This window comes from Meleagris gallopavo, chromosome Z (assembly GCF_905368555.1).
Source record: "Meleagris gallopavo chromosome Z, MGAL_WU_HG_1.1, whole genome shotgun sequence".
NCBI lineage: Eukaryota > Metazoa > Chordata > Aves > Galliformes > Phasianidae > Meleagris > Meleagris gallopavo.
Genome location: NC_139435.1, coordinates 21,249,519 through 21,826,234, shown reverse-complemented (window position 1 = coordinate 21,826,234; position 576,716 = coordinate 21,249,519). Strand labels below are relative to the sequence as shown.

The 576,716-nt window shown below is 40.2% G+C and overlaps 3 protein-coding genes and 1 long non-coding RNA gene across 11 annotated transcripts; 3 read left to right on the top strand and 1 right to left on the bottom strand.

Moving 5' to 3' along the window:
• Positions 1-254,976: 254,976 nt before the first annotated feature.
• On the top strand, positions 254,977-264,549 carry CD180 (CD180 molecule). The gene is made up of 4 exons (XM_085214176.1): positions 254,977-255,389; positions 257,670-257,837; positions 261,834-262,000; positions 262,653-264,549. The coding sequence occupies exons 1-4, from the start codon at positions 255,291-255,293 to the stop codon at positions 264,376-264,378; spliced, it is 2,160 nt and encodes a 719-aa protein (XP_085070302.1). The 5' UTR covers positions 254,977-255,290; the 3' UTR covers positions 264,379-264,549.
• A 2,001-nt stretch (positions 264,550-266,550) lies between these two features.
• MAST4 (microtubule associated serine/threonine kinase family member 4) lies at positions 266,551-554,238 on the bottom strand. 8 transcript variants are annotated; one of them, XM_085214175.1, is made up of 31 exons: positions 553,918-554,238; positions 487,874-488,027; positions 473,081-473,202; positions 437,946-438,020; positions 417,210-417,241; positions 392,345-392,425; positions 340,291-340,379; positions 326,980-327,049; positions 323,395-323,473; positions 318,039-318,196; positions 316,575-316,650; positions 314,933-315,142; positions 312,307-312,408; positions 307,928-308,060; positions 304,253-304,320; positions 301,878-301,963; positions 294,342-294,550; positions 293,766-293,904; positions 292,328-292,460; positions 291,402-291,567; positions 288,419-288,520; positions 285,294-285,416; positions 284,940-285,052; positions 283,148-283,275; positions 282,822-283,054; positions 280,829-281,029; positions 278,516-278,745; positions 276,407-276,529; positions 274,588-274,724; positions 273,848-274,029; positions 266,551-273,044 (listed from the first exon to the last, which is right to left on the bottom strand). In XM_085214175.1, the coding sequence occupies exons 1-31, from the start codon at positions 554,122-554,124 to the stop codon at positions 268,984-268,986; spliced, it is 8,022 nt and encodes a 2,673-aa protein (XP_085070301.1). In that variant the 5' UTR covers positions 554,125-554,238; the 3' UTR covers positions 266,551-268,983. The 8 variants fall into 8 exon arrangements, with proteins under 8 accessions (XP_085070301.1, XP_085070295.1, XP_085070296.1 ...); XM_085214169.1 differs by lacking the exon at positions 392,345-392,425; XM_085214170.1 differs by lacking the exons at positions 392,345-392,425; positions 437,946-438,020 and having other exon boundaries at positions 553,918-554,237.
• LOC146542158 (uncharacterized) lies at positions 371,512-375,644 on the top strand. The gene is made up of 2 exons (XR_014880654.1): positions 371,512-371,641; positions 375,145-375,644. It is a non-coding gene; the product is annotated as an uncharacterized LOC146542158 (long non-coding RNA).
• On the top strand, positions 510,140-521,708 carry LOC146542157 (uncharacterized). Its single transcript, XM_085213444.1, has 2 exons — positions 510,140-510,217; positions 520,470-521,708. The coding sequence occupies exons 1-2, from the start codon at positions 510,140-510,142 to the stop codon at positions 521,706-521,708; spliced, it is 1,317 nt and encodes a 438-aa protein (XP_085069570.1).
• Positions 554,239-576,716: the final 22,478 nt, after the last annotated feature.

The following is a 576,716-nucleotide window of genomic DNA, read 5'->3' as shown; positions in this document are numbered from 1 at the left end:
AGGTTAGCAACTCCTCTGCCAGTCCAGTCATATGACATTGGGGGACTTGTTATGACACACTTGGTTTTCTAATCAGCATTAAATCTTACAACCAGCGATGAGATGACTCTTGTATGGCGGTTTGGCTAGTGAGCCATAAATGTGCTTTTTTTGATCCACATGTATAGATTGCTAAGAAAGAACATAATCATCCATGAAGAAAAAGAACAATGTGCAACTTTTACTTGAATTTTGTAGGAACACAACTCAGATTACTATTAGCTTTCTGAGTAAAGGCAATGCAATCTTTCTTACCATATTTTGATTTTCTTTGTGTGTTTGGTTTACTTCAAACAGACAGTGTCACAGACCAGCAGGCCTGAAATAGTATATTGTGAGCAAAGTTTTCCTAGATGAAACACGACAACCAATAAGGCATACTGTTATCAGGCTGGATGTAGTGTCAGCTAAAACAGTTGTTTGTCTTCTGAATGAAAGGAATGAAATGTACAAAATGATTGTTTCCTCCCTGTCCTACTCCTCCCCACAAAGAGATTCAGAAAAAAAAGACATTGGATCATTCTTCTTCCCCTTCGAACTTAAATCCCCAAGACCTGTTTATCCTGTCATTCAGCTTCTGTTTCCGTCTGTATAGTGAATGTCATGTAATTCTTGCTCAGAAAAGTGCTAAGACATGAAGAAACTGGGGCTCATATTCAGTAATAAGTAATTTTGAGTGGGAAAGAAATGGACCAAAGAAACATCCTTAGTATTAAGGTATGAATTTCATGTTTTACTTTATAGTCATCTCCAGCAGTGAAATTAGTTGTGATGTTTACTGTGTAGTCCTGCTCTTAGGCAGTATCTAAAAATAACATTTCTTTCTGCCATTCTTCCTAAGTTCTTTTCCCAATGTACATTTTACTGACATGAAAGACAAGCATCTGATATGAATTGTGAAGTCATATTTTCTCACTTTCAAAACAAAGATGGACTGGACTAAATAACCTCTTGAGATCCCTTCTGTCTCATTTTCATTGACTGTATTATTGCAGGCAGTGTTTGGTGGTTACAGTTTTCTTCGAATAATGGAAAAATAAAATTATACTTAATTAAAATTAAATTTCTATTTAATTATTAAAGTCCTATTTAATTTTCACTAAGAAATTCACAGTCAGAAAGGAAAACACAACTGAAAAGACAATGATCTGTCTGTTGGCCAATATCATGCCTTTGCCAAAAAAATTATTATATCTGAATTCATTCAATATGAATATGTTGCTGCTTCTTTCTCCAGTTCAGATGGTAGGCTAGGTCTCTTTTTCTCTCCCGTGCCAGTGACAGGTGACTGATGACTTATTAGTTGACTTGTATTAGCAGCTGAGTAAATTCAAGAACATTTTGTACTAAAATTATGTACTGAATTATGTGCTGGGCATTTCATTTTCAAGGAAGGAGACTGATTTCAGTTTATTTTGTCTACTTTTTATTTACTGAATATGGGCATCCTCTTGTGAAGAATCTAGAAAAGATAAAACTGAAATAGCTTACTTCCTTTCAGAAGGGACAACAAGCTAGCATGAATTCATCTTGAAGTCAGTGCTGGGATTGATACTCTTTAATAACTTCATCGGTAACATTGATGGTGGAATTGGGTGCATCCTCAGCAAGTTTGCTGATGACACCTGGCTGGGGGATGCCATCCAGAGAGACCTAGACAGTCTTGAGCAATGGACTGAGGTGAATCTCATGATGTTTAACAAAACCAAGTGCAAGGTATGGTACCTGGGTCGAGGTAACCCTCACTACCAATACAAGCTGGGGCTGTAAGTGTTGACCACAGCCCTGCTGAAAAGGACTTGAGGGTACTGGTGGCCGGCAAGCTGGACATGAGCCAGCAATGCACTCTTACAGCCCAGGAAACCAAACAGATCCTGGGCTGCATCAAAAGAAGCATGGCCAGAAGGTTGAGGGAGGTGATCCTGCTGTTCTGCTCTAGATGATGAGGCCTTATCTGGAGTACTGTGTCCAGATGTGATCTCTGCACAGAAGAAACATAGATCTGCTGGAGCACATCCAGAGGATGCAAAGATGGAGAGGCACTGAAAGAGGTTTCCCAGATAAGTGGTGGAAGCCCCATCCCTGGAGACATCCAAGGTCAGGTTGGACCAGGCTCTGAGCAGCCTGATCTAGCTGTGGATGTTCCTGTTCATGGCAGAGGAGTTGAGCTAGATGACCTTTAAATGTTCTTTCAAACACAAAAGATTCTGTGATTCTGTGATAAATGCCAAGATAAATTATCATAAATCCTACCAAATTTTCTGGATGTTAAATACACATGGTAGACACAGACCAGGCAGCATTAGGCAGACAGGCATGCTTTCAGAGAGCAAAGACTGCTCCTCTTCCTTCATGTGCTGTTGCTCCATATGGTAGCTATATGCTTACTAACGTCTTGGTTGCATTTCAGTGTGCATAACCCTTTCATATATTACTGAGTGCTGAGTTTCTTATAGATAGCTCTTGAAATGGCAGGTGTCCTTGATAAATATTTACCATCCAGATTTCTTGAATTCAAATTCTTTGACTCACAGATGGCTATTAATGACTTCAGGATGGCTTCAGAGTGAAGCATTCATAGTAAGGTATGAAAGTACAACATTCTGAGATGAATGCCACATAACTCCTCAAGAAAGGTAAGGATTTATAGGCTATTCTTTCAAACAGCAGTTAAAATTTTCTTATCACCACTCTGTAATTATGAAAAACAAAGTAATTGTGCAGACTAAAAGTTTGAGCTGAGTAAAATGAGCATCAGTTATTTTTTCCTTCTTGTGTAAGGAATTCTACCATTCTACTCCTTGAATTGTACACTGAGACATAAATACAGATATGGACGTTTTACAGTCAGTCCTGTAAGAAACTCAAGGGTAGAAATATGGAAGGGGAAAGACTGTACATAGTTTTTTTGTTTGTTTGTTTTTTAATGTTTCTTTTCTATAACTTGAAGGCGCATGAAAAAATCACATTTTTTTCTTGAAGTATTAGGTATATTTCAGCACAGAGATGAGAGATGAAAAACCCAGAACCTTTACACTTCTTCAGAGATCAGCGTTATCGTATAATAAGAGCAACCATAAATGCAATTTCCTAAATTTTTAGCATTGATTTTTGTTTCCTGATGATTGTGACATGCATTACTCATAGTCAGTCCTTAGTTTTATTATTCACATAGACCTTTGTCCTTCTCTCATATATAATTTGCTCCACTAAGTCTCTAACCAAAAAGCAAATAGCCCTCTATTTACCTAATGCTATTTATTCTTTAAAAAGATACCACTCCTCACTGAGTGCCATTACTTTATAGCCACAGTTTTCACTCCCAAAACATCAGTCTCGTTTTCTGTTCTTCTGGAGCTCTTTGGAACTTGTTCCTGGGAGTGGAATGCAGACTAATAAAATTCCAGAGTATGTGAAGTTTATAAATAAATCAGAATACTCTCATCTGAAATACTTAGAAGGTCTTCATGTTTGCCAACACTAACTGTAGGCATTCACAGTTATACATCACTTACCAACTCTTTATGACATTGTGACTTTTTTTAAACAGTCTTTTCCCTCTACTTTAAGCCACTGGCTAAAACTTCCTCTGTTCTGCACTTTAGTAAATGTTTATCCCATTTGCAGATGCTGGCTGGAGCTATGCAGGTGAGAAAAAAATGTACAGTAGACAATTTTTTTTTCCAAATAATTCAGTAAACTTTTTGGTGCAACATAAATCATATGTTACTTTCACTACATTTGTTCACTTCCAAATGTATTTTAGTATAAGTAAATGAAAATAAATGCAATTCTTATTGAGCATCATCACCTAAATCTGCACATTTTCCAGCAGTGGAACAGGTCTGTTATTCCGTATTTGCTGATTACCACTCTGCAACTGTTTGAGCACTCTAAACCAGTTTTTGGCATTGGTAATAGAAAGAAGAGGCCAAACTGCAGATGTAATAAACACTGAATAGTAACATGATTTTTAGTGTGTTACATAGTTTGGATAAAGAGAAAACATCTTTCTGATAGGAGTGCCTTTTCTCTTCTTCTAAGTTTGTACCTAGGCCTTTATAGGAAAACAAATAGAGGGAGGGAGTAAGGGAGAGAGGAAGTAAGGGAGAGAGGAAGTAAGGGAGGGAGGGAGGGAGGGAGGGAAGGAAGGAAGGAAGGAAAGGAAAGGAAGGAAGGAAGGGAGGGAAGGAGGGAGGGAGGGAAGGAAGGAAGGAAAGAGGGAAGGAAGGAGGGAGGAAGGGAAAGAGGAGGTGAGGGAGGGAGGGAGGGAAGGAAAGAGGGAAGGAAGGAGGGAAGGAGGGAGGGAGGGAAAGAGAGAGGGAGGGATGGAGAGAGGGAGAGAGGGAGGGAGGGAGGGGAAAATAACTATTTTCAGCTAGAAATATAAAATGACCAATCTACTTGATTTGTTTTGCTTTTATGAACACAGTAATGGATTATAATTTGTAGTCTTTGTGATCCACTTGCAGGGCATTGGTAAGGTAGCATGAAGGCAGCAGGTTTGGCAGGGTGATGGGCTGGGCACATCTCATCGCATAGCTTATCATGCCAGACAGGTTTCAGGGTCCAGAAAATGTAAACTACATTTCTGTAGTAAAAGGTAAAAGGTTGTTTGCTAAACCTTTGTGCACAGTGGAACAGATTTTTACTAGATGCAGATTTTTCTCTAATAAAAGCTGCTTACAGCACCTTATTGGTCTTTCAAAGAATATAGTTCTTCACTGCTTTTCAGCAGCAATGAAATGAGACTGAATATTAGCCCCCACTGCAGATATTCTACATCTCAATTTACTGCTGCCAGTATTTCTGCCTTGGATTTGCAACCATATAAAAAGTATGTATTTCTGTGTTAAGATTTTTTTTTTGTTGGCTTTGATCCCATCATCAGTAGTTTCCATTTTCAGCTTGTAGCAGAAGGCTGCCATAAAACATGTTAAGCTTTCAGGACACCTAGAAAGTGTGAATCCATCAAGCTTGTCAAATGGAAGAATGGGTCTGTTGTAGGTTTACACAGATGCTAGATACTACTTATTAGAAAGATTGTTCATATTTTAAAGTTGTATGTGAAAAATGTCTTTGCTTTATTGGCAATAACCATCAAATCAGTATAGAATTAGAATTTCAAAGCAATGTTGTCTAATGCTCGCTCCTTTCTGCAACTGAGCAATTGTAAGTTTATTGGGTTCTCTCCACTAGGGACACATATGACAAGATATACTAACTAGTCAAGTAGGAGATGTCTTTTTATGTGCTGACTCTCCAGCTGAGTTTGGAAGCATTGCCAATATAAATATGATGGCCAGAGGCCAGTAGCACAACTTTTCAAGAGGTTGTTTTTGTTTTGTTTTGTTTTGTTTTCATTTAAGTTAGTTTCAGTGTTATCAAAATACTTCATTACATTTTTTTTCCCTAAATAAAAAATGGGATGGTTAATAAGAAACTCAGTTGTTAGAGTAGAAATCTGCAGAAATGGAATGAATTCCAAATGAAGTGTTTTTGTCAGAAAATGAACCCATGAGGAAGTTTCTCATCTTCTGTAATAGACTCTGTACTGGTAATCATTTTTGTCCTATGGACCCTAAAAGCAAGAAGGCATGAATATGGTCTGATGTTTAATGTCTCCTTTCCTCTTCCCCCTTCCCCTCCCCTCCCCCCATCTATCTACACTATTTGGAAGTGTTTTTTTCAGTAAAGAAGCTTCAAAGCAGAACTTTCTGCACTTCATTTTAAAGATTGATTTTAACCTTATCTGTATGGAGTCAATCTGCCTTGGCATTTAAAATGGCATGTGCGACTGAGCTGTTACCAGTATCATTGACACAACAGCAAATTGACAGAGAAAGAGAAAAGTTCCCTCAACAGTATAAGGCACTGGGCTTCCCATCTGCAGTAAGTTTAGCCCAGCTATCAAAAGTAACTTCTTACAGGATGGTTGTTGTTCAACAACAAATAAGTGCCTCTGTAGTTTGGATGTTTCCAGTGTATGAAACTGTTTGAAAAGGCAAGAGAAGTCCTGTTGTCTGCAAGGTGTGACACATGGATTGTCTCTTTGCAATTAATTGAAGGGATGATTAGGAAGTATAAGTGGTCGATGAGAGCTTAGTTTGTTCATTTGTAGGCAGAGCACCTAAGTGCAACCACGGAAGCTGGAGCTGTAGGATAGAGGTTCAAGGTCCAGTCCCCACCCACTGAAGTCACTGGTGAGTGTCTCACTACTGCTGGAGAAAGTACAACTAGACACCATCTAGTACACTTTGTATCATACTAGCTTTCCCAGTTGAATGAATAACAATGAATGGCTTGAGTCCCTGGTTTAGTCACTTCTGAGATAATGTTCAAAATTAGCTTGCTGCTCATACTTGTCCATATATTATTAAGGAACAAAAACATCAGATACATTTTCCTTGAGTGACAATTTGGGTACTGAGCCTACAGGACCTACATGGCTAAGCAGATCAGTGTAGTTATACATCTTGACAGAAATACCAGAAGCAGAAACTCACATAAATTACTCACTTACAGATCTGGGTGTCTTAACCTAATCATCTAAGCTGGAAGTTGCAGCAAAATCTGCCTGTAACTATGGCACAAGGCCTATGCCCAATAGATTATTTAAGTTTCCATCCTCAGCACAGCTGATATTGTCATCTGCACATCTTCTCTACCATAGCCAATACCAAAAGAGACCCTCTGTAATCTGCATGGAGATAACTAAATCCATCCAGCAGCATGACTTATTTTGTTAATACATGGAAAATCCCCATTTACTTCCTCTTCCATGATCAGAGGCAATGGTAGTGAGGCACTGAAATAACTCTGAGGTCTTGGTCTAAGACCCTTATGATGTTTTCTTTCAAACCCAGCCTTTAGCCCATTGCAGACATTAGTATTTCTACAGTTTTTTTGTTGCTATAGTTGAGTATGTGTGTGCTGTAACTATAAATAGCTTGAGGTGTAGTATTTTTTTTTAACACTTACATGTTACTTCTTCACAATACTTTCAAGTTCTACAGATCTTCCACTACTGCTAATAAGTTGCTTATTGCCTGAAAAGAACAGCGTCTTTAGTTTCAAAGTCCAAACATGCTGACCACGGAGAGACCTAACTGAAAGTTTTCTACTCACATTGCTTTCAAATGCTCTACTCATCATCTCTCATTTCAATCATATTGTGGCAAGCATAAGGCAGGTATAATTAATCTTTTCTTAAAAAAAATTCCAAAAGCTGACCAATACAAAGTATATTTGGATATTTCATGTTCTTTATTTTTCATGCTATGGCATTATTAATAGATCTTTGATTATAAATTAAGGCCAGCAACAAAATACAATTTCCTCTTCATATTTCTAAGCTGATATAGCTCTTTCTACTTGCTTTCAGATATTTAACTAATTTTTATTTATGTTGAAGAAGTAGTAAACATAGTAACTCAGTTTTGTCAGGTTCTCACCATTCCTTGTCTGAAGAATTGCAGTGCACGGATGATGCATCATGTCAGCCAGTCATTGCTTTATCGTTTCTTACTGAATTATTAACAGAGTTCATCAGCAACATATATTCTTCTATATTCCATGTGTATATATATATATATATATATATATATACTTATTTTACAGGATTTAAGGTGTTGTCTTGGTGAAAATCACTGGGATTTGATTTCTTCTGTAAAAGATGAAAAATGGATTTTGGAAATGTGCTGAACAATGTAGTGGGGTTTATTGGCCATTAGGAATGCTTAGTATTCATTTTAACAGGAACAGGATGACAACGTGAGAATCGTTCAGGCAGAAATGGATGGAATACAAAGTGTTCTTCTTCACTTCATGTCACTCATAAATTATTAACATTCCTAAAAATTTCTCTCTCCCTCAGTCATCTCCTGTTAGTGCAAGAAGACTGATTTATATTTTTTTTTCTGTGCTTTCCTTTTATGCAGTCCACTGTAAGAGACTGAGATGTAGCATGGGTAGGATTGTGCCAGCATTCAATTGCAAGCATAATAAATTTCCTCTCTTTGTATGATGCAAGTTCTCCAACCTATTCTATATTGCATGATGTTCATTCCAGAACCCAACTCAGAACACAATTCAGAAAATAAAAATATGCCCTCATCTTTGCTAAATTATAGGGTAATCTTTCCTTCTCCCTCTTTTCCGCTCACCCTTTAAATAAATAAATAAAGAGAGAACAACCTGAAGGGTAAAGGTATATTCCTTTTTCTCCCCTGTCAGCAGTCATTTGTGAGAAACACTGGCAGAGTGACAGGTCCATGTGGTTAAGCAGAAGCCTGCTGCGGGGGGGAACTTTCCAAGCTGACAGCATGCCCAGTAGTACTTTCAAAGGAGGGTGTCATAACCATTTGATATTGCACAGTGAGTGCTTGTGCCCAGCACTAACAGCTTTTTTCCATGCTCTGATTCATAATTTTGTTTAGTTCGATGCCTTACTTTATCTGGAATTTTCCTCACTGCCATGGAACTGATAATGCTTATTACACACAACATAGTTTAGCAGACAACTTGAGCTGGGAAAAACTTTGGAGTCAGTCTCCACTGAATGATTTTGTGTGATCCCTTCCTGCTCTACAGCTCATGTGCCGAATTACACGAAGTTCCATCATCAGATACTCAGACTTCTGTGATGAAAATCTCTATGGAGATCTCTCAACTGGAAATGGGGGAACATCTCCCATTGTGAAGACAGTTCTAGATTGAATCGCTTCTGCTAAACTTCATTTTGCTATTTTACATTCTGCATAGCACCAAAGCAGTACCCTCCTCCCTGTGATGTTTGGACGTTCTGCTGTGGTTGTGGTCTGTGCTGTTCTTCTGCTCAACATGGAGGGCAAATCCTTGTGTGCCAGCTGTGATGATATCTAAGCTGTAACATTTCTCCTTGTGTGGGTTTCCTATCAAAAGCCAGCAGCAGCCCACAGGCCTCAGAGCACACTTTGCCAGCAGTCAGCCACATGGCTCCATACGAATGCTGCTGCTTATCTCAACTGTCTGCAAAGCCAGTGGGTTTCCCAATAAAGCTGCAATCAAATAGTGTGTTGATCAAGTATTATAATCATGAATATGATGGTTAATGGCTGAGAGATGCTGCATGTGTGCTACTTTCTTATTCCCTGAGTAGCTGAGGTTCAGGGTAAGGCAATTTTTCTGCAAATACTTCACACCCAAACCTACAGCCCCATCCTGCTTTCCATTTTTCCCACTGCTTCCTTGGGCATTCACACTGCATCCCAGCACCTGCCCTCAGGATCATAACTCTTACTTAACTCCACTTCTTGTTTCATCCATTTCCTTGTTTGATCCGTTTGAATTCTTGTTTGATCCTTTTTCACTGCTGGCCTTGTTCTTTGAAAGCGTTCTACAGGATTGGATATATTTCTCACAGTCTTTGCTGTTAGAACAAGTAACTAGTTCTCTAGACAATCCTGTCCTTAAATAAGAAACCCATGTTGTTTCTAAAGGCAGATGCAGAGATCAGATTTCTCACCTGAGTAATTGCTCTTTCATTTCAGATTGCACATACATCACACAAATCTTTCTGTTCTACCCTTATGTCCAGGGGCACTGTATGCAGGCAGACACCTATGTTCTTTGTGCCATAGAAATAAACACACTGAGGGCTGGCAGCAGAGCATCAAGCAAGTCATGGTCTTTCCCATTCTTCCAATAAGATAAAATCTTGATTCTTACTTTTTCTTTCACTGACATATGCAAGCTTGCTGCATAGGTAGGCTCTGTTTTCTGTGTCTGCAGAAGCATTTGCTGAGAATACAGACACTGAATCTTTAGTGTTTATTTAGTCACAGCAAATTTTAAGCCAGAAAGATGGTAAGGTTCCAAAGGGAGTGAGTAGAAGGGTGCTTAGTTGTGGAGAGAACATAGACCAGATATGTAAGACTTTCTGTCTTTTATAGGGAGGTTGCACGTTAATCCTGATGTAACTATTCCATGCAGAACTGCAATAAAATCAAAATGCCTGCAATATTATGAACATTTTACAGGGATATTTACAGATTGATTGATTGATTGATTTGCAACTGCATCTGTTCCCACACTGTTGGGAACAATTCCCAGTTCATGCCCTTCAGCCTTGTTTTAATCCCATGTGAAGACCAAACCTGGGCTTTGGTGGGCACAACTCCTTTCTTTCCCCACTCCAGTTCTTACAATATCCCTCTGGCAAGAGTTTTGCTATACTTCTGGTGGATGCCAGTCTGTGGTAATTATCAGTGCTAGTGCTCCCTTTGTAATCTACTTTGTGGCATGACGTGGCTGAGAGACAAGCACGTTGTGCCTCTTCTTGAGGCGGGTACAAAACCAGCTGAAGCAGGCTGTCAGACTGCTGGATGTAACAGAACCATTTTCCTAAGGATTTATCAGGCTATTGCTTGCAGTGATGGTACAACATGATTTCCTATGGGCCAGTACTACATGCTAGCTAAGGAGAAGGTGCAACTAATTAGTCATATTCTTTCAGGGAATTAGGATCTCTGATCTTCGCTTCTCTTACCATTGGCTAAGGCACAAAGCATGAGAAGAAGAAGGAAGCTTCCTCTGCTGTCCTTAGGAAATGTGTTAATCCATTTTCCTGTAGGGAGATCACCCCCAGAAACTATCCTACACAGCAATCAAATGGACCCAATCCACTAGCAGATTTTGTCTTGGTGGAAATAAGCTTTCTGCTTTTTTCAGAACTAGTTTGGTACAAAGGACGTTCTCAATCTGTTGAAGACTCTCCTCAATGACAAAGCCTTGAAGAGATGATTGCTCTGTGCTACCTTCCCTATATACTCAGTAAAAATGTAAATATATTTGCAATTTCTTCCATCTCATTTGGTAAGAGTAGTAATATTCCTGAGTAACAATCCAAAATCTGTAACATTCCAGATATATTCTTACCTATACAGAAGAGAACAGCAATCCTCATTCCTTTACACTGAGTTCTTGGAAAGCCACAGTAAGATAAGAATACACTTTAATGGCATTTTTGTTTTAGGAAAAATACGAAACACAAAGATGTATAGAAACTCTGTTATTACAGTGTAAGATCAAACCCTAGACTTTGAATTTCACCAGGAGCTGCTTTCTCCTTTCTCTCATTTTCTGCACTTGCGGTCTGCTTCCTAGGAGTCTAGTGAGCACCAGCTGACTGTGACCTTTTCCAGCTGACCTTTGCTTCTTCATCCTGTAGCTCTAAGATCTTTCACCATGATCATGCCTTGGCAATAGACCTTGCCACAAGTATTTAACTTATTGACCTGTACCATATTTGAAATCCTATTATTAAATGAGAGCATAAAAAACACCACCACCAACAAAGACTTTCAGCAAATGAGCCATAGATTCACTTTTAATTAATGTATGTTTCCTAATGGCAAGAGTTTGATTATTCATGGAGTGAGAACATGCGAGGGTTACAAACACAGTTAAGAAATCAGTTTGTGAGTTACAACAATGTATTGGTGGGAAAGGTTACTGTTGCTTGTGCTGCACTAAACATGCCTTGGAAAATAATACACATCCTATTTCACATATGGTAACCATACTGTGCTGTAAGAGAGATGTAACTATTTTGGTAATCCTTTGTGCTTGACAGGTCCCAAAATGACATCAAATTATTCTTCTGATCTTACGGATTCCCATGTAGCTGTTCTCAAATGTTGATCTAAGACACGTGAGAAGAGTTTCTCTTCAGGTAATGCCGTCAGACATCATGTGGAAGTTAGAATAGATGAAGCTCACATTTTCCTTATGAAATGAAATTCATTAAGGGGTTATATCTGAGTTGCAGGTGTTTGACCTATGATGTAATATGTTACGAATACATACAGCCAGCTAACTTCCTTCACAGAGAGTAAAGGCCGACACATTTCTTGAGGGAAAGTACTGTCTCTAGAGTAGCAGTGGTGAAAATAACTCCAGTTAATATTTTCAGAAAGCAGAAGTACTGTAAGTGTTGCACCCTTTGAGGAAGCATATATCTGAGCAAATCTTACCGCCTTTCAGAGGTCAACCATGGTAAACGGTAGGTGTGCACACATGGCTTTAAATATATTTCAGAGTAGGAAGGATTTCAACAAGCATGAGGTGAAACCTTCACCTTAAAATATTTGTCACATGAAAAGCTTTGTATCTGACAGCAATGTATTTTTGGTGTTTCACATGCATGTTTTATGAGATCATTTGAGAGACAGCTAGAAAATTTGCAGTACAGGTGGCAACACTGCTGATATAAAGTTGAGGACTAACAGAAAAATCCCACAGACACAGAAACTCATTACACACTGTCATCATTCATTGATGGCACATTGATAACTGGAAATGGCTTATCAAGACTCCACATCTTTCAGCAGTGCTCATCAGCTCAGAGCATGGTACGGCATAGCAGAGTGCACAGTAGTCAGCTAGTAGCTACATCTTCCTCAGTTAGATACCTTGCACAGAAGTATGTAAAACAAAGTGCTCTAACGGACTGCCCTGAGATAGGTGTATATGTCCTGGAGAATATTAACAACTTCACAGCTTTAAGAGAAAGATGTGGGATTCTGGGAACAGCTGGGAACTTTTCCTACAAGGAGTGCTGCAAAGTTGCCTGCTAGACAGATTTCTTTCAGAAGACTGCTGGTTGGCTCAATTGTATGCTTGGTCACCCACCTTTAAGGCATGCAGCCTTAGGTCTATGAACTAAGTTTTAAGAGGTTGTCACCCCTGGTGGTGCCTATCCTATTTGCTGCCATGCAGATAGCAGTGCATGGTGTTTCAGATTTGCTCGGTTCAGCTCAATGACACATAGAAGCTATGGCTGTTTCTGTTCTTGGTAAAAATTTCATTAGAGATATCTGAAATGAAATACTTGTCATGAATTCAAAACAAAATGTCATGGGAAATTTCTCTTTCGAGAAAGCTCTGAAATTTCTGAAGAAATTTTGGAACAAGGTGGAACATCTTTCTCTTTCAGTTTTGTGATATTTGGTGAAAAGGAAATTCTCTCTTTCGTCAGCTCTAGTGGTTTTATAACAGCCAGCGCTCCTCCACTCTCTCGCTTTAGCAACAAAATGGAATTTTATCAGAACTTAAACTTGGCAGGGCTAGAGCTACTGGCTTATGCTTGGCTTCACATAGCTTGCCACACAGCTTTTTTGTTTCCACTTTTCAATATATATATATATTTATATTTAACTCAGTATGCATTAGTAGTATCAGATTAAAAGCCTTCCTGAGGATGAATGCACAGCCACTGGCAACAAATACAAGAAAAGACAAAGAAACAAGAGTGGTGAAAAGATGAGTTATCCAGGATAAATGTAGGCCAGGAAGAGAAGTTGCTTTTGAAAGGATGCTGCGATGCTTCAGCAAAATTTCTATCCATCATTGTATGTGTGGGTGGGGGGTTCAGTGTTCAACCAGTGAACTTTCATGGATGGGAAGTGTAGAAGAGGAGAGAGTTAAATATTATTAAACAAACAGGCAAAAAAAGAAAACATAGAAGAATTTCACTGATGTAAATTCTTTAAATAAGGAGACAAAGCAAGCAGAATGTTAAATGAACATAGCTACAGTTAGCAGTTCTGCTAAGTGGTTTGGAAAACCAACTACACTGTCCTGTTTTGGCTAGGAAAGCAGAAATCTTTAAAAGCTACTGTAGTTCTTTGTGGTGAAATAATACAATCCATATTATAACATGATAAGAGCTGATGAATGTATGGAAAAAATAATGCAAGTTTATTTTCATGTTTGTATGCCCATTGAGGATTTTGGAAAGTCCTGTTAATTGAGCATCTCTCTCATTGGTTAGACTTCTGGCTTGATACAAATGCTATGTTCACAAAGAAAAGACTAATCTCTTTTACTAATACCCAAGCTTTGTCAAACATACGGTAAGAAGTACAAAAGATGTGCACTCCAATAGCTGTGCAGTTACCTTCTACATCTAAGTGGGCTCTGATCTGGAAAAAATGTTGTTGGACTAATTCATCTGATTTCTTTATGTCCAAGCACAAAAGGAAAACCCAGTGGAACGTACAGATCCTATGTGTTCCTTTAGCCATGTGGAATATGCAATGAAATAAAACAGTCAAAAGAGAAAACAAAAGTTTATGTCTGCTATCTCAGACACATTCAAGGTTCTTTTAAATAAGATATGAAGTTCAGCCCAAACAAGATAGTTGTTGTTGTGTAGGAAGGGGGTAATTTAGGTGCTTACCTCTCTTGTATCATCACTAGTAACATCAAGGCATGAAGTTGCTAGCAAAATAAATGTTTGCAACAATTCTGTTCCCATGATCCTGTTATTCTGTGATCTTTGTTCTTTGAGTGAATTTGAAAGGTCTGTTTTGCACTCTAAGAAAATAGATTTACTCCATATTCACCATGCAAGAATTTCCATGTTCTGTACTGCTTACTTGTGACACTGGGAACACATGGCTGTGTTGCCCAAGCTTTATTTAGGTCAGGAATCAGTCTTCTGTGATTCTGAACTCTCAGTTGGAAGTAGGAGAGAAAAGGCTGGGAGTTGTTAGAATATTTAATATTTTGTTGTCTACGGCTTCAGGGAAAACAAATCAAGTGTCAGTGTACACAAAGGAAATACGATTCACAAGCTAACAAATGCTTTTGTGTGCTGTTGCTGTCAGCCACTGAGCACTCTTGTAGGACAGTGCAAATATAGGCCTTGTGTCATATTATTGGCTTTCAAGGCACGAGTGCAGGATTCCTCATAGTGTTAAAGTTTTTCACAGTAAATGTCTGCGCTATAAATTTTGATGTGCTTCCCAGATGAATGGATGCTTTGAGTGGAGACAGACTGGCTGGAGCTAAAGTAGTTAGCTTTGATTTACCTCTTCTCTATTATTCAATCCTATTGAGAATTTTGAGTAGTGGTATCAAGGCACATTGATTGGCTTCAGTTTATGGATTGAAATAAAATGAGTGATATTTAACCTTGGTCAATACTATGCAACCTTATAGTTATATTAGTGGGATGAGGTAATGTGCAGATTTGTAAGACAGAGACAACGAAGCGTGATGTTTGCAAATAAATCCACTGACAGATGAGTTTTTCTCATCAATCATTCAGCGTGCATGTTTTGTGCAAGTCCTTGAAGGGCTTCCAGTATTAGGGAAGTACTTGTGCCGATTCTGTGAGTGTGCGTGTCATTTCTTAAGTACCATTTATAGTTAGTTTGATTTGTAATGCTTGGTTTGCATATGTTAGGCATATTCATACAATGCAGCGCACTTCAGCTGCTTTTTTCCTAGTGCTGAAGTAGTTAGTTCCTGCTCTCCAGCTCTCACAGGTTACTAGTCATCCTTGCTTTGTAGTAGGAGTAGTAGTTACTTGCAGGCAATCTGAAAGAAGGGATTTGTTTTCTAAAACCCTGTTCTGACATTCTGGGCTCCCTCATGGATGCTTGGTTGCTTCTAATGTTCACTTCAGATGAAATCATATGTATTTAAGGTGTTGAGCAATTTCCCTGATAGTTTTAACTAGCTTGTCAGCTAAGAAGAAAATTATCATTTCTACTTTCTTCAGCAAGTAATCAGTGATACCAGAGTAATTTTCCAGGTAACTATTATTGAGATTGATTAACAGTTTTCAATTCATTAATGCTGTGCAAAACTCCTTTGTTCTGCTATAAATCACAAGTGAATCTTAACCAGTTATCTGTACTGACACTTCCAAGTACTATGCAATTAGAAAGGCATTTACTGGTAGGAAGAAAAAGACAGACATGCAACTGGCCTAAAAATGATCAGCAGGCCTAAAGCTCAATAACTCCTTGCCAGCAAGATTTCAGGGGGGAAGGGTGTTAGCCCTGTGGGAATCTTCATGTGCCCTTTGAACGGGAATGTCTACTGTGGCAGCCACAAGTTATAGTCCTCCAAGAACATATTTGGTCCTCCGCATATTTATCATTCTGTCTGGTGGCCCAAGGTTAAGCCAGAATTAGGATATTTATATCTTGAATATTATTGTCACCAACCAACACCAGAGTTAGACACAGCTAAACCATATTTGGCCACTGCATTAGGTACCATACACTCAAGGGAAATTTCCAAAAAGGAGAGGGGAAGGGCTGAGTGGTATCAGCTGTTACCATGCATAAAAGCAATGCTTTAGTATTCTGCATGTATAATTCTGGTTAATGTCTGGGCATGTGATAAAATGGCCGATTCTAACTGTCCATCTGCTGTTACTGTGCACTGTGACCGGCTGTTGTTGCTCAGGCAAAACTCTCAGCAGCTAAAAGTGGAGCCTGATGCTGGGCATTGAGGCCTTATTTTTCATTTCCCATCTCCTAGAAAGGAACCAACATAAAGTGAAAAGTGGGATCCTTAGAGCCTTTCATTTAAATAGAAGTCTATAAATGAACCACATTTTATCCTTTCTCATCTCTGTCGATATTTTCAGACTCACCCTTCCCTGACAAAAATGCTCAGCATTTTGTTGCGTGACTATATGAGGCTCCAGCGGAACTGGAAATAGTAGCAACCCCGAAGCCCCTAGATCTGTCAGAGACGATGAAAATCCAAAGTGTGTGCAACACAGCATGGATAGAGCAGAGCCACAGTAGGAGATTTAGTCCATCTCACATGACCTGGAGCTTACCTAATGTGTTCAGATTGATAACTGGCTTCTTATTCCACATGCAGAAGACAGATGTGAACAAGAAGTCTGCAGACAATTTGAAGTTTACCATGTAAAGCCAGATACAGCTCAGCGTGCCTTTGAAAGACTGTATTGCAGTTCCCAATCATTAGTATTGTATTTTACATGCTGTATGTAATGCTGGCTAGAATATTCTTAAGATGGTGCTTGAAAGAAACATATGATATAATTGTTCCATTTCTGTGACAGATTTGGATATGAAGAGCCATGCAGTGAGGTGACAGCATGCACTGACAGCCCAAAACAGAAGGGGAATCCTCATGGGAAAAGCTCCCTGGATGTAAAACCAAGAGCTATGTCCATGGCCTCATCCTCTGAAGTAAAAAGAGCCTGGGAACAGGCTCTTTTCATCATCAACTTCCTTGGTACCCTTTCTCAATTAGTGTCATTGAGCTCAGGAGTGAAGTCTAAAAGTGGTCTGCCTGTGTGTTGCCTGCTCCTATTTCTGTTTCTATGACAGAGCTCAAAGGAACAGTGAATTTCTTTTTATTTTGGGGTATTTTGCATGTGAGATTAGTATAACCATCTATGCAATTGCCTACATTGAATACTTAAGATGTATTTGTGCGTATGTGTACAAGTGACATACACATAGAGAGACCCTTGGTTGATTGATGCTGGTTTGGAATTGTTTTCTATTTCAAAATTGTTGTCAAATTGCATTAAGAAAAGAAAGAGGGAAGGAGGACAAAACTAAACAAAACTATCAGACAAGAAAGAGATAAACTCACATGAACTCAACTAAGCGAAGAACCAGGAGGAACTTCTTGTATAGAAAAGATAACAAGACAAGAAAAAATAATAAGGCTTCATACACTAAATAAATAGGTAAAACAACTGCTTAAAAACAGACGGCTAAGATAGATCCATACAGCTATAATTAGGGGTAGCAGAAGTATGTGTTGGTATCTTCCAGCACCACATATAATTTCCTGGACTCTCCCAGGACTTTGTCCTGGTGCTTGTGAGCCTCTTGGAATTTCATTAACCAGCATTCAGGATCCAAATGCAGGAGGCAAAGGTACACTGAGGTGTGAAGTGACCAGCATCTTGGGGTTATATTGGCAGACTCACTGCCTACCACAAACTGTGCAAGGTGTTCTTGATAAATAGCTACCTGACTGTCGGGAATCAGCCAGGCTTCAACATTTTTCTTCTGCATTCCTTTGCTGCTGCTGGTAACAGTTTCGTTGATTAACTTTTCTGTCAGCAAGATTCATAACTCTGGATTGTCTTGGACTACTATCACAGTTTGTTGCAGAGAGTATTTCATAAAGGGCATGCTTTCTATTTTTTGTAAGTAATTCTTCCATGTCAGTAGCTGAGATCATCTGCTTAATGCTGAGCCAGTCTCCAATATGCACTATAACCACAGTACTATCAAGAATAAAAGCCCAGCAGCACCCATAAGCCCTTGTGTGCATAATTCTCTAATAGCCTTGCATTCCACAACATCAGTGTGTTACTTAGTGAGTATGTTTGTATACCTGTCCTAATTCTAGCACAAGAAGCAGAGACAGTTGTTAATGGACTTTCTAAAATCATCTCTAAATGACACCGACCTCCCAAGACTGGATGAAATGTTCTCAAATCAATGAGAATTATGCACCATTTTGGCATTATTCACAGTTTATCATCTCTCGCAAGTCGCTAAGAGCTACATCAGAATCTCAGCTATTGCTAAAATAAATAATGCTTAAGTAAAAAAATTATATTTGATGAAACTATCCTTTTGATTAAAGCATTAGAGAGAAACACTGCAGGTTCAAACTGCAGTGCAGGACTTTGCATGTATTCTTATTTAACATCTAATTATTTTGATGTTAAACAATAGCTTTTTGTGAAATGTATGTTTTCCTATTTTTTCCTTTTCCCTTTCATCATCTTTTCTTCTCTGTTTCTTTCTTCTTCTTCTTCTTCTTCTTCTTCTTCTTCTTTTTTTAAAGCCTGACAAACACATTGCTTTGTTCCACGGTAAGAAATTCAAAAGACATTCCAACTCTCTAGATTTATCACTGAAAAAATGTCATCCAGCAGTAAAACTTAGATGTGCACGTAACTTGCATAGGCACGTATCTGGAACTGTAAGCATTTTACTGCATAAAAATCTAAATTATATGTTTAGTGTAGTGACATAGTTGATGAGTAAAAGTGGTCTCTGTTAAGCAGATATTTCAGGATCCATATACCTGAAATTGAAGATATGAAACATGTTTAAAGTAATTTTTTTTACTTCCAAGATGAATGTAAAAAATTACAATATGCAAATGTCAGTTTCTGTTTATAAAACACATCTATGTTTGAAACGTTCGTATAGACATAATGTCGGTAGTGCCATTTTCACTGACTTACTTTAAGATAAGACTTTTTACTATAAGCAATTTTGAAATCTAGTCATATATTGCGGTCACTCTGCCTCTGCTTTGGCAGAGTGGACTCCTGATGCTATCGTACTAAACAAAACATAGTAGATTTTTTTCCTACAATATTGTTCCTTGATGTAGAAGAAGTAATACACCGTATCTTTTCTGCACTGTATTTAAGAATCAAAGTTATTGATGAGGTCATAATGCAGTCGCTAGCATGATAGTTTGAGGGGCCAATAAAAGGGCAAAAAAGTGATTTTGTGAATGTATTTTTCAATACTTTCTTAGTGTTGTGACATTTAGAGAGCCAAACTTTAAGGTAATCTTATGAAATTTCTTACATTCATTGTTAGTTTAAATTGGATGTTTTTCATAATATCCTTTGTATTTTTAGAACTGATTCAGACATGAAAATAAATTATATGCAATTAATAATACCAATGATGTGATATGCAATAAAGTTTTTATTGGCACAAATTTTAGGCCATTTCTATGCATGGCAAAGCCACAGAGCACTTTTCAGAGCATCACAGATCAGTCCAAGCTATAACTTTGTAGCATCTCATGCTGTTACAAACATAGCAATTTAACTACTCCATGTTTTCAGTAGGGAAAAAAAAATGCCCTATGGAAATTACTTGTACTTGGCTTAAGAAGACATTCCAGAACTTGACCCTGTAGTGACTCATAACAAAAGCATCAGTTGGAAATGACTTAGGAAGAGTAAGAGCTTAGTATGAAGTTGATTCAAGAGCAGCTATAATCTGCCAGTGGAGTGCAATCAGAAAAAAGGCAAATACGGTACTAGATAAGGAGAGATACTTGCAACAGAAATGGAGCACTTTTAAAGTCTGCGTATCAAGAATTCATCAAACTTCTTTTACACAAGTACATTTAAACTTGGTTTGTCATATTTGAGAAAGAGTAATTCAGACTATACGAGCTGTATTCTACATTGCACAGCAGTAGAAGTCTGGACTTCAGCACTTACATGGTCAAATCCGTCACACTTTGCTGTGAAAATCAAAGTAGGAGACAAGAGCTGATTTGGTGGCAATCGGTTTATTTGTTGCCTGTTTTTTTCTTTTTCCAGAGTAATCTGTTTACTGTAGGAAATTCCAGTTTATCAACATTTTATTTTGCTAGCCTGGACTGCAAGTTCTTTTTACTCTGAAACTTTCAATATATACATATTTTTCTCTTAAAATTTCCTTCTTTTCTCAGATTGTGGAATAAACATTTTACTGGAAGAAAGGAAAACTCTTTCCTTTGGAACTTCATTAGCAGTCATACTTATCCATCACCTGACTGTACTAAGAGGTACCTATTTACACAATGATTCCATTTGCTATACAAGATTTAAATCTACTTCCCAGTAAGCAAAGTGTTGGGCTTTTTTGTTTTTTTGTTTGGTTTGGTTGTTCTTTGTTGGTGGTGGTGTTGCTTTTTTGTATCCTCTGCAATAGCAAATACACAGTTTTTTTACTTTATTCTGGCTCTAAGTCAAAATATGTGAAATAATCAGATTATACCAAGTCTTTTTTGCCGGAATTTGATTAATACTGGGAGGATCTTCAACTCAGCTTTCAGAAAATAACTAAAAAACTTAACTAAACTAGAAAAAAACCCTAAACTAAACAAACAAAAAACTTGGAAGCACAGCAGCTGACAAACCTATCAGGTTTAGAAATCTCTCTGTAGAGCAAAAGAAAACCAACACGTATAGAAATTTTTTCATATTATGGAAAACTGTCCCGCATTCAGGAAAGAAACTACTACTAAGAGTGTTACTAGTAAAGACCATTTTGGGAAGGTATAAATGTATTTTAAACCAGATGATCCCAGTCTTTTTCCTTATTAGATTTAACAGCCATTTGAATCCAAAAGAGCAAATAAATCTTCCAACAGCAATGAATGAGGCTGTGTTGAGGATGGATACAATCCAGGCTTGTGAAGTTCCGGATGTGTGCATAGTTGGCCCGCCTTACAGCTTCTCCTTCCATTGCTCCTTTCCTTCCATTCCTGTCTTCCTTCTTTCCTTCCTTCCTGCTTTTCTGCTTTCCTTCTTCTGTCTGTCACAGACAGGTGCCCACTGCCTCCACAAACACGGAAACCAAACCTTATTTTCCCTCTTCAGTGCCCATGCAGTTTGGTGTCAGAGCAAGGCGCATTCCCTTGCTTTGCTCAGTCAAGTTCATCAGGCAGTTCTGGTCTGAGGTTTGCAACCACCCCTTCTGGCTTGTACAGATAACCTTAACATATTGAAAACATGTTTAATTGACTCGTTGAACTAGAGCTAAAAAAACTGAAATAAAAGCACCAAAAGTTCTGTTATCCATCTTTCATCCTAAAATATTGTTAGCTTTTAAACATTTGTTAAGACAGACAGCAACAGTTACTGAACAGAAATGTGGGAGATGAAATGCAAGTGGAATTGTCTACCCTTTTCTATTTTGAGATCTGTATTCACTCTTTGCTGTCTTCTGCAAACTGTTTCAAGCCCCTGCCTTTTTGTTCACTGTCCCAGACAACTTCTACCCATCTCCAATTCTACTTCATTCTCCTTCTGTACTCTCCATTCCCCCATTTGTAGCTAGGATGCAGTGTCTCAACAGCCAACAGAGAAACAGAGGGTGTGTTCCCTACAATTCCCTCCTTGCCTTGTCCCTCCATGTTCAGCCACTGGCCTTGTTTGAGCCTTACGTTCATCAGGATCTTAACTGCACGCTTGTGTTTCCTTTCCCTGGCTGTCAGGAAGTGCTGCACGTGCCTGCAGCAGAGGAATGGCTGTGCAGCAGCACGGCAGGCAGTGATACGCAAAGGGGCCACACAGCTGGAAGGCTTGGAACAGTTTTTTAAAAGAATTACCTTTATTTTAGACAAAATGAGCCAAAGTGGCAAATGGCAGAAAGGAAATGTTTAGTAGAGCTGGTTAAGAGCTTTCTATCATTTTTCGTGTCATCTAGTCAAAATGAAGCTGCAAGAGAGAAAGGAGCTTTTCCAACAAGTTTCCCAATTCAACGAATTTCCATGCTTATTGGGAGTGATTTATACCTTCTCAGACATTTCAAATGCACACAAGTTTCTTTTTACCCCTTCATTTTACATTTTCCCTAAAAACTTGTAATCAGTTATAATAATCCAGAATCACATTAAAAAGGCCACAGTTAGGATGAAAGACTTTAAGCATGCCTAAACAAAAAGATACAGTTTATCTGTTCCAAATTATTTTTTCTCCAGTGTATTAATTGATGTAATTCCTCTACTTTTCAGTTCTTCCTCCCATTTCAGCATTGGAGAAAAGCTGCAAAAATCTCAAAAACTTAAATGGAATGTGAGAATAATCTTCTTTCTACCTTATCCAAGTCAGATATAAAATGAATAATATTATGTTTATATCTCATTTCAGTTTGCCTTAGTTTCTGTTCAGTCACATGAATATGGCTAGAGCTATCACAGTATGAAATGTCAGAGTTCACCGACTTACACAGACAGAAAATGGAAGTTTTTTGGCCATAGGATAATAACTCTTTAAAAAAAAATTCTCAATTATACACCTGTCACTACATCTACAGCACATGAAGAATTTAAAAGCATGAAAAGAAAGAAAAATCTGGGAGCGTTTCTAAATATAATGCTCTGTTCAGTCCCAGAACTGTGAATTTGAGATGGCATTTCAACCACATCACTTTTTGTTATATCTGAGTCTTTTTGTTAACGTAAGTGGCTGTGCAGCTATTGAAACTGGTATTCATGAAACAAAAAATGAATTCACAATCTGAAGGAGGAGAAAGATCCTGCATTTTTCTCCTCTGATTAAACTGAAAGTTGTTGTTGTATCTACAATACGCAGTATTCTGGAGAGAGAAGGAGGTTTGTGTGGGACTGGCCTCCCAGAAAGATCAAGCAGCAATGGTAACAACAACTTTGTTGTTTAGTGGTTTTCAGAGGCACATTCAAAGCACTTACAGTAACAGTACATAAAAAACTTTTAAAGAAACACAGCCAAATGTTACATTTAAAGCAGAAACAAAAACATGATTTTTAACAGACTAGAAAACATACTCTGAAGAGATGCCTTTTCAGGCTCTTGCATGAAGCAATAGAAGATATCTGCAAGTCAGTCGTCTTGATAATAAAACTACTATTGCAAGGATAATTCTAAGAACCTTCTAAGAAGATTTTTAGAAATCTTTATTTTTTTTTCTAATTTTGCAGAACACGAACTAACTCTACACAGTGCAAGAGCACTGTAATTGCTAATTAAGTATTCTTCCCCAGACTTGTAAGATTGGCTACATTTGCACTGCTAAATAAATGGGTTCCAAAGAAGTCATAAAGAGTGCTGGACTCCTGTTTGATTGTACAGACTGATTAATAATTGGCTCCACTTTTCTGAGTCATCTGACCAGCATTGTTCAAGGAAAAGCCACTCTTGTTTCTAGAGGCAGATGCCTTCAGAGACTGTTTCCCTAAAAAGGCAGGGTAGACATTTCCCCAGAGTTAATTCCTTCCACAACACACAGTCCTCCAGTGTAATCCCATCATCCTTTTCATCATCTGACATCCTCTCATACGTCCTTACTGCATCTCAAGGAATGCGGAAATTGCTCTGAATTTAAGCCTGTAAAAATTTGCACTGCAATGCACTTTCTTTGCATTTTACAATCAGTCTCAGACCTTCTTTCCAGAGGGCAATTCCTTGTCAGTATTCCCTGAGCCTCTCGTGTTCAGTTGGACAGACACATCACTTGGGACAGGCGAGGGTCCACACAGACCAGTATCCACCAGCATCACTGCAGACAACTTCTCTGGCTAAGAGTATTGGAGCAAGAGTATAAGAATGCGCACACCAATCAAACAGGGAGTGATACTTCCTTTCTTACATCCTAACATTTTGTGCTGAGGATTTTCTGAGGCACATTGCTTCCTTCTCTTTAATAGTCTCTACAACATGAATAATTTTCTATAAATATGAGAAACTGAGCATGAACTATGCCTAACTATGGTTCTCCATACTGTTAATGAAATTTGAAAAATAGAAGTATTCCCTATGATACCACAATAAGGGCCTCAGTTTTTTATTTCCTTGACCCTAAAAACTGTACTTCTCATGCAGCCACTTAAGGCAAAGGCTTTAGGAAGTTAACAGAGGTATTGTGAGACTTGGTCACACTGAGCAGGATGCAGAGCATCTGACTGTAGGACCAGGGTTTAAATTTGAAGGTTTCTTATTCCAACATTATATTTTTTTCTGCTATTTTTTAAGCAAAGATTGTCTAGGGCTTGAGGGTTTTAAAGCAATAATATCTTAAAACCAACTGTCTTTGAAAGGTTATGAAAAATATTGTAATCTATAAAATCTGTCATTGCTTTATTGCATGAAATGCTAACACTGGCAAGAGTGTTTTAAGCAAGTTCAAGCGTGTTTATCATCCTTCTTGGCAATGCCTAAGTCAGGCAAGTGTAGTAATCTATTATGGAGAAATACTATTCTTAGTATTACCCTTGGATACAGATGAAGAAATTGAATTTATGAAAGCATTTTGTGTTAATGGGTATAATCTTTCCCCAAATCTAGGAATGTTAGAAGGCAATGCCAATCAAAATCAATAAATTTTGTGTATTCAAGGGCAAGAAGAAAATATTGCTGCAATTCATAAATAACGCCTTTTTTTTTTTTAATTCATTTGTCTTTCAGTATGACTTGTCTGTTTCAGTCCACATAATTTGTTCGCTCCCTGTGGCAGATCCTACCCAGGTAGATTACCTGTATATTTGCCTATTTATGGCACTGAAAACACATACACACGGCAAAATATTAGATATGCTATTGTAACTCAAACAGAAGTTGGGGGTGAATAGTGACTAACTCCACAAACTACATTATGCTGGAGGTCTAACTGCATGATTATGATGGTCCTTTCTGGTTTTAAAATTACTGACTAATTACTAGCAAAAGGTTCACTGGTGCATTTGAAGAAAAAAGGTGGGTTCTGCACCCGGTGAAAAACAGCTGGCCTCAAAATGTAAATGAAATCAATAGTAAACCAAGCTATAGCCCCACAGAGGGGTGCGTCCTTGTGCTGATTACAACAGGTCAATGGTTTTTGGGAATGTAGCAAGAAATGGCAGAAGAGATTCCTTTGAACCACAAAAAAGATTTTGTTTGCATTATTTTCCCTTTCTGGATCCAAGTTTAGACTGGTTCTTATTTTATCTGCACCTTGTTCCCCACCTTCATATGCGTACACACAAAGCGGGGGCTTCAAAGCTCCCAGCGCTGGTCTAACTGTTCTCATTAAACACACTGGCAAAACTCCCAGTTGGCTTCTACAGCAACAAGATTAGGTCACCTGTGAATGCTTTGAAAATCTCACCCAAGGCAATAAATCTACCACGAATTCACAAAAAGAGAAGCAAACAAGAAAGGTGGGAAGAGAAAGAAAATAAGATTCATTACGCAGCTTTTTCAAGTTCTTTATCAGAAAAGGGACAATAATTACACACTGGAATGTAGGGTCTCTGAGACTGGCCCACGAGAGTTAGCACTGAGCGCTGTTCCTCTCTTCAATCCTGTGCATGGAGACCAAAAGAATGAGGATCCTTTCAGTGGTCACTATTTGCAGAAATGGTTGATAGTCATGCAGTTTATGTGGTACACGAGTGAGGCAAGCTCAAAGCTTGGTTTTCCTATTCCTTCTGGGCATGGGGAAAGTTAGGCTCCTGGACCCAGCATCCTGGGCAGCAGGGCTGAGCTGGCTGAAGAGAGCACATTTCAGCTTTTTCCACCATGAAGCATGGGCTGCTCTGGCCTACATCTCCTAAGGCACTAAACTATCATTTGTTTGACATATCCAGTCCAGTTTTTCCTGACTCACCTTGCACATTATCCATTGTAGCCCTCTAACAATTATCATGAGTGCTTCTATTTGAAATAATTTCACTATTCTGGTGTTTTTCTGTCACAGAGATAAATTGTGTTTTGCCCAAAATAGAGAGCACACATCAAACATGCACAACATTTAAATAGCACCTGACCCTTCATTTTCATTTTATTTCCTTTTTAGGCATGACTTGGTATTCTCACTTTATTTGATATACACCAAGAAATAGGGAATTGTGAAACCAAAAGTATAAAGCTGGTGCTTTTTTTCTTTTTCCCCTGGTGGAGAAAGGAGCACAGAGAACTGTAGGAGTCTCCATGAAAATTGCATGTCTTCGCACAAAAAAAAAGGCAGGTACCCTTCAGGTGAATATCCTGGTGGCAAAACTGCACTTCTTGTTAGGTGGATAACATCAGAGCTCAGGCCTTGCAGTAGATTGTAGACTGTATTGCATCCCACAGGGAACTATCTTTCTAAAGTTCTGAAGCTTTGTACAAAGTGGGATTCATTTTATTTGAACATCTTGTTTCATTTATTCTCACACACTCTTTTTTCTTCTTTTTCTTTTTTTTCGTTTTTTTTTTTTCTTTTTCTTTTTTTCTGATTGAAAGAATTGGTGAGAATTCAGCTACCTCTGAAAAAGAGAAGAAAATGGGCATCTGGTTACTAGCAGTTCCTGGCAGATGTTGCCTGGACTTATGAAAATATAAAAAAATATTTTATACTAGCAGCTTCAAACAACAGGTCAAACACAATTAATAGGTAAACTTGGCATCTTTATAGCTTTGACAAGCATTACAAGAAACAATAAATTTAATCTTCCCCCTCCCCCCCCGATATTGATATAGGAAAGAATTATTTTCCAAAAATTTCACTGCCCTCCTTGAGAGAGGACTAAGAGAGGTCCCAGAGAGACTTACATGACACTTGGTGTTGTTGGTTAATTCTATTTGGCTGCAGTTTACATACTCAGTATAGGGAAAAGCACATACTATGCAGCAAGAAGGATTTTCTACAGCTTTCATTACAAATGATTAAGTGACTGTCCTGTGCTTGGCAAATAGTAGTGTATTTTGGGAACATGACAGCAGTTTTGTCCAGAGTTTTGTATTACAGTCCATAGCTATGTGCCATGCTTTACTTTCTATCACAATGGGAAAATCATTCGATTTTGAATTTGGCAGGACTGGATTTTTGCTGCCATTTGCACTGAATAGCGCACACTCCATCTGAATTTTTCTCTTTCCTTTCAGCCCCAGAACCTCACCAGGCTCTACCATATTCTCCAGCAGGATAAAGAGGAGTAGATTCAGGATTGCGCATCCATAAAACGAGTAATATTCTTGAAAGATTGAAAGAAAGCATTCTTGGCAACACTTTGATGAAAAAGCATTTTTGGAAATGTCCAGGTCCTACTCACCTTGCCAGTGCTCATATATACTTCTCACAAAGTGACTTGCCTCTCACAAATGCTGACTTTGAGGCTGTATAGATAGATGGCATTTCACCCTTCACCACTCATGAACAACCTGCACTGCTCTGGAAAACCAGAACCTTTTTTGTGTAATCTCATGACATGCTGGATAGGTATCATTGTAGAAGGACTGGCCCCAGCTTTTAGAACTGCCCGACACATGAGAGGAGAACAAGGATTTTATGCAACTAAGATGCTAGTATATATCTTGCTTCAGGCATCTAATTGTTCACAATTCTTATTTTGACTGATATTATAATATTAGTCTCCACAAATTTTATTTGCAAATTCTTCCATTCAGCCTTATGTGATGAGGAGCTCTATCCAGGATTCAAAGCAGCAAAGCAGACGTGGAAAGTTCTGTCATCCCCTTTAAGCCACCAAGGACTTCTTACTAGCCTGATTCTGAATTCCAAATTCCTTTCTGGACTCGTGTAGGCATCATTCTTAATGACCATGAGTTGTATCTTTGCACATTTTCAATGTGAAAGCAAAACTACTGATGCATAATAAGTACAAACAGAGATTGTTTGGAAGAATAGTCACTTGAAAGCATACCATTCATCTATCTGAAAATAACTTAGGAGTTCTATACTCACACAAAAATTACAGCTGCTGCCTTTGCCAAAGAAACACTGTTAAGTAGACTTTTGTATCCAGAATTGGACAACTAGTCAAGTTGGGGGGCTCACTGGCAGATTTACAAGAATTCATTTTCCATCAAGACAGAATGAAGTACTCAGTCAAATATAAAAATAGGAAAAATAATATTTTTTTAATTGAGATTAAGGTTTGGGGTTTATGCATGGGGCATGGGGTTTGTTTGTTTACTCATTCTTTCATAAATCTGAAAATGATTTCCAAATGCTTTGAACTAAAACTCAAAGTATCTCAAAACTAAAACATTCCAGTTTTACAACTTTTTTTTTTTTTTTTTTTCCCTGTAGCAACTCACTAAAATGGACTTCATTGAATCACTGTCATACAGTAACAATAATTTGGGCAAAAACATCTTGCCCAGCACTAGCTGTCTGTCAGATGCCTTCATATGGCATGTCTTCACATTTTTAATATGCAGTGGGAATGTGCTGAAATACAAAACTTAGTGCAACTTCAGTAAAACTATGCAAAAGGGCAAGTCAGCACAGGAGACAAAAAGAACTATGATGCTCAGCTTTTAGTTAAAGCTATTAAGCCGGTGGATATTCATGTTCACATCAACCTTATTAAACCATGCAGGACTGCATAATATTTTTCCCTTTCGTTTAGTACACTTTGGAATACTTCTGACACATCTGATTCTCCATATGATCAAAAGACAATTCTGATCCGGGAATGGAAAAAAATAAATGCTTCAAGATCAGGAAATCACACATTATATAAAATAAATGTATTATCATTTTTATATTTCCTTGATAGTAAAACTAGTGATTTATCTTAGTGACTTGTTAATGAAGTAAAAGATCACCTTATTCACTGAATAAGTTAGATAAGTTAGATCATTAAATTCATACTTGAATATCAGTGACTTTCACTAGATAAAACAAAAAAAAAATACTTAAAGATAATCTTTCAAACTGTTAATATGTGCTTCAGCTTATTTTACATCCCTTTTCTATCTACTTGCTGTTAATGTTCTTTCAAATCTGTGCAAAGATAACAACAGCACAGTTCAGCAGTAGAAATTCAAGACTACTGAAAAATTCAGAGGGAGTAAATTTCAGATTCATAACCATAATTTGCACAGAAATATGGTGCGTTGTTGCTATTACTGCTACGTTAACATGACTTACACGACTTTGTTAAACCAAAACAGTCTGAAATATTAATGGCAACTACAAGACAAAAGCTACAAACAATAACTAGCTATAGGCCAAGACAATGGTTGTGAAAATGATCAGAGAGGAATGCTGAATAAAGAATGAATTTGGAAAAACTTCAGTTCAATCACAGACAGTTCACAATTGGAATAAAATATTAAGTGCAGATGTTCTGTAGTGTGGTAGTCCCTCTTATAGACATCAGTGCACAGCCAATGCAAGAGCAGTGGCAGACCAAGTGGTAATTATGGGAAGTGATTCCGTAAAGTGAAGGAATACCAATGTCAACGAGAAGTTTCCTACTGTCTACACTGGTCTTAAAAATAGGCCTTAAGGTATCAGCTAGGAAATGTAACTTTTACTGGCAGCCCTACTTTGGAATGGATATTCGAATCCAGCATTGTCATACTGTGATATGGTTAGAGGAAAACATGAGAGCTGCTTTAATGTTTTTCTGGTTTCTGTAGTCATCAACAAAAGTCAGAGCATCCACAGTACTGGTGTAAGATGGACTGGCACAGTTCTGTGCTGACAGTAGCCTGAAATAGCTACAGTACATAGGGCCTTGTTGGAAACCAACAGCGCAGTGCACTAGCGAGCACAGAAGTGATGTCTGAGACCCTGAGAAAGTGGTTTAGGTTGGAGGGGCTGTTTGTTGCATCTGGAAGAGGGGGTAGGTGAGTATCGGTAGCAAATGTTGATGCTGCTGTACTTTGCCTATCTACAAATGGACATTATTGCTACCTCTACAGGTTTGACATTCCAAGGCACTGCTAATCTTTCACTAGGGTAAAGAAATGCAAATATTCATTCAGATGTGAGTGGAATTAAATATTATTTTCTGCTGTTGCATTTTGGTTGTAAAAGGAAAGGATGCAAAAGCCTGGCGAACACTGAAATACTCTGGGTTTATACCTCTACCATTTCCCATGAGAGCTGAAGCTGACTTTTGGATCTCCAGATGCTCTAGAGCATGACAATCCAGGAAAAATGTATTTGGAAATATATTTGAAAACTATCCTACATTCCTTTTCCAGAACTGAGCTGTTTTCTGCTAAGTGGTTTGAAGTAGGCTCTTAGCCAGTGCGTATCTCAGCTCTTCTCTTGTGAGCATGAAGCACATAATCAGAAACTCCCAAACTGAACCAAGATAACATTCCATCCCAGAGCAGTGGCAGATAAAAATAAGTGAGTTTGGACTTTTCCAACTCCATATGAATGGCAAAAATTGGAAGTTTAGAATTTTTGAGCTGAGGATGTAGCATATGGATAAAGAGCGAGAGACTTAAATCACAAAAAAGACTCATGTTCTGATGGTATCTTAAAAAAGCCTACAACAGCCCTTAAGGCACTGTGACTTTCGTGCTCTTATGGATTGCTTCCAGAACATCCAAAAGAACAGCATGATTCTCACGTCCACATGTATCCTTTGTAATTTCTTATCTTGCAGTCAGTTAGAACTTCGCATAAGCACCCAAAAATGTAACTAAGCCACTAGGTTAGCACAGACACCAGCAGTGCCACATCCTTTTGACAGCAGCCTATGCCCATAGTTCAGAATTCTGATCAAATATGTGATGAGGGCATATGTGCTCCAGGATGTCCTACGAATATTCTTCACTGATGCATGTCTGTATTCCTTTGACCTTTTTCAAACTTATATGCCCCTGATTTGTATTTGCCTCAGACAAGATTTTGTCCTTTAAAGCACATGTACCATAGTGAGAGTGAGGCTGGTCTCTTCTTACTGGTGACGAGTGACAGAAAAAGGGGAAATGGCCTCAAGTTGCACCACGGTTAAGTTTAGGTTGGATATCAGGAAACACTTCTTTACAGAAAGGGTTGTTAAGCACTGGAATAGGCTCCCCAGGGAGGTGGTTGAGTCACCATCCCTGGATGTGTTTAAAAACTGTTTGGATGTGGAGCTGAGGGACATGATTTAGCGGAGGGTTGTTAGGGTAGTATGGTTAGGTTGTGGTTGGACTTGATGATCTTTGAGGTCTTTTCCAACCTGACCAATTCTATGATTCTACCAGTTTGTCTGCAACCAAGAGGTGTTCAGACACATTCGATGCCAGAGATTTTAAAAAAACATGGTCACTTCATAAAGCAGCTGAATAACTAACTGGCACACATTCGAAATCTGGGTGATTACACTAGTATTTATTTTCGTATTTTTCTCCTTGCACATCTCTGCACTCCAATGAAGTCCTGACCACTTTATAAAATACAACGGGTAACATTACTATTGCCAGTAGGACAGTGTATGCCACTGCCACTTTAAAAAACACAGCATGGCTCTTTTTAGCTGTGTCCTAAAGAGAGCTGGTAAAGAGGTGGGAATAAGCCACTTCTGTTACGAATGTCAAGGTTCTTAAAAGGCTCAAGTAACAAGAGGTGCTGAAAAGTACAGCAACCAAATCCCCAACTCCTGACACTAAGCTTGCCACTTCTGTGGCATTCTTGGCCTCTTCTAACCCAGTGTCTGGGAATTTGAGACTTAATCTTTGGTCTACCACATGTTGGTGCAGAATATAGCTGCTGCAAAATGAGACCAACCTACAAATGTGGAAAAGAACTATTTTTAAATGAAAAATCCCAGCCCCCTTATTCTCCCCTAGCTCAGGCTTTTTTAGAACCAAATTTCAGTCTCATACTGACCACTTAATAATATGTGGCAGCATTTCTCACTCCAGACAGGCAGGAATGTTGTGCTGTTTGCCTTGAAAGTCAGCATGCATTACCACTGCTGCAAGCACCAATTCATATATATGAATAGCAGTTTATATTCTAATTCTTAGCATCAGAAAAACTCTGTCTGGATTTAAATAATAAACCATATGGGAAATGAAATATTGCCATGGTAATTAACATTTCAATGGAGCAACCAAGTTAGTTAGGTTTACAGTTTGTTTTCTAAGATCATTTCTCAGGGCTTGGCTAGGTGATGAACTCCTGGTAGCCACTGTATTCCATACTGACTTCACATTTGGTCTGCACTACTGAAGGTCTAGGCAGGGTGGAGAACCCAAACACCAGCATCTTCACTCAAAATCTGTTTATAATGGGGCTGTGGGTTGCACCACTTACACTGTGCCCGACAATTCCTTAGTCTGTGGGGCCTATCAGGCTCCAATTTATCTACTTCTTGGTACTGCTACTGTGAGATATGAGGAGGTAGAACAGTGTGAAGATGGCTTTACATGCCATTATGTCTGACATATTGCTGGGTAACGGTTGCAGATTTTATATCTCTTTTATTATTAATGAAGCATATCATATTCTTAGCATAAGATTTCCTCATTACTTGCTGAATTTTTTAGTGTAACTCTTTGAGGTGAAGTCCAGGAACTTCCTGCTTTCAAAACTGAGACTGCTGTCTGGGAGGTACTGAATACAACATGAATAAATGAGGTGCATCTCAGGCCTGTTCTTCAACCCTCTTGAAGGTTCTGCTCTAAGATGGCTCAATCCAGAAGACCTTTCTTCAACAGCTGACTCTCTGTACTTCAAAGAAGAACAAACTTTACAACTTCACAGAAAACAAACATCTTGTTTGTTTTGGAGGAACTTTGCAAGAACACTCATCCTGCACTCTCTTTTTCTGCCCTATGTGAGCAAATACCCTGACGGTGTACAGTGGTGAGTTCATGATGCACTAAGTTTCAGCTGCACTTGTACACAGCTTCATGGCACTATGAGGCAGAATCATTTTCTCTGATGGTCTAGGACAGGGTGTGGGACTCCCTTGCTTTTTCCCATTTGTCCTACTCACCTCACTGGTTGTAACAGTAAATCAGTGTGGGGATAGGTCCCTTTGGCTTCATTCTTTCCCTTCTCCCAGTGTTTAAGAATTGTTTTTCACCTCACAGAATGTATAAACATACTGTTGTCTCCTCTTCTCAAACTATCCCTCTTCCTTCCTTATAAAGAGCAGCTTCTACCAAGATGTTAGAGGCACCCAGGGATAAAGTATTTGTACTTGAGCACATGAAGAACTCATGTTTAAAACTAAAATTCAGAGCAAGTTTTGGGATCTCAAAGTGCATTGCTAGCATGTTGGATTTTATCTTCATGCATATCATATAAATGAAATGAGAGCAAGGGAATAGGGCTCAGCTTGCTGCTTCTCCTTTGGCACAGTGCTTTCGGAGCTGCTGGGCCATCTCTCCATTAGGATGACCTAATTCTGCATACATCCATATTGATATGATATGCATCATCATCAGTTCTACATTCATTAATACAATTGGGTGCAGAAAGATTTCAGGGGAAATAGATGAGGAGTAAGGACAATACATGCAGTCCTCTTAGAGCAGGAGTGGAAATGGATTACTTTCATGTGTTTCAGCAAATACCTACTCTGTGGCATTTTAAACAGATGGTGTTCCAAGGCTTGACCTGTCCTCCTCATCACCACACCACCTTCAGCCACAACATGGCGGGCTGTGTAGTGGATGTGTCCCCTTTTGCTCGCCACAGGCAGGCAGGAGGCCTGGTCAGTGGCACGTCAGGGTTGCATGCAGTGCTGCCACTGGTGGGGTGTGGTCTTACCCACAGGCAAGGGGCAGCAAGCAGTGTTCCTCTTCCGATGCAGACAGAAGTGGCAGCTTCTTCACTCAGAGAGAGGTGACACATTGAAACATCTTGGTTGCCCAAAGAGGTTGTGAATACCCCGTCCCTGGAGGCATTCAGGGCCAGGCTGGACATGACTCTGGGCAGCCTGGTCTAGTGCTGGCGACCCTGCACATAACAGGGGGGTTGAAACTAGATGATCTATGAAGCCTTTTTCAACCCAGGTCATTCTGTGATTCTGTGATACAGTCTCATGCTAACAGTGTGGAGGCTTTCAGATAACCACCTCCGCCGTTTCATTCAGTGGTATGATGGGAAGCAACAGCTGTAAATCTGAAAGGTTGATAAAAAGTTTGGCATGAAATCCCTTGGCAGCTTTTCCCACTGGGGACAGGGATCAGCATGAAGAGAAGGGCATACTCCTAGTAACCATGTTTCTTCAGGGGAGTAATTCCCAGTATTTACCAGAGTAAGTGAAAGACAGTGCCCATACCAAATTAGGCTCACAGCTTCAGCTCCAGGGATTACACAGTGCCAGGCATGATGAGTAGCCACCTCCTCATGTATCCCCCAGACTCAGAGAGGCCACATCTGCTTGGCTCCTGCTTCAGGAGGAAAAAAGCTTGTCCCTTCTTGTCATGTTTCTGATTAGAATCAGAACTGCTAGATTTGTTCACGTTAAAGAAAATATGCAAGCGTAGAGTATTTCACGATGAGCATGAAAAGTTAATGAGATTGCTTTGTGCTGGAGGCACTAACAGCCATACACTACCAATTGGTACAGGCTTTGTGAGCTTCTTGGTCAAAAATGGAGCACATAAGAAATGCATGGTAAGGTGACATGAAAGATTTATGGGTGTTTTGTTGAGAACACACCAATATATACTGGATATTTACCAAATATCAGTGTCATGCATTTTTAAAACCAGTATGAGGAAGCACAACCAATCATGCTCCCAGACTCAGTTTAGAGTTTTATTAGATGCTAATCTCATTTAATTTTATTCAAATTCCCTGTTTTTCTCCATACAGGCACTGACTATGACTGTTTCTGCTTCTATCAAACTACCAGTGAGCTACAGGTGAACACAGTCAGAAAATAAGCAAGGAAATTCAGATTAGGAGGATACAAACCACTTACAAATATTCAGTTTGATGACAATACAGAAGTTTTTTTAATTGTATAATATTAATATCCTTACTGAGACAGCTTATTTTTTACCATTATGCTCCTAACTGTAAGAGGAGAATGCAATAAAGATGACATAAGAATGTAGTTTATCAAAAAGGAGTCTTTCATAAAGAACTGGAGAAAAGCCTGAGGGGAACTGTTAATCCATTCTAATACACAGTCTGTGCAGTGCTAGCCATATTCACAAAGCAGCAAAAATGAAACAAATATTTTTGAGTGGTTTCCTCTAGTAGCTGCTATTTGGTTACATGTATTCAAAATGAAACAAAACAAAACAAAACATATTTGCGTCCCTCTTTGAGGGTTTAGTTTTTAGGTTCAGTGTTTTCCATCTACAGTTGTCAAGTCAAGTACAGTTGCCATACATGATCCCTCTGACACACTGATTCTCTTCCCATGTGGGCATAGAATTATTAATAGAAGAAAATGTTCTGGGACGAAGGAAGGAAGGAAGGAAGGAAGGAAGGAAGGAAGGAAGGAAGGAAGGAAGGAAGGAAGGAAGGAAGGAAGGAGGGAAGGAGGGAAGGAAGGAAGGAGGGAAGGAAGGAAGGAGGGAAGGAGGGAAGGAAGGAAGGAAGGAAGGAAGGAAGGAAGGAAGGAAGGAAGGAAGGAAGGAAGGAAGGAAGGAAGGAAGGAAGGAAGGAAGGAAGGAAGGAAGGAAGGAAGGAAGGAAGGAAGGAATGCTGACATTTTAGGAAATGTGTTACTCTAATTTATATGGTTCTGTATTGACATACTATAAAATTCTTGAATACTTTGAGGAAAGTATTTACAAATGTAGTGAGATATAATCTTTTCTTAAGCTATTATTTTAAGCACTGAGTCTTTTCAGTATAACTCAACAAGGAGGAAATGAGTAGTGGGGGGAAAGAAAGAAGAAAGCGCTTCATGGATGCTGGGATCAGTTCAGCAATGCAGCTGGTTTGTGAATGCACCCTTAGTCCTACTTGATCTTCTTAATACAATGTAATCCTTAATTATCTATTCTGACACCTAATGAGAGGACACAGGTGTGTGCACTCCCAAGGCATGTATCTGTCTGTCTTGCTTTGCTAATCCGTTGATCCAGGCTGTGCCTCTGCAAACTCTATTGCTGCCGATGCCTCACAGATGTATTATCTCTCTGTGCTGCTGTATCTCCGCCATGTAATCCTTGTACTTACTCTTCACCATGAGGAAGGTCTGGAAACAGTAAAATCTTCCACCTGTTGATGTAGGATGAGGTCTGTGCAGGTTTTTAATGGAGCATACAGTTTGTTGGGCTGGTATTGAGTTTAAAAGACCACTGCAGATCTTTTCATGATGTTGATGCTCTTGCTGTGAAAAGCTAGCTGAACACAGTCCTCTACTTGACACAGCACAGATTTGAAATGCGGAGGTGGGGTAAAGAACAGATGGTAATTACTTGCCAGGAAACAGGCAAGGCAAGGATTTTTCCTTGAAGAGAAGAAATCTTTTCCTGAGCGTTTGATGCTGCTAGGCTTATCTACCTGAACATCTTCCAGGCTGTACTTCTGCTGAGCATCTTACAGGTATAAACTCATGGAGCATCCCTTTCTCTAACAGAGAAGCAGGTTCAAGGATTTGTCCTCCTTGGATGGTTTGTTCTGGAAGGACTGGGCACTGGGTGTCTCTAGAAAATTCCAGGAACATCTAATGAAAAGTAAACTCTGTATAGAAAACAGGGAATGGACCAGTTTGTAGTGGTATTGTTTATTTATTATTGTTGTGGTGGTGGTGGTGGGGTTCTTTTTACACATTTTATGAAATGTCAGCTCAGGAAGTTAAGATGTGGTGACTACAATGGAAATCCCTTCATTGTTCTTGTCTAGATGGCTGACAATGTTAACACATAGCCTGCTACATTCCTGCTACAGTGAATACTAGGACAAAACTAATAATGCTGGCATTGATGGGATAGTGAGCAGCTTTCAAGACCCAGACAAACTTGTTATGTTAGTTGGATAATTAACCTCACTGTAGCATAGCAGAGCTCTTAAATAATTATGTGATTGGCCCTTTCTCCTGCTCCACTGGAAACACAAGGTAAACTAACCTCAGTAAGTGCAGTAGGCATCCCATTTCTAACTCCAGCAGAGTACTCCATTTCAGCAGCAGGAGGTGGAAATCAGGAGCTCATGAATTTGGGTTAGTGTTCAGCACAAATCTAATTCTGAATCCAGTGAAGTGAATGCAAGTTTTGTCATCCAGCAGAAATAGCACTAAGCCGAGGTGTGATGTCACTGGGGGACATCACATATGCAAGTGGCATAGCGGGTAACAGGATTGTGAAACTGGTGGCTGCTAGAGCATGGCGACAGTCTTACGAAATTTCACAGAGTTTAATGCCATTTTTTGCTGACGGACTTCCATAGTACTGTATTGTTGGATGCAGGGGCGCACCAAACTCCAGTAAAATATTCACACTTGCCAGCACTTACTACATCAGATGTTTGAGAAATATCTATCCAGTGGAAACTGCATAAGCAACTGCAACGTGAAGCCCAGTTGAGCTGCTATAGAGACATGGCAGTTTAGTGTCAAGAAAGATAACAGTTAAGTTTCTGAAAGTAGTACTGGAAACAGGCCTTTTTTTTTCTTTTTGTAGTTAGACTAACATGCTAAGGTGATTGTGCTGCCTTTAACGTTTGAGAATTTTTGCAGTGCGTTCCACTGTGCAATGTAGATAAGACTTGAGGTATTGATGTCTCCTTGACTCAAATAAAGATAAAATTTTGACACTTATGGCACTGCTGTATTTGTATGTAGCTAAATCTTGAGCTACTACTATATATTCCTTCTTTACTATTGGTGAGTGATCATGAGCTCTCTGGAAGTCTTAACTTGTTGTTTGATAAATACTGTAAGTAGAAAGGTATTATGGTAAAGTCATATTTTGCAAAACCTGTACAAGGAAAGATTAAAAAATGCTCAGTATAAGTAAGTGATAATACTCCCTTATCAACTTTACTTACCCCATTAGATAATCAGTTTGCATCCAACCTGGATTTCTACCTCATCAGCCACGCATGGCTTTGATGCTCTTCTTAAGCTCATCCCTTCTAATTGCTGAGACTTTTCTTGGAGCAAAGGGCAGGCGTGAGTACCTGGGTGCTGTCTACATAGCACATGAAGTATATGTAAATTGCAGGAGAGACCCAGGCTAAGATGTGCTGGTTAACAGCTAAGAGGCAGAGAGCATAAGGGGAGAGACCATCTCCTTACAGTGCCTACTGTCTCTGCAGCTGAGTTTGTGAGTGAGCCTAATCCCTATTGGTGCGAGGTAGCCAAGTTAATTCACACTGCCTCCCAGTTGTGGATAACTAATCTCTTCAACTTTGGACTGGAAAGGGAAGGGAGTGCCTGTCCTGTGCTTCAACTGAGTACTGATATCGACCAGCTCAAGATATAGCCTGCATGCAGCCAGTCCTGGCAGCTCTGCAATTGCAGTCCTTACCCTCAAGTAGTAGAAGGAACCTCTGGAGGGCAAATTTCAGCTTCATCAAGAATGGCTCTGCTTGGCTACACCACATGCCTGTGTGATCGCTCCTGGAACTATTTAGCGTTGTTGGTTTTTTTAATTATCTAAACATAATAGAATGAATAAGAATTAACAGAGTGAAATGCAATGGTAAATTCCAGTAAAAATCTTGTAGCAAACTTCACCAGACTAGCAGACAGGTTCCTGAAAGACAGGATAAATCCTCTTTTCTACTAACTTATTTCACATTATCTTTAGTATGCGCGTTATGAAATGGACAAGACAATAGATGGTATGAAAGAGATTCATTTGAAGGAAGATAGGCTATGTGACCTTTAGTTATTAGTAATCATAGGGACATCAGAGTTTTCTAGATGTCTCTTGAGATTAAAAATACATGATGCATATCATGTAAATCTTCTTGCTCTGAACAGTCCATGGAAAGGAGTAACAAGATAGTTTTGGAGAGCACAAAATAATAAGAATAAAGGAAGAGAAAGTGATGCTTACAAAATAAGAATTTTGCACATTAAGGTAAAACCATGATAATTTTCCCTGTACATTAAAAGGTAACATACACTTTATTATGTTTTACTGTGGAACCAACTAAATGAGTCTTTAAGTCAGGTAAATAGTAAGTGGCTTCATAGAAGAGGTCTGGAAGAGAATCTTGAATTAGGAAAGGATCAGGCATGGCAATGAATGACAAATCAGGAGGGATATGCGAAGCACAAAGCCTAGAGAAATCTTCCACCCCTGGACTCTCTGGGGCAGTCGGATTGAGGGCATTATTAATTTGAATTCCTCAGCATCGCAGCTTTGGAGGTCCCAGTTCCACATTCATATACCTAATCCTTTTCCGAAGCTTAAACTGGCTTCACATGCAATCCCATGGCAAAGATTTCTTCTTGCTAACAATACCCTATGAGATGAATTGTTAAACCGGGATGGTTTCAATAGCATTAAAATAGCATGTATCATTTTTGCATAGCAAAAACACACATTTTTGTGCAGCATCTTTCCTTTTGAGATTTTTTTTTTAATACATTTCAAAGAGAATGTAAATTATAAGCTCATTTTTTATTATCAGAGCCAGGTGTTTTTTGCTTGGCATTCATTTGTCAGGATTGGGGTGTTCCTACCTCTGTTTACTGGAGTGATTTATCCTGTGCAAGAATTGCTCTAATGTGGGAAGGTGATGCTGCCAGGTGCTGGAAAGATGAAGGCACAATGACTTTTGTCTGAAGAAATGTTATGGTTAAGATGGAGAGACAGGGACAAAGGTAACTACCTGTCATACAGAGACAGAAGACAGTAAAAAAAAATCCATGTTTATGTTTATGAGGAAGTTACTACCATATGCTGCTGTATGCTGGATGAAATACAATTTTGTTGTTGTGAAGAAGGGGAAGAGAACCTATAACTCTCTTGCATGCAGCAAAACATTTCTTGGCCTAAGTCAGATGCAGCTACCCTGTCTGTGCAACTGCAGCTGCCATACCAATGGCCTGGTGCAGCACCGCCATTTCTATGGATAACACTTTCACCATTTGCAAATGCCCCAAATGAATTAGACTTTGTTCAGAGAGAGTATTGCACTGCAGAATTACAGCCTGACTAAAATTTATGTCTGAACAACACTACACCATTTTGGCAGTGCCAGCAGGTCAATCAAGTGGGTATAAATGAGAACCAGCATCTGAGGCAGCTATAAAAGAACAAGGGAAGCTCTGGCAACTGAGCAGTGAGTATTTGGGCTGCAGTATTTTCTTTTCTTTTCTTTTGGTTGGCATGTTTTGTAATTTATATGGCAGCTTGAGTGTTTCTGGTGCTCTGTAACAGATAAAACATTCTACTAACCATGAAGAGAAATAGGACGTGAAGAGACAGAGAACTTTGCAGGTGGAGAGGATGCTTCAAACATACAGAAACTAAACAAAGACAACCACTGCAGAAATTAAATACGGTATTCAGTGGTGTGGGAATGGAAAGGCAGCAACACTGGGACACACTGAAGGAGAGAAGAGCGGGAGAGGGATTTCTGGAAACAAAGGACTGTTATCTTGGCAGCAGACATAGAAAAGGAAAGGGAAATGCAGAGTGACAAATAATTTGAGAAGGAATTGGCAGCATTAGTTGCCAACACTAAGAAGAGGCTGTCATTGGTAGGCAAGTATATGCCACTTCAGTCTGGTTGAAATCCAGCATTACCATAGAAAATTGTTTCCTGATCTTAAATGTGGTCCAGATTGCAGAGCTGGTTGAGCCTAGGCTCAACATACAGGAATGGAGTGGACAAAGGACATTACTGCACAGAGTTCTCCATCCACTCAGGCAAGGTGAATACAAGGATGTAAAATGTCTTCCTATCGCCTGATGAAGCAATTAAGGTGTGCAAATAACAGATCCTTTTGAATCTTTTTTTTTTCTTCTTTTAACAAAAATTTGAGATATAGAAAGTTTACAGTTTCAGCTGCTATTTTGAACTAACCCTGAGCTACTGCCAGGAATAATGCAGAAAGCAGTCTTTTCTGAAAAAAAAAAAAGAAGGTTGGTAGTGATCATTATATATCTAGCTTTATTGCTATGGAGCCGAAGTCCCAGCATGATCAAGTTAGGTGGGAATAGCCATTACCACAAACTAAAAGTTTAGGATTTCCTTGTCTTGAATGCATCTGTGTAACTTTTAATATATGGCCTCCAGCCAGAGTGGTAGGAATGAACATTCTTATGAACACTTACAATGGAAAATGATGTTGGCTAACTGTAGTGTGATGTTTACATAACTCTCCACAGATCAGTTTTATTTGTATTAAGTCACTGCTTAATATAATTCAGAGTTCACATGGCATGAAATACTGTTTATTTGGAACAAAATTTGGATTTTTGTTGTATGCTTCATCCTTTTAAAGCCATTCTGAGTGAGTTGCATTGTTCTTTGCTAAGTTTTAAGAGAAATAAGTCTGGTTTTGATCAGCTTTCTCTGTCTTCTGCTGGAATTTCTGATTGATATCTACATTCTTTTTGTTGATGAGAAAATGAAAGATCGTCATAATGAATTAAAGCTTGATACAGACTGCATATAGCTCCACCCACATTCGTCATGCAGAGATGTTCTACTAACTCAGTTTCCACACTGTTGAAAACACTGTTGCTGTCAGGGTGGTTCAGTTCACTTTTTCAAAATGGGTTGAAGAGGCTGAAAGTATTTCATTTGACATCTTGCTTTGCTGAGACCATGCTGATCAAAATCGACTACTTCTGACGTGTGCAACTAGGTCAGCTTAGCATTTTCTCAACTTTAAATCTTCTTTGAGGAAACCACACTCAATCAATTCAAAGCAGATAAGATATGCACATGAGCTATTCATCTCATAAAATGTTGTTTTTTTGTTTTTTTTTTTGTTTTTCCAAGAGATGGCCATTTGCTTATCAGGATAAAGTTAATGCTACTTGTCATGTGAACATAGCTATGAAAACAAATACAGCTTCTCAAGGAACAGAAACTGCTTATTTGTGATATTCCATCTTTTGAAATCTGTCTGATTAGATTTTTTATTAATCCTAATAAACCAATTAAAATGAGTATTTCCTGGTGCAAGCTGTACTGATATTCCTCTCAGCTTTGTATCCCTATAATGTGTTGACAATAGGCGCTTGGGAACTGTTTGTGCATCTTGGTAATTGTCATCTCTGTACTAGAGGCAGTATTGAGAAGTGATAGAATATGGAATATTCATAAACCATGTTCTTACATTCACCATCATGTTAGTTTAGTGCTTTAGAGATGAAAAACTACCAAATGAGTACAAGGGAAGTTCATTCCACACTGCACCTCTTTTCATCTTCTGATGAGTGAAATAATTAATTAATTGGCTAATTGAGAGTGATGGGTTTAATACAGTCAGAATCATGGCTTGAGTCATTGAAGATGGAATTTGATCTTCCTTGTAAAATACTGAGTGAGTATAGATACCACTGGAGTAGACCTGAGACTTAATTACCAGGCTTTGTTGTTTTATTGCAACTTGTGTGTACACAAGAGCACGTGTTAAATTTGGTGAAATACAAGTGAAATACAGATGTAATTCAATTATAAATTACATTAGCTATAAAAAAGTGTTTCTTTAAAAAGAAGACATCCAGTTTTTTTCAGTGTTAACATTCACTCAAAACTCATGCCACTTCAAATTACAAGGGAAAAATACAGCAAAATCACATCAGTAGCAACACATGAGTGCTCTTAAATACAGGAATCTGTTAATAACTAATTTTGTTAAAGTCAACTTTCCCAGTAACAGTCAATTTTAGCGAGCAGCTGGTAAATGCCGAATTGATTTTGTTTCGTTTCGCGGTGTGATTGCTTTTAAATTAGATCTGTTCCTGTTGTGAAATTTCACATTGTCTACACTCCTAGAATTTGCGCTTTCCAGCCATTGCTGCTTAATACAGGGCAGCCTCTTCCCTCTCTCTGCACTTCTCAGTGAAGTGAAAAGCATTTACTGTGGAGATCCTATTTCTGATCACTCTGCAAGTATCTCTTGTGGAGGCAAAAAGTTACACATTTTGCCCTTGCTGAAAACCTGCTCCACAGCCCTTTAGAAATTTTCCCCAAAGTACTAGTGCAGATTTCTCAAATCCCATGAAACGGAAGAAGTTTGTAACTCTATTCTAAGTACTTTCCAAACAAGTATGGTTGCCTTTTCAAGGAGTCTTGTACTTCCAATGTTCAAAAATTTTTACTGTGATCTTGTAGCATACAGAATTAGGAGCTGAAGACTGTCTTAGGCATCATTTATGAAATGTTAACTTTTTCACCCTTCTAACAATAATCAACAGCACTTTCATAATTCTCTCTTTTAATCTGAAAGTTTTCCTTTTACAGTTCTGTGTTTCACGGACTCCTTTGCATATTATCTGGAACTCAGCATTTTTTTACCAACGTAATAGCAGATTCCAGTTTAGTTTTACAGCCCAAGAAGAAATTTATATTATCACAAGCTAAGAAATTGAAGAGGAATTTATTCTTGCTCTTTATCTGCTTTTCATCTTCACATCATCATCAGAAGGAAAAACTAAAAAGCTAGTGGATGCGTGGTAGAGGTAAAGATAATTTTTCACTAGGATTTCATTTTTCATGAAGAATCCTCCAGCACTGGCCACTTTCAGAGAAGTTTGGGGGTATTGTATCTGATGTGTTTAAGCAAAAACGTTTTCTTGGGCAAGGCAGCTCTCATCACTGACTAAAATGTCCCTGAATACTGCTCCAGAAAGTTTTGAGGGTTCGCTTCTTTCTTTGACTCTGTGTATTTCTGAAAAAAAACAACAAGAGCCAACTACCCTACTTCTTCACCATTAAGCATGGAGACGTTTGTCTTGGGTAGCCCTTCAAGCAGTACGCAGATGGATTTTCTACATAAACTTGTCTTGGGTCTACTCTGTTCATCACGTGCCTGTCAGGATGTGCATCTCATCCTGTTTCCCTGGTACATGACACTCCTTGTCACCTTCCCAACTTTTTGAAAACCAGATCACATAGTAGAGGGTCTATGCGTACATTTCTAACAGTGAGTTTTGTGGTCTGTCTTTGCACAAGGGAGTAATTGTGCTGTTGGAGTGTGTGAAAAAAAAACAAAAAAAAACAAACCACAAACAAACTGAACATGGGCTTTGTGTTTTGTTCTGAAAATAGTTCCACATTCATTATTCCTCTTGCAAAAGCCAGTTCCATGAGGTACTGAGACAACTCTGCCCTTGGGGCTGTCCCTCACCCTCATACATGGGTAAGCTCCCAAGTTTCCCTAACTTGCAGTTCTTCATGAGGGTCTGAAGAGCCTTCAGTATTGTATGAGACTGTAGACTGCAGGAAGAAACAGACTATTGAAACAAGCAACAGACTGTTGACAAAACCATAAAAGACAAAGCAGCTAAACCCATGGAGGGATAGAATGAAATGTAGCTACAAAAAAGTCCATTTCTTGTATTGTGTCTCTAAAGGCTGCTCTGAAAGTAATGGCTCCTATTTTATTATGTTGACTCACGATGTTAGAGGTTGGTGCTATGACAGTAGAGGTTGAACCATCCCACCAAAATTCCATTACATGTTTTTGCTGTGTGACAGATGGCAGCAGAGGAGCACTCACACAAAATTGTGCCTGACATGGAAATGTGTATGAAGCAAAGGGGTGGAACTGAATTCCTTCATGTTGAAAAAAATGGCACCCACTGACATTCATTGACACTTGCTCAGTGTTGATGCGAGACCAAACAGTGGATGTGAAACACAGTGAGGGGTGGGTGGTGCATTTCAGCAGTGGCAATGACAGTGGGTCACCTCCTCTGGTGCAGATTTTTATGTGTAGCATGCAGGCTCTCATTCATTGCTGGTGAAAATGCATAGCTAATACTGGTGGCTATACTGAAAAAGAGTGCTTTGTAGCTGAGAATTTTCTCTATCCAGTAGTGCTGTTTGCTTTATTGTTATAGTTTCCATGAAGATAAGTAGGAGGCACTACTTTTGGTTCAATCTATGAGAAATTTGTTCCAACATCCTTCCTTCACTCTATGCACTCATTCTGCTGTTTCATGTTTAATTCAATTCCTATTCTCTTTTCAAACTAACTGCCAAAATCTCCATGCATTCAGTAACCTTAAAATACACACTTCCCAGTTAAGTATTTCTTGTGATATCTGAGTGGTCCCTTGACGTGGATGCTCACTGCTATATATGCACCAAAAGTTCCTTGAAAGTTAACAACAAAGCTCAAGAAAAAGATACATAAAACTTTTAATATTAATAAGAAGGTATTATCCTACCAGAAGACAGGGAGATATAGCCAGTGGTACACTCAGGTACTAATTTAGCTTTAGACTGGATCATGTCTGTCTGCTGTGTCTGAAGAGCTAGTCATTGCTAAGATAACAGACTTTGCAGGTATCAGGATATGGAAGAAGTTCCTAGTGTTGAGGGTACTCCTTTCTACCTCCATCAAATGTGAGAGTAAGCCTAGTCAGTGAGAATCTTTCTCCCTGCTCCTCCACAGGTGTCATCTTTTTGTCTGACATGTATTTAGATTTTAATTTTGCTCTTATTGTTTCTGACCTGATGGATACATCCCTCTCAAGATGGGTCTGATTTTTTCTACCTATACTAGATGTCTTGTTAAAAAAAATTGTAATTTCACATAGACCTTTTGTTCAACTATGTTCTCACACTATAACAGGTGCTGTAACACTGCAATTACTGTTGGGACAGGAACTTAAAAGAGCTTTCAACGAGTGACTTACACGGCAAGTTTTTACAGTGCAGTCCTCAGTGACTGTCACCTTTTAATAACCTGGAAAATGACTCAATAGATAAGAAGTGACAATTACTGCAATTTGCCCCAAACAAGTCTACCATTATCCTACTGCACTCTTTATATGGTAGAAAAGGAACTCTGGTGTGTGTAGACAGTAAATGAACCATAGAATGCACATAAGAACTGTGGTACAATGATGACCAAAAGTACATTTTTAAGCCTCTTATGCCAGTCTTTGTATAAAAATGAGAACGCAAACTAAATACAGGAGTGATTAAGTTATAACTTGGTAGCTGGATTCTTCGTCTTTTTGTCATTTACTTGTGAACAAATTTGTTTCACTTTTTCCTTGTTTTAGATTTATCTCAGAAAGAGGTTTGTTCTGCTTTTACAGTTCATTTGCAGTGTACTAAGAGAAGCAAAATGCCTGTGCTTCTATGAGATGAAGGGAAGGTTTACGAGTTTGTTTTTTTTTTTAAACAGCCTCTTTAGTACTGTACGTTTTTGTTCCCATCAAAGCTTGTCCTTTAAGTGACCTTTGAGATTTCTCTCCCAGATCTCTTATGCACCTAATTAGCATTTTAAAAAATATGGGCAAAATGTGCAGAGTATCAAGTGTTTCTGAAGGTGGATTAGGAAATGTCACATTCAAGAAATCTAAAAAGATGTTTGCTATCTTGTTGTTACAATCGTACTCCTACCGGCATCATTCACAACCCAATACTTTCTATATATATAACTGGAATAGGACAAACCCCCAGAATATGAGGAGGAGCTGCCTAGTTACTTGTGATTTTTGCCCTATTTTGGTTGAGATATATCCGGATGCAAATTACACATGCAGTCACCTTGATTAAACTCTCTGGAACATGAAGTCCATACAAATGAATGGTTCATATTCATCCATGGTCCTTTTTATCTTATGACAGAAGTACAAATGATATTCTTAATTCATGTAACTCAGTACAAACTATGCATGCAAGAAAATGCGAATGTTCTTTGTTTTATCTGATTACTCAGACAGTTTCCTAAGACAAACTGTATAATGGAAGTTGCTTCCATAAGATCAAGAGGAGCCTGTGTTTTATTATGACATGTTGTATTTCTCAGTAAAGGGAGAAGTATTTCACGCTTTGTTGTTTTGACCGAGGCATGACAACTAATCTGTGGTATGTGGCAGCCAGACAACCAGCTTGTTATATGCCTATCACTTCACTATGGAGCATGCCTTGCAACACAGATATCCTGACTGCAAAGTATCACAAGGGCTGTTTCTCAGAAATGCAATACTTCTGACCGATCTTTAACTTAAGACTGCAACAGCTGAAAGTGGCACATAAGAAGTGAAAATGCACATCAGAAATACTCTGTTAGGGTAGCTGAGCTGATAAACTAAGGCCTATTATTAATACCAAATTATTAGACTATTGTAGCTGTTAAAGATATAGAAATAGCCTTGTTGCCTTTAGGACTAACTTCAAAGACTACACTGAAAGTCCTTAAATGATCCCATAACCAACATCCTTGATTTCTGGCACATTTTCCAAGCTGCAGTCCAGGGAAAAGAAAACAAAAGAGACTAGCAGTGAGGAATAAATAAAGGGCAAAGGAGCAATGGGTTTTGTGCTGCCCATGGCTTGAGAATATCTCTCTTCCCTCTGATAGTGCAGTTGCAGTGTTGGCTCATAAGTAAATTTTTCTCATTTTTAACCAGACTTTCTAATAGAAGATGACATATACAGTCCCATTCACCATATGCCTGCCTACCTGCATTTGACGACTTTTCTCCACCTCTCCTTCCCAACCACTTTTTGCATATTTCAAGTAAATGCAGTGCCACACAGGAGGAGAGTTCTGAGAAGTTAACAAGGGCATTCCTATAAGTTTTTTGAAAACCAGTGCCTGGATGAAAGAGAGGAGATTAATTGTGGGCAGAGTTTAGCTGTTATAGATTGCTTTTGGCAGCGACTGTCTGGACAGTCAGTTTGGGATTACAGCACCTGCTGTCATTCATGGCATTGGAAGACAAGGGGGAAGAAATGAAAGTGGATGAAGGGAGCTCGGGTTATGTGAAGTTAACTTTTTGATGGAAGGGTATGGAGCAATGCAAACAAATCCTTAGAGAATTAATCTTGCTTCATTCATGTTCTGATAGTGCAGCTCATTTCATTTCCTCAAATAATTTTAGATGATGAATGTATTTACTAGTCTAATATTTATTGTAGACCTTACAGTAAGACTTACATTATACAACAACATATTTGTAAAAAAAAACACATTTACATTTTTGGAGAGAAAAATACAGCTGCATCCAGATAGGGTCACTCTTGATTTCAGTACAGCTTCCAGGATTTCACTGGCAGTTATGTATGTAACTAATTAATGGCAATGTTCTTTCTTTCTGGCTAAGGAGAAATTAAAGTTTGTTAACTAGAGTGACTCCTTATTACATGTGTAATTATGGGGACAACAACATAAGAAACTGCAAGAGATCTACATGTTTTCTCTGTCAGGCTATTAGCTCTCATACAGATACCTATGGCTTCATGTGAATGCTATAGTCTTTTTAAAAGTTTATTGCTCACACAGTAATCATTAGCGTAAGATAGAGTTAGAGACTATCATTGAAAATCACCCATAGTAGACAATTCTGATGTGAAATGGAACATTTCATGTGCTTTCCGTCCCAGTAAACAAGAATCCTATTCCTGGAGCTGTGCACACAAAATGCAAACAGTTTATATGTAGTGCTAAACTTCCATTCAGGTTACTTGCAGGATTTGGTTTGCATGTGAACTGCAGTAAGCCAACCGTCTCACAAATTATTGACTGTTGTTGGTGTTTTTAGCTCACTAGATGTCTAATTTTGTTATCCTCCAGAGATTCCTGTAAGGCCAAGCACACACAAACTATGATTACTACATGTGCTCAAGCTGCAGTAAGTGGCAAGTGTGAAGCATGTCTAGACGCATGTTGTACTGACTCCCATTCAGTAGAAAAATATCTCTGTCTGCTTCCTGGTGCTTTGTCACATGCATGAACTGATTCATAAGGAAGAACAAATGACCTTGTCACTAGCAATTTTCCTGGCTTAGCAGAAATTTCTTGACCTTAACTGAAACAGATTAGCAGGAAGTGTGCCTGGCCTTTTAGAAATATTAGTAAACTTTATCCCTCTTCACAATCTGACTTTGGCAAATATCTTCCCTTCATTCTTACTATTCTGCAATACTGTTGACTGGAAAGTGTCACAGCTACACCAATGACTTGCAAAGCTGGAACTACAGTTTTGAATCACTGCATATCGCATATGTGACTACCTGTGTGGATTACTACTATGTTTTTTTTTAATAAAGTAGCATATAATAGTGCAAAACAACATCAGGGTAGTGCTAGACATAATAAAAAACACAGGCTCTGAGACAGTCTCTGCTGTTTTTCAGGTGGGAAACAGTGAATAAGAAATCTTATTGCCATCTAGATTTTGAAAAGAGTGACAAGAGTAACGGAGTCAAAATTTACATCCAAGGATACAACTTATTCAACACTCTGTGTTCCTGCAGAAGGACTCAGTGTTGGGCACTTAGTCAAAGAGTGCTGTGCCCCCAGTTTGTGGCACACATGTGATTTCCTCTGCAGGCTGTCTGGCAACCAGATCTGCCTCGATATAGAAAAGTTCTGTGACTGGATCATTGATGGATGTCCAAGAATTGGGAAATTTTCCTAGAGTAGGTGTAGCCATTCCTATTCCAGTCAGTCAACAGGGTCCTGGCCACATAGGCTTTGGACAATAGTATGGGAGAAGAGTTACTCTACACAAAAGATTAGAATGTGTTCAAAAGGGGTTAAGAAAGATGGTTAAGACTCTAGAGGGGAAGATGTATGAGGAGCAGCTGAGGCCCCTGGGTGTGATCAGCGCAGAGCAGAGGAGCTGAGGGGAGGCCTGATGGCGGCTGCAGCTCCTCACAGGGAGCGGAGGGCAGCGCTGAGCTCTGTGCTGTGTGGCAGCGACAGGGACCGAGGAAGTGGCATGGAGCTGAGCCAGGGGAGGGGCAGTTGGGGATTGGGGACAGGGTGTGAACCAGAGGGAGTGGGCATGGAACGGGCTGCACAGGGCAGTGCTGATGGCCCCAAGCTGCTCGAGTTCACAGAGTGTTTGTACAACACTGAATTTTTGGATGGTGCTGTCCAAAGTCAGGGGTTGGACTCGATGATCCTTGTGGGTCCCTTACAAATTTGGATATTCTATGATTCTATGATCTTTTTGAAAATACAAGTTGTTTTTCAGATCTAGCTCAAAAGGCAGACCCGGTTTCAAGCATCTCACTTCACTGCATGAGCAGAAGATAATCTGCCTTCTTTTCTTCACACATATTCTTGTTATACCTTGAGGATACAACTGCTGTGGCCCACATGCTGAGGTGTCAGAATTGTTCAGTGAGGAGATTTAAAATAAACGTAAAATGATAGTGCCATCTGTACAGCAGCCATGACTTCAGCACACCCCCCTTCAGAATATGGCTTAGGATATCTTGCTAACTATTGTTTTGTCCATTTTTCTGCCATTTCCCCTCCAGATAGTTTTAAGCTTGTTGGTTGATTGAGGGCATATTTAAAAGAGGAGCAGAAGATTTAAAGATAAATGAGTTCTTGTAAGTTTTATGAAAGCAAATAACTAGATAGGAGATCAAAATTAATGATTTAACTTGGAGTTAAAACATAAGAAGACACCCTTAAGCATTTGGCAATCAGGACCAACTTGGACAAGTCGCTTGAATATGTTCTTATCTGGTGAGTGTGCACACCAGTATAAGGGGAGCTGGGATACTTTGTTGGAAGACTTAGGAGAAGAAAGACAGAAACGTGCAGGAAAAATATATAACAATAGCTTCATAAGTAGTGTACCTTAATAAAAAACATGTTATAAAACAAAGCAAAATGAGAAACAAAGCTCTTATTTTGTTGCTGTTACCTCTAACAGTGACTAACAGGATTTCATTGCTTTGTTTATAATGGTTAATAACCTATTTCTCTAAGTCTGCATGCCACTTGCTTTTATTTTTTCCCTTCGTTTTTATTTCCTTTTGTTGAATTCATAGGGATTTACCTCACTTCATCCACAGAAGAACAACAGGCACTCTCAGCCTTTACTGAAGGAAATCACCTGCATACAATAATCACTCTTATAAATATGACTTCAGTGAAAATTTATCTGAGTGAAAATTTACCTGAATTTGAGAAGCTACTTTTTTTATTTCCTCTTTGCAAAGCTGGAGTATATGAAGAAGGAAATAATAAAATGAAGTAATTATAAAAGGAAGATAATATATAGCATCATGAAGTAACCCTCGCTGGCTTCCCAAATGACTTCTGTCTTGTACACGTATTTATAACATCTCCTCTTCCATCAGCTGTTGCCATGGCATATGATAGTGTACCTGCCTGACAAACACTTCTTGAAACAATGAAATGCAATATGATCTCCTCTCATCCACTCAATCCAGCTTGCTTTCTACTAAGGCGCACAAAGCATGGTGATAACCATGGATTCACTGCCTGCAGATCAGTGGAGGGCAGAAAGCAGCCAGCTGATGGGACAGGATGCACAGGGCAACTGAATGGGCTCAGTGCTGTGGGGCCTTGTGTGGCCATGCAATATGGAGGTATGGTGCTGCAGTTCTGGCCAGAGCCTGGGACTTTGCTGGGGAGAGGAATGCTGCCAGGAACCCTATGTGAAGGGAGTGAGCTCATGGGTGGCCTATGTGCGTGGATGGGGACTTTGGTCCCATCTGGAAAAAAGAGGAGCAGTCTTGTGCTTGATGCCTGCTGCTGGAAGGGAGAAAGAAGAGGAGAAAGGGTGGGAAGTAGGTTTATGAAATTAGAAAATATAGCCCAAGTCTGAAAACTATTCAAAACAAACAGCCAAAGTATTTGCACAAATCATAGATAGCAGTGGCAGAAAATACAGAGAATGTGAAATGGAAGTTGTTTTTATGACTTGCAGGAGAATGATTGTCAAATTATATATAGCATAGTCTAAATGTGCGTTAGGGTAACAAGGAAGTGTTTTCTTACTCACACAAGGAATGGTCTCAGTGTGATACGGGTATTGCCCTCAGCTGAGCAGGGGAAAAAGAGATCTATGATGCAGAACTTGCAGACTTTCTTATAAGCCTGACACCTGCTTCCTTGACCAGCTGCCTGGAAAAACGCATTTCAATGTGGTTTTTTTCTCAGATGAGGAAGGAAGTCTATACTACTTCATTTTCCCAAGGGAAATCACTACTGGCAGAGTATCTGTCAACAGCATACTTTAGCAATGTATTAAACAAGAAAATGTCCTTATGTCAGAAATCTTATGGATGAAAAGGGGAGGTCTTTTTTTTTTTTTTTTTCCAAAAGAGTAAGGAAATTTTTCCTCTCAGAAAATGCACTGGTAGTAGAGATTTTGGAAGAGAAAAGGCACTTTTAAGGAGCCTTGTGGGTATCTGATAATAAAAGATTAGCATTTCTTGGGGGAGTGATGAGGGGAAGAAACCACCACCAAACACCCAATCTCATCAAGCATTTACTTAGATCATATTTCTTCCTGAAAAAATGCCAGCTGATTATTCAGAAATATGTTTTATCAGCTACAGACTTCTGTCAATTAGATACCATCTTTTCAAAAGTGAAAGTCTTTTGAGGCATGTTTGGAACTTTTGAACACTGGAGGAAAATGTAGGTTAGGACAAATCCTGCAGTCCGTAGCGATGGAGCCATGGCTGCAGTGAGATTGCATGCTTTGCTGTTTTGGTGTCTGCAGCAGCAGCTGCTGATGCCGCTCACTCGAGAGCAGCCATGCCAGGGTTCCCATTATCAATGCCTGGCTTCAGATACATAGAAACAGACTGTGAAAAATGAGTCTGGTGTGAAGGCAAACAGCCCTTCTTTAAACATTATTTTCTTCTTTTAAAGCCGACTTCCTCTGATTTCAGTAAAAAGTACTGCACTGTTCCTATGAACAGAAGTTAGCAAGCAGCCATCACAGCATAGAAGAGTTACACTTCCCTCTCTCACTTGCTTTTTTTCTGCAGTGCCAGGCCACTTTCCCCACCTTGGCACTGTGTTAGAGTGGAAGAGAGGGCAGAGGCTTTCTTCAGAACGCTCTCGTTCTATGGATATGGAGGCCAGGAAAATAACAGTCACAGTTTATGGCAGGCAGGCCCAGTTTGCACTTGCACTTTACCCATGGTGCTTACCTCTTATATTACTCACGTTCATACATTCCCATTGCTTTTTGAGACTGGAGAAGGAGCAAGCAAAGTGCTTGCACACGCTGTGGTGTATAAATAGTCTTGCAAAAAGGATTATTTCCCTGTAACATAGAGTGAGCTCATAATGAATACACTGGGAGGTTTGCTTCATGGGGAAAAGAAGATATTTACAGTTTCTACTGATAACTATTTAATGGTGTTTTCTTAAGCACAGCAGAATTTCTTATCTGCTCATGGTCTCCATTACTGTAATAACTGTACGTTACAGTAATTAACAAGCTTAAACTAAGAGTACCCTTGAGACATAAGTTCTCTTTATTCCCTTTTAGATCTGAGAACCTGCAGCAAATGGAACAGTGTCCCAGAGTTCACTAAAGAGGCTGTGAGGCTCCAAATGCAGTGCTACAGCTTCATGACATCATTTGGAAGCTTTGTGAAACTGAATGGACGTCTTGGATGAACACCCACATCACTAGGAAAATATTCCAAGTGCAGTGTGAAGGGTGAGAAGGGCCCCGTAATAAAAAAGTAAAAGGCATGAAAAGGGCTTCACAGGGACTGAGAATAGGGGTAGTTAGGGATAGTTTATAGAAGCAAGAATGTAGAGCTTGTTAGAAAAATAAGGGATGGCAGACACTGGGTCTGGGATAGTGAGGAGAATGAAGGCCATAAGGATAAGGGTGTGAGAACAGCCTGAGGACAGCTGGCAGGGAGGTGATTAGATGTCTACAGGGCATGAAGAAACAGGTTTGGGGGGCTGCCCCCCTGGAAGGTCAGAAGTTTACAGCAAGGAAGACAACGAAGCCTTCGCGAGGAAGACTACAAATCTTCATCCTATGACCCACTATGCATGTGAAGGGGGAGGGTCTGCATGCTAATGAACTCTTGGGAATGTAATGAATAAGTATCTGAATTCCTGGAAAACTATTGATTATGTATTAGTTCAGCCTATATCTGTAGCACGCTTTTTCCTGATGATGTGTGAGTTAGTGGATCTATATCCCTTGCACACAGTGTATGCGCACCGCTGAAATAAACATACCTGTTCTATATCCTTAATCTAGCTATAGAGTTTGATTTCCACATGCAAGTGCCAGGCACAGACCTTCAGGCTTACAGAGTTGCCCTGAGCATCACCACTGGGAACAGCAAACCAGGTGTGTACTGTCTCACACAGATGCAAACATGCCTGCACACCTGCTTTTGCACAGCATACAGGTTCCATTTGACATGTCAGCACTCCTTGTGCCAATGTGGTTCACATGCGGTGCAGGAGGCCCATGGGCTTGAAGACTTGACTGGGTGGATGGCCACCAGCTCTGCAAGCAGCAACCGTCATAGAGCCCAGGATGGTCTTCAGATACAGCTCTTTCATTGGACTGTCACACATTGGCTTCTGGAGGTCCAGCACCCCCAGGAATGTGGACACCAGGCAGGCAATGATGGGATCCACAGGAAGGCTGGATATCCACAGGGAACTTACAATGCCATTACACTGCTCTTGTTTTCCTAGAATTTCCCTGTAGCAACTACATTGCCCTTTTCTTTCTAGATCATATGTCTGGATTGCCCAAGCAGAGAGCTGTCAGTTTTGATCCAGAGTTTGATCTGAAGAGTCAAGATGAAACACATTTCTGAGGGTTTTGTATTTTCTTGGGAAAAATGCTGCTGGTTCCAAGAGATGTTAATTTGGAGGATTTAAGCACTATGCAAACAGCTTTTCTAACACTACTTTTCTTCCATTGCCATTCCATCCCAGGGTGTACAGCCCTATATTACCATTAGGTGGCCAGCTCCAGAGCATGCGGGAGGGGATTCTGGAAGCAACAGCACACCAGTCTTGTCCCACTGGTGGCTTCTTGGGGAGTGGGGCTGCATGGACTCCTCTCTGTCAATGGCCTGTGCAAGCGAGAAAATTAAGTATGTGCAGTCTTGGAGAGCAGTGATGGCTTTTGTCCACTCTTGGGGATGAAGCATGCTTCACTTGATGATGAGTGGCTAGTTTTCTGACTCAGCAACACATGGAAGAACCTTCTGCTTTAAATTAGCCTTCTGCATATGTATATGTATATATATAGGCACACATGCACACATTTCACTCGCATACACACCTCTGTGGGACTGAGTTCTAACCTACCAAACCTATGTGGGATGCCAGCCATGAGCACAAACAGGTACAGCCACTGCCTGAAAGGGTATGGGAGGAGTGGCTGCTAGCTTGGAGATCTTGTCTCTGCCTCACATTCCCCTGCTCTTCATTTTTAATGCTAGCAGAGTCTAGAAAAAAGCCACAGTGGCTTGTGGGACAACAGTGGAAAAGCTGCATGCCATGTGGACATGCTTTGAGTGCTGTGGATGTGCCCTGTGGGTTTGCAGCAAGGAAGAGAGCAAGCACATTCCAGTCCCAAGATGGATCCTGAGGGCAACCTTGGGAAGCAGTGTAGATGGGCCCAATAGCATCTCTGCTTTAAGCATCCTCATGTTTTGTTTGTTTTTCTTGAAACTCATGTATTTGTATAGTTTGCAGGTAGTTGATGACTGATGTTCCATTAAAGACTGAGTGAAAGAGCTTTACTGTTTGCTCCAGCTTTGAAAGTGTTTAAGCTGGAAGCTGGGCTTATATAGCAGTTTGGTGAGCCTCTGAAGACTCCTCATTCCAGTCAGGAACATACTCTGGCACAGAAAATTTAGGCCAACTTCAGAAGCATATTTAAGACAGAAATCCATACTGGTCATGGAAGATGCAGTTCAGCCTAGAGGCTTAGTTGACAGAAGGTTTGATTTAATTCTGGTGTTTTTTATTTTAGTTGTGTATTGTTTTATTCAGAATTTACTGTTGGAATATTTATAAATTATTTCAGTTTCTATGGAATGTTAACTACCAGAAGAAAATATTCTTGATACTTTTTTTCCCTCTTCTTTTTCTTCTTATACTGGAACCACTACTCCAGCATCAATATGCAAAACTGTGGTATGACGGTTTGCCTCAATGTGATTGCTAAGGCCGAATGTGTGACAACACGTATCCAGATTCCCCTGCTTGGTTCTCTGACTATTCTTGGAAGTTTAGCCCCATTTTCACATTTTCGATTATATATTAAGAACATCTCTGACATCTTTGAGAGACTTATGTGGCTTAAGATCGCTTCTCTGGGAGTTTCTATAGGAACTGAAGCATAAACCCTACAGGTTGACCTAACTTGCCTGTACTGAAGCCAAAAATTAATTTCCCAGCGTGAGGGCTACTCAAGCCTCTTCTCAATCTCAGATAAACCCAGCACCTCCCAAGCAATTAGTGCTAAGTAACCTTGAAAGAGGTGGGGAAAAAAACAAGAAAACAAGCTGGTTGATGTTAAAAAAAAATGTTCTTTTTTCATTTTTTTTTTTCCCTCTTATGCTTTTTTCCTTACAAACATCCACCCATCATGTGGATAGGTGCTTCTTTTCTGCTCCTTTTCCATGTGTGTGCTCCCATGTACTGTTTCGTGTCAGTTAGAGTCCCAATGTGTAATGATTTCCTTTTTGACTTCTACTGATCATCTAGCCTTTCCACTCATTATTGGCTGATGGTGTTTTGACAATCCAAGTTAAATAACTTACCTTCCTAAATTTGTCTTTCTTATCTTCTACCTAGGAACTACTAAATGCCAGAGGGGACATCTGTCACTGGATTAGAAAGGGCAGGATAACAGGAGTCATAATTACAAATCTAATTTGTGTATATATAATAAAGTCAGATGTGGTAAAAGCTGATCACCAAGGAAGTCAGACTGGCTTAGTGGCCTCTTTGCCATTAGGGAACTCACATACTATCAGGATGTATTTTAGCACATTTTCTATATTGGCATTCTCTCTAGTAGAAAGAATGAAGAATCATGGATAAGGATATACATATAGAAGTGTCGCCAGCAAATGACATGAGTTCCAAACAGCTATGCAGTACATCACACAGCTGTGACTAGAACTAGGGTTGATAGGGTGAAGTCCAGTCTTAGTTAATTAACATGGCAGAGGTTGAGTACATCTTAGGATTTGTCAGACACAAATGAAGAGACCTGTGAATTGCATTGAGAAATCAGATGTGTACAGGGACAAAGGACCAATCTGTTTACAATCTTAGTTATGAAATAATAAACTGAGATTAATTTCACAGAAAGTGCTAACTACAACATACAAGAAAAAATAATCCCAATACAACTATTGATATTGCAGGCAGTATGACAGATCTAGGTGTAGACATGAAATTATGCAAGTAGCACTACCTAAAAATTAGCTGGTGCAGTAATCAGTATACACTGTTTTGTAAACCAAGGAAAATAAGATAATTTACAAATGCTTTGAGATATGGGATAAAATATTACTTAATCAAAATCAATGTTTAAAATCCCACTAAGTTCAAAAAGGACAAGATTTTACCCCCACTATCTGCTTTTGGACAATGGCAGAAATAGAAGTAAAAAGCAAAAAAATCAATCTGGGATTTAGATTTAAGTTAAGAGGGAAGATTACATTTTCTATATGAATTGTTCTTTTTAAGACAACAAAAGGGAATGCTTCATTTATCTGAAAGTCGTAATCTTCAAGTATGAATAAAATGAAAACCATCATGTGAAAGCTTAACATGAAATAACAGGATAAAATTATGGTTGCAAGGCTTTTGCCTGAGCATTAGTACAATCTTTGCACTGTCAACTGAGCAGAGCTGCACAGTTCTTAGATTTGCCCTGGCATATTATTGCGTGATATGCCAGCTGCACTAAGGATGATGCTGTGGGGCAACGCATGGCCACTGCACCATGTGTGTGGTGTCTGGGGGCAGAAGGGATTCTGCTAGTCGTTTTGTTCAGCCTCTTGATGAAAGTAGGGCTGCCTCCAAAACCAGTGCAATTTGCTCAAGAATTTGCTCAATCACATTCTGAAGATCTGCATCTCTGACAACCTGTCATGTCCTCAAGTCACTTGAATAGCAGTTGTGCCTGTTTCTGCATGTTGTGCTTGGCATCAGCGAAATATGATGGTGTCACTGCAAGTCAGGTTAGGGGTATCTGCTGTGCGAGCTGGATGTGTGACTCATCCAAGCAAAAGATTAAACTTCTCAGACTGCTGGAGTCTTGAAAATCTTGAAAGTCATATTAATTAAAATACAGCCATCACATACCAAATGTCTTCCAGAAGATGGCTTGGAGTTTTCTCTCCCGGGGAGGATTTAGCTAGAATTGCACTTAGATGTGTGTACAAGGGGAATCTGCTTTTAGAATCCACAGTCCCTCTCTTTTTCCACATGCCAGCCTACAAATGGTATAGCTCTGTAGGTGGGAGATAAAAGCACTGCACCAAGTGGGAGACCATTTCCATAAATGTCCTAAGGTTTCCACCTACTTCAATGCTGCTGCAGGTTTAGACACTTAATAAGGAGATGATTTGGCTGAATCTCCATTATTCTGATACCTTGCCTTGAATGAACAGATTTTTGTCAGAAGTCTTGATAGAATTTTTCATGTCATGTATTTATTTTTATGGATAAGATCTGCCATGAGTTTGTTTTGAAGTTCGCAGTTAATCCTTCATACATACAGTATGAGAGCTAAGTTCTCGTATTAGGGGCAACTCCAGAAGACTTCCACTGATGTTCACTATTGATTATCTTTATGATCTTCATCTCCACTCAGCTTTGAAAGATGCAGATGATTTTGAAAAAGGCATTGCAACACATGAAACAGGAGATTTTGAGATGTCTTTTGTTTATATATTTCAGTCTAAAAGAAGATATGACTAATTTCTCCATTCCTTCTTTTATTTCTCTTTTCAATGCTCATGTTAGGAATTTAATTGAGACTTCTGTTTCAAACAGTTTTACTGGATACAAGAAAAAATAAAAACTGAAAGTTAACTTCAAGAACATTAGGATACCTAGTTAGTTATACTAGTTAGATTGACAACAATGTTTGTTAGCAAAATTAGACTGTTATGTGATCTTCAAAACAGAATGCTGATGTATTTTTAGGTGTATTAAAAAGCAGAAGCCATTTTTTCAGTTTTTGCAGTTTCATTTTAGTTTTTAAAATATCCTTAAATGCAAGCAATGTAAAGTTTAAGAGCATTGTGAAGTTTCAGAACATGAAAGCCATTTGTATGTTGTTGCAAGGCTTGAAGACTTACTACTTAGATATCAATGGAATGGAAACAGTCTTCTTCTGTCTTAACTTGCTATTCTTTACTTAGTAAAACATGTTGTTGCTAAAACTTTTCCATCACATTCACATGCATTGATGAAGTGAGATTTCAGGGTCTTAGAAATTTCAAATCTAACCTAATCTTTGATTTGCTCTGTCCTTCATACTATAATTTCTCTCCAGCATTGAGTGGTAATGGCCTTCCAAGTTTAAAAGGAGTGTTATCCTTTGAATTTCATTGGGGCATAGATGAGGCTTAGCTTTCTCTTTTTTTTTTTTTTTATGTCAGAAGACTGCCAAAACATTATGCCATGCAGGAAAAAAGTCACAGTTTGGCAGATACTAAATAAACATCCATAAGCCATAGATAATACCACATTATTGGCAATATGCATGTTTTGCTGCCTACACCTCTCCCATTAGGAAATAAAGTCTGATAAGTATTTGAAAGTAGTCATGGCTATAGAACAGGAAAAGAGTCTGACTGTAGAGGCAGAATAGAAGCCTCAAGACCAGAGTTATAACTCTGGAAAACAGCAATGTAGCCTCCTCAGAAGAAGGATGCCAGAGGAGAGCTTAGAGAAGAGGTTACAGTCTGTGGGGAGCAGAGAAACAACCGCAGCTCAACCACTGTGAATGTGACAAATTGCAGTCATGCTGCTTGTAGGGGGTGGTTTATGCTATAACTGTGATTCTATTTAACTCTATCTTATCTTGCTTAACAATAAGATAAATCTTTTTCTTTGAGTGGTCCTTCATTGACGTTTGCTTTTTCCCCCCCATTCTGTTGTTCTGTTCACAAATAAACAAGGCACTCTCTTTTCTTGCAGCTGTAGGGAACAAGTGTAATCTCTATACTAAGCAAGCTGTGGAAATCACTTAGTTGCCTAGCATTTGCTTCATGCACTGTACTGCTTCAAGGAACTAGTTCTTTCATGTAATCCCACAGTGAAGAAGTGATACTAAGATGCCCCATGTGACTGTTTCCTGTTTTCTTTTGAACCAGGTAATATGGCTGATAACAAATGGGTCAGGGAGTACAGTATGCTGATAGTTAAAGTCTCTTGTGTTGAGCACGGTCATAGCTAGTCTGGAAAGTTCTGAATGATCTCCTAAGAAGACACATGACCTTTGGAGCGGATTGCTTCTCAGCTTCATCTAGGATAAGTTATTAGCCAAATAATTATTCAAATGTTAGATGAAAGGCTTCTTAACACCTAAGACACTCTGCATTTCTAAGTGAAAATCAAATAGTGAGAGGAGAAAGTACATACTGCAATCCTGATCTGACTAACTCTGAGGACATCCACAAGTATATCAGCAAAGCTGCAGCAATGAATAACCTCTTGGTCTCAGCTTTCCATACAGTCCATCATCAGCAAATGAAAAAGCCTTTACATTCACTCCAGGCTTCTGCTTCTTCTGTTCAGCACTTTCCCTAGCTCCTCACCAGCTCTGGGAACCAGGAAATACAAAAGAAAGCCAAAGCTCTCATGTTAAAAACAAACAAAGCAGACAAACAGAGCAATAGGGACAAAGGAGGTATTCCTTTTCCATGTCCTGGGAAAGACAGCCTTGAGTTTGTAAGCCATAACAAATCAATGTAAGCAGTTACAGCAAGCAAAAGCTCACTGTTGACTGTTGTCAAAGATCATAAGGTGTTCCCCCTTAAACTTGCATTTTTCAGCCTGCCAATAAAATAAACTAACAAACAAACAAATGGATAAATAGAAGCTGTGCATTCTCAGTCTTGGGGGAGAGCACAAATTAGGTGAATGGCACAGTGACATCCACGCTGCACTGTGTCAACTCTTGTGGAGGAGATTTAGTGGGCCAAAATGACATGCAGTGATAAAGACATTGAGAATTAAGGACTAATCCCAGGTTGAAATTGGAGTACAATCTGAATTTATTCAAATCTGTGCAAGCCGCAAAAGCAGCTGCCCAAGGTTATGTCTGACACACAGCTTTTAATGTAATTGAAATGATTGCTGTATTAGCCGTCCTTCTAAAATAGATATAAGGATGATTCCCAACTGTATTACCCTGTTTTGGCTCACAGGCAGAATGGCCAAAATGCAGCTCATAAAATGCCCAGCACCTGCTGAGACCAGGCACTTAGGAGTGCTTATGGGCTTCCTGCTCTCAGCATCCCCTAACTCAGATCTCACAAGCCTTGACCTTTCAGATGGGGAAGGTTTTGGTGCCCCACTTACTGGGAAGTGTCATGAAGGAGAAGACTGGCAATAGCTTAGCTAGTACCAGTCTGCAAGATGGTGCCCTAATCTCCTTGTGTATGCCCATCTGAGCTGGGTCTGGAGGGAGCTTGCCTCCAGGCAGCAGGAACAGTCAAGTCACTGTATTCTGTATATCTGACAAGGACAGCCCTGAAGATATGGACATTGTTCATGGCATGTGAGCCATCTCACACGGCAGAACAACAGTCTCACTGCCTGGAACCAGGCAGGTTGTTAGTCCAGGTTTCTTCTGCACTGGAATCAGAATGTGCAGTGCAGGTGAAAGGAGCAGCAAAGTTAAGGCTGGGCATGTTTTGGGGCAGGCTCATAAACAACTCAGATGGAAAAAGAGGAAGAGCTTAGTGAAAATCTCTGAAGTTGATGTCCTGAAGATTAGCATAATCCTTCCTTCCAGAACTGTCTTCTTCAATTCCCAGCCTTACAGATCCAGCATCAGAGCCATGCACAGATCTTCCCATTGCCATGCCCTGTACGACACTATTTCCATGGCAGGCGTGAAGCTTGATAGGGTCTCCATGTTTTGATCACCTATGAAACACTTCTTGCCTGGCACTATTGGTAGTGAGACTGAGGTAGCCTGCCATGGACAAGTTTTGTATACACTGGTATGATTCAGTGTTGTTTTGCCGTGGGCAGTCTTCCTAGATCAATGAGGTGAAATTTTTCTTCCTCAATGAATTTGCTTGTTCTCTTTTAAGGTGTCCTTGAAAGACCCAGAAGAGAAAGCAGGGTGTACGGGCAATGTATTTCTCTTTGTCTGTGCTTGCTGTGGGATATTCATTTGCTCTATTAATCTCTGCATGTTTAAACACCATTTTTTTTTACTCTTGCTTCTGGAAAACTATCAAGACTTTCTTGTATCATCTTGAGTTCTCTTTTTAGCCAGGTAGCAAGTAGTCTTGACTTGCTTTCTTGTAAATCTTTCCTCATTTTTTCATTTTGGGTTTTTCCTTCTCTCTCTTTCTCTCCCCTCCATCCCCCATCTTTTTCTTCTTTTCTGCCTTAGTTTTCAAATGTCAAACAGAGGTGAAACTGCTACCATTAGGAAAAAGCAACCAAAGCCTTCACATCTAGTTATGCTTTCTGGAAGCCTGCTCAGTTGATGCCACTTTTTCTGGAGACAGTGCCTAGTGGGACTGTGTTCAGAGACCAGAACAGCCCAGTTCTGATCTCCACTCTTCTTCCTGAATGTGTACTTTTTGCCTTACTCATTCTGCAGGTGGATTTTTCTTTGTAAAATCAGAATTTTGGCATGCAAGTTGGTTTTCAAGTGTGGTGGGCTTGTGTAACAGTGCACACCATCTGTGTTTGTGTTCTGTGTCTCCACTACTTTGTGCTTGTATTCTCAGGCAAAGTTACAGCCTCCAGCAAATCTAATTCAGGCTATTCACCATCCATGACATAGAATCATAGAGTGCCATTGGCTAGAAGGGGCCCTAGAGATCATTGAACTCCAATTCCCTGCCATAGGCAGGGCTGCCAGCTGCCATCTCAGGCTGCCCAGGGCCCCATCCATCTGGCCTTGAGCAGCTCCAGGGATGGGGCATCCACATCTTCTCTGGATTGCCTATTCAGTGTATCAGCTTCCTCTGAGTAAAGAATTTTCCCCTAACATCTAATCAGAATTTCTTCTCTTTTAATGTAAAACTATTCCCCCTTATCCTATCACTATCTACTTGTATAAAATGTTGGTCTCTCTCCTGCTGATTCCCCTCCTTCAAGTAATGTAAGACTGCAGTGATGTCTCCCCAGAGCCTTCTCTTCTCCAGGCTGAATAAGCCCAGCAACATTAGCCTTTCTTTATAAGAGAAGTGCTCCAGTCCTTTGAACTTCTCTGTGGTTTCTTTGGGACCCACTCCAAAAGCTTGTGCTTTTCTTGTGCTGGGAACCCCAGGCCTGGTTGCAGTACTCAGGTGGGACCTAACAAGGGCAGAACAGAGGGGAACAATCCCCTCCTTCTCCATGCTGGCCACCACTTTTGATGCAGCCTGGAATATAGCTGGCCATCCAGATTGTAAATGAACACTGCTGGCTCATGTCCAACTTTTCGGAACCCTGAAGTCCTTGTCAAGAGACAGCAGGCCCATGTATCAAAAGAGAGCAAAGAAACTAACCAGTATCTCCTTCAGCAGTCATTGTACTGCCTAAATTCAGGCACTGTACCTCTTTCCTTCTTGTTTTGGGCAGATGTAATTCCCTCAGTGGTACCTCAGTTTGGAGTTAGCATGTTAGCTTTTACACCCTGTTCTTTAGTAGCACTACTGCTACTTCTCCATTTTAGCTGCTTATTTCAGTGTGAGACTTTTTAATAAATAACTTCTTTTATGGAGCTTCTTACCTCCATACTAGGCCTGCTTATGTTTCATTTGTTCTGAGAAGACACGTCTCCCAAAGAAAATCACATGAAGTTGAAGATGGGCAACTTCTGTAAAAAAATCAGCAAATTTGGTTTTTGACAGGATTTTCAACCAGAACTCCAACATGTACTCTCATGGAAAGCTGAAGTCTAATTTTAGTCAAAGATGTTGTTATGTCTGTGAACCCAACATTTCTTAGACTGGTTATGTAAATTTTTTCATAATGGATTGTCTGCTTAATTCTGATGAATATCAAAATCTGGAATCGCCAGCTGATATGTTGCTGTTTCCTCTTTCTGCAACTCTACTGTAATTTTTTCCCCATTTATACCATTTTCTTTCAAATCTATGCCTTCTTGCTCACCACACAGTATATGATTTTACTGTAGATGAGATCAGATGAACTGTAGTAGTCCTGACACACCAGACTTGTCTTAGTTGACTACTTCACAACCTAGTATGTCTTTATGTCTACAAAAAAACTATCCTTGTGGGACAGAAAAGTGCCTTTGTCTGTAAATGGAGAACTAAAGCTCAGATAACAAAATTATTATAGCAATTGAAAGCTGTAATTTCCATGCCAGAGCAAACACAAAGAAAACACAAAGAAATCACAAAGAAAATTTCTTTTCAAAAGGAATCCAGATATATTTTTTTTTTTCCTGAAGAGATATTTGAAAAATAATAGTTTTGAAATTGGTAACTTTTTGACAATTTCTAGTTTTATTTTTGCCAGTTTTTTTTCTTTCCTCCAGGTTTTTGCCATTGAGCTGAAGCCCTGGATACTTCATGAGAAATGCTGTTGTTTTTCTTTCAAATATTTATTATTCTTATGGGTCAATGGAAAACTAAAATGATTAAAAGAGTTTGGGTAGATTTCCACATTATGCCCAAAAAATGAACTTGCTACAAAATTAGACATGTACCTAAGCCAAATTAAATTTTTGGAAGAGTAATAGCCAGATTTATTTCTAAAATTTACAGAAATTATAATTATAATTATAATTTCTTTATAATCCAAGGGGCAGATTTTTATTTTTCCCCTCTATTCAATATCACACTTCTATCACCAAAAAATGTTCATTACATTGCTACTTTTTCTCCCTAAAACGATAATATACATGAAAAAAAATATTTTTGGACTGTAAAAAAAGTCTATGAGTGACCTGAATTGACAAATCCTATCTTAATCAAACTTCATAACACAGTAGGAAGAGCAGAGCAAATCCAAATAGTGTCTCCACTACACTTTCATTAGCTGACTGAAAATAACAGGTCTGTCTATATTTTCTGACCAAGAAAATCACCTTCTGGGGTGAAAAGTTCTTTCTCCCTAGTTCATCCAGCAAGATGTATTTTCAGGGACATGTATGGGACTAAAAATTCTCTGTCCTATTGTAAAGTCACCTAAAAGTTGAGACAGATTAAAAACAACAACAACAACAACAAAAAACACCCATAATGATGCTGAAGGCATGTGGATAACTGATTTTCTGATTCATGGTTTCTTCCAGTGGCTGGGAAAAAAATCAGGTCTACAATAAATATATTTTTTCAAATCTTCAACAAGCTAGAAGATTATAGAAAATATTTTTGCTGTAGTTCAAACTCAGAAGAGATAATGTGTTGCTAATATTTCACACAATATTGCATTTCAGTTGTGAATATTTTTCAGAGTTAAACAAAACATTGGACAGAATTTCCCACTGAAGTATCAGTGAGCAGAAAAATAAATCCCTTCTGCAGGCAAAACAAACATAATCATATTTCTTTTTCTCTCTCTCTCTTTTTTTTTTCTCTTTATATGCTCAATTCCTCCTTCCATGGATTCTCACACAAACAACATAGCTTCTTTGAAATTAAGTTTAAATGTTGGAGACACTGCATATTCTACCAGAATAGTTTTGGCCATGATATCTCACCCAGTTCTCTTTGGCTAATGGTAGAGTATTATTGCCAAATGCTTTTAAAAATCCATCCAGGCATGTCAGACTGGAAGCTGCTAGGAGAAGAGCACATCTAAATAGGAACTCATTCATGTGCTTCATTGGAAGCAGAGCACTGAAAATTTGGCCACGGTGATATTTATTACTTGGAAACAAGGAGGCAACCAGCAAGTACACAAAACTCTGATATGAGCTGTCATGCCATTCAAGCCAGATGGCCTTCATATGAAGATTTATAGTTTTTCGCACATCTCCAGTGTTCTTAGCACTGTATAATAAATGGAAAAAGAAGACATGGTCCCTGCCCCGTTTTTCCTGGAAGTCTGTATTTGAAACAGCATGTCATATTCAGGGATGTCCACCTGACTATGCTGTCTGTTACCTGAGAACGCTAGTAAATTTTTCATTCTATTCTTGTTTCTAAATTTATTACAGGAACATAACTTCCAAGGGTACACTGTATTTTTGAACTGGACTTCTATTTAAAGCCCTTCTTTTCTAAATTTGATCTTCCCCTGCATCCCGGCTGAGAGTGCAATGTACTAAAAAATGCCATAGCATGGCAGCTTTCTGTTTTGAACTTCAGGCTAATAGATGCTGCTGTCACAATGCTATTTTTGAGAGTGAATTTTCTCTTGCTGCTTATCTTTTTACTGAGCCATCTGGCAGATTTCGGCTTCTAACCAATGGAGCTATACTGTGCCATGTATTAATATGGATCTCATGAATCACTCAACGGGTCAGATTTAGAAAAACAAGACTTTTGCAGCAGACTTCCACTAAAAATGTGAAGTCTGGCTAATTAACAGATCCCCTCTCTGCCAAAACGTGCAAAAGGAGTGCATTAGAATGAAGTAAAGGGATGGGAACGATAAGGGCTTGTGGCTATTTAAGGAGGAGAGTGTTGCAATACTGTGGGTCAGAAGTGTTACTGCCTTTCACTTCAAAGGTCCTCAGAGCAAATGTACCCACAATGAAATCACATGTGCAGGCAGTTAAAGCTGCCAATAAGCAACCAAACTTACTAGCTACTAAAGATACTGTGTACATGCAGACGCTCTCTTTTTCTTGCCTATGCTATGTGCCTTTCTTTGCTTCCTCTGCCCCAGGGCAGCTACACGACAGGCTGAGTTCTCTGGGCCAAGCAACCTCAGAGGCTGGGGAAAAAAGAGGAAGAGTCCTGCAAGTAGCTACAGCTGAATAGGCATGATATGGTGTATCTCCTCCATGAGATACACCATAAATTATGGCTGGAGTTCTTCCAAGGAATGAAATCCCCCATTAGGGTACTCTTTCAAGGAAAAAAGACCTCTGTAAATACCCAAGTGACCAAAGGGAAATACTCTGAAACTTGGTTAGTGTTCACATTGAGAAGCTGACAAAAAAGTCCCTGTATTTACATGGGGTGAGGGAAAAAAAAAAAAAGAAAAAAAAAAGACATCCTAGTTTTTGCCCACCTCTCTTCCCTGGAAAACATCAAAAACCAAAATAATCTGTGAAAAGTAGGGCTCAAAGATCTGGGACTATCTCTGTCTCCCACTTCCCTTCCAACCCCACAAAATGCAGGATGAACAGTTGGACTTGTACTTCTTGTCAGTGCTGGGATTGCACAATAATTCTGACACTTTCCTTGCCATGCCACAGACATGGCTGTGAAGAAGTGGTGCCACTATCCTGCACATAGCCAGGTTATATACTGAGGCATGAGAGTGACTGCTCATAACTTGTGTCACCCTGTGGATTATGGATTGTAAATTGATGCAGCCAAAACTTTTCCTATCAGTTGCCTCAGAGGACTTTGGTCATTGACCGTGAGAATGGGGATGACTCATTCTTTGCAATCTGTTTCAGATTTGCAACGTTATTGACTGAATAATATTACTCTTACTTGCTTTTCCTCTTACCTCTTGCAGATTGGCAAAAAGAGATTTTTGTCGTGCACAAATACTCTAAGCCAGACCTCCCTATCCCTTTTCCAAATTTTCCTTTCTTTGTTGTTTGTTCCTCTATTGTTTCTAAGTCTCTTCAGTTGCAACTTAGTATAAGTATGTATACACATGCATATGCATAACAGATTTAAATTGTTTAGTGCACTTGGTTCATGGTCAGTGTTGCTGTTGGGCAACACTTGTGTCCCTGCCACATAGGAGAGCAGCTCCAGTGAGCTCACAAGTGGCTCAAACATCAAAGTCCCTTCTCCACCCTCTTTCTTTTTAGTGAGAAATGTCAGAAGATGTGAGTTCCTCCTTGAGTCTCACACTGCCTCTAGGGATTCATCCAGTATACCATGGTAGGAGTACTGAAATTAATACAAATGTCAGCATATTAAGGAGTGCAATGCTAAAAACAACTGATGGGATGCTTTTTCCCTCCAAAATAATGTAGGTGCAGGATGACTCATTCTCTACTATGCAAAAAACCCTTTTTCCTGTGTGGATACATAACTCATAGTCTTTTTGGAGATGCTCAGAATGCACTACTCATTTCCAGAAATCTAAGTGGGGAAACATCCTTGGAGGGTGATAAAGCTATTCAGAAATCACATTTACCTGCAGAGGGTACATGCTCTATAAAGTCCTTCAGTACATTAAAACCAGGTAGTGAAAGTGCCACACCAGACTGTCTCTTTTTGATGTTGAGCAATTCCCTAATGAATAATGCCATAAAACAGCTTTCTTATGTGAGGTTTTGTGCATTCTGAATGGTTTAACTCCTATCAATTATCAACATAAGCTCCTTGGTTGCAAGGGAGCCTGTATCAGGCAGTACAGGCTAGGACAGCCTTTACAACCTTGAAGTCCTGAGGTTGTATTTGCAGTCCTGAGGGTCCATCTTGCTGACCCTTCATGCTCCTTGGGCCACAGGCTTACCAACTGCTGCCGTAGTGAGCCTGACCATCTTTACTGCCTGCAAATGCGGAAGCCTCAATCCTCATTGCCTTCAGGCCCCATCCTGCCCCAGTCAGTGACCTCTTGGACCGTTTCCTGACTGTTCTGTCAGTAGGGAGTGTTTTCATGCAATCATAGAATCATAGAATTGCTTGAATCAGAAGGGACCTTTTAAAGTTTGTCTGGTCCAACTCTCCTGCAATGAAAAGAGACATCTACAGCTAGACCTGAGTCCCCTCCAGTCTAATCTTGGATGTCTCCAGGGATGGGGCTTCCACTGCACTTCTGGACAACCTGTTCCTATGCTTTACTATCTTTACTGTAAAAAAAACTTCTTCCTTATCTCCAGTCTAAATCTCCCCTTTTTTAATTTGAAACCATTTCCCCTTGTCTTGTCACAACAGACTCTGCTAATGTGTTTGTTTCCTTCTGACAGCCTCCCTTTACATACTGAAAGGCTGCTCTCAGGTCTTCCCAGAGCCTTCTCTTCTCTTGGCTGAACAGTCCCAGCTCTCTCAGCCTGTCCTCACAGTTGAGGTGTTCCATCCCTTGGATCATCGTTATGGCCCTTCTCTGGATGCGATGCTCTCTATCAGGTCCAGGCTCTCCTGTACTGACAACTCCATATGTGGATGCAATACTCCAGGCAAGTGCACTCACCAGCATAGAGCTGAGGGGCAGGATCAACTCCCTTGACCTTCTGACCATGCTTCTTCTGATTAGCCCAGGATACAGTTGTCTTTTTGGGCTGTGAGGGCACATTGATGGCTCATCTCCAGCTTCTCATCCACCAGTACCCCAGGTCCTTTTCAGCAGGTATGTGGTTTATCCTTACGTCCCCTAGCTGGTATTGATAGTGAGGATTGCTGCAACCCAGGTACAAGACCTTGCATTTGGCTTTGTTGAACTTCGTGTGGTCCTCCTGGTCCCTAAACTGCTTGAACTTGTCTAGGTCTCTTTGGAAGACAGTCTCACTCATGTGTGATCAGTATCTCCCAGTGGATTGATTCCTACCCAAAAGACCAATGTGCTGGCTAAAACAAGGTAGGTGAAGACAGAAGGAAGGTGAGAACAAGGAGAAAGGACTAGCATAAGAACCAGTATGGTGTAGTTGTATTTGTGTAGTTCATCATCTGCCTTTTTTGCCCATATCTGTGGACAATGGAAGAAATATTAAACTGCTGTACTGTTAAGTGCCACATGATTTGCTTTTTCAGTGTGCAAATAAAACTGAATCAAAAGGAAATAACTTTGTGGAAGCTGGTTTGCTTATCAGAGAAATTGGCTTGCTCTATCTCTAAATGAACTTGTGATTTATTGTGTTTATCTAGGAGATAGTAGGTTGAAGCAACTTAAAGCAATTGGCCAAGAAATTCCCTGGTATATTGTGCTTGCTTACGAGTGGAGAAGGCATGTGCAAACATGAGTGAGCACAGTTAGGGCCTTCTTCCCAATCCTGCACATTCCTGCACAGAATCTTTCTGCTTTACATGTAGTTGAACCAAATAAATGGCCTGTCTTGAATTACATTTTGGATAAACTAGGCGTGTAATGTATCCAACCAGCTTTGTTGTTCATGACTGTCACTTGTATAACTGAGCAGCATGTTTCTTAGGCATTGCCAGGTTCAGAGGCATCTCACAAGGACAGTCTGTTCTTAAAAATGAAATATGGTAGAGGAGGGTGGCAGAAGGGAGCAAAATCAGAGCTTTTTGTGCATAGTCCCTGTACTGTATTAGCATTTCACTTCTCGGGGGCAAAGTAAGGGATAGCCATTCTTGTTTTAATTATCTTCTCTACAAAACATTCTGTGATAGTAATGAAGGGCAAAATTATTCTACCATTCTGTCATTGTTGGATTACTTCCTGCTCTAAGACTCAAGGGAATGGAGAAGCTCACAATTTATACCACTGTTTTCCCAGTGATGTCTCTGCCTCATAGCAGCAATGAGTAATATCCACTTTCTTTGCATTCATTCTGCCAGATTGCCCCCCTCTCACATCGGCAAAAGCATTGCCTGGCGCAAGGAGTGAAGGTAATAGCTTTTCAAGCATTAGAAGCCACAGCACAATCACATAAAAATATCTGAGCAGACTAAGTATCAGATTTGCATCAAGATTTGCAGTAGTTACTTCTGTTCAAGTCTGACAGAAGTGTACGAAAGTGCTGTACTTCAAACAGGTCATAGATCTCAAACACTGAAACTTGTGCCACACAGCAAGGAACTTCTTCCCATCCAGGTTCCATCCTTTTTCCCTAAGCTTCAATGACTTTCCAAGTTGCTTGACAGGATTTCTGCTTTTGTTTTTCCCCAACCACTCCAGATCTTAGAAGATGATACAACTGGTTCCTCCTTCTCTTTCCTGTCCCATCATTCAGAATACTATTACTGAAGGTTATAGCTGTTACCTTCAGAGCCTTTTGTCATATTAAACTGACTTTCTTGCAGCTGTTGCGTCAGAAAGGTCAAAAGCACATTTTCATGAACCCTCACATGAAAATGCTAAGAATACAAGCAGAACTGAGCCCTGAGCAAGAGTGAGCAAGTCTTTCCATTAATTGTTATTTCTTCCTCCCAAAAAGGCCATGGTGTTAGAGTCAGAACTGGCATTGTAGAGCATCATCTACCTTATGTGAAATCAAGCTTATTTCTATGAGTATTTAAGGTTTGTTTTCCGTGGGAACTATGAGGAACTTGAAGATAAGTATAGATGTGAAAAATTAAAATATCTCAACATTTATGTCTAAGACCCACACATGACTTAAAAACTCTCAAAGGTCCAGATTCTTAATTGCATTTACTCATCTCCTTAGGCAGTACTCCAGTGCTGAAATATGGACCGTATGAACTTGCATATCCTGGGAAAAATAGCTTTCAGAAGGCAAAGCTGGTGATTCTGATTTGCTGGTTTTCAGCTCTTCAAAGTTCCTATCTGTCACTTTGTTCCCTACCGTGATCCTTTTGGAGGGACTTTTACCCAACCTGCAGACGACTTTGTGTCTGTATGACTCAACAGCTTAATATTTTTATCTATGCAGCTGGTTCTTAGAAAAGAGATGAATGGAAGTGCAGAAGCCATGAAAGATACACAGGAAATTTGTACCACATATTCTGAAACATTTGCAAAACAGTTATAAGAAGGTCTAAACAAAGCACCCTTAAGTCTCATCGTGTGCCGCAGCAATAAGGAGAGCCCACAGTGAAGATTCAGTCCTTTTTTTTGTACCACTGAGGATCCAGGACTCCTATTTCACAGGAGATAACCATCAAATGTCTTCTTTAATGGAACTCATTAGGAAGAGTGATGGGCATGTATGCAATTGGCATGGTGAGGAGTGTTGTGGTTGTTGGTGTTCTGTGTGACGTAAGCGTGAGGGCATTCTTGAACTGTTTCTTTTTGGTGAGCACTCTGATTGATTTTATAGGAGCGTGAACCTCCTGCCAAGCAAGATTGTTTTACTGCAAAAGCTTTCAGCAGTGCATGGGACTAAGAAGCTACTCTACATTTTCCAAAGCTTTATAACACTACAAAAGTGGAAGATTAAAAGTCAGAAATTTGAAAAGGCATAAATGTGTACTCCACTGGAAGAAGGATGTGGTATTGTTTAACTTATAACTCACTTCGGATGTTGTGTTGTTGCTAAACAATAGTGTAATTGCTTCCTTAAAGGCATGTGCAAATTGCCTGTACAATTGAAGAGCAGAGGATGGAAAGCATTAGAGAAAGAACCCTGAGAGGAACTTCAAGGTGTTATTCCAGTTTGTCTGACCATCTCAGTCCAATCCATCACAAACAAAGCACTGCTACAAAACATGATGACTCTTCAAATTGTCCTGAGAAAGGAGCCAAAGTAAATGAACACTGGGCTATACTCAAAGGTATGCTTGAAATAATCAAGTTTACCCTGGCTCTCTCACATGTGACTGTATAAACAGATGATTAAACTCCTAAGTTTTTTGTCTTCTTACCAACAAATATCTTGAAATCCCTACACATTACTTGAGCTCAGCCAAATACATTAAACTGCACATAAGACTCTTTCATAACACTCCCGCTACCTGTGTTAACATGTCGAGCATTGTCCTCTGAATAGAAGGCATCAGCCTTCTTTTTTTTTTCTTTTTTTTTTTTCCAGGGCTTCTTAAAGCTAACCTCAGCTGGTGAAACTATTCTTCTATTACTTGAGTTCATAATAACACGCTTCCGCTGACAAGCAAATCTAGATTGCTCACAGAGTGTCTTTCCCTCTAGCATGATGAGAAAATGCCAACGCTACCAACATGTCAAAGTATATTCAGATGGAGCACAAAAATGCTTATGTTTTGCTTTGTACTTGTATTACAATTTTTGCCAGTATTGCTACAAGCAACAAGGTTTCTGTGGCAGTTTCAGTTTCCCCATTTTCATGGTAAGCCCTAGTGGTCCTGGAAGACAGCCTGTTTAATGAGGTGGCCCTGGTCTGTCCTGAGCAGTGTGCAGAAGGCAAGAAGAAGAGGTCTTTGTGATCTTCATCTGTTTGGCAGGAGCAGACCTTGAAGGCCACTGTCAGAAGGCTGCCTGGTGCTGTAGCCAGGCTCTGCCATGAGCTCTGCCTGTGCAGGGGCCATGCTGCCAATGCATATTGTTCCTGTTTAGATACCCACTGGTTCTGCAGGCAAATGACCAAACAGGAAGAAGCATTTTTTCTTTGATCTCAGTTTTCTGTGGCCCGAAGCAGAAATATTTCCATTGTTTTTTCAGTAACTTTCTGAACATTTCTTCCCTGCAAGAATTGCAAGGACAAAGCAAGCCTGATTTTCATTGATGTACAGCTTCATATAGCTGCCTTGCAGAAATGTTTTTGAGGTGGGTAAAGGCAGCAGTGTGAGGCTGGTGGCATTTTTAATGGAGATAAATAAGCATATCTGCTATTCTGCTATTCCTGCATGGTGCTTGCCAATACTGGTCTATTCTCTAGTACCTTCTAATTCAAGGAATCCCTGAAGAAATATCAAGGCAAATAATTCCATTGAAGCAGCCCTCTTCATATTCTTCTTCAATAAGTCCAGAATCCCCTTTGGATTAGGGTACTAGTTAAGCATTTGCAGGATATCAGTAGCAATTCAGTGAGGTGATTAGTACTATCAGATGAAGGCATGGGAATCACTGAAGTAGGAAAACAAGAGAAAGCATGCAGAGGTGCAGATCACAGCAGATTCTCAATGGGTGCATCCTGTCTTCTTTTGAGACATTTGCAGTTGGCAGTCTACTGTAGACTTTGCAGTGTGACCTTTAAGGAAAAATCTGATATTATGCAGAAAAATATCCTTAAGGTACACTTTTGGAAAGCTATGCATTCGAAAAGGAAACAGAATGAAGAAAACATGAGGGTATCTTTTGGGCAGTATGACAAATGAACACTGGAGGCTGATGTTGCTACAGAGGCAAGAGAACACACAGGATAAGAGAGGAACTAACTGAGTTCTTGCACTTTAAGCGGAATTCAAGGCAACCTCAAAAAATTTGAACTTGGGAATCCAGGTGAGGGTCACAAAGAGAAGGCATATTTGTTCAGAAAGACAAATCTGGAAGATGATCTCAGAAACACTTCTTGATGTGTCTGGTGTGGCTTTTAGATCCCCAACAGAATGCTATAGTGGGCAAGTGTGAAGATGAAGATCTGAAAGTTTTAGGAATATGAACAGAAGAGAACTGAATGTTGATGATGGTATGTAGGAGTGAACGTCAGCGCTTTCACACTGCTTAGATGTTGAAGTGAGTGGAAGGAACATTGTGAATCAATCAACAGATAAAAAGGAAGAAAAGAAAAATTAAGAGGCAAGTAAAAGGACTGAGCTTTGACAGTACTGGGTCATATCTTCAAAGCATGTTTTGTGGTGAAATTTCACTGATGTTAGCAGAGCTCTTTTCATTTTACACAAGCTAAGAATCTTGGACTGCCTAAAAGAGAGTGATATCTGTGAAGACAGTCAAAAATTGGAACAGTTCTCCAAAGGAACTGTGGTCTTTCCAACATCCGAGGTCTTAAGAAGCCAGGAGCAGCAGACATAAGTAGGTATAGCTTAGCCTGCCATGGTGTGAGAGGCTGGACAGAAGTTCCTGCTGACGTAGTTCGAAGAAATGGGATACAGAGGGGCTGAGGACATGGCTGCTTACTTAAGCATCAGCTTGTTTGAGTCCTGCTCTCCCCAAGTGTAGCACAGATACTTCAATCCAAAGTTATTGCTAGGCTAAGCCAGTAACCTGAACAAAAAGTTATATGGACCTGTCCAGTGATATATGAAACTCTACTCTCCGGCCTGCATTTTGTTCAATAATGACTAAGAACTTCCTTTCACTGGACACTAACATCTTCCAGTAAACAAAAACAAACCGGATAAATTAGATTGCTGACAACTCAAAAAAATTTCCTGTGGCTGGAAAGTTACACCTGAAGCAAATGGAGTAGAATAGCAACATTCAGATGGAAGCCCACCAGTTGCAAACCCTGATGCAAATGGATTTTGTGAAGAGCTTCTTTCAAAGTCACTCTGTGCACAAATATGTCACTTGGATGTAGCACTGGCATTAATGTGGAATGGATTTTTTTTAGTACAAAGAACTTGTAGTGCTTCAGAGAAATCAGATTCTTTCAATAAAGCAATAGAAGGCATGCTGCTTTTCTGTGAGAAGGTCTGGATAGCCTGAATGCTGCTTCTGTTTTCAAGTGAGTTAAAATTAGAGGGGGAATAAAAAAGATTAATATTTTCATAGACATACACAAGTTCAGACACATGCAGTTCAGAGTAGGTATTTGGATTGCTGACATATCTGTGTCCTGATTCTGACAATAAAATATCTGTACCAAGTTGTGAAAGTATAAAATACACACCCTGCAGAAAAATTTTGTTACCAAGTGCAGTTATGGCAGATGTTGAGGAAGTAACATGAAGAAAAAAGGAAGGCAGCCAGTTTTCTGCATTGATTTATTCTGTTTGAATGCATTCGTTTTGAGGAATCCTGACCATGCAGGCCTGTTTCTGCTGCGTATTTTCTTGATCATAAAAAGACATATCATGAGCTGCAAAAGTTCAAACCACAAAGGTCAGATCAAAGTTGAAAGTTCCACAGGGATGCAGGTGTTTTCTAACCCAAGATTTTGCTTTCTCCTGTTTCATACAGATCCAACTTTCTTCATTTGCAAGGGAGTTTTTGGATGGGTGGTTTTCTTATGGTGGCTTCTCCCAGAATATCACCAAAATAAGTTTATGTGACCTGACATCAGAAATAAAACAGAAAACTGTAGTAAATAGTTGTGTACAAGAGATTTAATTCAGACTGAACTTTATCAGCATGTACTATTCAGATATTTATTGCCAAAATTGTTTTTGTTCAAGAAGTTTTCTAACTTTATTCTGACTGGTCCCAACCTGAGCACAAGAGGAAAGCACAATTACATATGAGTAAGCAGGACTCATACACATCAGCCAAATGCAATTTCCTGATCAAGTGAATAAGTGACTGGTTAAACTCTGTACACATGGTGATAGGAAAATAGGAAATAAGTAACAGGCTGGAGGTGTTCAATGGAAGAACAGGGTAGCCCAAGCCTCTATGTTTTTCTGGGTTGTTGGCAATTCCCCAGAGAGCTTGGATGGTCAGAAACTTTCCCTTCACATAGTGAATCAAATAGCTGGACCACAGACGACAGTCCCTCTTCTCCCTCTGTATTTGCTGGCACTAAGATAGTGTCCTTCATTTGCCGGCATCCCTGCTCGTCCTGGGCAATTCCCTCCTCCACTTGGGTCAAATATACAATTTTTTTTATGTTGAGTTATAAAATCACTGAATCATGAGGGATGGAAAAGACCTCTAAGATCATCTAGTCCAATGGTCTGCCAACCACCAATATTGCCTACTAAACTATGTCCCTAATCACCACTACATCTACCCTTTCCTTAAACACCTCCAGGGACGGTGACTCCACCAACTCCCTGGCAGCCCGTGTCAATGTACCACCACTTTTTCTGAGAAGGAATTCTTCCTAGTATCCAACATGAAGGAGAATAGAAATGTTTTCATGTTTCATGGTTGATAGCCCTGATCTCTCTGAACGGCCACAGAAAGAAAGAAGAACACAGTCTGGCCTAGAAGGGTGGTGTTTGGGGATTTTCTCCATCTCAGTCACTCTTCAATGACTGTCCAGCACTCATTGCTCTGCTGGAGTAAGTGCACATAGGCAGAGAGGAAAAAAGTTGGGTTCCTTTACTCACTGTGCTTGAGCAGTGCAACATGGGAGAGGCCTTCCCTTTCCCCGCTTGCGATAGTGAGAACATCTCCATCAATGATGGTTCCACGTCCTCTCCACATGCTTCTTGCAACTAGCACAATTAACCAGTGCAGAAGGAATGCTAATATCAGGAAGCCTTGTAGGTTAACAGTTCATGCATAAAGTAAGAAAAATCATGAAAAACTGAAAAAAAAGATTCCCTTCCTTTAGTGAAGCATTACTCAGCTGTATGCAATGTACTTCTGAGCTTCTTTCTGCACCTCTGCCAAGACTGAAGAGAGGGAAAATCAGGACAGATACATGAAAAGAGTGAAGCATAATATAACAAAAAGAAAGAAGGACAGCATGTTTTAGTTCAACCTGAATTTTCCATACTGATCTCTTTGACTTTTTTCATAACTGACTGCAATAGAAACTGTGTGAGCAAACTGTATTTCAAAAATTGTCAGCCCCAGAGCACCTCTGTGTCCTCCTCTCATCTTGTCCTGTTGCGTAATTGTGTGTGTCAGGCCAGGAGCCAGAGCTGACATCATATTGCAGAGGACTGCCCTGGGTCTTGTATAACCTTAATGGGAGAGCCACTTAGAAGGTGTTTAGGTAGCAGTAGAGAGGTTGCTCTTCTAGCCACTCTACTGCACTTGGGAACAGAGTCATTACAGATCACACAGAAGTATTAATTGCTTTTGCATTATTTACATCTGCCACGGGGTATTTCAGTGATACTTCGGGTCCTGGTCACATCCCTCTAGAATTGAAGGTCCAGCTGCAATAAGTGATGGCAACTGGCTGTAGCAATGCTGCATTTTCCCCAGGAATGTTGTTACCTCCAAATGGTTTGCAATTACTTGGTGAGGATAACATCAAAATGTGTCCACTGGGCTGCAGGCAGGTTCAGAGTCCATGCACAACTCTGTAAGTTTCAGGTCCTCTGGGTAAGAACCTCTAACTTGCTTGCTCTTGCTGGCTGTTGTCTAGTTGCAACAGATGATAGTAGCCTATAGAAGTGCAAGTGTGAGAAAACTAAAGAGGAAGTAACATGTGCAGATGTAGATTTGTTTGAAAAATGTGTCACCATACCAACTGTCATGCTCAGGTCTCCATTTCTGCCCCTTGATAGAGAGGGTCCACATAAAGCCTGGCTGGGATGGTGCTGGGATGAGTCCTGAAGCCAAATAAAGAGCTGCCATTCTGGATCTGCCCTTAGAATAACCTTTCCCCTTGAAAGGAAGGATTCAAGATGTGGACACAGAAATAAAATACAGATGTTTGTGCTGCTTTCACGATGCAGAAGGTAATATGTAGCCTTCCTGGCCCATGCACCTTCCTATATGCTCAAGGAAGAATGACGCTATTCAACACTGAGAAGGAAAAAAAATTGGAAAAAATGGGTAATGGAGATAACAATGAGAATCTTCCACCAAGTGAAATGAGATTCTTCATTCTGCACTGCATAATATTCTCACACAGGTACAGATGAACTCACTATAAGCAATATCACAATAAAAATGAAATATTTTTCTTCCATGTATTACACTATGTCCCTTCTTATTTATCAGGTTAGTGGTGTTATTTTTAGGATATTAAAGAAAATGTAACACTTCTTTGCCTCATTCTTTTCCTGTATCATACATAAACGATTTTAAAGATGACAGATCTGACATTTATTAACTGAAGATTTATTTTGGTAAATTTATTCCTGCTGTAATTATGCTGACAAAACCTCAATAGAAAACTCTCTCCTAAAAAATTTGAGTGCTGTACTTTGTACTTTCAGGCTGACAGAGAGGAATTCTTCTTTGCTGCAGAAACTTTTCATACTTGACAAGCTGTCACCATTCCGCTTCCATGTTGTTTTTTCTTAACAGGACAAGTGGGAGCAAAGAGAAGTATTGAACATAAGCATTTACTCTTTTTTGTCCACATCTCTACTTTGGTAGCAGCAACAAAAATGCTTTTGAAATGGGTGAATTACCACACCACAAGAAATCAGTTCACAGAAGAACAATATGTCCCATGGATCCTGGCGATTTTATAACTATTTGGGTCACCATAAAAGGTTATGCTACCAAAAAAAAGCCAAAGAAACTCAGAATGACTTTGCCATACATAGTTCCACCACTAGCAGGTTACCCACAGTGGTATAAACAATTTATGAGATCATTAAGTACCTAAACAAAGTACTCCGGGCTCTGTAATTTTTAAATAGCAGCTGATTTTAATTTTTTTATTGGCATTTATACACACGTCCTATTGCAAGCTTGATTCATTTCTTTTTACACTGGAAAAAATGTTAAAGCTGGAATGGGAAGTCAAGAATGTGGGAATTCATACATTGCGTGCGTATGTGGTTTAGTGTGCGTGCCATTTGTACACATCACTTACTGGGGAAGTTAAATCACTTTTGGATACAAATTTCAGCAACTGCTTCCAAAACTCTGTAGACTTCAAAACTTTGAAATAGCATTCTCCACAACCTGTTATTGAAATAGCTCTTGCCAGCTCAGAGCAAGCACCATTTTCTGAAGCAGAGATTTTTCTTCTTTTGCTGTACAGCCTGCAAAGTGACGTTCTTTACTCGCACTTCTACAGCCCAGCTCTCCAAACTGGAGCTGACTGTCTTCTTTCTGCTTGGGAACACAGCAGCTCTTGTGTATGGAAGATTTTTTGTGTTTTTTATTTGACGCTCTCAGACTTTCTTCATCATCAGTAATGAAAATGAATGCAGTGCTCTTCCATGTGCAAACAGAACTTCATTCATTTACGCAGATATAAAGGAAGCCTAGAGCTGTGGACGTGCACACCAGGTTCTGACATCTCAGTGAACTATTGTTCTTTTGTGGAGGGTAGGGTGCCTCACGCAGCGGTGACACTGAATTTACATGACAAAGGAATTAAAAAATATCTTTTACTGCTGGCTTCCAGATGAGTGGAGAACAGGTTTCAATAAAAGGCATCATGACTCACGCGTGTTGGCAAAATAGCCTTCCATTTGTGGGAAGAATAGCTTTCTGATTCTACTGATTCTACTTAAAGGCCTGTTCCTGCACTGCAGGACAGAACCAGAGCACAGTTCTGCTGTCAGTTTGTGCAACCTACTGGGGGAAGCCTTCTTCTGCAGGGGTTGGTCTAGGTGTTCTCAACCCCTGGTCCCTTTCAACCTCTACTATTCTGTGCTGGGGAGCAGTGCCATCCTGGTGTGCTTGCTCTGTTGGACATGGGTCTGCTGCAGTTGTCCTGTATTTACACCACACAGATGCGCTCGAACTGCCCTGGGGATGCCGTTAGCTCAGGTGCCTTGCATGCACCCTGCGGATGGGTCTTTATAATTTTGCTTTTAAGGATTCTTCTCAAAAGATAGGCTTGGGTGAATGCTCTGCACAACCAACTCTCAACAGGGTCAGCACAGCCTTGGGATGTTGGGGTCTCGTTCCCGGAAACAGGTTCTGCAGATCTTGCAGATATTCCTGACCTCCTTGCTGCTTTTCCAGAGGAGTTGCTCCCACCAACAGCTCAGCATGGCTCACTTAGTTTAAAACCTTATCTGGCCTCCCTCTGCTGCTGTCTGCTGGCTGCGTCCAGCCTGCCAACCCAGGTCTCCACAGCTCTTGCCAAACATGCCAGCTTTTTAGTTGTGTTCCCCTCATTCCCATTATAAAAAAATACAGCTGATGCAAAGATTGCCTCTCTAGGGGAACTCATCTTTGCTCAGCAATTTTGTCACTTCAATCTTCCCAATGGAGTTTAATTACGTGCTTGCGATTAAGCAGTTATGCATTATCAGGAACAGAGTAAATCAAACCTTTTATCTCCACTAACGGGATATTTCCTGTGAGCATTCCTGCCAAAATAACCTAGGGGGAAAGATGGGATGATTTTCATGTTATGTAAGCATGTTTATTTAGGGAGCTGGCAGCACTGCATACTGCACGCAGCCACGTCTGCTCCAGCCCCCATGCAACATGGGGCTGGACCTTGGCTTTGCCATCGTGCTCCTGCAGACTGGTGCTGAGCCTGCACACCAGGCTGGTTCTGAAGGTGCAATGGGCTCAGAGAACCAAGGTCTGGCTGGGAGAGCTGCTGCTTGGCGGGCGCAGGCTTGATGTGCAGAGGGGAAACCCAGTGCTGCTGCACATTTTGTGCTCAGATGAAAGAGGAAGGAGGCCACCCATGCTCTGCCATGCTCTGCATTCAATTAGTTCACTTACTGATGGGCTAGCACAGCCGATTGGGTTTTCCCACTGATTGATCTCTTAACGTAAATGAGCTCTGGTTTTAAACTCAAACCATACACATTTTTCCCCCTTGAAGCTGCTCTTCTGTCATATGTGGTGCAGAGTATGCTCATTCTTGGAAGAATCCGTAGCACCACTGAACTTGAAGGCCTGCGTGGTTATTATTTGTACAAACAGACCTGGGATGGCCTCAAAATGTCTGTATTTAGTTATTATTTTTCTTGTCCTGTTCAGTTCTTTCCTCTTGTTCCTCCATGCCTTTTATGCAGGAATATTTAATATTCTCCCACGTGGAAATAATAATAATTGTGATTTTTTTTTTTCCATGTATGTCTACAAGAGGTAGACGAATCAACAGTACTGATTTTAAGGAAAGTGAGAATCCTTCATGTATTATAAAATTTAAGAAAGACAGTGTCCCTTTTGGAATACAGTGTATGCCTTTATTGTAGAATATTTCTCTCCTTTGTCAATCACATGTTCCCTGATGTATTTTCAGGCCTTGATCAGAACTTTGCCCTCTGTTTTTGTAGGGATAATTACTCACTTGTCCAGAGCCAAAATGTCATCTGAACAGAGCCTTTGGGGCTGCAACAGTGAAAAAGCAATAAACGTATTATAAACCATTAACAGTGCTAAGAGCTACTGAGAAGAAACACTTAGATACTTTTATGCAATTCATTAATAATGGATATACCTAAGAAAAAGAATCTGGAGTTTAAGTAGAATAAGCTTTAATGGAATTACACCCACCTTCCAAAGCAGACTGTATTTTATAACCCCAAAACTCTTCTCCACTCCCCCAAAGATTAATTTCTCTATGCTCAGAGAAAGAGAAGCAGCAAGATGATGTGGTTAGAAATGCTTTGGATGTGAATAATCTTATACTTGGTTTGGAAAAAAAAAGAAAAAGAAAAAGTAGAAGACAAATACCGCCTTAAAACCTTGTTATTATCATAAAATTGAAATTTTCATCAGCCAAGTATGATATTTCAGAACACTGCTATTTAACATCTAATCACATTCAAATGGAAACTTCATAATAAATATTTATGAAGACAGAAGCTCATGACTTTTGAGATTATTTCTATTAAAAGTAACATAATAACCATGTCTCTTTGTTTCTCTGTGAAATCTGGCAAGAAAAACACTCAGGTATATCTTGTAAATTCTTGCTACATGAAATTACATTTGGATACATAGTTTTTAAAATAGCAGAAAGGATGGTTTGGATTAAAATTGCCCTTGAACTACCGTTCAAGTATAAGTATATGCTACTTCATACCATCTTTTCTTTCAAATAGACAAGATAGATGACGAGAAATTGCAAAACAATTTCAAATCAGCAAAAGAGAGGATAGTTGTACAAATCTGAGGTGTAACTATCAACAAACAGAGCTGGAACTCATTTGCAGTGCTGTCTGTGTTCCATTTCAGATGTTGATGACCACAGGTAGTGCTGCCACTCGTGCTCAGTGCTCAGCTGTTTGCATCTCCCATGCAGCCCTCTCTACTGTGCCTCAGGGTACAGGTTCTCTAAGACATGACTAAGTTAAGACCTTTTGGAAGTTTGGGGGGCAGTGGGTCAGTCATCTGATTTTTATTTGGATGTCAAAGTTGTGCCTAAATTGATTCTTCTAGATTCTTGATTCTTCTTGTAAATTACATGAAGAGATACTCTAAAATGCATTGTTATAGAAATTCTTGAGCTTTGGATAAAAATATCAGGCTGGCAAGATTCTACATATAGAGGCATTTGTAGAGATTTGAGAACAGATATGTGTCTAGGAGAACTGGAGGTGGCATGGAGAAGATGCCCTGTGGCATCCAACTGATAGGGCAGAGGGACAATGTGCATTAATGCAGAGGACACCAGAGCTGCCAGCTTCTGTGCAGAGTCCTCCTGCACCCAGAGCCTGTCCTCCTGAAGGTGTATGTGAGCTTTATGGCAATAAATGCATCCCGAGGGAAAGGGGAGAGCAAATGAGCAGAGAGCAAGGAAGAGTGAAATCTCTCCTGACTGTGTGGAGAGGTGGTCCCTGGATCCAGTGCCCTTTTGTCCCAGAGCTGACCCACCCTGCACCCTCACTGCCCATCCCCACCCCTGCCACTGCTGCACATCAGTGTCCCCCCTGTGCTCTGCAGCTCTCTCAGGAGCTGATTGGCACCTGAGTAGCTCCATGGCTCCTCGGTGGCAGCTGGAAGGTGTCCCAAAGCCTCACAGACATCCCTGCTCCTCCTCAGCGGCACTTGCAGTGCAGAAGTCACTGGAGTTGAAGAGTCAGCATCTGCAGTGCTGAGGTCTTTGATTTCTTTCACTGCAGTGTTTGCTCCCACAGACTGAAGTTGCTCTAAGACACGCACATAGTGTACATGGCAAAACAGCACATAGTCCTGACTGCACCCAAACTGAGAAGCCATTTTGCAGAATGAAGAACATGGCTGCAAGCTGTGACAGACTGCATGTGCAATATAGTCACAGAAGTGAAGCCAGTTTTTGTGTTCCCGGCTGAGAGCTCTTACCAAATTTTTATTTAGATCAAGAAGTCTGAGTGCAGGAAACCCATAACGGTCCATTAATTTAATCAGTAAACTGTGAATAAAAAGTCCTCTGAAAATTATCGTCTTCTTCTTACAAAGGTTGTTGCCAGCTGGTTAATTTTCTTTAGTCCAGATTTCAGAGCCTGTGGTCTTATTATCTGTTTGTTGGACTGTGGATGAAAAATCTGGGCTGTTTACAAACTGCTGGATGTGCAGGTAGCACCTCATCTAAACACAGAAACCGCTAAACGTTGAGCCTCTCAAGGCCACTCACTTGCCTTTGAAGGTATTTATTGCATCTCTTCATTTCTGTCTGTTTTCTTCCTCCTATAGTTTGGATTTGACTATTTGCTTTGATACAAATATTTAAAGAAATTTGATTCTTCTGAAGGATGTAAGCAGCAAAATAAGTGATGAGGGAAAAGCCTGAAGTGCACAAAGAAACAAAAACTCGCATAAAACAGTAAAGAGATAATAACTACTGACTTTTTCTGTAGACAGTCACGTCTCACCTTATAAAAACTGAAAGACAGTTGCAAATTTCCTTGCTCCTTTCAAAATAAAATTACAAATACTTCACCAAGGAATGATAATGGAATTAAGAGTTTGTCAAGAACTTATGATTGGGAATAATCAAGAAAAAATACATTTAGAGGGAGGATGAGTTCAAGTAAGGTATTTACAAAATAAAATTGTAATGCTCTTAATAAGCTGTGATATCAGTAAGATGTTGACCAGAAAGAGTTGGAAATTCCAGTGTGTTTATTATCTACTCTCCCATGACTCATATTCCATATTGTCTTCTAGCAATATATGATAAACATGCCAGATTTTCTTGGGATCAATTACAAGTATACACAGGAGGGGCAGGGCAACATCTAGGAGAAAATAAGCTGGGGAGTCAGGTATAAGAGGTACAGAAACTTGTTTTTCTTTTTTTTCCTTTCTTCATTCTTACAAAATTTCTATATTTTTCTGATCCAGTTTTGTAAAGACTTTAGGAGCGTGACACATGTTTAGTAGTTCAGTGATCATGAGCAAAGGATATCTGACATTGCAATAAGAATATTTTGTTCTGTTCTCAGAGCACCTTCAGAGGAGGTCAGCCGTCATGGTAGGCAGATTTCACGTGAGATTTTACTTATGTTATTACTGGCTGGAAGTAAATATGCCAAAAATGGGACCTCTGTGTTGAAAGCAGATCAATAAAATTGTTTTACGCCTTGTAAAGGCATAATGTATCTGTTCCTATATGGGCAACAATGTCCTGCTAAGTTTAATATTTCATCAGAAGAGAGTGCTTGTCTTTCAAGGCTCTTGAGAGATCTGGCTTCCTGAGGACCCATCATTACAGAAGTCTCAGTAGAAGCCATTCAAATCTGAAAGTTTTTTGTCCCAAAAGTGCTATAACTGCCACAGGGGGAAGTCTAGGATGTCTTTTCTCCTTTAGGAAATAACCAAGGAGCAAGGTGGTGGCAGAGGCCAGCGTGTGCCTTGCATTGCCTTTATGCTGTGGCCAAGGTTGAGCTGAATCAATCTTCATCCTTTGGGAAAGACCACACATGATGATCTGGAGGAGTCAGTGCTCGCTCCCCTGAGAGCACAATTTAAAAGAAATTTTAAAAAGAAAGAAGTTTTGGCTCGGATGTCCAAAATAATTTCATGTCGTTTGGAGAGATTAAACAAAATAAATTGTATTTTGCTATGTTGGCACCAGTGACATGGCATTTCCAGTCCCACTAAGAAGTTTCATAATCTGACTTCCTGTCCAGATGCATGAGGAAGAATAAATATGTCACTATCAAGGCTATAAGGCACAGGAAGACCTGATTTTATCCACCCCCTACTGAATGCAGCACTTGATGGAAAAAATAAGGTGTTATTTTTGTGCTACCCCAAAGGACTGCAATTCCTTTGCTGTAATAGTTCTCCATAGCAATATCCCCCAGCTCTGGACTTTGTGCTTGTTTAGCAGTGCAGAGTTTTCACACATGATCTTTTTCCCATCTTTCTCATGCCAAAAATGTATTCTGGGATCCTCTTATCTGCATCACACTTCTGTCTGCAGCTGGGGTGCTGCTATTTGTGGTCCTGTCATCTTTGTATGTGCAGAGGAATAGCGGCTCTGCAAACTGCATCATGGAACTACATGGCAAAGCCGGATCCTTGGTTTTCACTTAAGAAAATTCAAAGCAAAGCTTAATAGCTGGTCAGCAATGAGCTCTGTTTAAGCCAATGACCTAAAAGGCGAAAGGACTCATAAACCATTACTAATTTCCTGAATCATCTAGCCATCTCATCATGAATAATCTCATGTGGTTTTAACAACTTCTGATCTTTGAAATGTATTTTTAAAGAAATAAAAATTCTTGCAGCTTTGCAGCAGCAGCATAAACTCTCAAGGCCAAAAGCCCTTAACTTGATAGCCAATGGCAAACTGAACAAGTCATATAGGGTTTCTCTTTCAGAGTTTCTCTGCTTTACAAAAGCAATGCATGCATTTGGTTTCTGTGTTGTACCTTGGTTATCAAAATTTCTCAGGTTCTAGATGCACGCTCCTTCTGGTTTGGATGTGACAGCTTTTATTGAGCTCTTTTTACCATATTTTCAGACCATTATGTATGCAGATAAATGTGAATCCCTTTGCACCACCCACTGGCATTGCAAAGCCTCTCCCTCAGAAAAAAAATAGCTCAATTGTGAAGAAAAATGACACGGACGCAGTGTTTCATCACACATTTGCAATCTGTTGTTACCTTGCCTCAGAGTTGTGTGGGAAAAGAAATCTTGTGCCCTAGAGTTCAAAACTACAGCAGTGAGTTCAAGATGTCTAAGCTCTTGAGAGCATTTGCCGGTATAGTGAATTAAATTTAGAGCCATGTATATCCGGCTTTGGATTTAGATTTGAGGGATTCACCTTTGACCGAGCTTTGGATAGAGATTTGGATGCCTGTCTTGTGTGAATACATGAGCAATCTGCATTTGATGATACCTTTCAGCATATCAAAGGATATAATTTCTACAAACCTGAGCAACACTTTACTGACTTATTATCTTTCCAGCCATGGTATCTACTTACAGTTAGTAAGTCTCCTCATTTCTGTAAGATCAGGTATCTGAGATATGAATAATTTTAATTGAATGGCCTTGATGCAAGCAGGAAACGGGGATAATAACATGGAACATCGATATGTTGTACATGAAGATCAGAGTAAGTGGATTGATGTACAGACTTAACGTAAACTGTAATAGTCTGCTTCAGTTCAGATAGCAAGGAAGATGTGGCTCACTGGGGAAGGTTATGTTTGCACTGTGATAGCTCTAGGGTTTTTCATTTCTGTCTCAAAAACAAGGGCATTCTTCTAGGAGAGATGTTCTGTGTGTCCAGAAAGACGATGAATTTCACTGTAGTGTCTTCTGAGATGTTTTAACTAAGAACCAAGCCCAGATTTGTGACAAGAGATGCCCTTACAGACCAGAGAAAACTAGCAGTCTCCCTGTGGTCTGCCCCCTCCAGCTCATCCCCTGCAATTAACACCCAGACACAGGCACCGATGTCAAAAACTTCATCTCTTTCCTAATCAGGTTTCAAAACATACCACTGCCTCAGCTGTCCAGACTTCCTGCACTAATGGTTGCCATGATGGGTATTCTCTTTGATCTCTTTTCGGGGACACCCTTCCATCTGCAGCAGTGATTATCCTGGCCAGAGCTTCCTGCTGAGGAAGTCCATCTGCTAAAGGGAAGAGACAGAAACACGGAAAGCCAGCTCATCATATTCAATACAAACAGAGTAACGCTATACACAGGGGAAAAAATAAAACCACCTAAATAAGATTAAATAGAATAAAGTAAAACAAAGTAAAATAAATAAATAAAATGTCCCAGAAGCTAATTCTGCCCTTGTAATAAGACAAAAATGGCAATAATGTAATTTTACAGATTGTATCTGCATCACAGACTGTGAGCAATAAATTCATCTGTTGAATCAAAGAGGAATTAAAATGAGTTAGCAGCTTCTGATCTTGATTTGAGGAAATCCCCCTTAGGGCAAAACCTAAAAGGGCGTCCACTGCCTGCAGATTTCTCAGACTCTGGGAGGTGATAGGCTCCTCCTGGAGCATACCAGAGCCCATCTGCTGTCGATCTCCCAAGCTTTGTGCCCATTATCTTGCACAGAATGGGGGCTCATCATGGCACTGGTGCCTCCTGTGTCCAGGCACACAGCTCCTGCCACCGCTGTCATTTTTGGGTTCACCTGCCATCAGCAAATCCTGTGCCCAGGTCCTGAGTAGTGGTGACTCCTGGTGCTATCTTTGCATCTACACAAAACCCCACAGCTCCAGTACCGGGACCTCTCACCCCTCACCACAAGGTCATATATCAGTTGTTGCCTAGCCTACACGATGTTATGCAGTTGCTATTATAATATTCTATACACATTGTTATATTAAAACACTGTAACTATTAGTTTCCCGGTCAGGCTGCAGCTAAACAAAACCCACTGCAGTGATTGCCAGCAGATGCCCCACACAGCCCAGTGGTGCTTTCCTATGCACCAGGAGTCTGCAAAATGCAATCTGCATATCTTGTAGAACACACCATGAGAAGGTGGTCATTACATAGGTGTTTACCCATAGAGCTCTGTGGATTTGCTTTAGCTGATGATCAGAACCTGATGCAGCCAGAAGGCAAGACAGGAAAAGGGAAAAACAGGAAGTGTGTGAAAGATCAACTCAGTGAAATAATATCCTTCTTCATCTATGACATGCTAAGATGGCACCACATTTGGGACTGTATTGCCCTTTCTCTCTTTCCAATAGTGGATGTGAGTGTGTTTCTCAGACCCAAGCAGCCCCAAACAAATGAAAAACAGAAAGAGATGCAACCATGCATCCTATTTTCTAGGCATTTTAGGCTCACAGGGGCACACATAGAGCTGTAGGTGAGAAGGTAGCTGTTGGCATGATGGAAGCTACAGATGTCTGTGTGAGCTTCTTCTCACTACCAAGAGCTTTTCTCCAGAGATTTCTGCTTTGAGTCTGCGTCCTCCATGCCACTGATCCCTCTGCTTGGGACTTTCTCCCCTTCTTGTTCATGTAAGCACCCTCCCATGGGACATGGGGAAGGTTTCCTGAAGGTGATATACGCAGCTCCTTCTGCTGTGGTCCTATGGCTTCCTTCTGTTTTTCTCCTCCACTAGCCACACATTTCCATGCTGAGGGTGGTCTTTGTTTCCAAGCACAGTGGTGCAAAAAGAAGGCACACAAGGAAATCTCCTACTCAGATCACACTGGGAAGAGAAATCAATGCTGGGCAAGTTCAGAGCCGAGGATGATGTAGTGCACATAAAAATTGTGGAAGTGAATAAAGAGTCAGGAATGGGTTTTGAATATCTCAATCACCAGCTAAAATGCCAAGAGCAATATGAAATAAAGCAATAACTGTGAAAGTGAGAGGAAGCAAAGAACATTTTCCTTTCTTCCTGATAGACTCACTTTTGGACTCTTCAGTGACAGTCTATTAATTTTCTATGTGTTTTGGCTTCAGAAACCATAGGAACACACACAGACATATATTTTGCTGAATCTTAAAACTTAGTTTTAATGTTAAAAAGTCAAGGGCTTTCACATCAGCAAGTCTTTGTACACACTGTAAAAATATAAACATTTTCAAATGCCCTTAAAGCTCAAGCTGTTACCATCCTATGGATTGTGGATTCCCCACAGTGAGGCAGAAATGTAGGCACTCATCACACTTCTGTCCCCATTGAATCATGGTGCCAGAGGGAGATTCTGGGAAGACCATGCATTGACATAAGATGGGACAGAGATTGCGGCTTTGTTGGGCTAGGGCTGTCACCCAGCAACCCTCCCTTTACCAATGACCACGCATTCTGTTTTCTGGCAGGATGCAACCAAACCTTAAATAAGGTCCTAGAAAGCCTTCCTCTGCACATTCTTTGTTCCTGTAAGCTCTTATATCCACGCTTTTTTGTTTCTCCATTAGCTCTGCTGCTCTGCACACAATCTCTCTTTGTTTGCTAAAGCATTTTCTTGCTCTGCCCTCAAAGCCCACCTGCTGCGCCGATGCCATCACCTGTGCATCTTGGCCCACACTGTTCTGATGTGGCACAGGAAGCAACCAGCCCAGCTCCCAGTCCAAACACTTCCCACTACTGCTTCCAACCACTTCTGAAGGGGTCAGAGATGCTCTTCCCTCTGCCCCAGACACACATTCCCAGCCTTGGCTAGCAGGTTCACACAGCGCATCCACTGTGTCACCAAGGTGGGCTGGGGCTGCACTGAGCAGAGGAGAGAGCAAGCCTGCCTGCCATAGGGAGCAGGAGATGCACTCCAAAAAGCTACCTGAAGTCTGGACACGGCATAGGGATGCAATGCAGCCAGCAGTCATGCTGCAGGGATGCTTGAAGACTTCACAAATGCTTGGGCTGATCCTGGTTGTAACTCACGCATGATGGAGGACAGCTGTAAGCTGGCCTGCTGTCACACCTTCACCCTGCTGAGGCTGGCAGCACTCATGTTGCAGCCGCCACAGAGGGCTGTGGGAAGGGGCCAAGCCTCCTCCCTGTGCAGCTCCTGCAGGCTCAGAGCACAGAAGTGGGCTTTGCTTCCACAAGCAAGGCAAGCAAACAGTTGTTGAAGTAAAAACATAGCCAAGAGAAAATGCAGGTAATTTCCAGTTGCTTATCTATTTTTCATATATGCGGAATAGGTGACTTTACTGCTCACTTAATCAGCTAAAATCTCTGCTCAGAAAGTTGCTTCCAACCACTTGAGTCTTGTAAAAATACGTTTCATGCCTATTTTCTAGACTTTTTTTACTATCTGCTTTATACACTGTCATTTTACAGCCATCATCAATCATATTTCCTATTGCCTATTCCCTCTGTAAAATCCCACATACAAAAGACCTTAAAATGAACTGCATTTTATGCTTATTTACTAGAAAATTAGATATTGAGATCCGTAGCTGTGAATTCCAGCTCCTTAAAAACATGTCTTCGGCATTGCCGGCTCTTGCATCTGCCCTTTCAATCAGTAAAGTGGGGATGCTGCAGGGTCTGTCAGACCTGCTCAATAAACCGTGCTGATCTTTTCATCTTCCCCATTTCCTGAGTCATCTCAGCTCTGGACCTCAGCTGCCATATGGAGTTCTGCTTTGTGGAACAATCTAAAACACACTTTCAGCTTGTAAATGTGTTTGTGTTTATAACTACAAAGGATACTTTCTGGCTATTCAGCAGGTCTTTTTTAAAATAAAAACATATTTATGAATTAAAATGTCAAGTCATTTGCTATATTATTTTACTCATACCCACTTAATTCTCATGCAATTTCTTATGATTAATAATAAAAACACTGTTTTAAATAGAATGGAGTTCCTGAATCTCAGCTAAAGATTGCCTTTAATCTCTAATTTTCTAGACAATGTTTTGCTGAATGTATTTTCCTACTGCTTTTAAGAGAAATACTAAAACCTTAAAAATGGGCACTACTGCATCTCACTGTGAGTCAAAAAAAAAGCAGCTGGGAAGTGATGTGTCTCATTTTCAACATGATTTTTATATAAGAATTTTACTTTTTTCTTTTATTTCACCTTTTTTTTTTTATCTTTCAGCAACACTGAAATGCTGTTTTTCATTAGTTAACTATAGCTGCTTACACATTGGTGCCTTCAGACTGGGGCAGGAGATCACATCTGCCGTGCTTGCAAATCACACTGAATTTGTGGCTTGGACTTCAGTGAACAATTTTAAAATTGCATACACTCAGGTTGACTTACATTGTTTCTCCTTCAAAAATATTTCAGAACTTTTTATGTTTCTACTCTGAGAGGTTCAGTTAATTTTCTCTATTCTGATAAACATGTCACAGGTTGTGAACACAGAGAAGGGGAAACTCAGTGAGGCTGAGCTGGCCCATAATGCACAAAGTAGGACAAAACAAGCCCTTGGCCTGCACTACTGCCTGCAGCCCAATCACCCCAACTTGCTCTGGCTGAGGTCACAGTGCAGTGCAATGCAGGGTGCTGATACTGCTCAGTTGAGAGCTTCCACGAAGGCTTCTGCATGGTGGAAGATATGCCAAAGGCTTTCAGTCCTAGAAACAGACTTGGAACAGAAAACTTCAGCCACACAGCCAGGCTTCATAGTATGCCGGGGACTGAGGAGACACACAGACACCTCCAGGCATAGCAGTGTGTTGCACGCCTTGACTTGCTGCCTGGGGCTGGAGCCAAGCTGTCAGAGATGTAAGATTTCCACAGCTTCATGGAGAACCTATTTCATTCCAAGGTGGCTGCACCAAGTAGGTCAGCATTTTGACTTACCTTCCCTGAGCCATACCAGGACTTTGCTTCTCCCTACCCCATGAAAGTCAGCTGGATCCTACATGGGGCCCCACTGTTGCTGGCCAGGAGGGTTTCCAGAAACCAGAGGGGTTATGTGGAGAGCAGGGCTCTCCTGCTGCCTGGGGAGGTCCTCTCTGACCCCCTCATGCCCCAGCTCCTGCACTCTCAGCAGCTGTGAGCACCACGGCACATCACAGCAGTGCTGCACTTCTGCCACACAGATGTGGCCATGTGCTGCCTCAGACCCACAGGGAGCTGGGGGACATCAAAAGAGCACATGCCTCAGCAGTTACCCATCCCTACGGCTAGCTGTTTGCCCGCTCAGAGCCACAGGCATGTCCAGCCCCTGGTCCTTCTGCAGGGAGCTGCCTTCCAATGAGGCTTCGTGGGCACTAAGCTGCAGCCAGCAAACCCCAGCTGAATAACAGGATGGCAATGGGATGATGCAGGATGGGTCCAGGGAGATATCACTGGCACTTTGAATCTGCATGGAGGGAGAAAGCTGATGTGGTCAAAGGTGGGGAGTGTTTTGCAGATAGAGGATAAATGGGCACGGGCTCTTCAGCCTGGAAAAGGAGCAGTACAAAGTGTTGTGACAGAGGCTGCCAAAATGAAGTTGCAGGGAAAGAGAAAAGGGCTCACCTAGTTCCCTGTTGCATGTAGTACAAATAAGAGGTGGCACAAAGAACAAAACCCCTGCACTCCTTTTCAGCCAACAAAATCAAACTGTAGAAGTCATTGTTAGGGGCTAATCTGGCAAAAAGAGCAAACATACTCAAAAAGTGTTGAACAGAGGAGGCATTCTGGATATATCATGCAATGCTACTCTTGGGAGACCTTTAAACTCTCAATACCAGGGGGTCGTGCTGGGAGAAACAGTCGATTTTTAGTTCATTTGTAAGCATCCAGTATGGTCAGAGTACAGGACTGAGGAGATCTGTGAGCTGATTCAGGACAGCTGTTATGCTGGCATGTTCACAGAACAGTTGCAAGATTATTTAATATTTGTTATGCATTATTTTGCATTTCAAAATCAAAATCATGTTTTTTTGCAAATGTATGTAAAGGAACTAGTTTGCTACTATAAAAAAATAAGCTATACTCATGTGTTTGGAGTTAATGAGGAAAAAGTTATTCCTTAATATATCAGAATGAGGAGAGAAATTAACTGACATGAAATTTCCAAAACAAGGGCAAATCACAGCAAATTTTTCATTCCTGATAAAAATGTAATGTCACTGCAGTCAGGAAAGCAATCTCAAACAGTCATGGAGTAGGAGATAATCAGGTTTATTTCAGACTGTTTCTTACTCCCAAACTGCAGTTCACTAAGCCCTGAGGTCCAGGAAACAGATGTAAGATGCACACTGGTTAGTGGGTGACAGGCAATATCATTTCTGAGGTTTCATCACACAGAAAGAATGTAAATCATCCTGGGCAGTTTTGTGATGCGCAGAGATTTGAACAGGGAGAAAAGATTTGTGGTAAAATTGTATTGAGAGCACTGCACAGACTTCAGCTAATTCCTGTGAGCTGAGGCCTGCTGTTACCAGGCCTTAGTTTATAGATGGCATCTTTAGGGGCAGTTTCTCCTTCTGTTAATTTTCAATTTTTGTGCTCTTCAGTAAAGCAACATATCATTGTGGAATAGGGTTAGTATCACAAATCTGATGCTTACATGGCTACAGAATCAAGCAGGCATCTGACAGGAAAATGTTCCTACCAAAAATCCTCTCGGTTATGGTACTTTACGAGTAAGTTGTTTCTGGGAAAATACAGATGGCCTGAGGTGGCATGGAGTGAGGCATGGCCTCTTGTGAGACCCCAATGTGTAAGATCTGCAGTGCTCATATCTTCTCTTTGCACTGAAAATTGTAGCATCTCCATCTCCCCATTAGGAGGACATGGCTACAACCTCTTCAGCCCAGCGCTGGCTGAAACATGAGAAGGAGTGAGCTGAACCCCATCTTCAGTTTTTTCCTGTACTTGCTTGGAAATCACAGGGTAGGAATTGGTGTCATCTCCTGATGGGGAGGTGTGGGACAGTGTCCTGTGAAGTACAGGAGCAGGATTTTGAAGAAGGGAGATGGGCATGGTGAGCCAGCCAGGCCCTCTCCTGCCACCAGCCTGCCTGTCAGGACTACTTACCATCAGAAGCATTTTTAAGGAGGATATCTGACACTTCTAGTGTCTTTTCCAAGAACTAAAGTCTTTTTGGCTCTGAGATGTTCATTTAAAAGAAGAAGATATCCCCGGGAAAGCAGACACTTCCTGTGAAATATCTGCTCTCATGAAAGGTGTCTTGGTATTGAAACATGTTTAGGTGCTGCTTTTATTGACCGTGAGTCCTATTCAGAGATGGCTTCCAGGTTGAAACAGTATGACCAGCACATGATAAGCAGCAGTAAACTGATCTTGAATGTTACTACCAGACAGCCTGCACTGAGCCACAGCTGGAATGCCTGGGAGCTGTATCAACTTCTCAGTCTTAGATCATCTCCAATAAAGCAATGGGTGGTGCTTTTTAATGCAAAAAATGGTTAATTCTCAGTCTTAGTTTTTTTAATGAAGGAAAAAGGCTGCACTTTAGGACAGTGCAGAGCAAGGCCCTTATCCTACTTGTCCTTAAATGTGAAGTGACCTCTTTGGCTTGAACAGCACTTTCCTGTAGCTCACCTCTCTGACAAATGACATTTGTAAAGGAAGTTAGAAGGAAGAATAGAAGGGACAGTCTTCTATGCTTCCCATCTGTAAAAATCCATCTGTACAGACAGCTTGCCAAAATAGCTTGTCACTCTTTTTAGACTTGTAAAGAATCACAGTTTGAGCACATTTTTCAATCTCCATAGAGATCCTAGAGCTTGGCCTACCCACAGTAGGAAAGTGCTGTTTTTTTTTGAGCTCAGCTCCACACCTTCCCTTCCTGCTAGAACTTAATTACCCTACTGAGTAATTTTAAGCTCCTTTTGCTTGGACAAAAAATGTAACAGTGATCTCCCACACTGCATTCATTCATCATGGCCAAATGATCATTTGATTTTAAAGCCCTTTGATCCCCTGCATCCAGTCCATTTAGCCATAAGTGAGGAAAAAAAAAAATAATTGTATGTAGATTATTTCTGTACTTAGATGTGAAAAAATATTTTCAGCTGAAGTTTTCAAAATATTCAGTGCCTGCTCTTGATAAGAATATATTCCCTGGGAAATGGCACATCTATTCTTTAAAAGCTTCAGATGCTGCTGAGACAAAGAAGAAATCTGAGTACTCTCAGGATTAACGAGGAAAAACTTGCAAGTTGTGAGAACTGTGAAAGCTCTTCCTCCTTTAGCAGCACAGCAAGCTGGAGAAAGCTCCCTTCCCTTCAAATAAAAGAACCATTCAATTAATTGAATCAACTCAATAAAAAACTGTGAACTTCACATTGCAATGTTAAAGATGCATAGTCTTTGTTATGGGAGAATAAGAGAATATTGGTTAATTTAGCCCTCCTCATCAGGGATGGGCTTATTCTCTGTTATTATTTATGAGCACTCTCTTCTACAGAGAAATGAAAGAAACAGGAATACTTTGCCTTTTATTCCCAGCCTCAGTTTTGATTACAGTGAAGGACTGGAGAGGTAGAAAACAGCAGCACCCACAGCTGAATAAGCTGATTAGTATTGTCAAAGAGCTTCTGGGGGTATATCTGTGCACACCTCTGCATGCAGTTATAGATTCATCTCACTAGGCAGCAACTGACCAAGTGTTTTTGTTCAACCAGGAAAAACTCATTAGTTAATTTCCCTTTTTTTTCTCATCAGGAATCTATGCTCTTGTGTACCACAATCTTGTATACTATGACCTGGAAAAGAGAGGACTGCAGGGAGACCTCACTGCAGCCTTCCAATATTTAAGGGGAGTTTATAAACATGAGAGAAATCAACTCCTTACAAGGGTAGACAGTGATCAGATGAGGGGAAATGGTTTTAAGCTACGGGAGGGGAGATTTAGATTAGATGTTAGGGGGAAGTTTTTTTACTGAGAGTGCAGAGATACTGGCACAGGCTACCCAGAAAGGTTGTGTATACCACATCCCTGGAGGTGTTTAAGGCCAGGTTGGATGGGACCCTGGGCAATGTGATCTTGCACTTGGCTGGGTATGGCAGTGCAGTTGGAATTGATGATCCCAGAGGTCCCTTTCAACCCAAGCCACTCTATGATTGTGTGATTCTATGTCAAAATAACCAAGCTACCAACACAGAGATTTGCCACTGTAGCTCTATATCTATTTTTTTGCCTGTGTTCTACATAGTAATTTTTTCCAAAGAAGCAAAACAAGGGATTTCAAAATATATTTGCCATTGGTTTTCTGCGTGCTTTTTTTCTACACCAATACTGAGCATTTAAATGTCCCATCTGTCCTACTGATCTTCTCTTTGCAGAATCCCTTACCCTGATGTGATAGGATTTCTTCCTCTCTCCCAGTATCTACGTGCATTATCATCTACTTTCCTACATAAAAACGGTAGAAATACACAGTGAAAACTATGTTGCTATTTTCATGGGGAAATTCTGATAAATGATGCTTATACCAAACTCTGTGTTCTTTATACAAACATGATAGTCCTGTTCTTCTCATCAAAGATAAGCAGAAGGCCTTGGGTTTGGGTAAGGTCTTCTTAGCTGGAACTGGAACAGCTCAAAACTGTAGAAGATAACAAATAGTCTGAAGAGCAAGAACTGCAGAACAGTAAAAACTGTTGAGCTTTCAAGGACAACAGAAAAGTAGGAATGAACATCTATGGTGCAAGAATGGGAAGGGAAAGTGATTTAAGTGTTAACTCTGTCATATTTTGTGCTTTGATGTTGGTGGTTCTATTTATTTACAGATTTACTTACTTTTGATGGGTGGTGATCAGCTCTGCTACATTTTAGCTCTACCATGAGAACTGCTGATTGCATTTCACAGAATCGTGGAATTTTTTGAGTTGTAAGCGGCCCTTAAATGCCATCCAGTCCAACACCCCTGCAATGAACAGGGACAGCTACAGCTAGATATGTTGCTCAGAGCCCAGCACAGCCTGACTATGAATGCCTCCAAAGATGGCACATCTATCACCTTTCTGGATAACCTATTCCAGTTTCTCACTGCCCTTATTGTAAAAAAGTTCTTCCTTATGTCTAACCTAAATTCCCATTTAATTTTCTTAAAAGAAATGAAAGAGAATGCATTTACCTTTTTTTCTTTTTTCTGTGTTATGTGTCTTATTCATACAGCTGAACTACTTTCTCGTTGTTATCCTTCCAACTGAAACGAAAGATTCGAGTATGTGAATCTTGGGGACAGTCTCCCAGCAAGGCACTGAACTGAACAGACTGACAAACTTCTGTGGACTATCAGTGAGCTAACCACATACTGGCTTTGGCTCTGTGGAGCCTGCAGCCATAAACAAATTCTTGCAAAGAACCTTTGTTAAATTTGATTTATGTTTCCAGTTAGAGTAGATTTTTTTTAGCTCATTTCCCAGCTCTGCTTTATTGCTGTTTACATGCCTTTTCCATTTCCCAGTTGCACGTAATAAGCAGGTTACTTTTTAAGGATATATTTTTGTTTTGTGGATAATTCCAAGATGAGGGATAAAATGGACATATACAGGGTTCCCCACTCCTTTACTTTCATTGTGTGAAGAGAACTAAGCCTCACATATCAGGCTGCATTTAAGAAGACTTCTATGTTAACAAGTCTGAAGAAGTTCTCATTAAATTCCTCATGGCATATTTCACAATAACTAAGTAATAATCTGTATCGTGATTGCGACTTTTGATAGCGTACAGAATTCTTCACATATACACACATTATTAGCCTGAGCAGCAACATAATTATCATCTGACTTGTTGAGTCAAAGAACTGGTCTTTCAGGAATCCCCTACTCCTAAAGCAGCAGGCAAGCCTCACCCTTCTCTTGGCCAAGCCAAGAGTTCCCGGAGGAATTTTCCAGGCTGTGCTCTACATACGTAGGTAGCAGATGACAGGCCCATGACAAGGACGTCTTCAGATTTGGTGCTTTGTAACTTTGCTGCTGCACATTTTCTATCCTTTACGTGGAACATCTTTCTGTAAATTACCTATGATGTCAGATACAAAAATAAGAAAGGAGGTTATCAGTAGGGATATACATAATGCAATATCATAGCAAGCGTGGAAAGGCTTGGGTTGGAAGGGACCTCAAGGATCATCAAGCTCCAACACCCCTGCCACAGGCAGGGTCACCAACCTCCATATCTAATACTAGACCTGGTTGCCCAGGGCCACATCGAACCTGGCCTTGAACACCTCCAGGGATGAGGCATCCACAGCTTCTCTGGACAGCCTGTTCCAGCACCTCACCACTCTCTTGGTAAAGAACTTCCTCCTGATATCCAACCTAAATCTTCCCTCCCTCAATTTAAAACCATTTCACCTTGTCCTGCCATTACCTACCCTTGTAAAGTGTTGACTCCCCTCCTGTTTATAGGACGACTGCAATGACGTCACTCTGCGGATCTCTCTTCTCCAGGCTGAACAAGCCCAGCTCCCTCAGCCTGTCTTCACAGGGGAGATGCTCCAGCTCTCTGATCATCTTTGCGGCCCTTCTCTGTACCCTCTCCAACAGCTGTCTTTCTTGTACTGGGGGCTCCAGACCTGGACACAGTACTCCAAATGGGGCCTCACAAGAGCAGAGTAAGTAAAGAGGAACAATCACCTCCTTGTCCCTGCTGGCCACTCCTTGCAAGAGCATACTGCTGGCTCATGTTAAGTTTTTCATCCACCGGAAACCCCATGTCCTTCTCCGCAGGGCTGCTCTCAAGGATTGTTCCTCCTAGTCTGTATATATACCTAAGATTCCTCCGGCCCAAGTGCAAAACCTTACACTTTGCTGTGCTGAACCTCATTAGATTCACCAGGGCTCACCTTTTGAGTCTGTTGAGGTCCCTCTGAATGGCATCACTTCCTTCCACGGTGTCAACAACACCACTCAGCTTGGTGTCTTCAGCAAACTTGCTGAGGGTGCACTCAATTCACACAGACGTGCAGTAGGCTGCAGATAAGACAAGATAACTGTCTTGAATTGCTATATGAAAGATTATTGCACAGCCAACACTGATAAACCATTCTCCAGATCCACTGTCTCAAATTGCTGCAAAGGTGATTTCAGATGAGAGCAATAGCTTCTTTTTTCTACTCATTAAGCAGAGGGATACAAGGGGCTGTGCCCCTTAGGAAGGTCATAAGGTCCTTCACCTGTAAGAACTTGAAGAACTAGTTAGGCAAGGAGATGTCAAAAATGATGGAATATGACTTCTGCCATTGGGTTCAGGGAAATGGACTAAATGACCTCTAGGATCCATTTAGTTCCTCTATGGTCAGTTTTGTTATTTAAAGTGCTGCTTCCCCCTCAAGTGGAAAAGGATTTACTTATTAAATAATCTCTATTAACAAAGCAAACATTTTTGGCACAGAAATCACTCCTGATTTTATTACTCTAAAATGCTATGGAGGCAGAAGAAATCAAACTTACAGTGGTATGCAGAAAGCAGTATGTTAGTTTTAAGAAGCATAAACTTGCGCATTTGTTCATCTGTCCTCTTTCATCTGTGTCTAAGGAGAAAAAGAGTTGTATAAAGATCCCTAAATAAGCAGCATACTTCAGGAATCCATATCACATTTCTATTGAGTGTCCTTACATGCTTGTCTGTTTGTCTTTCAGCCATTTTACAGAGCTCTGCAGTTTTCCTCAGAAAGCCCTTTCTGCTCTTCTTGGGCTTTCTCCTCCTGGCGTGGCTTTTGCTTAGGCTGGTGAGATGAGGTTAGTTTTGAGAGGGATAAGGATTCAGTACACTTTCAATCAAATCCGTACATAGACTGCTCTAACATGGAATATAGTTGTTGACATGGTAACAGCTAACAATATTTAGATAATGTATGCTCTTCTAATTCTCATTTAAAAATCATGAGATTTTCAAAGGAGATGATTGAGGAGTGGTGGATGATGTGAGGGAAGGAAAGTCAGAATTGAAATATTGGATGCACCAGTTTCTTTGAGGACGACAGCTGTAGCTTGTCTGTGTATCAGTTATCTATCAGGCTAGAGATATCCACTGTTACTTATTGTATGACTTACAATGTAGGGAAATCCAAGTTCCTCCCCAGTTTGAGTCCAAATCCTCTGCATGCACTACTGAAATGAACCCTCCATTTGTTCCTGCAAAACCACCAAGGCTGGAAATCTCACAGATGTCCTTTCCTCACTCTGTCTACTCATTGGCAGTTTTAGACTGCAACTCACTTCATCTTTCAAGTTTGAGCATGGCACACTGAGGTGCAGAATATGAGAGAAGACATAATAAAAATTATATGGCACTTAACTGTAATCCTGACCGGCTAACATTTCTTTGGGCTGTGAGCTGGATCAGCTCACCTAAGATCATTGACAACTAGTTTCCCTGAGAAAGAAGCTGCACGCTGCTGATCCATTTGGAAAGATTCGAGTTAAAAAATAACAAAAAACAATATTGTCTCCTTTCCTGGGTCAGCATCATTCTACCTCCAACAATGTCCTGAAATATACTTACAAAATCTACTGTCAATCTGTTAATTCCTCCTTTATTACAAAAGGAAAATAATTTCAAATTTATGACTTTTTGATAAAGTTTATTATTCATATTTGAAGAAAAAAGTTGTATTAACTCTATTTAATGAATATTCATCAAACAAAACCAAGGGTGAAGGTAAGTAGCACCATAAAAAGAGATTAATATGATTTCATGCATATGCCAAGCAAATCAAGAATGCATTTGGCTTCACCCTTGTCACCTTGGTCTCTCTCCCTTTTATTGCTGAGTAGAGTTTTGTCTACCCTCTATCTGAGGCCTGTTTTTTGAGTGCAGATGTGGTTCTCTCCCCCTTCTCTGAAAAACCACATGCTATTTTTTTCTGCCAAGTCACTGGTTCTAAGCTCCAACTGTGGCACAAATATGAGGCAGTTTCAAGCAAAGTGTGCACATATGCCACCTCCACAGGCTTGCAACGCAGTCAGAAACCTGCAGTCAGGCATATAGAAATCCTTTGCATTGTAGAGACTAAATACACTAGAGACACATGCAGCTGTCATCTTTGACCTGGAAGGTTTTGTCTAAAACTCCAAATATCTGGGCCACTTAGTGGCTTGAAATGTCTTCTTGGAAATCTAAGTTCTCAGACTCCTGCTGGAACTGATATTCCAATAACCAGACACATATTGGGAACACAGAAAAATCACTGTAGAAGGGAAGAAAACATATGAGCAATGGTGACACTGAGAGCATCAGCAAGATTGAAGGAATAAAGGAAGGAAGAATAGTGGGGCAAGAGAAGAGGGTAAAGCAGATAAAATGCTGGCATCATCTGTCAGACACACTAACAATTATTCTTACGTAACTTTCCAAAATAAACACATTCTATAGGCTTTTGCTTATAACTGCATCCAGGAATGATAACTACATGGATCACTTCAAAGCCCCTGCAGCACAGCTATACATACGTTATGTGAAAGTAGATATAAACAGCTTGCTTTATTATTATTATTATTATTATTGTTATTATTGTTATTATTTCTGGTGCAAAAGGCAGCTTCATATATGTCTGTTCAATCCAGAAAGGAAAAAAAAAAAAAAAGAAAGAAAAAAAGAAGGAAAAAAAAAGCTGTTTTTTCTTCCTTTTCCTGCAAGGTCTAGTGAAAATTAGCCCTCTGAATGCAAGCTCAGCTTCTATAGCTGCATCAGTATTCATGGCTGGGAATGAAAAAGTGAATTACAGCTGAGAGTATTCAGTATGCCAGCTGGTGAATAAAGAAAAGCAGCTGCTGGTGGCCGCCAACTGTGAAGCTCACATGGACAATGTTATGTTCAGAACATAAAATGAACAAGTTGCATGCTGGCATGAAGTCTGTTGCAACAAAAGTGCCCAGTGCCTTGTAAAACTTTACAAATGAAGTCCTACTGTACGGATCCTCTGTCTCTTAAAAGCAGGATAGATAGAAATACTGCAGCCATTGCTATAAAACTGCTACAGCTAAGCATGGGTCTTAGCTTCCACTGTGTGCTGGAACAGAATGGAAAGTATGTTCTTCCACTATGGGGTTCAAATCTGATTCCTGATAAACTGGTGAACAGCATAAACACAACAGGTGAGCTGTTAAACCACCCTTCAATATCCACATCTCAGCTTTAACAAGGAGAGCAGTAATTCATGCTGATACCTTTATAGAGATTTCTTGTTTCATAGAGGTTTATACAAGGATTGGGATCCACAGTTTGGAGTGATAACATGACTCCATATCAAGGAATGGCAACTCCTTCACTGTGAGAATGGTGAGACACTGGTACAGGTTGCCCAGAGGTTGCCCCCTTCCTGGAAGCATTCAAGGCCAGGCTGGATGGGGCTTTGAGCAATCTGGTCTAGAGGGAGGTGTCTCTGCCTATAGCAGGGGGTTGGAACTAGGTGATCTTACAGATCCCTTCCAACCAAAATCATTCTGTGATTCTAATATGCTATTCTCCAGCGTAAGGATATGTACTAGGAGTCAAAAGGCTTCAAAGTCTTTTTACAATTATTCTAGTTTTTCCTGTTTACAATTTTTCAGTGGTTATCTCTGCCTGGGCAATTTCTATCTCCTAAGTAAAAGAAAGGAAGTGTGGCTTTTACTACATTTACCACATGCATGTCCTCATTGCAAGGGATCTCAAGGTCCAAAGATATACCAGGGACAACAGGCTGTGAGTTCAGATCTTCTGTATTAAGCATGTGAAGTGCTACATGTACCCAGACTGGTGGCAGCAGGTATATTTTGTCACAAGGGACTGACAAAAGCATCTGTTGACGTAGCTAGAGCACAGAGAGATACCTTCTCCAGATAGAATATCATGTCTCTGCTTCTTTTATCCCTGTTATCCGCAGTTGTGAGTATGGCACAGCCCTCAACATACATTTTCCCCAAGTAGTGTCATGGGAACAGGAAGTTGTGAGTCTGGCTTGCAGAGCAGAAGCCTTAACAACTCTTCAAAGGACAGCAGTTCATTGCAATGCTAAATCACTTGTGCAGCAAAGCACCTCAATCTCCTTCTCATTTACTAATAAACATTTCTGTATGGTATTCCTTTTGCCTTTCATCCTTGTTTTGAAACATTTTGAAATGGACAGCTGTTTCTCCATTCTCTCTTTTGGAGAATATGATCTCTTTTCTCCTCAAAAGGTATCATAACAGACATTTGTTAAGTCACTTCAGGTTTTTTCCATTTGTAATGCAGCAGTCACCTGCCAGACAGAAATATGGATGCTGAGTGCAAAACTCAGAGTCATTTCTCTATGTATACACAAGACGAATTCCCTTGGGTAGACATCTCTTCCCATGATAGTAGTTGTATTTGGAAAGATCCGTCCACCTGGAACTTTTTCATTAATCCTGATCATAAGTATCAGAGATGCCTTCCAACAGAGCCCTCTCAAAGGCTGATGTGGGTTCTCCATTCAACAGTTCTGCTAGACATGACCACGTGTGAGGAGCTAAGGATAGTTTTACAAACAAACAGATGAAGGTTCGTAGAGGCTAAGAGAGAGATTGAGCTCACTTCGCTTTACTTACCCCCAAAATCAGGCTTCTAATCAAACTCAGTCATCTAGGCTCTTTCTGCAGTCAGTGAAGAGAGACAGGTAACTCCAGAGCATGATTCATTCCTCCTTTCTTGGACAACTATCCTAAAAGAGGATGAATCGTACACAGGAGAGGCCTGTCTGTCTGCCTGAATGATAGGGGAGGCCTAAATAACTAGCTTAGCTAAGATACCTATCTTCAAGATGGTTTTGGATAAGTGCTATTCTCTTGCTCTTGATGACTCAGAAAGGTCAAATGGGAAGTCTGGGGAAGAGTCAGGAATGAGACCTTTCTTCCTCTTCCTAGGCAGTTGCCCAGTTGGAGGGTCCTTATTCTCCAGGGAGACATTCTTTGAAGCAAGAAAATGTTAAAAACTTTCACACTGTGCCTCTGACACCATGTCCTGACACCATGTCCTGATACCATTAATGTTCTATCCAAATTCTTTTGAAACCCCAATCTACCATTAAAACTCAGATGCAGAGGTTCTCCATTCTTTTTGTTCTTTCTTGAAAAAAGAGCAACAGTAACAACGACAAAAAAACACAAGCGGGAAAATGCAGGAAAAAAAGGCTCAAGGCTAAGGCATGGTTTCTATCTAATTTGAATTCAAATAAGCTTTTCATTATTTTTAAATTTAATTATAGCTTTACAAATGTATCAAATTCCATGTGAAAATAGTACACAGAGCTTAAATATATTCTTAGAACAGAATCACAGACACTGTTAATTTTCAGGCTCGCCATTGCCTTGATTAACATAATATCACAATATCTTCCTTTGTATGCTCAACATTTATTCATCACTGACTAAAAGGATGGAGAAATGTCTATTATTTACATTACAAGTGCATATAAATACATACCTACCTGAGGTTCAGTGAGCAGGCCTGACCTTGGAGGAAATGCTGGGACTCTCAGTTATAAAGTGCCCTAGAGAATGTAACTGGAACAAGTTATTTTCCGGAAGTACTATTTAACTAATCATAATCATTCTTATATCACATACACAATTTCTTAGCAAATGCTATTGAAGATTTTCAGAACTCTCTGTATCTCAGCATTAAAATACAGTGCAAGTATCTCAGAGGCCTCTCTATAATATCCAGTTTTGGTTGTGTTGAACCCTCTTGGCTCATTCCCATTACATTGTTAACAATTTTATTCAGAGGAATAAGAGCATGGGACATGATCCAAATGTGCTGACTATTTTGCCTCCTTTTCTTTTCTTTTCTTTTCAGTACTTTCAGAGATGTCTATCTTACTTTTTTTCCCAGAGAACACAGTAAGGGCATTAATAGTAGCAATTTGTTGTTGTTTTTTTTTTCTTTTCAGCTCCTGAATGGAACTTTATACAATGAAGAAAAGGTAGTTCATCAACCCATAGGCTTTCAAAGGTCTTTTGAGAGTAGTAAAGGTGTCGGAACCTCTTCAAATAGTCTTTAAAGTACTGAGAAACTTAATTCAACAGGTCATTAATAAGCAGTGATGGAGCTGTATGGAGAAGTTCACTTCTTTCTCAAGACCTGTGCTTCAGTTTGTTTATTTGTTACATAAGACAGGCCTAGTGGGCTCTGCAATGTACTCAAAATTTAATTAGCAGCCAAAGACACAAGAAATGTACATCTTTTTTTCTTCCTCTTAAATACTGAGACTTAAAATGCCTTTTCTGGGCTAGCCTTGTAAATGTTTGTCAAGACTTCAATGGCAGATTGTGAATTAATTCAAATTACTGTCATCCAAGACTTAGAGAACTTGTGGGGGAGGGAAGGGGGGGTGTTCTTCTCTAGCTCAATTCTGACTTTTTTTCTTTTCACAGATATTTCAGCTGTGTGTGCAGGCTCATTTGTTACAGACAGTATGTCCACTGACGGTTTCCAAGTACAGCTCCTGCCTATCCCTTCATCCTCAAACTTCAGGATTTTTCATACAGTTGTTGCATGGATGTGTACATATGTACAGTCTTGGATACTAAAACATGTCGTGATGCTCAGAAGGGGAAACAGGCAGCTTTTTCTTCAGTGGCTAAGTAAACATCTTATATTTTAAATCTAATTCTCAAAAAGTAACAAACATTCATCTCAAAAAGTAACAAACATTCATCTCAAATTTATAGCAGTACATTAGAAAATTTAGGAACTACAATATTTTATCAATATGAGGAAGATAAATTACTTGTCCATGAAAATGTAGAAATGAAGCCAGTTCCTGCCAATGGCTCTTTCAGGCCAGCTCTCAACCTGTGGGGCAGGCTGCGACTTACTAAGGCCCTGACTTTGGAGGTCCATAAGTCAGGCTCAGTGACTGTCTGCTTTGCCCAACTGCTGGTTGTTCCCATCCCTCCCTAACCACCAGCAATGACCCAAGTTCCATTCCCACCACTCAGGGCTTGCAAAGACCCTACCAGGCAAACAGGAGCAAATAGGAAGGGTGCGTAAGTTGTGCAAAGATTCGCCAACAAACCTCTAGCCTGACCAATAGTTTGTTTCCATATTGCATGACAATTGCTGCAATATTTTCCATTTTGCATTCTCAGTAGTTTGATTTAGTCTTTGGAAAGGCAACTCCAATCTACAGCCTCTGTGCTCTGTCCTCTATTTGTAAAGTTCACAATAACTTGGCTTCATTCCCACTTGGAAAATGTCTGCTGCGCTAACAAGCTACTGCCCAAGTTTCTCCCTGGGCAGCCTGAAACCTGCCAGACCAAAATGAGATCTGTAAAACTAAGATGACAGCATGAGGTCTGTATGGACTTTCCAGGCCATTTGCCAGGCCCTAGTGGCCTAGTTTAAGAAAGACAAATTGAAATTACAATCACTTAACTAGGCTCTCTTCAAACCCTTCTAGAGCAACACACATTGGCCCTTGCCAGGCCTAGCCTCTGATACTGAAATAATTGTCAACGGCTTTAAAAATACACGGTACCAGATGTCACAGAGAATGCTGGTAGATGCAAATCTGAAATACCAGTAAATGGCTTCACCTCCTTTGTGAGGTTTGCCACCTCCAGCTCAGATGGAAGGGCTGGCAGCAGGTTCTGGGATTTCCATGTATGTATCCGAGAACTTACTAGCAGGATAACAAAGCCCTGGGATTCATCAGCAGTGAGAGTGCACACCAGAGAAAGAGCATGGAGAAAAACCTGGCACCTATTCTGTCCCTCACAGTCCATCTGACTGTGGACCTGGAGCCTGCTCCTTCTCCCCAAGTGCTCTTAGCAGTGCCTACCACTGCCAGTCCCATGTCTTCCTCCCATAAGTTGTCTGGGAATTGGCAGGAATTGGTTTTCAAAAGCTAGGATTTTTTAAGGGGATTTTTTTTTTTATCCACAGCTGGTTTTCTATGCATGGAAATCCATTTAAGATGTAAGTCTACAAGAAATGTTGGACATCCATTCTAAATACCATGTGAAGATGACAAATTATTTGGCTTTATTTAATTAACATGTAATTTCAAAGGTGAAGATGATATTGTCATTGATGAACCTAGATCATTATAATTTTATCTTTTGAATAATAGTATGTATTGGACCTACTATGACCAAAAACTTTTTAAAGTGGAAACAGACTTCTTTTACTGTGTTACACTTTACATAAATGTATAGTGAAATAAAGAGAAAGCACAATTATTTTCTGTGCTAAAATACAGGTGGATATCAAACAGAAAAGTACATGAGATCTGGTGTTTGCAAAAGGAAACCATGCTTATGAGATACACAAATGATTCTTGAACCCAGCTCTCTGAAGATTTAATACATTTATTTAGAGATGAGTGATTTTTGACTAAAATATTACAACATATTCACATATTCTTGTTTTTCCTGCCTCAGCTTATAGTTCTTTTATCTTTTTTTTTTTTTTTGCCAGGAACTCAAGGACAAAGAATCTTTTTTTAACCACCACACTCCTTTCCAAGGCATGAAAAAATAAATAAGCATTTACTAATCGCGGGCAGCACGACCCATAAATGAAGAGAAGGATCTTTTCTATCCAGAAGTCTTTTGTCCTGGAAAAATTAACAAAAATACTGACTCTCTTCTACACAAGATTCTTAGTGCACTACAGAAATATTTCAGGAGAAAGGGTGAATGGCAACAGTCATAGCATGTTAAGGGAGAGAACTATACCCTGATACTTCAGTGTTCAGTGCAGCAGTCTAACTTGGAACAAAAAGGCTTGGGAGTAGAGATGTGAAATAATACATAGTCCCCGGACAGCTTGCTTACATTTACTTTATTTCCCCCAATACATAGTTGTATATTCTTGAACTCTTGTCTTGTTGCCTGGTGCATAAAACACATGTATGCCGTTAGTGGTTTTTCTGCAACTGGAAAACAGTTCTAGATGTTGATTTTGATGCTTATCTGTGATATTTGAGCACATATTGCTGCAAATCTTGAAAAATCCGTGGCAAGGAATTAATCAAGGTTGTTAATATGCCAATCTCTATATTAGTTTGGTGAATGTTCTTGCACAATCTTTTCCTGTGTGTCTCAGTTTGCATTTTGGATAGATTATGCTTCCCTGCTTTTGACAAAGCTTTTCAGTGTATCGGAAAATGAGGCAGTTTCTCAAAAGTACACTTTGTGCTATGTATAAAACAACATTAGTGACAGGGTGTGCTTTTTTCAGTTGGAACTGACATTTGATACATTAGCCAAATGGGGACCTCAGCCAGATCATAATTAGATATGTATTTTCAACATCCTCAGCTCTTCAGCCAGTTGGCTGGGACTTCAGGAGACTTATTAGCAGAAATGCCGCTTTATCTTTTTTGCTAATCTGAATAAAGTGAAACCATCAAAGAAGGAGCCAAAATGAGGGAAAGAGAGAAAGATACAAATATTAGACTTCAGGCAGCATGCTGTAGTTCAAGAAAATTATGGCTCATTAGACTTTACGGGCAATGGCAATGTGCAGAAAAGGTAACACAGAATGGCTTGAAGATTAAAAATCTGTCATAGCCAAACACTTCATGACCTAAAAAAATATACTAATGGTGAATATTACCTTAAATCTACAAGAACTACTCAAAAGTACTGCCTCCTAATTTATGATCATGGCCCACAACGTCAGAGGCAGATGTTGATAGAATGGGAGCAGAAGTTGATCCTTCCCATCAGTATTCCATTACATATTGTTGCCATGTGACAGATGACAGCAGAGGGGCACTCTGACAGAATGACATCTGAACTGGAAGTGCAGATGAAGCAGAAGTGTGTCACTGAGTTCCCCTCTGCAGAAAAAAAAAAATGGCGCCCATTGACATTCATCAATGCTTGCTGAATAAACAGTGGATATGAGAAGAGTGAGGTTGTGGGTGGTGCATTTCAGCAGTGGCAGTGGTGGGTCACCTCCACTGATACAGATTTTTACAAGTGCAACATGCTGTTCACCGTTGGCAAAAATGCACAGTTGATGGTGGCAACTGTGTTGAAAAGTAGGGTTTTTTTGTCACTGGGAATTTTCTCTATCAAGTGGTTTTACTGTTCTCTTTGTAACTGTTGTAGTTGCCACGGAAATAAATAGGAGGCATTATTTTTGGAGTGATCTACGTAGATACAGTTATTCTGTTTTTGTTTACTGCTAAAGCAGGTTGAAAAATGTCTGCCAGTGAATGCATCTGCAAAATCACACCAACTGCTTTTCGAACACATCGTCAATTTGTCAAATGTTTGTCATTGTGCAGCTGGAAGAACAATTTATATATTATGTCACACAGGGAATAAATTGATGAATTTAGGTTTAATCCACAGATTATTTTAGCTTTATTCAAATTAACTAGTTTAAAATTCCTTTCCTCTTGCATAGTTCATCCTGAAGTGGAGTTTTGGTGGATTTCAGTGAGTGGAAGTGACCAGGACATAGGGACAATAGGAGCTAGGCTAACAGCTAACAGCTCTTGAAAACCAATGGAACAGGAAGTTTTGCAGGAGGACTTAAACCTTGTGCAAGTTACAAAGCTAACATTTCTGAAAAAAAACCCACCAAAATAGATGTAAGCAAAGATTCCTGATGAAATACAACAACACACGGATAACACCCACAGGAATCCCACTGCAAAATGAGATTGCATTTTCACTAACAAACTTGCAAGCTGTAAGACACTTGAGAAGACTATGATTTAGTGTGCCCATTTCCAGCTGCGATCAGCCGATGCCTTCACCATATGTGAGCTGATAAGTCCTGTACTGGCTTGACATATGAATTTAAGCTATGAGTCAGAAGTAGTGACTGGTAAAAGTGGAAGCTTTAATGAACTCAGAAGTGGCAATCCACCACACTCATTGCTAGACAATAGTATGAATACCAAAAAGAAGAATCACCACCCCCATTTTTTTTCCATTAATAATTCAACTATTATAATATGAAAATGCTTAAAAAAAGTTAATTTGGAATTCTTTGTTTTAAGCAGAGCAAAAATGATCAAACCCAAATCAGACAGTGTTCCAAACAATTTAACATTTTGTACCTGATCATAATTAGTAACAGATGCAATCTAGAATCATAGTCACACAACCTTTAGAGTGCTAAGGGACCTTTAAAGGTCATCTAGTCCAACTTCCCTGCAATGAACAAGAACACCTATAGCTTGATCAGGTTGTTTAGAGCCCCATCCAGCCTGATCCTGAATGGGTATGATAGGGCATCCACCACCTCTGAAGGCAGCCTGTTCTAGTCACTCACCATCCTTTCAAAAAAGTGTCTACCTGGCTATCTTTGCTCTTTTGTGATCCCATGACCAGCAGAGATGTTCCAGTATGATGGAGAGTTTGTACTCAGTGCAAAGCATATTTAATTATTTGGCTTGATCTTTAGCTAGGCTGAATTCCTATTGACTACAGCAGTAGTCTGGAAAAATCTCTTGCAGTACAATGGATCTCTGTACAAAAAAGAATGCAAGAAGCAAAATTAAAATCCACAAGAACAGTACTTAGAATTTATTCCTTTGACTTCAATATGGTTCTGGCTAGAGGAAAGGCTGCAAGCTGCCTAACTGAATGTAGGCAGGCAGCAGTGAGATCCAGGTCCCCACCATTGGTTGCTGGCAAACCCATATAAAATAAATGGAAGAAAGCTAAAGCTTGTAGGGACACACTGGAACATGCTGGCTTTTCTGTCTGGAAGCTCAAACAGTCTGGGTTCAGCCATTAAAGTGACTGTATGCTGGACTGCAAAGCTCTGTGAAATGACTGGAGCCTCCAACATAAGAAAGTCATAGAATTGTTGGAGCAGATCCACAGGGGCGACACAAAGATGATCAGTGGGCTGAAGCACCTCCCCTACAGGGACAGGCTGAGAGAACTGGAGCTGTTCACCCTGGAGATGAGAAAGCTCTAAGGAGACCTTATAGCGGCCTTCCAGTACCTGAAGGGGGCCAATAGGAAAGCTGGGGAGAGACTTTTTAAAAGTGCATGTAGCAACAGGATGAGGGGAAATGGTTTTAACCTGGAAGAGGGTAGGTGTAGACTAGATACTAGGAATGGCAATTCCTTTACTGTGTGAGTAGTGAGACACTGGAACAGGTTCCCAGTGAGGTTGTGAATGCCCCCTCTGTGGAAGCATTCAAGGCCAGGCTGGATGGGGCTTTGAGCAATCTGGTCTAGAGGGAGGTGTCCCTGCCTACAGCAAGGAGTTGGAAATAGGTGACCTTAAATGGTCCCTTCCAACCCAAACCATGACTGCATGCAAACAACAGGAAGGCAAAATCTACAGAATTATTGCCACCAGTTGAACCCTATGGGCCAGGTAGTGCTAGTAGGAATGGGGACTCAGCCACACTTAGCAATAAGAAGGTCCTGGAGTCTTTTCTGCCCATTCCATGGCACAAGAACCCCAAAAGGGGCTGTGGTGAAGGTAGCACTACGCAGCAAGCTAGTCCAAAGAGCTTTGTCCATCATGCTTGCAGACTGAGCAGCCAGGAGAGAATGGGAAGTCATGCAAGCTGCAGGAAAAGGGACTTTTTCTTTTTTGCTGATGTAAAGCCAGTACAGTGCCATTGTTTTCGGTGTTAGTTCAGATTTGGCTGGGAGCTGAGAGCACAGCCCAGATCCTGGGTCTCAGCAAAACTGCACAGAATAAAAGGATAACAAAGTAGAAAGATAGAAAAATACAGAGATGTACATCCTGGGGCCTATGATGTTTGCAACTTCTCTTGAAGTGTAGTGGATGGAAATGTACCACCAGGAGTGAAGGATCAGTGCCACTTTTTATACCTGAGATCAGCCTCTGTTACAGCTCTTATGCCCACTGTGCACACAGGCTGCAAGCACCAGGCTGACTGAGATGGCTCCAGGGCTCTGCAGGAACACCATGCACCTATTCTGGCAGATGCTGGGCTTTGGACAATACCCTGAATGCAGAGCTTGTGGACTGGCTGGAAAAGATTTACATTATCTCATGTCACTCCTCCTTGCCTCTCACCTAGACAGACGAGATTGCAGCAGGGAAGGCAGCTCTGATCTTGCCTCCCATGTGTTACATGGTGTCCTGTGTGCTGCAACAGGCTTTAGGCTGTATGGAGATGGGAACAAAGTTGTTTTCCGCAGAGGTATAACAGCAATAGCTGCCTCCAAGAGCAGTCCCTCTACTTGCTAGATTTCTGCCAGAGACTCAGGAAATCATACATGTGGTTTATTTTATCTCTCCTCTCTGTGCTCACTGTGGGCTCAAGCACGGATTTATCTTTCAGCTCAGAGCGAAGGACTGTTTACTACTCAGGACAAACTAGGGACTGAAGTACAATTCAGCTACTGCCTGAATTGTTTATCTGCAGCTTCCTGCTCAGCCCAGCCTTTTCTGGTGCAGACCAGCCTTGGGAGCCAGTTGGGACACCTGTGTGCCCTGTGGAGGCCACAAACCCTTCTTGTGTCTCCTATACTGCACGTGTGGCCAGGGGCATCCCCTGGCGCAGCAGAAGGGAGGGAAGACATGGCAGTGAAGGCAAGGTGGGCATTTTACCTGTAACAGAGCTGCTACAGAATGAGCTCAGTCTCTGAAGCCTCTTTAACAATTACGTTCTAACGGTTACAAGCGGTGGCACATCCAGCTGCAGTTGCCAAAGGAGAAGGAAATGTTGCTCACCAGCATGTGGCATTTCCAACAGGGAACAAGCATCCAGGCGCTGCCTACCTAAGGCAGCTCCTCTTCCTTCTCATGCTTCTCCTTCTCTACCAGCACTCAAACCTCCATTGCTGGGAATCATCATTGTTGGGACCAGCAGTTGGAGGAACCCATGTGCCACACGTGGTCCCACCAGAGCAGGCCCATGGCTGGTGTCAGAGGTGGTGGTTCAGCACCAGGCCTTGTTCTGGCTTCATGAGTGCTGCTGTCAACCTCCTGCTTTTCATCTCCATGAGAGAAAATTGCTTCTCGGTGAAACATGAGTACCGAAGAGGGAAATGTTTTCATTAAAAACGAAGGGTTCATGGAAAGTAGCAAGGACTTGAAAACTCAAATTATTCTCTGTAAAGACAGCAGAGAGGACAGATAACGAACACTGACTTTTAACATAACTTTGTTATAAATATGCTTTCACATGTGCTCCTACAGGCCAGCTTATTGCTGCCCTAACGAGCAAACTAAAACACGGCCCAGCTTATGTGCCTAAGGCAGAGCCAGAAGACTCCAATACAATAAAAATTCCCCACTGCCCTCAAGCCTCCATCTAAAATTGTATCCAAACCCAAACTGAATCATTTCTGAAAGGATAATTACTTCTTGATTACTTTTTACCAACCTCTAGGCTTCCAGGCTCCAGGCAGAAGTCAAATTGTCAGATGTCGAAAGGGAGAGAAAGATAAAAAATGTTCTTACAGCAACTCCAGCCCACTTGGAAGAAAGAAGTGCAATAAATCTTTCCTTGTGGGTGCTTTAGCCTACTTTCCAGTGGCTGTGTTACTTCTGATACATTTCTGATAAGCCTCCAGACCGTGACAGGACTCTGACCTGCCCTTGTTTCAAGGCACAGAGTTTGGCATTGGGTCAGAGCACGAGGAACGGGAATGTCTCCGCCAAGTCACTCCTCTGCCGCCTGTGGAGGTAGGCGAGGAGGGATGCGGCCCTCACCCAGCCCCAGACACAAGTCAGCACAGGCTGCAAAGCCACCCAGCAAGCAGTTTGATGCTGGGAACTGGGGCATGCTCCCCCTGCGAGATGCAGCAGGACCCAGCTTGTGGCCAGTCTGTGTGGCATGCTTTTAGCCCCTCCTCTTTGCACCTCATCTTGTCTCCCTGAGCCTTTCTGAAGAGTGGGCTTACATTCTTTCCTTTCAGGCTCTGTCTTGCCTGGGCACAGCAGCAGCTTTGCACAGCCACCCTGCCAAACTCCTACATCATGCTGTGCAGCGCACGAACCACCTGCAAGCAGAAGCCCCTGCTGGGAAGGCTGGTGGCTCATACAGGCCAGCAGTGGTGGTGGTTAGGACCTGATAGCCTAAATCTTCCTTATCACAAATCTTTCTGAAGCTTTTCTTTCTCAGTACAAGTAGCTCATATTGAATACAGTATTGCTGAAATAAGTATTATGCTGTTTTCTGTGATGGCGTGTGACACTTTCTCTTTTGCTTGCTTCTCATTTCAACAAATCCTCACATCCAGCTTTCTTGGCATAGAGCAGGTGCTAGTGAAGAGTTGTCTTCAGTGATGCCCATCTTCCTGGCTTACTTCTTGAGAGACTTTTGCTCACTTAGAGTCTGTTCATATGTATGTAAGCTTAGGGCTGTTTTTTTCTTGCATGCATAATGCAAAAAGCTCTTTTTGACATTAAACGTGGAAATTTATCTCTCAGCAATTTACTGCTGGAATGTTGAAACATCATTTTTTTGCCCAGCAAACTAATGAAATTATGCATAGCTTTTCCTTTGTAGAGTAAGTACCACCAGTGCTGCAGCCCTTGACCAGATGTCTTGGTTATTGCTGCCGTATTTGAGTGAAGAATGCTGCAAGGAACATGAAGCCTTATTCATTCTCCAAAAAAAAGCAGTCTGATCCTGAACATCTTTTATTCCTTGAAGTGTTTTAAATGATGGCTTCCTTCCTTCGTTTCTCTTTGATTCAGCAGATGCTGTGTAACATCAAGACTAGTTTGGCTAATATTTCATGCAAAGTAACCATACACTGGTTGGATTGGATTTATTTTCACAGGGTTTCTTCAACCACAAGGGTACGGCATATTTTATATTCCTCAAAGAACAGTGGCAGGATGTGTAGCTTCTGTGTGCATGAGTGTGGGTATTGGTCCATTTCTGGGATGAGAAAGGAAAATTAAAAGAGAGAACACAGCACAGAACGATTCTGTGTGATACTTCAGCCCTTCTGGCTCATGGAGGATTCAAAGAGAAATCACGAAACAGTCAGTGAAGCACATAATCAGTGAAGCACAAATAGACCTGGTTAGTGGAAAGTAAGGCTCCTGTGCTAACTGTGAGGTGTATGCTAACACCATGCAGTGCAAAAAAGGAGTTGTTATAGGCTTATGGACCACAAAAAAGGTCAGTGGGCGTCTTAAGACAACCAAGGCCAAAGCAGTATTGTGCTTTTGATCAAATTGTACAGTTTTAACAGAAAGATCCTGGTTTGGATTTTACTTTAGGTTTGTTATGTGGATCCAGAATGACAACAGTGTATAATCAACAGGGACAGTTATTATTAGTGACTCTAAAACAGGGACAGTTATTATTAGTGACTCTAAAACAATCAAAAATTGCAAGAAACATACATAGTTCAAAGAGGTGCTCATTATCAAACCACAGTGGGTTCATATGCTTTGAATAGTGCATATACTGACAAGCAAGGAATTCAACTAACGGAAAATCATAGAAAATATTAATGTGCAGTTTTGACCAGAGAATAATAGCAGTTTGCAGTTTCCAATTTGTGTAGTTGCATTCTAGTGGTATTTAAGTATTTTGTGGTGCTGTCCTCACAATTATTCAGTCCCTGATTTTTCTTCACAGGATAAACACTGTTCAAATTCGTCTTATTCTTCAAATAATGTGAGGACTGTCTCCTCACAGCAGGTTGTTCCTGCCAAAATAATACATGGCCAATAAATTCATATTTACCCTGTTTATCTCAGGGTATCTCAATTACTAGTATTTTTTTGGTTTGTTCTCTATTTTTAATTTAGGGAAGGGCTCTATGTCTTTTCAAGCCATATAACTGTTACTCACACTAAAAATTCATTTAATTTACAAAGAGTTTAGCTTTTTAAAATGAACCAGTAGGTGAGTATTCACACAGCATAGAAGTACAGTCAGAAAGAAAGCTGTTGAAAACTTAAACTAATATTTTGTTTTAATCAGGTCTTTTTTTTTTTCCCCTAAAAGGGTATTAAAAGAAATACATACAGTCAGCAAGGTTTCATTCCCTCAGAAACTGCATAGGCTCAGTATTATATCAGGTGTTGTAGAAGCTTCTGTGGCAAGAGTGGTTTCTTTATTTATCCTTTATACCTTGTTAGGCAGTGAGTGTAATCTGAATAACTTCTTGAGACACAACTTGTGAGTTATTTCCCTCAATTTTAATATTAAGTGGGGTAGAGAGGGAGAGATGATTGATAGCTGCGAGAAGCAAGCCACCAGGAGATAAGAGGATGAGTTGAGAAGCTGAAAAATTAACTCCTCCAGCAAACTCCACCCCAAAATTTGTGATGATGAGCAGGCTCCACAAAGATGCTCCAGTTTTGTACGCCTCCTTTGACAAGAAATGGGTAGAAACAGAAATTATTTTGATTTAGCAACACCTCTCTGGCCAGCTGTTTGACTCCAGTGGCTTGGATCAGTAAACCACTTTATTAAAACCAACTGTGTTTGCTTGGGTGCCTGCTTCAGATAACTGGCTCTGGTTTAGGCTTGTATTCATCCGTAACCACAAGCTGATGCTCCCTTTCTGACTTCTTTTTCGCACTAGCTTGTTGCAACTGATAGAGAGTTTCATTGCTAGAAAACAGAACAATTGAGTTTATTTATGGGGATTGACCTGGTTAGAGCAGAAGATGGGGGGAAAACACATCTAATATAGTTTATCATTCTGAATAAGCACTGAAACAACTGCTAGCCATCCACTGCATACTTCCCTCCTTGGATCAACAGAGAAGCCCTGCCAAACATCAGATTATATATTCCACAGCTGAAGTGTTTGCATAACTTTTCAGTGGCTACCATTTAAAGAAAGAAAAACACTGATGGGTCGTTTCTTGATATATTCCCCTAAGCTGACATGTTCACAGTGTACTGCCAGCAATCATTTTGTACTTGGAAGGCAAAGTTCCTCAAATCTCTGCCATGGCCTTTGTGCCAGCTAGCAAGATGAGACTGGCTTTCCCCATTTTCACAATCTCGGCATTTCACCGGAGAAGCCTCGATGCAGTTGATGGGTGTGCTGGGGTGTTGAGCCCTCAACGCACAAAGATGGGCCAAGCATGGCAGCCTAGGAGGGAGTGAACATGTTGAAGCACCAGCCATGTGCTATCAATAATGACATCTAGAAAATGCACATTTGGCCATTTTAGTCACTTGCCCTGTGACTCAAAATAAATTGTCTGGTATTTCTCTTTGGAGGAAAAGAAAACGTGACTACATCCAATTTCAACACTGGCTTTTGCCACATTCCTATCACTGCGCAGATTTTGTCTTTAATAAAGAATTATCTAAGAAGCAGATTTCCTTTTCTAAGCAGAAGGTACTCAGATAAGCCTTCCCACTATGTGGCTATTGAACACATGCTTCGATGCAGCAGCCAGGGTGTCACTCTGTTCCCTTTGAACCTGAGATTTTCAGGCTCCTCTGGGGATTTTTTTGCCAACAGCCACTATCTCTATCTTTTTCAAGTTATCACAGAATTGTAGGGGTTGGAAGGGACCTCTAGAGATCATCGAGACCAACCCCCTGCCAAAGCAGGTTCCCTACACCAGGTCGCACAGGTAGGCGTCCAGGCGAGACTTGAATATCTCCAGAGAAGGAGACTCCACCACCTCCCTGGGCAGCCTGTCCCAGTGCTCCGTCACCCTCACCGTGAAGAAGTTCTTATGCACATTCGTGCGAAACTTCCTATGCTGCAGCTGATGTCCGTTTCCCCTCGTCCTGTCTCCACATACCACTGAAAAGAGACTGGCCTCACCACTATGGCCGCCACACCTCAGATATTTAGAAACCTGGATCAGGTCCCCTCTCAGTCTTCTTTTCTCAAGGCTAAGCAGACCCAGTTCACTTAGCCTTTCTTCATAGGGGAGATGCTCCAGGCCCTTCACCATCTTTGTGGCCCTCTGCTGGACTCTTTCCAAGAGATCCCTGTCTTTTTTGAACTGGAGAGCCCAGAACTGGACACAGTACTCCAGATGAGGCCTTACCAGGGCAGAGTAGAGGGGGAGGATCACCTCCCTCAACCTGCTGGACACACTCTTCTTAATGCACCCCAGAATGCCATTGGCCTTTTTGGCCACGAGGGCACACTGCTGGCTCATGGCCAAACTGTCGTCCACCAGGACACCCAGGTCCCTCTCTGCAGAGCTCCTCTCCAGCAGCTCATCCCCCAGCCTGTATTGGTGCATGCAATTATTCCTCCCTAGGTGTAAGACCCTACACTTGCTTTTGTTGAACCTCATCTGGTTTCTTACTGCCCAGCTCTCCAGCCTGTCCAGGTCTCACTGAAAGGCAGCACAGCCTTCAGGCGTGTCAGCCAATCCTCCCAACTTCGTATTATCAGCAAACTTGCTGAGAGTGGCCACTATCCTCTCATCAAGGTCATTGATGAAGATGTCGAACAAGACCGGACCCAGCACAGACCCCTGGGGGACACCGCTGGTTACAGGTCTCCAGCCAGACTCTGCACCACCAACAACGACTCTCTGCGCTCTGCCAGTCAGCCAGTTCTCAACCCACCTTACTGTCCACTCATCTATCCCACACTTCCTCAGCTTTGTTATAAGGATGTCGTGGGAGACAGTATCAAATGCCTTTCTAAAATCAAGGTAGATTACATCTACCGCTCTTCTCCCATCCACCCAGTAAGGGTGACAGCATCATAGAAGGCCACCAAGTTGGTCGAGCACGACCTACCTCCCCTTGGTGAACCCATGCTGACTACTCCTGATAACCTCCTTTTCTCCCAGTTGTCTGGAGATGGTATCCAGCACAAGCTGTTCCATCACCTTTCCAGGGATGGAGGTGAGGCTGACAGGCCTATAATTACTCAGATCTTCCTTCTTGCCCTTTTTGAAGACTGGAGTGACATTGGCTATCCTCCAGTCTTCAGGGACCTCCCCTGTTGTCCAAGACCTCTCAAAAATGATGGAGAGCGGTTCGGCAATGACCTCCGCCAGCTCCCTCAGCACACGTGGATGCTAGTTATGGGCTAGTTATGGGCTCGACCAACTTTATGCAGCCCCTGTACCTTGCCTTTGCAGTGGGCTGGTGCTTGGGCAGCCTCAGCCACTGTCCTGCCGCAAAGAATAAGAAAAGTTCTTCACACTAGAGAAGGGCATTTTCTGTTTTTGGAAAGCCAAAACAAGGAGAATTGTCTCTGAAGTGACAGACTGTATGCCACACAAAATTTCACCACTGATTCCTCTAAGTGGATTAAAAAAAAAAAAAAAAGTCTGAGAAGATAATTAGCATTCTGTTTAACGGTTCTTGATTGTCCTGTTAAAGGACAGAGTGAAACCTTCCCTGTTGTTCCATAGCTGAGAGAAACTAAGACCATGTGTACTAGTGCAGCGTCTGATTCACGGACCCAGATGTGAATGATCCAAATCGTTTATTACAAGTTCTTACATCACTTATATACCTTCACAAGTTTTCTTTTCCTAGCTTTCCCATCCACCCCTACAACTTTCCCATCCACCTTTACATGTCAACAGAGCATTCTACAAAACACTCTTCAACCATTCACACAGGTGCTTATCCAATCAGAGCCATGAGACATTCTTTCTTCTTCTAGAGGTGTCCTTGGTTCTCATGCTGTCTATCTTGCTCCAAAGTTTCTGCTCTGAACAGTTTTTCTTGTATTCCCACATACTACGATCATCTGAAGACTCTGTCCAGTACTTTTTTCTCTATTTTCCTGAAAAAGAAAGCAAGACCTGGAATTAAAACAAGCAAGCAGTTTATCCTAGAGGTTCCCTTATAAAACTGCCCTTTCAGAATGCTAAGCACCTCCTATTTTCAAGGAAGAAGATGGCCTTGTGATAGAAGGTAGATGTAATTAACCATGATTAAGCACTCATTGGAGGGAAGAAGAATGGTTTAGGAAGAGAAGTGAGACTTTCTTAGCATCTGTTTAACTTTCAGGCTGCTTCTCTACATGCTGCAGGGAATTATGGCATTCCAATCCAAAGTTGCCTAAGAGATTTCTGTTAGTGGATGTCATTTGTGACCATGCATTATAAAACTCTCCTGACATCTCAGAAATGAAATATCGTCACTTAAAAAAAAAAAAAAAAAAAAAAAAAGGGAGATATTATTTATGTCTGTAGATACTAGCTTTGAACATCTTGCTTGGAGTACAAGATTAAACAAGCTGACTTCCTGACTTTTTGTTATGACTGAGGTTTTCATTTATTTTAAAATCTATTCTGTACCAGCTGCTAGTGTCAGTCAGTATCTTCAGATAAGTTGTTGTGTATTGCTTCATTTATCCTGTCCCATCTACTCTGACTTAAACAAATTTTTCTCTTTTTTTCATCTTAATACAAACACTATGAGTCTAGATTGCAAGAGCACACTCCACGGAAATGTGATTTAACACCCAGTAAGTCCATCACTCCAAAGCAGAGTGCTGCTTTGCTGAAAGATGGCTTCTGACAAACTTCAGATTCACCCATTCCTAATGCCTGTACTATTAGATCTCTTCCACATTCAGTGGAAGGTCTAGGAGGCTTCAAAACCATTAGTTGTTATACTGCAGTGCTGGGAGCTGTTCTGCAATGAACCAACAGGTCATGGCCCAAGAGGTTGATAACCCACCAAGTGACCATCTGAACACAGCGATGATGCAACTCAACCTCCTTCTTGCTGATCAATTTATTATCAGTGTTTGAGCCTCACTGTGTGCCAAGTCTCATTCCCTACCAGATTCTTCAGTTTTCCAACACTTGAGTGGACTTGAGGAGCACTGCATCACTGCCACAAGCTGAAGCTTGAAGAGAGCAGTTGTGCCCAAAGTCAACAACTACTGGACAAGGCAGTGGACCACACAGACTACTGCTCTATAAATGACAAAGGTAAACCTAACATGGGATTTCTATAGTCTTTGCAAGATCCACTTAGACTAAAATATGTCACAGGAATTAATCCATTTGTTTTATGTCTATAGAAATAGACAAGCAAAGCCTGATTTTGTGTAAGAAACTGACTGAATTTTCTTAGACTGGCCATAGGCATCATGCAACATTCAAAGCCCTGCAATATAATTTGGGTTGGAACTGGGAATCCCTTTCCTTAACTTGCAAACTGTGCTTCAAAGCAAACATTCTTGGGTTAAAACCATCTAACTTTGGCTGTGTTCCATTCTTTAGCCTGTATGGCATTACACTGGATTCCTTTTCACATGTGGTTTTACAACACCCCCACACCAGCTCTAAGTGCCAAAGAAATCAGGGAGTAGAACAGCAGAAACAGGGCTGGACACTGTAAGGGAGAGCTTGCAAGAAGACTTATGTGAAGACAGATGTCAGGTAAGTATAGATTTCTGTTAACTTCTTTCAAGTAAAAAGAGTGTCAAAAAATAAAGTGTTGTATAGCTGAATCCATAAACTTCACTATTTCTCATAATCAGTGACCTTCATCCCTTTGCTAACAGCTATGCAACCAGTGCTGCTATAAAAAGCTATGGCTGATTTGCAACAATAAAATGTTATTTTCTAACAGACCATGTGCCATCTACCTTCTCACCATTTGCACATACATACATACATACATACATACATTTACATGGCACATTTTTGCAAGTTTTTCCTGTCATGTTTACACACTGGATTTACTGCTAAGATCCAGATTAGTCTAATGAAAAAATACTTCATACTGCTAGATCTTGAACGAAGTATGTACTTGTACTAAGTATGATTTAAAAGCATTCTTGATACAGTACACATTTTTCTTAGAGTTAATTCAATCACTCTTTTCCTAAGCGAATACTCAAAAAGGAAAAGAGTGATATGTCCAAGCACAGAGATATCAGTGATAAGAGGAGACATACTGATGTAATTGGAGCTGTGGTCACTGCTGTTTCACCGTGGTCAGTGGCTCTCCAGGCTTATGCAGATTTCTGCTGAATGACTGGACCACTGGACCATCCATTGGAAAGAGCCAGGGGTCATCTTTAAAAGACCTGTTTTAGGCAGCTTAAGAAGTGGCTAAGAAGTCCATCATCAGTTTATCACTCTACGCTTGTTCTCCACAGCTAATCCAAAAAAAGAAAAGATGCAGGCTGAGGAATACGAATAGCATTTAAAAATTATGAGACTCTTTACTGAAACTCTCAGTTCTGGCCTGGGCAGATCACAATGGGAATCTGCGCTTGCTTGGAATTAGACACCATTTCTCTCTCTTAGGCAGAGAAGATGTGCTTCAGCAGCCTTAGGCAACAGGGAGCAGGAGTCAGCATTGTATGCTGTCCTGAAAGAAACAAAAATACCTAGCTGCTGTGGCAAGTGAGTCAAGTGGCAACTCTAGATACACAGCCTAGGGACTTAGTGGCAGTAATCTGAAAGACAAAGAGCCGTTCAAAAATCAGTGTGGTTCCCACAAGAAATTCAGAGATGCTTGAGACCACTGACAAGTGCCTAGAGAGACACAGAAAAGAATTTGTTCTCCAAGGCAAAATGTTTGGATTTTTGTAGAGTTATTACAAGAAAATATATCTAAAATTTAAATTAAAAATAGGAGAGCAGAAAAGCTTGAAGAAGAAAAATCTATATGCAAATTCAAACTCATAAGTACAGAATATGTATACTCTGAAGAGAATCTTCAGGAATCAACTGATTAATTTTCAAACTATGCACAGCAACTTTAGAAAAATCTTCCCCAGGTCTTCCTCATTTTGTCACACTGAGAGGCCTGTAGGCTAGATGTCACTTTCTTCACTGGTGTTATCTACCACTTCACCTATGATCTTATTGGAAAAGAGAGGAAAAACGGTGAAATTAGGTAGCTTTTCTTGCTAAGTTCACCTAATAATTTTTTTCCGATCTAAAAGTCTGTGAAGATATTTATCAAGTGTTAGGACTTACGTTGTTATTTTTTGATGATTTGGCTATGGGGGAGGATATATGCAGCTTACAACTTAATTTCACTTTAATAGTTCACAGGTGTTTTGTTTTTCTGATACTTCATGTTGTTCATCTGTGGGTTGGAAGGGAAAACCAGCACCTGCAGGTCTGCCTCTAAATTGGCCAATTTTTAAAAACAATTAACCGTTGAACAATCTGTTCTCCAAACACAACAATGAAATTGCTGCCACTGAGATTAAAAAAAAATTGTTTTCCAGGTCTGCCCTCTTGGTAGCTAACCTAACAAAAGGCAGGCACAGAGAGCCTATGATTATCTGACGAGTAGGTTTTGAGGTTGACCTATCAGAGGAGGCTGGAAGTTATAATAAAGAAAAACAAAATCTGCAGTGACATGGCAATAAAGGCAAGACTAAGAAGGAAGGAAAAAGTGAAAAACACAGCAGCTTCATGGCCTTCTCATGCAGTTACTGACCTCTGGTGTGTTGAGCAAATTGCAGAAAGGGTATGCTTGAGGGCTGCTGGAGTTTCAGTTGTCTCTCAGGCGCTGTCCCCACACAAAATGGAAACAGCTCGGGCAGTTTCTGCGCACAGACTGCTCATTTCCTGTTCTGTCTGTGTACTGGCAAGAGAGTAGATCTAGGGCAGCCAAAACCAGTAGGCTGCAGTAACAGCCAGCAGAGCTGATGACCTGGGCAAAAGTTTGCCAACATCTAGAGGCTGCTCAGGCACAAGCCTGAGCACAGCCGCAGACTGGAGCTGGCCCATACTGAGACAGAGCATGAGTTTCTGTTAATGAGGCTGGACACAATATGGCTGTTTGCACCCTGTGGCTTTGCATTGCAGCTGCACCCGGGCTTCCATTGTGGTGGGAGTATGGCCATGTCAGGACCAGCAGCATGCAGCTAGTTGTTTTGCAGGGTCAGGAATGGCCCCATGACCTTGCACTGCCCAAGAGGCAGGCAGGCAGGCACCTCATGGAGCTTCCTGACCTTACTTTGCACTTCTGCCATGACTCAAAATCTGCTGTGAAAGAGAGGAGCTAGTTCAGTTTTCCTCTTCTTAGCAGGAAACTGATGCCCTCAAGCAGTACATGCTTTAGTCTGTGGAGTTTTTCATTGCCTGACTGATGGCCAGGTGGGATGCGGTGCGTGATTCATCCTTTACGCACACTCTGGTCACTGCTTCCTATGGTGACGTTCTTTTCTCAACAGCTTTTCAGGTCCAAAGCAGAAGAGCTGCTCATGGGTGAAAATCACCCATGCTCATGGGTCTCTGGAGAAGCATCCTTTCACGTCACTCAGCCCACAAAATGGGAAAGAGAATCTGGTGATGGTGAGCAGAGAGAAGGAGCAGAAGGGAGATACCACAGTGCCTCTGCCCCCATCTGCCCAGTACTATGCTAATGCCAGCAAAGGAGGGATGGAGTCTGTGAGGCACTTGCCCAATGAATAGAACTGTGTGATGGGATTAGGAAGAACTATTTCGATGGGAAATACAGGCATTTTGTTGTTGCAGTTGTGACAACATTTTCAGTTGCATAGGAAAATCTCATTCATTGCAAACCACAAAGTTAGCCTGAACTGCAAATTACAGAATCACGGAGTGGCTGAAGACCTGTGCATCTATCTGCCCTAACTCCTGCCCAATCAGGGATGCCCAGAGCAGTGTGTCCATGTCGATCTCCAAGCAGGAGACTTCACAGACTCTGGGTAACCCACGCCTATGCTGCCTGTGTTCTAGTTTGTGCCCTCATCCTCAAGCCTCTTCCTGTCCAGGCTGAACATCACCAGCTCTCTCAGCCTCTCCTCACAGAAGAGAAGATCCAGTCCCTTCATCATTTTAATGATCTTCCCTTGGACTTCCTTCAGTATGCCCAGGTCTCACTTGTGTTTGAAGGCCTGTAACTGTACACAACACTCCAGGTGTGCTCACACCAGTGCCAAGAGAGGGGAAAGATCACCTCTCTTCTATCACTGGTTAGTTCACCTAAAGTAGCCCAGAACACTGTTGGCCTTCCCTGTTGCAAGGGCACACTACTGGCTCATGTTCAACTTGGTTGAACCTCAAGTTCCTTTTCTGTAAAGCTGTTTTCCAGCTTACCTATGGGGCCAAATTCATGGTCATCCTGCACAACTGAGGCTGCACAGCCCTCTTAGCTCAGCACTGCACACTTTATCTCTCCACTAAAAGTGTGTCTATCATTAGTGTTTCCCCAGAGATGTCTGCAGTCTTGTCCCACACAATGAGGCCACCCAGACATGACAGTTATCAGCAGTACAAGTAACAAGGGGGCATCAGTTCTGAGTCTTCATTTCTTGCCTGACCCAAGCAGCCAGGTATGTCTGACCAGATGTATTCTCCAAGAGACATTTCCAAGCGCTCATGTTTTGCCAAAGACAATCTGCTCCAGACATCACTATTTGTTATCATGCCTCAGTTTCACCACAGCACTGCACCTCTTCCTGATTTGTCAACGGGATCCTGAAGCAAGGGAGGAAGGTGGCTTTAATCTGCCCCACAGCTTTTGTGCAACTGCTGTCTTTCTACTCTATGGTTCCCCATGATTTCTCAGTGATGTCAACATTTTTGAAGATGAAGTATAACTGTGGGAAGTAAGATACATTTCCTAATACTTCCCATTTCAGTGCCATTGCCTAGCATCTACATGTAATGGACTGTTTACCCTCTTTTTGAAGCTGTGCTGGCTATCCTTGGTTAATACATTCAATACATTCAGTACATTCAGAACTCAAATCCTATATTTGTTACTTCTTCCTGGGATTCCACTGAATTAATCCCAAATTTAATCCATTGAAAACAAGTAATCTTTTCAGAAGATAGAAGCCTATATCTGGCTGTTAAAAATCTGCTAAGAGTAGCAAAGCTCTACACATGTTGTTTGGCTGTTTTATATTATTTGCCCAAATATAGTCAATATTTGAACTTTTATTTTATTTTATGCACAAAGTTTCCTTTGCTCATAGAAAGTGTTGGGCTTAATGTTGGTCATTTTTCAGTTTTACTTTGATGTCCTTCTCAAAGCTAAACGTGACTGTAGAACTATAGTGACACAGAATCACAGAATGTCATGGATTGGGATGGACCTCGAAAGATCATCTAGTTCAATCCCCCTGCCAGAGCAGGAACACCTAGATCAGGTCACACAGGAACGCCACCAGGCGGGTTTTGAATGACTCCAAAGAAGTGAACCCCACAACCCCTCGGGCAGCCTGTTCCAGTGTTCTGTCACCCTCACCATGAAGAAGTTTTTTCTCATATTTATGTGAAACTTCCTATGTTCCAGCTTGCAATCATTGCCTCTTGTCCTATCATTGGATGTTACTGAGAAGAGCCAGGATCCATCCTCCTGACACCTGAAAAGTCCTGTAAAAATGGGACAGAATAAGGAATAATTAGTATCATCTACATTCAGACCCTTGTTGAATTCACTTCCTAGGAATGTTCTAGTAAATACACATTGCAAGCACCTTAACAAAAAGAAATGAATTTGAATTAATCCTGAGAGAGCTTTTACTGAAGCTAACTGTAAGCTCATAATTGTGCATATTTGCAGCCAAAATCTGATTTTAGGAATTATAAAGCAAGAGAAAATTTCTATGTACTTTGTGCCTAGTTAAATGTTACCAGTACACTTAAAATGTCAAATGCTTGGAATAAGCTGTTGACAACCAACAGGTCAGTAATTTTTTGTAAGATCTGATCTTTTTTGTAACCGATTTTGAATAGCAAGGAAACCACAGCAAAAACTGAATAAATTGCAGGTTACATCCCATTTTTTAAACTCTGTAACTGCTTTTTTCTTCTTTTCTTCTTTTCTTTCAATGCTTGTTGAAACTATAAACTATAAACTTCCTTAAAACACAGAAGTGCCTAGCCTACAAGTGGGATGCTGCAACAATCCAAACATCTCTGGTGTACCCAAGAACAGGTCTCAAATGCCAGCATGGCTCCCTTCCCTGGCCATGGCATGCTCCAAAACTCTGTGGATGAGACAGCTGCATGCACATCTGCTTTTCTGTTGGTAGCCCATGAGGTATTTTCCATTGAAGCTTTAGCTAAAAAGCAACAAGTACAGATTGAATTCAGTGGGCATGTACAGTGAAATGAGTGTTCACTGGTGTATGGAGATGGCACAGAAGTCCTTTCTGGTGCTGGCACAAGCAGATCAGCTCCTCAAGTCGGCAAGACTAGATACCTGCTGGGAGATAAGTACATGCTTGCACGCACAGCAGGATTGGTGCCAGCATGGCTGAGCCCTGGTTAATTTGTCCTGTGGTGGTACTCAAGAAAAACTGACAGCTATATGAGTTTCTGGGCATCCACTGAAATGTTTTTTGCTTCTGTATGCGGAAGAAGAACAGCAAAATTCATGTCAGCCTCCTTGGTAGTTACAAGTATCCTTGGCTCTTTAGAACATTTGCTTCACATGTAAATATACATATTTGCATTACTGGCTAGTAGGTTGGTTTGCATATTTGTGTGGGAGTTGGTTAAAGGAGTCCAAGGTGAGCTTCCACTCTGTCAGCCTCTGTGGAGAAGCCCTTCCTATGAGTGCAGTGGGCAGGAGAGATGAAGGAGCCATGAGCTGTCTTGCCTGCTGGCTGCAGCCAGAAGCACAAGCAGAGAGCTCCATCACACCGATGGGGATCTGCCCAATGGGTGGCCTGGCTGCCTTTCTATTGCACTTTTTAACATTATATGCTCTGTCTGCAGCTTAAAACTGACCGAGCTGTCTTTATTCTGAATGCAGGAAGTGCATTTCATTTGCATAGCTCTGATGGGATTAAAGGAGGCATTAGAGTAATTAAGGTCAGAGGGGTTTGCCATTTACTAATTCCCTAAATCCACCTCTGCTCCAGCATAATTCACTAATATCATGGGGCAAAAGGTCTCTGCAACAATTTATGCCTGTCTGGCCTTTCATCACAAAGATATAAAACATTTTTTTTTTAATCAAATAAAGGGAGTAGAGGGCAAATACTAGCATCATGCCCACAGCTAAGGTAAGTAGCAGAAGCCTGCTGCATAACAGATGGCACGTGGAGGGAGGAAGCAGTAGGCACGGAGAGATGGGAACACATAAGTTTACAGGTATGGAAAGGTATGTCACAGGTATGACTTCTTGCGTTGCTGTTGGGAATATCACCTGGATGAGACAATGCAAATTGTACACTGACACACAGTTCATCACAAAGGCATTTTACATTTTCACTGGTAATTTGGAGGGGGTAAAATAGAAGAAATTCTCCTGGTGTTATCTTGTTTTCCTTTCACTGATCTTACTTTCCAAAAACAAGCAAACAAGTAGCTTCTGCTGCTTTCAATATTCTAGACTTAGATGAAACTGAAGACACTTAATTTGGAGAATATCAGAAAGGAATACATGTTAAACTTCAAATTTCACCTTTTTATTACTATGGTTGCTATAGGAATATCAAAAATAGCCATTATCATGTGTTTTGGTGGAGGTGTCTTTTATAAATGACATACGTTAATTTCTACATTTGCACATGAATCCAAATCAAGCCATGCTTCTGATTTGCTTTTTTCAGCTTCCATATGGAAAATTCATAATATATTTTATGCGCTAGAGGTTATACGGTGAAAACAACAACAAACAACAACACATAATACAGATCTTAAATGCATATTCCAATACATTTATTTCTGAGTTTGAAGCAAAAAAGCGCTCCTGTGTTAATATAAATATAATAAATGCACAGGCAACATTTGGAACATGTTTTTGAATAGCTGAATGTTACGGGTTCTTACTAGTAAGCATTCAGCAGTTAGTACTTTTAATTAATTGTACGCATTTGATGCTGCTGAAGGCCTTAGCTCTCAAGGTTTCATTGTTATCTGTAATCCCAGGCTGCTCTGATTCAACTGAAAGCATCCTAAAAAAGGCGTAATGGTGATTGAAACTGCTCTGGGGATTGACACACATATTTTTTCCCTTTGCAAGTTCATCTAGGTCTGAGCCAAAATGACTGTCGTGTGTCCTTCTCTCACATCCTTTAGGGCCAGCTCAGAGCAGGATGTGTCTCTTGGACGTGGAGGGGCTCTGCAGTGCCCCAGTGAGATGAAGAGCTCAGACAGGTAGTTGCTCTGTAATGATATTTTAGAGATGACCCTGACAGTATTTAGTACCCCACCCATCATGGCTCTGAGTTCTTCCATATGACTGATTTGTATCTCCCTGCACAAGAAAAGGAGCTGAGGGATGAAAAAACGGATTTGAAACTGAGGGGGATTCAAGTAAACAGCTTTAGCCATGCTATGAATAAAACAAGGGGAAGTAGCTGAAGCAGCTTGAGTCCTGCTAAACATTTCCAGAAAGCTGCCAGATTTTCTTGAGACACCTGTGGTGATAAATTCATTCCCATTAGTGACCTTTGAATTGCATCAGCCCTGCATCTGATGGAGTGGGACAACATGTACAAGTGAAAATTAAAACCCAAACAACACATTTCAGTCAAAGCTAAACAATAGTTAGAAGGGATTGTTTTGTAGCTCAGGTGTGTGGGCAGTGAAGAAGCAGTGAAGGCCCCAGCTCATGCATGGGAATGGCCAGTGAGCTGCACCACTGATGCTGGGCTGGACTGAAGGTTTTTCCACACACAAGGCATAGTCCTGCCCCAGGAGGGAGATGTACTTAGCAGCACTGCTGGTGTATGGGCTGCTGTATGTCACTGGTCTTGCCCCATATTTTTCTTCAGCAAGGAAGGCAGTGCTTGCTCACACTCTCCAAAAGTTCCAGGCACATTTGTGATGAGAAACTCCAGAGCTGGCAGCCCAAATTTATTTCCAGATGTCAGCATAGGATCTGCAAACAGCTGACCAGGTGTTGGCAGACACATCCCTCTAGGCAGCAGCTTCCCCCAGCCATCGTTGCTCGTGGCAGTGACAGTGACATCTGAAGGCACTGGTGGCTCTGCCAAAGGTGCCACTGGAAGTGGGCTTGCTGTGCTGCACGGATTTGGTAAGATTTCACTGTGCCAGTTGCTTTATTGTGACATTGTCTCCACCCAAGAAGACAAAGAGGCAGCATTTGGGGATGAGCATGTGTCTTCAACTAAATTTTCTAAGTGAATATTGAAGAAGAAGGAATCCACTCGATGGCCAGAAGGATACAACTACACAAACATGAAATAAACAAAGAAAGGACACAAAGAAAGAGGCTGGAAGCAGGGAATGCTTGAGCGCTTCTTCACTTCAAAGGGACCAATATGACATTTTGACCACTGATTTTTCCCAGCATTCACTACAACAGTAGTTGCAAAGTCTGTACTGTGTAAACAGCATCTGCCATAGCCACGAGCTGTTTGAAAGTGCTGACTAGCTGGTGAAGAGATTAGTGCTGTCTGACTCCTCTACTAATAACTGATTTGTTACTCAGGGTTGGCAGTGCCTTTGTAATTGTCAGTTATAACTGCTGACATGCCAGGATGCTGTTCTTCAGATGTAAATAATACTTGTTTGAGGGTACTGTGGCCTCTGTTCTGATTCTGCGAGTTCAAGCAAGCTGACTGAACCCTTATCTCATTGTCTAAAGAAAACAAAGCTGGAAAGTAAAAAACAATTTTACCTCAGAGAGTACATCCACGTGTCATTTTAATTGTCACCCTTAGTGGCCATATTTTATATCATACAATTGAAATTTTAGTGAGTATCTTGACAGATTGGGGCTTGGATTGGTAAAGCTGCCTCATTCTGGATTTACTCCTTTGGAAAACATTCACCAGCTCCTCTGAGTGCAGAAGAGTGATGTTGAAGCAGTTGTATGCTAGCAGGGCCATGACTAGAAACAAATTTTTGGAAACAAAACTGTTGACAATTCCATATTTTTATTAGAAAAAAATGAAATGTTGAAAGGGCACAGCTATGTTTTGTCTGTCATGTGTTTATGTATGTAACGTATTGAGTGAAGAAAGTGTCTTTGCTGAAATTCTCATTAGGGTTATTCCTTCCATTATCTTTTAAAAATTATGAGGAAAATATCATGAAAATTATAGCTATTTGGATGCTCTAGTTCAAAATATGAAACAACCAAGACATGTTTTTATTCTTCTCTCCCCCTATTTTAATATCTTTATGCTTTTATACTACATCTCTGCTGAACAGATGGCCGCTAGCTCCTGACAGCGATACTTCACTAGTCTTGGCAGGATGATGATGGTTCAATCACCCATTAATCCCATGGCAGATAGTGGCTGAAAGCGCCATATCAGGTCACTCCTGTTGACCAGATTGTGCAAATCTAGATGTTGGTTTTTTTCACTGATTCCTTTGAAAGTTTTTTTTAATTTGAATATGAGACATTCCCATGTCTGTCATTTTGAGTTTCATCACAAATCCTCACTCTATCCTCCTATGATCCCTCCATCTGCCAAAAGAGCTTTTACATTTTTCACCTGAAAAATAAGCACCACTCCCAGAAATGACTGGCTTTCAATGAAAAACACTTATATGAGACAGGACAGCAGATATGATACCTGATCTCTGTTCTCTCGTGGAGACCAGGTTACAGCCCAGAAGCTTGGTACTGTGTGTTCTGGGATGTGGGAGCAGCCATCCCTCCTCCAGGGGCACCACAATGAAATGGGCAGTCAGTTCTGCTGGCAGCTTGCAACAGGAGTGAGAATTACACCATGGCTCACTCCCACTTTGCAAGGTGCACAGCTTGGAAATGTTCTGATTTCCTACACATCATTATTCCAAACAATTTCTCCATTAAAAAAAAAAAAAAAAAAAAAAAGAGGCAGTAATACTAATTATAGAGAAACTGCAGATCACTGAACAATAGTGCTATTTTGCTTCTTTAAAAAATACAGAATAATTTTGCTTGCCTTAATTTCTTTCCTAGCAGCTTGTGTTTTACCTTTTTCATGTGATTGTGTGGACTCTGAACAATCTGTTTCTCTAATGAATGCAGACAGTAATGGTAAGTGGGGATCACAAGATGGTAGGTGGGAGCACAAGAGCTCTCCATCCCTCTGAATAAGAAAGCGGGCAGAGGAGGTAGAAAGCCGGGTGACTCGGTAAGGACATGCTGGGCACACTGAGGGCAAAGAAAGGTGCGTACAAGCTCTGGAAACAAGAGCGTGTCACCTAGGAAGAATACAGGGATGCTGTCCAGACTTGCAGACATAGGATCAGGAAAGCCAAGGTGCAGGCAGAACTGAAATTGGCGAGGGACGTGAAAAACAATAGGAAGACATTCTACAGGTACACTGGCCAGAAGAGACAGGTCAAAGCAAGTGTACCTCCTTTGGTAAATGTAAAAGGAGAACTGGCTTCAACGGACGAAGAGAAGGCTGAGGTACTGAATGGGTTCTTTGCCTCGGTCTTCACTGGCAGCCAGGATTCCAGTATGTCTCATGTCCCTGAGCCCTGCATCCCTAAAACTCTAGGTGGGAACCGGGGTAAATCCCCCTCCACTGTGAGGACAGAGCAAGTCCAAGACCACCTCATGAGACTGTGAGAATGTGAACAAGTCTATGGGGTTGGATGGCGTGCATCCCAGGGTTCTGAAAGAGATGGCTGAGGTGGTTGCCAAGCCACTCTCCATCATATTTGAAAAGTCGTGGCTGTCAAGTGAGGTCCCAGATGACCAGAGGAAGGGTCACATCACTCCCATTTACAAGAAAGAGAGCAAGGAGGACCCCAGGACCTACAGGCTGGTGAGTCTCACCTCTGTGCCTGGGAATATCATGTAACAGATCCTCCTGGATGACATGCTTGATCACATGAGGAATGAAGCCTGCATGGCTTCACCAGTGGAAGGTCATGCTTAACCGATCTGGTAGCCTTCTATGATAGAGTGAAGGCATTGGTGGACAAGGGGAAGGCGACCGATGTCATTTACCTGGACTTGAGCAAGGCTTTTGACATGGTCCCCCACCACATCCTTATCTCCAAATTGGAGGGATGTGGATTTGATGGGTGGACCATTCGATGGATAAGAAACTGGTTGAAAGGCTGCAGACAGAGGGTGATCATCAATGGCTCTATATTCCAGGTGGAGGCTGGTAACAAGCGGCATTCCCCTGGTGTCTGTCTTGGGACCGGTGCTCTTTAATATCTTTATCAATGACATCGATGACAGAATCGAGTGCACCCTCAGCAAGTTTGCTGATGACACCAAGCTGAGTGGTGCGGTTGGCATGGTAGAAGGAAGAGATGCCATTCAGAGAGAGCTTGACAGGCTTGAAAGGTGGGCCCAGGTGAACCTGTTGAGGTTCAACACAGCCAAGTGCAAAGTTTTGCACTTGGGCCAGAGGAACCTCAGGCACCTATACAGACTGGAAGGAGCAGTCCTTGAGAACAGCCCTGTGGAGAAGGACCTGGGGGTCTTGATAGATGAAAAGCTGAACATGAGCCAGCAGTGTGCCCTTGCGGCTTGGAAGGCAAATGGTATCCTGGGCTCCATCGGAAGAGGGGTGGCCAGCAGGGACAGGGAGGTGATTGTCCCCTTCTACTCTGCTCTTGTGAGGCCCCATCTGGAGTACTGTGTCCAGATCTGGAGCCCCCAGTACAAGAAAGATAGGGAGCTGTTGGAGAGGGTCCAGAGGAGAGCCACAGAGATGATCAGGGGGCTGGAGCACCTCCCCTACGAAGACAGGCTGAGGGAGCTGGGCTTGTTCAGCCTGGAGAAGAGAGGTCTGCAGAGTGACCTCATTGCAGCCTTTCAATACCTAAAGGGAGCCTACAAACATGAGGGGAATCAATTCTTTGAAAGGGTTGATAACTGCAGGACAAGGGGAAATGGTTTTAAATTGAGGAAGGGAAGATTTAGGTTGGATGTCAGAGGGAAGTTCTTTACAGAAAGTGGTGAGGTGCTGGAACAGGCTGTCCAGAGAGGTTGTGGATGCCCCATCCATCTCTGGAGGTGTTTAAGGCCAGACTGGATGGGGCCCTGGGCAACCTGGTCTAATATTAAATGGGGAGGCTGGTGGCCCTGCATGTGGCAGGCGAGTTTGATCCTTGAGGTCCCTTCCAACCCTGGCCATTCTGGGATTCTGGGATTCTGGGATTCTGTGAACTGCTTATTTGCATCCTTTGCACCTCTATGAAATTTTTTACTAGATTATGTTACACTGAAAGAAGATGGTCAAAAGACTTGCAAATCAGCTCTGTCACAGCCTGATGAATACTGCATGCAAGTCCAAATGGGGGAGTCATTATTGGCCCTTACCCTGGCAAAACTCTCCACTCAGTAAATAGCTGGGAAGAGACTGGGGTTTGCAAGGAGAACCATTGAGCCGGGATCCATCACCACCTTATCACAACAGCTGTGGCTCCAACAGCTGTCTGAGAAATCTTCAGATTTAGCAGTTTCCTCGAGAAGCTGAGTAAAGTGACAGTTCAGCAATCAGAGGCTGTGGAATAGGATATTTGAGTGTGTTAGCAGGTAGCAACTTGGTGTTGCTCCCACCAAAGCTGGAGGCTGAAGATAGTACCATGCACAGAAGACTGTTCTAATGCAAGACAATTACAACTTTCTCCCATCTCAGTGCAGGTGCCAGAGCAGTTGTCTTCAACCATCTCCTTGACCTTACTCTTATTTTTTTTAAATAGTTAATTAACCATACTACTTTATTTTTCCCTGACGGGGCATTGTCCATTGAAAACCTTATCCATGCAGTGTCTCAGCGGCCCAAAGCCCGACACCACTTTGCTCTATGTCAAAGCAAAAAAAAAAAGATGCATTTTCATGATCCACCTGGGAGCCAGAAGAGGATGAAATACTATGTGGGGCTCTTTGGTTGTTGTTGTTTTCACTTTTGTATTTGTTTTTGCTTGTTCGTTTGTTTGTATTGGCTATTGCTAGCTGTATTTAGCCAGAATGTTTTTCATTAGGTCTGATGTACTCTTATCCTCCAGTCATCCTCTGGTTTCTAATGCAGTCTTCACACGACTGTTTCTAAACCACCTGTGCTCATCTGGATGCACCTGAGGAAGGAGTTAATAGGGCCTCAACTTCACAAGCATGGACTTGTTGAAACAGTAATGCTCCTATTATTGCAGGGATTTCCTCAAAATTCAAAACTGTTGGATCCAAAACTCTTCACTATGCCCCTTCGTTTCCTTTAATTTAAAATAAATACCTCCCTTCTGAAATATCAACCCTTACCAAGTGCCTACTTAAATTGAGTTAAGGCCCAATTTTCTCCAAACATTTTTAGTGAGCAAAGCAAAGAGTCATGACCTACCTACCTGTGGCTTTGTTTTCAGCCAGTAAAGCCCCTTGCTGCCATCCCACAGCCATACTGAGAACCATTAAAACGGATGTTTATGAAAGAAAATGTGGTCTTCCTTTGCCCCTGGGCCTGAGAGTCCCTCTTGTTTGATGTGTTTGTAAATAAATCTCTTTTGCCAAAGAGGCTGTTTTCTGTTAGGCCTTATTAAACACTCCTGGTGTCCTGTGTTTGATAGGTCCGAATGCTGTCTAAATAGTCTTGCCAAAAGAACAATTCATTTATATTTACATGAAATAGATGTAAACAATGGCAAATATGCTACAGTAACTTGTATGTGGAGAGATAACCATAGTGTTTTGGTTATGGGAATAAATCAGGTGGGCAAGTGCTGTAGTAGAAGCTGGGAAACTTCCACAACGCCAACACTGAAACACTGAGATAAAGGAGAGGAACTACAGGGAAATATATTCCTTCCATGGCTTAAAAACACCTGAATGCCTAACTGAAGCTCCTTTGTAAAGGAGAGTGTGTATCCAAAAATAAGAAAACCATTTCTATTCATAAGCAGGGGTACCGCCTAAGGAACTACCTTCGTTCTTTGTCATTATTATCTTCTCTTTATATTCAGCTAGCCTCAACTCCTTCCATTCACTTTCTAAAAATTTCCTTAACATTTTACTGAGAATTTTTCATAAAGATTATAAGGCAAGAAATCCTTATAACTACCAAGTGGATTGTTGATTTGCCTGCAAACTTTCATATTCACCACCATCTATCCATTTTCCCACCACGTTTAGATTCTGTTAGTCGAAGGTTCACATTATAAAGAAGAAAATACAAGTGTCATGTGGCACACAACATAAATTAAGTTGGACATCAAGTTGTATAAATCCAAATCTTCCACATAGATGAAAGAACATCCTGTGACATACTCAGTAATGTAATGTGTGAGTAATAAATCAGCTGTAGTCCCCAAGCAATTTCCAGTCGGAATCCATGTCCAGTTTGGAATAGGAGTGAAATCCACATGATTTCACAATTTGTTTACAGGGAACCTATAAACAGTGAAAAGGACCAGAAAAACGTGTGTGTACCAGTTGCAAATTATCAGCTTACAATTAGCATTCTTACGCAGATAGTTTTAAGCTTAGTTTCAAAACAGCTCATCACTTTGAAGGCTACAATTGTCTTCCACAGTTTTTCCACTGAATAATTACTATGGTAAGGATCAAATACATTGAAAAATTAAAATGTCATTGCATAAAATAATCAATGAATAAAATAATTGTTACATCAAATATATTCATACGTAAAAAGCAATCTGCTTTGCTCTGATTCAATTTCTTCCATCATACATAAATATAATAATGAAACGCTGGCTCTGTTGAGGACATTGTGAATTTTGCCATTGACTTCATTGGGGCTCAATATTTTCTCCTCGGAGCTGACTAGTGGGGAGGTCAGATCTCACAGAGAAGACCAAATACAGACATTGCATGCTAACGTTATGAACTCTTTAGTCTTCATACTGTCAAATGATTAAGATTTTGCACCACATTTCTTTCCAGTGCCATGTGAGCATGCTTCCTTTCTTCACACCTCTAAAACAAATCAGCAAGATGGGAGTGAAGTTGAATATTAAAGCAGTTTATCACAAGGCCAGGGGTACTTATTACTTGGCCAAGGAATGAACTGCTGCAAGAATGTGCCTGGAGCATGATGCAGAAAGTCAGAAACTGAGTATAAATGCATTGGTTTTAACTCCTTTTTTTTTTTTTTCTTTTTTTTTTCTTTTTTTTCCCTTGAGATTGAATATGCTGCAACTTGGATCTGCACAAGTCATTATGTTTCTTTTTCCAAACAAACAGTCCAAATCATTTTACTTCCCAGCCTTGTCAGCTACTTGTCAGGAAGTACAAGGGTCCACATTTAAACTAATAGAAGTAGTTTGTTTTATACAATCATTTAAACTGATCAGTTTGACTATCTTCAGTGTCTAGGATCAGAAATATTACCAGAAACCCTCAGTTCCTTCAATTTTTTTCCCTTGTTCTTTCTTTCCAAACATGTTAACCCATATGAGGTAGCTTTTATTTCAGACAGGCCTGAGCGGCACCTCTCTAAGTTTCATCTCACTGTGAAGAGAGGGGAACATCTTGATGTAAAAATTGAATGTAACACACTCAATGCTTTTTCAGAATAAATACTTCTTGAGGCAGTGTTTTTCTCACTGAATGCTTGTGAAAGTTTTATATCACTAAATTACAGAACGAGGAAAGAACAGAGAAATGAAAATGCAAAAGAAAACAAAAATTTGCACTTTCATACTGTGGTTTCTCAGAAGTATGCTTGTAGCTACCCTTTTCTGTTGAAAGCAAAGGAGGATTTAATTCCAAATTCTGGCCTTAGAACAGTTCTTAAAGGGAGAGTTCCTCTGCTTCTCTGTTATTATACATACATATATAGTACATATATATTATATGTACTATAAGTGATATTACACTTAAGCAACTGATGGATGATAAAAGGGAGGACGTAGTGCCAGTGGAGCTTCTAAGCAGAAGTAACAGCTGGAGCTATTTGTTGCTATGTAAAAAAGATGCTTGTGATCATTCTTCTCCAAGTTGAATAATTTTTTTTTAGGAACTGCCATCAGTATTATAGCTTTTTACTGTGCAACAATTTTGAAGACAGATTGTCAGATCTGGAAAAGCAGCAGATGAGAGCTACTGAACAGAAAGACAAACAGTAAGAGAAATTCTCTTATCAACAGCAAATATATTGAATCTCATCCAGAATATCACTCTAGTAAAGAATCAGTTCTGGAGTACTCACATCTGCTGAGATTACACAAGCAGAGGCCATAGCCTTCTCCAAATTACTCTCACACACAGGCTGTTGCAGGCAGCTCACGAAGACAACTTCCTTTCCTGACCTGTAGATACATTTCTTATTGCACAGTTGTGCTGTATGCTCCGAGGGAATCCAGAATGTAATCCAAAAGCACACAATTTTTCTAATGATATGTTATGATTCATAGTGCAACAAATTCTTCCAATTAGCAACTATAACAGCAAGGAGGAAGTAAACTGAAAAAAAACAACAACAAAAAAAACAAACGTATATGAGGACTCTCTATCATTACACACAAAGGTCATTCAACAGATAGGTGAAAATGAAAAACACAGCATTTGAAGGCAAATGCTGGATTTAAGCCCACCAGGATTTAATTTTTGAAAGGAAATCTACCTGCTTCTGAAGGTAATGCTCCAACCTCTCTGCAATCTCTCTTGCAGAGGAAAAGCCAAAATCAAACCCAAATGCAGCTATCCCTTTTTCAGATCGGTGCTTAATCCATTTCCATATAGGCAGTGGCCCTGTGTGCACCTCAGGTCCCCAGCCCCAGGCTGCTGTGTTAGCCAGCACCACAATTAACATGTCTGAACCTGCCATCACTCGCAAAGGTACGATCTTGTCATGTCACTACAACAGGGGACCTCCTAGCTGTGCCACAACAACTGCAAGGTGCAGGAGAAACCTGAGCAGATAAGATCGTTATCAGTGAGATGTTTCTAGTCTAGCAGCCTCACCACAGCCTCACTACTTTCTCTCTCCAGCAAGAGAATGAAGCTATTTTTATCATGTTCACTTCAAGTTATCGATGCGTTGATGGTTATCGATGGTTCTGAGAGCTTATTTTGATTTCAGTATTGCCCTGAATCATTCTGTCTGCATCAGCAAATGCTGACAACCTCCTTACTGGCCTCTCTTACAGTGAATGCTCTTGTCCAAATGCATATTGCTGGAAAGGTTGGATTGAAAAAGCATGTTCCTTGCACGCACATACTTCTTTCCAACCTGTGTATGAGTTCAAGCACTGTATGCGTCAACTCTCACATTTCCCACAGATCATCAGATAACCTAATTTTTCCTCTGCATTTCAATTGAGGGGCCGCCTGACTCAGACTTTTTTCCCTCAGGAGCCTTCCCCCTTCTCAACAGCATTCTTACATTTCTAGGTTATTTTGCACAGCTTAACTCCAGCAAAGTTTTCTCAATTGTCTTTTTCTGCTGGCAGCAAATTCCAGCCACAGGGCATGGCAGTGCCTCCTGAGCTGTGGATCCAGCCCTGCCCTGCAGCCTAGTTCTCTCCAAACACCACCTATGATGTGAATACTGTGGCCCCCACTCTCTCAGGAACAACAGTACAGCCATTAATTGGTTAATGGCCAAGGCAGTACCAATTCAGAACTTCTCGACTGTTCTTCCATTAATGCACAAACTCCCAAATCAAATTGGGTGAAAAAAACAGTGTTTGCACTGAGGCAACAAAAGCTGGGTTGGAATGTTTTTTTTCTAGCCTGCCTTTAATTGCTGCCCGACAAAGTTGGCACTTGCAAATCAACGTTGCCTTCTGGACCAACAGCTGTTTCTCAGTTATTTAAAATAAGAGTAACTCCCATCAGTTGACTGAAAACAGAATAAAGACAGAGTTGGCTGGAAAGTAGCCTGCCACCAAGGTCTGTGCTCACTCCCTGCAGTCCTTTTGCTGCATGGACAGTTCTTCATCCTCTTGATCTAATCATCAGCGAGGGGAGAAAGCATCCTTCTGCACAACAGAAAAACCACATGGGTGTAACCTGCAAGCAGAACCTAATGAGAATAATTTCTGTGTGCTGGGGCCACGTCTAAGAGAGAATTTCACTGCTGCAAAGTAGGGCTCTAAAATCTAAACTGATTAAGCAATGAAGAAACACATGGCAGCCAGGTCAAAACTGTTGTAAAACTTGTGCAGCTGGTTGAAACTAAACTCTTATGTTTGGTGGGACTTTTTTTTTTTTTTTTTTTTTTTTGCTCTGATGTTTGGTCTGTAACAAAAGACACAGCAGATTTTATCTAAAGTGAAATATGAAGTTGTAAGTGCCCAGTGTTTCCAGGTCACATGCTTTGAGACTAATGGCTCTGAGGCAAAGACAGATGGGTTCCCTGCTTCCTTCCTCAACTGGAAGCCTGGATACCCTGGAGAGCTATTGAGAGTCCAGACTGCCTTGTGGAGGAGCGCATCCTGAAAGCACTGTGAGGCTTGAGCCTAGCTTGCATCTGACACCATTTTTGTGAAAGAGCAGACCTGGCAGCTTGCTGCTGTCCTAAAATATCGCTGGTTTTGTTACAGCAGAGGTAGGAGGAAAACGCTGAAACATTTGGTGATTCCAGGTAGCAAGTTGTTTTATAACTTCCCCATGCCTATGAAAAAATTGAAATAAATGTGAAGTCATATAACTTCACATATGTAGAAAAACTACAAAAGCAGGACCCAATGCTACTTAGCAGCATCCTTGTTTGCATACTTAGCACTATAGCTTGGGATGATTTCTCTGGGGAGGGAAGCAGTTTTCATCCTCTGAGCTACTGGCCTATAAAATACTCATTACCATAGTTATATGAAAGTTTGTATCCTGGGCTAATGTTCAGTCAGCAAACTTTGGCAAAATTGCAGCATTTCTGAAGGATGCCAACTCCAGCACTTTATATTTAAATGTTTTTATGTGGTATCATAACAATCCTTGCTACCAGAGAACTCTAAGCATAGATCCAATTTATACATATGCCTATATGCACATGTGCTTAGATATGCATGTTCTGTTTAGAAATTAGGGTGGGGAAGAGACCATATAAGGGGCAAACAGACCGTGGGAGTGCCGAGCAGCTCTGGCATGACCAAAGGTCTCTTCTAATACATCTACTACAGTGTGTGAAATCTTTACCACAATCTCTCGTGTTGCTCTGCGCTACTAGGAGCTTTAATAAACTGGGAGATATTACTGAGTGAAGACACACATCAGGGCTCTCTGCAGGCTGCTCATCCTAGTGAAGAGGGGCCTGTCTTGGACCCCAGAGGATCTACCTTGGTAACTAGAACTTGCTGGGTCCTTCTTCAGTGCATCTGAGACGAGAACATCAGAAGTGGCCCTGAGAAGAGCTAGTGGCACAGAGGGGCATTGCACAACTTTTTCTATGAAATTTCTGCTTTTTTTTCTGAATATAACAAAATCCTGCTGCATTTTCTGTTTCATTTCAAAGCCCTTTGTTTTACTCAGACTCTTGAACCTGCCATCTACTGCAGCAGAAGTGCACAATCCACCCCAATGTCTAAATCATGAAGGAAGAGGAAAGTAACGGTCATCCTTCCTTACAACTAGGTCAAGCATTTTAACCCTTCTCTGCATGCCTGTGGGACATCAGACCTTAATTTATGAAGTTTTCACATGCACATGGTCAAATTTAATTTCACTAACACAATTCAACTGAAGGCAATGTCACTGAACCACTCACTCTGGGCTGGACACTGATATTTGGGACATTAGCCTGTGAAACATTTTGCAGACCTAAATGACTTTTGTACCCCAGTGATACAGTGACATTTTGCTTCACAGACAGCCACAGCCCCGAACGGCTCCCCAGTCACACTGTGTTTATATTGTCGTGTTACCGCAAACCTCAGGAGAACTACTCCTGTGTTAAGCCCATGAAGCTGGGACATGATGAAGCTCCCATAGATGCACTTTGGGTTTCAAATTCTTTCTCCTGTACTGAATTCTTGTCACCTGCTGTTGAAGTGCCCCCAGAAATCAGTATATAGAAAATGCCCCTCTCAGTCTGGTATCTAGTCTTCTTAAAGTAAATCTACACAACATTCTCAAGTTGAACTATAAACAATGCCAAATAGCTCCGTGCATAGCAACTGGAGGAAACAAGCCCTTGGTATTCAGTGGCTAGCAAATGACCATACTTTTTGTTTTGAGCATACCTTTGCTATTTAGGATCATATTTGCCTTCAGGTCTATGGGAAGATCTATGCAATCAGAGAAGTGATAGCTTTTACAAACATGACCAGAAATTTTCAACCTCTTACCATCTGGCAATATTATTTGCTGGCAGGAGGCAGGGAAGAGTTTGGCACAAAACAAATCCATCCGGTCTAACATAATTATTTCATTTTGGGTATATCTTAATCCTACCTTCCTGCTTTTTGCACTGCTTTGAAATACTTGTATATAACAACATTTTTCTTCCAGAGTGTTTACAATTATCAGATCAAAGAGCACTATCTACCCTTGGTTTTTCTGTGATATTACAGTATGGAGAAAATAACATCAAACCAAACAAGGAACATCCTGTCGTCTTGTTAGCTCTCTGGCAGGAGGTAAAGCAGAAGAAGGAGGGAACAGCCCCAGGGCTGCATCTCTCTCCCTGCTGATGACTTGGGAAATCATGTTCCAGCTGGTCATGCAGGGTCCCTATGGCTGGTCACACATGCAAACACCAGAGGAGCTAATACAGTATAATCCAAGATTAATAAGAGAAGGAAATCAGACAGCCCTTACATGAAGGCCCCTCCAAATGCTAGAAGAGTCTCAGCTATTTCATCTCAGAATAAATTAAAAATATCCATCTTTCCAAAGTCTGTATCTGGAGGCGAAGAGGCACTCTGCTCCTTTAGGATCAGTGCTAATATGGAAATGCTCTCTCCAGAGAATGTCTTGCTGGAGACATACATATCCCTGCACATCTTGCTGCTGTGTTAGGGAAGAAAGATTTGGTGCATGAGTCCATTTGGTGACATCCCTTGCTCACTAATCTCGACTGAAAAGAGATGTAAAAGAATCAGAAGCAGCAGAACTGAAGTAAATGAAAACTCAACCTGGTGAAAGAGAAACACCAGCAGATCCCACACAGGTGCCCACTGCCATAGCTCTTGGTGCTTGCTCCTGCCACACTCTACCAGCAGGCCTGGCTGCTCTCATATGCCCTGAAGAACACCACAGAGGATATACACTCCATGGAAAATGCAAGAAAAAGTGAAGGGATTTGGCTAAAATCTTTGATTATGAAGACTGCTAGGATATAATACAAAAACACTGGAATAAACAGGAATGAAATTGGCATCTCTGCTTCACAAAATGTGCCAACATTTTTAAGACTTGGCTGCCTGAACTTTAGCCCCGGTTGCTAACTTCCATATAACTATGGTAATGAGTTTTTTCAGGCCAATAATAATAGCTCATGGGAGAAACAAGAGTATTTCCCCACACAGATTATCTTGATCTCCAGCATAGCACTGGCTATGTTTTTGTAGGAATGTAGCAATATGTTAGCTTTCTAACCTCAAACTCAATGTATATTGCTGCACAAGGTTTGTTTGCACGTGTTTTTTTTATAGCTTGCGTGCTTAATTACTTAATGATTTATGGCTGTCATTAAGCTGCTCTGCTTCTGAGAGGCTCCAGGAGAGAATGGAAGTGGCTTGGAAAGGCTCCATCTCTTTGCCTTGGAACAGAAGGGTTCAGAGACGTAAGCCTTGTTGTAGTCTGCCATGAGCTCCTATGGAGCCTGTTCTCCACCTAAGTGGGACAGACAGGCAAGGACACATAGAGTTGATCTAGCTTCTGCTTCATTACATTGACTTAAATGCATATTTTCCCTATGGGACTTCCCTGTCCCCTGGTTGGACTCCTGTACATTCCCGGAGCTGGAAATCAGCACAGTCTGATGAGCTTTTTCTGTGGTTAGAGAAGTGTTAAGGTGGTTGTGAAAGGGTATTGCAGAAGGCAAGTTCCAGATTTCCACGTATCGGGAAGTTTAAGTCAATTATACTTTAAGCCTTTAAATGTTGACTTAATGTTCTGGAAAGTATCAGGCACCATTAACCTTCTTACATAACAGCAATTTATTTTACTGACGCTCTGAGGACATGGCAGCAATGCTCCTTTTCTGACATGGTGCCTGATATCTCCAACCAAACCGTCACACTGCTTCCTTCATAAATGATCAGAGTGTGAGGGACCGGGAAACATCAGTGCCTGAAATCTGCTCCCATGCGCTGCAGGCATGGATGGGCAAGCTCGCTGCTGGGTCATCTCTCAGTGTGGGGGTCTATGAGGAAGTAGTAGATGCAGTAGAGAGAGGCAGTAAAGCATTTGGACTGCGATAACATGACATACTGGAACAATGGTACAAGGTCAGAGAGTCTGTGGAGAGTTTGATTTTTGCTTTGCTTTGTTCTGGTTTGTTCTGGTTTCCTATTAGGTAATACAAAAGTTAATAAAGTCTGGAAAGTGATGTACGAAGCTCTCTTTCTACAGTTCCCACCTCAAAAACCCACTGACAGAAGGATTCCCCATTTCCACCAAACCCCCTTGCAACAGCAAATCAGTATTTGTACTTACAAGTAGAGGGCAGGCCAGAGGCTTTAGAGCACTGAATATGAAAGACAGGTGCATTTGTGTGTGAGGAGGCAGATTCTACAGAATATGCTGTGTCAAGTGGCCTCAAACTACATTTGCCCTCAGGCTCTGCTAAGTTACAGCAGCTTTCAGAAGAAACTGGGCATTCGTGTAGTTTCAGAGCCCTTTTAAACATGGCCCATGTGGACAAACGCTCTGCTCTCAAGGAGAAATATGAAAAAAAAACCCTTGCAGCTTGCAGGTGAAAAGTTGGCAATCCTGCAGTTCATATCCCCAGAGCTGTCAGCAAACAACTGCCCATAAAACCTGTCCTGCTGTGCACACATTCCTAATTTTCATCTTAATCCTGAGAGATCCAAACTGTACAGCTTACTTTTTGTAGTGTTACCTTTCCCAAGGGTCCTTGGGTGTTATTCCACACCAGGCTCCAAGCAGAGAGCAGCCTGAGGAGGATCCAAGTCATAGTTTGATAGCCAGATGTGTTGAGCAACAAGAAATAAAATAATTCAACAGCAGTAACACTGGGATGGCATATGACCATTTAAAAAAAGGATTGCATCTTCAGTTTTCTTTGCTCAAATGACCTCAAATTTGGCATCTGATCAACACTTGGAGAGCAACATTTTCAGGGAATTCCACTACTCTGATGAATTAATTGAGTATGTCTGCACTACACAATGCAATGTACCACAGAGCTCCTCAAACTGATGTTGGATGAACTGGCCAAACCAGAAACAGCACAGCTGCCCCTGGATGGAAGAGTTGCTTTTAGTATCCAAACTCACCTCTATACACACTGTGCCATTGACAAGAAGTCTCAGCTGGAGCTTGCTCAGGACCAGCAAGGCTCAATACTGCCCTGTACTGACATGTCTCCAGAATACAGACATCACTGTGAAAATAAACTTCATTTATAGCTCGACTTCTCAAGGAAGCTAGGCTTCTGTAATGACAGTGTTTATACCCATCTGTCAGTTCCACATCCCTCTCAACCTTTTTTGTACCTGCTAGTTTCCTTCTCCATTAAATGGAATGAAGGTGAAGACAACATGTGCAATGGCACTGAGTGGCCCAGCTCCTCCAGCGGCTGCCAATGGCTGCTAGGGTTTAGTCTAGATAATTTATGAGTGTGCAGGCCACTCCTGCCAATTTGGGCAGAGATTTCTGTAGTGGGCTGTCTCAAACTTTCACCTCAGGAAATACTCCAAAGAAATTCCTACTGGTCCTTTCTAACACTCCTAGAAGGCGGAGACCAGGGGTATGTGGAAAGCCCAGCTGCCAGAGCTGGCCCTGCACAAGCCAGCATGAGTCTGGGAAGGTTCATTATCTTGGTATTAGCACTTCTTCGAGGGTGTGACTGTGACTCCATTCAGAGGCACGCCTCTGCAGCTGCAAACAAGCACCCGCAGGCTCCAGAGAGATGGATGGAGAAAAATAGGAGTGTAATTTATGCCACATCTTCTTATCTCCTCTTTTTGCCGCCAGGATGCAAATTAGTCATAGCTTTAGTAAGTGATTACGTAAGCATCCCATTAATTTTGTTCATATTTCCCCAAAGAAATCAGCAAATTGTTAGAACAACTTGGACTCGTGGATTTATTTTCCAGGCATCATGGACTACTGGCAACTGGGGTGAAGTCACTTATCATTACGCGACAAAAGTAAGCAGGTTAACAAACCAAACTTATTCCACAAGAGAGAAGCAGCAATAAACGAATAGGCAGTGACAATCAAAAGCCATAAGAGGGTTGGAGAAGAAAGCGAATTTGGTTCAGCCTATTGTTTTCTGCATCGCATTCTCTAGAACTGCCTGAAGATTCATTTGTTCCCATCCAGAATATTCTGTTATGCAAAGCATTATTCAAAGATGGAGAAACAAAGGCTGCATATTCATGGATGGAAAAGTGTCTGAGACAGTTCATCACAAAAATGGCCAGACCCCATGATCCTGAGAGCTGGTGATTGTCCCAGGTCAGAGGACATTCAGCCATCCAACTCTGGCTGAACGATATGCTCACTGCTGTTTCACTGGAAGGAAAAATAAGTTCAAAGAGAAAACTCTGCTATGTCCATTTTCTGTGTGCAACAATAGGAAGGAGGAGGAAAGGTGCTCTTGGAGGGCATGTGAAATCCCCTCAGCAAAGCTTAGAGAGACATGAAGTGTGCCAGTGAAGTAGATTTACAGGGTTACTGAGCAGCCCTGCCTCTGCCATTGCTAAGTGCCCACCTGAAAGAAGCAACTCCTTACATTCCTGATTGAGCTTAGGAAGGACCTGACTAATGTTTCTTCAGACCATGGGCTTTTCCTTTTTGCAGACCTGGGATCCAGGACTGGTAGAAAGCTAACAAAAGTAACGTCTGCCTTAAACCTAGGAGGAGGAACAGGTCTCATTCTGTAAATAAAGTGAAATTCTTTTATCTTCCCAAAGAATATTCTCAGCTGTCTGGGCACAGGCTGATAAGTACCAGGAATCTCAAGCTGACAGCTTTATTATTTGTTTCTTGAAGCAGACACCCTAACATGCAGAGGGAAAGAAAGATGCTCTTGCCTGAACACAGCACTGCCAAAGCTGTTCAGCACACAACCCCTCCCTGTAAGCACTGAGTGGATGCAGACCCACACAAACCCACTCCATCTCCCCTGAGCCTTCTGTCCCACTGTGGCTGAATGGCACTGGCCATGTCACTGACCAAACAACTGGAAGTTCCCCGTGGAAACAACCAGCTGCAACAGGCCTGATGAGGTCCCAAGGTGCAGTGGGGGAGAGCAGAACGGGAGAAATGTGCTAAAAAATATGGGCAGTCTATCTTGCCCAAGTTTTATGCCTTTATCCCAAGCTTTATGAGGAATGCCCATTTGGGCAACTGAAAAACAAACAGCTCTCAGGAGCGTGCCTTAAATCCTACCAGTCTCAGGAGCCTCTTTTGATTGCTGATCATATTCTCCCTCTGCACAGGCCTGTCCCCAGGCTTTCTCTTGAAGAAATAAAAAAAACGATTATAAAACAAAAGAAAGAAAGAAGCATTAGAAAAAAATAAGTCTAACCTTTCAAAGCAAATAACTGTAAGGAAATGTGCTCCTTTGGTATTCAAGGTATTTTTCTGAACACTTATCTAAGGCTACAGGAACTAGATGACAAGTTTCTACCTGATCCAACTCACCTCAAAAGGCTCCAGCAAAGCATCCTTCCATTACAGTGTGTTCAGGAGACCTTTGTGCCTTTGAAGTGTCAGAGCCAGGGAACCATCTGCGGTGACCATAAGTTCCGTACTTCTTCACATGAGGTAGCTATTCACTGTGAACTTAGTGAAGACTGATATTTCTTATAAGCTGTTTCTGGGCCATTAGCTGGAGTCAGCACCATCACTGCTAGCCTGTGCTGCATGTGGTCCATGACAGAACTGAAGATACTAAGCACCTGTGTTTACAGAGGGCAAAAAATGTTTCTACACTGGTGAGATAATGAGGACAGTGGTCCAGCCAAGCCTTCTTAGTTATTATTTTTCTTTTTTTCATTATTTTGTTACTCAAGAAGTTACTTCAACAACAGATCTGTGTTCTGTGGAGCTATAATCATTTCTACACTTAATTCAGAGCTGCAGCAGACCTTCTAGAGCATTCTTGGACTCCTTCTATGGTGAATCATTTCCCTCTCTACTTTCCACTTATCTGATAAATTTAAAGTTCCTGAGACATTTAAGGTCTGATCCACCAGAATGGTTTGTTATGTTCTTACTTCTAAGTACACAAAAATTTCTGCTTGAATGGTAATGGGAGAAGCCAGTTTGATTTTCATTTTATTTAGGAGATATTTAGTTGAAGTAATCACAGAATGTAACAATAAAAAAAGCCATAAACTTTGACTCTATATATCTAGGTTATATTATAGTAACATTCATATCTACAACCTCATCTGCACCAGCCATCTTGTTTCACACTGCTTCTATTCAGAAGCATACTCTGGTGGTGGAGGGAATCTTTAAATAAGGCTGAAACAATTTTCTTAACATATAGTAGTCTTTTCCATTTTTTTTTTTTTTTTTTTTTTGTCATACAAACTGTGGTTGCTGTACAGTGAAGCAGCTTCAAAGAAATTTCTTTTATTTATAGGTCAACAGTTAGCCTTAAATTACAGGGAGATGATGAACTATATGTAAGCACTGTTATTCATTTAAAGAGTGGAAGTAGAATGTATTCTTACACAAGCATTGGCCTTCAGCCAACTGATTTTCTTTGCAGTTTTGTACAAATGATTGTTTCCAAGCTGAGATTTGTTTTACAGAGTTGCAACTTCAAGCACAGTTCTGCAGACAAGTTTGAAAATGAAAATGCATTATTAAACAGTTTTTTAACCATGAATTAGGAGAATGGGAATAAGTGGAGAAATCATTCTGCTGTGATAAGAATGATTTTTCACAGCCGTTAAATCATTGTTCTATGCTGAGAATTTGAAAAAATTGGGGTAGTTTTACCTTCCCTGTCTTAGACTTAGACAACTGAAAGTTAACAGAAGGTAGATTAAAATTAAATCAAAATGCCACAGTTTTTTGATAGTCCAGGAATAAAAACTGCAAACCTGTCCATTATGATTTAAATCTAAACAAGAAGATAACAGGAATAGATCCTGAAAATGCTGGAAGTGCTGACCTTGTCTTGAATACATGAATAGGAAGATTTAAAATGACCCTACAACACAGGTGTGGCATGGGGGAGCGGGACTCTAGGTGCACACATGGATCCTGAGAGCAGGTTGGGACAAGTCACAAGCCTAGAGAGGTGGCCTGGAGAGACAGACTGCATGACAGAAGGCATCATGAGAGTGTGCAAGGCCAGTGCAGCCTTTGGCAGCGAAGGGGCTAAACCAGGCACCACCACAGTCTGGCACTGCCCATCATCTCTTCTGCTGGCATGAGATATGAGTAAGGGTTGAGTGCTGACAGCACCTTTTGCCTGCTCACAGTCTGCTACATGGTTTACCAGTCAGCAACCATGCAGCCCTCTCCACCGCCCTCAACACATACGGATGACAAAAAGCACTGTTCAGTACAGCTTTGTCTCCTAACAGGGAAGTGAGCAGTAGTCATGCAAGAAGGTATGCCTGCAGAGCATGTCAACTCCCTGCACTTGCTTGTGCCCACTCATCCTCCCACAGATGAGCAAGAATAGCACCTGATCACATTGCACATGTGGCTCCCTTCTCCTGAAGAAAGCATTGTAAATTTCAGAATTTTCAGCTCCAGAACTACTTTTCCCATCCTACAAATGTCAGGCTCCTAACTCTCTGCATAGCAATTCCTCAAGGGCAGTCCTCAGGACCAGAGGTGTGTACTTACTAACAGCCTTCATCTTCAGGGCAGTGAACACATAACTCAGCTGCCTCTTTGTTAGCTAGGCTGGAGTTAGGATTGCTTGTGGGAGATCAGAACAATAGACAGTCTTTCTCACAGACCCTCCAGTGCTGGCAATGCAGAAGAACCAACTGGTTCCCCAGTGTGGCATTCTTGCTCTGTGGCAGAGCTTGATTCTGGTCTGCCTGTCTTCCATGCGTGCCAAGCAAGCTAAATGATGGGCAGCACTATTGTGCTCCATCTGCTGTGATGCATGCAGCTGATGTTTAAAACCTATCCGTGACTCTCACTGCAGGAGGCATGTTCTAACACAATGCTACTGCTTTGCATAATATTGGAAATCAAATGTTGGCAAATGTCTATGCTGCTGGGCTGGTTATTGAGTGACATGTTTTTAAAACCCTTGTGGGTTAGCATCAGAAAGAGGAACCCAACTTTAATCCAACCATATGGATGTCCTAGCATCCTTCAGTGCCACAGTGGAGAGGGGAGAAGGAGATCAAAGCAAAGTGAGATATATCGCAGAACTGGAGGTGTGGAAAGGAAAGAAGACTGAGCAGCAGGAAGGACAGGCCAAACCAGACAGATCGGCACAGAAGAACATGGCTCCCAGAAGAATGTGCTGCAGGCTGCCCAGGTTGGTCCTGCTGTCTGGTGGGGACGTCTGGGAGCTGCAGATACATGAGATGTTCAGCACCAAGGCCAAGCTCTGCAGCAGGGCCTACCCCCAGCAGAGATGCCACAGGGGCACCACATGAGCATCAATATCCAGACCTGGGAATCTCATCTGAGTTCTCCTCTCAAGTCAGATTGCTCTTTGTCTCTTTGCCTGTAGTGGTTTCTCTGAGTTGTACGTGGGTGCTTCTAGCTTGACTCAGTGATTGCTGAAATCCTTTGCAGGCTAGCAGTGCAAAAGTTCTGGTGTCCTGTGTACATGGTCAGCAGACCAGAACCACTTGGTGTCCTCTGCACAGCAGTGCTTTTTGCTCCAACCAGCATGAGGGGACAACAGTCTCCAGTGATATAAGCAATAGTTCAGGCTGTTTAAAAGAACCATATGCCCTGTTCTATCAAATTTCTTAGTGAGATTCAGTCCCCAGATATATGAAATCCTGGACAAGACTAGGTATCTTTGTCTGCTCTCTGCTGTGTCCCCACAGAGATAAGCACATGTATGGAGAAATCATCATGCAAAGCACCAATCTGGATGTGCCTAAGCTCACAAAGTCTGTGGCATAATTTCCAGTGTGTGGAAACCATGGGGCAGGTGGGGAGGGGGAGGAGAAGGAATTTCTACCCAAAACATACAGCTATGTCCAGCAGGGTCCTACAACCCAAAGCCAGAGCTCAGACAGCAAGATCAGCAAGGAGCAGGCTCAGCATGGGCAGCATGGTTGCTAATTGCCATTTGAAGGAGTGGGAAAGCCATTGTTTGCGAATGGCCCCATCTCTTCTGCTGGTTTCCATTTGATATTTGGCCAACACAAACCAGCAGCACTGATCCTCTCATAAGAAATGTGTGGGGAAAACATGCTGGAAACTGCCTCACAAACTAGGGATGGCAGAGAGGAGAGGGACCAGGCCATCTATCAGAGGTTAGGGAATATTGACCAGTACCACTGAAGATTTCTCTCTCTTGTCTCAATCTTCATCACGTAAGGTTTCAATCTCAGTGGGAAATAAATTAAAAGTCAACCCATGCTGCTGCAATGTGGTTCTCCGCCTTTAACATCTGCAGGGATAACCCCCTCTGAAATGGAAATCATATGGATCTTAAATCACGTTCTTCAATTTTTTTAAAGAACATTCAGGACACAACTCTTAAATCACAGACTTCTGCATTTGCAAATAACTTTCAACACAATTACTGGGTGCAAATGAGGATATACTCTGCAAATGATCAATTAGTTGATTGCAGCAAATCAGGCTGGTAGATGTCTGTGTACCTTCACTTGAATCCATAAGGAGTTGCAGCTACGATTATGGGCATATTAAAATTATAACATGAAAAACAGGAAGTGAAGGATGCTTAAAAATTTGGAGATAGTATTCTGTGGACAGTAAGACAAATCTGCTATCCTCTTGACTCTAACATGTAAGAAAGCATTAGGATAGCACATTAGGATACTGAATAATGCCTAGATTTCACTTTCTTTGCAGTTCTTCCTCTCTCTACATGTACAGCCTGAAAGCATTGCATTGTTATATGAGCATAATTGTAATTTTTTCCCCGTTTTCAATGCAATTTTTATTGTTTGGGGAGATAGCAATATTTATTAGACTACAGCTTTCTCAGCTGAAGTTCTTTATTTGTGCACACTCCTTCACCATGCTGCACTGGTGCCCAAGCCCACAAGTCAAGGATGAAGTACTGCATGTAGCTACGTAGTTATCCTATGCAAGCTAGCACTGAACAGCAGAATGCTTAAAAACTCTCTAGAAATGCTAATTATCATTACTGCTAGTTCACCAACACCTCAAGTACAAACTTTTTTTTTTTTTTTTAAAGTTGTTTCTTTTTTGATAATTGTCCTGTGCTCTGTGGTTTGCTCAGATAGCTAATGTGCAAGACACAATGCCATTTCTCCTGGCCAGAGCTGAAGTGTGAGTAGGACTTCACAATATCGGACCTTACAAAAAGATCTTTTTCAGAAGAATTCCGTTGCCTCAGTGCAGTGCCTCCGTGATTGTTTTTGCTGGAGCTTCTTGGCCATGTGAATTGCTCTCTGTTTCTTTTATAAACCACAGTAGCACACAGGAGAATCAGATCCTTGGATTGAGGAATGGCTAATGAAAGGATAGCAATCACTTCTTTCCAAAATGGTTTTGGTTATTTTTTTAGGGAAAAAAAGACATGAGGTCAGAAGTTTACCTCCAAGTACAGCTTTTTGGCCAAGGACAGTCCAGATTTGACCCGCAGGGATTATCATATTATGCAGCACGCCTGTGCCAAGCACAGGAACAATACCACACCAGTACGACTCCTACCCGCAGAGCTGCAGGCAAGGCCAAGCGGCCTTGCAGAGGAAGAAGCCGGCACTCTCCAGAACGTGCTGTTCAGTGCCAACCCCACAGCACGAGTTCACAGAGGCCTCGGAGGCTGTCTGACACAGCTGCTAGGAGGTATTTGCAGAAAGGAGGCATGAGCGTGTTGCTGAAACTCCTGAGCAGGTAGCAGCTCTCTCTGAGCAGCTGCTGAGGGGAGACAGTGTAATGCTCCAGCCATAATAATCAGCTGGAAAGCCGATAATCATGGAAAGCCCAAGGAGATCTGAGTTTCTTAGAACATGCAGTCCTTGCAAACATACCTCTCCCCACTGAGCAACCATGCTGACTATAGTGTAAGGCAGAGGTGAGCATCGGATTTCTGCACATTTCTTTCCATCTGCTTCCCATCAGCTTAACCAGCCCTGGACTCTGAGCAGCACATCAGCACATACTGCCTCTGCTCCAGCAAACAAGAAGGCGGCCTCCTGGTAGGCTTACTATTCCAGCTTCTCTAATGTTGCCTTCTCAAACGATTTTCTGCAAGAAATCCTTCTCCAGATAACTCACCATTAAGAGAAAGACAGCATGTGGGTGTAACTGATCATTTGAAAGATAATTTTAACTTTCCTGTTCTGTTAGACTTAAGACATTAAGCAATTCTAGTTCTACAGATAGAACAGAAACGTGGCAACAACTCAACTCTGCTAGCACTTAACATTTTTACAGGTGGGGGAAGTTTTGAGGTAGCAAAATGACTTTGCTTCACACTTGCCTGGTACTTCCAGCTTTGTCTAGGGGTTTTTTTGTTGTTCTGAATAATACAGCCCTTCCCAAATGAACAGAACTGTTACTTTGCACAGAGGTGTTCACTATTTCTCCCTCTTTTTCCATGCATACCTATTTGTTGAATATTCAAGAGCCTTGTCGTATACTGTCACACAATCCTTTTCCATTTTCTGTTTGGACACTCCAACTGATACTCTTGCCTCAGCAGAAAAAATCAGCTTCCTGGTGTGGTCTCATCTGCTCTGAGTGCTGCTATCCTTCACCCCAGATATTTACACTTCATCTGAAATAGCAAACATCTTAGCAAGTCAGTATTCTAATGAAGTTAACTCTAGTCCTCTAAATTCTTTTGCTTAATGCACCACTCCTTGCCAAATAAGGATAATAAGCAAAATAAACATTGCTTTTATAGAAAGATATCTAACTTGAAATAGAATCTAATACTTTGGCCATTTTAACTACTGCAGCTAGTTTCACAAGAACAAAGGGAGAATATTAATTAGTCATGAACTTTTACGGTAGGAACATGGTACAGGGCTGGAAATGACTGTCCAGAAACACTGTTGCATCTCCATCTTTGGAGGTTTTCAAGGCTTGGCTGGACAAATCCGTGGCTGACCTTGTCTTGTGTGGGGCAATATTCTCATTTTGAGCAGGAGTTTGAATTGGATGGTCTCTGAAGATCTCTTCTAAGCAGTATTCCTAGAATCTAATGAATTTATGTATAGAGATAAGCAAGAACGACGTGCACATTGTCTCGAGCAGGCTCAGTCATCTTGACCTGAAAAGCAAAACATTTATTTTCAGTGAAGATAAGCTTGGGCAAGAATGATCAGCAGCGTTAAAAGAGTGGTGGCAGCAGCTGTTCTATTAACACAGCAAGATGGCAAATGAGTAATTGCTCCATCTTTGTAATCCTGTTCTAGCTATGGAAATATTTGATTGTTTTTTAATGACTTTTTAATCAGCTTATGTGAAATAAATTATAAGCAGGAAACCTCAATAGGAACCTCAGCAATAATGCAGGAAGAGATGTATGTCTGCATGTTGGTTTTACAAAGGAATTTATCTTGATTTATTGTATGTGATTTCCACTACATCATACCCTGCACAAGCCTGTACAAAACTGAGGCAAGAAAAATGTAAAATCTGGCTATTCACATTCAGAGCCATCTGAGGCTAAGCACAGCATCCTTTTTGGCTATGAGAAGATGCAGACTTCCACACAGAGGTATAACTTCTCTTGCCCGACCTATGGTAGACTAGTGTGCAAGGATGCTCTGTCTGGAGGGAAAGGCTGCCACATAAAGACAGTAGCCAAGGACACCTTTTCTGATTTCTCAAAGCAAGGTCAGATACATTGGCTCAGACTCTCCTGGCAGAAGGGTATCCCAGTCTGTAGGCTAAATAATTATCAGAGATTAGATGCTGAGAATACTCACAAATTGAGGAGGCTTGGAAAATCCAGGGATTCCGTAAAAAAATTACAGTAGGTATGGAAGTAGGTGCCACAGACAAAATACTTCTTATTGTTCCATACGTAATGTTAAAGTCCCTTCTTGCTTACTGTCTGCTTGAAGAATTCATCATAACTATAAAAAGTTCATTGCCCTTTAAGTAAAATAAAAGATGCGTGGTGAATTGGTGTTTTTCCTAACTCCAACTCTAAGAATAGCATCTACAGTAAAATACACAAAAAGAAACTTCCTATAAATACAACACTAAAGGCAGTACTTAGTCATTGAGAAATGAACAAAGAATTTTCCATTTGTGTTACTGTAGCTAGTAAAGGTTTACATTCGGATTATTATAAAAGATTTATATAGTGCTGTAAATTTATAAAACTCTTTCCAAACATAGATATGACATATTCCCTGTCAAAAATGCCATGGAAGAAAAATGTAAGATGAGATACAGGAGGAATCCTTAGAAAGAGTTAGGCAGTATAGAGTCCTGAAAGAATGTGTTAAGTGGATGTCAGTGCTCTGGAAAATATACAGCCTAAATGTTCAGTTTCTTGCATCAGTTCATACATGTACTTATCAGTGCAGATTTGGGCCTGATTTCTCCTCTATACTAATAATAGCAGAAAGATTCTGCTTCTTTCACTATATCATTCAAAACTTGCAGCAGGTAAAGATCGGACCACTGGTTTTGAAGATTTAAAACTGGGTATTTTCAAAATTAACCCAAAACTTAGATATCCCAAACTGAAAACAGAAGCTCATTTTTTTTTTTACGATAATTTCAACCATGGATTTTTCCAGAATTCAAAATTGAAATATCATGAATAGATTTTCTGAGCCCTGTTTTGAAAATAAACTTCTGACTGAGGCCAACTGTACTTGAGACTTAAGAATTCCTTCCACGCGCTCCCACAGATGATGAGACTTGGGAGCCCAGGCTTGTTCTAAGTCATCTAGCTAGCTGAAAATATGGAGCATTCTGAAGAATTAACTCTAGAAAAATTTGTTAGAGTAATCCTATTCAACCTGCATATTTTCTCAGTTCTCATTGGGTTTTACTAGCACAGTAGTTTTTATTTAAAACTGTTTAATTTTAGATGAGTCAGTGAACCAGTAGAACTCCATTCCATGAAATCTTGTTTAAAAGTCTCAGCTCTCAAATCCCTAAAACAGTCGTTAGTTCTATGATTTATTCCCAGGGCCTGGGCTTGAGCTTTAGGCTGGGAAACATTTTTCTATCTCCATCATTTAAAATATGAAACTCTGCTTGTGCAAGTGGAGCATCTTTGGGCAACTGGAAAGAAAAATGTTTCAAACAAATAAGCAAACAAATAAAGAATAAAAAAGAAATTAGGAGGGAAAGAGAGCCCTGAATATGTCTTATCTGCATCCAAATCACGACCTGAATAACATACTTCAGTTAAAAGCAACTTTTGTATAACTCTCACTTAATTCTAGCCATTTATGGTCATGGTCACATCCATTTTCTGATGCATAAGTATTTCCTGAGACCCTGAAGATTTTTTAAAAAGTCCATGTGGTGGACCAATAATATATGTATATATATTGCCAGAGCTCTTTGGATAGCTCACTTCCTTTATTCACCTTTCCAACAGCAACAGTACCGGCCAGATTACAGTCAAGTAAAAGACACAGAATTTCTCATGGGAAAAATGTTGGTTTCTCTGACAATGTTAAGAAAGAATATTAATATAATAACAATTCAAAGGTGCACCTAAGGGCCAAGATCTTTTGCAGCTCTGCAGCAGTCTCTGAGCAACTCAAACCTCAAATCCCTCCTTGTCAGCTGCACAGAGCAAACACCTGTGATGTTCAGGCACTTTGCCTTGCTGAAGTGTGGAAAGTTGAAACACTTCCAGAACATGAAGCCATGGCCTCATCTTTTCTTTATCACGTGTGTCCTTCATGTGCAATACTTTCCCAGTTCTCCTAACTTTACTGCTGCTTGTTTGGTCATCCTTTGAGTCCTCTATTTTTCCCAGAAGTGGCTTCAGCATTCATAGCTGGCTTTGAGGGATTTATACAGTGGAGGTAGTCCAGAATGGACAGTGGCATGGTTTGCTTCTGCCCAGGCTGTGCAACTTTATCTTGTATCTTTCTTCTGAGACTAATCAGAAAAATGAGAACTAAATGTCAGAGGAACAAGACATGCATAACAGTTAGGTGACACTTACCTGACATGGAAAAACAGAGAGGAACCTGTTTCACCCAGAAAAGCATGATGGAGAGACAGCACTTCAAGTGATGGCTATCAGCCTATAAAGCCTATAAAGTTAAACTACCTGGAAAAAAAAAAAAAAAAAAAAAAAAGTGTGGATTTGTTGTAAATAACTTCAGTTCCCCTGTATTCCTTGGGATCCTTCTGTAGCTCAGTGATTTATCTGAAAACAGCCTGATGTCTAATAATATTAAATAACAAGTACCATAAGTGCCTGTCCACTAGCACAGTATGTGTTAGGCATGACACCTGCTAGTGTTAAAGGTAAGACTAGAGCAGAATTCAAAGACCAAGTTCAGGCTGCAAGGAAGTCTAATAGTTTACATAAGTAAGGCAACTGATCAGGCAGGGTTTAGCTCCACTTGTTCAAACTTTTGGAACTGAAATTATTCACCATGTACTACTTTATAACGAAATAGGAGCAACTAGAATAGTGTCAAAACCAAGACTTCTCAATTTTTTTTTTAGAAAATCCACATAACACTCAAAATGTCCACAGTGTTCCTAAGTGATCTACCAACCTTCATAATCAAGAGCTTCTGGGAAGAATCAAAGACAGGTTTTCAAGAACATTTTGGTGTCTGAAGATGCCAACATTATCTAGCGGGATTTAAAAATATGCCACTCACAAATTCTGATTGCAACTTAGAATTAGTGACATCAATGAACTAGGATGCTTTCAAAAATCAGTGAAGGTGTTTTCCGTATTTTAAGACTACAAGGCAAATTTGAAAACCTGGATCTTTCACTAGCAGCTGAAATGCTCAGTGTTCAGCCCACAGCCCACGTATTTCTGTGAAATTTGAGGTTGCAGACTCAAGCTCTGATTGCACAAAATACTCAAGAAACCTCTAAGATGAATTAAAATTGCATTTGTTCCTGGTTCCAGCTAGTATTCATTTTCTCTTGTAAATGAGTGCCAGCTCTGTGCATGTGAAACAAATGAACATCCTATTTGTTATGTTGTATCTGGAATTAAAGCCTGATTTGATAATTACACTTTTACTGCAGTAAGAAGAAAAGATTTTCTATAAATCCGTTACAATAAAACAAAAATTTATATTTCAAAGACAAATAGGCTTGGAAACATTGAAAAACAAAAAACACGTGTGGAAAGATCAGTCCAAATGAATTGGCCTGCTTGTTCTATGAATTCTCTCTCACTGGATTTTCCCAATGTCTTTCTAAAGAAACCAACTGTTAATTGGCCAAAAGGTCTGCTATTCCCATCAAGCTAGTTCTCTTTTAGAATGTATGAGAAGGTTGCTGAACATCATTTGGAGATCATCACAGATACCTACAGTGCTGTTGAAGCTGAGAGTATTCCTTTATGTTGACACAGGCCAATTTTCAGAATCCTCCAAGACTGATGAAAAGACTTGAGTTTTTCTGGAAAACTTTTTACAAAGCCCAAAGGAGCCTCCCAGGGTTCAATAATTAGATGTTATTTATTCAGAGTACTATATGCAACCACACTTTTCATTCATCTTTTAGCCATAAAGCCTTGAGAGGGATTATTCATACTCATTTCCTTCAGTTTAGCTTCAAGAAGTACCTTGGAGCAGTGCCATTTTATATGTATTTCTGTTGAAGATACAGGCTGAGAGTGATTGCTGTTTACTCATGAACATTGTCCACTGGTGGGGGAAAATAAATAAATAAATAAAAATCTCAGTGAAAACAAAAACCAGAAGCCTTCTACATGCATCTTTTGCCAAATTGACCCATTTACAGTCATGCTGACTACCCTTTTAAAAGTATCTTCAGTGGTGGGTAGATGTCACATTGTAAGCTACAAATGCACAGGCGTTGTCTGCAAATTTTGGTATGTCTAGTCTCTACACCCAGTGTTGTTTCATTAAAACAAGATCAGTGTATTTTATCCATCCCTTTGCAGTGGAGAGGAACAAGCACCTAGGAGAGGAAGTCTTAACTTCTGAGCAGTAAATGTTAAAGTGCCTTGAAGACAGCTGGCTGGTTACTTCAACCTGACTTTCCAGCTGCTAAAATTAAACTAAAAAATAGTTCCAAAGCACACATTCTCTCCACACACACACACATACACCCAGTATTATTTTGACTTCTAAGCCATCAACTCCACTATCAGAAGAATATAGCTGAGAATGGAAGAAGCAAAATAAGTTTTCATGGAAAGATTAAGTATTAGAGCTCTCCTGTGAAAAGTGGTGGAAGCCAAGAAGAAAGTTGGCTTGAACCTATGTGGTCTCCTGGCTCAAATGAAGTCAGTTTGACAATTTCAGTTTAGGTGATCTCTGATTTCTTTTCTCAGTGATTTCCATTTAGCATATTTAGCGTTGATCTAGTAGCTGTTAGGTATCTTACAGCTATGCTTGTGGTACATGCATACTGTACAGCAGTTACCAGCATAGACCTGTCTTTGCACCCCTATAAGATTGTGGCATGTCAGAAGGGAGTCCAAAATACATCACCTTGGCAAGCAGGCAACTGTCTCATTCCTCGCATCTTCCCAGAGTTGACCAGCAGGCCCATGCACTGCTTTCTCATGTCTAAAAGTAAGGGCCTACACCAGTACTGTCAGAGTGTTTTTCTTTCAGAATGGTGGTGGCCTCATGCTAGACAACAGAAAATGGCAGACATGAAACCAATTCTTACCTTTCCCTGAGGAGTACTGACACCGATCTTCCAACTCGTCCAGTCAGCACACCGGACACATTTCATTTCTGAAACTAGCTCACCATTTGTAGCATGAAGCAATACTATCAGCCCAGAAAGAAAGCAGGGCAGGCAACTTTACTCTGTGATCATGTAGTCAGACTGCTCTCCTATGAAGCTGATGACCCATCACTACTCACTGCCTCACTACTTCATCTATCAATTCAACTAGAAATGCACAGACTATTATGGGAGCAGAGACAGGAGTCCCACTGCCTTTCCTCCTGTCTATAGCCATATCCTCCTCCCCTTGCTCACCTCCATCCATCATTCTCCTATTGTCTTCTAGAATGAACTGCTTGCTACAACACATTTAATGATAACATAAAGTTATCCTTTTGATTCAAATTAGGTGTGCCCTATGAACACCTGCCTGTTGGCAGACACCTAGCTCTTTGTTCCAGTATGCTTCAGTAGCTGCTTAGTTTTAAACTTTTCTTCTCTGCTAAAGTTGTGGCATGCCATGGATGAAAAGAAGTGAAACATAAGGCATCTAGGAAACTTCCAATTAACAAGTGAGATGCTAGAATTTAGATGAGCAGGATATTTCAAAATGTTTTGAGGTAGTGTAACTAACTTCTTTCTAAGCCCAGTTAAAGACCCCAGCTCTGTTTGGATACTGCTGTTAGGAGATGGAGAAAAATTATGGGTGTTAGCTTTGATTTATACTGACATTGCAAACCACTGGGATTAAACAGCAAACTGACCGGCTTAGGGAATACTTCAAGAAGAAATTTCAATGCCCACTGTGACATCTAGATACAAACTGAAAACAGATTTTTGTAGAGCTAATAATTTCCCTGTTTACAGTTCAAAAACTTTACAGTTCATCTGTTACACCCCACATTAAAAATATCCTGTAGTAACCATTCAACATGCTTCATAAGAGAATTGCTGCTATCACAGTTGCATTTTGGTTGATTGCTTCAAAATTTTAGTAGCATGTATTTACTTTTGTAGATAAATAAATCCATATAAATGTGAACATGCGTACACGCAAATATACACAAGCCGTGTCAGATTAAAAGAGTTAAAAATAATACCACATTATACTTTTCATCCTGGCTCTTACTAACAAATGGGATGTGGTGGGGGTGGTTGTGGGGAAGTTCTGTAATTACGACGTAAGATCCACGTCCAATGAATGAACCAAATTACTTCAGGCAATGTAAAATATCAGAGCTACTATTTGAGGGCTGGGTAAATATATTTAAAAGGACGTGGAATTTCAGAGAAATTTTTAATTATCATATTATTATTTCTAATTCTTGATGATGTTTTAAGTATGGCATTTCAGACATATATATGATCATAGATAATTAAAAGACTGTAGGCAACATCTCATTTCCTTTCTTTTACTTTTCTGACCTTCAGAATAACTGAATTATCTCTGCTCCCCCATCATTCCGAGTGGTGGTCCTGGCATTGTGATAATTCCTGTACTGACTGTCAGTATTTTCAATTATACAGGAGTTAAAATTTCAAAATTTCAACAATTTCTGCCTGCTTCAGAATTATTTTCAGCTTCTTAGTATATACTTTAGCTAAGTCTGCACCATCAACTCTGCCTTCATACTCCTAAAGTTATGCTTTGCATTTTCACACAAAGCCTTCCAAACCCCTGAAAATTTGAGTCAAACTCTTATACTCCCTTCACATATGTGCTCAAGACTAGTGTCCTGGTGCTTATAGCGTCCTTTCATTTCCTTTCTTTTCTTCACAGAAAAAAAAAGTTCAGCTGTTTTCTAGGTCTGTTGTGCTGACATAGATCTGACTGCTATCTTTGTTCACCTAAAATGTTCCTCTGTGAGCTCAAAAGGAGTGCAGAAAGCACCTGCATCCACTTCAGTATCAGATTGTGCATGTGCACTGTCAAAACCTTTGAGATGCTATGATCCTCATTGTACTTGGGCTATGAATAACATAGTCTTACACAAGTTATGATCACTGTAAAACGGAAAAACCCAAGCATTAAAAAAAAGCACACAGTGTTCCACAAAAGAAGCCAAGGCCCGAATTACAACCTGAAAAGGACACATAATTTGCACATACAGAGAGGAAGCCTTGTCCCTAAAATTTGTGTAGTACCATAAATACATGAAGAAGCACACGAACCAGATATAAAGTTTATATTTCAGGCAACCACTGAAAAACCAAGATGGCAAAAAAACAAGCTCAGTTGCTGGCCACAGGAACCGTACATTTTTCAAATTCCTTATTTTACCTTTCCAGAAAAGTTCTAGCTCTACATGCAGGCTATATTGGCCTTTCTCTGTGAGTTTACATCTACTTCACTGCCTTTATATCTACTGAAAACAACTACAAATAGTCTCTTTGATATTGGATTATTATAAGGATTTCAATGGATCAGCAATTTTAGAAAAAATAGAAGAAATACGGATTCAGCTTTGGCCAGTCAGGGATCATAGTCTCTGTTCAATGTGGTTCTTATAATGGAGGGCAGGAATAATTTGCAAATCCATACAACTAGTATGTGATGAATTTCACTGAAAAAATAAATCTGATGTGAATAAACTTTTAAAAAACAATATAGAAACAGTTCAGGGTAAACATAATGATATCTCACATTTCTTTTAATCTAATTCAGAGAGAAATTCTTTAGTATTCAACTGTCCTGTTGATGTCTGACAAAACCAGCAACCCACACCCTGCTTTGAGAAACAGAATGCCAAATCTCCAGAGACACTCGAGAAAAGAGTGCTTGCAAGTATGTGAAAAACAGCAGAAGTCACAAGGATAACACAAATTCTTCATCATGATCAATGATAACAAATCAGAGTCCAATCTTTTTTATTCCTCCTCCTTGTCCAGCTGTTCAGTCTCCACTGCCCTTTCTCCATTTGGCTATGTAACATCAGAAAGATTTCCCACTTGCTTGTTGAAAATAATATGTGTTCCTTGGCCTGCCAATAGATCTGATTGGGATTTTGCCTTTCAGTATCTCAATCCTCATGTTCAGTGAAGCCCTATTTACTTCTTTGCACATCAGAGCATATAAGAGCACCAGATTCTAGGATGCCTTTGCACAACACAGTCCCCACGCCCTGTTGTCCCTCCTTCTCTGCATACATCTTTCCCTTTTATTTTTTTTTTTTAAACCTGACTGCTGATGTCATTTTGCTTATGCCACTCTACTTCCTATTATTGTCCTCTTACTATAATCTTCCTTATGAAATCGATCCATTATTACTGGGTAGATACGAAGTGACGATGACTGTAACTTGCAGTCACAACTGATCTAGTTGATCTTCTTGTGTAGATCCAGCTTATAATGAATGTACAAAGAAAATTTCCAGCTGCTCTTCCCAGACAATAAATAGATTGGAAAAAAAAAGGAGTCAGAGACATATCCTGTCAGCTCTCCACAGACCACAAGAAAACACTTTAGGAACCAGAATGGAACCAGGAGCCACAGCCTGAGCCTTAGCAGGACTCTATTATTTCTAATTACATACTGGTTTTGCCCCACAGATGTTTCACTTTCCTTCTGAAGGGACAGAATGCCTAGAAGATAATCCTTATCACACTTCCTTAACCGCACCTAGCCAAATGCATATATTTAATTCCTGGAAAATTTCCCTGTAAGCTTGTTCCTCCTGTGCTTAAGTATTTTTGCAGTACTTTTGATAGTATGATAGGAAAAACAAATAATGTAGATAGAGTAAAACTGAGCTGACTTCAGGAAGTCCAGATGTCTGGAAGGTATCCAAATATCTAGATCAAAATCACTTTTTGGTCTAGAAATCTATCTGGAACATCATGCCAAGAATATTAGCAAAGCTAATTTTGGTAGTTTTTCTTTTTTATCTCTCTTGGAAACATGAGAAAACCAGCATTTGACATTTCCATTTGGAGTTCCACACAAATAAGGAAGTAGAAAAGCAGAAGAAATGAGAGAAATGAACGGTTATTTTGTTCAAGGCTTGTGAATAGACTCATTACAGTCTGTATGTCCATTCACTTGCTCACCACTAATTTAGGACTCCTGTACCTAAGGCAAAGTCTCTGTTAAAGCTCCGTTCATTGTCAAACACTCTCTGATTCCTCCTGTGATAAGCAGTGGTCAGCTGAAGCTTAATTTTGTCACTTGAGCTCTTATTTGTCCTCTCAAGCCCCCTTACTCCCAGATTTGTCTGTGGTCATACATGAATAATGCTTCACATAGCCAAGAGCTCCAGCTCCAACCCATAGATAATGCTCAGCCCACATATGCAGACCACTTCAACATCTTCCAGCTGCCTGTACCACCCAATCCGTCTGTGACACTTCTCTCATCATTTGGGCAGCCACGAGATGGCCAAACTACATCCTTTTCCATCTCCTCTCTTAGGATAGCAATGGCTTTTTCTCCAGATTTGCTAATTGAAACCACATCTCACCTTCAGCTCTCATAACACTGCTGGAAAGATTGTTCCCCAGTTATTTATTTTTGTTAAGCTACCTCCATGGACTAGTCTGTGCCCATCAATTTCAGGACAAGTGCCCCATCTTCAAAACTAATTGTGCTCTAACCCAAGTCTCACTCACCTCCTGATTGCTGACTATTCTCTCCAGAAGAGTATCTTCAAACCACAGGTTTGCTTTTCCTTGCATATTTTACTTTCTTCCAGACAACTTCACTAACTAAATAACCATGGCATTAATTCATCCTATTTCTTTGAATCTTGCCTTAATGCTTGATTTCACACTGTCACATCAGCAGTGGGATCGAGTGCACCATCAGCCAGTTTGCAGATGACACCACACTGTGTCGTTCAGTCAACACACCTAAGGAATGGGATGCCACTATGAGAGACCTAGACAAGCTAAAGAAATGGGCAAAGGAGAATCTCATGAGGTTCTACAAGGTCCAGTGCAAGGCCTTCCACCTGGGTCGTCGGCAACCCCCACAGTCAATAAAAGCTGGGGATGAAAGGATTGAGCACAGCCCTGCTGAAAAGAACCTTGCGAAAGTGATGAGTACCAAACTGAACATGAATCAGCAGTGTGCTCTTGAAGCCCAGAAAGCCAACTAGATCTTGAGCTGCATCAAAAAGTGTGGCCAGCAGAGCAAGGGAGGTGATTCTGCTGTTCTACTCTGTGCTGTGTGACCTCACTTGCGGTACTGTGTCAGTACATGGAGTCCTTAGTACAGGAAAGACACAGACCTGTTGGAGTGCATCCAGAAGAGAGCCACAAAAATAATCCAAGGGATGGAACACATCTCCTTCAAGGACAGGCTGAGGGCTGAGGCTGTTCATCCTGGAGAAGAGAAGGCTCTGAGGATGATCCAATAATCACCTTTCAGTATCTAAAGGGGGGTAGAAAGAAGGGGTAGACTCTTAAGCAGATGTTACAATAAGGGCAGTAGGGACTAGAATATGTTGCTCAGAGATGTGGTGGATGCTCTGTTCCTGTAGATGTTCAAGGTCAGGCTGGACCAGGCTCTGTGCAACCTCATGTAGCCTTAGGCGTTCCTGTTCATTGCAGGGTGATTGGACTAGATGACCTTTTAGGATCCGTTCCAACTCAAATGATACAATGGTGATTCTATAATGTCCTGGATGGCAGTGTTGCAGTTGTGTTGTTGCTGAACTGGGGATGCCCTTGGCCATGCAGGACACCCCAGAATGTTACACAGAGGTCAGAACTACAAACCTGGTGAAGAACCAGCATGAATATATAGGAGAGAAAAGAAAGGACTGGAGACTAGACCCTTATGCTCCCTTTGCCCTGACTTTTCCTCTGTAAAATGAGAGCCCTAACATTTCTTGTCAGTAAACAGGCGAGGAGAAGAGATTTCTGTAGGATTGTGAAATACTTATTCATATTCTACAATAGATTAAATTCATTTAATTGTTCTAGCTCAGATAATTAATTATTGAATGGTAAGTGTTTAATTTCAACATTCTCTAAATGAACTTTGACTTCAAATAAGTGCTTTGTTTAAGGGTGTATCAAAGTTTTATGTTCTTTTATGTCTAAAGGAAAACAAAGAAATATAATCTGCTGAGGCAAAGAAAAATATTTGCTTTACCTGACATGAATTTACTGTCAAATTTGATTTCTATTCATAGGAAAAGCTCATCTGCAGACCACCGCCAAGTGAATTTTCCTCTTCTCTCTCCTCTCATTTTGCAGTTGGGCCAGCACTTCAGGAGCCCTCTCCTCCGTACATGGTCCATGATCAACAGGACCATAGTCAAAGCATAGCTCTCTGGGCTGGGCTGAAAAGGTGAAAAAAATTCAAATAAGATCCATAAGATCAGAAATGTGCTTTACTGGAACAGTGGGAACATAAGGGGAACAGAAAAGCTTTTGCAAGTGACAGCATCGTAGGGGAATGATGCTTCCATACCAATATTTGAAACTAGGAAGTAAGATAAATTTACATCTTTACTGAGCAAGCAAGACAAAAACAAGATCATCCTATAGTGGTTCATAAGTCAGTGATACTAATGAAAGCTGTAAGAAAAGGTAAAGGATATCAGTGCTTTTCATTTCAAAATTTTCACTCTAAATTTAAAGTACTCATTCAATAATATATACAAACAGAAAATTTTAATTTTCTTAATGAGCAGCAGGAAAAGTGAGGGTGAATTAGAGTTGAAGAGCTGAAGAGTGGGCAAAAAAAAGAGGACTGGGGAGGGTACTAGGGGGGAAAAGAAAACACAGTTTTCTACACAGTGCTTTTCCAGTTGTGATTTGAACAGCTTAATTACCTTTCCACAGAGACTAGAAAATATACGGCCACTAACCACTTATCTAGAAACTGTAAATAATCTGGTAATATTTCAAAGTGAAACATATAAGATAATTTTACATCTGTGACAGATGTTTTCAATCTTGAACACTATTTTAAAAAGATATCAAAAGAAAATAGGCACTTATATTGGAATCCTACATGTTCTGTACTCTGGGGTTATTATTTTTATTTTCTCGTAGGGTTATGGCTCTGCTTTGAAGCCTCCAAGCCCTTTCCTACTTATCTATAAGGAGAGAGGATATGTGCATGTGTATTTATTTTGGCCTATAGCTGCATGAAAAGGAAATAAAAAGTTCTATTGAAAAAATATACAATAAAGCAATTTATGCAGATTTATTTTTCCTTTTCAGAGGATAATCTGAACTATTAGATGGCAAAACTGTCAACTGGAAACACCTGCAAAAGTGCACAGGACAGCACTACCTAAAGGGAACAAATAATGTTGCATTTCCCTACAAGCTCCCAAGTACTCTGCACTCCATCCCAAAATCAGAGAGTAGTTTGTTAGAGATAAGCATTCACTGTTGAGCAGCGTTCATCTTACCAGGATACTGCTATCATGCTAGCTGCTCCTATTCTCTTGCCATTCATGCCATGGCTGCTAGAGAGTCAGAATTCTCAGGATGGGATGAGGATGTGGGGCAGCATGGGGGTCTTCAGCCTTAGAAAAGGCACCAGTTGTGAGCATACCTGCACAGAAATATGATGAACCAGGCTGCGCAGGGCACTTCAATATTAGTTTCACATTTTAAAGAATGAGGGGCATTATCTGAAAGGGTTTAAGTAGTCTTGCAGCTGTGAAGTCAGTATGTTTCCAGAAGTTTGAGATATAAACCTGCAACATTACATTCAGAATGACACCCTGAATAATTTTCGTCCATAGCAATTAATTCACAGCTCTCAGGTATTTCCCACTGTAAATGATTTTCAAGTACTTACAGACCACAGTTCAATACTTCAGCTCAGTAGAGTCTTTACTGTCAACATGTAGACAGTTCTGTGTGGCACACACAGAAATGACTATGAGAAAAAAGTCTTCGTAATGCCTTATTCTGCATGGGGCAAACCCAGGGCTACAGCATATTCTGGCAGAAGAAAAGCAGTGGAAATACATGAGGCACAGTGACTTATCCACTGGTACACCCTGGCTCTGCACAGTTGCTGCTTCCCAGCACAGAACCAGTGTTTAGGAGAGAGCAAGAGATCCATCACAGCAACTGGCAGCAGCCTGATACATGTGACTGTTGCCTCCCAAAGAAAAGCAGCAATGAGAACTAGGTCAGGAAGATGGTTTTTGAAGGAGCAGAAGCATTGCAACATCCATGTAAAGTGACATTCATGTTGCTCATAAAAACGTGTATAAATACTGCACTCTGCAATTTTTGGATAGGCCATTCAGTGTCAAAACAATTGGACAATAACTTCAGGGATGTGGTGATTCCCTCACAATCTGAGTTTGTTAACAGCCTCATCTCTGCCTCTGCAATATGCCACCAACCCCACCACCACACACCTCCTTTCCTTACTCAGTTCACAGAGATAGACTAACTGCCCTTGTCTCTCAGGGACAAAAGCCTAAGGATGAGTGGGCTAGAAGAGTGGAAAAAAAAAACCCAATTCATCTCATCTTATGGAAACAAAATAACAAAATTCCAATTTGTGTAGCAAAATTGTCTTTACTAAATAGTAAAGACAATGTGCTTTGAATAGATATGTAATCTGAGGTTTCCTAGTTCTGAGTTCCATATAAAAAGAAAAACAAACATAGAAACTGCATACAAGTAGTTCTAGACCTGCAGGGCTGTCCTGTACAGACTCACTAAAATGCATTTATGAACAATGATTCTTTTCAACCCAGGCCATTCTATGATTCTATGATTCTATGATAACAAAACATCTGGTTTAAATACTCATCAGTACTTGCAGCTCAAACCCAACATGGGTGGAAGTTCTGCACTAATTTTTTTGTGGTTATTTTTGTTTCCCCATGGACTTCTCAGTTTAGAAGAGAGACTGAGTGTCCTCAGCCCCAAACCTCTGCTCATAGAAGGGCCAGCTCTGAAATCAGATCAGGTTTTAATGGTGAAATTGAGATTCCATCCCTCTGAAGGTAATTAGTATTTGAAAAGTGTTTGCCAATAGTTCTGACTATTAAAAGATTGTGTTTGACATTTGAAGGTTAAAGGAACCAAGAATATTGAGAACTCTGGGACAAAATCTGGAATTTGTATAGGAATTTCAGACAAGTCTGGCAGTGAAGGTATTGATTCAACTTGGTGCCAGCTGAGACAGAGGAAGATAGTGTGGCCTGTTAAAATTTGAGAAATGGGGTTTTCCCAGCAGCTGATGTTTGTGATAGCTAGCAGCAGACCGGGAGACTTGGAGCTCCCTCTACTCAGCTCTGTCCCTTGAGCCTGAAGCTAGCTTCAGGCCTAAGCAAACAGTCCATGGGGATACCTCCTTGCCCAGTGAGGAGAGCCATAGGGGCTGTCTTCCATTTTTTTAAAAATTCAAAATCCATCCAAGCCAAAAGTTCAGTTAGTGTGTTTAAAAATGGGGACCAAGGGTTGACCATGGCTTTGGTAGAAGGAGAAGACAGGAAAGAGCCCAGAATACACAGGGGAAGGAAACAAGAATGAAGAAACCAGAGTTAATATCCAGGTTTATTTCCATCTAAACCAACACAAACATTTCTGCCAGAAGAAGAGATAGCAGGAAGATCTCATTATTGTGATAAACATTGTGGTCCAGTTTCTTTGACTTACTGGAAACTAATGTTAATAATTAAAAGGCTGTTCTGCATCGGTCATTGTGATCTGTGACACTTTCTTTCAGTAGTTCAGTCACATTGTTTTCAAATCTGTCAACAGACCTTCTTACTGATTAGTCAGAGGAGTCTGGGCTTCCTACCTGCTTCAGGAGACCATTATGCAAGCATGCTTTGTTCTCCTTCTCAAGATCTCTTAACACAGCTTTCTCTGCAAGGCTAGCCCAGATGTCCTGGTCTTCTGGGTCTTCAGAAAGGAAAGCTACGTCCATGGTAACAATGAGATATTAAAAGAGGAATGAAAAGCAAAGAAAACACGACTTCTGTAATTCCTGATGAGTCCATTGGTTGCAGTAGTGAAAAGAGGCCACGCTCAGCCTCCTGAACTCTTCAAACTCAGCGATAGCTTTTTTAGAGAGCCCAAACACAGTAACCAAAACAAAATCAGTTTTTCTTTTGCTCTATGAACCTTGTTTCTGCAAGTAATGATCCTCTGACTTCCAAAAAAGTATGCCTAAAATTGCCAAGGATCTTTTCCCCAGGTGCACAGCTAACTGGGCAGATTTATAAGGCAGGAAGCATTAGTGTTGACTCTTAACAGAGTGCAAGGAGAGCTGCCACACACTTTCACCCACAGTGCATTTAGCATCATACATACACAACTGGATTCTGAGAAAAATGTTTGCTATTAAATGTAATTAATATCTGCCTAATCATTAATACATAATGACTCTCATTAAATGGTAGGAATCCTGGTTTTCCCAGCATTAATTACACAAGACAAAGCATTGCCAGAAGGTATCATTGATGTCAACAATTTAATATGATTCAAATATACGTGAATAAGGAGAATGTTCACAATAATATTGTATAATAAGCTATTTCATATGAATTAGAAAAAAAAAAAAAAAAAAAAAAGGACTTTTTCTTGCAGCATCAGCCATGTGTTTAGTAATGAGGTAATCAGAAGCTTCCCAGCTGGCTGGCTGTTTCCTAATTGCCCATTGCAGATTTATTTCTGCTTCTTCCTTCCAAGGGTGAGGTGCTGGCCTCTCCATTCCAGACTGCTGTGCTGGACAGACCAGCTAAGTAATTTGGCAATTTCCAAGTCCTTATTAAATTACTCTTTTTTTTTTTTTTTTACCTAGTTATAAAATACAATTGCTGTGCAATGTCTAAGAGAATGCAAAAGACTGATAATAAATTGCAGATCCTGTGTCACTAGTTCAAAAATCCAACCCCGGCAGTGAACGTGGCTGACTTTTTGACAATTGTTTCCACAGCCTTCTCAAGCTGGAAGAGATGGGAGCAGCTGAGCGCAGTGGCTGGAGAGCCAGCTGTGCACAGGGCTGTCCACTCTGCAGCATTGAGGGAAAAGGAAAATTCTTCTGTAAACAAACACTTGTGGAGAAAAGTGAAAATTCAGCATCAACTGAGAGTGTGGAAAAAGGAGGACTGCTTTTTTGTTGTTGTTATTTTGGCACACATTGTTACTCTGTTTGGCATTGTCTAAATACTGACAGTTTTCTCCTAGCTTTAGGCTTTTCTTTTTCATAATTAATTTTTCCACAAGCAAAAAGAAAGCATCTGTAAAGAAATGGGGGGGGGGAAGGGGGGAAGTGTTTGTTACTTTTTTAAAAACAGCATTTCCATCAAAAATTTTTGTTTCACTCAGTAATTGTTGAACATACCAACTTTTCTTACAACAGTTGGATGAGGAGGAAAGTAAGATTTCATTGCTGTACCAAAAGCTATAGGGAGCTGCAGAGTCTCCCACTGAAAATATTCACTGCACTGCCCTCTGATGAGACTCGATCAATGTTAAAACAACTAAAATTTTGATTGTACATAGCTTTCTCTGAATTTTTAGACCCCGAGCACTTCAATTCTGCCACAATCTTGTAACAGTGGAAAATAGCCAAGCATGGGAGCAGGAAGAGATTCCCTAAAAATGTGAAAAGATGACAAAGACCAGTGAAGATTTCTACATACAGAGTCTGCACCCATTTGGCGAATTAGTCCATTTGGGCTAATTAATAGAACAGCCAGTATGCATAGTCTCAGTCTAGTTTAAGGGTGACTTTGTCCAGTTGAACTTAAACCTGTTCCCAACCAGCTAAAGAAAAGCTGAGATAAACCTGGATTAAATCAAGACTGGAATGTACAGAGAAGGACTGCTTGGAAATTGCATCCCAAGGCACATGCTTACTTCAGCTGGCTGAAGCAATGATTTATATGATGGTGGTTGAAGATGGAAAGTACATATTAACACAAAAAGCGTGTCAACATTTAACTGAATGTAAGGGATGTTTTGGAAGGCCTTTCTTACTTTTTATACAGTATTTCACAAGACTGGAATCCTTGAGAACTACTAGAACCAAGAAAAATAGTGAATTATAATGAAATGATGGGAATAGCTCTTATATCTAGATGAGAACAAAGAGCTGCATGCAACGTGAGTTGCAGAGGATCAAGAAAGGACCTCAGTTTCTTTTTCACACACACATACACTCACACAAAAAAAAACACCTATTTTTTCCCATTAAAAAGGAAAAAAAAACAAAACCAACAACAGCACAGCATTTCTGGTACAATAGAACATGCCAGGGAAAGAATGTACCCTGGAGTGCTGTGAATTCTGTGACTTTACAAGTCCTGAAAGATCAGATAAATAAGTTCTACACAAAGCACAGCAATTGGGGGAATGAGGCACAGACCCATGCCCACCCACACTGATGTTCAGAGGGATCAGATCTCCCTCCGGTATGGGTGCTGAGCTCCCCTCTGACACGGAAGGCTCTGACCAGCATATGTATGAAGAGTTTAATGCCCTGATCATGCTTGTGAATGGAGTTGTTCTGTCTGGGTGACTGCGCATGGACTTGTTTTCTTGAAAGGTATACCAGAGAGATCAGCTGCATCATCAAGGATTGGCTTATCAGCTTTTTCAGAGTGTACCCTTCCCTGCTGAGATCAGATGACAAACAGAAACAAGTTTGCATTTTTTCTTCTGATATTGTAGAACATCCAGGGGAACAACAGAAGCAAACAACTCCCCTTGGTCTCCCGTAGATGAGGAGACAGAAAGGTCAATTGAGATTATATTAAGCTTCATTTCAGGGCTGCAGCACACACTGTTCTTATCACAGAAATCCTGTATTGCTGCTCCTGTGCCCCAGACCTGCTTGGTATTCTTCCCACTTGCAAACAATAATGATAATTTTAGATATCTTCTATGCAAGACATATACATAGCTCACTGATTAGATGTTTCATGTCAAGTTGACACTGTCCAAGAGTTAATTCCAGAACAAATCTTTCATGTGAATATTTATAAAATAGCGTGTAACACACAAGCAACAGATTTCCGCTTTCTTACTTCCTGATCTCAAAGCAGCATTAAGAGATGTTCATGTAAGAAAATAGCATGGAATTAGACTGGCCAGAAAAAAAAAAAAAAAAAAAAAAGCAGAGCTCTGTATAAGCACGACAGAGTTTATGTCTGGGACCTCCTAACACCTTGTTTGGCTGTGGTAAGATCTGAAGAATTTAGTCTGTTCCCATCTTAGGCAATCTTCCCATCTTCTGGTCCGCCTATATAACCAACTGCCACTGAGCCCACTTATACCATTTTATAATTAACAAATGTACATGAGAGAAAAATTTGGCTGGTTAAATCACACAAGAAACAATTATAGGAGACTTGCTGGCAATGTCAGCATTAGTCTCTTTCCAACTTCCTGTGCATACTTCTAGGAGAGGATATGCAGTCTTTCCCATTTCCAGCTCCCACAGCTATGTCACAATTTGTGGTTTGCAAAATTAGAAATTAATGAAGTATGCTGGCATAGGAGGAGTCCTCAGGAGAAAAATCCAGAATAAAAAGACCGGTAATTGCTGCAGAACAAAGAACTGATGGATAGCTCAGCAAGCTGGTTGCAGGTAGGTAGGCAAAGTGACTCATGAAGTAGGCTATATAAAGGGATGAGTAATCAATGAAAACAGAGTGAAAGAACAAATTGTCTCATATGGGAAAGGCAGCTGCAGCTGAGGATCACTTCTCTATGAAGAAAAAAAAACAGGAACAGAAAAGGAACAGAAAAGTTTGGAGTGGAATAGAGAAGGGTAAAAGAAGAAAACATCAGAGCAGCAACTCTCAGAGGCCAACATCCCTCCTAGCACCAGCAACAGATGGTCATGGTCATGGTCTGAGAAGGAGGCATTCAGCTCCTAAAGCAACATACTTTGACCTATCATCCACATCCACACCAGTGAGCAAACACAGGGGAAAGAGGTAGAGAGTCAGCTGCAGATTGTAGCTGAGGATGCATCTGTTGTGGGCCCTGAGGATAATGCCTATCAGGTAGGGCAGATTTGGCAGTGAAGGGGAATGTGTCATATTTTAGGACAGAAACAGTGTCATGGTGTTTGAGTGCTGCAGCATTCACAGTCCTGTGGTCAGGGCTTGGTCAGTAGCAGGGCATCCAGCAAAGCAGACACGTACTGAGACCCCACGGTGAGCCAGAACATCTGCATGGACTCAGGAGTGCTGGGCTGGCTGTGCTCCAGCACAAGGCAATGCTTGCTGAGACCTTCCCTTATTTGGGTTCCGTTACTGGGTTTTCACATGTCAAATGAAAGCCACATTCTCTGGCTGTGGTTATCAAATCACAGTCAATAACAGAGACAGGGAATACTGATGCTCTTCAGTGCTCTGATGCTTTGTTTACCCAGGTCTTTCAGACTGTTGTGTCTCAGACTGAAGTTACTCCCCAACAATTTTGAGTAAGGCATTGGAATTGATCCCATTGTTAGTCACTGGCACTGAACAGAAATAGGGTTTATCTTTGTTCTAAGACAGGACAAGCCTGGTCATTAGGGGAACATTTCCTGGTTCATCTTGTTGCATTTGAAAAATGAAACTCCATATCTGCACTATTCTTGCTCAGACTCTCTTCTTGTAAACTAAACATTTCCTAAAAGAGAAAACACAGCCACATCCTTCTAATAAACCTATTGCAGAAAAAAAAACATTTATGTTTTCTGCATTCTCCACTGGGAACAGGGTCCCTTTAAAGCTTTCAATATGATTTAAGCACAAATACTTTTTATATAGGTCAGGAAAGAGAAATGTAATTTCCCCTAGTTTTGTTTGGTTGAAGTTCTCTGTTCTAGCACTTAATTAATGACTCTAGTGAAATGTTTTGAAAGCAGCAATGTTTCTAACCCCAAATGCATTGCCAAATTGAGTACTTCCTGCTCATTGTCTATTTTGGAGAGAAGGCTGAACTCACATCCATGCACTGCTAATAAAATCAAGGAAACTATTTTTATGACTCTGGAACAAAAAAAGGTATGTCTTCCTTAGTACCCATCTCTGTCAGTTATATCTGCAGGAAAGAAAAAGGTAATATAAATGTAGAGAGCAAAGGAGAGGAGGGGAGGGAGGTCACACAGGACAGTGCAATGCTACCTAGCTGGAGTTGCAGTAGTTGGCTTTGACACATCATTTCCTTTTTTTGTATAGTCAAAACTCCTAATAGTATAACTCCTAAAACCCAAGCACTCAGGGAAGAGCCCAGATAAGGACATAAGGACCTGGAATAGAAATGAGGCAGAACTGAGTTCAGAACACAGTCCTTGAGTCTTTATTTATCCCAACGAGAGCCTGTTCTTTGTTTACCAGTAAATTTTCTGTAATTTTTAAGCTTTTCTGTCCCTTACAGCTGCATTGTGTCTGGTCCAGGCAAGCCAGCACTTGCCCCTGTTCTGAGGCACTGCAGTCCAGAGTGACCCATGTTGGTGCACATGTACAGAGGTCTTCCAAGATATGTCCCCAGGTGCCACTCCAAACCAGCAGCACTTCCATCAAAACACTCATCCAGAAGAAGAGGTGATGGACTTTCATTTCATCTGACATCTGACAGCCACCTCTTCAGTGGTCTGAAGGATTTGTGCTCACTATTGTGGCCAAAATGAAGGCTTCTTCCACCCACTTTATGTGTCCTCCTGTCCCATTCCAAAATGAGACAGAGCAGAGAGAAACAGGGACTTGCAGTAGATGCTGCAGCCCAGCTGGGTTGCCCTCCTTGTTTAGTGCAGAAGGAGCCTAGAAGAATACGTCTATCCACTGCACAAAACTATAGAATGCTTATATTTGGCGGTTATATTTAGTTGACTTTTCAAATAAGGGAGAAGTTTTTGCAGAGGGAAAGGAAGAAGATCAGAGCTATCACATGAATCTCATTCCTTCAGACAGCTGTATTGCTCTGGAGCATCTGTTGTGTCAAAGAGGATGATTTTTCTTTGATAAGCTATAAGCATGGACATCCTTCCCATATGACCAACTTGCTTATCCAGGTTGCCTTCTGCTAGGAGAGAATGGTTGCACCCAGATACTAAGGGGGCTGAGCTCAAGAGCAGACACAACTATTCTAAGTTATTTAGAGAGACAGAATAAATGAATAAAAATTGCAGTGCTTGGCCAAAGTCTCCCCATCTTAGAAACCTCTAATCTTCCAAGGCAAAACTAGGGATACTAATAAAACTGTATCTGTGGAATATTTCAAAACAGAGTATCAACTGTCATAAAATATTCTTAGTCTGCAATGTGTTACCTCCTGGAGACAGCTTAAAGAAGAATGCATGAAACTGTAAAACACAAATGTTACTGAAGGAAAGCAATGCTCAGCTACCACCTAGATCAGAAGACCTTATGGAAAATACAAGGATGTTCAAAAATCTTCAGTAGGAAAAGAAACTCTCTAAAAGCTTGTCAATCCTGCTACTGTGAAGGGCTGAATCTATCTGGTAGGCAAAGCATGGAATAGCATCTGTCCTGCATGTGCTCTGTGTGACTGGAATAAGTCCCCACTCCAAACCCCATTCCGATGTCAGGCATGCTCATGGGAGTGGTATGGTGACTAGGTGAAGCCATGGCAAACAGAGGTGAGATTTCACCTCTAAGTGAGAGGTTGGCAATTGTTTTGGTACTGATACAATGGGAAAGCTTTCCCTGAAGTAATGGATGGTGAAAGAGTTGATCTATGCACATGGGATAATTATATGGATATTGAAAACAATAATATGGACTTCAGCTAACAAGAAGATGATAAAACTGCTATTGCAGTATTTGGTAGGTGTGTTGCTTGTCTTCATTGTCAGCACAGCTCTGACTCACTTACTGCTGTTCTGCAGTCTCACAGCATTTGACAAAATTAATGACCATGCAGGACTTTTCGTTTGGCATTTCAGATTTCTGGAACACAATGACACTGGCTAAATATCTGTCTTGTAAGCATTCGCCTGCAGTGTTCTTGCTTTGTATATTTATACAGTCCATGTAAATTTTCTGCTTTATTTTTGACATAGAAAACCTGCTGTGACTTTTTATGTTTAATGCATTCAATCTGAAGTTATTGCTTCACCTACTGCCATTGTCTATTTTGTTATTATTATTTGCTAAAGAAAATAGAATGTTTGAGAAAACGTGTCTGCATACTTAATCCTCATGCTGCCCTTGCCATGAACTACAAGTTTCAGTAGTCCAAAAAGTGCTACTTTCCCAGGTTTTGGAACAGTAAGAGTGATCTGGCAAAACCACTGAAGCAGAGCCCCAAAGGCCAGAGAGATCTCATGCACAAGCCTGTTGGCTGGGAACAAAGAAGTCCAGGCAATAAAGGATACAAATGCTGAATTTGCAAAGCTGAGTGGTGCTAGCAGGAGGTACAAAACATGAAGGAAGCCTCTCTTAAGGCTTTCTCTGAAGCTCAACAGGCAACAGTCAAGAAGAAAAGAGACTGGCCTAACACCCTGCAGGATAATACCCCCATTTTTATCTAGATACAAGCTTTAGAAATAGAGATGAAATTATTGAAGAAAAAAATCAAACCTTAGAAGTTAATAAGGAAATGAAACAGAGGACTTGCAGTACTCACCTGCTTCTTGCTAAAGAAACATTAAAACTAAAATTAATGCAAATATTTTAAAAATACAGAGTTCAGGATTGTAGTATATGTACTAAAATAGTCATTGCTTTAAACTCGCATTGCACATAGACTTCATCAAGCTGATGATGCTTCTAGTAATAGTTTAGGGGCACTGGAGAGTCAATGAGCTGATAAGAAAAGCAGGAAAGGGCTGAAGGAACCCAACTATCCTACATGTCATAACTCAGGAACTATTTCTCTGTCGTAAAGACAGAAACTGGAGGATTCTCTTTTTCAGGGAATCTTCAGGCAAGTAGAGACACTACTGGAATTGTTAAAATATAGGAAAGGGCTTTTGTGTGAAGTCAGTTATGCCTTTTTTTTCAAGGGCAGTCCTTATTAATCAAAACTAATCATAGAATCACCAAGATTGGAAAGGACCTCCGAGATCATCTAGTACAACTGTTCACATACCACCACCATTTTCCCACTAAATCACACCCCTTAGAACAACATCTAAACATTTATTGAACACCTCCAGGGACAATGACTCAAACATCACCCTGGGCAGATCTGAAAGCAGTGACTGTATTTTCCAAACAGACCTCACAGAAGTCTTCCTGCCCTACAGAAAACCACAGGTCCTATCTGCAACTTCAAACAACCAATCTGCAAAGCACATACAATTCCAGGGAAGTCTGATTGCTTTTATGGACAGAATAGGCAAGGAGAAAAGTTCAGGAGTGGCATTTTAATTAAGGTTTAAAATGGAAACTTGTATAGATGCAGAAGGATGCAGACTGGGGTTGCTGGAGCGCGTGGAGGCCTTCTGCAGAAGACAACACTGAACCGCAGTTCTCCCAGCATCTACTGGGAAGCTAAGGAGGGAGCCAGGACTTTCAGTATTAGCTCGTGATGTGTTTAGGACAGTGATTTTTGAGAATTTACAGTTTGAACCCCTCTACTACTCTCTGTAGCTTTGCTGCTACTTAACTTTCTATCTGCAAGACAGAACTACATTGTGTTTCTTCTTGCAATGTTTTGGAGAGGAAATGATGTCTTTTTAGGACTGACAAATCAAAAACTAACAACAATGAAACAACAATCAAAAAGACCAGTGATCTCTTGATTGCTTCAAAAGGAAAAATAGTTTGATGGAGCTGTTAAAAGTTGCTGTGTTGAACACACAAGTTAAGTCAGAAAAAGAGTCCCTCAGTGCAACTGCTGCGTAAATCTGCACCAGAGGAGAACTGTCATTTCAACCACTGCTGAAATGCACCATCCACCCTTCACTGAGCTTACATCTACTGTTTGATCTCCATAAACTCTCTGCAAGCATTGATGAATGTTAGCGGGTGCCATTTTTTCTGCATGGAGGAATTCAGTGTCACACCTTTGCTCCATACGCACTTCCATGTCAGACGTCATCTTGTCAGACTGCCCCTTGGCTGCCATCTGTCACACAGCAACAACATGGAATGGCATATCGGTGGGAAGGTGCCATACCACTGCCGTACCACCAACATCTGCCCCTAATGTCATGAGCCAGCATAATAAAATAGGGGGCATTACTTTTGGAGCAGCTCTTATAGATACCAAGGGAAGCAGGGAAAACATGTGGAAACAGCAAAGCCTGCAGGTAGCACCTGGGCTCTGCTGGTTGCTGTAAAGAATTAAAGTGGAAACCTTTGGTAACACAGATCCTCATGAGAGAAAAGCAAGTGTGTGAAAAGGGAATGGATAAAATGTGTTCTCAAGGAGCAGATAGTGCCAAACATTTCTCTGTTCTTGAAGTGTCAGCCTGCGTCTGACAGGTACCTTTGGAGGAACAGCAAGTCAGAGCAATAACCAATGTCTTCTTAAATCCCTGCTGCCAGGCACTAGCAGGTGAGTCACTTCCACTCTTCTCCTTTCTGATGGATGAAGGATAGCCACATTTTCCCAAGGCAACAAGCTTTACTCATTTCCTAAATAAACATGAAACTCCACTGCTCTCAAGGCCTGAGATTCTTGGGCAAGCACATGAGCACTCACCTGCTCATCAGACACTGCACTCCTCTTGCCTCCCAGTGCTTCCCAGTGCTTCCCTGGGCTCTCTCCTGTCAGTGTTCAGGAGGCATTTGGACAATGACCTCAGTAACGCATTTGAACTATTGGTTAGTTGCAAAATGATCAGGTAGTTGGATTCGATGATCTTTTAAGGGCCTTTCTGAATGTAGACTTCCTCTTCTCTTCTTGTCCTGCAAACAACAGACTATGAGCTGCTCTGCAGGGAGAAAAGAGGCTGTAGGAAAGTGTTACTTAAATAGGACGTGGGCTTCTGTCTGCCACTTTGGTTTCCAAGGGTAATTTCTTTCAAGTACTTCTGCCTCCCCAAAATACCACAATAAAGTTAAAATGTGCTCACCGAGAGGGTGAACTAAACTTTCATTAAAACAATAGTGCTATCATCAGCTCTGAGGTGAACACTTGCAATTGGTAGAAAAAGAATTCCAAGTGGTGGCTTCAAAGACCTGTAAAGCATTCATTAATCTCTAGTCAACAGCTGGATTGTAGAAGATAAGGCCAAGCTTTTATTTTGATGTGCTTGATTCATGCTTGAATCATGCTGATAATCTCCACAGAAATACAAATCAGAGGAAGTTGCTCTTACTGTGCAGAAGCAATTTTTCAAAATAAAAGTATGAAGTAAGCAACTTATTGGGGTCAGGAGAGGGAGGAAAGCAATGGAATAAATGACTGATGAATGAGAAAATTTTTATAAGCAGCTTAGCTACATTTCCAGAACATGAGACAGGGAAGGAAAGATGGCAAGAGAACAAAATTGGTGTACACTGAGCCAATAATTAAAAAAAAAAAAAAAAAAAAAGTTTCACTACATTTTTGTAAATTATGCTGATCCCTTGCAGATAACTCTTGCAAAATTAGGAGTCAATTGTAGTGCCAAAATTCCATAGACATTTTGACACAGAGATTAGCAGAAACAGGATCTGGTCCATGGATAACATAAGAAAACCAAAACTGAGCCAAAGATTATTTTCATTTTATTGGATGAGATTTTAAAAGGGAACTAAAGATTCAGTGTGTTCACCACAACATAAAACATTTTTGAAAGCTCTATTTTTCAGAAAGTAGTTGTCAAGTAGCACCCAAACTATCAGGATTTCTTGAAAAACATTTCAGGTTACAACTGAAGAATGTTTGAAGCCTCTAGTCATCAGTTATTTCTGGAGATTTCATAGAAAATAAAAACTATATAAAGTAAACCTAGAGGCTTCCCTTCACTTGGTGGCAAAATTTTACTAAAATCAGTACTTCTTACTTCCTTCCTGAGAGGCTGACCTGAAAAGTAATGACATTATCAATTTGATACTTTGATCACAAGTACAAAGATGAAGATTTAAACTTTGTAGCTTTCACCTCATTTCTCTAGAGGCTATAAGTGAAGGCACACATCTGACAGCTCCCAGATTCTTCACTTCTTACACCTGGCTGGACCCCAGCAGCCATAGATCTTGCTCAGTTTGTTCACTTGGGTTGCCATTGTTTTACTGAATAAAAATGAACCTTAATTCTAGTTTCAAGCTTGAATAAATACACGAAGAGAACACCTGAAAGAAATGCAATATGGTATTTAAACAAAATAGATGAGAACACACAAAATCTGTTAACCGCAATGCCTACCTGGAGGGCTGCTAACTTCATGTTAGTGTTTCACTATTTCACCAACACTAAGAAATTCTCCTCCTATACATCTTATTTGCACCCTTCCACCTATCAAATAAAGTGTTTGGTTTTCCTTGCTCTCTCTTTTCTGTAGACTGTACAGAGGTAGGACCTGACATTCCAGAACCTCTGTCACTTGTGAAGGATTTTCTTATTTAGCTGTGTTTATCACCAGTTTTAAATAGAGTTGTGAATGACATGGAACATGGTAACACACTATCACTGCCAACCCAGCCACAAGCAGTTCTCAAGTGGAACAGATTCCAGTAGTTGGTTATAAAACCAGCCAGCTTTCACTCAGTGCTCACCATCATAGATAGCATGCATGATGCCTCAGCGTGATTCCGTTGTGAGCCCATTGCTCCAGCTGTCACCAGCATTGCTTTGCAGCTGCAATGCCTCTGGTCTGCAGCCTTCTGCAGAGGATGGTCTAAGCTGCACAGGGCTCAGCACAGAAGGTCTCCCTAACCATCAAGCATTCCTGGCCATCTCCTAGGAACATCCTCTGGCTGAGGTGCCAAGTGCTTCCTACAGGCACAGAGAACCACCAAAAGAAATGAACACTGAAATGGGAGTGTGCAAATGACTCATGCACACAGCAGTTGAAATCAGAAGCCTCTGAAACAGGCTGGATATATTCTGTGCTTTGCAGTGGTAAGAAAAGAGGTTGCAGGTGCATGGAGATAGAGATCTATGTTACCGAGGAAGTGGAGAAAAGGTTTGATAGATTTGCAATCTATTCACTACAAAAACTCTTTCTGTACACTGTGTGAATGATACCAAGGCATTAAAAAGCAATCTGCTCCTTATACTGCTGGGCCCAGGTCTCTGCTGGGATAACAGGCAGATGAGCAGCTCAAAGCACTGCAGAGTTCTCTTCTCAGCACACTGTTGTTTAGCAATGTGGGGAGCTAATTTTCTTTCTGGAGCCTTCAGCCTTCTCACTTCAAATTTAATCAGAAATAACTGACCCTTTTGAACAGCAGGAAACTTGGCTGCTACAACAGCAGCAGTACATTGCCAAGCTCTGCCTATCCAGGGGAGCTGCGGTCCTGCTGTGTGGCTGTGCATGGCCCCGGGCAGCCCCTTCCTGCTGGGGGTACACCGCTCAGCATCCCTGCAGCCTCCTGAAGCCTGCAGGGAGAGCAGAACAGATGGTAACTTGCAGCAGAAAAATGTGAAACTCAATGAGGGAGATCTCCAGTTTGCCAAGTGCTTGGGGATCAAAGGGCACCCAGCCACATCCACAGCTCTGACGGCTGGCTTCTACATCGGCTCCAGTAACTGTTTTAAAATGATGAATGCTAAACTACAGGAGAATTATGCCAATTTGCAAAGTCTGTGGTAGAAAAGTTTCAGAACTATTCAGCACACTGGTACAGAGAGCAGGTGTGGGTGCACGTGGCAAAGAGTCACGGACGAAAGGGCATGTACTGACATCAGGCTGATGCCACAACACCAGCCCTGCAAGAGGTTATATGACTTCCAGGAACAGTGCCAAGAGCCCTTCCCAACACCAAGTAAGAGATGACAAGAAATGCCTTTCAGAATGATACATGGCGCTTTTGTACCAGTGGTGATCTTGTGTAAGAGATCTCACAGTGTTGCAGAAATCACAGATAATGGGAAAGAGGATGAAAGAGAACTTGTGCAAACATTGTCTCCAGCAGAGGAATGACAAATGCCCTGGGGAAAGAACCTTTAAACACTCCAACAAACTCCATTATAGTCAAGGTGTAGGCAAATAAAAGGCCATTGTATTCACCAGTAAATCAAAAGAACTTTTGAAATGCTAAAAGGACTTGGGAAAAAAAAATGGAAAAGGTAAAGACCTCTGAGGGCAGACAAGACTCTCACTGCATGTGGCTGACACTTACTCTTTTGTACTGAGAAGAGGGACAGAAACTAGTTTATTTCTTAATGTGGCACATCCACAGTCAAATCTAATCATCAAAGCCAGGGTGTTTTGCTAGTAATCCGGTACATGTCATAGTGATTGCATTGCCCCATACTGTCCTAACAGCAAGGAGGCTGAGAGACAATTCTTGTTATCAGAGGAACAGAAAATACCTGCCAGAGACAAAGGAAAGTCTTCAGCAGCCTGGGAAAAAAAAGCCTGAGAGAAAGATGTGAGCCTCAGCCTTCTCTTTGATTTTCCCAAGACCTGACTGGGGAATCTTACTCTTGTGAGTGCTTGAGTTAGTTCATGCCCAAAAGCCTGAATGAAAATAGAATACACCAGCACCTATAATCAAGGGAATAAAGGCAAAATATTTTCTCATCCCAGGAATTGTCTTAATGCACAGTTGAAGTCATTTGAAATAAGGTGATCAGAGGCATAGGTAGGTTACTACTTGCAGCATACTAGCCACAAATGAACAACAGGCTGAAGATTAAAGCTATGTTAAGAATTGCTTTTTGTTCCACTGCTGAAAGTGTGCTTCTTCCAACTCATTTTGTGAACTCCGTTTTCATTTCTTGGCTAACATGACAAACTGTACAAACTGACAAAAACTTTATGACTAAAGCTGCAGCCGCAGTTTTATGCTGTATAATTTTTACTTTGAATTCTTTGCTGTGTCCTCATTGTGTTCTACATTATCTGAGATACATTGTAATTGCCTCTTGGCGGGGGCAAAAATAAATTACGTACATATTGTGCAAGTACACAGAACTCAAAAGGAACTAGTTAAATTAGCAGTAAAAATACAAGCACAGTAGTCATTAATCCAAAGTACTAGTTGCTGTTCTCACAAAAAGTTCAATTGTCACAAAACTTTTGCAAAATATTCCACTCTCAAATTGCTTTGGCAATTGCAGTGGAAAATCGCTGGGGTCAGAGATCTCTGCTAAACTGGGCAGAGAAGCTGAGCCAAGGCAGCAGCGTGCTTGAGTCTGGGATACAATCTTCTGACAATTCTTGTAAGGAACTATCCCTCTTCTTTGCACAAGGGAACCTTCTGCAATAGGATTTTGCAACAGCCTCACTTTCTTTAAATGTGAATATTAGAAGGTCTGTCAAGCATATGCTGGAATGACTCTGCCACTGCAGCCTGAGACTAAACAACAGGTAATGTTTCCCAATCAGACTTTCTAATGCTCCTTACAAAACCCAGACAAGTATGCTGCCCATTCATAGATTTAGCCCAAGGGCTTGCTGTGGCAACCTTCTTATGGCACACACACTGAGACAGCCTAGCTGGGTCTAGGCCTGAAGGGATCCTTGGTAATAATGACATGTAATCCCTTCATATCTATACAGGGAGACTATAGGTATGTGACCCCTGCAGGCTGCTTTGTTTCCACTAACTGAGGTGTACCCCAGTCACAGGACAGGTTAGCATGTACAACAGGATCAAAATGGAGATACTTTTGCCGAAGGAAAGCAAGGCTGTCAGGCAGGCAAGCCTCCTATTGTATGATTCTATGAAGTAATGTCTTCATTAAGAATTTCATTCACTAGCAGTCCTTCCTCACCTGTAACTCCTTTATTTTTTAAGCCAAGGGTCATGTATTCAATGTCATGCTTCGTAAGTCCACAGACAGCATGGCTCAGCACAGAGGAAGGGAGCCAAGACACAGCTGTACCAGGGAGAGAGGCTGGAGTCAGCTCCCATTTCCTGGAAGTGATTGTGATGGGGCTGGGAGGAGTGAGGGGCTATGCACCATGCCCCTCACTGAGGCTCCCTTTGACACAGCCCTTGGATCACACCACTCTAGCTCACTTCAGGTGCCTATGAGCCCAAACTGAAGTCCTGCTTCCATCAGGTGTTCCATACATCTATACAGATGTTCCAGAAAGGACAGCCTTTTATGATGACTAATTGCACCACTTTATGCTCACTTTCATCCAAAGATTTACAGCAGCTAATAGGTCAGCAAAATAAAATTCTCCTAATGTTTTTTCTCTTACCTGGCCAAGATTCATAGAAATAGTAATCAGCATGAAAAAACAGCTTCCCTCTCAAAAGTAAATTGCAGGAAAAGATTTGAATTAAGAGGTACATTTGAAAAAAAAAGGAAACTTTTCACTAAACAATCCCTAATAACAGGAGGCCTTTAAATAACACCATTGAAATATAATTAAATACATATTCACCTCAAAAATGATTTTAAAGAATTAAGCTTTCCTAAAGCCATTCAATAAACTCCCTTGGAGCTCATTATGAATCCTTTCAATAACATTTTACAGCCACAGTTCTGGGCTGCTTTTTTTTCCTGTTGGCTCGGTACATTTCTGTGAGAGCAAAATGTCCTAGTGCCATTGTGTTAGTGCTGGGGAAAAATCCAGGGCTATAAGCAAATGCAAGCGCTTCTTTGTTTTCTCCTCATTGCCCACTAAGTGCTTTAAGAATGTGGGTAATTGAACAAGTGATCTCACATTTGGACACACGTAGGAAAGAATGAAATGTATGTTGTTGCAAATTCTCCAGAGACCTCATAAGTAAGCTTCTCCAGACATTGTATTAAATGTCAGATCTTGCTTTTCATGATGCCAGTGGGAGGTTTGCCATTGTCTTCTGGGTCAGCAGGATGGAGCTCATAGTGCTTGCCTTCAGATGTGGTTAATGTTTATATGGTGGCTTCTCCATCTCACCAGTGTCAGCGGAGCTCCAGTTGCTTGAATTAGTCCAAGATATATTTATACAATATTGCTATTGGAATTGCTGCATACAGTAATTTCAAAAAACAGCTCACTTTAAAGGAAGTTCTGGAGGACTGTCCTGCACTGAAGAGATGAAGAGCATGGAAAATGAGCAAGGTAATGCTCTGTGACATTTTGGTAAGTATATAATGGATGTACCTTTGTTCTGCTGGGTTGCATGAGATTACATTAGATGGAAAGATCCCTTCCTGCATCTGGCACCATATTAAAGAAAGAATGCCTCCTTCTTACTAAATTGGTCTTAAGGACTTTTATTTGAGCCAGAGTTTGTCCAGCAAGGCTGGAGCACAGCAATGGCTGTGAGGAGCACAGCTTTGCTTCAACCCTGTTAGTGTGCATCTGTCTGGGAGGGGAGGATGGACCACTCTTTCTCCTGGTCCCCATGGGCTGGGGCAGGAGAGGAAAGGTGGAAGAGCCCAGGAGGGACAGACAGTAACACCCCTGGACCTTAGGGACAGAGGCACTGCTCGGACTGTAGGAAGTGAGCCCGGTGTCCTGTGAGCAAACCACTGAGCAAAGATTGCCCCATGGGCAAGTCTTTGGAAGCAAAAGGGAAGTGCACAACATCAACCTTTCCATTCTATCCTTTTATTCTCCCTATTCTGCCTCACCTGGTCACTTTTGAATGTTTTTTGGTTTTTTTTTTTTCTGTTTAAAAGCTTAAATATTTTCAGACTAAATTTTGAGTTTAAAAGCCTTCCAGAGTCCACGGAAAAGGGGGAAGTCTTGGCAGATCCGCTCCAAATCTCTTGTCATTGGTATCCTGACAGAAGTACTGAGAGATATCATCTCAGTGACTTATGTACTTTGAGATATTTTTGAGGCTTAATTTTGTTTAAGAAAAGCTCTTTCCCTTGCCATCACCTAAGCTGGAGTACAAACTCTTCTTAAAATTTCAGTACATCATTGTTTGGTTTGAATGTGGCTCTCTGGGAAAAAAAATCCTGCTACTGTTTACATCTCACAGAGCCTTTTTATACAGTGCCAGACAAAAAGCACTTAGGGTGCAATGCTTAATAAGAGCAATAACTACACTTTATTTTGGAGGCAGCTCACCACAGGGAAGAGATGAAGTCCAAACAGTTGTGATGAGATCCGTGTCCATCAGTAACCTCCAACAATATTTGCATTGCAATCATACTACCTGCTTAAAGAAAATGCACAACGTCCCAGTGAGATAAATACAATAGAAATAATGCTCTCAGTGTGAAAATGGAGAAGGAGGTTTTAAGTGGCTTTCTTGAGGCTGTAGGTGCTGCAGCTGAGTCAGATACCAGCCTGACCCTCCAGCCCAGGATCTGGCAAAGCAAGCCTCCTCTTAGCTCATTAATCGCTGTGTACATAATTATAGTACCACTAACAAAGAAATGCAGGAATGACATCTGCAGGACATGGAGTTGCCCACCAGTATGTTCCTACTGTCCTACAATAAGGAGGGACAGAAGAAGAGCTTCTGTCTGACCAGAGGACAGGAATGGCATCCAGCTCTCAACTACCACCAAGAGGAGGCCATGGCCACGTGCTGGCTGTGCACTTCAAATGTGCATTTCAGATGCTCTGCTCAAGGAGGACCAATCATGTCCCTCTGGGGCCTGAGGGAAGACAACTCCGCCTAGGTGGGAACTGCAGGTCCTTCAGGAGGAGGTCCCAGCCCTCGCTTTGGGCCAGCAGGTCAGTTGCAGCCATCCACACTAGACACACAGATGGACTTTGCCCAGGAGGAAAACCTGCTCTCTGTTTCCTAAGCCATCATGGAAAAAATGATATTTTTTCTGCCTGGGGTGGGGAGGAGAAGAAAAACAGAAGCTGTCCTTTTCAGCTCTCAGTGAGAGACACTATATTAAATATAACACCTGCTATGCATAAGCACTTCACATAACTAAGTTCACAGATATTCCTGGAAAGGGAAATGACTCGGTACTGCTCAGTGCAGTCGCCAGGAAACACAGAGGTTCCTTTCCGGTGGAGCCCTTTAATTAATAACACTCTAAAAGAAATTAAAAGTGGGGATTAAATGGGGTCTCAACCCCTCTGAAATCATTTAAAATGTACCTGCATTTTCAGAAGTTTTGCAAGCTGATGTATAAGGGGTTAATCCAGAAATGGTACAATTTACTCTAGTGTCATCAAGCTAATAATTTATGAATAACAGACTCCAGCTTTGCAATACAAAATGGTTGTGGTGGGAGGAAACCTCTGCAAAGACGGTGAATATATCGCATCTGGTCTGGACAGTTTATGGTGGGCGGGCTGTTGCTTTCACTGGCACAGTTCATCTTTCGTGTTGTTGGCCAAAACTGTGAAGGGCTTTCTTAAGTCATCTAAGAATAAAAGCAGCAGCATTTTTCATGTTTCAGTCAATAGCTCTTGAACACCTAAACCAGTTGGATCTACAGCTGCAAAATTTGCATGTGAATACCTCCAATGATCAATTAATTCACAACAGGTTTTAGCTGGCTCAAACTGCTGTCCATTAAATGAAATTGCCCTGTATAAATCAGTTTGATCATTTCACGCTTGCACAGTTAAGTGCACTTTCATAAGGAGCCAGTCTTACCCACTGTTGTTAAGGTGAACTGGATTTTTACAACCCCACAAGCAAGACACGTTCTTCCTACCAAAATAAGTGCCTTAACAGAGGCCTGTCCTTCTCTTTTACTAGAGGAGCTGGTATTTGCAAATACTATCTTTCTCTCATTTTGCCATACTTTGAAGAAGCTACTCCTGCAAAGGCATTCGCTCACATCAGAAATATAAACAGTCGCCAAAAATATGCTTGTAATTAAGGTCTAGAGTGAGGAAAGCATTCCTGTGCAGAAAGGTCAGCTAAGCATGTGTTTAAATTTAAGCACGTTTGAGTCACATGAAAGGAAGCAATGTCTCAGCATTTCTCTCCCCTCACAGACATACCTACTCTCAGTAGAGAAATCAGTGGGTCATCTAACAAAATGAACATGGTGCCTTCATTTCCCAGGAAAAGAAGTTGTATGCATTTAAATGTTTTTCTGGCTCAAGGTAGAATTTCAGTACACACCTCAGTGTTTCCTAGAGCAAGGCCTAGGGGCAGAAAGGATTAAGAAACACAAAAGAATTAGCTATCATTCCCAAAGCAAAGACTCTTCTTTTGAACAAGACTCACATTTTTCAGAGAATCACTTCTCTCCATAGTTTGGAACAGCTGGGATCCAGCTGGCAAGACTTAGTTTGAGTGAAGTCAATGGCTGCCACCTGATAAAATACATTCATTTCCCTGCATGAAAAATTAGCAGCCTGCACAATGTTGGGTTTCATGAAAACAAAAAGGGGATGTAATTCCAAAAACCACCTTCCAATTTGTTTTAAATTGGTATAGTAATAATTATGACAATAAAAAGCTCTCATTTTATTTTGGTTTGGTTTTGGTTTGCTTTAAATGCTACCTTTCTTTTTTTTTTTTCTTTTTTTCTTTTTTCTTTTTTTTTAACTCCAGGCTCTATTCATACCACTATATGTACTTTTTTTTTCCAGATAAGCACATGCTCATTTAATTTGGAGTAGTAATTGCTTTGCTTTATAAGAAAGAAGTCCTACGATCAAAATTTGTTTGTTTAGAGCAATAAAAATCATGCTGTTTTATAAAAGACTCTCAATAGCTCCAGCTTAGAGTGAACTTTATGGTGTTGTTTGTTTAGCTCATAAACCTCTCCATAAAATTTTTCTGCCCCATATATTAATTTTTTAGTTTGTCCACAATTACTATAAATCACAGAGTTGTAAGAATTCCAAATATAGGAATATATCAGATATATTCTGTTATCTCACTAATTGTATGCAATTGTGATTCCATTAACTCTAGGCATATAATTCAGTTCACCACTGTTTACAGATGTACTTCTGATCTGTCCAAATGATCTGTCCAGTATTTGAGAATTTTTTTCTTTTTTTCCAGTATTTGACCAAAGTACGAGTAAACTTGAGAACACAGTGAAACTTTTTGTACAGTTTTTCTTTTCAAATCTTCTTTGTTCTCTTGACACCTAGAATGTAGGAAAAAACTGTCACACAAATATGTCCCCTAAATAAGAAAGTTAGCTAATAATCCAGCAATTAGCTAGTTCAATAGCTTTAATATTTGAAGAAAGACAATGACTAAGAGGTTATTTCTGTGTTCACATCAATACCATATTTTCACTTTATTCATTCCAAGACTCATAAAGCGAAATAGCAAGAACACACATGAGGTTTGCTCAGTGCTGTGTAATACCAACATCTAGTCTGAAAAACCCATATTCATATGATTTGTACATGCAGGTGAAATAGTCCAGGAATCCCTCTGACACTAGGCCAGAATACCATGACTAAGAGAAGACAGTCACAGGTACATCAGCTCAGAAATAACACTGTCTCAATGCTTTCTTTCAAAGCACTGCTTGCTTGTCTTGTTACAAGATGCACGAGGAGATGTGCAGACCATCCCTCACACCTCTCAGGACTGGGCTTTTTCCTGTTCCCTGCCCAATATTCTGTGCTTCACCAACAACCAATGTGGGCTTTCAAGCCACTTCTTGCAGCAGTCTATAGTCCACCAATTTCCTAAAGATGATTTGACCCCTGGGGCTGAAAACCAAAAAGACACATGCATTGTCAAATCAAAAAGAAGTAACATATCAGAAGCAGGCAGCTTATTTTTCTCATCAAGTGCCAAAAACAGAAAGAAGAAAGCACATACTATTTCCCAAAGCACGATCTGACCAGTTGTTGTGACTGCTTGTAGGACTTTACTGGTGGTGAATATGGCTTAACAACTGCCATTGAGGGAAGAAGTCTCTGCAGGAAATTCTCTGCAGACATCTGGGTTTGATTATTATGATCCCATCCTCCGACTTACAACCAAGGTGTTAAATAATTTCTTTGGAAGATGGGAAATGTACCTCAAGACAGTAATTCAACCCATATACTTCCATCCTCCAAAGAATCAGAAGAATATTTAATAAGGAAAAAAATAAGGAAAACTTAGTCTCAAAGACCACTGCAACTTCAAATGCTGTTACTAGTGGTCTGGTCAGCACTGATCAGAGATGGATATGGAAGTCTTGAAAATGGAGGTTGAGGTTTTTTTGCCTGAGTCAACTCTCCCCAGGTGCAGCATCTGGTTTGCAGCTTGTAAACAAACTCACAATTTGGTTTACTGGAGCACAGGGAGGTCAAGTTACTTGCCAGAGGTCTCCCAGCAAGTAGTGCATAGCGCTGTGCTTAACTCAGGTTCCACCATGATCCCAAATTCCTACTCCTGTGTTTGAGGAACACATTCTACCCACCAACTCTACTCTACCCTTTCTACTTCCCAACCAAAAAAAAAAAGATCAAACTTTCATACAGATCAGGTTTACACTTGTGTTCTTTTAACATTCAGCTAGCGTGTACTGAATCAGTAAAAACTGAATTGATACTGAAACTACATTTTGAGTACACGTAGTGTGGGAACAGTACCAAAGTTTCTCTTGCAGACTGTGTCCCTGCTTGGCAGTCTTGCAGACACATTCCTGGATGGGAGTACTCCTGCAGTGCCCAATCAAGGGAGTCCAGAGCTAGTAATAACAAGAAGGGTCGCTGCTTCCTAAACACACCACGTGCAGGTGAGCTGAGGACCAGAGAGTGCTGGAGAAGCATATCTTTGCTGTTTGTCCTGGTAAACCTGCTTCTCTGCTACACTCAGAAATGTTCACTGTCTGAATGCTTGCTCCTCAGAAGCAGCACCTCTCCAACCTGCTTGTATCAGCTCAGCTCTGACCTCCATCCTCCACTGCCCAGATCGTAGTCTCAAACTAGAGACCATAGCAGGCCCAGGCCAAATTGCTTTTGAACTCAATAAGAGCTTTCCAAATACTAAATAAATGAGGAGTAGAATAAGGAGCAAACTAGATAATTACTACTATACATGTGAAAAATCAACAGTAAAATAGACCTGTTTCCCATCATACAGTCAAAGTGTCTTAACAGAATTTCTCTGTGGGGTCTTGTTCAGCAGTGCATTCCTCTCTGGAAATGTAGGAATATTTTGTTACCTTGGGAGCAGACATAGACTGAGAATCAAAAATCTCAAAACAAAATCTGAAGTTTTCCACTAAGCTATTGTGTGGTGTTGAACAAGTTGCAGCAATTCTCTGTGCTACGGGCCCCCATCTGGAAGCAGATCTACTGAGGAATGCCCACCTTCACTACACTTCCATGTAACAGGGACAATGCCAGGTATAACACCTAAGACCTGCTGATTTTGTAGCACAGCATCTGCAAAAAAGCAGTTGTTAGTAGGTGCCTCAGATGAAATCCGAACAGAACCACATATAACAGGAGGGGATCAAAATCCTTGTATGCCTCCAGACCTCACTTGAGCCCTTGCATCCAGGATTGCTGAGACACAGTCTCCTCCTGCCCCTGGAGCCAAATAACTCACAGCAAGAAAACCTGTTTCTGATCAGGGCCTATGGGACTGCATCACTGTGCTCTTTCCTTGACAATCCTGATGCAGGAATGATCTTCAAGTAACAAATTGCTCAGGCATACTAACAATCTAACTCAGTCTGTCTTTACTGAGCAAAATTATTCTACTTGAAAAAAAAAATAAAGAAGAATTAAACCTCTGAAGTTTGCTTTCTTGGTTACACCTTGCTACATTCATACCCAAATAAAATGTCTTGATCTAGTTTGCCAGGAAAGACGTTCCAGCCCTTCAAAGTTGCATAGCAATTACCGCTTCTTTTAATGCCCTGCAATGTACCTCCCAGCAGGTCTCAGGCTCCTCCTGACCCCCCTTTCCCAGTGCCTGGTTCAGGCAGCCAGCAGCACACCCTTCATACTTGAATACACCTCCACCACATTACTCAGGACAAAATAATTCCTAATTTGGATTACACAGGAAGAAAAGAATCATAGCACCTTTCAGAGCAACACATCAGGACCCTGAGTGGAGGGGCAGGGATGCTGCACTGACCTGTGCTATGAAGGCAGCTAGCTTGGGCAAGTAAGTCTTATTAACAGCAGTCCTCAGCATAAAAACAGGATCTTTGAAATTGGTAAGTTTAAGGTGTAAAACATCTTGTATGTAAAGCCCTGGAAACAGAAGGTGCACAAAAAGGCTCAGGTTAGTGTCTGAATTTGCTTAGTTTTAAATTATAAATAAAAATTCCAGGTCTCGCTCTCACTCAGAAAGCAGGAGGTTTGCACATGCTCTACCTGCAATTCTGTGCTTGTCTCATTGGGCAGTGATGAGACATACAGCCTCAGCCTGCCTGCAGCTCTCATCCATTTCACTCTTCAGAATAAATCAAATAGCCACATCTCTCAAGTTCACCTCTAGACTTTGAAATACTGAGTTTGAGATGAGAAAGAAATATGTTCTTTTCCTAAATACGCCTCTTTTTTTTTTTTTCTGTGGAGGAAGTGAAAATTAGCCAAAAAGCAAAAATATAATCCACGAGTTCCTGTATTTTAACTGTCTCTCATCTTGAAGCAATAAACAAAGGTTAATCAAATACTTACTAGCTGAGTAAATATTTTTGCTCATATATATAAAGCAGCCTAGGTCAGATTCTCATGTTTTGGCTCTGCATTAAGAAGTATGTCTTTGAAAAGCTTTTCAAGGTTGGTTGATTCAAAATTAGCTTTTTCCATCTTAACTCCATATGCTAAATTGAGGAGCTATGCATACATACATGCATATGTATATACAGACACTCTATATATGTTGTTTCGTACAGACACTCCAAGAACTGTTTCTTTTTCCTCTAAACAAAGATCATTAGTCTGTTTGTGATGGAACTCTGCAATAAAAATAATAAAAAAAGGCTTTGACTTAGATCAGCATGTTCCAGCAAGGTACGACACTCCACCTGCCTAACGACTGAGTGGAAGGATCTTTCCAAACCACTCTGCAGATGGTTTCTAACCTAAATGATTCAGTAATTCCATACCAAAAGCTTCATTTAGGCAACACTCCCCTTCAACTTCCTATTATCTCCTCTATTAGGCTCCCACCTAACCCAGAATCTATAGCCCTCCTACCAAAGTCCAGAATGAAAGGGAGCCCTTGTTCTGTAGGCACAGAATCAATCATTTGCTCCAGCTCTGCCAAGGTTGTGGTAAAAGCCCACAACTTCATTTTAATCAAACTTTCCAGTTCTTCCATTCGACCACTGGTTTAATACTATGTGTACAGCCCCAAAGGGCACAACACCACATTTTCCCCAAAAGCCAAAGAAGAGGGAACAGAAAAGCAACCAGATGGTCTGTGAGTATCTTCAGGAGAAAACCAGACACAAGAGAAACCAGACGTCATCCACTGCCCCACCTAGAGACAGCACCTGACAGCGGTACAGTCAAGCAGCATCTGCCAACACAATTATCTATGCCTTCCAGAGCTGTGCTGCTCAGGCCTGTAGTGTCTGTGGCCACAGTTTGAAAGCTTTACTTCCTGGAGATGACAAGCTCAGGTTTATTCCAAGCTCTTCCCACACTTTGGCAGGGTCATATGTATTGTGGTTCAGCTAAACTGCTTCAAGCTAACAGTTCTTCTGCAACCTTTGCTTCAGACAAGTGATTGCTTTATGTCCTGAAAGAGACATATTGGGTCAGACTTCTGGAAGTAGTTATTTGCTCTAAGACTTATTTTCCTTCTGGGCATGAAAAAGAAAAGGGAATAAGTACTTATACCCTTCCTCATCTCTGCAACCACTGTTAAAAGATATAATAGTATTCCAGTATGTAAGAGCCTTCTTCTCCATAGGAAGCAGTCTAGCATAGACCTTTGAACCTTTCTGCAGGGAAGCTGTTACGACCCATCCTCCCTGGTTGTGGTATGTGTTGTGGGAACTGCTACCATTTTCTCCAATGATAATTTTCCCTACCTTGTTAAGGAAAGCAATCTTCCATGCCAGCAAGCAAACAGCCCTGAGCCTGGGCCAGTGTTTTGAATCCCAACAGCAACGCACAGCGGGTGTCATCAGAATAGACATTCAGTCCCAGTCTGTAGAACAACAGTGGTGAGCCATTTCAGATAAGGGATCATCTTCTCATCTGCCTATCTGGCGTACTATGCCAAATCCATAGACTTGAGATGGATCTGACACGTGGTTCTGGAAGGTGATGCTGCAGGCCAAGGTTTCCCAGGAGATAGAAGTGGGACATCTCCCCAGGAGGAGAGCTGTGTTCTTGCTTGGTGAGCAGAATGTTCATGCTTCATCTTAGAGATAAACAGTGTTAAAACATTTTTAAATGGAAGGTTAGACACCAGATAGTACTCTGTTGCTTGCAAAAATAGAACATGAAGTAGATCAAACAAAGCAGATTAAACTTTTTTGGGTTTTTTTGTTTGTTTGTTTGTTGTTTTTTTTTCCCTAATAATCACCATTTATTTGGGGCTGAGATGAACAGTTTTCACAGTCATCCCATTCCTTTATCATCCATCAGGCTCTGTTCCTCCTCCAGGGGCCTCAGTGAATTCATTTTCCCCACGGGATTCAGAAGCCAACTTTCCCTGCAGCTGTTTTCACTAAACTAACCTTTCATGGATGCAGGCCAGACCACAAGGAAGCAAGCCACGGCCATCTGCCCATTTTATGCCTTATTCTGGAGAGATACAACATTGCAGGTCTTTGTGTGCAGTGGTCTAGCCTGGCTCTAACCACAGCCTGGGATTTGCCCAAAACCCACTCTCGGGAAATCCTCACATGACTTCTCCTTACAGGATCTCGTGTTGAGCCAGCTCTCCCTGGATTTTTTTCCCCTGTATTTACCCATCTATTGTTAATTTTTTTTAAGCTTGTTATTATTCCCTGCTTAAAGGCCATATTTTTGGGGAGGATTTACTGCATCTCCTCAGTCTCTAAAAGTGACTGAACTGACTTCTGACTATGCTGTTTCATATAGGGTACTCCTCCAGCACTGGTACTAAACCCCTTTCTTCCCATTATTCCTTTTGCATGTCCCAAACCCAGATAAATCTTAAACCATAAGGCTACATATGTACATCAGCGATGTTCTTTTGTGTGCATCAGTAAGACAATAAACAGTGCCTATATAGGACTACAAGCTTGGTAGCAAGCAAGTCCAGAGCAGTGAAAGGGAAAGCAGCTGACAAAACAAATGGCCAGACCATCCAGCTGTCTTCCATTTCTCTACTCCAAGCACTGAATACCTGCTTATAGCCCAGCTCATTTGGGAAGGGCCATTGCATACATGCAACCAGGAGTCAAACTCCCAGTCTCAGGAGTCAGCAAGGTGTTTTTGCTTGACTACTCATAGACACTGCCCCCTCCTCCTTCCTTGCCTCCATATTGTCTCTCTCCCAGCCTTCAGTTTCAGCTTCTCTCCTGCCACCTGGATCCTCTGGTTCTCAGGCTACAATTTCTACCATTATAGTTCTTGAACTGGGGAGCAGGATTAGGACAATATCTGCTCTTCCTGCCCTGGATGTCACCGTCAGGTATCACCAAGAGGTGATTCAGGACTCTGATAGGCTGCCATCAGGATGAGGGTCACATACCTTTGCCTATGTGACAGAGGGAGATGTTTCTGCAGGCAGTACTTTGGGCAGCTCTGGTCCCCAACTCTCACAGTACTGTTACTTATCTCTTAGGAAACTGGTTGACCGTAACACTTCCCATCTTTCTTACCCTTCTTGAAACATGCAAAAATGCAAACCATTTTTTTTTCTGCTGTCTTTGACTGATCTTGGTGGTTTGTTGTTTTTTTTTTTTTTTCCTCCTGTGGTCATTTTATGGGAAAAGTATGGTTGCAGTGGAAGCCAACCTTAGTGACTAAACCAGTTGCCGTAGCTCAGTGGGAGAATTTTTTCCAACCTTTACACAGTCCCTCTGGGAGCAAATCCCCTAAAAATTTATAATTATAGGCAACTACTCTTCCTGAAAGAGTGAGCTGCATTTTCTCCCGTGATTCTTCCAGCACTTTCTAAAGAAGCAGGGCTACTATTACAGACATAGCCCTTCAGGGAGGTATGCAACCAGCAGATGTTTGCCATGAAACAATGTAGCATTTTCAAAACAAACGAGCCAATCCTAACATATTTCTAGCAAATCCATAACAGCAATGTTACTTCTTTTTCCTCAGCAATGGCAAAAATTTATTTCTACCAATTTAATAAGCAGGCACTTCTTATTCTCCAGACTTGATATTTCTGCCTGATTTTGTGCTCCATTTACATTATTTTATGTTTCTGAATCACATGGTTGGTGAACATGATGGGTGGTCATAGGTTTTTTGTAAATATGTCAGTAGCTCTGGTCATTAATGGTTTGACTCAGGCATGAGATCTCTACAGTATCCGCTTAGCAGCTCCAGGGGATCCTTCCAAGTCCTCTTGTTGGGGCTGGTGCAGTGTCATCACAAGGCAGCAGTGTGGGCACAAGCACAGGCAGTGCACATGTGCCATCTTTATACTCAGGTCAAGCATCTCCTGGGCCTCCAGCTGCTCCTCCAGAGAGGTACTTCAGCTCCACCATCACTCTGCAGATTCAGAAGGAAACCTCTCACCCAGTACTGTCATTGATTGCTAAGTGCGGCTGGACAACAAGGTCAGGGACGTGCACCATCATTTAATCAAAAATCTATTCTCATACATAAGAACATAAGTAACATGGGCTTGCTTGCCTACATTGTGGACAGGGAGGCACCTTTCTGTGCAGCTCTCTATAGAAATTTGAAGAACATTTTTGGAAAATCACAAAAACAGATTTAAAGGTGCATTGTCCTATCTATTCCCAAGAGAAGCCACAATTCAGGAGAAGTTTAATTCAGAATCCTCCAAGAAGTTGTATTCAGGAGCCTCTGATTACTGGAAGGATATAGTTCTAGGTGAAAATCTGAGTGCAACCACATGACTGAACTCAATGCCAGAAGCTAAAAGTGGACCCTCACTCTGTTCAATCACTTAAAATATGGATCTGTTTCAAGCAGAGAATGAAGGACACTTCAAAACTCTTTGTTCAAGCATGATTCAATAATCACATTTTCCCAAGACACTTTCCATGAACTTCCAAAGATTTTTCTATTACTGTTCAAATCGTGGTCACAGACACAAGTCCTGAGCCAGGGGAATTGGAGTACACATCCCATACATTAGTTTATTATTGTTCTAAATCCATTATATGTCTATAGCTACTCTCTGGTCTCAAACCTCTGTCTTTCTCTTCTCTTAGCTTGGAAGAGAGAAGTACTCCTTCATGTTTGTCAGGCCACAGAAACCACCAGTGCTCCTCCTGTTTTATTTTCAGGTACCTGGACACATGCTCTAGCCTCAAGCCAAACACAAAATCCTGATTATCAGAAGAGCTGAGGAAGAAACCAGTTGGGAGAGGGGATAGAGTTAGCAGCAGAGTGGAAACTCAGAGAGCCAGTATGTCTTGCTTTTAAGAGACATGTCCTGTTTGCTGGTTTTGAGGGCACTGCCTCCACTGTGCAGTCAACATGGCTGTGCAATCCAGAGAGACCTAGACAGGTTCAAGCAATAGGCCCAGGAGAACCCCATGAGGTTCAACAAAGGCCAGTGCAATTTCTTGCATCTAGGTCACAACGACACCTTCTATCAACACAAGCTAGGGGATCAAAGGATAGAGCACAGCCCTGACAGAAAAAACTTGGAGATACTGGTGGATGGAAAGCTGGACATGAGCCAGCAATGTGTTCTCACAGCTCATATAGCTAACTGTATCCTAAGCTGCATCAAAAGAAGTGTAGCCAGCAGGTCGAGGGAGGTGATCCTGCACCTCTGCTCTGTTTTGTGAGACCTCACCTGGAGTACTCCATCCCGATGTGGGGTCTTCAGTACGGGAGACACATGGACCTGTTGGAGCGTGTCCAGAAGAAAGCCACATAAATGATCCAAGGGATGGAATACTTCTCCTACAAGAAACGGCTGAGAGAGGTGGGGCTGTTCAGCCTGGAGAAGAGAGAGTTCCAAGGTGACCTGAGAGCCACCTTTCAACACCTAAAGGGGGGGCTATAAGAAAGAAGGAGACAGACTCTTCAGGATTCTACAGGCTTTTAAGAAGGGATAGATAGGGTAGGAGGGTTGGCGGATTTGCCGTCTATGTTAGGAAGTGGATAGATTGTGAAGAGGAACAGCCATGATCAGGTCAAGAGCTCGTGGGTAAAAATCAAGGATTAGTCCAGCAAAGGGCATGTAGTGGTTGGGGGGTCTGCTGCAGGCCACCTGATCAGGAGGAGGCTATTGGTGAGGCCTTCTTGCTTCAGCTGTGGGAGATGACACACTTGTGGGCTCTTGTCCTAATGAGGGATTTCAACCACCCAGATATCTGCTGGGATAGCAGCATGGCAGGTAGCAGACAATCCAGGAGATTCCTGGAATTTGTTGAGGACAAATTCCTGGTCCAGGTAGTAGATGGACCAATCCAAGATGAAGTCTTACTGGACCTGGTGCTCACTAATGCAGAGCAGAGCATTAGAGAGGTTAAGATTGGAGGCAGACTGCACTGTAGTGACCATGCCTTGGTGGAGTTTGTGATCTTGAAGAATGCAGGCCTGGAAAAGCAGAGTTAGGACCCTGTGCTTCATGAGAGCAAACTTCTGGCTGCTCAAGGAACTGCTGAGTGGAATCCCCTGGGAAACTGTCCTTAAGGGCATGGGCACAGAATAAACCTGGCAGCTCTTTAAGGACACCCTTTTGAGAGCGCAACGGCTCTCCATTCCCCAGCAGAAGAAGTCGAGCAGGGGACGCAGGCATCCATCATGGCTGTATAAGGACCTGCAGCTTAAACTGAGAGAAAAGAGGGAAATGTACAGAAAGTGGAAGCAGGGTTATATAGCCTGGGAGGAATACAAGGGCTGTTGTCCGTGTGTGTAGAGATAGGATTAGGAAAGCCAAAGAGCAGATGGAGCTGAATTTGGTGAGGAATGTGAAAGATAACAATAAGGGGTTCTAGAGTGCCGCGGATAGCGTCCTAATCAGATTGTTCTCAAGCGGGGAGGCACAACAGTTACTCAATATGAGTGATCAAGCTTCACTTTATTGTTGCGCACACAGAGTTTATATATGATTCTAATACACATGTGTTCACTTACTATTGGAGCACAAGGTAGGCGTCTAGGTGGGCTGCTTAGCTTCAACCAATGTTCAGCCATCATTCACACCTGCCACTGAGCTCATCCGCTTATCAGCCCCCCACATATCCACAGAGCATAGCTGCGGATGTAGGCCTGCTGTTTACGGCCTGCTGTTCACATGCTGCCCAAGGATGTTGTGCCTCCTTTCTTAACTCCTAATGCTTTCTCATGAGAATGCACTCTGTGCTGCCGCACTAGTTATGCTCGTACACAGCCTCCTGTCCGCCCTGCTCTCGCAGCCATTCTCCAACACTAGAGGAACCCCTGTGAGAACATAGACAAGAAGAGACAGGCCAAGGAGAGTTTCCTCTTCTGATGAAAGATAACGGGGAGATGGCTTCCTCAGACATATAAGAAGCTGAGGTACTCAATGAGTGCTTTGCCTCAGTCTTCACAGGTGGTCAAGCTTCCCGTGTCTGCCAGGACTGCAAGCCTTTAGGTGTGGGGGCTGTGGGGAGTGGTTTCTGTCCCACTGTAACTGTGGAACAAGTCCGAGTCCTCCTCTTGAAACTGAACATATTTAAGTCCATTGAACTGGATGATATCCATCCTTGGGTTCTGAAAGAGATGGCTGACATGGTGGCTGAGCCACTCTCAATCATATTTGAAAAATCATGGCTGTCTGGTGAAGTCTGGTGAAGTGACGGGAAAAAGGGAAAACTCCCATTTTTAAGAAAGGGAGAAAGGATGACCCGGGGAACTACAGGCTGGTGAGCCTCACCTCTGTGCCTGGAACATCATGGAGCAGATCGTCCTAGAAGCTATGTTAAAGCACATACAAGATAAAGAGGTCATTCAAGACAGCCAGCATGGCTTCACTAAGTGCAGATCATGTCTGACCAATCTGGTAGCCTTCTATGACAGAGTGATGGCTTCGGTGGATGGGGGAAGGGCGGTGGATGTTATCTACCTGGACTTCTGCAAGGCCTTTGACATGGTCCCTCATCTCTCAAAATTGGAGAGGTGTGGATTTGAAGGATGGACTGTTTGATGGATTAGGAATTGGCTAGCTGGTCACAGCCAAAGGGTTGTGATCAATGGCTCTGTGTCAGGGTGGAGAACAGTCACAAGTGGTGTCCCTAAGGGGTCGGTCTTGGGACCAGTGCTCTTCAACATCTTGATCAGTGACATAGACGATGGCATGGAGTGCACCCTCAGCAAATTTACAGATGACACCAAGCTGAGCGGTGTGGATGGTACATTGGAAGGAAGGGAAGCCATTCAGAGGGACCTGGACAGACTGGAGAAGTGGGCCCACGAAAACCTAATGAGGTTCAATAAGGCCAAGTGCAGGGTGCTGCACTTGGGTTGGGGCAATCACAGGATTTTATACAAACTGGAGGAAGATCTCCTTGAGAGAAGCCCTGCAGAGAAGGACTTGGGGGTCCTGGTAGACGAGAAGCTGGACATGAGCCAGCAGTGTGCATTTGCAGCCTGGAGGGCCAACTGTGTTCTGGTCTGCATTAAAAGAGGATGGCCAGCAGGGAGAGGGAGGTGATTGTCCCCCTCTACTCGGCTCTTGTGAGGCCCCATCTGCAGTACTGCGTCCAGGCCTGGGGCTCCCAGCACAGGAAAGACATGAAGCTCTTGGAGCGGGTCCAGAGGAGGGCCACTAAGATGATCAGAGGGCTGGAGCACCTCTCCTGTGAGGAAAGGTTGGGGGAACTGGGCTTGTTTAGCTTGGAGAAGAGAAGGTTCTGGGTAGACCTCATTGTGGCCTTCCAGTACTTGAAGGGAGCATATAAACAGGAGAGAGAACGGCTGTTGATAGTGATAGGACAAAGGGGAATGTTTTTAAACTGAGACAGGGGAGGACATTTTTCACCCAGAGGGTGGTGACACACTGGAACAGGTTGCCCGAGGAGGTTGTGGATGTCCCATCCCTGGACGCATTCAAGGCCAGGCTGGATGTGGCTCTGGGCAGCCTGGTCTGGTGGTTGGTGATCTTGCACATAGCAGAGGGGTTGAAACTTGATGATCACTGTGGTCCTTTTCAACCCAGTCCATTCTATGATTTCATGATTCTATGATTCTTTAGCAGGGTCTGATAGGGACAGGGAAATGGTTTCAAAGTAAAGGAGGGAAATACAGATTGGTGTCTAGTATATGCTGTATTCTGTTTCTAGTAGAAAAACAATGCTGACGCCACGCTCATGTTCGCAGTTGTTGCTAAGTGGTGTTTTACAAAGCCAAGTCCATTTCAGTTCTTAGCAAATGACTGGTGAGGAGGTCCAAGGATCTGAGAGGGAACAGAATTAGAACAGCTGACTTAGACTGGCAAAAGGGATATTCCATACCATATGATATCAAGCAGAAGAAGTTCTGAAAAAAGTAGTTCACCTGGCCCTCTTCAGCTTGCTGAGTGGCTAGCTGGGCATCAGTAGGAGAGTCGTGAGAAATTGCTTGTGCATCACTTGTCTTATATATATACATATATTTATGTATGTATGTATGTATATACACATGTAGTCATAACTATAATCCTTCTCTTTTTGTCTATCTTAGTAAGTCATTTTATCTCAATTCGCAAGTTCTACTTGGTTTTGTTTTTTTTTGCAATTCTTTCCCCCATTCCACTAGGAAGAGGGCAGGGAGTGAGCAAATGACTGTGTGGTGCTGAGCCACCGCCAAGTTAAACCACTACATAAGGAAAAAGTTTTTGCAATGATGGTGGTGAGGCATTGGAACAGGCTGCCTAGAGAGGTGGTAGATGCCCCATTCCTGGAGACATTCAAGATCGGGCTGAATGGAGCTCTGAGCATCTTGACCTAGCTGGAGATGCCCCTGTTCATTGAGGGGGGATTGGACTAGATGACTTGATGACCTTTAAGGATCCCTTCCTACTTACACAATTATACAGTTAACTTTTCTTCACTTTCCCATATGGAAAATACAGAGAAACCCCAGGTGGCTATGAGCAGCATTCAGTGCAGTGCTGACAAGAGCTTGACAAGAAGGTCAGCTGGTAGTGCAGTTTTAGAAGTAGGGGGAAAGTAGTTAGAAGAGCAGAAACTAAATTTAGATATTTAAGAGAAGATTAACTTAAATCCAAGGCAGCTAGATAATCTTAAAGTGCTTTCTGTTACATGTTCAAAGCTAGCTCTGCAGGATCTCTTCTAAATTTTATTGTATGGATATAAAGACTTGCATATAGACGTGCAATTAAAGAGCTTATACCTGTTTTATCAAGGGGGCATGTTTTAGTTTTTATATCTCTCTAGCATTGGGATGACACTTAACAAAACATCCTCCCACGTATTTCTACTTTAATAGGCCTCTTAGGTTCTTTTCACCTTTCTGTTGCCTGCCTTCATCCCTTGAAATTCCTGTTATATGCCTTCATTAAGGAATGTTTCCTGAAGCCACTAGAAAACCATTCTTCTCAGATACTGTCTTAGAAAGAGCAGTATGCCTCTTCCCATGAGAGTTAGTGTAGTTCTGCTTGCATTTAATCTCCAGCTGTGCTGAGTGCTGAAGCCCCAGTATCTTGAGCCAGGCTTTAACTGGGATTTGTGGCCTGCAGAATCATCACACTACCTGGTTTCCCTAGCTTTGATTCATTCTTCCTGTTCATTTCCCCCATCTTCACTCTGTGCAATTCAGGGTTATGCTTAAGCAGGCTTGCTCTAGAGCTTATACCCAGGGCAAGAGCTTCCATACTGCAACACTGACAAAACCAGCCTGTGCACAGAGATGGTGCCCACACTTTATTTCCACTTAGGTGCCTCAGCATCTCTTTCATGTAGTGTCAAAAAATGGCGTATGCCATGAGGTTTGCAGTATTTAATATGAAGCAGTATCAGCTTGTAACAGAATATCAAATAAATTTTAATACAGTGTTGGAAATGAGTGGAAACAATAGATCCAAAACTCATAGGAGAACTCAGCTTCACTCTGCTTGATGGTCAAGGTACCTTTCCTTGAAAATTTAGTCTACAAACTAACCATCATCTGGCACATTCAGAGTTGTTTAATCTTCCAAAAAGAGAGCAGTACACAGACTGCTGTGAAGACAAGGGACACAAATGTAGACTGAAGTACAAATGCTGTATTTCTTTTTGGCCAGCTGTATTTCTGATTCCATAACAGTTGGCCAAATGAGATGTGATTTCTCATCTGAAAACAGAAGAATTACGAAGTTCTGTAATCACTAAGCATGCAATTACAGCTGGACTTTTCATACAGAGCAGAGAAAGAGTGATGTGGTTTCCAATGTCTTCCCTTGTGCATTTCTGCTGGAATCAAGCCCTTCCAATCAAGATACTGCTGAGCGCTGTGGTAAGACACAATCTATTTTGGCTTTAAGGTCAAGCGGGAGGTTCTGCCACCACTTCACATAGGGACAGCAGTGTGTATCTGAGCTGCTCAGCTAACAGTGATGGCCCATGTGGAAAGCAAAATCCATATGGGAAGGCAAAACCCAAATGGGATGCCACAATAGGCATGGAAATTATCAGGATGGTCTTCATTCCTCAGAGGTAGCTGTTCAGTATGTAAATCTGAATTAGCCAGAATCCACATCTACAAGGCTAAATCAAATCCCTGCAAAATTTTTTCATCATGACATTATCTCAGAAAGCTGTATTTCATGATTGTGTATGCACACCCACCAGAGAAGGGGCAAAGACAAGCAAGAAGGCCATTAAGAGACAAGAAAGATCTTCTGCAGAAATTAAGTCTAGAATGAAAGTGCCTTAAGAGTTATGCCCACAAGCAATGAAGACACAGTTAATGTGTAGTAAGTAATAAGCAAATAGAGAATACAGGCAGATAATAAAGCAGAACAACTCAGAAAACGTCACTGATGTTAAACAAAGTGCCCTTCTAAGATATGTTAACAAAACATACACAGTACACATATTTAGATGCTACACTGAAATGTGAGTTATCTGCAAAACTATTATAATAAAAAAAATCTGTGTTTGAATTTGATGGATTTGTTATGAAAAATGTGTTGCACTGAAAACCATAATGAAAGAAGAACTATAAAAATAAGCTTTTCAGAGGGTCCTGTCCTAATAAAAGAAAATAAACATGATAAGATGAGCAAAATTTTATGATCATTTTAGAATTTTAGACTGTGATGTTCCAGACTCACAGGGAGAATAAAGAAATTGCATGTTAATTTGCCTGAAGGATTATTCCTTATAATGATAGCTGGAAATGGTATGCCTATTTGAAATACTGAATGAGAAAAAACAAAGTGTACCAAGTGTCTCAAACTGTTCGTTATAAAAACACATCCATGTTATTACATCTAAAGCAAGCCCAGGCAGCTTGTGAAAAATACAGCAGAGTGTGAGAACATGTTCAACAGTGTGCTGTTAACTTTGGGGTGCCCTGCCCCAAAATATCTCAGGAAATTCCCATCAAGGTCCAAACTGGTCAGGTGGCTCCCACATCTATGTGCCTGAATCAAAGCCCACAGGTAAGTTTCACCAAGCTCTGCAAAACTCAAGGCTCTCACCTAAGTGAAATGGATTATCAAACTTTGCAACCAGGGTTTAGTTGCTGGGGCTTCCTGCTGCTGCAGGGAGGTTCAGATTAAAAGGCATTCCAAACAAATTGTGAGTAAGATGACATGGCAGCAGCTTGAATGACTGGATCTGACAGCAGAAAAACAGCAGTGGCAACCCATTTACATACATAGGAGCATAAAGTGAATGGTCCATGATGTGCAGATTGCTAGACATGGAGTGTTTTGCTGGAACCCAGCAGCAGTCATCACCACCATTACTACCACAATCACCACCATTGCCAGCACCATCAACATCACCACCACCACCACCACCACTACCACCATCACCATCACTACTCCTGTACACTTTTTTTCTAAGGATATTGATGCTGAAAGCAGTGCCATGGCCACAGCCAGGCTGCAACTCTGTCCCAGTAAGCAGAAATAAAATGACCCTGCATCTGAACTAGATGCACCAGGCATTTAGTGAAGCTCAGACACTGTTCCCCCCAATTCTCTCTTTTTATCATTCAGCCATCAAGGCAAGTGACCAGGAGCCAGACCTATGACCATGGCCATCCTCTGACCAGTCCACTCTTGAGATTTCCTGCAGGTGTCTGTGGAGTCAGCAGATTGTGCTCTTGCCTGTGAGCAAATGCTTGTCTCTGCTGCCAGAGGCACAGTGGGCTGGTGTTGTATGAGGAGTAGGCAGTACTAAGCCTTTTTATGCCCTGACTTGCTTATCTTTTGTAATATCTTTAAAACCATTTTCTTGTTTTATCACTGAAATACCTGGCTAGTTATTTTTTTAGCTGCCACTACTACTCTTCATTGCTGTACACTTTTCAGCTATACCGTTACCTGTTTTTTGTGTGTGTTTTTTTTCTTCCCACTCTTTCCTTCTGCACATCTATCTAGCGTCTGTGGATGCAGCCCGCTCAAATACAACTTCACAAATGGGATCATAAAATCATGGAATCATTATGGTTTGAAAAGACCACTATGATCATCTGATCCAACCATCAACCCATCAATCACCGGTGCTGCCCTGGTTTATACTGATAAATTCTCACTGCCTATCACCTAACCCAGCACTTCTGTTTCATTTCTGAAAACCTGCAGAAAGTGCTGAAAGAGAAGTTGCAAGGAGGAGGCGAGCAGAGACGCAAAAAGTCAGCATTTAGGTCCAGGTCTGCAACACTGTGCACAGTTATATTTCTTTCAATAGCTGCTTTCTGAGGAGCCAGTTTATTTTTACAAACATAGAGTCATGTCTCAATGTTATTATTGAGCACACCATAACTGAGACATCCCCTTCACAGTGTCAGAGAGATCTGTCTGTCTGCTTTTGTTAAGGGAGAGCAGCCAAGCAGATATCCAAGCAGGTCTCTCAGTTGCGTGTTGTGGGTCAGCAGGAAGATTCTTGCAGGGCTTCCTGCCAACTGGCAGTACTTCAAATTAATAATTCCATACAGCACTTTCCTACAGTGCACTGCAGGCTGTTGTAAGGCTTCATTAGCTAACGCTTATAAAACATTATGAGTCCTTAAATAAAATGAAGTGTTTTAATGTCAAATATTAGGGGAATGTTTTCCTCCATGCAAAACTCACAGCTGTAGCCCAGAGAAGCCAGCTCTTCTCCCACCTTTGATGCAGTCACCTCTGGTAAGGACAGGCTCATCTGCCTCTAACAGCATTACCAGCTTGGAGTGCTTGGTGGGGAACAGTGGTACACTGGTTTCTTTCACAGCTAAGGGAGCATTTCATTGATTTCTTAACAGAACTCTTAATTTTCTCCACTGGCAACACCATAACAGCTAAACCTATTTGCAGACCAGTCATGTTTTAACCAGGACATTTTATTCAATTATATTTAAAACCCTTATAAAGAGCCATTACAAAGAAGGAAAAAAAAAAGTAAAAAAAAAAAAAAAAGAGGAAGAAGGCTAGATTTTACTGAAAATGAAAACTATTGCCATTACTATTAACAGAACAATTCACAGTGTTAAGCTTTTACTTTTATTGACGCATTAAATAAATAAATGACAGTTTAAATTAAAACATCAATCGCTAGCCATTCTAAACCTTCCTGCACTTTGTCGTCAAGTCTATATACCCACTGACAACAAGGACCTTTTTGTCCAAGTTTGTTGAGTAGAGAAAGCAGCCAACTAACTGTGACCCAACAAATTACAGTATACTCTCCAAAAAATACCAATGCCAGGTTATTTAGGAGAGGTAGATCTGGAAAACTGAGGGAAAAAATCTGACATAAAAGGAGAACCACGCTTTTTGTCACCATTTACGTGAGTTGAAGATCACTACTCTAAATAGAAAGGGACAGTCTTCTACTTTATTTCATCAACCCATGTTTATCCTTTTCTCAGTAGTCACTGAAGAGCAATGGCTTTTACTTCCCACTAAGTGAAAAGGAAGCTAAGAAAAACAGGCTTGTTAGGGTGATGGATACAAGATCTTTCTGAGGCCAGAGAATAGCACAAGCAAGTCTGCACTCCCAATGCAGAGTGGGATCCAGAGGAGCAGGATCTCACTAGCAGGGACAAGCAGGGCACCACACCATGTGTGGGATGTCACTCTGGGGAACAGAGATGCAGCCAACTTCCTGTTCCTTTGGTTCTATTTCCTTCTTGGCATTTCTCGCTCCACCTAAGGTGGGTGGCTCAGTGACATCTGCCAGTAACTGTGAGATCTGATTTTTCTCTTCCACCTCCAACGCCTGTTAGCCATTCAAGTGATTCAAAAATGCTGATTCCCAGTAAAGTTTAGCATAGTCTGCATTTTCTCTACCTCTGTTGATCAAACCAAGAACACCATCTAGTTCATATTTCTGTTCATATTTCTGTTCATATTTCATGCTTCTGCTAAAAGCATATTTTCACTGCTTTTAGCAACATCTTGACTGACAGGGCTATGTGCTTCAAGGAGTGTAGTGACCAGTGCCTTCCCATCTCTGCCTGTCTGCCTCCTGACCCAGTGGACACCTTCTCCTCCAGCCTTTCTTCAGCAGCCAGGATGACTTTCCAAACACAATCTAACAGGGATTAAAGCCAGAGAAACTGTGTGGCCAGACTCATAACCTAGGTTTTGGGGATGTTCTTGCAGCAGCTCATAGTATTTCCTATACTATCTGTCAAGCTATATCCATCTTGCTTATTATACAGATTAAAACTTTACATTGTATTTCACCCCAAATGTTTCTATTACGTTTTCATGCAGCACAAGCATGTAAAACGGAGTAGTCATGACTTAAATACTTGATAACTATATCAGAGAGTTTGGTCAAACATCTCAAGTTTGCTCAATCATAGTCAAGTTTAAATAAATATCTGCTAGTGAACACCAGCCTTGCACTCAGCGCACCACAAATGACAGGAAGACTCAGGAGAATAATCTAGAGTAACAAAACAAACACAGTGGTTCATCTCAACTTGCTAATCTTCTGAATATTTCCATTTTAGAGTGATTCTGACATGCATTTTTGAATTTCAACCAAAAATCCATTTATCGCTGAGGTGTTTTGTTTTGCAACTACAACATACCAAAAACAGAGGCAGTATTTTTCGAACTTAAAGAGAGGAGATTTAGGCTGAATATAAGGAAAAAGTCTTTTACAGTGAGGGTGGTGAGGCACTGGCATGGGTTGCCCAAGGGTGTGATGGAAGTCCTGTTGGTGGAGACATTCAAGGCCAGGCTGTATCTAGCTGTGGGTGTCCCTTTTCATTGCAGGGGAGTTGGACTACATGGCCTTTAAGGCTCCCTTATAACTCCAAGGATTCTGTGATTCTATGATTTCTCATATCTCTTTTCTCAATTCTATTATCAACCTTATACCATTTCCTTCTTCCGTGAAAGCAAGCAGAAGATGTGATCTTGGCATAAATATGTACGTAGTTAACTTTAGATCTATAAATTTTAGTTTACTATCTTCCCCTCTCATGAAAGTCTCTCTTAGGTACAAGTAAGGATATTTTTGTGGCAATTAGCCTATCAGAGTTTTCTTACATTACGTAATGCTGCACCCCTGTATATCAGCGTGCGGGCACCTTCCTTCAGACAAAATCGGGCTTATTTAGATTGAAGAGGAAACTTTTTCTCCACTCTTGCAGTTAAGTGCTGAAGAAAATCTCTACCAACAGTAGATTCAGCGCTTCCTTGCAGACTTTTATTTCCAAGAAGAGACCTTATGTCTCAGGCATAAGTAGATGGTAAAACCGCTTTTAAAACATCCAACTTCTGGAGAAGAGATATTTCAACTGGTAAAGATCTAAAGCTCAGTTCCTCTGTTTTGTGGGCTGTATTCTTGGGAGCCAGCAATTCTGAGAGTACAAGAGTAGTCAGGAATGACCTTGTGAGTGTGGCATGGGAGTTGATCGCAAAGAGGAAAATACTTGCTTGACGTCACAAGGCAGATCTGCTGACTGTTCTGCAGAAGCTTCAAAGGCAACAGAGAATGGCTCTCACCCAGGCCACCCTCTTACATGCTTTGGTCACCACAAGTTGCCTTTAACTGGAGTTACCTGCACAATTCTGTAAGTCTGTTGTGCAGGGGCACTTGCGCTACAGGAGGGCTGCAGGCAGAGCTCTCACAGGGCTCAGGAATCCTTCAATACACGAGGCCATAGCAAAAGTGGACTTTAATTTATTTTGAGGATTGTGATTCCACCCCCCAAATCCCTTGAGATGGTGGTGGTGTCACTCTGAGGAGTGCAGCTTGGACACAAAGCACATTACTGACCTTTTATACTATGTTGTGCTTTATAGCAGAACCAGTAAAAATTGATTTTATAAATCCTTTTCATCAAGTTAATGTCTTTTCCAGGGCATCCAGATTTTTTTTCATTTTTCTTTTATTTTCCCTTCTTTGTTTTTTTTTGTTTTTTTTTTTTTTTTTCAATAACAGCATGCTATATAGCCTTAATCCATTTTTTATTTTGAAACTGTGAAGGTTATTGTCATCTCTGCCCCATGTAGCTGGCCACCCTGCAGTAGTTATGCTGTTCCTGAGCACAATGGCTAACATTTTTGCCTTGTAGGACTTGTGGAAACTCCTCATTCTTCATTTGTAGTTCAGCCCTCCTTGTCTTTGGAGCAATCCTTTCCTGTCTTTGCAGTGGGAATAGAAGGTAGACATGGGAATTTAGCACTAACTAGTTATCTTTATTCTTCTAGCAGGACAGTCAGCCACAGCACATTCATAAGACTCTTTGCACCTTGCTCAGAAAGAAAGACAGGGTGTCTCCCAGCTCTTTTCCTAAAGGAGATCTTTTCCTTCAGACCAATGCAGCTGTGAAGCTGCACAGGGCTATACACTTATGTAGATGTTCGTGCTGAACCACCCTCAGTGATCATACAGGAAGAAAAGAGGATAGAAGATGCCTCATTACTGCATATCCTGACCTAGCCTCATCCTATTTTATTAATCTACATGACATTAATTGACTTTCTACAACCTATATCGTTGCTTCTTGTTGATAGAAAGCATCTGTTAGTGACAAAAAAATACGTAATCACATGGAGTGTGTAAATGGCAAGACACTGTCATACACAGTATTTAATTGTGACACATCCACCTGTTTCTAACAGAATAAAATGGTGTCCCAATGCAGACTTACTGCTACACAAGTAATTTTCACTCCAATATAACCTGATTCTAGTCAGTGTAGCAGGCAACTTCTCTCATTATTTTGCTTGATGGGATTACAGTATTAGCAGTCTAAAAAATATTGAAAACAAAAATAACAAGAAAGCAGCCTTGGCAGGCAAAAGCATATGCCATTTTCCCAGTGCTGCTGGAGTCTCTTAAATCACCCGCAGGGGAGGCTTGTTTGGTGTGGTTTAATGATGGCCCCAGAAAAGAACTAATTAACCTAATGTCAGGAAACATAGTGTGCAATATTGAGCATGACATTAATAGCTGTGCAAGTTGCTAAAGATGTCCTTTTTATTTACAAATTATTATGCATTTTTTGTTACTGTTGATAAAATTATGCCAAAAGGGCATTTGACTTGCCAACATGATCTTACAAAATTTACATTTATATAGGTTCTGCTGTGCTTATCATTGTCAAGTATCTTCACAAAAAAGTTGTTTACAAAGGAGGAGTGAGTCATTTTTATCCTCACATTAACAGCAACAGATTTGTTATTTCATAGAAAAACTAGTGAAAATCAATCAAAATCTTTGATTTTCTAGGTCTATCAAGTCTATGGTGATTCATGGCAGAAGAGAAAACATTCTGGTCTCCTAAACGTTCATGGATTGCTTCTGCTGTGGATAGAAAAAGGACTTTTAGTAAAGAAAGTAAGCAAAAGTGTAAGGAGAAGAGTCGAATATCTCCACACAATTTCACCCCTTGAGTCTCCTTTAATTAACTGAAGAGGCTTTGCCATACGGCTCTCTGGTATTACTTGTCATGAATAAATGAACCTCTATATTAAATTACTGTAATGGACACATAAACACGCAGGTAGAAGAAGAGGAGTAATTATAAATAACCTCATAAAGTTTATGTATCCTATCTTGGGATTTCCTGAATGTTTCATGATTTTATTCCATTTAGCACTGCATCAGAAATGTCAGCCTAAGCAGCTTTCCCTCCTCTTCAATGACAAAATGATAAGTAGATAACAAATCAGATATCCAATTATTTTTTCTGTGAAACTTGCAGGACATTAGTGCCAACTTGAGTTACACTCCTGGTAACCTTCTTTAAAATGTTTATCAGCTAATGTAAATTAAGAAATCTCAATTCACGAGAAGTGCCAAATTCATATTCAAGGACTGATGTATGCTATACTTACATAAATTGTTAAGGTAGATAAATGCACGAGTCCAAAAATTTGTTCAATGAATTAATGATTGCAAAGCACATAAAACCCCTAAAGAAATTGTCTGGTCTCTGGACTATTGCTTTCCATTTTGTATAGGACAGACAGGATAAATAGCCCTAAGTACTCTCCCTACTGACAACAGAAGACATTTTCAGCCTGAGAATATATATTTATGCTTTAACTTCAGTGTATCGATCAAGTGTTAGACTATCACCCACTGTTCAATAATTCATTATGCTTTCTGAGGCACTTAACTGCTAAACTAGCTGTTGTGTTAAAGCTTTGGAATTAAAACTGTGGGGCTGCAGAGTTCTGGTGAAGTCAGAAACCCAGAATACTCCAACATCCTTCCTGAATGAGAAGTACATAAAGCTGATAAAGTCTAAGCCAATTATCTTAATTTTAAAAATCTTCCAAGTGAGGTCCCCAACTAATTGCAATTAATGTAATTAACAAAGTGGAGAGGCCCTATCTACTTGTTGAATAAACATTATTGCAACAAAGTGGGGAAAAAAAGGAGTGAGGGGAAGAACACTCACCACTCCCCAGACCCACCTCTTGGCACAAATGCAGCCAGAGCTGCCACCAGTGCTTGGGTTGGGCTGAGCATCTGCTCAGTGAAAATGTGTGAGGGAACATGACATGAGGTTGTTGGAAGGAAAAGTGCTCTCAGACATGTTACAGCCTAACGTGAAGGAAAAACGTTTCATTTTCATGTGAGAAACCTTAGGAAAAGAAGGAATGACATGGTTATGAAACACGAAGATAAGCTGGCTGGACTTCTTTTGCCATTGCATTTCAGGCACTGAACCTCTAAGGCCTCTTTTGTCCCCAAGATCTGTTCACACTCTACTCCAGGAATGAATTTGGGAAGCTGAAAAGAGAGCACACTGCCAGGCCTTTGGGTTATAAGCCTCCCTATAAGCATGTCAGAGACATTTAAGACAAGCTGCCAGTGACATTTGCGGACATACATTGTACACAACATTTCCGTGTGCATATTTAGAGAACCTGTGGAGAAGAGCCTGCTGGACATGGCTGGAGTGCTCCTTTGCTGACCTGCTCCAGAGCTGTATCTCTTTGGGGACTGTCCTTAATGTAGCAGTATGCTTGAATAACTTTAGCTTTGTTGAAAAGACTGTTTCCAGAAATAGATTGTTCTCATTAATTTTCTCATGCTCTTCATTGCCACTGAGATAAAGTTGTCTCCAGGTTTCTGGTGCTCTTTCAAGCATCACATTCAGTCAGACATGTGCATCTGAAAAAATGAGCAAATGATGAGAGCAAATCTGTGTTATTTTTATTGCTGTGGAAGTCTTAACCAACGATTCTTTTAACAATGGCCTCTATCTGATACTGGGGATTCCAATTAAACTAAGCATCTTAGAATCAGCTGGACCAAATTCCTTAACTGGAGCAGAATGTATCATTGTATCAATAAAGCTGACTATTAAAGGAATATTAGAAAAACTCCAAACTTTTAAGGGGAATATATCTAAGTGTAATTCTTATGCTTCAAAACAGAAAGTAATTTTCCAAACTGATATTAATTTGTTAGAAATATTTCAGAGTTTTATCAACAAAGAGTTAAAGCATAGTAAATACCAGTCAATGTAGTTTCATAGTTGAAGCGTTCAATCAAACATTCAAAATTTAAATGTTTGTGTCAATAAAAATTGGTTCTATTATTATTATATAATATTTTGAATAAAAGGCTTTCCGTATGTGGAATTAATAAGTACTTTGTATAAGTACTATGTATTTAAAAGTGATTCACTAATAACTTTTCAAACTGCAACGTTAATGATTTTCCTAAGGTCACACCAAAAGTAATACCTCCATTTATTTCCATGTTAACTGCAGGAGATATAAAGAGCACAATAACACTACTTGATAGAGCAAATTATCAGCTACAAAACACTGTTTTTCAACATAGCCACAACCATGAGCTATGCATTTTCCCTAGCAATGACTAAGAGCCCAAATGCTGCTGGTGAAAATCTACACCAGAAGAGGTGACCCGTTGTCACCATTGCCACTGCATAAGCACACCACCCACTGCTAACTGTGCTCACGTCCACTGTTTGGGCTCCAGAAGCACGCAGTGAGCATCAATGAATGTGCCATTTTTCTGCATTCAGTGTCACACGTTTGTTCCATACGCACTTCCACATCAGATGCCACTCTGTCAGAGTGTCCCACTGCTGCCATCTGTCACATGGCAACAACATGGGATGGGATATCAGTGGGAAGGTTCAACCCCTATTATCATACCACAAACATTCACCTCTGACATTGTGAGCCAATGTATTAAAATAGGAGGTATCATTTCTGAACAGTCCAATTGTTAGTTGCCATTATTAATGATCCAAGCGACAAGAAGGATGGGATACAATTCTTGCCATGCAAATATGCAGGCAGCACAAACACTAGTGGGATGGCAGACAACCAGAAAAGGCTGGTCTTCTGGGCTGACATGAATCATCACATTGAAAGGTCTCCATATACTGTATGAATAGTGCTGTACTGCACTGCATCAAGAGAAGTGATGAAAGAGATAGTCTGATACTTATGTGCCCATTCTGGTTCCTCTGAGAAGAATAGGGTTAAGACAAAAGAGAAGGGTTTAGCTAAGCTTAAACTTAGAGATGGAGATGAAAATAAATAAATGTGGCCTTGCAATGAGATACTGCTTCACAACAGGAAAGGTAGTTAAAAGATATAGCGGATTACTGGAATAATGAGTAGACTTTTTATCACATAAATGAGATTTAAAATGAGATTCCCTGCTTTTGTCGGGGGCTTGCACAATTTAATCCTCTTCTGGAGAAATTAAATGGACTGTGGCCATTAAATGGCAAAGTGTGTATGGCCATAATTGTTCAGTGGGCCTTAAGTCTGTGAATAATTCATTGACAAGTCCAATGCTAATTTTACAGCATGGTGAAGAATTGGAAAAAACTGCTTGGCTTTAAGAAGCATCAGTAAAAGGAGTAGGATGTCCTTAGGCATCCCTGAACTCTTGTTCAGACCTCTCCAAAAAGTCATGCTACAATGAAGCCTAAAAATGAACAACAGAAACTACCCAGGCAGAGGGTGATTTTTGAGCAGAAATTTTGGCGTATGACCAGATCTGACACTGTACCACTACAATGTCTTAGAGAGGTCAGCACTGAGGAGGCAGAACTGTTTCCAGCACTTTACTTACAAGAAATAAACCACGGTTGAAAGAAAGCAAATGTTAGAGACTTGTAGGTATTGCTGTGACTTGTAAAGCTGCACTAGAAAACATGACAGGAATAGAAATCCTGCCTTTCAAGGATATGAGCACAGTGGTTTAGCAGAATTTCATCTGTAACTTATTTAATGATTGTGCACCACTTGCAGTCTTTTAGAAGCCCCGGGATGTTAGCAGTGTCATGCTCTCCATACTGTGCTGACATGAGATCCAAGCAGCCCCAAAGCAGCTTCCCATGCTGTGACAATGCAGTGCACGTTCATCAGGTGAAACTAAAGGGGTTGGCTGAAGCCTCTGAACCCTTCTCCTCATTAATGCTGGAAATGAAAAGCGAGTTCATTGCCTCCCCACAGTCCCTAATGAAACGAATCTGCAAGGACAGATGACGGCCAAGTCAAAGCAGGGCCCTTCAACAGCAATATTCTGTTCAAGTCCAAAGACGTATAAAAAGAAAAAAATAGAGGATGGTGTGCCATGAAAGAGAGGCAGAGAAACACGATACATGAGCCTCGAATAAAAATGAAAAACTAATCACACCGTATCAAGGCTGTGGACAGAACATTTCATCCCCATTTTTGTATTCTGATCACTCAGGCAGGCATAAAAATGACCTTTCTTGCACGCATGTTGTCAGGAGCCTGTTTCAAGCAAATGTTTATTTTATCTGACTGGATCTCACATGGCCTGCAGCACAGCTGATACCAGATGTTTTCTATTTAAGGAGTGTTCCATGAGAAATTAAGCTAAGGCACTGCAGCAGGTGTCCCTGAGCACCTCATCTTCTGCATCTCAGGACAATGCATGCAGTGCTTTGTGGCTCCAGCTGATTGTGAGCAGGAGCACTGCCCGTTCCTGGCTGCAGCTTCACATGTATTGCCTGAGAGCCCAGGGTAGTGTTTGAAGGATCCTATCCTGGTCCACTCTATGATGAGCAGCATAAGAAATGCCCTCTGAGGGCTCACTGTTCTGTCTTCCAGTGGTGCCACCACACAGTCCTGCGAGCCACCACTATTTTTTTGAGATTTACTCAACACATTCAGGGGTTAAAACAAAAAGAATTGTGTCAGCCCCACTGAAAAAGCCTCTAGACTCTTTTTCTCCTATATTTGTATTTAGAATCTGGGTGCAAAACCCAGAGAAAGCTGCTGGCTAGGAGCAAAAACTTCATCAGTTGCTGTTCAGCTTGCCTATCCCACTTGAGACCACCTGAATTGAGCCATACCACAAGTTCTGCCAGGTTCAGTATCCTTCTTCCAACAGTGATCAAAAGCACATGCCCTTGGAAGGATGCCAGATAAGGATATACCAAAAAGTTACTTCATCCCACTAATGCCCCAACAAATGATGACATGTGGCTGGGAGCAGCACAAGACAAAGACAGTTCTGGTTTATTGGATAATGTCCACTCCATTTCTCTGCTGTCAACACACACGTTCTCCCCATGTGAATCTGAGCATCTATACTGTTCTGTGCCAGGGTTCGTAGCAGAGCTATATGCCTCCTGGACAGACTGACGGTGCAGCAGATGAAGATCCACACACTGGCAGTCACCCTCTGTCTATTCTACAGCCCCCACCTGTTAAACAAGGTAGATAATTGTTGAAAAGAACCAGGAGGCTGAACATCATCAAGGAATATAGAAAATGATGTATTGGTAATGTATGCTTTTTTATATTTGTTTTATTATCACAAATGACTGCTTAGTTTGGATCAACACCCCAGGATTTAATCACACTGTATTCTCACTACAATAATTTTTCTTACTTAGCCAACAGGTTCTGCATTTTGTTCAGAAAGTTCCAGGCTTCCAGTGCACAATAAGGTAGCAGGAAGACATCTACAGGAAGCAATGTATCTGAAAAAAAAAAAAGAGAGAATGAGGGGTTAAAACAGAAAGAGAATAAATTTCTAACTATGGCTGTTGGTAAAACTTAAAATGCATAAGAATTTTCACAGTGCAGCTGTGTACATACAAACATGTACATATGGAGTCCATGACTGCATCTCATTGCAACCACCCTCCTGCAGTCCTGCAGCAGCCCCACCAATCAAGGGCCATAGAGCAGAGAGGTGGATCAAACAGACGCTTTGCTGACTTCCGTGAGCAAAAGATGAGTGGTTGAGAGACATCTGCCAGTCCTGATCCATTTATCAGCCAGGATTTCAGCTTTGAGGAGATTTCTTAGTCTGGACAGAGAGGGGAGAGGAAAGTGAAGAAGAATTAAAAGATGTCTGTTTGCCTGATAACTTTGTTGTGGACCTAAATGATTTGACTGGCAGAACTCAGTTGTACTTACATTTTCAAACATAAGGATCTCAATTTGCTTGTGGAAAATGCTGAAGCTCAGTTCACAGGGCAATCTAATTCTCCCGCATGTATTGTTCAGGATAGCAGAGTTGTCTCCAATACATCCATAGCCCTCTGGAGATTTCCAAGCACGATCCACATCAGCTTGTAATGGGTCATTATTGCTGCCACATCAGAGAGCCTGTAGGCAACACTGAGCATGGAACGATGTGTTCAGAGCCTGTTTGCACGCATGCAAAGAAGGAACATATATACGTACAGACAGATGTGTAATCAAGGGGACAGAGCCAGCTCTGAAAAGACATCATCAATGTCCCAGAAAGGCATTGGGATCTTAACTAACATTTTTTCAACAGTGTATTCCAGGATTTAATTGCATTACTATGGGTGGCAGGAAGCCATCCTCCTTCATCCATGCGGGGATATAGAAATTACTAAAGCGTCAGTAAAGGGTCGAATGTGTTATAGCATTAAGACTCGCTTATGCCCCATTATTGGGCTTATTTAAGGAAAGAAAAAACTCGTTTGGTTACAAAGAAGAAAAAATGCTGGAAGGTATTCAGCACTAAGGGGAAGTCAAACATCCCTGTTGGCTCATAATTAAAAGAAAAAAAAAAAAGAAAGCCAGGGAACAATATGATACAATCTCAACAAATACTGTGAAAAGAATCCAAATTGTTTTTCGCATGATTACTATAAAACTCTTTTCACTTGCAACATGCCACCACATTTACCAGTTCTAGAAAGGAGCCATGTACTTTCTCATCACCTACAAGATGTCAAAATAACTGGGACAGTCGCACAATGCTTGCTGCAGCAGATAGGAAAATAATATTATTTTTTCAGAGGGTTCAGACAATATGGAGAGAAGAACTATTTTGTGCTTATTTCTATAATACTGTGAAGGGATTTCAGTGTTCCAGGGCAATCTTTTCTGTTTGGTAAAGGTGTTTTTCTACTTCCAATGCTTTTCCCAGTATTATGCTGATAGCTTCAGTCAGGTGAACCTTGACACATGATCTGGGGCAAAATTCTTCTGCTCAGCTCCAATTTGTGAGCCACAGGCAATGACCACTTGTTAGGGGCCATGTCCCACACGCAGCAGGCCAGACCATGAGCTCAGTGGTCCCTTTTGGGGACATGATTGTTTCAGCCCCTGTGGCACAGTAGCTCATGTCAGTCTCCACTACAGATGAAAATACTTTTTTACTGCTAGCTTGCAAACATTTATCTACTTCACAAAATAATAATTAAAAAACAAAACAAAACACAAGTCTAGTGCCACAGGCTTGCTTCACAAAGACCTATCACATGCTGTTAATTTTATCCACCAGTATTACTATCGCATGCTCAACTGCCTATAACCCAGAGATAAGCAGCAGCTTATTTCATGGAGCAATATCCCATCCCCTAGAAATGTTACTTGGTGTACAGATTATTTGCTGAATGAAGCCACTGTGCCGACCTGATGCATGTACGTGACAATTTCCACTCACTTTTTTCTGGATGTAACATAGCACGCAGCAAAAGTCCAGAGTTTTAAATGTGATCATTTAATAGGATCATGAAGTTGCTTGCAATACACAGCAAACTTCAGCACAAAGCAGCATGGATTTTAAATACAGATGCATTAGCCTCATGTTTGTTAGTTTATTCAAAATTTTGCAAGATGAATTAAATATTTGTTCTATTCTATGTTACACAGCAGTTTTAATCTTCATTTAAAGAGTTATATTTATCAAATACAACAATGCCTGCTGCAAGAACACAGAATTACTTAGAAATATAGCTGCTGTGGCCTGAAAATAGGGCAGTAATCTCTGGTAATCCCCAGGTATTTAAGATTACCGTGGAATAACACTAGAAATAGCTTAGCAAATGATTAAGAATGCCTCAGACTGTAATTATATGCAGATAAAGGTCACTGGGTAGAATATTTCTCTTGTGGTTTGGAGTTCATAAAACAGTAAGGGTCTTATTCTAAGGTACTTTTAATTCCATCCTGCATAATTGAGGTGGAAATGTAGCAGCATGATGGTATCTGATTTAATTTCTAGGTAATCAGTATGCCTGTAATAGGATTTCTTCACTGAACAAGGGAGTAGTCAAGCAGTATGTGAAGCAAGGGTCAAGAAAAACAAAACAAAACAAAGCAAAACAAAATAAAACAAAACAAAAGTGAGAGTTTGGAAAGCTCCCAAGCATAAGCATGTCCTGAACCGTTCTCTCTTCTTCCACAAATGAAGATGTCAGAAACCTTTGTAAAATGTGAAAAATTGCTCATGCTAATCACTCCTGGATGTTTCTACTCTTACCTCCAGCCCTTTCTACTGAGGCACTTGGGTGCCAAAGGAACAGTTCGAAACAGCTGCTTTGTAAAACTGAGCCTTGTCTTTCCATGAGAGCACTGGCTGGGAATAATACAATTTTATTTCTTTGCTGACATTGCTTTTTGCAAAGATCAAGCAATGAATGCGTGCCCTGAGCCCCCTGCTTGGAGCTGGAGTGCATCTTTTGGGCAGCGAGCCACTCACAACCTGGCACCTGAGCAGGGCTGCACAGCAGTAGCCAGCCTGGGTGGTGTCTTTTTTAAAACAACTCTCACCTCAGTGTGCAATGAGTGGATGTCTTGTGCTCACCAAAACCTTTGCTTCTTCTTGTAGTGAGAGCTCCCAGGCAGCCCAACATCTGCCCATTCCATCCCACCGTAACCACTGTGCAGGGACAGGAAGAATGTGAGCTGCTTGGAAACTTTTGAACTTCAGTGACAACTACAGAAAAAAAAGAAAAAAAAAAAAAGGGAAAATGTCAATGAACATAGTGTTCACAAATCAGCTGGAAAAAGCTTTAATTATTAGAAAACACCCACTGTCACTGTGATCAAGATTTGAAACAAAGCTCTAATTATAGCATTAGCTTTCATCCCCAAATGGCTAATGAATCAGGGAACAAACATTTACAGTGATATTTTAATTAAAAGTAAATAAATGAAAATTGAAAAAGCACAGAAACAATGACATACCAAATTTGCCTTCCTTCAGGTCACAGGAGTCTCGCTGACACCCAGAGTTCCTCCGAAAAAGAAATAGTTTAACCTTGATTTATCATAAAGAGAAGAATTTGCTGTCATAGAAATATAGTTTTTACTGTTTAGAAATTATATGTGAATCATTTTTTCCCAGGAAGCCAAAACTGACAATCAAATAAACATGCTCTGAATAGTCATTATGGTGGCACAGGTGTCCTGCTACCACATTTCATGTTGACTCTTCCATTCAAGTTGCTTTAAAATAGGTAATTGAACAAGGGGCTGTAAGAGCAGGCTACAGAGCTTTCTGTCTGGCTTGGCTTCACCAACATGTTCTTTCTAGCTTTACAACAAGCCTATTCCTGGACCATGTTTCCTGGATATTGAATGTACTGAACACTGTTTTAAAGATATATGTTTTGCAGGAATACGAGTTCCACAGCTGTTACAGGGCCTTTTTTAAGCTCCCTGCACTACTACATGCCGTTAGCACTTCATAGAATTTGACTGAGAAGTTCAAAATGAGGACAGATGTGCAGTTCTTAGAAGATCAATTAATTCAGTAGCTAGGAGAAAGTAAGTGCTCCAAGAAATCACATTAAAATCTGCTGAAAATGCTGAATCAACAGGAAATCTTGCATACAGAGACAGCTAACTAGTTTGAGAGGAAAAAAATATGCCTATGCCTATGAAACACCAGAGAGCTAGTAAGAACTTTCATTTCAAATGGGGCTTGGATATAAGATATCCACAGCCTGGGATCTGGTCTCATTATTTGTTCAGAACCAAGGGCATATGATTAATTGATTCTGTCAGCTTGCTGTGTTAACTCAAATGCGAAACAAACAAACAAACAAACAAAAAAAAGTAAAAATCATCTCTCCTCAGCAGAGCAAAAACTGAGAAAATATCATGGGCATTTGACAGAGGTGTTTCAAGTGGTCCAAGTGGAAAGCTGTGTTTTTAAAATTAAACACAAGCAGATTTCCCAACAAGCACAACCTGCACCTCTGCAATGAGCATTTCAACCTTTATCATAGAATCACAGAATCCTTAGAATTGGAAGGGACCTTTAAAAGCCATCTAGTCCAACTTTCCTGTAATGACAAGGACACCTACAGCTAGATCAGGCTGCTCTGAGCCCCGCTCAGCCTGCCCTTGGATGTCTCCAGGGACATGGCTATGCACTGCATGTCTGCAATATGTTGTTAGCTCCAGCCAGCCCATGCGATGGGACCAAGCTCCCTGCCTCACTTCAACACCAGTCATTTGGTGCTCAGACACAATCCCTTACCGCGTGTCTCATATTCATTATTTCCACTCTTTCTTCTTTTAGAGCAGCTCCTTGTGGCAGAAGGAGCATTTGAGCTCAGCTGATTAAGTGGGGTAGCATTTCACTTGCCAGAACTTCAGTTTAGAAACAAGATTGCCACCAATAGAAGTCTAAGAAGCTCAGCTATGTTCTGGGTTGTTTTTAGGACAGAGTTCTAAGACTTTTGAGTGATTGTTGGTACTGTATTTTTGAACATTCCACTCTCGGCTGTTTTGTTAGTCTTTTTCTTAGCCCTCAAGACATCGCAGTCCCCCCATCAGCCTTTGCACTCATAGAATCATAGACTTCTGGAGATCATCTAGTCCAACCCCTAAGAAGTAGGCAAGAAGGCCTCAAACACCGCTAGGCACCTAGATAAGACTCAGGCAGAGAGCTAAAAAGCTCTTCGTTACCTGGAAAGGAGGGGACTGCAGTGTCCCACTGGAAAACAAAGGAGTCTGTGTTCCTGGAAACAAGGTGCAGCTGCTTACAGCAAGTCTGTGGTGTTACACACACCACCTGCTTAGTCTGCACGTCAAAAGTGTAACTCCCTTAATGCAGCATTGGTATAGCTTTCTGTTCGGTTTTGCTCTCGTTTGTGGATGCATTTTTTGTTGTTGTTGCTGTTTGTTTTTTGGGTGTGGGTTTTTGTTTGTTTGTTTGTTTGTTTTTGTATTTTTAAATAAAAGGCTTCAAGAAAAGCATCACAAGCTATAAGGCTATATTGGGTTTCCTGTCCAAAGGTCTCCTAGTGGTAACTGGAGACTTTCTCTTCTACATGTGAGAAACACGCCACCAGGACAGCAGATGTAAGGCGAGACATCTGCACACACTCTCCTGTGGCCCAGGCCTTGCTTTCCATGGCACGGCTGCAGCCCTCTCTAAGCTCCGAGGGTTCTGTGAGCACTGCTCATTGCATTATGCCTGAGGCTGTGGTGCCCATGCAGTGTGTGACCAGGTGATGAGTGCAGGGTCTCTCCAAGCCATGCGGCTGTCACACACTGGTCACAAATTCTCTGATCAGTGAGACCAATAAGTGAACACCAGATTTATTTTCCTCTCACATTTCATGACCAAACTACTTCTGGGTGCCACTGATCTCAGTTGCTTCCTGCTAGAAATAACTGCAGCCCAGGCTTTTTTGAGTGCATGGGCTTGTGAATTTCTGCTGCTTGCTTCATCCAGGAGAGCTACCAGAGAAAGATAAGCCTGAAAGGCTGTCTGCACTCCCTTTCTCATTTGCCATCATCATCATCTTACAAACCTGCATCCTTGCTGTGACTGTAGCACAGTTCCCAATCTCGCAGCATAACCACCACATAGCAGCTAGACATTGGTTGGTTTTGCTCTCAGATCTCTACTGCAACAGCACTACAAGTCCTCCTACTGTGCTCTGCACCTCTCTATCGAGGGGGACAGAATGGAGGATCCCGCAGATGCACAGCTGTTAACTGCAGCCTACAAAATGCCATACACACATTATTGAGAGGACCAGACTGCTCTGGAGATCACATTTCTAGGAGGATCAGAAATCAGAGACCAGCAGCCACATCTCCTCACATCAGGGCAAGCTGTCTTTCAGGGACTTGTTGTAAAGGAATTGTCCATCAGTGTGAACCACTGCAGTATCACGGTGGAGAGAGCAGCACCTAAGCAGAGAAACAAAATTTTGCACTGCAACTGGCAAGAGCAGAAAGCTCCTTTGAGTAGGAATGACAGGGAGTTCATGAAAATCCAGCACGGTTAGAAGGCATTCCTGTTTCTATGATAACTATCATAGGATTTTTATTGCTAGACATTTATTTGAAATGGACCTTTGCACCTCATTTCTCAGTTTCCTTTCTTGTTTTTGAATCTGTTGTAAAGTCATAAATATTATGACCTCAATCTCTTTTCTTGAGAATAAATGACACCAGAAACTCAGCATAGCTTTAGTGCCACAGAAAGGCTGGGTGTGAATTGCGTGTGTGTATTAAGGCTGCAGAGAAAATCCATTCCAAACAATGTAAGATTTTGATATATTTCAAGTCACAAGAGGACAATGTAGGACTCACTGAACAAGAGCTCAAAGTGAAAATTAGCAGACTATTTCTAGCCAGCCTGTAACTGTGCCACTCCGAACCAAACAGAGGTGATGTCTCAAGTGCAGTTAAGCTAGACTGTGTAACACAGCTGGGTAGTGTGTCTTATGTTAATTGTTAAATTGTAGCTAAAGCAGCCAACAGAAGATTTCCAGCTAAGAATCCCCTGCTGATTTATTTCCCTTTTACAATTTATTTGCCAGATTATTGCAGTACTCAATACCTTATTTCCTCCTTTCAAGGACAAGTCCTCCTTGAAAATAAGCTGCAGCAGCCCCTTGATCAGACCTGCTGATCTAGGGTTGAATTTGAGCAATTGAATTTGACGAGGCTGCAGCAGTGCCACAAGTGCCATAGGCCTGAGCTGGAGATGACAGTGCTGGTCTGCGCACCTCTACTGAACATGTTTCTCCCAGTTCTCCCAGCTCCCATGTCACTGCACTGCAGAGCACCCCTGGTGGCATCATGTTGTCTGTCACAGAGAGCTGCCACAGTGGAGGGTTGGAGAATGGTGTTCAACCAGCTCCCTAGGGGGTGGAAACATCATCCTCTGTTCCAGCAGGTTGTATCAAAATAGTATTTTGATACCAGGACTGGCAGAAAAGGGAGAGGGTCTCAGTCGACCAGGCTGCCCTTAGCAGCACACCTCCTTGAGCAGGGTCTGGCTTGCCACAGAGTTATGCCAATCTGCCAATCTGCCAATCCCCCTCCTTCACCCCCCACTTGACAGAGTGGGATCCACTTGGGAGTCACAGATGGGTCTGTGATGGACCATCAGTCACCACAGCAGGTTCCTGAGTGTCAGATTAATGGCAACAACCTTAGGATTGTATTTTGATACAGGCATGGGCATTTATTTTGAAAAGGATTCTCCTACATCTCACCTCTGTTACTTAATAACGACCTAGCTGTATTGTGATGAATATGGCAAAGGAGAGAAGATCACTATGCAGATCAGATACCCATCATTAACTTGGAGAGCTATAATGAATAAGGTTAATAGCACTGCTGAGCAGAGAGAATTCAACATGCTGAATTTAGATGAGATCTGCATGCAAACTTCCTGAAGATTTCACTTGGGGATGCAGCTTTCATTCACACATGGGAGATGGAAACCTGCACCACAGTTCCAGATTGCATCCTTGTTTCTGATGTCAGGTCACCATCAGGACTTGTGTTTTTCGGTTCAGACCCTCCCCCGGCTCTCCCCACGGAGATTCTCACTTTGCAGTCCCGAAGCTCTCTACAGTTACTGACAGCTTTGTAACACACACACAAGAGAAGCTCTTTCTTTAAACATTTCCCATTGCTTCAGTGAACAGCAGAATAGATTAATCTCCCAAAGATGTGGCCTATAATGAAGCTAGTAGACCACGGTAATGTAAATGCCAGAGCGATCAGGAATAGGAGAAGGTGAATATCACTGCCTACTGATTTATCATTATTCCAGGTGACCTTGATAAAATTTTCTAGAAATATATATTGATTTGAGCAAATCTTAACTTATTCTCTGGCCAAAATGTCCCTCACAGAACAGCAGGTCTAAACAGGCATTATTTACTACTGGTCTGTCCAAGAGAATCATTCAGCATAATTTCCAAAAGCTCTTTAATAATGTGTAGGAGCAAAGTAATAACTCCCCATGGATACTAAGGAAATAAAGTGCTTTATAGCCCTATCCCACCTTCCGCCCAGGGAGCACCCAGAGCTTTATGAACTCATGAATTTACTTTCACAACCTGAGGACGCTGGGGAAAAAATTGACATATTTTAAATCAGATTTATTTTTCCATGAGATTTTCTATTACCATTTCTCTCTCCACTAATTTTAATAGCAAAACATATTACAGGTTGACTAGCTAAGTTTTAGTAGTGAAGAGGCTTAATAAAATGAATCCTAGAAGAGCCTTAACTCACCTTGATTCTTATCCAAAGATAGGGCGTACCAGCACTGGAGCAATATTGTGCCTTCCACACAACATGTTTTGAGTTATTCATTGCAAAGCCATTTAAAACAGTTGTAGGTGGCCTAACATGACATGAAATAGTAATTCTCCAGTAGTTCCAGTCTAAGTAGCTTCTTTTTTCAAGGAGAAACCACAGTGAATGTCCTGAGTATCTTGGTATCCAACTGATGAGCACTATGTTCAACAACATAAAAGCTATATCAGATTAAAAAAAAATTGCCTTCCAGTAGATACCTGGGGGAAATTTAAATTATTTCCACTGAAGTGATCAGTATTCCACATGACACTTTACAAAGGAATTAAAGAAAATCAATTTCCTTCAGACCTTCCTATTTCTGAGCTTTTTTATGAGTCAGTGACAGCTGAAGTGTTTGCATCATTAATGAGGTCTTTCAGCACATAATACCTCAAACGCTGTGCAAGGGTTCTCTTGGGATGGATAAAGCAAACTCACTAGTTCTGATCTCCAGATTTCAGAGCAGTCACCAGGAAGCAAGGCTGCATTACACCTCTCATACGTGCATTCACATATATCCTTTTTAAACTGACTCATTTTATGCAGGATAGCTTTTTTTTTTTTTTTTTCCCTGGCTCTCTTAGACCAGCTGCATACATATGAAATAGTCCAGGCTCCATAGGAATCAAGAAATGCAAAGGCATGAATACGTGCCAGACATTTTAAATCTTAAAGGCAGAGCCTGAAGAAAAAAGATAGCTCTTCCATGTTTTCTTGAAATACTGTATGAATGGCAAGGCATGCTATGGCTGTTCTTTTTCTCTATGGTAGAGAGAAAAAGCCCAAATTGAAAGGTTTGGCCTGAGAGGTCTCCAGCCTAAAACACTGATTTTAGCACAGCATTTGTTAGGAAATTTTTCACAGCAGAGATGTGCAGAAAGAAATGGATATCTGACAAGAATGTTACTAGCGCTCCCTCTTAAAATGTCTTGAAAATAACCTTACTAATAGTTCTGCCTAAGTGTGGTATACCGCCCCTTAGGAAATAAAGAGTGAAGGGACCAATGCCTGATGCCTAGCCCTACCCTACATCTCCCGTAAACTGGAGGAATCTCCTTCTTATGGGGAACATCCTGGAGCATTTTCAGATCCTTGTTTCTTATTGAGAGAAAGCTGTAGTTGTACTCACACCCCACCATGGCATCCACCTCACAGAATCACAGAATCACATGGGTTGGAAGGGACCTCAAAAGATCACTGAGTCCAACCCCTCTGCTAATGCAGGAACAGTACAATAGTTTGCACAGGTGTCCAGAGAGGTCTTGAATAAGTCCCTGAAAGGAGAATCCACAACCTCTCTAGGCAACCTGTTGCAGAGCTCAGTCACTCTTACCTTAAAGAAGTTCTTCCACATGTTAGTATGGAGCTTCCTATATTCAAGTTTTAAGCCATTACTCCTTGTCCTATTGCAACACATCAACGAGAATAACTGGCCTCATCCATTTGCCTCCCAGCCCCCTGTGGGTCAGGAGCCACCATTCTTCTCCTGCTTCTGGTGCCTTTCGTGTGGCTCTTCATTTGCACTGTGGCTGGTCACTTCAGCTTCTGAAGGCAAGTTACTGCATCTTGGATTGGTTTGCCAGTTGAAAGTTCATGCTTGGGGAAAATGTGTTCTTAGAGCAGCACATGTCCCTCAGACCTACATGGACACTGTACTCTGTTATAGCCACCCAGTTTACTCCATTGACAGTGTTTCTTCTCACTTTGATGGTAGCTTCATCAATGCCGTCTACCCCTTTCCTTTGGTACAGGGGGTGCACAATCAGAGTACAGCAAACAGAGCAAACAAAGAGCAACATGCAGGGAGTTCAAACAAATCAACGTGCAAAATTAGGGGAGACAACAATCCCTCCAGAGGAAACAACCATCAAATCAGAGTGCAGGGGTATCACTTTTCTGATGCAGTGCTTGGTGTTTGCATTGCCGTTTATGCAAACCACATTTTTTCAGATACTTTCAGTGAAAGAGCATTTGTACAAATCCCATTTTACTGAAGAAAAATCTGTTATCAATGTCCACAGCAACGACTAGCATCTAACCATTCAATGGGAGCTTTAAAACACAAATACTTTTTCAATAACAACTCATCTTTAGGAAAAAGCTTGGCTTGCTAATGCTTGAGCTACTGAACTTCATCATGAGAGCCTGACCATCTTGTTAATTGGCCAGATTATGCAGTCATTAAAATAAATGAGCTATGCTTTTGCAGGACTAGCAATTCAGGAATCCATGATACCCTATTATCTTACAGCGAATAACAGACTGTAAATAATGCAGGCATATAATTAAGCTGACTAAACATTAAAAAAAAAATAAATAAGAAGAAAAAAGAAGAAAAAAAATTTCAAGAATTCTCTTGTTTTTTGTCTTCTGCCAAAAGATATGATCTATGAGATTTCCCACAGGTTTCCCCCAAAGAGCTCTCAAGAATGGTTCCCATGTCTCTTAAACATCACAATTATTCTAAAGGTTTTAATGCCATTTCTTCATGAAACAACTAAATTAAAGGCATATCTAAGGGAAGACAAACATTAATGTGCAAAACCTTCTACCATGTTATGATTTGATTATCATTTTGCACCTGTGAGGAGGAGGTGAATCAGGCTGGATGCTTATGAGGCAATCTATACAATGCAAGTGATGCCAAACACTTACAACATTTATTGGAAGATGCAAACCTAAAATAGATGTGTAATAAAATCAAAATGCTAAAATTAATCTAGGACCAAAGTCTTGCATGGGAAATAAACCAGAATACGTAGTACAATTTAGCATAATGTACACTGTGTAGGCAGCCTGCAGGTCTCTGCAAACTGATCCAGCTGCAATCACACAGCTTCCCTACACCTTTGTACTGAAAAAGAAAAAAAAAAAAAAAAGGCATTTGGATAATTATTAGAGGTCAAATGCTAGCACTGAGTTGGACCAAAGGCCAAATACTGTCTTTTAGGGATATATTAGCCTGGCAGTTATACATTTTCTAACACTGCCTAAAACCAACATGGGTTCAAATCACCAGCCTCAGCCTGAGTGTCTACCTGGGGTACTCATGGATCAAAGCAAAAATTACTACTTAGGACTCTCCTACAAAAGAAGAAGACATTTGGACTAGAGTTATTTTTGAAGCATTTTATCATGAAATTTTCACATAGTGAAACTAACTGCAGGATAGTGTAAACAATTAAGTTCAGGGAGTATGGCTCCAAGGAGAGGATTGGCTATATCCATGATTACTAAATGCCTTGATAAAAGTAAGAACCATGCTATGCAGCCATTGACCATGACTTCAAAATATGCAGTTTTCTGTTTATAGCTACTATTATTGTTTCAGCATCTACTTCAACTTCCCTTCCTGTTTTGTTTGTTAGGCTCATTAGTTGGATTCCACAGTGATTTATATGAGTGAGGAGTAGGGATTTCGGGTTACTTGTACAAAATAGGGTTTAGAAATTCTTTTGGATCACCTCTTCTGAACCTGGCTCTGACCTTCTAATCCTGAGCAAGCCTTTTCCATCTTTTTAACCAGCTGAAGTACAGATCTATGAGACTTGTGCTGTCTGGGCAGATCCAAGATGTGTGTACTCTTTGGCTAATAAAAATTCTCCAGATGAAGTACTTGAGGCAACATGTGCATAACTAGGAAACAACAGGCAGGCATATAAATATTCATGAATGTATATTCAGGCTTCATTTCTCATATCCTGTGTGATATGTGTGAGCATTACCAGCCATGGGGCAGGAGGAGGAGATGGGGAGGAGACAATAAAAACAAAGGGTATCAAGAGTCTGAGGATACTTTTTGCTGCCCTGCACTTCAGTATCCCTTCCACTCAGAAGAAGATATATTCTCTCTCCTTTTTAGAAAATATATGTTCCAAAGCTAAAAATAATGAATATATTTGAGAGCAATAACCAACCCTGAAGTGTTCTTGCATCACTTAATAAATAGTGATTATCCATAAATTATCCATTGCAAATGAGAAAAGGCCTACACAATGAGGCATGAAATGTTCTCAATGGCTTGCTGAAAAAAAAAGTCTTCTGGGAAGTAATAGAAGCATACTTCATATCCCTGAATTCTGGGAAAAAAAAAACGTTCATCTGATTCAGATGGTATTTGTATAGCAGTGCATAGAGGCAAGTATCTAAAATTGAAAGCACATTGGAAAGATCACAGGGGGGTTATTTATTCCAGCAGAGGTCAGGAAAAAAATGGTACTCTAAAACACGTGTTCCCTACCTGCTTGTTTCATAGCTTAAGGGTAGATGACATGCAGAGCTAAAACTTCTCACTTTCAGTCAAAAGAAGCCTCATTTACAGAGCAAGCCTCATTTTTAGATCTTTAAGTATAAACAAGTTGGACAAGCATGTCTCTGCCAATTTACTTCTGGAAAGGCAACGGTGTCCTGGAGGCTGTACAACATTTTATGTAGCAAGTGCTAATCAAGCCCTCAGACACATACATTATACCATTTTGATAGTGTTTGCTGAAAGATCCTAATGGCTGCCAGGAGGGGAATTTCAAAACCAAGGATAATAACAGTCCTCATTAAAACTCTGGTTTTGCCACACTCATTTTAGGTACAGTTGAAGGAGCAAGGAAACCAGTTTCTCTATAATAAAAAACATCTTTAGAGCTGCCTCGCAAGGTATTAAATTGCAAAAGAGGTCAGTTCTAAACTGTTTCACCCAAGAGTTTTCACTCACTGTGACAGAAGAGGCTGAAATATTTGTTCTGCAGGATTTGGACTTTGGAGATACAAAGTCAGGTAAAGGAGCTCGAAGAAGAAAATGGAGAGAGAGGGGACATTTTGAACATATACCTACATGCAGTTATAGTGTGTGAAAACTGTACCTGTTACATATTTGTTTTGCTTAAGAAATGAGCACATTTTCATTAGATGGGAAGAGAACAAACTCAAGAATGAACTCGGTCTCCATTTGCCTGATTTCCACTGTTTGCAAAATTTCTGAAGACATTGACCAGAGTTTCCAGCTCTGCATAAAACAAAAAGTCAGCACATTTAGGAATTTACAGAAGAGCATGACAGAGTTACACCACAAAGATACATCAGCAATGAGCCTGCATGACTCCTGAGACTCTGTTCTTTCAGTCCTAGTCAGTTCTAAAAATGGGCACATGCAGTGTAATGGCTGAAAAGAAAACAAAAATGAGTCTCTAAGTGGATGAGAAAGAATGAAAAAGCTTTGAAGAGATAGAGGAAAAGACTATTTACAAACAAAATGTATACAAATATATACATACCTGATCTAGTAGGGCATATAAATAATATCAGTGAAAGGTAGAATGCACTTTAAAATCAAATCTCTGCCAATTTGACAAAGGATAACACTTCCTTTGTGTGATATTTGGGAATTGACACAAAGGATGGGAACAGATGAATAACCATCAACTTTTGATTGTCTGCCACAGGAGCACTACAGGGACATTGCTTTATCATAGATTTTAAAGAAGAAAAAAAAACAGAGAGAAAGTAAAAATAATAATATTAACAAAAAAAAGATTAGCAAGAGATAAAAAGATTCTTCCTTTTGATCCTTAGTAACTGCTTATCTTCCCTGTTCCTCTGCTCACCTATTGCCTGCTCCTCAAGCCTCAGAAGAAGCAATGTCAAGTCCCATGCTCTCTTCTCTCTCTTTGAATTGATATTTTCCAAGAATTTATATAGATTATGTATGAAGTGAGGTCTCCCTAGTTATTTACATTTGCACTAAATCCTTCAATATTTGCCTCTGAAATCCCAGGAAAATCATTTGTTCCCCACTTTTCTATTTATGAATTATTTTGAAGCAGATCTGGAAGTTTTTGCATTTTTCATTTCAAAACTTGGAGGATGAAGTGAGATTCTTTTGGAGTGGTTATGCCCTTGTTTTCAAGCACATGTAACAGTTTACGGGCAGGTAACTTGTTTTTCTCTTAAATTCTTCAATTCTTTTAAGCTGAGTGCTATGTTACCTGTTTAAGAGGCCACACTGCTCTGCTGTTGAACTGGAACATGCTATTACATTCCTTTCAAGAACTTGTAAGAACTTCTCAGGGCAGTTAGATGCTAGTCAAGCTATTTGTTTGCTGTGGTTACAGCTGTGAAGTAGTTTCCACAGATTTTTTTCTAAATGCTGTTTCAATATATCCTAATCATGTTAAGATGCAACAGGTCTACTCTGGGCATTTGCCCCTTGTGTTTTTGTATGCTCCCAAATCTGTGCACCTACTTCTGAAAACGTCAGTTCTAAACACATTCCACCTGTGCAATAATAACAATGAAGTAGATATTATTTTATATCAGAGTTAATACATTTTTGGTGTTATTGATAGTTACATCATTAGCCCACAGCTAGTGCAATCTAGGGTCCCCACACAATTGTCTGTGTAGAGCAGGACAAAATAATCATGTTCAATCTGACATTCATGGAGACTGAATAGGTGATATTTCTACTAATGATACCCAGTCAAAGAGCAAAAACCTGCACTGATAATGAAAATACCATAGATAATGTAATTTTTTTTCATAATACATAACAGTGTCATGACAATAATGAATAATATAGAATCGTGATCCATTGACTGAAATCCTTCAGTCAGTAATACTCATTCCACTTCCTAGCTATTCATGAAAGAAAAGGACATAATACCACAGATCCTATCTGCCTTGATGCAAATGACTAATATGAACTGTACTTGGAAAGTCCATCCTCTGAAAAAGTAATTATCCACACCACTCACTGAGTCTCAGCAGAGGAAATCTGATCAGTCCCTCCATGAAACAGACAGTGGCCATTAAAGGTAAAAAGAGGAAGTTTGAGTATGCATTGCTTTCCTCTGATGTTAATGTCTTCTCACATCCTGCTCATTCAAAACTTTCTTATAACTTCTAGCTGCCCAACGCTCAAGGGTCCTATACTTGATATTCTGTTTTATTACCTTGGATATCAGGTGCCTGAGAAACAGCATGGGGCATAGCAAGCAGCATGAAGTCTTCCATAGTGTTTATGCAGCATCATATTCAGCACCTGAAAGTTCTGCATTTGAAATCAGATTTCCCTTCAGATACAAATGAGTTGTATTATCCCATTTTTACGTCATCTCCACAAACAGTCTAAGAACACGACAAGCTGGAGCATCAAAGCCTCTGGAGAAGTCAGATAGCAGACAAATTTACACCAAAGAATGAATGAAGACAGAGGATTGTTAGTTTCACTGAGAATATCAGAATGGCCTGGGGCAGCTCAGGGTGTGAGATCAGAGCCATTAGGAAGCAATAATACAAGCTGAAGAAACTGGAGAAAGAAGACAGAAGTTGCTTAAGGTGCACTTGAGGTACCATATCAAAGGGATGACTTGTGAATGAAAAAAACTCAGATCCAAAACATGCTGAGTGAAAGGAAAAGCTGACAGATACCAAAACTGAAGCAAGTCTGTTTTTCTTTCTATTGCTGTTAAATCTGTATTCCGCTTAGCAAAATTACCATGACCCTCAGGGATGTTACAAGTCAGGAACTGAAGAAGGTGGCAATAATAGGCAATAGACCACAGGTAGTGTTTATTAGACTAAGCTATCTTCCCTGCAATTGAAATGGCTCTACTGTTACTCATCTGTCCTCTTCCTCTGTGCAGATAACACTTAGACACTTAGGCACAGATTACAGGAGAAGGATCACAGAACCTGAGATATTTTCTTTTCTCCTGTAGCTATGAGGTTGGAGGGCACACACTGGGTGCCTTCAAAGAAAGGTATTCCATAGGACTCCACACTGGAAAGAGTCCAAGAAGACTTCCAGAGGCTTCATAACATAAAACTGTCTCTAAGATTTAAAACTCGGAGGAGTAGGTCTCTGTAAAAACAGAGCTCTTTCATCCAGATCTTTTCAGTTTTGACACACAATTACATAAATCAGGTCAAGAGATGAAGCATCAGCCAATATCAGAGCCTCTTTTTAACTCTGTCCTTTACATTCCAGGAAGAAGGGAGGAGAAGGGAACTTAAGATATTTACTTTAATTCCTAAAACCCATTTTCCTCCATACTCTGTTCAGGGTACTTGCCTCTTCCCCACCATCTTTAATTGTTGCGTAGAAATATTTTGTCTTTAAAACTCATCTTAAGAGGCAAGCCCCTACACACCTAGCTGCCAGACTTGACAGCTGGGATTTTGCAGACCCCTACACACATGCTTAGTGCATAGCATGTTGGTTGGATGTCATGACATCATGATTCCATGATATGGAATACTGAGAAAACCAGGACACTTACACACCAGAAGTTAATATGTACTTTCATACCTGGCTAAATGCGGTTGCTGGTGAGAATTGCAAACAACTGCTCTACAATTCTGAGTGGCTGTCCTGACAAAAAGAGTTGCTTCAGGGCCACGTGTCACCCAGGCAGACTCATTGCAGACACTGTAGTTATGGGTGAACATCACTACTTTGCCTGCTCCAAATCAAGAGAAACAAAAGCAGGCAGCCTATTTTATAGATGGATTAAAGTAAGAGATGACATCTTGTCTTTCATCTGGCTGCGTCTTTCAATCTCCCTCACCCAGCTCCTCTATACGCACTACCAAGAGCCATCCCCCATTTGACATTTCTATCATGAAAGCCCTCCAAGTTGACTGACAGGTTTTTCGGATATCAGACAGCCTGTCCCAGCTCATTGTTTCAGGAGGACAGAAACAGGTATGTAAGTATGGCTGCATCCACACCTCATCAATCAACTCAGCAGTGATGATAGGGCAAATGAAGTCATCCACTCATTAGATTCCTGTGGTCTACAATTTGCCAAGAGTTTGACCACAACTCCCTGGTGTCTGTAGATGGCTTCTGTGATTCCCAGGTGGTCTCTCTTCAAAATACATCGCAGATCTGGGCCTGATTATCATCCAAGAACAAATGATACCAACACAGCTATGGGCTGCAAAGATAAGTCTTTATTGAATATACACTGGTTTGATGTTGGAACAAAGGACAGTGAACAACCACTACTTGTGGAGTCTTAGTGAACCTGAAGAGATAACTACTCCTTTTTGTTTGAGAACAGCAGAAAAGGAAGGCTTTTATTGTCTTTTTTTCTTAGCCAAAGTATTAATTTAAAAGTAAAAACTTATGAAGTGGTAATGTGGTAATTTTCCTTATTTGAAAATTAGAGCTGCTATCACATCATTATCACATAACCTAATCCCCAGAGTCTCTGCTCTCTCCCTTACCTCTTCTGTCCAGCTCTGCTCTAGCATCCCACAAACCCAGATTGCAACAGTAAGATAAATACCAGCTTCTAGTACAAAAGCCCCTTTTCAGAGAAATTTGTTACAATTTTATGATTTGATTCCGCAAGAGGAGCACCCAGCTGAGCCCTGAATCAATACAGTATTCATTAAAGGCCCTGGGCAGTGGATTGCTGTCCAAGCAGAAGAAGGTGTCTCTCTGTGTTTTCCTTTCTACCATACTGCCTGCACAGCTAGGTATGAAACGTGCAGGAAATAATTAATAAATCAACAGAAAAGCTTGAATCTTTTCCTAATATTTTATATAGAAAGATGAAATACAGGAAAAGAACCACAAGAAGCAGGGAGGGAGAACTGGGGAAAGGCAGCAGATGTTGTAAAAGATCTACTTTTGTGTTCCCTGTGCACCAGAAATGTGCAGACGTATGTTGGCAGACCTACAGTCAGAGTCCACAGCAAGGCTATATCTCACACATCTGGAAGCTATTTGGCAGAGTGTAGAGTTCAAATGTTTTCTGCTTCAGCTGGGCTCAGACATACCTGCCAATGCCAGGCCAGGCATGGGACAGCTCAGTGTATAGTCTTACTGAGGAAGGCGTTCACCACCACTGCAGCGTGCTCCCTTCAGCTGCTGTCAGAGGCAGGCCTGGGCAGGGGCTTGCTCTCCCCCACTTGGCTGCGTGGTGCCAGTAACACTCAGTAATGAGGATGATAATAAAGAAACTGGGAGGAGAGCAGGGAGAAGAAAACGGCATCACAGCCCAGCAGAGCCTGGCCTCATGTCAAGAAACAAAATGTACTTGGACAAAATCCATTGTGTTGAGTTAACTTGAGAGCAGAGCAAGCCATTCAGGAAATAAGAAGGTTTGCGCTGCATGGGAACATGCAAGGGTCACATCAGAGCTGATGTCCTTTTTGCAGAAATGCCCCTATTTAAAAATAATAGAAAAATACAAGGAGAAAGGAAAAGTTGGGACCCCTGCCCTGGAGGGGCAGCCATCCAAAGCCTGCAGAGAAGCTGGGTTTGTGGCTGGGTACAGGACCACCGTCAGAGCACTGACACCTGTGTAGAGCTCCTGGCAGCCACCAGAGGTTAGCTCTGCTTTAGGAAGAAACCTTTCCTAGCAGGGATGAGCTTCTGGCAGTCCCCACTGTGTAGCTAACATGGTTTAGCCACATGCTGTGCCTGGTGAGGAAGCAAGCCACTAGCAAGGTCTCACCCAGCAGGCTAAGGCCACTGGCAGGGCACAGCCTTCAGGGATCACCAATCTAGCATCTCTGTGTAGGTACTGTAGTTTTCGATCTCTCTCCTTGACCAGGTGGTCAGGCACATAACCTTGTTAGGAAATACTGAATGGTGGGTTCTATCTGCTGGGCTTGTGCTCTGAAGCGGGAGGACACTACTCACCCACCAGCCTGGTCATTGAGTCCTGCACTGATGTTTTCCCTGGATTAGCATTTCCACATAGCTTTTCCAAAACTAGGACCCATCCCAAACTGTTCCTCAACTATCCGAGCTGCAGCCTTACACTGATGTGGGACTGCTCTATTTCTTCAGCTGACACAACAAGAAGGTCAGTCAAGGAAAAAGCCCAGGAGAAATACTGAGATGTTTTATATCAATCTCAAATTTGCAGCCAGATGGGACTTCCATACCACTAATCAAAATATAGCAAGTCAGAGGAAGAGCCTGCATCTGTGGCATAACAGAAATTGAACCCTGGAGCAAATTTAAAGTATTGTTTTGCGTGGCTGGAAAATCACAGCAGTCTGTGACCTGGATAATTAATCTTTGTCTTACAAACAGCTTCACTACAAAATATACATGACTATAAGTATCAAATTCACTTTTGTTCAACCTGATGTGCTTGGAGTAGCAATATCCAATGGAGTTAGATGTCCTGCAGTGGAAAAATGGGCTTAGCTATAACATTTAAATGTTCTGTCTCAACACAGTAGCTCATGTCCACCATTCTTGGTTTGGTGGAATAAAGGAAAATTGTTTTAAAATGATAAAGCGCACCTTTGCAGCACTTGCAGTATCTTCACTTTGCTTTGTCTAAATGCTGTGCTTTACAGAGTAAGATATTGTTGATTTTCCATAAGTGAGAGTGCCTGCAGAAAAGGGCGAAAGCTCTACTCCTCCAGCCTTGCAGGTAAGGAAAAACAGGTAGGATGCCTTAGTCCTCAAACCTGGGGAACAGGAGCACTGGAAAAATATCACAGCCTGAAGAACTTTTCCATGGCTTGTAAAGGGGGAGGGGCAAAAGCACTCTCAACAATGCCTGTGGACAGAGGACAAAATCTTCTATTAGGCCTGCTAAACAGCTGAAGAAACACACACCAGTTTTCAGCATTCAAGAATTTTCTCAGGTCTGAAATGAAAGTGTGGTATCCCAGGGGAGAGCCACAACTCATGGGAAAAGGAAGTATCTGAGAAAATAACTGGATGCGGAGAGCTGCTGGATTATCCATGCAAATTTGAAATAATAAGTAGTAATATTACTGTTTACTGCTACAGTACTTGGCCAGGGGAAGTAGGCAACCAGTGCTCACTCAAAGCCAGCAAGAAGCCGCCACACTGCACTAGGCAAGGCAGACCCTGCTGGTCACCAGGCTGGAGACAGAAGTGTGCACATGCTAGGGACACCAATCAAGAGCTGGCACCAAAGGTGGGGTTCAAACCCTGGGGCAAGGGGAGGTCAGGTCTATCACTGAAGTCTTGAGGGACTGACCATCAAGGGAGGCTTTCGGTGGCAGCTGCAGTTTGCAGCACACCAGTGAGTGGGCCTGCAAATCCACCGGGCACCAATGCATCACAGCAGCTGATAGGAAAACAAAGGAAAAGCCTAGACTTTTTAGACATTTTGTCTTCAGACATGGATAAGCAGTCTTGTTGTGTTCTTAAGCTCCAAGTGATTTCCAAAGAGCATGGTGATGTCAGCATCTAGTGTTGTTCCTGACCATGGTAGAAGCTGAGTCCATTTGCAAAGCTACGCTATTGGAGAGGCCTCAGAGCTCCAAGGGACAGCGTCTGGAGCCCATAGTGAGTCCCTGCTGCAAAGCACACAATGATGGGTCCTCTTTGGGTTTTATAATTCTGAAAAAAGAGCGGTACAAGGTATAATGTTATTTTTTCCAGCTGCTGGTGAAACTTGCAACATCTTAAAGGGCAACTTCTTTAAAAGAGTAAGAAAGCCCTGTAGCCAACCTCATGTTCACTGAGTTTTTTTTCCTGCTAAGATAAAGATCCAGTGGCACATGAAGAAAGCCATGCAGTCCCTTGGAGTTCCAGGCTAACTGAAATTTTTGCTATTGGCACTGAGCATCTCCAGAATCAAGTCTGCCATATTTACGATAACATATCTGACTTTATTCAAATTGAAAATGAAACCACCAGCTGTCTTTAAAGTGAATCACAGGGGTTTCTTGGAAAAGCAATACACCGAATAATCTCACGAGGTATTTTGTATCTTTCATCTTTCCTAAGATGTTATCGACCAATGCTCAGCAGCACATCCTCCTTCAAAGGAAAAAACTGCTTGAGATTCAGTTCAGGAGGAAATATCTGAATTGCTGCCACAGACACAACCATACTCCTGTTCTGTGGGAAATCAAAAGGAGGTTGGAGGGCAAGCTTCAATCAAAAGGAAGTTGGAGAGCCAAGCTTCTGCTCTGGCTCTGGCTCTTGGCTGTCCTCAGGCCCCTGAAGCAGGAGCAGTGCAGCAGGGATTGCTCCCTGAAGGTAATACTCCCTTTATGCACTCACTGCATTTAACAGGTGGGAGTCCTGGGTCTGCAGATATGTTTTAGTGTTTCTGCTGACATTGAAGACTGAGGTATATCTGCAGTTTCGCCTTTTTTCCCTTCCACTTACAGCAAACTTCTGAGAGACACAGCCCATGTTTTCAAAGTGTCAAACTTAGAATACTTAATTTGAGACAAATCTAACACACTCCATAGCTCCAAGGTAATATTTTCTTTATTACATTTCACCTGAAAAAAAAAGGGGGAGGGGATTTTGTTGTTTGGAATGTTTATGTTTGTTCGTTGGTTTTTAATTTGGTAACTGTAACATAGTTCTGTTGAAGCTTTCATTTCTCAGGCCTTCATATTCCCTTCTCACTTTTCCTAGCATTCACATGAGTTCATTTTCAATGGCTCTCAGTTCGAACCAACTATTAGGTTCCTCATTACATGAGCCTGAAAAAATAAACAAAAAGACAAAAAATAGCAACCTTCTTTCCCTAATCAGCCTGATCAAATAGTGGGAAGAAGAGAAATCAAGAGAGGAAGCACTGGCAAAATTATATTTATATATTATGACTTAATCACTTCAGGTTTTCTGTGTAGACATGTATCATCCATTACTCCATTTGTCTTTATTATTATCTAATGATTGCATTCTGACCGATGTATCAGAAGAGACAACTTTCAAGGGGAACTGCAAGACACATGGGTCCATTCCAAAAGTGCACTTTACATCTTCTGGGTTGACTCTACCTGTACCTGTACCTTCTAGGTTGAATCCCTAGAATCAGAAGGGATCTCTGAAGGCTGTCTAGTTCCTGCAATGAACAGGGACATCCACAGCTCGATCAGGTTACTCAGGGCCTTATCCAGCCTCATCTTCAAAGTCTCCGGGGACAGAACGTCAACCACATTACTGGCAGCCTGTTCCAGTGCCTCACCACCATCACTGTAAAAGATTTTTTTCCTTATATCCAACCTAAATTTACCCTCTTTGAGCTTGAAACTATTTCCCCCTTGATCTGTCATCACAAACCCAGCTAAAGAGTCTGTCCCATTCTTTCATGTATCTCACCTTTAGATATTTAAAAGCTGCTCTCATGTCCTGGTGCCTTCCCTTCTCCAAGCTGAACAGTCCCAGCTCTCTTAGCCTGTCCTCACAGGTGAGGTGTTCCATTCCATGGGTGATTTTTGTGGCCCTCCTTGTGGATGCGCTCCACCAGGTCTGTCTCTCCTGTACCAAGGACTCCACATCTGGACACACTGTTCCAGGTGAGGCCTCACCAGCTCAGAGTAGAGGGGCAGGATCACCTGTCTCAACCTGCTGGCTGTACTTCTTTTGATGCCGTCCATGATCCAGTTGGCTTTCTTGGCTGCAGGGGCACATTGCTGGCTCATGTCCAGCTTGCCATCCACCAATACTCCCATGTGTTTTTTGGCAGGTCTGTGCCCTATCCTTTGATTCCCCAGCTTGTATTGGTAATGGGGGTTGCTTCAACTCAGTTGCAAAGTCTTGCACCTGGACCCATTGCTCCAGCCTGTCTAGGTCTCTCTGAATGGCACTCCATGTCTCTGGTGTGTTGACTGTGTCCCACAGCTCGGAGCCATCAGCAAACTTGCTGAGCATACACTTGACCCCACTGTCAATGTCACTAATGAAGATACTGAAGAGTATCAGCCCCACCACCGACCCCTGTGGAACACTGCTCATCACTGATCTCTATTGACCTGTTGAGCACCACTCTCTGGACTCAAACCTGCAGCCAGTTCTTTGTCCATGGAACAGCCTACCCATCTCTTTCCAATTTGAAGAGAAAGACTGTACAATGTCAAAGGCCTTACTGACGTAAAGATAGATGGTACCAGTGGCCCTTGTCTATTGATGCAGTGACCAGTCTTTAGCAGATACAGAGGAAGGATAATAGGAAACCAAGGAGGGGAAAAAAACAAAAAGAAGTGTATTTTAGGAAGCAGAAGCCATACAGAAGTACTCTGCCTACTATTAGTCGCTAACACCTTTCTCTGATTACATTGTTTCTACTTGTAAAGGAGAGACAACTGCTCAGTGAAAAACATCAAGAATTTCTCTTTATCTGCAACGTTAATTACTTTCATGGGTCACCATTGGGCTTTGGTAGCTCACTCTCACCACAAAGCTGAAAAGCAATGCTATGAACCCTCTTTCTTGGGTGGCTAAGTAGAAATCTTAGTCCACTAAAAATCAAATATATTCATCCCATATTAGAATGAAAGCTAGACCTGCAATATTTCTGACAGAGGAAAAAAAAAAAAAAAAAAAAAAAAAAAAAGTAGTCTGGTCCCCAGTTTAAAATAATAAGCAGAAAGTGAACAGATTCAGTTTTAAATCTTTTCTCCAGTTCATTCAGAAATACAGACCTCCCACTCCTCAACTCAGTTTGCTCATTGTGAGACAGCTGTGGTCATGTGCCTGGTGGGGACACAGCTGCACCAAGCTCTGGACTTTGCAAGAAAACCCTAATGTGCAGACAAGATGCCCTGCTTAACCATCAGAATCATAAGCTTAGTTGAACATAGCAGACATAACATGATGGCAGATCTTGAATTGATTGAGGAGTGCTTGGAAGCAAATATGGCAACTCCTTTGTCTTTTTAATGTCTTCAGTAATCATTTCCCACCAAACAGAAGGTGCAATCCTGAGCTGAAGAACGGGAGCAGTGCAGGAGAATTAAATGATTGTCTTCTAGGATTCACCCACACTCCCTTCAGATGGCTGATGTGATTAAAGGGTGACTCCACACAGACAGTCTTTGATGGTATATTCTAGTGGCTAGAGCCAATTCGATGTAAACCATCAATCAACTGAACAGTTAAACTTTTTTTTGCCTTTGTTGCTGTAATTTCTTTGAAGAGAGGAAATGAACAGTTCAGTTAGTAAAGATGAGGAAGAAGTGGAAATGACATGGCACAACTGTCAGCTTATGTTTTGTCTGATCCCAGCGCTTCTGTGGGGAAGTGCTCTTTGGGCAGAGCAACATCCACGGTAGAAACTGCACGGCTTTTCTGTGTTAAGTAAGTCTGCACACATCAGAGAAAAGTTATTGCACACCCTATCACTTCAGATACTGAAGTGAGAGCAGAGGTACATGCATTGTCCAGTAAAATGTTATTGAGCTCTGTGTTGAAATGTTCTGCTGACATCTCTAGGTGAGTAATTGCAGGCAGTAGGGATGTCACAGGACAGTGCTAGAGGAGCTAGTAGGACAGAACTGCTGTAGGTGGAACCTCTCCTTTGGAGAGTTAGTACTCAGAGGCTTTGGGAAGTTTTTGGCATCAGGGTCAACTCCCCACTTACATTGAAAAACTTGGCTTACTAGGACAGCCTTCATTCTTTTATTTGATCTTCACTGCATGGAAAAAAAAAAAAACAAACATAAAATGAGGAAGCATTCAAGGGAAGCTATGCAAGATCTGCTGGTCCCTTAACAGTCTGGAGCACACACCTCAAGTTAGCACTTTTTGAAAAAGGCAGTTTCTGCAACAACATTGCATCTCCAATCATCCAATCATTTTGGAATCAACAAAAATGAAAGCATGCCACTATTATTCTGATTTATATTTATTTTTCTGCAACAATCTGCTTTCATTCTGGGGGGAAATAATTTTGAACTGTTTAAAAGTAATTACAGTATCTCACTGTTCCTCTGTTAAATTCCCCTATCATTCTCCCTTCTTTGTGAAACTGAAATTCTAGGAAAATCTACATGATTTCATAGAACTCTTCATTTTTAATGGAAATGGCTGAATCTTATCCGTCCTCTTGGAGTTTCTAAGTCTCTACAAAAAATGTCTTTGAAACTCTTCTGCATGAAACTCCAAAGTAATTTGCACTAAGGATGGAAGCATCATATTTCAGATCAGTGTGTTTATTCAATGTTCTTAGCTTAGCCCTAGATGACTACTTACAATTTCATTCTAGACTTATATAAGAGAAGTAGCTTAAAAAAACATTATTTGAGGAAGTAATCCCTGTTTCAGCTAGAGTATGAAGTTGTCTTTGGTGGTTAAGTGCTAGCAAATCCAGTCTACCTTTCAACATGCCCAAACCACTTGATCCCACCTGGAATTTTCAAAACTCATTATCTACTCCTTTCTCCTCCACACCCACCCCTCTTTTTTTCCTTTTGCAGGCTATGTCTTGTTCGTCTGTCTCTTTACTAAGAAAAACCACCAAAGCCACATTCCTACTAATACTATTCTTAGCCTTCTGTTTCCCCTCTAGAAGTCACAGTTCGTGTTACAACGAAACAGACTTAAAGAAAATTAAATGCCAAACCAAGCTGTAGCTTGAATCAAGCTCCCAACAAGTTGCATTTTATAGTTACCTTTGTATTGACAGACTACAAAGTATAATATCACATTGGCATCAGATGCAAAAATGGGAGCTGACAGGGAGAGGAGATGTTCTGAGCTCAAGATAAAACTATATTAGAAGTGGTAAGATCCCAAATGCTCAGCCCAGGTCAGACACCAACCACAATTAACTGCAGAAGAAACTCCTCCCTGTTGTGAAACTTCATATTTTTTTCTTTCATTTCACCCAAAAACAGTTGGTGTGTAATGAAACACACAGCACAGAATGATCTCCTCCAGTTTCATTACCGAGAGATCTTTCTCTCAATTGGTCTTGAAGACTTGCATCCAATTCTTATGCTTCATCATCATTATTATTAGAAAAACATTCCCAGTTCCAAATTAGACTTTTCTTCACTCCCACTTGTAAGCAGCCTTTTCCTTACTTTACAACAGTGCTACAAACTAAACTACAAACAAATTTCTTTGTTTTTGTTTTTCCCTCCTTATTACTTCACTTTCTGGACTGAAAGTTCCACAGTTTTCCACCATCAGAAGTCATTATTTGCTGCATTCTTGAGGACTGTTACTGCATGGATAATATATGGTTGATGCCTGACTTCCTTGCTCTACAGACAGCTGCTGAGGTGGCCTGTCTATTCACAAGGCTCAGCACTCCTTGTACTGGTGTCCCTAATGGCACACTAATTTTTCTCTCGCAGTAACTGGAGGATAATATTCTCTCATGTTCACTCTGAAACGAACTAAAACCCGCAGATTTCTTTCTGCTAAATTCTTGACTATTAAGTCCTTTCCTACCTGTGAGTATTCATCTCATTACTTCTGAGAAAGAAGTCTTGAACTTTTTATATCAAGTTACACTATCCATTTTCAGTCCAAATGATTGAGATCCTTTAAGAATTCAAACCCGTCCTGAGACAGTCCACCTTCCTACAGTCATCTGCATGTTTAATAATCCATCTTCTAGATACTTTATGAAAGTGCTAGGGAATTGTGGACATAAACAAATCTCAGCCAAACTTCTCACACTGATCTTCCATTTTGATTCTATTATTTTCCAGCCTCTCTGTTGAGTAAGATAGGTTTATCACTAGAGAGTTAAATTACATCTCCTCTCAGATTTTAAGCACTGATCCTCTCTTTTGTATCTACTGAGAGTGACAGATATCACTAATGAGAGGTTAGATTTTCTCAAACATAAGCCATCATGCAGAATTAGAGAGACTCATGTTCAAAGAATATGCCAACCCAAACTGAAAACCACTCATATTAAAAAGAATCGGTAGCTACTACCTCAACTTTCATCCAGATGTTCGTCACATTTCATTTTTAGCAGATTGAAGAAGTCAGACACTAAGCTACTCACACAGTTCCCTCTTAAAACATGTGAAAGAGACAAAAATGAAGCAAGAGAAAACAAAAGGATTAAGAAAATGAAAGATATCCCCCAACAAGTGTAATTAGGTTTAGGGATGATTCTCCAGGGAAAACAAAGCTTCTGGTGCTCCATTACTTGATATTTGCACGCATGTGGCATTTTGGTTCATCCTGGGCTTTTGCATTGTGCCAGATGTTTAAGGCCTGGCTCTCTTGCAACTGTTCCTTCCTAATTTAGCATTACAACAGCTTCTTCATGCAGTATTCCTTCAAGCATTAAACACAATTAAAAGCATTAAAAAGATCGATGTACATTTCCAGGGTAATCTTCTGATATTTCCCCATGGACTGTCTTATCTCTGGCTTTTCCTCATCCTATTTCCTGTCTAAAATCTGACAATAACTATGCATTCAAGTGTGTCTTAAAGATCTATGTCTCCAAAGAAACACTGGAAACATTTGCAAACTTCCAGTTGGAGTAAAAACAATACAAAAGCTGAAGCTAAGAATATCCAATGTTTCTATGATTTTGTTGTTGTTGTTTACAATAGCAGACTCTTTCATGCCAGTAACCCATCACAGCGAATGCCAGGCTGGCTTCTGGAAACTGCACTGGTGGCACAAGTGACTACTGCCTCTCCTTGTCATCAAGAAATCCAGATAAGATGCTTGACCTCTATCCATGCTGTGACCACAGGCATCCTCACTTCAGCAATGAATTTGCCTATCCTTACTGTTAGCAGTTCAGCATTTACCCACTTCTCACAGTCAAGACTGGGCCAACAGACAATGGAGTCTGTCTGTCCTTTTCATTTACCACCACACCACTGGTCTTTGCTCCAAAAGCTTTGAAGCGAGGCATGAAAGAGCATAAACAAATGGAAAAAGACAAATGGAGATCAAAGGCAGTGAGGGCAAGAAGATAAGATCATGTAATGATGCATGGCTGCCTTTGTGCAATTTAATGGTTACAAATCATCTCCAGAATCAGCTGACCTTCCAAGAGGCTCAGGGTTAATTATGTTGTGTGTGGTATGGTTTGGTTTTCCTATTTTTAATCAGATTTTTCTCTTTCCTTGAAGGTCCTAGCAGAAGTAATTCTGAGTGGGTGCTACCTGAGAAAGCACAAATCTTCTCACCTAGTTCAGAATGGAAACTCTGAATACGGCACAGGAGAATTTGAGGGAGGAAGAGAGAGCTTGGTTATCTAGGGTGCCCCAGTGCCAGCCCAAGGAAAGTCACAGAGAGCAGATTTGGGACTAGTTGTCTAAGATGCTTGGAGATCTGGTCATAATGAATTTGTTGCCATTTTGCTGGGCAAGCAACATTATTGTGCTAGGGTTGCTTGGTTGCAAAATGGGGACAGAATCATCTTTTTCTACTGCAGGTATATTTCAATTTTGTGTACAGATGAAAGGTAGAGACAGCTTCAGTTATGGCAGCTGACAACGCAGTATAAGAGCAAGAGCAGGAGCCTGGGGAAGGAGACTAGCATCAAGAGTCTGTGAGCCTAGTGCTGCAGGGAGCCCACAGAGCTGTGAGAGAAAAGCTTCTTACAAATAACATGCTGGAGACAGGGAAATCTAAGGATCTAGAGAAGCTGTAAGATGACTCTATTTGCTGTGAGTAGCCATTTAATAAAATTAATATTTAACCTTTTCTCTAGATTCATGTGGAAAAGTTGCAACCTTCTGATGCAGAGATTCAGCACATCTCTGCTACCATTCCTTGCTGTGAAATCATATTATTCCAAGCGTTTGATTTCATTACTATGGCGGACAGATCGCTGCTGTTATATTACCTTTTTATAATGATATGCACACTGGTGCTTCTCTGCTCTTTTTATTATCCTTTTTCATTGTCTCTACCAAGCACAAAGTAACAAGAAACCCTACCAGCGTAATTTACTTCTCACAGTATGCTATTTTGCAAAAATATTTTTATTTCGTATGACATCTGAAAAATAAATAAATACAAGAGTATTACTGTGGTTGAAAATCAAACTAGTTAGGTAACATCAAATTGGCAGACATTCAGCATCCCTCAATTACCTCCCTTGTACCTATGCATTCTGACATAGCCTTTAATTAACATGATCATACAATTTTATTTTTTTTTCCAGTTGAAAACATGTCATTAAGTACCCAGAGTAAGTGAGGACCTGGTACAGAGCATTCTGTTTTCCCTTAATGTTAACAGGCTTATTTTCTATAATCCCCAAAACCCTGCTCTGAAGACAGACTTATTAATTAATTTGTCTGGTTTTCTCACATGCCACCACAGCACACAAGTGCCTCAGAAACAAGAAATTAATTTTCACAGCTGCCTGGGGAGATGGGTGAGCGGTGGGAAGGTGTGGGAGTTGATAAGCTCCATTTTACAAAAGGTCCACCTTGCCAGGCTCAAAGGGGACCTGATTCTGGGGAGCACTCCAATTCCCATGCCACCCCAGATCACAGGGCTGCAGCCACTGAGCTCTCATGAGCTCCTATTCAATAGGACTCTAAAAAGCGTGTAATCTAGCCAAGCTTAGGGAAATATCCTCAAAGCAAGAGAAGGCACATTCCAGTAAAAAGGCTCAGTCCATGCAACTTTCTCATGCTGGCTTTTACCTGGGCAAATCACCCTCTATGCTCTCCATGGTTTGTGCTCCAACGTGTGCCAGTCATTTTTGTATGGAGTTTTCCAGCAGAATCAGCTTGACTCAGTGATTTGGTGAGGAAGTGTTGAACTCAAAAGCTGTTGCTCTATCAAAAGCTACAAAGAGACTGGAAACAATCAGAAGTATCAGGTAAGTGTAGTAATAAACTTTAGTCCTCACAAAGAGAAAAAAGGGATAGCATGTCTGGCCGCATTCAAAACTGAGATTGATTTTCACGGTCTGACAGCACAATTTTAAGTGCATTTAGTTTGCATCACTTTTGCATATTCACATAATCAATTAGCAGTGCTGCCAACAGCTAAATGAAGCTGTGCTTGCACATCAGATTGGGGAGATGAAGCTGGATGCTCTGGGCTACAAAGGGGTCAGCTCTGCCCTGGTCACCAACACCTCTCAGAGCACAGCACTGGGTTCTGACATATATATCTTGTGGGTTCAAAGATATACCATGTGCACTGGGTAACCTTGGTACTAGCATGAATACCACAACCACCTCCAGCACCGAGGCCTCTCAGATGATGAAATCAACCCATGTGAATTTGGAGGTCTCCATTTTCATTGTGACAGGTGATTGAAACAGTGCAGATTTGCCTTCTCTGGTCAGTAGTGAGGAAGATGAAGGGCCTTGGGCAAGGTTTTTTCCAGCCGTCATGTTTTCAAGTACCACAGGCTCCATGTTCAGACTTTCTTGGCATCGTGTGGTTATTAAACAGCAGTAGAAGAAACTTCAGAGCTCGCCTCATTTTCTGAAGACAAGTTTTTATCCAGCTATTTTGAATGGAACAGTCAGACATCATTGTGTTTCAGCAGCAGAGCAGCTTTTTATTCCAAGAGCCAAAGACTGATGAGTCTCTGCAACAAATCTTCACGCGCCTGCCTCTCAGAAATCTTTGAGTGCCTTCGTTTCCCTCGGTGGCAAAGTCACCCCTCTTCTGCAGCCCCTCACCAGGCAGAGAAGAGGCTTAGAAGTCATGCCACACATTCTTACTCTCCAGGAGTCAAGTAGGCTTCCAATTGCATCTCTTCCTTTCCTTCTGCAGCAGCTGTGAACCAAGACCACATGCTTCTCAAAATCAGTGGAAAACTGGACAGTCCCCAAAGTTGAGAACATGCTTGCATGATTTCCTGATTAAAGCTGGGAATACTTTTCTCAGTCAGAGCCAAAAGCTGTTCCCCAGTCCACCCTTTTTCCTTGAGAATTGTCTTAGCAGCAGGCAGACAGCAGTTTTGGTTAATGCTTGGTATCAGCGTGAAAGTTGAGTGTGAGGCACAGGTGAAACAAACTGTTCCACATCACAGCAAACACCAGAATATTTTAATCTTGCTTTAAAACCTGCCAAATGAGAGACATTCATCTGAAGGAATTAATGTAATTAATTAAATTCAAACAACAGGGCAATGTCTGCAATTCTTATCCAAATTTACCAGCTAACAGGTGACTGCTTGTGTTCTGAGTGAGCACAGACTCTTACTGGGGAAAAAAATGTGCAATTTTATGATATTCTCATGATAAGCAATCATTTTAAATCCAAAGATGAAAAAAGCTGGGTCTTTGTTGAGAAAGATGTGTCTGCTCTGAACACATGTGTTTTTAAGTGGCCTTCGACAAAAGATGTTGCCTACATTGATCAAGCAACACCAACAGGACCAGTAAAGGCTTTTACCTCTGTTTTTATGAGCTATAGATGCAGAAAGTGTGGCTACATCCTGGAGGGAAGAGTAGCAAGCTGAGGCTTCCAATATTCAAATGACAAAACCTTGCGCATGAGTTCCAGATGTCAACCATGTGTTATGGCTTAATATTTCAGCTCTGACTCACCGTGCAGCAACCTGTTACGAAACACACATGCCTGCCCGTGTGCGCGTGCGCACGGCCGTGTGAACTGCTTGGAAAGGAAAAGTCACATTTTATGTGTCATGAGTAGTGCTTGAGGAAAGTGGTTAATCTGAGTCGAGGTGGGAGAAAATGAGCACAGGTTCTCCTGTGCCACAGACCAAAAGCAAGATGATTTGTAGCTTTAACATTTACAAAGAATGAGTTAAAACTGAAGAGAAATTAAATACCCACTTCACAAGCAGCTTAATGGTTTCAAATCCTAAAAATTCAATCACACCCTGTGTCTTGAATAATCACTAGCCTAAATCACCCCACCCCAGTCATGTGAAACTCATGGAAATCCAAGTAATTCCTAGCCCAGGTATTTCAAACAGAAATATTTACATTGTGGCTTGTAAGCTTCTCTTAATGTTTCTTTCTTCTCACATAGAAAGAACAAATACCCAACGCACTGATGTTTGGCAATAGCCACCATACACCTCACTGCTGTTCTGGCCAGCAGATGAACAGGGAAGGTCACATTGGTGGGCTTCACTGGGGAGAAGGGTAAGAGAAGCTCAGAGCTCCCCAGCCATGAGGTTGCTGATTTCTGTCCAGGCCTCCAAGCCTCAGGTCTCGGTTCTTCAGCCTCCAGGATGATGTCCAGGTAAAAGACACTGAAATCACAGAGGTGTTGCCCCTTAAAACGAGCCAAAAGCTCTTGCAAGGAGTACCTGGAAAGGAAACACTCCTCTGCTGGGCAGCTCCTGAGATCTCCTCCAGAGTCTTCTCTACTGCAAAATTTGGCTTGGGGAGGGAATGCTAATGAACACTGGGGGAAAAGAAAAGGACATCTATGCTCCAGTCTTTGTAAACTGTGATTTCACGGGAAAATTTGGACAGGTACACCATTAGCAGAGCCAGCAGCAGCAGCTCCCTACCTGATCTCACTCACCCACACTTAAATCACTGCAGCAGCACCAGAACCCAGCAGGAGGCAGGGAACCCTGGTGCAGCTCTGAGCACTTGTCGTGGCCATGAAGGGCCAGCAGACATGGCCAGTGTTGTCTTGTCATAAAGATACAGCCTATATCCCCTCTGCAGAGAGATGCACCGCCATTGTCACAAAACAGCTTGCAACACAAGCAGAGTATTTTCAGGATAGCCTCCTTTAAAGCACAGGGAATATCACATATAACCCCATCCCTAATTGTGGCAATTCTTGTAAAAACTCCCCAGAGGATAATGTCTCTCTGAGCTGCTGCTGATGGACTCCACAAGGATGTGCCTGAAAGACTGGGCGCATGGAGGTTGGATCTGTGGGTATGACCTGTTCAAAGGACAGGTCATGCCATGAGGGACAGGATACATCACGGTATAGCAGTGTCTATGTGACCTTGCTTCAGAAGTGATGTTCAGTGGGCAACGGGGCCAATGGGGGAAAAGCAGAGGGGGAACGGGGAGAAGAGACATGGAGAGAGATTCCTGTAGACTGAAAAGGGCAGAAATGCCACATGAAATGGCCACCATAGCACAGGTAGGTTCGTGTGCCCCAGCGTGGGGTAAAGATGCTCTGCACACACCTCCCCTCTAGCAGCGGTGTGCAAGGGGTAATTGCCAGAGAGCCTCTTGATGATTCAGCCTAGCAAACTGAACATCAAGCACACTGAGCTCCAGCAGCATGTAAATGTATACTTTTTCAATGATAATTTTTCATAAGAGTCTAACCGGCTCAGAAATATTGTCATGGAAATGAAACGCGGCAGTGCGCAGCTCTCTCCTGCCGCCCACTCGCTCTAGGAGCTCATCGTAACCCGTGTTAGAATAGCTCCATCTCGTGGAAGTCAGCAGCAGAGTGGGAGCAAATGGCCATGAAAAGAGAGAAAAGCTGTAAAAAATGTTGACAGCACGCTTCCTGGGTGCGTGTGCCAACTGTGGGTTTGGTTCCCATCAGCAGAAGTTTATTAGTCCCTTCTCTCCCAGAGTCTGACTCCAATTTGCAGGTTTAAATAAAACAAACAAACAAACAAAAAAACTTTGCACAAAGCCAGCAGAAAAAAAGTGTATATGCATTCCATCGGATTTCTGGCAAACAGTTACGACATTTATGTGGTTCCTGCCTGAACCAGCTTGACGCTCATAGAAAGGTTTGGGGCAGGGTGGTGGCTCCATGCTTTGCTCCACAGAGCTCCACTTCAGATGCCCTCCCAAAGATCCACTTCACTCTTGGCAGCCCTCTGCCTTTGCCATTAATTTACAGCTGCAGCCTGTGCCTTGCTGAGCTGCTGTTAGGTTTTCTTCATCTACGTCCCATAGTTCCCTCTGCTTATTTTGCAGCTTATTTCAAGTATGTCTGCACCCCTTTTTGAGTGCTTACAAACCAGACAGAACATCTGTACTACACAGCTCAGACGTGTTCCTATCTTCCAGTTTCCAGTTTAGATAAGCAGTGCTCTCAATCACAAATACAAAGCAAGTACACAGCATTAAACCTATGAGTTACATTTTAGAATAATAATCACTCCCCCTATCCTGATATACAGAGGGATTTATTCTCCTGTTTATCCAGGTTCCATTTTTTACCCTTTGCCTTTCATAACAGAGTTTATCTTTAAAGTCTTTTTAATCCATATCCTGAGGGAGAGGGCAGATAAGTGGATTTCAGCATCAAGGACACGTCCTTTGGCTTTGTGCTGTTACCACCACTTAAACCATCTAGGAAAATCTATATCCTTCAGGCTGAAGAGGTCTGACAAAAAAAAAAAAAAAAAAAAAGAAAACCCTGTGAGCTGCATTGGACATCCACAAGCCAGCAGTACACACTACTTGACCACTGGTACAACAGTCTCCTTGGAGAAACCACACTGAGATGCAGATGGAAAGCAGGAAAAGGACAGCTCCACTGGGTACTCAGCTGTGGCAGTGAGCAACCTTCTCTATCTGCTGTCAACCACAGCTACCTCCCACACCCTCCAGGCAGCCCTGAGCCCTCTGGGCATCATGGCTTCACACGAGGCAACACAAAGCTGGGATCAGCAGGAAGCAACATGCTGCTATACACGCTGCCCAGGCAGCTGAAATCCAGTGGGGACAAGCTGGGAGGAGGGTTTCGGAAATCTGGTCTGAAACATGGGCATTTCCTTTCCTGCCATTGTTCACACCACCTTCCAGTACAAAAGACCATCTGTGCAGTGTTATTGCCTGCACCACTTACTGTCAGGGGCAGAAAAACAGCACAGAGTAAGATATTGCCCTCCCTCTCACAGCCACGCAGCAGCAGCAAGAAGGGACTTCAGGAACTGTCTGAAGTGTAGGGCCAGTCCTGCAGCCCTGGCAAGTCTTCAAGGCACACACCTCTCTGACGGAGAAACAAAGCACGTCCCATGCAGCAGGCAGATTGGCAGAGATGCATTCCTAGCCAGGTTTTGCAGCCCTTGCTCCCCTGCGAGCATGCAAAGTGGCCCAGCTGCACTGGGCTGTGCATGCCCAACTCATCAGCAAAGCACTGAGATGGGCTGCAGTGCCAGCACCTATTTTGATCACTCCTTCAGGTGGAGTTTTGTTTCTGAGCAGGAAACATGACTCGGCTAGCAGCTCACATGTAGCCAAGATGGTGCCTGTGGGACAGTGCTTAGGCACTAGCAGCCTGTGTGATGGGCTGCACTACTCACCCATCTTTGGTCCTTACTCAGCATGGGCAGCAAGAGCATCCCCCCCTTCCTAAGCCACAATGCCCATCTCATGAGCATCATCCAGACACAGCCACTTCAAGAACAAAATGCAGAGTTTAGCATGAAATCAGCCTATTTTGTCAGAAGCAAACCAGATCTGCAAGGATCGGCAGGATGGCATTCAGCAATAAAGGCAAATACATCTGTGAGGGATGGAAAGGATAACAGAAGGTGCCAAACTGACATTAGGGTATAAATGTATTCCCAGCTGGAACAGGCAGTCGTGACCACAGCATGCTGTATTACTCAGCATGGACACTAATACTAAAGAAGTGGATTGAAGCAGGCAAAAACACCCAGGGATACAATCTCAGACTGCATGACACCCAGGCAAGTGTAGCCAAAGTGCTGTCACTGCACTGAAGCTTTCTCTCCTCGCTGCAGTGGTTTTGGGTTTCTTGCAGCTCTGGGAGCTGCAGCTGACCATTTCTCAGCACCTTCTGCCCGTGTGGCCACACCAAGGCCATTCTTTTGCCAGAAGTACAGAGCAGCATGGCACACTTCCAACCACACACTCTCCCAACCAGTTCCTCTGGCCTTTCCTCTCTTACCGGAGCTCTATAAATGGTAATTCACATCATCTATCTACAGGACTTCCTTTTACAATGTGCTTTTGTCATTTGAAAGAGCCTGTGCCAAAAGTTCTGCAATTAGCCTCAACATATCAGCTCCCATAGCCACCACATGAGGAAAAGAGAAGTTTGGGAGGTGGGCAAAATGGCTTGTTACTAATCATTGAAATTTGTATTTTATGTTGGCCATATATTACTAACGGCCATATTACTAATACAATATAGGGAACTGAGCACGCTGGGCTTAGCAAGGAATGGACATTCTGTTCTGAGGTAGGGAGTAATCTAACAGCTGTTTCAAAGAGTAACAGAGGCTCCAGAGGATCTCAGATCTCACTTCCTGAATGAAGTTTTTTGAAAAAATCGCAAGATGCTGGAGTGTAACACAACAGCAGATATTAAACAGGAACAGTATTTGCAGGGAGAGTATAGGAGGCATCTCCCTTTCCAGCTGAACATACAAAATGTCTGTGATTAGTCCATCTCGAACTCCTATCAGCAATTTTCTAGCGCTTTGTCCTGACTATTTTTGGTTTGCATTTGTTTGCAGGACTTCACGTGGCGTCGCATATCCCTGCCATGGCCAGCACTGGTTTCCTGGCTGATACGCAGTGAGCACAGGATGCAGGCACAGGGCCAGGAAACACAGTGTCCCCAGGGTCCCTAATAAGATTCAAACATCAGCTGAGGCTTTGTTCACTTTGCACAATAACAGAATGGCACTGATCGCCCCCAAAAGCGTGCTGGTCCCAGGGCCCTGCAGGAACAGAGCCCAGGTGAGTGCATCTGTAGGCACTCAGTGCCACAAATCCTTTTGAAAGCTTCTTCAGATAAAGCCCATGAGAGAACAAACTGTCCACAGAGATGGCAGGAAAGGAACTCTCCCTTTACTCATTTGGGACATTTCTATACAGAGTGCTGAAGTTCTAGTCCTGGTCCAGTTCTCTCCCTCTTCCATGGGATGCCAACCAACATAGTTACCTATGCAGGTGGGTAACTATGCCATGAAAACTGCAGGCTGAAACTGTGGAGTGCTTTCAGCACCAACATCAGTGTCAGAGAGCAAATTGGCATGTTGATGTTACTCTAAGGAGGGGTGGCAGAGCTCAGCTCAGTGGGGTTATTACGGCAGGGTGCTGCAGCTGCAGGAACACACACTGGCCTCATGAGGCCCACTGCCTGCACGCAGGACTTAAAGAAATCATTCAACTGTGTTTTCTCTGCATTAGGAAGGAAAACTACAAACAAGAAAAATCTGGAAATCCATTCTTGAAGGAAATGAAAGAAAATTGTTCTAGTATTTTGATCCTGCATAGACAGATTTTGGAAGATCCACTGTTCTTTTTTGCAAATCACTTCTTATTCACAGCTGTGGAAGACCCAGGGAGTTGAACAGTTCTCATCCTGTTAACACCGGGTGGGCTAGCTGGATGGATTTTGTTACTCACACTGGGTAACCCCCGGGCTTGCATCCCAGAGAGGCTCTGGGATGGCAAACAGACACGGGCCCTCTGCCCACAGCAGGACTTGGACCATTCTCCCAGCACTCCCGCACCCTGATAACAGCCTGGGCTGATGCAATGTCTGAGGCCATGCCACGCTGGCCAGGCTCACGGCACCAACAGGGGACAGGCCAGAACGCAACACGAAGTGGGGACGTGGGCACACACTGGGGTGAGTCACTGACTGCTGGTGAGGCTTGCAAGCTGCTTTTCTGTCTGGCACAGAAAACAGATTAGAATAGTTTGGGGCGGCGGGAGGGGTGGTGCAGAGCAGGCAGCTGGCTCAGCCTTGCGGTGCTCAGCGTCCAGCACCAGCTATCAGCTCCTAAGTCTGCACACTATCAAATGTGGAAAATGTGGGAAAAGGGTCCGACCACTTGGGAAGAATATAGGAATGTAGTCAGGGCCTGCAGGGATGCAACGAGGAAGGCTAAAGCCCGTCTGGAATTGAATCTAGCTAAAGTGATAAAGGATAATAAAAAAGGCTTCTTCTGTGAAATCCCCCACTGTCAGAGGGGACTACACACAGAAGATGTAAAATTACAAACAGGAGGATGCTTGGGAGGGGACAGCGGCCTCTTATGAGCACAGGGAGTGGAATTAACATGATGGGTGCTCACGGAACTGCTCATACACCTCTGGTAGCTTCTGTGCTCCCCAGCTCCTGGATGAGCCGTAAACACCAGACCTCCAATTTCACTTCAACAGTTAAACCCTCATTGCCCATAACAGAGGCAGACCCTGGGATTACTTGCAACAAAATCCTTCCAGTTTCCTCATAAAAAAGTAAATTACTGCAGTTATTTCTATGCTAATCATATGTGAATTACACAACACATAAGAACAAGTTTGTACAGCAGGGAGAGGCAGGATTCATTTTGACTGCTCTCTCCTCGTAATTTAGGGGACTTTTCTTCCAGAACAACCAATTCTTAGAACAGAGCTTTCTGGTGTGGGTGATTTTGTGGAGGCATCCATGCCAGAAGTTCTCATGGCCTCCCAAAAGCAAGGTAGGGTGCAAGCCATAGATGCTGCAAGCCAGGAAAAGCCTTGGAGTGTTAGCATGGAGCACAGGAAGAGAACAAGCCGCAAACATCATGAACAAGTTCCTCTGAACTTTCTGCTGTTGGCTGGCAGGGGGAGCAGGATTTCCAGTAAACGTGGATCTGGCAGGGAAAGAGGCAGGGAGGAGATATCAGTGAGCTTTCCAGACTGCCATTCAGAAAATGTTTGCTTTTAAATTTCATAAATTAAGTACAACTGCAGAAACAGCAACAAAAAGTATAGCTCTATCAGATGAGCAAAAATCATCCTATCAGCAAACAAATGCAGTTGCAGGGCTGTGGTAGGTGTGCTTGTGCTTGATACAGGTACACCAAGACCACGCAAAGTTTATACAAAGATGCAGTATGGACTTTGCTCTACACTAGATTCTAAGCACTGTTCCTGTATGTTGATGGCCCACCTGCTATCACCCAGTTCCAGGGACAAGCACACCTGTGATTTGGGCAGCACTTGATGGACAAATCAGCTCTTACTCCTGCTACTGCCCACGCCGTGTCTGCTTTGCTCTTACTTAGGATCTCTCTCCTCTCATGCCACTGCATGCTGAAGCAGCTGGCTGCTGGGAGGCTCTGCCCAGCACACAGATGCTCCCTGCAGCTCAGCACTGCTCATTCTGCCTCTTTACAAAAACACTCCTTGGCATACAGGCTACTGGGCTTGCTGAGACCAAGTTATCACACAAATGACTCAGCCAATGAAAAGAAAGAAAAATGAATAAATCCATGTTTGGCAGGCTGGGTGGCCAGAGTGAGCACACAGCCATGCTGTGCTGGGCGGCAAGGACCAGGCCTGGATCTCCTCTCACCTGCAGGAGCTGCACACATGCCCATCCTAGGATGGTTTGAAGTATTGTCCCACTCATAAAAACCAGACTTAACCTAACCTAACTCTTAACCTAAATGCAATCAAGCATTTCTTCCAGACTCAGCTTTTGCTTTTTAGCTTTATTTCTAACAAGAGAAGCCATTCTCATCAGTAACCCTTTCTGCAATAAGACTGTGCCTGTATTTTAGTTGCTTTACAAGTTCTGTAATTTCACAAGTGACACGCTAACTTTCTTGTGACTCAGACTTTCTCTTGCACTGAACTCTTCATATGTGACACTGCATTCTTGTTTCCCTTTCCTTGCTTCTTCCCCTTCTTCACTCACAGATAACAGCTCCACTGTACTTAATGAAGATGTTTGTTCTGCGTAAGCAAAAAAAAGGCCTTTTCCTCACTTTCCGTTTTTAAAATCTGTTCTGCCCCAGATAAACATCAGTGCACAGTCAAATGACTGTACTTAAAAGTGGGAAGTTCCTCTTTCTGTCCAAAACTACTGCCACGCTCACACTGAGACCAAGAGGTTAACCGAACACAATTTTTCCTTACAACTTACTTTCAGCAGACTTGTCCAACCTCCATCTCCGTGTCCCACTTTCTCCAAGAGAAGACCCCAGCAGCCTCCTGCCAACCCCACTCAGACATGGTGTGCAGCTCCTGCCTTCTGATTGCAGCTGTGCTCGCCTTTGCCAGCTGCAGAGCCTCCCACATGGTGGATGCAACCTGCTCTGAGGTGAGTGCCAGGCACTGGTCTCTGCCAGGACAGAGACTGTGTGTGTTGGTGGCAGGATCTGACTGGAGCTCAGCTCTGCTGGCATCCAAGAGCTTCAAGTCACCAAGGGGTTTCCTTGGGTCTGGGGGCTTCTGTCAGAGCCATGAGTGGACGCTGGGACATGTGCCTTGTGGCACTCACTTCCTTCCCTCCTCCTCCTCCTTTTTGCTGCCATGCTGCAGCACCACTCTAGGTCTCGCAAGAAGTAGTGGATGACACAGTGCTCAAGGGGACCTTCAGCAGACAACAGAACCAGAAGGAGGGTGGGTTCAAGACTGTGTCTCTTATGCTATGCTCTCCAGCCAGCCAGCACCTGGTGTGCGGGGTGAGAGAGATGTCTCTGCTGCTCAGAAGTGCTGTGTCCAGGAGGACAGTGAGAAAGCACAGAGTTTTCCCAGAGCCAAGGCAAAGGCTGGTCTTCAAAGCTTTTAATTTGTATTTTTAAAGTGGGAGATGGGTAGGATGGGGGAAGGCAAAGATTTTGGTTCAGGTAGATAGCTCCATGGACAACAGCACTTTTCCCTGTACAGATGGGGTCAGAAGCAAATCCCTTACTGAAGTCTTCACACAGGTGCATGAGTGGCACAGTGTGATGCCAGAGAGGCAGCTGCTCCCTGGCTCCCCTGGCCCTGCTGTCTGCCCTGCAGCATGGGCAGGAAGCAAGCTCACTGCATTATGGTGGAACACAGGCATTGCTCATCTCTGTAGCAACAGTGAGGTGTTCTTTATCTCTCTAAACTGTATGTTGCAGTGGGCAGCTCCATATGTCACCTGCTGCTATGGAAAGAGTCGTGTTTTCCACGTTTACATTTTGCTGTTTCCATAGATACCAGCACTGCTTGGGTATGTCTCTTAACTCCATCTCCACCCACATACCAGGCCCCAGGCAGGCTGCAGGGCTTCGAGGGGTGGTGGAGGCATGGCCAGCATCACACTGCTGCTCCAACCTCCTCTCCCGGCCAGCTTCCTCTGATGCTTCCCAGATCCCCTAAGGAACAAGTGTTACAGAGTCACAGAATTAGAGGATTATAGGGGTTGGAGGGGAACTCTGGAGATCATCTATTGCAAACCCCTGCTAAAGCAGATTCCCTACAGTAGGTTGCACAGGAAGGCATCCAGGTGGATCTTGAGTATCTCCACAGAAGGAGACTCCACAACCTCTCTGGGCAGCCTATTCCAGTGCTCCATCTCTCTGACAGTGTCAAAGGTGTTCCTTGTGTTGACTGCACCAAAAATGGAGGAAGAAACCATTCTCCCTGCACATCCTTTGACTGCCAGGAACATCATTTAGGATCCCATTTGGGATGGAATGCAGAATACATTCCCATTGATTCAGATAGAGACAGTTAGAGAGCTCCTCCTCCATCTGGACTACCACAAGGGACCAGACGGGCTCCACCACAGGGTGCTGAGAGAGGTGTCAAGCTGCTTTCCACCATCTGTCAGTGTTCCTGGTTATCTGAAGAGATCCCAGAGGATTGGAAGCTTGCTGATGTGACTCATTTACAAGAAGGGCCATATGGATGATCCAGGGAGCTACAGGTCTGTCAACCTGTCAGGGGTCAGTACTGGGGCCCATTCATTTGATATCTTTATTGATGACCTAGGTGAGGGGATTGAGTGTATCCTCTGTAAGTTTGCAGAGGACACCAAGCTGGGAGGTAGTGTTGATCTGTCCGAGGGTAGGGAAGCCCTTCAGAGGGATCTAGATAAGCTGGATCACTGGGCTGAGGTGAATGGGATGAGGTTCAACAAAGCCAAGTGTTGAGTCCTGCACTTAAAATCATAAAATCATAGAATCACAAGGTTGAAAATGACCTATAAGATCATCTAGTCCAACCATCTTCTCACTACTACTGCTACGACAAACTACTAAAGCATATCTTGCAACTCCTCGTCCAGATGCCTCTTGAACACTGCCAGGAACAGTGACTCCACGACCTCTTTGGGCAGGCCATTCCAGTGCTTGATCACTCTCTGAGAGTAAAGTTTTTCCTCGTGTCTAACCTAAACCTCCTCTGATACAACTTGTGGCCATTTCCCTGGGTCCTGTTCATTGCCAGGGAGAAGAGGCCAAACCCCTCTTCACCCCAACCTCCGTTCAGGAAGTTGTAGAGTGCAGTGAGGTCTCCCCTGAGCCTCCTCTTCTCCAGTACTCGAGGTGCAGCCTGACTTTGGCCACAACAACCCTATGCAGCGTTATAGGCTTGGTGATGAGTGGCTGGATGACTGTGAAGAGGAAAGGGACCTGGCGGCGTTGGCTGATTCTTGGCTGAACATGAGCTGACAGTGTGCCCAGGTGGCCAAGAGGGCCAATGGCATCCTGGCCTGCATTAGAAATAGAGTGGCCAGCAGGAGCAAGGAGGTGATCATCTCCCTGTACTCAGCTCTGGTGAGGCCGCACCTTGAGCATTGTGTTCAATTTTGGGCCTCTCACTACAAGAAAGATGCTGAGGCCCTGGAACGTGTCCAGAGAAGGGCAATGAAACTGGTGAGGGGTCTGGAGCACAAGTCTTATGAGGAGTGGCTGAGAGAGATGGGATTGTTTAGTCTGGAGAAAAGGGGGCTCCGGGGAGACCTCATTGCACTCTACAACTTCTTGAAGGGAGGTTGTGATGAGGATGGGGTTGGCCTTTTCTCACAGGCAACAAATAGGATCAAAGGAAATGGCCACAAGTTATGCCAGGGGAGATTTAGATTAGACATAAGGAAAAACTCTCAGAGAGTGGTCAGGCACTGGAATGGCCTGCCCAGGGAAGTGGAGGAGTTGCCATCCATGGCAGCGTTCAAAAGGCATCTGGATGAGGAGCTACAAGATATGGATTAGAGGCTTGTGGTAGTAATGCTAATAGGAGGATGGTTGGACTAAGTGATCTTGGAAGTCCTTTCCAACCTTGTGATTCTATGATTCTATAATTCATTCTCCCTGCTCCAGCCTTCACTGCCTCTTCAACTTCCAGGCCACAGAGACATGGCTTGGCTGCCGCACACCCTTACCAGAGCACCAGCAGAGTCTCATGGTGCTGCCACATCCACAGGGCACGCAGCTGTCATTTCCTCCTCCTCCCTGACAGACTGCATGCACAACACTGCATGCTCCTGTGAGGGTCTCTGCATGCTTCTGGTGACAGCCTGACAGCTTGTGGGGAGAATGTGGTGACACAAGGCTGCCCTTAGCTGGGAGGTGCAGGCATGAGTGACCCTGTGACCCTGCCCCTGTCCTGCAGCCCCACTGGCCAGCACTGGCAGGACCCCTTGGAAGTTGCCCCTTAGCCCAGCCTCGGACAACAGGTGGGGTCCTGCAGTAGTCCCTGCTCCAGCCGCTCTCTCTCAGGTGGGCAGCAGGCAAGGGCAGGCTGGCCCTGTTTAATGAGCTTCCCTGTTGTTCACAGGATGCCCTTCTCCACACACAGACAGCCTCATTTTTGCTTAAACTGAAAAGCCCTGATAGGAATTTTAAAGGCTTGGCCTATCAGGTATGATTTCTGTCTAGCTCTTCCCTTGCATAACCACAGCTGGAATCAAGATAATTTGGACCTGTTCCTTTTGGAAACATTCCTAGGGTCTGCTCTTTTCTACTTCCTTCCTGCAAGATTTCCTGTAAGACTTCTCCAAGGGTAACCTTTGTTAGAAATACAGAATTTTAAACTACTTGTGGGAACCCTTTCTTAGGGATTAATGATGTATCCAGAACAGTAAACATTTCTCAAATGTATTAATTACGGTAAGAAAGTACTACAGATGAGACACTTTGAATTAGCACAAGATGCAACGTGCTCCTTTTGAAAGCCCACTCCAGAGAACACTAGGTCTTGTGTATTTTAAGCCCGTGCTGGTATTTTACAGGGTTCTAGATGCCACATTTTTAAATTTGAATTTATTTTTTAAAGAGGGGTAGTTTCCTGTTTACATTTACAGTGCATACCTCTTGGATTTCCACTGTAATGTTCTCCTCAGATTACAACGAATAAAAGCTATAGCTGTGAAGGTTTAGGACTGAGGGAGATTCCTGGAAGTCTACCTGTCACAACAGAAATCCTTGACTTCAGCTTCAACATGCTCCCATCCCTCCAGAATTCAACCTTCTCTGGGCTGGAGTCTCTTCTCTACTTGGACCTGACGAGGTATGGGAGAGCATTCTCACTTCTACATATCACCTTCGTCAGCCCCCCCCTTCCCCACTCTTCCCCTTAGCTGGCAGCTTCTGGAGTGAGCCCGCCTTCACAGGGAAGCTACCAGCTGCACTTGCAGATGACTGCTGAGTTATTTTGCTAAGCAGATTGATCTCCTTGAGCAACATCCAGGTTTCTCCTCCAGTAACAGTCATCTGCTGAGCAGTGGTGAAATGTGTCATGAGAACAGGTGGTTTTTTTTTGTTTATTTGTTTTGTTTTGTTTTGTTTGTTTGATTTGGTTGTTGTTGCCTTGTGTGTGTGTTTGTGTGTGTGTGTGTGTGTGTGTGTGTACTTTTTCTAAAAATATTCTTCCCTAAAGCCCAGGGAAAGAAAGTTTGATCCTTGTAAGTGCCAAACATTTTCTATCAAAAAGAGATTTTCATTTCATTAAGCTGGAGTGCTGATTCCTACTTAGGTCGCTACATTTAAATGTGAGCTTACAAATACGAGGCAAGCATCACTGAAAAGGAAGGATACTTGTATCCCACTGAAGACAACTGGTCATGACACTTTACATACATGTTATGCAGCCTAAGATATCACTTATTACATGAGGACTTTACAGTACAGCCAGTGATGCTGGTTTCTATTGCCCTTACAAGGTGTCAGATCAACTGGGTGTATGAAGATGCCTTTCACAACAACAAACGGCTGCACACCATTGTGCTGACTGGAAATCTGCTCATGTTCCTATCTGACACAGCGTTTGCCGGTCCTGAGTCTCTGAGGAAGCTTGTATTAACACAGACAGGAATAAGCACGATATCCTTTATTCCAATGACAAATCTGGACAGGTTGGACACCCTCATCTTGGGAAGCAACCACATCTCTTCATTGCAGCTCCCTCCCAACTTTCCAACTAAAAACCTCAAACATCTTGACTTTCAAATGAACCATATAAGAGTAATCACAGCAGAAGATGTCAGCATTTTGCAGAAGACCAGTAATATGACTCTTATATTTAAAGGCAACGACATTTTACACATTGAACCTGGAGCTCTCCAATCCCACTTCTACAGCTTGGACTTTGGGGGCTGTGCTGACATCCCTGGGGTCCTTGCAGGAATACGTAACTCCACTACCCAGACCCTTTGGCTAGGAACATTCAGTGATGTGGAGAAGAAGCCTGACATAACTCCAGGTGTTTTAGAAGGCCTCTGCAACATTTCTGTCAAGGATCTCTATCTGCAACTACAGCATTTCGAAAACCTAAATGCTGCCACATTTCACTGTCTGACAAGGCTCCGAAAGTTGGACCTAACCCACACCCACATCAGTGCTTTACCGCCTGGAATCAGTGGGATGAGTTCACTCAGGGAACTAGTTCTCAGCATCAACTCCTTCCAGCATCTCTGCAACATCAGCTCTGCCACCTTCCCATCGCTCACTCATCTCCACATCAAAGGGAACCTGCAGGCACTGCAGCTAGGCTCTGGCTGCTTGGAAGGTCTGGCAGAGCTCCGGCATCTTGATTTAAGTCACAGTCATGTTGAAAGCCTCGATTGCTGCAGCAAAGCGCTAAATGGCTTGAGCAGCCTTCAGTACCTAAATTTGAGCCACAACACAAAGCTCCATATCCAAGATGTGTTTTTCAAGGAGGGTACAAGCCTGGAGTTGCTGGACATAGCTTTCACTCATCTTCACATTGCCACTTCACAGGGTCCCTTCCGGAATCTTCATCTCTTGCAAGTCCTGAACCTTTCCTCTTCCTACATTAATACCAGCATTCAACATCTCTTTCAGGGTCTGGAAAATCTTGTGCTCTTGGACCTTAGTCAAAACACTTTTGAGTCAGGGATCATGCCTGAGGACAAACTGTTTCAACAGCTATCCAATTTAGAGGTGCTAATTTTATCATCCTGTGAACTGACAGCAGTGAACAACCAAGCCTTCCACAGCCTTGGGAAGTTACGGCACGTTGATCTGAGCCACAACAAGTTTACTGCACTCAGCACAGCTGTATTTTCAAAACTCAAGAGCATCTACCTCAACTTTGCCTACAACAGGCTCTGTATTATACCACGTGACCAGCTAGAGTCCCTGCCTGGCCACAGCGTAATCAATCTGAGTTACAACCCCCTGGAATGCACCTGTTCCAATATTGGTTTCATCACCTGGTACAGGCAGCATCTGGATAAAATTGAAGACTCCAAAAGAACAACATGTTCTGAACCCAAATCGCTAGCTGGGGCTCCGTTAGCCACAATCTCACTCTCATGTGGGATCAGCACTGCAGGAATCATTGCAGCTGTCCTACTTGTTTTGTGCTGTGTCGCCATATCAATTTGGGGTGCTCACTATTTCAAACGAAATTATCAGCAAATCTGAGTTTATTGCAAGCACACAGTGCAAACAGTTGTACAGCAAGGGGATTAGGATGTAAGACAACTGCTTTTGCTTGTGGCCTGTATTTTATGTAATCATTGTAACACTCTTTCTATTTTCATTATACTTTTTAGAAAAAGAATAAAATATCTTTTATGGGACCTGGAAAATAAACTGTGACCTGGGTTTTTAATATGAATTAACTTCTTTTAAGGATACTCCCCAGTTCATCTCCATACTAGCACTGCTGTCACAGCCAATAGGGCTAATGCACACACAGAAGGAAGATCCAAGAGCTGAAGCACAAAGCCTGAAAATAATAACAAAAAGATATAAAAGAATCCACAGCACCCTCAACAAAACAGCAACAGATCTCTCACCCTTCTCACCCCCTATCAAATGCACTTGAGGAACAGTGTTTTCTGTTGGCACTACTGTATGTTGCTCAATTAAAACAAAAAACACAAATTTTTGTGGTGGACTGGAGCAACATTCATACAGTCTCAAGATGACCCTGGCAGGGCAGACCTAATGTCCTGTATCGAGCTTCTCTTTAAATTCTGATTGTAAAAGTATCTGCCATGTGGTAGCAGCTGCCATGCCTACTCACTAAGCCTTTCTCATAACATTACCTTTAGCACTCCTTAGCTTTACTGTCCGTCTCACAGCAGTGCACAGGCACGGCCTGACACCTGTCTTCAGGGAAAGCCACGTGTGGCCTCGCTCTGACCACAGCAAGACTCCAAATTGCATTTGGCCAGATGCTGCGATCACCCGGTGAGGTAGAAGCTGAGCTCACTTTGAACACTTGCACTGGGAACAACAAACTCAGTTTCAGCTCCAGTCCCAAAAGCATTCCTCTGAAATCTTCTTACACTCATCTTCCCATGGACACATGCACATTCTGGACACCAGCAGGCCTCTCCTTGCAGCTCTGAGTTGTTTATAGGCATTCCCTGCTACCACTGACCTGCTGCCAGCCCCATAGGCAGGCACTTCCTGAAAGACTGACTCAAACCAGGCTGCTGTCAGAGGACAACCCAGCCTCTACGCTGAGCCAGGCAGCCAAGGATTCAAGGCAGCTTTTCCTATCTTCTGTAAATTGGACTGGTTAAACAAGTCAGCACCAGTAATTGCGCTGACAATCCAGCATGAATGCCAGCTTGGGCTCTCCTCAGGAGAGGCCTACCGCTTCAGTTATTTCCCTCCTGCATTTCTGGGTCCAGGAAAGCAATAGACAAATAGTGGAGCGAATAGAGCATGGTGTGGTTCATAGCCTGGAGTAGGTGCTAAAAAAACACTGCAGGAACAGACTGCAGATCTGCAAATATCAGTGACTTAAAGAGAATGTTGAGCTAGAACTCACTTTCTGATTATGTCGCTCAGCTGGAAAGAGGAAGAGAGGAGTTAAGCTTTGCCTGTTTCTGAAATACTACCCAGCATCATGGGTTAGCCTCACTTCTGGATTTGTCAGAACTTGAAGCTGAATGGAAAGGCAAAATGGTGAATGTGTTCGTGTGCAAGATGGGTGAGTAAACCCACTACTTTGGACTTTTGCAGGGCAGACTTTGGGCTGATTAGGACATTGGTTGGGGGAGTTCTTTGGGAGACAGTCTTGAAGGCAGAAGGTGTCCAGAAAGGCTGGATATTCCTATAGAAGGATGTCTTAAAGATGCAGGAGTAGGCCATCCCTATATGTTGTAAGATGAACTGACAGAAATATCAGCCTCCCCTGGAATGGGGAGCTATCACTAAAACTCAGGGGAGGGGAAAGAGTGTTTACCACCTTGAAAGAAGAGGCAGACAACCTGGAAGAGTACAGGGATATTGCTAGGTTATGCAGAAAGAAAATCAAAATCGGGTGAAAGTACACTATCTGGCCACTGCTGTAAAAGACTAAAAAAAAATGTTTTTACAAATACATTAACAGCAAAAGGAGGGCCAAAGAGAATCTCCATCCTTTATTGGATACAGAGGGGAACACTGCCATCAAAGGTGAGAAAAAGGCTGAAGTACTCGAAGTCTTCTTTGCTTATGTGCCTGCAGTAAACTGAGTTGGCCTCAGGAAAAAAAAAAAAAAAAATGACCATTCACCCACAAGGACAACAGGGAAGTGCCTGAAGTTGAAGTTACAGGACTGAAAACAGTTCAAGGGAAAATATCAACAAAACAGTGTTTCATGCTGAATTTTTATTTCAATGTTATGCAACTGCATAAGTATAAATAATTGTGTTCAATATACAACAATTATGACATCCATAAGGAGTTTCTTAGAGAAAATAAGACTGCAAACACTTTATTGCACAGACCCTAACATTTTTTTTCTTTTTTTTTTTTAATCTTTGTTTTCTCTCTCTCTTTTCTTTTCTTTTTTTTTCTTTTTCTTTTTCTTTTTTTTGAAGCTGAGCAATCTACAGCAGGAACTCTACAAAGGAGCACACCAGAACTACAATCACAAAAAGACTGACCCAAGCAGCACACAGGTAGGAGGGTCTCTAACAGCTCACTGATAGGTAAACACCAACAAACAGTACTACATAAACACAAGCTTATGCACTGTTACACTTCCAAAATGCAAACTTATTTGTCAGAACTTATAATGAGCTATACAAAATATACATAAAGTTATACTGTAAACAAATAACTAGATGTGCTTTAAAGGAAACAAGAGGATAGTTTAAAAATGCAGAAGACTGTAAACTAGGAAATACCTCCCAGACAGAAATGTTATATTGAAGTGCATTAGCATTTGTTTGTATTAATTGCCAAAGCACAGGCGAACTGTAAATGTTGAGACCATTTTCTCTTCAAAGCTGCTCAAAATTACTACCCATTGCTAACTAGCTCCTCTGTGAATGCATAAAAGGCAATACGAATATTCTGGTGCCTCATAAAAAAAATCAGAAACTGTAGTTTGCGATTTCATCTTTCCATAGCAAGTCTGCTGTAATCCAACATAACTAGTGTAATAAAGCGTTTCCCGGGGGGAAATGAATTCTGCACACTGTCAGTTGTCACACAAACCCCTAAGACAAGACTATACTGTGCTTTTAAGAACAAGTTTCTAGCTTTTGAGACAGAAAGACAATCCGTAAGCCTCAATGAAACAGCTAGGGGCCTAGTTCTAGTTTAGCTACATGAACATAAACAACCAAACCCCCACTCTGTTGATCCCAAACACTTAAAAAGACGCATATTCTGTAGTGTTCTTATACATGTTTCAAATTCTATCTTTCATCCTTCAAAACTGAATACCTCCACACTAAAATGATTAAAATCTGCATGTTCCACAGTATACAAAATTTAAATAAGGCTTAGCAAAAGTAAAAGGACAGTCACAGTCTAGCACCAAATAGCTCCAACAGGTTCCTTTGTTACACGTTTCTTTTATAATTACATTTACTTTTTTTGCATATAAATAAGAAGATTATGTTATGAAATGTATGGAGCTACTCAATGCAATTAGAAATGAACATTAAACCAAGAATTACTTGCTAAAAAAGCAAGTTAAAGTCTACAACATAAGGCCCCAGCTATGTATTAAAATGTATTTGATGTCCTAAATTTTTATGACAATGGAACTGCTTTTTTTTTTCCCTTTTTACCTTAATAGCCATGAAATAGAAAAAAAAGCTAGAACTAATTATGCAGACCTGTATGCTATGATATTCTCTAAATTAATTAAAAAGAATTAGGGGTGAACACAATAGTCCTGGAAGTCATGTGCTTGTAACTTGTGCCTCAAATTGTAAGGGCCTGAATTTAAAACTCGCTCAAGGAAACAAAGAGAGGATTACAGCAGAAACCAAGGACACAGCATGTGCTTCAGAGTCTCATCCTTGTCTGAGGGTCGCAGAATACAGTCTGAACAGACAAGACCAGAACTACCATTGCAACAGAGAACACGAGTCTTCCAGAGACTCTGTGATAGCCAAGCAGTCCTCCCTTCGCTTTAATCACACCCACTCTATAAGACAGACTTTGTGCCATTGGCAGATGCAGTTTCATCTTGTGTTAGGTCTGGCGAAGCAGGTAACCAGATACTACTATCAAAATCTGATTACTAATAAAACACGTAAAAACTCACAGTAAGTGACCATACTTGTTTCTTCCTTGTGTTTTTAACTCTAGCTAGGACTTTTTTTTTTTAAAGTAAAAATGTAGCAGATTTTTACCCTCCTGTCAGACAACGCTTGTGCATGTCTGTGCCATGTCTCATTTTTAGTAATTTACTTTCATATTTATGGCAAATAAATGGCAAAGCAACTATTTTTTAAAAGGGGGAGAGTAAACAATGCAATCAGCAGCAACATATATATGCTACATTCAATCCCCAAACACAATGCTAGGTATTTACAGAGGAAATTATTTCTTCTGCAGCTTCCAGCTGTAAATGTGTATTTGTACAAATACTATATGGTAACAGTTTTACCGGTTACAATCGAGAAGGCATTTTGTAAAAAGTCCTTTCTCTATATATCCCCATCCTCTTCAGTGACATGAAAGCCTTGCCACATAAAGACACTACACAGTGCTGGTTTCAAGACAGTCAAAATATATTGTTCTTGTTTCTGTTAGTCTTGAATTTATATTTGCCACATATTACAGTCAACAGGATTTTTTGTGAGGACTGCTTCGTAAAGCTTCTTTCCCTCGACGCTGCCGGACTGAGTCTTTGTCATTAGAAAGTGCGTTTGGGCGATCAGGTGTGGTTAATGACCTAGTTAAATCTTTACCAACATTTTGTTTTCTTGAAGCAGACTGCTGAGCCTGAGCAGTATCTTTTCCCTTTACATCCACGGTGTTAACAAAAGACTTCTCTTGATTTCCAGGTTTTCCCCCAAGGTTTGAAGTAGACTGGTGGGCTTCTACAACAGCAGCACTGTGCAAAGTTATCATTGACACGCTTTTAGTGATTTCTGTCTTACTATTTCCTGTGGTAGAGGTGCTTTTCTTACTTTGTTCTTTGTAGCTGAATGAAGGAAGCTCAGGTGAGCCTGCTTTAACTTTTGCTGAAGATGTATCACTCTTTGCCAAAGACAAAACTGATACTTCTTGTCTACATTCAGAGAAATTGGTTGAACAAGCCAGTGGCTTTCCTGGCACTGCAGCCACATGGTAAGAACTCTGCCCACTGGCAGCTGGAGTATGTTTTATTGCAATTTGTTTGCTTGCATTCTCAGGCTGTTTTTGATTAATTTGTCCTTTCCCTTTTGAATCTTGAGAGCATTTGCTGGTTGAGGTTGATTTTTCTGATCCTTTTGCTCTAACATCACAGTTTGTGAGGCAAAGGGTAGGCTCCATTTTCCCATTGTCATGTTGAACATAAAGTGCATCAGTGCATATTTTTCCTTCAGGTCTTCTATCTGCAGAGGTTGTCTGATTAAGAGGACTTCTGTCTGCTTGTTTGTTCAGCAAGAGACAGTCTTTCACAGTGGAAAACTTTGGAGACACAGTTTGTTTCTCGCTGAAGTGAAACAGCTTTTGATCAGCAGAATCTCCAAAGCCTGCTGGTTCTTGCTTTTGCATTTGCTTAGATATCTCAGGACCTGTTCGTCCTGAGTCAACAGTAGATGATTTGGGTTTTGTATCAGGAGTGATACTGCTCACTTGAAGAGTGGATACAAGTCCATGCTCCAAAATCACAGGCCTTTCAACTTTAATATGTTCACTGTTCATTTTTCTTAAAGAACCCGATACAAAAGAGGGGGAATCTGGAACACTTTTACCAGCATGTTTACAATCCTTCCGGGAGCTGGCAGACATCTGAACAACTGTTTCTTTTTCTTTTGTGTTTGGAGTGCATGATTTCTGTGAAAACGTCTGTTTATCTGTGTGCTTAGACTTAGAGGAACTCATATCAGAGACAGGCCTGAGTTTATTAGTACTGCTTTCCATACCAGTGATAGGAGGCTTCATGGGATCTTGAATACCTGTGTGAACATCTGCAGCACAGCTTCTGCTCATAGCATCTCTCACAGCAGGGGACACTGGAGCACTAGGTTGCTGCTGAGGAACTTGGCTGGACTGCTCTCTCTCAGTGGCTGGAAGCCTTATGTCAGGGACCTGTTTCGGATCTTTCTTTCCCAAGTCTTTGGTTTTATCCTTCTGCACACAGGACACCAATGCAGTCTTCTCATTTTTAGGATCACATTCTACTGAGGGTTTGCATAGAAGATTTTCACTCTTTGACTCCACAATAATTTTCTTAGACTCACTGAGAACCTTCTGCTTGGTTATGTCCCTTTCCACAAAGCTGCTAGCAACAACAGCGTCTTCCCTGCTTAGCTGTTTTACCGAATCTCTGCCATCCTTAGGTTGTGCCTTTGGACCAGTTCCCTGCAATTTCCCTTGCATTTGAGGTGGAATGGCAAGATCAGCAGAATTTTTTTCACTGCCTTTGGAGTAGTTTGTTGTCAGGATATCTGAGACAGATACCTTCAAAGTCGACTCCCTGATAACCTCCACCTTTGCAGAGATAGGCTCACAATTTCTCTGGGCTGCTGGCTGTCTGCTAGGCAGCTCCTTTTGTACTTGCTGCTCTTTGCCCAGAGGTTTTTCAGGAATACTTTGGATAGTAGAAAGCTTAGAGTATTTTAGGGCACTTTTAACACTCTGACTTTGAGTAACACAGGACTTCACCTCCACTGAACTGTCCTCCTTTGAGGGAAAGTTGTCCTTCTTCTGAACAGCTTCAGTAATAGAAATGCTGACTTTAGCAGCTGGACTAGAAACTTTTTTCTCTGCCATCACTTCTGCAGCCATAGGGATGACAGGTGGATTGGGAGAACTCTTGCTTGTTTGCAGAACCTGAGCCTCTGCTACGTTAACTTTGCTTGTTTGCAGAACCTGAGCCTCTGACAGGTTAACTTTGCTTGTTTGCAGAACCTGAGCCTCTGGCAGGTTAACTTTGCTTGTTTGCAGAACCTGAGCCTCTGGCAGGTTAACTTTGCTTGTTTGCAGAACCTGAGCCTCTGGCAGGTTAACTTTGCTTGTTTGCAGAACCTGAGCCTCTGGCAGGTTAACTTTGCTAGATTTTGAATGGCTTAACAGCAGCTCTTTCTGACAGGCCAGTTCTGCCTTTCCACCACTCCCCTGTGGCACTGAAGGTTTAGTAGATCCCGTATCACTGCTGGTGCTCTGTCCTTCTGGCAGAACACACAAAGGTAACTCAGTCTTCGAAGCCTGTGGTCCAGAAAGCAAAGCAATGTCTAGTGTGCCTTCTATTGGCTTCAAACAGGAAACAGACCTCCCATCAAGTTTATATTCTGATGGACTTTTTCTGACAGGTGACTCAGCAGAAATCACAGCTGATTTTTCCATACTTGTTTCTGTTCGACTATTCAATGTTTTGAGGGGAACAAAAGAAACTGAGCTCATCTGAGAAGCATGTGCACTGCTGATGAATGCTCTACCTTCAGCAACTGTAGTGGAATCCTGCTGAATGCTTACAGGCCTGACTGCATTAAGTTGAAGGCTTTCATGAACATTCGATGTCAGTTTGGGTTTTAGCACTGGACAGACACTTTCATCTTTTTCTTCAAAAGACATTTTCTTTCTAAGATAATCAATATTTGCAAGTTTACCATCTAATCTTTCATATTTGACAAATTCTTTTGTTGGTACATTTTTATCTGTGTTTTCTCCCTTTCCATTTAGCATTCTGTCAGAGGACTGAGATGGCATATCTTGCAGCGTACATGGAGGAGAAATTCTTTTGAACTCGTAAGAAATATGACTGACTTCATTAAGTGGAGACCCATGACACAACATCTGTGTATCTAAAGCACTACAGTCATTTGATCTCAAGTTTGCATTCTTTTGAAGAGTGTCTTTGAGTATGCCTCCAGCTGGTTGGGTCTCTAAAGCAACAATTTTTGTTTCAAATGGATTTGATCTTTCTAATACCTTTTGGAATGCTTTTTTGTCTCTTTCTTCCAATCTTATGGTATTGGGCTTTTCTGGTTCACTGCTAGGTTCATGTATAGCAGCATTCACTTTCTCAGCAAAATCTTGTTTTTTCATAACTATCTTGACTTTCAGCTTTTCTCTGTCTAATTCATCAATGGATTCTTGCCTACCTAATTTTCGGGAGATGGGCCGCTTCAAGCAGCCCTGCTCTGCAGGTCTGACTCGTGTGAGTGATGGCACATCACATACATTCTCCTCCAAACTCTGAAGAATTACTTCCCTTTGGGACAATTCTCTATTAACTTCTTCCTGAGTCACTTCAAGACTGTGTTTTCGTGAACATAAGTGTTTCTTATCACTAGCATAAGAGGGTGCAAGTTTCTCTTCTGACTGGACTCTCTTTAAGAGAGGAGATCGTGGTGGTTCTGCACTTTTTGGCCTAACAATATGTCTTACAATAGTTGGAGGGGAGTGCATCTTGCTAGGAAAAGACTGAGCTATTTTCGTATTCCCAATTGAATGCCCTAGCAATGGTGATGGAGATCGCTGAGGTGATGTGGGCTGTGGTGTTGGGGAAGGTGTTCTTGCCAGAGGAGAGAGAGGAATGCTGCCAGCTGATTTGCGTCTTCCTGATCTGTATCTTTGCCCGCTAAGCTTTGGGCCCAAGCCATGAAGAGTGCTGGGTCTTATGTGTCCTGAACCAGCTGGAGAATTGGGAGCACTTGAACTAGGGGAGCTACTCTGAGAAGAATTAGTACCTACAAAAAGAACAAGCAAACAAAATAAACGTAAGATTAGCAAGAATAACTGAATGTTGCCCAACAGCAAAAAGACAAGCAGTGTGTGCACTGATTCTAAAAGAATACGTGATGTTTGTTTCTACAGTGTTCCAAGATTTGGTAGATTGTGAGCGACCAAACTTCAGAAACCTCATTATTTCAGAATGTTGGTGTTTCTCCTTCCTTCCCTCTCTTTCCTTTACTTCCTTTAAGTTCTTGCCTCCATCTATTTAAGAACAGATAAATGCTTTCTGGCACTTCAAAGCAATGATCAGGGTGTTCCAAATAATTTACCTTCTGCAAGAGATGGTACAACAGTGTTTCTGTTTTCAGTAGACGCTGAAATCATGATATGAAAAAGAGGCAGATGAGACCTCCTTTTTTCCATATTTCAGCACCCAGTTCATCTTCTCAACAATCAAGTTGCATTCACATAAGAGTCCATGCTAGTTCCATTCTTTTACCAACATTCTTTTACCAGCCTCTCCTAAACAAGATTTTACTTTTAACTCAAAGCTGGATTGGTTATTACAGAACTTTAAGCCACTGGACTTGGATTTTCTCTCAGACAAACCTCACAGACATTTTCATTTTAGGTACTTTTGTATTATAAGAACACCTTTGGATTCGCAGTAAAAATCTTTTCCCTTGTTTAGATAGAAACCACCTGTTCGGTGATTGTTTGTCTAAGCTGACTGCTCTCAGCAGAAGAGCCTCACAAGAAGCAGAATACACTTCAATTTCAAGTCACTTTTCTCAGTCCTCTATTCTTTCACACTCACCAGATGGAAAATCAGGAGTGGAACGGTAGCTTGGGGTAGGTGACCTTGGAGACAAGCTGTGAGTTGGAGATCCAGGTAAGCTCTCTCCTGATGAAAGTGATCGGTTCAGGCAGGAGAAACTTCTGCTGGTGTGAAGAAGAGGAGAGGGCTGCTTGGCCAACTTTTTAAAGAGAGACCTCCTCCTAGTGTGGGAAGAGCAAAGTATTAATAAAAACATAAGATGCACAAAGAACATTATTATCATAGGCAAAGCTCTGTAGATGATATTCAATCTACCACTATCCTCAAAAAAGGAAACATTATATCCTTGTTTGCATGAATACAGACTACAGTGCAAAGCATGAAGTTCTGAAAATATCATGACTGCTAACACTTAAGATAGATATTTTGATCAGATCCAACTGCACTAAAAATTATTCTCGGTATTCCAGATGAACTGGAATTAGTTCTTTATAAGTTCAGATTTTCGTTTTCTTAATTTAAGAGCCCGCCAAAACTGAAGGACTATTTATACAGTACTAGCAATATATTTGCAGAACACACATAAAATTAGCATAAAGCAGAAAACACATATAAACGTAGTGCTATAAAATTATGACCACAGAATCTCATAGAGGAAGGTAAAAAGAGGTGTAGAAGGCATAAGAGACAATTGTTTTAGCTTCATTTTTTAACAAATTCTTATGTACACACACACACACAGGAACACACTTTTGTAATGATCCAAAAGGATTGCACACCTCTCTAAACTCTCTTTCTTCTTGGTTTTCTTACTGCGCCTGACCATTTGGCTCCTGCAGCTGTTTCTCCTGGCAGGTCCTGTCTTGATGGAAGTGTTTTCAAAAGGTGTTGTCATAATTGACACTTTGTTGCCACTCTGCCGAAATATAAAGAACCTTTAGGTTGAGTAATACAATATCACTTAGCTTTAAATTGAAGGTACACTTCAAAACAGCATCAGCCTAAGAGTTGGCAGTGAGGGGAACAATATGCAGAAGTTGCAAAGCTGATTTATATCTGATAAACAATGACTGGAAACTTCTCAAAATGCTGTCCAATTTTCTGAACTTCCTCCATTACAAGAACAAGCTTCAAGACAACGGGAAATTCCAGTAATTGAAGTTAGACAGACCAAGGATAAAACTGCAATCTTTAAGAAGTTAACTAAGTTTCTATAGAAACATCTTTTTTCCCCCACTAAGAACAGCTGTCACTGCACAGCGTTCTGTTCACTAGCCAGTCACATCTCAGGATACTAGCAATGACAAAATGGAGGAAATAAATTTCACTGTGGGTCCTGATCAATACTTTTACTTTGTTGAAAAAAAGGAACATATAACTAAGATTTTTAGGGTTGCTTACATGAACAGACAGATGACAGCAGTTCAGTAAAAAAGCACAAGTGGAAGTAAGTATCTAAGCTTTTAAAAATCCAAGTCTCCCTCCTAATATGGCGTAGTACTACAGCACACTTCTAATACTCGTATGAATTTTAATAAATTAATGTATGGTATCACAGTTGGATAGCAACAATTTCATATTTTAAGTATATTCACATTGAATATATTCTTCTGCACTGTGTGTGCAAGCTTGTTGTGTTTCTGCTTTTCTGCAGTTTTTATGCTGTTTTACCCAACTGCCTTACATTGCAAAATTTCATCTTATAGGTTTCTTGCAGAACTGTAAAATGTGGAAGTTCCTCTTTGTTTCAGAATATTAAAAAAAAAGATTTAAGCTTAAGTGTAATTTGCATCTTTCCCCAGCTCCTTTTATTTCCTTCTATTTCATTGCTTTCCAGTCTTCTTTTATAACTGACTACTCACTTTTACAAGCAAAACTGCATGGAGCACCATTGAATTTGTTACTAATACAAGAAGTTAATACAGTGCTATGTAAAATAATTCTGAACTTCTTCAGTCCGTGCTACAAAGATTACAGAAAATCTGCAGCATAATGAGCTACGGTGAATAATTAAATCTTTTGCTTTTAAGAATTAAACGTATCTAAATTTTCTAATGGAACAGGCCTCTAAAAACTCCATAAGAGAGACACTGGAGAGATTATTCATGAAAAGCCAACTGTGGGATCAGAATTTTATGAAGTATATTTGCAGGACATGCCTGGGAATGTATGAGGCAAAAACATTCTGGGCTTTAAAGACTGTGAAAGAAAGAAAACACTTCATATTCTTTGTTTCCATCTTTCCTGATGGATTTCACTTTAAAAGAAGAAAATAAGAAATGGCATTGTCATCAAAACTTAGAATTATCTGATGAAGATGGTTGGATTCAGAAAAGCACTTTCCTGCATGTGACAAATTTTTTGAGAGACTTATCTTTGTGTCAGTTCTGCCAAGTACTCTACAGGTATCGGTAGCTAAAATCATAGCAGAACGATGCAATTGCTGACTTTTTTCCAGATTCATTCAATAACAGCTCAGAGGTTGTATCTGAACAACCACAAAATCTGATAGTTTATCTCTGAAGAAAGCAAATGTAACCTCATGATCCTACATGGAAAAAAGCAATGGATTTTGTATCTCACATGTCTAGGAGTTACCTTTAACAACAACTCAATGACTTCCGTATGAACAAGACCATGCACTGGCTCTCCATTGATATGAGTAATTAGGTCCCCAGCTTTCAAACCAGCTTGGTATGCCACGCCTCCTTCTTCCACATTCTAGAAATTACAAATGAAGATAATAAACTCTTGTTAACTAATTCCCATACTTTCAATAGCAGTTTTTTTCATTGCTCTTGCTCTATAAAAGCAGTTGACTTTTCAACACAACAAAGAAAACTTACAGATACCAAGTTCAATGAAGGAAGAAAAAAAGTACAGGAAAACTGTTTCATCATTAATCATTGCTTCACCTTTGAGCACGGGGCCTAGCACTGTTTCAAAGCTCAATAAAACGCTGTGTTGCCACTAAATTCTGTTTAGCAGGGCACCATAAAGAGGTGCCCAAGACTAAATTTCAGATCCAAATGAAAACTTTTAACATCTGACAGTGGGAAATACTTGTGTAATAATAGCAGTGATCACATACAGTATCCTAATCACAATTCAAGGTTTTAGCTCCACCATTTAGCTGTGGACTCTTGGTATTTGGATCGAATTCATCAGCCTACCCCACTGGAGGGAACAGTGCAGCACAAAGCTGGTAAAGCACCAAAACAAACTGAATTGCAAATAATTTTGAAGGTGGCTTAAATAATTTATTACACTCTAAAATAAGCTTTTCAAGAATTTTAGGTCACGTAGCCAATACTGAGGCTACAGAGCCTCAGCAGTGACTGAATACATAAGTATGAAAGAATAAATAAATATCTGCAATGTTCTGAAAAATGCCAAGGTTTCACTTTTACTGCAATGTAAAATTATCTTTCTTCCCTTCCTTTCACTGATTTGACATCCTACCAGACATAACAACTCAAATTTTTGGACTTATTATCACATATACACACGCTCTGCATTCAATGTTCTTGATGAACTAATAGGTTTAAGAGGTAAAAAACATGAATAAAACATGATACTGTACTTCATCAGCAGCACTGCTATTTCAAAGCATACAGTGGATACTTAAAATCTCATTCAAAACTCCAAAGCTTCTTGTAAACTTGTAAGGAATTTTTCAAATTTGTTTTAAGGTAGTTGGAATATGTTAGTTTACTGTTTACATACAAAAAGATATGTAAAATGTATAATATATACATACATATTACATATATAATATATACCTATATGTAACGTATAATATACATTATACACAATCAACTTCAATTATAAATATATATATACACATATATTCTGTTAGTCTTTTTTCTGTACAATAGATCCTCAAAAGTTTTCACCATTCAAAATGATTTGCAAATTTCTACAGAAAAAAAAGTCAGTAGTTGAAAATATCCTACTTGTGAGTAGCAAAATATCTAACTAATCTCTTAACTGAAGCAAGTTTAATAAACTCCACGAATATTTCAACAGTTCCTGTTTACAATCTTCTAGTTTGGCAGATTCTTTGACTGAGGCTGAGGGAGCTAAGCTTATTCAGCAAGGAGAAGAAAAGATTCCATGGAGATCTCACTGCTGATTTCCAGTTGTTAAAGGGAGCTTATAAGCAGGAGGGAGATCAACTTTTTACGTGGTATGATAGCGATAAGAAAAATGGGAACATTTTTAAACAAAAAGAAGAGAGATTTAGATTGGCTGTTAGGAGGATATTCTTTATTCAGAGGGTGGTGAGGCATTGGAACAAGTTGCCCAAAGCTGAGGATGCCCCATTCCTAGGGATGTTTAAGGACAAGTTGGATGGGGCCCTGAGTGACCTGGTCTAGCGGGAGGTGATCCTGTCCACAGCATGAGGGTTAGAGCTGGATGATATTTGATGTCCCTTCCAACAAAAATCATTCTGTACTTCTGTGATGATAAGTAGGTACTACTTCTGTCAAAGATGTGTATTATATTGGTTTGGGATGCTACACCCACCACTGGCACTGTGCAGTCACAAATTTTCTTCTCAAACTACTACTCAGTACAACATTACCACTTATACTACACTACATTTACACAGCAGCTGTCAACAGATATCCTGCGTACAAAAGATCAAAAGTAAATATATCATCAGTTTCCTCTGGCTTTATGGAAATAAAATTATTATCTTACCCAAACAATATGGTGCACAGTGTAAATATCACTGTCTCCCACATAAACCCTGATTGCTCGGATGGTGAAGCCATATTTTTTTCCTGAACTGTGAATTACTATAGGCTGATGAGGACTTGCAGCAGCAATTGAAGAATCACGACTAGGAGAGGAATCTCGAGAGGACGAAGGATCAGATGATAGCGAATGAGGAGACATTGGACTTCCCAGAGGAGAAACACCAAACACATCTGGAAGAAAAAAAACACCTGTTAGAGTACACTCTGAACACACACAAACACAGACACATATCTGACAATCTGCTTAAAAGCATTTTTCTGCCAAAATATTTCACAGTCTTTGCTTAAAACCCCTCTCCTTTCCACTAAGTGTGAATCTCAGTGAATCAGAAGGCTGACGAACAACCTGATATGAGAAATAAATTTATCTTCCCACAGTAAAAACCCTATTTCTTAGGAATAACTTGTTAGGTATAAACTTTGTCCTTTTAATTAGAAAATACACAGATGCTGTTGTGAATACATCCAAAACCAGGCACTAAGTGGTAAACCAGCAGTGGTAAAAGGAAGTATTCATTCATCTTTTGGATTCACTCATACACCTAAAAACACAGTATCTTGTTGTACATGGACAGTAACTCAGAATGCTTGTACCAAACTTCAATTTCTAAAAACTATTTGTTTTACTGTTTTGAAACTCACACTTGAGCAAACGTAAACACAATTGTGGGAGAATAAAAAAAGTACTTTTATGACCACAACAGGATGACAGCTGTTGAAAGGAATGCAACCCAGAAATATTCCAGCTGGCTGCTGTGCCAAGTAATGTCATGTGAAGGGAGATAATACTTTGTCAACAGACTTCCACAGTCTGACTCCCTGGATGTGAGCCACCAGAGGATCCTACAGATATCTATCACTGGGTTAACACTGAAATCCCATGTAGCAATCAAACCCACAGAGAGCTTTTAATGTCACCCTCTGACTCTGAAGCATTCTCAGATTACCCCATCTTCTGTCTGAAATGCAGGACAAGTCCTTTGACTCTCAGCCATAGGACTTACAGTTCAGTAACAACAGGCTGTAGTTTATATTACTCGTGAACATGAATAAGGTAGGATTTTTGTTAGTAATAAGCAGAGCTATCGTATGAGATTTTGGTTGATATAAACATAATGACATTCCTATGTGTAGGCAAAACTAAGTTTAGATTTCATAGAATGTTCAGATTAAACTCAAAGAATCCCCCATTTTAATAAATGTGGTAACTCAGACTACATCATCTCTGCACTTAGCAGCTCTCAACCTATAGCTGTGAAATGAATCACTAGAATACAAAACTGATAAATAACATGCTTGGCCGTGTGTATTATTTACACGTGTATCACGCTCTTCTCATGCCCAGTCTGAATAATTAATGTGCCTTGCAGGCCTTTTACTAGCAGGAAAAAAAACTGGTACTGAGTGCTACAAGGGTACATCAAGTAACATCTCTGACTTATGGACAGATTACATGGAAGAAACAGTCTACATAAAGAATAAGCTAAGACTGCTTCCCACTTTTTAAATTTTTTAATAACAAACAAAGAAGCCAAAGTTTTGTTACTTATATACATTATTAGATAAACTTTATATATGGCCCAAGCCAATTCCTCTTCACTCAATGTGGCCCAGAGAAGCCAAAAGGCTAGATACATAAGGCAGCAGAGTTAAGATGCAAGCCCTTTTTGCTTAGTTGTGGCAACTTGGACTTTTATTCTAAATTACTATGGCATGAAATGCCAATGCTCCATCTAGAAACACCCAGTACTACTTCTATACTTTCATCAATTTAAAGCAGTATTTCTGGCTTCACATTTGGTTTACTACATATAAGCCAATGGAGTACAGAAAAGAGTTTTAGCTGTCAAGCTATTTTCACTTCAGAGACTTCACGTTGGCTCATCATCTTTCTATTCAAGAGATGAAAGAATTAGGCTTTTGTAACAGAATAGCAGCGATTCATGATGCTGTACACAGTGAGCTGCTTAGGACTTAAGCTACAATCATACTAGAGGATGAAGTAGAGTGCAGCCTGTATCCTTTCTTCGCAGAACTGTAGTTACCACTATGTGACAGTCTGTTGTCAGAGGAGATCCCTCAGCTGTGATTTGACTACTCTAAATTGAAGACCAGACTGGATCTTTAGTCACATGTAAATTACAGAAATAAAATGTGACAAAAAAAACCCATTCTGGACTCACCAAAATCTTGGATTTATATCAGAAACCATGCACTATGCACAAATTACACCAAATGACAGATTTAGCTCTACCTCCTGGGATCATGAGGGACAAAGCACTTGCAGAAAGGGACTTTGTAACTTTTCCGGAGATCTTCTTTTTCTCCGTACTTTCTAATCTCTGACGAGCCATCTGAAATGCAACTTCAGTGGGAGGCTTTGAGGAGTTATCTGTGCTGTCCACACATTCGCTTCGTCCATTCATCTGATCTAAGTGCTCTGAAAAACTGCCAACTGTACAAAGAAAAAGGGATAAACACATTGAGGGAAAACTGAAGGTCAGGGAAAGGAAACAGTGCAATTGTGAGAAGTTTTTTCCTTCTGTCTAGAAATTCATAAAAAGCCAATTTGGAAATCTGAAGAATTCTCTCAAACATGCATAAATTCAACAGAATGAACTGAAGCAATACTGTCTGCAACATACTGCATTCACCGAAGCAAAATGTAAACAAAAGCAGAAGCAAGTTTGGAAGCTCAACATGCAAAATTAGCCTTGAAGAACTTAAACATACACTAAACATACAAAAACATACAATAAACATTTACTTTTCACGTGGACTTCTAAAGTAAACAACAGGTTCCAACCCTATGTAAGCTGCTAACAGCTTAACATCTTTTCCAAAATAATTAAAACACTACCTAACTCCTACTTACCATATTATCTTTTGCTTTTATTTGTTCAGTGATTTTTTTTTATCACTCTTAGAAAAGGGAAGATATCAGGCACTAAAGACTCAGTATTACAACCCTACTGGTATTATTCTATCATCTTCCACAATAAAGGAAAATAGAATTTCAAAGAACAGTGATAATAGAGTAATAGTAACGGACCTGTGCCAGTAAAATTGTATGAAATGAGCATCAAGAGTCTCCTAACTTTGATTAAAACTAATTCCTATTTTTTAGTTAAGGTCACAGAATATCCCATTGCTAATGGGATATGGAAATAAATGAAATTATTCCTACGTGTAATTAGTAAGTGACAAAAGAATAAGAGATGTTTTGTGTTAACATCTTTGGCTAGGAGCTAGATTAATCAACATGGCATTGAGAAGGAGTGAGCACACACAAGATTTTGGACAAGGGAAAGAGATGGAGATGGTTATACACTTCAACAGGTTTGAGGATATATTCCCAGAAATAGTGGTTGAAGGGAGAAAAAAATGCAGATTATGGAGTAAAACATGGGTATGAGAATAGAAAGAAGACAGAATACAATGATTATCGAGTCAACTCATTGAATTACAAAAGGGAAATCATCTGGACACAAGTAAATATGGAGATGAAGTAATTCAAACCAACACAGGGACAAATATGAGATTGATACAAGCCTAGATCTGTGTTAAGTAATAGATTTTCCAACAGTCACATAAAACTTTCCTCTGAAGGTACATAATAGGGCTCTGGATTCCTCAGCAGTGCATTCAAATGCTTGTGCTGGGAAATGGAAGCATAAAGGAGATACATTATTTAAGTAGAGAATGGATTACTACATTTCTTCCTAGATTTTAAATGAACAAGTGATTCCACAAGTCAAGGGCTATGCTGCCAATTCTGAAACAAATATATATCACTGCAAAACACTTAAAAACACACTGAAGTGTTAGCAGAGTGTTGGAAACAGATGAACTGGAAAGACTAGCGTTATCAATCAAAAATCACCAACACAGGCAAGAGAAGAAATAAAAACAGTCCTTTAAGTTCTCATAGTATCTAAGATTCATCTTCTCAAGAAAACAATTCTGCCAAGGATCTATGGACAAATCAGCACTTCATTCACTTGTCTAGAAGTGCTGGAGAGTTAGTGAAACAATGCCAATTGCCGGCATTTCTAAAAATGCTGATGCTATTTCATGTTCTATGAGATTTTACTGATATGAAATTCAGCCCAAAACAGAATCCTTTTAGGATCTTTTCTTTTAAGTGGTACTGAAATGCAGGATTTCTATGTCCATGAATGATAGTGCTAAGCAAAGATCCACAACTGTTTCTAACATCAGCAGTTAAGAGACACAACACGAATTACCTGACAGTGTGGAGCTGCTTATTGTACTTGCTGGAGTTGTTACTTCGGGTTCATCTGGCACTATTTCTTCACTCACTAATACAGGCTTTTCCTGCTCTTCCTGTGCTCCCACTAGGCAGGTGGAATCATCTTGTTCTCCTTCGGCAGATATGGCCAGCTTTGGCAACAAACCAGAACTATGTCGCTGCCCGCTACTCTCGGTGTCAGAGGAGATGGATGTAGATACTTGTTGTCTGCATCAAAAATAAGCAAACTCTCATGCAGTTACCAAGATGAGGCAGCCTGATGCCTGACCAGCAGGACACAGACCACTTTCTCCTACTTACATTTCAGAATATTCTGAACTCCAGCTTAAAGATTCCACTGAAGGCAACGTTACACTTTTTGTTTTGTCTCCTGCATCTTCCTTTTCATCACCTTGTGTTTGAGAAACTCGGTCTATGCTACTAAACACCTATTACAGACAACAACAAAAGACACAAAAAAGCAGCTCATCACTGACACATTTGATACAAAAATTTATTCAAGTGGTGCTCTACATGTTCCAAATTCTTATAGAGTAAACGACAAACTATAGAATTCTCAAGCCTTTAAAAATTTCTACAGAGTTTCTATTCATAAATTTGTTTTTGCTTTTTTGGCTCCTTACAGAGAGGGTCTTGATTAGCAACTCTTCTCACTGTAAATTCAACAGCTTTCTTACAATTGTCTCCATAACACAAGAGACAAAATCCATAGGCCTGGGGTCTCCAGGTGATCAGTGCAAATATTTACTACTAATCATAAAGTTAAAAAAGAAAAAAACCTACCCCTTGGGTACTGACTTAGTATGTAGCAGGAAGGTGAAGAAAGTACAAAAATGAATCTCAACTCACACAGAAGTTAAAAATAAATCAATTAGTTACAGGATTTAGAAAAAAAATCTGACCACTAGAAGTTTGTTTACTTATCTGATAAATAGCATACAAGAACTGCTGGCTGTATATTACTACATATTGTGAGTCACAGCTAGAGATGTCATGACGTAATGATATTAACACAACAAATCATCACTGTGATACAGAACTTTGGAAAAGGTAGAAGTTCACAGAATGCTAGAATGGTTGAGGTTGAAAAGCGTCTCTGGAGGTCACCTGGTCCAGCCCTTGCTCCAGCCCAGAGCAGGCTGCCATTTCCAGATGGCTTCTGATCTCCAAGAAGGACACTCTACAACCTCTCTAGGCAACCTGTGCCAGCTCTGTCAGCCACACAGTAAAGCAGTGTTCACAATGAACTTCTGGTGTCTCAGTTTGTGCCCACTGCCTCTTTTTGAAATTGTCTCCAAAGAATTAAGCCTTCTTGTCCAAGTTATCCTCAGAATAGCTGCAACATCTGCTAATATCTGAATTTGAAATACGCCATCAAGTGAAAATAAGGAATTCACATAGAAAAAGGATAATTATATCAACAACTCCTTGCTCTGCTCCTCTGTGCTATCACAGATATAATAGACATCTGATACTGCAAAGCCAGTATAAAATACACCGGTTAAAGCATAAGTCCAAACACAAAAGATAAACATACGCTTTCAAAATACCTTTAGATAGTTTCTAAACAGGTTCAAGAAACTGCTCATTAATAGAAATATTTTTGAATATTTTTGAAAATCAGTGTTGACTGCTATTTAAGACTAATAGCATGCTGATGAGGCATTCTGCTTCTTAATCCCTCTGCCAGTTTTTCCTCTACAAAAGATCCTGAGCATGTTCACCATTTTGCTTGTATTCCCTGTACAGCAGTAATTAGCTCTCTCCTTTTAGAAAGTCAGTTTGTCTTCATGGCATTCAAATCACTTGCTCAAATCCACTTCTTTCCTTAACTGAATCACATGCTAAATACTATCTTGCTTTTCACTGCAGTTTACTGTCATTTAAACTCGCTGCTAGTATAGACTACCGCTATAATCTTTGTTACACCATCATCTGCAAGATACTCATTTCTTTCTTGTTCATTTTCAGATAAATTTCAAGCAACAATGCTATATGTACCTCTTCCATTTCTAACATTTCCAAACTCTAGAAAAGCAGCAAAACATTTATGCATACAATATGTATTAACATTATAGCAATTTTTACCCACTTTTGAAAATCTGTGTGAACATGAAGAAAACTGTCTTATTTCCAAATTAAAATCCTCATCATTTGTATCATCTTCTTCCTCAGTTTCCATGTGGTGGTATTTCTCAGAACGAGCTACAAATAAGAGAAATAAATTAACTGAATTTTTCAGGAAGATTGAGTTATAAACCTTATTATCAGCCAAAAGCTTTATTATATTCTTATTTCTTCTGCATTGTCACACCAACACTGAAACTTTACAGTTCCCAGTGGTTCTTATAAGCTGTAAACAAATACAAAATTCCAAGACACAGTGATTATTTTAACAAGATTTTCATTCCTTTTTTTTTTTTTTTTCATGCAAGCAAATACCCACTGTCAAAATAACTTGTGTCATCTTCAGACTCCAACTGTGGAATAAACTCTGCTTTCTGTCTTAGCAGACTGTTCCAGTCAAGGCTCCTGAAGAACTGATGTTGCTTTACTTCATATGCACCACCTGGGGGAGTCAAAGAAAAACAGTGAGCAAACGACACCAAATCCTCTAACATTATTTCAACTAAATTCCTGGCCAAGAGAATGTAAATTAGCAAGGAAAGGCATAGTCATCCCTTCCTACAGGCAGGAACCTCTACTACCCCTTTTCACTGGCGTCACCTAAACCTGTCAGAGCAGCACCCTTATCTTCTTTGTTTAGCAGTGGTGGCATTGCTTTTTCTTCTTTCTCCTTTCAACATTTCTATTTTTCTAGATAGACTAATAATAATGCATCAATCACACATCATCTAAAAAGTAAAGTCTGAAAGTAAAATGTAGATACATGAGTTAGATGAGGAATTGCAAGTTAGAAAGTATGGAATAATTATTCTTAATAGTTGCTCATTGTAAATACCATTGCTGATGAGGAATTCCTTTTTTTTGGTGTTTTACGGTAGTGATACACAGTTCTACAGAAAATACTTTGTAATTTAGCTTATTATGGATCACTGCCTTGATTTTATAATCTGTTAAACAGCTGCATTAGTTTCAAATTAAAAACAGAATCTGTAAGAACACAATACAATACTGAAATAACAGTAAACACTAACTATGAAATACTGAAAATACCTGGAGAGGTGAGTGGGATATTAACAAGCATAGAAGTAATTTTGTAAGCTGGACATACAAGCTACTGCACAGTCAATCCAACTTGACATGCCAAGGATAAGTCAGGACAAAGCCATGGAAAAAGTACGAATTTTCTAGGATTGGTCTTTCAGATCTACAAATATTTCAAGATTTCTAAGCTGGATTCATTTTTTGGGCTGCAGCTGGGAAAAATTCCCAAGCCAAATCTCCCCAAAGGAGATCAAAATCACATCTAGTCATAAGTAATCACTTTTCTTAAAGTAACAATGGGATATTACAGCAAATTGTGTAATTCTTGACTGGTTTTCAGACACTTCAAATCAATCCATCACTTTCCTTCTTCAGAAGAGTACAGTACCTTTCTTTCAACTTGACCATATTACTAAAGTTTCCTGAGAAAATACACAATTACCATTTTAATGGAATGTAATGCAACTAGCTAACATGTGTTGAACAGACAGGACGATCATTTGAAAGGCATGGTGGAGCCTGGGATAAAATGTGCTGTTTTGCATTGCCCCTGTGGGACCCATTGTGTTGCAGACTCTTGTTTCTGTGAGCTGTCTCTGACAAATAAAAAACTTCACTATGGCTACTAAACACTCCTCTGTGTTTCAAAGGAATGGCTGCAGGATTTTTTCCTCAGACTGCCGGCTCTTGAGAGACTACAAACAGTCCAAAAAAGCTAGTTCCTGAGCAAACAGAGCAGATGCTCCATGTGGCTGCACTGACCACTGCAACTCTTAAGTCTAATTCTTGCCAATTCACTTTTTCATCCAGCTGTTACAAAACAGAGACAGAATTTGCAAGCTTCTTGTAGTTCAGCCTCTCACAGGCTGACAGTATTGCATGAACACTACAACTGACTAGGAAAAGGCAACCTGGCAATGAAACAAAAATCTCTGAAATGTATTTTGTGCTATATGTTTATGCATGTGTTTGAAACAAGGGAACAGAATTATCTCTGGCTCTTCATTTTAACTATGGTGGTGGTGCCCTCTGCAGTAGGATGAAGCAGGAAGCAACTGGAGAAACCATCTTGGGCACAATACAACTCCCTCACTCTTACTTTATTTTAACATTGGGCAAGAGTGAAAAACAAATCTACTGAATGTAATTTACTCCAGATTATAAGCTACAGGGAAGACTGTTCACAGATCCCATGCATTCAGGGAGCAAGACATATGCAGTCATTCTGCCACTTGACCACTTCCTAGAAGAAGATCTGTAGTTTGGCACCATGTCAATAGCACTTAAAGCCTGGGTTGTACTCAAGTTCCCATGAATGGATCAGTTATGAACTGATTCCTACCACTCCTTTTTATTTTAGCTCTAAAAATATTCATCACCCTCTGAATGCAGGACTTAGCTTAGACAGTAATTTTATCAGTAGTCACGCTGACTCATCTGCCACTTGGTTTCCTTAGAGTCCACGTTATATGTGTACAAATGGTATACATTATTCACCCTAAGTAGGACTATATATTTAGGCCTTTTTACACAGAAAGCTTTTTCTGCTCTGTTTACTCAGTCCTTTGCCAGTGGGATGGTAGACAGTGACCAGGGCTCCCACACACATTAACACTTTGAAAATAACACACAATATTCTTCATTATTGTTTTTCATTCAAATTCCCCAAAACATCCTGCTGCATCAACCCATTAATGCATAAACTCTATTACATAAATGCGCAATGCTTTAATTAGCCAGTGCAGGCTAACTGTACCAAACAAAGAATGTCAAATTCTTCATCTGATAAGGAACATGCGTGGCACTGAATAATCACAGCAGAATAATGTGTTTATTTGTGTTCTCTCTCATACCCATTTATTTTCTTAACATTCATGCTTCTGATTGCATTATTTTCCATGCAAGGCTGTAGTTCTGAATGGGAATGATAGGACTTTTCAGTCATTTCTGAATAATTAATTCAAGTACTCATCACCCATCCAAAAGTCTGAAGGAACTAATTTGCCAGGGGGAGATACTTTCAGAAAAAAAGAGCATCAGCTGTGTATGGATTCTCCTTCTCTAGTTCTATGTCTAGTTATTTAATACTGCATTCATGAAATAACCCCACTCAATGGCTTACTGCATCTCTGACACACCTTTGCTTTACTTATTCAAGTAAGAGAGGAGTAAAAGAATGATCACATTTAAACATCACAAAATGAACAGTCATCTTGCTAAGGTATTATTACTCATTTGAATCCATAAACTTCCTCTTGTCATAGCAGCATGTCATGCTACTCATCCTGAAAGATGTTCCTCAGACAAAAGAACAAGAACAACCACGAACAAGAATGTAGTGACCTCTGCAGAACATAAGTTATTTTTAGCACAGAAACAATATTTGGAGTAGTTTGTCCTAACCTGTTCCCAGTCTTTCCAAGGGATTCTGCCTGAGCAGCAGGGTAATGAGATCCTGCGCATCTGGAGGTGGTGCTTCATCCTTTTCAGGCCAGTTGATTTCATCTAACAGAAAAAATAGCTTGTTATTATTTAAGTCTGATTCCAACATACAGAAAAAAATTGTGTGAAGCTGTCATCATAAGCTAGTCAGAGTTCAGGAAACTTTATCAAGTTGCTCTGTTGCATACCAATTATTTCTGATTTTCATACTCTTCACACAGACCCAATAAACTTATTTTTATAAATAGTGCTCAACCGCAGGGAAAACTTATAGAACACTATCATGCTTGTATTCATCCTTCTCACGGCCATCCCTGGGAATGTCATAGCATTATGGTTTAAATTTTAGTTCTATTCCGTGGAAACTACCAATAATATGGACACAGCTGACTTGACAGCAGTCAGAGATCACATCCGTACTCCTGCTCTAACACTACTAGGTACACTGAAGTTGTTACACCCATGGCTAAGGTTGAGGTACTGTCATCTGTTCCGGGGAGACCATGTCAATGCAGCTTTTTTCCAGGTCTCCCACACTTCACACAAAAACGCTCATACCTCTGACTTTTATATTACAAAGGCTTTACTTAGCAAGGTGCACCTAAATCCTGCAATCACAATATTAAACTTCGCAGCATTCAAGTAAAACTGAATAAAAATTCTTCCAAACCTACATTTAAATTAAATACTGGAAAATAGCATCAGTTTCAAGATCAACACAAACTTTGTGACAGCTTACACAATAATTTTCATCTGAATTTTAGGTGAGGTTGCCTTCACAAATGTAATACATCACAGGTTTATACAAAATCCTGCAGTAGTTTTTTGGGAGGTACAAAGATTTCAGTATCAGAGAAACAGAATATTAGGGCCTCAGAAAAGAATGTTAAGGATTTTGTTGTAATTATATGACTTAGATTTTTCATTTGAAATTGATATCATTTGAGAAACAATTATCAGAAGGTTTAAACTTTTGAAATATAAATTTATATTTTGATACATATTTATCAAATTTTGATAATTTCAAAATTTATATTTTGAAATATAAGGAAAGGTACTGAAATAAACAGGCATGAAATGTAACCTGTTTCTGAAGGATTATTATTAAACCCTATCATATTAGGCATCTATTTTACACTGAAGCCTCCCACAGTCTACTCATAAAACTTGAAGGGAGAGGCAAACTACAACCAAAAAGGAAGAAGCTAAAATGAGGGGGCTTAACTGAGTAGACTGTCATGAGAAATGCAGACTTCATGAACAGAAACTAGAACAAAATTCTGTGCTACAGTTTGGACTCTGTAACATGGCTTTTTCAGTTGAATTCAAAGGGGCCATATATTTTAGCAAAGAAACCTATTCAAGGGAAGAATTCATCTGCACATACTGACAGCAGGACTGATTACAGGAGGACATTTAAAACTTAAAGGAAAAAATTACAAGAAAAATATAAAAAAATAAAGTTTGTTGTAGAGTAGCAAGAATGGGTCATGTTTGCATAAATACACTTCTATAAATAATCCCTGGATAAATCACATGGATGAAGTTATCTGTCTAAGTATCAGTTAGTTTGTAACACATGACAGTGTTAGTTTACAAAATGTAAAATTCATGTAATGTGCAAAATACAGTCTAAAGGTCAGATTTAGTCATTAAATTTGGACTGCTCCCTCACCTCCATTCAAAGATCTTAATGATAAAAACACATGCACATGTGTTTGGAAATGCAGTAAAAACACGGATTATTTCCATGTTCACCTGCCCACAGCTTCTACAGCAATCTAAACCTGATATGGAAAATAAAACATGACTATATACCGAAGCCATGATGCATCAAGAACAAAGTCAGCATTTGTTGCCTGTGTTAATTAAACAGTTGATTCCCTTTGCCACTCTGGCCTTAGCATATCACATCAGAAAATATCACAGTTATATATCCATGAACAGCTAGAATGTGGTAATAAAAAAAAAGGCACATCCTTTTCACTAAAGTTTGCAAACATACTCGGCTTTCAGCATCACCGACGGAGAAAAGCACGGTGATGACAAACTATCTCCTTATGAACAAATGGGGATTTGCTGTGTTCTCGGAGAAAAAGGAGCCAGAGGTTCAGTTAGTTTTATTTTGGTTGGTTTTGTTTCGGTCTTTGTTAGTGGACCTTTTAAGGAGACCATAAAACAGACTGGGAAAAATTCAGTAACAGAGGTGCTATTCTGTTAAACTTTTGGCATAAATAGAGGCCTTCTACATCTATGCATCTGGAAAATTTATGGAAACAGCAGGTAGGATAGTAAATGATTCTGTTTAATTATCATTCAGTTTTGCCACAAGCCTCATAGCAATACTTAGGGTCAACTTGCAGGTTAAACTCTAAAAGGTTATTGAATTTTAAATGAAAGAAGAACAGCTGTTACAGGAATAACATTACACTAAAACAATCACAAATGAAATCATTAACAATCTGTGAATTGAATTTGCTTCCTTCTCTTTCTCATTATTTATTATTTGGGAGACATTTGTTTCAAGGTTTTATCACATCTCTGTTAATTTCTTCATCATGCCATGAGGCATTTTCCCCTTTATGCAAATATATTTAACCATTGCTTCTCTAAGATTTCTTTACTGAAGACCTAAAACACTGTGTGGTGTTACCTATGTTTTGTCTCTCTCAAACAGTGTAGTTTAGCAATATATTGTAACCTATATTACTACATTTCTGTACTTAGCAAGAATACGTGGTAAGTTCAGCTTTTACTACAAATTTATTCTTACTACTTTGATAGCACATGACATGTTACAATAATGACGTTGTCTCTTTTGAGCAAAACTAGCTTAAAAACTAGCTTAGTGTATCAAGTAACATTGTAAGTATCTTTACTATTGACATAAACTGAAATGTTTGACAGCAAACAAACAAATCTGGTTCTACAAGATGATCCTCACCACTGATTACTTGTCCAAACAGCTCTTCTGGTGTATCTCCAAAGAATGGGACACACCCAACAAGAAATTCATAAAGAATAATTCCCATAGCCCACCAGTCCACTGGTTTTCCATAACCCTGTCTCAGTATTACTTCAGGAGCTATGTATTCAGGTGTACCACAAACCTGAAAGAAAGAAAATAAGCATGGTGGTAATATTAAGTCTAACAGTACTTGCTATATCACATCACTTGTAAATCCTGAAATATAAAATAACATAGAAACAAAAATGAATGAAATTCAGAACATTTTAGGCTGTTCTGCCGGCATAACCTGTTTTTTTACATTCTCCATCTACAATATAGGCAATATCAATCACATTTGCATGTCTGTAAAGCAAAAGACAGTTTATTTTTGATACATGTTATGAAAGTCAATCAGAGCAAATATTTTATTTAATTTAAATGATTTATAATAATTTAATATTTTATTTAATTTAAACATATCTTTAGCTTTACATGAAAGTTGTGATGGTTTTATCTTAAGTAAATTTTACTGTGAACAGATTGCGAGCAATGGTAATGAGGCACGCTTAAAGGGAAATGGGCCATAGCAAAGAATCTAGAACCCCTGGTAGCACCATGCATCATCAGTTCTACAAGCACACTGTTGAGACTTCTGAATTCCTTTTAAAAACAGTTTTCTCTTTATCTCTCTCACAGACTCACTTGCACACAATCAGGTTGTGTGTATTCATCTTATTAATAGATCCTAATGCAGAAAGAAAAGAGCTTACCATAATCTGCTGGGCATCAGTCAAAGTAACTGACAAATACAATCAGAACACATAAGCAGAAATAACAGCTTATAAAGTACTACAGTAGATTCTGCTGGCAAAACATCATTGCGTTAAACAATGTAAAAAAGAAAAAAAGCTGTATCTTACTTGTTTATCAAGGAATTCTCTGGCATCCTTCTCAATGTGACCCTCATACAGATTGGTAGTCAAACTCATTAGCCCCACCTTTGATAGACCGAAGTCTGTAAGCTTTATATGGCCCATGGATGTTACCAATAAACTGAAAATTGAAATGACCTCAAGTTACTGTGATATAATTCAAGATTACATGCTTATTATTATTATTATACTCAGAGAAATGCTGTTCTTTCAGCAGCACTGAAAAAAAATTAAGCCCAGCTTAAAAAGTAACTTAGCCAGAACAAAATAGGTTAAATAAATGACAGAGTCACAAGTTTATTACTGTTACACAAGACATAAAAAAAGATTTCATATACAATTGAATATAATCAAAATCATGGAGTGCCAAGAGTTAAAATGGTAGATGTTTGAAGAAAATGAAAGTCATCATTCTGAAAGAATGAGAATAGAATAAATTCAGCTTTTAAAGTGAGGCAGGCTTTTTCTACCAGTAGCAGAGCAGGCTGGGTCATTCATTTGAAAAAACCCAGATATTAAGATAGCTGATAACTAATACCACCACACTGGTCTCAGGTATCATGCTAAGAAGATATTTTCACTGATGCAACTCCAATTCTTTTTTTTTTTTTTTTCCCCTTAGTGTTATTAACTTATCTTTCTAAAATAAAACAAGGAAAAGATTGAACACGAGCCAGCAGTGTGTCCTGGCAGCCCTAAGGGCCAACCATAACCTGGGGTGCAGCAGGCCCAGCACTGCCAGCAGGCGAGGGGAGGAGCTGTCCCTGTGCAGCCTCACCTCCAGCACTGAGTGCCGTTTGGACACACCATGTACGAAGGACACAAAGCTGTTAGCATTCAAAGTAGCGCTGCAAAGGTGGTGAATATTCTAGAGAGGAAGACGTATGAGGAGCAGCTGAGGCCCCTGTGTGTGCTCAGCACAGAGCAGAGGAACTGAGGGGAGGCCTGACTGTGGCTGCAGCTCCTCACAGGGAGCAGAGGGCAGCGCTGAGCTCTGCGCTGTGTGACAGCAACAGGGCCCAAGGAAATGGCATGGAGCTGTGCCAGGGGAGGGGCAGCTGGGGACTGGGGACAGGGTGTGCACCAGAAGGCAGTGTCACAATCCCACGCTGCCAGAGTTCAAAATGTCTGTGTACAGTAGTCTCAGTTTACACTGTCTGATTTTTGGGTGGTGCTGTGTGGAGCCAGGGAGTTGGATCTTTATGGATTTCTTTCAACTTGAGATATTCTATGATTTTGTGATAAATGGAGATATAACATCCATACTTTTTACTATAATTATTTGCTGTAATATTATTTACACATAGAGAAGAGATTCTGTATGTCTAGATAATGGGAAACAAACAAACAAACGAAAAAACAACCAGGAACAACTTTCCGCACTGATCAATTTAAGTCCTCTTTCTGTTATATTCTATATACATACTTATCTGGCTTCAAATCCCTGTGTACAATTCCATAATTATGAAGGTATTCCAAGGCCAGAACAGTTTCTGCAAAATACATCCTTGCCATGTCCACAGGTAAGGGGCCCATGTTTTTCATCAAAGTAGCACAGTCTCCACCTGTGAAAACAGGATGAATGTTGAAGATGGTGGTATAAATTTTTAGATATATTTGCTGCAGAAGGAAACATAAGTTGTAGTCACAAATGTTTCTTTTCCAATCAGATGATCCAATTTAACAGGCAATCACAATACCTACTGTACTGGAAAAAACATGAAGCTGGGAGAGAGTGGTGCTAGAGTTCAGCAGGAAACCAATAAAGTCCGTGCTACTACTTAAAAGAAGTCCACACAGTCACAGCAACTCATCTTGATCGCTAGGAGAATAATGAGTGTGAGAAAAGGCACCTTATTCTTGAGTTTTGATCCCAAATCTGTATAGCCAGAACACACAGCAAATAAAGAGGGTCCTTTTAATGCACACACCATCAAGGTTTTATTTCTTTCCTGGTATTATTAAAAAAAATACTCCTTCCCTCTAAAAAAGACGACTTTACCTTCTACGTATTCCATGACCATACATAAATGACGTCTTGTTTCAAAAGAACAATACATGCTGACAACAAAAGGGTTTTCTGCAAACGTCAGGATATCACGCTCAACAAAGGCCTGTTGGATCTGGTTTCGAAGGATGAGATTCTGTTTATTAATCTTCTTCATGGCAAATCTTTGTCTGGTTTCTTTATGTCTCACAAAATAAACCGCACTGAAGAAGTCCGAATGAGAAAGAAAAAGAAAAAAACACTAAATTTAAAAGCTATTTTAAAATACATTCTTGACAAGTAAGTATATCCAAAATATTGCGTATGTATTTCATAAAAGTCTTGTTTCTAATCTAATGTAGTTGATGAATCTTTCACATAACAATGGATTGAGACCTTGTTATGTTTCAACATCAACACAAATTAGTACACAAACTGATAACAAACAAAACAAGCAGTCCACCCACAACTGCTACTAAGCTCAGATTTTGGAAGTTTCCATCAGCAAAGGATTATAGATGAAAACCAGCCATGACAGAGTATTATAAACCATTTTGACAAATGTTTATTCTGTAAGGGTGAGTCATAATTATTTGACTGTAGACTCTGTTCAGGGGATTTTAAAACACGTCATAGGTTTCTCAAGAAGGTTGCTCAGAAGTCTGCTCAGTGATGTGGCTCTCCCCAATTGGTAGATGCAAAATGTATCATCTGTACTTGTTCAGTACAGTACCCTGACATCAGCACCGATAAATATCATGGGTAGGTCACTAGTAGGTAATACAAATTAAAAAATCACATATACCACCTGGTAATGTGGGAGTAAGATGCATCTCAACAGCCAAAATTTCACTAGGCTATTGGGTACAAAGTTTCACATAAGCTTGATTAGAAAGATCAAGATGATCAGGGCAGCAAAGTGAAAGAAAACCTCAGATGGACAACTTTCAAGGCTCAGGAAAATACATAATCTTGTCATAAAACACACAGGACAGAACCACTGCATTTCTCAAAATTCCTCAAGACAAACCCTGCTTTGCTTGAAATCAATCTCAGTATTCAACGCACACAGCATCTCCAGTTTATAAATACATGTTTTGTTTTGTTTTTTAATAAATATCATGTTTTTTTGGAAAGAGAAATGATGAAAAAAAAAAAAAGTAAAAAAAGGAACCCAGTAATGTAATTTTTAAACTCATTTTCTTGTCCCCACAACATGCAATTATCAGCATACAAGCATACAAATAAAAAAAGCAATTCCTGCCTTATTATTTTTACAACTAAATCTTCACACAGCCACCAAAGTCACAAAAAAAAGCAACAATTTCTGTGTTGCTTTGTGAAGTGTTTTTATCTAGATATGAGAGTTTCTCTTACAGATTCCAAAAGTTTTCCTTAGTCCCTTGCTACAGTCTGAGCATGGGGCAGGTAGAAAACATTATCTCATCATGAAACTAGGGGAAAAACACCTTGGGCAAAATCCAAGACAAACCTCACCCTTAGTGCCTGCCTCCTAATAAGTCTTGCTTTCTGTTGCCCATCCCAAACTCAAATAAAGATCAAGTTATTCCACTCCTGTATGCTTTCCTGACGGCTTCACACGCCTCTTCCTTCCACTCCCAGCACACTCATTTCTTTCTTCACACCTCCTGGACAGCTGTTTCCTTTACATTCTCTTTTTCATCTTTCTTTAGGTGCTATCTTTTGTCCATTTGTCTTAAGTTTCTTAATCTCCTATAATACTGCGTGTTCTTTTCCTGTTTCAGTTCCTTCATGAATTTCTGGCTTGTAAAAAAGTGAGTTTTTCAGGTCCCTTAAGTATACTTTCCATCATATACATCTGTAGAGTAGTCACTACCATATTTAAAGACAAAGAACCAGTCAGTTTAAACTATTCAATGCAGTAAATATCCAGATATGATTAAATGATCTTCAGTATACAAGAGTGCACATCATTATGCACATCTGTGTAATACAGTAACTTGAGCAAACAGCATTACAAACAAAACTATGCTCTGAATGGAAGCAAAGGATTCCAGCCAAAGATTACCTATCTTCCTTCAGGAGAGTCTCATTTCACAACTATGCATTTCCCTTGCTTACTAGTACAACCAGCAAGGCTGATCATTGGAACCGCAACCTGAGCTTACTGAGACTCCTATGCTTTGAAAGAATTTGCTGAGATGTCACTAATAAATAGAATATGAAATTTTCCCAAGGACAAGCAGTTAAATGAAAGGAAAAAATGTAGAAGTTACCTGGACATTAAAAACAAACAAAAACAACAACAAACCAAAATGAAAAAAAAAAAAAAAAAAAAAGGCTTCACCTCCCTGAGACTTCAACTTAATCAAAATAATGGAAAGCTTAGAGTAAAGCACAGAGCTGCCAAGACACTGAAGACACTGAAATTCCAGATAAAAAGTTGAGAACAACCATAATGAGTTCTGGTATGCTAGCTTTGTTTAATTTGAATCCCAATTTGCAAGTTTTGAGGTATTCTTCTCTTTTAAGCCATGAAGCAGAATGGAATGATCTGATTCCCTTTGCTTTCCCTTCCTGCTACATCCTCCTCATTCCTGCACTGAACTCAGCCCTTCTTTTCCTGCAACAGGCTCACTTCACTCTGTTGCTCTATTCCTTACTTGTCAGATGCTACTCCAGAAGCATTAGACAGACTTTTATCTTTGTTTCACTTCTGCTTCTAAGAGAACACAATTTCTCACGTTCATTTTGTTGCATTGAGCAGTAGTATCTAATTCATGATTTCCAGTGAAAAGACAACTGTCTGAGAATTCCGTTAATACAAAAGCAACCCATCCATAATATCAAACTGCTCTGTCCGTCCACTTAACAAGTCATATGCCATCCTTGCCTGCAAAGCCACAACCACAGAGGCACTGATGCAAACTCCTATGCTTTCAAACCAAGAATTTGCTTTCCTGCCTTGCTGTATTGGTTTCATAACGTCCCCATGGGATTTCTAGAACACCCTCTGATTTCACTGCATGGATCTCAGCAGGTACACAAATGCTCTGTATTTTATTGATAATATATCTAAATGTATCAAGCAAAATTTAATTCACAAGAGAAATAAAAGAAATTAACAAACTCTGTGACTGTCCAAACACTACCTTCCTCTACTTCTAATATAAAATTTCCATTCACTTTGAAAAAGTTTATCTAGAACTCCTAGGCATAAATATAAAATGCTATGCACGTGTTGATATGACAAAAACAAACAAACAAAAAAACCTGTTACAACTTAACTGTTATGCAATCTACCTTTCAAAGCTTACAATAATGATTCCTGGTTATAACTCAAATCTAACAGTCTTCAGATCTGTCAGAGAATCATAGAATGTCTTGGGTTGGAAGAGATCTTAACTCTCATCTCAATTCCAACTTCTTGCCACAGACAGGGCTGCCGCTTATCAGCTCAGGCTGCCCAGAGCCACATACAGCCTGGCTCTGAGCACCTCCAGGGATGGGGCTCCCACAGCTTCTCTTGGCAGTCTGTGCCAATGCCTCACTGCCCTCTGAGTAAAGAATTTCCCCATAATATCTAATCTAAATCTCTCTTCTTCTAGTTTAAAACTGTTTCCCTTCGTCTTTCCACTACCTGCCCATTTGAGAAGTTGGTCTCCCTCCTGTTTCTAAGTTCCCTAGTTTACAGGTCTTCAGTAACTTTCAGAGATAATTTAAAATTTAGTCTACACTCAGTACTTTCAGCTGATGTTGCTGTTTTTAAAGGTAACTTGCTTTTAACTTAATTCCTGAATTTGCCAAAGGACCCTGAACTCCTTGTGGAAACACAGGTGTTGTACTTGCTGCATTTACTTTTTAAAAGTTAAAGCTGCTGACCAAGAATTATGCTACATTTTAAAAACCAATTTTCTTAGAAGGGATTGCTAAATTCTGTAATGTCTGAATCATCTCCAGTCCAAGGCAGCCATCTGTGAGGCCATGATGCATGCTATAGCATTATGGCAGAGTTTACAGATATTTAAGATCAGAACCACCAGCAGAAGAACCAAAAACAGCATTGCACCACCTCCCACCTAGATGATATCCATCATCAAATCAGATTTATTTGGGGGCAAGGAGGAAATGCTGCCTACAGCATGCCTAAGACAAGCATCCAGTGTAGTGTGAACTAAGTGTTTGGGATATACCCTAGTCTGCCCCGTAGCATGAGAAAAGAGAAGAGAATGGCTGTGATTCTTCTTTTTGTACGAGAGAGACCTACTCACTTCAACGTGTTACATACTTCAGCCAGTAAAATTGCCTGTCTACATCTAACTGTAACAGCTTCTACCTTTACGGAAGCCAGTAAACAACACAGGCATGTACTGATGAAACTACTGTGAGATTTCCTGTGAATAAACTCCCTAAGAACTCTTCAGTATTTGCAAAAGAAACACTTGAGAAATAGAGTCCTTCACATATTTATAGTATGTCACATGTTCAGGAAGGACAAAATTTGATACCATCACTACCTCTTAACTCTCAGTAGTTGAAATATGGGGAAAAAAAAAATGTTGCTGTAATTGTGTAATTGCAGTAAAGGTTTGAAGAATTGGGAAGTCAGATAAGTTTTGCCTAGCTGAAAAGGAGTCTGACAGACAGCTTGTGAAACCATTAGTAACTTGGCCAGTGTCCTACTTGTTTAGTGATTCACAGCTTGTTTAACTTCTTGTGTATTCCCAGCCCCATACACCTAATCTACTACGCAGTCATTTAATTGCACTACAAATCAGTTTATCCAACCAATACTTGATATTTATACGCATCAAGTTTAGCATATCTGACAAATCTGTGCTACAGTACGCCAAGGTCAAAAATTATCCTGTCAAGCAAAGTTTTCTGTTTCACTAATGAAGGCAAAAACACAACCGTAAAATAAAGGACATCAGAATGTACATTTCTTTTCTTTTTTCTTTTCATAAATTGGTTCTGAACATAACCTTTCACTACCTCCTTGAAACAAGTAAAGTATTACAGTAGAATACTAAGTAAGTCAGAGCACAAAAGATGCCTACTGATGAATTTGGGAGCATAAATCAATGAAGTTCAGACAGAATTCATACACATTCAAGTTATTTTAAAAAGTTAATGGCCTAGAAAAATGTAGAAGTGGGAAAAAAGCCTTGTAGCATAACAACACTAACTTTTATTTTGTCTGCTTCTACCTGTAATAAACTGCAATAAATGCCCACTGGGCAATTTACTGCTTCGTATTCACAGATGGAACAGATACTGCTGCTTAATTATGCTCCATTTTGTAGACTTTAAAAGTATGTATGTTCCTCTTTAAATTTGACCATAAGTTTTAAGTAAATTAATCTCTAGCTGTATGATGTCAACATAAACATGATACTCACTAAAGCTAATAATACTGTCCCTCTTTATCTGACTTACCGCAATGGAGAACTTCAAGCACACAGAAATCCTTGAAAGAGTTCAAACCTACTCCCAGCATCATTATGGGATCAAGTGCTAATCTCACTTTATAAAATGTTGAATATATACTTCTAAAATCTGCACTCAAGCAGTTCACTGAATGTGTTCTTTTCGCTCTAGAGTATTTTTCAGTTTTACCTTCACTGTCTTTCTTGTTTGTATCTTCTCTATTTTTCTTGTAAGAATCATTTAAGCAAAAAAAAAACAAGACCAACAAAATCCACTTTGATACTGTTTGCTTAAGCATGGAAATAACAGCACTTCACTAAAGTTGATGGAATTTTCAGTTTCCACTTCTAACATTACAGTTGCGTTACCACTAGCATGCTTCTGTTTTAATGTTTTATAAAGGCAATAACAGTTCCTATAGAATGCAGATACACCCTCATTCAGCTTTCCCTTTTCTCAACAATTTACCAGGGTCTCAACAAATACTATACTTGCTATGACAATTTTTCCTGTTATGTTCATTAAGAAGGTGCCTCACACAGTACAGTATTGATTTTTCCCTGCCACAAACATGAGAAAATGTGTTCTACATGCCCTCGCTCTAAGAGCAAAAGGAAGCCTGGGCTTTTTTCATCCTTTCTTTTCCACCTTACAAATCTTTGCCTGTCTCCAGTCTGTATTTCTTAGTAGCCCATTGAGACTTTGTGGCTGTGAGGGCTATGGAGCAAGAGGACTACTGTACATTTGACATCTGGCAGTCAATCTCACTCTACCAGTTTCAGCATGCCTGTCTGTCACCACTCCCTCCTTTCTCCACTGCATACTAACCTAAAACTACTGGGAAATTGCACAGGTTCACTGACTCAGACACCCATTTCTCTGACATGAACATACCCCACACAATTCTTCTTCTACTCCAGTAAGACAAAGAGGAAATTGGAGAGAGATGAAAGGGGGAAAAGAAGGAATTAGGCATCTGCCAAGGGAAGGACGAACGGATGCAGCCAGGGATGGGAGCAGAAACTACTGCTAAGTGCAAGAAGAAAGGCTTTTAAAATTTAGGGGTAATCTGAAGTAACTGGCATAGACTAATGAGTTTGCCTACAGAGAAATTCTGAGAAAATGAACTGTGAAGAGGCTGAACTGTGAAAAGTTGTATCTGGATATTTATATAATTTTAATTCAAGTTATGCTATCTTCTGGCTTTTTGCTAAACTACATAAGTAGGTCTGGTCACAAGCAAACAGTCTCTACGTATGCTGTCATGATCAGAAGTAGTAAACATTAACTGCCCCATCAGAGTTCAGGGCTATCTTTAAATAAACATGACTTGAGAGTCATTGCTGCACCCATAATCCCGAGGCCATCAAAATAGCATGCAAAATTCCAGTGGGCAGATCACCAGTGGGCTTTCTCTTCCAGAGTCCTGTCAGGTAGCTGCTGTTTCCCACCTCAAGTAGAGGTAGCATAGTATAGAGCCAGTGTAATGTGACCTCTGCTGGGAATCAGCACAGCCCTTTCTTTCAATGCTGTTCTGCAACATTGCCTCATTTGGTGACAGACAGAAACCTGTCTTTTTTGAACCAGTACCAAGTCTCCGGATCAGCAGCTCCTGTCCTGATACAATTTAGCACTGAGAAGTAAAATCAAACAAGGATCTAATGAGGGCACCTGAGCACAAAAGGAACCAGTAGTTCTATCTGTTGGCAGACTTAATACTTAGACTACAGCTACAGATTTCTTTCATGTTAATTCTCTCTTGGCCTTTCAGAGTTATCTACAAACAACTTATATACCACTGTGCAGTAAGTTCTATATTTTTACAAGTACCCAGAAAATCCAACGAAGTAACAGTCACTCCTTAAAAGCCATCTGGGATAGAAGAGAGTCCACAGAGAAGGGGAAAAAACAAACAAACAAACAAAAAAAACCCCAAACCAGACCTACTTAAGGAAATTTTTTTCTACTTCTCCGATATTTTTAGGTCAAATTAGCACTCAAGCATTAACAACAAAGTAGGAAAGCAGAATGAATACAGCAGTGCAAAAAAATCCCCCTCATAATCATCCCTGCAGTAAGAAATACTGAGAAGTTATGCAAAACTCTGAAAAAGCTGTTACAGTAACATGAATTACTCACCCATAAGCTCCATTACTAATCAGTTTAATTGTTTCAAAATCACTTTCTCGAGGTTTTCTCCGGAGCTGTAGTGAGGTATTAGAGCTCTTCAAAGTAAAAAAGGAGAAAGAATACAGTCAGTACAGTTCTTTTTTTTTTCTTCAAAGTAGGAAAAAAAATAAAAAAACATAACAGTACATAAGTACTATTAGTCTGTCATGCCCCAACGAACCAGCTGGAAGACCTACCCAGGTGACCACATTTTGGCTTAAGTGAAGAACATAGGAGTTCCTGAAACAAAGCTGCCTCTCCATCTGAAAGGTATCTGTAACACTGGAGTCATCTGTCCCCTCATCTCCATGTCAGAGTTAAAGCAGATAGGTGTGATGGCTTCTGGTAAAGGGAATTACTGGCAACTTCTATCTGGAGGTCTAAACTTCTGGGAATTGCACTAGGTACTTGCTGGACATTGCCTTCATTTTTGAGTAGAAGTGATTCCAACAGTATGCAGGCAGAATAAGCCTAGTAGTAACTGAAGCAGATGAATTTTTCTAACTTCAAATAAAATTTTGTACATTTCTGACTAATGCTAGGACTGTGATATAATCTAGGGAGGACTGTGGAAATATATACAAAGAGAAAAAAAAGGGAAGACAAAAATGCAATAACTCTGTCATGACAATGTCACTTTCACCAACTTTTATACAAGAACATTTTCAAAACGGAGTTATCTTGAATGCAGTACAACTTTCTAGCTTTAATCTTAATGAATCTTAACAACCAATTGTAAGTTAGGAATGGGAGGTGTGGGGCACACGTGCATGCACTAGTGCAGACTCCTGAATTTCTTATTCCAAACCTACAAAATTCAAAGTGCTTTCCAAATTTCCAAAAAGTTCTGTGATCCCTACCAAGACAGCTCAGTAATATTAAAGGTTAGGTGTAGATCTGCTTGGAAGATTTTCAATGAAATACTTTCTAGAGAAACAGTTTAGTATTAAGAATAAGTGAATATGGTAACAGAAGAAACTATGCAGGGGCAGGAAGAGATAATTTATTAAACTGCTTAGGCTACTTGCTTGCAAATACAGGATTCTTCCTAACTGTATACTTATCATTATTTTAAATTGTTCTGTGTTCTATTTTGAGTTATGTCTCTTTACACTTTCCATGTGTACAAATGTTTATTCCACATTGGTAAAATATTTCTAGATATTCACCCTGTATTTTTCATTCCTCGTATAATTTCACCACAGCCGCAGTTATATTCCCGTATTACAGTGCATTATCCTTCCTTTTACTTCATTTTTTCAACTTTGAGGAGTTTGCGTTTGCGTAACACAAACACCTTCAGAATTATGATCTCATAGCTACGGCTAAGCCAGTCTTACAGGTACATATTCCCCATCTAAATTAGAACACTCCTTCAGCATTTTAATTATCTTTCTAATTTTTATCCAACTTGTCAGTATCCTTCCACTAAACAATGCCCAGGTCTGTATTTTACGAAAACACCAGAAACCTTCTCAAGATAAGACATTTCAGGAGAGGATAATGTCCTTAATGTAGTATGTTGATACTACCTTAACAGATACCCCATGCCTACTCTACTAATAGTTACAGATGCCAGTAAAGTATCTATGCATCCTTGCAGAATTGCATTGACTTTTTCTATCTGCTTACACCAAAAATTAACAATAAATTGCTAGAACTGCATTTACTGTTGACTGATACTCAAAGTATAAGAACTAACTTTTTAAAATTATAATTTAAATAGACAGAACTTAAACCCACCACAATATTCAGACCAATCATCTCCAGCAACTCATTTTTCTTTTGCTAACCTCTGCAAGCAATTGACAAAATTTTACTGAGATGCCCATGATTGTAGAGAAATATTTTCAATCACAGATTCAAAAGAATAATGCAGAATATTCCAGACTGCAAGACAGCTTTCTGAAACAGGTTTTTTGGCAAGATGCTTATTACCTTCTCATGTCTTGACTGGATATGTTTAGGCTCCGTTAATTTGAGCAGACTGTCTTGAAATAGTTCTAAAATGCTTTATTTTTAAAGAAGTAGTAAGTAAATTCTTAGAGAAGGAAAATAATCACGTTAAATGGAAATAAAACAGTCATTGGTGGAAACTATGGTAAAATAGTCTTCATGTTTTGATTACTGTAGCCTCATGGAAGCCAAATATCACAGTGCCAAGGAAAACTGAAAGTTTTGCTCTAGTACTTTTCATGAGTCTTCTATCTGTGGAGTGGCATGGTGCTAAACCCTGCAACTGTCTAGGAATTCATTCTACTCATTTACCCATGCCAGAAGAAAAGACAGACATTTTTTTCTTCATTCACATTCAGCGTAAGCAGCATTGTAAGAAGAAAACTTACAGTTATTGATTCATCCATTTCCAGAGTTTCTGCTGTCCCACTGTCACAGTTAGCTAGCTGAGCTATTTCTAGAAACAAATATTAGAAAGTCCTTTTTAAACCTCAGTAAGTATAAAATTAAGTACCGAACTAAAATCTGAGAAGTGACACTTTTCTGGAATCATTCTGTAGTTCTCGCCAAATAACTACAGGATGTTTCTAAGCATTTAGAGTATATTAATGCCATCTGAAAAAGGAATGCGTGGTATTCATCATCTATGTAATCTTAAACAGTCAAGTACCAATAAACAGCAGTAAGTACGACTGCTGAGATGCAAGAATTCTGTGGTCTGTGTGTGATCCAAGTATTTTCTAAAAATCATGAGGATCTTAGACCACCAGGGGGTTAACTGCACACCATATCTTTGATGTACTACCTCAGGCTTCATAGTTGGAACAGTAAGATTCTAGTTCAGACTGATATGGATTCAAAATGTTTGCATCGTATACACAGAAATGCTGATAATTCTAACAGAACCAGTTAAAAGTCGTTTTTTTTTCCCCTCAAAGCTTATCATTTATGGAGTTACTAATACAGACTACCTCTCTGTGAAATGCTTAGATCTTGGCAGATCTAGCACGTTTACCAGGTTGTCCAAATCTGTCTATGGTGCAGAGTTCCTAACTCTATTATGTTCTCCAGGGGCCCGTGAACTAAGAATCCTCTGGGTAACAAAAGCTGAACAGGAAAGCTGGCAGCTGAAAGACCTTGGATAACTTAGTATAACTTTAATATACATTGTTAATTATACACTCTGCAGAACCAAAGATCGACACTTGATCGTAATTATGTGACGGAATCAAAGAAAAGACTGCCTGAAACTTCTAAGATGCAATTTTACCATCAATTTTAACTTACGAATACAAAATATAACTTAATATTCACATAAAATATATATATACTGGATTTTTCTATACAATAATCAATTACTAGAAGCAAAATCCCAGGTAATTATTCACACAACACTTACTGTAATCATTAACTGTAAATTAAGCATATAGATAATTTACTCGTAGAGCAGATTGAGAGTAACTCTCATATCTAATTCCTATAAAAATCACAAAATTTGTTAAGAGTAAGAATCATGAGTACTTAAAATTTAATTTCAAAAACAAACAGACCTTTAAAGCTTACCAGAAGTTAGAAAGATTCAAAGAAAAATCTAAACACAAGTCAACAAGAAGTGAAGAATCATCTCAGTGAGCCATCAGAATCATCAGTGGAGAATAAACATTTTTAAAAGAGAACCTAGGCTTAAACAGTACAGGCCAAATTCTAACTACAAAGTGGAGTTTTCTGTCAAAACTCAGTTTCATGAACAGGAGGGTTTCATAATAAATGTGCTGATGAAACCTTTATAGTATGAGTGAGAACTACACAAGATAGAAAAATATGCTTTGACAGCCTTCTCAATTGAGATTGTTTTCATAAATAGGAAATTAAAATGGGCCATTTTTAAACAGAACTTTTGCAAAATATCCATTATCCGAGAAATAAATATTATTTACAAACAGTAGGTATTAATGGAATGGAACCAAGAGTCAGCTTTCAAAACACAGAGCCATGGAACAATTTTGTAATGCCTGAAGAGATTTTTAAAACTCATCTAAATACCATTAAACATCTGCCCTTTTTCTTTCATTGATTTAAACCATTTCTGAAGTCTCATGATTCAGAAAAGGTAAAGATGGAAATTTAAAAACCGGGGGGGGGAAATTTCTCCCCAGGGAACTCTTCAGAAATGCAGCCACCAGTCCCTGATAAGTGATGAATCTGCTGTGGTATTGCTTTCAGTACAGTATAAATTTATCTGGCATTATCTCCCGAGTAATGCATGCACCATTTCACTCAGCTATGGCAGAAAACAAAGGAGGCAAGTAGGGAAGGCACTAAAGCATTCAGTTCTTTTCCTCTGTAGAGAAGTGAAATCCCTTCCATGAACATTTACAAATGCTAAATACTTAAAATAAATACAATTCTATGTGGAGCTGCTATTCTAATTGCAGTTACTGACACATAATTATTTGAAAGCTTTCTGGTTCTTTCTTCTATCTAAATATTTCTCAGTATTTTCCATTTTTGGACACAGAAATGTAAAGGCTCTCTCATCTTCCTCTTTTATGCTTTACAGTAATGTATACAAAATGCTGAAAATAATTCTCTTTACATGATTAATTCAAAGGCATAAACCTCACAGTGCCATTCTCCTTATTTTCTGCTTATGATATGTCCTTTTAAGCAATGGTACCAATTTCCAATCGAAAACAATTTTCTTTTCTGAGAAGACAGGAAGAGGACTAGGAAGCTCAACTTCCATTTATCTTTTAATTTTTTAGTCTTTTAATATTCATTTAATTAGATCTAACCAAACTCATGACAGTATCTGCCAGCGCTGCTTAAGTTGAAGAAAAAAAAATTTAATACACCATATAGCTTCTTAGAATTAATGAAATATGATTTTGCATTATGAAGACTGATTAAAAAAAAAAGCCAATCCCATCTTACCACAATTGTTTTCATAGAATCACAGGATGCCTTGGGTTGGAATGAATCTTAAAGATTACCTAATTCCAACCCCCTACCACAAGCAGGGTTGCCATTCACTAATTCAGGCTGCCCAAGATACCATCCAAACTGGCCTTTAACACCTCCCAGGGTGGGGCATCCACAGCTCCTCCGGGCAGCCTATGCTAGCACCTTACTGTCCCTGAGTAAAGAATGTCCTCCTTATGTCTCAACTAAATATCCCTTATTTTAGTTTAAAGCCATTTCTCCTTGTCCTATACCAGACCACGTATAGAATTGGTCACCTTCCTTCTCATAGGCTCCCTTTAAATACCAGAACCATAACTCTGTGTTACCAAGTCCCCTCCTAGAGACCTCCCTTATTCATAAGGGACAAGCAAACTAGCACTAGTTAGATCCACTTTCCAGAACAGCACTTCTGCTGAACTGTGGGACTAGCACAGTATGCAATGAACCCAATTTCCACTTTTCACTACTAATAGAATCTGATTTGAGTATGAAAGAGAAGATGGTCTTCTGAGGAGACAAATAATTCTAGCTTTACCAACACTGTCCTTAAAACAAGAATCAGGCAACAAAAAAATCTTCTGCAATGACAATAATTTTACAGGAACCCAGTCAACTTCTTCCCTGTATAAGTCCTAACTATGCACACATAGGTTGCTCAGAAAAAGAAGTCTTAACAGTTTCAATAGGAAAGGGAGACAACCTTTTCAGTGAGAATATGATGTAGAAAGCCAGGAGCCGTGAAAGGCAAATTACTTATCAGTCCAGTTTCAGTTATACCTACAGTTGGATAACAGTAGATACCAAATTAGAGCTGTAAATTTCAGCTGGAGTTAAAATAAGTAAGTTTTACTGCCTGAATGTAAAAAGATGAGTATCATTGATACAATGCCATCTGTGAATGGTATTCCTAGCAGAAAATCTCAGATGGCCTTTATAATGCCTTTAAGCTTGTGACAGAACCTGTGGGTGAAGTGAATGCTTTTTGCTCTGCTCTCATTTCTACTTCGATTCCTTGAGGCACACTCAGAGTATCTCAACAATCATATACAATGGGAAGGAAGAATCTGGACATTTATAGCTGAACCAAGAGATGCACTTACCTTCTAAAGGATCTTTATTTAAGCCCAGCTGACTAATAATGTAGCGGGGAATGTCTGTTTTAATGCCTTGTCCCTCTTTAGCATGGCCTTCAGCTGCTTCCAAAAGATAGTAAAACTCTTCTGGATCAAATTCCTGAAAGAAAAAGAATAACTATCATTCTCCCTGCAGAAACTGAAGAATTAGAACCTAATATAATAACTTCCTTAGCTGTATCTATCACAAATATTTCTTATTTAAAAAAAAAAAGCAACACCTTATTACTCTAGTATTAGTAGCCTATTCTTCCATTATGATTCCTACATAATGTAATATGCTGTAAGCCATACAACTTTGCATCCTGTACGTTTATAATAGGAAGTTGCTTGCTTGCTTGCCAGCAGAACTCATTACAGTATTCTGTGAAATGACATAACCAGCAACACATTATTCAGTGACAAGATTTCACATAAGACTTCATCTCCCTCCAGTTGCTTGCATACAAAAATCTGCTACTGAAATTAAGTATGTAAGTAAATTGCTCTCCACTCCACTTCTAAATGAAATTCTGAAATATTTTAATAAGTATAACTGTACACTGTTTTAAGGAAAATATAACTGAATACGTACTTGACTTCAGAATGAAGTCATTGTAAGCTACTGAAAACAACATTTGATCTTCACTGACCCAACTGTTTCAAAACTAGAAATAAAACATTACCCTTTGGGAGCCAACTATATTACTATATAATTTATTCCACATGTAAAAGGCATGCCTTCCAAGAGAAAGAAAAGAAATCCTTTCCTATCCCATAAGCCCTTTAGAAACATATTTATTTCACTACTTTAACTGAAGGTAAAATTAGGAAATCATTTAATAGAACAAGGCAGATTACCAATAGGGCATTTTTATTCTTTTTAATAATCTTCTGTTCTCTTTCCAATATATTCTGTATCTACATATATCAAAATTCCACTCACATACACAATACATTCTTCAAGGTGTTCCTACTGGCCATCAATGCCAGTACAATGCTTATTACAGTGAGAGCCACTAAGAATTTTTTCCAGCCATTATGGTGGAATAACCTTAGTTAGCCACCAGCTGTCCACCAAGCTGCTCTCTCAGGAGGATGAGGAGAAAGTATAATGAAAAATACTTGTGGGTTGCAATGAGGACAGAAAGACCAATTATCATACAGGCAAAAAAAGATTTGTCTTGAAAAAGATTTAATTCATTGTGAACTAAGGGAAATAAAAGCAAACTAAGATCAGAGAGGACAGTCCATTCCACCATCGGCCTCTCCTAGGCTGCAGTGAATTTCTGTTCAGCACATGGAGCACCTGCCTCCTTCTGCACTGATCTTGGTGGCTGCAGGGTTGCTTCTCTCACACTTTCACACTCCTCCCTCCCAGTTACTGTAGCACAGCATTTTCCCCTTTCTTAAACCTGCTCTCCCGGAGAACAACCAGGATCACTCATGGCTCCAGTCACCTTCTCAATCAGCTGGATCCGGCTCTGCTCTGACATGGAGCAGTGCTGAGCTCTGCTATTCTGAGGCTATTCTAGCTACCAAAAATGCTGCCACGTAAACTAAATGCACTGTCGTGAAACACTGATGAAATTAACCAGATTTTTTGAGATTTTTTATCTCCAGCCTACCTATTATTTAGCTCAAAATCTTTGGAGACTGCCATACTACCTATAAATCTGGATTGCGTAACAAGGTGTTACCTGCTGTTTTAGCCTTACTTTTCCCATCTGACACATTGTCTTCAGCTGAATCTCTTATACGTTGCTCCTTGGTACTGAAGAACAACTTGAGCACACGTGCCCAGACTTAACTATCTTCTGGGGAACAGCAGCAGCAGTATACATATTTACCACTTGGTAATATGTCAAGGTAATTTCAAAATAGGTACCTTTAAAGCATACATAGCATATATAATGCATAAAAATGCAATATTGTATATAATATATATAATGCACACAAGCATGCATACATGCATATACCATGTAAATATCAGAAGTAAGAAATTCATTTCCTCATCCTAACTTCAAACTTAAGACCTTCGTTCTTCATGTACTGAAGTGACTGCAAATGGAGAAAATCTCTCAACATTTGGCAGTAGCTCCTGGCACAAGAAACTAAAAACAGACTTTACTCATATGATTAACATGTAAATACACACAGGAACACACATACCACCAACATCTGAGCTAAAACCTAGCTAAAAAGCAGGAAGAAAACTGATTTCTTAACTATACAGTATATGAAACTTCTGATGTGTTGTTTTATTTCCAGTAACTCTATGGAAATTCTTACAGAGATTGAAATTGCCATATCTAGTATTTACTTCAGATAGATTTTTCAAAATATCAGCCAAATATTATTTAAAAGGTTCCAGAGAGAGCTACAGAAAACCAACAATATTGTTTCTGCATGATTAAATGATTCCAGTGACTTTTAATTGGTAATCTTAACATTTTGTGTAAAAAATGTGGGTCTTGATACAATCTGGATTTTTTCAAGCCACTTGCCTCTGAAGAAACCTACTGTAAGAAGAGTTGTTACATTTCAGCTTAGATCTTCTACAGACTCCAAATAAGAACACTCCAAAGAAGCTGTGCCAGCTTTCTCTGCCATTGCTGCTCTGAAAATCTATGCAGCTGGAAGCAAGTAAGCACTAAAACTGAGAGCACAATTTCATTTCCTGAGAGAAATGAAAAACTGTCCCTCCACTCACATCAACAGGCTCAGCAAAGGGAGAAATGCAGGATGTACAACAGTTCCAGTTCAACTGTGATAGGCTGGAACAAAATCCCAAAGTCATAAGCTAAGGGAATGTAGATTAGGATTTGCCAGCTATAAAATTTAGCATTTACAGAGAATGAAGTAGGAGCCAAATAGGTCACCAGGAAAGAACCCAAATTAAAAGATAAGACTAAGAACAGGAGTGGATGGGAGAAAGAGAATATATGAGGAGAGGATGAAGTGCTACAAAGAAGCCTAGGTCTGTCAGCCCACAGCATGTATTTAAGAGCAGTTCTGAACACACAATAAAGAAACCGTGGAACGCAGAGAAACAAGGCTTCACATCAGAAACTGTGTAAAGGGGTGGAGAAGGATTATGTGAACTGTGAGAAAGGAACAAGAAAGATCACTCCAGATATAACTAAATTAACATTTCAGGGGACACAGTGAAGACACAGCGCAAGCCTGCATTCAGTGTCAACTAACACATCCTCTTCCGTAGAACTTGTCATTATTTTCACATCATTTATCCTGCTTCAGAGCACACACCATATTTTAGATTTCTGCTGAACTACGAGTCATGAACAAACTGCAACTGGGAACACTGAGACATGGTGTTTCCAAAACAAAAGAATCATCTCTCAAAATGCCCACAGCAGACAGAACAATCTAGGTTGTGGATTAACTATGCCACAGATGAAGAAGCACAGCACAGAGCCAAGATCAGGTTGGAAAAACTGAGTAGTTCAGATTCAGTGGTATGCAAACGCAGTTATGACACTTCCAGGCGTAACTTGAGTCTAGCAGCAGGTTAGTGGCTCCCACATACACAAAGCCTTGCCAGCCTCAAATAGTTGCTTGCAGCGTCAACACTGCGATCCTGGTATTGGCAAGCACAGCAGCTCAACAAAGTCAGCTCAGGCTCCCTGCCACGCCTGTTGGATTCAGGCTGGCTCTTACATGGTATTTGAGTGTCTATACCATCCTCTTGAGCACACTGTGTTCTGTGAGCATTTATTACTTTCACTGAACAACTGAAGCACATTGGCTCTGTCTGTCGGAACAAATTCCTGCACCTGAGCCTCCCCAGTTTTCTTGCCAGGGGCAAGTGAAACAGAAACATGCCTAGGTGACCTGGCAGAATCTAGGCCTCTATGGCAACACACATGCTATGCTCACACATAAGCTAACTCCTTTGTTTCTTACTAACTAAGGCTACCTGTTTCTCCTACTGCAGAATGGACTGCAAGCTGCATACAGCCCTGGCAATTGTTCAGCGCAATAAAATTATAAAACTTACAAGAAGAACAATGGGAAAATCACCAACCAATTATGATTCCGGAAATGTCTTCCCAAGAGAGTAACGAAGTTGAACAAAGCAACAGAAAAAACAAACTCATTTTAAACTGGAGCTTCCTAAATTTATGAAAGGGATTTAATAACAAAGTATTTGCAATAGCAGGGAAGCAAACACAATTGCAAGAGGTCTCCACTAGTATCTTGCTTCTGAAATAGAAAAAAGATCCCACCAACAATGAAGCCTTGCCGAGTTGTTTGACAATACTGTAAAGGAAATTGAATATTAATCCAGGAAACCTCCCATAATAACAATTAAGAAAAATCTAGATATAGTAGCATCACCTTACCAGGCATTCCAGTAAACGAGCAGGACGAGCAATAACTATAAGGATCTTTCTGACTAGCTGCTTGATATATGCCAGTTCTTCACTTTCTGATCGCTCCTGAGCCTAGAACATGAAAAACAAAGGAAAAATAAATCAAACTGCATTCAATGCACAACTTATGCATACTTATTTCAGACATACTTGCAGGTTTTGAAACGTGAACTTGAGACAACAGTACATCATTTTCAAGACACAAAAATAGCAAGAATATCAACATTAGAAAATATCATATTGAAGTAATATATTTGTAGAATTCTAACACTGTAACAACTAAGATAAACTGTCCACAGTGGACATGATTTCTGCTTTTTTAATTTTAAAAAAAATCACATAATATTACCATTGTCAGTTTTGCAAAAAGGACTATGATTCAATATGACATATATATGAATGTTTGTCTCTCCATTTACTAAAAGCTTTAGGAAGAGATGAAAAATGAAACGATATTCATGACCATAAGCAATATTCATGTCAAATTGGTCATAATTTCCTACATTCACAATTCCTAGCCAAATAACAATGTACTATATCTACAGAGTCAATACTAATTCTTGCAAAGAGAGGCCACATACAGGTACATGCAGAAAGAAAAACAATGACAAATCGACTTCTATGAACATAATGAAGAAGAGTGTAAATTGTTACAAAAGAATAAAGAGAGAAAGAAAATTCTGGAGAGAAAATTCTGGAAGGTTTAAAAATATTTGCACAATGGGCTAAACTACATTTTAAATTTCTTTTAAATTTTCTCCTTTAAGAACAAAAGGTGCAAACAAGGATGCCAATGAACACAAAGAGGCTGCATGGTCCACCTCCTCACTAAAACATACTGTTAGCCCTCCAAATACACAAAGTATTTATTTGTTTTGAATATTCTGAACTTTTTCCTCATGTTTTGTCTAAAATCATCAAGAGAACTGAAACAAAACTAAGAAAGCATTTTAAGAGAGATTAATACAGACAACTAAATACCTTTCATATAAAATAGATCATTAATTTTATTTTCGTAGTTAAAAATCCTGCAAAAATACGATGCTGCATGTTGCTCTCAACACTGTAATTCAAAAATACATTAAGTAGCTGAAAAATAAACAAATCTGTGAGGTTCAAAAAAAAGGTAACAAAAAAAAAAAAAGCACAAACATCATCTAGCATTCTGTAATGGGTTTCAGAAGTACCTTAACAAGACATATGCGTATGTATTCTGCACCCTACCAACCAAGCCCAAAGAGAACTCTCTTGTAAACAAAATGCCTGCCTGTTTTGATCACCAGCAGAATTAAAAGCAACTTTGTATAGTTTTGTGAACACTCAGTTGTATACCTGAACAAAAGATTCGGTATATATTATGTTAAAGTAGGATGAAGCAGGAAAGGACACTGATATACTCAACCTCAGATTTACAAAGGTGTGAGATGAATCAAGCTACTCAAGCACTGAAATAGCCTTCCTCTGATTATACACAGTAATCATAAGGTGCCAAGTAGCAGTAGGAGATGCAGCTTCCTACTGACCATCACAGCCGGTAATTGGTAACAAATGTGATGCATGAATCTGAATCACAACAGAGAGAGGCAGCTGAGCTGAAGAAAGGAGCAGACTTTCTTGCCGCTGAATTACATTGTTGGGAGGTTCTTATTTTCTCTGCTTAAAGGACAGGGCTTCAATAATCCATACATATTTCAGTGATGCCTTAACTTTTACACTGCTTTATGACAAGCAGTTCAGAATACAGTACCAGAAATTAACTGGAAGTAAATCTACTGAACAGAAGTTAACAAAAAATCAGCACAGGAAAAAAACAACAAAATAACAACAAAAACAATCAAAACTCTTAGAGATTGCTCTTTCATTTAGAAGAAAACAGAAGAAACTATTTAAATTAACAAGGGAGAATACTTGAACATATCACTGGGAAAATTTCAAGTCTATCAAATTGTCTATCACATTAACTTTGGTTCCCAATACACTATCAAGTCTCACATTTACAGCTATATCATTTAGTATTTCATTTATTTTAAAAATGATGTATATATAAACTGTATTGACTTACAGCGTAACACACTGTAAGTAAGTTTCACGCTTTTGTTAATTAATTTACCAGACTATTCTACGGAAGTTTCAATGCTTTCAGAACTGAATTTCTGCTAATAAACACTTTAATTATGAAGGAAGGAAATATTTAAATAATTAATAATAACCTCCAACTAATAGAAACATAAGGGCTGTTGCCTCCTTTGTCAACACAGCAGGCAATTAGTAAGGTTGATAAAGTGGAAAGAGTGGAAATGGTGTACATTTCCTCATTCATCCACAGCAAATAGAATAGCAAGCTTCTTCACTTAGGGCTTATGCACACACTTCTGTAAGCAATTTATAATTTATACTGCAAGACAAAATGCTGTTGTTTCTGAATCTTTACAGCCTACTTATCACAGACTACATTAGGAATGTCTTTTGGTCCTGACAGAGGTCATCACGTAGACTAAAACTGCCATGAATATCTTTTTGACCAATTATTTGAGTGCAACAGTCGTAATTATTTCAAAGTGCAAACCATTTTACTACCAAACATAGCAGCTCATACCTCCTGTAGCAATTTGTCTAATTTCTGTTGTAATTCAAGGAAGTATCGAGATGTGATGAGGCCCTGGTGGGATTTATCCAAACAATCTCGAGCCAGTTCTGTGATCTGATGGTGGGTAAAACTGAGCACACCATCTGCCAGTGGAAGGACGTTTTCTGGAGAATGATTTGTTATAATGTCCTGAAGCCTTTCTTCCATCTGGGCTGTGGCCTATATACAAATGTACACACAATATATTACATCAGCCTCACAACTTCAACAATTACTTCTGGTTTTACAACATTTCTGCAGTACCTAAGAAGTTACCTATGTTTATTACACAAAACGACTCAAACAGACAAGAGTGACAGACGACATACCCCCAGTTACCAGTACAGAGAAGTGAAAGTCTTAGTATTCCATTATATAGACTCTACATTTTGTCTGCCACCAGCAATAAACAGTAATCTTATGATGCTCACTCACCAACATAGTTTTACAGTCATGAGTGTATTTTAATTAAGTCCAAGGCAAAATAAAAGCAATGAGAACTTATGGAGGTCTTCATATGTTTTGCTAAAACTGCAGATGCTACACACCAGATTATCTTCCTTCCTTTTGTACAGGTTACACCAGAAACACATTTTAACAGACTGAGTTTGAAAGTCACTTTGACTAAAAAAAACCAAAGGCTCATAGTTTCTGGAAGACATGTTTGCTGCATGCATGATATGCCTGCTTTAAAGAATCAACTGTCTTGCTTCTCGCAGTATAGCAGATTTAAAAAATATACTGAAGATACTGCAGTGTTGTCCTTATTAAAAATAATCTCACTCCTTTTAATTCATAGCTCATCCACTGAAATGAGTGGTTGAGTGGTTCATTTCACACTACTGACTGCTGCTCAATCTCTCTACAAATACCTTCCTACTTTTATAAAAATAAAAACATAAATTTTACATAAATTATATAAAAATAAATTTATAAATATAAAAGAAATACGAAAATTTCCTTGAATTACTACTTTTAGGCACTCTGGAGAAGTGTATCAGTTTAACTTGTATTTTATTTTCCAGGAATCATGTAAATTCTAGGATCAACTAAGAGCACAGTGCTCCTAGCAACATGTGGCACAGAGGAACTCATTTTTGTCTCAGATTTTCTGGACAAGACAGAAACATTTTCTGAGTTGCTTTCTCAGAACCAAACTCATGACAACTTCATGCTGGTCTTCACCACTGAAAAAGCATTTAAGACAACCGTCTGGGAAAAGAGAGAAATGGAACAGCAGTTTGCAGGTTTAACAACAGATTCTGCACAGGACTGAGCAACCAAAATTGTTTTTGTTTACCAATTCAGTATACGCTAACTCCAAGTATACATCACCTACTGAAAGTGAATGCTATTGTTTCTTTCCAATCAGCAGAATGTATTAGCAGCATGATTAATTTCAAAACCAGTTCAGCAGCTCGTCAAATGAATGTCCAGGTCTCAGCAGGGACTTTCTTTATCGTGATCTTATCTTTGTACTAAGAACTTGGAGATGCTTTGTGAAAGCCATCATAGGACTGGATCGTTAGTTTCCATAACAAAAACATAATTTACTTAAAACTTATGTTGCCTATTGATTTAGATACTGTGTATCTTAAATATAATTTATTACCTTTGGGAACCTTTCTTTGTAGACATGGTTCATCATAATTATCTCATTGTCACAGCAGGCAGGAGAACGGCCAGGACTGCAAACAAAGTGAATTATTTCTTTATACTTGTCTCAGTACTAGCTGTAATTAGCAGTTAATTTTTGAACAGCTTATTTGCACCAAGAAGTCAACAAACACTTTACTAAACAGGTATAATCTCTAATCAGTGGCATGCTTGGCTCTTTTGTGTTATTTCTGGCCAGGCCTTAAAAATTACATCATATGCTTGACATCTGACTGCCAAACATGCTATTTTCTTAGTTTTTAACTGCAGTTCAGCATGTCTTGCAATCCTGATGACATTACGTTTTTTTCTCAGAAGGATGAGACATACACTTAACAGATGATTATATGTATGACTACATCTGCCCTTCTGAAGATCACATACAACCAAAATAGCAAAACCTGACCAAGAATTCCACTAACTGCAAGTGAAGACATTCAGCAGTCTGTGAGTTCATATACATACATACATACCCACATATAAATACATATTTTTAAACTCATCATGAAAAAAAGTCAAAACTATTATTTCCAATCTAACTACCAGGTAAAGGCAGTCACTTCTGCAAGTAATGCTGTAACATGCATAGGTTCCATGCCACAGACACTGTGCCTGGAAAAAGAAATAAAAGCATGAAACTTGCAGGAAAACCATCAAAAAGAAAAGGTACCCATGGTCTTGGCTAACCTAGCGAACACCTTTTCATAAACCTCATTTTTTAAAACATTCATCCTTTCAAGACTTTCAAGACCAGCCCACCCAAAATGGTGCAAAAGATGTAAAATAAATCCCAAGAAGGCAATGTCCTCCTCTAGGAGTATCTTCATCTTAACAAGTACATAGGAGTTTCTTGAAATGCATTTCTTACATAAACAAAAGAAACGGCTGCCAGCTCTCTAAAAGAGCAAAAAAGAACAATAAAACATATAATCTTCAATGAAATACACCTCACACAAATGTCACTGCAAAGGACACTCTAAAGGTCAACTCTGGGAAACAAGAAACTGAAGTTTATTTTTATTAAAGAAAACTAATGAATTAATGAATGATTCCACCCCAACTCCCTGCCCATTTATTCTTCACCACAGTTCTTTTCAGACACTTCTAGAATATAAATACATTTCAAATTACTTTAAAATATATATATATTTTGAACTATATATACTTTGAACTCTAGAAGTCTCTAGATCAGTAAGGCGTAGCACATTAGAAGGGGTTAAGTTGCCACCTTTATGCCTTATCTTACACTGCTGAACACAGGAACAAAAACTTAAAAGGATTATTAATAGTTCAGGCACAAATTCTTACCTCTTGTGTTTGTCAATTAGGAAAATAAAGAATGCTCCCAGCACACAAAACCACAATGTTCTAGAGTACATAAACTAAGACTCAACCCCTTTCACCTGATGGACAAACCCACCTGAGACTTCTGGAGCGAGGGCGCATTGCTGTGGTCCTGCATCTGTTATCACTTGCAATGCTTTCAGTGGTACAGAAATGTTTAGATAAAAAATGTAGTTCATCAGGTGTTGGTTGGTATGGTAACTGGTGTAGTTTCTCTTGTGATGAACAAGATGACTGGAAAAGAAAAGCAGAACACAAACTTCTATCAGTGAAAAAGTATTTTCAACATCATATTCTCTGCTTGTGAATGAGATTGTTTAATATAAAAATTACAGTTACTGTTTCCCATGCTTAACTACTAAATTAAAGAACAAAAATAATTAGTCTCAACTTACAGAGCTAAACACAGTTTATATACAAAAACTACTTCAGTCTCAGAAGAATGAATCATCGCACTTCAGAAGTTCACACTTTATCTTTCTAAGGCACAGACATCTGGTGTCAGTAATCCACAACAGTATTTAGAGAATATTTTAAATGGAATCTGCTGAAAATTAATTATTTGATTAAGGCAAAAGAAGTATGTTAGCTGTAGAGTACAACTTACTGCCACAATACAAATTTCAATTCTGTACATGTATATTATTTCATTGTGCAAAATTAAGATTATCAAAGTTTGGAGAAAAACAGTTTAAATTCTTGCTGAAAAAATTAACGTGCCATAATCCAGACTGATTACTGTAGATGCACTACTCTTCCTGGTACCAAAGATGGTTTCTAACATGGACCAGTTCATATCTGCACATCTCTTCTAGTCCAATTCCCCTGCAATGAACAGAGAAACCTACAGCTACATCAGGTTGCTCAGAATCCCATCCAGTCTGATCTTGAATGCCTCCAGGGACAGGGCATCCACCGCCTCTCTGAGTAACCCCTTCCAGTGCCTCACCGCTATAAAAAACTTACTGCTTATATCCAGACTAAATCTCCCTTTTTTTTTTTTTTTGTTTGAAACCATTTCTCCTTGTCTTACCACCACAGACCCCACTAAAAATCTGTCCCCTTATTTCTTATCGCTCCCCTTTAGATATTGAAAGGCTGCTATCAGATCTCCCCAGAGCCTTCTCTTCTCCAGGCTGAACAGTCCCATATCTCTTAGCTTATCCTCACAGGGGAGGCATTCCATCTCTTGGATCATTTTTGTGGCCCTCTTCCGAACACAATCCAACAGGTCCATGTCTCTCCTGAACTGAGGTCTCCACAACTGGGCGCAGTACTCCAGATGAGGTCTGATGAGTCCAAGAGCAGAGGGGCAGGATCAGCTCCCTCAACCTGCTGGCCATGCCTCTTTTGATGCAGACCAGGATCCAGTTGGCTTTCTGGGCTGAGAGGGCACATTGCTGGCTCACGTCCAGTCACTATCCACCAACAGTCCTTCTTGGCAGGGCTGTGCTCCACCCTTTCATCCTCCAGCTTGTATTGATAGTGAGGGCTGCCATGACCCAGGTACCAAAGTTTGCACTTGGCCTTACTGAACCCCATGATGTTCACGTGGGCCCACACAACAGGCTTAACCTGTCTAGGTCTCTCTGGATGTCATCCTTTCCCACATGTGTTGACTGCACCACTGAGCATGGTGTCATCCACAAACTTGCCAAGAGTGCACTCTATATCCCTGCTGATGTGACAGCATGACACTAGAAAGTTGTCTGGTATCATGCAGACATTACTTTTATTTTAACTGTGGAGGGGATAAATTCCAAAAATTTCTATTTCTTTCTGTAACTTGTCAGTCCCCAGATGGCTTTTTCAGCATAAGATTCTTCTCTATGCCCATCTTCTCATACAAGACATCAGGACTCTTTTCTGGTTGCTCTTTTATTGAAGGCCTAAACAGGGGCCTTTCCACCTGTTGCAAAGGGCATCTTTGCTATTCCACTCAAAGTTAGAGAAGTCAATAAACTTCCATACTGTACTGACATTTCCATGCATTACTAAAGTCAGCAGGTAATATCCAGGCTGCTAAGCAAAGGAACAAGACAGTCTTCATAATTACCTGGTAATCTGAATGGTAAAAGCTGAACAAATCCTAATTCTAAGAACTAAAGAAAAGCTTATTTATCACACTAGATCTCATGAAGTCATCTCGTGAAAGAAAAAAGAAAAAAGAAACGGATGGGAAAAGTTATCTCTCATAAAACTAGTGTATTTGGGAAAGCTTCATCACATGAGAACAAATTAAAGATAGCAAGACCACATTATCTTGCTTTGTTGCAGGCTAGAAGAGTGTAAGACAAGAATTTACCACAGTTTACTTGATAGGGAGTAACCTGTCAAGCCACAGTAATTCAATTACGAATTGCAGCAGTAGCACATATTTCTATGCATAATTCAGCACACAGTAGACTACCCTCTTTCATATCTCACACTGTAGCACCTAGCTGCAATTAACCTCATGATTAATTCTAGAGCCACCCTCATTAACTTAAGAGAACAATGACATTTGCCAATACAGACTGTCACGTATACGTATTTCTAAAAAATAAATATCCTTTGCATTTCAGGGGATTCTAGGCACATCAAAAAAGTAATAATCTACTTCATGTTTTTCCACACGTAAGATGACAGGCCTTTTCTTAAGAACTTTGAGCTCCACCAGAACCATGCACCAGAGTGCATTTTCTTGGAGGTCTGAATTCTGACCTCTGCACAGATCAGAGTTCTTATAGCAGAATTCTACAAAGAAAAAAAAAAAAAAAAGCCATCCTGGCATTCTAGAATAGTTCATTCAAAAATTACATGGGATTTAACATATTTATTATGAGCACATCACTACAAGGTAGATGGTTCTTCAAAAACAGAAAAACAGATCTGTAGCCAATATCAGCTAATGTAATTGCAAAGATTTCCTTCCCAACCTCCCTAGTCTATCTTCCCATCCAAATAATTTACAAAGAATAGAGTACAGGAAAAAAAAAAAAGTAACACATTTTTTTTCACATTTTCTATTTCTTATGGGTCTCTTCTCCTAAAAGATACACAATCATCCTAACAGCATGATTTAACTGGAAAGATCTGATTCAACTTTGTTTCTTAGAATACAACACACCAATAGTTGATTTTCAATTCAACAATCCTAGCAGGAGACATTTTCATTTGCTTTCTACATTGCTTTTGGATCTACAGCATGAAACTCCTGAAATTCCATTACACTGTTAATTCCACATCCAATACAAAAAACAAACAAGCAAACAAAAAACAAAACAAAACAAAACCACACCACTAAATCACAATAACTGGGTAACAGGAGGTGGTGTGCTGCATTCAACTCAGCATACTCATGGGAGGGTTACTATCAGCTCTTCTGTCCTTGCTTCGACTTTCAGTCAAAGTGAAAAGATCCAAGTTGTGCCTCTATTGTGTTATGTGAAAACTACTTCTGGTTTCCAGTTAATAAATCTCTGGATTAATTAAGGTGTATCTTATTTATCTTGCACTGAAAACTAAGCACTCTGTATGTATACTTAAGACTACTACTTATGAAATGATCTGTCACTGTCTTTATGAAACTGGAAAAATATAGAGAGGAAGGTTGCACAGTGCTAGCCACTTCAGATTCTGTAAACATATGTGACATCAATTAAATGGGGAGTTTTCATTTTTCAATTCACATTAGCCAATGGGCAAAAAGCACGAAACACACCTCCAGTAAGAAGCAAAGAAATAGTGACTAGATTTAAAATTAAAATTGAGGTTGCCTCAATGCTTTTGCAGAGTTCATTAACAGCAGGAGTCTTGAAGGGAAAAACAAACAAACAAAAAACTCCACAAAGGAAAAGAAATATGGGGCATCAACTCTACACTGCTGCTTTTTTCAACAAAATTTAATCTTCCTAGAAAACAGACTCACTTCACAAGTTAGAAGCTGTTTGTTCAGTGATATAAATCTATTTTATAAGATGTGGTCGTGTCAAAGAATATTAAGGGAGAACTCAAAAATAGTATCACAAAAGTTGAGATACATAACTCCATAAATAACAGTGCTGTTTTTTTCCAGGAGAAATGCAAACGTGTTGTAAAAATTGTTTTGTGTTTCAGCACATCCACACAGTAAGCTTAAAATGGAGTAAAGAAAGCAGCAAAACACTCTAAACTACAATTCTAAAGTGGAAGCTATCAAGGAAGAAAGCTATGTCTGTGGATGGAAAATTAGAACTGTGTTTTAAAACATTCCTGATACAGCTTTTCATTTCTTCTCTAGCACAAGTCTTTCACTTCTAACATTGATGAGGTTACTATTATCTGACAATCTCCTTTACATCAATATATTTTAAGTGAATAGCGTAGCATATCTGCACTAGTGTCAAGAAGAGGTGTACGAGTGTGCACAATGGAAAATGGTTAGAGACAATGTGAAACAAAGCATTTACTTGGCAAAGACTTGGTCTAGGTCAGAGTCAAAAATGAGTGCTGCTGAGAAGCAGTTCAAAATATACAAAGGCCGCTCCAAAAGTAATGCCTCATATCTTATTACATTAGCCCATAACATTGAAGGCATCTAATTATAGTGATATGGAAATAGAATCCTCCCACCAATACTCCATTTTATTTCATTGTTGTGTGACAAACAGCAGCAGAGGGGCAGTTTGACAGAACAGCATCTGAGATGGAAGAATGTGTTAAACAAGGATGTGTCATTGTATGAGTAAATAACTGCACCCACTGTCAGTCACTGACTTGCTGAGCATTTATGGAGACCAACAAGTGGATGTAAGCACTGTGAGGCAGTGGGTGGTACACTTCAGCAAAGGTGACAGAGATAGTGGGTGACCTCTGCTGGTGTCTATTCTTACAAGGCGCATGCAGGATCTTGCTCACTGCTGGTGAAAATGCATAGCTCGTGGTGCTGACTGTACTGAAAAATGTTTTGTAAATGAGAATTTGCTGATAGTCTTATCATGCTCTTTGAATCTGCTGTAGTTTCCATGAAAATAAATAAGGAAGCATTACTTTCAGAGTGCCCTGTGTACATAAAATCCTTCCAACATTTTTTTTTTTTTTAAGTTAGTAAGGAATAGAATTGATTCCACTTTCCAAGAGCTTTTATGGATGAAGATAAAGAGTTGACCATGGTGCAAAATGGTCAAGTTTAATCAGTGCTCAGGATGTGGAATTCCACTACTTCACAACAGAAGTAAAATATACCCAGGAGGTTACTTAAATTCTAAAATAAACATTAAAAAAACAAAACAAAACAAAAAGAACACCAAAACCAGACACCAGGTGTCCAGTAAGAAAAAGACAACAACAAACAGGAAAAGAAAGACACATGAAGTCTTATCATCCTTTTCCTAAAACAAGTAACCATTGCTTAATTTAAGAATATAGGGCACGTAATGAAAATCTAACTGCATAATGAAGTGGATACTCACAGAAACAGTTGAGCTGGGTGTATTTGTACCATAGCCAGAAGAAGGGAGGGAAGCCAAAGACCAGCGGCGACCATCAGTCCTGTTGTGAAAACTGAGTTTAGTCAAATGAACACTGCAGTGCGTAGAAACATCTATGGTGTTATTGTGAAAAACTGCATTCCAAAAGCATGTTGCAGACAAGTTTTTTAATAGAAAGCAAACATTCACAAGGGACCACAATAAACAAGCTTTCAGCAAAGATGATTAAGGCTTATGGACTTCCTAAAGCATTTTTCTAGTCCAAATTTATGAGATGAAACAATTAGAAAGTGAATGAGCAGATCCACAGAAATGATCTCTCACTAATGTGCATAAAAACTGAACATGGAGTCTTCATAACTTTCAGGTTCATCAGTTGAAAATGAATGAGAAGCAAATTAAAAACCTGTGAACAAATGCAAGTCATGATGCTCTGAACCACAAAATAACCAGAAGACTGCTTTAAGTGTAAGGGTAACACTTTCTTACGTGACATCAGTGGAGGACAACAGCAAACTAACAAGCTAATTTAAAATAACTAAGAAATAATGATTTGGTAAAAACTTAAATTTGTGCAAAATTACATGTAGATCAGTAAAAAGAAATGTCTCAGAAAAAAACATGCTTAATCAGATTAAATAAAAATCGTTAACTAGTGCCAATTCTACTCTTCACAGCTTCAGATGAGCTACACATAGAAAAGATGGAGCTTAAACAATCAAAGAGACAAACCAAAAAGCAACGAGTCGATGTTTTGATTTCTAAGGAGGTATCATTTACCTGTCATTTCGGTGCCCATGACTGGAGTACAATTGTTATCAAATATGTTTAAAAAAAAAAAAAAGGAAAATAATACATACATAAATAAGAAAATAAAATTATTTTTATTAATACATAGGATGATGGCAGAGTTGAGAGGCAAATCAAAGTTCTGTTTTACAGCCAGTACAAAGATCACCTCTCAAGTCCAATCTGCACAAAAAATACAACTCCATAAAGGAGAACTTAAGTCACAGCAAATCTGGAGCCCTGAATCTCTTGGGGGAACTTTCCTATCCTTTGAGGTTTGCCTTTTCCCTTTCCATTCTAGCAGCTTGTTTCCTACTCCTGTTTATTTACAAGCTACAACAGAGTATATGTAAATATGTCAAGAACTGCATCTGAAATGTTATCCATTACAAATTACAACATATCTTAATGATATTGATTATGAAAAGAGAACATCTAGTAGAAGGACAAGAGTGAGTTTTGGAAAAACACTTAGCACAGAATCATATAATCACCAAGGTTGGAAAAGACCTCGAAGATTATCTAGTTCAACTGTTCTGCTTTATTTCATTAATTCCTCACTCTTTCCCAAAAAGGAATCAGCAATATCCAGTGAGCAATTACAAAAAGAGCTTTCTCTTCATTTTGGCTCAGCTGCACAACTTAGGTACGTTCATAGTTGAAAGAGAAAAAAAAGGTGATTTAAAATGGCTTAGACCTATATATTCCAAAGCAGTGAGACAGAAAATACATTGTCATTGAATTATCTATACTGAACAGGATTCCTGCATCATACAGCAATTCCCACTCATGAAAGCCTTTGAAAAACGCCAAGGTTATCACAGAACATATCCCAGAAGCAAAGGAGAGAAAATAGGAAGCATCCAATCAGGAAGAAAGGAGGAAAGCTTAGAAATTACCTACAGCATTTTCCCTGGGCCCAGATATACTTACTGTTTGTCACTGGACTACAGTACAAATCTACCTCTCCAGAAGCTCTAGAAAGCAGTATCTGCCAGCTACCCATGGGATCACAGACACTGGGCTTTTACGTAGATAGGAGATAGGGCAGATAGGAGAAGCACAGCCTATTCCTTTTGTATCACAGCATCAAATCTGAGCAGAGGAAGTTGACGCTTGTGCTTGTTGCAGAGGGCCTGAGGCACGCAGGTTATGTGGAAATAACCATAATACATACACCAACTTGATAAATTTTTATATCGACACTTTCAAATGTAGTGTTAACAAACATTTGTGCTAAAAACACTAAAGAAAGTTACTTTTCATGGAAAGTGTTAAAAGAAGTTTCTTTGAATCCCAGCATAATGGATAAATATTTTAAAATAACAGAAAGTTCCTGTGTTAATCCCATAAGATTTAAAACTCTTCATTTGGAAATTAACGGACTTTCAATGCTCTAAGAATGGTCAAAATCAACTGAAACACTGGTAGACAAATTCATTTTTCTTCTTGAATTTTAAGGTTCAGAGAAACAGGATGATTTGATTTTTTTTTCATTATGGGTGGGAAAGGAAAAGTACTTCCTGCCTGCTGTTTTTCTAAATAATGCTGTTTTTCACATCTGCTTTTGCCATTATAAGCTATTTAAGGATTTAACTAATCTTCCTGAAAATACATTCACAAACAAAAATTCTATGAAGATCTATCTTTCCTTTTACAGTAAGGATATTATTAAGAGGAAGTAAATTCAAAAGAAATACTTTTTTAAGGTGTTGATTTAAAAAATGGCATCATATAGTATCAGAAATACCGATACAATCTACTACTGTTTCAGAAAAGAATAAAAAGAATACATGCTATAACAGTATAGCTTTCTCCCCTACGCAGCGTATAAATAGAGATCACACACTTCTTTATGGGTATTTTTATGAGCTGTTGTGTGTGCAACTTTAATGAATGTCTAGAAGAAAGGAAGTAAAGTTACAGCAGTGTTATCTCACTGCGAATAGAACAGTTATATACCTGACATTAATGACAAAGAGTGTCACAGCACTACTATTTCATTTTTTTGTGTCTATACTCTTGGGTCAATACACAAACTTTACCTACTCTCCCAGGCTTAGAGCTAATGAATATATTGTTTGAGGTAAGTTGACAAGGTATTAAGTGATATGGAACCACAACGGCACAAATAGGCAGTCTCCGATGACACACGATCAATTCAGTTTACGGTTCATTTAATAGTAATTTACTTCATAGATTACTTCAAATTCACTTTATATGATCAAAAATTCTAATATTAATTAACCCTCAGAATGCTCCTATGACAGAGCTGTCTGTCTCAATTGTCCCGACAGAGAAAAAGATCAAGGTCAGATGTAATATATGGTGACAATCCAGCTGTTACCTGCAAAGCTCAGCTCTAAATACATGCACTTCTACTCCATCTTCTCTATGACAGGATTCTTACATGCTATGCACTTCTTACATTGTTAAAAAAAAAGTTTTAAAAAAAAAGATATATGCTACAACTTCTCCAAATTCCAATAACTGAGGAGGTAACACCTGCATTTTCATATAGTCCGAATAAGAGTAAAAAGTCATTAACAAAACATCTTTTTTTTTTAATTAAAAAAGGTATAAAGGCACTGTATCAATCATCCAACAAAGTTTTGCTGCAACTGAGGTTTCAAGAAGTTTGTGTAACAGGGACAGATATCATTCTTTGTGATAGATTTGACAGATATAACAGCATATTGCAATCACCATTTGATATCTGAGTCCAATAACATTTCCTTTATGCAGAACGCATGCAGCAAGCTACAGACAAATGCTTACCTTCTTGCAAAAGAAAAGTGGGCTGAGGCACTGGGAGAGAAATTCCTAGGACTATCTTGAGGACTGTTTCCTGTTGGAAGGGCAAATGAAGAAATAAATACATATCAGGAAAATTCAAACACGCTACTTAAAGCACTTTTAGTCAAGTTAAAAGCTAATTTTTGAGTTTCTCCTCTCACAGTCTCTGAGAAAACAAACTGACATAGAATCTCAATTCTATTTCTTACTCCTACTTACTAGATCACTATAAATATATATGTCTCTATCCAATTTTAGAAAGTTTAGAAAAATGCTATTTTACCTTAAAAACAGTATTTTCAATTTCAGAAACATATTATTTCTAATCATACACTTGAAAGATAGAAAAATCAAGATTAGCATGATTTAACAATTTAGGGATTGTTATTTCTCCCTATGTGAATACTTAATCTCCTGACCAATGAAAGTGTAGAAAGAAGACAGTCAGTGAGAGGTAGTTGGCTCTTCAACATATATAGCTAGAGGAAACACAGTATAGAGAAAATGTAATAAAGATGATACCTGAAAAGAACTAAAAAACTCACTAACCTTCAAAAGTTAAAAAGATTTGTTTTAAAGTAGCACCCACATACATCTAAAATCTATCCTTCCTTAAATAATGAACAGCTTGCAAAATCAATACATTAAAATAATGAATTCAATTTTGACATAAATGGGACTACAACATTAAACAAAATATAAAGAAGCTTCTATATATCTAGTTACAAAAACATGATTATTTTAGAAGAAAATTATTACCTACGTGTGGAAAACCTAGTACAATAGACTCAGTTCCTAAAACACTTCAAGTGACTTTGATTTCTACTCAAATTTTTGAACAAAAATTGCATTTTTCAGAGTGATATCCTTAGACATTCTATGACAAAGAACCACTACGTAAGCAGAGTCTCTCTCCCTCTTTTATCAGAAGCAGATGTGGGATTCATTTTTAGCTCTGCTTAAAATCATGCCTTTCCATCTGTTCTTTCCACAGCCCCAGGAGACAAGGATTCCACTTTCGCTGGCCAGTACCCCAGACTGCTTTTTGTCCATTTATTTATCATAGCTGAGCTACGCCCTTTCAACTTTACCTCCTCCCTCTCAAGACTTCTTCATTACTCTTCAGACACTTCTGAGGGTCCAGATAAATTTGAGGTGGCAAGGATTTTTGCTCCCTTAAGCGATGGAAGGGAAGAATGGAAGGAATCTACACACGTGGCACAGATTTTAATCTTTACTTGGGGTCCACCACAATTTATTCTTGTCCTGCATGAACTGCAAACACCAAATTATTGACAATAACAGTTCATTTAATTTAACAGCTAACTGGATTTCTTTTGCTGCTTAATAAAGATAAGATAGGCTAAAAAATTTAACACTGTGCAGATAAAATATTGTCACAAGCTCCAGCTACTGCACTGGAAATAATTAACTGTAATTGGGAGTTCTGTGTGAGCTTAGATATGAGGGGAAAAAAAATACAAAAAAAAAAAGCTATCTTAAACTCTGGCAAAGAAGAATCAAATAAGGTGATGAGACAGAAACAGCTTTTGAAAGAAAATAATTTGACACATCATCAGATGGAGGGTTTCATAAATTTGTTTCTGGTGATAGCTATTTTTAAGTTTTACAGGGCTACACTTCCTCATCACGCATCAGCAATTTGCCTAACAGCTAGTTAGGCAAACTAATCATTTACTTTCAGCGTAGCATTCACAATGGAGCAAAAAACACTGAAGACGCAGAAATATTATAACTACAATGCAGAGTTCAAGGGGACATATTCTGGTCTCACTACCTCACTAAAAACAATAAAAACTCTTCCTCTCAGAGAAAACCCAACATCTATCTCTTATTCTCGAAGAAAAATTTGGATGCAAGCACAATTTCCAAATGCAGATCAGCTTTTAAAACAACAAAAGTTGCAAAGGTACATACATAATACTTTGATACTAAACCCCGTATTTTTATTTAGATGTCTGAGAACCCAGACAAGCCTGGAAACAGAATGAAAAATCGGAACCTCAAACAATGGAGGCAACAACTGGTGCTATTAAGGGTTTAAGGTGTGGTGCTCCAGAAAAACAAGAAAGGTTAGAAGCAGAGTCCTATACATGACCTTCATCCATCATGGCATTCATCCACCCCCAAGTCCATCTGCATGTCAATACCTGGGAGACTTTCAAATAAAAGCGACTGCCAGTTAATTCTCTGCCCATATGTGCAGTGCTTACTTATTAGTCAAATCCCGTTGTTCTCTGGGATCTCCTGGCTACTGTATGTGTTAGTCCTAGGGTATTTCTCTGCTGCTGAGATTACTGTTGATGTTCCCGACATGATGAAGTAAACCTGACTTGTGGTCAGGCACTAGGTAAGTAAATAACTCCAGATCCTCTGGGAGAAGTAACACAATGAATAGGCAATCAGCATATCAAAACAATACTTTTAACTCATGACAATACATAGGGTGCCTCATTTTGCAATCAGCTATTCTTAAGAACACTAAACATAAATTAATTGAATTGTGCAATTGTTTTGTCATTAGTCAGTAGGTTCTGTGCCTTTACCACGGAGGGAAGACATTTTAAATCCTTTTAAAAGGTTACAGTGATGTATTTTTAATAGCAGCCTACTTAGAAAACAAAGAAATTCTCATACAAGCACTTTGTTAGTACTGAGTGAATAAAAGATTAACAATAATTGGAATCATAAACTCCCGATTGCTCAAAGACAGCTCAAGTTTGAAGTCTTGATGTAATTATCTGAAAGTCTTTTGAAATGAATTACAGCACAGCAGCACAATGTAACAAGAGGTCATGTTCCTCTATGTTTGTTTACTTGGTGGTGAATGCATGCTGTGAAGTGAACAGTACACAAGAAAACATCAATAGTCGTAGATCTGAATTTCATACTCCAACAAACTGCCAGTCAGCAGCATACAGAGCTGGGCAGCAGAATCATTCTATTTCTGCAGGTGTTTCCACTGAGATCTGCACAGAGGAAAGCGCTATCTCAAAAACAATTAATTATGCCTCATGCCTCAGTTGCAGAAAGGAAGGTTAGCAAGCTCCTTAAATCCATTTGCCAAGTCAAACTTCTCTATGCACACTTTTTGCTGAATTGCCTTATTATGGTTTGCAGCTGGTTTGTTTTATCCTGGTTGTCACTGAAGACTCCTGGCTGGTTCAGTAGCATTCACTTCTTCCAAGAGAAACTAGCATTAGGCTAGACACAAAGGATTAGGAAAGCTGTATCTATTATTTTACTTCCGCTAAGCTGGAATTAACACCGAAACATAGGCCCAGAAAAAAATCTGAAGTTTACACTGATAAGACAGTACAATTCCTGCTTTCAGTATACCAGGAAACAATAGACAACAGGAGGAAACCACAAATTACACCTACAGTGTTCACAAGAAGAACAGAGGGTTCTTTTCACAATCAGACCATTACTCACCTACTTAAAATACCAGCAGTGCTATGTTTTAATAGCACTTAACTTGAAATTTAGTTGAATTTACATGTTAACATACCATTCACTATTTCCTCCTAATCTCCAAACAGAGAAAGTGCTCTGGGACTGACAGCACGCCCCAAAACAAGACTAAATAATATTAAGCTGAATTTTAGCAGAACAGTTCCTATAGTTCTCTATATGATAACAGTCAGAGTAACTGAAACACTGCTTTAGTTCCCTTAAAGAAAAAAAAAAATTAAAAACTTTAGCTTTTAGCACTCCTGACTTTCACCACAAAAACAAAGGCTTCACTCCCTTACACATTCACTTACAAACTTAATCCTTTCCCCAAAACACAACCTCTACAGACTGCTGCTTAAGCAGAACAGCACAGAAGTCATATAAGAGAGACCCTTCTTAGCCTCAAATACATCACAGTAAAGCCAGCACGTGTTATTACGTACTGTGGACAGAAAACACATACAAAGTTAAGAATCCAGGAAAATCGAGACCTTGAAAATCCTAAAAAAAGAACCACATGTACAAGTAAGATTTCTTGGGCCTTGAAATTTTGCTTTAGGCATAGATTTACTGAATCCCATAGGAAAGGTAGAGATTGTCACTGCCATACTTAGTGGAAGATTCTTCAGGAATCCTTACATTCTGGGATATACCACAATACACATCTCTCTTCCCATTCCTTGCAAAACAGCTCTGATCACTTTAGACTACAGAACAGGCTCTTCAGTCCTCTATTTGCTAAGTCAAGTAAGTAGCAGTCTGTTAGCCTTCCATGATAAAGTCTCACATTCAGTCATACTAGCTTCTCTTTCTCCATGGTCCCACAACCATGACAACGTGAAGCAATCCAGGAAAAATTTAACCACAACACTGTTCAGTGGCCTGAAACCTTACCTGATTCAACTGAAAATTACTTGCTTTGCATAATCTTCTGAGATTTGATTTTGAAAGATACACCAGTTTCACCCTTGCAAATAGCATCTGATTCCACTTCTCTAAATTCCTAAGTAGTAGTAGATATTTCTGTTACTGGTCTTCCAGCACAAAAAGGCTGCATGTTATTATTTCAATCTCTTTACTATAGATCTCAAGAAAATTCAGTCACCTCAATAGAGTTTCCCAAACCTGGTCCCTACTGGATGTCTTCTAACTTTTCATCAACAAATTAAGTTTTTTTTTCCAATGTCCATTAGAAAAAGATTACCATTTGGCCAAAACCTGAGGACTGTACTGATAACCTTTGCAATTTTTCTATAACCCCTGCCAAAAAGGACTTTGGGTATTAGTGGATGGTGAGGTAGATATGAGCTAGCAGTGCTCCCGCACAGCCCCAAAAGCCAATTGTATTCTGGACACAAAAGAAGTGTGGTCAGGAGGAAAAGGAAGGTGATCCTGCCCCTCTACTCTGTGCTGGTGAGACCTCACCTGGAGTACTGTGTCCAGAGGAGGGCCACAAAAATGATCCAAGGGATAGAATACCTCACCTACAAGGATAAGCTGAGAGAGCTGGGTCTGTTCAGCCTGGAGAAGAGAAGGCTCTGGTGAGACCAATAGTGGCCTGTCAGTATACAAAGGGGGCTACAAGAAGTAAGGGGACAGACTCTTCTGTGGGGTCTGTAGTGATAGACAATGAGAAATAGTTTCAAACTAGAAGAGGTGAGACTGGTTATAAAGAAGATTTTTTATTTATTTTTTTAACAATATGAGCAGTGAGTGAGGCACTGAAACTGGCTGCCCAGAGAGGTGGTGGATGTGCCGTACTTGGGAGGCATTCAAAGTAAGGCTGGACCTGGCTCTGAGCAACCTGACCTAGCTGTAGATGTCCTTGTTCATTGCAGGGGAGTTGGACTAGATGACCTTTAGTCCAACTACCTTGCAACATTTAGTCCAAGTATCTTGCAAATCAAAAGATTCTATGATTCCATGATTTTTCATTTTTGCACCACACTCACCTCCTCTTTTTTAAGCCATTTCCTACTTGCAATTCTTATCCCAGTACTTGTTTTCTTAGTGACACTACACGGAACATTGTATTAAGAAACACAAGATTGACAGCATTACTCCTAACAGTTAAAACCCATTTCTGCAGTAGATAAAATCAAACAGCACTACACGTGATTATTAATCATCAGGGGTTAGCATCACCCACAAGAACAAGCTTCTGTGACTGCTGAGGTGGGGACATCTGAACGCCCTGACTTGCTGTGATGACAATCACTCACTCGAAGGCTGGGTGGTGCAGATGACCGACCTACGCAGCAGCAGGCATTCATCTGGAAAAGTCCATTAGCATCTAGGGCACCAGATGTTGTCCAAGCTGATACTGCAACCTTTTGCCTCTCACAATTCTGAATACATTCACAGTTAATGCAAAAGCTAATAGGACCTTTCAGTAGGCCTAGAGGCTTTCAACCCAGATATTAAACATGAAGGATATCCAAATAACTAAGATAAGACCGTTAGTTTAATGAACAAGGTTTGAACCTGAAGAAGTGTTGTTAGTATATATTTGTTTTCTATTTTAGTAAGAAAGACTTCACGTAGTGATAGTTGAAATTACTCTAGAAATCTTACTGTCTTTTCATGTATGCAAAAGACTTCAGCAGCAAACTGTTCCCTCTTTGACGGGTGCTATGTATTTACTGCACAATGTATTTACTTCATTGTTGTGGTGTCATCTCACATATACTTCCCCTATCCAACCATGTGAATCTGAGAAATATTGAGAAGGTAAGACAAGCACTTAAAAACCTTTATGCAACTACTCAGGGTTTACCCAATTCAGCTTGCACATACAAAGATTAGTAACAGACTGCTTTGTAGGAACAATCCTCAGTTATCCCCATCTCAAACAATTGTAACAGGAGAATGGGAAGAGGTATAAAGTGCACTGAGATGTCTACATGATTTTCTCATACAGGAAAATTTGCATAATTCTAAACTTAGACCACCAATCCTCCTCAAAGGGTGTCTAAGTTAGAGAATGGCCTGTTTAATCTGAACTTGTAAAAAAAAAAAAAAAAGGACTGCAGTGAAGAGTGTGGTTATAAAAAGCACTGAAAATATTCTGAAAGATTTACAATTATGCTCAAGAAGCTCCTCATTAGAATAGAGCAAGACTACACGCAACGCTGGTTTTGGATAGGTCCAACTCAAATCACTGTGATTATGCACCAGCAACCTGAGTTCTTTTATTAAGTCTGAAATAATGACACGTTACTGAAGGAGCAACTTGATCTCTAAAATGATTGTTGCACAGATCACCAAAGATGAAAACACTCCTCAGCAAAGCCAGCAGTATTGGGATGAGTATTAATTCAGTGCACTCTGACTAATAAAGCTCCACCTTCACACTCACAGTATGCCTTTATATACCTTACTTCTACTGATACTAAAGATACATAACACTCTTCTCTTCAAGATGTGAAGTCTTGGACTAAAAACACATCCCTTAAACTAATTATCCCAAAAGAACTTACCTCAGGTATAGAATGCAAGCAGAGGTAACTCAATATATGCCTTAATCTTGCCTGTCCTCCCAACAAGAGAAATAAATTGGTGTAAAATCGATCTTCATGGAGCAAGGTACGAACATACTGAATTTGGGTACTTGTAAAGCATGGAATTTCCAACCAATACGAACAATTTTAAGAAGGGTAGAGTACAGTACTTGCAGAGATCTGAAGATAATTAATAGAAATAATTAATAGAAATAATTAATAGAAACTAGGTAGGTTTTCAAGAGTCTGACAGACAACTTTGATTCCCTTCAATTTCATTAGTCTCCAATAAAGAACAAGTACATGCAGTAATGACCGAGATGCAACAAACCTGAAGTCAAAAACCTGGTCAACTTAAACAACAGTATCTCGTACAAATTCCCTGCTTTCTTTGAGGTTAGGTTAGGCATCATAGAGATGCCTAGAGTACTTTAGCAAGAAACACATTCACGGTATGAAACCAAAGCCAAAATGGTTTTAAGAAGACATGAGGCCTTTCAATACATAAAGGGGCTGAGAATTCGACATCTGGACACAGTACTTCAGCGGATCTCTCACTAGCACACAGTACAGGCGTAGGATCACCACCATAACATGCAGACTAGGATCCGGCTGGCATTCTGGGTTGTGAGGACACACTGCAGGCTCACATGCAGATTGCCACGCACCAGACTCCCAAGTCTTTCTTGGTAGAGCTGTGCTTAGTCCCGTTGTCCTCAGTTTGCATTGCTAGTAGGAGCTGCTGTGATTCAGGTGCAAAGCCTTACATCATCCAGATCAATGTTGTACATCATCTCCTGTACAGCTACTACCCTCCAGTTACTGGATAGCCTTTCCTACGGCGGTCCATTTACCTGGGAAACATATCAGATCTTCCTTCAAGGGATATCTTTCTTTCACAGATGACAAGAGTTGACTCCACAGGGTGAAGGTTTGTGTTCCTTTTCCCACTGCTTTGTAACATCCTCTTTCCCAAAGCTGCTTGGCTTTGCTGCCCAGTAAGTCCAGGCTCCTGGCCCCGTTATCCCAGTACTGGAGCAGCCAGGTGACAATGTATTCATGTGGATAATGGCTGAAATCTTTTTGTGTATCTTGCAGCTCACCCATAATTAGTGGTCAGAAAGTTACTGCCTCCGTTATGAATTCTGACTCTTCCTCCTCCCGTCACCATGATGGCACTGCTTCATCCTGATCTTATTCTTCTATCCTCATTTTAGTAGGCATTTCTGTTCTTACTAAACAAGCTGACTTTTGCAGATACTTTTTTTGTCTTGTTTATAGACGAGAAAAGATTGGCACAGATTGGTTATCTGACTAAACTGCAAGGCCTGGAGTAGTGGCTGGAGCAAATGTAGGGCCAGTTACATTGCCACCAGACCCAGAGACTTCTTTCCCTATAGGATGCCAAATAAAAAAATGTTGAGGAGTAGGCCAGGCCATAGAACATTGTAGTGATTTGAGTCTCTCTAAGACTGTCAAGGCAACAGCACACCTTTTTCAAATATTTTCCCAGCTTCTCAGGATTCTGCAGTTGTTTAGAGGTGAAGTTCCAAAACACTAATGGTGTCCACTGTTCTAGGTGCCTGACCATACCCTCCCACACTCCCAACCATTCATCCAGGACAGATCACTGGGAGAAACTCCTAAACCTGTAACACTATCAGTATGCACAGAAATTTTAACATGCTGGTTTGAGCATTCCCACTTGTCTCCCCCACAGCCTGAATCCCCAGGCGACAAAGTAAAGAGTGAAATTCATAGTTTCCAATATATGCCTCCTAAAACACAAAGATGACTGCAACATTAAATAGAAATACCAGATTAGTTTCCGAAACAGTGTTATACCACATAGGTGAATGATAATCTTAATCCAGCCCCCAGAAATAGTAAATAATGCAGCAGGATTGTATATCACAAGTAAGTACTTAATATGGTTCTGTGCAAATACTAAGATTTCAAAAAAAAAGAAAAAAAATTAATAACAAAAAAAAACATTCTGAACAGCAGAAACTGTTAAACTACTACAACAACACCTACAACAGTTTTGTTTTAACATGCTCTGTTCAGATCTGTCATTATCACAACCACTAGAGCTCCACACTGAGCACCAAGAGGACTGTTGTGGTTGGCTCTTCCCCACTGAGCAGCCTGGCCCGGCGCAGGGCATGCTCCCATCACTCAGCAATGATCAAACATCACTGTGCTATAAAGACTGACTCAGCTGAAACCAGGACAATAAGGCATCGTAAGATACAATGAACTAAGTTTCAGAGATGGGTAGAAAATTCTCAAGACAATCGAGAACTGGAAGAATATTTAGTGGCTCCAGGTCTTAACTTTATCATCAGTTACACTCAGCCTCTTGAATGGCAAGCGTCAATACCTTTTTCCTTTGATAGCCCAGTGGAATAGAACGGTGCAGTATCACATGACGACAAGCTACCTGCCTGCCGCTGCTCATAGCCTGGTCTGTTGAACCTGCAGCAATCTGAGACTTCTTGCACAAAACTGAATTCTGACAACATGCACAAAAACAGTATCTGGACCAGGATCTCCTTCCAAGATCCTCCACACTCTGCATAATCCTATTAGGACTTTTGCCACATGTGCATGCAATTATCACACTTCAGCCAAGGATAGTCTAATTAAAAAATCTTGTTTCTGTTGAATGCCAGCACAGGTCCTACACTGCACATTTAGTTTGCTGAACTGGAACTGGAAACTATTTTGTTTCCCTCTATCTTTCCTGTTTCAATTTTTATTTCTTTTTCTTTTCTTTTTTTTTTTTTGTTCTCCAACAGCTAACCACTAATTAGAGATTAAAAAGAAGTGAGAAGATGGTTATCTTTTCTGAAGGTGATCTTCACCTGAGATTTGGGATTGTAATTCATGCTCCTGGTAGAATGTCTTGTGCAGACTGCAAAAATAAACGTCGTTCTGATTTAGTGAACTTTTCCGGTAACGTTTCACCACTATTAGTTACTTTGCAGATGTAGTCAAAGGAGATCTTAAAAATCATCAAGCATGACAGCAGATAAATCAGGCTGTCTCAGTGGAGTTAAGGAGGCCTCTCTAATTTGGAGAACTCAACACTCGGATACAAACTCCCGAAAAGAATAAATACAGCAGGATATAGAGAAACCGCAGAATGGCCTGGGTTGGAAAGGACCTCAAGAATGATGAAGCTCCAGCCCCCATGCCACAGGCAGGGCCATCAAACTCCCCATTTAATACTAGACCAGGCTGCCCAAGGCCCCATCCAACCCAGCCTTGAACACCGCCAGGGACGGGGCATTCACAACCTCTCTGGGTAGTCTATTCCAGCACTTCACCACTCTCTCTGTAAAGAACTTCCCCCTGATATCCAACCTAAATCTTCCCTACCTCAACTTAAAACCGTTTCCCCTTGTCCTGCAGTTATCAACTCTTTCAAAGAGTTGATTCCCCTCCTATTTGTAGGCTCCCCTTAGGTAGTGGGAAGCTGCAATGAGGTCACCCTGCAGCTTTCTCCAGCTGAACAAGCCCAGCTCCCTCACCCTGCCTTCGCAGGGGAGGTGCTCCAGCTCTCTGATCATCTTTGCGGTCCTCTGGACCGTTTCCAAAAACTGGACACAGTACTCCAGATGGGGCTAGCAATTTGTACTCACAGCCCAGAAAACCAACCATGTCCTGGGCTGTATGAAAGTGGCCATAAAGGCAAGGAAGATCACTGCCCTCCTCTCTATTCTACTCAAGAAGCTCCACCTGAAGTACTGTATTCAGCTCAGGGACCCCCAGCACAAGAAGGATCTGGAGATGTTGGAGAAGATCCAGAGGGGATTATGAAGGTGCTCAGAGGGCTGGAACACCTCTCCTACAAAGAAGGCTGGGGGAACCAGGCTTGTTCAGCCTGGAAAAGAGAAGGCTCTGGGAAGATTCCAGAAAGATCTTCCAGTATTTCAGGGGGCCTAAAAGAAAGATGAAGAGGGACTCTTTTGTCAGGGAGTGCAGTGACACAACAGTAGGCAATGGCTTTAAACTTCAGAAGGAAAATATATATAAGGAATAAATTCTTCACTATGAGTGTAGTGAGGCACTGAAACAGGTCACCCGGAGAAAGTATGGATGCACTCTCCCTGGAAGCATCCAGGCTCCATCAGATGAGCCTTGGATGAGCACTTACGGAGCCTGTCTCACCTTTCAGTTTTTCCACTATTACCAACAAAGGAAGGAAGGGCAGTGGGGTAGAGAATTAGCTCATTTGCCTTTTCTTATACAGGATTTTTAAGGATTTAATAACACCAGCAGTAGCATAGATACAAAACTCACCTGTGTGTGCTGAGAGAGGTGAATGAGGTCGAGGCAGAGCTGGAGATTGGCCATTGCCCATCAAACTCTTTGGGTAACCCCATGTAGTGAAAGATGTCCCTTCTCATGCCAAGTGGGGTAGAACTAGATGGTCTTTAAGGTCACTTCCACCTTAAGTTATTATACGACCCTATGGAACTGCAGAAGTTGCCAAGCTTCCACAGCAGTTTTTTCAAAACATGGCACATACTGCTCAGCTAGTAGAAAAGAATAGCCTACACTTAACTTACTTTAATACTATCATTTTTCTACTTTTAGAGTGGCTTGCTTACAGTTTTGAAATCAACAGTACTATTCAGACTGGACATCAGTAAAAAGTTATTTATTGTGAGAGTGGCATAACACTGGATAGACTTTCTAGTAAGGTGTTTGATGTCCTGTGTCTGTCAGTGCTCAAGATACATTTAAATTTTGATTAGATCTCAAATAATCAAGGAGTTGGACTAAAGGATCTTTAAGTTCCTTCCAAATGTAGTATTTTACTCTACTTCTGTTTTATGGTTTGAGAAACTGCACATAGCATGTTATCTTGAACTCTTCACAAATTTTCATGATCTCATCTGTATTCCTGTTTGTGATAGCTTGCTGCTCAGTTTGAGGAGAATCACTCTATTTTCTCTAATAATGTCACTTCCATTAGAAAACTGCAAGTGTCTCACTAAACTCAACACCTTCCTGAAAAACATACATAGAACTCCGCATTTTATCTTCTATCATCCAGGAACAGCAATCAGTGTCACTGCCAACACAAGGCTTGTTATGGGATTTTAAGAATGTCATTACAACCAATGCTAAAAAAACATGACAGAATAATTCTTTGAAGAAATGTGTTTTCATATGCTAAAAATATGAAAAGTGAGGACAATTGCATCAATAATATCCCTAATCTACTGACTTTTTATTCAATCTTAAATGCTTCAGATGCTTTAGAAGCAAAATAGAATGTGATAAATGAAGCTCTGAAATTTCTTGCAATGTGTCTAACATAAAAAATCCTAAGGAGCAAAAACACTGTAATGCTGTAATACTTTACTCACCAACTCCATTAAATTTACCATGTGTTATAAGCTGTTTTATAATCTTTCCATACTGTAATACACACTGATAAGGAATTGGAGAATATGCATAAGAACATGAAAAACAAAAAAGCTGCATGACCTGTGCTACATATCTCTGGAGTGCTTTTCACCATAGCCTAACATGTATGGACTTCTGAATTTAAACTTAACAGAAAGTTGGATAGAATAATATGCAGTTTTGACGTGCGGAATCAAACTCTGTCACCCAAGTAAGCAGGTAATTACAAAGCAGCTATGATTTATTCAGTGCTGCACAAGCACCAGGTGCAAGGGGGATAGATCCGCCTAGCTTGCACACCTTCTGGAAAAATCATGCTACAGATACAGGCTGAACTAATACATAATCAATAGTTTTCCTAGAATTCGGATACACATTCATTACACCCCCTTGAGTTCATCAGCTTGCAGACCCTCGCCTGTTGTGCGTACGTAGTGGGTCATGGGATGAAGACTTGTCATCTTCCTTGCAAAGGCTTCTGACCATTTTCGCTGTAAACTTCTGAGCTTTCAGGGGGGGCATCCCCCCAAACCGCTTTCTTCATGCTCTGTGGGCATCTAATCACCTCCCTGCCAAAAGTCTTCGGGTTGTTCTCAAACCCTTATGTTTATGGTCTTCATCCCCTTCACTATCCCAGTCACAGAGTCTGCCATCCCTTATTTTCTAACAAGTTCTATATTCTTGCTTCTATAAACTATCTCTAACTATTCCCCTTCACCCCCCTTATTCTCAGTCACTGTGAAGCCTTTCTGCCTTTTTACTTTCACTTATGGAGCCCACTACTACCAACAAAGGAAGGAAGGGCAGTGGGGTAGAGAATTAGCTCATTTGCCTTTTCTTAGGATTTTTAAGGATTTAATAACACCAGCAGTAGCATAGATACAAAACTCACCTGTGTGTGCTGAGAGAGGTGAATGAGGTCGAGGCAGAGCTGGAGACTGGCCATTGCCCATCAAACTCTTTCGATTGCTTGTTCTACAGCTGTTGGGAAAAAGAGGACAAAAAAGCCATAAGCATCAGAAATACATCACACATCACATATGAACACTTTGACTTTTTGCTCGTTTGTTCTTTCACTTCCCAGCCTCCTATTAAAAATCAGTGCTATTGCTGATTTTGTAGTACTTGTATGAGTTCACGAAGCCTTGAACATACTCGATAATGGCAAAGACAGCAGTTTCTAAAGGAAAAGCACAGTAGAAACTTTTCAAGCTTGCACATTCTGCCATTCTGTACAAAGAAAAGCACGTTAACAAAATCCTCTTCCCTATCTGCAGCTTTCTTCTCTGCCTTACATTTTAAATAATGTATAAAAACATACAAGCACAATCTTAGAAAAATCTCAGCTTATAATCACTATTAATGATTAAACGTATTTCTGTTATACGAATTGTAGCTCCAACTTACGAGCCAGGAAGAGCAATGATTTATCAATCTATGATCCAATAATTATAAATTTAATTATTGAGATAAATTTCGCATCTGTGCCTTTTGTCAATGAAACAGATGATGCCTACAAAGATGAATGCATTTTTTTACTCACACATTTTTCATCTGCAAAGCTACTAATTTCCCTTATCACAGGATCATTAAGCAAGATAAATAGTAAATTAATGCATCTATTAAACTTGAGAGGACACACTTTTCTTAAATATACCACACAATTTTTAAGTGGTTTTTTTTTTAGAGATGTTTTATTTTCCCTTGTTTACTGTAGCTACTACAATCATAAAATGAATCCTCAACATTTCAAACACTCATGCACAAAGAAAACAGCATTTTCAAGTAAAAAAGACAAACTATAAAAACTTAAATGCATATGCAAATGTTTATAGATTTTCAACCAGAAAATTTGTCTGCTAAGGCCTAGAAACCTCAAAACCACAAAAAAGTGAAAGATTCTTACACAAGAACCACTTCATCAATATAAGATGGACGTATTGAGATCTTATTTGTAAATTTCTCTAAAGATGAGCTTTCTAACATTTGATCTCCGTGTAATAGCCACTAAGCAATACTCAATTGAGTTGAATGGCACTAACTGACTACAATGCAAAAGAGGGGATCATGTAAAACAGCGTAAGCGCATAAATGAAAAAGGGTCAAAACTAATCCAAATAATTTCCTGAGCAGGGAGGAGGAAAAAAGAAAAAAAAAAAAAAATAAGCAAAAGCAGAGAAAATACAGACTATTTCCAATATGTAAAAATGTCAAACACTAGTACCAGCATCCCTTCAAAAAACTGTTTTGTGAAGAAGTGCCATACCAGTTTTACAAGTTAATTAACTACCATATCACTTAATTATTATAGCGAATTATACATTAACTCATGCATAACTATTAATAATAACAATTGATCTACGTAAGAACAGACAACAAAAAATGACTGAAGAAGTAACATCTGAAGTACAGAAAAAAAATTCACATAAAACTTCAGAAACGCACTCCAATTCCTAAGCTGACTGAAGAGATAAATCTTCTCAAATGATAGAGAACACACATTTTAAAGAATCTTCCTGAATTAGGTTATTTTACGAGAAATATTTTTAATGTACTCTCTATGTAACCTACTTTTTCAATGACAGAACTTCAGCAAATACTCCATATTTTATTAGGCAATTCCAAAGTCTTCTTGTTTCATGTCATCTCTAGATATCATCCAGCTGAAGAATTACATTTGATTGTCCTCTTATCTAAGAATAGTCCAAATTCTTCCTTTTGACTTCATGTAATATCACTGTACTTTCAATAATTTTTTAATATCATACTATGACAAGCCTCAGTTTAGCTGCTACATATTTTTTAAGAAAAAAGGAATAATTGTCAACTGGTAATTCTGCAATCCAAAAATAAATCCAGCAGAAAATTTCAGTATTCGTTAAAAACTTGTTAAAGAACACAACAGATTGCATCTCTCCGTTATGGTGTGATGACCAATACAGCTTCTGGGTTGCAGTCTAAGGCTATGAGACCCCACTACAAGACATGCAGCCGCTCTGCAAGTGCAAACTTGAGATTCTGATCTTCAACAAAAAAAGATATGTTTTAATCATCTTAAAATAGAAATCATCCCTTAAAATAGATAACCAGTAAAAGAGATTCCGCAGATGATTCTCCTTAACTGACCAACCATTACTTTGAAATTGTAGACCCCATGCACACATGGTTGATTCTGTTACATAGGTAATTCCAGACATGCTTATCTGTACCACTTACATTCAACTGCAGAAGTTGAGTTTTATCGCTTACGACAGAATTTCACATGCAAAAGACTCTCCCTATTCACTTTTACAGTAAAATTCAAACTTCACATTCTGCAGTTGAAATTAGCACAATACTTCTAACATATCATCTAGGATATATAGCTCCCAGAATCATAAAATCTTTAATGTTGGAAAAGATCTCTAAGATCATCTAGTCCACTTACCACCGAATCTGCCCACTAAACCATGTCCTCAAGTATTACATCTACCGTTTTCCTTAAACGCTTCCAAGGACGGTGAGTCTACCAGCTGCGTGGGCAGCCTACACCAACGTACCATCACTCTGCCTGTCCTCCTCCTAAGGTAAAAAGTGAATCACTGAATGAAAACACAAATCCATGCTAAAGCTCATCCTGTAGCTTTGTTATTTTGCTCCACGGATTCTGAAATTGAATGCAGTTATCCTGTATAACTCATGAAATACAACTCCTTTCTCAAGACTAATGCTAGAATAGAAGAGGCTCTTTGTGGGTGAAAAAGCTATCTCTGGGGAGCTCTGAAAAACGACCTAAGATACTAGAACACTGCAAATAGGAAGCAGAGTCCCATTAAGGAGACAGCAAAGCATTACTGACAAACTTATTAGTCTTGAAAGAGCAGTCTTCAGTAAACAAATGAAACTCAAAAGTTAGAGCCATTATGCAGACAAAATCATTTATTCTGGGTTTCTGTACTCATCAAGCAACTTTTCTCTTCTATTGCCTTCATATATTTTCCATTCAAATCTGACAAGATAAACCAACTGTTAAGACACAGCTCTGAAAGAAAGCTTCTCTGTCTACACTGAAGTTATACAGCACAGGAACATCCACAGGGATTCTAAGCTAGGGAAACATAAACCTTGATAGAACACAGAGAGTTACACTCTCAAAACACAATTCTCTAAGCCTTGGATTCATGGAGAAGAGAAGAAGAGCATGGAGAAGAGAGCAGCAAGCTAGGCAGCAGATACGACACACGGTCTAAAGCACTGAAGAAAAAATAACTTTTCCAAGAAGATACAGACATGTTAAACAGAATTAACTAAAATTGAGGTGTACACAAAATGAAAACTGAAAGTTTGCATTTTTTCTTCTTTTCTTTCCCAGGAAGATCCTTCCTGGACTTGAGCCTGTTCCTCACAACTTGAAAAGCTTCTAACCACTATCTGTTTGGCAGTCGTTTACATCCTACCAGCTGTGCCCTAGGCTACTGGCACCGTTCCTTATCATGGAATCCAATTTATAATTTCCTATTTGGTTCCCAAATCCCATCGCTTTAACTCCTGCTCTCTGCCACCAACATTCCCTGCCCACACACAATATTTCTCACTGCTGGGTAATTCCTCCCTCACTCCCTGCCATCAGGAGTGGTGAGCGCTCTGACCTCTGAGTCCGTCCAACTGCAACAGATGAACGCTTCCCATGAGAAGCACTGCCTGATAAAGCAAGAAGAGGACATTAAGTAAAAAGTATTCTGCACTGAACTCTGTTAATCTCAGAAAGCAAGGGTTAATTACAGCTGCTGAAAGACAGGATCCAGCTGCATGAAGCTGTATTACTTTGTTCCTTAAACAGCTACCATTTTTCTTCAGGCAAAAGCCCTCTGGGCAGTAATGATGGGAACACCTACACCTCCACCAGCAATGCATGAAGCACTAGTATGGCCACTAAACTACAGCTGCACTAAGCTCTTCAAAACACTAAGTATGCTGCAAGTCTGAAAGGGAAACAGTTCTTCCAGTCACATACTCGGGACAGGTACCATATCCAGAAGTAACGTTTGGATTTTGTGTTGAGAGACATGATTTAGTGAGTACTATTGGTGATCGGCGGGTGGTTGGACTGGATGATCTTGAAGGTCTTGTCCAACCTTGGTTATTCTGTGATTCTGTGAACTGAAATATTAAATTCTGATTTCCTGATAATCAAAAAATGGCAGTAAGAAGCACGCATAAAAATGAAAGATTCTTCTTCAGAGAGAGGGTTAATATGTGAGCAAATTACTGGCACTGAAGGTTAATTGCTTCCACTCCCCACCCCTACAAAAAAAAAATACATTAAAAAGGACATATTTATAGAGATTGCCTCTTGCCATGCTTTTCATAGCTTTAATCATTTACAGTGATCTCATTTCAACACCTTAATTATTAATATTAACACGTGTAATGAAGATGGATTTGGACTACAAGCTATCATGACAGTTCACCACCTTTCATGGTATATGCTGAGCACAGCACTTCACAACACAGCTTCCTAATTTTGTTATCAGTATAATACATTTAGGTGAAAGTAAAGATTAAAAGGGCACACCTCCTATTTAAGAAAGACTGCAAATAAATGTTTTATTTGCTAATGTAAGTGCAAATAAAATAAGTTATTGCTGTACCCAGAATGCGAAGCGTGACTGCATAGATACAAGACAGGCTCATAGTGCAAGATCAGCACTAGCATAAAGGATGTAGGGATAAGAAAGTGTTACAATCTTTTTGCTGTTAAAACTGCAGGGCTGAAAACTACCTTAGGAGGAATGTGCTGTCCCTAGCAAGATTTCAGATGACGCCACTTTGCTTATACAACGAGGAGTAATTTAAGTTGTATTTCAGTTATATTTAACTTATTTTGAAGCTAACTCCATAGTTAAGTTCATGAACAGCAACACTGAAGAATCAACAGGACACTATGCTTTAAGTGAAAAAAAAAAAAATAAATATATACATATAATTTTATATATATATATATATATATATATATATATATATATATATATATATATATATATATATATATATAAACTTCTATAATGAGGAATTCACTGCTTTTGATTTGTGTTCTGCTTTTCCAGAAAAAAAAGTCTTCTCCATTAAAGGGCTGTTTGGTGAGCATTTCCAAGCTCTCCATCATCCACAGAAGATCTGTGGGGCATTAACTCAAAAGAATGCAACAGCTGCAGTGAAGACATGATATGTTCCTTGCCAACAGGAACCTTTAAGGTTGATGATGCATCTTCTGATTTAGAAAATCAGGATGCAACGTGGGTGCAGTTAAAGCAGTTTCATGCCTAAATCACTTTTTAAAAGAGAGCAAACCAACCAAGACTGTTTATTCATGCATACCGAGGATTTAGGGTTACACAAGCAAAACCCACTAACTCTACACAGAGCTATCTGCTTTCTTGTGCTGCCCTACAGCTAACGGAGAGTGCAGAGTAAGGAAGCACTAGTTTCCAATTTTGAGAGAAATTTCTTAACTTAAAGGCTGAATTAAAGAATCTGTTAGGTGCCACCACCAGCTATTTAAGCTTTAGTCAACTTGAATGAAGACAGTTATATACTTTGAAGACTGCTTTCAAAACATAACAAACAAGGAAAGTCGCTTGCAGTACTAGCTTAGCAGAGCATGTCTTGATTTTTTTCCAATACAGTTGTGAATGTTTCAGTTCTGACTGCTACCTGAGTGAAACTGGACACCCATACTAGACATCTAACAACTGCTTTTCTGCAGTCACTGATGTCTACCAGCTTCCTACACATCAAAACTTTTACTTTCCCCAAATAACAAAGAAAGAAAACTCAGATTCTTCCTCATTTTTCTAGGAAGAAAATATGGTGAAAATTAACCTTGAAAGGAGAACAGCTGAACACGTGATCACCCTCTGCATATACTGTCAATGAATTCAAACACACATCAGTTAGCACTGGTGGAGAAAAATCTGCCAAGGCAATTCATGAAACTGCAAAAAAAATCTTCCAAATCTCTTCTGTTTAGACCTATGGAGGACTCGTCACACTCTGTCACAAAGACCGATCTCTGATGCTGTGAGAGAAATCTACACTTCTATAGTGCACTGCAACACAAAAAAACACAATTATGCCTTTGCCTAATGTAGCTACTGTGTTCAATATATTTTGCATTAGCGATTGCTTTTTACTCCTAGCAATTTTGATCACACTTTTTTTTCTCTTCAAACAGAAAAAAAACAGTATTTCAAGAAATCCAAATCTCCCCTGCAAACCTAAAATGTTGTATTTGCCTGTTCAGCTGCTTCCTAAATAAAACCTGAAACAGTTCAACTGATTAGAGACAAGTATTTTATTATTTGACACAAGATTGAGTATTTAGGCTAACTTCTAACCCCCATAGTTGTACAATATCCATAGCACTGCTGCACACAAGATAAAACCTGTTATGAACAGTGCATGGGAAAACAGCAGAGAAGGCCACAACACCCATGATTACAAACCAGACTCCTGCAAAACTCTGCTCCCTTATCCTCAATATGCAGTTTCTGATACTTTGTATCATACAAACTACTGAGAACTCATCCATGGGAATGATTAATTCTGCCGCTGCTTCATTTTTTTTTTAAATTTTATTTTTATTTTGGGAAGAGATACAAACCATATTATTAGCTGAAAATAATCATGCTATCATACTGTGACATACAACAAATTCCTCAATATGTAAACATTTCTCTTTCAAAACAAAAAGACAAATAGCTAGACAGTACCAGAATCAGAGGAAAATCCACAGGGATCGCCTGACTCACCACTAAGTATGACTTCCGTAACAAAATTTGGGAAGTTAAAAAAGGGAGAAAAACCTACATAAAAAAAAGAGCAACTGAGAGGCACAGAAGAAGATTTATAACACTTAACTACTGTCCCTTAAAAACAACATGTCATATATTACACCTATGAAGATAAAAGCATCATTAAGTTTGAGATGCTAACCAAATGAGGTAGTGCCTTGACTTGCTTGCAGATAGCTCTGCCAGAAATCATTTGCATCGGACAGGAAATAACTTACTAGAATGCATCCCTATTGCAGCCACAGCAGGGCAGGGGTTTTAAGGACACAGATCTCACCATGCTTTTGGCCATCTAAAGAACTTTCACATTAACAAAGGTTATTCTAGATTTTGGATTTTGACTGCAGGCCCGTGGTACATCTCTCAGGATATGATGATGCGGCCAGATATTTCTCACCATGCTGTGGTGCTCACCTCAAACCCCCTTACTTTGGGGACAGGACGTTGCCTGTGCTTCCCCCTTGCCCACTGTTAATATCTTGGGAGAAACAAGGCAAGCTCAGTTACCACAGTAGTGTGCTGTGCACTGCCCCCCACACACCCTCACTGGCATCAGTTCTGCTTTACTACTCTGGACCTGCTGTCTCATGCAGCCCGTCACTGATGGCACTTGCTGTTCGATCTGTCCTCAGTCTGGGTGCTGGCTGGTGCCTCTGGCTGCTGCTGCTCCCAACATGCATAGTCCAGACTCAGGAGTGGGCAGCTGTGTGATTTCCACAAGTTCCACCCGTAGCTGATGTAAATGTTTCGAGCAAGGCCTTTTCCACACTCACCACAAACAGCCCAGCCAACTAGGCCAACTACTCACAACTTTTACCCAATTTGGCTCTTCCAAAAAACAAAAACAAGATCCACAAAGACAAAGCGGGTCATGTTCCAGCCATTTTTCTTTTGAATAGCATCCATCCAGACTCAAAGTCTAACCACAGCAAAGTCTCCAGGCTGCTGCAGCACCGCAAGAGAGCTAAGCTCAAACCCCAAGCTTTTTGTAACTTCAGTTAAAAATGAGACCAGCACAGTTCCGAACCAAGATAAAAAGTGAGCATGCCTCCAAACTGCTGACAGAAGACTTGCTTATCCAAATACTGAAATCTTCACAGCTTTCTTGCTCTGTTTTCCACTCAGACCTCCCATCTCTTGGCTTTCTCAGCTTTCTCCTTGCTGACAGCCATTCCCAACAGCAGTCCTATGGGCATCGCTGCTCTTAATTCACTATCTTTCATTGGGTTGGTGTGTTAAGATGGTGAGATAGACAGTCCTCCTCGTAACATTGAGAGCGTTCCCCAAATAGCAGAGTGGCCTTTCTGAGCATTTCTTGCGGCTGAAAGAGCACATGTGATAGTTTCTAAGGGTTAAGTCTACGACTGTCTGAAATTATGACACATTTACACATAAAAAAAGCCTAACAGCTCTGATGCCTCAGTGACAAAACAGTTGTCTAGGAAGTACCTCAGAAACAATCAACCTACTTTCATCTGGGGGTAGGAAAGAGAAAGGAGAAGAAACGACTTAGTCTGCTCTACTTCCTGCTACAAAAGTTTTGTTTTACTTTACTTTCAACCTCCTTGCAATTTGTACATACGTCAAAACAATTTACATTGCTAATGCTACCTTCATAAAAAAAGGATCAGAGGCTTATTAAACCGAAGTCTACACAGCAGAGCTCAACATGTTTATCACATGAAAGTGTCTGCTCTATACACTCGCCAGAAACTCCCCTCATGAGAAAAGCCACTAAAAGACAAGCCCTAGAAATATTTTCCCCATACTACGATTATTAGGACAGTTGTTTTTGAGATTTTCTTTTAAATCATTTTATATAATTGCAATAAAATTAATCATATCCTAGAATTCAAGAGTAGTAAACTGTATGATTTTCTATGGTTTCACTTTCAAATCCAGTAACAGCCTTCTGTTTTAATCCCTAACCTATACCTAACTTCTTTCTTCTATAACTAAATAGGAATTCATTTTTTACTTAAATCAGTAATTACTCCAGATAGGACTCAGTGTTCTCCATTGCTAGATTTGGTAGCTCACATCCTATCAAAACTACAGAAGAGTGTATGTTAAATAATTTTTTTTTTTCTTTAAACCTTTAGCAAATACCACCAAGCTGAAAAAAACAACATGTGAATGGATAATCAATGCCAGAGAAAAAAATGAAGAAAAATTACATTCACAGATCAAACCTACTAGGAACAAAAGAGCCTGACATTTTCTAATTTCTAGCAAGCAGGGCACCAGAAAAGCTGTAAGACAGTGTCACTGTATGAAGTGCTACATTATCCACTATTTTGAAAAGCGTAACTAAATAACTGCTAAATAACTTACCTTCCCTTGCTAGAAAGAATTAAGAGATTAATAAGTAATTAAAACCTCTGGCAAACTAGGTGTTCATTTTTCTATTTTAAAATTAGAATTGCATAAATTGCACCTCACAATACTTCAACTACCACTAGCTCATTCCTTAAGTTTACCACTGTGAGACTTCTGCCTCTTGTGGAGTCATGGTTTTTCTGAAATCTGTAGATTTAACCTTAGTTAAATCATCACAATTCTTCTGGAACTGGTAGGTTTAACTTCAGCTCATTCATGTTAAGAAAGATAAAAATTGTAACTCATCTGTAAACAACTGCACCCAGAAGGCAAGCCAAATATGTGTGCACATACACACGATTTTAACCTCTCGGCAGAAGATCAATAAGAAGAGTGGGCAAAGAAAGTAGCGGAGTAACACATAAATTACAAGAAAACTGAATCCATTAAAAAAAAAAAAAAACACACTGTATTAACTTCATTTAATTATTCAGTGCTTCTGTTGGACTTTTTCACAGCATTGTACAACCAGCATTAAACAGATACAGCTTTACAGGACCAATAGCTGGAAGAAATTATATGCTGTAAAAACACAAGTCTGTAAATGAACTCAGGGGAAAAAAAAAAAAAATTCCTTTATCTTTTCTTACAAATATCCTGACCTCACATTTTTATCTTACATACAAGCTTAGGTGAATTGTTGAACTACTGCTTGCTTCAAACTGTGTTACTCAGAAGAGGATCCCTGCTTTACACCTAAAAAATGAAGATGTATTTTTTAACATTAAACCTAGCAGCAGATTCTGAAAAACTTGCTTTTGTCACAACGCGCTGGGAGGAAGGCGAAATCTTTCAAGGATATTAGTCTTCAGACACATTCCCCCAGTAAAGACAGCCCTGATCACTCACATTATTTAACCTGACGAGAACCAGAAGGGAGGGCAGAAACCCACAGAAGCATTGCAGTATGAATTACAGTTGCCTACTGAGCACCTGCAAAATAGGGGAAGTGAGCTTCAGCTTTTTCATGTCACTGTCAATGGTTTCCTTACCCCTTCCTTCTTTTCTATTACGTATCTGAGTGTAAAAAATATATACATTAAAAATCTAATTTTTAAGTTCAAGGTATAAGTTTTTACTCTTTCTTCAAAACAATTCATGTAGTAACAATAAAATAGTCTCATTCACTTTAGAACTGAGCTTTTAAAAAAATAGTATAGAGTCAAAATATCCCAGGTGGGAAGAGACCCACAGGAATCACCAGCGAGTCCAACCCCTGGCTCCATGCAGTACAACCCAAAATTCAAATCCTATGCCTGAGAGCATTGTCCAAACACTTCCTGAGCTCCAGCAGCTTGGTGCCATGACCACTGCTGGGCACCCTGTTCCAGTGCCCAACCTCACTGTGGTTCAGACCCTGTCCCCAGCTCCCAGCTGCCCCTCCCCTGGCACAGCTCCATGCCGTTCCCTAGGGCCCTGTCGCTGTCACAGAGCAGAGCTCAGCGCTGCCCTCTGCTCCCTGTGAGGAGCTGCAGACACCATCAGGCCTCCCCTCAGCTCCTCTGCTCTGTGCTGAGCACACCCAGGGGCCTCAGCCACTCCTTGGACATCTTGCCCTTCAAACCATTCACAATCTTTGTAGCCCTCCATGGACACATAGTTTTATGCTCTTATACTGTGCTACCCAACCCGCACCCAGTGCTGGAGGTGAGGCTGCACTGTGCAAAGCAGAGCAGGACAACTCCTCCCCTCTCCCTCTGGCAGTGCTGGGCCTGCTATACCACCCCAGATACAAAACCAAAACACAATTATATATGACAAATATGACAATATTAAATATGACAAAACAGTCATATAAATATGACAAAACATAAGATATTTTATAGTTAATAATTTGTACTGTCTTTTGCTTGGAATTAGGAATTCAACAGTGCTTAAGAAAACAGTTAGTACACTGGAATTAAGGAATTTACAAAAATCTCTTTTTTTTTTTTCTTAAATCATTATTTAGGACAAAATGTGGGCCCTTCACTAGTTAGGAGCCTGAATACAAACGCTTGACTGCGAGGCATTCAACCTGACATCTGCAGCTGGTCCCAGGAGACCTCCAGCTGCACCTCAGTGCCCCACTTGAGCATGCACACAGACAGAGCACACTGCCAAAGTGCAGTCTGCAGACAAAAGAGTCTCTCTCTTCATCGGGAGCAGCGTTCTCCTTTCCTCACACCATCAGCTGAGCCGAAGTTTTGTAATTAAATCATAATTAAGCAACGATAAGCATTATTTTCCTAGGAAAAAAAAGACATCTTTTCCTTGTGCCCATTCAGCTGCCGGTGTCTGTTCAGCCTGCCAACGAGGACATCAATTAATGCCAGCTATGGTGGCTTTCCTGAAGAGGCTGTTTGTTCAGTAGGAACTGGTTGTCTGCAAACTCATGCTGAAATGTTAAGTGACCAAACAATCCATGTTCATCACCATACACATACGTGCAGCCAGCAACGTGGCACTGCCCATCAGTTATGTGGAGCTGTAATGAGCTACATTTTTCCCTCTAGAGTTTTCCAAACACAGTCAAATCCTTTTAATAGCAGAACAGGAAATAACTAATTTGTAGAACTCTATGTATGGGCTTTCTTTTTTCCAGATGAAAACTGACATTATGTAACCAACATAATTGTTAATTATGATTTTTTGTTTAAGAATGCTTCACGAGAAACTTGACAGAAACACACTGAAATACCCTCCAGGATACTACACACAGCTGACACTATTTACAAAATCATGGAAACTACATCAATCACTTCTTTCAAACACATTTTTTATTAGACGTGCAGTATCTATAATTAAGAGTGACCTACGTATCTGTACTGATACAGCTATGTGAATCTACTCTCCATTTACTGACAGTTACATCAGTATAAAAGTCTTTTACTGGTTTAGATTTTCCCAGATGGAAAACAGAACAAGCCATGAGAACATAAACTCTCTTTTTCAACTGTAATTGCATACAAACAAGCTACATCAACATAATTAACTGGGCAGATATAACTCAAATGATTACCCTCATATAAAAGCCCAGCATGTATACCAAGTCTGAGAGCAACGACAGCCTCATGCAACAGCACACCTATTTCAGGAAGGCAGACTATTATACACGCAGATGACACTGCTTTGCTGCAAAGTCACTGTGACGTACTGGGAACATCTGAATAATTTCCAGTGAAGCAATTCAAACATCTCCAGGCATACTCATCAGCAGGGATGACTGTAAAGGGTTTATGATATGCAACCACCTTTTTTTATATTTTTTTGCTAACACTTAATCATCAAGCACCGTACAAGCCAAGACTGATTGAATGATTTACATATATGTTTGCTGCCACAGACCTGGCACTTAGCAGACATGCACGTTTATGCTATTAAAAATAGTACACTGCAGCATTAAAAAGAAGTTTCAATGGCGTAAATTTCAAGTGACTGCATTACTCAGTGATGTCAGAAACAAATTATCTGGGACACTCCAAATAAGTACTGATATAGTGCTCACATTCCTCCACCAAGTGCTTTCTTCCCCCAACATGCTATGTCTCTTTACTGACCCACGTATATAAAACGGAAATATAATAATTAATAATATTTTAGAATCTTGTAAGAGTATGTAAGATTTCTGGAGATGAAAACATGAGAGTGCTGGATCGTAATCTCTCAGACAAGCTCTTCTAGGCTCCGAAAACAAATTATGCATGATGCAGGAAGACGAAAAATTTTCTTCTCTGCAAAAGTATATACTTCCCATAACTGGTGATCCAACTTAAGAATAACACTACTGGACATTAAATTATTTGTGAAAATCTACTGTCTGAAACTGGAAAATGAGTATCATTTTTATAGGAAACGAAACAAAACAAAAATAAAAGCAAAATGCACTGTTTTCAAAGAAATGCTTATTGAGTGGTACAGTCTCCAGGCAGAGTTCTGGAAGAGTGAAATGTATCTCTGAGAATGAGTGTGGTTTGTAAAATCCATCCCTACATTGCCTTTACCAAGATTCATTTCTGTGCATAATGTCTTACAGAAAAGTGCCTTGTTTACAATAACACTCCTTTATTCCTTCAGTGGCTAATATAACATTCTATTTTCTCACAAAAATCCAAGAACACAGAAGCGAGGCAAAGAGAAAAGTGAAACTTAATTTTTATTCTTAATATACTTTTCAGTTATGGACAGCAGATACAGAATCCCACAAGAAAACAGCGAAAATACTAAATGCCTCTTAAATACGGAGTATAGAAGCGATTCATGAGAAAAAAATCTACATATGTTTTGCCCTGAATAAAAATATCCCTACCAGGAAAGGTTCATTTCGCTATCAAAGTAATATACTGATTGTCTGTAAATAGAAGAAGTAGGTCACAGACGATTCATGAAAACAAATGCCAATGATTCAATGCGCCAAAATGAAGAAAAGAAAAAAGAAAAAAAAAAAAGACCGCAAGGATATGATTTATAGCATGCAAATAGCTATGAGCAAGTATCTGAGGAGGAACCATTTCACAATGCAGATTCATTTATTTCATCTTGGTGTGTCAGGAATGAAGTATCACATAAAAGAACTGGAAAAGCAACATCCAAAAGCAGAGAGGAAAGAGCAAGCAGTAATAATTACAGTTAACATTTTAATTTTGAATACACTGGTTAACTTACTGTCTATAGCTATGAAAGCTTACCTACGTGACACAACAACAGAAAATACTGCCTGTCACAAGAACAAGGGATGACATGTCTGTACTAAAACTTAACTTTCAACTATCTATTCCAATACGAGCAGAGTAGGTAATTTAAAGAAGAAAACTAGGTGAAAACATTGCCATTTGTAACTGTACAATGCTGTACTTACAGCTACTCTCAGAGTCCTAACTTCTAGATTCATGTAACAACTCAAAATTCCCAAATTTTTGGCATTTCAGGGTAGGCACTGCTGACTTGATCATTTTTACATTGGGGTTTGTTTGAGGATTTTCTTGGAACTTTATGTGTAAATCCCTGTTTTGGCAAAAGACCTAATATGAACTGTAAAAACACCTGACCACAGTAAAAATCTAACTTTGATCCATAAACATCAGAAAAGTATGCGCCAAAATCTATACAGCAGTCAATGAAATTCAAACAAAAAGGAACGCTGGTTTGAACTAAGAATGTGGCTGAATGGTGCATTTCCATACAAAGTCCTTTTTCTTCAGACATCCATCCTTGCAAGAACTCTAGTACTGCAGAGATCTTAAAGCTCTGTTATCCTACAAGGACAACTATTTAACTTTTGACTTCAGCTAAAATTCTGCCTTAGAGTAGCAATGTACAGGACAGATGAAAAACGATGGTGGAATGAATAAAACTGAGAAGGAATCTGTGTCAAAAATGAGCAGTGAGAATAGCTGGAACTCTCTTACAAACAGCATTTGCAGCTTATAAACTCTGAATTACAGAAAACAAATCTGCAAGCACTCAACTGTTATCTCAGAGTCAGAAGAAATGTACTTAGAAGAAAAATTAGGAAGAACATGATTTTTGCTTCCACTGACCCAGTTTTGAACTAGAATTTATGCCTATAACTAGTACTGGGTTTAGAGCTAAGAAATACTCAATTGGCCATTAAAACAGAATGCCGGCATCTATAGCAAGAACACATTTCCCCCTTTCCTCAAAAATACGTTCACTCTGTCAATCACATCACATTATGCTCTTCCAATTCATTATTAAGACATACTACAGTGTCAGCAATTAACTCTAGCAATTAACATGGTAGACACATTCATCCACATATTTCTGTAATATGTGCTGCCATGAGGTTTCAAGATCATCATTACTACCCTAAGATTCATGTCTGTGATTCCAGTACAGAAAGACATCTTGCACATTCCAAGTCATTTCAAGCAGCTCAGATGAAAAGAACTGAAAGCTGAATGTAGAGTTCAAATCGAATTCAGTATTTTTAACACATAACTTTTCTGTTCTACCAAAATCTTGCTTTGGTGTAATTTCTACGTATCTCCTTTTGATGGCATAAAAGCATATTCAAATGGAACTACTTTATGAGTTTGAGCATTTGTCCTTCATTTTCTGGATTTTGCAAAACAAATGCCCCAAACTACTAACTCAGTCCAATGATTTAATCCGTCAAACGTTAGACTTTCTACTAATACAAGTTCTCACTCAGCTTTCCAAATAATCTTTACAATCACCTTCAACAGAGAGCGAGCTCAAAAGCCAAGCCTAAGCACATAAATATGAAAGACAAAAGAATGTCAGTGAAAGCCACTTCCTCAAATGTACTGAATATAAAAGAGGACAGACATTCACTGGGATTTTCCTTTCCTTAAATGACAACTGCAAAAATTACCACTACTCAAATAAACAGATTTTGCTTCTGTAGGTGTAAATTAAATGATAAAGTATTCACATAAACTGGTGTTAATTTAATCATACACTTTTTAATCAATTCCAATCTACAAATGCGTTACGCATTTGTAAACATTAAACTGGAATGTTTTTCAGGCTTTCAAAACCTACAGTTTGTGCAGGTAATGGTAACATATAAGATAATGGTAACACACAAAATCTGATGTACATACGGGTACGTGACCAATCAAAAAGTGACAGTTTTCTCAAACTAGCTTGAATTGACTAGAGAGCTCTGACCAGTCTTCATTTGTGTGTATAATCTTCTGCCTCGTTGGGTCCACAACCAATTTAGCTGAGACAGGAAATTATCAACAACAAAACTTTTAGAAGTGATCAGTTAAAACAGACAAAAAAAAAAAAAAGCCACAGAAACCAAACTACCAAAATACACTTGTTGGTGAACTGGCATTCAACTGCATGTTGGTGTAATAATAATGCAATCTAATAATCTCATGCTTCCAAAGAATTCTATTAGATTTCAGGTGACTGTGGGAACAGCTGACAGCTTATAAGTTCATACAGATTCTTTATTTCATATTCTTCTTACAGAAAAAAAAATTCGTAAGTTCCTTTTTCTTCTTTTTTTTTTTTTTTTTCCTATAAATAAACTCCAATAAGAATAATAGTCGCACATCTTTTAACATAGGGAACCAGAACCAGTGTCATCTTGCGAAAATCTGCTAGGTTCCCATCAACTTCTCTAAGACCAAAGCTGAACTGAACATTAACATTACTGATACTCCACAGGCCTGATGTTACAGTACAGCAGAGATCTAAAAACAATCTCACATAGTAACTTCAGAACATAATACTCTGCTTTTAGATTCTAACTACGCAATTAGTAGTATTTACAAAAGTTAATTTAATTGCTCTACCCAAAGAGACAATTTCTGGTTTTCACATTCACTGATGTCTCACAGCATACTTTATCAGCGTAAAAAAGTAGTAACGTGTCATTCATGAGAGGTGGAAATGAGAATAATCTGTAATGTAGAAAACTACACGTCATATCCTTTACAAGTCTAGCTTCAATACTTCAAATGCCTGTAGCCATATCACCTCATGCTGTGATTCTGCCACTTCTCAGGCTACACAGCATTAGGCTAACCAGCTGCTGCAGGAAATGATGATCTCTTCTGAGTCAGTGCTAAACACACACCCCACTGCGGTGCTGCAGGGCACAGTGCTGTTTTTCAGATGAGTCTGCGCTGCCAGCCACGTGAGATCATTAGAGATCACTGCAATTTTTAGGAGTAAGGTTAGTTAAATACACACTTTTGAAAATAACAATGCAATACTCAGAACTGCAAGTCAACAGAACATGATTTCCTGGGTTGCTTTTCAGGATCTCAACAAGCTAACTGAAGGAAAATGTTTATCATTTTAACAGAACATTGCTGTTAAGTTCACTTGATTACTCTCCCCTTTTCTGTACCAATGCTTAATTTGAAACCAACCTACCCTATGATAGAATCAAGCTTCTGAAAACTACCCAGCCTAACAAAAATAGGCCTGTAATTGCTATGTATGTATGTACATGATTTTACCGCTGAAGACAACTTATGACCAATGACAACAAAGTGTAATGAGGATATTTTGAGTAAAACCAGATAAATAAATATCGATACATTCAACAAATCAAATTCTTACCAAATCACTGGTCAAGTGTAAAAAGTAGGTAAATTACACTGATAGTCTCTTCAGAAGGCTATCACTATTGCGTATGGGAATAGAAACACAGAAGTTTGCTGATTTTGTTGAGGCAAACAGGTGGCACATAGGCACCATGCAGACTCAAAGTCTGAATTTCTTGATATTAAAACATATATTGAAAAAATATCTATTCCATTATAAGAACTAACTACTTCCAAAGAGAAGGGAACCGATACCTTGCACAATAAACTCAGAGCTTTCAGCAATTAATTCAAAATCTTCAATAAACTGACATCCTGTCTAGGGAAGGCTGCTTTTTTCCAAGATAAACAGGACATCTGGAGCCTAAAAACAGAGTCTCAGCATTCCACAACCCTTGAGGAGGCACACTGTACACTGCACCAACTATAATACAGGCTAAAGTGCTAATTAGAAACTTATTCAACAGTAACGTTTTTTGCACATAAGTTCCTGACCATATATGGGACCTGGCACATGTAGCACACACAGACTTTGCCTGGATAACACTTTTCCACAGAACCCCACGACACCGAAGACCTCCTTGCAAGAATCCCATATAAACACAGCACATGTGCAGTACTAGGTTTTAATATGCATAGCAATTCTAGGAATAGGCAGGCACTTTGTGGAAATTGTAGGAATATTCACATGTTAAGAGGTAAAAGGTCTGTGTGCTTTAGATCCTGGGTGTGTATACTGTGAGGAGTGATCCCCCCTGCACTCCGTGCTGCAATAATGTCAGCTCTCTAACCTGCCATTTGGGCCAGCGAATTTCATTACTGGAGTTCAGTGACAGTATAGTTCAATAACATCATTTTATAAATTCTGTCTGTTGGGAGAACAGTAGGGAAAAAACCTAATAGATGTTAAGCAAAAATACTGTCTTTCAATGTAATAGCAAAGTGCATTCTATCTTCTTTCTAAGAAATCAACTGAAGTTAAGCATACATTATACATCTGCTTGAAATCTCAGTAATCACTAAGTACATTAACAATGAAGTGCATTTGATATTTCAATATTAAAACATAACAAGTATATGAAAAAAAAGAAGCCTTTAGTTTATTTTCTTCACATACATTTTTTTTCTTCTAGAAACCAGAAAATAACAAGCACTCACATAAACATCTGTACAGATGTGTATTCTTACCCACCCCACCAAAAAAAAGACAAACAGGACGCTATAGATGGATACAACAGTGCTTTTTGTAAGAAAAAAGCTTTGGAATAAGTGAGAAATGCCGTTATTGTAGGTGTTATTTCTCTTGACTTTACCTAGAACTAATTTTTTTGTTATTCACACAACAGGCCTTCTGTCTAAGAGAAGGAGTCAGAAACAAGGCAAAACTAGAATGCTTTTCTTCCCCAAGTTTTCTATACAAAAACAGTTTTGTGTTAAGACATATTCATAAATGAGTGATCTTCTACTCTCAATAAATAATAACAGTGCAGTGTGCAAAACAACGTAACTCTGAGAAGCTCTAATACTCTTTATATACTGAATACTGCTCCAAGTCCTCGCTGTTCTAGACATCATACACAACAGATGACAGCCTCTGGTGGAAAAAGCTTACACGGTCTAAAAACCTAGGCATGACATGCAGATGAGACAAACAGGTTAGAAGAGGGTGTGGATGAAGTAAGGTGACTGAAAGAGGGTGTGCTTCAATTCTTGGCCATCAGGAAGAGTAATCACCTTGCTACTCATCCAGCCCATTACCCATCACCTAATTTAAGCTTTCTATCTGCATCACAGCATAAGTTTGCCATAAGAAGTGATGCAAAGAAAAGACAAAAACATCACTGCTCCAGTCATTGCTTTTGTTCAGAAAACAGAGTTTTATGCCTTGTGAATACCATTACCAGCAGGTTCAAGAAAAGAAAAAGATTTCAGTTCTCTCATATTCTATAAAACCAAGACAAAATTTGCCTTGTGCATTAATTGTTTTTGTTGTGAAAAATTTTTGAGGGAACAGTTGCCCTCATTTTTGACGCAGGAAGAAATACATGACCTAATAAATGCAAAAGTCAGTAGATCAGTTTGCATTGTTTTCTTAGAGTAATAAGCATTAAAAAACAAATGGCTAAAAAAAACAAACACATTATACTGTACACTTATCACAAAAAAAAAAAATCACATTTCTCCCAAGTCACTATAAAAAGAACTATATATTCAATTAAGTTTTATAATTTATTAATTATGTTTCACTTCTGCTGTATTTGAAGAGGAAGTCTTACATTTGTCTTTCCTATCCTGGACAGTTCTGTTGATAGTATTCGTGGCCTCTGAGTACAGCTTGGCTATAGTCTAGTGGCAAGTTAAATCATCCACTTGTGGTTTATAGGCACCTTGGTATCCTTCTGAAAAAAGGTTTTGTAAGAATACAAGTCATCAGAGAAAGAAAATTATTTTAAAACATAAAAATTGTTCAGTTGAGATGTCTGAAGCAAAGAATGGTTTGGGTTGGCAGAGATCTTTAATGACATCTAGTTCCAACTCCCTGCTGTAAGCAGGGACACCTCCCTCTAGATCAAGTTGCTCAAAGCCCCGAAAGCCTGGCCTTGAATGCTTCCAGGGAAGGGGCATCCACAGCCTCACTGGGCAATCTGTTCCAGTGCCTCATCACCTCACCATAAAGCATTTCTTCCTAATATCCAGCCTAAGTCTACCTTCTTCCAGTTTAAAACCATTTCCCCTCGTCCTGTTGCTACATGCTTTTATAAAAAGTCCTTCACCGGGTTTCCTGTAGGCCTCCAACTTGTGCATATGATAATCAGAATGAAAAAGATGTCTCCAGTGATCATTGTGATTTTTCCTATGAGCTCTGCCACAAAACAGAGCAATTACATTGGTAGATTTTTTTCTCTTCTCTCATACGAATGTTTGAGCAGTTTTTCCAGTAACACTTCAAAAAATAACTATTAAAATGTGACTCCAAGATCATCTAAAACCCTTAGCCTAAAATACCTTACAGGTATTTTAATATTTTAAATGCATACAATACCATTACACTAGAACTACTTTCAGCAATACTTCATTTCATTAGGTACTGGATTTTCCCGGTGCACAAGGTATGCCTACTACTACTAAAGTTCTAGCTCCTGGATCCTGGTCTTCTGATTGTCCACTCTCTCGAATTTGTCAGTGATTAAATAAACACAATACATTGACTGGTAAGACCAGATTACTATTACTCCGTGTTGTTTTTCCTGTAGAATGCCAGTGTAGGTGATCCTACAGGTTTCTCCTTGCCTTTTAATTTATGAATCAGAAGAAGGAAACACATGATGGTTAAAAGGTATTAATTTATAGATAATATTGAACGTTTAAGTCTGACCACACAAACAATTTGCATATTTAATAAAATAACCGTGTATATTCATATAGACCAGTATGTTCTGAATTTCCTTCAAAAGCATTCCCCTTCAGAAAAGGAAAAAAAAAAGGTAATTTGCTACTGTAAAGTTTGGAGAATGCAAGTAAGAAAAAGTAAAGAAACTTCATTTTTGTACCTGGGGAAAAAAACAAAACAGGAAGAAGCTTCATTTTTGGTTTTGAAGGTTTACTCTATCAATCAGTCCTCAAGAACTTGCAAAGGATGGTGTTATCTTGATACTTGGCAAGACAGAACAGAACATGTGAGACAATCAAGCAAAAAGGGAAAAAAAACAACAGAGACCAACTGTATTCGTCAACAGAACTCATGTTCTCTCATTACTCATAGGCCACAGGTGGGGAACAGACGCCTCCAAAGAGGATAGTTCCATCATCAAAACACGGCAGAAAGGCAAGGGAAGAAGCCAAATCACCAAGCCTCGGGTAACAAAAAAGAAGGGGAGAAAAAAAGAAAAAAAACAACAAGCTTACTTACAAAAAGTGTTACATATTTTTTTTGTCCATCTTGTCAGGGAAACAAAAGGAAGACAATCTGGTAAAACTTGACTGTACAGGGAAGTGACATAATCATCCTTTTGCGTGGGCTGTTTGTAGACAAAGTGAATAGAGCATATTGGACTTGTCTGACTGCCTTCGCTTCTACTCTTACAGCACTTCAGTAAATTCCCTTGACATACCCATGCGTAAGAAGAAGCTAGGCAAGCCTAGACTCACTGGAAAAGCTAACCTGTGTAACAAATGCACACAATCTGCTTACTATCAGTTCACTTTGAGAAGGTTAACAGTATTATCACAAAGGACATTAGCTAATTACGACTTATCAGTAAACAGCACTGTCAGATGAATGAGTTAACATTCATGCCTCCTTATTCCTGTTTCCATAAAAGGGAACATAAAAGCTGTGTGTTGATTTACATTATGAAAACTGTCTTGACAACAAATTATGTTAAATACCAAGGCAGCTGTTGGTAGAAATATAAAACAACAGGAAATGACCATGTCTGAAGCATAACATCATTTTGGGATTCCCAAGCTCACTGACATTAAGATATATATCATTATGAATTACACACATTGTTGCACATAATTCTTTTAACAGAAGAACTAAGGAAGCTCTACTTCCCACGATTTTGCATTTCCTAACTGAATGACAGCACTACAACCCCTGTAGCTCTCCTACAACATTTTCAGTTCTCTTGTCCCCATTCACTCACCAAGAAAATCCCTTCAGGGTCACCTTCCCTCACTGTTAGACAACACAGAGAGCAAAACGCTTCTTGTTTCCACTTCAGTACCAACTCTGGGACATTTCCCAAGAGCTTCCCCACCTCCTGGCTGGAAGAAGGACCTGCCACTCAGCTACAGAAACCTCTGTCCATCCCACCCATCAGAGCCAGCCAACACGCACATATGCTCCAGTAAAGTCTGGGTTGGGATGGGGGGCCAGGTGGGAGAGATGTCAGAGTTTTAAGTAGTGACTTATAAAATAAGCTGTTCTTAAAGCCACCTTCTCCACACTCCCCAAAATGTTTCTATCCATTTCTTTAATGTAGGAATACCTTTCCAGAAAATTTCAGCAGGTCATCAAGTGATAATATCAGCTTCTCAAAGAGAACCTAAAAAGCTTCTTAAAGCTTTTAAATTATAAGCTGATTCGTTACATTCGCATTTTATCAAGAAGGTCAGCTCCTTCAAATCACCGTCTCCATCTTCCCCATAGCAATCTTAGGAGTTAAATCTGATATATTAAAACATCACATTTAAATGTATTCCAGAAACAAAGGGAAGATTTTTCATAGAAAACTCATTTCTGACAGGCAGCTTCAATATGAATTTTATTATATAATAACTCCACTTTCACAGGTGTGTAAGAAGAGCAAAGGGTCCAACACTGCAACTTGTCCCACACATGCAAGTCTCCTGAGAAGTACAATTCTGTTCATGAGCCCATGCCAGATCCCATACAGGATGATGGGGGCCCAGCATTCTAGAAAGGGAAGGGAGACTATATACTGTTCCAAAAGGCTTTAAGGGAAACAGCTGAAAAAAAAGAAAAGCTCCTCTTCCATTACTGTTTCAGTTATAAACATCTTGAGTGCTGCTTAAAACAAGCACAGATAACAAGAACCAGCATTCAAACAAATTGACTTTGAATTTATTAGCCCTCTCAATTTAAGCTCAAGATAAAATTCATATCTGTATCACTTCCTTGGAAATAACAGGACTTCATTTTTTAAGGAATCTTTTCTCTATTTCTTCAGAGTAATACAGGCATATTTCACAATGTAAATGCTAGTTTCAATAAGTCATCCTATTAAAAAAATCAAATAAACAGACTGCTTTTTCCAGTGGTGGAATAGAGCCCAGAATCCTACTCAATTTTAGAAGACAAGTCACATTTTCCAGAAACAAAATCAGAAACGGCTGTACTTGAGGTACTTTCAAAATCTACAGTACTAATTAATGGCCATTACAAATAGCCATATTACATCCCCTTGTAGATGAAATAGCTTCTTTCCTCTTTGTCATTATGCATCTTTGAACAAAGCACAAGGGAGCAAGTTTTTTCCAACTGAGGAACTGACCTTGTGATGTTAATACTCAACTTCTGAACAGCCATTATTTTAAAGCTTTTGCTTGAATATTTATGTACATAAATGTCTATACACCCATGTGTTTATTTAGTCTGCCCAGATGTATATATAAAAGTAAACATAAAAAAATCCACTGACACTGCTAATATTTGCACTCCTATGCTACAGCAGGTTAAGCTTACAGTCAAGCAAGTTCTCTGGGAAAAAAAAAAATAATAATAAAAAAATTCTGTTAGACAGAGAAGAAGTTTTCAGACTGACGCATTCCCCCACTGACACACACAAGAAATCAAACTTACTCTCATGAAAGAAACAATATGTTTTTAAACTCTCCAATGCAATAACTATTATATCCAAGCACTATGAGGTCTACACATTTTTAGTAAAATGAAGTATTTTAGTAGGCAACACTTTACATTAGTATGTTTCAACAAATTAAACATCATTAGGAGCAGTACTTCTTCAGTAATCAAATAAACACATTTAAATGTACCAAGGACTACCTAGATCTAACATTAATATTACACACAAACTACTAAGATGCTCCTAAGATGCTGTATGTATCCTCGATTTATTTGGGTATTAATAATTATGTTTTAAACCCATTGTTAAGACAGGCCGTAAGTTGGTGGACAGAACAATCATTTTCCTGCCAGCAATCAGCTCCCTGTTTGACATCACCTTCAACGTTTTCATAAGAAAAAAAAAAAATCACCAGTGGGTAACCTTTTAACAGTTTTTCATTAATGTATAATTTTAAACCTAGGCTAAAGCCAAGTGATAGGGATCAAAAGCAGGCTATCACATGCTGGAATATCTACATAATTACTGCATATGCAGAAAAAAAGAATGGGTGGGAAAAGGAAACTCCAGCAGTTTTTACTTTCTAATCACCAAATTGAACATGCCAGCATTTCATGAGAATAACAGGTTCTACTTACAATAATAATTATAATCTCTCAGAAACAATAGAGCATGACGGTTTTCCTTACTCCTAAATAATTATTTAGTGAAGAGCATTGCTAACCAACAGAAAGGAAGAAAAAACTGATACATTTATTCTGGCATGACCTCAATATTTTTGTACTTATCTGTCAGTAGCAGGAACACTAGCAATGCAAAGCTGGTATTTCTGAATTCCTTCTATTGGGTAGATCAATCTGGGAATTGTTCCAGTTTACAGTATTTCTGAGGTACGTTTATATTTACTGGGAAGCATGCCAAGGAGTTTTCTAGTTTGCTACTATTCAATTTCAGCATTTCGAATAAAATCACAGAACTGACCTGCCATGAGATTTAAGGTTATTTTTTTTGTATCCCCGCTTTATTCAGGTAGAAGATCATAATGCAGCAGGTCTAGCAAACAGATCAATAGCATATGGAAACAAACGTATCAACAATATACAGAATATGTATTTCTACAAAGAAAGAACTGAAACACTAGTGATGAGAAGAATGTGGTTTTAGCTATGTATAAAAAATGTCAAGAATGTAAAGTGCGAATGATCTCTTTCTATGCCTACATCAGAGAAAACTTAAGTCCTATTAAAAATTAAGTAAGGTAACCATGCACAGTGTTATGCAATAGACATATCAGATAAAATTCAAGAATCTGATACACGACACATATTATGGCTACATACAATTATTTAACGCTGTATGTTGCTGGGAGGCTTTAAAGCTTCACAGTTATGGTAGTTTTTGAATTTGCAAAGATTCAGAGGCGAAATCACCTGAAGGGTTCCCAAGGGAAAATCCACAAGCTATCATCGACTGTGATACACCTGAATCGAAGTTAACATTGTTTTCTCTGTTTGAGAAATACAGTGAGGCATACATACACCTACCCTGGTGCTATAGCAGTGCTCCCTTCAACAAGCCTGCCTCACTCCATATGTTGTTCTTTTTTAAACCAAACGTAACACTGTACAGCCTATTGGTTTGCCAACGCACACAAAAGAACTACACAACTTGCAGAACAGTTTTACTCCATTATTAACTTAGTGTGCCACTCACTAAGTGTCACTAAACATGCTCAACCTAAATCAGCTAGCAGAACCTTCATACTCGGAACACAGCAGCTCCAGCTACTGACTGGGTCACGCGCAGTAACTAACCACACCAGTGCCACTCACGTTTCCTACTTCCTAAGTCATGCACACTGAAATGTGTAACCAATTCATGGGGAACCCACCCTGGAGTCCACTTAGCTGATCTCACAGTTCTGACAAAGAATTACCGGAGGTAGGTTCACCAATCAGTGAAGCACGTGCAGCCACACAGCAGGGTACATTGCTTACTGCTACTGGGAACTTGAATCTGACAGAGGACACAGCAGAAAACGCAGCAATTAACAGCTGCATGAGGGAGTATGTTTAAAAATTACATTTCAGAAGGATCAGTAAACTTCTAACAGAAAGAACTTTAACGGCTCTGCAGGACATCAACAGCAGATGTAAGCCGAATTCAGACATCTCTGCGCAATGCCTTCATATCGTGTGATGTGTCCCAACAACCACAGCTACCGAACTGGACTACTGTCTTGTTAGTTTTCTGTACTAGGACAAAGACTGTCTGCCACTCTGTAACAACAGACACTAACCACAGTGGCTAAAAAATAAAAATAATTTTAAATTAAAACCCAGCTTCCTCAAGTTCCAGCACTTTCCAAGCTTTTTTTTTTTTATCTTCAATCTCTGTCTTACTGTTACTTTCCCCAGGTTTTCTACAGGACGACTCTTTCATTCTTACTTACCATATAAGTAAGGATCTTGATTTAATTCTAAACAAACAGAAATTCTCATTGTAAAGACTAATCAAAAACAAACACAAAACAAGAACAAAAACAAAAACAAACAAAAAAACCCAAAAAACAAAAAACCAACAACCACCAAACAAGAATGCAACCAGATGAATTCTCTCTAGTCTGGCTGAAGCTAAGAAACAATGATGGCTCACTGGAAAAAACTGAATGCTGCCAACATTCAATTGTAAGCAGAACTTGAAATACATTAATTGCTCAAACAAAAAGATTGGCCAAGTAAGCCAAATTGAATAAAAAGAACAGTATACTCACTTTGATAGTGCAATTGTAAGACTATTCCCCTAACACACAACCTCTGCTGTGAAAGAAAGGAAATAAAACTCCCAAGACACATTAACACTTCACTATCTTGCACAGGAAGCCCAGCAGATCACCTGCTAATTTCCTTGTCGATGACAAGGTGTTTTAAAGCCCTGATGGCCTGCTCAAGCCTATTTCTCATTCCCACTCAGATTTAGGATAATTATCTTCTTCTTAAACATATTCAACATCTACTAGAGTAATAAATATTCTGATTCTCCCTGTCTTGCATGTAGAAGTTAAGGTGAACACAGAGGGCTGAAAGCAGGAAAGAGATTAAGCTCTCCAAATCACCACACTCTGAAACACATAGCAAAATAACACAAATGCAATCAACAGCAATCCTTGGTGAGCTATAACCAGTTGTACCCCTATTTAACAAAAGTAAAATAATTCACACTGGAGCGCTGACACATTCAGTTGGCATCAGCCCAGTGATATTTAATTCCTGCGGCTGCTTGTATGTTAATAAATGTGTGCAGGTTTTTTGCTTGTTTTTATGACTCCAACAGGACCCCTTTTAGCACACGCTACTGAATAAATACTGAATAGATTCATCGGATATTAATACTACAACATATCATTACGTTGAAAAAGGAAGATCTACAAGAGAGCCAAAAGCAGGAGTTACACTGTAACTGTATCATCCCATCTACTCAAACTGCCAAACCCCCCAAGTTCAAGAAGCCTGCTCCATATTTTCCAGGAAGCACACTGTCCCAAAACTAACGGAACTACAGCAACAACTCTGCCCTCTCTAGGAGTTTCCAAAAAGAGTTATGATTTTTATATATATATATATATATATTCAACAATCTATGTTTCCAATATGGCTAGAAGTTCTTTGAATGCTTGAAGAATTACTTGATGATTGATGAATATTTTAAGTGCCTATGAAGAAAGTCTCTTCAGTCCCACTTCAATGACTGTATACAAATAACACAAGAATCATCCAAAAGTGTATTCTGGCTGAGAAGCAATGCAACCTCTCTGACCCAAAGCAAGACAGACTGTAATAATACTGTTTCAGTGCAACTGCCACAAAGAAGCAAGGGGGGAAAAAAAAAAAAGGCACTAAATAAAGAATCATTCACTTGCTGTTTTTTTGGTTGTTTGTTTGTTTTTTAAATACAGAGGTCAGACATAGAAGCCACAGAAGAAAGAGTTAACTGCAAAATGCAGCATGCAGTAGATATATTTTACCTATATTCAGTATGAAAAAGTAATGTGCTTTGTGTTCATACATGTTTATGTAGTTGTACATATCCATGCCTATAATGTACACACATACATGCATGGTCTTTCCCTCATGCTCTCTCTTTCGTTCTCCAATTCAGACTAGATGTCATTTCTGTCAGGAACACCATATCAGTACTACAAAATTCTCACATATCTATAGCATCAGAAAAATAAGATCATGTGGTGGTGTGCATGCCTCTTTTCTGTAAAAGGGTATGGTGAAATCCATGTCATTTATAGACTTGATGACTTGAATACCGAATGCCTCTAATTTATAACTGAATTTTTCTACCTGCTAGTCCTGAAAGCTCACTCCCTGACTTGAAAGTCAGGCTGGGATATTTCTTGTTCAGGTACCACTTCCAGCAAGACTTGCTGCAATTGAGTTCAGTTAAATCTACTGCAGGAAAGAAATAAGCCTTAATTAAAGACTTCAGTGAGCAAGTAAGACCATAAAGTTTTATGCCTTTGTTATAACTCAGTTGATCAGCTCAACACTAACCCCTGAAGGAAAATAGCTTATCTTTTACTTCTTTTCTTCAGAAAATCTCAAGAAGAGAAATGAAATCCTCCCTCAAGGAAATATATACCAAAAAAACACCGAAATTCCTAGAGTTTGCATACAATTCTCATTATCTCAACTGTAAAGAAATAATAATCCCAGTAACACAGGTCAGAGAACATGCTAGAGGAACAAAGATAAAAAAAAAAAAAAAAAAAAAAGCACCCAACAAAATAAAAATAAAGCTCTCACATTAGAAAGGAATCCCAAGGCCTTGGATCAGTGGACCCAAGACTTAAACACAACCAGCAGATTCATGTGTCACAGGAACAAGATCCCTTCAGGCCTACTCATAATCTTCAATCCTTTAAAACACCTGGAAACACACAACATGAGTGGCTATCATCAAACAGCACTTCTCCAGAAGGAGGCAGAATCCTGTAGTACATAAAGGCTATCTGTACGTTCTTCCACTTGATTCATGCAGCAGTTGGGTTTGTGAGTTTCTGAAGACATGAGATGGAGCTCTGAAAATGCAGATCTCAATTAACCAGAGCAGAACCAGAGGAATGGCCCGTATTATTTTCAATTCTCCTGACAGTTTCATTACTCTGGAATGTACTCTGTACACATTAACAGGTATAAGTGCCAGGCAGAGAGGACACATCCACCTTCACAAAGAGAACTGGAGCAGTGGGACAGTCAGCAAGGGAGATGCCAGGTTTCCCACCAAGTGAGAGAACCTACCTGAGAAGAACTCTGAACCCCCACTGATGGCTTTTAGATTCACAGTGCAATGACATACTGGTTATTACTGAGCAGAGGGTGTTCAACACGGAACCCCTGTAACAGAATCACAGAATGACTTAGGCTGGAAGGGACCTTTAAGACAGTCTACTTCCAACCCTGTGATGCTAGCACCTGACCCACCAGCTGAGGCTGCCCAGGGCTCCATCCAACATGGCTTTGAGCTCCTCCAGGGATGGGACACCCACAGCTTCTCTGGGCAGCCCGTGTCAGAGCTTCACCACTGCTTGAGTAAAGAATTCCTTCCTAACATCTAACCTAAATCTCCCCTCCTTTAGTTTAAAGCCGTTCCCCACTGTCCTGTCACTATCAGTCTGTGTAAAAAATTTTATCTCCCTCCCATAAGCTCCCTTGAAGTACTGGAAGGCTGCAACGACGTTTCTCTGCAGCCTTCTCTTCTCCAAGCTAAACATGCCCAAATCCCTCAAGCTTTCTTCACAGGAGAGGTGCTCCAGCCCTCGCTCATCTTTGTGGCCCTCCTCTGGACCTGTCCCAATAGCTCTGTATCTTCCTGTGCTGGGGGCTCCAGGCCTGGATGCAGTACTCTTGGTGAGGCTTCATGAGGAAAGGGCAAAGCAGAGTGCTACAATCCCCTCCCTCTCCTTTCTGGCCACCTCTCTGTTGATGCAGCCCAGGACACGGTTGGCCTTCTGGGCTGCAAGCTCAAACTGCTGGCTCATTTCCAGCTTTTTATCCATCAGGACTTCAAAGTCCTTCTCTGCAGGGCTGCTCTTGTTTAACCTCATTAGGTTCACACGGGCTGAATTTTCAAGCCTGTACAGATCCCTATCAATGAAATCCCTTCCTCATGTTGGGTTGGCTGTAGTACACAGAACAGAAGCATATATACGGCATATTCTATTCACTGATACTCCATACTTACAAAATGTAAGACAGGAGTCAGTGCTGCTTTATACATTTTTTCAAATAGTTTTTGTCGAAGCCAAAGCATTCCACTACAATTCTGTAGTATTATATGTCTTCTGTGTAAATGTATTTTGTGCACTCTGTGATTCTGAAAGGTCTCCCATACACTTTGAAAAAAACCATTTCTGCACCTTCCCACAGGTGTAGGAAGAATGAAAATGCAAAAAAGGACCCACCACTTCTGCTGTTCAAACACAGATGTATCTGTAGCAAAAAAAATAATGCGTAAAGGTTATTTACACATATTGAGATGTTATTTAAGAGGACATGATATACAAGAAGGAGCATAATAACTGAACACCAAAAAACCTGGCGCTCGTAGCTAACTCAAGTTAGGTCCGGGCTGGGTATGCGCCGCAGCAGTACTTTCACGCGAGAGGCGTGCCCTCGGTTTGTTATTCTAACTTTCCGCCATTCTACAGACGCTGCTCCGTAGGGACGTGTCACCGCACGGACCCTCGGGCCCCGCAGCCCCCGCCCCGCCCCTGTGCGAGCCGTGTCACGTCTCCGGGGACAACCCCGCGCAGACACTGACGGCAGCTTCACACAGAAGTGTATCGAGCTGCACACCGCGGCGGGTGACGTCCCAGCACGGCGGACGGGAGGCGAGCGGAGCGACAAACTTCGGCGCAGCGCGACAGCGGCTGCGGAACGGGACTGCGGGCACGGTGGCACCCGGCGGGCGGCTGGCGGCGACCAGGTGCCGCGAACCGCTTCCCTCCGGTCAAGAGAAGAAAAGCTACCGAAAAAAAAGAGAGGGAAAAAAAAAAAAAAAGGCAAAAAAGCGGGGAGAAAAGAAGAAAAAAAAAAAGAAAAAAAATAAATAAAGGCCGTCCCTGTATGTACAAACGTCACCCAGCCCGCCTCAGACCGCGCAGCTGCACAGAGCGGTCTCTTTAAGAGCAGCTAACAAAGTAGGCTCCCGGAGTTGTCCATATAAAGTATACGCGCTGCGGATAAAAGGTCAAACATCAGAGAGCTAACTGAAAGCCCGCAGGAGCCGGGCACGGCGCAGCCCTACGGACGGATGGCCGCGCGGGGCCGGCAGCGCAGGGGCGGCCCAGGGCCGGGCCTGCCGGGCGCCCTTACCTCTGGGTCCGGCGCAGGCGGGTACCGCTCCTCAGGTGGGGCAACGTGAAGTTGGAGAGGACCGTCCAGTAATTGGGGTCCGACATATCCATACCTCGGCGCTCAGAGCGCGGCGCCGCTCACGGCCATAACACGCGCGGAAAGAAGAGAGAGCCGCCGCGTTCCGCACCGCTCCCAGCAGCCGGAGACGAGGAGAGCAGAGGCCCGCCCAGAGGAGCCCGGCCCGCCGGCAACTTTCCGCGCGCCCCGCCCCGCCCCGCCCCCCGCCAGCGGCGGCGCCAGGTGAGGGCGCCGGGCGGCCCCGGGCGCGGCGCTGGGGCGGGCGGGAGGCGCTGGGGGCGCGCGGAGGGGCGGCTGGGCAGAGGAGCTCCGCAGCGCCGCGGCGGCACCAGCCGGCGGGCCGCGGCCCGGGCGAAGCGAACAGTGGTCGCACGGCGATCGGCCTGCGCTCGCGTACGGGAGCGCTCAGGGGACCGCGGGCCTAGCCCGGCGCAAAGCCTGCGCTTAGTCGCTGTTCCTTGCACTGGACAGCGCGCTGGCTGGGAAAGCCCACCCTGGAACACAGGCTGCCACAAGAAGGGCAGAGAGAGGCTAACAGCACCGTTTCTACTCCAAACAGTGGGTGACCTAAGCGCTCAGGTGCCCTGAGTCATTTCCTCCTCCTCCTCCCAACTTTCTTCCTTTGCCTCCTCCTCCTCGCCCTCGTTCCAGCCCGGCCCCACCTCCGCTTCCCCTGCAGCTCTGCACTCTGCTGCAGGCCCAGCCAGTGCCACCGCCGTGCTGCCTCTGCCCAGACAAGCACGCTCGCTCACATCTGCACAGCACGCGAGAAGGTCTGGAATTACTGCTACACCTCACTGCCACAGAACTGTAGTGCTTCAAAAGGGCCTCTGGAGATCATCCAGAGCAAAACCCTGCTAAAGCAGTTCTCTATAGTAGGTCACACAGGAAGGCATCCAGGTGGATCTTGAATATCCCCAGAGGAGACTCCAGAACCATTGTGGGCAAACTGTCCCAGTGCTCCATCCCAAACAAGTTTTTCCTCATGTTCATATGGAACTTTCTTTCTGTGTTCCAGTTTGTGCCCACTCCTCTCGTCCCTGAGCATCATGGAAAAGAGCATGGCCCCATCCACCTGACTTCCACCCTTCAGACATTTATAAGCACTGATACAACCCCTGATCCCCTCTCAATCTTATTTCCAGGCTGAACAGTTCCAGGTCTCAGCCTTTCACAGAAGGGAGATCTTCCAGGCCCCTCAACACCTTTGTGACCCTCCACTGAACTCTTTCCAGTAGCTCCTGTCCATATTGACTGGGGAGCCCAGTACTCCAGATGTGGCCTCAGCAGGGCACAGTAGAAGGGAAAGATCACCTTCCTCAACCTGCTGGCCATGCTCTTTTCAATGTACCCTCTGATACCACTGGCCTTCTTGACCACAACCTGCATAGCTGCATTGGCCTTACATTGCAGGGTGTTGTTAGCGGAGAACCTGCAGCAGTTGGCCTCTGTGAGCAGAGCCCAGCAACACATGGCACATCAGAGCCAGCTCCAGCTGTTACAAAAGGGACAGCCACTGGCTGGAGTCTATTAGCAGTAGGCAATGCATTACATTAATCTCCCTTATGCTGAATCTGTTTTGCCATGACAGCAAAGTGATCTCCCTGTCCTTATCTCAACCTGCAAGCCTTTTTTCACTGCACTTTCTCCCTTTTGAGGAGGAATGAGTGCAAGAGTGGACTGACAGGACTGTGAAACCACCACACCCCTGCAGAGACGATCTGGAGGGGCCAACCCAGCACCACTGAGGATTCCAGCTTTGCATGCCACAGAGCAGCAAAATACTAGCCATGGTTTTGAAAAGTGCCCAGAAATACACATTGCAAAGAAGGTACCAGTTCCCTAATCAGCCAGCTACAACATGCTTATTTGAGGGATGCAGAGAACATCCTCTCAGCGTACAGTTTTTTAAGTCACACACAAAAACTTAATCATACTCAGAAAATGCATAGAAAAAAATCTTCAGTTAATAAATTGGATGATAAGCACAAGTCAAAGGCAAGAAAGAAAAAAAAATGAACATGTTTAAAATGAGTTCACATAGGCATCTAATAGCACCTTATTAGGATAAATGCCCTGCAGACACATCACTGCAAACAAAGGCAGGCTAGCATGGATCCAAACAATACAGCCATCTAACAACCCTCCATAAACGTCTTAGTTTTAGCAGAGATCAGTTACAGATGAGAGGAAGTGGAAACAGTCCAATGGAGGTCTTGGATCAGATTTTCTTGTTTAAACTGCCCGATACAAATCACTGCAGAAGCTGGTGCGCAGGGCAATCCCCATCATATTCCCTGAGGGGCTCAGCAGGAGTGCCTCCCTCCTGGTGGCTGCACTTCTCACACCACCCATGGACACAGAGGAGGTATTCACATCAGTGACTGGAAAATTCTCACCCAATTCTTTTCCCTGTATTTGTCCTCATATCGTGTGAAGTTTTAAGGGTTTGTGTGAAGGCACGCGTGCTTGAGAACCCCCCTTTCTATAGAAACTGCTAAGTTCTGCTGAACCTTCTGCTGTTTCAGAAGGGGATTCTCAAATCTCCGCATAAGCACTGAGAAACATCTCCTTCTCTTTACACTCAATTACTTCATCATCTCTCACCCGAGCTTTTGTCTGTAATTTGCATCTGTGTTTAGCGATGAAGGTAGGGAATTTCACCTATTGGATGTTGTGAACAGCACTGGCTGAAGAGTAACAACAAAGCCTTCCATCACGCAGGGAAAGTTTCAGCACCCTCATCTCCCTGCAAGCTATCTCTCCTCTTCCTAAGCTATCTCTGCCTCCCTAAGAAGCAGTTAAAGGAATAGCTCAGCTTCTTTAACTCAAGTCACACTCAGCCAAATGCATGATTTGCGGGGTGATCCTGGAACAAAGAGCTCAAAACCCATTTTATATTAGGCCACGTAGTACAAGTCTTCTCTAGCAAAGCCACACTAATTCAACTAATGATTTCTTTGATAAACTCTACTATTTTTACAATAATGATTGGAAGGATCCGATTTTGAAACATCAACTAGAAGCTTTCAAAATTGAAGCAAGATCCATCTATCACATCGTTCGCAAAAATCCGCTTGAAAAAGAATGATTACTGCCTGCAATTGGATGGCATTAATCATCCACTCCTTCTAGGTGTAACCAGACAGATGACTATATCTAAAGCCATTACAGAGATTTGGGTATTGCAATACACGTTATGATCTAACAAACCGTATTTTTCCAGATGCAGAACGGAACAAAGGAATCAAGGTAAAAGCTTCTGTCCATTTGTGTAGCAACACAGTGTATCAACATCAGAATGTTTTCTACGTTCAATGTTGCATATTGCTCATTTTGGCTTGTAAGGGTTTAAACCCTTACAATTCCGTCCGTACACCCTGCATAGGCTTTCCAACAAGCAATAGCTCCCAGAATTACATGACCTGTGAATTCAAGCTTAGGTTCACTTAACTTTTCCATACACAATTAGACACAAGCAGTCCTGCTAACTGGTTAGGCTGTTTCTAACATGAGTTCAAAAGCAAGGAGACCAAGTATTTTTCTGAAGTAGACACGCAAAGATTAAGGGAGGAGTTGTGAAAATCCAGCATAGTTCCACAACAAGCTTAGATGAAAGAAAAAGCTTCATAAGGGGAAATAAAGGCCTTATCACAGAGGGTACTACATGTAAATGATGGTGAAGACTTCATAATGCCTGTCAATATACAACATCCTTTCCACAGCGGTGCCTGCAGCCTAAGACTTTCCATGCCACAGAAACACCAGATTTCAAAGCAAACATCTCAAGGGAGAGAAAGGTTTGCAAGCAAATGAAACTGGTTCCACACAGCTGCTGTCTGAAGGAGCACCCTCTTTCCACAATTTACAAGCTGAATCAGCTCAGACAGCGACAGCCAGCACCAGGCCGAGAAGAAGAGAACAAGAAGGAGCAAACAGCTGGGCAGACAAGCAGGGACAGCAGGACTAGTCCTCTGGCAGCATATATCCATCATGCTGGAGCTTTCTTTCACTCTGCCATCTGACAGGGCTGCTCATCCCTGAAACAATCCAGCAGACACAGACTAAACAGCCAGTACGTCAGCAGAGTGTAGTTACTCATCTCTACCATGTACAACTGGACAAAAAATTGCATAATGTAGATTACACCATATTCCGAAACATGTAAAAACAAAGTTGCTAGGAATAGATATGTGGCACAATAAATACATATTTGACAATTAAATACATTTCTCTGCATCAGAACATTACTGAAAAGTTTGGCAACTACAAATAACTCACTATTTTAAATTTAATTTAAATTTAAAACACTGAATTCTGTAGCATTAAAAATAAGAATCTGCATATACGATACAGCACGAGAACCTGCAAACACATTATGAATACTATTTGGTTTTCAGCTTCACAGACCCACCCAAAACAGTAAGCAGCTCAGGCAACTTGACCACTTGAGAGATGCTTCACTATGTAACCTGGCTGATAAGTTCTATCACAAAGCATTACGTAGGGTATCAGATAGTAATGCTAGTGATAAGGATCACTAAGCTTTCTGTTATACATTCACATGAAGATGAAAACATCACCCAAGCCATTAAAGGTATCTAATCCACATTTGAGGAAAATTCATTCCCCAAAAGCAAGCTTACAAAAGGATTCCCTTCTCTAAGAAAGATTTCCATTCAATACATAAGCAAAAAATTAAATAAAATAAAATTTCAACACTTAGTTGAATGTCAACATTTAGTTTCAGTGATAAATAGCAATAAAATATTCTCCAGAAACTTTTCAGTTACATAGTACTGTTTCACTGCCACAAAACACTCACAAAGATAAGTAGCTTATCTTTAAAATCAAAGTGCAATACCAACACTAAATCAATATACTGCATATAGTATTCCAGTAAAGAAGTTAGATCTAACCTAGCTTCTTCACTCTGATTAATAAGTCAGTACACAGTGGAATTTTTCAAAACATGAAAACTGTTCTGGAATCGTTGCCCAGAGGCATTACAAACTGCCCAAATCTTATCAGTTTTACAAGATACACACCAAATGAAGTTTACCAGTAACAGTGTAGATAATAGGGTTCCTTCAATACCCCAAAACTAGTAAAATCCTAACATCAGCACAGGCCTCATACTGGATTGGAAAAGTAAATTCATAAAATGTGAATGAGAAAAAATAGAGGTAACTCTTGCCTTAGCACATCTTTCCTATATTTGTTAAAATGCTATCACAAAGCAACAAAGAAATGCTTTTCATTCATTCAATCAGTAACCAGAATAACATCAGATTACAATGAGGGCTGCAGATGTGCCGGGAGGAGTTTGTTTTCTTTTAGCTGTTCCCTTTTTTTGTCAGTTAACTACTATACAAAGAGAGAGAACGGAACTGCCTGAGCTGCTCGTGCAATTATTGCCCTTTTCAAAGTATCTTGGAATATATGGAAGTTCTACAACACTGAAACTAAGCCACCCTGTAATAGCATTCCTTTAAAAGAACAAACAGGATACTAGCTGCCATTAGTAACAGTATTCAGGTATGGCAACATGCCTGACGTCACTAAACACAGCTCTACGCCTAGCTCAGTCGGCCTGAACAGTTCTGCTTTAAAACAAGATTCCAAGTCTGATTATTAAACATTCAAGTTAAAAATTCACTGAGAATGTAAAACATTCAACACATTTCCACATCATGTTTTAACAAGTTAATTAAGCGGAACATAAAAATTTATGTAAGATACAGGAAACACTAAAATTCAAAAAAACCCTTTAAAAACATTAAATGTTTCTTGTAGTTAATTCTGGACTCTGTTCTCCACTGAATGCAATTCAGTACTGCTATCAGTGATTTGGAAAGAAAAAAAAAGTAGTACCCTTTCTAGCAAATGAAAACAAAGAGGTAAACAATGACAGGAACAAGACGGTTTATCGTTGGATAAAGCAACCTTGTTTGAACATCTGACATTCTGTTATTAGCAGACATGAGGTCACACAAAAACCACACAAAAAACTCACAGTGTAAAGCAGAAATGTGGAGGGCACAGACAACACAAAGAATTCAGGTCCTCTCACAGATATGCAGTTAAATAGGTGCTCCTAATATGACAGCATATCTAAAAATACACATCCCTCAGGTGCGTAAGCAGGAAAATCTCTCACAGGAGTAAGGAGATGAGACCTATGGGGCTAGAGCACACTTAAAAATAATCTGCTATATGCCGTCTGAAAAGCTTGATTTATTCAACTTTATCCAAGACTAAAAGAGTATGTTGGTCATACAGTATAGGAACACCCAAGAGGGATGTGGAAGAAGACACAGGTTGCAGGCATCACGAACTCCCTCCTGCCCAACTCCTCAGGTAGAAGTAAGGTTGCAAGATGCAGGAATTGGATGAAAAAAAAAAAGAGTTTTGATTTATTTTGTCCTACCCACTTGATGTCCCATCACTAACCTGTAAGTTAGGCACCTTTTTACCTAAAAAAAATAAAAATCACTTCAAACAAGAATAAAAAGATAGGTACAAGCATTAGCAGGTACAGTTCTACCACCTAATCTACATAGGAAATTGAATCTCAGGATCTTAATAGTACATTCAGTCCTTAAAATGCACTAATTAATACTTTTTAGTATTCTTAGCTGCAATATTTGAGATCTTGCTCCCTCTACTGGTTGATTTTGATGTTTATTACCTTTCACTGCTGACTTCACACAACTGTCACTGTGGGATGTAGAGCGTAAAAATTAGCTGAAGAACTCACTGAAAAAAGTGTTTTGTGGGTGTGCAATGCACGTCTGCCAGATTTCTGAGTTTACTTAGAAATGTTTATAAACATAAGTAAACATTATTGCTCTAACCAGTTGTAAAGTAACATACAAATTCAGATCAACTTCCTACTGTTCCAGTGTGGTATATATTACTTAGCACAAACACATTTAGGAAAAGCAATGGTCACAGCATCTCTTCCCATTTCTGAAAGTTTCTAGATAGATATACGCTATTAATTGGAAGTTAAATATATTGTGCAGTTATTCACATGAAACATAGGAATTCATTTCAGGCAGCATTATTTTTAATCCAACATTTTGCTACCTGTAGTGGAAGGAGTCACTCATGCTCTATCTACAAGGCTACCCATTTGTTCTTGTCCCAAATATTAGCTTTGGAGCTAATTTAGCAAGCAAGCAAACTAGCTGCAAAAGTATGAAAGAACTATTTCCAATTGTTATCACTAGATTTACATCTATCTTCACAGATAGAGAATGCATTACTACAGTTCGAAGTGCTAGTTTTTGTGGTCCAGCACAGAAAGGAAAAACAGAAGAATCATGTAAAAATATCACCTTTTTGCAAGTACTGTGGCACTTAAATTTTGACTTCATTGTCACAAATGCCAGAGGAAAAAATAAAAATCTGTATTACAACCAATACTAAAACATCCTGTTTTACTTTGAGAACCTTGCTTGCTAGCACTCAGAGGCATTGAGAAAGGGTCACACTCTATCTTCAAATCAGTTGGTAACCATTTTTGTGGTACCATGAGTATAAATCTGCACGCTAATGTATTCTCTGCTCAGGAGTGGTAATGATGTTTTCAGTGTTTCAAGGCATTCACATAAAGAAGTCATAGATTTAAGACACGTAATTCATTGCAGTAGCTTAGCTCACTTCACACATTTATACCCTCTCCTGTCCTCACACATCTTGCCATATTTTACTACATATCCTATAAAATCAACAGCAATACCCTATGCTTAAAGGTGAAATTCTTAATTCCTTAACAAGATGTGAATACAATCATTTTTCTAAAGCAGTAAGTATTCATCCATTACCATACATTCTACATTTAAGCCTCAGTCAACTAAGCCATATTTTGAGAAAAAAATAATTAATTCAATTATAGAAAAGATCAATTTTTTATTTTTTTTTTTTTAACTTAAGATTATGTTATCGGAAAGCTTTTAAAGTTAAAAAATGAGTAATTCCAGTAAACAACCATTCCAATACAATCTTTCTCAATCTTTCAAACATATAATATTAATATCAGGGTTTTCCTTTTAAAAACAGATAAAATATTGTTTAAAAACAAAGTCTCAAAGGTATCTATTAAAAAAAAAAACCTGTTAAATTGTAAAATTTTTTACATCTTTTTTGTTTTCACAACTTCTAACAACACACAAATTAAAACCCAAAGCCCACTGTCTTCAGATGGAAGAATGGTTTAAAAAAATGGAGCATTCTGCTGTGTCACTGCAGCACTTAAGTTTGGAGAATCCCAAACAACATACTCCTGTAAGGCGAATGCTGCTCCTTGTTCAGAGCCATTTTTGTGTGCTCAGCTCCACCATTGGCCAACCCCACCGCCCTGCTCCGCTCCTAACAATAGACTTAAGGAACTCTCTGTGTAAAAGTCAGATGAACTAGGGAAAGAAATCCAGCACACTTCACGTTTGATAGCATTCAATCCTGATGTGTTTGGAACAGTTACTGTCACGATCTGTAACTTCTCTCATTTTTAAAATATCTTTTGGGGGTGGGGTTAATGGCAGGCAGCACAGTGAAGCACTCATGCCTGTCAATTGAAGCCTAAGTAGTCTGATGCCAGCAATTCTGAAATTGAAAACAGCTATTCAGTACAAATGTTGTCTTCAGTGAGACAAAACTTTATCAGGTTTGATACTTACACATTGAATGCCCTGAACTAATTAGACAATCAGCACAAGATAGATGATCAATTACAGGTCTCTGTCACAGCAAAGAAATTAAGCATGACCTTGGCTATTCTGCTTATTTCAGGTATTTTAGGCACACCATTTACTTGCAAATCCTGATTTAATTCAAAGTGAATAAAAATAAGGTGCTAAGAATTCAGAGCTTTATAGTATGGCAACACAAAGCAGTTGCACTTCTGGAGCTTATCCCCACACTCCTATGGCTTCCTGCTACAGATGATGTACCTGATGGATCTGCTGTCACTAGAATGGTGTGAGATGGAGCGCTGCGTGCAGTGCAAGCCATCAAATTGGAAATCTGGTACTCAGAAAGTTAAAAGGGTAAATGTTGTGCTTAGTGGACTGCCTATACACATCACTCTAGGTATTACAGTGCTGTGTGTGCATTGCTTGGAAGTTGATTATGTCTTCACATCTTTTTGCTCTCTTACTCAATGGGCTAAGTAAGAAATAATAATTACATTTCAGCACACACTCCACAGTTTAAATCTAAATAGAACAAAATAGTTCAGTTATAAGGGATATACAAAGATCACCTACTCCAACTGTCTGATCACATCAAGGCTAACAAAAAGCTAATACATATTACTGAAGACACTGACCAACCTCTTGAACACCGACACAGAGGGCAACAATCACTTCTCTAGGAAAGCTCTTTCAGTGCCTGACCACCCTTCACAGCACAGAACTGTTTCCTGATGCCCAGCCTGACCCTTCTCTGGCAGTTCCCATGCTGCCATTCCCACTCTGCCATCAGTTCCCAGGAGCAGAACACCTCTCTGCCTCCCTTCCTCAGGGAGCTGCAGGAGCACTGAGGTCACCTCCTGGCCCCTGCTTCTATTGGCTGCGCAATCCCAGTGCAATCCCTCAGCCTCTCCTCATAGCACATGCCTTCCTGCCCTGTCGCACCAGCTGTGCTGTCCTCCTCCAGACACTTTCAAGGACTTTAACATTCTTTCTACATTGTGGAACCCAAAGCTGCACACATTGTTCAGGGTGAGGTCACACCAAGGCTAAACACAGTGGGTTTTGACCAAGTGGCTGTGCTATGCTAATGCACCCCAAGATATGGTTTGCCCCTGGGCTCCAGGGCACACTATTGACTTGTGCTGAGCTGCAGGCACCAGTACCCCTTATGTCTGCAGGAGTGCTGAGCTACTCCCCAGCCGCTCATTTCCCATTTGTGTCTGTATCCAGCATCGCTCCACCTCAGGTGCAGCAGTCCACATTTTCTTTTTTTGTTGCTGACTGCCCAGTACTCCCACCCATCCAGATCCCTCTACAAGGTCTCTTATTCTTCCAAGGAGTCAAAAGCACCACCTCATTCAGTTTCATCAGCTTGCTGAGGGTACACTGCAGCTGCAGAGCAGGACAGGCCGTAGAACTGAGTCTGGGGAACACCACAGGTGACCTGCTGCCAGCCAGATGTAGCCCCATTCTCCTCAACAGCCCTTTGAGCTCTACCACTAATACCCACACAATCCTGACTACATCCAGATGAGAAAGACTCAGATCCTCCCAGCTCCCTGACTCAAAGAATCTCGCCAGCTGAAATGATTGCTGGCATATCTCAGTAGCTCTATTCTGTGTTGTTTTCTAAGCAACTAACTAGCTTGTTTCCCAGATGGTGCAGCAGCTGGATAAATCCAATTGCATTAGCAGGGCTACTGTTGACAGAAAAAGAGCATCACAAAAAAGTAGGTAGAAATTAACTATATGTAAAAGAAGGCACAGCGTACGAAACAAGCATCTAGAACTACAACAGAGGATAATGTGATTTTAGTTATTTATGCCTGTCAAAGTGTGAGAGAAAACCCACTAGTGAAGGACGAAATACAAAAACAATCTTATGGCTAAGGTGCCTCAGGATCTAAGATCCAGTGTTATCTAGCCATTTAATCTCTGTGTTTCAGTTCTCCATCTGCAAAGCAGAGATAATAACGCCTTCTTCATATGGCTTCTTCATATTGCAGTGAAGACATTTCCAGAAATACGTGCATGAAATATACAGGTATTGAAAAAAAGGAGAGTAAAGGAGTAGACAATAGCAGGGAGGTGGGCTCACCACAGCGCAGACTGAGAGCTATTGAATTACTTCTTTATCTCCCTCCTACAGGCAAAGAAAGTACAAACATTAGCTGAGTGGGACTCAGATGAGTTAAGAAACAGCCTTAAATATCTGTTCTCTGCATATCAGGGAGAATTAAAAGTAGACATGGCAAATCACAAACTTCCACCTTCTTGGAGCAAAGACAGGCATACACATTTTCTTTTAGCTCTTGAGGATTGAGAGGGCACATCAATACTGCCTAACACACAAAATGTAGTCAGCTCGATCACTACCAACACCCTGTCAAAAACATGTAAATCAAGGACTGCAGAATCAGCACAATCTGTACTAGCTTTTTATACTTCCAGCATCCTGGAAAATTCTATCATTCATAGTGGGAGTGAGGGAATTAACTCCTCAGCATTCAAATAACAGTTCAAATCACTAACAGTCATGTTTTTACAGAAAGAAAACAATCTGATTATTCCATCCATGCAATTGCAGAAAGTGTTTATGTGAAAATCAATATCCTGATACAAAAGAGACTTAAAACACCTATCACTGCAAATATACATTCCTCATATGCTATCAATGAGAAACGAAAAAAAAAAGGCCAACCTCAAAATTAACGTACCACAACTTACTGTTCAGGCAGCCCCTCCTCTGACTGTCTCCAGACATGCTTGGACATGGATTACCATTAATTTAAATGAGCTTGAACCTCACATGTAAAACTATGTTGCTCTTAAATGAGTATACACTTTCAACTCTGTATTTGATTTTTTACAGCAAGAAGAATGAAGGACTGGTCAAAAACACATACTTGAATTCTGCACAATTTAAAGGAAGAAGACATGCTTAATATCAATGAAGGAATTATCCCAACGTAGCCCACTCTATCTTCATAAGCACCATTAGCCACAAGACTAGCCTTAGTCAAAAATTCTGCCATCTGCGACAACAACTAATACCATCTTTACCCCAAGGTAGACAAATGCATACCATGTTCTCTGTTCTGCTTTTCTTCAACACCACTGTTCATGCAATTGTACATACGTACAAAGAAAGTTTTCATCAGTGGCAGACAAAGCTCTGAGAGCCTGGCAAAGACGAGACAGCACAGAGGTCAAGGAAGAATAGCAAACCTGATTGCTCATACTGAAAGAGGCTGGCTCTGGTTCATGTGAATCTATATGTGTGCTGGTGCACATCAACATCCCCTCATCTCAGGCACTACAGCAATTTTTACAGATACTTCCAAGTTTAATCAGCCTAGGAGGTCACAGAGCATTAATCACCTTCTCAAACCCAACTTTACCATTTATGTCCCAGCAGAAATACAGCAGTCTGAGACCATGAACCCCTAAAATATGACAAAACTGTTGCTGTGGTACTTTGGAATCCCATAGACATTTTTTAGTTGAGTGAAAGTTTTAGGCCCAGTTTTGCTCACTGCTCACTTCTCTATCAAATCGCAAATTTGCGTCCCTGATCAAAAAACATGTTATTTCCCATGCAAGACGCCCTCATGGAGCAATCCCTCTCACAACTCTTCAAGGTATGCGTGTTGCAGCTGTAAGCCACACTATTTCCACATAGCTCTGAGGCGCTAAACTCCTATCAGCTTTGCCCTTTTGAAGTATCACTGCTGGAACTTTTAACTGCAAACCACCTAATCTCTTACAGCCCAAGGATAACTTTGCCAGTCTCTCCTAGCATCATGCCCCGAAGAACAGAAAAAGCAGATTCCATTGCTCCATGCTTCTTCTCTACAACAGCAGGCTTCTCACTGCTAGAAAAGAACTCTGCAAGCCTAGATCATATCCTCCCACAGTCTCTAAAGCTAACAGACAGTCTGCTGCAGAGTACACTGTGGGTATGAGCACCTGACTGCTGCAGCATCAGCCCAGAAACTCACATTGATCGAAGGCAGACATCACAACATACACCCATTATAACACTGTATGACGTTAATACTGACAATGTTGTCACACAGAAAGAACAGTTACCATGCTAATGACAAACACAGAGCTGTGTGAAAGCTAGGTTCAGGAGACAGATACATTCGACCTGGTGTCAGTCCAACACTATGCACCTCAGCACCATCTACTTCCCAGTACTATCCTTGAGCCTAGAATCAGCTCCCAAGGCCTCTAAAAAAAACAGTGTCCCAGCAGCAGGTGGAATAACATCTTTAAAGTTCTCAGGCTCTGGGACCACGCTGCACTTTTACAAGAGGCCAGCTACGACTCCTCTAAGCAGAGAACATGAGTCCCCGGGAGGGCTCGCCAGCTTGCGCCCAGTCATTCCATGACTGTCCTTCCACTCCATCACAGGGAGGAACTGCTCCTCTGTTTAAAGCCAAATAACTACTTTGCTGAATAGCACTTCAGATCAGGAGCATAGGAAATCTCTGCCCGAACCACCAGTATCTTGTAGATCAAGATGACAAACCTGCCAAAACTGGCACCAGAGAAAGGGCTGTTGAGTACAGAATACAGCATGTTAGTGATCTTCAGTTTTCTGCAGGTGCAAGGCACTATCTCTATGAACCTATATGTTTACTTCTCTTTTGAAATGGTAACAAACAAACAAAGGGAGCAACAAGATATCTGAAGAACAAATGGACTAAGAAGCTTTGTACTTAACAGGAGTATTGCCTGGGTTTGTTTTTTTTTGTTTGTTTGTTTTTTTTCTCCAGTATTCTGTAAATCTCTCATGCTTCTTGCATTCCTGTATTCCAAAATGTTCTGTTCATTTGTGAAGTCTGACTAGAATTCACATTTGTGAAACCATCACTTTAACAGTATTCAAGAATAAACTAAAAATATAAATTTAAAAATAAAAGAATACCAAAGAAAAATACTTTCCCTAAGGGACCATCAATATTTACTGCAAAGTAATTTGGCTCACAAAGTAGTGAAAACAAATTGTTTTGTGTAGGGCAGAAAAAGAAAGCCTCCCAAAAAGCGTACTTCAGGGATAGCAGTCTTTCTGATATACACCTTCTTCTGCATTACTGCAGTTATAGCCTTGAGTCTGAAAGTATTTCTTAAGCTTCAAGGCACATAAGCAATTCCTTGCAGCTTGCAGTGCTGTGGTCTGCTGGAATTGTGTAATACAGAAGGCTGATGCCTGCAGTGTTGGTTTCAGTTCTGTGACTATTTTTATCAAGGTGCGATAAAATGATGCAGATGCAACACAATGCTGCAGTGTTGGCACACAGCACGGATGAGAATTTCCAAGTCAAGAATGTAGCTGAAGGATTGTTTCTCTGGCAACTTGTGCAAGAACTAGTTGAAATCAGTCACTGTGCTGCAGAGAGTCTGCAAGATTTCTGAAATGATGTAACAGAAGTGGAAATATCTAAAGAAATAACTCTCCTGGAAGAAGCAAACTGCTGATATACCTACCAGTTCAAACTAAAAAAAAGCCTCACTTTGGACAATAAAAAAACCTTGAATTAAGGATCAAGTCCTTTCCCATTAACTGAAATGAAACCAATTATGAAATCATACTATAGAAGTGTGACTATGCATAGGTTGAAGCAACTGTGCATCACAATCATTACTAATATATATATATCATGCTCTAATAAGAAAAGCCGTAAGGTCAACAGGTACACACTCCACAGTGATTAATGACTGTAGTTTGACAAGTCATTTTCCACCAGTCCTGGTCAACTGGGGAGGTCCCGAATGACTGGAGACTTGTCAACAAGACGTCATTTGTAAGCAGGGTGGGAAGGAGGATCCAGGGATCCACAGGCCTGCCACCCTGTCCTTCATATATTGTGGAAGGTTATGAAGATCATCTTGAGTGTGATCACCAAGCATGTGTAGGATAACCAGGTGATCAAGCCTATTCAGCACAAGTTCATCAAAGGCAAGTCCTGTTTGAACAACCTAATCATTTTCTATAACCAGGTGATCTACCTCGTGGATGATGGAAAGGCTGTGGATGCAGTCTACCTAAACTTATCAAAGTCTTTCACAAGGTAATGACTGCGTCCAGAGAGTGGTGGTGAATGGAGTTAAATCCATCTGGTTACCAGTCACTAGTGGTGTTTCCCAGAGGTAAGTGCTGGGGCCATTCCTGTTTAAAATCTTCACTGCTGATGTGTATGAGAGGACTGAGAGCACCCTCAGTAAGTCTGCAGATGACATCAAGCTTTAAATGCTGATGGGTAGGTAGGCCTTACAGAGGGATCTGGGTAGGATAGATTGTTGGTCTGAGAACCATCCTCATCAGTATGATGTTCAACAAGATCAAGTGCCGGGTCCTACGCTTTAGTCACAACAATTCTAAGCAATGCTACAGGCTTAGGGCAGAATGGCTAGAAAACTGTATGGTAGAAAAGGATCTGAGGGTGCTAGCCAACGAACAGCTGAACATGAGCCAGCAGTGAGTCCAGTGGCCAAGAAGGCCACTCCTTCTGATACAAGCCAGGATCCTGTTGTAGTCAGGACTAGGGAAGTGGTTGTCCCCTCTGTTCTCAGCCCTGGTAAGACTGCACCTTGAGTACTGTATGCACCGAGGCCACAGAGCATGTCCAAAAAATGGCAATGAAGCTGTGAAGAGTCTGAAGAAAATGTCTTATGAGGAGTGGCTGAGGGAACAAGGATTGTTTACCCTGGAGGAGGCTCAAGAAAGACTACACTGCTCTCTAAAGCTACCTGAAAAGAAGTTGTAGCAATGTGGGGGGTCAGTCTCTTCCCCCAAGTAACTAGAAACAAGATGAGAGGCAATAGTTGCCTCTCATCTTGTCGCACATACGGGTATCAGGTTAGGTATTAGGAAAAATTTATTCTCTCATACAGAGTGGTTAAATATTAGAATGTACTGCTCAGGAAAGTGGTGGAGTCACTGTCCCTGGAGGTGCTACAGAAATGTGAGATGTAGCACTTAGGGACATGGCATAGCTGGGTAGGTTGTTTGCTAGATGATCTAGAGGTCTTTTGCAACATTTATGATTCTAGCAGGTAACTTGCATGTACTTGAAAATCTGTCATACAACAGTTAGGAAGACACATTTCCAAGAATATTTCAAGACCTTCAGAAGGTGTTTTTTTCTAAGTACTGCAAACTTTCAATGTATCTTTTTTTAAATATTTTTAATTTTTTTTTTTAATATTTTTGAAAACCTTAAAAGCCCCATTTTCTACAGAACACCACTCTCCATTTCTTATTTTTATTATACCCCTCCAAACAAGACCCAGGGTAAACGTTCAGTCAGTTTATTACATTGTCTTTAGCAGTTAAGAAAAGCTGAATCTGGCTCAAAGGCAAACAAAATTAATGGCCATAAGCACTTTAAGTTTTAAATTGTGAATTCTTTCATTCTCTGCTTTAAAAAGAAATAAAGTTGCTCAAGAAATTTTCATTCAGGTCATTACTACGACTATGCAGTCTTAGAAAATTTTAGATTTCTAATGGCATTTAGAATAAAACCTATAAACCTTTTAGTGTCTGCAACCCCAATACTCTAGTGTTTCAACACTACTCTATAATAGCTGCAATTTTCAAAGTTGAATTCATAGCAGTCTTTTACCTTAAAATTTTTAGAAAGTCTAAATATTAATTTAAAAATGCAACATTCAACATACAAAATACAACACAAAAGGCGAGAAGATTTCATTAAAATGACATTCAACTGCTTTGGGAGAATCTTTATGAGAGTTCAGGGAAAGGAGATTGACAAAATGGCATTTAAAATGATTCAGACAAGCTCTCTCCCACAGATGAAAAAGTAGCAACTTTCAGACTACCAAAGGAAATAACTGTCACAAGAACTTTTCATGTTCTCTTAAGATCTATCTTACAAATGCCAAAGGAAAAAAAAAAAAAAAAAGGGTAAGAAAAGGACAAAAAAAAAAGCCAGCAAATTATCTATTTCTGCTCAGTCCTGTAAAATTCTGTCATCTATTCTTACAAGACAGCCTGTGCTGCAAAACTTTGGGGTTGAAGTTATGGGAGAAGGGGGCTACTTTTATTTGGTTACATGACTTAGAAAAAAAGTCTTTCTTCTGAACATCATCATCAAGTAACACAAACCACAGGTTAAATTGCCATATTCCACATAAGGCTTTGAAACACACATACAAGAACACAGATTTTTTTTCTTTTTTTCTGGGAGCTTTTTAAAGTACTACTCTTATCCTAACCCATAAGCTCCATAACATCACTGAGACATCTCAAGCTTTGCCTCTTTGATTTGAACCACTGTGTGGCAAGCAAAACCACATTCTATTTAATGCCAGCCCCAAAATCATACGATCACAAATTACCTTATTGCATCCCTCCAGTGTGACAAAAGAACAGTAAAGGCTGCAAATTCTCTAAGAATCCTTGCAAACAGTCCCAACTGTCAGCCTTCCCTTTGAAGCATCACATGGTTTAATAAGAGTGTGTTGGAAATATCTGAGGTATGTGTGTTTTGCCATTTTAAATAAATGCTCACAGAGTTAAAAGAACAGTGAGGCCTTAACAAGAACTTGGGAGCAGAGAGTCTACCTTGGAAGGCTTGAGCCATCTACTAATTTATTACACCTTGAAGAACTCGTGCTTTGTGTTAGGTGTTCACGAATTCTAATGAGATTATTCTAAGAGATGAAACAGCAGGTTTTTCTCATTTTAGATAAAAATGAATAAATTGGGAAAGAATTGGAGCCAAGTGACTCCTTACCTCATACACATCAGATCTTCTCATGACCTTGCTGTTTCAGAGTAATAAATCAACAACTGCATCTTTCAGCATAACCTCAAGGTCAATCTACTTTGTACTATTCTCTGGAACCACAGGAGGAAATAAATTTTAAAGAAAAATGTTTGCTTGAGCTTCCTTAGATATGGCAGCTATAACACTAAGAGGGAAAGGAGTCACTGAACGGTATATATCATTCTTTTAAATTCATAAACTAAATTACTCTGTGACAAGAAGTCTAAATTATATCACTAACTTTTCTACAAAATCATGCTTCACCTTCAGCTGAGCCATGAACGATGCTGGCTCTGTCTCTGGGAGAGCATGGCTGAGAAAGGGGAAAGCACTTTGCGGGAGGAAGCTCAGAGAGAAAAGCGAGAAAATGTGCAATAGCCCTGCAGGCACCACGGTCAGTGCAGGAGGTGCTTTGGGCACAAAGCAGCAGCTCCCTGCAGCCCAGAGAGGCCCGCAGAGGACCAGGCCATCCCCCTGCAGCCCACGGGCACCACGCGGAGCAGTGCAGTCACGGAGGAGCTCACAGTGCAGCAGAGGCTGAGGCCTGGAGGAGGCACAGCCCATGGACACGCCAGCAGGAGCAGCCCTGGGCCAGAGCCACTGCCCGTGGGGAGCAGCCCACGGTGGGGCAGGAGGGCTGGGGCAGCTGCTGCCTGTGGGGACAGTGCTGGAGAGGCTCCTGAGGGTGGCCCCGTGGTACAGAGCCGTGTGGAACAGTGCCTGGAGAGCTGCTGCCGGTGGGGACCTGTGCTGGAGCTCCCCAGAAGAATCTCTCAAGCAGCTGTTGTTAGCTGTTTACATTATTTCCAACTTTTCCCTTTCCTTGCAAACCTGCTTTTGCTGCTTGTATGAATTTGTGCTAAAATGGTAATATATTACTTTTCTCCCCTAGGGAAGTTGAAAATGATCAGAAGACAAAAATAGCAGTACTGAATTAATGGGAAATATATGCCTCATCCCCATCCTCTTCAAGGCTCTGCTACCGTAGGTACATTCACAAGATGCTACTGTTTACTTTAAAAAAACATTAATCATCTGACTGGCCGAAGATTCCCTTTACACTGCTACTGTACGAGACAACTGTTGTAAGCAGAACTTGAACAAAACTTGTCCTTCGACTTGCCCAGCTCCTTGGACATGACAGAGATGAGCCAGAATGTCAGACAGATACAATGCCATAGGGAAATCCTATATATTTACACTAAGAAGGCTCCCATAATGCTAACACTTCTGAACACAAGCAAAAGTAATAAAACTAAAATAATTCCTCTCCTTCCACTTACTAGAGTACTCTGAGCCAAAGGAACAGGAAATGCTAATTACTTATATGCCCTAAAAAACATATACATTTTTTCTCTGTTAACATAAGTCAATCCTGAACAGTAAATAATTACCATTTGCTGTTCTGAACATGCTAAGTCCTCTGTAGCTACAGTATAATGATTTAGAATCATAGTATTTCTCTTTAATTTCCATTCCAGGGTAAATTCAAATATTCTTAAGGGATTTCTAAAAGCAAAAAATAAGAATAAAAATACAATGGTAAGAATTTTGATGTTTTTTTCAGGAAAATATGTGGCTTAGGTATTACATTGAACTCTAACGCCAAATTCAATTTGATTTCATCAAAAAGAATCTAAGAAGTCTGCTCTCTGCACCATCATCCATCATAGGAATGGAAAGCTCAAACTTGATGTAGTTACTAACCTCTTCTACCCAGCATGGGGAAACCATAGCACTGAGAGTCCAGTCCCATTGGTTCATTCTAAAACTATAAAGCCTGCGAGGGCTATCTACACAGCTGTCTACAGCACAGTCTGCATGGAAGGATGTCCACAAGGCCAGAGATGCAATTCAGCAGTTTACACAGATTAAAAACTTTTAAATGCAGCTTTTTGCATCCATAATATTGCTGTTCTGAAAAAGAACCCTTCCATGAGCATCATCCTCCTCCCCCCAAAATCCAGCTGCACAGAAACTGAAGACTAATACAAAAATGTTGGGTTTTAACAGCTTCTCCCTACCATCAAGACAAACTCCACAGAACACAGTGACTTTGCTGATAATTCACCACAAAGTGTTTCCACTGAGAAGACGACGTATGGTTAAATCATAATGAAAAATGCAAAAAAGGAAGATTTTAAGTCCATCTCTTTCCTTAAAGAATAATTATAGATTTAAAAAAAAAAATAAATCACTGTTATGACACAGAGCAAGCTGCAAAATTATTGCTTAATTTTTCACTGTCAAATTAAACCATGATACAGAAATTTCAAGAATGAGATCCTTTTTAAAGAATGCTGAAGGAGAATGACCCATACAAGCATTGTCTCTGCCATGCAACATTGAAGAGGCTGTACTGTGTAGATACAGATCTATTTTATTGTATAATTCAGTGAAGTGGTAGCCCATTATCCTCACAGTACCAAACAAAACTTCTAATTATCACAAATATTAGATATTTTGTTTTGTTCTTGTTTTTTTTAATCCAGAAAGCTCCGAAAATTCATTTTAAAAACTACATTCCCTATTGGGCAGAATCTCACTAACTTATGCTCTTGAGTATGAGACTTGGCTTGTAAGTTTATTTCGCATATTAGAAAGAAAAAAAAAAGATAGGAAAGAAAAAAAAAAGCTTTTCTGTATCATAAATACCCTTCAATTACCATCTATTGTGATTATTTTACCATAATAGTATGAGGCACACAGTACTTTTTCAATTAATTATTTTCTGATGTTGTTAAAGTAAATACCAACAAGTAAAAAAAAAAAAACCTAAGCAACAAACTGTTTCTTTTGTATGAACTGAGAAGTAGAACAAAGAAAAGATATTCAGAAAGATATTGCATGCAGCTGCACAGGACATAACTAAAACGTTACCGTACTAGAAATAAGGCTTAAAATTATCCCAGTCCTGAAGAAGGGACAGCACTATGGACCTACTACAGAAAGGATTATTTTCTTCTAAAATGACATACACCTTGGATACCCAACTCTTCTGTCACCTGGCATCATAGATCATGCTGCTGTCTCTCAGGTAAGCATGATACAACAATGTGCTTCATTGATCATCTCCACTTCTGAAAACACCTTTTAAACTTTTGACATGACAGAACACAGTTTGCAGTATTACCACAGGAAGCAAACTACAAAACTTCAACAGCAGATACATTCCTGATCCAAAGTCAGAGCAACTCACAATTACGAATTTGCAACTCAAAACTCCTTACTATGTTTCAAAATACGTCTCTTTTTTCCATTAAAAAATAATAATAACAACTTCAGAATAACAGCTTATTAAGTGCAACATTATTCTGATTGTACAGTCATATTTGATTTTCTGCAATTTTCCCCCTGAAATACATTTTGATTGTCAGGTTTTGGATGCAGAAGAAAACATCAACAATGGAAGTTTACTTGCTTACCTCCAAAAATGAAAAGCGAACAGAGGGCTGCATGGACTGCAAGGGCTTGTTGGGGTTGGGCTCAGGCTCCTTGGGGTGAGACTGAAAGTTAAAATAATGTCATCTCTAGTGAACAGAAGGTTTAGCAAGAGTTGCATGTTTTAGTGCAGGAGTTACAAAAGGAGTTCCAGTTAGAACTGAAACATTACTGTCCTTCTGAATGAAGTGAGTGACAGTAGCCACACAGTTTTTGACTTAAGATGAAACTGATTTAAATAAAAACAAACATGAAATCTGTTGCTGGTGCATAAGCTTGACTATGTGAAGCTCTCTCCAATACTTGTTTGCGTACCCAAAAGTTGTGTATTGTGGGACTGTTTCAAACTTCAAAGCAAAATAAATAACTGATACAGGATGGTAAGTTTTTTGTTTTTAATATTAGAAATTTTTTATGTTTCTTTTGATATGCAAATAAGATATGTTGGAAATTAAAAATGATTATGAGCTTTTGTCAGCAAGAAGAATTCTCAGGAAAAATAAATCCAATTTGAAAGCCTAAAATTCAGGGACCTACTGAAAACTAGAAGTGACCTACATGCAATTTCCATCGATATCACTATGAAATCTCCTACTGCATGCATCAAGCCTTTTACTTATGTAATCAAGTATGAATACAAGCAACTAATGTCTCCAAAAGCATACTTGAGCTCTTGGCTCTGAAGGCATCTTCAAGAAGTTGCCTCAAGTACAGCTCCATTGTGAAGTCTCTTAATAAAATACGACATGAAAGATTCCAGAGATGCACTTTTATAATACTCTAGTGCAGCCACATGCATGTGTCCCTACAACACTTGCAATACAGCAAGTATTTTTTTTTTTAATGTTCAATTACACTCTTCGTGTTGTGATTAGCTGAAATTATCTCTCCTAAACCAACATGCGGCACCACTGGTTCAAGCTAAGCAAACGTAGATGCTGATGTATAGCTTTTTCTAGATGACCTTCACAAAGACCTGTCCTGCTGCATAACGGACCCCTGCAGCCAGCCAGCACTGGTGTCCTGACCTGCCCTCAGGGAGCCAGAGACAAACGGAAAGCTGCAACCAGTTCCATCCCTTGTTTTCAGCTGCACAACAATGCCATACTTTGTAACATTCTCACTAGAACCTGGCAAGGTGGAGATCTGATCGAAAAAAATCAGCAGAAACAGCACTACTGCTTCCAAAGTAGAGCACTAGGAGGGTGTGAGTTGCCAACACTAGCAATGGGCTGGAAAACTGCTGTGCTACAGTGTCTGTGCCCAGTGCTGTTCTGGAGGTGCTCAGCAAGGGCAAAGGCGGGTGATGTGGATGGCAAGGATCAGGAACAGGAAGAGAGCAGACACTCATCTCAAGAAAATCCAGGCAGAAAAAGGAAAGAAGTGGTGCTGCTGCCCAAAAGGCAGCAGCAGGAAGAGAGGATGGAGACTGTTATGCAGTGAAGATCAGGGGCAAGAAACCAGCCAAAGCCAGAGCAGTGGAAAGGAAGGAAATAATGGGTCTGGCACTGAATAAGAAGAATATGTTAACTCAGATCAGAATGAGATGAAGTCAGTGACTTCCCCTTGCTGGAAACAAATCTTGGGACACCCAGTGCCAAAACATGTCCCCCTCCCTCTAGTGGCTGGCATACACACAGCAGGTAGAAATGCTGCACCTGCTAGTAGTTACTCCATCATGTCTTCATGTTCATTTCTGAAACACAAGAGTCTCAGTCATAGAGGGCATTCAGTATCAGACACTGTGCGTCTATAAATTCCCACCAAGTGTTGACAGTGTAGTGTCAATGCAGTTCTACAGAGCATGCTTTTCAGCTTTGCTTTTTTTAAGACTTAAAAATCACAGGCAGAAACCTGTTAAAACAAATTATCATAGTGCATATGCACAGGGATGACAGGCAGCTTTAATTCTTACATTTACTAAATTAGGAATGTTTCATGCCGGATCCTTAATATTCTTTGAAAGGAGCTTTCTGCGAGTAATGAATAGAAAGCAGACAGACTGTACAAATTTCTCAGGGATAAAACAGTCTCAACATTGAAACCTGATTGAAAGACAATGTAAGAAAATCCAAACGCAAAGACTGTTTCAAAGAAATGGTTGTGGTGTTCTTTTGTTTGCATTCTGTTGCTCCTTTCTTTCTTTCTCTCTCTCTTTCTCTCTTTCTTTCTCTCTTTCTTTCCCTTCCCCCTCCTCCAGTATTTATTTGCCTTTGAAGATACTTGAAAATAAAAATTGGGGGGACACAACCTAAAGCTCTGCTGACTCTGACAAATCAGAAAACGACTTTATGGTAACCACTAAGTGACAGCAACTAAAACATGGTATTCTCTTTTCTCTACAAACAATTTAAGTTCAGAAAGCATGAGCATGATAACCTATATAAATGTTATTATAAAAGCATGAAAAAAAAAATTGAACAGAAGTTATTTGTATCTGGACAATGTTTTAAAAACAACAAAAAAAAAGTAAAATACATCAACAACTGAGCAATGCTGAAACTAAAATACAATTATTTTTACCAGTGTCTAAATACTGTAGAAATGACACAAAGCAAGCGTGATTTTGTCAGGATGCCATGAAAACAGGAAACAGTAAATGACTGCCTTACATTACAAACACACACACACACACACACACACACACACACACACACGTGTAAAGAACCAGTAACATGAATCACTTTTCATCTTTTGCAATTAGTGATGTTATTCACATAAAATGATTACATAATTATTACATAATTCAACGAAGACTGATTTAAAAATATTTAAATTTCCCCATCACTGAAGGAGCACCATTATCAATTATTCATGGCAACCATTTTAATGAGCTCCCTGACAAGACCCCTCCTTCAAAACTCATGAGAAATTAGCAACTCTAATTTTTTCAAACAATTATCTAGAGCTCAGTGTGTTCACAGCTAACACACACTGCTCTGAGGAAAAGTCACAACACTGGAAAGCAGAATTCCTCCCTGACATTTCACAAGCCCAGTTCTGGGGGAACCCACTGTAACATCTACACTTGTTCCTGGAATAAAGTGCTCTGTCACCTTCATGTGATTATCAGAATAAATTATTTGCTAGACTGCACACTCACCTACTGCCTTTTCTTTAAAACATGGCAGATGTCAGAGATAATACCTTTCAGAGCTAAGTAACTTTACTGCAGGCATTTGCAGCATTCAGGTTTTTTTTTCCAGCACGAATGGGGAAGTCCCAGAGAATACTAAAGGATCTGACATAACCATGTCTATTTACCTAGGTAAAACTAGCAAGTTCTCATGGTGTCTGCAACATGCATACATACGTGCCTGATGTGTATTTAACACAGAACATAGGTATGCATGTATGGAAATTAATATTTAGTTTTGACTGACAAACCTTGGGTTATATTGTGCTGGCATTCATGAATAAAAGACTGTTGTTACTATCACTATGCACTAAAATTTACATATTTCCATGTGCCTACTGCATAAATAGCTGAAAACACGCAAATTAGTTAATCAGTTTTAAGCAAGCACCAAGTAAACACGCTGCTAAATTAGGTAAACACGCTTACTGCAGAGGAATCTCCAGTATGCAAATATCGTTCGTTAATGTAGTTACGTATGTAAAATCCGGGCTGCTGCTGGCAGATTCTCACAAACGGTATTTCTGTAATGCTTTAATCTCTCGCAGTGCTCTCTGTTATGCAGCAGAGATAGAGGCCTCTCTAAAAGGCAGCACCAGGATAAACAGTAACAGAGAGCAGGAGAGAAAGGCAGACACCATGGCCTACAGAAAGATGCTCTCTGCGAGCTGACAGGATGCTCCATGCAGGAGATTCAGTAACTTTAAATACGCAGAAATGCTTTCTTTCCCAATGCACTGCAGTGTCCCAGCTCCCGGCTCGCACATCTGCTTCAACCAACTGCAATGCATTTAAAACGTGTTCCTTCGACCCAGAGCTGCAGTGCTGCGAGTCTGCCAGCACAACGCACGCTAAACAGCTCCTGTGTGCACCAAAGCCAGCTATCATGCAGAAACCATTAAAATATTAAAGACAGACAATACTTACTCCAAGGTCAGCCCTGGAATCTGTAGTCTCTCCCGCTGGGCTTTCATTGCTCTGATGCGCTACCAGACTCTATTGTAACCACGCCAGGCGTTCTCCGGCAGCATCCCGGCGACGAGAGAGCCAAAATGAGCCACTACGAAGGAACGGACTAAAGGACCTCCCGGGGGCGGGGGAGCACCGCAACTTCGGTCCTTCCGCCCCGCGCCGTCACGACGCGCCGCCCGCGGCCTCGCTCAGGTTGGCAGCCGCACGCACCGCGCTCAGCTGCCGGCGCAGGACCTGCCCGACAAGCGGCTCACCCGACCTCCGCAAAGGCAGCCCCCGCCGGCACCGCTCTACCCCTCCGAGGAAGGAGAAGTCCCCTCGCTGCGCCAGGCGGCAGCGCAAAAACACCCTGCGTGTTACAGACAGTTTCTCTCCGCAAATGTCAAACATTAGCCACCCCCTCTGATCCTACCGAATAGGATTTAGCCATCTTGTTTAAGTCACATTATCCCCTTCCTCGGTAAACAGACAGGCAGTTCCTGCCTTTCATTCCCCCGCATGAAAAATGTGCTTTTTTCCTTTAACATGGGAAATTGTGACCGAGTGCCCAAAGGAAGAAACACCTTACTGTCACGGCGGGGGCTAAGACAAAGGGAAAAGGGAAAAGTTGAAATTCTCTTCTGTCATGCCTGTACTTGGATTTTAAAGACAAATAACCTACCATCATTATTAAGAGTGAGAGCGGCCCAGGAAATTGCAAAAAAGCATTATCAATTTCAGGTCTTTGTTTGTTTGTTTTTGTTTGTTTGTTTTAAATAAAGGTATCCCAAGCTAAAAGTAAAGCAGTACACAACTAAAGGCATTGCTATTGCATGGGCTGCTGACTTGTATCCTTTTCTTTCTTACACAGTCTTAGGCTATCCAACCGTAAATACTGTGAATTATTCCACAAGGACTCCACAGAACCCCAAGAAAAGCATGGCACTGTGCAAGAACTCATTTTCAGTAATTTGAGAGCCAGAAGCTTTTACCTGATCTGCACAGCTTTCCCACACAGCTTTACTTCGTACTTCTCGCACAATACAATATTCCCAGGGCTTTTCTTCTTCCACCTTTGAGAGCCCTGTCCCTGCTCTGTGCACAGATGTACTTCGCAGACTATTCACACGGCAGGACAAAGTAAAGCTACTGCCTTTGGGGTCGCTGGCTCATTAATTAGAATAAAATCAGCTAACTCCTAAGAATAGAAAAATCATAGTTTTCAGAAACTGACAGATGTCTTCTAGCTATGGGAACTGGTGAACTGGATTACTCTTTCAGGCACACAAGAGAGTCATTGAATTCTTTCTTTCTCTCCATATTTCCATTAGGAAGCACTTTAAGCATTATGCTGAGCCTTCGTTTACAGGACACTGAAATCAAAACTGAACATCTGAATTTCTAAAACATTTGGATTCTGATACACCAAACTCAGGCCCTCGCAAAGCATTACTAGGCCAAGCATCCTACAACTGATCTTTCTAGATAAGTTCTAAATTCCCTTACTTCCCAGAAGAATGGAAAGGGTAGAAGTAGTACAGGAGAAAATGGCATTTCTTTCCAGTAGCCGCAGTACAGTACAGCTTTATTAGTTGGGGTGAGCTGAGACAGGGCCCACAGTCAAAGTGGCTCTTTCCTGCTGTTCTTGAAGCATTACCAAGAAGAAAACAGGCAAAAAGACCAGTGGTACAAAACACTGCTCAAGAACGAGACATTACAGTTAGGCAATAGATGCACTTTACCTGCAGGAGGTTAAGACTGCCAGCAAACCAGTCAACAAAAGAACGAGTTGTAGCAGCGCCTGAACACAGCACATTAAACATAAGCAGCTGCATGTAAGAGTTACTTTAAGACCACAATAAAATCAAACCCCTTGGTGAGATAATTCATGCATTTCACATTATATCAATGGTAAAGTTACTCTAAGCTGAAACTGAAATATAGTTTGACTTTGAAAATTCTTCTTTTCTGCATTTCATCTTGCACAGACATAAGTTTGGATAATTATTAGGACTTACTGAAAAACAGAACAGAACAAATTCTGTGTACACTTACATTCTTCCTTAGCTTCTTTAACAGTAAGTAGGAACCACATAACATATTTGCGGGCCATTTGACCAAAGAAGGAAGTTGACCTACGTACATGGAGCAACATATTGCTATTATAAGATTAACACTGAACAGCAATGCCCAGCAACAGGACAAGAGGCAACAGCCACAACTTGGAACACAAGACGAACAGATACCTATGACTTCTTTTTCAAGATGCGTGCTGAGAAGTAGTTATAACAATGGGTTCTCATGATTCAGTGGCTTTAGTCCACTGAGTTCCTCTGTCTTTTTTTTTTCACCACGATTCATCAAGGAAGTTCTTCAGTTACCACTAGTAACTAGTAATGCACTGGAACGGGCTGCCCCAAGAGGTTGTGAAGACAGTCAAGACCCATCTGGATGCCTACCTGTGCAGCCTGCTGTAGGGAGCCTGCTTTGGCAGGGAGGTTGGACTCAGTGATCTTTATAGATCTCTTTCAGCCCCAACAATTCTGTGACTAGCAATTTAATTAGATGACGACTAGCCAATGAAAGTTAAAAGTTGACTTCAATTTAATCAAAAATATTGTTTGGTTCTTAATTTCAGACTGCTTAGATATAAGGCATTTCCACCAATATGTAGTTGACAAAGCAAGACAAAGAGTGGGCTCATTGTATTTTTGTGGTACAATCTCATTCATTTATTTGAAGTAACTAATTTACTCTTAAGAAAATAATACTCACTATACTTGCAAAGGCTACAGTAAAGTCAGTCTCAAAGATACTGATATAGGCTTTTTCTTCATTTTTGTCATTATCCCGAGATAGATATTTTGAGGATTATTTTATCAGTAAAACCCGCTCTTTCAGTGTAACACAGCATTACTTACTATGAAGAGTAAATTCTCATAAATACCGCAGTAATTTTTAAAAGTCCAGTTTCTCATTTATGAGATTTTAACTTGAAATCTGCAACACCCACAAGCTTAAATGCTTGAACGTCCATGTTAGTGTTCTACTGTACTGCGGGTACTGGAAAGAAATGCCATTTTCTTCTGTACTACTTCTACCCTTTCCTGAAACACCTCCAGGGACAGTGACTCCACCAGCTGCCTGATGTCAATGCACCATTACTGTTTCTGAGAAGAAATTCTTCCTAATATCCAATCTGAACCATCCTTGCCTCAACTTAAGGCCATTTCCTCTAATCCTATTGCTGTTACCTGGGAGAAGAAGCCACCTCTACCTCTCCACAATATCCTTTCAGGCAGATGTAGACAGAGATAAGGTCTCCCCTGAGCCTCCTCCAGGCTAAATAATCCCAGTTCCCTCAGCCATTCCTCCTAAGATTTATGCTCCAAGCCCCCTCACCAGGGGAAAGGATAAGTAATGCTTCAGGCAGCAGAAGATAGTGGCAGAACACTATTTCATGAGAAAGACTGGTTAGGTAAGTAGGACCTTAGTTTCCTGAGAAATGTACTTAAAAATGTATTGTCGAGTATCCTCTGTTCTGTTCATGCTTTTTACCTAGGTAAACAAATTTTTGCCTACATTGACACAACTACCACAGAGGAATATTTCTCATCTAGAAAGCTTAATCTCAAACAAAAGGCCAAGAACAGTACGCAAGGAATTCAGGAATTGCATTCCTTTGTAAATTTAAACCCTAGTGTCCTATTAGATTATTCTACAGATGAAATCCATATTCAGACAAATTTAGAGAGTGAAATACAAGAATACAGGGCACAAGTTAGATGCCCTGAGGTCTTGCTAGTTCAGTAAATCATCTCCAATATCCGGTTAAAAGCAAACAAAGAGAAAAGCACAGTGGAATGTTTTATTTGACTGAAACACAAGCCTGAACAACTCTTCTTCCACATCACAGTTAAGATTAATATACTACACTTTCAAGCTACTTCCCTAGCTGCTACTTATGCATATCCTTTTTTCCTTGATGGTAATACACAGTAATGCCACTAGCAGTGCAGGTGCCTCTGGTTTTCCTTAGTCTTAATATTCAATAGCAATTGAAAAGCTAAAGTAATAAGCAAGTCTGTGCAACATTTGGTATAAAATGCATACTTGGCAAGTACTTTCCAGATGTGCTGAGGAGTTTGCAGTTAACTTCAATGACCAACAACAAATAACTTATTTCTGTGATAGTTTGATCAAAGATAACTTCATCTTCATTTGTACCACCTGAACTGCTTAGCACACCATGTTCAGACATTTAGCATATTCTGTTTAGTAACATTCAAGTAGACATAACATTTCCACTTCAAATTAGAATACTGTTCTGAACTCATGACCAGAAAACATATGTTGTTTAAAAAAAATATAATCATAAGCCAGTGTATACAGGACTAAACAAAATAATAACTGTAAAACCAGCATAAAGTGAATTGCAATTTATCTCCTGCACAAATGCTTCTGTCAACATTTTCCAAGTCAAGTTGCTGCTTTCTTATGCATAAAAAGAAAAGCTGAAATTTATTTGTCAGTTATCAAGAATGAAGCTGATGTTCATCCTCTAAATGGTCCATGCTCCGACAACATCATTGTGAATCCTCACAGAGATCCTGTCAGATTAATCAGCCCCATTAAAGTGATCTTTAAGTAGAATGCACCCTTTTCAAGTTGCACTTATTAGACAGCATTCACCCATGAAAATCAGCTGCATACACTCATTGACTGTATAATCTAGTCACTGCATGACAGTTACAGAATTGTAACTGAGGACTGTTACTCAGGAACAATTTCTTCTCAGTTTAATGTTGTACCACAGAACTTGTGAGGATGAGAAAACATCCAGGCATTAGCAGTATATACATACACAGGTATACATGCACTATGTATGCACACACATACAGCATGCAGATATGTATACATACACACACACAGAGAGACATGTGGACAGCTCTGAAGGTAATGCCTCCTATGGTTTTATGTCAGTCCGTGACATTAGAGGTGGATGGTGGTGGTATGGTAGTAGTAGCTGGTGGTACGCACTCCGCTGGTACAGATTTTTATGAATTCACATCAGATCCACCATTAAATAAACAGCAGGAGCTCATAATGACACCAAAGCAGCAGATTCTATTCTGCTTGTTCAAGTGCTTTGCCTTCCTTTCTTATTACATTCAAAACTTAGGTCTATGAAAGTCTCTCAGATGAGCAGTCAATAACAATTTTAAAATCAGATTCAATATTCAAATCTGAAATACTGCAGAACTATCTACCAGGTGGGAAGCGGAGCTGTTACTCAAAGACATTCAGGATTCTCATAGTTGTTTCACCGGCAACACTGAGGTATTAAACAGGTTCTATCAAGAACAATGCAGAAGCACTGAAGTACAATCCTGGTTTCTCGGCATCAGTGAGAAGCAAAACACAGCACTCAAGCAATTTTTTGCATTGTTTCCAATACCATGTGTCCAGACATTTATTAAGACAATCACAGAAGAACTCTGAAATGCACATGTACTAAAGTGTTACTTCTGCTGAAGTCAACAGTCCGATCGACCCAATGCACATGGAACACATCTCATGCTTTTGCTAGCTGCTGGAGGGGGTCAAGAAATATTTTTCCTGTCAGTGTGTAACTGGCTAGTCTATTCTGGGCACTTTTGTTATTTACCGCCTACTTTCTTCAGAAGCATTTGAGATAGGCCACAACTAAGGAAGTAATACCAGATGGTATAAGAAATCCTTAAGGTTCCTTAGAATCCTGTCTGGCATGTCTTGCTCATGTGTTTTGCCTCAAAACGATCACCCATTTTACAACGTCAAGGAATTTTTCATCTTGGTCAGATTGCATAAGGAAAAGAAGAAGCAATGTCTTATGTTTTGCTTTGTTGTTTTTTTTTCCTGGCGAAGGGAGAGGTGCTTGTAGTAGGTGGGGTCAACAAGAGGTTGGTGAGGATGATGGAAGATGCTCACCAATACCTGTATCCGCACAGCCAATTTATGCATCTTTTATCAAATTTTCTCTTCTGGAAAAGTCCTAAAGTAGCCAGGGAGATTTAGACAACCTCCTACCACATTTCACGTACTATAACAATTAAAATTAAACAAATCTTAAGCTGAATTTAGAAAGTAATAAAAATAGCTCAACTAATGAAGTCAACACATATCAAGCTGACATTAAAACTGTAAAAAGCCTGAGAAACCAAGCTTATTAATAGTAATTATGGTCTCAATCTGTACTGTCTTTCAGTATCAAAGGAATAATACTTGAAGGAAGAGGCAAAAATAGACCTAATTCTTCAAGAATTCTGTTTCATAGGATTTAAGCACTTATTTTAGTAAAATACATATTCAGGTATTCAAAAGCATTATATTCTAGTCACAAGGTGAAAGTCAAGCCTTTTCATTTTTAGTGACCATTTGGTTATTGCCAATGTAATTGTGGAGTAAAGAGAGCTCTAAGTAAATCAAGATATCATGTCCTTTATGTCTATTACCCACATTACACAAAGCCAGCTGTTTTTCTCGGTGTTCTTAAAATCGGATAGCAATCCCACTGTAACCTCTGTTCTCTATTTCACTGTCCAGAGGGACAGAAAACACCTCAGCAGTGTCTAAACTGAAGCCATTATGACTTGTTTTACACCTAAAAACATACACAACACTATTTCCTGCTCAAAACAAATATTCTATACTCTTAAATAAGATTCTTATCACCTCCACCCAGTCTTCTCTTTTCCACAGTCTCATTCTGGAAAGATTATGTCAAACCAACAGACAACACTCAGATCTATATGTAGTATTCAAGCCTAAGACCTAAAAAGTTCTGTATGGGGTAGAATAATGCTGCATGCTTTGCAGCTCTGAGTTATCAGCTTTCTAATATGATGTACTGAGATGTATCTTTTTCCCTTGTATTTTCCCTACACAGTGCTGTGGAACTATTGTTTCTCAAACCCTCTTCCATAAGCTGCCACTTAGTTAGCTGTCTTGCATCCAAAAAGCTGAGTGTTTTCTGTTGAACAATATAATGTTCAGCTTTTTCTATTTAACTTGTCTATTTTATTCAGGATGCCAGATTTTGAATTCCCAAACTGTTACATACTCGGACTCTTCCCAGCTTGTCCTCTCCAAGCTTAATAAATACCCTTTACTCTATCATCTACATCATTAATAAAAAATGACAAAACAGCCAGTTGTCTGCAGGTGTAAGAAGCCTGGATAACTGCAATTTCTTGCTTAGTGTTTCTATCAAATATACAACTTATCAAAAGATTCTCAGAAGCGACAACAGGTAAAACTTGTCTAAAAAAAAAAAACAAAAACATTAACAAAAAAACCACCAACAACAAAGTTTAGAGTTAGAGAGCAGTAACCTAAAAGCTATCCAAACTGAATTATGTATATTCTTTGTATTCCCCACTGATTTACTTCAACCATAAAACCAGATATATTTTCCAGGTAAATAAAAATATTTCAGGTTTCTCATACAATAATCTACGAGAAAAGCATCCACAAAACACAAGAGTCTATAAACCCGATCTTCAGCAGAATCCCAGTGGTATTAAGAAGAATCACAAAATTATTTCAATATCATCATGTTTAGCAACAGTGATACTAAATCTAATGCACACAAATATCTACTTTCAAGTTAAGTGTTAAAAAAGTTATTCAGGTACTCTCTACCTTGTAAATTAGAAGCAGGTACCCCTTATGTCAATGGATATTTTTATACCCACTGTTCTTCAGAGGACCATCTTAAGCAAGTCTTACAAAGCATTCTGTATTAGTCATATATAATAAGAGAAAGAAAAAAAATTTGAAGTACATTTTTATTGTTTTCTTTATCCATTCTAAAAACATCTAGGTCTGAGTTAGTAAATAGCTTTCAATAGCACTGACTGACTTCAGATTAAAATGCGCAGTATTTCCTGCTTTCATATCCAACATTAAAGAAGTGGCATATTCTTTATGCACTTTGTTAACCTAGGGGCTTACACACAGTCATCGAAGACAGTCATAGAGTGTCAACAGTTATCTCTTTGAAAAGGTCATCATCCATCCCAATGCACCTTCAAGCAGCCCTAGCTCATATGGACAGACTCAAAGATTTCTTTGATGCTCTTATGTACCTGTTCAATAAATCTGACAAATGGTACCACATAAAGTCAAGTTAGATTAACTCTATCCAGTTCAGCTCCAAGGAGAAAGCCGTGTTCTCAGGGCTAGCATTTTCTTCTAGAAAGCAATTTTACCTAATAAAAAACAGTAAGGAAGCTTAGCAATACTTAGAAGCTCACACCTTATAAAGAGAAGAGGTTTAGAGAAAATCACAAAGATGAATATCATTAGTTTATTTAGTTAATTTCCATTTAGGAGAAGTAAAGACAAAGCCAAAAAAGCACTCAGAAAACTATCAATAAAACTACAGTGCTTCTACACTTCACACTTCTGAAACTTAACTGAATATTTAGTAAAACTACAGAAACCTTCATTGATCCATAATTTAAATATTTATGGCTTCACAGTTATAAATTATTACAGTTGGGCAGGAGCCAGAATGTTAGATATTTATGAGACAGGGAAGGCCCGGAAGGTTCAGAATCTAAACCTGAAATCTGAAGCTGCTGAGGTGTAATAAATCGAGAACAAAATGCACAAGGCTGGAGAGCCCAGAAGAGTCTCTTTTCTGTTAACTGTAGAGAGTTGGTCTAACAGAAGACTCTGCCACACCTTACAAACTTCATGTCTCAACTGAAAGGTAGAACAAGTGCTAAAAATTGTCGTGTTTTAGCACGGGGAAAAAAAACACGCAAGTTCCTGTGACAGCGCTATTTAACTACAGGTAAACTAAGCTAACTTCTCTTTCTTTTGAGGAATCAGTAGGTTTCACAATGAACAGGGGAAAAAAAAAAAAGCACCCACAAAACATAAAATAAACCATGAACCACATTCAGATACAGAGAGCATGATATTGCCTGCCACAGCCTCCAGTCATCACACAGCAATTGCTCACGCTGAAGAAATGCCCTGCTGGTCTAAAGGAGCATGAGCTTTATAAGCACTGCTGAGGAGGAAAGTGCACTGCTCCGGGTAAAAGTGATGCAAAGCTGAGTTCCCATGCCACCACCATTTTACTAACACTAATACAGCCAAATGAAACAGGAGATGGTTCTGCAACCATTTCAGGTGGGAGGCAAGTACACAACAGTGCTAAAACTGATAAGAATGACCAAGGACACATCTTGGGAATTGGACTACTCCCATTGCCCTGAACAGCTGTCTTCCAACAGAATATGATCTCTCAGCTTTCTTGCCTAGTCAGCAGCAAATGCTGGAACTACCCTCCATTTTCTTTCCCTCACTCCTGCCTAATTTGCAGGAATGTTGCAAGAAAACAGCAATATCTGAGGGTTGTTCTCAGAACCTTGTCTGTAAGAAAATCCTAAGATTTCATCTACTTGTTCAGCAGAGCCCACATCTAACATGTGATCAACTTCGCCCAAAACAACATGCTTCATGTTGGAAAGGTCCAGCTTGCTATTTTGAATGTGGTCTTTGATCTGTCCAGGAGTTCCCACAAGAATATCAATGCCTCTTTTAAGGAGATCAAACTGTGCTTTGTACAGAATTCCTCCATAAAAACACGCCACTGAGAGTTTCCTCAAACTCCATGTGGCACTAACTTATCACCAACTATTCATCTGTCCATAAAACTGCCTGAGGCTGACGTTCCTCTACTACCAACAGTGGTTCCATTGATTTCTCTTTGCTGTCTGGATACTACACCCAAGGGTAGTAGGGTGACTCACAACTACAGAACTTTACATGTCAAATCTCAGTATCTCTACTCCACAGTCTCTCAAGCATACCGTTCCCAGCATCTCTGTCTTCTCACCTTTGTCTTCCACATAGCCTTTTCTCAATCATTACCCATTTTCTTCTTCTCTATGGCAACTTCTTCCCTCATCTCTCATTCTTGCACAATTCCTTAACTTCACTGGTACTACACTGCTTCTGTGTCACACTATCACAAATGAGCTACACAATCCCTGGATATCATTCAAAATCAAGTGCTATGTAAAGATTTTGATTCACTAGTTATGCAATACTTAAGCTTTCTCTCTTGGATTCCACTTCTCTGCTTAAAATTCTCCATTTTGAGTTAATCTGTGAACCAAATTTGCATGGCAAGCTTTCACAGTTTTTACTGACAGGAGATCTGATAATTGTTCTCATGCCAGTAAGCCCTAGGATCCCAAAGTGTGAAATTCCTTTGATCTTTGGTTTCAGACTACTGTTTACTCCTCGGACTAACATCTTATCTATGTAAAATTGATCATGTGCTGTTTATGAAGTAAAGCATAAGCCAGTTTGGAAAGTAAATAATTTGAAGACTTGCTTTCCACATTTTACATTGCCAATATTTTTAAATAATGGCTATAGAATCTCATTCCAACAAAGAAACAAAAGAAAACAGAAAAGGAAAAAAAAAAACAACCAACAAACTGCAACAGTAAGTCAGCATGTTTCCCAGTATGAGAAAGACTAAACCAGACACAGCCGGTGTCCTGTTTCCAAATTGTCCTGGTTTCAGCTAAGACAGTGTTAAAAGCACATTGATATTTTAGCTGTTACTGGCTGTTGGGAGCACACCTGGGGCCAAGATCAGGCCCAAAGGCCAGGACAGTTTATCTCAATTAGGCAAGAGATGCTATAAGGAGGCAGCTCTGCTCAGAGGTTGCTGGACATCAGTTGGCAGGTGGTAAGACATTGCACTGATAGCAGGTAGTTGACCAGCGGGCCAGCTGTATTGTGAGCTGGGTGTCAGTTGGCAAATAATTCCATTGCAGACATATATATATCGTCATCATTGCTTTTTTGTTTCCATTTTCTTCTTCTGTCTCAGTAAAATATTTTTTATCTCTACCCACAAGTTCTATTTTGTTTCCAGTTCTCTCCCTCATCTCACTGCAGGCAATTGAGTGAAAGGCTGTGGTGCTGAGCTGCTGCAGGGCTAAACCACAACACAATTCACTGCTCATTCTGTACAGTGTACAAAGCTACCTGCCGTTCAGCCAACCTGAAGGCACTGCCAGGCTATCAGAGCAGATTTAAGAATTGCCTCGGTAGGGTTAATTCTGACCTCAGGTTTGAAGGCATTTCTGGCACCTTTCTTCTTTTTAGAAGCGGGATGGTTTCAAGCATGTGCTTTCCTGTCACCTCAGACCCCTTCCCACTCAGCCTCAAGACCATACTCACATATGGACATAGAACGTGCCTGACTTAATCACACCTTCTGCCTGCCTACTAGTACCATGTAACAAAGCAAAAAAGCGTTCCCAATGCACACATACTCTGCACAAACTTTACAAAAGTAGATGTGAGCTAAAACAGCCACACTAAAACAGCAAGAACTGGTTTCTTTGTCAGCTTGAAACTTAGACCCACATAGAAACACCTGGGGATAGCGTGTTTGTCTCAAACGCTATGCTTACCTTCACTGCCTAGGGGCATCACTACACTAAATATTCATGAGTGAACCAACTGGGACTTGAAGAAATGTGATTATATGCAATTATACTGTCTTGTGCATCATGGCAACCAGCACACAATGAGTACAAAGCAAGAGACTCCCAAAAACTGTGCCGGCCTTTTAGACCTCCATTTTCTTCCCCCAGGGCACTTGATCTCCTTTCATCCAAGCTCTGCAGTGTTACAGATCTACTTATCCCAGCACTCTTTCTGACCTTTTCACTTGGCTATGAAAGCTGTCACAACATAACTTAGTAAACCTTACAGATTTAAGCTAAAATGGCTTGCTAGGGAAAAAAAATAAATAAATCAGAAAAGAAGAAGCCCTACAACATTTGGGAGAAAGGACAGAAACTATCTGCTTACTCCCCACTTTATTATGAAACGGCAGAGAAGGAAAGTGCATGATAGCAGGAAAGCACACTAATGCCAGGATAGCTGCTGGCAGAACACAGGAAATAAAGGCTTGCTGAAGACTAAAGAGGCAGAATTAGCTGATTAGGACTAGGAGAAACAGAAAGGTATCTTGCCAAAAAAACATTTTCCTTCCCCAAATCTGCAAGAGGAGAGCTCAGCCCAGCTGCTGTACACAGGAATCATCCACACATCCATTGCCCAGCCTCTGGGCACACCCTGTTCAGTTTCTGCTGCCTTAAGTCTCATAATGAGCCACTAACCAGACCTCAAATTCCCATGTTCCTTGCCGCTCCTTTAAAACCAAGAGTTGCCACCCAATTCTCCCATGAAGAGAACAGTCTGCAACCAGGTTCTTGGCATGCCTATCCCCATGGGAAAACTGCATTCCCGAAGCAAGTCCTGTAAGCTCAAAATTTGACTCATTATCCCTGCCCTAGACTCCTGCTGACTTCTCCCAGAAAACAGACCTGTAAGACACTCAGCTTTAAGCAAAGGTTGAAAATAAAAATGGAAGGAATACCTCCAGCAAAACACAAGTGTGTCAACAACTGCATTCAGACAACCAAATTTTACTTTCTCAGAAGACAAGCATGACTCGTATAGAGGATATTAGGATGGAGGAAAATCAACAGGATCCAGAAATTTTAGGCAGATAGAGACAGTTTTAGAGGCCAAAATGACCAGGGACTCAAATGCTATCCAGCATTTCCCCAAAGGACTTGCCAACAAGAACCAGCCGATGTGACAAAGTAGGTACCACTTCCAGCCATGGAGAGTAGCGGCCCTGACAGATAACAGATACAAATGCATGAATATCATTTACAGTAAGCAACATTACTGGTTCAGAATACTGAGAGTAAAAAAAAGGTTCAACTTTGCATTTGATAGGAGTGAGGAAGAGGAAAAAAGGCTTACCTTTCCTCTCTGACTCAACAGAAATGGCTTATTGGAGTATCATGATCTTGACATCTCTAGGAAGTCAGCCCGTACTTTACATAATAGATCTGTAATAATACTAACAATTTCAAGAGGAAAGTCTGTAATGCCAGAAGATGGCGATCCCTGCTGTTCAGCAACTGCCTCTTTTACCTAAAAGCTGTTATTTAGAATACAGGTGATTTCACTGTTACTAAAGGAACAAACATTGTACAGAAACTTGAATGCTTCTTTCCAAACCAAACATCTATTCACAGGTTATTCTTCATTTCTGATCTCCACACACACAAAACAGTCATTAGAATTCTCTAAGCAGAACACAGGTTCATCAAATAATCATGTAAGCTTTCCAGAGCCCTACCGTGACCCCAATCCAACAGAGGCTAAGAGTGTGAGCTTGAAATTGCATAGCTTCAGAAAGCTCTCTCTGCAGATTAAGAGATTATTCAAATGTTTCTAGCATCAATGCAAAATAAATAAATAAATAAATCAATCAATTCATCAATGTAGCACAGGGCAGACAGGATCATGCAATTCATAAAGAGAATTCCTTTGAAACAGAACTTTCTTGACCAACTTTGAATTTTCCTTAACTGAAGAAAACTGGGATTTCCAAAATAAATACCACTGCGAAAAAGCAAGTAGAAAAGAAAACACTTTTTCAGTAAGTCTGACATTCCCAAGGTTTGCCGTTTGAAATTCTAGCTGCACTTAAATTCTCAAGTAAACTATTCTACTGCAAAAAACATTTTTGGATTTAGATAACACATGGATACACTCAGGTATTTGGTCTCTGCTCCCTGCAAGATGCATGCAATTCTCCTATCCTAAAATTCTGTAACATTTTAACAAAATCACTACTAGACCCTACACACTGATTTTACTTTTTTCTATTTCCTCTGTGATCACAAGTTTGATAAAGAATTACTTAAGATTATTGTCATTCTCAACTGTCCTGTCCTTGCCCAAGTACCCAAAAGAAAATTCCAACAGAGTTCTGTAAAGAACCTCAATGTGTGGTGAAAAACGGGTCATTATCCAGACTTTTACATTATCCAGACTTTACACTATCCAGACATCACAGCACTCACAGAACAAGAGGGCAAATACATTACATAATTGCTGTTCAAAATCTGAATGTGTTATTTTCTGGACATAAATCTGTCAGGTAACCAAAACTTCAACTCTTTTTTTTTTTTTTTTTTTTTAATGTTTTAGCATTCTGAACATGTATAAAAAAATTTAGTGGACAATGCTGTAACAAACATATGGCCTACTAAATGCAACAAAAATTTTACTGCACCCAAAAGTGTCACCTTTCTTTTTGAAGATGTTCATAAAGACTGTGTGTACACAGCATGCACACAAACAGATAAGCGTGTGCTCATCAGTAAGAAGTTTTCACGAAACTCAAAAGATGTTCAAAAGTAGCATACGGATCTTTCATTGGAAAGAAAGGTGACGACCTGTTCCCATACCTAACACACAATGCAAGAAGGCTCAGAGCACACACAGCAGTAAAACATGAGCCAAGAGACAACATGCAAAGATTCCCAACATGTATGAATGAACTAAGGATGCGAATGTGTGCATGAGAGAACCAAAAGGAATAGCTGAAAGACTAATTAGAGTGGCCTCTGCTGATAACGAAGGGCATAACTAACAGCAATAAAATGCCGAAGGATGTATTGTTTACATCAAAACCAGGCACATGCTCTCTACAGCACAAAAGACTTGTTTGCAGAAGACCCTATGCTGGCAACAGAAAAATGGCAACAAGGCTTCAGCACGTGCCATTACTCTTCCTGTCAGCCCAACAGAACTTTAAAATAAGGAAATGCAAACAATGGGCAACAGACTTGTGTAAAATTTATGGAGGTTGAAGCAAGAAGGACTGTGAGGGAAAAGAAACGTGCTACAATAACTGCTGGCTCAAAGCATACAGAATACATGTCCAAAAACCAGTTTTCTGTCATCAGTCACAAGGACTGATAAGGACTCAGCAGCTCATGACCCTTGTCCTCCATGTCATGCCCAAGTGATCTTGGCCAGACAGATCTGAATTCGTTGTTCAGAATTTCCATAAAAAAACCTCAGTATGTTAGTAGTAATGCATATATTAAGTGGATTTATAGTTCACTAACAGATCTCAAAAAAAAAAAACAAAAAAAAAAACAATAGAGGAATTTTCTTTGTACAAAATAAATTATTTTATGAGTTGACAGACTTTTATGGTCTGCTTGACGCTATTCAACATTTTCATCAGTGACCCGGAAATGCTATTTACAAGTTACTGCTGAAAGTTTGAAGGTGAAACACTGCATAAATATTGAACACTGAAGATGAAAACACTGTCGCATACAAAATGATCTGGCTCTCTCTGTAATTTGCACTCCTTTGAACAAAAATGTATTTTATTGGTATATACAATATTAAGTATCTGGAAATTGATGAGTTTGCACTGCACTCAGAAAGTCACCATCACCAGCAGTAACTCAGAGGTGTTTAGGAGACAATATGCTATGGGTGCTGTTCTCACAAAAGGCACTAATAGGAACAGTAACAACAGAGATGGAGATAGAATTCTTCCGCCCATATGTGATCCTACATCAATAAATTGGGCTTGTTGGAAAAAAAATAGAAAAATAAAAAAATCCCTTGAATGACTACCAAAGCTGTCATATTTAGAAACCTTGAGCCCTTGTTTTTTTCACACATCACATTCCCCCATGGGGAGGGGCACTGAGAGACAGGTATGGTAGAGTTCAGCTAGTCACTGATGTGAAATCATCACAGAGGTCCACCACCTGGCAATAGTAAGTAACATGTTCTGACTTACAAATTTAAGATGGTAGCAGTCTCCTAAATAACTTAAAAGTGACAATTTTCCTTTTTATGATTAACACTGATATTTACGACAAAGGTACAAAATAATTAATTATGACTCAATCATCTGAATGCAGCATCTAAGCAGCATCTCAGCTCACTTTAAACTCAGGTGAAACAGAACAAAATGAGTGGATAAAATGGAAATGAAAATGAAATGAGAGAAGAATAAAAAGCTGCTTTTAATTTCAGGACTCCAAAGTGTAAGAATGTCTCAAGTCTATCCCATAGCTTCCACTCCTTCCCAAATAGCCCTCTGTTTTTGACATACAAGTACTGTGTTACTTGCTGATGTTTAACAATTATTGACTGTAATTAAAAAAATGTCTCTGCTACAATGTTCACATAAGTCTAAACATGGATGTAGCTAAACAAATGCAAGCAAGGTACTCTTCTGTGAATGTAATTTAGATCAGCAAAATAACTCTGAATAACTCACAGGCAAAGAGCAATAAAATCAGCTGATACATGCTTCTGGAGCACAAGGATTCATAGAGAAGTGTAAGCTGTACCCTAGCACAGACAGCATGACTCAAGCTATCCAGTTCCAGATTCTAAAAGGGCTAGCTGCTGGCCCTCTTCCTTACTCCATTTGCTCCTTCCACTTCCTGCCAAAGGTCAATACACCACTGAGACAAACACAGAGGAAATCCCTGGGGCAGCACATTGTTCAGATACATCAGATTCCTTAACTGGCCATCAGATGGAGTCTTTTATCAGTGTACGGTAATTTGCAGCAGAAATCGCTGCTTACAGAAGATACACAAACCACAGCTATAAAGGCAGACACTCTAAAGAACAAATGGATGTAAATCCCTCTACTTGTTGTTAGCCAGGCAGTTTACCAGAACACTCACCTCCGGCCAACTTGTTGGCTTCACTTCTGTACAAACATAAATAGTGCCAGCAAACTAAGGAAGGGAGCTACATCAATACAGATTTTCCAGTTCTGCGCTGTTTTGCAGTATGAATTCATTGTGCAGTCCTGGGCACAACTGTGTTATAAACCTGTAATAATTTTGATGGGATACTGTAGATTAATTTAAGACACTCAGGTTTTCCCAATAAGCACCATATGGCAGAGGCTCTCTGCATTTTCAGAGAAAAATATCAGAAAAAAATCTACCACGAAACAAGCTCCAAAACATTCATAAGCAGAGAAAGTTTTTATTTTAATTAACACTACAAATTTTCACTGTCTTTCATATCCTCAAGATCACATTTTGACTAGCTTTCATAATTAACATGGAAAATACTTTGTATCTCCAAAACAAATTAATTCTTTATAATAACCAGTACCAGTAACCAGTACCTCCTCTATCTTACACACTTACCCCTATTGAAGTCTGACTTCTTCTGAAGCATGCTGTCAATTCACTTTTAGTAGATTTTTAGGTCCAAACAGACATTCAATGGCTCATCAGAAGATCTGTATGTTTCACATACTGACATTAGCAATGCTTAAACCTGTATTTTGGGTCTGGTTTAACATTGAGCACATGTTAAATGTGCCTTGATATTTGAAAATATTTTGTGAAAACAAGCAAACTAATAGAAATGTCATAACAGCATATAAATAAACTCCCTCTGTAGCAGCAGTGCGTAGAAAGTATTTTGAATAACTTTCTGATAAGGCTGAAAAAATCAGATAGTTTTGCTGGTGGCGAGAGAGGACTAGCAGAAGACCCCTGATATTAATTTTGCCTCCATGCCATGGTACCCTGCTGTTAGAAACCTACACAATACACCAAAGAATCTGCATGAAGCTAATTGCAATCTGGATCAGTTCTGTGTTTATACAAGCACTTGTATCAACACAGCCAGCGAGTGGTCAGAGCACAGAGCATACCACTTCTTTCTGAATCAGCATCACTTACCAGAGTTTGTCAACTGTGCTACTTTAACTAACCTTTTAACGAGCCTTTGTCTCCAATTCCTTCCCAAGGAGCTGCTGTACATGTAGAAATCGAAATTGTGTTGTACAGCAGGAAGCCCACAAAGTTCAACTTATTTCCTGAGATCCAAACTGAGGCTGCAAAACTGCAGCCTATAATTGAATTGTTCCACAACAAGGTAACCAAAATAGCAACAATGTGGGGAGAAGTGGAGATGTTGAGTCCACTTCCTCTCCAAGCTTCCTCCAGTTTCTGCCATCAATCCTCTCCCACAGTTCACCTAAGACACACTGCATGCCTCGTCATCCGGCGTCTCTAGGCACTTCATTTCTGGCATGCAGTCTTCGATTTCAAGATCTGACAGAAGACTTCCATATTACCATGCCCTTATATGTGGTGAACAAAAAGCAGGGATGCTGTTGGGCTACAAGAGAAGCCTCTGCACTGGGCTCAGGGATGGTTACATAGACAGGTCAGTGAAAACATATGGCACGGTTTGCTTTTTTTTTTTTTTTTTTTTTTTCTTTTTTTTTGGAAACCAGTTGGGTTTGTAGATCAGCAGCCACAGAGCTAGCTCAAAAGATCAGCATCAAAGTTGAATGGCTCCACACACGACAAGGAACATGTGTGCCCAAAAGCACAACCAGGACATCCTAGCTGATGAATGGCAGGTGACGTTCAACAAGTGAACAATAATTGCCAACTGGCAGCAGGTTTTACATTGTGTCAGAACAAATGCCACGGCTAACGAACTCGGAGCTAATTACTACTGCACCAATAGACTCTTCTGTTTATTGTTTTGCTGGCAGGAAGTCAGCACTGCCCTTTTTTTTTCTGCATATTTGATCAACCTAACAAAGGCAAGCTGGGTACCTCTCCTGGCATCAAGTTGTGTGCGTAGTTAAAGAAGTCAAAGAGCACTGCTTGGTTCAGCAGTACAGGTAAGAAAGGGCTGGTGCTTTATGTAAGTCACATAACATGTATTTTCAACCTGTGCTTCCTCACAAGTATCTACCTTTCCATATTACTACATTGTACTGCACTTGCTCTCTATATCTGGAATCAACAGTCTCCTTTATATTTGCATTAAAAATTGCATTAAAAATTATCCACATAAAGATAGAAACAACACTGTATGATCCAGACAGTAGCCTCTCTGAAATAAGCATAAAAATAATTCAACCTATCTGAAAATATTTTATGCAATAGTCCTCTGAGACTTACATATGGCGAACTACAAGCTAGAAACCTTGTCCCCATACATTATCCCTCCATATTTTTCCACCAGACTGTATCATAACCAGTAAGACAAAGTGCAAATTAAAAAAAAGCACAACTGTTCATCGATCAGAATCTTGTTATCCATGTTTCTTTTTTTGATCATGGCTCAGCCAGCTGTCCCTGCCTTGCCTAAAGCCCTGGCATTACGTCGGCTCTTAAGTTCCAGAAGACAAAACAATACATCCACACGGAACCACTGGGGTTCTTTAGATGTTTATGGCAATTAAAACACGGGACATACCACATTTTGATATTCAGTCTTCATATTAACATGCATATGATATACAAACAGAGGAGTCAAAGTGACCCAACACAGATCTTCTGATGCTACAGCTGTTGCTAACCTCAGTACTGCGAGCTCTGTTAACTAAGAAAGCAGTAATAAAGATGACAGTTTAAAGTACCACATGCAGAATCTCAACCATTTTAACAGCCAGATATGATTATGCTGACAATCAGCTATTCCTTTACTACACTTTATTAAAATCTCAGCAACATTACAGAATCTGCACTTACATCTCAATGATCAGCTATAAAAAATATGTAGATGAATGTAACCATTTTTCAAACCTGGAGAAAAGTATATAATAATATTCAATGTCAAGCACAGCAAGAGTAAACAAGGTCAGGGCTATCTATTAAAAAAATGAGTCTGTAAAGATACTTTCTGCTCTGGCTGAAATCAACAGGAGTTTACTTATTAACTTCACAGTCAGTCATCTTCTGCTCACAGAATAGTGCCGGGTTTATTTAAAGCCTCTAAAAGACCAGTAATTCTCTTCCTTAACTGTTTTTCTCTGTATTACTGCAATACCAAATACTTCACACAAAGTTAGTCTCAAAATTTTGTGCCATTTCTTAATAATTGTTTTGCTTACTAGTAAAAGATTTGTGACAAAAGCTAAAGTAAGAAAACCTTCTGCAAGTCAGCAGATATCTACAACCTGTACCTTCCCAACAATTAGCATTTCAGTTATTCACACACACAGTACCATGAAGCTGAAAACAAATATTTAAAAATAAAGCCAAATATCTAGCCTTTGTACAAGGGTTTAGAGGTTTACTCAAAACACGTCACCAGTAACACTATCTTAGCTGAGTACAATGATAACACTATAGTCCTATGTTATTTTGGGAAATAAAACAGTAGCCACATGTAGATTAAGATATTTTAATACATTGTGATCCCAATGCCTTCTTAATTAATTATTACTATGCAATATGAAATAAAGCAAGCTTTAAAACCAAATAACTCAAAAAAGGAAAGAAAGACAAGGTACTGCAACCCATACAAAGAACAATTAAACCACAGTATCTGAATTCATGCTATTCTAGTTCAGCAACAATTCACACAAGAACATACAATCTTTACATCCACTAATCAAATACTAAATTAACAATCCTATACACTTAGTAGCATTCATCAATTCTTTGTTTCATTATCCATAGGTTTTATCACAAAATGTCATAACAGTTCAACTTACCTCTCAAGTTTCATTTGAATCATTTACAAACTAAACTTTGATTTTAACTATAGTAATCTTCAATGAAAATAAAAGCTTCGACACAAGGTCTTTTTGTCAATTTGGAAATATCTAACAACAACTCCTTTAAGAGAGGAGGACAGGCATAAAATGGTTACTGCACAACCCAGTCTTCATTTACAATCCCATTTTCTTTGTATACATCTTAAGGCAAATCACACATCACATTTAGTCTTCATTTTAACTCCCCAAAGAGAAAAACAGCCTACTTGAGAATTGCCAGAACACATAATGTACTGAGCACATAGCAGAAGAAATTTCAGAAACTTACAGACTTCCTCTTCTTGGAAGGCTCAACTCCTTCTGCAAAAAAAAAAAAAAAAAGTTACATTAGAAACAAAATCTATTTTAATTGGATGTGGCCTTTTAAAAGATATATATATTATTTTTTTAAAATAAAATAAAATACATATAAAAATATGTATTGTAATTATCCCATTCTACCAGCAGCAGAGATGTTCGACTGCAATAAAAGAAAGATTTGACATGCACCATCTTTCATTTATTGCTTTCTATTCTTATTTGAAGTATTAACATTAGCAGTGTGAAAAGTCTTGGTTGTTTTGTAGCAGAAATCTTAAATTATTTGAACCAGAAAAGAACCATCAAAGAAAAACCTTACAATCAGAGCTATGATGCACTGATGACAGTATTAAAACTTGTAAGTCAGTGACAAAAAAATTCTAAGTTCTTCATAGAACCCACTGTTTGCTAGGGGTGTTTGCAAAGGGATTGAGACCAAGTAACTGATGGATTCTACACTGAGGTGTTTTTTTTTTTTAACTCAAAAAGGATGAAATCCACTACAGTTTGATCAATTATAGATCGATGCAATTCACTGCATTCTTCTAGAAAGTAGTACTGGCATGACAACAGAAACACTGTTAGACAAATGTTCTGAAACTTTTGCTGAGAACAGTTAAACTGCTGCTCACGGGACTGATGGGACACAGCGTGCTCGCTAGGAGGCAATTGCAGACAAACATTTTACAAGCATTTTATCATAGAAGAATGCCACAAGATCCATGAAGTTTTGCCTACCGGAAATAAGGATGACATACGTACACCACAATTACAGTGGTGTTATGCATTGCAGAAATAACAGAACAGTTGAGGCTAAAAGGGATGTCTAAAGATTTCCCACTCCAGCTTTGCCCCAGGCAAGGCTAGGTAGAACTGGTCACCCAGGAACATGTCCTGTTGGGTTCAAAAGTCTACAAAGATCCAAACCTACCTGGGCAACCTGTTACAGTGTTCAACTATCCTTATTTTTTCCACATTTCCCACACTGATTTATATTCTAAATGCTACATGAGGTAGTAATTCCTTTACAATCCTTTCCCACAAGGAAAACAGCCTACTTTGAAATAAACAGAATACCTGACTAGCCTCCAGGATATATGAAACACTGAAGACTACCACAAAGGATAGCTGCATATAAGAATGACTCGAAGTTACGTGAATTGATGTCTTCAGTTACTCATTAATTTTATGTTTACTCTCAATATTCCCACAGAAGACTATTTTGAAGTATGCCATATATGCTTGACTTCCGTTCAAAAATTCCATTTCATAAAAGAATGATATCAAAATACATGTACATATGTATTCATTTCATAGAGCATATAAATTAAGTTATAGGCACTGACTAGAAAATGCACATGAAATACAATTGAATGGATAAAAATACTTTAGTCAGGCACCTTAGAAAAGGCTGTAAGGAAATGAATAATTATGTATTCTTTGGAGACTTAAACGGTGTGCAGTAAATAAGGCCGGAGCCGCTCACTGAGTGATAAGGATTAAAATATCAAGTAGCTACTCAATTCCTGAGCACCGCCCATCCTGTTAACTGAATGAGGCAGGAAAAAATAGTGTGAAACAATGTAATTAGAGATCATAAGGCACAGGAACAAGAAAGCTGAACAGAAGGCCTTGGTAACAAAATCTGGTGCTTCCTAGGAACTTCCAACAAATGTTCAGAATCTGCAATTTAAAAAAACATCTTTTAGCATAACGTGTTTATATACAAAAGAACAGTTACACCTGCACAGAATATTGCATTATGCAGCTGTGTAATTCCCCTAAATTGAGAATGTCACATTCATCACGAACAAAATGTAACTGCAATTTAGAACCCACGTACTTCCTTGCATAATGTTTTTTTCTTTAATATTTACAATGCCATTGTGTTTCATTTCTTACATAAAACTTCATTTGTAATTCTAGGCATTGTCACATCATAATAGAGCTTGACCACAGAAAACTGCCAAAACGTAACGAGCAAGAATTGTGTGTGGCTTCATACCCAATCTAACAGAGTTGCAACATATACTTTAACTTTGATTCTTGTATTTCAGGTTTGAGTTTTTGTTTTTGAGTTTTTGAGTTTTTGTTTTTGTTGTTTTGTGTTTTGGTGTTTGCATGCTATTGAACAGAAAACTAGGTCAGTTTGGTCACAGATTATTATTAATACAGAAAACAGCCTCCAATGGGAGCCTGAAGTCACACTAATCTCTCAGCCTATTCTCATGCATGCCACTCTCAAGTGTTACTCTTGATCACCAAATAGGTTCTAAAATTCACTGCAACTACCTGCAAGTAAAAATGTTGAGAACTGCCAAGATCTCTCAGCACCAAGTTAAAAAAAAAAAAAAAAAAAAAAAAAGAGAGAGATAAACCCTCAGGTATGCAACTCATGCAGGAAGACTTCAAAAAAGTTGCAGATTTTAAAATACCATGACAGTGAATGCATATAAGAAAAAACTTTTTTTTTCTGGATGACCTCTACATACTAATTTTTCCTATACATCACAGCATCGGGGTTGGAATACTAGGTCATTCCTGTCCCTCATGATCATAACCACAGGGAGAAAAAAACAATCAAAACAGTAAGTACAAAGTAAACTGAAGCCTGGCTTTCTCAAATCAGGTTTAATTTTTACAGCCCCTTTCTCTGTTTTTGTACTTCACTTAAGACTTAGATTTTTCCAAAGACTGAGTATTTGGCAGATTATTAGCTATGTTGGCACAGGCCTTCTGACAGCAGACCAGACTGGCAAGGATTTTGCTTGCTTTGAGATAGTATACCAGAACTCTGTAAGAGTCTATTCAGACAAGATGAAAAAAGTTTAAACATGCTCTGCTTGGGGCTAAGCAATGGGTTAGGTAGGAGAAGTCATTAACGTATTAAGTTCATTAAAAAAATATATAAAAATCTATAGCTTTTATCAGCTAAAGTTCCAATTTTACTCAGGTTCTCCCAGCTGCTTTACTCACAGACTCCGAAAACACGAAAGCACTGAGTAACACCATACCAAAAACCACCAGCACTTCAGATTTGCAGCTCTAAGGCTCAGATCTCAGACTACAAATGTAGCCACTTGCAATCCTCTGGCACTGCACTGCTTTGTTTCTGAAAGGCTCAGTCAGCTAGACCCAGACCAGTTGTCCAGGTCCTGCTGCACAGCATCCCCAAGTCTGGGGAACACTGTAGGCAAAAACCTGGTGGTGTCAAGGTCTTCAGGTCAAGTACTTACCAGATAAAACCCCTGAGCATTAAAAAAAGCCTTCAGCACCACTCATTACGGTTCTCAAGAACCTGAACGACACCATGCTCTTCCACCCTTGCCTTACATGAATCCTCCTCCAAGGAATTCCAGTTCTCCTTGTTTCAGGGCTGCTTCATTCCACACCAATCACATAAAGCAGTCTTAATGCACCACACACTTTCGGCCTTGAGGTCCTTTATGTCTCAAAAAACGTGCTCTGAAAATATAACAGGGCTTGTCACTGGTTTAAGAGATCTGTGCAATTCTGTGCCAAATTGCTGTGATGATGCAGAAGGACTTGTGTACCAAATTTAACTGCAGCTGTCATTAGCCAGTTCAAATTCCATAATCTGTGCATTTTATCATCAGTAACATGGTTTCACAACAACAGATGCTTTTTTGTTCATTTCAGTAATTATGGTTCTTCTTCTGGTGCTACACACATCTATTCGACATTTCAGTCTGGACAAGTTCACTCAATGCCTCAGACTGCAGATAATCAGTCTTAAAAAAAAAAAGAAACAAAAACACAAATCTACTCACTGAATAAAGAGCAGAAATTTTTTTCTGAATCAAAGTCCTCATGCTACAAACTAGAAAAAGTGTTCAAAAAACAGAATTAAATAAAAAGATTTACATGATATTTGAATTAAAAAACCCAAAAAGCCAAACTTCACCTTGTAAATATGACAGCAAATCACAGAAAATTAAAATACTCGATGTCCTCCCCTGTAAGGGAGGAAGTAAAAATCATTAAGTTCTTGCTGGGCTCACTTGTAAACAAAAATGAATAAAAAGCTAATGCATTCATAAGCTGCTAACGATGTAGCTAGTTGTTGATACAGGCAGGCTTTAGAGCTACAATTCTGTCTGTTTTAACTTCAAGAAACAAATGCACATCTCTCACATATTCAAAGGTCTTATCTTATAGTTTTCAGTTGCCAGTGAAGTAGGCTGAAAAGAAAAAAAATTTTTTTTTTTTTTTTGGGTGGGGGAGGTGGGGATAAAAATCATCTGTAGTGTGCTCTTCAGCAGGGGAGGTATTAAATGTGGTAAGATTTATAGAAGGGTTTATACCCTGTTGGTCAATTCATTTGTCAAAGACCGCAAGCATTGCAAGGCTTTCCAGTAATGCATTATTTAATACACAATTAATGCACTGCATTAATGACAGGTTAATGCTAACATTTACACAGCATTTATAACAGCACGACACAACAGAACTGTCATGGAACACAATTCACCTTCTTATCATAACTACTGACAAAAAGAAGGATGTCTTGAGGGAGTCATGCAAAGGCTTTTCTTAAATGAGCAATTACTACGTTTTTGCTGAAAGGATTTTGGAGATAGCAGATTTTGCATCTGTGTGAGAGAATAAGTAAAAGAAGTAAATTAAGGAAGGTGACTAAGATAGTACACAGTTGCTATCAGAGAAAACTCATCTTGACCCATTTATAAGATTAATGTATCAAGTCACTGTATGAATCTCATTGTTATTAAGCCATTCTAAATATCTTCTAAGCAAGACAATGGGAAGTTACGCTTTTCAGCTGGCTGTTCACAACTTCACCAACACTTCTTCACATCCACACAACATATTACAATGGGCACCGCATGGAAGCATCAATCATCTCAAATGCTCAATGTTTATGCCTCAAATGAAATGCCTCTCTCTTGCTACAATTTCTCTGTCAGAGCTGTCCTTTTCTTCTAAAACAAAATTACCACGTTTCCTGGTTGCATGAACAGTAACACTGCCTCAAGCAGTGCTTTCTATTAACAATAGGGTTGAATTGTAAGAGTGTTTTTCAACTTCAAGTTTCCAGCTGAAGACAATCCATTAGTTTTCAAAAATGAGCAGAAAGCTCTTCATCACGATATCCTCACTGAGACCTGTTTTCTTACCAACAGGTGTAACCACAGAATTGCTCTGCCCAGCACACGACCCAAGCGAGTTCATGTTTGGAGCTTATGCTCTTAGCAGGCCTGGTCTGACTTAGCTTGCCCACGATGCAATACCATACTCACTTTTCTTAGGAAAAGTACTCTGTACAAATACCTAGTTTTCTCTAATAACGTTAGTCCCAGTTAAGATCACTTTCTGTCCTTTTCTGCTCTTGCTGCCAAGAAGACAGGCATTATGAATGCCTTACAATGAACTCTCATCTTCTACTTGAGAATTACGGTTTTCATATTCTTTTTAGTCATCCAGATGCAGCCAACAGTGGGATTTATTGTTTGTTTTGCTTAGCATGTACCCAGCGTGTTTTCCCAAGCACTTTCAAGAGCAAAAACTCAGCTCTTGAAGGCTGACTCAGAAAATATCTCATTCAGAGTTCTTCCTTATCATCTACAGAACATCCTGTGAGCACGAACACAAGATTGCTTTTAAATATTTTAGATGTACATTTTTGGTGTACATGTACTGCATGTTAACTTTCTCCCCTCTGCCATCCAAACACTAAAAAAAAAAAGTGTAAATAACAAACTTCAAGTCACAGATCACCAGTAACTGCTGTATATTTTAACAGGATATAAGCTATAAAAGAAAGGAGCTACTTAAGTTCAGATGTAACCAGAAGAGTCTACGTCTTTCTTACTTCAACATTCTACATTCTATTTAACTCATTTATTATCTTCTCAGTTAACTTCCACACTTCTGCTGCAGGCTCTGCTGACTGCCCCTTTCAAAGTACATCTGAGCAACAGCTCCATGGCTACTTACATGGGACACAAAAGAAGGATCCAGACACCCACTTAAAGCTAAGCATTATCGACTTAAATGCAAATTAACTAGATTAAAAAGAATGCTTAACGGCCCCTTACATTTATAAAACATACAATAAAATGAAAATCAATATACATACAATATGGAAGCAATCTGAATAATCTATATATATATCCTATAGACAAACCTGATGTTATGGAAGTGTTAAGCTTTGTGACTGATAGAACTAATTTAACAGCAGTTACACATGTTTCACTTTGCCTTGTATCATTCTACAAACTTTTAACATTAGGAAGCCCGAATCCTATGGAACAAGGTGGAAAGTTTCAGAATGATTATTAACAAAGTTTTACCATTTATTAACAATACAGAATTTCCTAAAAACAACACTTTATGTTGTCTAAAAACAACATATGTTGTCTAAAGTCCCTCCAGTGATGAGATCTGCAATAACAAAAAGAACTTCTTCTGTAAGAATCCCAGTGGACAAGAGATACCGCATACATGGCAACAGATAAATAAATTTAAAAGAAATAAAAACATAAAACGAAATATTTCCTAGGTCCAATTGCATAGCCTGTAACTAGCACTGCAACGTTCTGTCTGCATAAAAGCAATGTAGTTTCAGTGACAACAGGAAGAATCTAATTTAAAGATTAGTAGCCAGGTATGTTCTCAAAAATTACAGGATCCTACAGGAGTCAGACACTGGAAGACAGATTTGGAAAGCAGAAAAAAAAAACAACTTGGCCAGAAAACATAATGTATAAAAGCACTATGAACACACATAGGGTAAGCTAAATATATCCCCTAGTTGAATACAATTTATGAATACAAAGAAGGAGAGGAAGAAGCCAATTTTTTTAAGAAGTGTTTACTAGCCTGATTTACACAAACCGATTCCATCAGTACTCAATGTGAATATATTCAAAATGACATACCACAATGGTTTTAAAAAGTGCAAAGGCTGTATTGAGTAGCCTACTGGTCAAATGAAAAACAGTAATTTAGTTAAGAATGAATGCTATTAAACACAGTTTGAATATCTGCACACTATCTCAAATCTTCAGCTGAAAGCAGCAGTGGCAAAATACACCAACTCTACTTCCTTTAAAAAAAAAAAAGGCAACATGGCTTATTTGGAAAGTAGATGCTGCAATTAGCAAAAGGAAAAAAGAAAACCTTTAATGAGAAGCAGAAATCCTTTCCCAAGAGAGCATAACTAATGACAGCTGTAAACAGTAAAACTCTGTGTTCTGTGATCTGGTTTTTACTCCTCCCAAAGACTTGCTTGTAGAAAAATACTGCTTTTGTTTTCATTTGTTGCCATGTTGTCTTCTATACTTTCTTAGCCCAGCCTTTCAAAATCAATGAATAACCATGCTTCTTTACCTAAGAAGTGCAAAATTTCTGAATGAATTTTCCACTTCGAAGTACACAAAAATCACTCCAACTCAGCATCAGAAAATTCATGCTCCCTGCTGGCCTGCTGTTCTACAGTCTGTTTCACCCATTGGTAATGTACCATATTACCACATGACTGGTGGAAAAAATGCACTGACAATAAAGATTTCAGAACATTCAAGAGATTCCAGCTACCACGCTTACACAAACATTTCCATCTTTATAACTGAAGAGTTATTATATATTAAGGGAAAAGAAGAAAGAATTAAACAAAAAAGGCATTAAATACCAACTGCTGGTACAATTGTTCAGCTGAACAAATGCAAACAAAGACACAGCTTACCAGATGGAAAACCCTGTATGTTTTGAATAAAGTCATAGGTTTCCCCAGGTTATTTCACTGGTAGAAAGCAATGGCTTTTATATGGACATAACTCTACAAGAGTTTACCCATCTCTAAAATACAAAAGAAAAATACAACAACAGCATATAGTAGCTACCCGCTTTGGCACTTCTCACCTCATTTTAACAGCAAGGTGAATCAAAAACTGGCTGAATGGCCAAAGCCAGAGGAAAGCGATCAGTGGTGTAAAGTCCAGTTAGCTGGAGGCTAGTCATGAGTGAGTACCTCAGGGGTCAATACTGGATCCAGCCCTGCTTTACTTCTTCATTAGCAATCTAGATGATGAGGCAGAGTGCACCTTCATTAAATTCGTGGACGACACGTAAGTAGGGACAGTGGTTGACTCATTAGAGGGTTGGGCAACCATTCAGAAGGACCTCAACAGGATGGAGCGATGGGCTGATAGGAACCTCATGCAGTACAACAAGCAGTGCAGAGTCCTACAGCTAAGAACAACCCCACATGGGGCCACCAACTGGAAGGCAAAAAATCCTGGGGGTTCTGGTGGGCATCAAGTTAAACCTAAGTCAATGTGCCCCTGCTGCTAAGGCTAATGGTATCCTGGACTGCATTAGGAGGACTGTTGACAGCATGTCAAGAAGTGATTCTTCCCCTCTTCTCAGCACTGAAGAGACCACACCTAGAGTGCTGTGTCCTGTTCTGTGACCACTGGTACAAGAAAGACATGGACAGACTGGAAAGAACTATTAAGATGAAAAAGAAACTGGAGCAGCTCTCTTGAGAGAGGATGAGAAGGGGCTGGGAGAGCTGGGAATGTTCATGCCTGGAGAAGAAAAGACTCAGGAGGATGTCATCAACATTCACACATACTTGAAGGAAGGAAGCTAAGAGGACAGAGCCAGGCTCTCTGCAGTGGTGCAGGAACAAAAAGCAGTGGGTACTAATCAGAACACTGGAGGTTCCCTCTGAGTACTAGACAGTCCTGTGCTGTGCAGGTGATGGACCACTGGTACAGGCTGCCCAGAAAGGCTGTGGAGTCTCCTCCTGAGAGATCTTCAGAAGCCTGGGCACTCTGCTCTGGGTGTCCCTGCTGCAGCAGGGGTTGCTGCAGATGGACTCAGCTGTCATGGACAACCTCAGCCATTCTGGGACTTTGTGGTGCTTGAAAATATACGTGCTAGAGATCATTATGCTCACAGGAATCCAGGTGCCTTCCTTTTACCAGTGTCAGATCACAGTAGCTGACAACTCCGTTAGAATTCTATGAGTATGTTCAGCAGCTGCTTCTAAACTGCTGTCAAAATCAGTAACTACAAAATAAACTGATTAAGCCTGCCTTCAGCATGAAAGACTTCCCTACATTTAGGCTTTAGCTACAGGAATTTTTGTTAGACATTTTGCACGGAATAGAAAATCCAAATATGTTTATTCTTTTTCCCGTGGACAATTGCCATTAGAAAGACATTATCCTTGTTTTACTCCTCGAAACACTCACAACCATCAGCTGTAACTAATCATGAACAGTGAAAGGGAAAAACTACGCTAACCCCAAATTTTGGCTGCACTGATGAGAAGAATTGAGGCACAAGTTTTGCAAAGGCACTGCTCACCTCTAGGTGTCACAGAGCTGAGGTTAGCAGCTGCTCTTCGCACATAAAAGCAAGGAGATGATTCTGGTCCCATTACAGCAAAGGTCAAAAATAGGTCACTTTTCCAAACAAAAATCTTACACACAACAGTACAGGCAAAACATCACTTGTTTCTTTTAAAGCAAAAAAACAAACAAACAAAAAAAAGAAATAAAAAATACCCACAACCTGAAGCAGACAATAGAAATATCTCTTCTAGAAAAAGCCAGTTATATACTTGCTCTTTTACTCACTTGAGATGTCTTGTACTTTATACAATTAAAGGTCTCAAAATCAAAGATTTTGTTTAATGCTGACATTTCAATCAGTATTTAAGCTCCATTTTTTTTTTTTTTTTCCAGTTCAGGTGGCCGAGGCTTACTGGTAATATACTCTGCTGATGTGGAAGAAAGGATCACATTCGAGGGCAAGGATCACACCAGAAAAAATGAGACTCTTTAAAACTGCAAGGTAAATATTAACCTGCTTGTCAAAACATAAGACACATTTCTATTTTTTTCCCCACTTCAAAAGCATAGCCTCATGCTCACTGCAACAACATGAATATTAGTTGGCTTCACACAGCTTTAAATGCCCTGCTAGAGCCATACTAATTTCGGCCACCCCCAGAAGAGTGCACTGAGGAGCAACGTTTTGTCTTTTCAGCTAATATAAACTTCAGCAGGCTCTTCATGGCCTTCTCATCATGCACCCATTTTCCACTACTTTTCCTGCTGATTCGCCACACTTGCTACTCAACTGCAAAGGTCTACTGTCATTAGAATAGTCAGGTTAGAAGAGACCTTCAAAGATCACCTACTCCAACTGTCTGATCACATCAAGGCTAACAAAAAGCTAATACATATTACTGAAGACACTGACCAACCTCTTGAACACCGACACAGAGGGCAACAATCACTTCTCTAGGAAAGCTCTTTCAGTGCCTGACCACCCTTCACAGCACAGAACTGTTTCCTGATGCCCAGCCTGACCCTCCTCTGGCAGTTCCCATGCTGCCATTCCCACTCTGCCATCAGTTCCCAGGAGCAGAACACCTCTCTGCCTCCCTTCCTCAGGGAGCTGCAGGAGCACTGAGGTCACCTCTTGGCCCCTGCTTCTATGGGCTGCGCAATCCCAGTGCAATCCCTCAGCCTCTCCTCATAGCACATGCCCTCCTGTCCTGTCGCACCAGCTGTGATGTCCTCCTCCAGATGCTGTTAAGAAAGGACTGTATGCACATTCTTCATGGTGAGGTCAAACCAAGGCTAAGCATGCAAATGAAAACCTTCCTTGCCTGCTCCAAGCCCCTAGGTACCTCTCTGCAACAGCTATGAGACAAGGCCCATCTGTGGGTGGTAATAGCCCACTCAGTCTAGACAAACTAACAAAACCGAAGCAGGAAAAGCCTCTCCCCAGCATCAAGAGGAGATCGAGTACTAGCTGTAGGTAATTCTTTCCTGCAGGAAACTGACAATCCAATAAGCTGAGCAGACCTACTTCTTACAGAAGTCTACTGTCTTCCCGGGGATCAGGCAAGGGATGTCACCAGGAAATTACCTAACTTGGTTTGACCACCAAGCTGATATGACCCCTGTCCCTTATTGCTTTTCCATATAGGGAGAGATGAAGCAGCTACACATGGGTTGAGGGCTATCAAAAGGGACTTTGAGGTTCTTGGGACGATGGCTGAAGGAACTGAATGCACAAATCATCTTCTCTGCCTCCTGTATTGGGTAAGAGCAAGTTGAAAGCCTGTGGATAACAGAGATCAAGGTTGCAAAAGGAGCCCTGTGATCCATGTCTACTACAGCCCACCAGATCAAGCACAACCTTCTATCTCCAGCAATAGGAGCTATGACAATGGCAAATGCTTGTCCTGCTGCGGGACTTCACTCACCCAGACATCTGCTGGGAAAGTAACATCATGAGATGCAGGCAAATCCAAGAGACTCCTGGAATGCGCTGAGGATAATTTCCTCAGTCAAGTATTGGAAGACCTCACCAGGGAGGATGAATACTGGACCTGTTGCTCACCAATGCAAACAAACTGATAGATGATAGCAGGATTAGAAGCTGCCTGGGCTGTAGTAACCATCCTATGGTTGAGTTCATGCTCCAGAAGGAGATGAGACAGGTATAGAGTAAAATTAGGGACTAAATATTAGGAAAGCTAACTTTCATCTCTTCAGAGAGTTAGTCAATAAAACACCCTGGCAAAATGTCCTCATGGGTAAGGGCACAGAGCAGAGCTGGCAGATCTTTAAGCAAGCTTTTGCTGGCACGAGAGCTCTTCATTCTGAGGTGTAGCAAGTTGAAAAAGGAAGGGAAGGGACTGGCACAGCTGAACCAGGACCTGCTGGTCAAACTGAAGAGCAAGAAGAAAACACACAGGCAGTAGAAACAGGAACAGGTACTATGGGAAGACTATAAGAAAGCTTCTAGACTGTGTAGGGATGGGTCAAGAAAGCCTAGACCCAGTTGAACTAAATTTGGCAAGTGATGCAAACAAGGACAAGAAGGTCTTCTAAAGGTATCCCAACCAGAAAGTCCAAGAGGGTATACTCCCCCTAGTGAGTGAAACAGGCAAGCTGCTAACAACAGACAAGGAGAAGGCTGAGATACTCAACAACTTTTTTGCCTTGCTCTTCTCAGATAACTGCTCAGCACACAGCCCTCAAATGTTTAGTTTGGTAGGCAGGGACTGGGGAAGAAACATCCCTCACACTGTAAGCAAAGATCTGGTTCATGAACACCTGAGGAATATAATATCCACAAATCTATGGGTTCCGATGAGATGCATCCCAAAGTCCTTAGAAAATTAGTTGATGTAGTTGTCAAGCCACTTTCAATGATATTTGAGAAGTAGTGGCAATCAGGTGAAGTCCCTAGTGACAAGAAAAAAGACAACATCACATCCATTTTTAAGAAGGGTAAAAAAGGATGACCCTGGGAACTACTGACCTGTCAGTCTCACCTCTGTTCCCTACCTCTTCAGCAGGGTCTATGGTGACAGAACCAGGAGAAATGGCTTCAATCTTAAAGAGGGGATTATTTAGGCTGGATATAAGAAGTAGCCTTTTCAGTGAGGGTGGTGAGACACTGGAATAGATGACCTTTACAGGTACCTTCCAACTCCCGGGATTCTACAATTCTATAAATATAGTGGGAGAATTACTGCTTTTGAGCACATGGCTGTGCTGTGCTAATGCATTCTAAGATGCAGTTTGGGCCCCTGTCTGCCAGGACACACTGCTGGCTCAGGCTGAGCTGCTGGTACCAGCCCCTCCAGGTCCTCTCCTGCTGAGCTGCTCCCCAGCCACCCATCTCCCATATGGTGTTTTTCTATCCCAAGTGTAGCACCACACATTTTCATGCTGCTGTGCTCCAATCTATCTAATCCCTCTGTAAGGTCTCCCATCCCGCCAAGGAGTCAACAGCACCTCCCAGTTCAACATTTTGAGCAAATATGTTCCTACCAAAATCGGCCTTAGGAGGAATTGTGCCTAGAACTGCTTCCCCTATATGGTGGGCAAGAATCTAGAAGCATCTTTAATTACCAGTCAGTGCTCCAAAGCAAGAAAAATTAATTTTAACCCATTCAGAAACAATATGGCAGAAATCTCATGATTCTCACTGATAATGCATTGCTCTTCCTGTTGATGTTATCTTCTTTAACTAGCTGCAACCTTAATTTTGAGTAACCACAGCAGACAAGAAAAAAAATGGTGAAACGTAATTTTTCTTTGGGGATCTGAATGCTCTTTCTAAATATTCTTTATCAGCAAGGGATCATAACATTAATGTTAGTACTCTGCCATTTACTTTTTCATTTGAAAGTCTCAAAACATATGCAACAAACATATCTTCTGGAGTAAACTATTAATCTCAAAACTTTGATACAGGCAGAAAGCTCATGTCTACTGAACACCAGCTTCTTAATGCTGACAGTTTCAATGAAGAAAAAAGAAAAAAAGAACATTACACATAACTTGACTAAGCAGCACAAATTACTACTGTTGGAACACTCCTTAAGAATTCGTAGACTCCCGAATCTGAAGTAAATCACAGCCTAAGCAAGGATTCCAGCTAAAAGCCTACAGAAAGCAAAAACAGTGATAAATCCTCTTCCACAATTTGTATCATTACTTGGTCTCTGTATCCTCTAGCAACAAAATCAATTATATTTTATAGGGTGGTGGGTGGGATTTTTTGTTTGTTTGTTTGTTTTTTCTTTGGACTACTAACATTCTAGCCAAACTGAGATTAAGGTCCAGATAATCTTTTGGTTTATTACCATTTTATAGTTAATTTCATCCCACTCCTTGTCCAATATGCAGATGGATTATTATAGTATTATTAAGTTTGTGCAAGCATTACATTTTTTAAATTCCCTTTTACTTGTGACTGATCATCCTGTTACACTGTTAATAAGGTCTAGCAGGGCAAATGAAAGTTATTTGAATTTGTATCTCTATCTAGTAGATTTGTTTGAAAGGTTCAGTCATGAAATATCTTTGAAAGGTTCAGTCATGAAATATCTAATAATTAATAGAAATAACTTTTCAAAGGCACAGAGATTTCTTACGTGACATGTAAAACTGTCATCTCAAAGATCTCTCAACTGCCCAAAAGGATAAAAAAAGATTTCAATTACATCTTTTCAACATTAAATTAAAAATTAAATAGTAGACAGCTATAGCTTCTCCTCCACACTATCTCTTGTTAAACCAGCAGGAGGCAACCCAAACTTGGAGTCTACAGCAAGAAATGGTATAAAAAATTCATCCTAGTTCCAGTATTGATTTATAGGAGTCATCTGACAGGCTAGGTTCAGTGGTTCTCACCTTTCCCGCAGTCATGCCAGCAAGACCAAAATATGCAAGTAAAAAAAAAAAAAAGCACTGGTGTATTTTGGAAAGTTATTTTTCATTAGTAAAGTATGCACATGCAGAATAAAGACAAGATACTTTAGAGAGAAAATAAAACTGACTTTTTGATGACACAAAACTTACCTCAGTACGCTTGACATATTTCCCAATACTGGCTATTTTTTCCCCTTAATTCCATGGCTCTATCCTACTCCAAACCTTCTGAGCCCATACTATGTAGACTTCCCACACCAGACTTAAAAGAGGATGCAATTTAACCATACTTTTAAGACTTTAACTTCATAGTTCTGCATTTCTGAAGGATATGGGCTTGGATTTTTTGATTTTTTTTTTTTGTGTGTGTGTGTGTGTGTATGTTTCTGTGTTGTTGTTTTTTTTAATATATACTGTCATTTACATTGCTCAAACAATTTCTAGTACTATTTCTACAACGGCTATTTCTATTTTTAATCAACCAGGAGACATGCAAGCACATGAATGAAGGCCAAACATTTGAAGTAACAGCTGCAAACCTCTAATTATAACTTGGTATTACTTTCTATAAAACTAGTGTTTTAGTTAGGGAGAAAGAGGAATAATGTAGATTTATTTTGTTTCCTTTTGGGGAAAAAAGATTACAAAATCAATCTAATATAATTAATAACACACTAGCAAAATACTTATTTGTCCAGGAATTATAGCAATATCAACTTTTGACTTGCCAAAGAGAGCAGCCATTTCTATCATGTGAGTGCAAACTATATTCTGCTTCTATTTATATGACTGCCAGAGTCTCTAACCTTTGGTAAATAACCTTCTAGCAATCAATTGGCCATCAAATCAAATACTTTCACCTGTTGCCAGAGACTAGTGTTAAGGAATAGTACTTCTTTGCAGTCTTCTGCCTTATGGGTCATTTATTCTTGAAATAAGATGAGGCAGTGCACAAGTTACAGCAAAACCTTACACTCAAAGTTGACTGTTTCAATTTGTGCCCAATTTACTGCATAAAGCACCAAAATTCTAAGAACGTATGTGATTTAAAAAATACTACAAGTGTAGGATAAAAGAACATACAAGGGCTGCTCTGGAAGTAAAGCCTCATATTTTATTATGCCAGCCCACAATGTCAGAGGCAGATGCTTGGTAGTATGGCAGTAGAGGTTGAAGATCCTACCAAATCCCATTACGTTTTGTTGCCGTGGGACAGACAGAAGCAGAGGGGTAGTCAGACAAAATGGCATCTGACATCGAAGTGCAGAAGAAGCAAGGCTGTGTTGTTCAATTCCTCCACACAGAAAAAATGGCATCCAATATCATTCATCGATGCTTGATGAATGTTTCTGCAGACCAAACAATGGTTAAGAGCACAGTGAGGGGTGGGTGGTTTTTGCACGTTTCAGCAGTGGTGAGAGCAACAGCAGGACACCTTTTCTGGTGCAGATTTTTATGAGTGTAGCGCGCAAGCTCTTGTTCATCACTGGTGAAAATGCATAGCTAATGGTGGTGATTGTTGAAAAACAGTGTTTTGTAGCTGAGATATTGCTCTATTAAATAGTGTTATTGTGCTCTTTGTACCCGTTGTAGATTCCTTGAAAATAAATCTGAGGCATTATGTTCAGAGCAACCTATGTACAGTAACACCTAACCATTTATTATTGACAGTTTTAAGTAAATAATTATTTTAGGCTTTCCATCTACTTAAGAACTTCAGTCTTAGGAGGTGGAGATATGGTTCTAAACAGTATTCTAAAAAAATCATCTGTCACTAAAACAGTCGGACAAGTAGAGGTTGCATATGCACGTGGTCCACATATGTAACACTATTATGGGTTTTGTTGGGGTCCTTGCTAAGTTCCCCAGACGCAAAGGGAGGACCGAGGGACAAAACAGGATACACCTCCCAAGGACCTCTTTATTTAAAGGAACCAGAGGATTATTATAATTCCAAAATTTCTGAGAGATTTGCTGGTTATCATAAACAACACTCAGATACTGCAGCTGGATGCTATGAACTTGGTTAACACGGCCACATCTTCATTATTGTCTTTTGCCAGGACAGGTCAAGATCCTCCCCTTTAAGGAGACATTAGTCTCAAAACATTAGCCTCCATATCAACAGCCAACACATCCCGTGCTACTTTGGGTCTTCCCTATTCCTAATCCACAAATGCACCTCATAGAAACCCAGAACGATGTGCAGAACACCTGCAGAGTTCTAGGTCATCATCTGTATTCCACAGATGGAGAATCTTCTGGGCAAGCTGTAGACTAGTATCTTCTCAATCACTACAAACTGCTGTTCCATATGCTAACTCTGTAGTCTACTGATCAGTCACTACACACAAAGATTAGATGCTCCGTAGGTCACCTACAATCAGCCTGACACAGCCACCAAAATAAGCTTGGCTACATGACTTCTATGCACACAGTTCTCAGCTGAGCAACACAAGTCCCAGCAGAAAAGGAAGGTCTGCACATTGTGAGCACCCTCAAAGATTCAAAGGCACCCCTGCCACCAGTTATATACGAGAAGCTATTCTTCACCTTAAAAAAAAAAAGCACTAGATATAGAACAATCCTTCTCACAAGTACAAGCCACTGCTGCTTCCAGGAGAGACACTGACCTGTTTCCAAGTCCCTCAAACACAACTATGTCCAAGATGTTAGGAGTCAGATGGAATAAACCTGAGGATAAGGCATGCAAATCAAAACATCCTCACAAACTCACCAGCACGCTTTCCTAGGCATAAAACCAGCATTCATCTGCGGGTCTTTGATGGCTTTCCTCCACCCCCAACCAGCATCCCTGATACAAGCAAAAGTTTCTGCAAGCTGTGCAGCCTGGGCTTCCATAACATCCTGCCACCTGGGCAAACAGCTGCTGCACAGGAAAGCAAAAGGAATAAAAGGGAACCTATCAGTCTTCATAGAGCCAAGAGGCAACATAACATTTCAAAGTAACAAGTTTGCTTGCTTTTTTAAAAATTATAACAAGCTTAAAGGAAGGCACGTCACTTCGTCTCTTCAGCCTAAAAGCAACAGGCAAGACTGGCCTTGCTTTAGGAGTACAAGACCAGTGGACTGCTGGCTTCTGCGTACCTACAACTACCAAGAGTAACTGGCAACCCTTCCTGAGGCAATAAACCTATATGTAGGAGCATGGTAAAAGAAGCTGCTGGGAAAGCTGACAGCACTGCTGCCTTTCTACAGGTTCCTACATCTGGAGCAACCTGCTGAGCTGACTCTTACTCCTTTCCTCCTAAGTCTTGATTGGGAGAGCTTCTCTGGTCCGCACGATAATGAGAATATATCAAAGCCCTGTGGGTCTGAGTATGAGAAGTGGCTGCTGAGAGGGAACTGCAGCAGATACATCTGCAGAGGAATACAGTTAGCAAGTTAAGTGCTCTGCAGGGCTAAAAGACAAACTGTTACCTTTTGAGTTGAGAGAAGTCCAACTTTATCAGTTGGATTCACATCTTAGGAGAACATTCTGCACTTTCTTCAACTGTACTGCGAACAGATTCCTTCAATCACAGCACTGGTCATGTTGTCGCAGTTCCTGATAGTAAGGTGCTTAAATTGAACATGACAGAAAAGAAAAAGGGTGACAGAAGCCTGATGTCATCCCTGTTGCACTGTTAGTAGTAGTCAGTAGGTGAGTGTGCAAAAGAAAAGCAGTTCAGGAAGTGAAGCAGAATACAAGAAAAGACAGCTTTGTCTCTCAGTGCTAAGCGCCAATAGCATTCTATCACCCTTCCTCCACAGCACCATCTGAATGGCACAGAGAACCTCATGCCGCCTCAAGTATGTACTGAAGCATAGATGGACCTTTAAGGAACAGAGAATATCATCTTTGTTTGTTGTGTAGGTGCCACATCACCCTGCTTCCCAGCTAAACCCGCAAGTGAAACACTGCAATGTACAGGTAGGACTGCTAAGGTAATCCTGGACTACTCCTCTCATCACCACACCACTACCTGGAGCACCTTCTTCAGAAGTAGTGCAGGTTTACCTTGATCTCCTGAGTTGTCTCACAATCAATGGAACAGTAGCCTAATCTAGCCCCAACTGTTCTGAGCAAAGGTGAACACAGCCCTCTCATGACTGCTTCCAGGGCCTGTCCTATGCAGAGCAGCAACTCAGGTGTTCCTCACTGCTTCATCGCAGAAACAGGGGCCAAAACTTCTTACTAAAGGGCAGCTACTGAGTTGCCAACTTCTGTTCCTGGTCCTATGTCCCATCAGTTGGTGCAGACTAAGTGTAGTCTGACAATGGGGGAACAGCTTAATTCTTAGGCTTAAGATCTCAAGAAAGATGAAGAAAAAGCAAGAACCCATGCCTCAGTTTGATTCAGGCACAAAAGAAGGGAAAGGCAGACAGGAGGGAGTGGGAAACATGCAACAATTCTTACCTCAAGTTACCTTAATCAAACCACAAAAGTACAGTCCTCTCAGCTGCAGCAGTTGATCTCAAGAAAAGAGCAAGACGGGTGGGAGAAGAAAACGCATATGCATCTGGTATAAAAAACACAGCAGCTATTCTTCACTGAGTAGAGCGTATGGGAAAGGAAGAAGGGAAGAGGTGGCTGTCCAAAAAGACAAGCACAGTTGCCTGTTAGAATCAGTTTTACTCTGCTGTCGTTTGGAAACACTATCCACCTAGTGAAAGGGCATCAAAAAACAAGATTCAGAAGCCTGCTTCTCCAGGAGTTCACGAGGTAGACGCGCAAAATGAGATAGAGCAGCTGATCTGCAGTCTGGTCCATTTCTCTAACAGCTCTGACCTCACCGCTTTTCTCCTCTGATACACAGTAAGGGCAGTAAAGCAGTGCTAGTTTGCCTCCTTTCTCTTTTCTACTGAGGCATTTTAATCAAAACAAAGTATTCACTAGAGCTGTGCTCCAACTGTGTGCTAAAAAGTCTTTTCCAAGCAGACAGTCATTCAGAGGCTGCTGACAGTGGCCACAAGTGGAAAGGCAGAGGATGCAGTGTTTTGTGCTACTAGTCCCCCCCGGTGCTGGGCTGGTGTCCAGCAGCAGTGAGCTGCCCGTGTACTGTTCCCGGTGCACCAGGATATCCTCCCAGCAGCAAAGACACCAACTAAAGAGCAGTGGCTAAGGGTTGTTCAGCACCAGTCAAGGCCCCTTCTGTTCCTTTTGTCTTGAGGGAAATAAAGTGCAAATATTGAGAAAGTTGCTTTGTAGATACCAGATTGAGGTTTTCATAGTACACCTGCCTTTGGCAAGGCAGATACACACAGGGGTATGGCAGAATACTGCTGGAAAACCAGATAAAGGAAGAGGGACAAAAGCTAGCAAGGCTTATATCCATAGAAGAGCACCCTGGTATGCATTTTTCCTCTGCCCTTCCACACTGAAGGCATTATCTTAAGCGATTTGAGGGTACATCAAAAGGAGAGCTTAGAACTGACAGTATTAAAGTCTAAAACGAATATAAAATACTTTATATGTTGGCATCAGTAAAAGTCAACAGAACAGATACTTACTGAGTCAATAAACACAGAAATGGAAAGTCTAACAACAGTATCAGGATCAGTTTAGAAAGCAAGCTCAGACAAACAGCAACCATTTATGGAATACTTTTTTTTTTTTTTTTCTTTTTTAAAATGGGCTTTTCTTCAAGATCAAAATTACAACCACTGATTTACTTCAATCCATATCAAAGGCCATACATAAATACTGTCATTGATACCGCATGTATCAGAATCAAAAGGGAAGTGGAGAACGAGATTTCTGGAAAAGGTGGTGATGGATACACTGCTCTATTTTTGCTCAAATCTAACAAAAAGTAACAAAAATAAATACAGCTGAACCATTACAGATGTTCTAAAATACGGACTATAATATACTTTATTAGTTTAGACAGCAAAAGCTCCATTAACAGTCACTAAGTGTGATAAACTGTTTTGCATCCTGTTTAAAAAAAGAATGCTTCTAAAAAGGTAGATCAATCTTACAAACTGAACTCATATTGCCACTTTATCTGCTAAAATCACCTTTTGATGCCGAAGTCATTTCTTTTTCTCTGAAAGTTCATATCAGAGGCTGGCAATAGAAGACTCGATTATTTTCCTCACACAGACAATTTTTTAAATAAAGAAAGTCTTTTATATAAGACAAAAGAACTGCACACGTTAAAGAAAACAAATATAATGGAAAATAATAAAACAGAAGTAGAATATTTCATACAGTTTCTATTTCTATTTGCAGACAGATCTAAAAAAGCCTTAGCTCAACTTTTCAAAGTACAACAAATGCATGTGATTACGAATTTTTTAAGCTGAAATTCAGCATCAGAGAGAGAGCAATTATATCACTTGAAGACAAGTAATAATTAAATCTCCCATCAAGCACACAGAAGAGTTTTTCCTTAGTAACAAGCATTCTTCTGACACAATATTTCACTTTTAGAAAATGGTCCTTCAATGAAGGCACTCACTTTTGAAGCCGCTGGTTCCACTAGTCTCTGACGGTGACGTGCTGAGCTGAAATGACTCTTCTGAGGTGCCCCTTCCTGACAGCGAATGGAGAAAGGAGAGGGACAAGGAGAAAAAGGAGGGAAATGGAGCGTGGAGGGGATGGAATGGATGATGTTGGAAAAGGGAGAAGGAGAGTATTTAACTGAACTGTACTTTTCACTAGCTTTCTAAAAGCTTTATGAAATCAAATTCCATTAATTTCATCATACAAATATCAAAGAAAAGGAACCTTCTGCTAGTAGCCTCATTAGGCTTTTACATGGTATTCACAAGCACTTAATGACACTGTGTAGTAAAAATAGACATACACCAGCCTACTTTGTTACTAGATATGCACATTAGAATAAAGAAAGATCCATTTTGCTGTCCCACTTACTTACATTACCTTGCATTTTCTCTATCAGTGTAAGAAGTCGCACACAAAACATTACAAATTTCTATCTCTTTTGCTGCTCTTCCTCCCCCATCAGATATTCCACGCATCAGGTTATTGGCGATGCTTTGTTTCTCTCTTTCACACTCACATTTGTTCTTACTTTTTGACAGACTAAATACATGCCATCAACTGAACATCTTTGTAATGCCCTGGAAAAATCTATGGGATGCAAAGAACTACGAACACAAGAGACTGCCTCCCAAAGATACATTTTTCTTTGTGAATATACAGCTGTATCTAGCAGACAAAAAAAGGAACAATAACACTGCAAGCCACAGAGCAGAAAAGCAAGAACAACGTAGTGAATCACAGCCCCTTTGGCTTTGTCAGAGTGCTGGGCAGGAGGGCTACTAGTGAAGATGCGCTCTGGTTTCTCTGACATGAGTCTCCAGAAATTCATTCCCATGAATTCAGGAAACCATTAGCTGGAGGTCTTACCAACATAGGAACAGAAGTGCACAAGAACATGAGGCATTACTGGTTTTGCTGAGCAAAAGTAAAGAGGTGAAAGCCAAGCAAAGTAAGACAGATACTAATGGAGCAGCATCTAAGTCTGACTGAATCATGTCTGCATGATTGGTCTTTGTTCCTGAAATTAACACCACAGAACTGTAGCAGACAAATTACTCTGAGGCAATCCCTTGAGGAAGGGCCAAGTAAAAAAAAAAAAAGTACATGTGTATATATATATGTTATTCATATATTAAAGTATATATATATAACATTAAGTTTTCTGGTGAATAAGTGTATCCAGAAGATTCATAGGGAACAGCCACAGTTGCACAACCTAACTAAACACATGAAAAACTACACTTTATTTCTCACTATCAGAATCAATACACAATTCCTGTTAGGAATCTATCAAAAGAAGGAAAAAAACCAACCAGAACAGTTCCACAAATGCAAGCTAGACTTGTTCATATTCCTGAAAAGATGTCATCTGCAGAGTTAACTGAAAGTAAGTTTATACCAAATTACTATTTCCGATAATCAAGACTCTGCTTTCCACAAAGTAATTTCTACCCTCCCTTAAGAAAAAAACAAAAAAATAAAATATGCCACCACATTCAATAACACGTCATGCAGAGCCAGCTTTGTAAGTCAAAAAAGATCTGGTGAAAACAAAGGTTGTACAAAGTGCAGGAACATTATGTCACATTAACCCAGTGAATTATGGTGAATGTGCAATAATATGAACAGTGCAAACTAACCCCCATTACCCAACTAACCTATTTTCTGAAGATCTGCAAACAAATGCAGTAGTAATTCAGAGGACATCAGTACCCATTCCACATACGTATTTATAATGAACATTCTCTGCCTCAATGTAAATAGGATCAGTGATACAAAAGGAAAGTCTTCCCAACCTTTAAAGCAACAACACCTGCCCTTCCATTACTGAATATTCTAAATTCAGGAGGAAAAAAGTGTACAAAATGATAAGCTGTCAGAAAAGAAATAACAACAAATAGTATTGCCCTCAAAATATGTAGTCCTATTAAGAGAGAAATTAAAAATTGAAATACTACATTTTCTGAGATATGAATCAATCTTATTTAAAAGAAAAAGCACAACTACAATATACATGTATTATGCACTCAAACACTTGATTTGCAGCATTTTTGCATTTTTTTACCATTTCCTTTAGGTCTGGCAGAAGGTTAGGAAAAACCACCCAATACGGAACACAAAGTATTCATAAACATAACATAATATTTCAAGGTGAAATTGACAATTTTTTTTTAAAATGTTAGAACGTATTTAACTGAAGGTTAGAAGAGGATCTCTCAATCTCTCAAGTGAAGAAGTGGTATAGTAATGAGCCCTACTACTTCCTGCTAGTTTTAGTACTTTAATCCTATGATTATCAGAGCATTAACAACACTCTTGTAGCACCTCAATGCCTACAGAAGGAAAAAAAAAAAACAAAACACAACAAACAGAATCCCACACAACCAGGTCCTACCCTTTATCATTTAATACAAACTTTAACACAATTGAAATACAGATTCTCAAGGTGTCCCACACTTTCCTGTCACAGATTGGAACCATCATATGTCAATTTAATTAACTTCTTTACACTAATTAACAGGAGTGCCAAACATCAGAGACCCTACCTTCTGTCTTGTAGAGGTTATTAACCCATCTAATATGAAATGCTGGAAATTATTCCCTGTTATCAACAACTTTTTCCTTCCTATCTCCCCTTTAAAATATACTTCAGGAGCAGTCCAGAGACGTCCAGATAAAAACACCATGAAAAATCCTGGTACAAAACAGGGATACCATTTCACACACATGAAAGTAGAGCCAAATTGATGCAATGTTCCTGTGATAAAGGAAAGAGTCTTGAATTCTACTAAAATGATATGTGGGCTGCCTGCAGTGACACCAGAAATGTTAGAACCACAAAAGATTATAAATCAGAATACATTAACAGCACATTTTGTTCGTGCAATATAATCAGATGGGTAGACTGGCAGTGTTAGCATCAACAGGCACATGATGAACAGTTAATAAAACTCAAGACAATCAGATTCATTATCTCCTGCACTACAGATTGTGGGATTTATTTTTTTTTTTCCAAATCATAAATAATACAGTCTACTCACTTTTGTACTGCTACTCATGTGGTACCAGAGGCTTCAACTCTTTGCTAGGATAAGAAATGAGTCATGGTGCAAGTCATGCCATGAGTCCCCACTATGAAGACCAGCCGTAACCAGATTCTGGAGAGTCTCTCTGCACCTTTCCCACTAGCTCATTCTTGCCCTTAAGCCAGAGTTCACAATTCTTCTTATCAAGCCTGTACAATTGTTCTGTAAAATAGAAATGGTCTAGACTAAACGCAGCTATTACTGGTGCAGAAGGGTCTCAGCTCATTCAACAGTCAGCCCATTCAACAAGCCAATAGGTGTTGTGAAATGGGCTATTGATGAGAACCACAGGACCAATGACGCCTTATGCTGCACTGCTGCTAAAGGTCTGAACAACTAAGCTCTGCTCCCAGCAAATTCAAGTAGCGATGAATGTTTACTATTAGGACTTAATAACATACAGAACTACCTTGAGAGTGCAACTGAGATCAGCAGCTGTTAACAGAAACTGCTGAGACTGAGCATACAAAAAAAAAAAACAAAAAAAAACCCCATAACTGGAGTTAGATAATAAAGGTGAGAGTAAAGAGCAAAGAGAATGCAGTTCTTTCATTCCAGAAGAATTTAAAATTTTAAGTACACAGAGATATTAGAGCACGTGCATATGTGTTTCCCATTATATCATAACTTTATCCCTCCAATATTACACTCTAGCTGACAAAAATTTTCTATGTGCATGTATCAGCTGTATGTACTGCTCCAGACAAGGCACACAAAAAGTCAGAACAAGGGTCAGTATCTCAGAGGTATTAAACTGTTCATTTAATAAGGTGCAGGGGAAAAAAAAAAATAAAATCTACAGGCTGAAAAGTCTGATGCCTTCACAGAAACCATCCTGCTACTACCAGCAAAGAACATCCTACAGATCCATGATACCCTGTGAATGTCCTTTCCAGAGGAACAGGCCAGTTGCAATTGTGCAGCTGATAAAAAGCAACTGTCAGAAAACTAGCTTCCTGTAAAGGCGAGCATGATTCAAATCACCAGATGCAGCTGGAGCAAAGAAGGCAGGCTCTTAAATAATTCCTGTCCAAGGGAAGCTGATTTAGGTAGATTGTATGGAGAACACTAGTCAGGAAGCAGAGTCAGAGAATTATTTCATGATCCAAGTGTGTAATCCAATACCAAAGTCAGGTATTGAACACAGTACAGAGCTCTGAAGGCACAGAAGCCTGAAAGCAATTATGAGAAGGAAACATGATTTAGGCTGCATAGGTTGGCAAGCCAGTTCAACTACCTACAGGCGTTAATACTGATACCAAAAGTAGGTCCCATGCAAGAGTAGTTAGCATTAACATCAGTCATTTTTGTGGAAATAGCAAGAGCATCTGAGTTGTCAAGCATGTGCTCTTATTGAAGATATTTCTACCTCTGGACTGGAGTGGCAACTGTTTCCTTTTTCACTCCATTTCTCTTAGCTGCAGGACCAAGCTGAGGAGCAACAGCAGCAGTATCCCACACAGACAATATGAATACACCAGCCAACACCACAGTGTTGATGGCTCCACCTGTAGTTCGCACTGAGGAAAAATTCACAACAACAAATTCACGTGGGGCTGGACAAACCTTGACGCTAACAAGTCTATTTCTTTGTTTTTGTTATCATCATATTCAAACCCCCCATTTCTCAAGAGCCCATATTCCCTAACCACTATCTCTAAGTACATTTCATCCTCCAAGACTAGCCCTGTGCTATGTCCTTGATGCACAGCTGCACCTGGGATTAAAGTTCCAAACATCTGAGATTCCACACCCTGCAGTGTCCCTGCACTCCAGCCTAAACATCTCTGCATTCACAGCTAGCAAAAGCTACAGCAGTCATAGCCAAGGTCTGCTGTCAATTGTACAGACCATCCCCTGAATGTTTTTGTATGCATCATGATTTACTTCCCACCCCACACTTTCTCTTACTAGATGCACTATTACCCAACCACTTGTGCTCAAGTTGTAATGCCCGAGTCAGTGTGAGGCCACAGTGCTACACTGCAGTTAGTATAGCATCACACAGTGCTGTATGCCTGCCTCCAAAGTCTTCATCTCAAAGCACAAGTCAAGACTCAGGTCCCTTCCCTTCATGCATTAATGGTACCTCTAACAATAAGAGTTTGGGAAACACAAGCTAAATTCAGTGATACTTAAATTCAGCCCAGCCCGTCTTCTTCTTCCTTGTATTAAAGTAGGACTGCCAGCTCTGTTGACTATAACGGTTAGATCAGATCAAGGCAATTAACAATCTTTATTCCTATATATGCATAGAACAAATATATTAAGATATAAAATCTTTATAGTTCCACTGAACTAGGCAGTAAGGCAGAGAGCTGTAAAACAAGCAACTTTCTCTTACAGCTCTTCCCTATATGCACGAAGCCACAGCACACACACAGCATACTCTTCATCCACTCTCAAGATTACGGCTCACTCCTTTTACTGCCCTTATCCAAACTTCTCCAGAGCAAACAAAGCAGCAAAAAAGTTAAAAAACAACCAAACAAGGAACAACATAAAAACAAAAAGTCTGCTTCAGGATGAAACACAGTTCTTCATCAGTACATCCAGCTGCTTCCTAGAAATAGTTAGGATGTGCTATGTGATATACAGAGAGCAAGATTTACACTCAGTAGCTCAGTACTTGCAAGTAACAATGCAAGCCAACCAAGCCAAGTGTTGTCACCTTCTATGAAAAGACCAAGTACACCAGTTGCGAGATCAGATGCTCAGTAACCGATTTCTTAGAATTACACTGTACTTACAGATGGATGTAAGACTGTAGTGAGTAATATCAGTGGTTAATGATGCTTCATGCAAATTAAATACACCGTATCTTTCCAGCTTTAGAAAAATGATGCTAAAAGGTACCAGTAGAAAACGACAGTGTTGTATAATAGTCCTGATACTTTTTTTATCATATACGCAGTATATCAAGCATATGACTGTGAATTAGAACTTTGTTTCAAGCATGTAAGAACTTTCAACACGTAATTACCATTTTAATTTCTACCAAATTAGCTAGCAACTTCATTAAATCAGCAAGACACAAGTGTGTACTGTTAAAGTGCGCTTAATTAATGATAAACTTGAAAGAAGGTAATTCTATCCAATAAAGAAAGAAAGAAGAGAGACTATTATTAAACATATACTGGTTTAATTTTGGTTTGTTTTGTGTTTTGTTTTTTTTCCCCTTCCTTAATTTATATTATAGAAAGCTTCAAGAAGCTATACCAAAACATATTATCAAAGATGATAAACTTAACAGTGGACTGTTGAATCCAACTCCAGTACACCACAAGCTCAACTTCTCTTGTTATTAGCAGGAAACATTCTAAACTCTGCAAAGTTTTACTCTGGACACAAATGCAAACTTAAGAAAAAAAGAACATTCCAAATTTCTGCCTCCACCATTTCTTCTGAAGCACCTGTAAGAGCAACAATGCTACATTTCAGTCCTAGACTACTACCCTGAAAATTGTATCTGAGGGGTAACTGCAGTATTGTTTCTACAGCAACAGTAGAGCTAGTGCTAAAAGCTAAAAGCAAAGTTGTATTCTATCCCAAAGCACACACCAAAAGGTAAGCTAACTGCCAGCTGGAGAACAAGACTGGACACATGTGCAAGGCCACAGAGCCTGCAGGAGGGCACATAAGGCAGAAAAGAAAGGTAAGCCCCACTGGAGGTCAGCAACATACCTGTTGAGCGTACAGTCTGCTGGGCAGCACAGCATACACCAAGCCTTAGCCCTGTGCACAGGACCCCAAGCTTGCTACCGGCAACAGTTTCCAACCTAAGAACAGGCTTTTCTGTGTACCAGAAATTTCACTTCCAACTTCAAGCATAATTATAACAATGCAAGTAAGACACACATTGATATTCCAGGCTGCTTCAGTGTACTCTGTACACTGAGGACCTTTAACAGAAATCAGAGGAAGATGTGGAATCTTAACATTATTTCAAAAAATATGTAACGCTGCACATTCCATAGTGACAAAACATTTTTCACATTTTCCTTTTAAAAAAAAATCAAGTTTAAGAGAAAGCCATTCCATTTGGTATGATACAAACAGCAGTTGTCATATTACCAGTGAATACCAAGACTTTCCTCATTCTCCCTCTCTAATTAGTTATTAATGGTAAATATAACTGGCCAAGAAAATTTCGAAATGGAATTCTGACAGAATTTATCAGTCTAGCAAAACAAAAATGGGTTCTGACATCAGTCAATTTTAATAGATTTTATCTTGAAAGAATAATAAAAAAAAAAAGTCATGCAAATTGCCATTCACTATTTTCCAAGTAAAATATGGGACTGTGCTATCACACAAGTCAGAGGGCTGGAGAACCTCTTCTATGTGTTGGGCTTGTTCAGTCTGGAGAAGAAATGGCTCCAGGGAGATCTCACTGTGGCCTTCCAGAAGGAATTCTTCACTCAGATGGTGGTGAAGCCCTGGCACAGCTGCCTGGAGAAGCTGTGGGTGTCCAATCCTTGGAAATGCTCAAGGCCAGGGTGGATGTGTCCTGGGCAGCCTGAGCTGTGGTAAACAACCAGGAGTTGGAGCAGGGTGAGCTTTAAAGGTTGCTTCCAACCTAAACAATTCTATAATTCTGTGACTCTATTATTTTGAGACAGTTTTAATGACTCAATATATAAAGATGGAAAATATCAAATTACAACACTGTATATTTTGAAATGCACCAAAGATCCATTTTCATTCTGTCATCATTCCTTGTTTTTGTAGAGTTCCATTAACAGAACTGTGAGTACAGAGAAAATACAAGAACAAAGGGACAAAGGAAATACATAAACTAGAATGAAAAAATCTTAGTTGAGAATGTATGTTTGGTTTTTTTCCTAATCCTTAATCAAAAGACACAATTCAGTCTCTGACGATTTTAGAATGTAGCAAAGGAGGAAGTAAATACTACAGGGCTGACACACAACTGAGTCACTCCACATTACCAAAAATTTAAGCATCACTGCAAGACTAATTCAGTATGTAGTATTATCTACTTATAGTTCTGTTAGTTATATGACAATTCATAAAGTCAATATACTGCAAAAGCAATAGCATTTCTTCATGCACACAGCTCCCTCATATTGGTTACCTATTGATCTGTGAATACTGCCAAGACTACCTCTGTCAGATAAGTGTTTGATAAAAAAAGATTGCTAATTAGATACGGTCCGTTCAGGCATTACAGTCATTTCATATCTACCATCTTTCTCCCTGCCATAACACATTCTTGAACTGTATTTGAAGATACAGCTTTGACATCTTTGTATTGTGCTATAGCTGATAGCAAACAAAATGTCCTGTTCTAAGGTCATGCAATGCAATCACGGTAACAAGAGACAACCAGGAAGGTCACTGGGCCTTGCAGTCTTGGACAGAACACTTAATTCCCTATGCCCCAACCTATCAAAAAAATAATGAAATGCTGTCCGTGTTTCAATGCCAACAAGACACTGGGGAAGAGTTAAACAAAGATGCAGTCATTCAAAAAGTTAAGTAACTTTGAGATTTCAGTGTTATGGCTGCAGATTGGTTAATCAGTTTTCCTGAGCATTTTTCCCGACAATTTAAGGCTTTAAAACAAGTCCTATGTATAAAGAAAGAGGTATCTAGAATATGCAAGGAGAAGGAGAAAGGGAAGCAGCACGCAATTCTAGAGCTTGTCGTTGAAAAAAAAAAAAAAAAAAGTCATGAAACTACAAGAAAGAAAACAATAACACTAATTTAAAAGAAAAAGATAAAAAAAGATAGCAACTATTCTGCTTGAATGAAATGACACTGATAACATACCAACGGTGAAAAAGATAAAAAGCGTAGAAAATCAAGTGACTGAAGGAGGCATACAGAATGTGAAAGATTGGTGACAACTGAAAGGATGAATGAGAGTAGAGCCAGACCACCCTACAAGAGGTTCAAAAGCTCTGAATTTAACATTCTGATGACAGTTTGAGATAAAAATATATGCAAGTCTTTCACTCATGTGAAAAGTAACAGCACAGTACCTTCCCTCATCTTAGTCTCTGGGTCTTCACCAACATACTGTGAATTACAAAACAAGTCATTTTGAAATAAACTGTGAACTTCAAACAGAAGGTTATACAGTGTGCCAAGTGTGGAGGTAGGGTCAAGTTACAAATTCTGCCATAGTTTTTCCCTTTTAGATTTTGATTCAGACAAGTGTGAAACGATTTTATCATTACTATTATTCTTTAACTAATAAGATGTCCATTTCTTGCTGATCTCCAGTGCCTTCAATTTAGATCTTCAGTGTAATGTTTAGGCTCTGTGCCAATCTCCACAGGCTCATGAAAACCATTTCTATTAGAGAGCCATTTTACAGCACAACCAATACATAATAAACACAAATATTCTATCAAGTCACAGAATTTAAAGAAGCAGAAGCAATGTGTCAATAGTTACACAAAAAAAATCTTGTAGTGTATTAAGTAAGGCAATCTTTATAGCCAGTGTCAGAAATAAAATCAATAAAACAGGAAGAAAACAAACTCCCAACCCTTGAAAGTTATCTCCCAAAGAGAAGAGAACTCTGAAGCCAGGACTGTGTACTATACCAATTAATCCGTCCAGCAATAGAAACTTACAAGTAAGCAACACAAAAAATTCATCTGAGGTAACCTGCTGTATGCCATTCTTGCAGAACGGCCATAGAGGTTAAACTTTGTATAGCAAAAACATGTAGCTAACAGGTCTGCTCTAATTGCCTGGCAGTCTAACCCATTAGTCAGCTGAATACCCTCCCATTAGCACTGCTTGTTATGGCAGTATCTTCATCTCTTGGACCACATCCTGTTGAACACAGATGTTATAGCATTTGTTTGAACAAAAAAATAATCAGGCATTTTGGAGGAAAGGAAAGAATGAATATCTGACAGCATTTTCATTGATTGCTGCATTTTCTCATCGATGCTAGAGAAAACACACACGAAAAAAAATTGCTGCTTTAAATACTATCTTTTTGTAGAACAGCCCCTTGGCAGAAACATATCAATTTAGAAGTGGATGAATTTTCTCCGTGAACCTTGTTAGAGCTTGAAGACATTTGCACACATTTCACATACCTATAAGCTGAACCAGCTTCACTGACTTTGGCACAAGAAGAGCTTAGTATTGATCCGTCAGAGAGACTCCACATCAGAGAGAAACTACACTAAAATAATTGAGGGTGTCTTTAGAGGGAAACAGAATAAAAAAAAAAAAAAAAACTACTGTGGTTTGCAGCAGTGCTAAAAATCTACCTGAAATGCTCCATTCTCACAGCTGAGACACAGCAAAGGACATAAGGTCTTACAGAAACCATTAAAAAGGCATCTGTCCTGAACACTGAAATGAAAGCCTGGAAATGGAAAGGAAGAAAATAAAATAAATGCATGTATAAAATAGGTGGTTGTTTTGTCACAATTCTATTATAAAATTCCAAAATACTTGGTTAAAAAAAAAAGACACAAAGACCCATTATTCCACAATTTTGTCACAGATGCTGAAAAATCAGCAAGACCCAAGATGCAGTGTCACTAAGAGCTCAAAGAAAATGGGTATAAAAGAAAGTCAAAAGACAAAGAGCACAGCAAGAAAGTTAGCATTACTGAAAGAGCAAAGTGTAAGCAATATAAGCAAGCTAAAATACAAAGACTCATGAATGACTTTTTACACGGGTTGATAGTGATAGGACAAGGGGCAATGGTTTTAAACTGAGACAGGGGAGGAAGCTTTAGGAGGAAGCTTTTCACTAAGAGGGCAGTGATGCACTGGAACAGGTTGCCCAAGGAGGTTGTGGATGCCCCATCCCTGGAAGCATTCAAGACCAGGCTGGATGTGGCTCTGGGCAGCCTGCTGGTGGTTGGTGACCCTGCACATAGCAGGGGGTTGAAACTACTCGATCTTTGAAGTCCCTTTCATCCTCAGCCATTCTATAATTCTGCGAAAAAAAAAATCTATGATAGAAGATGATGAACTGAGGGTCCTAAGAGCACAGACAAGCAAGTCAAACAATTGCTATTTGGGAAATCAAGTTTAGAAATGCAATGCAATGTCAGCATACAATGAGGAATTTGCCCCAGCTTACCACTTTACCGAGCTTGCTCTCTTCAGAAGATCAGAACAAAGAAAAGCATACCCCACTTAGCGAAACTAGCTTTACCTCCGATCTACAGCCATCATACACAGGTTTTGACCAATCTGCCCTGAGAACTGCAGTTTACGGAGAAGTATGACTATTCAGGGCAGAAGTGATGAAATAAGAAAATGCTAATCAGCTTCATGCCAAAGGTCAAACTCTGCTATTTACTATTTTCAGCTAGTCAGAAATACAGCCCAAAACCACAAGATACTTAATAGTATATATATTAATAGTATTGATGTAAGTGCAGTACTGATCATCATGTTTAAACACAAATACATACTACTGTGTCTTGAAGAACCAAAAAAAGAAAACAGAACATGAACCAACAAAGAATCAGAGCACCATAAAATACACCTTTTATACTGGGCGTAAACATTTTGCCACTCCTAACTGTTGTTCATTTTTTGTATTGCTCCTTCCCTTCCTGGACTTCTCTACATTTACTAAAATCTCAAGAAGAAATTGAAGTAATTTAAAATTAGGAAACTGTATTCACAAGAGGCACTGGATACCTAAAAGCCAATCTTTTACTCACAAACCAAATAATCTAGCTGTGCCTGTGAGTGCTATATTTAGAAAACATAAGAGAATAGGGATTACTTACAGGTTCTCCTACATGTGAGTTCTGACTGCTAGATTCCCTAAAGGTAGAAATTGTGTACAGTTAGTTTTTTTCACTTTAGAAGAAGTGGTATCTTCCTTGTTTTAGCATAATTAAAAATAAAGCCATAACAAGATTTTTAAAAGCTATTACATCAGAAAAACCTCAAAACAGAAGTTAACACAATCATCCTGTTTTATCATGTCTCCCTTACTTTTCAAAGAAACAAAAAGTTATAAGGAAGACCAGTAGGAGAATCCTCATTAGTTGAAAAGCATCTTCACATGTTTCTGTATTGAAACATTTGTGATACAGCACCCTTCACCTGTAGGCAATGCATAGTAAAACTAGTTTGTACAAAATAGTCACCTGGTTCCAGACATCAGAAAATAAAATCTCGAAGAACACGGAGTAAGAGGAGCTACTAGTTATCAGTTATGCCATGAGCCCCATCATTTAACTAAGGCCACCTGCTGCCTTCTATAAGGCAGTGACTGAATACTACAATGTCTTCCAAAACGTGAATTTTTTTCTTCATGGCATGTGTACAAAAACTAAGTTTTGGTATACTGCTGCTAAAGTGGATCTCTTATTGATAGGAGAGAGCTTAAAAATGCTTTTGGAATATTCAGTGCACCTGCTCCCTTGCTTTGCCACAACATTTTGAAATTCAGTATAGAAGGATATCCAGGTGCCATCCACATGTTATCTAGTATCCAAATATGAACACAAAAATAGGGTTTTCGGAAAGGACTAACTACTCCAAATGTAATGTGCTCTGTAGAGACTCAAAGTTTAGTACCTAATGCCTATGCACAGCCTGCTTGTTCTCAAAGGAATGGACACTGAGTGCAGTTATACCTTTTAGCACAAATCCAAGCTACTGCATTCCATGGTGGAGTTACACATTTGAGAAATAAAATCTAGAAGGGTTCAAGAAAAAGGTGGGTGAGATGCAACAGAAACACGAGAGCAGAAGCTGCAAACAAATAACAAGATTAGAGAGGATATGAGTTGCTGATGGGAAAAAACATTTTTTCTGATTTACCTGTCCTGCAGAAGGTACAGTTAAGATTGCAGAATTAGTCAGTGCTACTTCAATGGAGATGAAGCCAAGAGAAGAAAATTTAAACAAACTACCAAACTGTAATTTTCCTTTGTGATCTTCACAATTGTTTGCGCTTTTTTTAATGTAGTTTTAATATTCAGATGGGCAACTAGCACTGCTATAAGCAAAAATACGTACTGCTTTAATCTTTTAAGAAGAGAAATTAATAGAATGTCAAAGTCTGTGGGCAATTCTGATAAAAACCCTACTCAAGAAACTGAGAATTTAAGACTTAAACTGGGTGGAAACAAACTTGAGAAATCATCTTGTCAAAACGTGACACGTGAAGCAGCACTGGAGGGAAAGGGAAACACAACAAATTCAAGTGAAGGTCTTAAAAAGAATTTCAAAAAGACAAAAAGACAATAAAGAATTACAGGTTTTATCAGCTGCGACATAGTGAGTAAAGAAAAACTGTTTGTTAACAAAACTGTCAAACTAAGAACTACCCACTGGATTGAGGGAAAAAAAAAAGGGTCTTAATCAGAAGTTCAATTTCTTCATGCAGATCTTATTCCTATTATTATTAATTGGGTAAGTAAAAAAATACTACGGGTCTTGGGGTAAGCCAAGTGACTCCAAGAGGAGCTAAGCAGCAGACACAGAACTCTGAAAGACTGGTTTTCTTTATCACCTGTAGAACACAAGCAAGTTCAATTCAAAACAATACACGTTCCACCTCTGAGCTCACTGTAGCATCTGACACAAAGGAACATTAAGTCTACTCTTTGCATTCCAAACCTAATACAAAACAGTCAGTCAGCTTGGTGACATATTGTAGACATTATCAAGAAACGTTACTGCAATAAACAAAGGGCATTAGAGAGAAGTGTGATATGGGCCACAGACACCAAATCTGGCCTCGTGCCAAATATTTTAGCCCTGAATGCAGCAAGCGGGATTATTTATTTATTTATTTACTTAATCCCCTGAAATAAAATGACCACAATGCCAAGAGAAGCAAGGAAGAAGAAATGGTTAACTCTTTCTGAAAAGCTTTCACAGTTCAAACAGCAAAATGTCCGACTCACACCGTCTTTCCGAGGGACCTGATAAACACGTAACAATGCATGAAAGCCCGGAGAACAGAGGGGAATTAGCTGATCAAGAGATTGTACACTTTGTTAGGTCCACAGACATGACAGATAATGAGAAAAGGAAAAACGTTCTTCACATCAGTGTTTCCTCTCTCCAACGGCTTTTGCTAGCAAAACACAGCTATCACTATATGTTAGCTATCACTAGCTAACAAATCACCGTCTGTATCACTATTTAAGCATGCAAAACATCTATTCTATCCTGTGCACATCACGAGAACAGACCCAAGACGACCTGCCTTCTACCACTGTCCCAACCATAACTTAAAAATAAAGATGACTCTATCAGAAAATACATATATATACACTGTATATCTTGTTAAATATGCTTTTTTTTTTTTACTTTATTCAACCAATCACTGAACAGTTTTTCTATACCTCATAAATCAAGAATACTAGAGTCACAGTTTATGTTGTTCTGAGCACTACCTCACAGATGTAGCCTCTCAAGTAGAAGTGCGTTACACAAGACTGGATCCAACTACCAAGGATGTATGCAGAGTACAGTCACAAAGATCTTCCTGCACAATGCCAGAAGTCCTCTATCCTACCTTCCCCTCAATTCGTTGGAATCTACTAGAACATGCAAGTTGTAAACGTGGTCAGTTTTGTTTTGGGTTTTCATCTTTCACTGCTTTTGCATGAAATTCCACACCCCTCCACAGACTTATTCTTCCCCTTCCTCACATTCAGTAAGAAGCAAAGCCATGTATGAAGTCCAGTTCACAACTGTACAACTCCTCTCACCTAGTGCAATAGAGAACTGTTTTACACAGCATTCAAACCAGTGAAAAGCACATAGAGACTTTACAAAGCCTCACATATAAGCTTTATTTTTCCAATCTTCAGTCTGCAACAGAAGCCACAGTCCAACTAACATTCTCCAATTCTTACTATCATTTCTCCCAGCACAAAACATAAACAGCATTCAAGAGACTGTTACAGCCTCATTGATATATCCATTATTCATCTATGAGATATAGCTTCCCAGCTGAACTTTTCATTTCATGTCAATTATTTCAGAAATAATTATTTTTATGAAGATTCCGACTCCAAAAAAGACGTCAACTAAGGAACCATGGATAAGGTCATTTTTCTTAAGAAATCCTTTCCCTTCTGTTTAGTTTCTCAAAACACATTTTTAAAAAAGCCAGTAAGAAAGGACCTGGAAAAAAAAAAAATTACAAAATTTTCCATTTTGCTAGGACCAAATATTTTGTGTAGAATATTTCTAAGAGTGCCTATAAAAGCCAACTATTTTTCTGTATCAGAGGTAAAGGAATCACTAAAGCCACAATCACCCTGCTCCCTGCTCTTTGCAATCTTTGCTATCAAGACATGGAATTTGCACAAAGAGACTCACCAGTTCACAAAGAAACACAACCGTGCATTTGTACTGCACTTTTATTTATGCTGTCTGCTTCCATTTCTATAGCAATGACTCTGAATTAAGGATGAAATTCTTTCCAACTTATCCTCCAAAAATTTGTGTGAAGTACAGTATTAAAAGTCCTCCAATAGAAATTTTTCCAAGTCATATACAATATTAACTAGGCAAATTTAATGCAATTCAGTCACTCCAAATTTACAAAAGCCTTACATACCTGTGAAAATTTTCCAGCATTTACAAAGAAAATACATACTTGTGAACAAGAAAGCAAATCAATGCAGTCTTTTCTTTGACATTTCGGAGTCTCCACATATAGCTAATTTATTTGCTGTTGGTCAATTTCTCTAAAAGTCTGACAAAAAAAACCTCATGTAATTACCTCAGGATTTACAAGATACTGCTTACTAACCACTTAAGAGGCAGAAATGAAATTAGCAAAAAGGAAAGGGAAAGCCTGAAGCATCCAGCACATCTGTTCACAAAAGAGAAAGCTTCATCAGCTCTGGAAACATGACTGAAGCCATTTGCATCTGGCAGCAGGATTTCTCCCACATTCCCTACTCCTCCAGTGCCTGCAGGAACAGCGTGTTACCTGCACACACCATCCCTGGATTTTGGAGCTTTTGTTTAAGCCAATATAAAACATACCAGCTCAGACTAACGCCTACCAGACAAAGTTATGGAAGAAAGCTGAAATGTAATGCCTTAACAGGACATAGTCAAGACCTGCGAGGAAGAATGTGTAAGTAATTAGCTGCTTTCATTTCTATTGTTTATTTGGAAAAAAAAAATCCTATTTCAATCCATGCTAAGTTATACTTAGAATTTCAGAAGCTATTTTCTCCTTACTTTTCCTTCAAATAAAAACTGTTCTTTGTAATTAAAGATAAAGAGGACGTTTCATGAAAACTTACTTACTGAGTACATGCAACAGAGCTCTGTATTCGGGAGATTTTTTTTCTATGAATATAACAAGTAATGACTTGAAGAAAGAACCTGCACTATGTACTCAGGTTGCAATGAACGAAAGGCTCGGTCTATCTTCACAGCCTGAGCACTCAGAAAACCTTCCCAGATCAACCCAAAACAAGATTTACCCAAGTCTACATATTTACTTACAGCTTATATTTTGAGATTCAATTCAAGCTGCTTCCTGGCTTTTTTTAAACACAGCATGATGGTACATAGCATCAAACACAACTACATCAGTTTCCCATCCAAAAGGAAATGGTTTGTGTCCTGTAAACCAGGCTTTGAAGCAAACTGCGTACAAATAGAAAAAAAGAGCAATAGCAGAAATCTGACTTTTAAGTAAGTACTGTTTCACACTGTATCGCTGGTTTATCAAAAAACCCACACTCTGGAGGACTGTGTGCTTCAACAAAGGAAGCACACCACTTTTAAGCAGATTTATCTTCTTACAGCATTTCTATTTCTAACCCAAAGAAGTTACAAAGACCTATGAAGTAAAGTTAGTCAACCTGTCATTGACTATAGCTTCTTCAGAATAGTCTTAACCCAGAAGGCTTTTTATTTAAATAAAGAATAAACTACTACTCTGAGCATTCTCTGCAGCCTTTACAGGAAAGGCTCAGTTATAGATGAAAAAGAAGAACAGAAAAAACATACATAGCTTAATTCCACAGAACAATATAATGGTAGAAGATTTATTTAACAACAACAACAGCCAGCAAGAATCCAAGCTACTACTACTACAAAGTAACCAATTCATTACTTTGGACTGAGAAGGTCAAGTGTCAATCAAAGAGCCAACTCAGGGACTTCATCTAATCAGTATTTACTAAGGAGAATTAAACAGGGACTGCATTCTGTATCAGGTCATATGATCTGCACTCCAGCTTGCAAATTCATCATACTAGTCTCTAGGCTAACCACACGAACAGATGGAAGGTGAAAAAAACAGTGGAACAGAAGACAGAGAATGAGAGGACAATGGGAAAACCGCTTTACTTAAAGGACTAAACAAATGAAATTTCAGCGTAAATTGGATCTCAGCCTCCCCATCTTCTCCTGGATGACAGTATTTCACCCCGTACACTTCTGAGTACTGGCTGTTTTTTCCCATCCCAGAATCAGATTCTAATGGCAGAAACGAGGTACCAATCTCTAAAACTACTGCATTCACTGTACGTGTGAATAGGACCTTTCTGGTACTAGAATTATTCATGGCATGGCATTCAGCACTATGAAACGGTCACCAAAGCATATGTAGGAACAAGCAAGCATTCTCTAAAATATTCTTGGTATCCATTCAGGATTACCTATTTAAGTAACAGAAGACAAAGAAAATTCCCTCAAAAGGGGTGCTTGCAGAACTCAGCAATGGGTTTCACATCAAGTTTTTACGTTATCCCTAATCAAAACAGACTGCCGTTCGATACTTGTCAAAGGGCAGAAATCCTGTTTACACGACTCAATGGATTAAAGAAGGTTTAGGAAAAGGAAATCCCGTCTCGCTGTGAAGATCTACCTCTCGAAACTTCTAAATCCCCCTTTAAAAGCTGGCACTGGCGGTCCCAACCTGCAGCCGAGATGCCCCTTTCCACAGTACAATCAACTAACAGAAGGGATTTAGGATTTAAGGGATTAACATCACAGAGTCTGTTTTTACCAAAGAAGTTCCCCGCTCCCCACGAACGAATGCTCTTGCATTCCCGGGAGCAGCCAGCGGGTCCCAAACGCCGAGAGGCCGCCGGGTCCCACGGCCCTCCCCGCACTACTTCTGGACGCGGCCCGCAGGCTGCAGCCCTTCGCCCGTCCGACAGAAAGCGCCACGTGATCAGCACCAAGTTGGAAGCGCGGATCAGGAGGGTACGGGAGCCTGCAACTTCGCAAGTTCAGCACATTTTACGCGTTACGCGCCGCTCTACACCGCCTAAGAATAACGATCCCAGCCGCAGGGAGGCTTTCCTTCCCTCCCTGCTCCCACTGAAACCCTGCGGATGTGAAGGAAAACAAAAGAAAGGAAGCACATTCATCGCCGAGCGCGACCGGAGCGAACAATGGGCGCGAGCGGTGCGGGAGGCGACCCGCCTGCGGCCGCTGCTCCGTCACCGCTCGGCCCGCGGCGCCCCGTCTGCTCGCCCGGGCTCAGCCCAATGCCGCGCTATCTGCGGGGACATCTCCCCGACTTTCAGAGCGCCGACGGAACGCTCGCTCGGGAGGTGACCGCACGGCGAGGGTGCCGCACCGCCCCTAGCCGAGCGTGCCGGGAACCCGACGGCGGACAAAACTTTCTCCCCCGTAACGGCCGCGCTTCTCCGCACCTCCGCCACGCTCGGGCGGCGGGGGGCGGAGCGGCCACCGCCGCCCCGAACCACGCCGCAGCCCCCGACGGCCGCGCCGCTCGGAGCCCAACTCCGCCGCGCCCCCCGCCCACAGGTGTCCGCAACCCGCGGCACGCCCCCGCGCCGCGCGGCAGGTGAGGGCGGCTCCCGAGTGGCGGGCGGCAGCGCCGCGCGGCCCTACCTGCAGCCCCCGCCGGCGCAGGATGCCTGGCGCGTCCATGGCGCCGCTCCGCCGGCCGGCCGCGCCGGACTGCCCCGAGCCCGCGCGCCGCTCCGCATCCCTGCAGCTGTCGAGCGCTGACATCACGGCGGCGCCCATTGGCGGCGCGCGGTCACGTGGCCCGGCGAGTTGTGCACCTCGGCAACTTACAGCGGCGCCGGCGGGGCAGCCCCGAGGACCGCGCCGAGTTTCCACACGCGCGAAGCGCGGCGGTAACGGTGCGCCGCAGCGGCGCTCGTACGAGAGGGCCTGCCGGTTCCCTCGTGCCGGGTCGCAGCTCCGCCACCCGCCGGCGAGGACCCGCGACAGGCATCGCCCCGCCCGCGGGGAGCGCGGTTCTGTGCACAGCCGTCACGGCACTTCCGGCCCCGGCGCCCACCGCCCGGGCTGTGCCGTTCTAATACCTTGCGAGACTACGAATCCGGCAACTGCGTAAAACTGGCCGCGCTTCCTGCCCAAAGCTTTGTATGCACATCGGGGGAAGTCTTGTCAGTGCCAATCCCCATAAACACACCTACACACTTCTACAGTGGGGCATCGCCTGGCCGCTCCTACAAGCAGGAAGCCTCCCGCACCCAGGAGGCGTGCGTGCTCTCCGGGCACAGCGCGTCCCGCCTTCACCAAACGAACAGTGACCAACACTGACGGACAGAGGCTGAGCAAACTCAGCTCAGTCCAGTGAGGCCTTCGGCACTCCTCCTGATCACATCTGGCAACTGGCACCATCTCCACCTCAGCTTCTCTCTGTGTAACTGGACCCACTAACTTCAACAGAAGTCTGCTTTTCCCAGAGTCATATCCCAATCACACGGCTTAAGAAATTTCTCACTTTCAAAAGTCTGATTCTTCAGAAGACTTCATAACACAACTGCAGAATCCAACTCGAGGAACATCCATCTTTTACCTGAAACGCACAGGTACACCTGCAGACACGTGTTCTCTTCCCAGCGAGAACAACACAATCCCACAGCACTTCTGGAGAGCAACAAGCAGGGACACAGACAAAGGTACATTTCTTACTAAAGGATAAAAATGGAGACAGAAATCAAGGTTGCATTCACCTATTAACAGTCTAAGATGAGGATTATGACAATCACGCCCTTAAATCTAGTACAAAAAAAAAGTATTGATTTCCTGTCAGACGGCATCATTTTGAGAAGCAGCCCATGTACTTTTCACAGCAGCAAAACCTGCTAGAGGCAAAAACATTTGGAATGAAAATGAAGGATTGCTGAAAGGATAACACTAAGCAGTAACAACTTATGTGAAGAACCACAAAGAAGAGGCTCCTGTATTTGTCCACTTCTACTTTTCTCCCTACAATTGAAATGCATTAATATTTTTGTTTTTCATTTTTAAAAGTAGCGAGAACACTTGAGCTTTTTCATTAGGGTGCACTTCTCTGAGATCAGAGGGAAAAAAGTCATTTTTTATCAGTTATAGCCACAGTGCCTGGGGGCATTTCCCCCTCCCTGCCTCCAACCCAAAACACACCCACAGCATCAGGTCAGTGGCTCAAAACTTATCATCACCAATGTCAGCTCCAGGATCAGAGCTGCGCTTGAGCTCATGGAGAAAGAAGCCACTCAGACTGATTCCACAAAAAGGAGACCAAGCAATGAAAAGCACTGACTGGGGGCCAGGAGAGAGAATTCTGACCATGAGGTAAAAAAGGATATTCGACTCTCCTGAATTCACTTCATTCTGAAACACAACCTGTCTTTAAACAGCATGCTGCAGCTAGTGGAAAACTTTCAGGTCTGGAGAACCGAACTGAAGGATGCCTGGGATCCCTCAGCTCCTCTCGTGAAGCAAGGAAAACTGAAGGCACACTAAGGAGATAGTGCATCTCCTCTCAGCTCCTCCTTTCTCCATTTCCACTTAAAAATAAGCCATTATCTCTTTCTCCATTATTAATGCTTTAAAATTTTCTCTACATCATTCAGGATGCACATGCGCTAACGTTTCAGTACTTCTGTTTCCAAAGATGATGCAGGCAAATGAATCACAATTCAAATACTGCGTTGTTCCCAGTGACAATAGGACAAATGAATTTGAAGCAATGACCAGACTGTCACATTTCAAGAATGAGAGGCAAAAGGGTACTGCCTGTTCCTTGTGGCTCACAACCAGATTTGGGGGCAAGGCTGTTTGCATTTATGCATGCAATCCTGCATATGTATTTATATAAGCTTTATTTCAATCACTGGAATAAAGAAAACCTCCCAGCACATGACTTATCAGTTCCTTCAGAGGTGAAGAATACTGAAGTTTTAAATGTTTTTTTTCATCAATGATTTTAACAAATCTAAATATACATAATATAAATATATGAATGAAAAGCACTCTCCTATCTAGCTGAGAGGTCTGTAAGGCATGAAAAATTCTACAGATTTATTACTCAAACAACAACAGCACAACAAAATCACAGCACCAAGTAACATATCACTGATAGCCATAGATGCAAATGGTCCACAACCCAAATAGAAACCTTATGCACCACAAATTACCCAGTTGTGGACACAGATAACTTACAGAAAGAATTGTAATCAAGCAAAATTAAGAACTCTTCTCCACAGAGCATTCCAGCTACAGACTACAAGTACGACTGTTCTGCAAGAAATTAGGGATCATTTTTTAATCGACCTAGGCAACACAAGGAGGAAGGAAAATAAAACAAAGAGAAGACTGCCTACCAGTGGAAGATGAAACTAATCCCAACTGGAAATATATGAAAACTGCCTTTCATTCAAAGTGGCTTTGCTATCAATTCCAGAAGTGACATTTTCCTAAGCTTACACTTCATCTCATAAGGCGAGCGTTAACTGAATATTCTCATATACTATCTTCTGAACTATCTCATACACTGCCAAAAGTATACCTATGTGTTTGTAATAGCATTAGGCTTGCTATTTCTGCCTGGAATCTCTTATCACTTTCCAGCTAATTATTTCAGTAAAATGAATGGACGATGAAAAAGTGATAGTAAGCGTCAAGTATTAAAAAGTTGTGGTTTAGAAGGAAAATCATGAAATATGTTCTTAGAAACATTTTAGCAATACTATTTACAGAGTCCTTCAGGTCAATTGCTGCAGAAAGGCACACTTTTGTGGTACGTGCATGACAAAACTGTACACGTATACAGTATTTGAAGAAGGAAACTCTTCTTCCCTGTCCAAGGAGGCAAAATTACCTCAAGACAATAGTTTCAAAAAGCTTTCTTCCCTATAAATGCAGCATTTCTCCTGATAATTACAAAGAATATTTCAGTTAGCTTAGGTACAAACCAATAAGTTCACATTTATTTAAAGCTGAAAAGAAACGTAACAATTTTTAGTACAATTGGCACAGAACTGGCTTATTTCCTCATTCAGTTGTTGTTTTTTGAATTCATCACCTTATTTCACTTAGGCCTGTCAGTCAATATTATTTTCTGAGCAAATACGGATATTACCATGAAATGATTTAGTTTAAAAATAAAAATGGGGCATGTGAAAATAGGTATATTAATTCAAGGTTCACAGTGGAGATTCAATGAATTTAATGAATACGCATATCCAGTGTGGGGCTGCCACTTTCATACTACACATGGGGGCAGCATCTGATAAAGTGCGCTTATTATGCATCATGGAACAACTCACTTGTGCTCTGCCCTCTGAATTGGTCTCTGCTAGGGCTGTTTTTTTATACCTTAAGTTCTCTATGACATCAAATTACCGCCATTGAATTTTTTAAATAGTTATTTTCTTCCCAAATGTGAAAAATCTAAAGATCAGAACACATAACAACCAATCCAATAATTGCTTTGACTTTTGAAAACTTGCAACCCACAAGAGAGGGAACTTGCAACCCACAACAATGTGTTTCCCTGGCACTGGTTAAAGCTTCTGATTGTGTTCTAATTTATTAGATAAGCTATTCACATAACTATTAATAGCAAAATTAAAATATTGTGCCATATTTTCAAAAGTGCAGGTAAGTGCACATGCTTTCACTGCAGATACCTGGTTTTACAAGTACAGGAGTGGAAAAATCTGCACTAATTCCTATGCAACCTTTCTCTAAGGTCACTGAGAACAGAGAAATAAGCCACTCCAGAGTGTGTTCTACTGGAGGTTGTAGTTATGCTTTTGAAACCAGCACATACCAGTACTGCTTCTGCATGTGCAAGGGTAAACAAAAGCAGCTAGAGTCAACTTGTCAGCCACATGTATTTGTCTGCAATATGTGTACACACACAAAAACCCATTCATCACATCAGACCTAATCATAGCAGAGCTGAAGATCTTCATCCATGTTTTCCATGAATAGTCTTCCTCACATCATTGCAAATCAACACACAAATATTATTTTATCATTCTAATCGTGAAAGGTCAGGTTTTAAGAACCAGCTTCTAATTTTTATAGGTCTTCTGCCAAAAAAAATTGCAGCAGTGCATGACACTGGATAAGGTTAATACACAACTAACACAAAGAGATGATGTAGGACATAATTTTTAAAATATAGATACATGTATATTATTGAGATATAGCACTGAAAAGAGGTAGGAGAAAAATGTGGTTTACTATCAATCTCTAGAATCCCCTTAAAGATCTTTGCTCCCTCCAGAAATAAACCAACAAACCCAGTGCATTGAAAAGGAAACCAAATTAGAGGAAGGAAATAAAGATTCCTTGCAACTGGTATCCCACCGGCTCCTAGGCAGCAACTATTTTTCCACATGACCAAAACAGGAAAACACACACCTTTCTGTTGGTTTATTTTTGCATATCAGCCAGGCAGCTTTACTGGGCACTAAGAATTACCATCCTACCAGGCACAGCTAAGATTTCTGTAACTCACAAATGCTTCTTAAACATTTACTTTACATACATACATTTCCACACCTCACAGTGCAACAAGCTTAGTCTGAACAATGAATGAGTTTAAAAAAAAAAAAAAAAAAAAAAAAAAAAAGAGTTGCAAAGAAAAATTCTATAAAGCTATCAGTGGAATTAAACAAAATGAAAACTGAAACAGTGATTGATTGTACGAATGGTATTGGCATATAGCAAAAAAGACTTTATTTCAAAACTGGAATCCCAAGGCTGCATCAAGCTAAAATCTACCTACAGCTTTTGAGTTCAGTGAGCTTGTCCCTCAAGCCAAAGGCTTTCAGTCTGATCTCAGAGTGAAACACAGTCACAGCAGTTTTGCAGCAGATTCTCAGTACAGTTTTTACAGAGCATAACAACGATAGAACACTAAAAATAGCATTCTGGTCTAATCAGAAACAAAGGTTCGCTTAAAGATATAAGAGATTACTGATATTCAAGCTTCAGTAAACCAGTAGCTGCTCATCTTCCTTATAAACGGTAAATAACCACTGATACCTGTGAACTCAGGAGAGCATGAAGCTTTCCAGGAATCTTTCAGAGCTGACTCTCCAAAGCCTTCCAGCACCTGTGGCAGCATAGCTTCCTATCCACTACCAATGAACTGTGAATCAAATTCCAGCAACATCTCTGACTGTCTCCCTGCGGTGGATTCTACTTTGATTATTTCTTCTGAAGACACACTGTAGGTCTCAAAAGTTTTCTAACAAATAAAAACTATATTTTGAAGCATTTTGAAATCACTTTTAAAGGTAGATTAAAGCACAAACTGTCAGTGGAAGATGACATTACACTTCCACAAAGACCCCCCAAGGTTATCTTTCTGAATGGTCATAACAGAATTAAAGTGGGATTCACTTTAAATCCCACACCATAGTAATTCTCCTACTTTGCATATCAGTAAAAACAAAAAAACAAACAAACAAACAAAAAAAAAACCAATACAGAAATCACATTTCTGTTTCGTAATATTCTGAAAATAGCTTTCAGTTCCTACAGGAATTCACCTACTATGTTTTACAATGTATTTCAGAGATGGAAAGGACACCCTGTACAGAAGAACTACATTTGTCTACATCACCCAAAAATTCAAAAAAATTATACTGAAAAAAGAACACCACAAAGCTCTCCAAGGGAGCAGCATACACTCACTCAGAAGTCAGAGAAGAAATGTTCTGAGGTTTTTTTCCTCTGAAATATGAGAGGTTTTGGTTTTTCTCATCATTTATTAAGAAAATACACATTAGTCATCTTACTAAAAGGTAGCATTAGAATGCTGGCAAAGAGCTCAGGCTTAACATTTAATCTAGCAAACAGAAAGCATGAAAGCCAAAGCTAGGTATGATACTGGGAGCTGGAAGACGTGCACTTGCAGTGGGGTGAAAACTGCTGTACAGGTGAATCAAAAAGATAACTTTTTAAGAACTTGAAAACACCCAGCCACCTTACAGAAATCAGAAACTTACAGCATCACTATCTCCTGCCACATTCCCAAAGAGTTTTCTTCAATGTAATGCTGCAGACTTCCAGTAATGTTTCATTGTTTCCTGAGGAAAAAAGTCTATGACAACACACTATCTATCTGTCTGCCTCTTGTTCCTTCAACTTCCAAAAGCCCTGTTGCTCTGTGAAGTGTTACTGAAATCAATCGCTGCACTGGAAGTGAGATGCCCCGTCAAAACTGGCAGGCAAGACTGATCACACTTAAGCTGTCACTGAGATAAGGGCAATCACAATGCACTTTAAGGAGCACAACCCAATCAAGGCAGTGAGAACAGACCCAATGACCACCACGCAGCTCAGCACTATGCACAGCAAGGACTTCCCCTTGCACAGCCATAGGAAGCTGTTAACAGGAATGAGTATTTCAACTAAGATATTCAATCAGCAAGAAAACATAGGCCAGCTTTATCCCAGATGATCTCAGCATGGTAATAAAAATCCAACACTTGGTTTTCATGATTTATTTTCCAAGATCTCATTTACCATAAAAGCTGTGAAATTGTATCACATGAACTTGAAGAGAACAGGGAAAGCAATTCTCCCATTTTACAGTTAGGAACTTAAGGTGCCTTTGTTTAAAATTAAGGTATTAATTATTAATTAATGAATTATCAGAATATTATTGAAATGCACTGCATTCCAGATAAGCTAATTAATTCTAATAGAATCAACTAATACTCATAATGATGTAATTTACTACTAGTAAAGTATAATAATTCATACAGAGTTCTATACATTCTAAACAATATGTATTTTAATATTAAAAGTGTCATACTTACAGTATTTCGTTCACATAGCTTTACTGCTACAAATCTGTGCATATCATACCAGAATGAAGTGCAAATTCAAAAAAGTCTCATGTTTGCTCCATGTTGCTCTAATTCTGGTATTCTTCATGTCAGACAGTGACAGTTTCCATAAGAACAAAGACTAAACATCTCTTCATACATTAATCATACGCCACTCACCTCTCATCATTATATGCTCAATTTTAGTACAGAAAATACATAATACACAGTAATGTATTCAATATATTCAAGAAGTTTTAGCTACCTAAATTAGTTCAATTTTCTCACATTCTCTTAGATCACAAGATTTACTCCTCTAGAAGTCATTAAACACAATGTGACCTTTCACTACTAAATCAGAATTTTTCTCCAGCATCAAATATGTCAGCTAGAAAGTTGAGAAGCATTCCAATAATCTACTGTGTAATTCAACAGGACATCCTTTTCAGTATGCAGACTGTTAATAATAAACTCAAAATATCATTAAAAGCTAAGAAATCATTTTAGAACTAGATTTACTGGAAAGAGTTTGTATTTTCTATTTTAAGCAACAAAAATTCTTTGCAAGTGCAGCACCACAGTAAATGTAGAGATGATTCATCTCCAGCTCTCCTTTCCTCACAGTCATTCATGCCATTTACATTTCCATACATCTGCCTTGAGTCCCTTCAATGGACTTGAAAATGATGGAACAAATGCTTCACAAGAAAGGAACCTTTTCAGAGTTTGACAGGATACCCAGTATCCCTCAGGAACAAAGACAGACACTGCACCCCTCAGATTTTTTCAAGCTACCACTTCCTATGAGTCTCCAGCTGAAGCTCTGAGAAGGTACTGCTGCCTGACAACAAAATCAAAATCAGTTTATATTTTACTCTACCCACTTCTAGTACCACTCATCCACAGCAATACAACTTTTGGATTTCAGAAGTAAAGCTTTTCAGCCAATACAACCTGCATGGATCAGCAGTGCCATTCAGTTTGCCTTCCCCTTCACCATCCCAGACCATATCTGTTACATAGCACAGAAACACATTCAATCATGCCAAGCTGGCTTGCTGTGCACCTGTGAGAGCACTCTAGCTACTCAGTCTAGCAGTGCACTAAGAGAGATATTACTGTCCTCCTGAGCCATTGTGCACTATGAACATGGATACCTTCAGGACTCCTAGAGCTGATGAATTTAAAGTTGAAAGCCACAGGCCAGTGCAGGGGTACAGAAAGCTGTTACACAAAGTAGAACAGCTGATTTTAGTAGTTTCTTAAAAAATAATGTTGCTTCCCTGATTGTATTTTAAGGTTTGTTCTTAATAACAATCTCAATTATACACCTAACAGCAGCCATACTAAAGGGATACACAATAGGCAGGTACACACTAGGTTTTTCATGCCACCTGCTGGACGAAATCCTACCTGCATCAATCCACTTCTGCTACAGACATCCAGCAGATTTTGAAAACATGGTAGTTATAAAAACCTCAGAAGAAAAACAATCGTTACAGAAGCAAACTTGTTTCCTAAAATAACAACTGTTGTAAGTAATCAACCTTCCTTTCAATGACAGAACACACAGGAAAACACAGGTTACAACTGATATTTCAGCTTTAATGACTTCACCTTTTGCATCAAATACTATATTCCTTAGTATGGCAAAACGCAATGAGTCACCAAAACAGCCAATCTAAAGTTCTAGCAAGTCACCAAGCCTGCTGATTTTCCAAACCATAATTTATTTGTGAAACCACAGACACATTTGAATACAGCCTTATTTTTCTCATGGACCTCCTTTCAATAGGAACTAAAGAATTACATGCATACAAAATGCTTCTCCTTTAAAAAAATTAAAAAACTACTTGTCTCATTCCCCCATGAAACGTTGAACAGCAAACGCACAGGAGTTGCATCATTTTAGGTCACAGAGTCTGCAGCTCTGCCTATTTAGCTATATTTCAATTTTCAAAGACAAAATATAAAAGAAGAAGCCTCTGAGTTGATTTTACAATACTGGCATTTTCTAACAGTCAGCTCAGCAGATCATTTTAGACTCAGAACCCTACAAAAGAAGCAAAGACTTAAAAGAAATTCACATGGCAAGACAATAACAATAGCAATTACACTCTGAATAATCCCTCCTAGATATTTGGAAGTTTGTATGTGAAGACATAAGAATAGACCCGCATTTCAAACACAATTAATAAACTTGGGAAGGATTTATGTTATTATTCATTTTTGAATCACTCTGAACAATGATGCACCTAGCCTTTTTATTTCTTTTCTTTAAAACACCTCATTTTGCTTCTTAGTTCTTCCAATAATTCAATATTTCATCAAAGAGATAATGGTAGTAATGTGCTGATGTTTAGTTCTTCTTAATGAATTCTGCCTTTCCTTACCCTCTAAGATTCAACACTTCCCACTCACTGCATGGTCATTCTTCTTCACAAAAGCAACCTCCTTCAATAGAGAATAGTAGTTAAATGTTTTAACATTCAATTTAATTCAAAAGGTAAGCACTTTGCAAAAGTCTGACTCCCAAAAGCCCAAGATCCATTACAAAACAGCAAGCCAAGGAAGTTTTCAGCCAAAAGCAATGCTCTATAGTTTTACCTTATCACTAGATCTACTAAATTACTAGTTTTAATTTGTACCATGTATAGAAGAGTGTGTATCAACGGCTTGTAAAACACATGTATTCACAGTTGTTGGCTTATAGGAAAGCATCATCACGCTCAGGATGTTTGCCTGCATCTGCTTTTACTGGCCAAAAAATTATAAATGCACTCAAATCTATCTCTGCTCCAGTTGTAAATTAGCTATCTGTTAACTTCAGCTGTCTCTCTTTCCTCCCTTATTTATAGCAAATAATCTTTTAATTCAACTTTGTTTCTTACTACCAACTCTCACCCATTTTTTTTAAAAGATAACCTAACATAAAATGAGGAAATCATGATCAGTCTTTTCCTTACACTCTTAGCTATATGTTGTTGTGAAGTTTTTCTATTCACTACAAAGTCAATCATCATTTCTGAACTTAACCGACCAAATCCTATCTTCCACTGCACCGTATAATTGCAGATATTCAGCAGTGATCAAGAGGTTAAATGCATTCATGAGAGTAGCAGTTAACCTATCTCCTCTTGCTTATTACATTGTTTACTCAAATGACACTAAGTCAACTTTGTACTTTGCTAGGTTTCTTGATTTCCGCAACACAATAGAAGAAAAACCTTAATAGATGCAATGATGTTACCATTGCTACACTAAAAAACCGTGGTGCATCTGAATACAGGCACACAAATTACCATGGTGTACCAGGGTGTACTGTGCTCAGAGGGAAAAAAAAAAGAAACAAAAAAAAACAAGCATTTCCTAGCATTACTGAGATGAAAACAGTTGTCTCTAAAATCATAGCCCACTGTGACTGTACAAAGAGTGGAACAAACACAGTGGTTGTCCCGCCAGAGCAGCTGTAGAACAATTTCAGTGGCTACTGCATCAGACTGCGGGAGGTCTTGCACAAACATCAACAGGTAATGCATTATGAAAAAGATCCAATTCCACATTCTTATCCATTTTCATGGGACAAAGTCAATTTACAGCAAGATGTCTGATTTCATGAACATTTTAAGAAGTCCAACTGAAACCAGAAATACAAATATCCAGCCAGATGCAAAAAGCCCAAACTGTAGCAATCAGCCCACTTACAACTTAGTAAAATTCTATCTCCTTGTTAAGCCTAGAAACTTGGGACACAAGAGGTTGGAGTCATACTAAACACAGCAGAAGGCTCTGCAGTATGTTCTCAAGCTGAAAAATGCCTGCAGAAAAATCCTAGCTATACACTTCTGTTTGTATGCAAAATCAGAGGAGGAACTTCCATTCCTACCAGAGTGGATAAGCTGTTATTTTCCTTCCCACCCCACTGTCTGCAAGTCAGCTGTGACTCTGTATGAGCCTCTTTGTTTTGAGAGTTATTGCCATCATCAGAACCACGGGAGTACTTCAGTCTGAGAGATGAGTTACTGTTCCCACGCTGTCTGCTTACATCCGCTGCTACATTACAATCACTGTGCAAGTACTACAGGCATGAAAACATGTTGATTGACTGAGAAGAAAACACAAATGTTACTAAATCAGCTAAAAAGTTTGCCACACTTAATTATCCCTCAATCCGAGGATACTGCTCCACAGCAAAAAACTGAGCGCAATGATATACACCTCACCAAATTGCAAACCAAGTTCAGGTCAAACTTCAAGAGGAAGCTCAGAAAGAGTTCCAGTATTTCCATTTCTGTCAACTGCAAATGCCACAGCAGAAACCCAGTTTCCTCCAGTAATAACTCTAGAATAGCATCAAGAAGAAAATTCTACAATTCTCTAGTTTATGTTTCTTGACAATATATGCCTCAAATAAAACTGAGATCCATAGAGCAGTACCTTATCCTCTACAGGAATTTAATTGTTCTCTCATCCTAACAACACATAGGTACCAAATTTCTATGATTACTAAGAACAGTAGAAGAGAGGTTGTGAGTTCACCATAAGAACTCTAGCTAACCTACTGCTGCTCCCACAGTCATCACAGGGAGCACCCACATCTGAGCTTATCAATATCTTTCAGTTAACTTTGAGATCCTGAGTGCCAATGGAAGTGTAACCACTACTCAACACACCAAGATTTTCTTAAGTTTTTATTTCCCGGTGCCTACTTTACATCATTCATTTTAAATCCATAGCTGTAATTAGTTTTAAATTTCATCAAGCGCTTGGAGAACAGAAATCAGAACATCAACAGCAAATCTGTATACCAGCATATACTTCTCAAGCAAAGGAGAATGTATTCATGAATCATGTTTTAACTATCAGAACTTACTAGACAAACAGTTACACCAGACAGTTTTCTGCTAATTTTGGTGATGGGGACTGGAGACAGCAATATAACTATATTTATTTATACCATCCCAGTTCCAGTTACTTTTCCAGTCTCCACTCCCCATACTCTTTTTATCCTGTTTATTATCTCTCTCTCCTTTAAAACCCTTACCATCTCCTCCACTCCAGTAAAACCCCTTAAGGGCTACAAAAAGTACCACCATTATATTTCCAGTTATCCTCTAAAAACAAGCTGAAAAACACTTTATTTCCAAAAAGGCATCCAAATATCAAGTAGTATAATTGATTATACATCAATTTCTTCTGGCCATATAGTTTATTGGCAGACCATCCATACTCTCATTTCTCAAGTGGATAATTTTACCAGCATACAAATTAATGACGTGACTTTTGCTGTACTTTCCACTGTTTTGGTTGTTGTTTTTTTTTTTTTTTTTTGGGGGGGGGGAAGAGGGGAAGGGAGAGGAGGGATTTTTTGTTTCTTTTCTAAAGGATAATTATAACTCAACTGTCAGAACAAACAAGAAGTATAAGCCTTTATTGAGAGCATTATGCTAAGACACAGTAACAAGATCCACTTCTAGGGGCAAAGCACTATGTTTTAGCTTAATGATTTCCACTGTGGGGGTCCCACAAACCAAACAAAAATCCAAAAGCATAAAGCATGCTCAGCTGACACTGTATGCTACAGAAGATCATTTTAACAGACCTATGTTTTTCATTATCTGTAAGGAAAAAGTAGTCCCGGTGAGCCTTCTCACAGTTTGGAGAAAGTCTCCCATGAGGGAGAAAGGTCATTATGCCTGCAGAATAGTATTCACGGGCAAAATAGGGATGTACTGCTTGTTCCTATACACATTTCATCTCTACTGGACTTCATCATTCTAATATGATACAGAAAAGGACTAAATCTACCTTCACCTTTAATAAAGTGTCCAAACTACTTGGAGTAACATATTTCAGCTCCAGCCTAAGTTCAAATACATTCTATTAACTGGAAGTTTAGAAGCTAACGGGGAAGACCCACTTCCACACAAAGAGGGCATGTTTGTAAGTTACGTTTTCTATTGCTTAGAAGACATTTTAAACTAGATCAGGCTTGTATAAGAGGTTATCATTTACTCACTAGTCCTACACAATGGTATTGTGTAGCTTTAGAGGTCTTCTTAGTTCCAAGAGATCTAAAACTGTTTATAGGAGGTAGTTAACACTGGTGGTCACTACCTCTGTTTTTGACAGTGAGCAAGAAAAGCATCAGAATGAATTGTGCCCAGACTTCTAGTGAGAGAATCTAGGAAAGGAATCAAGCATTTTAGAGTTCTGTCAAGCAGTTGACTCTACAAATACGTTTTTCACTGAAATGAGCAGTGAATATTTCAAATACTAAACAATATAGACAAGTAAGAGACATCTGTGAAACAGTGCACCCTATCAACAAATTCATGCATTCGTTTGTCAGCAGTCTTATGGCTCTGGATCACATCCACTCCAGCCTTTATCAATGTACAAATACTCAATATACAGAAGTGTTTACAAAGATAGACGTTGAGTTTCCTCCTTTGCCACCAAACTAGGACTAACTACTGAATAAGAACTGCAATTAAGAATTTGTTAGAAGGCAAATACTGATAAAGAAATATACATATTCATAGGCAAGTTGTAGCTGAAATGAAATACACAAGGGAGAACAACACTCTAGTCTTAAATGCTAGAGGCAACTGAAGTAGAGAAATCTGGCTATAATAACTTGGCAGTTTTAGCATTTCACAGGAATAAATACTTTCCATTCTAAAAAGATTCTGTGATTGCACTCTATGTCAAGTTGTTTTTTAAGCCAAACAAGAACATGGTATTCAGATCTATACAACAGCATAGCATTCAAACAACTTCCTCAATTCAGATTTAGTACTTCTGAAATGTACTTACTTAACTATGTGGGGAGATTTCAGATAAGAGACAGACCTAAGATTAGCTACTTAAGAGACTTCCATTATATCTTTTTTGAGTTTCTTACAAGTGCAGTCCTTGGACTTGATTATTAACTTGTAGAATATTAAATAGCTGCTCATAGACATAACCAAGCACTGAAGACCTGAATTCCTGGGCAGAAAGAGCTAAAATTAAAATAAAATTAAACAAAAATAACCTAAATTTCAGAGAGCAACAGGTTTTTGTTGCTCTCTAATAATTTTATTTTAAAACAAAATCAGCTCTTCTTCAAATTCAATAGATAAAACTAAATACCCATGCAATTAATGATTTGAAGAATTCACTACAATTCTTCAATGAAATAAAGATCCTTTTTTAAATTATGTCATTTGCTCAAGCACAATTGTTACTGTTATTCACTTATCTAACCAATTAGTGTTTTTCAAGAATGTATTTTATTTGTTTTCAATCATTTATTTACCTAAGCTATAATTTTGCAGCTTCTCAAGCAACAAATGGCTGCCTTGCATCTGGGGAATAAGACACACAAAAGGGTATTGGTGTGCTGTTTAAATACACGCAATTACTGGTAGTTACATTCTAATTAGCATAATTAGTTTTGAAACAGTTCTCATAATAACTGTCAACATTATGTCAATTTAACTGAAGTTAATGGCATATTTAACAGAGACACATATTTTCAGTATCATACTATTTAAAAGAAAGTAGGAGGCAAGGCCCTTTCAGAAGAAGTAAAACTGCCTTTCACAGATATTGAACATTTCTTATTTTGTTTCCTTTTAGCACCACACCGTATAAAAAAGTCCTCTATATAGTTACTATCCTTCAGCTTCCATAAGACCATTCTTACAAATTCACACTCATAAAGTGACAACAAAAATCAAATACACCAAAGTACAGATGCTTGCAAATTCAGACTTAACGTTGTTTTGTGTAAGTCAGCAATAACTTGAGTGTTGTTTTTCTGTCTGCCTCTTTTAGAAAAACTGAAGAGGTAAAAAGCCTGCTGAAAAGCAGCAAATACTTGTCCTCATACCTAGGTAAAGCATAACCTCGCTGCTTATTAAGGAAGGGCAGCCTATTGTAAAGGCTGGTTTTCTTCGTTTTCTAGCTTTCAGAATACAATAAATCACATCCATCCCAAATAGCCAGAGATAATAAGCAGCACCATCAAGTAGGAATCATAATTATATCCATAAGTGCTGATTTGTTGTTCTTGAAATGTTATTTCAGGTAGCTTTGTGGAGAAACCAGCCATCTACATATCAGTATAATCCTAAAAATCAGCACAATGGTATCTGTGTAGCATAGGCTGCTCACAGTCTTCTTCGACCCACAAGTTTTCCTTAAGGAAAAATAAAAATTAAAAAAAAAAGTTTCTCCTCTAAAGTAGATATGAAAAAGCAAAGTTTTCATAATCAGCCAAAGGGCAGATGAGAGCAATTCATTAATAGCATATTTTTGCTTTTTTATACAACACAAAATATGTTCACCAGAGTAATTACTCAAAGAAAAACACAGGTTAAGTATATGGTGTGTTGCACTGAATTTTAACACTTTTTAAGATCATAACCAGAAGCACAAAGTAGGATAACTGATACTTGAAAACAGAAAGCCTAAAGTTCAAATGTAGGAGGCATATCATCCCCTTTCTCTACCCTTATTATTTTATCCAAAAAGCTTAATTAAGTTCATGCTTCATACTATCACGTTCTCCTGAGGACGTAGTCCTGCAAAAAGCAGAAACAAACTGATGGAAAAGAATGCCCAGGAGAAGGGACAGTTACCATCTATTGTCATCTAAAAAAGCATGCCTTCTTTCTATTTTTAAGGGAAGAAATCATTTAAATGCAAATAGCTATATTAATGCAACTAGATTTTATGCTAAATCCAGCAAAGCAATTCAGTTACTGCTATTATAAACATTGTTTAGCATACTCAACATACTAAGCAATGCTGTATGCAGCTTGCATTAGTTAACGGAAAGATTCAGTTTAAGGAAAAGAGGTTAACCTGGACATAAACCCTGGTTGGATCACCATCCCCTCGCAGATTCTGACATTACAGAGATGCAAGAAACATTTTTTTGTTTGTATGCTGATAGCTTTAAAAAAATTACTCACCGGACTAACAGTAAGTGAAGGTGCTGACTGCCCAAGTGCTTGGCAGCGCATGCGAACAAGATTGGAGGTTTCTGCGGGTTGCCACAGCTGCTGTCCATTTCCATTGGGAAGCAGATACTTGCCTGTCAAGTTAAGAGAGAGTGTGTTAAGACATTAGATGCTGCAAATGAGGCAAGGTAATAGGCAGTTTACTGCAAGATAAAGCTCTTAGCTATATTTCCACAGGCATTCACCATTTTCAAACATTTGTTCTATCACTACAGTCATGACCATAGGCAATTTCATTAAAGCAGATTCAGTATTCACCTGCCACCCCTCAATGTTGCTCTTCCACATGCTAAAATTTTCTTATGCAAATAATTCTTTTTTTCCCCAATATTTTCAGAATCAAGTTTTTCCTACCCTGAAACATGATCAATGTAACAACAGATGCAAACATTCAGAATGGTGGGACTGAACCAAACAGATCTGAATTCTGAATGCTAGCCAGAATCAAAAGAAAATAGTAATACATATATTTTTAAAGGTTGTCCTTTTTAATTATTACTATTAATCCCAAGCTTGATTCAACACATTTTATACTTTTGTTTTGAAGAGCTACGATAAGCCACGATCCTCTAAAGCTAACATGAGAACGGTTAAAATTTCATCTCTCCTGATCAACTGTGGTAACTGATTAGGTTACATCAAAAATTCTACACAGATGGATTCCCTTGTCTTTGAAGACTACTCTCAATACTTTAAAAGGCTGAATTATTACTGGCATTTTGTTGTCTGAATTACACATTTTCAGGAGATGGGATCATTATTGGGAAAGAAGGGGAATGTCAAGTGAGATACAACAATCACTGCTGCCTCTTCCAGAATAAGGCAACAGAAGGAAGATGGGAACCTGTTCCAAAAATGATAACGTTATTTCATGCAAAAATGACTGAACTATGAAAATTTTTGTAAAATGATTAAGATCTTAAAAAGTGTTAATGAAAAGTTTGGAGAATATGCCCTATAAGGGGAGACTGAAGGAACTGGGGCTGTTTAGTCTGGGGAAGAGGAGACTGAGGGGAGACCTTATTGCTCTCTTGCAATATCTGACAGGTGCTTACAGCAAGAGTGGGGTTGGTCTCTTCACACTGGTGACAGGATGAGGGGAAACTGGCCTCAAGTTGTACCAAGGTAAGTTTAGATTGGATATCAGGAAACACTTCTTTACAGAAAGGGCTGTTAAGCACTGGAATAGGCTCCCCAGGGAGGTGGTTGAGTCATCGTCCCTGGGTATGTTCAAAAACTGGATGTGGTGCTCAGGGACATGATTTAGCATGAGGTTGTTAGTTAGGGTAGTATGATTAGGTTGTGGTTGGACACGATGATCTTTAACGTTTTTTCCAACCTGAATGATTCTATGATATCAAAACTTTTGCATTTTTGAGGAGAGACTGCAGAAGCTCACAGAAAAGAGAACTCATGGAGTTACTAAATAGGCAGAAACTATTTCTGGAAGCCTCTGAATAGCAAAGAAGCAGCAGAGAATATTTGAAGAGAATATTTGGTGAAGAATATTAAGAAGTCAAGCATGTAATGATACCTTTCCTTTTTGCTTATTTTCAGACAACGCCACAAAACAGAATAACAGACTACAGAGGATGGTCTTAGCCAACATGTCCATGTTTAAACCGTTAGTCTCAGAATTGCAGGGATTGGAAGGGACCTCTAGAGATCACGTGGTCCAGTCATCTCTGAAAACCATGTAAAAGTGGGACAATCACACCACTCAAGCAACTGACTTATAAAACCAACAAGGTGATGCAAAGAGACATTCAAAAGACTTTCTTTTTTTTTCCCAATCAAGTCTGTGTTCAAAAATAAGATGCAAGATTTTGATTGAACATGTGAATGAAAATCATATTCAAAAATCATACATATCATATGATCACATATACTAAACACCTGTTTCCTGAAATGCTAATATTTCCACATTAGTCATTGCACCTTCAAAAAACAACTGAGAACAGAGAACTAACTTTGACATAGGATTTGTGCTCTAGTAAGAAGCCTCTGTTTTGCCTGGAAATCAAGATCTTTAGCTTTATAACATTACTTCTAAATAGCAGATCCACAAAGTTGTTCAGTCCTCTGGAAAGAGCTTACTGGGAGCTATAGAGTCCCCAAGAAACAAAATGAGATAGTGTTTTTACACTGGTAAAGTGGAACCTGTAGATACTGTTCACCCAACTTGTTAACAGTTTGCCCAACACAAGAAGAAAAATGTAGATAAAGATGCAGTGTTATGCCCAAGTATGCAAGAAAACATTCTCCAGAATTCCAGTTTCTTTTTCACATGTCCTTACATCATCCTCAACTAAAGGGCTGCCATAAAAAGCTTAAGTCATTGATTCACCGTCCATGTCTTTGGCATTGATGACACATGACACAACTGGAATGTGCCAGTGACATATAGATACAGCTGTAACTTCTATCCATCACTTCAAATGGTTAATTCCTTCTCCCACAGGAAGGGCTGGGGTTGAAGAAGGTGGGAATAAAGTGAAAAAAACTAAGTTATTCATATTTTGCATTTAAATAGGTATGTTTTATTTCTTTAATGCTTTCCATAATGAAAGAGGTCTATGCATCTTCTTTACTTGCTTTTTGACACTCTTCCCCAAAGTCAATCTTAGGATGAGATTCTCAAGCAAAAACTAGACACTCCTATTGTCAAGTACCAGATTACAAATTTCTCTCAGATAAAAACACTGGAAAGAAACTGCAAGAGTGCTTCAAAAATCTCATCAAAGTCAAACACAACCACAAACTAGATATCATATCACTGATGGTAACATCTGTAAGATGCTTTGGCAGTATCTATTTTGTCAAGCAGACATACATTACACAAATTTCTTACAAACTCCATATTAACTGTTAGAAGCAAAGGGAAAAATTACATTAATTTGCAAATTGATCACTGTAGCATACTCCTGGTGTACTGTATCATCACAGGAATCAGCACTTAAAAGCTATAGGCTTTTCTTCTGACCTGAAGAACAAAGGAGAATGCAAGCAAGAAATCTGCTTTAATAACAAAGTTTGTTCTAGAACTGGGAAACAGAGAAATCTTTATCTAACCATGGCACTTTAAAAGTATGAGTTTTAAGCTACTCGAGAAATCCACTGTCAGACACTAGACCTTTCCCAGACTGCATTAATTTTCATTTCAGATGAATCCCACTGGGCTCCCAAACAAAAATTGAAGGCAATTACTTGGATTTTGTTCACAAAGTATCCAGCTTTGTTTCAGCTTGGATCCCTATGCAAAAGGGTTTAACAAGTTGGAATCAGAAGGGTATATAAGAAATAAGAGCATTATTTATGTTTGCACTTCCTGTTTTAAATGGGAGCCGGATCCAAAACACAGAGAGCTGTAGCACGACTCCCATTTGCATTAGCCACTCAGCAAAGTGAAGCATTCTGTACTTTGCTGTGTGCAAGGCTACCCTGACAAGGAACACCTGAATAGTCACCTTTATCCTTTGTCCCTTAAAACATTTGTATTTTATCCAGTTTTTATCTTTTTTTTTAAGAAAAATTATGATATTTTAACAGAGAAGATGGAGAAGAGCCAAGCCTAATGTTTACAGCAACAAAATGTTGTATAAGAAAGCAAAGCAGATTAACCTCTACATCACAGCCAGGGTCTGCAGTGTAAGAATTCACTTCATATTCCATTACTGAATTCAAGTGGCTGACCTCTAGAAATATTTAAAACAACACTGAAGTGCCCGTGGAGGTGCTAATTAAACACTCAAACTGATCGGAATCACCAATGAAAGCATGAGCACTTGTGATGCTGTTATCATCACTCCTCCCATCCTCATCCCCAGACCTGCTGGAGCCTCAAGGGCACAGCAGACTTCCAGAAGAACAGAAATTAGGGCAAGTGTAGCAGACTGTCTAGTTCATCTTTACACTGTACATCCACAGATGCTTCTAAACACAGAAACAGCACATAGTAAATGCACCCCCTATATAAGTAAAATTGGAATAGCCTGTGGGGGGGGGAAAAAAAAAAAAGGAAAAAAAAAAAGATAATGGTTTATCTGAGAATAGCTTTAAACTTTCTGCAGAGAGATTCAACCAGAACAGCAGCACTTACCAACAGGAAATCCAACTGCAATAAAATATCCTGAACATGACACCTCTACTTTTAATGCTATGCTTCTTAAAATAAGAAAAATTGGAAATGGTTTAAATGAATGCAATGAATTTTCTCATTTTCAAAAATAAATGGAACACCAATATTTCTTACGGAAAACTATTTCTTTCAAAACTCAGTCCACTCTTCAAGGGTCAAGAACTCTAGCTCACCAGGCCACTATACAATAAACAGCCCCTGCAGTGAATTAACCAGCAACTCTCCCTGGATTCCTCCACACAAAGAAAACTTCAAGTCACCTCATTTTTGAGCTATTCAATATGGCCTTCTCCTGTCCTCATATTACTCCTACACTTTTTCCTACTACAGTTTCATTAAAAACTGTATGCCTTTTTCTCTTTTTACATTTCAGCTGTGTTAATAACCCTCGAATTTACACAAAGCCACACTTTCCTCATCATTAAGTGATTGAAGTATCAGTATTACACATAAAACTTGAGCCGAAATGCATTATTGATTTTCACACTGCATTCATTTCTGCCTTCAAGTAAAAAGCTCCAAGCAGCTTTCCTTTGTGAAAGAACTGACTAGTGGGCGACCTCAAGTCCAGCTCATCTCTTTCATCATAATTCAGCATTTTGACACAAACACACAGCTGAGAAAAAGCACCAGAGGTCAGTGTAATCTCCACCTAACAGCAGACTACTGCCACACAAACTGTAATTTTATCATTACTTTCATCAGTTATTGATACAGATGAGTCATCTACTAACATAGGTTCACCTAGTGCTGTCCAATTCAATCCCAAAATGGCCTTTGACTTCCTGCCATGTCTTCCGCAATGGCTTTGCTGGCATCTCTGCTATCCTTTCCAAGCCCAATGTAGCTATTAAGATACCCTGAAATCACGGTGTTTTGTTTCCAGTCATCTCCTCCCATGTCTGAATGCAATGCTCATTAGTCCAGCACATTTATCAAAATGCTCTTCAATGAAAGGTGACTTCAGTTGATTACGTAATGACAGCAATTTAGGATTATTTAATGATATTACATAATGCCCACAAGACCCAGGGAATACATCACTGCAGTTCAAAGTGTCACCTTTCCCTCGAACTTCCCTGTCAAACATCTATCTTCCTATATAAAGGACATTGGAAGATGGAAAGGAAATCACTGTGAATCTTCTGTTTATATGATGTGAGTATGCTTGTGGTATGCTTTCCTTTTAAAGGCCAGAAGAGACTAAAACACACAAAGCTGAAGTATTATTCTCCTTTCTTCCTTTCCTCCTCTGAAATCCATATCCCAATAGAATAACTGAAAATGGTTAAAAAAAATTTTTAATTTTCGTTTTCACATTAAAAATTACTTATGCTAAGTCTCCAGCAGTTGGGTATTTTAAGAATTGCTTATTATTACAATGAAGAAAACCTTCAGACAACCACATGCATTTTTGCATTAACCAAAGTACTCAGAGCAGTATATAACATTGCAGTGGTGAGATAATTAATCAATATGTAAGTATAAACACAAAAGAAGCATCTTGACAGCTTTTAACGGAAATAATTTCCAATGAAAATACTAAAAGCCATTAAGCCATCATACAGTTTTAAATGAAAAACAGGTGTGCACCTTGATAAAGTTCATATATCTGGATATGGGCTGCCATCAACTATGGACACAATTAGCCCAAAGAGAAAGCTCCAAACCTGATTATAGTGTCAGACATCTTAAACCAGTCACATGTTTCTGCAAACTAACCTATAGCCATCCTGTCACCTCTCTCTGTGGCAAAGGCCAGGAAATCATTATTCTACTTGCTTCAAGAAATTGATTGCAGATATTTATGACAGATGCGTATTATTTAAAAACATCTCAAATGAGTAGATTCTTCTCCCTAGCAACTTTTGATTAAAAAAGAACAACTGATCCAATCTCAAGGACTGATCTCTATAGTACAGAGGCTCACCAAGCATGATTCCACTCCACAGCACTCCTTGGGAAACGAAGTGCAAGCTATTTGAGAAAGTGGAATGACCCACACAGAAGACAAAACTGGATCCTACTGCAGACAGCTCTAGGTGATAGAAATGTGCTGAAAGAAACAGTTGGGTACTTCTGCCTCTTCCTATGCCTTTCCCTTTTCTCCTTCCCAAAATGGAAAGAGTTCACACCGGGTGTCATTGGCTGAGGTGAAAACACCAAAGCCAGACACGGCCTCATCATCTTACAGCAGCCGACAGCATTTCACAGAACAGCCAAAACCAGGTGGACACAGCTTCCAAAACACATCCCAGGGGAAGGGAAGAGCCCTCCTACCTTAGCCATTTACCATACGTTTATGGCACTGTGCTTTAGTATTTCAAATCTGACTGCTGTAGGCAGCCCAGCTGTAGGAAATGATGCAGAGGCTATAAATGTTAGGGTCTACTCTCACACCATTGCATGGGGAATCAAAGTATATGATTCCTATTAGTAGTAACTGCAAAAGTAAAAGCAGCGGATAGCTTTAAAACTGTACGTGGAAAATCTCACCATTTTGTCTTATTTTACTGTAGTTGTGTCAAAAAACTTGATTTAAATATAATTTCAGATGACTACCAGCAAGCAGAAGAGTTACTGTTTTATTCATGCCTCATTTATTGCCTACTACTTCAGAAAATTTGCATGTTAAGCATATTACTGAGCTGCACATGGTTGAAGTTAATAGACAATGCCAATTTCCTAGCCTGATGTAAGAGGTGAACTTATTCTTTTAAGCAATCTGACCACTAAGCATAATATCACTCAGTTAAGCCTAGAATTTCAACTGACTCCATTATCTTTTCTTTTGTTATTGTACAAGGAGACTCTGTAAGAAATCCTATTAAAAGATGATTAAGAATTTTACACTTTTGATACACCACAGAATCCTCTTAAAATCTTGGTTTCACTTTCTAAAATTAGCTGAAGAAGTGATATCTGATAATGTATTAAATAAATGTGGCCCATCAAAGGCAAAGTTAAGACACAACTGCAACTTTAAAAATGGACACAGTTTGGCAGCAGAAACCAGTAGGATGAAGATTTAGACCTGTTTCCAGACTAACAGAAAAATCAAGACTGTTTATGACAGTTACCAACAAATAAAACCAAAAATTTTCAGAAGCATTCAGAAATGTTTCACGCTTGTAAGCAACTTCTTTCAACCCATTTCAACAGCAGAAAGGCACTCAGGTTACAAAATAGAATCCTGTTCACATGGAGAAAGTTCCTCTGCTAACAGATATTCCATGAAATTATGTTTTTATTTTGACAAATTATTCACAATCAATTACCATCCACTAGATCAGGGATTGAGCATCCATAGCTTATCAGTGTACCTGTTCCACTGCCTCACCACCTCTGTAGTAAAGAATTTCCTCCTAATATCTAATTCAAATCTACTCTTGTTTAGCTTAAGCTTAAACCCCTTATCACTGCAAGAATGAAGTTACGTAGCCCTTCCCCGTATTCTAAATATGTCTAATATTACACAAAATTCAAGAGCCGATCTCTTAAATACAAGAAATGCCTCCTCCCATCTTCATTAGGAAATATTTATAAGCCTTTTGATTTGAAAACTCAACAAGAATTACACAGAAAAACTGCCTTTCTCTCTTCTTAAGCATTCTTCAGCTGTACATGCAACTCATGCTAAAGCATCTGTCTTGGATTAAGCAAGTACAACTTCCCTTCACAACTAGTCACAGCAATTGCTTAGTGATGGTAAGAAGCCGACACTGGACAGAGCACAGAGGTGAAATGAGAAGACTTAAGCCTCAGCAAGTATGAGTAACGCTGTTTTGGTGTGGAATTATGATGCAAATAGAGCTCTGCACTAAGAAGCTCAGGTACCAGCAGCAGTAAAGACTGTATCATCACAGTGCTTAGTTTTACTTAATCAGCTTGTTAAACCCAATCAATTACCTAAGTCCAGGCAAGTTCTTTCATGTGTGTCTCTACAGCTGCAACACTGCAGGGACTTGAACGACCTAATTCAACAGATACTGCGATATTTCTTAAGAAGCCACAGCTTAAACCTCAGAAATTTACTATGCATATTCTCCTTTCTTTCCTTGTTTTATTTTTCCGCAACGAAAAGTGACTGTTTAAACAAATTTCAAGCTGCTTTTATAGTGAATCCTGAGAAGGTCTAAACTCTACTTCTCCACCTTTCAAAACAGGAAACTTGCAAATTTATCTGCTAATTAGGCGCTCTACTGCTGTGGTTTGCTTTGATCTCAGCAACAATCAACTTCTCATGTTCTGATGATACAAGCCCGATTAAGCAGCAATCGAGGAGTTAAAGGCAAAATAATGAGACAGGAATACAATATCTCCTGTTCTCATCTGAGACTTTTACAAGATGCAGAATCCAGACATGTCAAAGAATATGGAAATTATCTTGCTAGGCACACAGGGAAGCAAAATCAACTGAACTACACAGGTTGACTGAAGCCTTAAATGATGAAGGAAACTGACAATGGTAAATACAACCTAATGTCATCTCAAGTGCTAGAGCACCGAGAATTATTTAAAAATACGTATTTTATCAGTAGAAGATAGCCGTATACTACATGCTTTAAAAAATAATTTTCTCACGTACGTAATTACAGTAAAGCTTGCTTCTCCCTTTCTACCAATTCCGGAAGAAGTTTAACATGTGATACAACGTATCAAGAAGTACTCGAGGAAGGTGTGGAGAGAGCTCCGAGACGAGCCCAGGGCAGGCAGCAAGCCTGGATGAAGAGCACCGCGTCCCCTCCCCACACAGCACGCCACTCGCCTGGGCACAGACGCCTCTCCTCAGCCCCACGGAGGCCCGGCGGCGTCAGCCTGGCACCGCAGGCCTCCTCGCTGCTGCTAGGGGGAAAGGACCTCCCAAAACAACCACCCGTCTCCATCAAGAAAACTACTTTGAAACCTACTTCTGGCCTCATGTGTGAAGGGAAGCAAGTTCAGAAAGTAAAGCTTCCTAACGAAGGGGATGCCTGAGAGACCACCGATACACGCGGCCATCTTCACCCCATATCCATGGCAACAAGGTTCTGAAACAAAAGACGGGGCAGCACAGTGCCCCTGCAACTGTAACGATGGGATGAAGTCACTGCTTTTCACATAGTGACGGGTGTACCACCGATAAGGCTCCCAGCTGGAAGTCAGTGAGCAATTCTGAGGCAGTAAAGATGAAATAAGGAACACGTGATGTCCTCCAAATAGCCATTATTGATACAGATCAATCCCTAAAAATGCCATCAGTAACAGTCACATCCCAGTTATGATGAAGTGTTGTAGAGAATGGAAAGGTAGCACTGACAATCAATACGCTTCAAAGTATTCTCCATGATTTTATGCCGAACTCCCCACAGCCATCAAGTTGTACCAAGATTCCCCCATTAAGGATTAACGAGCTAATCTACATTATCAGCAATATTAATGAGAAATGCTCCACAACATAAGATTAGTGAGAACTCCAAATTTTCACCACTGTCAGCTGCTCCCCCTACATGCAGCAGGACAGCCTGCAAGTCCTGCCAGCAGATGCCAAACCCTAAATAATAAAGAACAGCTTGTTCTTCATGGCCCATAACACTGATCTTTCTGCTAATTAGTGCGAGTGATGAAACTCTAATGCAAAAAATCAGACTGAGACTACCCAGATTGATTTCAGATCAACCACAGATTAGTTATATGGGAATAGCAATCATTGCTGGCAACATTTAGATGAGTGATGGCTTAGATGTGGGAAGCTGATCAAAGCAGAAACGTTAAACAATGAAAAAAATACACACATTTCAAGATTTCTTAGTTTTTAGTTCATCACTAGATAATGAGTTAAGTTCATTAATGAAAAGTGCTCTAGGATGTTCAGATTAAAGACAATGTAAAATGAAAATTGTATGCATTATCTCACTAGTGTTTGTGTAAGATCAATTTATGGTTAGCAAGATAACAGCTTTACCACAATTAGAGACAATTAGCCCAGCAGGAAGTCTGTTTCCAGGCAATTATTGATGAGATAACAGGAGGCAATATAAAAGGTTCAAAATATAAGCAACAAAGTTTAGTGGTTGGTTGCTTTCTTTTTATATATCTAACTGTGATGCATAGGGCACAACTGGACTAGCTGCAGCATTCTGCAAAATGCAAACTCTTGCCAGTGATGTGAATTCATGCAATGCAGAAGTAGAAAGAAAGATAGCAATCTGCAAACGTAATATCAAAGCAGTTGAGGAAACTGAACAGAGCTGCACCACACACTGCAGTGCAAGTTGAGCGGCAATGGGATATGAAAGCAAGGCCAATTCAATTTGCTTGTCTGAGTGATTTCCCAGGTTAACCTCCTCCATAGTAAAAGCTCATCTAATTTCTCAGCCTTCCACATTACTTTCTGAATTCTATTTAAGCTCCTCTGAACACAGCAAACTAAAATCTGCAGACAATTTAAGCCAAAACCCTTCTGCATGTAGACAGCCCTTTGAAGTTTCCAGAGATCAAGAAAACCAGCCACTGCAGAAAAGCAGCTTTTTAATTAAACATCTTTTCTCCTGATCAGAAACAAGTTTTAAAGTGCAAGACTGTGCATTGTTTGGAATCCTTAAAAAGACAACTTAAAAGCAAGGGGGAGAGGTATTTACATTCACACAGGAGCCAACTGCCTTGAGAAGAGCAGAGCTGACCCCATCTGTCCAGGCTTTGCCTGCATCATCACAATGGCACGCAAAGGGCAGCAGCACTGTTCAGAATCACAGACCTCTTTCCTTTACCTTTGAGAAAGAACTATTAGACAAGCAGCTCAGATTTGTAGCAGCTGCATGGACTTTACAGGGACCATATTTTACACAGCCTTTGGCATAAACAGAACTCCAAGCTCCAATTTACTTCCAGGTAAAGAATGCAGCCAACACATTACAGGAAAACATGCATGAAGGAAGGCTGAAAGGGAATGGGGCAGGAACTAGTATGCAGAAACAGTAGAGAGGGAAGAAGGCAAACACTGAAAGCACAGTAAGTAACTGTGTGCAGGTGTACTGCAACAAACCAGGAGGAGTCCAGGGAATGCACAGGCAGTTCTGCTCCCCAAACTTTGTAACAATTTGCAAACATACAGTATTTTAAATCAGAAGAGGAGCTGGTCACAAATTACTTCCAAGTTAGCCAGTAGAAAATAGTTTTGCCCTGAAGTTGCTGAACTTATGAGTGCTTCTCCTTAGCAACTTCAACTGCAAAATACTGTTTGCCATTCCTTTCTTTCTACTAAGCAGTGCTGCTGGTACTTCACAATAAGAGCAATTAAAGTACATTTGCTAGTATCAGGCTAGTATCAGGCAACATCCAGTAAACTCTTTTTATTCCAAATTCTGCCTCTCTTCCTCCTGCCCTTCCTTGGGGATGCAGATTAAGTAAAGCAATAATGTCACAACAATTAAGACGGAAGAGATTCTCCAAAGTGTAACAGTCTGGTATCTCCAGGAAGCAGTATTCACTTCTTATATTGGCCAGACTTAGTATCAGTAGTTCCCAAGCAATTTTCAACAGGAAGCAAAAGCAGATCTAGCCTCAAAAATATGGATTTAATTTTCTTTAAATCTGAAAATGTGTTGTGGTTAGATTAAAACAGTGCAGTTCAGGAAAAAAAAAATGCTGGGTGCAAGCTTCTCCAAAACAATGCTAAATGTAAGTTCAGCTCTAACGCTCCTCCACATATACCAATTTTATATCCTTTGTATTGATATCCCATTTGAAAGTATCTTGTACATCATTCTCAGTTTTTCTCACTGCCACATTACTTTAAATAAATAAGCTAAATTACCTGAGCTTATTCAGAGCAACAGACTCTCATTAACTGAAATCCTTCAAGTTTTGTAAATTTCATCCAATATATTACAACAATGCAGATTTTATTTCTTCTCGTATGTCGAGCATAGCATAATTCCCCCTTGTAAAGCCCAATAAACTCATTTATTGGTATCAATTCCCAGAGATGAAAAACACCTCTATTTATATCTATTAGTATTCAGCCCTGCAGGACTTGAAATATCCTGGTTTATATAAATTAACAATAAAAACAAAAATAAAAAATTAATACTACTAACACTTTATGGCACACATTCTGTATTGTTAATGGAGAGAAGGGAAGACAAAGTAACAAAGCACAATTAACAGCTTTCCTAACATTTGGAGTGAACAATAAGCATCAGCGTAAGCACATCCTGCAAAATTTTTAACTAGGAATCCTCCCTTGCTTTACTTACTCCTACATTCTGTATTTCTTGAAGTTTAGTAAAGCTAACATTTTTGAATGATACAAGCAGAGACTATACATTACTATTCAAAAAATACCACTCCAAACCATTTTACAAGATTAACTGTTAGACTTTTTCCTTATTGGACAATCTGCATCTTTTTAGAAGTGGAAATTCAGAGAAATTAAGGAGGAAATGCACGAGTGAAGAAACTAACCCAAGCCAAGGGCAAGGACAAGTCAGTAAATTCACTCACTTCAACGTCAGGGCTTGTGGATCCCTTCCACTCCGTGATATTCTATAACTTGACACCACCATCTCTTTTTTTTTTTTTTTTTTTTAAAGTCATGTTGTGACACTTGTGGTTTCAAACCACCTGTCCACAGTTCAGCATGGAAGAAACTACAAATAATCCAGAAATTTAATTATGCCAGAAGAGGTGGATAAATACAAATCCAAGGTAACATTGAAACAATTAACTTCAATTTACTGAGCATTATGAAGCAATTCTAGGAAGTGGTTCTCTGTATCTGCAGCACCAGTTTCTTTTAATTTTTTTTTTATTATTTTTTTTAAGATCCTGACAGAATATAAGGACCTTTTGTCATCAGAATGACTTTGATTAGTTTAATCAGTATTGTGAAGCTGTTAAGATATTTAAACTATTTTATGAATCTAAAGCCCTAGGGTATTCAGGTTCATTGAAAGTGCATTAGTAATAAAGCAGTTTAACATCACTGCACACCATATTCCCAAATCCTGATATAAAACTCCACACAACATACTGCAAGCATCAAAAAGTATATCCGTTTCCTTTCATAAAAACTTCAAGCAATAATTCAGGCACAGAGATAAAGACCGGGGACTATAGCAGCAGAGCACACTTGCTTCATTTGTTTTTGATTAGGCTGCCTTCTCCTCATTAGCTGGAGGGTTTATGCAGGAAAGTTCAATTTTTGAATCCACTAGCCTAATTTAAAGTTGAACAAAAATAAAATAAAAACCCACACCAACTCCTGCTAAAATAATAAGCAATGTGCTGGCAATTTCCAATGTCAGGAAAACGCTACCGTGGTCCTCACATCAAATTTTTAGAAAAGTAACAGAGACACTAGAGACTTCACTGATACAGTTAACAAAAATCAACATGTCACAATGCTGTAAGTCACTTGTCTTTAACTGAAGACCATGTGGATCAGAAATACTATTAGATTGCTGTAAAAATCCTCATAAAACAACTCATGATGAAGCAATCTTTTTAAAACACTTGTCACTAGTTCACAGCTTTGTAGATGACACTAAACTACAAACTACATAAAAGAAGTACTGTATTAGCTCCTGGAGCTTTTTCTAACATAATGACAAGGAGAGAGGTGAGAAGTCAGTTAGAAAAGCAAATATATTTTAAAAGTATTTCACAGAATTTCACTGAGGAAGGTCAGCTATATCTGCCATTTTTTGTTCCCAAGCATAACTGCCTTTGAACTCTGTACACAATTCAGAGACAGGGGACAATCTCATCTCACATACATGCCAATCCAGCTTTCCCTGCTTTGAATTTCATCTGCTATCAGCTGATGCAACCTGGAGAAAACAAGATGCTGTGCCACAACTTTATCAATTTCAGAAAATTCACTGAGACATACTGTCCCCTTCACTTTGCATTTTAGGAATACATTTAATTGCTAGGTTCCAGTGAGTTAAAAATTCTTTTATCTAGAATACGCAACTTGTCCCCATGTTTTCACGTTCATTTCACTCACACATTCAATAACAAGCACTCTTCAGTGAGCATCACAGCCATACGCTCTCAGGTCACCGTCACAACTTCTGCACTGTACATCTTCTACTGCAGCTCACAGGGACATCAGGGCAAGGGGGGCCTGCCTACCTGCTACCATGCATGGCTTTGCAGAACAGAAGCCACAGTCCACGCCAAGGGCTAAGCTGTTTATGCCCTTGGGAGGAAAGGATCCACCAGATAAATGAGACCAAACTGCTTTTCCTTTAATGAATCAGTCTAAAGGGACCATCTGTACAGTTCAGCTCTTCGGGGAAACAAGACGTATGCAAATCCTATGGATGAATGCATGCAAGCGTATCACAAATAACCTTTAAACCACCAGTCTGCCAAATTTTCATGGAAATTTTAAGAAACAGAGTATTTTCAGGCTGCACTGTCAGCACTCCACAAAGAGAGAGTCTCAAGAATGAGCTCACCTTGCTGATTACAAGGGAACACACATAGAAGAGACTTTACAGAAGCTCCAGGTGGGGATACAGCTCCTCCAGAGAGTCTGGCCACAAGGCCAGATCGAGGTGCCATCAGCACTACATCTGCCACAACTCCAGGTGGCAGAACCCACACCCCACACTCACCAGTCAGAGCTCCTCCAAGGCTTCCTCTTCTGAGCTGTCTCCCATCTTCACTCAGTTGCCTCTTATATTTGAAAGACTTTCTGGGGCCAGATAAGACCTCTGGATTGCTGGATTTTCGAAAAGGCATAGGTGGTGGGGACAATATGTGATCAAGCTGCAAAGAAATACAGGGAAGAAAGAAAATGGTGATTATTTACATTAACTGGGGAGGCAAGGGGGATAAAAAAATCACCAAAAAGAAATTTTAAGAAGACTAGTTTCCTTTGCATAAAAGTTATTACAGAATTGAGAAACAAAAAGATCTTTAAAAGATGTTATAGTACTTAAGTTGCACACACTGAGAACTCTGCAAGTGCCAAATTTGCAGCTGGCTGTGTATGAAGCCATCTTCCTCTCATACACTTTATAGCACATCTTGCTGCACTCCTGCTCAAAGAGAATTTTTTCCCATCGTCTGATCTCAAGACATGAAGGAACTGGGCTTAAGCCCACAAGATCTCACAAAACAACCTCTTTGAAACTGTGAACCATCTGATCAAGGCAATCTCTTCACAGATTTATCTGAGTAGTCGCTAGGTGGCATTGTGCTATCAACAAATTGCAAACCATTCCCAGACAAGTGAAATTATTGAAAAAACGATTTTTCAGTGTCATTGGGGAAAAAAAATCTGTCTAAATTATTCTGTTTAAAAAGCTAGCATTCATTCACATTGACTTCAAATTAGCGTAAATACAAAGCCTCATCCTTCAAATTCTGTTCCTCTCATCATTCCTATACAACATTCTAGCCCTCTTGTTTTGAGAGTATTTTTGATGTCTTAATACTTGGATAAATTTGCAAAAACAGAGCGAAAAAAAGAACTGAGTAAATACTTGACTGCTTCATCCTCACTGCCCAAGAAAAGAAAGATTCCAAGTCACCACAAATCACCCTGGGAGATACAGAGTGAAGTTCATTTTTGTTTAAAGTAAATTGCACAGAGAAGTATTACATGCCCTACAAAGCGTTTTAAATTCCCTACATTTAGAATTTACTTTGCACTTGTTATTTCAGGTAATGTAGGGTGGGTGGAGGGGGAGCTGCTTTGTTTTCAAATCAAATCTGAAGCTCATTGAAAGTGTTTGCAGACACAAACAGCTCCAAAACACCAATATAGCTGTTTCTGAATCTGCTCCTTCAGCATGTTAAGATTCATTCATGTTCTGGACAAACACTGAAGTGACTGATGAACTCAAAGCACAACGTCTACAGTAATTTCCTAAATCAGACAGGACTTGGGGGTCACACAGAATACTTAAGCAGCCTTTTCCATCATTTATTGTTCATGAATGCAAGTATTTCACAGATACTTCCAAGTGCTAAGCTACTCACAAAGCAAACTTATAAATCTGTTGTACTCAAAAGGAAATGACTGACAACAGCTGGCAAAATCATGAAGCATTTGTCTACCAGTTTCTAAGAAACATAATTTTGAGATTTAGAAAGAACCTATTAGCAAATACTCAAAGGGTCTGCAGTTATTTAAACTACTCAATGACAGATGGACAGCAAGGACTGCTCGATGCTGAACTCCATGCATTTGACAATGACACAATTCCACCAAGCCTTTAAACGTTACTGGCAAATATTTATGGATTCTCTTAAAACAGGCTCAGTTTTCAAGACAACCAGCCATACTTTACATTTTCTCTCTTGCATAAGATTAAGGCTTTACATACAAAAACAAAGGCATTCAGCTCTCTGCACAGTAGCACTGTAGTCTACTAAACAGTTCAGGTCTCTCTCTCATAGTAAAGCCTCCACTTGGGTATCCTACAATATGTAGTTTTGATTACAGAATTTGTTATTTCCAGATAAGCTGTGTTCCTTTTTCACAGCTTTCATTAAAGCACACATGGTTTTGGAGGAAGCTTTAAAATGAGACTACACTTCAGAGCAATAAAGCGCTGTCTAGGCTTCCAAATCACTTTTCCACTGTCCAAATTGGCAGTCTCAAAAAAGCATTTTTGAAAGCTGTTTTGAGGCAGTTTATGTATCAACCCACTATCATTTCAACAGCAGCACCCAACTATCATTCTTTTGTGAAACCACCTCTGTGTTGTTAAATGCCTCTACCAACTAAAATTTGTTTGATATGATTTATAGAATACAGGCACAGAAACTTCTCTTTATCACTTGCATGGAAAGAAAGAAGACAACACCATGCAGCTGGGGACTAGGTCCTGGCTGCTGGGACAGAAGTAACCAGCTTCAGTGCAGTAATCGTAACCCAATGCAACATGACTGTGACTGAGGTCCTGCATGTGAGGCTCTTGGGAACCAGATTTGGGATGAAAAGAAAGTACAACAAACTGGGGAGATGCCGTGCTACAAACGCTTTTCCTGGTTTCGTCCACTTGGAAGTTCCCAAGCAATCTTCAGACTTGGAAAACATGGGAATTAAATGCAGTTTCTGAAACTTACCATTTATTGAACGCAACAGGATGAAATTCAGATTCAGTTGAAGACAAATACGGTTACATTACATGGAGACAACAAAACACAAATAGCTACTCTTGATTATGATACATTCAGAGCCAAAGTACCACAGCAATATTAGGTTTTTCTGATAAACACTCTTTGGTGCAGAATTTCATTTTAATATAGGCGCAGTAGTGTAGCCTACACTTACACACAGCTGTCCTCTGTGTTTCAGCTGGATATTGAGAAACCTATCTCACCTGAAGCAACTACACTAAAAGACACTATATGGTCTAGTGCTCCAAAGAAAGAATATAGGCACACAATATTTGACCTTTTCATACTGGTGATCAACTCCTGCTTTAAGAAATGTAGCCACACGTAGATTTAAAAAAAAAAAAAAAAACATTTCTGGACACTACCCAGAGGCTCAGATTTTTGCTTGCAAAGAACAAACTAAGGTCTGTAACATGCACAGCGTGTATTTGAAAGTAGCCTGTACCTCATAATTGATGTCATAACAGATACAAGAGAGATACACTCTTTAACAGCCTTGATATAGTAAGTCTGGTGCTCGGGAAGCATAAGGAAAATGGATTGCAGCCAGCAGCCAGGCTTACAAGTTCATACCGAACAAGATCTCTCAAACTAAACAGGCATCTGATGAGCCAGCCTGACCCAGGTGGTCCTTCTAGACTGAATTCAGACTCCAGATAAAAGCCTGTACAGGATACTAAAAGGCTCTGTGTCCTCAGCAAAATTACTTTTCCCTCCTGCCAGGTAAGGCATTCAAATTCAAGTGAAACCAACAAAGAAAGTTTTAGTAAGTTCTGCTTCCTTGAAGCACAAAGCTGAATCTGAACATCTGCGACATGGCACACATTCCAATCTCACAAAACAGCTAATTCAGACATACTGACACTATGATTGTTTAGTGCTGATATTATGACAAGCTCAAATTATTAGAAGATCTATCCAAACTTGTTAATACTTATTTGAAAGACCTCCTGAAAAGCTGAACACTGTGAAAATTCACACTGCGCTTCTTATCAGGTTCAGATAAGCAGTTATCTAAGTGAAGGAAAGTGCTGGAATTATACCAGAGCCATTTTAAATAATTTTACTCAGGCAGCCTCTGCTCAGTCAAACTACTGCCTAACCGCAATAACCACTCCATGGGTATTTCACATTTAATAAGTATCCAGATATGTCATTTTTGGATGGCACACAAGCACAATAAGAGAACTGTAGTTTGGTTGGTTGCTCTTTTTTATTTTTATAAAGCTTACTTGACAGCAAGTTGCAAGAAATACAATAGCTGCTCCCTGCAGGCAGTTTCCAATAGACATTCATATTACACCTTGAGGCTCTGGCTATCATGCATATTCAGCCCATTGCCTTATTATTGCACTCAGGCTGCAAGAGTATGTGCCCTTTTAAGTTAATGACTTATGTAAAGACAAATACAGCAAGCATTTTTCCACCTATCTGTGTAATTGCAGGACAGGAACAAAGCAAATAAAAGAATTTGAAAAATTACTTTAAAAGTCACTACCTGAAAACTACAACCAAAGACTGGTAACAGCTGTGACAATGTGAACAGAAGCATATCTGATTACCTTGTATCTTTCATACAAAAGGAGTTAAGTTAGCCACTGAGTTTATACAGGTTGTTTAGAGGTGCATTTTCAATTAGTACACATCTCTTCACCAGTGTCTACCGTTAGTATTCACAAATGCACAATTAACTACTGCAAAAACATCTCACTCCCCCACCGTTAAACACTGAGTAATTCCTTTCTTACAAAGATACATTGTGAGAGGCAGAAAGCATACAGCAAACTCCTAGGCAAGTAGAACATTCTCAAATGTGTTTCTATACATTTCCTGAAAAAAGATGCTTGATTTTGTTGCAGATGTGCTGAATTTCTTATAGAAGCTAAAATTTAGCTAGCAGCTTTCACAGAACACTCTTCTTCCCACATCATGAACCTTACAAAAAGGAACAGAATGTATCATTAGAGGAGAAAGACTTAAAAAGTGCATATAAAGGAATTATCAAAAAAACTTTCGCCTGTACATTTGGAGACTCTATACAAACAGGAATGGAAACTGAGTGACAGTCTCCTCTAGTACCACAGCAATTTCCTCCAGGGAATCAGGATAGAATATATTTGTCCTCAAACCCTGTTTCTTTTTCCCTCTATATTTTGAAACTATTCATTTTCTGTATGAATAAAATCAGCTGCATTCTTCTAAAGAAAATTATTCTCATACTACACTAGCCATGGACTATTAATGGCTCACCTATTCAGAAAGGATTATGTTCATATTTCAAAAAAACCTTAGTAGTATTAAACCCAGCTGTCTACCACGGTGTATTTACAGCTAGGATTAATTCACTGCTTGATAATTAGATCATTACATCAACTATGTCAGCCCACACGTCTTAACAAAAATTAAGGACATAACAACCGGTTCAAAATAAGACTTAGCAACAGTATTTAGAAGTATAATTTGAGCAGAGTATATAATCAGATGTGAAACAGCCAGAAAGAAAAGAGTGGATTTTAAGAGAGGAAATCCATGCTACAAGAAGGTGAATGAGGCTAAGGTAATGCAATTACACTGATAACACCAGGATAAGAAAAATAAGCTGTTCAGAGTTGCTGAGATTTGATTCAATGGTTCTGTTTCAGTGAAATGACACCATAATGAAAATTGAAGTTATCTGCTCAGCTACACTTGTCTTTTTGTTTTCTTCTGCTGTTTTTTTTCTTTTTAAACACCCACTACGGTGTTATTGTCCAAAATACTTCACCCTCAGTCTCCCCTAATTGTTCCATATACAATATTCTTCCCAAAAAAATAGGGAAACACAGGTATTCCATCCAAAATTACAAAGGTGTTCCAGTGAGGATTTTAATTTCTTAAATACTGAAAAAGTCTGCTATCCCTCAGGTCATGTCTTATGTGCATATTATGTTAATATTCCATAAAAACTCTGTGCACTATCACCCACATTAAGCTTCTACCAAGTGGCTACAAACCTACATGAGATCCATCACCTGAAATCTTTCATATATAATGATTATCAATCAGAAGTTCCAAAACAAAATTCTACTAATAAGCAGATCAACTGAGTCTTTGCAACACCCGGGCCGCTGGGAACATACATCAATCAGTTTCTTCACATTTACATTGGGTTCCATACAGTACACCACACCTTTCTCTAGCTCCTTTCAGAGCATTTTAAGCACGGATGCTGAAACAAAATAGCCCCAGCGAAGTGGTTCGTTGTTGTTGTTTGGTGGGTTGTTTTTTTGTTGGGGTTTTTTTTTGTTGTTTTTTTTTTTTTGAAGGAATCTGTGACAATTTATTTTGAGTAGAGGGGAGAAGCATGCTCTTAACGCTTAACTATTCTCTCTCTCTAAATGCAATTAAAGTTGGAACAGACATATAAGCTTTGATGAGCTGCCCTGACAGACAAGCAAAACTATTAATCTATTATTAATAGATAAGATGCAGATACCTTCCCAAAACCAACGGCATCTTAGAATTTGTTAAGAAAAATAAAAAAAAAATCAGCCTAGTAAGAACATACTGCACTTTAGTTACTCCAGCTGCCTGGTGGCCCTATAGTAGAACAAAATTAGACTTGAGAAAGAAACACTACAGCACAAGGCATTGTAGATACCAGTGGGTCTCTGTCTTACAGGACCATTCCAAGCATACCGGTGAGAATCAGTTTCAGGCAAACAAAATGCAGTAACTCATGCCTGTGACGAGCAGATCTACCTATTTAGTCACAATTTCACCACCTTCTGACGGACTCTGTCTCTAGATGCAATACTAACAGCGATCACATGGGAAAACAGAGTATCCAGAAAACAGTGTCAAACACTATTGCAGAACAAGATCATCAGCAGCCCCCATTCAACCTGACTAGAGCATTCTACATCCCCTTTGCAACAAGAGATGTTGGTCTATCTCAGTCTTGAACAGGATTTAGAGAACTGCGCAAATATTTTGAATATTCACAGCTCTCAGAGCAGTCTTTTCAGAGCAGAGAATCACCAATAAACTAACTCCACACACAGTAAAAAGGAAACACTTCTCCAAAAATTAGCACTGCTTCCAGAAGTCAAGGAAATTGACAGGGAACACAAGATACTAAGGAAGTCTTACCAGGTCACATGGATTTCAAAGGAAATGGAAAGATCCTATTTCCTGCCCCTTTTCTTACTATATTTCTTTGAAAACAAACAGATTTTATTTCTCACTTTATATAAGTCGTAGGAAAATGGGTACTCATCCCACAGTTCTCAACTCTGGGACTGCCTTCCCACCTTCTTCCAAGGGAATGACCTGTGAATATAATTGGAGCTTGATCTCAGCACCTTTCAAGTTCTCCAGCTGAAAGGTCCCTGTCATTGTTGAAGACTTCACCCCTGGACTATCTCACTTCATTCTGTGACCTACAGTTTCCTTGTTAGGACAGGGATCTCAGCTACCATGCAGACAGAAGATCAGCCAGGGCCTCAGCTCATTCTTGAAGGAGACAGGTGACAGGCAGGAAAATTCTTGTTTATAGCCACACTGCATGCTAATAATTTATACAGCAATTCTCATTTTCCATTAGAACACAACCTGCAGCTAACCTTGCAAACATGTCTTTAGCAAGGTGTATGATAACTGCTGAGACATGGCCTGAACCACTAATTGAGTACCTGGGGAAAGAGGCCAGTCAGTCTTTTGCCTTTAAAACTGATGTATCCCTCTTGCAGACAAATCTGACCTCCGAGCAATTAAAGATAAAAACATGGAACATGAAGAATCAACTATTGCTATGTTTAAAGAAAAAAAAAATCAGCCTGCATTCAATGTGTTTTCACATGATTGCACTGAAAGCAAAGCACAGACTCCACAGCGTTCTTCAAGGCCAAGAAGTAGCCTACAAATATGCATCACCACTCTTACCTGTGCCAATTATTAGTTTACAACAGTGAAGAGGCAACAGTTTTGTTTCAATGTGATTGAGTCCTTCAGTTGAAAGCTTTCTGTGAGCACAGATAGATGCATGGACTGCTCCCTGACCACTGAAAAAGGAAGCAAGAGTATTTGTACTACTGTATGCTGTTGCTTTGCAGAACTCAGCCTGCCCAAGTCTCCTCTGACATGTCCACACAGCTCTAATACATGTTTAAAATAAATTAATAGCAGGTTCTGAAAGTTTATTCTAAGTCCCTACCACAAGAGCTGAGAAACAGAATACAGATTGAAATATAAATGCAGCTCCGCTGCTGGTTAAAAAGCCACACACAAGACATTTTACAGGCTGATTGCAGTGTGACCCTTCTGAATGCAACACTCACAAAGGCATCTTCTCAGGAATGCTGTATGAAGGCCTTCATGTCAAAACATGATCCCTTCCAAGCTAAGGCAGACTTGAAGGGCAAGAGACATCACCACACAGTGCAAAGGCCGGCACAGGGCTACAGCAGAGCATCTGGCTCTACCAAACTGAGCGGAGGGAGACTAGGCTTGACATTCTAGACTCTAAGGAAACTGGAATGATGTCAGGAACACAGAGAGCAGTGTCAGAGGCATCTATTCAGTTCTGCTGTACAAGCAATGGACAGAAGTCCTCCTTTCTCTCAGGGATATGGCTCCCCTGAGCTGAAATTTCACCCACACTTTCACAGCATCAAGGGATCGGACAAAAGATAACAACACCCCTTTGCCGCCCCAGTGTGCAGCAGGGCATGGCACTGCCTTTCAGTGGGAAGATATTCCCTTGCAGTCCCATCCCATTGGACACCTTGGCAGGAAAAAGCATTTAGTGATGCTGAGAAGCACTGCCAGAGATTGCTGCCACACCAGCCTCCTGCAAAGACCCAGCAAGCAATCTCAACAGTTGCAATGGAAGAAAAAGGAAATCCCAGACACACAGCAGCATCTGAAGAACGACAAGATGCTGCAGGTTTAAGGCTTCATCATCAGCATGGGCACTTCTGCTACCCTTCTGCTCCTTCCAGCGAAGCAGAGGCCACGCACAGCGGTAGGTTTCTCAGGCAGGCCTGGCATGGCAGAATTGCATCTTCACAACACAGAGCGTATATCTCAGGAGAGCTGTTCTCTTTTCACTGATTTATTCACTCCTGGAAAGTGGAAGAGGACACACAACCCAGCTCACAGCAGAAGCACAGTGAATCAACTCTCAGCAAGTGATCAATATTGTGCATTCCTTGCATATGTATATTATGCTCCCAACACTATTATTTTCTCACTTTCTCTTGAATAAAATCTCCCCATTTTTTCTTTTTTTTTTTTTGAATTTTTATTCTTTAGTATTTTGTGGCCATACTCTTACCCTCATATGCACAAATATTCCTAGCATTAGCAATGCTGCACACTATGCTCTGCTGTACAGAAAATTATCTAACTAGCCACATTTTTTTAATTTCTCAATGAAAGAAAATATTTTTCTGCATAGAAAGTAGGAAAAGGTTTTGATATTTTTAGATACCACTGGCAAAATTTTCACTCCTGCTTATTTTAATGATCCTTTTCATAGCACAAGAAAACCATGACAAATGTAAGGAAATGTGTATTTATACTTTGTATACGTGCAAGCATTCACAGGCACATCCTTATATCAAACATTTTCAATGCTGCTGCTCATACATAGGTTTTTAGAAAGATCTTTTCTGGATGTTTAACTAGGAGAACGAAAATTTAGTCAAACTAACCTTCAAAGTCACTTTGAATTGCAAATAAATAAATAAATACAAAAATAAAAATTCAAATACACAAGAAAAAGGCCTATTCATCTTCATCAGCTGTTGACACCTCCATCATTCATCTCATGAAAAAAATAATTCCGAGGAGAACATAACTCTGAAAAGAATGTTTTTTCTTTTTCTTTTTTTTTTTTAATACCATGAATACTAATAAAGTGAAAGCAGTTTAGTTCTTTATAAAATCTATTTCCATTCACACCCACCAATGAGCTCCCGGACTACCTATAAAGGTTTCATTTATTCTATTGCATTGGAGGCTTCAGAAAACTAATTGTTTATTCAAGTCTATCAGCTCTATCCATGCTCAATTAGGTCTCACTTTTCACCGTTACACTGAAATTAGAAACAAAAATGCAAGGTGAAACATTCCTCATTCCACTGACTGGCCTCAGCTTGATCAGCCAGTCTGAACAACTGCAGCCACAAGGGTAGCAAGAGCTCCACCGTAACACAGCGCTTGAAGGACCTACTCAGTGACTTACAGATTTCCTATTCATTAACTTATACCTCTGACTAATGGAAAACACCTTTCTATTGCACCTTTCTAATAAGGCACTACCAAGCACTATTTGAAGGTAACTGGGTTTTCTGGCTACTGCAATTCAGACATAAGCCAGTTTTTAAAAACGGGAGCCCCAACTGTTACACACCGTAAGAAAAAATAGTCTAAATTTATTGATCCTTATTTAGACCTCTAAAATAATAAATAATCCATTTGGCTCCATAAAGCTTCAAATTCAGAATCACTTCTATGAAGAATAACACATCAAAAGGAATGACAACACATTTATGCAAGGCAGGTACAAAACAAAAGAGAGAAACTCATGATGAAATGAGGTTGGAGTAAAAGGTTCTCAGCATGTTATGGAGCTGAAGCTGATCCATAAATCAATGCAAGATGAAAGCAAGATTATTTATGTGAAAGAACTGCATTGTTAATTTACAGTCTGATTTTGAAAAGAAATGCTTTAATTGATCGATGTATAAATGATGTGTGTGTGTGCACTGAGCACAAATTAGTAATTACAAGCAGGTACATCTCCTCATATTTTTTAATTAACCTTAGAAAACAGCAGAGACAGCTCCAGAAAATGCAGGTTTTTCCCTGAGTTTTCCTTTAACACGTTCCTAAGTTTTTAAATAATGCAGCCTCACCACAAGAGACCTTGGAGACAAGGGCTTTTTGATCTCTTTTTTCCCATTCAGCACTAAGATACCACGCGCAGTTATCGAACAATAGCTTCCACTAAAAAAATCCTTTTCTTGAACTGTTTTGAAAGTAAACTAGAATAAGGCATCTGATAGCTTTATAGTTGTATGCTAGGCATACAGCACAGAATTCAAATGCTTCTCTTTTTTGCCTCGCCAACACAATTAGCAAAAAAATATCAGAAGGGCAAGCATATACAGGGGCATGCGGAGGACAACCCAATTTGCATTCAGCAGAGATTTGTAGTTGAGGACAGTAGTCAAGAACTGTGTTTGTAATTTTAACTGCCTCCACTGCATTTCACATCTACCACCATCTGCCATTTCAAGTTTCAATTTACATATGTCTGTAATAACCAGAATTATTTATTAACACTACATGGCTTAAGGAAGGTTGTTTTGTTTTGTTTTTAAACTTGACGAACTCAAGAAATATTACAGGAAGGAGAAAAAAAAAAAGACAAAATGAGAGCGTAATCAGAAATGTGTTTCAGGATAATGTGAAATATTCCAGCCTTCTATTTCATCTTTTCTGTAACTCAAGCAAGTAACTGCCCACGTGTCCTAAATATTCTCTTTGTAAAACTTACAGTAGACTTCAATCATCCTGGCCACTTTATGAGGGCTTTTCCAATTACGCATGTAGTTATTCAATACAGTAACACTGATGAGTGGAAGAATGAAAGATCCCTACTTAAATAAAAAACATCCTGTACTAGTCCCCAATTAGACAGGAGAATGATAGCAGTATGCATCATACACTGTAATTGAAAGAATACATGCCATCAGTACGTATATGCAGAAGAGTGCAAACAAGACAGATGCAAACCTGTTCAGATGAGAACGACTGCCCTTGTCTTTAAAAACAGCGCAGTCTAGAACTAATCTGGTTTCTTCGGCCCCATATCAAAAAACTAAAATTAACAGCAGAAGATTCACTTGCATGGCGTTTAGAATTTTATTTACATATCCTATCAACACAGATGTTTAAATACTCTTTCTTAAAAGTTTGGTATAACTTAATGCTCTATAAATTACAAGGTCTGTTTGCCTTGGAAGTTGTAGCAGTTTGATGATTTCAATATCACAAAGGATCTCACTGAAATATCTAGAGTGCAGAGCTTAGTATACAAGCTCTACCTGCAACGTGGCAGGAATGTGCAAATCGTATGTTTTTTCTAATCACATATTACTAACGTAAGACAGCATAATGAAACATATGTATATATATATACCCCCACAGTGTTTCACAGGGTCTGAGTCTTAATTCCATTTAGTCTTTTTTCCACTTTCCAAAGAGTGCTGCACTCAAAACTGGGACAACCAAAATACACTCCGCTTGATTTCCAGAGTCTATGATGATTCATTCAAATCCATGCTGTCTTGTAGACATGGCATCTCTTAATTGACTTGGAAATCAACATCTCACATCGAGTAAGCAGCACATCACATCCTCAGGGCTTATTCAAAACAACAGGACACTGCATCTTTCACAAAACAGATACTATTTCAGTTAATGCTGAAAACTCTAAATGACACTCAGTAATTTAATCTGCCCAATCTCAGAGATTGAACAGAGATTGGATTGTGGTCACACTGGTCACTTCAAACTACAGAAGTACTTCTACCATTTTGAAAGCTAAAAACTTCTAGCATTTAGGATGCGAAGGTAGTGCCATTCCTACAGTTTAGAATTTGTCAGCCTTAGAGAAATTAGATTTCTAAAAGAAATAACAGCAGAAATTTGAAAATGAATGTTTTATTCTAAAGCACTCCAAACCTGTGTAAGGGGTGAGAAAACTAACAACACCAGAAGAGTCAGAATCAACCGTGTATGGAAACCAACTATTCACATTCAAGTAACTGACATATTAGTATCAACCATATGTCACACCTACCAGAGAAACAAGACTGTGTTTTAGAGAATATTTGGATTTTCAAAGCCGTCAACTAAATTTAACAGACAGGCCATGTGCACTTCCTAGATAGGAGATCAGTTTGTTCTCTTAGATACTGTTCAAGTGCACAAGGCTCCCTTGTGCAAGCCAAGTGTAGTCTTCAGTCCATCTCCTCTGAGAATGGGACACTTGAATTTATTGCATATAAAAACTGAAAAGTGATATAAAGAACAAAGAATGAGATTAGAACATGCAGTTACTGTCATACACAAAAAAGAGGCCCAGCGCATCATCTTTCAAGCTATACAGTCTGATTTTTCAGGCTTTCTCAAGCATAGGGAGAAATATTTCGTAAGTATTCAATACAAAATACAGAGCATTTCATTGCCTTCATACATATATACAAAAAGCCTCTTGTTCAGAAACATTTGTACTGCTTATAGTACTATCTCACCTAATTTTAGCTCATCTTACTGTGATAGGTAGCACACTTCAACCCAGGAAATCATGGCCTAAATAGCAAATAAAATATTCTTGTCAAGCCATACTAATAAGGGTCCACAAGGTAAAATGTACAGCACTAAAATCTTTGACATTTTTGATTTGTATGACTATGTACAACTGTGGGAGTTCATCTGGGCTTTTTAGTAATGTTCACCTGTACTATTAACTAGATATTTTTAATACTGAATATAAAAGTTATCCAATAAAACTGTTCTCTAAAAAAAGAAAAATGTTGAGTCATCTTAAGACCAGGCTCTATCTCTGAGAACAACTCTGAAGCACAGGAGTCATTGCATCCAGCACTCAAACAACACTACCCTTCACTTCTACACAGAGACAACTTCAACTACAGCATCCTGGTTTCAACTAGGGCAGAGTTGATTTTCTTTATGGTACCTGGTATAACGCTATGCTTTGGCTTTAAGAGAAAAACAATGTTGATAACACACCAACGTTTTAGTTGCTACTGAGCACTGCTGCACAGGGATATTTCAGCTCCTTAACGTCCCAGACTGTCCTGTCAGCAAGAGTCTCCAGGGACGACAGAACCAGGACAACTTACCCGAACTGGCCAAAGGGAAATTTCATACCACAGAACTACAAAACTGAGGGGAATTGCCCAGGGGGCAGCCACTGCTTAGGGACTGGCTGGTCATCAGCTGGCAGTTGTGTGCATCACTCGCTTTGTAAACAGAGACAGACAGAGACAAAAAAAAAGGATTATCATCACTATTATTTCTCTCTTTTCTGCCTTAGTAAACAGTTTTTACTCACAAGTTTTACTTTAGTTTTGTCTTTTTTCCCCAGTTGTCTCCTTAAAGCAAAGAGCTGTGCTAAGCTGCCTGCCAGGTTAAACCACGGCACAAAGTAAAAGAGGCAAGGCCAGTACCAGGGAAATCAAGTTCCAGTTTAATTACTTGGCTATTGAAGCAGTATGTAAAAACACAGAAAATAATATTTTTACAGTATTTTTTCAATCATTTTATCTATTAGACAACCTGTTTCAATACAGTGGTTTTTCCTTTAACATTCACGGCTCAAGAAGGCACTTTATCAAAAATATGATCCTAAACAGTATGACATGCTTCACTGATAAACTTCCAAGCGAGGAAAAACATCCTGCAGGGACCACTCCTCTACTAGATACAATCAGCAGTTGTACCAATTCTTCAGAATTACTTGTTTCACTGAGACGCGTGCTCACATCTTGCAGTTGAAAATGAAGACCTAACAAAAGTTGTAAAGGAAAACCCAGAGCAACTGAGATAAACAAACATTGTTTTCTCAGTGATCCTGTCATTATCTCCATACCAGCTTCAGAAAACAAATGGCAATGGCTAATCTGAACAAGTAGCACACAGAAAGAAGAGCAAACAACTTTGAATCACAAAACTACCCTACAATTCACTAAGCTTCCTTTGGCTAAGGATGAAATATTTCCTTAGTTACACACACTAGTTAGTGGTTTCCAAGATAAGACTCATTTGGAAAAAAAAAAGACTGTATTTTTAATGTTAATAATAATGTTTGAGTATGTAATTTCAATAGAATAAAGGCCAAGCTTAGCTTCAATATTTGGTTTTCCTGAAAACAGATCATCTATGTGTTATCAAAGCTACTCAGTAGAGAGCTCCATGAAACATTCCTACAGCACACTCCTTCCTTGGAAAGCAATGATCTCAAACATCTTAATGTCCCTTCTTTTTTCTTTTCTTTTCTTTTCTTTTTTGACAAATGTCTTGAACTAAGGAACCTTATTTGGGATCTAGTCAATAAAACACCCTCTACATGCAATACTTAGAGCTCCAGCCTACCTAGAGAATATGGAAGTCAGGAATCTTTCTTACAGGAAGGACACACTAAGTTGGCCAAATACAATGAAAAGAGAAATCAACTTTGGCAAACTTTGCCATCAGAAGAAAAACACTTTGCAAGTACACTCTCATTTTAAAATTACGCCGCAACTAGTGCAATTAGTGCATTTATTTAATTAGAAACAAAACCACAAAAAATTGTCCTTTATGTCTAGGCAGGCAACCTGTACTCCCCTAAGGCATTCTCTCCCCAGTGATACTGAGGACAGCACCATGGACAGACAAGCAGGATGCAGTGCGACTGCCACATCTGTTCACGCCACATGTCAAATTGAAAAGCCCCAGCTACATTTTCACATCTCATGTCATTTGCATATCAGGAGATCAAGAAAGAACATGAAACAATATGCTCCATGAGAGTGCAGCATGTCAGGAACATGCTTTAGCAGTGAAGCTGGACAAGACAATCTCCAGAGATCCCTCCAAGCCCTACAATTCTGTTGATTCTGTCTCTTTCTTCCATGACAAGTGATAGACATGAATCAACAACCTCACATTGCACCAGGAGATTTAAATTGGATTAATTTCTTCACAGAAACAGCAGTTAGGGATTGGAACAGGCTGACCAGAGATGTGCTGGAGCTACCATCCCAGCACATTTCAGAGATGTGTTGACATGGTGCTTAGGGACATGGGTTACTGGTGGACTTTGTAGTGTTAGGTGATGGTCAAACTTTCTGATTATTTTATAATAAAAATCCTAGATTTCTTTTCTGCTGTGCTCATTTAACCAAAGTTCTAGAAATCTTCAGAAACAGACTGTTGAAAGATATGCCAGGTCGTTTAATAAGAACCACAGAGCAGTGCTGTTTCTGCCAGCCAGAAAGACAGAAAGCATGTGTCTTCACACAGAAGGAAGTAGACTTGATATCATTACTGCAAGAACAGTTAAGTAAATCAGCAGATTGTCTGGCCAGAAAAACAATTACCTGTTGAGATGAAATGCTGAAATAATCTCACACAATGCCTGACCATCTGACTGTCTGCATTAAACTCAGTAACACAGTCTTCATGGATTCACTAGCTTGAGAATAAAATGCTCATTCAGTTTCTTGCCTTTTCCCATTTCAAGCTAACATTTAACCTCAGAAGTAGCCTGCACTGTAGGATATGTGTCAAAAATCTGGATCAAGAGAGGTCTCATCCTCAGAAGAACTGGCTCAACCAGTTCTTGTAGGGTTGCATCCACATCCCTACCAGAGAAAAGACATTTAGCGCACACAGGAAGAGAACATTCACAATGCATTCGGGTCCTGTATTAGCAATCTCATGAAATTCTTCAGAACATTGTGTCAGGGAAAGCTGAAGTTCACAGTAGGAGAAAGATAATACAGATATCAAAGGAAGTGAAACTTTTTTTGTACTCTTTGGAATATGAAAAGAAGATCCTTAAAATCTGAGAAGATTCCTTTCCATTACCTTTAAGGCATTCCTTTTTTTCTTTTTTTTTTTGCTTTCAAAATCCTAAATCCGACCCAAAAAAAACTCAGAAAAAAGTTGGCAAGAGGGAAGCAGAAACAGCAGCTTCTTAAACTTTATTCTTACTCCATTTTTTTATCCTGCTTTCCATCCAAAACCCACTTTTGTGAGGGTTCCCCTTAAGTTTCTCTACAGAAGGGGAACTGCTGTCTGAAAAGCGAATTCATCTCCTCAGTGTGAAACAGGTCAATAATAATACATTCATAAGAAACTATTTATTTCAGGTTTGTGCAAACCTGGGTGCTCAGTGGCTTCCCACAAATCAAGCACACCAAACAGAACTATATGCAATATATTCATACAAAAAAGTCACAAACTTAAAAATTTTCCAGTCCATTCACCTCAGGATGATTGGTTACTAATTTACATATTTATGACTCTATCCTTCCATACCACACAGCTCATGAGAGGAGTTTTCACTTGGGCAGGAGTGTTTTTGACCTATGGGTGTGATTTAATTGATCTAAAGATATATGGACCTTGAGTTTGCTTGCCAAACTGGCAACATCCTCAAAGCATTCTGATTAATGTTCTCTTCAAGGCCTACTAGATCCAGGATGACTTTGGTTAAAAAGTTTACTCCTTTGATATCCAATATAATGTTAGCTCCATCTTTAGAGCTGGTTTTCAACAGAACCATTGCACTCTTCACCTTCATATTAGCTAAACAGTATATTGAGGGGTCAACCTACCTCCTAGGCCCACATCAGTTCTGAAACCACAAGTCTCAAGGCTTCATTCATTAAGAAACAACCCAGGTAGCAATTTTAGGTTTTCTGTTAGGGACGCAAAGTACAGCTTTCCAAACAGAACATACTTTACTGTTAGGAACACCACAAACCAAAAAACCTTAGAGTAAGGCTTGATAATTTTTTACACCATGTTACTGTCACTAATATATTTATCAGGTATGTCAGCCTAGTAACAAGACACCACATCAGTTCTATCGTACAAGCCTGAACTTTGCCGGAGTTTATAGCTACAGGTCCAGAAATCAAAAACATGAGCATAAAATAAGTACTGAATGAGGACTGATATACTATCTTGTATCTGTAACAAGCAAGTAAAAAAACTTTCTTCCCCACAGATAACTGTAAATACTAACACTTAACTTAGATCTGCTATCATTTGATCTCTTGTTTATAGTCTGAGGCACTGCATTCAAGCGTGAGGGAGAAACCTTTCTGGGGAAGGTTTCCATGGCTCCCTCTTCTGCATTACCTAAAGTGAATTTCATAATAGCTCTGAACCCACTCTTAATAGAAGCTTGTTTAATAAGTACAGCAGAGAAGCTGATGTTTCCTTTTTGCTAATAACTGTCAAGATCTTTCATGAGTCAGGCCTAATCTTGCTTCTCAGGTGAATCAAAGTCATCTGCTCCCATCAACTCAAACTCAAAATCTTACAGAGGAAAGAAATCCCACAACACGTGGATGACACGGAGCTACTGCAATTTGTGTATAAAAGCACAGGCTGCATATGAGTTAACACAGCATGCTGTTCTTAGAGAATGCTCTCAAGAGGAGAACAGCATAACAAAACACCACCACACGTTTATTAGGACCTTCACTGTCAAAATGAGGAAAGTTTTCCCTATTCTTTCCCATTCAGCTTCACTCTAACACAGTAAAGAATCACATGGACAAATGTCCAGGAATCTAATGCCAGGAACATATGCCTTGAATTGGGTTTGTGTGGCAAGTTCTGGCAGCAGGGGAGGTGAAGAAGTGGCTTCTCAGAGCAGAGTACAGCAGCTGCCTCATGGCAGATCAGAGCCAGGACCAGCACTGGCTGTTTTCTCTGTTAAATAAGATCTAAGAAAGGAGAAAAGCTCTGTGCCACAGCAGCTGGAAGAGAGGAGTCAGAAATGTGAGAGAAGCAGCTCCGCAAGCATCAACGTCGGCGCCAGGAGGTGCTCCGGACACGGAGCAGCAGCTCTCTGCAGCCCAGAGAGACCCAAGGAGAAACAGGCTGTCCCCCTACAGCCCACAGGCACCACACGGAGCAGATCTCCCGTGCAGCCACGGAGGAGCCCACTGTGCAGCAGTGGCTGAGGCCCAGAGGAGGCACAGCCCACGGATACCCCACAGGAGCAGCCCGTGGGGAGCAGCCCGCCATGGGGCAGGAGGGCTGGGGCAGATGCCGCCCGTGGGACAGTGCCAGAGCAGCTCCTGAGGGTGGGCCCCGTGGTACGAAGCCGTGTGCAGCAGTGCCTGGAGAGCTGCTGCCGGGGGGGAACCCACACAGCATCAGCTGGGGCAGGACGACATCGCACAAGACGGACCCACGTGGAGCAGGGCACAGTGGCCATGGGGAGCAGCAGACTGGAAGTGTTATGGATTGACTGCAGCCTCCATTCCCTGCTCTCTCACATGGCTGAGGGGGATAAATAGGTAGCGGAAAGGAGGTCTTAATTTGCTTTTACTTCTCACTGCTCTAGTCTGCCAGCAATAGGCAATACATTACATTTATTTCCCTTATGCTGAGTCTCTTTTGCCCTTAATAGTAATTGGAGAAAGATCTCCATCCTTACTTAGCTCATGGGTTGAGATTTCTCATCATACTTTTAGCTGCCCGTTGGCATTAAACTGTAAGAGCCAGTGCTTGTGAGCAACAGCACTGCCTTGAAATTACTGGAGCTGAGGGCAAGAGTCACTGGGTCAGACAATACTGCTGGGGTTGCAGAGTAATTTACGATTTATATTGCTCCTATCTCCGAAAGGTTCTGTGTTAACAGCACACATACTGAAATGTGCAGTCACTTGGGAAGGGCAAGTACCTGCACAGGTATAAAGCATCAAAGAGAAAACAAAAAATGTTCTTTGCAAGATATAAGGCTTGAGTACTTCAGTGAGGATAAAGTGCTTTGTCTCAGTAAAAATGATCAGACTAACTCACATACAATTTTCTTCCATCCTTCAAAACCTCTCTTTTTTTATGCTGCGAAAAGCTGTCATTCTTTGACCAACAATCAAAATTTTCTTTCAGTCTCTCAAAGCTGTAAGAGTCACTCCACAAAATATGAAATGCCCAAGGTGAAATTATTCTGGTACTTACTTAAGCAGTTGCAAACATATAATACTACACTCAAAATGCAGCTGATGGTGAAGCCTCACACAAACAAAACAACAACAAAAAAGCCACTATCAGAATTCATGAGACATCTTTCTACCTCAGAAATTATGTGCTGTGGTCTTACACAGAGAAACAGAAACGAGATTAGCAAAGAAATGATTACATTAAAAAAAAAATCAGAAAGAATCAGCACTACACGTCATTGTACAGCATAAAACAGAATAATACTACACATAGAAATTTCATAAAATAGTATTCATCTACTTTAATCAACATTCACTTATCTCAGATTTGGAATTTGCTGGCTTCGATCTAAGCCACAAAGTCTGTGGAAGCAGCTAAGCTTCACATACACTTATGAAAGATAATTTACATCATGATTCTCCTAAAAAATGACCCAGACTTCTGCATGAGGTTCAAACACATTAGCAAATCTTCACTGTTACATCAAGAGTTCTGACTTTTAATGACAGAAACAGTATAGCTACTCATTATTTGAAAACAAGGCCACACTAGTAGCTTAAGCCAGTTGCATTTAATCACCAATTACCTACTTCCTCACACATACACTGTGTAAAAACACATTTGTCAAGCATGAAAAAAATAAAACCATGATGGTTTGGATTTCAGAGTTCATATCTTTCCTGATTTTCCTTAAAACATATTTATATTTTTTAATTATTCTGTTAGCAAAGGGGGATTTTAATTATATATGTACACAATCAAATATGCAGCTACACATACTGAGCAAGAATGAATTAAGAGTGAAAGAAAACCACACCTCTGCATGCAGTGAATTGCAGAGAGAGAGCATGTTTCACACCACTGTTACTAGCACAATTGAAACTAATGTGCATCTAGGGGATACATTTTGCTTTGCATTTGCCATTCCAAAACATTATGGATTTATAAAAGCAGAGCATTAGAAAGAAAGATCAATGTATGACAGTTCTCTTTGATCTGTTGGTTTACTTACTTCTGCAAGTGAGATCTGATTTTAAAAGCCACAGGAATTTACTACTTTGAAGTATTTTAACTTTTCATTAACTGGAACAGTGGTACTAGATTACAAGACAAATTCAGAAGGCAGAGCTTATTTCACTTTTGCAGACTTAAGCTCATTGCACAACTAATAGGAAATCCAGTGCTTAATTCAATTTTCAGGTACATGATTTGTTAGCAGAAGCTATGGGAAAGAAAAAGGATAGTCCAGATGAAGAGAGATGACCTACTTTGCTTCAGAATAAGCAGTGCAGCATCCCCTCCCAAATTCCGAGAAAAGCCAGTAGGAGATTAAATTTGTTTTGCTTTCCATGTTTATTCAGCTGACAAGCATGACCCTGAGCATTGACCAAATTAGTAAGGGTCATTTTGCCCATTTTCAAACAAATGTGGACTAGCTAATGAAGACAGGAGAGGAAGAATCAACCATTTGCAACTGTTTGAATAAAACTGGTGACTCCTGATACTGGCATTCTTTAATGTGCTTAAAACAGCAACTAAGCACAAATGCAGTGGAAGTGCCTGAAGCTAACAAATGTTTAGCTTTCTTTAATAGTAACTTAGAATCAGATCTACTGCTTTGCAGATAACACTCTATGAACTCAGTTATCTGAATGGGAAATACAAATGTATATCACGTAAACTGAATTTTTTAGTATTTAGTTTGAAAGATTTAAACTATGACTCTGAGCTAAATATGGAGAGGAAGTTTATAAAGTTGCTTTCTCCACCCTCTCCCATTTTCAACTTTCAGGGCAATCTATGAATAATTCATTAATTCTATTTAGGATTTGATTATAGTAGGTAGAAGGCAAAACTTCAGCGAAAGCCAGAGAGAAAATTCGCAAATATGCTCTTGCTAAAAAGATTCTCTAATAAGTGAAATACAAAAATTTAATAAGATGACCACCACAAGTCTGAGCACAAAGTTATTTTTCATTTTTCCTTTATCTGGAACACCTTTGAAATAAGAAAATAAAAACAAGTTACCATATTATTCTCACTCTTTGCTGTCAAACTAGTTTATGTGTGTATAAACAGAGGGGACAAAAATTTATTCATATTCTAGCTCTATTTTTGCCCATGCAATGAATCCACATACACATCCAAGTATACCATATACAATCTGAGATTTCCATTTCCTTATCCAGACACCCAAACTCATGTGGAAGAAAGGAACAGAATTCACTGAGTCATTTATCTGTTACCCAAAACAAACACCCTTTTTAGCCCCAGATAGAAGCTTACTGTTCGTGGCAGTCTCACCTCTGCCAGGAAAGACCACGGAGCAGATCTTCCTGGAAGGTATGCTAAGGCACATGGAAAACAGAGGGGCGATACAGGAGAACCGGCATGGTTTCACCAAGGGCAAGTCCTGCTTGACCAACATACTGGCCTTTTATGATGGTGTCACTGCATCAATGGACAAGAGAAGAGCCACTGATGTAATCTATCTGGACTTCAGTAAGGCCTTTAATACAGTATCCCACAACACCCTTCTCTCCAAATTAGAAAGAAATGGATTTGATGGGTGGACTGTCCAATGGATGAAGAACTGGCTGCATGAGTGAATCCAGAAAGTGGGAGTCAATGGCTCAGTGTCTGGATGGAGATCAGTGACAAGTGGTGTCCCATAGGGGTCAGTGCTGGGACCAATACTCTTCAGTATCTTCATCAATTAAATCAAAATTGTGGTTGAGTGCATTGTTGGCAAGTTTGCAAATGACTCCAAGGTGTGGGGAGCAGTCAACATGCCCAAGGAATGAGACGCCATCCAGAAAGATCTAGACAACCTTGGGCAGTGGGTCCAGGAGAACCTCATGGGCTTCAACAAATCCAAATGCAAGGTCTAGTGCTTGGGCTGAGCCAACCTCCACTGTCAGTACAAGCTAGGGGATGAAAGGGCTGAGCACAGCCCTGCCAAAAAGGACTTGGGGGTACTGGTGGATGAGAAGCTGGACATGAGCCAGCAACGTGCAATCGCAGCCCAGAAAGCCAACTGTACCCTGGGCTGCATCAAAGGAATTGTGGCCAGCTGGGTGAGAGAGGTGATCCTGACCCTCTACTCTGCACTGGTGTGGCCTCACTTTGTGAACTGTATTCAGATGTGAAGTCCTCATATAGGAGACACAGACCTGGCAGAGTGCGCCAGAGGAGGGCTACAAAAACGATCCAAGGGATTGAACATCTTCCCTATGAGGACAGGCTGAAAGAGCTGAAGAACCTCCAGACAGACCTGAGACATTTCAGTTCTAAAGGGAAGCTGCAGGAAAGAAGGGGACAGACTCTTCAGCAGGGTCTGTTGTGACAGGACATGGGGAAATAGTTTCAAGCTTAAAGGGAGGAGATTTAGGTTGGATATACGGAAAAAATCTTTTACATTGACAGTGGTGAGGCACTTGAACAGGCTGCCCAGAGATATTGTGAATGCCCCATCCCTGGAGACTTTTAAGAGCAGGCTGGACCAGGCTATGAGCAACCGGATCAAGCTGTGGATATTCCTTTTCATTGCAGGGGAGTTGCACTAGATGGCCTTCAGAGGTCCCTTCCAATTCTAAGGATTCCACAATTCTACTCTATGATAAAATGGATCTATTACTTAATGGAAGGAACTAGGAGGTTAAGCACTAGAATATGTTCCATAAAAACATGCTTTTGACTCTCAAAAGGGCAGCTCAAAACCAAACCACTGGTTCATTCAAGAAACAGTCCTCTTCATTAAAAGACAGGTTCTTTTGTCCAAAAACAAGGGCAAAATGCAAGGTTTAACAGGGCAGATACCACACTGCAGAGCAGTGCCCTCAATGCCCAGTAGAGGAGGGAGCACATCAGGCGGCAGGACAGACACACAAAGGACATCCACATGTCACACGCAGGGACATTCTCAGGCCCTGGCGCCAGCATAAGGAAGCAGGCAGATCTGGGCCGGACATGCATTCACAGCAGCCCTCTCACTTCCCAGAGATGCTAGTGACAGGGCATACATAATTCTCAATCACAACAGACTTTTTGCCAGCACAGGGTCACAAATCATAAATCATGTAATGTAACAGGAAGGGACAACAAGAGATTTTTTTGTTTGTTTAAGCAGCCAACAGTTACTTAGAAAACAAAACAAAACAAAAACCACATCAACTCAGCTCCTCATCTCCTCAGAATCTCTGGAGAATAGATGTACAGAGCAGCTGGATAGAGCCTGTCTTCTCCAGCATCTAATACACATCTAATGCATCTTTACACTCTTACACATCTTTAAAAGTATTTCAGTTTCATAAAATTTGTGTATACCATAGACCCACACATACATCTTGGACAAAGTCAATTATCTTCACTCAGTTTCAAGAGAACAACATTTAATGCTCGTCTTTAAAAGAACTGCTTTAATGCTGCCCACAATACTTCATCTCAATACATTTTGTTACACACAATGGCTGCACTACAAAGCAGCTGATTTCTACCTTCTGAAGGGTGATCGCAAGTGTGTCATGTTCTTGGGCAGTGCAAGGACCATTCCACTTCAGCTTTTATGAGGCCCCTCAGAGAAAATCATTTCTCTCTGCTCCACCCTCAGCAGCGGAAAGGGAGGTTCTGAAACCGTTCTGTACAAACCATGTCTTTGCCCCAGCTCTGCCCTTTTCCTATTGCTCCGTCTCATGAGAAAATGTGCATTTCCTGCCCATGTCAAGGAAGACAGCGTAACTGATGCAGCATGAACAGAGCAGAGCTGTGGGAGCAGCAGGAAAACAGCCAAGGAAAAAGAAAAATACACCGGGTCAGACAGTACCTCCTTCAGCCCCACTGTCCAGCCTTCCCACTCCTTGATCTCTTCTGTCACTCACCCAAGGCTTAGCACGGACAGCTCTTGAAAACTTTATTAAAGACTGATCCGTAACTAAAACAACACAACACATTCCAATTCTCAGCCTGTAGAATTGTTCTTCACATAAACACATGAGGAATGCAGAAAGAGACAGTAAGGGCCAGAGTGCTGGAAGGAAAAAAAAACCTGGGTAGATCTAAGAAAACACTGAAAGCTAGCAGGACCTTCCAGCTCCTTGGAATGCTCCTTGGTTACACACAATTTACTCAAATATCAACAGCTTCTCAATAAGCTCTTTCAACCTAACAAGTAAAATTTTTCTTATGGTAGCTGCGTACTCTTGGGTAACTCAGTACCTTACAGTACTGAGATGCAGACCATAAGCAGAAAAACTCCATAATCCAAAAGTGAGACTTGGAAAAGACTCAGAAAGATCTGTTTCTATCTAATGTACCAACAATGAACCACATAAACAAAACCAGTACAAAGAAGACATACACTGTATTCAATAATTTAATTTTCTTCCTTTCAGGTAATGTTTAAAAGTTTTCCATAAAGACAACTACCAACAATTATATTTCACTCTGAAGACAAGTAAGCTTAGTTATTTGAAGCTAGCTCCTGCAGAAAAACTATAAGACTTGCCCCTGAAGGTGTAACTAACACATGGCAATAGTACAATATGTTTGCAGCTAAAACAAAAATACCTACTGTAATAAAAAGAATCTGAAGCCAGCTGCACTTTTACAGTGAAATTTGTTCACTAACAGACTTAAAAGTGTATGATGAAAAAAGTCCATTTAAAGTTTCACTAGCAACTCAGAAGTCCAACTTGTACACACTATAAAGTATGGCATAGGCAAAAATATTCATGTACTGATAACTGTATTAACACAACAGACAAGACAGTTAGCTCATCTGCATTACTGTGCAGCAGAACCTACGCTTTTCCTTGGATTCACTATTTATGTGTCACATAAATGATGCAAGATTATTAGATGCAGCTCCCTGGTCCCTTGAGTTCCTATCACCATAAAGAACAGTTTCTGTTCTCCAAATTGTTAAATGCTGCCAAAACATATGCTGTGAGATCCCAAATCAATGCTGTTTGATTTGACTGATATTTGCTGTTGATCAAGTACAGTCTGACAATTACTGTGGGGACATGAACATGTAGCTATCGTTCTGCAGCATTCCAAAGCACGCAGAACTCCTCATGATGAAATACTGCCTTCTCTCCTGATCAGAGTGCAGAGTACAGAGGTGATTCATTAGGTAGCTGGATTGAAGAAACATTTTCAATGGAATAGCATAACAAACTTACGTAGTGAGGATTGCCTTTTCAAATGCTCTCAGATAAGAATGACATTCAGCATGTTTTCAGGGAAAGCAGCTACAAATTTTCTGAATCTGTTTTCAGATTCAGAGTTACCCTTGAATGCTTAACACCTGATGCAGGCAGTATTATAGTGAAATTTATTCTTTCTGCAATGACCTGAGGAAGTGAAAGTCTCATTTAAAAGAAAAAAAGAAAAAAAGAAAAAAAAAAAACAACCTAGCTTATATTTACAATTTACTGCTACAGAAAACAATTTAATTTATGGAAAGCTGCATAGCATTTCAGGTATCAAAACACAGAAAACAAATTTGCCCTCAATTTACATTTGGAAAATGCAATTGTTTTCAGGCACAAGTGTTCTACCAGCATCCCTGGAAGAAGTTGTCTTGTATTTGTTTTGTTTTGTTGTTGTTGTTTTAAAACAAAAGTCTCCTACCACCTTTTAAGCAAAAACCCTCCTAAAACTTCTACCCAAAGGAGGTATGCCAGACATGCCAAACTATTAAACCCATCCGGATACTTGCACCAAGTTTTGGATGCAATTAGAAAACATTCAATTGGATGCACTGAAGACTACTTCATATATCAAGGAAGCCACACTGAATGACCAGACTTCTGTTGTCAGGCAGTCATGCTCTGCATGCTTCTGTACCAGCAGCAATACACCACAACCTCGCACTTGCTACAAAAGGCATCCTGAGGTGAGGTGGGCGTCAAGCTGTGCTCAAGGAAGGAGAAGTCAAAGGTCCTCACAAGTAGGAAAGACTAAAGGAAAAAAGCTGATAACAACAATTTCAACCTTGCTATGGACTGCTAAGAATCCACATAGTATAAACTCTGATTTTTTCTGACATTATCTTAACACAACCAAGCTTCTGCTTTCATTGTATTATATCATCATAGGTGAGAAGCTCACTTCCTTTTAAAAGTAAATTGTGTTTTGAAAACCATTTGTTCCCTGCTTAATATAGCTTTTCTGTAAGAAGCGACTGCTGTGTAAGAAGCGTTATCAGGATAGCAATGCATGTTAACTACTTGTCTTCTCACCAAAACTGGAAATTCTGCAAGTTTCCACTTAGAAATAAGCATCACTTTTCCTATAGCCTATGGCAAATAGCCATAACATGACTAATATGGTACTTTACTGAGGCCAGTTAGGGAACACAAGTTGGTTGAAAAAAGTAAGCCCAACCCAGTAATAAGCATACCATGTACCATGTAATTGAGAGACCTTTTTGATCTTCATGCAACTGGTAAGGATTGCTGGTGGTGGAGGGAAATTAAGACTCTCTGGAAAGAACAGATTCACTTTCCACTCTTTGTAATTGAGTAAGAATTCCACTCTGTTTGTGCCAAATGACTTCAGTTGCTGATGTACACATTCTAATAAGCTATTCTACCCTGCATATTCAAGTGTAAGATTTTATTTCTGACAAAATTTGACTGCCTTTCTGTAAAGACTGCCATCATCTTTAAGCATGCACTCCATCTAAGTAACATTTGTTTCATTTTGAATTGGTTTGCTTTTTTCTGTTTTCAAGTCCCAAGTTTTAGAGCATGAAAATGTTTAATTCCTCAGGAATGGTAATTAGCCATCGGTATCTTTTGCTCATGTAAAGAAAAATGCATGAATAAATGACTTTTTAAATAATTTAACTCCCTTTCTGAGCAATGGAAGAAATAACTGATTCCCAAATATATTTAATTGAACCTACTGCTGTTTCAAATTCAATTTTTCTTTAATTGGTAACTGCAGAACATGTGAATTATTAACCAGCAATCCCTGAGAACAGGATATAAAATAAAAAGAGAAAAGGCTTCCAATGTAGCTGGAAGATAAACTAGCATTTTCCAAGATGCTCTGTAGAATTCTGCCCCTGTGCTGTGGGTTTTTTTTATTACCATCTACCTCAAGTCCTCCTGGAAGGTTTCCTCTATGGAGCTACAAAAATCAGCTTGAGGATGACAGTATTACAAGATGTGCCTCTTCTGAAATGTTAAAGATTTTCAAAAGGGCTACAGGCACAAGAATCTGTACCGTGTCATCTAAAGAAGTTAGGCAATAAGCAAGAACTTTTTAAAGGCTCCTCAGCTCATTTGCGAAATTCTGCAGCCAACAGTTGTTTCCCTGCTTGCCCACAGACCAAGCAGAACCAGAGGCACACAGCAACAAGCATGGCCACATGTGCTGACAGCACAGCAAGTGGCAACTGTTCTACATTTTTACATACTACATTCTAACATGTTCTTACAGTTATTTCAGCTTCTCTATATTAGAACTAGACATTAACCAGGTTCACCAGTACAACTGCACTAGCTGTACCTAGTCTTATAAGCTCTTGGTTTTATTCCAAACATTAAACCACTCAGCGCTTGCAGGAAAATGAAAAGATATCCTACTTTGCAGCCAGCAGGCTTCACTTCAGAAGAGGAATACCCCAGCCTTCTTTGCAGAGCGGAGCTCTAAGACACCAAGTGAACAAAGTACATCTGCACCATTTGATCTGTTTGTTTACAAGGTGCTACCAGGTGGTATGGTAGCACACCAGCTGTGCCGCATGAGGATCCCATCAGCTGCTGTCACACAAGTCAGTTCAAAGCATACAAAAAGGACATTCATGGCAGAAGGATCACAACACCCCAACATCTAACTCAGAATTTTCCCCCTGATGCCAGGAGGGTATAAATTTCTCCAACCCTCTGAAACAGCCTCATTTCCTTCGGAGGCTGGGGAGCTGTGCTGGTAAGCTGAAGCGTTATGACCATGTCAGTGAGTGAAGAAGCCAGTGGCAGGGCTAGTGTGTACAGGCACAGCAAGGCAGGTAGGCGGCCACCCACAGCTCCAGTCTGCAGCAGAAGCGGGGAGGGGAGCCAGGCAGGAGGCAGGGCAGAGAGCCACACTCTGCCACCACCTGCCCAGGCACAGAACTTACCTTTCACACTTAGATTTCATAGAGAGACCTCATCTGAGTAAGGGGACAAAAGGAAGCACAGCCTTCCTGTCTATCAAGTGAAAACATTTTTAACTAGATAAAAAGTGGAAATGTCTTAAATTCAAGGTTTTAAATTGGCCTCCTATCTTGAGGAGCAAGTATCCTGAGAGGAGATTCCTTTTCCCCTCCTACTTCCTCTGCAAAATGTTTATCTTCTACTTAAAGCACCAGGAAATCACTGGATGCTTAATTTATCTTTTTTTCTAGTTCAGCTCTGACAAAGTTCTCAGGAGCACAGTCGCTGCTGATGACCCTCCAGACAGCACTGTTGGGAGGTTGTGCTGAGAAAGCAACACTGCAAGTCATTTGATGAAGAGCCACATTTGTTTAAGAAGCATATTACTCCATAATTCACATGGGATTTTTTCTTCTACAAATTGTCACCCTATAATTAGGGGGTCTATTCAAGTTTGATAAAGCATTTTGCACCAATCCAGCACTAGCATTCAAGATCTTAATTCTTCACACAACCAAGCCAAAACTAAGCCCACCTTTTTCCCCAAACAATTTACTGTCACCCAAAAGGAAAACCTTTCAAGAAGGCCCTGTATTCTCTGCTATGCAGCAGGTCAGATGGTATTATTTTCTTATGTTTCAATCTGGAACTGTACCAAAAAAAGTTGCCAACTGAACTGCTTTGTAAAAATTTCATACACATCTATCAAATGAAACACATTAAGGGAATGTTTCACATTAAGGGAAACAGCAAGTTTGCTTGTGGTACTAAAGTAACAGTAAAATAAACTCTGCTGTATACACTTGTGCGCTGTTGCAAAGACTGCCTAACTCTTCGTCTTGTTTGGGGTGTGACTCATGCGCTAGGACAAGATGTCTCTGCAAACCTCCAATGTATGCACAGAGTAGCACCTGCAGCTATACTGCATCAGCCACACATAGATGAGCCAATCAAAGTCATGGAGACAGCTACCAGGACCCTCTGCAGCAGAACTCACACACCAGGTAGGATGAGAAAATATAAAACATGTCTACAGGTCAACCTCAGTGAAGGTATGGTAGATATCCTGGAAAGGGACATCAGCCCTGACTTGGTGGCAGAGGGGTTGGGAGGCACTCCTTTTACAATCCCAATCTCCAGAGACATTTTTTTCTCAAAAAGTTGCATGCAAAATACCCATCTGACACTTGCTAGACAGAACAAAAATCCATTTTCCCTGTTATTTATGTAACGAGAGAAATGGTTCATTTCAGTCACGTATAGTGAAAACAACAGCATGAACAAGCAGCATCCCACAAGCAGAACACATCAAGGGGTTTACCTGCCAGATTATTCTCAGTTTACCCATCACAATGAGAAAAAAGGTGTATTTACAATTCTTGTTATAGCTCAGCACAGGAGAACACAAATGCATATGAAGAGGATGGAAAGGGGCAGGAGAGAGTCAAAGTAGTACCCTCAGGAAGAGAGCCATGACATAAAACAGTATTTACTTCCAGCCGAACCTTGGAACTTCTGTTGGAGAACCATCACTCTGCTTTCAGACCAGGTGCGTTCTACAACACAGAACAAAACCTATTATCTCTGTATTACAATCCAAGTGAGAAAGAGAACACACCAGTTTGAGTGCAGGAGGGGAATCCAATACCGCTGCAGATTTTTTAAGTGAAGGAAATTATAATGAAAGGACACACTGCAACGGACTGCTCCTACTTCTTCTATCTGGAAATTCAGGATGTGATTTCCAGAATTTTAAAGAATGAGAAAAAAAGAATGTCTTTTCAGGGTAAATTCTTTGAACTCTCAAACTTTTGGAATGACTGTATTCAGCTGTAATTAGCACTAATATTTTAGTGAGAGTGGAATTTATGCACACTCTACCATCATTCACATCTCAGGTTTAGATGGGATAGGAAGGGGAATTACAATTTTCACTTTTTACAGCACTGATGTAGGATAATATTTCTAAAGCAGTCTTTGCAATTTTCCCTTTAACTGCAAAACCCCAGGAAACCTCATAACCATCTTTTAAAGTATGCACATAAATATACTTTAAAGCCAAAAACTGGCGTCTGCGTGGATGAATCAGTGTATCATTTTTCTGCCACGAATCACTATTTTACAAAATTGCAACCAAATGTCTTCCTGGTCCCCAGTAGTTTAAAGTCAGTCATCGTACAGGGATTATACACTGGTCATTGAAGGACCCTTTGTCTTAATTTTATAAGCCTTGAGGGCTACATGGAGAAAATCCTAAATATGTGCTGCACTTTTTCTTTTTTCCAGTCCAGTAATTTAACAAGCTCTTCCAGGTAAAAAACAGATTAATATTTTCAGTGAGTGCAGTAATCATAGATTTAATTTTCCTACAAGAGGACTCTTTCTAAGTTACCTAGTTCTGCTGAAAATTCAAAAGGTTAAATTTAACTGCTGCTCAGCATATATTGAACGGTATTGTGTATATGGTCACCTATTGTGCCCAACAAAGCATCATAGAAAGCCCGGTTTGATTCTGTGTGAAACTGTAACATGAACCTATTTCTTGGTTCGTTTTATTAAAAAACTAGATTTAGAAATCTGTTCCGTCAGCAACCGAAGCAAACGAAATGTGCAGGCAAGGTAGGAACAAGAGGCTATAGTGAAAGAAATGAATCAGTCACGAGAAGGAGCCCATAAAATTGTTAAAGCCCACAAGTTGTTAAGACACCTGAATATGCTGTATTGGGCTTACATGTCAAGGTTTTGGCAGCAGGAAGGCTGCAGCGTGGCAACGGCACATAGGAGAGAAGAGGAAGAAAATGAGAGAAGCAACTCCCTGCAGGCACCAAGATCAGTGCACGGGGCACTAGGCGGAGCAGTGCAGCCACAGTGGCACAGCCCACGGATAACCCACGGTGGGGCAGGAAGGCTGGGGCAGATGCCACCCGTGGGACAGTGCCAGAGCAGCTCCTGAGGGTGGGCCCGTGGTACGGAGCCGTGTGCAGCAGTGCCTGGAGAGCTGCTGCCGGGGGGGAACCCACACAGCATCAGTGGGGCAGGACGGCATCCCACAAAACAGACCCACGTGGAGCAGGGCACAGTGGCCATGAAAGAGACAAAGAGTTAAGGACTGACTGCAGCTTCAGTCGCTGCTCAGAGGGAGTTGGTAGAGGAGAGTGGACAGGGGAAGGTGTCTGCAGTTTGTTTTTAGTTCTCACTGCTCTAGTCTGTTAGCAGCGGGCAGCAAATCACATAAAACTCCCTTATGCTGAGTCTGTTTTGCTTTTGACTAATTAGTGAGAGACATCCCTGTCCTTGTAAGCTATAAGCCTTTCTTTCATCCTATTTTCTCCCTTTATCCTCACAGGGGGAGTAAGAGAACAGCTGGTGGGGCTGAGCAAGCCACCACCATGAAACCCCCACATATGTTCAGAGACATTCCAAAAAACAAATATTCCAAAATCGCCCAGTCAAGCAATAGCAACCCATAGTATTCCTTTGGGAAGAATGGTGATCACTGGAAGAAAAAAAATGAAAATGAAATGTCCTTTGTTTTGAATCACATCCCTTCAACAACTCTCACTGTTAAAATACACCTGTGGCACTGTCTTAATTACAGAAAATAAAGTCCTATCTTCAAGCTTCTATTACAATTCTGAAAATTTCTGACATTACTGTGATGACTAAAACAATGTATAACCATTCTTTATGGCAGAATGTATGCCATATAGCAGGCTACTGGTTTGGCATATTCAGTTTGAAGCATACTAGTGTATGGGGCTGCTGAATCACAGCCTGAACCTTTGATTGATCACCTGAGGTGAGCAATGAGTCAGCCAGGGGAGCACAGGTGAAGGCAATTCACCTGTGCTGCAGGAAGGGGTGCAGCCTGGCTCCACCTCTCCTAGACCCATTTAAGAGCTGACTGCCAGTGGGGAAGGATCTCTCTGGAGATCTGCTCCCTCAGGAGTTCATCTCGCAAGCCCAGGACAGGGTGAGTGACTTTCTCTCATTTCCTCCAATATAAATTATATTAGCCAAGCTCCTGGATATATATATATATATATATACACACACACACCTATATCTATTGACTGTATGTCTATTGTATATCTATTGACTATATACCATCTGTATATCCATTGATTAAGCAATTGGCAAGCCAGGCAGGCCAAATCCACTTTACATCATGTCTCTCTTATAGAGTTTCTATAAATGGGTCAAGGGGGAGAACACCATTCCCCTTGATAAAATGATCCCTGGGCAGATTCCAGGGTTTCTGGGATCTCCTTATTATCAACTGGCAACTATAATTGAGAAATGGGGTCCCCTGTGTACTTTGGGGAATATTTCCCCAGTACACTTAACAGAATACTTTCAGGGACTGGACAAAGATGTCTTAACTACAAAAGAAAGGCAATTAGCTGCATTCACAGTGGCATGGTCACTGTTGAATGCTTTAAATCAAGCAGAGACAAGATCAGATAACTTAGAAAATGAAAATCAGCTACTAAAAGCTCGGATTGACAAACTGGAGCAAGAACTTAATGTATTGACGGGGAAAAAAACAATTTTACAGTCTCTAGGTCAGGTCCGTAGTATTTCAATAGATGGTAGTCATACCTCTGAAGTAGTGGACCTGGTTCAAGAGGAAAGCAGGAGTTCCAAATCAGACCTAGAGGTTCCAGTTATGGCGGATCCCCTGGAACTCCGTCCTATTATAACTCAAAAAACAAAAAAGGTGCAAGATAGACCAGCAGGGGTGCCCCCTGACCAATGGCCCCCTGCCGAAACGCATTTGCATGTGACAGCCAGACCATACACTCCTACTGAATTAATGGACCTGGTGCAGCGATTTTGGCAGAGGCCGAGAGAGAATATACCTGCATGGCTGATCAGGTTATGGGATTCAGGAGCAGAAAGTGTTATGGTTAATGGGCCGGAAATGGCAAAGTTGGCCACCATAACATTACATCCTGCTGTCAGGCAGAGGCTATATGCTGCCATCCAGTATACCAATGAGAACCACTCAATAATAGATTGGTTAACGGCAGCATGCCAGATGGTCTGGCCAAATAAAACAGATATTCCCCTAAACATAGGACTATGGTCCTCCATGGAGGACCTTCAAAACTACATTCGCAAGTTAGGCATGAGAGAAGCAATATATGAAGACTCGTATGATAGCCCAGATATGATCAAGTTCTCAGCGGGCATGCGAGATTTAATTTTACAACAGGCCCCTTCCCGCCTATATGGGACCTTGGTTTCCATATTAAACCCTCTGGTGACCTCGGAAGCTGTAGTTCAGCAGGCTGCTCAGATAGTAGCTGATCTGGGGGAGACAGAATGCATACGGACTAGGCGCAACATTCGGATGTTAGAAGGAGCTGAGGTCCTGCCGGTGACTAAAACCAAGACGCCGGCTATTCGAGCTCCTTGATCGGGACCCATAAGGGGTTTCCCGAAAACAAATGTTTAATGACCTAATTTGAGCTGGGGTCCAATTTGCTAAGATTGACCGCCAGCCCAACCATGTCCTTCTCCAGCTTTGGAGACAGCTAAAGGACAATTTGGCCCTAGCACAGTTCATGGTGTGATGGGGGATGTTAGTCCCCCTAGGGCCTCCAGACAGGACTGGACGCCCTATGTAGAATTAATGATTTATTGGTCCCAAAAAAATATTCAGAGAGTTATGGCATTAGTGGACACTGGAGCAGAAACATCAATCATTTACGGAGATCCAAACAAATTTCATGGAAACAGAGTGATGACTGGTGGTTTTGGGGGACAAACTATTCCTGTCACCCAAACATGGTTAAACTTGGGGGTTGGGCGTCTCCAACCCCAGGAGTATAAGGTATCTATTGCCCCAGTCCAGGAATACATCTTGGGCATAGATATTCTATGCGGTCTGGCTCTCCAGACAACCGTGGGAGAGTTCAGACTCCGACAGAGATGTATTAGTATCCGGGCGGTGCAGGTAATATTAAGAGGCCATGCAAAACATGGGCCAATTTGCCTGCCAAAACCGCGCCGGATTACTAATGTGAGACAGTACAGACTCCTGGGTGGGCAGGACGAAATATCAAAAATGGTGCAGGAATTAGAAAAAGTAGGCATTATAAGACCTGCCCACAGCCCATATAATTCCCCCATATGGCCAGTGCGAAAGTCGGATGGCACATGGAGAATGACAGTAGATTATAGGTAATTAAATAAGGTCACGCCGCCTATTCATGCAGCTGTACCCAATATTGCTTCCCTAATGGACACATTGAGTAGGGAGATAAAAACCTATAATTGTGTCCTAGATTTAGCAAATGCGTTCTTTAGTATCCCAATTACTGAAGAATCACAAGAACAATTTGCATTCACAAGGGGAGGCAGGCAGTGGACCTTTCAGGTCCTGCCACAGGGGTACGTGCATTCACCAACATATTGTCATAATCTAGTGGCACGTGACCTGGCCAACTGGAAAAAAAACGGATCATGTTAACTTGTATCACTATATTGATGATCTCCTGCTGACATCCGACTCACTGGAGGCAGTAGGGCAGGCGGCGGATTCATTAACCGCCTATTTACAACAGAGGGGATGGGCTATAAATCCCCAAAAGGTGCAAGGTCCAGGCCTGTCTGTAAAATTCCTGGGGGTGGTTTGGTCAGGAAAGACCAAAGTACTACCCAGTGCTGTCATCGATAAGGTTCAGGCGTTCCCAGTCCCTACAACATCGAAGCAGCTGCAAGAGTTTCTAGGTGTATTAGGTTATTGGCGTTCTTTTATACCTCACCTAGCGCAGCTGCTAAGACCACTGTATAGACTCACAAAAAAGGGGCAGCTTTGGGATTGGGGGAAAACAGAACAGGACGCTTTTCAACAGGCGAAACTGGCAGTTAAACAAGCCCAGGCATTGGGTATATTTGATCCTACCCTCCCAGCCGAGTTAGATGTTCACATCACTCAAGATGGCTTTGGTTGGGGCCTGTGGCAATGCCAGAGTTCTATTCGGACCCCCATTGGTTTCTGGTCTCAGGTTTGGCATGGAGCAGAAGAGAGATACAGTATGATTGAAAAACAGTTATTGGCTGCCTATTCAGCACTGCAGGCAGTAGAGCCAATAACTCAAATGGATGAAGTTCTAGTCAAGACCACTCTGCCGATTCAGGGTGGGTAAAAGATCTGACCCACCTTCCTAAGACAGGGGTGGCCCAAGCGCAAACAGTGGCACGATGGGTCGCCTATCTCAGCCAAAGGAGCAGTCTGTCTTCATCCCCTTTGAAAGAAGAACTTCAGAAGATTCTAGGCCCGGTAACATATCACAATGATGCACCGAAAGGAATACTGGTTGCTCCACCACAGAAGAGACCCATTCAGGAGGGAAAATACCCTATCCCTGAAGATGCTTGGTACACAGACAGATCCAGCAAGGGCAATCCGAGCAAGTGGAGAGCAATAGCATACCATCCTTCTACTGAGACAATCTGGTTTGATGAGGGGGATGGTCAGAGCAGCCAATGGGCAGAACTGCGAGCCGTGTGGATGGTTATAACTAAGGAACCCGGTGATGGTATCCTGAACATCCGTACGGATAGTTGGGCTGTGTACCGAGGGCTCACTTTGTGGATTGCATAGTAGGCCACCCAAGAATGGACTATCTATGCCCGGCTGATCTGGGGCAAGGACATGTGGTTAGACATAAGGAATACAGTCAAACACAGGACTGTACGTGTCTACCATGTTTCTGGTCATCAGCCCCTACAGTCACTGGGAAATGATGAAGCCGACATGCTGGCCCGAGTTCGATGGATTGAGAATTCACCATCCAAGAACATAGCCCATTGGTTACATCAGAAGCTACGGCATGCGGGACAAAAGGCAATGTGGGCAGCTGCTAAAGCATGGGGACTGCCCATACAGCTACCTGACATCGTCCAGGCATGCCGGGATTGCGGCGCTTGCTCAAAGATGAGACAACAGCCCATCTTGCTAGAGGACATAATCCTCTCCAGTGATGGCAGGTCGATTACATTGGGCCCCTTTCTCAGTCTGAGGGGGTGAGATATGCCCTGACCTGTGTTGACACTGCAAGTGGGCTACTGCAGGCTTATCCAGTACCGAAAGCAAACCAGGCATATACCATCAAGGCACTCACAAAACTGATGTCTGCCTACAGGACACCTCAAGTCATCGAGAGCGACCAAGGAACTCATTTTACTGGTGCACTGATACAACGCTGGGCAGAAGAAAATAACATTGAATGGCGATTCCACCTGCCATATAATCCAACCGGGGCAGGCCTCATTGAACGTTATAATGGTATCCTTAAGGCTGCCCTGAAGACAGACTCCCAGTCCCTGCAGGGGTGGACAAAGAGACTGTATGAAACCTTGCAAGACCTGAATGAAAGACACCAAGATGGTAGACCCCGTGCCTTGAGAATGTTACAGACAACGTGGGCTACCCCGCTTAGGATCCAAATTATGGGCACTGATCATCAGGTAAGACCCCTGATTGGTAATGAAAATAATCTTCTGCTCCCTGCCCCTGAGAATTTAGATCCTGGCACCCACAGAATAAAGTGGCCATGGAAGGTGCAGGTAGGACCCAAGTGGTGTGGCCTACTTGCACCTTGGGGGAGACTGTTGGAGGTGGGAGGCTCAGTAGTCCCTCCAGTAATAGGTACATGGCCTACTGATGTTGTGGTCAACAATCTGATTTTCACTGCTAAAGGGACTCCCATCATGTCCCTGTGGCAGATCAGGACACCTCCTTTGGTGCCTGATATTATTATGCAGCCGCAAACATCTGGCCAGAAAGCGTGGTACAGGCGGCCAGGACGTGCTCCTGTACAAGCGGAAGTGTTGAGCCAGGATAGAAGCATGGCCTGTATTTTGCCCTGGAGGGCAGACCTTCCCCTCTTGGTACCTCTGAAACCTCTGTATTTCTCCCCGGGTGTCTTTGAGCCTTCAGGATCATCGGAAGGAATGAAATGTCATCAAAATGCTCCAGTGTTACTGTTAGATCATGCGTAACACCCGGTGATGGTCTGCATGGGACTGATGGAACATAGGACAGACCTGCACCTCACAACCGTATGCCTCCGGTAACATCATCGAGCGCTGGCCCATAGAAGGAAGTCAACTTTCACCAATCGTCACTCATCTTGAAATTGACCAACATGTGTCGCGATGAAATTGTATAAGCGTCGCGGTGTATCAGATCTCTGTATTAGGGAAAGCTCACCCTTTTAGTCAACCTAATCATTGGTTCATGCTGTGAAGGGGTGGAGTGTATGAGGCTGCTGAATCACAGCCTGAACCTTTGATTGATCACCTGAGGTGAGCAATGAGTCAGCCAGGGGAGCACAGGTGAAGGCAATTCACCTGTGCTGCAGGAAGGGGTGCAGCCTGGCTCCACCTCTCCTAGACCCATTTAAGAGCTGACTGCCAGTGGGGAAGGATCTCTCTGGAGATCCGCTCCATCAGGAGTTCATCTTGTGAGCCCAGGACAGGGTGAGTGACTTTCTCTCATTTCCTCCAATATAAATTATATTAGCCAAGCTCCTGGATATATATATATATATACACACACCATCTGTGTATCCATTGATTAAGCAACTAGTTTACTTTTTACTCCAACAGCTAAACATGAATTGATGCATGCTATTTTGAAAGTTCTTACTCTTCTCCCATTTAGACAGGATACATAGAAAGAAAATATACAGAAAAACCCTTTTTTACATGAATCTGCTTATCTCCTCTATGTACTAAAATTTTCTTCAGCATTTAGACATCAAGAGCCTGGCCACTGGTCTTTCCTTCCCCTGTCCATGGCTCTTCCACTAGAGCCCAACTTTGATGCCTTTGCTTTTTGCTTTGGTTCCCACCGTAAAAGACTTCCTCTTTCTGTTCCCTTGTTCAGAAGCCAATAACAGCACCCTGAGAAATATCTGCAAGGGCGATCATCTTCACTAGATGAGAAGTTACCATCAGAAGGGCTCTCTCCTCATTTTGTATATGTGAAGTTTAACAGCCTGTTGCTACCAGCTTTGTGCCCTACAAATGCAGAAATTTATGTTAAAAATAAGGAAAAAAGGCAGATGACAGATAAGTTTCCACTCAAAAAAGAGCACACACTTAAATTAGACTTCCTCCAGAAGACAGTGGTCTTGAAGTCCTATGTTTGAGGCCTCCCCAATCAATTAACTCCTGTGTTCATCCTTCCATGTGAGAAGTTTTCGAAAAACTGTGTTCAGCTCTTCTTTTATACAAGATGAATCCAATTATTCTGCAGATAGTCCTTGTTCAGCCTAGAGATCTTTCACACTAGTAAAATGGCAAGAGGACACACGGAAGTCTTCATACATGTTCAGTCATGTAAGTACTCAGTCTACCTATGTTAACAGTTCTCCATTCCTTCCAAGAGAGCAATGAACCCTCCCCCCCACACCCAGTTGCATATGTTAGAATAGCAAAACATGTCAAATATTCTATTTGGTACACTTGAAGCAAATCATAGCAACAAGTCAGGTGTTACACAGCTGGTAACCAACTAAGGCATAAAGTTAACCTGCAGGACTGTCACCACTGAGACATTGTAACACCGGACAAAACTGAAAGACTAACTTAAGAACCAACATCAGAAGCCGTAAGAACCAACCAGAAGACTCGTGATGGCACACTTCCTTCTGAAGCCTTAGCTTTATTCTTGGAATTGACTAAAACATATCACTTTTTTTTTAAGGGTTTTATCAAATCCATTCCTCTGAATTATTAAGACATTCGCCTGAAACAAGACTGCTAATTTAGCAGAAAATGCATAAATAAAATACTTCAGTATTTAACACACAATAACTCCAATTCATAGAAGCCCCAAAAAGCATTTAAAGCTTAATAAAGAACAAACTGCCTCATCTTACAAGTTACTCACCAACAGAACTCATCCTTTAAAAAACTTGAAATTTCCTAAATTTAATATTGCCCATATCACTGCAGTGCTTCCTTGCAGCTCTGTACACTTTCCAAATACCCAAACTAATGTAGCAAGAGATAATATTGCAGGGGAGGTCAAGCCACCTCCAATGCTTTCATACCATAAACGCTTCAGTTATTGAATCTAAGTTCTACCTCCATAAAGCTACAGGTGCAAAAACTAATAGGGCCCTTTAAGGCCTGCTTACTGGAATTTAGTGACACTTGTCTCATGGTTCTTCCACATAGCTCTATCTCACATAAACACGGCCTTCTGTAATAGACAGGACCATAAGCGATCATGGGGTTTTGTACCATCACACATTTCTACTGGTGGCATTCGAAGCAGCCTCTCTTTTTGTTGTCCTCAGATTTACATCAGGTTCACTGCTTGTTTTTTTACACATTTATGGTATTAAGAAATTATTACTATGGTAACCACCATTTTATCCCTATAGATGAAGACAGCAAAATATTTTGACCAGAATTTCCGTTCTAGTTTCCATGAGCTAATCTGAATGACAGAACTGCTATAAAATCTACAATAAAAAATTAATGATCAAACAAGGACTTTCTCCAGTTCCACAAAAATGCTCAATCATAAGTATCTGTTCAAAGAATCATTAAGCAATAACTAGATTAAGGAACTTAATACAAGCTTAATTCTTTACGCTTTCTTTAACAAGTCTATTCAAAAGACAGAAGGAAAATCTTTTTCATTTCATTAGCAGTCAGAATTCATTTAAAAAAGAAAAAGAGCTAACATTTTTCAGGACCTACTTTCTCTTTAATGCTAGAAAATAATTTGCATTGATAATGTGAATCGCTATCTCCAGTCTTAATCCAATTCACACACGATGGGAGAGCATCACATTACAGTAAACTGTTCTTCCTTCCATTTTCCAGTTCCCGTGCACAGGCAAATAATGTCTAGCAAGAAAGCACTTAAATTAAAACTCATTTTACACAGGCAACTTCTTTTACACACTGTGCTGAGAGATTTTATTAGGTCCTGGACATCAGAACTACTCTGAAAATACCTTGTAATACGAAAATGTTCACTAAGGCAGCTTTTATTACTTGCCTAAATATTAATTCACAACATCTCTACATTTAAGATTTAGGTTTTATATAGAAGTCTACTTCATTAAAAATTTAATTCACAAAACTTACTCAGCTCCAATCATTATGATGGGCAAGGAAAGCTCATTTGGAGACCATCTGCACAGGTTGTTTGCAGGAATGGATAGAGCACCAAATGGTTGTCCAGAGACCAACTTTCTCCCTGACTCTATCACACACGTGTTTCTATATGAATTTTCATTGAAATGATAGATTGACAGAACTGAACTGAATGTTTGGTTTCCTGCCACAATTTTAATTTGTCTAAACCAAGGAAGTGACAAAACCAGAAGCCTCATGATGGCACTAACAATTTACGTCCCTCTGAAGCCTCAGCTTTATTCTTAGAATTAACTAAAACACATCACTTTTTTTCTAAGAGATTTATTAAATGTACAACACAATCCATTCATGGATGCCTTCCTCTACATTATTAAAAATTTAAAGCCAAGAAGTCAGAGACAGTATAAAGAGGGCACAGAAGTTCAGTTTCATTCACAACGCAGATGAGGTTTTATCGTTAGATTACACTTCTGTTCTGGTACAATCCCTTGATCTCATCCCCTCAGAATGAAAACAAAATATTTGATTAAAAAGGGAGAAAGGAAGATAACTGAATTGAATTGTGTTACAGAGATCTCAAACTTAGCTAGGAAAAGATTTAAAACAAAAAAACAAAAATCAGTTTGCAGCAACAAGATCCTTCATTTCATACAGCTTTTCAAATGAAGAATTTAAAAACAGAAGTTTCTTTGGCCTTTCTCAGGTTACCCAGTACCTAGGTAAGAGCTACAGCATATGATTAAACCATCATCATGATAATAAGTTCAGCTTTGTGCTGTAATTATTATCAGAAAAAATAATTACCCCTGAGGTGAAACAATTCCGCCTGTTACTTTTATATATAAGCTTATAAGTTGCATGCACAATCCAACTGTGCATGAGCTAAGGCACATACACAGATCAATACAGCTTGCTAGAAAGAATTTACAAATGTTACTCAGGGTTCTTTTATTCCATATATATATATATACTTTTTTTTTTTTAATAAAATATTAATGCAAAACAAGGAAGTAGCAGTTTATAAAAATAAAGCCTTTACAGCAAACACTTTTATTTATTAACATATTCCAGTGTGGGAAAACAGTCTTGCTGCAGTAGCTGTGCTGCCCAGTGCCCTGATGTGGTATCATGCCCGCATAGCCAAGAATTATACTAGTTCTTCACAATAAGTGTTTCTTTGCCCTCTGCATTAACAGAAAATGCCCTCATGGCATTTCTCATCTGTAGCTTGATCAAAGACCCTTTCAGCAGCAGAGAAATTCATCACAGTCTACAACCTCAGCTCTCCCAGTCTGTTCAATCTTTTCAATCAACTTCCAACTATTGAATAATTTGATAGCTTTCATGTTAAAAACTAAACCAAGGCTGGATTCTATTTTTAATAGACTCCAAAGCCTGCACAAAATGCTTCAGCATACCAGGCAGTGCAAAACTGCTCTCTGGCTTAGTGGACTGGTAATTAGTACAGCATCCCTTTATTAAGGATGTTCAAAATTCAATATCAATGTTCCTAACTGAAATCCACAGCATGCTTTTTTTTTGCAGCAATTCTTAAGCAAAGTCAGCTAAGCAAAACTTTACATTTCTGTATTTCCAAGGGTGTATGGGTTTCTTGTATGCATATGTTTACTGTCTATTTAAGAAAACTTTAAATAACATGATAACAATGCCAAATGTCTCAGTTGGAGGCAACAGAGAATAAACATCAGTTGATACTCTGATTATCCACACCACCAAAATAAGCCTTTTTAAGGCTTTATTCTTCCATTATTCCAAGTGACTACACATTTGGATTTCTGAATGCGCAAGATAGCAGGTCTGTTGATCTCAATGAAGTTACAACACTGTGACAAGTCAGTAATTGTCTTTTGTTTTATGGTTTGAGCAGGGATCCAGTCATGAAGAGATGGAAACAGGAAGGTCAAGGCACAGACGGAACTGAACTTGGCGAGGGATGTGAAAAATAACCAGAAAGGATTCCACAAGTACAAGAGAAAAGACAAGAACAGTATATCTGTTCTGATAAATGAGAAATGTGAACTGGCTTCAACAGACACAAAGAAGTTTGGATGTATGGGAACTATTGAATCACGGCCTGAACCTCTGATCGATCTCCTGAGGCAAGCAATGAGTCAGCCACGGGAACACAAGTGAAGGCAATTCATCTGTGTGATCAGAAGGGGTGGAGCCTGACTCCACCTCTCCTAGACCCATTTAAGAGCTGACTGCCAGTAGGAGAGGATCTCTTCTGGAGATCCACTCTGCTGGAGTTTCATAACAAGCCCAGAATATGGGTAAGTATTCTATCTATTCTGTTTTGGTATAATAACTGCATAGCCAAACTCTCTGGTATATTTCATAACATCTGTATATTCATTGATTATACACTGGGGTACTCAACAATTCTCAATGATACCTGAAAAGTCATGGCAGTCAAGTGAACTCCCTGATGACTAGAAAAAAAGGCAGTGTCACACGCATTTTTAAGAAGGGTAGAAAGGATCACAGGAAGTTATGTTAAGGTACATGCATGACAAGGTGATTATCTGTGACTTCACTAAGGACAGATCATGCCTTACCAATCAAGTGACTTTCTACAATGGACTGATGGTATTGGTGGACAAGGGAAGGATAACTGAGCAGAGGGCAGGAGCACATCTCCTGTAAAAAAAAATGTGGCGGGAGCTGGGTTTGTTCAGACTGGAGAAGAGTAAATTCCCAGGAGACCTAACTGAGGCCTACCAGTACTTCAAAGGAGCTTATAAACAGGAGGGAGACAGAATTCTTACACGGTCTGATAGTGATAGGAGAAAGGGGAATGGTTTTTAACTAAAGGACTGAAAATTTATATAGGAGGTGAGGGGGAAATTCTTTTCTCAGAAGGCAGTGAGGCACTGGCACAGGCTACCTAGAGAAGCTGCTAAGGTCCTATCTCTATAGGTGTTCAAGGCCAGGTTGGATGGGGCCCTGGGCAGCCTGAATTGGAGGGCAGAAACCCTCTGTGTGCATGGCAGGGGATGATCTTTAGGGTCCCTTCCAACCTAAGTCATTCTGTGATTCTGTTATTACCGAAGTCATATAAAGAAACAGAGGAATCACTTCCTTTCCATTCAAAAAACACAAACCCACCTTTCTACCCAAGTAGTAATTGTTTTAACACCTCAGAAAGTCAGCTGTGGACCCATAATCTAACATTTGGGCAATTACTCTCCCCAAAAGCTACCTTTAGGCACAGGAACTAGGTGGGTTTTTCAGACTTATAATTGTCATTCTGTAAACAAGATAAAGCAACAAAGTAGACAGCAGTAATATGAGGATTATTTATTGCAATTTTCAGTGTTTACCCTGAGAAACTTTCATAGTTTACTATTTCAGGAGGTGCTTAAATTGCTCTTTTTGTAAGAGCTACTAAAACACTATGAAGTAAAATAAGATACACACACCTCATGATGTTTTGATTCTAGTTGGCACTTAGAAAAAGATACACAGTCTGAAAGAAACATTCAGAAGGCCACTTATAAAGTCATTTATTACTTACCACAACAAGAAATGATGTGCAGTAGTAAGTGCCAGGTTTGTTTCGAAGAGTAACCTCATTTCATGTGAGAAGAGGAACATTCCATTCATCCAGTGTAATTCCAAGCACAACTAAGCAGATGAGACTAGAAACAACAGCACTAGAGTATCACTCACTGCTTCCCATCTCCTTGCAGAAAACAAGGGTGGCAGAGGTGGATGAACATACACGATAAGAAGCAAATACTTCCTACAGCACTGAGAGTGCAATATTACAGCTGTTTGGATCATCAAGTACCAGCCATCCTAAGGAACAGCAGAGGAAAACAAGAAGTTCAGAAGACAAGCATTAGAGCAGCAGCTTCAGATGTTAAGTAAGCCTCAAGACAGACTGGAGCACATACAGCAAAACAAAACAGGCTTAAGAAGCAGTGTGAGCCACAAGAGTATTGCAGCACGAAAGACAATCAGATATTTCTACTAACTTTAACAACTCATCTCACAGAATCATAAAACCACCAAGGTTGGAAAAGACCTTCAAGATCATCCAGTCCAGCCATCCACCTGTCACCAATAGTACTCACTAAACCATATCCCTCAAAACAACGTCCAAACATTCCTTGAATACTGCCAGGGCCGGTGACTCCATCAACTCCCTTTGCAGCCCACTCCACTGCCTGACCACTCCTTCAGAGAAGTAGTATTTTCTAACGCCCAGCGTAAATCTCCCCTGGCGCAGCTTGAAGCCATTCCCTCTAGTCCTATCATCAGTTACACGAGAGAAGAGGCTGACCCCCTCTCTACACTACAACTCACTACAACCTCCCTTCAGGTAGTTACAGAGAGCAATAAGGTCTCCCCTGAGCCTCCTCTTCTCCAGGCTGAACAATCCCAGCTCCTTCAGCCGCTCCTCATAAGGCCTGTGCTCCAGACTCCTCACCAGCTTTGTCGCCCTTTTTTGAACCCGCTCCAGGCCCTCAAAGTCTTTCTTGCAGCGAGGGGCCCAAAACTGGACACAGTACTTGAGGTGTGGCCTCAACAGAGTGAGTACAAATTTATTCAAGTATGTCAATAGAATATCCTAAAAGTACCTTAAAAACAACACTGATACACCCCTCTAAAAGCAGCCTTTTGAATGAAGAGTTCAGCATAGCTCAGATTGCAAATCTTGTAAAAGTTATGCTAAAATTGTTAAGTTATACTGTAACACAGCATGAGAACTCAAATTTTGGCAAAAGTGGAAGTACAACAAGCTACATGACAAGAATTGTTATTTTTTTATTATCATTAAGAGCTTATAGATTTTAACCACAATAATCACAAACATAAGGGACAATACATTTCAATTATGAAGACCCAGGCTAAACATGTGTTGTTATAAATTCACCAGGGCGTGGGGAGGGGAATCAAATCAAGTTCAACTATATGTATGTCAGAGTTTGTTTTCCAATTATATTGCGAGAACAGTAAATACAGTGCAGGTCAAAGCTTCCTGGGAAGAAAAAAAAAAAGAAAAAAAAAACTTCCCGCATTTTTTTTAATTATTATTTTAAAAGGGATCACAAATTGAAACAAAAATATTTCTTCTGTAACCTACAAAATGGGTTCCAAGAAAATTATTTGGCTAGTGCTCATCTTTACCTTATTTGTTATTTCAGTTCATTAAGAGTACACAATTCTACAAGCAAGCAGCCATGTTATATTCTACTTTGGCATGTTACTATTCATGATTTCTTTCCATAAGGTTTCTGATCCAATCTATCTTGAAACACAATATACAAGCACTCATAGCAGCTTTTCCTGTTTCTGTACTGTGACTATATTTTACCCTATGTAAATTTTAAATTAAATCCTCTCTTCTCAACTACTGCTTACTTGGAAAGTGAGTATTTTCTACTTTATTTGGAACCACTTCTTTTTGTGGGTATCTGAATGTTTCCATCTAAAATAGCTCTATGTTTGTTTAGATAGATCCATAGTATACTCAATAACAAAGTTCAATCTTATATATTAATTTGCATTAATTTATATTTTTTTTAAATACTGAATGCTGCCCATTCCAGCAAGAGGGTAAAAGTGAAACTGTTAAGCATTACTCATTATCTGAGAGTCAAGCACTCAAGCAACTGGCAAATTTATAACACGTTCTTACTTTTGAGGGGGCTCTGTCCCTCGGTTGCTAAACTGAGGATGACACTTCCATCAAAAATTAGCTTACTTTGTCATATAGAAAAAGTTAAAAAGAAAAAAACATATTATTGAATTTGGAAATTTCTTAATTATTCTTCCCCATCCCTCCCCTGTTTTGCTCTCTACTGTATCAGTAGCTTTACAAGGTGGCTGCAGTATGCCTCTGTGCCTGTATGAGACCAACCAGTCATCAGTGCAGATTAGTAATGTAGCTGTGTTGGCACAGAAAAGGGGAAGGATGGAAATTAGGTATACATTTATGTTCTAAGAACATGCTGAGACAGACCCAACTGAATTGTCACTGCAAATTAAAAAAAAAAAAAAAAAGTTTAGCAACAAGTAACAAAAACTGGCTTAGTAAGAGGCATAAAATGAGACAGGATGAAAATGCCACCAACATCTTTTGAAAATGAGAGAGTAAGATTTTCCTAAACTATCAGTATCATCAGAAACATGGAATGAGCCTTTGTGCACTCTTAACAAGTTACAAGAAACTGCAGGAAACATTTAACTGCTCAGTAGGTATCAAACCAGCGAAGCACAGATGTCTGTAAAAAGAGTGAGGGCTAACAAGCAGAAAGTCCCTAAGATGACTAAGCCACATTACTGTACAACATGTGAATTGTGATGTTTCTTCTCCTGGTTCCTAAACACACAAAACCTTACCATACTGAGGTTTCTTAACAGTAACATCCTTTCTCTGTCTTCTGTTCCCCAGTATTAGAGTGACAAACATGCACAACAATTTTCAACCACTGAAAGAAGAAACAAAAAAAAAAATTACCCATCAAGAGCATGCTACTTCAACAGCAGGGAAAAGAGTCTCCTAACCTAACTTTGAATATATATGTCTTTCTGTTTATTTGTGGATTCAGTTTTGGCTTATACAACCAGGAGTTTCTTAACATGAACTATCAGGATTGTGTGCAATACGTGTTTTTCATCATTAATTCTAGCACTGTAACAGCTAACAAAGCACTAAGAGTTCATTTATAATGTAAAGAGAATAACCCACTTACCTCTCACATCAGTCAGGTAGAAGGGGACTTAATTTATGTAGGCACACCACTGGAATTATCCAGGATTTTTTTCCTAACAAAAGATAAATGTGCTAACAAAGTGGTCATGACATTTCTGATGCCACATGCAGCTACAGAGAGACCAACAAAGCATGAACTTCAACTTGTCAGATCAAGAGGAGCCAATTTTGAAGCACTGCAGCTCTCAAAATTTGCACACTGTAAAAATATAGTTTTGATACCTGCTGTAAACGCATATTTCCAGACCTCTGTTCATAGTGTAATCCATCACTTCCTGTTCACTTCCATTTGGTTACACAGCAATAGGATTCTTCTGCCTACACTGTGAATCCTGGGCCAAACATTTCCTCAGTGCTCAGAGCTTGCCCAAAAACACAGATCTTCCCTTCAAGCAATCTGTCCTCACATATAATGCATCTGCCAACATTTCCACCAAGTCTTAAATTTTACAGCAGTATAATATATAACAATATGACATTGTGAGAGGAAAAAGAAAAAAAAAATGCTGAGTTTCTTGCATTTGAGGAAATATAAGGGTGGAACAGATAATTAAAGGCATGAGACCAAAGTCTTGCTGATGCCCGCTGCTGGAGCTTTAAAAGAATATTTTAATGCTGTCACTGACATGTTTGAGAAGTCTGCCACTAGCAGCGTAACCAGAAACACTTCAGCTTCAGAATTACCTACTTCAAATTAAAAAAAAAAAAAAAAAGAAAAAAGAAAAAAGAAAAAGAAGTGCACAGAGCTGTATCTTTTTCCCTCCGGTGACTTAATGATCAAACAAATTCCACGTAGGCAGATGCAATATGACAACAAGTACAATGGCTTAGAATATTTAATAGCAGTCTAATGTACTGTATCATCAAAACAGACACGGAAAACTAAGAATAGCAGATCATACAATTTTCGATGGCATTCCAATTAAGCTAGACAAATATGAAAGAAGTTATTTTGCTAACATTTGTATAGAAAAAAAATCCAGATTGTTGACCTTCCTATCCCTCAATATAAAAGGTAAATAATCATGACTTAAAAACACTGTCAGCATAAAACCCTTCATAGCAGCACACAGGACTGAGTCTTTCCATCAAACACATCTACACATTTACAGTCTACTTGTTTAAAGCCCTTACAGCATTTAAAATTCCATTTTTCTTCACTTATCCTAAATAAGTCTAATGCTTGCATTGCAATAATACCTGTACCTGAGCTGAAGCATGCAGTCTAGATGCATGGATGTCTGTACACTCCCATCCAGACCTGAAATCCTCATAATTCAGCTTATGTTATGAAGTCTGAATGAAGTTTCTGACCGCACATCCCAATCAGACAGCAGCCTGAAAAGCAAACAGCAATCTATACCTGTATCAGTAGCAGGCTGTGATGAACATCAGTATATTACAGGTAATTTACTTTTGCCTTCATTTGGGAAGCTGACCTGAAAGTCAGTGGAAAGCAAGCCAGAGTTCCCACAAGTTTATTGCAAGCCTATCCCAGCATAGGCACATAAGAATGGATACACACCGCAAGAATCCTAAATTGAGAGAGAGGGATGCTACAACAAAGAAATTAATGAGCTTTCCAAGCTTCATAAGTTTCACTTGCACTCACAAGGTCTTTGCAACCTGAACTTGAATTTCTAAGCCACATTCACAACCAGTTTATTGTAAAGACATTACAGGAGACAAGATTAAATAAATTCCTTTCTCTTCCATTTCTCTGAATCCAGCCATCACCTCCATTCTGGGAACATAGTGTCTTCTTCAATTTTCTTGTCAATCAGTATCTCACCTCAGGTAGATAATTTGAGCCACGATATCTGAGAGAAAGTTGTCTGATTACTGAGACAAATTCAAATTCACATTTCTCTGAATCCAGCCATCACCTCCATTCTGGGAACATAGTGTCTTCTTCAATTTTCTTGTCAATCAGTATCTCACCTCAGGTAGACAATTTGAGCCACGATATCTGAGAGAAAGTTGTCTGATTACTGAGACAAATTCACAATGCTGCAACCTGCCTCAGCTCTCTCTAACCTAAGGAGGCAGGACAGTAACCTGTCCCAGGGTTTAGTAACTTCAAATGTTCATCACTCTTTTCAAATTCCTGCCCATGCTGAGGCAAGAGATAGCTCTGAATATGTCACCAGAAGCAGATGTTAGAGTTGTACTTCAGGAGTATCACTGTCCCATTAGCCAGCTGTGCATATGAATGGATATGCAGCTGTTCCTTCTGCTTAAGCACGCTGCTGGGTGATGAGGAGTGATCAGTAACATACAAGACTGAGGGCAGCAGTTTGCACAATAGCAGTACTGATGGCAGCAGTTTGCACAATTGCAGTTCGGCATCACTATGAATCCTTCATACTTGCCATGTGTTAGATAAGCACCTGTGCTGAAACATGGTGCATACAAAGCCACAGGCAACCCTTCCTTGTGTGCATATGCAAGGAGGTAAACATCCCCATCCTAAACGTCAGGTGGCACACATATCTGACTAGTTGCAGTCTCAGGACACCTAACACAGACTGGAAAATAGCTAATATATTTCAGCCAGACCTAGAACAGACACACACTGAAGAAAAGCAAAGCTCAAAGTCAAACAGTAGGCATCAGTATACCCTCTCTAATAGAGACACTAAATTTGGCCAGGTAACCAAGCTGAGAATCAGTAGTATGGAATTGTGTATGTTTCTGTTTTGTTTGTTTCTTTTACTGGTTTTCTCTCTGCAACAAGAAAGATATTCCGGGAAAAATTTTCAGTTTGGCTGTTGGGATGTCTCCAAATACGCCATCCCTCTTCAGAGTGCCACACTCTTTTCTGCTCATTGGTACAATCACACATCTTTGAATAGCACAGAAATGATTGCTAGCTCAGTTAGCAATATCTTATGAATAGGTACACAAGAACTTGCTACTGACACTGAGGAAGAAGTAATTGCAGTATTGTTTCATGGAACTCATTAAATTAGGCCAACACAAATAAGCCATCTATTCACTTTCCTCTCTGTGCTTCAGTAGCCAGACTATCTCTCTTTTTAACACATCTTTTAAACGAAGGCAACCAGCTTTACTTCTGGAATACAGGCATTGTTACAAGACTTAAATGTCTCCAAAAAGAACCTGATTTTACTAAAGCAACATATACTGGTAGCTGAACTCAGGCAAGAACCAAAAGCCACTGAACAGAAAAACAGCAACAACTAGTTTGGGGAAAAATCAGCTAAAAATACCGTAGAGGGAAAAAGGTAATCTCGACAACACCAATTCTGTATAACACAGCTTATAAATCTGCCACACTGGCAAACACTGCAGGCTGAAGCTAAGCCCAGGCCAAATAGAGAAGTGAGGGCAACAAACAGGAGCCCCAGGCCTGTGGCCACATACACCTGCTGTGCCATGGCAGCAGGGAACCCAGCCACTGCAGCAGAGTGCCCCTGGCACATACACTGCACACGAGTCTTGGCTGAACAGCATCTTGCTCATCCAAACTCACTGCCTTGCCTCATGCAGGAAGCTCTGTTTACAGCCTGCAGGAAAAGGGAGAAACAACAGGTTTCTTCTCCTGTCTTTCCACTTACATCACTTGTTAGGGAAGACAAGCCTCGATCCAGTTAGACTTGGAATTTTAAGTCTTTCACATAGAACAAGAGCGAGGTTCCAGCTCACATGTCTCTCTACAACACAAGTCTTAAACACACACACACACAACATGTTAACTGAACAGACTGGTTTATTTAAGGTTGCCCAAAGGTTTCAAAATAAGTATTGGTTAGAGTGGGAAAATCCAGAATGAGAACAAATTGTCAACTTGTAGATTATTAAGTTATGTAAATTTTTTGTTTAAAAAGTTTAATTAATCTACCTCCCTATACTCCACGCTCCTACTTTTAAGATACTTACAAGACTCACCTGTGACAAATTTCACATATTTTTACAACAATATTTGCTGAAATGAAAGCATACAGCATGCATACTGATTTAAAGACTTCTTAAATGACTACACTTCCTAACCTGGACTTGCGCTCACCTAGAGAAAAAAAGCTACCCTTTGCCCAGGAGAACAAACTACCAGCAGTGAGACTGCAGAAGTAACTATAAGGATAAATCATGTCAGATAACCCAATTTTTTCAACCCTCCTTTTAATCTAAGTATGCCATCTCATCAATAGACTTATTTTACCTTCTATCTGAATAAAATCAAATAGCCTTCACTTCCAAGAAGTAAATCCACTTTGGATTTCTTGAAATGTTATTCTACATTACAAAATCCTACTGGTGTTACTGTTTATTTTCAGTGTACAAACAATCACTGCTGCTCCTTACAAAATGACAAGTGACAGATGAACACACACTGCAGCTCTACAGGGGCAACTGTAAAAATTCTACACTTCCACATCTCTTATGGTCACTCCTACAGACCTCGGCAGTACCAGTACCTACTTAGAAACATAGAACTATCAAGTTTGGAAAAAATCTGCAAGACCATCTATTTCAACCATCCACCAATATTTAACCACTAATCCATGTCCCTTAGAACTACATCTAAACACTTCTTGAATACCTTCAGGGACACCCTCAACCACCTCCCCAGGCAGCACATTCCAGTGCCTGACCACTCTTTCAGAGATGAATTTTTTCCTAATACCCAATCTGAACCTCCCCTGACACAACCTGAGTTGTGTCCCTTGTCCCGTCACTGGTTATGTGGGAGAAGATACCAATCCCTACCTCATCACAACTTCCTTTCAGGTTGTTAGAGAGCAGTAAGGTCTCCCCTGAGACTCCTCCAGACTGAACAATTCCAGTTTTCTCAGCAGCTCCTCATAAGACTTGTGCTCTAGACACCTCACCAACTTCTTTCCTCTTCTCTGGGCATGCTCCAGGGCCTCAATGTCTTTTGTGTAGTGAGGGGCCCAAAACTGAACACATTACTCGAGGTCTGGACTCACCGGAGCTGAGTATGGTGAGATAATCACTTCCCTGCTCCTTCTGGCAACACTATTTCTGTTATGAGCCAGGATGCCATTGGCCTTCTTGGTCACCTGGGCACACTGCTGGCTCATGTTTAGCTCAGCACTGACCAACACTTCCAGGTCTGTTTCTTCTATAATGTCATCTAGTCACTCTGCTCCAAGCCTGTAGCATTGTTATAGTCAGAGTGCAGGACCCAGCACTTGGTCTTGTTGAATTTCATCCCACTAACCTGACCCAGCAATCCAGCCTGTCCAGATCCCTCTGTGAAACCTTCCTACCCCCAGGCTGATCAGCACTCCTTCCCAACCTTGTGTCATCTGCAAACTTACTGAGGGTGCACTCAATCCCCTCAACCAGATTATTAATAAAGATATTAAATAGGACTGGCCCCAAAACCGACCCCTGGAGAACACTGCTCGTGACTTGTCATTAGCTGGACTTACCCCCATTCACCACCACAACATCCCTAGGACTTCAGGAAAAAAAAGAAGCTAGAAATAAAATTTGCACATAACTTCAGTGACTATCTAAAAATACTAAGCAAAGAAGTAGTATGGCGTACTCTGCCCATGATGGCGGGTGGATCTATAAGGTCCCTAAACAGAGCAAGGGGAAGAGAGGGGGGTTGTCAGTTCAGAACATCTCATCTCTGCTGCTCCTTCATCCTCACAATTTTCCCCAGCATGGGCCCTTCCCAAGGCCCACAATCGTAGAAAAACGTGCTCCACCACAGGCGTCTCCACAGGCTACAGAGGAACCTCTGCTCAGCACACAGAGCACCTTCTCTTCTCACTGTCTGCAGGACTACTCTTCTCACTTCCCCAGTACACTGCATTTTTATCCTTTCTTTGACATGTTTTCCTAGAGAGACCACCAGCTTGGCTGATGAGCTCAACTGTCCCTGCACTGGGTCTGCTGGAACCAGCTACGTCTTGCATGGGGTGGCCCTGGTCTCTGCTCACAGAGGCTCTGCAGCTCCCACGCCACCATGTGGGCACCTGCAGCCAATGCTGCTGCACTTACTGAAGGTTAATAAAAACATTTGAAGACTTCACTGAGAACAAAATGCACTTACCAGACCATACCAAAGGATGAATTTTCACAGGCATTCATGAGTAACTGACCTGGCTTTCAGCTTTAGAGACTAGGGGAAGAAACACAGCCCATGATTTTGCAAGGCTAGCTAGTTTTTTGTTTATAATTGCTCTCAGCAAACTTGATCTGTAGCCACTGAGATCAAATTCTGTAAAACCAAGCGATAGTCATTAAAGGCACAAGACAGCATAGTAGCAGAGAAGCAAGGAATAAAAACAGAACTTGATTTCTTTTGGCAACTTCAGCCAGATTCAACAGAGCCTTAAAAACATCAGCACTGTGGCTGTACATAATCACATGCAAGAGTCAGCAAGGAAGATTTGACTTAGCTGGTACAAATGCTCAGTATGTTGTTTGTTTTTTTTTTTTTGCTTTATGACATTTACATAAGCTTATACTTCATGTCTGTACTTCCACCCAAAAGCACTTAGATGGATAATCAGGAGTGCATAAGAGCACTTGAGTACTGCATGAGGAGTACAATACAGTACAACAGAATGGTAATTTTGATTGAGCAGATTTTATATTCAGACCTGTGTTTACCTCTGTGCTTAGCTGTATTGTAGTACAACTCCAAGTACCTCATCACAGCACTGAAGTGCTCAGCATGTACAGGAAGTCTCTTGGTGGTTTCAGAAAGTGCTCTGCCACATCACCTTTACATATACAAATACAGTTACTTCTGGTAAGTGCTATGTCTGTAGGAAAACATATTCAGGGTTGACTTCTTCCCAGTTTCAGTTACATAATTTAGATCTTTATATATATATTTTGTATCGTCTGTAACTATACAAATCTGTGACCTTCCAATATTTGAAGGACACATATAGACAGGAAGGGGTACAAATGTCCATGAGTGTGGATAGTGCAGGACAAAGGGGAATGGTTTTAAACTGAGACAGGGGAGGTTTAGGTTAGATATTAGGAGGAAGTTTTTCACTCAGAGAATGGTGTCACACTGGAACAGGTTGCCCAAGGAGGCTGTGGATGCCCCATTCCTGGAGGCATATAAGGCCAGGCTGGATGTGGTTCTGGGCTTAGTGGTTCTGTGGTTTAGTGGTTGGTGACCCTGCTCACAGCATGGGAGTTGGAACTAGATGATCTTCAAGCTCCTTCTCAACCCAGGCCATTTATTTGATGTGATTCTATTCTTAGAACCATTCTAATATGAAACTCAGTAAGAACAGTATGCATACTGCATATACCTTATGTCAATATATGCTCCATCATATCAAGAACAAATTCAAGAAGCTTCTTCTGAAGGCTTGTGATTTACAAATGACATTAACCCCCTATACAGTGAGTTACGTCCCACACAGATGCACTAAAGCTGCAGCGGTTTCAGTCCTTAAAGCCTGCACTCTAGCTTTATATTTACAGTAAACAAATATCTATTACTAGGAGAATATATTTTGCCCACAAGTTTATTTAAGCAGCTTAACTGTCTTTATTTGGATGCTATCTGAACAACTACAAACACTGCACAATCACCAAAGCACTCTGCAGTAGGCTTCTGTTGGCAGTACCAGAGATTAAAACCAGGTCAAGCCATTCTTCTTATCCACATCTCTTCAAGGGTAAGGCAAACGATGTAATTTTTCCACGTTTACTTACATGCATATATAACATCTTTAAGGATTAATATCATATGCAATGGTATTGCTTTGTCTCCTAGGAGATAGGCAAATCTGTTTAGAAATAACTATGCCTTAACATAGGAAGAAGCTGCCAAGGAGTTACTGCGTGTAGGAAGAACGTTCCTGTTAAAAATCTAGGCAGACAAAAATCACAGCCTTCAACAGGCAAGGCATTTGAAAGGTGGATTGTCAAACTCAAATCTAAACAGAAAGGATTAACACACCAACCACCTGTTAATTCTCTCATGAAAGCATATTATCTCAACTATAATCAATGAAGACAGAGATTAACAACTAATGAAAAACACCACACCACACCCACAAGTGCTCCAAACAAGTCAGTGAGGCTCCCACTTGCCAGCTGGCAAGTCCCAAAGCATACCCAATTCCTGTACAACTTGCAGCATGCCAGAACATCAGCCCACTGGTATCACATGAAAGCTAGCCTGGAGGTAGTACCCCCAAAACACATACATAGCAAATGCAGTCCCTAGCTCCAGTTCTTTCATTCTGCTAATCCACCCCCCACACATAGTGCTACTTGTTTCCAAGGGACAGACTGTCGCCTGTCCCGCTTGTTTTGTAGGAAGAGGATTTCCTTACATCCTTCCTCATGTAAGACTCATCTCCAGACAACCACAGCATCCATTTCCCAGAAGCTGCACACAAGAAATTTTAGCATTAGATAACTTCTCTGCAACATAATCCATTAACCTCCCACATGGAAAAAATTAAAGGAAAGGCATTAATGTAATCATTGGGAGAACAACTGCATTAAAGTTTTTTGTTTGTAACAAAGCAACTGTTTTTAAAAGAAATGCAAACTGCATGCAAGGTTTCGGTAAATGGAGCTAGCTACAGGTAAGAATCTAACATACATTGAAAAACATTCCTGACTTGGCCCTAATTAGAGCCCAATATTCAGTTTGCTCATTCCAACTTTGTTTTCCAGTGATGGATCTGTGAGTTAATGTATCTACATTCACCATCTGCAGTTTGTGCAATTTACTTTTTCTTAATATAATTCCCATGTCAACAAAACACTACCTAATGAGTGACACATTGGAAAAGGAGACCTGGAATTAACGAACTTTAGCTCTTAAAGCAATAAAGCTTGTCTCTGCTTGCTTGCAGATCACAAGAGCAAACACAAGGCCATTCCTCTGCTGTGTTCAAGGTACATCGACCTAGATCCTGGCACAGCTGCTCCCTTGAGCAGCATGCAGGTGAGCTAAGATGGCACTTGCACTTCACAAATGTTCAAGCGTTTACTGACATACCAAAGTTCAGATGCAGTCTTTCTCCTCACCCTCAAACAAGTTTACACCTGAAGTGCCTGCTGGTGTGGATTTTAGTTTTTATATTTTTAACATGCAGTCAGTTTGTGTTTAATGTCCCCCATAATGCTAATAGCTACATGTTTTGAAGCATAAGATTTACTGAAAACTATGGAGGTTTTCCTCTGGCTTATGTCATTATACCTTAACTGAACCTCTTTTCTCCTTTTGTTTGTCAAGTGTCACAGCATTACCCTACCTGTAGCTCTTCTACTTTAACTGCATGACTAGAGCTTTTTGCGAAACCCTTAGTTTCAGTTGCTTCAATTCCAGCCATTATTATCATGATGGGAACTTAAAACAATGCATTTGAGTTGGGATAGAAGCAAATGAGGGGAGACTGCAAAAAGAGTTGCCAGACAGGAAGGTAATGCTAAGCAGAGAGTGATAGCACTGTAAACCACTACAGATTTTCTGCAACCCAGTGTCATCTTCCTCAGAAAAGCAGATATCTAACAGCTAGCTAAATACAGGCTTTGTTTGAATACATATGTTCACCTGTTCTCTCAGAAGAATTCAGCGCAACTCCAAGCCCAAGCTGTAATCTCACTTCATAGCCTATGGTTCAACAGACTCGAGAACTATCGCATCAATGACTGTCACTCTCCTGCACTGACCAAGTCAAAAAATGATGTACTCAAGTTCCCAACCTCACTGCCCAGTGTGTACTTTAGACATATGTTTTATAAGAACATGGACTGAGTAGCATATTCAAAACAATACCTTGCTTACTGCAGGAAATCAACAGCAGCTTTAATTGTAGAACAGGCCCATAAATGGTGTAATGTTATCACCACTGCTCCACAAACACAACAAACACTGTTTGAACAAAGGAAGGAACCACAGATAATGCATTAAAACACCTCCTGAAGGTTTACACTAGCCTATGTACTTATCAAAACCATAAAGACTCAGTTGAGCTACAGGCTTTCCCGTGACTTTCTGTAAACAGTCTACCCTATTAGCTAGCTCAGAACACCATGCCTCTGGTACATTACCTCCTGCCCTTCCCCGTCATGCACAAAACCTGAAACACTGCATGGAAGGGATCCGAGACATTTCTGTTATATGGTCTGAATAACAACCTTACAATAAAAGCACCCTCTGCACTGTACGTACAGCATTACCACATTCTAGTAAAAGTTTCCTGAGGTAACAATGAAAATCAAATTAGCAATTCAGTGCAGTAGTTCATCTTCTCCATTCACCCACAGCTCTCTTTCTCAGGGTTGCCAGACTATTAAAAACAACAGGATTATTAGTAATCCAGGTGCAATTAATTATGCAGTCCATCAAGCATGGCAGTATGGCCTCACAAAGTAAGTTTGTCACTTGGCTTACAAACACTACCTTCTGGGAATTAAAAGAAAAAAGAAAGTTAAAAAAATAAAAAGAATATATTGAGATACACACCAGAGTAAAACGCAATACTGCAAAAGGCCTCTAACACACAAGATTCTTTGCCAGGCAACAGGGAATTCATCTCTTGCTTTGTTATATAGGTAGCCATACTATTATTTATTGTCATCCACATTTAACATGCAATCATTTTGGGAGAGCTTTTTATAGTTAGCAAAAATAAGTGAATAAATCTCCTTTATCAGTTCAAGACCACAGGTCAGTAAAGGGGGAAAAAAAAAAAAAATTTTTTTGCGTTAATCCCTGGTTCCCACTCAAAACCTAGAGGCACTCGATAAAGAAAGGCTGTGGCAAGGGCTACCAGACTATTTATACAACAGAACACTTAAAACTTTAACTCCTGACATAACTGCAGTTTGCCTCTGGGTAAACCAAACTCATCAGCTTTGTTACACTTGTACAGGAGGGCGAGATGTTCATCCCACTGCTTCCTGGCTACAGCGAGACAGCTCTTCATCCAGAAGTGTGATCACAGCATCCCTCTCAGCTAGAAAAGGATCAGTAAAACTACTCAGATCTGCAAAATAAAAGTGAAGACAAGTCTCTGGCTTGATAATAGGCTAGAATTTACCACCACTCTCTTACACTTACTTTCATCTTCTCATGTAGCTTGCCCTTAAGTATCTGCACCTCTTTTCCTCTCTATTATTTCATACAGAGCTATCAACATTTCATAATGATGAGTCTCTCATCAGTTATACATCTTAAAGCCTCAATAACACTCAATTATGAAAATCCTGTTTAAAAGAACTTTACACTCCACAGCTGAAAGAACTAAAATACTGAAGACAAACCTTAAGGATGAATGAGGAGACAACAAAAGTTGGTATTGTAGATTATCTGAAGCCCATATTGGAATTTTTAAAGGGGCTCCGCAGAGACTGAACAAGCAATTTCCCAGTACGGGATTTGAGGGGTGAATGGGCAGACAGAAGACAGACAGAACCTGCTTCCCAAATTCTTAACCAGCATCTGCTTCACTATACTAAGTATACAAAAACTGCCTCATGTCAGGGCAATTTTGGCTAAGGAAACTTTAATAGAAAACTTTGTTCGCATTCCTAGCTTTCTCATACACCCCTTTTCATGAGTCACTGAACTCTGCATTTCAGATTCTTGTCTCTAAAATAAGGATAAATACCTACTTCGCATGCTTTGCATAGAAGCATCTTGTTGTTTAATGTTTGCCAACATAGCGTAACTCAAATAGCAAGACAATAAACCATGTAAATTGATAAACCACTGTAAATTCTTGAGCATGGTAATGTTTGAGGCGCACCTATGCTTTGGAGAGCAGAAGGGAAGGAGCATAACATGCAACAAAACCAAGCGGAAAGGGATCTCGTTACATAGATTCTCACACTAGAAGTCTGTCTAACTGCTCAGCTTGCTAGCTCAAGTACCTTCTCATTTACACTGCACTTGACAGTCCTCATACTTCACGTCTCAAGACTAAGGACTCTTTCAGCTCTCTGTGTAAATACAACTTCACACAAACCGTGACTGCCAGTAGTGCAGCCCCATCACATGGAGCTTCCTCATAGTACAAGTGAAGCACCATGCTCTCATGTTTCTTTACAAACAGTTCAATGTAGCTTACATTAAGCCAAAGTGACATCAAAGCAAAGGCAACAAATGACACGGGACCTAAGTCCTCCTTCATACACCGAGGAAAAGATCTCCTCATTACGTTCCTCTGCATTTGATTTCAGTTGAACATGTAGAAATGGGGTCCTGAAGACCAGCTTCACGATTATTTCTTCTTCCTTGTAAAATTTAATGCGTACAAAAAGCCCACTCGACCATTTTTAGGAATGCATTCAAATTCTGTTCTGAAGACAGGAATTATCACCTCCTCCTTATATCTCCATAGGAGATTTTCAAGTGCTCACCTCTCTTTGGCACATGAAAACAGATAAGCAACTCAGTGCCTGAATCTGCTTCTTCAGCTCCCACTTGGTCTAAGTGAGAAGAGAGATACTGTAGTTATAGGATTATTTATTTGTGCCCACCAAATGTCTTGAAAACAATCTCCAAAGAGCTGCAAATATTACTACTATCATACAAATAATCCAGAATCTCAGGCAACACCACAGGTAACACAACACCACAGTGTTAGATAAAGCCCACATTCGTGAGTCACCTCTTTTCCCAGTGTGTTTCTGGGATACATCTGTATTGGGTTTACATGGAAATGGTCTGCTGCTGGGGAAGTTGCAGGGCTGACCTGGCCGAGTTGAGTCATGAGCAGTGCTGGGTGTGCTCTGAGAGAGCAGACTTAAGAAAGAGGAAATATGCTGTGCCACAGCAGCTTGGGAGAGAGAGTGAGAAGTGTGAGAGAAGCAGCTCTACAGGCATCGAGGTCAGTACCAGGAGGTGCTCCGGACACGGAGCAGCAGCTCCCTGCAGCCCAGAGAGACCCAAGGAGAAACAGGCCGTCCCCCTACACCTCACGGGCACCACACGGAGCAGATCTCCTGTGCAGCCATAGAGGAGCCCACTGTGCAGCAGTGGCTGAGGACCAGAGGAGGCACAGCCCACGGATGCCCCACAGGAGCAGCCCGCGGTGGGGCAGGAAGGCTGGGGCAAATGCCGCCCGTGGGACAGTGCCAGAGCAGCTCCTGAGGGTGGGTCCGATGGTACGGAGCCATGTGGAGCAGTGCCTGGAGAGCTGCTGCTGGGGGGGAACCCACACAGCATCAGCTGGGGGCAGAACGGCATCCCGCGAGACGGACCCATGTGGTGCAGGGCACAGTGGCCATGGGGAGCAGCAGACTGGAAGTGTTATGGGCTCACCGCAGCCTCAGTCCCTGTTCCCCTGTGCTGCTCAGGTGGAGGAGATAAAAGAGGCAGATGGGAAGAAGGCATTCTTTAATTCTCACTGCTCTAGTCTGTTAGCAACAGGCAACCGATTGCATCAGTCTCCCTTATCCTGAGTCTCTTTTGCCTGTGACGGTAATCGCTGAGTGATCTCCCCATCCTAACCCCATCTATGAGCCTTTTTCTCTCCGTATTTTCTCCTCTCATCGTTCCTAGGAAGGGGAGTGTGACAGCAGCCTGGCAGACACATGGTATCCAGCCAAGGTCAACATACTACATCAGCATGCAAGCCTTATAATTTTACTTCAAACTTTTCACAGGAAATAAACATACATTCTTTGTATTAGAAACAAATGAAATAAAGTGGTTTAAATGACCACTGAGACAGACCTATAGACTACAGGGTAGTATTTAACTTTGAATGTAAGTTATCACAAACATATATAAAAACAAAGGCAATGTTGTTCCTCCGGCTCACATGACAAAAACAGTTTGCAGTCTCCACTCGGCTAGATGAGTGTTTAGTTAATCCCACTGCAATCACACTTACACAGAGAAATATACATTTTATGACTGCATTACTGTTCTCTAGTGCGATCTAAAGATCACACTCTTGCAATTAGGCAGTTCATCCCTAGGTAGCTGCAGCATTCAGAGTGTACTTCAACAGGGAATGATTCATCATTGTCAGAGACAATAAAGTCTGAAACAATTGGGGGAAGAAAAAAAAAAAAAGTCCCGTGATATCTCTCACACTGTTAAAAGCATGTTCCAATGTTAGCACTTTGGCAGGGCAAGCACAACAAAAACATTACTACCAGCTGGGTCACAGTGACAGAAGTGCAACCATCTCCACTACATATGGATGCACATGTAAGCATTACCATCATTCATCACATACTTTATCTTAATACATTTTATTTCCTCTACTCCCCTCTCCCTCATCCCCCATCCCCCCTCAGTTACAGTTTTGCTGGGGTGAAGATCTGGCAGACAATCTGTGATGCAGGAGGTACTGTAGCTTTCTAGCAGACATATGCTTAAGGACAAATGTGTGAAAGAGCGGCTTTCAGAGCAACACTCTCTTCACCACCCCTGCCACCTTGCTACAAATACTTTCACGCAAAAGCTTAGCTTCCCAGTAACAAATTCGCACCATACACTTCCTGAAACCCCCAACAGATTGGACTATGAACAAGAAGGCAGATGCAGGTGTTTCAGTACAAGCAACAGATACAGCTCTTGCACTTCTCTTTCTACACAGCAAAAGATTTTTTTAATACATGATATACATCAACTAGATAATGGGGGGAAAACAAATAATAATCCTCATCGAAAGCCAGTGGACATTTTTCATCAGAAATTATGTCTTTTCATGTTGCTCATTTTCAATGTAGGACCTACTATTATCAACTCTGACAATCACTTTAATTTATAAAAGATTTAATTTACAGAGCAAGAATAAATTGAGAACAAAATATTCTCCCTATTTTTATGGGGGAAGTATCTACAATACCTAAAATAATGAAAAAAGAGGAGTCAGTATGGTAATTCAGAAGATGCTGGGCAGTTCAGAAGCTTTGGAACTACAGCATATTGTTGTCACAGTCTGAAATATGACAAAATATAATTACCTCTGAAAAACCACTGATCCTCCCAGGTTGCTATTTTGCAATGGTAAGCAAAGTATATTCCTAGCCACTGTGATAAGATTTGCAGAAAAACACGCTCTTTAAGTAGATCAACTGACAGAAAGGGAGAAGGGACAACTCTGAAACAATTTAAACTTCAGATCCTTTACATTACTGAAGTAGGCAAGCTTGCCTTCACCTTGCTGAATAATAAATGCTGAATAAGAAATCTTATTAACCCAAGTGAGCTCTCACCTGCCCAACAAAACAAGATTTGGAATCTACCATCTACAAAGAACACATCCCATGCTTGACTGAATGACTACAAAACATTCTGAATGAAAGAAACTAATACAGTCAAAATGACATTTGGCACCGTTTGCTTCAATAAGCCTCATAAAACAAGCTTCCTGTTCACAAGCTCTTTTTATGCCAGAAGGAAGACTAGTGTACAGATAGCAGTGCAGCAGCAGAAAGGAAGACAGGAAAACCCTGCGGCACTTTGCAATTTATTCCTTTCCACACAATTCCAGTCTGGTGTGGTCTGGTAAAGCAGACAGACATTACATAGAGATGTCATATGAATTCTTCACCCAATCTTACCACCTTCCATCAGCACAGTTAATCACATCCCAAGAGCACAGGCAAATAATTTGCTCAAATTTATGTGAATTTCATGCATTTGCTATCCGCAGCATTGTAATGCATTGAGACTCCAGAAACAACGTCTTCCCACAAGATTAAAGCTGGGTTTCCTTTTCATGTCTCCAAAATCTCACAGGAAGATACCAAAAACGCCTTCCTAACTAGTGGTCATAATCTTGTAACCTACTATTTGCTGCTGCATACATGAAATGAGAGGAAAGACTGCTTTTCTTTGGTTCTCTTTTTTTTTTTTTTTTTTCTTTCTCCTCTTCTCCTCTTAAAGCCAAGTTTATGGATGAAGTAAGTATAGAAAAAAAAGTGATGTACCTTCTCTTCCGACCCTAACACTCCCTGCCCCATTTCCCTCTCAGGGTCAACTCTTTCAGATGTGAATTTCAGGACACAGAAGACAAGTCCTTCTCTAAATGAAAGCAATGAGTTTCTTTCACTGAGCTAAAACCAAATATTCACATCATTCTTCAGGTAAGAATATAAAAATCATATATCACAAACTGCAAGAGCAGCCTGGGCTATATAAACAGTAACACCTCTGGAGAGAAATCTGAAGTAATCCTCCCGTTCTAATCAGCCCTGGCAAGACCTAACATAAGAGCACTGGTATCCTGTTTTTTGATGTTACGCTTCTAGATGGATGTGACGAGCTGGAAGAAGTCCACAAGACAGAAGTGAGAATGATCAGATATCTGAAAACACATGCAATAGGGAAAGATTAAAGGCACTGGAGTTGTTTAGTCTAAAGAAAAGATCTAGGAGGAGGTAAGGACAGAGTTGTCAAGTGTATTATTATACAGTGCCACAGGGAATAAACAATTCTACTGGAACAGCACATGAAATGTATGGGGAAAATGTATACATTTTCTGATTACTCGCTTTAAAATTATTTTCAAACTAAATCTATACACTGTGGTTCTAAAGAATATACTGACGGCTGAAGCAGCAGCAAAAGAAGTAGTGGGACACTTGGTTTCACTGCTGTCCAAAGGACACTGCGCAGCAGCAACAAGAGACTTCTGCTAAGCTGTCAGCAGCAGCAAGGACAGGGCAAGAGGAGAAATGAAGCCTGGGACAGCAGGACCAAGTGTTGAAGCTCCATGATACCAAAAGTACTCAGAAGACAGAGCACTGGACAGGACACTCACATTGTCATTCTCTGGTGGGTAATTAGTGAGATGTCTATGTGAAAATGGGATCTTCAAGAACTCTCAACACTCAGCTTTTGACAAGCAGCACACAAAGGCTGAAACCACCTGCATTGCTCATCTCAGATCTTATTCCTGTCTTTCACTACTACCCTCATAGGTTTCAGTGCACAGGTAACACTGATGGTATCTCAGCTTTAAATCAGTACACACTGGTTCATTTCTGCACTCTAATGCATTTTGGTGTCCTTTACACACATAAAAAAATTATGATTACACATACTGATCTGTCAGGTGGCTCTGCAAGCAGGCGGGCATTCAGCTGCAAGCACTTATTACCCCAAAATGGAAGGATCAGTAAAACCAAAGCACAAAAAAGCAAACAAAAACAAGTTTATCAGATAATGAAGCAAACCAGAAGGGGGGAATAGAAAGAGAGAAATAAAGTTGTATATTCCAAACAACCTTTCCCCACTACATTAAAATGAGTTTATGTTGGTCTCTTCCAGTATCATGAACTGCAGATGAGGCATCTGATTGACCACACAGAACTTGCCAATTCCAATGAGTTCGGCGTTGACTTCTTTCTTATCATCCCTGTACTTTCAGCTCAAAAGGTGCCTGTATCTCATCTCCAAAGCACACAGAGAAATGACCAGTTCTGCCCAGAAGTTAACCAGCCTGCCAGCAACTGCTAACCAAACAGGCAGCCTTTGTGTGTTCCACACAGTGTTGTGCACACCCACCAGCCAAACGCCCAACCAGCCAACACCACACTGCGGTGAGCACAACCTCCCGTGTGTGTGCAAGACTGACTGAGAAGATGGGCGTATTAGTTACCTAACAGTGAGCAGCATCCCAACATCAGCCACAGAGCTTCTGCTGTCTGAGGAATAAAGCAAGTTCACAGCTCTATGGAAAAAAAAAAAAAATGGTAATAACAAAGTTTATATACCCTCACATTTTCTTCTACCACTATGACCATGAATAATGCTCTGTGCCATAAATCCACTCTACCCTTTATGGCTGGAAGCTGATTGAAGTTTGTATATCTGAAGGAAAAGGAGGGAATAAAGACATTTTTATTCAGATCCACATCACCACACTGCTGTACAGCTGTACTAACTGAACAGAGGTGGCACCAGTGGGTGCAGTAAGGAATAGGAGCTCCATCAACAACTCGTTACTGTGGAGAGAGAATTCCCAGCAACCACAGCCAAACAAGCTACTAATAACTTCAGCCTGTGGCTTGCAGGCACCCTTCTAAGGATACCAGGGTCTCTGAAAAAGCTTTTGCACAACCTTTTGAAGGCACTGAATAAAGAAATATCACCAAAAAGGAAACTTAGAAGTTGTCCACAGTGAGAGGAAACTCTACCCTGCACTGAGGTGGGCATGGGGTGGTCAATAAGGGCAATGGGAAGCAGCAGCCAAGCAGAACAGCATGCGTATTCTGAGGACGTGGAAAGAAATACTTTTAAGGAGTACACACTGCACAAATACAATAAAAATACTGTCTCAGACACAAAAGGGTGATTTTGCTGTACTATAGGTTTTTGGGTTTGCGAATTTTTTTCCAAACATGTGTTACACGATGTTGCAGCAGGACGAGGAGAGGAGCAGAGGCACAGCTCACGTACGGATCTATCACTCACGGAACTCTGCCATAATCCACGGGCTGTCATTAGCTCTCCTAAGAGGATTACCGTAGTTCAGGAGCGTTGCCCATCACTTCCGTCTGACATTGAGGAGTTTGCTCTAGAGCGACGCTACCCAAAGGTGATACACTAGCATCAGCAGGATCGCCTTAACAACACACACCCCCGCCATGTATATATATATGCATATATATATACATGCAATGAAAAATAAAAATATACAGAGAGCCGCAAACCCACTCGCTGCAGCACCGGAGCCAGAAGAGGCCGGGGCAGCAGCCGAAGCTGCGGAGTGTGGCACCGGGGCTCGCTGCTGCCCCGTCCCGTTTCACGCCGTGCCTTGCCGTGCCGACCCGCTCACCCCCGCACCTCCTCATCTCGTTCCTCCAGCGAAGCATCATCCTCGTCCGCCCGCCCGCCACGGCTCGCCCGTTCCGCGCCGGGAGCCGCCGCCGCCGCCACCCCGCCGCCGGGCTCTCCCTCCTCGGACAGAGTTTCGGAGCCGGAGGAGGAGCCGGAGCAAGAGGATCCGGCGGCCCGCGGCCGCTCGGCAGCCACTGAAACTTTCTCCGCCATGGCCGGGGACTCCCAGCGCGCCCACTGCTCCCGCCGCGCTGCTCCGAGCCGGACCGAGACGCGCCGCGTTCCCCGGGCGGCGGGAGGCGGCGGGAGGCGGGGCCGGCCGGGAGGAGCCAGCTGGCGGGGTGGAGCGGTGCGGGCGGTGCGGCGCGGCCGGCAGGTAGCGGGGCGAGGGTGGCAGCGTCGGGCGGTGCGGGCGGTGCGCAGCTGAGGGGGAGGATCGATGGCCGGGCTTTGCGGCTGTCGACAGGAGCAGGTGTTGGCACAGCGGTAGGGCTTTCTCCTCCATGTGCGCCTATGGAAAGGAAGCTGCCTGCAGCTCACGCCAGCTTGGTGCTGCTTGCGAGATATCTCGTTGGCGTCTTGAAGCGAACGAGGTCCGTTTGGGGGTTTGACTTTGAAACAGATATTGGCATTGGGATTTGTGGGCGGCTTTCAAAGGCAGTGATACCAAAGCAGATCATAGGAGGTAGGCACCTGGAAGCTTTTGCAAATCCTCCCTAGAGAACACCTTCATCTTTAAGGGCCTCAACGGTTGCCCTGACATTTTTTCAATTAGTGTTTTTAAATATTCCTTTAAAATATTCTTTTTCGTAGACACCTGAGTTGTCTATAATGATAATAGAGGGTCTTCTGCTGTACTAGAATTGTATGTACATATATAGCATATATATGTGTACACACGCCAGCCCCTTGCTTGCTGATGCCTGTGCAGCCCAGGGTCCCCTGGGCTAATCCAGCTGTGGAATAAAAACAGATTAAGCGTTTTGGTGATGAATGAAGTCCCAAAGCATTGCTATGGAGCAGATATCATCTTCATTTTACAGAAACACGAGCTCAGAGTAGTTATTGAAGCGTTCTAATTAACACAGTATGTAGATAATGAGAGTAGGAAACAGAAGACAACTACTGTCCCCTTTTTCAGATTTGTTATTTGACCATTATCCAGAATTCCCAGATGGTAAATGGAAAAAAAAAAAAATAATGTTATAATGGCTCTATGGATTATGGCTATATGGATACTGGGTGGAAAAATGATATAAAATTCCCCAGATCTTAGTCCTTTGCTCAGAACTAGATTTAACTGGGATAGCAGGCTCTAACCATGCTGATAATTTTCTGTGGTTTCTTGTCATTGTTCAGGTCCTTAAAATTCCCAAAGGCTGATTTGTTAGGTAAGAAGATTAGATCAATCACTTGCGACAGAATCTGACCCAGAAATTTGTCAACACTTTTATGTAGTGGAAGGAGAACGTGAGCTATATGCACAAAACACACACAGAAAATATAACGATAATGGCTGAATTAATTACAGACAAATTACAGACAAATTCTTCTCTGATCCTAACCGTAATATGTATCAACATGCAGAAGTTCTAATCCAGTACTCCAGGTTCTGTACATCACTCACACCTACAAAAGCTGGACTTTCCTGTAATGCCTGGGTCCTCCATTTCCAAGCCACCTGTCCTCCGGCCTCCGGTTCATTGTCATTCTTATGATAATAATGGGCTTAATTTCCTACCTGTGAATTTGAAATGTGTAAGAAAATTGCCAGATGGCAGAAAGCAACACTGCAGATCTTTGTCATTTTCTCTTCCTGCATGAGACAAGACTGGAGAGAACAGTGTCCAGTCGAAGTGCTTCTGCGTAAACATTACCAGCTTCCACAAGAGCCCCTGTAATCTGGAGGCAGCAAGGCATATATCAGAGTAGTCGCTGCTCCAATATATGCCATAAATTGAAATCCAAGGAAGCACTCAAGATTTGTAATATCACTCCCAGAGTTACAAAGACAAGAGAGTATTGTTCTGCCCTGGCTTCAGACTGTGCCAGATCGCATGCTTTGCTGGCATTACCTTAAACATGGGAATGCTGCTGAGCTGTCTTGAGTTGCTATTGTGAACTAAAGCTAAAAGCTGTAAATATAGAATTTTACAACATTTTCTATCCTGGTGAAAGCATTGCTTATACTTCACTGTCACTGATAAATGAGGTACTTCAATGGCAAAACTCTGACTATGAGGCATGACATGAGAAGATAATTTCAACAATGTTTTTAGGAAGATGGCCAAGCTTTTGTAAGCTCTGAGCAGCTCTTGCTAGGCACTGAGTTCATCTGATGGAGACATCCTGCTCAGTTTTCCCTTTCTGGACTCCCAGTACAGGCAGCGGCTTCCCAGTACAGGCAGCTGCCTCCCGCTCACAGCTGCAGCAGCTGCTCCCTGCCCCACAGCTGCTCCTTGCCCCTCCTGCTCCACGCTCCAGGCAAGGAAGGGCTCTCTTCCTCCTGTTCCCCCTCCCTTCCAGAACATCACACCTACCCATGAGCTTAATTGAAGAATGACAGGCTAGTAAGTTTGGCACATGAATACCAGGTGTAAAGGAAGTATAGGAAAAAGAAGCAAGAGGTGTAGAAACGTGGTCAGTATGTCATATCTATACAAGAGACAGCATGAGAGACGTAGGGAGATATACATCAGTTTTGTTACTGGACTTTAAGAGTGATCCCCTAACAAGTAATAGGGGAAACTCTGGAGGAAATTAAAATCATTAGAACAAGTAGCAGGACAAACAGTAGTGCCACGGAATAGCTCAAATGGGTCAAATGCAAAAAAAATAGAAATAACTATAACATAGTTCAGTGGCATTACTCCTCTTCAAATCATTGCATTTCAGGTATAACTAGACAGGGTGCCATCAGGCTCTATTACACTGCTCAGAACACTCTCCTTTCAATCTGATTCTTCATATTTACACCAAAGTTGACATCTACAAAAAAAAAAAAGCATTTTTCAAATACACATTTTGAGAGTGGGGTTAGCACCTGAGAAATTCCCCAGAGATGACCGGCAGCTCTGGCAAGTGCAGGCCACTCCGAATAAAGGAGCTGCACTGCGGCATTAGCAGTGCGCTGCTTTTCCTCTGCATAGTACCTGTGCATCAAGCTGACCTGGAAGCACCCCTTCTTCAGATGAGTAGGTCTCCATGCTCATTCAGTTCTTGCCCTCCCTGTGGAGGCTGCCAGCACTATTGCCAATTAGTGCCAATCCTGAGAGCAAATTGTAATGTGAATAGGCTTTTCAATTTTTAATTCCAGACTTTTGCTCTGGTGATGTATAAATGTTTCATTAGCACATTCTTACTGTAAGAGGTGGCTCATTCACTTCTGTTCCTGCCTTCCCTTTGGAAAAAAAAAAAGCTGTGTGCCTGCAGTACTAGCAAAAAGTAGGCCAACAGAAGTATTCGCTTCTGTGTGTTCCTCCTGAAAATCAGAATGCTTTTCTTTGGAATTCAGATTTACTGAAAATCCATACAATGGTGCCTTAAAGACCATCTTAACTTTTTACTTGATATGTTCTATTTCTATAGTACTTCTCTCAATAGTATCCAAGATGATGAATTCAAAAGGTTTTATTTGGTGAGATACAACATATTGGCATGCATGGCATGGATAGTGAGCACAGCAATGGGTCAGAAGCAGATAAAACAACCACAACTGACTGTGGGCTAGAGCAGGCACCGCCAAGCACACAGCACAGCTTGGAAGCCCTTTCTTGTATTTGAGGGTCCCCTTAGGCCATAGGATAGAGGGAATTTCCTACTTCAAAGGAAGCAGAAGCCACTTCATGCCTTCCCAAGAGAATCAATTCAGTCTCTCTCACTTCTTTCAAGAGCTTTTTATGACAATGAAGGCGAAGCACAGTTTACTTCTGTGGCACCTGCGGAGCATGAAGCAAGGGCATTTGAACATGCTTATGAGCTGTAGATCATCTCAAGAGGCCTTAACAGGCAGGTCAATGCCACCCTGTAAATCCTTGTAGCAGTAGGTGCTTGCCTGAACAGAAATAGCCAGTGGAACATGTACTAAGCTCAAGAAAAACATGACATATTGTATATTAACTGCGTTACCAGATGTAAGGTATCCCTGCCAAGGGAGAAAAAATAGCTGCCATGGGCCTCCACCTGCTGCAGGTGCTTCCATCAAATCTAAGGAGTGCTACTAACTTGTCAGCTAGAGATAATGTGATCAGGACTGAACAGAATAATTGCTAAAGACACCTTCCCTGATAATTGGCTCTTGAGCAGCTGCATGAGCAGTGCATGAATCACTGTCAGGAGACCTGCAGGATATCACGCTTAGAGGAAATCTCTGGCAAATGTTTACACTTTGACATTTATTGTTCTCATACCTTCAGGGTAAAAACCAAGAATTACGCCCAACACTCTTTGGGTCATTATGTATCACAGGGAGTCAAAGTTGTGTGGGAAAAGGGGGAAGCAAACCCCACTGATCAGGTCCCCTTCAAGGCATTGCTGTGGGGTCATACCACTGTGACTAATCATCAGAAGCCCCTGCTCTCAGCTTCAGGCAGGTTCACTGAGGCTGTCAGGTGGTGCGCTGTCAGGAACCAGGAGAAGTGATACTGTCTTAATTTGACTTCAGACACAGAATGTACCAGCAGTGAAACCTGCAGACCTTTTCATAGCATAGAATCATGGCATATCCTGAACTGGAAGGAATATAAAGTCCTGCTGACAGAAGCACTAGGTCTGTTGATGGATAACCCTTTAGGAAGGAGCCTTCCACAAATTCTCCCTCCCCTCCACAACATATGTGTGGCAGAGGCATATAGCAGTGGGAAGAGCAGCATGAGTTTGGCACATGCTTGTTACCAACTGGCATACAACAGGAATGTTACTCAGTTGAAGAGCCCTGTTTTCAAATTCACACTCCACTTTATGAAGTCTGTTTTTAATACAGAATTCAATATTAAGATGCCCATGAAATCATTGAAAAGCTATTGCTTCACACAACACATGTTAACAAAAGCTACCATTGCTCCTCCACAGTGCTGCAACCAGAGAAGGAGGAAGGAAATGAACATTTCTCATTTTACCACACAGTATCCTAGTGTCCGTCAATGACAATGGAGAGACAGGAACATATGGTTCAGGCACAGGATGGAAATTAGAGCTAACCAAAACTCCAGGTGCAGATAGAATAGGGAGAATTGGGGAGTTTTTGAGACCCTTGCTGTGCTGTGGCTACACAGCCAGCTCATGGTCTAGCTGAGAGGCAGCTATGGAACATTAAATATAAACCAAAGCAGCATAGCTGCATACCGTGCTGTATTCTGACCACTCTCTTTAGTGTTGCAAAACCATGTTTTAACTTCTAGCTCAATAGAAATAAAGTTATAACTTATACCCCTACCTTGAGAAATGCTTTGATTTTCCAGGCTCACGAGGCTGGTGAAACTTTCCTGGGAGGGTGCAGAAGTCCTCAGCTGTCTATTTGACATCCTTTCCTTAAATGCAAAGGCCCTAGTTGACGGTGTTGGTGTAGGTCACTGAGTTTGTGGACAGAAATCCTCCATGTCAGACATTAGCCAGAGCCTCTTTAAAAATCAACATGGAAATGGGGAATGAATATGAGATCCAGTGATTGCCCTGAATTGTCAGGCTCTCCAAAGCTCCATGGCAACAACTGAGGCAGAAGTGGATCTGAGGCAGCCCACAAAGTTTTTCTGAGCTCTCCCTGCCCTCATCCCAAGCCTCACAATTCCTAAATAGAGCAGGCACTGTGCTTGGGGGAAAGCTGTGATTTTCTCAGAGAAATCAACTATTGTGTGGGAGCCCTAAAAATGGAGCCGCAGTATATTTGTGCTATAGTTTCGTTTATTCTGTGAGCCTTCCTCACAGAAAGAATAAAAGCTAAGTCTCTGTTGAACATATACATAGGATGAATATTCTGAGTTGCAGTGTGTTTTGTTCTCTCTCCCATTAATAAGTATGACCATCTTCTCCCAAACTCAAAATGTCATGACACAAAATCTGGGAAGATGTATTTGATTTTTAGTGCATGTACCTTTTGTATATAGTAAAATATTTGAAAGCTAATTTTTACTTTCTCAGTTGACCAGAATTAAAAAACAATTATTAGTGGGTTTTGCTTTGGTGGTTTTTTTGTTTGTTTGTTTGTTATTTTGGGGGGGGAAGGCAGGGAGTGTGTTGGTTTGTTTTTTTCCATGTATTGCTTTGCCATAAGTGTTATTAGCAAAAAACAACATCCTTCAATACTTAAATTTTTGAAGTGAAATCATGTTACAGAGGGGTTTGATTTCCTTTTTCCTATCATTCTTATTTTGGTTGACTATATTTCTGTCCTACCATGTATCAAAACTGAGTTTTCAATTATATTTCTAGGGGAGACTAAATAAAGAAGAAACTCATTGTAGCCATCATTCCCACTATTATAGCATGTTCATGAGACAAAGGTTTTCTAAAGCTGCCTGGATTCTCTGCTTACCTTATCTATACTGTCAGCTTTTTGCTGTCAGAAGGGATGCTTGGTCTCTAGATCTTACAGATCTTTGACCAGGTTTTATGAAAGGTATGAAATAAACAAAAGTATTAATTCAGTGGATTCTAGACAAAAATTTGGTCTTCATTTGATCTGTTGATGGGTTAATTATGTCTTTAGTACTATTCTATAACCATTGGTAATTTGACAAAAATATTATTAGTTTTTCAACTATTTTTCTATGTTGTATCTGCCTAATTAGTAGTTTAATACCACAATCGTTGGGTCTGAAAAAAGGTGTTTGAAAGTAGTGTTTTGGTAGCTTAAGTTGACAAATCCATATTCTTAGATTCGCTTACTACTGAAATCTCAATACTCGATATTTTATATCAATACCTGAGAGTTTAAAAGAAAAACACCAATTAATAGGGATGAAGGAAACTTTCAGCTTGTAGAAAGATTGTGTGTTAAAAATTCAATTCTATTTTTGTGTTCCAGATTGTAAGTAATGGTAAATAATTTAAAAAAAAAAATTAAAAAAAGAATAATAATTGAAAGTCAGACTGATAAAAAAATACATAAAATCCTTAGAGGCTTACAGATCTTCTGAAATCAGATTGGTTTTATGTAGGAAGCTAATCTGAGGCAGCTAGCTGTGAAAGTATTAGACATTATTGCACATTTGGCTAATATGAGTTGTGGAAAAAAATTAATGGCTAGTGCCAGATGGCTTTGTAGCCAAGGAGATAATTCTAGATTCTGGAAACCCAACCAAACTCTCAATTTTTTTTCCCAGGCAAAAATTAGTAGGAGCTTCAAAAATAAATAAATAACAACAACAATAACAACAGCATTTTGAAGTTATGCAAGACTCATATGTATAAATGCAATTTCTGTTGTTAATTTCATAATTCATCAGTTTCAATATCAACAAATTTGATGGCAAATAATTTGCACCTTGTCAGTGTATTACCTTTCCTTCCTTTCCCCTTTCTCTTCTTCTCTGAGTATTGATTTTTGTGCTCCGAATTATCTCTGCATATATAGTAATTTCATCTTTCTTATCCGTTTTCAGCAACAACGTAATAAATTTGAAGCACTTAAACAAACTTGTCTTCATTTATTAAGTGGTGAGAGTTTATGCTTCCCCAGGGATAGTTTTTCTTTGTGGTAATTAATGATTCTGGTAGGGGATGCACTGATTCCCAGACCTCAGATTTATGGTAAAACCATTCAGACTGAAAAATATAATCTTACACATTAATAAAAAAGCTGCCTGTATGAATCATTGTCACAGCTTAAGCTTTTCCAACACAAGCAATTTAAGAAGTATATCAAAACTAGGGATGTATACTGAAAGAATGATTCACTCTTTATACCAGATTGAAATGTGGTCATGGGATTGCCCAACACTTTCAATATCGCAACTATCTGTCTTGAATTGCTTATAATTATGCAATCCATTCAAGAGGAAAGTTTTCTGTGATGACAGTTTAGCTGATGTTGTAATCAATACGTTTTGTTAGTGTAGCTATGGAACTTTTTTATTATCAATATTTTAATCGTGGAATTGCCAACCAAAACAATTCAGCCATTTTCCAAGAATAGCATGCTGGTTAATCCATTCTTGAACCATCACAAAAATTCTCACAGCTGTTCAATATAATGCTCCTGTGCTTTTATGCTCTAGAATGAGAAACAAAATTTGGTGGGAGGATCACCTCGCTGACAGGGGTGTGATTTTAGCATCACATTGAGAATCTAGCCAAATTTGGCAATAGACATACTTTAGCTCACTCAGGAGCAGCATAAAAATGTCTTTTGGTATGCTATAAACCACCCAAAGGTTGTCTGAAAAGAGTGTGCTTTCCACCCAAGTATAAGAGAGTCATGAAAGCTGAGAGAAGCCTTTCCTGACACTGATTTTCAGAATGCTAAATGTTGTTGTGGGGCATCTCTCCTGTGCCTTCATGGTTGTTACTACCAAATCTGTGTAGCAAAGGGCGTGCAGACCCAAACTGGAGGGAAGTGAAAGGAGTAGGAGAAGAGGAAGGCTGGTCTTCACTGCAAGGAAAAGAGCACAAGGTGAATCTGAGCAAAAACATAGAAGGAAGTGTGGCGGATGCTCTTGATATATGCAGAAACTGCTGAAAAGAAAGAAAAGCAAGATATCTGAGAAAAAAAAAAAAAAAAAAAGCTACAGGCCATAGACACTGGGATGTATCCCTTAGTATAACCTGCATGCAATCCCCAAATCCCTAACTCCTTGTTAGTACTTCTATCAAACAGCCAGGTTGAGACCAAAGAGTCACAGTGAACCTTTGTGTGAGGTTTCAGGCTCCTCTTGTGGCTGGTTGCCCTCTGTGTCGGCCTGCCCCAGCTGCCCAATATGGCTGCATGGTTAAGCACTCCAAATCTATGAAATATCAGAGCAGAGGTTTCCTTCAAAACCTTTGCTTGCCTCTGTCAGTGTGCATGTATGGTGATCTTTAATGACATGTTCAGCACCCAGCCTTTTCAAAAAGACTGCCCCATCCAGTGTACAGAGAGGCAGTAATCCAGGGATTAATTGAATTTAGGTGGGGAATGAGACAAACAGGTAGGTGCCTTGTTTACTTGTAACAGGAGCTGAAAAATATGTTCAGAATGATGAGGCAACCACAAAACAGAGTGCTACAGGAAGAAAAAAAAAAGCGATCTAATGAAGCTGTATAATGAAAACCCAGAGAGCTGTGCAAGAAGAGAAATTGTACAGAAGAACAGAAATGCACATGCAACAACTACAGCACTCTGTGCTTGATGTCAATTTACTAGTTTGTGTTACTTACTACTTACTTACTACTTTGCACTACTTAAACTGTGAAAACCTAAAGTTTGTTCTACTATCCTTTGTTTTACTATGAGGAAGATACTGAAAAACAAATCTTGAAAAATACTTTGCAACAAAATTAAAAAAAAAAAAAAAACAGGAATTCCTGGAAAAATGCAATTACTCTTTTCTTTTTTACTTCTCCCCTAACAAAGCTTAATAATGTTCATGAAAAGCCATGTAGGAAAGATCCACTGGAAGTAAGAAGTAAGCCTTAGGGGCACTTTGAAAAGCTGGCCTGTTGCATCTTCATCAAAGCTCACCACATCAGTATGTCTTTAGCAGTTGAAACTTCTGTTCCTCCTGAATAAAGACAAAATCTACTTCACTCACAGAACTGTTGCAACAGTAAATTAAATTATTTATGAAATACCCACCTTAGAGCAGTAAATGTCACAGAAGATGCCAGGCAAAACTTAATAATGCTATGCTCATTGTAGAGATTGGGCTTTAATGAGATATGTCAGATCTGAGATCATCCACAAGGCAAGCAAATATAAAGGAATATTTTAAAAAAGCTCACAGAATTAATATTTGATATATAACCTATCATGTGAATCTGTTTTTCAATAGTCATAATGCATATAATTGTTAACTTTATTCACTTTGTGCACAAAAATCATTAGCTTATCTAGACATTTTATCACTGTATATATACAACACAATACACTCTGAAGTATGCTTACAAGATTGCAAGTAAACTGTCTTAGCCATCCCTTTAAAATAAGTAATTATTTCCAATAATGCAATCAACAGCTAAATGAAAAGAGGTTCTGTGACATCTTAAATAGTAGTTTAAAACACTGTTTCAGCAGCCACATTTTCTCCTTTTAAAAATGAATATTTTCAAGTTTTCAAAACCATTTATAATCATTTTGATGTGTTACATTTTTTCTGTCACTGTGGTACATTTAATGTTATAATTAGGACTGCTAGCAAATATAGAGGAACTTTAAGGATATTAAATCATTCTAACACAGCCCTAGGTCCTCATGGATTTAATAATGACTTCTAAAATGATATTCTAGACAAATCAAATGATTTAATGCTTGATCTGTTAAAAAAAGAAAAAATACTGTCAATGACATAAAAGCTCGAAAAGCACTGGAAAGGATACAAATCTCTCAACTCTATGTCATGATAATTTACTGAATGAAAAAAATGACCCAACTTTTCAGTTCAGCTGATACTTTAGGATTTAAAGAGTTAACAATAATAAGTTCTCCTATCCGTGCAGCATTTTACTCCAACTCTGGAAGGGTAAAACCTATAATCATTTTCCATAGGGAAGTTATTCCACTATTAATCCACTATTATACTTCATGAGTTAATGCAAACACCCTATAGTGTTTAGCTAAAGCATAATTCTTTAAATGAATAGAAAGCTTAATTAAGAGAAGAGATGTAAAGTAATTCTTTAACTTTTCTAAAGTAGAAAACGGAGGTCAGAAAGTTCACTGGGAACCAGAGGGTAGTGTCTGCCTTTCAGTGGTGACAGGGAGGCTGGCACCTTGGGAAGGATTCAGTAGGAGTCCTGGCTGGCCAGCTGTAACACTGCAAATCTGTCCCCTCTGACAAATCTCACTGGAAGCAAAAGGAAATGAAATACATACATAAGTATGCCTGTTGAAATAGATTTTGCAGTATTGTATTTTCAGACAAAATTCTATTCTGAATACTGTAAAATGTATGTGTTAGACCATTTGTTTTTTAAATAGGCAATGTTATATCACATAAATGAATTATACAACTTTGAAAACACAAATCTCAAACAAATTATGACTAACTCTGTCACAGAACCCTAATGCATTAGGATTTTTTGTTTTAAAGAACCAAAATCAAATAAACAAGGTTGAAGTTCATATGTCCAGGATAGGGTTGGAAGGCCATCAATCATCTGGAAGCAAGCATATCATTCTTCAGGAGGCTGTTGGGTTCCAGTACCTCGGAGAAGAACAACATTTATCTTTCCATTGCCCAATAACTACATCTAAGCTGAATGGTAGACTCATGGTGTCCGTCTAAAGTTGGATAATATGCGGACTTGGATAACTGCACTCCAGCTTCTTTTTGGACTAAGTAGCTGGGTCTCCTTTCAGCATATACCATGACATGTTTCTGAGGGGTGAATAAACAAGGGTGTACACAGTGATCTCATCCAAATATACAGCTGGGATAAACCCAGAGTACATACCTGGACCTGGGAATTAGGAACTGCTGTCAGCTCCCACAACAGCCTTAATATCACAATTACACATATACACATACGCATACGTCACAAAGCTTTTAAGTTTTACAGATTTACTTCATTAACCTCTTGCAAGGTTCTGTACGTGTCTCAGTGTTACAAAGCAGATGCTGACAGAATCAGTCATTTCTGATATCCTAGAAAACTGTAATTATTAGATCTGGCTCTCATAAATGAAAAATAAACCCAGAGTCCTGCAGTGTTACATCTATAGACACTAAATGTCTTCAGATCATTTTGGTACAAACTAGAACAGACAGAGACCATGAAGCCAGGTCATATTCCATATCAGGTTTCTCATGTATGCTCATGCTTAAATGTATATATTTTGACATTGTTTCTATAGTAGAAAGCCAAATGGGTGTCATAAATATTATATGCACATACACATTTGTGTAAGAAATTTCTATACAATGTACTTAAAAATCATCATCTTTTGCATTTTTACCAAGAACACCCAGATATAGCACAAAAGTCAAGAAAATACAGGGGGAGGAAGAAGCGGAAAAGAAAAACAAGATGAATCTTCTGAAACTTCCACATATATTGACCATTCCTTCTTGTTACCTTTTTTCTTTAGTACTAGGTCACCACTTCACCTAGATTACCCATGCACATTGGAAGGCCACACTCCGGAGTCTCAAGATGAGCATTTTTTTCCTAACTGTTCAAACAGATGTCAAGGCCCTTCCTTCTCAGCAATATCTATTTTTGATCTGTCATTCCTTGTGCATGATCAAACTTTGGTAAAATTATACTAAACCACAGAGTTAACTTTAGATACATCCCTGAAAGGAACGGAATGTATCTACAGCTGTATCCGCTTGTGTCATGAAAGGGCTGAGAACCAAAACCAAGGTACAAAAGATGAACACATAATCAGGCTCAAGTCTTGCTGCTTCTCATTTCAGCAGGCTTGCTTGGCAAGAATATGAAAATTCCTGTTAGCATTTCACAACCTCATGGCACCCTAGGGGCAGATCTGTGCCAGGTGGGAGTAAACTGACTCAAGTGGTAACAGACAATGCTTTACACTTTAAATCACAGCCTAATCCCCTAAGCAACCCCAGATAAAGGCTGGAAGTTGCAGCAGTATCAAAGCAGTATTTTTAACATCACTAACACTACGAATGACTAAGAAAAAACAAAGAATGAAGGCTCACAGTTGTCATGTTATTTCTTACTGAAAACCACATAGAAACATCTCAGTGCTAAAAGGTGATCTTGGCAAAGGAACCTTGCAACCTGGCATTTATGGCAACCCCATTCTCAAATGAAGGATAATTGCACATCCAATTTACCTAAAACAAACAGTACTGAATCCAGAGATAATTTACCTATTTTCTGCAATGCTTTTTTTAACAAGTAAGATATCGCTATGGCAAACAGATCAGAAAACATTCTGCAAAACAGTATTTCTAACCAATCGCAGTACAGTTTCTCTTATTTGCATGTTGTTACATATGCACAGAATGCTGGGTTAGGGGCGGAGAGGGGGGAAGATTTGACTGCTTTCAGCATGTTGCCATTCATCTTCTGAGAAACATACAGCACTAAATTGTCTGTTTCTTCCAAATATGCCCTACAATTGCATCCACAGAAATCTAGAAATTATCACCCAAACCTTGCCAGCTTCTATTCTCTTACAGTAATAACAGTTTTCTGGCAAAGGCTTCTGAGTCAAACTTACACCCAAACACAAAAGGAACTCTCTGCTCAAAGTTGTTATTTTTGACACAGACCCTTTTCCACTGAAGTTCATATAATTTTGTGCTACTTCAATATGAGCAGATGTAACTAATAAAAGTGTTTTGACAAACACTTAGAATTTACAGATTTTGTGATGTATGGACATGACTGACTCGATAACAGAGAGACCTTCTGTCCAGTTCAGAGCTTAGTTCTGCAGTGAGGTTTTATTTTTGTATTTCTGCATCCGTGTATGCAGAATCTGAAAGCTTTTTCCTATTTGGTTTTAAAACATTTGAAAATAAGTGCTGTGCATAAAAAAGACTGTAGAAGGGAAGAGGAGTGGCCTTTCTAGTTTAAGCTGAAAAGGTATACTTTTTACCATAACTCTGTGGCTTTTTTGAGTTATTGCTATAACTGTTACTCATTTCATCAGCTTTGTGGGAATAAATGGTGCTTTTTCTGTGATGTGGCATCTCGTCAATTCAACCTACCATAAGCTTCAGAGGCTGGAAACATATCTGTGGCAAAGGGAAATACTAAAAATTTTTAGGCTATTTTTTTAGTGTGCAGGTCTCACAATTTTCCTTTTGTCTACCAAAGTCATTTTAGTTCAGCTAAGTTATTTGTATGTTTTGACAGAGCTAGTGAGAAAGCATAGTAACTGGAAGAGGGTAGAATGGCTCTATTTCACAATACATTTCAAGATTTGTTCCAATAAGCCCACATTTCTAGAAACAAAGTGAGTATCTACCCGTTTTCCTACACAGACTCTACTTAGTGTTTACACTTGTCCTCACGCATGAAATACGTGTAGTCCTGCACCTTTAATAACTGCAATGACAAAAAGAATTGAAAGCCATGTCAAGGTAAAGCAGTGAGAATTACTGGTTCAGACTTTGGTTCACTGCAGGCTCAGCAGAAACATGGTGTTGGGTGTACCTACAGCAGGGAAGTAATCTCTTTTTCCATAAGGAACATTTAAACTGTCAAAAATATGAAACAGGCAATCGAAATACTAAGTTATTCAATTTTTTTCAGGAAAAGGAATGTAAGGAGTATGTAGAAACCACTTTTGAGAAATCACAATTGCTAGACTGCTTACTCACTTGTGGGGCATAAGTAGTTGTCCTTAACTCCAAAGAACAATGACAAATGTGTTACTATTTGGCATCCCTCAAAATTTGAAGCCAACACCAAGACATAGCTGGGCCATGCAGATTCAACACCATCACTAACAAGTGCTTAATTTTACTCTGTGAGACAGAGGTAAATAAACACTTGTCCAGACTTACTGCTTCAGATAGAGAGACATATGTGGCTCTTTCTTTTCCGGGTACATTACCTCTCCATGCAGTGCTTCATTTCTTCTGAAGTGAAACCCAGATAGGTGAAGTAACATCACTGTGGAAAATTAAGTACAAGCCACATGATGCATATCTGTAATACATGTATATATCTGCAATCAGAAATTGTGCCAGAAGCATTGTGAAACGTGCATTTATGTTTGCCTATTGAATCATGCAGTGGTAGAAATGGTGGTACAGTATTCAATTTTTAGTAGAAATAAAACACTGTGATGTACAGTTCCTGTGTTAGCTATTTGAATTCTTAAGTAAAGTGTGATCAATAATTATTCTGCTTCCTTGCTTTATATGTGGCAGGCTGAATTATACATGCAGAGGGTAGTAGCTATAATTCACACTTACAAATTACCCATGTCCCACGGTGTGCAAAAGCAATCTGAGTTTTTTACAAGACAAAGCGGCACATAGCAACTATTGATAACAAAATACATTGGGTTTTTTTTGTTTTTTTTTTGTTTTTTTTTTTTTAATGAATTTGCTGCTTGAGTAAGTGGCAGGCAGCTTTTTCAAAGCAAGTGTTAAGTATGTGCCATAAAAAAGGAGGCTTGGCACTGAGTGCAGTAGGGCAGTGTGTAATGAGCTTAGCTGAAAAAGGCATTGCATCTTGCTTTTGGATGTAATCTTTCGACCCAAGTCCTGTTTCCTCCACCTCTCTCACGTGAACCTGACTGGAATTTTAGCACTAGCCTACGTCTCCTGAAGAGTCAAATTTGTCTGAGACAAATTTTCCTACCTTACTTAATGTAAAGATTGGTGGCTCAGGTTTTCATAAAATGCAATTATTGTAGCTTTCTTTCCAAATGCAGCCACAGATCCTCTTCTTTTCCCCAGTCTTTTGATTAACAGCTGGGAAACTAAAGCCTTTGTTTAGATAGCAAGAAAACAAGGTTGCTACCTCAGTCAGATAGAAGACAAATGTAGGTATCCCATGAGCATCTCCTCTTGCCTGCTGCCAACAGGGCATACCACACCACCACATCTCATGCCATGCTGTTATCCACTGAGGAGTTCAAGAACCATGAGGAGAGCGAGGAAGAAAAAGAGGCTGCCTACCAAGACAAGGACAACACAGCCTTTGGCCACTCTGTTGGCCATTACATCATAATCTCCTTGGTGCAACATAGCCACATATCAAGAGCTAGTCTACGAGTTTCTTCTTTCCATATCAAGTATCCCAGACAACTTTATTGTGTAGCAACAGACTTTCAAGAGAAGAGGGTTCTCCTGAGTAACAGTAACAGTAGATCTTGCATGCTTCCAGAAAAACAGATTAGAAAGAGAAAAGTGAGTCCTATTGACTCATTCTTGAGGGAGGCTTTAGGCATTAGATCTCACAGGAGTATTTTCCTGCTTGCTACCTCAAAATCTGAAGAAGAGACAGTGAAAATATATCTGGTTGTCATTTAGTTACTGGTGTATTGATTGAATTCCCTTTATATGTAGGAGACATTTATGGGAAGTGCTTTACTTTCCTAAGCATTGTACAGGGAAGAAACATATCTAAACCTGAAGAGCATAGATGCATGTTCTGGTGGAATACAGATTGCACAGCAGTGCATAATATTTCAGATGCGTATTTTTCTTTCACCAGCAAACTTGTCAGTACCTTTCCATCATCTTCCTTTGAAAGTACAGTGGTATAGCAAGACAAAGAGGTTGGACAATTTAATGCCTACCTTTCAAATCTCAACATCTTTCGGCACTTGCCCAGGATAAATATGTGACCCTTCTTCTTTGACAGCACTGTTTAAACACTGAATTAATGTCTTCTAAATGAGTTAGATTGCTTCCATCCAAAAAAGTACATAGCCATGATCCACAGGATACGCAGCATAAGGTACAAGTCAATCAACCAGCAGTGTTTAACTTGAATTCCTAAAATGACATTTCTCTTTACATCTCCATTTCACTTTTGGAATTACAAGCAAAAGTGCTGGTTCTGATTGATAGCTTTGGCCATAAGAAACTAAACTGAGATCACCATTTGTTTAACATAGTCATCAGAATCCATCTCTGTCATGTTCTGCAGTAAACTAAACAAAGGATCATGTGGCCACACCTTGCATATCCAGAAGTCTCTCATCAAACAGTTGGACTGAAAGCTCATCTGATCAGGTTGTGTTTGTACAGGATCTTGAGAAAGAGTGCTAGAATCTGGAACTGTCAGCTCAGTTCCATACACATTTATGCATTCATACACACACTGCTGCCACAGTGTGCCTCTGGCTTGGCTACCATCAACCATGGATCGTGCCAGCAGTGATTCAGGAGTGCATGGGCAAGGACAGGTAGAATCTCCAATGGAACGTGCAAGTACAGTACTGCTCTGGTGAGTGCTAAGAGATTGTGAGGGTCTACATTTTCTCCATGGCCTTCTATGAACGTTAGTTTGATAGCATGTACAATCCTTTGGAAACAGAGGGAAATTTGCCTTACATAGTGCCTTAGCCTTGGGCTTAAAATGCAGTTGATTGCAATGTTTGTATGTCATGTGTAACAAAAAAGGGATGAAACCTTTTGTGAACATGCTCACCTTATGTATGATAACAACAAATTGTTGTTAACTGATAACAGTTGTTTTCTGATAACAGTTAACTAACTGTGGTCTAGGAAAGAATTGGTGGCAGAATGCTGAACAGGGAAATACTAGGTCTTTCTGGACTGGGGAATCCTAAAAACATTATGAATATATTACCATGCTTGTAGCCAAGAGGAAGAAAATGTGTGTTTGTTGTCTTATTCAGGACAGAAGCATCATCTACCCTTCAGAAGCTCCACTACAGAAAAGGTTTTATTGAATTATATACAGTCAAAACGAGTGTAAGGTGAGCTGACTTTATATGCATAAATAACCACAACTAAAACACCAGTTGTGCACATCTTTCCTATACAAACATAATCTCTACAACTCAAATAGCTCAGACCAACTGCAGTCAGTATCTCATGTAGGGGAAGAACCTCTAAAAAATCCTTGAGAAAGTTACTGGATACTAAGCTATGGTAACTAGAGACACATATTTAAAAGAGACACATTAAAAATATCTGGGAGAGGGTCAAAGACTGACAGATTCAGAGGCAATCCCTCTTGCAAAATTCTACTGCCTATTACCGATTAGCTTCCAGCATTTTCAGTATCAGGCTGCAATTAGAGGAGAGACGAATTCCCAGATGCACGTGCCCTACTCCTTCCTTCCCTTCACCATCCCGTGCACACAAACAAACCAATGGTACCCACTAACAAAGCAGCAGCTTTTTAAAGTTAGTTCCACATTTCGGTGGCTGTTTCTAGGAAGCAGTGAAAAGCAACAGTAAAATTAACCATATCCTGTTAACTCCCCTCTAGCAATGTTTTTGGGGAAAGGGACAGGAGATGGTTACGTACACTGTCTGAGGTCAGATCATAGAACACATATTCTGTTTTATTATTACTAATGTGTTTACTGTGTGCTTAAGAATTACTTCAGTTGCTGACTTGGCAGGAAATGAAGACAGGAGAAACAATTGCAGAAGAATCAGGCAATCAGTAAACGTCCAGGACTTTGGTGTAACGCATGTTGATTCTGCTACACTACCCAAACCGGTTTAACCCAGACTCAGAAGCCACAGCAGAGCAACATTTCAGCACAGTATTAATGGATGGTGTCAAAAGGCCAACTGGGCAGACAAGTTGGAGAGATAAAACACGAGGCAGTTTATAGGGAAAGTAAAATACCAGTATTGACTAACAATAAATGAACAATTATTAAATTAACTCAGCAAGCCGGTTCTCTGTTAGTCTTTGTTGTCTTATTAAAATTAAGTCAAATCTCAAACAGAGAAAGTTGTTTGTGGCTCCCATGTGAGTGGCTAGAACCCTGAAAGGATCCTGTGATGCACATACCTGGAGGAGTCAGATCTGCTGGGGCACATGTGGCTGATTCACAGCATTTTGTGACCCAGAGCAATCCAGAAGATTAGAGAGAGGTCAAGGTGCAGACTGCCTTATGCCACAATTAAGGGCGCCCATTTTCATTTCATGCTCAAAGGGATGCCTCTCAAAGCAAAAAATCTCAGACCCTGTTTCTTGCAGGCATTGCTACAGAGTTTATTACATGCCATTGTATTGAAGCCAGGTCTTTTGTGAATTTCTGTGGGTGTCTTCTAGCAAAAGCATTAACTCTGTCAGACATTTTGCTTAACAAGAATCAAACAATAAAACACCAGCTCTTCATCTGCACTGGCACATTTTGTGCTTTTACTTGCAAACAGCTTCACAGAAATTTTTCCTTGTATTTTCTCCCCACTGCTGATCTATATATTTTTCCCCAAATTAACTGCGCGAATAATATGTCACCAGTAATGGCATTTAATTTAATGGAAATAGCTTATGAAACCAATTCAAATACCAGAGCTTAAAAAATAGGGTTTTTTTTGAGTGTGTGTTTGTTTTTTTTTTAATTCTTCTTCACTTGCATTATTTAGGGATCAAGTTTTAATTTCCCTGTAATTTATTCTTCATTCAAAATCTTAACTTCTTTTCTCTTCAACTTCACAGTTGATGTCAAAAGTCCATTGTGTGACAAGCATATTTTATGATTCTGGAATAACAAGAAGGGGACTATGCAAAATTTTAGCATTAACAATAGTGAAAAAGGAGATACAAAGGTGAAAACTAGCAATTCAACAACAGAAGATGCTGAAGGAAATGCCACTTACAAAATATTTGTGTTAGAGACGGATATAACAAACGTAGATCAAATATAGTTGTGCAAGTCTGTTTAAAATTTAATTGAAAAAACAAAACAAAGCAAAAAAAACTTGAATAAAACTTTACTTGAATAAAAGCAAACTGGAGAATTATACTGGATGTCTCTTATTTCTAATTTGAGTTTTATTTTGCAAAATTTAATGCATGTAATTACCTTAACAGTGTCAAGTGGAGTCAGGAAATTCTTACCTATGTCATATAATTAGCAAGCTGTTATAACCCATATGTTTATAACCAAATATGCTTCAGAGGATTAGACTTAATTCCCTTGCAAGTTAAATGGAAAAATGAAACCTGGTGTAGACTAATATTCTTTGAGACAAATTTTGGCTTCCAGCTCCATAGCTGGGACTATGAAATTTGCCTGTAGTGTAACAAATTGTCTTGCTTATTTTGCTGTCAGAAAGTTCTCTACATTCTGAGAGAACAAACTGATCAGTTATTAGGAGCTGTTTTGACTTCTTAATCTGTTTCCCCTGATAGCTTTCATAATATTTATTTTTCAGAAATAAATCTCATTTTAATTTTTACCACTTTAGTGATGGGCTTTGCCCTGTGTAGCCCTCTTGTTTGGAACCGGATCAATTTTCTGTCTGCTTGCACAAAAGGTCTGAAAATGTTTTATTTTCAGATTTCATTTAATTTCCATGTATCTCCATCCTGCATTTTATGAGTGCTCTAAAACAACTCTCTGAACATTTAACGAATACCAGCTATTCAACATCTTCTCTCCAGCTTGCTTGGCAATATAACCTTTCCATTTATTTTCTTTAACTGTATTCCTGACACAGACTGTTAAGTTACAAATGAAGCCTCAGTTATAGCTGGCATTCAATCCCACATTTGTCATGGGCATCTTCTAGTTACTTTTAAACAGTTGCAGAATAATGACATTAAGACATTTGCTTTTCCTGATTGCTAATTTTTCACCCAAAAGCTTTTCTGACAAACCTAGTAGCAGTGAGTCTCATTTTTCTCTGCCATACAGTAATGGATAGTGTTCTAATGCATTTCTTCCTACAGCTTTTCCCAGCTGTATTGCATTTTGCCTTTGTTCTATAAGCACAGCTGAACCTGAGGTACAATTGGCTTAGCTTCAGCCTGCTTTGAGATTATTCTCACGTGGCCTGGTTTAATTATTTTCTGATTTTCATTTTATGTCTTTGAACCAGTAGCTCTGCTTATCTAATTTTTTTCTACCTGAAAATCAGATAAAATAGCTGAAGATTTTCAAACTGTATGTGGAATTATACAGTTAAACCATTAAAAACCTAGCTCTTCAACCAACCAAAAAAATTCCCTAACCAGTAATTGTTCTTTCTCATATTCTACATACATTTTGAAATGTACGTTTTTATGGGGGGGAAAGGGGGGTGTTGTTTGTCTTATTTTTAACATGAAATTTGGAGCTTTTCCATTCTACATAGTCACTTTCCCCATATGTCATCACATTGCTTTGTTTACTAAATCTATAATTATGATGCTTTGTAGCTTTCCTCTTATTTTATCTAAACTCTTTATATGTTGCTTTATCTTGTCTTTGAAGTCAGATTGTTTAGTCTTACAAAATAGAATATGAAGTGATAACAAGGTGCAGGGGATTGTACCTGTTTAGGAATCAAGTGCTTTATTTCTCTATCACAGTGGGTAAGAGTATGCCCTCTATATTCCATTTTTCCTTTGGGTTTAGTAATTTTGAGGGAAGATTATGTACAACATGGTTCAGATCTTTGGGCAAGTCTTTGACACTTCTAAAAAAGTAACACAAATTATTCAGAATAATTTATCAAAAAGATGAAGAGACTTCTAGCCTTTTTCTTTTTTTTTTAATCATTAACCAATATAAACAATATTCTTTTTTGTTTCCTTGGTAGAAAAAAAAAGAAGTTTATAGAATCACAGAATCACAGAATCTTAGGGGTTGGAAGGAACCTCCAGAGATCATCAAATCCAACCCTCCTGCCAAAGCAGGTTCCCTACACCAGGTCGCACAAGTAGGTGTCCAGGCAGGTCTTGAATATCTCCAGAGAAGGAGACTCCACTGGGCAGCCTGTCCCAGTGCTCCGTCACCCTCACCGTAAAGAAGTTCTTGCACACATTTGTGCGGAACTTCCTATGCTACAGCTTATGTCCGTTTCCCTTGTCCTGTCTTCACACACTGCTGAAAACAGGCTGGCTTCACCACTCTGCTCCCCACACCTTAGATACTTATAGACCTGGATCAGGTCCCCTCTCAGTCTTCTTTTCTCAAGGCTAAACAGACCCAGTTCACTTAGCCTTTCTTCACAGGGGAGATGCTCCAGGCCCTTCACCATCTTTATGGCCCTCCACTGGACTCTTTCCAAGAGATCCCTGTCTTCTTTGTACTGGGGAGCCCAGAACTGGACACAGTACTCCAGATGAGGCCTGACCAGGGCAGAATAGAAGGAGAGGATCTTTTTAATGCACCCCAGAATGCCATTGATCTCTTTGGCCACAAGGGCACACTGCTGTCGTCCACCAGGACGCCCAGGTCCCTCTCTGCAGAGCTCCTCTCCAGCAGCTCATCCCCCGAAATCTGTACCAGTGCGTGCAATTATTCCTCCCTAGGTGTAAGACCCTACACTTGCTTTTGTTAAACCTCATCTGGTTTCTTACTGCCCAGCTCTCCAGCCTCTCCAGATCTCACTGAATGGCAGCACAGCCTTCAGGTATGTCAGCCAATCCTCCCAACTTCGTATCATCAGCAAACTTGCTGAGGGTGGCCACTATCCCCTCATCAAGGTCATTGATGAAGATGTTGTACAAGACCAGACCCAGCACCGACCCCTGGGGGATACCCGCTAGTAAAGTTTAGGCAACTTAAGGAAGCCTTCCTACTTCTTGAGCGTTTTGTTAAAATGGGACCAGAGAGCAATGGTGAGCCTTAGAAAACGAATAACAAACTTCTCCATTTTTAGAAACACACTGTTATATTTCTTGTTTGCCAACCACTAGGCCAAGTTTTAAAACACCTTTAGGTAACAGCATAAAGAAGTATATCTAACCATATCTTATTGATATACTACTACCCAACAGCAGTGAAAGAAAAAAAAATTCTTCTCAAAAACAGCATCAATGACCAAATTTTGCCAGGAGCTGTATGAAACATTCAGAAGTCTGTTCCCTAGGACACGGGATCTCTTCTCCTTTAACATCTAGTCATGCCACTTCTTTGCCTCAGTGAACAGCAGGAACATTTCAAAGGAGGCCACCTGTCTACCAAATCAGTCCTGACGCAAACTACAGTATCTGAACTGAAACTAAAGGAAAGTCCATCAAAAAAAACAAATAGATACACATAAAAATGGCACCTCATGCAAGGCTTCAAACAACGCTGTAAC

Bases quoted from the DNA above. Each gene is read 5' to 3' on its own strand.
- LOC146542157 (XM_085213444.1), top strand. From the start codon at position 510,140: ATGAGCCAGCAACGTGCAATCGCAGCCCAGAAAGCCAACTGTACCCTG. The intron at 510,218-520,469 runs GTGAGAGAGGTG...TCTCTCTTATAG, and splicing joins AAGGAATTGTGGCCAGCTGG to AGTTTCTATAAATGGGTCAA.
- MAST4 (XM_085214175.1), bottom strand. From the start codon at position 554,124: ATGGCGGAGAAAGTTTCAGTGGCTGCCGAGCGGCCGCGGGCCGCCGGA. The intron at 292,461-293,765 runs GTATGTATATAG...TTCAATTTTCAG, and splicing joins AGGGATTTGAAGCCAGATAA to TTTATTGGTAACATCCATGG. The intron at 285,053-285,293 runs GTGGGTATTTGC...TCTTATTTGTAG, and splicing joins TGACACAAGTTATTTTGACA to CTCGTTCTGAGAAATACCAC.
- CD180 (XM_085214176.1), top strand. From the start codon at position 255,291: ATGCAATGTCTGAGGCCATGCCACGCTGGCCAGGCTCACGGCACCAAC. The intron at 255,390-257,669 runs GTGAGTCACTGA...TACTTTCAGCAG, and splicing joins GGACGTGGGCACACACTGGG to ACTTGTCCAACCTCCATCTC. The intron at 262,001-262,652 runs GTATGGGAGAGC...TGCCCTTACAAG, and splicing joins CTCTACTTGGACCTGACGAG to GTGTCAGATCAACTGGGTGT.